The sequence below is a fragment of the Pinus tabuliformis genome, chromosome 8 (assembly GCF_031772625.1).
Source record: "Pinus tabuliformis cultivar Carrire ecotype Pingquan chromosome 8, CPIR1, whole genome shotgun sequence".
Taxonomy (NCBI): Eukaryota; Viridiplantae; Streptophyta; class Pinopsida; order Pinales; family Pinaceae; genus Pinus; species Pinus tabuliformis.
In genome coordinates, this window is record NC_142294.1 from 829541422 (window position 1) to 830118137 (window position 576716).

The window sequence follows — 576716 nt, forward strand, 5'->3', positions numbered from 1 at the left end:
TAATAATAATTATTTCTTTTCGGACCTTTTGAATAATGATAAGTTGATACCAATTTAAATTAAAAGGGACCCATTTCATATTATAGTTTTGAAAAATAAAAAATTGTATGAAATGGGGGGGGGGGGGGGTGCTGTTGTAGAGCACAACAGTAGGGAACTTGGTTCACCAGGGATTAGGGGTGAGGATTGGAGGGTTGAGGGAGGAAGGATAGGCTTATGAAAAAGTTTCTCAATCCCTATAATCCTTGGGAAATTTGGATTCCCAAATGGTCCTTGACAAATAGTCTGTATTGAGAAGTGGGACCACACAGGGCCAAGTGGACCCAACCCAGGTTCGGGGATGGAATGTAGCAACCAATGATGTTCCTATTCTGGACAAGGTGAGGGGAAAGGACCAAACAAGAATACTTTCTTCAAAAGGTTGAATTGATCCTATTGAGGTCTAGCCTTGGGGATGCCTAGGCACAATTCGATCCTAAGGCTAGGGCTTGAGATTCCTGAAGATTCCAATGTTAAAATTTCCTCAAATTTGGAGGATATGGAGGGGACCCACCAACGCATTAGCCTATAGGATATTGAATTATTTCCCGGGGTTAATTCCCGCGAAATTGTTGCCCTAGGTGACCTAATGGGGCTAGACTTGGGGAAAAAGGGAGAAATGGTTAAAAGAGGGTTGAAATGATCACCCTTTTTGAGGGATCAATGCCTAGTTCACTTGGGGATATGGAGTCAAGGATAATGATGAGTAAGAACTTGGTTTCTTGATCAAGGACACCTAGAAAGTCAACTTCATCCAATGTTGAGAGAAAGAAAAGAAAAGTGACCTTAAAGAATTTATACTTCAAAGAAAATGATGCAAGCTTCTCAAGATAAATAAATCTCTAGGACATTCATATATATAACCTTGGCCCATACTTTAAATTAGCTAAAATATGCTCAATTCCACATTCCAATAATGCAACAACTAGCCCTAATTTTAGTAGTATTCAACAACAAGAATAATAACATAAGAAAATTACTTACAACGTTGTAGAGTATATCCAGCCAGAATTTTTTTTTCTCAATAAATCTCCAAGACAAGAGAAGTAGCCCAAATCCATACATCATAATTCATCCATCTCCAAAAATATCCACCAAGGAAAAAGTGCGAAATTCTCTATGATTAGAGAGATCCCCATGTCAAGTGATGATAGAAATGAATGTATCTAACATCAATATATAGCCTCCTAAGGAGTTTTAATTAGCCTATGGGCCTACATTAGCCCCTAATTATAAAATAATGTGCAAATAAAACCCCTTTTGGTGACAAGCCCACCAAACTAGCTCATAAGTGTAAAAATAAGTCTCACAAGGGGCCAAATAATAACATGTGCATGTCGTAGGGCCCTCTAAAGGCTCAATAATATATTGAAGTTCCTTATTGAGGAATAAACTCCTCGGAATATGATGGACAAGGGGGAGGCCCCTTGTTCTCCAAGTAGTAGACATGTGGTGCTCCCATTGTGTATGAGGGCACATAGATGACCCCATGGGTCTCCATATGAATTAGAGATCCTTTGCAAGGGTCCAAGTGGTGGAATGAATGTTTCCATGACATCATACAAGTCCTAGGACACTTGTCAAGAGTGTGGGGCTCCTGTGGGGGCATGTTGGGCATAATGTACCAAGCATATCATCATCATCCCAAAAGTGGATCACTAGTAATCTCTGAGCATCCATGAAGATCTATGGAGTGTTGTCCACTGTTATGGAGGACCATGGCTCTCTATGCACACCCTACATGTGCCAATGTAGACCTCTGGGGGTTACGATCCTCTATAGGGAGACCAAAATAAAATGGAAACCACCTGTAATCCTGCATAAGATCGAATGCATCCCCTAGGCTTCCAGTACAACCATTCATTAAAATAATCAGGCAAAAAAGCTTACAAATCATGGATAACAATGTGGGCACTTCATAATGGCATGCCCTTCCATAGTGGGCTTTGGCATGTACTAGTGTCTCCAAGCTCCAAAGGGGGTTAGCCATGTACCTTATTAGGTGGTTTTAGCCCTTAAAGGGGATAGTATGTCCAAGGTACATCCCTCTAATGGGGCTTTCAAGTGACAAATAAGTGGAATGGGATAGGGAATGAGAGGGGCAATCCTGGGCCACATAGTGGGGCATAGGGGTAGCTAGAAAAGGGGAAGCCCGCACTTGGGTATGTAATGTAGGAGGGAGAAATTATGGTACATGAGGTGCCCTGGCCTTGATTTTTCCACCCTTCTTTATATGCATTTTATCTTTTATGAATTTCTTTATTTAACTGCTCAAGGCACAAAGGACAAGAGCATGATATGTAAGATATAGAAATGATTGCCCCCTTTTATGTAGGGTAGTTCATTTCCCTCCAGGGGTTGGGACAATCATGGGTTCCTGAATGATAAAGGAGGCTCATCTAGGGCCTATGGAACCAGGGTGATGGCCATGGATTGGGGTAGAGCTCATGCGTGCTGATTATTTTGTCTCGACCATCTTTTGCATTTTGTGGTACAATTTCCTGTTAAATGTCGCCAATAATGATTTTCACCATTTATTTTAATTTCTTCAACCTCTAGGACATCATTCTAGGTCTTACCCGAGGTAGGGGCAAGGGGATAGGGAGGCTAGCCCTATGTGGACCCAAGTGGGAGAAAAGATGAATGGGGGTATAGTGAGTGGAAAGGGAGTAATAAGTGCCGGTAAAGGAGCGAGACTACGCACCCAAAGTTAGGGTTTCCCAAGTAGTACCACCCTAGAACTAAATGGTCAATAAAGGAGATCCCACAAGACTAATATCAAAGGGTAAAACCAAAATAGATCAAGGGGACAAGAGAAAAAACTAAGCCCACTCTTTCTGCCAAATGCCCCCATCAATCCATACCCAAAAGTATCCATGATAAGTAAACCCAATACTCAATTACCAAATGACAAGACATACCTTTAGATTTGGGAGGCCCACCTTCAAACATACGATCAATACATGTGGGTGAGGGACTACATGGTTGGCTCAGGTGGCAGAGAAATGGCACAATGAGCTAGGGGGAGGCATCAAGGGTTTGTTGGCTATCGGCTGAGGCTCACCATGGAGAAAAAATTCTCCTGGGGATGTCACCCACAAAGTGGAGGGTAACAAGCTTCATAACCATTATTATATTTTTTCTGCATCTTCCTCATGTTGTTCACAATTCAGACTCTATAGTATTGTCATTAAGTTATTCTCTTGGAATTTGAGCATCAAACGTATCATCGTCTTCAAAAAGTGGATCCTTTCCCTCCTCTGGAACATCATGCATGTCATCAAAATTTGGAAAGAACCAAAATTTTTCCTTCAGATGTGGAGTTGCATTGTCTTCAGGTTGCTCAACAGGCAGTGAGCGAGGCTTCAAATTTAATTTTGGTCCTTTAGTGGATCTGTTCTCCTCCTCGAAGTTAGCTTCCTGTAAGGCTTTTACAGTTGTCTGATTTTTATTTCTTACACCTTCGTTGGAAACCTCAATAGGTAATGAACCAACAACAAAGTGATATTCATATGACTTGCTTGTCAACCCACCATGTGAATTCTCTTAAACATCCATATTGTAGTTTGAGTAGTAGCACCCAACTACTTAATTCGTAGAAGAATATTTAACTTGGGCCACACCATAACATTAAACTGACATGAATTGAAGCATCGATGGCACTTTGTTGTAGAATCATGGTTATTTTTAATTAATCGAGGTATGTAACCATTATGAGGGATGCATACATGAACATATTTTGTTTCTGGCAACTTCATAATCAGAATTGTGAGCAACATTGCTGCCCAATTTTAAGTCTAAATAAAATGTGATATTTCCATCCCAGACTTGAAAGAACCCCTTGAAGTTTCTGTTACCGCTCAAACTAACATGGGTACTAGGAAGGGATCCTAAAGGGAAACTACTAGGTCAAAGGACAACAATGGAGCCATAGCCCACTATCACCTCAGCTAAGGCTCCCAGCTCTTTACTTTCACCGATGGGAGGAGACCTGGTATAAAGAGGAATCACTAGATGAATAGGTCAATAAGAGGATGGAGAGTGATTCCTAAGGCCTATTGTATGGTTTTCTTGCCTAAGAAGCAAGGTGATAGGCTCTCTAGGAAGGTTTAGAAGGATTCTCAAGACTAGGGTTTGGGAATATATCTTGTGAAGATGATTCGTAGGCCTAGAAATCCTTATGGAGAATTGGTATTTATATGACCTTTGTGGAATTGGATTTGTTAGGTTACGAGACCCCACAAGACCCAGTGGACCCAAAACTAGCTCAAGGAAGTGGAATTGATCACTTAAGTAGGGACTTGACCTAATTATGGAAGAGAATAGGATCAATGGACAAATCTTCTTAGGATAGAATACAACGATCCAAATGAGGTGATCCGAACTTAAACAGGAATGCAACAAATTATAGATATAACCATAAATACAAAGATGCATAAGAAATAACACTTCATTTCATTAATATCAAATACTGAAATATGTTTACATACAGAATGGAAACAAGACTAGCTCAGGCGATGGTAGCTTATCTCTGAGAAGAGATGTGGTGGCTACATGCCTTTAAATTGTGTTACAATGAGGATCAAGGGCCTATTTATTATTGAAAAACATGAGAAAACCCTAACCCCAAGAGATGTAATGCCAAGAGTTTGTGGGCCCCGTCGGGGTTAGTTGGGTAGCCAATTTCTCGGGGTCATAATTTGGTCATATTATCTTCGTTTGGTGTGTACGATACCTTGTTGGAAATATCTCTTTCAGTACGATAGGTTCTTTTGTGAGCCCCTGTCTACGGCTACAGGCGTGCAGCGGACCTGAAAAAAAAAAGCCGTTAGGGGGTCAAAACTACTTCGAAAGTTCAAGACCTGAAAAATTGCTAAAAATAGTAAATTCTGAAATAAACAAGGAAACAAAAGAAGATGATTGGAGATATAGGTGGGATAGGTGGGTGGCCGCCAATATCCACCTGGATCATTCCTTCCCCTTAGGAAGGAATGGTCCCCATCGCGTGGAGAGCCTCCATGAGGTGAGGAAACTTCTATTGAACCTGGTCCTTGGTGAGCCACTTACCTTGGTGCAGGAGTTGGCTAGCTATGGCAACCCAATATAGTTGGATCTTTTGTTGGCTAGTGTTCTTGACCTGTGTGTCCATAATATGATTATTTGTGGATTATTCCATGCAGTCTTGGTTTAACTCTGTTGGTGTGAGTTTTTCTGCGATGTCTGATGTGTCCAGCAATGGTGGGAAGTATGGTCGAAGGTGGTCCACATTGAACACTGGGTGCAGGCCAAGGAATGGGGGAATGTTGAGCTCAAAATAATTATCTCCCACAACCTTGGTAATGGCGTAGGGACCATATCAAAGTGGTCTGAGCTTTCGATGGGCTCCGATAATGCATTCTTTCTACAAATGAAACTGTTAGGACTCCAAATTGACCATTTTTGACCTTGTATGTTTGCTATAATATTACCCTTTTCAGTCCATAAGTTGAAAGCTTTGATTATATAATGACCTAATCATTCCAAGGTATGAAGTAACTCTCCGCATTATTATATGTTTAATTATTCATTACATATTCATGTTATCTTTATAATTATCTTTGGAAAAGTTAACCAAGTTGCTAAGTAACCGTTGAACTGTCTAAAGTCTGCAGAAATTATAATTCGTAGTTGCTGCAACACCAGAAACAACAACTACGTAGTTGCTGCAACACCAGAAACAACAACTACAGAAACAGCAACTACGCAGTTGCTGCAACACCAGCAACAACAACTATCTAAAGCAGGGAAAATGTTATTTTGCAACCACTGGAATACCGGAAATGACAAACAGCAACTATCATAAGATCGGCAGAGTTCCATGCCGACACAGCACGATCAGCAACTGTCCAGAAAGGGTAAAACACGGTTACAGTTGCTAAAACACCAGGAACAACATGAGTTTACTAAATCAGCAACAATGGGGAAGCGGCAAAGGATAGTACGAGGATTCCAAGAAGACGGTTGAAGTTTGTTTACCAGCTGTGTAACAGTAAGAGACCCAAGAAAGAATACACCGTCACACTGTTGTAACGACATCCTGTAACAAGGATGGATTTCTTATTTTTGACAAAAAGGTTTAACTGAATGAACTATGACGGTCTATTGTAATAGATGTCTCCTCTATAAAGAGGAGACATCTACATTAGAAGGGGGGGGGAACAAGTGTAAGGAAAATTTTGAAAAACAAAAGCAAGTCTGAATCTTTATTGTAACTGGACATTTTGGCAGATGAATAAAAAGTTGTTCTGAGCATCTAATCCAGCATTTGTGTTCTGGGGAATCTTGTGAGAGGGACAGGGCCCACCTTCTTCACAAGATTCACCCATTTATTTTCTGTTAGTGTGTGAGTGTGTTTGGAAATTTCCTTTCTGCTGGTACTCTGTTTGGATTCTGTAGCATTACCTCTGATAATTTCCTTTTGCTGATACTCTATTTTGTTAATTGCTTGATGTTGTAAAAGAATACTTCACCGGTGAATTAGAATTGCAGTGTGTATTAGCAACCTGGTTACAGGGGCAGGTGCTGAACATCCTTACCTTGAGGATAGGGTCCTGATCCTCTTCTAACAGAGCAACCATTACTTTTCTTTTCAGATTTGTATTCTAGTTAACTGCTTTCATTTTATCTTTGCAATATACTGTAACTATTATAACATAGAGTAAGGAGTTTGACAGAAACATAATTGTGTATACTACAACTTTTAATGCTTTTAGAATTAAGTACATACAGTACGAGGTCACCTTTGAAATAAAAGGACTTTCCCAGGTTGACAAATTAATGTGGTACTTGACTGTTTAATCAATAAACAATTCAAGTAGCCAACATTTTGGCGCCATTGCCGGGGAAGGCGATTAGAGATTTTAAAAGCATTAATGATTTCTTTTTAAGAATAACAGGTGCATGAGAGGACGCAGGAAACCTAATTTCACAGGCGGCAAAGGCGGAGGAGGAAGAAAAACTTTTATTGACGAAATTATCTCAAAGGCCGAGACATCACAGAGGACAAGTTCCCGGAGACCTCAGATCCAGTATTCCTCACAAACAGATCGACAGACGAAGGAAGTACTAGGACCTAAAAGGAAGCTGGAAGTACCAGAATACACTGAGGAACCGGTAGAAGAACCTGAAGAGACAGAAGATACAGAAGATAAAGCAAGCGATTCAGGAAAAAGACCAATGGAGGATAACAGAGCAGAATGAAGGGGGGAAAACTCACTCTCTACTCTAGAGTTCCCTATTGGGGAGCTCACGAGAGGAGCTACCCCTATGAAGAACATTCCACTTTCAGCATTACCCAACTTTCATGGGTTATCCTCTGAAGACCCGGATGAATTCCTCTTTGAATTTGGTATACTATGTAGAAGTTATGATTATGTGAGCCCTAATAAAAAACTAAAACTGTTTCCAGCAACACTTAAAGGGAATGCATTAAAGTGGTTTATGAGCTTAGGAGCTCAGGCAATCACTACCTGGGATCAGATGAAAGAAAGCTTTCTGGCCAAATATCAGGATTACTGCCGAACAAGAGAAAGGGAAGGAAGAGTTGTTTAGAATGGTTCAGAAGGAGGACGAGAATCTGGAAGATTTTGTGGAAAGACTGCAGTATAATCTGCAGCGGTCTGACCACCCTAACATGAGTAAAGATATTCTGAAAACAATATTGCTGAAAGGGGTACGAGATGACTGCTTGGACATGTTGAATATGCTGGGAAAAGGGGACATTTCCAAGGAACCATTTGATGAAATTATCAACCTCTGCATGAGATGTTCAAGAGGAGCAGTAAACAGATCAAAAAGCAGGGACAACGTATATTCAAGAGTCCAGAAGTCAGCAAGTGGAGGAGCAACAAGGGCTGAAATAGGTAATTTATTGGAAGAATTTAAAACTGAGATGTTAAGCTCTTTTTCTTCACAAATTGATGCTCTGTAGGTAAAAAAGAAACAGGCAGAAGCAGAAGCTGTCCTAGCCATTTTTTGTTCTAAATGCAGAGAAAAACACCCACTCAGGGAATGCCCACTAGATAAGGTACCAATCTGCACGATCTGTGAAAAGGACCATGAAACCCAGCAATGCCCCTCTCTGCCTGGAATAAAAGCAGCATTGCAGTCAACTGAAGAAGAGGCTGAAGCAGTGTACCTGATGACACAGAGGAGGCAATGGCCACAAAGACAAGGTATGAATTCTAACACAGCATTTAGTCGTTGGAATAATCATTCTCCTTTTCAAACAAATTACCCACCCATGAACCAAATGCAGTACCCACCCTTTAACACAATGAATTTTCTACCCATGCAGCAACCAAGTCTTCCTTTTCCTGATCCTACCATATGGAATCCTTGGGCTCCCCCATGCAATGTAATGATATCCATCTTCGTTCAGGGAGAATTGTTGAACCCATCATTGATGACATTACTGACTCTGATAAAGAGGAAGTTAGAAAAGAAAAACCAGCTAACAATAATGTTGAAACAGTTGAATCAGCATCTAACAACAATGATCAAACAGCAGATCCGCCATTCCTTGAACGTCTGACTCTTACTAAAACACTTGAGCAACCTGCTTTTAACCTTTTAGGCGAATTACAGAATTTATATGTTAAAATTCCATTGTTGCAAGCGCTAAGAGATCCATTTATGCTAGGACTGTTAGAGATATTTGCATAAAAAACCTGGAAGAAAAACTAAGGACCCCCTCACAGTTCATGTGATGGGAGAGCTAACTGCTTTAACGACAGAAAAAGATCCTCCGGTGAAATATGGTGACCCTGGTCACCCTACAGTAACAGTTCAGGTTGGAAAAACCTTTGTCTCTAAAGTTCTAGTAGATTTAGGTGCTGCAATAAACATTATGACACTTGAAACAACACAATTGCTACAGTTAAAAAACTTTATTAGGGAAACTCCAACCATCCTAGAGTTGGCTGATCGCTCTACAATTAAACCTGAAGGAGTCATTGAAGATCTAATAATTTCTGTAGAATCCTGGAATTACCCAGCTGACTTTGTGGTGTTACAAACTAAAAAAAAGTTGGGGGGTCATCCGCTGATTCTAGGAAGACCTTGGCTAGCTACAGCGGATGCTTTCATCAGCTGTAGATCAGGATCAACGACCATCTCTAATGGGTAGGAAACCAAACAGCTTACCCTTTATCCTCATGCTACACCCATGATTAATAATGACAATTCTGTATGGGTAGATTATGAGGATGAAGAAACCCAACCTATCTTGACTATCGGACAAGCTTTAACTTTCAAAGACTCTACCGAAGATGAATTAATCAACAGCTTCATTTCTGAACCTTCTTCGGTCAGCCCAAAAATGTATAATCACTTCACGACAATCTTGGAATCTGAATCTCAGCAGAACCTGAAAGATAAAAATTTATCTCAGACAAAAGTAGCCAGCCCCTCCAAAAGTACAACAATAGAAATTGAGCTTGGCAAAACATTAAATATAAATCCTAACTTAACTGATAATGAAAAACAACAGTTAATAAAGTTACTCCAGGAAAATAAAGAAGCATTTGCATGGGATTATACAGACATGAAGGGGATCTCTCCCGAGCTATGCACTCACCGCATTTATATTAAAGAAGGATCCCGCCCAGTCTATCAACCCCAGCGGCGGATGAATCCCAATCTAAGGGAAATTGTGAAGGAGGAACTTCAAAAACTATTGAATGGAGGATTTATATACCATATATCTGATAGTGAGTGGGTTTCCCCACTTGTAATTGTACCCAAGAAAAATGGCAAATGGAGAGTATGTGTGGATTACAGAGCTCTGAATAAAGCCACCCAGAAAGACCATTTCCCTTTACCATTCATTGATCAGGTATTAGATAATTTGGCAGGTAAGAAATTATTTTCATTTTTGGACGGATTTAGTGGATACAATCAGATTAAGATTGCACCCCAAGACCAGGACAAGACCACGTTTACTAGCCCATGGGGGACCTTTGCTTACAGGTTTCTTCCATTTGGGCTATGTAATGCTCAAGCAACATTTCAAAGAGCAGTGATAGGGATTTTTTCTGATATGCTAAATGATTCCTTAGAAATATTTATGGATGAATTTACTCCTTATGGAGTGACTTTTGAGGATGCACTGCAGAATCTTGAAAAAGTACTTAAGCGATGTGTAGAAGCACACCTTGCCTTAAGCACTGAAAAATGCCATATGATGATGAATCAATGTATTGTATTGGGTCACTTCATCTCATTCCTAGGAATTCAAGTCGATCCAACCAAAATACAAGTAATTCAGACCCTCCCTATCCCCAAAACACAAACTGATGTAAGAAGCTTTTTAGGACATGTTGGATACTATAGAAGATTTATCAAGAATTTTTCCGAAATAGCTTCTCCTCTATTTGTGTTATTAACAAAAAATGTTGAATTTAAGTGGACTGATGATTGTGAAAAAGCATTTAATGAACTTAAACATCAGTTGTCTACAGCTCCCATTTTGAGAGGACCTGATTGGGCACTACCCTTTCATATATCCTCTGACGCCTCAGATACTGCAATTGGAGCTGTCTTGGGTCAAGAAGAAAACAGTCTTCCCTATGCCATTTATTTTATCAGTAAGAACATGACACTAGCTGAACTGAATTACACAGTCACTGAGAAGGAATTCCTAGCAGTCATTTATGCCATCAATAAGTTTCGACATTATATTACTGGCTATACTACTTTTGTGCATACTGATCACTCGACCATTAAATATCTAATGAATAAATCAGTTACAAATGCTCGAGTCACCAGATGGTTATTATTATTACAAGAATTTGATATCAAAATTGTAGATAGGCCAGGAAAAGAAAATGTAGTTGCTGATTTCCTTTCTCGATTAAAAACTGATGAAAACATTCTAGTAGATGATTCTTTTCCCGATGAATATTTATTTGCAGTATCTGCTCACTCACCTTGGTATGCAGACATTGCCAACTATTTAGTTGCAGGAAAATTACCGTCGCACCTATCACACAGGGAAAAAAGAAAGATCATCCAACAAAGTGCTAGGTACAGCTGGATAAGCAGGTGTCTTTTCCACACAGGAATCGATCAGGAAATCCGGAGATGCATTGGTGAAGATGAAATTTATGATGTATTAAAAGTTTGTCACGATGGCCCTTGTGGAGGGCATTTTGCATATAAAATAACAGCACACAAGGTACTCAGAAGTTGCATTTTTGACCTTGAAGCAACAACAAGAAACCATTAGGACTACGCAACAACTAGCCCTAATTTTTCATCCATTGGTCAATTAGGACTCCAAATTGACCATTTTTGACCTTGTATTTTTGCTATAATATTACCCTTTTCAGTCCATAAGTTGAAAGCTTTGATTATATAATGACCTAATCATTCCAAGGTATGAAGTAACTCTCTGCATTACTATATGTTTAATTATTCATTACATATTCATGTTATCTTTATAATTATCTTTGGAAAAGTTAACCAAGTTGCTAAGTAATCGTTGAACTGTCTAAAGTCTGCAGAAATTATAATTCGTAGTTGCTGCAACACCAGAAACAACAACTACGTAGTTGTTGCAACACTAGAAACAACAACTACAGAAACATCAACTAAGCAGTTGCTGCAACACCAGCAACAACAACTATCTAAAGCAGGGAAAACGTTATTTTGCAACAACTGGAATACCAGAAATGACAAACAACAACTATCAGAAGATCGGCAGAGTTCCATGCTGACACAGCACGATCAGCAACTGTCCAGAAAGGGTAAAACACGGTTACAGTTGCTAAAACACCAGGAACAACTTGAGTTTACTAAATCAGCAACAATGGGGAAGCGGCAAAGGATAGTACGAGGATTCCAAGAAGATGGTTGAAGTTTGTTTACCAGCTGTGTAACAGTAAGAGACCCAAGAAAGAATACACCGTCACACTGTTGTAACGACATCCTGTAACAAGGATGGATTTCTTATTTTTGACAAAAAGATTTAACTGAATGAACTATGACGGTCTATTGTAATAGATGTCTCCTCTATAAAGAGGAGACATCTACATTAGAAGGGGGGGAACAAGTGTAAGGAAAATTTTGAAAAACAAAAGAAAGTCTGAATCTTTATTGTAACTGGACATTCTGGCAGATGAATAAAAAGTTGTTCTGAGCATCTAATCCAGCATTTGTGTTCTGGGGAATCTTGTGAGAGGGACAGGGCCCACCTTCTTCACAAGATTCACCCATTTATTTTCTGTTAGTGTGTGAGTTTGTTTGGCAATTTCCTTTCTGCTGGTACTCTGTTTGGATTCTGTAGCATTACCTCTGATAATTTCCTTTTGCTGATACTCTGTTTTGTTAATTGCTTGATGTTGTAAAAGAATACTTCACTGGTGAATTAGAATTGCAGTGTGTATTAGCAACCTGGTTACAGGGGCAGGTGCTGAACATCCTTACCTTGAGGATAGGGTCTTGATCCTCTGCTAACAGAGCAACCATTACTTTTCTTTTCAGATTTGTATTCTAGTTAACTGCTTTCATTTTATCTTTGCAATATACTGTAACTGTTATAACATAGAGTAAGGAGTTTGACAGAAACATAATTGTGTATACTACAACTTTTAATGCTTTTAGAATTAAGTACATACAGTGCGAGGTCACCTTTGAAATAAAAGGACTTTCCCAGGTTGAAAAATTAATGTGGTACTTGACTGTTTAATCAATAAACAATTCAAGTAGCCAACAGAAACCAAACATTTTCATCCACCTGAAATTTGTGTGGCCCCCCATGTTGATCATGTCACTGCTTGTATTTGGAATTTGACTTCTCTAAGATATCATGAACCTACTGGAGGATGTGTTGGATGCATTCAATAAATTTGGTCGCTTTATCAGCCTCGGACAATACATGTGTGGATTCTGTCTGCGTAGTCGCATGAGGCATGGAAACATCAATTAGACACAATGGTTGAAATCCTAGACCCAATTGAAAGGGACTATGACTAGTCGAGCTATGGAGAGCTCTATTATAACTGTGTTGAACATATGGAAGACTCTCATCCCAGGTTCGAGGATGCTTGGAGTTGTACATGCAGAGTATGTGCATTATCATCCTATTGACGACCTTCATCTGACCATCAGTCTGGGAATGGAAGGCAGTTGATTTGGTGATCTTGGTGTCCAATAGTTTCCAGAGGCTTGACTAGAATGTGCTCAGGAACCTTCTATCTCAATCTAATATAATGGTCTGCGGGATCCCAAAATGTACCCATACTCATTCAAAGAAGAGTTTGGCAGTGTCCTCCGTTGTGATACTCTTCTTGCAAGCCGCCAATATAGCCATCTTAGAAAATCTATCCACGACCAAAAATACATAGTCATTACCATTCTTGGTAGAAGGGAGGAGAGACATATAGTTCATGGAGATGGATTCCCATGGTTGGCTGGGAGTAGGAAGAGGAGTGTACAGGCCTTGCTTCTTGATGGTTGGCTTGGAAATGGCACAAGCAGTGCAGGATTTGATATATTTCCCAATGTCCAGCCGAAGTTTGGGAAAAGAAAAGAAATTTTGTGGTACAACCACAATTTTCTCCACACCAAAGTGTCCTACTACTCAACTGTAGTGCACCTTCCAAATAAGCTTGGCATGCTCACTTGAAGGAATACAAAGGTGACCGAGGTAGCATAATAATGTGTCCTAGAGATGGAAATCATGAACTTGATTTCCAGCTACTAGCATCTGGTATGTTGAGGAAATCTCTGGATCATTTTTGTATAGTTGCTTCTATCTAGAGGTCTCATGAACACAAGAGTTGAGAACAATAGTCAGTGCTACAACTGGGGGCCGGCTGAGGCAGTCTGCAACATGATTGGTGCTACCCCTTTGTATTTAATGTTCTGGTGGAATTGTTATAGATATGTAGACCACTTCCGATGTTAATCGTTTTGCAACTTCCCCTGTGTCTATATAAACTGAAGAGGCTAGTGATCGGTGTGGATGACCATCTCCTTCCCCAGAATGTAGTGCTTCCATTGTTGGCAAGCCTCTACGATAAAATACATCTCTTTATCATAGGTGGGGTACTTACAAATTGTATTGGAAAGTGTCTCACTATGATAGGCCACTGGATGCCCGTGCTGGGTGAGGACTACACCAATAGCATAGTTTGAGGCGTTTGTCTCAATTTCAAATGGTTGTTGCAAGTCTAGTAGTGTGAGTACTGGTGCAAAGCAAAGGTGGTGCTTCAATTCATCGAACGCCTTCTATTGGGATTCGAACCAGGAAAAACTTTCTTTCGCATCGCCCTCAATAATCTGACTCAAAGACCAAGTGATATGGGAGAATCCCAACACAAACCTCTGATAGAAATTTGCAAGGTACAAAAATCTGCGAAGCTCCGTTAGAGTGGTTGGGGCTGTCCAGTCCTGAATGAATTGGATATTGGCCGGGTCCACATGCATGCCACGCTCATCTATGATGTAACCCAAGTATTAGACCTGGCTCATGCCAAAGGTGCATTTCTACAAGTTGGAACACAGTTTGTGTTACCTAAGGGTTTGAAGGACTTGCAGAATGTGTTGCAAGTGTTCTTCCCAACTCTTGTTGAAGATGAGGATGTTGTTCAGATAAATCACCATGAATGAGTTGGTGAAGGGCCACAAGATTTCATCCATTAACCTCATAAAAGTAGCAGGGGCATTTGTCAACCTGAAGGGCATAACCAACCATTAAAAAAGGCCTTTCTTGGATTTAAAGGCGGTCTTCCATACATCTGTGGGCTCTATTGGAACCTGGTGATAATGAGACTTTAGATCAATCTTGCTGAAATACTTGGCCCCCTTGAGTTGGTCCAACAGGTCATTAATCTGTGGGATTGGATACATGTTCTAGATGGTGATTTTGTTTAGTTCCCAATAATCAATGCAGAGCCTCCAAGTCCCATCATTCTTCTGTACAAGTATAATCGGGCTCCCACAAGATGAGGAACTTGGTTAAATGTGCCTTTTTTGCAACAAATCCTGGATTTTCCGCTTCATCTCTTCATTTTCCATAACGGAGCGGTGATATATTGGCCCGTTGGGTAGAGGTGCTCCGAGAGTTAGATCGGTTGAATGCTTGACCTGACAATGCAAGGGTACCACTATGGGTGAGGAGAAGATGTCCCTGTATTCTTCCACGACCATATCCACCTACTTCTACTGCTTGTATGAACCCTTCCCGAGGACCATGGCTATGGATACGACCTTACCCTTACTTTGAGATCGAATCAAAAAGAAAACAAATTTCCTAGTCTGGGAGATGACCTTACTGCATTTCTTACTAGAGATCAAAGAGACGATGGTAGGTGGGGCTACCTCGGTATCTTCTATAACTTAGTACCCAAAGAAATAATAATAGAGAGAGGTCTAGGCACATATACAACATGCCAATTCCATAAGTATCATTGTACTAATAATACATCACTTACTTCAAGAGGAGAAACATCACACAGTACCTCATCCATGAAGGACTTGATATTGTAGGGAAGGTGACACTACTCACTGATGCAGAGATCTTGTCCTTGGTGAAGCCACCAAATGGTATAAAAATGTGGATATATTATAGTAGGTAGGCCTAGCCGCTTCATGACCTCTCCTGAAATGAGGTTCTATTGGCTCCCACTATCAACCATGAACTGCAGCGGAGAACCCTTAACCCGCATTTGTGAGTGGAATAGGTGCTCCCCCTCTTCTGGATCTTTAGCTCAATATTATGGATATTGGTGGTGGCCATAGTGGCGCTGGGCTTTGCATTAATTATCTGCTTCCCTTTGTCATTCCCCTTGTCGGGTTTTGACTCAGAGTTGGAACATGCATCAAACTCAGAAGCCTTCAGCTCAGCCACTAGTGACTGCTTGGCCCAACACTCACTTGTGTTATGACTGGAACTCTTATGGAACTCACACCACTTTCTCATGTCCTTCTTTGTCTTTGTGATGTTGTTCTTTGCTTGTAGCTTCGACGAGTTATCCTGGGTCGCCTTGCTTTGGATTTTCCCTTTTCTCTTTGGTTTGGAGGCGCCTTTCCCTTGCTTCAGATTCATAGATCCAAAGTCTCACTTTTTCTGTTTAAGCTTTTGCTCGATCTTGACAGCGTATTAGTACACTGTGCCAAGCGAGGAAATGTACAGGAACTCCATCTCATCCTAGATGTACCTGTGTAGGCAATCACGGTACTTGAGTACCAAATGTTTCTCAGAATCCTTGATACCCAACTTCATGTGAGGGTATGAAAAACATTGGTAAACTTTGGCACGTCTTGGTCCCTTCCCTGTCGCACTATGGTCCACTTTATGTATTTATCCTCATAGCTCCCAACATGGTAGTACTTCTTCTTTATGGCGTCCCGGAACAAATCCCAAGTGGGTATGGCCATAAATAGTGAGGCCTTACTTTCATCCTTCTACTCACAGTAGGTTTCCCACCAGTCCTTGACGTGGGGGGAGGATTTGAGAAGAGAAAAAGTAATATTTTCTAGGATGGAAAAATCATGAACAAAAAAATATCCTTCTAGCAAATTTAACCATTTATCTATGACATCTGCATCTATCTGACCCTGAAATATGGGAATGTCAAAGTTGACTTGTACCTTAAAGGGTGTGGTGCTTCCAGAGTAGCTGTTGCAAGTAGATGTGTCGCCCTTGGGTAGCCGCTGAGGGATCTTGACAAAGTTGTCCACCATCGCGTCCTCTGTCGCTTGAGGGATTCTTCGAGCAATATTTTGAAAGGATATCCTGCACCCTTGTCTTTATTTTCTTCCCCGTGGGAGGCCGTCAATATTTGCAAGGCTGGTCTTACAAAGGTTCGACTAGTTCAAGCCCTAACTCCTTATATCTCGACCTCATTGGGGACATGCAAAGAAAAACAGAGAAAGAGCAGACCGCTTTGATACCGATAATTTGAATTTAAACAGGAATGCAATGAATTATAGATATAGCCACAAGTACAAAGATGCAACAGAAATAACGCTTCATTTCATTAATGTCAAATATTGAAATATGCTTACAAACATAATGGAAATAAGACTAGCTCGGGCGATGGTAGCTTATCTCTGAGAAGAGATGTGGCAGCTACATGCCTTTGAACTATGTTACAATGAGGCTCAAGAGCCTATTTACTATTGAAAAACATGAGAAAACCCTAAACAACCAAAACTCTAACCCCAGGATATGTAATGCCAAGAGTTTGTGGGCGCCAAGTTAGTTGGGCAACCAACTTCTCGGTGTCATAATTTGGTCATATTATCTATGTTTGGCATGTACGATACCTTTTTGGAAATGTATCTACAAGTACTACAGTTTTTTCCATAGGCCCTTGCCTATGGCTTTGGGCCTACAACGGACCTCAAAAAAACGTCGTTTCAGGGGTTAAAACTACTCCATAAATTCAGGACCAGAAAAAATGCTAAAAATAGTAAATGCTGAAATAAACAAGGAACAAAAGAAATTGACTGGAGATCTAGGTGGGATAGTTGGGTGGCCACCGATATAAACCTGGATCATGAGGCCACTAGCCAAGGGAAACCTAGGGCAAGCAATGATCCTTGGGCTAGGTCTTGCAATATCTCGAGATCCCACCGTTAGAATTTCGTGAAATGTGGAGGGCCTCTAGAAGAAACCCCAACATAGAAATGGGCAAGATATCGAAGTCCTTTGATGGCTAGAATGTGAAATAAGTGATCCCCTAGATGACATATGGAGGCTAGGCCTAGAAAGAGAAAGACGGGTGACAAAAATAAGCTTTAAAAGTGACCACCTATGGAGGATTAATGCCTTGTCATTTGGGAGAGATGGAGTCAAGGATATTTTAATGTTCAAAAAGAATATACCCAATAAAGGAGGTCTTTAAACAACTTCACATGGAAATAGGGCACGAGAGCAACTAATTCAAGAACTTTATACTTCGAATTGCAATAATTTATGACTTATCAAGATGTATTTAACACAAATTATCTCTAGAAACATTCACCCATTCATGCATGGCCCATGACATGATGCAACACTATAAAAGATCAAAATTTCCACCAATTCTTATAGAAAAGCAATAAATTTTAGACTTGTATAGTGAAAATCCCAACAACATCATGTGACAAAGTAAATAACAAGAATAAGCATGAAAATAGAATTTACATGTACAAAAGAGTATATCCAATCATTAAATTATGGCAATAATGAAACTCCAAGACAAGAGAGAGAAATCCAAACATCAAAATTCATCCATATCATCCAAACTCGTCTTACAAAAGGGATAGTGAAAATCTCACAAGAGCTAATAACCAGATCCAAGTGGTGATGATAAAAATGAATCATCTCACTTCTATTTATACAATCACCAAGGAGTTAGATTTGCCTAATTTTGCCTAATTGAGCACTAAATAATAAAATAATGTGCAATAATAACATCCCTTTATGACAAGCCCACCAAGATAGATCCATAACATATAAGCCTCTCAAGAGGGTCAAATGATCAATAAAGTGAGTCGTTGGGCCTTCAAGGAGGTTTAATGAAGTCCAAAATGTGCCATGATGTGAGAATGGACCTCAAACATAGTGGACAATGGGTTGGCTTCTTGTTTCTAAGCAAATCCCTGTGGTGCTCCCAAGTGGCTGTGAAGGGGCATACGAACATCCTCATGGGTCTCCAAGTGGATAAAAAGTGCCTGTAAACCATCTCTAAAGGCTCGGATAATGACATAAACCCTCATTTGGGCCCCAGATCCTCTGCTAAGTGTGTGGTGCATGTGTGGAACCATTTGGGCATGGTGAACCAGGTGCGTCATCCTCATCTAAAAGGTGGAACACGAGAAATCAATGAGTGGTACTAGGGATACATGAAGTACTCTCTACTATGGTGGAGGCCCATGGCTCTCAATACTCATCCCTAGAAGTGCCAATGTGGCCCTTTGGAAGGCTAGGACCCCATATAGGGAGACAAAGCCCCAAATGGAGACCCACCTATAATCCTTCATAAGATCCAATACGTCCCCTTGCCCTCCAATACAAAAAATCATTAGAATAATCAAGTAACAGAGTTTACATGTCATGGAGTCAATTGGTCACTCCATGGTTGCATGCCCTTCCATAGTGGGCTTTGGCATGTGCAAGTGTCTCCAAGATTAATAGGGGGTTAATCAAGGACCTTATTAGGTGTTTTCAAACTTTAAAAGGAGTGAAATTTCCATGGACTTGGAAATATAATTCCTACTTGTCTTAGTTGTGACTCTTTCTATGTAAAGGAGACTGTTCCTATTCCTTAGGAGTTACTAAGATCTGGATATTTCCTATATTGGTGTGTGTTTGAGATATTCTCTCAACCAAGTGATTGTGTGTCCAAGTTAGTTTACCTATCTTGAGACAACACTTCATGTATATATGTAATATGATCAATGTAATTTAAGGTGCATTATTCAATTTTAAATCGATATCAGAGCCCATTTGGGTGATCCGGGTTAAAAAAGGAACACAACAAATTAAAGTTATAAACATAAATACAAATATGCAGTAGAAATAACACTTCATTTCATTAATATCAAATACTGAAATATGCTTACAAACAGAATGGAAATAAGACTACCTCGGGCGATGGTAGCTTATCTCTGAGAAGAGATGTGGTGGCTACATACCTCTGAACTGTGTTACAATGAGGCTCAAAGGCCTATTTATTGTTATGAAACAATGGAAAACCCTAAACATCCAAAAACCTAACCCTAGGAGATGAAGCGCTAAACTATGGGCCCCGTTTGGATAAATTGGTATATCAACTTCCTGGGGTCGTAACTTTGGCATACAATCCCTGTTTGACGCACACAATACCTCGTTAGACAGCTTCGGAAGTTCAGGACCCGAAAAACTGCCAAAAATAGTAAATTGTGCTACAAATAAGGAAACCGAAAAACTAAAAGAAAGAATTGTGGGGGTCCAAGTGGAACAGGTGGGTGGCCACCAATATCCACCTGGATCCTTCCTCCCCCCTTGTGAAGCAATGGTCCCCATTGTGTTGAGCTCCTCCACGAGATGAGGAAACTTCTGCTAAACTTGGTCCCTAGTGAGCCACTTGCCTTGGTGAAGGAGTTGGCCTACTTTGACAACTCAATATAGTTGTATCCTTTGTTGTTGGGTGTTCCTTATCTATGTGTCCATGCTTTGATTAGTTGTGTCTTGTTCCATGCAATCTGGATTTAACTTTGTAGGTGTGAGTTGTTTTGCAATGTCTGATGTGTTTAGCAATGGTGGGAAGTATGGTCGAAGGCGGTCCACATTGAAAACTGGGTGCATGCCAAGGAATGGGGGAATGCTGAGCTCAAATGCATTGTCTCCCATAGCCTTGGTAATGGTGTAAGGACCAAATCAAAGTGGTTTGAGTTTCTGATAGGCTTCAGTAAGGCGTTCCTTCGGAAAATGCAACCAAACTTTGTCGGCCACCTAAAATTTATGTGGCACCCGATGTTGATCATTTCGTTGTTTGTACTTGGCATTTGATTTCTCCAGAATGTCATGGACCTGTTGTTGGATATTTTGGATGTGCTTAATGAAGCTATTTTCCTTATCGGCTTCGGACTAGACATGAGCCGAATCTGCTCGAGTAGCTACAAATGGTATGGCCACATCAATGGGACATAGTGGTTGGAATCCCAAGCCCACCTGAAAAGGGTTGTTGCCAATCGAGATGTGGAGAGCCTAGTTATAGCTATGTTGGACATAGGGGAGGCTCTCATCCCATGTGCATGGATTCTTTGAGTTGTACATGCACAGAATGTGTAGGATCATCCTGTTGACAACCTCTGTCTGGCCATCAGTTTGGGGATGGAAAGTTGTGGACGTAGTGAGCTTGGTGTCTAGCATTGACCAGAGACTAGATCAAAATGTATTGAGGAACCTTCTATCCCAATCTAAGATGATAGAATGTGGGATCCCAAAGTGTACCCACACTCGTTCAAGGAAGAGTTTAGCAGTGGCTTCTGCTATGATATTATTCTTGCAGGCCGCCATAATGGCCATCTTCGAGAATCTGTTGACGACCACAAAAACACAGTCGTTGCCATGCTTAGTAGAATGAAGGCCTGACATGTAATCCATGGAGGTGGATTCCCAAGGTTGACTAGGGGTAGGCAGTGGAGTGTAGAGGCCTTGCTTCTTGATGGTCAGTTTGGAAATGGCGCAAGCAGTGTAGGATGTGATGTACTTTCCGACATCCTGTCAAAGATTTGGCCAATAGAAATACTGTTGCAGTATTGCTACCATTTTCTCGAACCTGAAATGGCTAGCTGCCCAACTGTAGTGCGCTTCCCAAATCATCTTGGCATGCTCGCTTGAAGGAACACAAAGGTGTCTCAGGTGGCATAACAGGGCATCCTGGAGATGAAAATATGGAACTTGCTGACCCTCCAAGAGCATCTGGTATGTGTGGCCGAATTCCAGGTCTCTTTTGTAGAGAAGTGGTCAATCAAAAATCTCGTGCCATAAGAGTTGAGCACATTGGTTAATGCCATAATCGGTGGTCGACTGAGGTAGCCTGCAACATTATTGGTGATGCCCTTCATATACTTGATATTCAAATGGAACTATTGCAGGTATGTAGACCACTTCTGATGGCAATCATTCTGCAACTTCCCTTGCTTATGTATGAACTGCAGGGGTTGGTGGTCTATTTGGATGATCGTTTCCTTCCCCAAATGTAATGCTTCCATTGTTGGTAGGCCTGCACAATGGAATACATCTCTTTGTCATAAGTGGGATGCTTCCAGACTGTGTCTGAAAGTGTCTCATTGTGATATGCCATTGGATGCCCCTATTGAGTGAGGACTCCCCCAATAGCATAGTGATAGGCATCTGTCTCGATCTCAAATGGTTGTTGCAAGTCTAGTAATGTGAGAACTAGTGTAAAGAATAGGTAATGTTTCAACTCTACGAATGCCTTCTGTTGAGATTCAGACCAAAATAATTTTGCTTTCGCTAATCCCTTGGTGACTTGACTCAAGGGCTAAGTTATATGAGAGAATCCCAACATGAACCTGTGGTAGAAATTGGAAAGACACAGAAATTTGTGGAGCTCTGTCAGAGTGGTTGGGGCTGGCCAATCCCGAATGACTTGGATCTTGGCTGGATTCACATGCACCCCCCATTCATCAATGTGTATCGCAGATACTGAACCTGGGTCATGCCAAAAGTGCATTTCTCAAAATTGGCACACAACTTGTGTTGCCGCAATGTTTGGAGAACCTGTCAGATGTGGTGGAGGCGATCTTCCCAACTATGGCTAAAGATCAGGATGTCATCCAAGTATACCACTACAAATGAGTTGGTGAATGGCCGCAAGATGTCATCCATCAACCTCATGAAGGTTGCAAGAGCATTAGTCAACCCGAGAGGCATAATCAACCATTCAAAAAGGCCCTCCTTGGCTTTGAAGGTAGTCTTCCACACATCAGAGGGTTCAATTGGTACCTGGTGATATCTAGATTTCAAGTTGATCTTGCTGAAATATTTTGGCCCCTTGAGTTGGTATAGAAGGTCATCAATCCATGGGATGGGGTACCTATTCTGGATAGTGATCTTGTTCAGCACCCGATAGTCAATACAAAGTCTCCAAGTCCCATCCTTCTTCTATACCAACACGATCAGGCTCCCACAAGGTGATGAAATCGACCGGATGTGACCTTTCTACAACAGCTCCTGAATCTGCCTCTTGATTTTGTCATTCTCCATAATAGAGCGCCGATAGATTGGTCCATTGGGCAACAATGCACCTAGGCTTAGATCGATGGGGTTCTTGACCTAACAGTGCAGAGGCACCCCTGCAGGGGAGGTGAAGATATCCTCGTACTCCTCCATGACCTTTTCCATCTATTGTTGTTGTGCAGAGGGGCCATGTCTGGAGGCTATGGCCACCGTTTTCTTCTTTCCCTGAGGGTGTATCATGAAAACAAATTTCCCGGTTTTGGAAATGAGCTTACTGCATTGTTTTGTAGTAACCAAAGAGATGGTTGTTGAGATAATTTATTAAGACAAATTAACACAAGTATTCATTATCAATCTGGGTTTGTAAAACTTGGAGGCAAGTCCACAGTGTATGGATATTAGATGTAGCCAAGCTTAGAAGATAAAATTTGAAGATTTAAGGAAGTAAATATTACAAATATAAACCTATTTTAACAATTTCTAATTCAATTATGTAATATGTGAGGGATGAGGCTCCTAACTTAGGAGAACCAGGTTGTCCTTCCCTATAATACTAATTTTATGAAGATAAATCCAAATCACTAATTAACAATGGTTTATGATGCAAAAGATGTAAAATAAGAGGCTCCTAACTAAGGAGAATCAGGTTGTCCTTCTTCACAATTCTACTATATCATAATCACCATTGCTTCAAACTAGAAATGCAGAAATAACTTCAAATAAGAAAAGGAGAATGAAATTCAGTTTTAGTTCAAGATCAAATAGAAGGGGAATTTAACTTAAATCCCTATGTGTCCCTTCATATGTAGATTAGAATTAAACCAATATCCATTCAACAATCATCACACGTTAATTCAAATAAGCAAATCTGAAACAAAACAAATAAACAAATCTAAACCAACTAGTTCATGAAAATTAAGCTTGTTTAACAATGAAGTGTACTTAGCTTGGAGTGGGGACCCTCCACCCTTGCCTTGCACACTTGAGGCTGCTATCAAATGTTGAAACTTCAAGCACTCATCCACACTAATGAACAAAAAAATGAAAGTAGAACATGTTCTTCTAATTAACCTCCAATATTCAAATGTCTCAGCCTAAAGTTATATAAAAATTACATATATAAGCCTTCAAAGTGTTGGCTTAAATAGAAGATCATGAAACAAACTGATCTAAAGTATCTCTAATAAATATATCTATCCATATCCACCTATCCAAGTTGAATCCATCCAATCTATCACTAAAAATATGGAAAATCCCATGAAATCATAAAACTGCCCTATTTTCTAGGGATTTTCTGGATGACTAGTCATGTTTGACCAGTCTTAACCGGGCCTGATTTAGCTTGTTTTGACCGAATTAATTGGAATTAGTTCAGTCCTAGTTCCAAAGCTTTCCATTCATGTATCTAGCTCGAGCCCAAGTGTCCTGCAAATATGTCATCCACATAGCCATTACGAGAATTTCTGGTTTTGTCTAAAAATACTCTTAAAACCCAATTTTTGCAAAAATATCTAAAAATTGAAAAACATAATTTATTCGCTTGAATATGTATAATAAGGTCAAAATAAGGTGTATTTGGATGGTATATGGTGGAAAATGATGGAAATTAAGTGGATTTTATTAAGAAAATTTTGATCAAAAACGAGGGCCAACATCTCCCTCTTGCTTACTCTCAAGCGTGTCCTCATGCTTGCCTCTGTCTCCTTGACCTTTTGCTTCTATATGCTGACTGGCCTGCTGATATACCTATGGCTTTGACCCTTGAAGATGAAGCTTTCTCTTGAGCCATTTGTAAAAGGATATCTATGTCTTCATGTACTTTTTCTCCTTCCTTGTAGATGACATTCTTTACTTTTTCTCCTTTCCTTTCCTCTTTTTTTCTAAAGAAAAATTTCATCATTTCTCTTTGAAGTGTTTTTCTTTGTAATATTCTTCACCTATTAGTGGATTTTTTTTTTTTTGGTTTAGGCTATGTATTCTAGAGTGATGGGAAAAAAATGTCTCTGATGTGTGATGAGGTTCACCACCAACACACAAATACAACAACTTTACATTATTCTTCCTCTCATGATAAAACACTAGAAATAACACCAATAAATCATTTTGGATGAGTAGCTATAGAGAAGACAACAAATAAAACTTGAATTTTGTAGTACATTCTGACACAGGATTCATGTTCCTAGTAATATCAACAATTTCACTTAAAGGAACCAATATCCATTTGCCCTCACATCTTCACTGAAAGATGCCAACCTTGCTATGTCGCACAGTCACAAAGAAAACACAAATCGATCAAATCAAAGCTTCTTTCACTTGTGCAGGGGTTTTTTTCTTGTATAATTCCTCTACAAAATAACTTACGCCAATCCTTTTTATGACTAGGCATTCACTTTCAATTTAGCCACTATTTTACCCACGTAATCTGCAAAATAGGGGTCGAAAGAACCATAAAAAAATCCCAAATAGAAATGAATTTGAGAAAACTGTCCTCGTGGAGCCTAATTAGGCTCGTTTTGAAGAAAACCTATGTTTTCGCTTTTCAAATTTCAGTTTCATTTGCTCAGAAAAAGCAACGAAAAACAGTGGCTTCTTAACAATTTCGAATTTTTAAAACTATAGTTGAATTGTTTCATCTCTAGAAGGCAATAGTGAACCAACTTTTCCAGTATTTAAACCACCAGATTCTTCCTCTCAAGCTGTTCCACTGTTTGACCTATTCGAATGCAGAATATTACATGTGGAATTTGGGGCAGATGATCCTGAAAGACAACCTTTCTGCGAGACAAAGACCTGTACTGAAAATGAACTTGATAGATTTGTTGATATCAATATATCTATTGCATGAACAACCCCTTCTTTCATGAACAACTTGGGAAAAGTATCATGAATTTTTTATAAGAAATTCTGCTATTTGTAGATCAGGGACCAAAACATGGGTATCTTTCCATGTTAGAACACTAGCCAAAAAAACTTGATATGTTTGTCACGCGAAGAAAAGATATAAGAATTTCAACATTGCTAAAATATACCCATTTGCTAATGATGTAAATAGACTTGTGTCAAATAGGAGTGCTCACGCTTGAGCCATAAACCTGGATTAAGATAGGAAAAAGCTTTGGTTGATCATGCATCAACTTTTCACGAGTAGACATTTCTCTCATAGTTCCATTTAAATCTTCACCTGCATCGAAATTCTTGCTGTGCACATGGATGGAACAAATTTTCCCACACAACCATACATGAATGTAATGGATTATGCCCACTTTGTTGAAAATAAGAAGAATTTTGTTCTTTGTTTGTATAAAAATCGAAATAAAAAACTCTTTGTAACCATGCATGAGAAAATTACGGGATTACTTGATCTGAAAGTGATTTTTGAGTTATCTTTGAGATAACTTGAGTTCTTATGTTTAGACAACGCTATTTCAATCAGAATTCTCCCTCAATATTTCTAAGGATTCGTTCATTAAACCAATGGAAAATACGTGTTTATTGGTGGCAGATTTTAAGTGAACGGTGGCAGTGACAAGTTTTAAACAGTGACAGAGGCACTAATTTATAACTTGAATCCCGAGATTTATTTATCTAAATATCTATTGCATTTATGAGAAAAATCTAGGTTTTTCTCTTACCTTCTTGCTTCACGAGATCTCTGCACTTAGGTGGTGTGTTTTTGCTACATGACTGCCAGATCTCTTGGCTTAAATCCCAGTCAACTCCGCTTGCTCCATTTTTTAAAAATTTTCACAAAATTCTCCTCTTTGCTTTTAAAAATTCTTTGTTCTGGCAGTGACTTGAAGACGTTTCTGAGTTATTAACTCGCGTTCCTCTTCATTCTGCAGATTTTCTGGAATTTGTTGGCAAGATTGGTCAAATTGGCACGAGGAAATCTTGGCCTACGTTAACACCAATGTTCCATGGCTACCTATTTCTCCACGGACTCTACTGTTTTGCTCGCTGCTTATTTCTCCACAGCCTAGGCAATTTTCCACTCAATTTTTGCATTTTTCTCAACTCTTATTTCTTAATTTGCGTGTTGTATGCATGCATATGAATGCACAACATTTTCCCGAGCTTGATTCTAGCTTTGATGGTGGAAGAAAGGCTCAACATTGAGTTGGGTTTGCATTTTAATGGTGGAAAATAACATTACATAGTTTCTTTTTTAATGTATTTTGACTGTTTACCTAGTTTCCTTTTTAATGTATTTTGACTGTTTACCTCTCCAACTCATCTTTTGTCCTACGTGCCTGTAGCTTCTTATGTTTCACTGTGTGTACTCACTTACCACGTTCTTGTCATTCTATTTTCCATCCTTATTACGCTGCCCACATTCTTTAACATTTCATCTTTCAATCATAACCACCCTCATTACGCTGCGTGTTGATACTTTAGTTTGCTTGCATCATAATTCCATGTCCTTCATTGCATTGTATTTGCATTTCAACTTGGGTTTTGTCATTTGCATTGTGCGGCCCATTTCCATACCTTAGCTTATATAATGATTGCATTCTCAACTTTGTCTATATGAAATTATACATATGTCCTTTCATCCTCTCTGCTTTCATATATTGCATATATAGTTTTGCATTTTGATTTTTGTACATTAGTCTTTGTCATTTTTTATATGCTCACTTCTTAATTTGTTTTTGAAATGACCATAGGATAGGTCATTTTAAAATCAAATTTCTTATAATGACATTATCTCTTTGTCATTTTCTAGGCAAAAAAAACTTTCTTATGACAAAAATATTAAGTCCTCAATCTTTGATAAAAAATGCTTATGGAGTTATGGTAGGAAACTTATATGGGTTAATTTAGGATTATGGATTTTTTTTTTAATGTAGGATGTATAGTAGGGTAATGGATATAAATAGGATTATGATGATGGTAAGATGTAGTTAATGGATTATAGATAGGAAAAATATAAGATGATGAATGTAGGTAGGTTAAATATAATGGATGCATATCCAAGTTAAATTAGTTCTAACAATTCTAAATCTTTTTTTGAAAAATCAAAGGTTCTGAGAGAATTTTTTTTACACTTACTATACTTGTACTTCCATAATAGCTTGATGTCAATGCTAACTGATGATGTCCTTTGTTGGTTCATTTTTTTCCTCATGATGATGGTTCTTCAAGGATATTCTTTGATGGAATGTAGACACTAGTTTCTGCATCTGATATTCAGGTCCCTTTTATATTGTCTTTGTTCAGGTCCCTCGTTGATGAATGTGGATGCATATTCTTTATTTAGGTCCCTAACTGATAAATGTGAATGCGGGTGCTTTATTCAGGTCCCTTATCAAACCATTGCTCAAACTATTTGCATAGTTTTGTTATGAATCTTCCCCTTGCTTATTCTGAGACTTGTCCCCAAGTCTTGCTTATTCTGGAGGATGATTCCTGCAAAATCAAACTGAAGAAATGGTAAAACAAAATAGAGAATTCATATTGGCCAAACAAGTTGGTTTTCCGATATGAATTCGAGTTTGTGTTGTGCCAGTTTCCTGGATTTTCACAACCAAACTCCTTTATTATTTTTTGATCTTTTCTATTTTTTTGTATTCTTTTCTTTTCTAGATGGAGGTGGGGTGTAATGGAGTAGGGAAGTATGAAAAGCTTATGAAAATAGGTTATATTGAAGTCATGATTTAGTAGTAAATGGATAAATAATAAGTCTGGACTTCAATGTGCATGATCGCGGAGCTTAACATACAATATGGATGATGGATGAAATCATGAACAATATGGCTTATGAAAGGCTTCTTTGGCAATGGATGTGACTTTTCATGGTAAAAAAAGCCTTGATTTCTTCTTCTGATGATTTGCTTCATGTCTTTTTGCCTCGATCTCGATCATGTTGTAGGGTTTTTTGGTGTTGTTGGTCAATAACTAAAGACAAACTTCAAGAGTTTGAGTTTCATTGGATGAACTCAACATTAGGTGAATTTTCACTTTGCTTTGACTTGAACATTTGTATTCATATTCTTAAATATGAATTTAAAATTGACTTTGTAAAGTACATTTTCCATGGAGTTCACTCCTTCATTCTTCCTATGACCTGCAAAAACCTAGCACTTGCCTGCAATACAATATTAGATGATGGAGGAAGAGAGGTGTATAGTCTCTCTTCTTCCAAGAAATATGTAAATCATTACAAGCATTGCTTAGAAAACAATTCCAAATATGATATACAAACAAAATGCATTTATTTACCCCTTGAGGAATGGTGGTTAGCCTAGACCTCCTAATAGTATTTTGTTTACAAAATATTCATTTTATATCCAATTAGAGTGATTCCAAAGCCAAGTTGAAGTGAATTCATATGGCTACCTCCAATATAAACAGGTTTTCAAAATGGTTTAAAATTATATGGTAAAAATTATAAGGGGTGCCACATTTGATAGAGCTACTTGTTAATTTTTAACTAGATCAACAGTCACTATTTGAAGTGTAACATCTTCGATAAAGATCAGATCAATGTGATTTCACTTGGAGATGAAATTAGATTCATTTTTATCTTTCCAGTAGAAAAATGTTTTAAAAATTCTTAGGCTTGATATCACAAAATTGGTGATGAATAGACCTAGGAGGCAGAGTTTTACTATGCTGATTTGAAGACATGCAATCACTAAATGTGGCATAACTTTTTCATTTCACCTCTAAATGGGATGATTCAAATTGTGTCTTAATATAAACTTGAATATATATCTCCCATATAAACCTGTTTTGAAAATAAGATGATTTGATATGTTAAATATGCCAATGAACAGTCAAGACCTAGAATTGTCACTATGCAAATTTTTCAAGAAACAATTAGTATTTCAAGAATAACTTTTTCATATGATACCTGATTGAGGTGATTCAAATTGATTTGGAAACTATATTCCAAGGGATATCTTCCCTCTAAATTTTAAGTAAAAATGTTTCCATTAAACACCTCAAGTATAGGTTGTACTAACTCTATCCTCAACATTTCACTTGAGACCTAGTTTTGATTTTGATCACATTTTTGTTTATGATGTAAGACTAGAAAAGGCACGCAGATCAGCCTATTATATGATATTGGACGGATTTACAGGTAAGCCCAGATCGATAGCGAAGCAAGGAATGAACACGGGTAAGCTTAGGTACACTGATAAACCAATCAGTCAAATTGAAAATTTCAAAATGGATTCAAAAACTAGATTTTGAAGAGATATGTAGAAAAAACATGATTTAAAAATGATCCTATATTGTTACCCAAAATAGGATTGTTCTTAATTCATTTTGCCATGTAGTCATTTGAAATGAATATTGAACAATGATTTGAAGAAATATTCATGACAGTTTGAAACAAAATTATTATGGAAGTCTTATTGTGAATTCATTCTACTTGTTTATTTATTCTATTCTAATTCATTCTCTCAAGTATAAGAAAATTTCGAATGCATCAATTTTCGTAACAAGATCATAAGTAAACTCATATCCAAATTTGAAAAATATACATTAATGAATGTTTGGACATGAAAATTTATTTTATCATAAAGATTTGATGAGAAAGAATGTTGAAAAATGGAGTAGTGTTGTGACCTAATGACTAGTTGAAACCAAGTTTTAAGGTGATCTTTGTTTGCTTGGCTCTCATTAATTGTCATAGCACAAAACTCTTCTTGTGGTATTTGTTCAAAATCTTGTATGCACAAGGGATCTTGTGATATACATGCTAGAAATTCTTCAATTTCTGGCTCTAATGTTTGATCTTCATTGCATGTGATCCATGATCCATTCACCTCCTAACAAAGATAGCTAGAAGAATGTTCTAGATTCTTTTCCTATGGATTATGTTCATGGATGTTTTGTTGCTCTTCTATCCTTTGACATAAAGATTCATCCCTAGTGAGCATTCTAAATTGAGGACAAGGACTTGAGAATAGTCTTGTGATGGCATACCCTCCTTCTCTAAATGATTTCTTTAACATCAATTTTTTTAGATCTTGTCTTGCAAATGGATTTTGTAGTTATTTTTTTATTTTATTTTTTTATTGGGGGTTTTGTTTTAGGAATCTACTTTTAGGATCCCTATTTCTAGGCATAAAAAAACATAATTAAGAGAAATGTATATTAACTAAATTTTTAGTGTTTTTGTTTATCTTCTATTTGACTATGATGATAATTGCCTCTCCGACAACAACGCCAAAATGTTGAGCTAATTTATTAACACAAATTAACACAAGTATTCATTATCAATCTGGGTTTGTAAAACTTGGAGGCAAGTCCACGGTGTATGGATATCAGATGTAGCCAAGATTAGAAGATAAAAGTTGAAGATTTAAGGAAGTACATATTACAAATATAAACCTATTTTAACAATTTCTAATTCACTTATGTAATATGTGAGGGATGGGGCTCCTAACTTAGGAGAACCAGGTTGTCCTTCCCTACAATACTACTTTCATGAAGATAAATCCAAATCACTAATTAACAATGGTTTATGATGCAGAAGATGTAAAATAAGAGGCTCCTAACTAAGGAGGACCAGATTGTCCTTATTCACAATTGTACTATATCATAATCACCATTGCTTCAAACCAGAAATGCAGAAATAACCTTAAATAAGAAAAGGAGAATGAAATTCAGTTTTAGTTCAAGATCAAATAGAAGGGGAATTTAACTTAAATTCTTATGTGTCCTTTTATATGTAGATTAGAATTAAACCAATATCCATTCAACAATTATCACACATTAATTCAAATAAACAAATCAGAAACAAAACAAGTAAACAAATCTAAAGCAACTAGTTCATGAAAATTAAGCTAGTTTAACAATGAAGTGTACTTAGCTTGGAGTCGGGCCCTCCACCCTTGCCTTGCACACTTGAGGTTGCTATAAAATGCTGAAACTTCAAGCACTCATCCACACTAATGAATAGAAAAATGAAAGTAGAACAAGTTCTTCTAATTAACCTCCAATATTCAAATGTCTTAGCATAAATTTATATAAAAATTTACATATATAAGCCTTCAAAGTTTTGGCTTAAATAGAAGATCATGAAACAAACTAATCTAAAGTATCTATAACAAATATATCTATCCATATCCACATATCCAATTCAAATCCATCCAATCTATCACTAAAAATATGGAAAATCCCATGAAATCATAAAACTGCCCTATTTCCTAGGGATTTTCTAGATGACTAGTCATGTTTGACCAGCCTTGACTAGGCCTGATTTAGCTTGTTTTGACTGAACCAATTGGAATTAGTTCAGTCCTAGTTCCCAAGATTTCCATTCATGTATTTAGCTCGAGCCCAAGTGTCCTACAAATATGTCATCCACATACCCATTACGGGAATTTCTTATTCTGTTCAAAAATACTCTTAAAACCCAATTTTTGCAAAAATATCTAAAAATTGAAAAACATAATTTATTTGCTTAAATATGAATAATAAGGTCAAAATAAGGTGTATATGGATGGTATATGGTGGAAAATTATGGAAATTAGGTGGATTTTAATAAGCAAAATTTGATAAAAAACGAGGGCCAACAATGGCGGTAGGCGGTGCTACCTCAGGTATCCTGTACAACTTATTTACCAAAGTAACAATAACAGAACGAGGCCTTGACTCATACACAAATTGTCGCTTCCACAAGTATGGTTGGAATTGTAATACATCACAAACATAAAGAGGAGAAACTTCACATAATACTTCATCCGTGAAGGGCTTGATGTTGTATGGAAGGCGACATTGCTGGCTCACGTGAAGATCCCATCCTTGGTGAATGTTGACACCTAATCCTCTGCAACTGGGTGAATTTGGAATGTGAACAGTCATCAAAAGATGAACTGAGCAGTCACATTCTTTGTAGATAACAATAGCTACCTAATGAAATAAATTGAATCAGTTTTCTGCCAAAGTGGAGTTACTCCTGGCCTGACATGGTATCAGAGCCAACTCCTTGTTTTAGCTATTATGCTCCTGTAACTCCTCTGTCCTTCCAGCGCTGCTCTACCTCTGTCCTGAAATAATTTTCCACTGCCATATTCCCCTCTGTCCTGACATAACCTGTGCTTTGCTCCATATTCCATTGCTTGCCCAGATATGAGTTGGTGTCTCTATGCATAACCGTCCGAGCTCATTCCGCCATGTTCTAGCTGTTTTGGGGGTGGCAGGCCTGTCGGGAAACTGTTCTGGAGCATTTGACAGCGTTATTTTTTCACCTTTTCGTGTATCAACAGATACACAAAACCAATCCCTTGTAATAACTTCGCTCTCTGCGCTTCTATGAATGTTGCCACTGTTCCATAATTTTTTTAAAGCGTTGTCTGTCTGTATTTTTTAAAGCGCTGTCTGTTAGTGGGCATTGAACCCGTGACCCATAGAACCCAACATAGTCACCAAACTGTTGCGCTAGCAAGGGCGTGTCTCATTGTCTCGTATTTTTTAAAGCGCTGTCTCATTGTCTCTCCACACGCCGGATCTTCACGCTTTGCTTCTCACCGTGCTTTCGACTTCACTGTTTACGCAGATTCTCTGCCTCTTCGAAGCCTCCAAATCGGTCATTTCCGCCTTCAAGTTCTCCAATTCGGTGCTCAAAATATTGAGACAAGTCGTGAGCTTGCACAGTATATTGATCGAATTCTGCCTGACATGGTATCATATGGTATCGTATGGTATCTCACTGCTTTGTGCTTGATCGAATTCCGCCTGACATGGTATCATATGGTATCTCAAATCATTTCGATCAGCATCTGACTGTAAATATATCTCTGTATTAAAGTTTTTGGGTGCATATTCATGATATGCGCCACCTATGGTTTCATTCGAACAAAGCCCACTCCCCAAACATTCTGTTGTCTTACCATTGGATTGAACAGTCTAAGTTGGCGCAGCGGATATAGATTCAAATGAAGTTTTGAATGGTGCTGTTTTAAAATGCGCAGTATTAAATTATTGCTCAGTTCAGTTTCGTGTTCAGTTTGGTGCGTTTAGCTTGAATGATATTAATGCCTTTTTTTAGTATTGTGAACTGTGGAGTGAACGCTATTTGAATAGTTCAGCACCGTGCGGTTGAAACAATATTTAAATTGCGGCTTTATTAAGTAATATACACCACCTATGAACTGCATTTGAATAGGTCCAGCGAGTGGTCTATGGTATATATATTGAATGATATATATATATATATATATATATATATATATATATATATATATATATATATATATATATATATATATATATATATTGAATGGTTTTCATTTGTGCGTGGAGCTCTTGCTTAAAATAAAATAAAAGGGGAGGTGATATGGAAATATTATATGAGGATATTTTATAAATTTTGGAGACATTTGAAGAAAACATAGTGCATAAAGAATTTGAAATCTTTTTGCCCTTTTGAGTACAATTTCACTGTATATCAGCAGAAGTTTTTTTTTTTTTTTTTTTTACCAGCAGAAGTTTTTTTTACAGAATGCATTCAATCATCTCTATGGTAGGAATAGTTCTCACTAGCAAGGAGAACTATCCTGAATGGTCTTGGATGATAAAACACACCCTCATCTTCAATGAGTTGTGGAAAAGAGTGTGTGTCGGAGAAGGAGACAATGACCCAGTGCAGCCTACATCAGACAAAGAGCTCGTCATTTGGGAAAACAAGAACAGCAAAGCCTATGCATTAATCGCATCATTTGTAAATGAAGAGGTGAGTCGCCATATTTCATCATATTCAACTGCCTTTGAAGCTTTACAAAAGCTGAAAGAACTCTATGACTCACATTCTGCACTTGAAGTTGTTCAGCTCATGATTAAACTCTTCACTCTTGAACTGAAAAATAATGATCCTCTTGCTCTTGCATCTGAAATAAAGTCTATAATGCATGATATCAAATCCACTAAGGTTGAGTTGGATATCCCTCTTATTGCTTTTGTCAAGGCACTCTATCCTACCTAGTCCAATTATCTTGAGTATTTACAAGCAAATGGAAATCTTAAAGATATAACCTTTGACTCTCTTGTGAAAAAGTTTGCTGAAAGAGAGAAAGCCTTTGGAAAGAAGACAACCCCTAAATCTTCTGAAGAGACTGTGTTCCTTGCTCATAAAGAAAAGCATCCTGCTCAAGATTCTACAAGAGGAAGAGGTGGACGAAGAGGAAGAGGAAGATACTTCAGAGGCAGGGGGGCAGACATTCTCAAGGAGAAAATGCAGACTTACACTGCATTCGCTGCAAAAGAAATGGATCACATGCCTCTACATGCAGGCTACCATGGGACAAAATTGAGCAGAAAAGAAACCAACAGAAAGGTAAAACTGATGATACAGACAAAGGTAAAGCACCTGAATCTGCTCACTATATTGATGCACAATGTAACATTGGAGTAAATGAAGATTTGTTTAATGCTTCACTTGCTTCTTCGAAAAATGATTGGTTGCTTGATTCAGGAGCAACCTGTCATATGACTCATAGAAAAGATTTTTTTGAAGATTTCACTGACAATGTTGATGGAGCAGTATACTTTGCAGATCAGTCAAAAATCAAGCCATCAGGGCTTGGCACAATCAGGCTTAAACTGCCTGGTCTTCCAGACTTTCTTTTGGATCATGTTCTATATCTCCCACAGCTCAAGAGAAACTTGTTGTCCTTGGTCCACATCTGCCAGCAAGGTCACTCCATTCATATGTTTGATGGCAAGCTTGAGGTAAGAAAAGCTTCTGACCACTCACTTGTCATGAGGGGAATAGAATAAGAAAGGCTTCTCAAACTGCAAGGAACCTCTGCTCATGCACAACATTTCTCATATATTTCTCATCATAAAGAAGGTACACTTCCATCAAGTTTATTATGGCATGCTAGATTTTGACATTTAAACTATGACAGTCTCCGCTTATTGCAGAAAAATGGTGTTGCTGGTTTGCCTACAATTCCTAGGAAACATAAGCAATGTGATGCTTGCATTCTAGGAAAGCATAGCAAACAGTCTTTTCATGATTCACATTCAAGAGCACATAGGAAGCTTGAACTCATTCATTCAGATTTATGTGGTCCAATGCCTGTTCCTTCTGCAAATGGAAATAACTATATCATGACATTTATTGATGATTACACCAGAATGTGTTGGGTTTATTTATTGAAGAACAAATCTGATGCTTTTCAAACGTTCAAGAATTTTCATAAATGGATTGAAAATGATGCACAATCTCATATTGGGTCTATTCGCACTGATAATGGAAAAGAATATACATCAAATGAATTTGAAAACTATCTTCGCCAACACGAGATCAAACATCAAACAACTGTGCCTTATAATCCCCAACAAAATGGTGTAGTTGAAAGAATGAATAGAACAATCTTGAATATGGTACGATCCATGCTTTTTTTAAAAAATGTAAAGATAATGTTTTGGGCTGATGCTGTTCTATGTGTTGCATATATAAAGAATAGATGTCCATCTAATGCTATAAGAAACAAGACTCCTTATGAATTGTGGTATGGACATGTTCCTTCGGTAAAACATCTCAGGATCTTTGGTTCCACCTGTTATGCTTTGATACCAAAGGTACATAGAAACAAACTTGGTGCTAGAAGTCGTAAGTGTATCTTCCTGGGGTATTCAAACACCTCCAAAGCATACCGTCTCTATGATGAAGTAAATAAAAAGTTTGTTGTATCTAGATATGTATTTTTTCTTGAATCATCCAAATCTGAAAATGTTGTTGAGCGGCAACTTGATCGCTTGGATAGATTCGCAAAAAAGAAATCATTTCAAGAATTTGATAATCAGATTCCACATCTTGAAGGGGGGATTCCTATACTAGATCAACATGTGGAATCTTCTTCTGAAGAACAATCTCCCTTGCATGAAACTCCAACAACGGATGATGCTTTAAGTGATGTAATTGATAGAATTGGGAGACTCAATCTTGATTCAGTCCCAACTCAATCAACAGAGCAGCCTGGACCATCTCAGAAAGGTCCCCCGAAGTGGCTGACAAAGACACTTGAAAGTGTTCATCCTGATGAAATTGGAAAAATAGGAACCAGAAACTCAAACCAACAAAATGGAGGTGATGTAGATGACTCTAATTCACCTGTTGATATGGATGTTACTTATGATTGTGAATTGAACTTGTCTACAGATTTTGAGCCAACTTCCTTCAAAGAAGCTGCTTCTCATGATGAATGGAAAGAAGCGATGCAAAATGAGTATGATGCCCTCATAAAGAATGACACTTGGAAGCTGGTTGATCCTCCATTTGGAACCAAACCAATTGGCTGCAAGTGGGTCTACAAGAACAAGTACAAAGCTGATGGCTCACTTGACAAGCACAAAGCTAGTCTTGTGGCAAAAGGTTTTGCACAGAAAGAAGGGGTCGATTATGAGGAAACTTTTTCCCCCACAGAAAAATGGGCCACCATCCAGACACTCTTTGCACTAGCAGCTCAGAACGGTTGGAAAGTCCATCAAATGGATGTAAAAACTGCCTTCTTGAATGGAGATCTAAAAGAGAATGTTTTTATGTGTCAGCCTGAAGGATTTGTTGTGAAAGGACATGAACATAAAGTATGCAAACTTGTGAAGTCCTTGTATGGCCTCAAACAAGCACCGCGAGCCTGGTATGAAAAACTAACTGAGCATCTTCTGAAACTCAACTTCAATCATTTTGATCTTGATGATGCAACTTTATTTGTCAAGAAAGTTGGCAAAACAGTTGTATATCTTGTGGTATATGTAGATGATCTTTTAATTACAGGGAACAATGAAAGCTACATTGCATCCATAAAGAAGGAATTTGGGAAAAGTTTTTAAATGACTGATTTGGGCTATGTTCATTACTATCTTGGCATTGAAGTAACCCAACATCCAAAATCCATATTTCTTTCTCAAAAGAAATACATTGGAGATTTTTTAAACAGATTTGGCATGACAGAGTGCAATCCTCTTTCTACTCCAATGGAACAAAACTTAAAGATCACATCTATTGAAGGAAAGGAATTTGAGGATGCAACAAAGTATAGACAACTTGTAGGAAGTCTCATCTATCTCACTAATACCAGACCAGAAATTTCATTTGTTGTTGGAATCCTCTCCAGGTTTATGTAAAAGCCTTGTGAGGGACATTGGTATGCTGCAAAAAGAGTTCTAAAGTACTTGAAGGGAACTCAAGACCTTGGAATCAAGTATACACAGGTGGACGACTTCAGCTTGATTGGATACTCTGATTCAGACTTCGATGGAGACAAAGAAACTGGGGTATCTACTTCAGGATATGCTATGAGTCTTGGATCAGGAGTTGTCTCCTGGAGATCACGCAAACAATCAGTTCTAGCATATTCCACAACAGAAGCAGAATACGTGTCAGCAGCTGAAGCAACGAAAGAAATTGTGTGGCTCAGGAAAATTCTTGAAGATTTGCAGGTAAAACAAGTACAATCAACTCCACTCATGATTGACAACACCTCTGCAATAAAGTTGGCCAAGAACCCAAAGTTCCATGATCGTACAAAGCACATCAATAATAAATATCATCTGATCCGACATCGTGTTGAGGCCAAAACAATCCATCTCTGTCATTGTTCCACAAATGAGCAAATTGCAGACATCTTCACCAAAGCGCTTGGAAGAGAAAAGCTTGAAAGATTCATAACGATGCTTGGACTCACCAACATCCCTTCAGATTAAGGGGAGGAAATGTTGACACCTAATCCTCTGTGTTTGGGTGAATTTGGAATGTGAACAATCATCAAAAGATGAACTGAGCAGTCACATTCTTTGTATATAACAATAGCTACCTAATGAAATAAATCGAATCGGTTTTCTGCCAAAGTGGAGTTACTCCTGGCCTGATAGTGAAACCACCTGATGGTGTATGGTTGTGGGTGTGCTATGGTCAGTAACCCCAACTTCTTCACGGCCTCTACCGAAATGAGGTTTTTTTGGCTCCCGCTATCGACAATGAACTGTAGCAGGGAACCCTTTACCCACATCTAGGAGAGGAAGAGGCACTCCTCCTCATCTAGATCTTTGGGTTCCTCCTTCTGGATCTTTGTGGTGGCAATGGTGGTGTTGGGCTCCGCATCGATAATTTGATTCCCTTTATCATTCCCCTTGTTGGGTTTTGACTCAGAGTCAGAACATGCATTTGATTCTGAAGCCTTCAGCTCAGGCATTGATCCAGATCTTGGAGGGAGGCCCCCAAGATCTGAAAGATTGTAATGCTAGAAAGAAAATGACAGAACACACAGTAAATAAAATTCCCCTTTCAAAATTCCCCTTACAAAACTATTTTTCTTCCCCCCTTCTCTAATGTAGATGTCTCCTCTTTATAAAGGAGACATCTATTACAATAGACTATCATAGTTCATTCAGTTAGACCTTTCTGTCAAAAATAAGAGTTACAGGATGCTGTTACAACAATGTGACAGTGTATTCTTTCTTGGTTTTCTTGCTGTTACACAGCTGGTAACTGAACTTTGACCGTCGTCTTGGGATCCTTGCACTATCCTTTGCCGTTTCCCCATGGTTGCTGATTTAGTAAACTCGTGTTGTTCTTGATATTTTAGCAACTGTAACTGTGTTTTGCCCTTTTTGGATAGTTGTTGATCATGCTGCGTCAACGTGGAATTATGGCGATCTTCAGATAGTTGCCGTTTGTTATTTCCAGTTGTTGCAAAATAGCATTCCCCTGCTTTAGATAGTTGCCGTTGCTGGTTGTAGCAACTGCGTAGTTGCTGCTTCTGGTGTTGCAGCAACTGCGTAGTTGTTGTTTCTAGTGTTACAACAACTATGAATTATAATTCCTGCAGACTTTAGATAGTCCAGCGGTTACTTGGCAACTTAGTTAGCTTTTCCAAAGATAAATATAAAGATACTCATGAATATGCAATGAACAATTAAACATATAGATATGCGGAGAGTTACTTCGTACCTTAGGGTGATTAAATCATTATGTAATCAAAGCTTTCAAATATTGAACTGAAAAAGAATAGTATTATGGTAAAAATATAAGGTCAAAAATGGTCAATTCTGAGTCCTAACATCCCCCCCAACTGAAGGGATTGCATGTCCTCATGCAATGGTTACTCTGAGTCTGAGTCGGAGTACTGGGATGAACAGTGTAGATTACTAAGACAATAGTTATAGGAAGTGGCATCAAACTTATTTCTGAACCCACAGACAGTCTGTATTTTCCTCCATGCTGCTGCTTCTTCCTTTTTGGATAATCCAAACTGGCCCTTGTATTGTTCACCAGATAACCATAGAAGTGGAAATTTAAATCTGTATCCAATCCAATTTTCAGCACAGTGTTGCATGCATCTAACATAGTAAGGTACCCTTGAGAGTGCTGCCTGTAAATTAGGTGGATTATAAGGGTGATATTCATGCCTCTCCTTGGGGCAGTTTTCCCAGAACAAGTTATTTGCCTTGACAGCCAAGGGTGCCTTAGTTCTCACATAGTGTTGACAGTCTCTCAGGACCATTGCTTGTAGTTGCCTGACGTGGTCCTTCATTTTAGGATCACTTATCATTCTTTGATGCTGTGCAATGAAGGTGGTTGCGTTCTAAGGTTCAGCCCTAATCCAGAGAAGGCAATTCTGTTCATTATGTTGAGCTGAGGTAAAAGCGTTCTACCATGTAAGTTGGTTGGCTAAAAAGGAGATGAAAGCTCTCAGCTATATGTCGCCAACAACAGGTAGCATATTCATGTTTCTTTCTTCGGACATGGCTTCATTATGGAGATAAAGCTCACATAACAAATTTTGATCATTTTTAGGTGCCTTTGCAAAGGTTTGCATAAATTGCTCTGATGTAACCACCTGATGAGGTCTACCTTCTCTAACAGCCTTTATCTGTAAGAATGTCAGTCTTTCCCTCAAAAATCTTGCATAATTGAAAGAGGATTTCCTTGTGGCAAGTATTCTTTGGAATAACTCAAACATCTGGGACAATCTGGCTTTTAGTTCCTTAATTTCTTTGTACTGAGCTCTACACTGCTCAAGTGCTTCTCAGTTCTTATATGCATAATTGAACCAGGTCCCCTTTTGCTGTTGGAATGCTTTGCCTTGTGACAGCTCATATTCTCTCCACCATTTTCCTTTTAATTCTTGAAAACTATCTGTTTCTGTGCATGCATCACTAACAGAGGGAAGTTCTTTTTGTGTAAATGCATCATCAAGGATAATCTGCTCTGTGATAATTGGAGTAGGCCGGGATGATCCAATATCTTCCTTTTCATTTCAAGCTACTGTTTCTTCTTCATGTTCTATATTCTGTACTGATTCCTGTGTATCTGCTTCCTTTTCTTGTTCCATGGCGATTTGGGTAGGCCAGGGTGAGTATATGCCTTTCTCCTCATTTCCTCCTGTTTCCTGTGTAACTGCTTCCTCTTCTCGTTCCATGGCAATTTGAGTAGGCCTGGGTGAGTTTATGTTTTCTTCTTCATTTCCTTCTGTAACTATTTCTTCTTCTCGTTCCATGGAAATTTGAGTAGGTCGGGGTGAGTCTATGTTTTCTTTTTCATTTCCTAATTCTTGTGTAACTGCTTCCTCCTCTTGCTCCATAGCAATTTGGGTAGGTCGGGGTGACTTTATATCTTCCTCTTCTTTATTCCCTGTTACTTTCTGCATAGTTTCTGGAGAACTTGCTGGTTCTTGTGTTTCAGCAAGTTCTTCTGTTTGCTCCCGTGCAGTTTCTGGAGAACTTACTGGTTCTTGTGTGTCAGCAAGTTCTTCTGTTTGCTCTTGTGCAGTTTCTGGAGAACTTACTGGTTCTTGTGTGTCAGCAAGTTCTTCTGTCTGCTCCTGCACCTTTTCTGGAGAGCCTGTTGGTTCTTGTGTGACAACAGGTTCTTCTGTCTGCTCCTGCACCGTTTCTGGAGAGCCTGTTGGTTCTTGTGTGACAACAAGTTCTTCTGTCTGCTCCTGCACCTTTTCTGGAGAGCCTGTTGGTTCTTGTGTGACAACAGGTTCTTCTGTCTGCTCCTGCACCTTTTCTGGAGAGCCTACTGGTTCTTGTGTGTCAGCAGGTTCTTCTGTCTGAGCAGAGGGTTGTGGTGTTTCCGTCTGTGTAACAACAGGTTCTTTTGTTTCAACCACAACAGCAGGGACTTCATTCATTGGTTCTGCCACTACCTTGTATCCTGCTTGAGTATATATCTCACCACAATTGGCACACACATATTCATTGTCCTTACTCTTCTCTGCTGTAGATGCTACTCGTGCTAAAATATGCAGGCTAAATTCATTTTGATAGGCTTTCTTGACCCTTATTATTTCCTCCTGGTAGTCCTGAATTTGAGCTTTTAGAAATTCAATTTCTTCCTGCAGAGCAGATATGGTAGGCTGAGCTTGTGGAGCAGCAGGTTCCAGTGGAGGCAGAGGTTGTGCTTCAACATTGATTTGATCCCTTATACCCTCGGAAGGTGGTTCTTGTGTGTCACCTGGGGTAGTGGCTGTTTCTTGTGTTGCAGCTTCTTGGCCAATATTACCTTGGGTGTCGGCAGCTGGTTCTTGTGTGTCAGCTGCCTTAAAATATGATGTCACGAAACTGTGAACACTCTGCATCTCAGCCTCCGAGGGTGAGGGAGAGGAGTTTCGAGGGCTGGTGGGAATGCGGGTTTTTAAGGTGATGGGTGGTGAGCTGGGAGGGGTGTGGCTAGGAGATTCAGCTATTGCAGACGACCGAGTCCTTTGCTTGGGTAGAGAAGCAGGGAATTCAGACATTTTTCTTTTCAGGCTGGCTTTCTTTAAGATAGGGACAATGGCAGAAATAGCAGCTGCTTTAGCCGAAGCCCTAGTTCTTCTTCTTTTTGGTGGGGTTTCCATTTTCCTCTACATTTTCCATTTGAGCAGGGTAATAGGGATTTTATCATCAGAGTCATCGGTAGAAATACCAAGTATAGGAATGGATGGATTGGTTCTGTTGGGGGATGGAGTTGTTTCCGTGGGTATTTCTTCTGCTGATTGCTCATTTTCAGCAACTTGTGGGGGTGTTTGCTGGAGGACTTCTTTAGGCATTTGTTCTGGAATGTCATCTGCTTGCTGAGGGATTTTTTCGGGTATTTGCTCAGGAATGTTCTCTGTTTTCTGAGGGATTTCTACATCTGGCTGAGGTACGTCTTCAGCGTGGTGAAGAATTTCCTCTTCTGATGAGGAATTTCTTGTTCTGGCTGTGGAATTTCTGCCTCTTGATGGGGATTAATGGGGGGTGGAGGGTTATTTAAGGCGAGGCCTCTATTTATCAACAATTGAGCTAAACGGTGGTGTTTCAAGGAAAGAAGCGGACGCTTTGTGTTGACAGTGTAACGTGACATATTTTTGAGACATCCCAATAAATAATATGGCATATTTATCAACTGACCATTCCTCAAATGATTCAACAAGACAAAATCGTGCTGGTAAATTACCTGGTACCGGCCTTCGCACGTTAGATATTGCTTCACAAATTCAGCAACTTTCGACCACGGTTGAGGTAATGACTGAAGTGCTATGCCTCTGCCCTTGGGTTCTACCTGCTCGCCTGGTTGAAGAAAATCCTGCTGCGCATTAAGGATCAAGTGCTTCCTACTGAACCACCATATGCCATTAGCTGGTAGCCCGGTAACTTGGGCTATGACTTCCTCCGTGATTGGAATTTGAACTCCTTGAACGACAGAAAACCCCTCTGTTAAATTGCATGCAAACTCGAGGACTTGCTGCGCGTCAAAGTCTGGAAGTCTCCTGAAATAATCTAGCCATCCCGCTTGCAGAAAGATTTGATAAACCTCGGGATAGAGCTCAAGAAGTGCTGTTGTGCCAGGTTCATATGTAATGAGGTTTCCTCCCATAGCTGATGTTTCAGTGAATTTCACAGTTTAGAGCCGAGCTTCCGAATTCAGTTCAGAGTAAACTGTTGCAAATGGTAACATGCCGTGATAAGGTGACTCTTACATATTACCGGGAGAGTTAAGGGTGAAGGCAGTTGGCGTAGTATGCAATTATGAGAGCGCTTTGGTAATCCCCCCCCTACGCGTAAGTGATATGATTGGAAGTACAATTATTTGGTAGTCCTATCAGCTTCTCCGCATTAACTATTATTTAATGTCAATACATAATCATGCGTACCTTTATGTTTTACCTTTTTGGTTGCTGCGTCAAAAAGTCTTGTCTTATCTTTTGCTGGATCATAATGATTACAACGGGTCTAAGAGCATGGGAGTACCGGCGATTTTTAATAATAATGACGGGAAGTGATAGTGGAGTATTGTAATCATCACGAGAAGTGGTGTATTTTATAAAAATTTGTTTCTTGGGGGCTGAAGTGGTAAGACTGGTGTTTTTGTAAATGAGAGAATTGCTAAAAAGGTATTACGGGATCGGGAAGTGGTGTTGCAGCAACGGGATTGGTGTTGCAGCCACTGGAAGTGATGTTACATCATCGGGAAAAGATGTTGTAGTAACGTGAAAAGGTGTTGCAGCAACGGGGATCGGTGTTGCAGCAACGGGAAATGGTGTTGCAGCAACAGGAATTGGTGTTGCAGCAACGGGAATTGGTGTTGCAGCAACGGGAATTGCAGCAACGGGAATTCCAAGTCCGCAAAGTGATTCCTTTAAAGCTTTCGTTCTCAGCTATTTTCCACAGCTCAAATCTGCAAAATACTGAAATATAATATGGTAACCCTTGGCAGGGATTATTAGTAGTTAAAAAAGAATATCTAATCTAAAAAAATGCATAAATAAACAGAAATTTAGGTGCTTTGAGGGACAGCAAGTTCCCCTGGAAAAGAATACTGTTTAATTGCCATGCAAGTGGCTTTAAAATCTTCTTTAGAAACAGGCCTCTGATATAAACGGAGTCGATAGCCATTCACTAGTAGTGGTGTTCTGCTTCCATCAATTGTTAAAAGTCTAACTGTCCCATTTGGAAAAACAGCATCCACTTCATAAGGCCCTAACCACCTTGTTCTTAACTTACCTTGGAAATTCTCGAAACGGGAATCATAAAGTAGAGCCCAGTTACCTTTCTGGAACTGCTTTTGCTTGATGGTTTTGTCATGCCACCTGCTTCTTTGTTGCTGTATCATGGTTGTCTGATGGATGACATCCAGTCTTTTCTCGTCCAATTCTTGAAGTTGCTGTAACCTGGCTGTCTGTGCATCAGTCAAATCAAGGTTAACAGCTAAAGCAGTTCTTAAAGTTTTGGTCTCAAACTCTACAGGGAAAATAACGTTCTTTCCAAAAACTAATTCATAGGGTGAAAAGCCTGTGGTATTCCTCCAAGTAGTTCTATAGGCCCATAATGCCTCAGGCAACCTTTGAAACCAGTCCCTTCTATTCTCCTTTATTGTTTTTGTTAGGATGGCTTCTATGACTTTATTGGTGCTTTCTACCTGCCCATTTGCTTGGGGGTGATAAGGTGTAGTCATTTTGTGCTTAATATGATATTTCTGAAGCGTATTTTTGAAGCCATGAGAGTTGAAAGGAGGTCCTCCATCTATGACTAATTCTCTAGGCAATCCAAATCTAACAAAGATTTCTTCAAATAAAAATGTTAGTACTGCTTCTTCATTAGCGTTCAGGAGTTCCTTAGCTTCTACTCATTTAGTCATATAATCTGTGCATACTAATATGTACACTCTTTGATTGGATGGAGGATTAATGAGACCTATAAAATCTAATGCCCATTTCTCAAAAGGTTCAAGAATTACCTGGGGATTGAGTGGCATTTCATCCCTGTGATTAGGCTGGCCCATTCTTTGACAGCTATCACAGGCCTTGACATATTTTCTAGCATCTTTGAAGAGTGATGGCCAATAATAACCCATTCTGAGTACCTTGTGTGCTGTTCTTTTATCTGCAAAATGTCCTCCACAAGGGCCATCATGACAAGCTTTTAGTACATCATAAATTTCATCTTCACAATGCACCTTCGGATTTCTTGATCGATTCCTATATGAAAAAGACACCCGCTTATCCAGCTGTACCTAGCACTTTACTGGATGATCTTTCTTCTTTCCCTATGTGATAGGTGTGATGGTAATTTTCCTGCAACTAGATAATTGGCAATGTCTGCATACCAAGGTGAGTGAGCAGATACTGCAAATAAATACTCATCAAGAAAAGAATCATCTACTGGAGCATTTTCATCCGTTTTTAATCGAGAAAGGAAATTAGCAACTACATTTTCTTTCCCTGGCCTATCTACAATTGTGATGTCAAATTCTTGTAATAATAACAACCATCTGGTGACTCGAGCATTTGTAACTGATTTATTCATCAAATATTTAATGATCGAGTGATCAGTATGCACAAAAGTAGTGTAGCCAGTAATATAATGTCGAAATTTATTGATAGCATAAATTACTGCTAGGAATTCCTTCTCAGTGACTGTATAATTCAATTCAGCTGGTGTCATATTCTTACTGATAAAATAAATGGCATAGGGAAGACTATTTTCTTCCTGACCCAAGACAGCTCCAATTGCAGTGTCTGAGGCATCAGAGGATATATGAAAGGGTAGTGCCCAATCAGGTCCTCTCAAAATGGGAGCTGCAGACAACTGATGTTTAAGTTCATTAAATGCTTTTTCACAATCATCAGTCCACTTAAATTCAGCATTCTTTGTTAATAACACAAATAAAGGAGAAGCTATTTTGGAAAAATTCTTAATAAATCTTCTATAGTATCCAGCATGTCCTAAAAAGCTTCTTACATCAGTTTGTGTTTTGGGGATAGGGAGGGTCTGAATTACCTGTATTTTAGCTGGATCGACTTGAATTCCTAGGAATGAGACAAAGTGACCCAATACAATACCTTGATTCATCATCATATGACACTTTTCAGTGCTTAAGGCAAGGTGTGCTTCTATACACCTCTTAAGTGCTTTTTCAAGATTCTGCAGTGCATCCTCAAAAGTCACTCCATAAGGAGTAAAGTCATCCATAAATATTTCTAATGAATCATTTAGCATATCAGAAAAAATCCCTATCACTGCTCTTTGAAATGTTGCTGGAGCATTACATAGCCCAAATGGAAGTACCCTGTAAGCAAAGGTCCCCCATGGGCTAGTAAACGTGGTCTTGTCCTGGTCTTGGGGTGCAATCTTAATCTGATTATATCCACTAAACCCGTCCAAGAATGAAAAGAATTTCTTACCTGCCAAATTATCCAATACCTGATCAATGAATGGTAAAGGGAAATGGTCTTTCTGGGTGGCTTTATTCAGTGCTCTGTAACCCACACATACTCTCCATTTGCCATTTTTCTTGGGTACAATTACAAGTGGGGAAACCCACTCACTATCAGATATAGGGTATATAAATCCTGCATTCAAGAGTTTTTGAAGTTCCTCCTTCACAATTTCCCTTAGGTTGGGATTCATTCGCCGCTGGGGTTGACAGACTGGCCGGGATCCCTCTTTAATATAAATCCAGTGAGTGCATAGCTCAGGGGAGATCCCTTTCATGCTTGTATAGTCCCATGCAAATGCTTCTTTATGTTCTTGGAGTAACTTTATTAATTGTTGTTTTTCATTATCAGTTAAATTAGGATTTATATTTAATGTTTTGCCAGGCTCAATTTCTATTGTTGTACTTTTGGAGGGGCTGCCTACTGCTGTCTGAAATAAATTTTTATCTTCCAAGTTCTGCTGAGATTCAGATTCCAAGATTGCAGTAAAGTGACTGTACATTTCTGGATTGACCGAAGAAGGTTCAGAAATGAAGTTGCTGATTAATTCATCTTCGGTAGAGTCTTTGAAAGTTAAGGCTTGTCCGATAGTCAATATAGGTTGGGTTTCTTCATCCTCATAATCTACCCATACAGAGTTGTCATTATTAATCATGGGTGTAGCATGAGGATAAAGGGTAAGCTGTTTTGTTTCCTGTCCATTAGATATGGTCATTGATCCTGATCTACAGCTAATGAAAGCATCTGTTGTAGCCAGCCAAGGTCTTCCTAGAATCAGCGGATGACCCCCCAACTTTGTTTTAGTTTGTAACACTACAAAGTTAGCTGGGTAATTCCAGGATACAGAAATTATTAAATCTTCAATGACCCCTTCCGGTTTAATTGTAGAGCGATCAGCCAATTCTAGGATGGTTGGTGTTTCCCTAATAAAGTTTTTTAATTGAAGCAATTGTGCTGTTTCAAGTGTCATAATATTTATTGCAGCTCCTAAATCTACTAGAACTTTAGAGACAAAGGTTTTTCCAACCTGAACTGTTACTGTAGGGTGACCAGGGTCACCATATTTCACAGGAGGATCTTTTTCTGTCATTAAAGCAGTCAGTTCTCCCATCACATGAACTGTGAGGGGGTCCTTAGCTTTTCTTCCAGGTTTTTTTATGCAGATATCTCTAACATTCCTAGCATAAATAGGAACATCTCTTAGCGCTTGCAACAATGAGATTTTAACATATAAATTTTGTAGTTCACCTAAAAGGTTAAAAGCAGGTTGCTCCAGTGTTTTAGTGAGAGCCAAACGTTCAAGGAATGGCGGATCTGCTGTTTGATCATTGTTGTTAGATGTTGATTCAACTGTTTTAGCATTATTGTTAGCTGGTTTTTCTTTTCTAACTTCCTCTTTATCAGAGTCAGTGATGTCATCAATGATGGGTTCAACAATTCTCCCTGAACGAAGATGGATATCATTACATTGCATGGGGGAGACAGGCCGATTTTGAATATCAATTAGTTGCAAGGCTTTATTATTATTTGGGTTGGGGTTGGGTTGCACAGGCAGCTGCGGTCTAATTGCCTGGTTATTTGGAGGAGTATTGGATGGTAGGGAAAGAGACTGTTGATGTTGAGGAAATGGCATCTGTTGGGCTGCCCATCCTGGGTTCCATTGATTAAAATACGGTTGCTGGGAAGCCCAAGGATTCCATATGGTAGGATCAGGAAAAGGAAGATTTGGTTGCTGCATAGGTGGAAAATTCATTGTGTTAAAGGGTGGGTACTGCATTTGGTTCATGGGTGGGTAATTTGTTTGAAAAGGAGAATGATTATTCCAACGACTAAATGTTGTGTTAGAATTCATACCTTGTCTTTGTGGCCATTGCCTCCTTTGTGTCATCAGGTACACTGCTTCAGCCTCTTCTTCAGTTGACTGCAATGCTGCTTTAATTCTAGGCAGAGAGGGGCATTGCTGGGTCTCATGGTCCTTTTCGCAGATCGTGCAGATTGGTACCTTATCTAGTGGGCATTCCCTGAGTGGGTGTTTTTCTCTGCATTTAGAACAAAAAATGGCTAGGGCAGCTTCTGCTTCTGCCTGTTTCTTCTTTACCTGCAGAGCATCAATTTGTGAAGCAAAAGAGCTTAACATATCAGTTTTAAATTCTTCTAACAAATTACCTATTTCAGCCCTTGTTGCTCCTCCACTTGCTGACTTCTGAACTCTTGAATATACATTGTCCCTGCTTTTTGATCTGCTCACTGCTCCTCTTGAACATCTCATGCAGAGATTGATAATTTCATCAAATGGTTCCTTGGAAATGTCCCCTTTTCCCAGCATGTTTAACATGTCCAAGCAGTCATCTCGTACCCCTTTCAGCAATATATTTTTCAGAATATCTTTACTCATGTTAGGGTGGTCAGACTGCTGCAGATTATACTGCAATCTTTCCACAAAATCTTCCAGATTCTCGTCCTCCTTCTGAACCATTTTAAACAATTCTTCCTTCCTTTCCCTTGTCCAGCAGTAATCTTGATACTTGGCCAGAAAGCTTTCTTTCATCTGATCCCAGGTAGTGATTGCTTGAGCTCCTAAGCTCATAAACCACCTTAACGCATTCCCTTTCAGTGTTGCTGGAAACAGTTTTAGTTTCTGATTAGGGCTCACATAATCATAACTCCTACATAGTATATCGAATTCAAAGAGGAATTCATCCGGGTCTTCAGAGGATAACCCATGAAAGTTGGGTAATGCTGAGAGTGGAATGTTTTTCATGGGTGTTGCTCCTCTTGGGAGCTCCCCAATAGGGAACTCCAGGGTAGAGAGCGAATTTTCCCCTCTTCCTTCTGTTCTGTTATCCTCCATTGGTCTTTTTCCTGAATCACTTACTTTATCTTCTGTATCTTCTGTTTCTTCAGGTTCTTCTACCAGTTCCTCAGTGTATTCTGGTACTTCCAGCTTCCTTTCAGGTCCCAGTACTTCCTCCGTCTGTCGATCTGTTTGTGAGGAATACTGGATTTGAGGTCTCCGGGAACTTGTCCTCTGTGATGTTTCGACCTTTGAGATGATTTCCTCAATAAAGGTTTTTCTTCCTCCTCCGCCTTTGCCGCCTGTGAAATTAGGTTTCCTGCGTCCTCTCATGCACCTGTTATTCTCAAAAAGAAATCATTAATGCTTTTAGAAATCTCTAGTCGCCTTCCCCAGCAACGGTGCCAAAATGTTGGCTAGTTGAATTGTTTATTGATTAACAATCAAGTACCACATTAAATTGTCAACCTGGGAAAGTCTTTTATTTCAAAGGCTACCGCGTACTGTATATACTTAACTCTAAAAGAATCAAAAAGTTGTAGTATACATAATTCTCACGCTATGTCATAACAGTGTATTGCAAAAATAAAATGAAAGCAGTTAATTAAGATTACAAATCTGAAGGGAAAAGTGATGGATGCTCTGTTAGCAGAGGATTAGGACCCTATCCTCCAAGTAAGGACGTTCAGCACCTGCCCCTGTAACCAGATTGCTAATACACACTGCAATTCTAATTCACCGGTGAAGTACAGTTTCAAACGATTAACAAAACGGAGTGCCAGCAAAAAGGAAATTATCAGAGGTAATGCTACAGAATCCAAAACAGAGTATCAGCAGAAAGAAATTACCAAACACACTTACACACTTGACAGAAAAGTAAATGGGTGAATCTTGTGAGGAAGGTGGGCCCGGTCCTTCTCACAAGATTCCCCAGAACACAATTGCTAGATTAGGTGCTCAGAACAATCTTCTATTCATCTGCCAAAAGATCCAGTTACAATAAAAGTTCAAACTTTGCTGTTGTCTTTCAAAATTCCCCTTACAAAACTATTTTTCTTCCCCCCTTCTCTAATGTAGATGTCTCCTCTTTATAGAGGAGACATCTATTACAATAGACTATCATAGTTCATTCAGTTAGACCTTTCTGTCAAAAATAAGAGTTACAGGATGCTGTTACAACAGTGTGACAGTGTATTCTTTCTTGGGTTTCTTGCTATTACACAGATGGTAACCAAACTTCGACCGTCTTCTTGGGATCCTCGCACTATCCTTTGCCGTTTCCCCATGGTTGCTGATTTAGTAAACCCGTGTTGTTCCTTATATTTTAGCAACTGTAACTGTGTTTTGCCCTTTTTGGATAGTTGCTGATCATGTTGCGTCAGCGTGGAATTCTGGCGATATTCATATAGTTGCCGTTTGTTATTTCCAGTTGTTGCAAAATAGCATTCCCCTGCTTTAGATAGTTGCCGTTGCTGGTTGTAGAAACTGCGTAGTTGCTGCTTCTGGTGTTGCAGCAACTGCGTAGTTGCTGTTTCTGGTGTTACAGAAACTATGAATTATAATTCCTGCAGACTTTAGACAGTCCAGCGGTTACTTGGAAACTTAGTTAGCTTTTCCAAAGATAAATATAAAGATACTCATGAATATGCAATGAACAATTAAACATATAGATATGCGGAGAGTTACTTCGTACCTTAGGGTGATTAAATCATTATGTAATCAAAGCTTTCAAATGTTGAACTGAAAAAGAATAGTATTATGGTAAAAATATAAGGTCAAAAATGGTCAATTCTGAGTCCTAACAGGTGTGCTATGGTCAGTAACCCCAACTTCTTCACGACCTCTAGCGAAATGAGGTTTTTTTGGCTCCCACTATCGACAATGAACTGTAACAGGGAACCCTTTACCCACATCTGGGAGAGGAAGAGGCACTCCTCCTCATCTAGATCTTTGGGTTCCTCCTTCTGGATCTTTGTGGTGGCAATGGTGGTGTTGGGCTCCGCATCGATAATTTGATTCCCTTTATCATTCCCCTTGTTGGGTTTTGACTCAGAGTCAGAACATGCATCTGATTCTGAAGCCTTCAGCTCAGCCACTGATCCAGATCTTGGAGGGAGGCCCCCAAGATCTGAAAGATTGTAATGCTAGAAAGAAAATGACAGAACACACAGTAAATAAAACCAGAAAGAAACTTTTTATTTAAACGGAGAATAACTGTAAAAGCTACATTGTGGCGGATAAACTACCCTTTTACAAAATGCGACTTGCTACTTATAGTATTTTTCAGTTACAATACCACAGGTCAATTCCATGGGTGAATGAATATCATTGGTGGATGTTAAAATACCACGGGTCAATTCCATGGGTGAATTAATACCATGGGTGGATGTCACAATACCATGGGTCAATTCCATGGGTGAATGAATAACATGGGTGGATGTCACAATACCATGGGTGGATGTCACTTACAATACCATGGGTGGATGCCACTTACAGTATCATGGGTAAATTCCATTGGTGGATGAATACCATGGGTTGATGCCATTTTCCATTCAGATCATTCCTCCCTCCTTAAGAAGCAATGGTCCCCATTGCATGAAGTTCCATCCTGTGAAGCCTTGTTGAATATGAAGAGCCACTAAAGAGAAGGGTTTTATATGGTTAACGCATAACCAATGAATGGATATCCAAGGATAGAGATACCCTGTAATGCTTGTGACCAACTGTGATACTGACAGTGTGCAGCCTAGAAAATGGACTTCAATGAAGTGTGGGTTTGTAGATGACCCATAACCATGATGAACAAAGATCCGTGGATAGAGATACCCTGCAATGCTTGTGACCAACTGTGATACTAACAGTGTGCGACCTAGCAAATGGACTTCGATGAAGTGTGGGTTTGTGGATGACACATAACCATGACAAACAAAGATCTGAGGATAGAGATACCCTATAATGCTTGTGACCCACTGTGATGCTAACAGTGTGTGGCCTAGCAAATGGACTTCAATGACAAGGATTTTGTACGGTTGACCCAAAAACAATTCTTGCAAAAAAATGAAAAAAGAAAAATTATTCTTGCTTGGCCCAAAAAAGTTCTTTGTGGAGGTCGCAACGCGTGCCTAAAGTTTGTTGAATATTTCTGCAAAAATTTGAACCTGAAATATGCATGAAACCCTCATTCCCATGGAATCGTAACCTGCTCCGATACCACTCATCTAGATCTTGGAGGGAGGCCCCCAATATCTGAAAGATATCAATGCTAGAAAGAAAATTATAGAACACATAGTAAATAAAACCAAAAAGAAACATTTTATTAAAACGGAGAATAATTGTAAAAGCTACATTGTGGCGGACAAACTGCCCCTTTACAAAATGTGACTTGTTACTTATAGTATTTTTCAGTTACAATACCACGGGTCAATTCCATGGGTGAATGAATACCATGGGTGGATGTCACAATACCATGGGTCAATTCCATGGGTGAATTAATACCATGGGTGGATGTCACAATACCACGGGTCAATTCCATGGGTGAATGAATAGCATGGGTGGATGTCACAATACCATGGTAAAATACCATGGGTGAATTAGTACCATGGGTGGATGTCACTTACAATACCATGGGTGGATGCCATTTACAATACCATGGGTAAATTCCATTGGTGGATGAATACCATGTGTTGATGCTATTTTCCATTCGGATCAGCCACCAGTGACTGCTTGGCCCAACACTCACTTATGTTGTGAGTGGAGCTCTTATGGAACACACACCACTTTCCCGTGTTCTTCTTCAGCTTTGTGGTGTTGTTCTTTTCTTGCGGCTTTGGTGGGTTGTCCTAGGCCGCCCTACCTTGGTTTTGTCCTTTGTTCTGTAGTTTGGGGGCACCTTTCCCTTGCTTCAGATTCGCAGATCCAAAATCTCGCTTCCTTTGTTTAAACTTCTGCTTGATCTTGACAGCGTATTCATATGCCATGCCAAGAGAGGAGATGTCCAGAAAATCCATCTCATCCTGGATGTACCTGTGTAGGTAGCCGCGGTACTTGAGTACCAAATGTTTCTCAGAATCCTTAATACCCAACTTCGTGCGAAGGGTATGAAAAACATTGGTAAACTCTGGCACATCTTGGTCCCTACCCTGTTGCAGCATTGTCCACTTTATGTATTTATCCTCATAGCTCCCGACAGGGTAGTACTGCTCCTTGATGGCATCCTGGAACGAGTTTCAAGTGGGTTCAACTGAAAACAATGAGGTTGTACTTTCATCCTTCTACTCACAGTAGGTTTCCCACCAATCCTTGATGTAGGGGGTAGCTTTGAGAAGAGAAAAAGTAATATTTTCTCGTCTGGAAAAATCATGAACAGAAAAATATTCTTCTAGCATATTTAACCATTTATCTATGGTGCCTGCATCTATTTGGCCCTCAAATATGGGAATGCCAAAGTTTACTTGTACCTTACAAGGAGTGGAGCCCCCAGAGTGGCTATTGGATGTGGATGCACCGATGGTGGGCAACCGTTGAAGGATCTAGGCAAAGTTATCCATCATCGCATTCCTTTATTTCTTGAGGGCCTCCTCAAGCAATATTTTTATAGGATCTCCTACCCCCTTGTCTTTCTTTTCTTCCCCCATGGGTGGTTGTCGGGGTTTGGGAGGCTGATTTTGCAAAGGTTCAACTAGATCGAGCCCTAACTCCTTATATCCCGACCTCGTTGGGGACATGCAAAGAAAAATAGAGAAAGAGCAAACCGCTCTGATACCACTAATCCATATTTAAACAGGAACGCAACAAACTATAGATATAACTATAAATACAAAGAAGCAGTAGAAATAACGCTTCATTTCATTAATATCAAACAGTGAAATATGCTTACAAATAGAATGGAAATAAGACTAGCTCAGGCGATGGTAGCTTATCTCTGAGAAGAGATGTTGCAGCTACATGCCTCTAAACTGTGTTACAATGAGGCTCAATGACCTATTTATTATTACGAAACAATGGAAAACCCTAAACATCCAAAAACCTAACCCTAGGAGATGAAACGCCAAACTATGGGCCCCGTTTGGGTAAATTGGTACATCAACTTCCCAAGGTCGTAACTTTGGCATACGATCTCCATTTGACGTGCATAATACCTTGTTAGAAAGATCTATCCAAGGAATACAACGTTTGAATGACCAATGTTCACTTATTTTAGTCCTAGTTTTCCCAAAAAAACGTCGTTCAGGACCCAAAAAACTGCCAAAAATAGTAAATTGTGCTACAAATAAGGAAAATGAAAAACTAAAAGAAACAATGGTGGGGTTCCAAGTGGAATAGGTGGGTGGCCACCAATATCCTCCTAGATCATTGGCCCTAGGGCCTTGTCCCCTCTAGGCCAAGGAAAATAAAATAGTATATATGTATTATTTTTAGTTTTTATTTACCCATTCATTCAGGCAAAGCATGGTGATGTGTGGACGAGAAAGAACGTTGTGAGAAACCCATGTGTTCAAGAGAGTGGTGAGAAATCTACTAGAGTGGTGAGCGATCTACTAGGGTTGTGAGCTTAAGGGGCTAGGGAGCTAGGGAGTCGTGTTTTGTCCGCATCTTGCCCCAGCTGCAAATTTGTGACTTTGGAAATCTGAACTAGTCTAATTTGCCTCTCTCAACCTTCATTTCAGAGTCTGTTTTGTATTTGGTACATTGTTTAGAGAAATATGTTGCATCAGTGGTGCCCACCATGGGGCATGAACCGTTGAGATCTGTTGAGAGCTACAGGTCTAGAGTGGAAGAGTTGTTCCAGTCTGTGCAGGAGGAATTTCGAAGATCAACTGTGTTTGGCACATCCCTGCATGTGTGGCTGCGTGAGAACCTATATAATCCTATGGGTATGGTGTGTGGGAGAAGCTACTCAATTTACAGTGTTGGATGTTTTTTTTTTAAGTTTTGTATTGTTCTCTCTATCTCAAAGGTTGTACTCTACTCCCTGGAATCTGCGTGAAAAGCGCTTCTTGTGAGATACATTGGGTGAAATTAGCCAAGGAAAACATGTCATTGCAATCATTAGAGCTGCATGTCGTGGGTTTGGCGACTGCTACAGGAGGAGAGAACCTGCCCAGATTTTTGTTTGGAGGAGGAGAGAACCTCCACTAGCCCATTCTTATACCTAAGATTTGTGCATATAATGTTGCTTCAATGCAATAGATCCGTTGAGTATTGAATAAGTTTATTGTTGCGGTTAGATTTGTAGTCTTAGACGACCAGACACTTGGGAAGCGTGGTGTGGTGGCTTGGCTGAAGAATTGTTTACTAAATAAGATGGAATACAAAATCTAAAAGAAGAAGAAATCATAGTTAATTTTGTGATTCTGACGAATGGTTGAACGGATCTATGTGATTGTCTATAGTATGTCAAGTTTGTCGACATCTTCAAGTTTTTAGAAACAATAGAGCCTATGTTGTTCGACTTGATCGGCTCGAGGGTTGTGTGATTTGCATTATTGTGGTGAGGTTACTCCAGATCTGTAGTTGGGTGTCACATTTGGCATTATGTTTGTCCCTCGCCATAGTGGTTGTATGGTGTGGCAAGCCCAAGGCATGTTGAGAGCTTTGGAGGAGTGTGGGCCTCTCTATAGCCACGCTTTATCCAATAGGAGGAAGGGATCAATGTGCTATAGATCACCAATGTGTTGTAAAACGTTGTGAGGACATGTTGCATGGTGTTGTACTATCAAATAGGGAGTCTATTGGATCCCTTGGGTTCGTGGATGAGGCTATATATTGTGGTGGGAATTGGATAAGACTTGATACAAGATCCCATGACTCCTCAAGACTTTCCTAATGGTAATCATAGAAATATTTGGTAGAATTGTCTTGGAATTGATTAATATATTGAGTTTAGAAAACTCAATATGAGGCGTAGTGATTTGGTTAGAATTGGCTACTCTAACAAATCACTTGTGTGAATATGGAAATCCAAGATAACTATTAGATAGTGACGCTGAATATTCCAAAGAAATTGTTGTGGATGATATGAATACTTTCAAAAGAGGAGGTTAAAAAGTAGCGATAAAGGGTCAAACAAAGTAAAGGATTATGCATTAAAATAAATCACTCAATATTATGTTTTATTATGAGTCACACATCTTAAATATAAGCAAGTTTAGGATGTTTTATACTGGTTTTTGTAAAGTATGTACTTGGTGACACCATGAGTGTGTAATGTAATATTCATGAGGCATGTGTACCCCCATGATGTGTTGAAAATTGTGTAACTAGGTTTGGCCTTCATTATTTTGAAATGTATAATTGTAAATGTAAAATGAAAAAGAAATTATTATTATTATTGAAGCATGGGTTTCATGCTCAAGTTCTTTTATTTTATAGGTCAAGCACCCATTGAGTGCCTCTATTGTTTGTCCTAGGAATAAGAGTCATTGTCATATATGGAAGATCCGATGGGCACAATGTAAATTGTAAAAGCAAATTTGTTTTGTCTTGAAAGTGTCAAAATACCTCCAAGATCAAGTCGGCCTAATGAGTTGTCAAGTTGGCCTACATGAAGAGCCACGTCCACCCTTGAAGAAGCCTATATATAAGAGGAAATCATCCTCCATTTGGATCATTCATTCACTCATCTCATATGTGAAGAAGGCAGAAGAAAGAGGTTGAAGAAGGAAGTATAGAAGGACGAAGAAAGTCAAAGTGTTGGGGTCTCTCTACATTCTTCAAGAAGTGTGAAGTTAGGGTTTTTGCACTGGGCTAGTCTGAGGTTTGATTTTGAAGAAAGAGAGAAGGAAGGCAAGTGAAGGTCTCTTAGGGCACCTTACTAGCCCTAGGACTCAATTAAAGGTAAGTGAGGTCAAGGGGAAGGTATTTAGAGGGAGATCGAAGTCTCCTAGAGGAGTAGTAGCAATTGTTGGGGAGCAGAATTTTGAATCTATTGGAAGGTCGAAGATATTTCAGAAGGAGGTTGAGGAAGACTTGATCTTGGAGGGTATTTGTCTAAGTCTAGGTCATGGTATTTATCATTTTAAATATATGAAAGATAAGAAAATATTTTCAGGTTTTCCCCTCAAGAGGAAGGGTTTTGGCCTTGACTTGTAGCTTATATATTGTGTCATTGTTCTTACTGTTTTGGTAGTTGTTTGATGTATTTCATATTGGAATAGGAAAGATCAAAGCTAATAAGTAAAAAGGTAACACAAACAATTATCAAGTTAAGATAATTAACATATACATTTTCTTATTGAATTCTCAAAATGGTAACAAAGCTTTGGTCCTCTAAGGGCATCACAAATATTGCAATCCATCTCAAGAAAGGTTTCAAGGAAGTATGGAGTCTCATATTCTCTTCAAAGAAGGTATCACTCAAAGAAAGGGACGAGGGACTCTTCTCGTCTCTCTTTGGGACATTCCAAGATGAAGACATATGGGTGATTGATAGTGGTGCATCAAGGCACATGACTGGTCACTCCCATTAATTGAAGACATTGTTAAAAGGAAAATATGCATACTCTGTGGAACTTGGAGACAAAAAAAGATATCCAATGAAAGACATTGGATCATCATCTATAAGGCTCGAAGATGGAAGCAATGTCCATCTCAACAACATTATGTTTGTTCCAGGTTTGCACAAAAATCTACTTTCTATTTCAAGCTTAAAAGATAAAGGAGATAGAGTAGCCCTCATTGATGTTAAATTAGTTGTATGGGAAAAGGGCTCAAGCATAGAACAAGAAAAAGTTATTGGTACCCGAGAAGGAAGGTTCTACGGGTTAATATCTCCCATAAACCATGCCCTAGTTCACACTAAGATTAGTCCATGTGAAATTTGGCACCGAAGGTTTGGTCATCTACATTTCAAAATACTTCCAAATCTAAATTCCATAGTAGATGGAATACCAAATCTAAAGGAAGATCATGAAGGTGTCTGCAAAGGATGTGCATTGGGAAAGAATACCAAGAAACCATTTGGAAGCAGTGCTTCACAGTCAAAAGAAATCTTGAATGTCATTCACTCTGATGTGTATAGCCCTATGACTCCAAAGTCACTTTGAGGACATCTTTATTATGTCGCATTCATAGATGATCACTCAAGAAATACATAGGTTTACTTAATGAAAACCAATGACGAAGTATTTACTAAATTTCAAGAATTAAAAGCCGAAGTGGAGAACCTTACAGAAAGAAGAATCAAGACACTAAGATATGATAATGGAGGAACATATACATCCAACGAGATTATAGCATTTTTTAAGGAATCTAAGATTAAGAGGGAGCTGATAGTTCGATACAATCCCGAACAACATTGAGTTGTAGAAAGAAACAACAAATCCATTAAAGAAAGTGTAAAAGCAATGATACACGATCAGGATCTACCTAAGTTTCTATGGGGTGAGGCAAAAAAGAGAACAATCTACATACAAAATCGATGTCCTCACAGATCTCTAGACAACTAGACTTCAGAAGAAGTGTTCACTGGGAAGAAGCCATTTGACAATCATCTCCGAATATTTGGATGTCCTGTGTATATTCATATACCAAAGGACAAAAGAAAGAAGTTGGATCCTTCCTGTGTGAAAGGTATATTTGTTGGGTATAGTAACTCATCGAAATCCTATAGAATCTATGAAAGATGGACATCACATTGAAGTTAGTCGTGATGTCATATTTGATGAGAGCATAGCATTCAAGAAATCAAAATAACTTTCTATAGATTCTAATGACGAAGAACTTCCTATATTTGAGGAAGAAGTTGACAAGGAAGGATAAGGATTTCATGATAAGGAAGAAGGACCTAATGAACCTGTTCAACCTGTGGTCTTTCAAGAAACAAGGAAAAGAAATAACTTGTTGAAGTATACACTACTTGATACAAAAGTTCATAGGGTAGCTCAAGGATCATTTAGAGAAAGTAAAAAACCCAAGAGATATTTTGGGTATGTTGCATACATGACTAAATTAATAGAAGCATAACCATCCACCTTTGAAGAGGTTGTAGAACATCGAGAATGGAAAGATGCCGTGAATGAATAATATCAATCTATAATGAAGAATGGAGTCTGGGAGATCGTACCTAGGCCTGAAGACAAATCTGTAGTTACTTCCAAATGGATCTATAAGATCAAGCATGTAGCTGATGGAAGTATAGATAAGTATAAAGCAATATTTGTGGCAAGAGGGTTCTCTCAACTTGAAGGCATCGACTATGATGGCAACATCGATGGGATGGAACATCCACCAAATGGATGTCAAGACTGTGTTTCTAAATGACACTATAAATGAAGAAGTCTACATAGAACAACCCTTGGGATTCAAAATCAAAGATAGAAAACGACATGTTTCTAGATTGAAGAAAGCATTGTATGGCCTCAAGCAAGCACTAAGAGCATGGTATGCTAGAATGGATGCACACCATCAGAGATTAGGATTCATGAAAAATTTTGCTGACTCAAACCTTTATATTAAGGTTTTAAAAAATGAAACTGTAATTATTCTTTTGTATGTAGATGATCTTCTCTTGACATGTGTAGGAGGTTGAATTGAAGAATGTAAGAAGAAATTGGGAGAAGAATTTGACATGAAGGATCTTGGGCTGATGCATTACTATTTGGTACTAGAAGTCTGGCAGGAACCTAATGAAGTCTATTTAGGTCAAGGAAAGTATGTGTCTGAGATACTAAAAAAGTTCTACATGATGGACTGTAAAACTATGACCACTCTGATGATCAAAAATTTGAAAAGACTAAAAAGTTTTGAATCAAGCCTTGTGGATCCCTCCAGATATAGACAATTGATTGGCTCATTAATGTACTTGGTGAATACTCGACCAGATATATGTTTTGCAGTAAATGTACTCAGTAAATTCCAAGTGGAGTTGAAGCATGATCATTGGATAGTAGCAAAACATATTCTGAGATATCTATGAGGAACCATCAACTACTACATGAAATATGATAGAGGGAATGATGTTCAATTAATAGGTTATATAGATTCTGACTGGGGAGGTAGTGAATAGGATTGAAGAAGCACTATAGGAGGATGTTTCAGTTTTGGATAATCTATGGTCTCATGGATGAGCAGAAAACAGAACATCATTGCTTTGAGTAATGTTGAAGCTGAATATGTTGCAACATGCAAAGTTAGTCGGGAAGAAGTTTGGTTAAGGAAGCTACTATCTGACTTACTTGAAGGACTGATGAACCCTACAATGATACGTTGTGACAACACCAGTTGTATTCATTTTTTTGAGGACCCAATATTTCATAGGAAGACAAAGCATATCAAAGACAAGTATCACTATATACGAGAGCTAGTACAAAATGTTGTGGTGCGGCTACAATATTTCTCCACTGATGAGTAGGTAGCTGACATATTGACGAAATTACTTCCAAAAAAGAAGCTTGTATACTTAAGAGACAAGCTTGGTTTGGTGGATTTGTCCTCCTGAATTGAGAGGGATATATAGACAACATTCTTGTCTTCGCTCGGGAAGAAAGAATGGAGGATTGGGTAACCATATGGCATTCGATACTCTTTGAGAATGTAGTAGGGAATTCAAGATAAGAGTAGTCATAGACCGATGTTATTTGAGATTAGCCACCCGAGATAAGAATAGTCCAATTGGAGGTCATACTTTGTGAACACTCGGGTGGGGCATGTACCTTGGAGAGACAATGATGATGGTGTCCAAACATCATTGGTCTCGCCAACATTGTGCTATGATCTTGTGGAGAGATAGAGTTTTTAGTCAAGGCCTTTCTATATGACAAATGTGGTTATTATAATGCTAGACAGATGGGTTACCAATCTGACTCTTCTTATGAGATATCTTCAGATTGAGAATGACCATGTACCTTTAATGAATAAATCCCTAGTTAAGAGGGAGTGTTGAAAAATGTGTAACTAGGTTCGGTCTTCATTAGTATGAAATGTATTATTGTAAATGTAAAATGAAAAAGAAATTATTATTATTATTGAAGCATGGGTTTCATGCTCAAGTTCTTTTAGTTTATAGGTCAAGCACCCATTGAGTTCTTCTAGGTTTTTTCCTAGGTATAAGAGTCATCGTCATATATGGAAGACTCAATGGGCACATTGTAAATTGTAAAATAAAATTGATTTTGTCTCGAAAGTGTCAAAATACCTCCAAAATCAAGTCGGCCTAATGAGTTGTCAAGTCAGTGGACATGAAGAGCCACATCCACCCTTGAAGAAGCCTATATATAAGAGGAACTCATCCTCCATTTGGATCATTCATTCACTCATCTCCTATGTGAAGAAGATAGAATAAAGAGGTTGAAGAAGGAAGTAGAGAAGGATGAAGAAAGTCGAAGTGTTTGGGTCTCTCTACATTCTTCTGGAAGTGCGAAGTTAGGGTTTCTGCACTAGGTTAGTCTGAGGTTCGATTTTTAAGCAAGAGAGAAGGAAGAAAAGTGAATGTATTTTAGGGCATATTTCTAACCCTAGGACTCAAGTAAAGGCAAGTGAGGTCAATGGGAAGGCAGTTAGAGGGAGATCAAAGTCTCTTAGAGGAGTAGCCGTAGTTGTTGGGGAGCAGAATTTCGGATCTACTAGTAGGTCAAAGATATTTCAAGAGGAGGCAAAGGAAGACTTGATCTTGGAGGGTATTTGTCTGATTATAGGTCATGGTATTCATCAATTGAAAGATCTGAAAGATAAGAAGAGATTTTCGGGTTTTCCCCTCAAGAGGAGGGGTTTTGGCCCTGGCTTGCAGCCTATACATTGTGTCATTGTTCTTACTATTTTGGTAGTTGTTTGATGTATTACATATTGAAATAAGAAAGATCAAAGCTAATAAGTAAAAATGTAACACAAACAATTATCAAGTTAAGAGAATTAACATATACATTGCCCTATTTAATTCTCAACATGAAGTTTATGGTAATCTTAAAACCACTTTGTAATTGCAGGTTTGTGGTAAGTCAGAAACCACTATGTAAGTGCAGGTTTGTGGTAAGCCGGAAACGACTTTGCAGTGTAGGTTTGTGGTAAGCCAGAAACCACGTGTGAGAGTGAAGTGGACAAGGATTCCTATAGGCATGGTTTTAGGTCAGCTGACAAAACCCTAGGCATGGTTTAGGGTAAGCCAATAAAACCCAAAGCATCGTTATTAGTAACCCAAGAAAACCCATGATGACGATGATGGAGGGGGATTTATAGGTACAGGTACAGGTATGTAGTTATAATGGTTGATAGAATGATGTATTCGAAGGGAATCTTAGTAGACTGGCAGTTGCAGCAGTTGGGCACCCATGCATTCCAGTGGATGGTTGTTCCTTTATATGGACGTCGACATATTCTTTTGTCATGTTTGACCACAACTAGACTTTGCATATTGAGATTGAGACAAGTAGTCATTAAGGGGGTGACTTGGAAATATAATTCCTATTTGTCTCAGTTGTGACTCTTTCTATGTAAAGGAGTATGTTCATATTCCTTAGGAGTTGTTAAGATCTAGATCTTTCCTAGATTGGTGTGTGGTTGAGATATTCTCTCAACCAAGTGATTGCGTGTCCAAGTTAGTTTACCTATCTTGAGACAACACTTCATGTATATATGTAATATGATCAATGTAATTTGAGGTGCATTATTAAATTTAATTCATGGTACATCCCTTAAGTGATAGGTGGAAAATGATATAGTAACGGAATAGAGTATGGATCAGGGGACTCATCCAGAGCACATGTTATGGTACAAGGGTAGATTTAATAAGGGGAGCTCACACCCAGGTATACGAGTGTAGGAGGGAGAAAATCGTGGTACATGGGTTACCCCGACCTTTTTTTTTCCACCCTTCTTCATATGCCTTTTACCTTTGATTTATTTTTCTTCATAACTACTCAGGGCTCTAGGGGATGAGAGCATGTTGTGTAATATATAGCAGTGGATACCCCCTTAAGGTGGGGCAGTTCATCACCCACCATGGGTTGGGACAATCATGGGTTCCTTAATGATGGAGGGGGGCTCATTTAGGGCCCATACGAACCAGGGTGATGGCCATGGATAATGGGTAGAGATCATGTTTGGCTTTTGCACGTGCTAAATTTGTATGTCCTGACCATCTTTTGCATTTTTTGGTAAATTTCCTATTGAGAGTGGTCAAATTATGCTTTTTATTTTCTTTTTAGCTACATCAACCTTCAGGGCATCGTTTTAGGTCTGACTTAAGGTGTGGACAAGGGGAGGGGGAGGTTAACCCTACATGGACCCAGTGGAAAAATGCGGACCTAGATGGGAAAATAGATGAATGGGGCTAGAATAAGTGGAAGGGAGTGATGTATATGGTATCATGAAGTGGGATCACGCAACCGAAATCAAGATTTCTCATGTAGTGCTAACCCTAAAGCTAATGGGCAGTAAAGGAGATCCCACAGTACTAGGATACAAGCCTAACCACGAAATCGGGCATGGAGACAAGAGTATAGACCTAGCCCACTCTTTCTTTTGAATCCCCCCACCAATCCATGCCCAAAAGTTCCCATCAAAAGTAAGGAAAATTACTCAACTATACCAATGAAGAGGCATACCTTCCAGGTCAGAGGCCCACCTTCAAACATATGATCATAACAAGTGGGCGAGGGACCACATGATTGGCATAGGTGGCAGAGATAATGACTCATCGAGTTATCTGGTGACCGCAAGGGGTTGTTGGCTACTAGTTGAGGACCATCTAGGAGAAAAAATTTCTCCTATATACACTACCCATAGGTGGTGGGTAACATCTGGGTCCAACTGGGACATGAGCTCTCGGAGAAGTGCATGACGTTGCTCGAACGGGAGGTCATGAGAACACCAACAATTTCTTGGTACCGTGGACCTATTACCTGCGCATATCAGAGACCAAGCACATGTGGCAACAGGTTTTTGTGGTGTCTTATGATCACACATGCTTAGTATTAGGCCATAAAAATCAACAAGAACATAAAAATGCAAATTTTAATCTAAATGCAACTAATCTATCATGAAAATATCATATGATGTTAGTTCTAATGAGGAAATGATCATGCAATGCATCCTACTCTAACATGCATATAATACAATGTAAAGTGTCAAGGAAAGGGGTGGTACGACTTAACTTGACCAGTTGCAACCAAAGTTCATCGTTAAGTTTGGAAATGTAATAGTAATCTTCCTTGATTTTCCACTGAATCTCGACGGGTATTGGATTTTCTCTACCAAGACCACATCCCCAACCATGTATTTTTTTTTAGGCTTCTACTTTTTGTTTTCTTTGTTATTTGGTCTCCTGAGAATACAAACTTCTTGTGAAGGGAGAATAGGAGTAGGCTTCTCAATCTCATGTGTCTTGTAATAAGGGATCAATCTTGCCTTAACCACATGAGTGGGGTAGGGAGGTTATCTATAAAGAATGAAGGGGGTTCCATCATATTGCGAAATAGTGGCATATGACAAGTCCATTTGAAGATGACCTCTGATGGTGGCTCCCCACTTCCTTGATAACAACATTTCCCAAGCATCAGGAATATCTATATACACAACATCCATAAGTAATGATATATTGGGGTTCATAGCCAAATAAACCTTAAGATACTTTATGAGACCCTCTACTTCCACGGGTTTGGAGTTAAAACCACACACATTTTTATACCTTCAAATGATGCTAAGACCCAATTTCTCCATGATGTTCAATGGCATGATGTTCGCGGAAGCCCCTGAGTCCAACATGCAATTATTTAAGAGAAGTTCATTTATGGCTAAGGTAAGCATGAATGGCTCATGTCTCGAGTTTAGATCGGGGAGGTGGATATTTTTCAATGCTTCGGGTAATTCTTCCTCTTTAAATCCCAGGTATTTCTTGACTTTCCATTGTTGTCAGGGAAGCTTCAAAATATCCTTTAATGGAACTTGTATCATCATCTTCCCTATGGAAACATCCATATCGATATCAAGTCCAACCTCTTTACCTTTATCCCTTTTGATGGTTTCTTTCTTATTGGGATTGGCTTTCTTGAAGGATCCTTTTTAGGAGGATCTTTAAGGAGAGGTTCTTTGTGAGGGACCTACTTGGGAAGAGAGTCATTTTTGTTGGTTTCCTTGGAGGTTGTAGGGTCTTCATTGTTGTATTTTTGTGAATATTGGACCCCTTTGAATCATCCACTATTATTAGTGTTAAGGATTGGATCTTGTTTTGCTTCTTTAATAGAGACCTCACTAATGGGAGGGTGAGTATATGAACCCCCAAGAAAAATGTTGAAGGCTTCGGATTCTACAAGACTATCCTGCTCGTTGACTTCATCATCACTTTCATCCTCATCACTTTGTTCATCTTCAGAGGATGAATTTTTCTCCACAACATTCATTGGAACCAAAGTGTTTGGGACTTGACATGAGCTTGGTTTATCCTCCTCATTTTTCTTCCTAGGGAAAGGCTTCCCTTTTAGGATATAACTTGATTTTTGGGCCCTTTCCAAAGTAGTGAACTTGTTCATGTAGAGACCATCTCGTGAATTCATTTCTTCGCTAAGCTTTTCCATTTTCTTGAGAAGCACCAAAAGGGTTTCTTTGTGTTGCTCTTTGGATTTTCCCTTTTTTACTTCAACCTTAGCCATGAGGTGTTTATCCACATCCACCTTGGAAATTCATGGGTTTTTCCAAATTCTATGGCTATCTCTTTAGCCTCAGCCAAAGTTTTAGGTTTCTTATCCCTCAATGCATAGGTTAAGTGGCCACCCCGTAGCTTTGATAGTATGTTGGCATCAGGATGCCTCAAATGGTTGGGGATATCCCTAACTACCCTATCAAGTTTAGGATGAATTCTCTAATTTCTTCCCTTCCCCTAATAATTTGATAGAATTTATCAATGTTGAATGTTCTTGTGCATCACACAATCATCTTTTAATGAACATATACTCAAGTTGGTCAAAAATGTCAATGCATCCTATGGGAAGACATAGGTACCATTCTCTTGCTTGTCTTTCGAGAGACAAAGAAAAAAGCATCATGATCCTGTCTTCACTGAATATCATCCTAGGAGAAATGTTCTAGTATAATTCTTCGATATGATAATAGGAACTTATGGTAGCATCACCCTTGAACTTGGGCAAACAATGATTGTATTTATCGGGTAAAGGTCTAGTGTCATTTCTGAGGTTCAAGGGGGCAAAGACACTAACCAACCACCTTTTGATTTTGGTTAGTGCTAGAGTCATTTTCCATCTTTGGGGTGGGATCACTGACCTTTTCAAATTCAGGGAAAAGTGTAGTTCTAACAGGTGATGGAGTTTGTTCTCCCATTCTTGCAGTGTTCCTAGTTATAGGAGGAATGTTGTCACCTTTGAGCAAACTAGGGGTCTTGACAATGAATGGATTCGTCGGGGAAATATTTGAAATGTCGTCTATGAATCAATTCCTCAATGATTCACTAGGGAGGAAGACATGCTTCCTCCCAGGAAACAGTGCAAAAATGTTATCGCTCAAACTAGTAGGGGTCCTAGGAGGGGATCCTAAAAGGAAACTACTAGGTCAAAGGGAAACAACGGAGTGATAGCCCACTGTCACCTCAGTTAAGGCTCCCTGCTCTTTATTGATTTTCACCAATGGGAGGAGACCTAATATAAAGAGGAATCAATAGATGAATAGGTCAATAAGACGATGAGGAGTGATTCCTAAGGCCTATTCACAAGAGAGACATAATTGTATGGTTTTCTTGCTTAAGAAGCAAGGAGATAGGTTCTCTAGGAAGGGCTTATAAGGATTCTCAAGGCTGGAGTTTGGGAAATATCTTGTGAAGATGATTCCTAGGCCTAGAAATACTTATGGAGAATAGGTCTTTGTATGATCTTTGTGGAATTGGAGTTGTTAGGTTACGGGACCACACAAGACCAAGTGGAATTGATCACTTAAGGAGGGGCTTGACCCAGTTGTGGAAGAGTATAGGATAAATGGACAAATCTTCTTAAGATATAATACAATGATCCAAATGAGGTCACTAGCCAAGGGAAACCTAGGGAAAGCAACGGTCCTTGGGCTAGGACTTGCAATATCTCGAAATCCCACTGCCAGAATTTTGTGAAATTTGGAGGGCCTCTAGAGGAAACCCTGGCATAGAAATGGGAAAGGGATCAAAGTCCTTTGATGGCTAGAATGTGAGATAAGTGATGCCCCATATGACTTATGTAGGCTAGGCCTAGAAAGAAAAAGAGAGGTGAGAGAAATAAGATTTGAAAGTAACAACTGGGGAGGATTAGTGCCTTGTCCTTTGGGAGACATGGAGTCAAGGAAATTTTAATGTTCAAAAAGAATCTACCCAATCAAGGAGGTATTTAAGCAACTTCACATGGAAATAGGGCATGAGAACAACTACTTCAAGAACTTTATACTTCGACTTGCAATAATTGATGACTTTTCGAGATGTATTTAACACAAATTATATCTAGGAATATTCACCCATTCATACATGGCCCATGACATGATGCAACACTATAAAAGATCAAACTTTCCACCAATTCGTATATAAAAGCAGTAAATTTTAGACTTGTATAACGAAAATCACAACAACATTCATGTGACAAAGTAAATAACAAGAATAAGCATGAAAAGAGAAATTACATGTACAAAATAGTATATCCAATCATCAAATTATGCCAATAATGAAGCTCTAAGACAAGAGAGATAAATCCAAACATCAAAATTCATCCATACCATCCAAACTTGTCCTCCAAAAGGGATAGAGAAAATCTCACAAGAGCTAATAACTCAATCCAAGTGATGATGATCAAAATTAATCATCTCACTTCTATTTATACAATCACTAAGGAGTTCAATTGCCTAATTTGGCCTAATTGAGCCCCAAATAATAAAATAATGTGCAATAATAACATCCCTTGGTGACAAGCCCGCCAAGATAGCTCCATGACATAATAATAAGCCTCTCAAGAGGGTCGAATGATCAATAAAGTGAGTCGTTGGGCCTTTGAGGAGGCCTAATGAAATCCCAAATGTGCTATGATGTGAGAATGGACCTCAAACATAATGGACAAGGGGTTTGCCCTTTATTTCCAAGCAAATCACTATGGTGCCCCCAAGTCGTTGTGAGGGGACACAAGGACATCCTCATGGGTCTCCAAGTGGATCAAAAGTGTCTGTAAACAATTTGTGAAGGCTCAGATAATGACATAAGCCCTCATCTGGGCTCCAGATCATCTGCTAAGTGTGTGGTGCATGTGTGGAGTCAACTATGCATGGTGAACCAGGTGCATCATCCTCATCCAAAAGGTGGAACATGAGGAAATAATGAGTGGTATTGGGGATCCATGAAGTACTCTCCTCTATGGTGGAGGCCCATGGCTCTCAATTCTCACCCTACAAGTGCCAAAGTGGCCCTTTGGAGGGATAGGACCTGTATAGGGAGACCAAGCCCCAAATGTAGACCCACCTACAATCCTGCTTAAGATCTAATCCATCCCCTTGCCCTCCAATACAAAAAATCATTAGAATAATCAAGTAAAAAAGCTTACACGTCATGGAATCAATGGGGCACTTCATGGTGGCATGCCCTTCCATAGTGGGTTTTGGCATGTGAAAGTGTCTCCAAGATTAATAGGGGGTTAATCAAGGACCCTATTAGGTGTTTTCAACCTTTAAAAGGGGTGACATGTCCATGGTACATCCCGTAAGTAGTAGGTGACAAATGATATAGTATAGGAATAAAGTGGGGATCAAGGGACTCATCCAGACCACATGTTATTGTACAAGGGTAGGTATAATAAGGGAAGCCCACACTCGAGTATATGAGTGTAGAAGGGAGAAAATCATGGTACATGAGTTACCTCGGCCTTTTTTTTTCCACCCTTCTTCATATGCCTTTTGGCTTTGTTTATTTTTTCTTCATAATTGCACGGAGCTCTAGGGGATGAGAGCATGTTGTGTAATATATAGCAGTGGATACCCCCTTAAGGTGGGGTTGTTCATCACCCACCAGGGGTTGGGAAAATCACGGGTTTCTTAATGATGGAGGGGGGCTTATCTAGGTCCCATAGGAACCAGGGTGATGGCCAGGGATAACGGGTAGAGCTCATGTATGGCTTTTTCCCACATGCTAAATTTGTATGTCTCGACCATCTTGTTACACAGTAATTTGTCACCATTTGTCACCGTCCGTGTTACCCCTCTCCCACACTTTGGAGGACTCATTTCGAGATCTGTGAGAAGTGACATAACTTGAAAACACTTGCATTATGTTCCCCTAAGTATAGACTTCATATGCCCTGAAGACATCTCTTGCAGAATATCCTTAAAAAGTTCCCTTTTTCCATTAGCGTGGATCCACAGTGTATTACTCGCGCCAATGGGGGAAATCCTCCAAAGAGGTCGCACTAGTTGGCGCTCTGTCTCAGATTTATACCCGCACCAACCAAGTTTGGGAAAGCTTTTTAACAAACGCACGCGCGAAAGTTTTTTCCTTTCGACTCATGAAGCTTTTTAAGGATAATGCCAATCCCATGGATGTCTTGATTCATCGTATCTCCCTTTCCTCTATCCATAATAGCTTTTTGAGGATAATGCCAATCCCATGGATGTCTTGATTCATCGTATCTCCTTCTCCTCCATCTATAAAATCTTGTTCTATTGCATTTGACAAGCTAGTTCGAGCATAGGGAGTTATACTTTCAGAAGCCTAAGAGATTGCTGTAAGAGTCTTCTTTGCATTCATAATCAAAGAGAGAGAGGCTTGTTCCCAATCCCGACAAGCTTTGCAAGGCATATGTAGCTGATCACCCAGCCAAAGGAGGATTTGATGTCAGAACTATGGTTGTATTCTTCTTTGTTGCTTATCAATAATAGATGACTATCATTATGGTTCCACTCTTGTTGTTGATTGTAATGATGTTTGAGTTATATATTTTCTGACCGATATATAATTGCATCTATTGGATTTTATGCTTGTATTTGTGTCGTTCTTTGCATGTGTAGGTGTCCATTCACGGAGATCGTGAGAATCGTGACCGGCCGGAGCAAAGGAACGGGAGTGTCGACTCTTCTACAACACTAGCGTTGGAATCCAAGTAGGCTCTCATCATTTACCTTTAATTTGTAATTAGGAACCTGCGTGTTAGCATTGTTTGATTGTTGCTAGACCCATTCTGGGCTAGTGGGGATCGCCTCTGTCCGCAGAGGGGATTTACCTCTCCAACACATCTTTTACATTTTGTGGTACATTTCCTATTGAGAGTAGCCAAATTATGTTTTTTTTTTCATTTTAACTGCATCAACCTACGGGGCATCATTCTAGGCCTGACCCAAGGTGTGTACAAGGGGGGGGGGAGGCTAACCCTATGTGAACCCAAATGGTAAAATAGCTTAATGGGGCTAGAATAAGCGGAAGGGAGTGATGTATTTGGCATCAGGAAGAGCGACCATGCAACCAAAATCAAGATTTATCAAGTAGTTCCAACTCGAATGCTAATGGTCGATAAAGGAGATCCCATGATACTAGGATATAATACTAACCATGAATCGGGAAATGTAGACAAGAGTATGGACCTAGCCCACTCTTTCCCTCGAATCCCCCCACCAATTGATTCCCAAAAGTTTCCATGAGAAGTAAGGAAAATTACTCAGCTATACCAATGAAAAGGCATACCTTCGGGTTCAGAAACCGACCTTCAAACATACGATCATAACAAGTGGGCGAGGGACCACATGGCTAGCTCAGGTGGCAGAGACAATGGCACATCAAGCTCTCTAGTGGCTACAAGGGGATTTTGGCTACTGACTAAGGACCATCTAGGAAAAATTTTCTCCTATATACACTACCCACAAGTGGTGGGTAATAGTGTCCAGATTTTATGATTCATGAGCAGTTTTCAAATTAGAGTGGGGCCAAGCACCTTCACAACCATTTTCAACTTGAGGTGATTGTAAGTTCCTCTATTTGAGGTGATTGATAACACAGTTACTGTTTGTAAGATCCATGACAGGATAAATTTTCCTTGGGATTGTATTTTCAAGAGAGGTTATCTGATCATTATCCAGGTCTATAGGGCCTTCAATGTTAGTCTTGCTAACTTGTCCATGGTCAGAATATTCTATGTTAATTCCAAGCTTTGTATGTCCAAATTCTCTAGAATTTTCTCTACTAGTTTTTGCAAAGACAAATCTACTGTCATCTTTATTTTTAAGATAAGGTTCAGCTGCAATATTTTGTGGCAGTCCACTTGGAAAATCTTTGGCATTATCTTCCAAAGTGTCCCTGTAATTATTTCTCCCGCAATCATCAAAACTATAATAATTTTCATTGTAGGTATTCTTCTCTACATTAGCTGGGGTTTTAGCTCATCAACTAACATTATTATCCTCACTAAGCCCATAGGTGAAATTTCCAGAATCCAATACAATTTTTCTAGTTTCGTGCAATGAATATAAATGTTGGTGATAATGGTTAAATTCCTCTGAATTATCTTCGACACCTATAGGTCATCTAGACTTCCATCTTCCAAATGAAACTACTTTGTCAACTACACTCCCCTGAGCCTAATCTTCAAGCCACTATCTGTGCAAACAATGGTGGATTCGATACATTATCATTTGTAGTCAATTCATGTCTCAATGAATCTATTTCTCGACAAATACCCCAGTCATTAGGAGTTGTTGTGGCCTGGGAAAATGTAGGCCCATCAGATCCACTAAATGCAGATTGAGCTACTATAACTCATCTTGAATTTGGTAATTGCTCTAGTGGTTGCTGCAATGGGACACCAAACTAGTGACCAAATAGTTTCTGGTGATGAGAGGGTGGGTTCAAACCATAGTCCTAATTAGTAGCTAATCCAATATCATCTTGAAAAGGAGGCGAATAATGAAGCAACCAACAAAGCGATGTGGTATTACCATGTGAAATTCCAAGAACACCAGATTCAGGGTTAACCTCAAATCGACACACAATTTCTTCTCCAAATTGATCATGCCAAGATCGGTGATCCTAAAATGTAGCTCCTTCATGACCACTGAGAGTTGTATGTGGCCTCTATAGTAATGTATCTTCTCTCCTGCTACACTATACCTCACCAATCATGGTCTCTTAGTATTCTCTTGGTTCTACCTTATGAAAATTCTCTGCTCTAGTCTTCTGCACATCACATTTCTTCTTTTGAGAACTTCCTCTATTCTCTTCACTATCACCGCTTTAATAGTCTAAGGGCTCTACCACAATGCCTTTATGATTTCTCTGTTGCTACTATTTTATCAAATTGAAATTCTGATTCAAACAAAAAACTTCACTCTATGATGACCAAGACCACTTTTTTCTCTACACCTTGAGTGCTTTTAACCAATCCTTTTTGGTTAGGTCACATTCAACAATTACGAGCTTGAAAGAACAAAAAATTTCAACACCTCAGCACAATCCAATTCTTAAAGTAGTGCTCAATATAATGCCTATTGCCAACTCTAGCATTGTAGCCCACACAGACCTCTCGTCCCACACATTTACCCTTCACTCACTCTTTGATCACTGAACATGCAGAATACGTGCTTAATTCAAAGTGCAACCTCTGACAGCGAATACACACACATGGATCTCCATGCAGCGTTGTTTGCACAACAAGCTCCTATGTATAGTCCTTTAATTTTTGTCACGTAATTCGACAAGCAGTCCAATTCTTTCTTTGCTCCCTAGAATTTTTGCATGTTTTCTCTTTCCACATTACTATTCTCACCTTTACGCACAACAATTCGAACCAACACTATGTAGACATTATGTTGGCATGTCGCAGCTTCAAGCAATGCTTGTTCCCTAAAATCCACATGAAATGCATTGTTGGTCAACGATGAGATACCCATGGGTAGCCTAAATTATGTAGTATGATCATCTCTCACATGCATGTTGGTAGAACATTCGACAAAAACGCAAACACAAGGATGAACCTTTAATGGCACGTAGAATTATCCTACTTTGATACCACTTGATGGCAGGGAATTTCAATTCAAACCCCGTCAACTATCTCTTATTCCAATCAACACAGTACATGTATAAATTCCCACTGTAGATCAACAGATTATGCAATATACTAAAACACAATACAAGATCTACTTCTACAACACTTTGCGGAAGCTTAATCGAATTGAGCAAGATCAAGAGAACACATATAACTGAGAATGAGAAATCAATCACACATAACACAGAAGAAATAACCTGGGGAAAGCCTTATCCTAAAATCCCAATCTTTGTATTATCATACAGGTGGAAATCTTGTTCAAGTTACAAAAAGAATCAGCTCTCAAGCTATCCTGCTCTCTCTGCAATCAAACAATACAGCTCACACTCTTAATAGACAGAGTATATGTCCTCCTCAAGCCCTCCAAGCCTCCTATTTCCTTGCGCAATTTTTCTTGGGGTCCAGTGAAGCCACATGTGTGAATTGGCCTCATCACACTCACTAAACCTGAAGAAGTAACTGCGCAATCCTTAAGGAAAGAATTCCTTCTGCATGCAAGGAATATTCACAATGGAATATTCTAGCCACTGATAGTACACTGCCCCTCCATATGATCTCAATTGGGTCTCTGTTTGAACTGACATGCATGAGTTATTTATGAGAGAATACTCAGTTATCTGAAGTGCAGTATTTACATGCATGCAAGCATTAACTAACTGAACTTACATTAATTCAATAAACTATTTGAATTAATCTAACTATACTTGCCTCAGTTAACTGAGCCAACTAATTACAACTCATCCTTATCTCTTTAACTGATGGATAAATTCCTCAATTAATGGAGAAACTGTTGCATGTCCCCACATAGACTTCATGTTTGATTTTCCTTAACTAATTAACTCAAGATGAATTAATTAATTATTTTACAAATAGTTGCTAAGATCAAATTCAAATTTTACTTCACTATTTTAGTTTAGGGACTGACTAAAATAGGAAGGTATCCCGAAATGCTATTTATAGAATGCTATTTTTAGCACTTCCATTTTTCGATTCATTGTTGCTAAGATCAACACTGGCCGTGTTGAAAATGCAACAAGATGATGGAGCTTAGTGGAAAGGAGTCGCCTTCACTAAGTGGGCCCGCAGGCTATTTTTGGTGCAAAGTCTATTTTTAGACATATGGATCATGGTCTATGAGTTGCAGGATGCTATTTGTGGATGATTGGTCATGTTGGTAAAAATAGATGGACTTCTATTTTTGACATATGGGCGGAGTCTATTTTTAGACTGCCAGGCTAAAAATAGAACAGTCAAATATTATTAGCTCTTAATAATATTTGGACTATAAACATTATCTTATCCTCTTGGAGCACTTCAATTTGAGCTACGGATGTGGCACATGCAGCTGTCAGAAGGAAATACGCTTTTCTTATGATTCAGTTGAGCTATTGCATGGTGGACTTCAGTTAGAACTCAAGTGATTGAGTTTGGTGGAGTTGAATGAGGAGTTGATGGAGTTGTGTTCAGTTTGACTTGGTTGAACTAGTTGTATTTAGTCTAACTGTAGAATACACTAGTGATGAGTGATGTGAATTAATTATTAATTAATTCACTAATTATTAACTCATAAAGCAACTAAAGAATACATCAGTTAACTCAGTGCATGGATAGTTCAGTGGAGACAGGTGTTAGAGGTGAGTGAAAGGGCAAGACAGTTGTCAGTTGTGACTATAGTTGTGCATGAGATTTGCACAATCAATGGATTGAGTATTGCCAATGAGGATTGTGTGGTTCAACCAAGGCAAATATGAGTTTGGATCAGCCATAATCATCTATTCTCATGAAGGATTGCACAGTGGAGGCAGGCAAGCAACAGAGGAGATTTGAACCTGTGATTGATTCAGATCTGAGCTAGTTTGTGTGTAGCAGGTGGAGATAGTACTGAGTAATTGTGAGGAGTATTTTACTATGTATTGTTACATGTTTTCAATCAATATAATATACAGATATTTGGGGGTTTTCAGCTGTATGCTTTCCTCGGTTACATACTGTGTTAATGTGTGCATGTGATTGATGTTTCATTGTTTTTAATTCCACAAAATTGATGATCAACATAGAGGAGGTTATGTATTATGCATGCATTCTGCAATAGTGTATAATCGGGATAATCTCTGTGAATAAGTGTCGTATTATTCAAAATTTCTACATGGTATCAGAGCAGAGTTGATCATCAGATCTATTATTCAGAAAGTGTTTACATTTTAATTCTTCAGGCAGAGTTTGTAATCGGGCCAGGTAACCTTTAGATTCATCATTCTTTTGGAAGGTGAGATATCCGGTAAAAGCCCATACAGTCAATCTCTGTACGAGAAATAATTTGTTCTCATGAATTTTAGATTAGAAGCAGTTGAGTTTTGATATGGTGGAATTTGAATTTGTAGTAGTGTTTTCTTGGTATTAAAGTTGAAATGTCTTTCAACGGATTGCGATTGGAGTATGCTTTTGAAGGCAACTTGAATTATATTGCATGGAAAGACAGGATGGAGGCAATGTTAGATGACAATGGGTTGAAGGAGTTCATAGAGGCTGAGGTCCCAAAGCCTACTGATACTGTTCAAGTTGAGGCTTGGCAAAAGAAGACAACAAAGTGTTGAAGGATTCTGTTGGAGGGCGTGAAGGATCACATTGTGTCCAACCTGCATGGAAAGGCTTCTCCATACTTGATGTGGAAAGCGTTGACAGATCTATTCCAAAGCAAGAGCGACCAGAGGAAGTTGGTGCTCAAGGATAAACTCAGAAACATTAAGTGTGAGAAAGGAGACAGTATGCCCAAGTATCTCACGAAGTTCACTCAGTGTCGGGATGAGTTGGGAAGTGTGGGGGTGACTATTGATGATGAGGACTTGGTGAGCTTGGCTCTCCTTGGTCTTCCGAAGAGTTGGCATTCCTATCAGGACTTTGTCAATGGTCAGGAGAAATTTCCAGGATGGGAGAGACTTTGGTCAGATCTTGTGCAGGAGGAGATCAGGCGGAAGACCAGGGACGGATCTTCATCAAAGGCAACTGATGAAGAAAATTGCGCTTTGGCTGCCAAAGTAAAGAAGGGGAAGAACAAGAAAGCTTCTCATTCTGGTGCGAAAGGCAAGAAGCAGGACATGTCCAAGGTGAAGTGCTTTCATTGTCACCAGCACGAACATTATGCCACAAATTGTCCGCAGAAGAAGAAAAATAAGCAAGCTGTTGGATTTGCAGCGGGAGAGGCCTTAGCCTCGCAGTTTGAGCTTGATTTTTCGTTGATCGCATGCTTGGTATCAAATGTTATGGGATCAGTATGGTTCTTGGACAGTGGTGCGTCTTTTCACATGATAGGAGATCAAGATTTGTTTTATGATCTGGAAGAGAAAGATCTTGGAGTGCACATCGAGATGGGCGATGATGGTAGATATAGTGCGACTGGTATCGGTACCATTTCCTTTGAGAGGGAGTCTGGTAAACCCTTCGTATTGAAGGAAGTGATGCATGTTCCAGGATTGAAGAAGAATCTTATCTCTGTGGCGATGTTAGAAGACAAGGGATATGATTTTGTTTTCAGCGAGGGAAAGGCTTTCCTACGCAGTAAGACAACTGGAGAAACCCGGAAGATAGGGGTTCGAGTTAGGAACCTTTATCAGTTGCATGTAGATGGCTGTGTAGCAATGGCATGCAAGGCAGAAGGATTGGTGAGCCGGGATGATGGCGAGCTGTGGCACAGGAGATTGGGCCACCTTCACCATGGAGCCTTGAAGATACTGCAGCAGATTACTACTGGGCTTCCTAAAGGCACTCTTGCATAGACAGATCAGTGCAAGGGGTGTACTTTGGGAAAATTTGTGAAAGCCACCTTTCACGAGAAGGATAGTCACGCCACAATGATCCTTGAGAGAATTCACACAGACGTGTGTGGACCTTTCTCAGTAGCTTTGATAGCAAAGCACAGGTACTATGTGATCTTTGTTGATGATTTCTCTTGGAAGTGCTAGATCTTCTTCATGCAGAAGAAGAGCGAGACATACTCAAAGTTATGTGAGTTCAAAGCACTGGTCGAGAAGGAATCGAGGAAGAAGGTGAAGGCTCTTAGGAGCGACAATGGTGGTGAATTCATCTCTGGCGAGTTCAAGGACTTCCGCAGCGCAGAAGGGATTCGAAGAGAGCTCATAGCTCCCCATAACCCACAGCAAAACGGGGTTGCTGAGCGGAAGAACAGAACGATCGTGGGTGCTGCACGAGCGATGTTGCATGATGAGGGCCTACCCCTTCACTTGTGGGCAGAAGCATGCAATACTGCAGTATATGTGCAGAATCATTGTCCTCACACGATACTTGGCATGAGTACACCCAAGGAGGCTTATTCTGGTAAGAGGCCTGATATTTCTCATTTGAGGATTTTTGGTTCTAACGTTTACATGCATGTGACGAAGGATTCCAGGAAGAAGCTGGAGCCGACCGCAGAGGTTAAGATATTTGTGGGGTACACTCATACGCCCCATAACTATCATGTGTATTTGCCTGACAGTCGCAAGACTGTTGTGCGACGGGATATAAAATTTCAGGAGGAGAAAGCCATGAAGTGTTCGCTTGAGAGGGAGCCACACTTGCATGCAGATGAGGAGCTATTAGTTCCTAAGGATGAGCTTCAGGATGTGGATCAGCCACAGGACGAAGTTCATGGAGTGGAAGAGACCACTCATGTAGCACCAACCATCAGAGGGCGAAAGCGCATTACAGAAGCTGAGCGACTGGCTCAAGATGCAGAGAAGGTTGTAGGACCACCTACAGCTCAACGCAGACAAAGACAGTCACCTGATTGGTACACTGGATACATGGCTCTTGTGAGCAAATGTGTTGTGACTGAGCGATCCTCTTTTGAGGAAGTTGTGGAGGATCCCGCATGGGTAGATGCCATGGTGGAAGAGTATGATTCGATTGTCAGAAACAGTGCATGGGAGATTGTCCCAAGACTGGAAGGGAAATCAGTGGTGGGTTCGAGATGCATCTACAAAGTGAAGCAGGCAGCTGACGGGAGTGTGAAGAAGTACAAGGAAAGATTTGTTGCCCGAGGCTTCTCACAGATAGAGGGGATCGATTATGAGGAGACCTTTGCACCTGTCACAAGGTATTCTTCCATATGGACGATTCTTGCTCTCTCAGCGCAGATGGGGTGGCACATTCATCAGATGGATGTGAAGACTGCATTCCTCAATGGAGTCATTAAGGAGGAGGTGTACATTGAGTAGCCCGAAGGTTTCGAGATCTTCAGCAGCGAGTCGCATGTGTGCAGGCTCAAGAGAGCGTTGTATGGGTTGAAACAAGCACCACGTGCTTGGTACACACAAATATACAATTATTTCATCGGACTTGGATTCTCCAAGAGTGAGGCGGATCCTAACCTATACCAGATTATGGTGGAGGGTAAGTTGCTTATCATTGTACTTTATGTAGATGATTTGATTTTGACAGGTGATGAGATGTTGATACTTTCATGCAAGGATGATCTTGCTAAGGAGTTTGAGATGAAGGACTTGGGCCTCCTTCATTATTTCCTAGGATTGGAAATTTGACAGTGCAGTGATGGACTATTTGTTTCTCAGGGTAAGTATGCTCGGGAGATACTGGAGAATTTCAACATGCATGGCTGCAAGTCTGTTGATACTCCTCTTCTTGGAGGTTGGAGGAAGGAGGATGCTACTTCAGCGGAGGTAGTGGATGCCACTATTTATCGACAGTTGGTGGGGTCGCTTATGTATCGGGTCAATACACGACCCGATATATGCTATGTTGTTAACCAGCTTTCACAAGCTATGGTTAAGCCAACCAAGCTCTTCTGGAAGGCAGGCAAGCATGTATTGTGTTATCTCAGAGGCACATTGGGATATGGATTGTGGTACAGATAGGAGGATGAGGTGAAGCTATGTGGCTTCACGGATGCAGATTGGGCAAGGAGCCCAACGGACAGAAAGAGCACATCTGGAGGGATTTTCAGTATCGGGTCGACAGCAGTTTCTTGGTACAGCAGGAAGCAGAGATCTGTGGCACTCAGTTCAGCAGAGGCCGAGTATATGGCAGCAAGTTTGGCTGCATGTGAGGCTATATGGATGAGGAAGATCCTGGTCGGGTTGTTCGGTTCATACTTGGTGCCTACTGTGATTTATTGTGATAAACAGAGTTGCATTAAACTCTCGGCTAATCCAGTATTTCATGATAGATCTAAGCATATTGACATCAAGTACCATCATATCAGAGATTGTATGCAGTGGAGAATCATGTTACTTTCATACATTCCAATGGAGGATCAGACGCTGATATATTAACGAAGGCGCTCACCAGGAGCAAATTCGAATACCACCGAGGCAGGATAGGGGTTGCTGATAATCCATATCTTGTTGAGAGGGAGTGTTGAAAATGCAACAAGATGATGGAGCTTAGTGGAAAGGAGTCGCCTTCACTAAGTGGGCCCGTAGGCTATTTTTGGTGCAAAGTATATTTTTAGACTATGTCTATTTTTAGAAATATGGATCATGTTCTATGAGTTGCATGATGCTATTTGTGGATGATTGGTCATGTTGGTAAAAATATATGGACTTCTATTTTTAGACATATGGGCGGAGTTTATTTTTCGACTGCCGGGCTAAAAATAGAACAGTCGAATATTATTAGCTCTTAATAATATTTGGACTATAAACATTATCTTATCCTCTTGGAGCACTTCAGTTTGAGCTACGGATGTGGCACATGTAGCTGTCAGAAGGAAATACGCTTTTCTTATGAGTCAGTTGAGCTATTGCATGGTGGATTTCAGTTAGAACTCAAGTGATTGAGTTTGGTGGAGTTGATTGAGGAGTTGATGGAGTTGTGTTCAGTTTGACTTGGTTGAACTAGTTGTATTTAGTCTAACTGCAGAATACACTAGTGATGAGTGATGTGAATTAATTATTAATTAATTCACTAATTATTAACTCATAAAGCAACTAAAGAATACATCAGTTAACTCAGTGCATGGACAATTCAGTGGAGACAGGTGTTAGAGGTGAGTGAAAGGGCAAGACAGCTGTCAGTTGTGACTATAATTGTGCATGAGATTTGCGCAATCAATGGATTGAGTATTTCCAATGAGGATTGTGTGGTTAAGCCAAGGAAAATACGAGTTTGGGTCAGCCATACTCATCTATTCTCATGCAGGATTGCGAAGTGGAGGCAGGCAAGCAGCAGAGGAGATTTGAACCTGTGATTGATTCAGATCTGAGCTAGGTTGTGTGTAGCAGGTGGAGATAGTACTGAGTACTTGTGAGGAGTATTGTACTATGTATTGTTACATGTTCTCAATCAATATAATATACAAATAGTTGGGGGTTTTCAGTTGTATCCTTTCCCCGGTTACATACTATGTTAATGTGCGCATGCAATTGATGTTTCATTGTTTTTAATTCCGCAAAATTGATGATCAACGCAGAGGAGGTTATGTATTATGCATGCATTCCGCAATAGTGTATAATCGGGATAATCTCTGTGAATAAGTGTCATATTATTCAAAATTTCTACAGGCTGAACTGCTATTTATAGCAATGCTATTTTTAGCAATTCTATTTTTATCATTTCTTGTTGCTATTTTCAACACTCCCTCTCAACAAGAAAGGGATTATCAATAACCCCAATCCTGTCTCTGTGGAACTCGAATTTGCATTTTGACAATGCCTTAGTCAAAATATATGCATCATGTTCCTCGGTCGAAACATACAACAACAACATGATCCTCTTGACCACACAGTCTCGAAGATGGTGATACCGATATCAATGTGCTTGGACCTATAATGAAAAAAAGGATTCTCCGAGAGTTTGATACAACTATGGTTATCACAGTAGATCACTGTAGGATCCATCATCTAACTAAACAATCCCACTAGAATCTTCCGCATCCAAATCGCCTCACATGAAACCTGACTAGCAACCATGTATTCAGCCTCTGCTGAGCTAAGTGCAACTGATCTCTATTTCCTATTGTACCAGGAAACTACAACTGAACCAAGGTTGAAGATTCCTCCAGAAGTGCTCTTCCACTCTGATGGACTCCCTGCCTAATCTGCACCTGTGAAGCCCTGAAGCTTCACTCTCTCTGTCCGTCTGTACCACAATCAGAATTGAGATGTGCCTTTGAGGTATCTCAGCACATGCTTTGCTGCCTTCCAAAACAGATTGGTAGGCTGAACCATAGCTTGACTCAGCTGGTTCACCACAAAGCATAAGTCAGGTGTGTGTTCACTAGATACATAAGTGAACCCACCAGCTGTCGATAAATAGTAGCAGCTACTACCTCACCTGAAGTAGCATCCTCCTTCCTCCAGTTCCCAGCTAGAGGAGTCTGCATGGGCTTGTGCTTCTCCATGTGAAAGCGCCTGAGTACCTCATTGGCATACTTGCCTTGAGACACAAATACTTCCCCATCTTTCTGACACACCTCCATGCCTATAAATTAGTGCATAAGGCCTATGTCCTTCATCTCGAACTCTCTTGCAAGGTCCTCCTTGCAAGATTGTATCAGCTGATTATCACTTGTCAAAATCAGATCATCGACATAAAGAACAATGATCAATGGTTTACCTTCTACCATGATGTGGTAAAGGTTTGCATCTGCTTCACTCTTGGTGAAGCCCAAACCGGTGAAATAGTTGTTGATCCTGGTGTACCAAGCACGGGGTGCTTGCTTCAACCCATACAAAGCCCTCTTGAGTCTGCACACATGTGACTCACGATCGAAGGTCTCGAAACCCTCTGCTTGCTCAGTGTACACCTCCTCCTCAATCTTCCCATTGAGGAATGTTGTCTTCACATCCATCTGGTGGATATTACACCCCATCTAAGTTGATAGTGCCAATATCGATCTAATAGATGAGTACCTTGCTACGGAAGAAAAAGTCTCATCGTAGTCGATCCCCTCAACCTGTGAGAAAGCCCGGGCAACAAACCTTGCCTTATGTTTCTCAACACTGCTATAAGCTGCCTGCTTTACCTTGTAAAGTCATCTGTAACTCACCATTGACTTGCCCTGAGGCCTTGGGACAACATCCCACACACTATTCCGAATGATAGAGTCGTACTCCTCTACCATTGCAACAACCTAGATTGGTTGTTGCACTGCCTCCTTGAATGAAGAAGGTTCGGTATCTACACACTCCCCAACCAGGGTCATGTACCTAGTGTACTGCTCGGGTGACCTCCTCTGTCTGCGCTGAGAAGATGGTTGTCCCACATTCTCCTGCGCATCCGGCATCAACCTGTCATCTTCCCTTGAGCATTTCCACCCATCTCTGGAAGTCTCAGCATGAGTGGATGTATCCACTCTTAGATCCTCTACATGTGGCTGCTCCGCATTAATCTGAGGCTCCTCCTCCTTAAGAACTGAAGGTTCCTCATCTGCATGCAACTTGAGCCCCTCTCAAGTGATAAGCGCATGTCATTCTGCTCGTTGAACTTCAGATCCCTGCATACCACTGTCCTCTGAGTGGAAGGCAGGTACACTCGATAGTTGTGGGGTGTATCCATGTACCCCACAAGTATTCCAAACTCCGCTGTTGGGCCTAGCTTCTTCTTGGCATCTTTGGTCACATGATAGTAAACTGATGATCCAAAGATTTGGAAGTGACTTACATCAGGTCACTTCTCGGAATAGGCCTCAATAGGTGTCTTCATTCCCAGTATACAGTGTGGGCGTCTGTTCTGCAAGTATACCGCTGTATTGCATGCCTCAGCCCACAAATGTAGTGGTAGGCTTTGGTCATGTAACATCACTCAAGCTGCTCCCACAATCAATTTGTTCTTCCTTTCGGCCACTCCATTCTGCTGTGGGTTATGGGGTGTTGTCAATTCCCGTTTAATACTTTCTACAACGCAGAAGTCTTTAAACTGTTGGGAGACTTACTCTCCACCATTGTCGTTATGCAAGGCTTTTATTTTCTTTCCATATTCTTTCTTTGCCAAGGCTTTAAACTCACAAAACCTCAAGAAGGTCCAATCCTTCTTTTGCATAAAGCAGATCCAGCATCTACGAGAAAAATCATCAATAAAAATAACATAGCACCTTTGTTTAGTGGTGGAGGCTGTGGAGAAAGGTCCACAAACATATGAGTGAACTCGCTCCAGGATTGCTCCAGCTCTACTGTCTCGATCTAGAAAGGAAGATTTCACATACTGACCCAAGGTACAACCTTTGCATGTAGTCGTCTGCTCAATTTTTCCTTTGGGTAATCCAGTAGAAATCTACTACATGATCTTCAAGGCTCCATGGTGCAAGTGGCCCAGTCTTCCATGCCATAGCTTACCAATATCTTGGCTCTGTACCATCTCAGCTTTGGAACTTAAAGCAGCACATTCATCTACCTCCATCTTGTAGAGATTCTTAACTCGAATCCCTATTCGCTTTGTCTGTCCAGTACTGATATGCCTTAGGAATACCTTTCCTTGACTAAAGACTACATCATAGCCTTTATCTTCTAGCATAGCGACAGACACAAGATTCTTCTTCAGACCTGGTACATACTTTACATCAATCAGGGTGAGGGGAGCTCCATGCTCCTTCTGAAACACAATCGTACCTTCCCCTGAAACATGGTATTTTCCATCATCGCACATCTCGATCCGCATCTGGAGATCCTTCTCCTCCAAGGTACTGAAGAGATTCTTGTCACCTGACATGTGGAATGAAGCTCCACTGTCCAAGTACCACACACATCCCACCATGGATGAAACCATGCATGCGATAAGCGAGAAATCCAACTCAAACTGTGAGGCCATTTCCTCACCATCAGATCCCTTCGAGGAACCCTTCTTGGATTTCTTCTATGGACAATTCATAGCATAATGGCCCACTTCATGACAATAAAAGCATCACACTTTCAATTTGTCAATCTTCTTCCCACCATGGGAAGAACCGGATTTGGGATGGGACGCCTTCCCTTTCCATTTCCTCACCTTACTTGCTAAGGCTAGATTTTCCTCATCATCTTGCTTCGATGAGGATCCATCTCTAGTGATTCTTCTTATTTCCTCCTGCATGAGATTCGACCAAAGTCATTCCCAATCTGATAGTTTTTCTCTTCCATTAACTGAGTCTTGGTAGCAATGCCAGCTCTTAGGAAGACCGAGGAGTGGAAGACTCACCATGTCATCATTAGCGGTCATGATCCCTACACTTCCAAGCTCATCCCTACAGGTGGTGAGCTTGTTCAGATATGTAGAGATTGTGTCGCCCTTTTCACACTTGATCTTATGAAGCTTGTCTTTCAGCACCAGCTTCCTCTGATCGCTGCTATTCTGATATAGATCTTTCATTGTTTTCAACATCTGAAATGGTGTCTCCTTCCCATGGAGGCTCGAGACAATGTGGTCTCGAACTCCCTCTAGGAGGATTCTTCTTGCTCTAGCCTCACATTTCTTCCATTCCGCCAGTTGAGTAGCATCAGTCGGCTTGGGGACTTCTTGATCAATGAAGTCCTTTAGACCGTTATCCTCTAATACTACCTCCATGCGATCCTTCCAGGCTATATAATTCGAGCTGCCATCAAGGGCATACTCGAGTGTTAAACCACTGAATGCCATCGGTGAAAGTGAGATGTAATAAGAACTTGATTTCTATATTCAGTAACCACAAACTTCGAACTTCTCCTTCTTGTATATTGTTTTTCGCCTTGATCACCTTTGCTCCAATACCATGTAGAAATTCCCACTATAGATCAATAGATTATGCAATATACTAAAACACAATACAAGATCTACTTCTACAACACTTTGCGGAAGCTTAATCGAATTGAGCAAGATCAAGAGAACACATATAACTGAGAATGAGAAATCAATCACACATAACACAGAAGAAATAACCTAGGGAAAGCCTCATCCTAAAACCCCAATATCTGTATTATCATACAAGTGGAAATCTTGTTCAAGTTACAAAAAGAATCAGCTCTCAAGCTATCCTTCTCTCTTTGCAATCAAACAATACAGCTCACAGACTGAATAGACATAGTATATGTTCTCCTCAAGGCCTCCAAGCATCTTATTTTCTTGCGCAGTTTTTCTTGGGGTCTAGTGAAGCCACATGTGTGAATTGGCCTCATCACACTCACTAAACCTGAAGAAGTAACTGCGCAATCCTGAAGGAAAGAATTCTTTCTGCATGCAAGGAATATTCACAATGGAATATTCTAGCAACTGATAGTACACTGCCCCTCCATCTGATCTCAACTGGGTCTCTGTCTGAACTGACATGCATGAGTTATTTATGAGAGAATATCAGTTATTTGAAGTGCAGTAGTTACTTGCATGCAAGCATTAACTAGCTGAACTTACATTAATTCAACAAACTGTTTGAATTAATCTAATTGGACTTGACTTAGTTAACTGAGCCAACTAATTACAACTCATCCTTATCTCTTTAACTGATGGATAAATTCCTCAATTAATGGAGAAACTGTTGCATGTCCCCACATAGACTTCATGTTTGATTTTCCTTAACTAATTAACTCAAGATGAATTAATTAATTATTTTACAAACAGCTGCTAAGATCAAATTCGAATTTTACTTCACTATTTTAGTTTAGGGACTGACTAAAATAGAAAGGTATCCTGAAATGCTATTTATAGAATGCTATTTTTAGCACTTCCATTTTTCCATCCATTGTTGTTAAGATCAACACTCGCTGAACTGCTATTTATAGCAGTGCTATTTTTAACAATTCTATTTTTAGCATTTCTTGTTGCTATTTTCAACAATACACACAATATTTTATAAAACATAGTTTTCTTATATAACTAATATCTATTAACATAATTACATAGATAATCCTCACGAAAACTATATTAGGCGTTTCTTTACCCTCACACACACTGATGCAGGAGCATGAGACTTGGAGGGAAAAGGCTTCAATCTTATTCCAAAAATACAAAAAAAATCTACAAGCAAAGGAGTGGGATCCTTTCGCCATCAATTTCCATGTTTTTCTAGTTAGGCATAGAGCTAGAATATAGGATTTGATCATGATGTAATAAGTATTAGTTAGTTAGCTATAGTGGATATTCTTGAGGAGAATTCCTCACAGAACAGATAGGGTTAATAAATTTTAGCTTTGTATTAGGATCTGATCATTAGGATGAACCAGTACTTATGTAAGTTTCACACTATTCTAAAGGGATTTTGACTGTTAAGGAAAATTTGGCTTTCCAGGAGCAAATCCAGTGAATTGGTGAAAATTTGTCTCTGTGCATGTGAAAGAGAAATCTTTGTCAAATCCCGAAGGATAAACTCCTTGGAAATCTTTGTGTCATTGTAAATTTCCAAATGTAATTGGTGTTTTGTGGAATTGGTTAAACAATGTTGATTGTGTTAAGTTTCCTTGGTTTTCTTTTTAACTGAGTTTATCATAAAACCTGAGTATATCGAGCGAAAGGTTGAGATTGTAGAGGAAAAACCATAGGCGGTTTTCGGGCACAAGCGAGGCGGTAAATGGTTTTGAAGCCCTCGGCTCCGATTCCATACAGAGTGTGCCACGTAGCGAAAAGGGAGCAAGTTAAACTGCTTATCGGGTGGGTTTAGGGTGCACAGTTTAGCCGCCCGATATGTGTTTAGGATGTTAGATCTGGAGCTACAAGATCAACGGTTGATAGTGGCGGAGCTGGTTCAGAGATCGGGAAGTGTGGTGTCCGTTGGATCTTAGACAAAATTGACAGTGCAGAAGCAAAGCCGACGGCAATTATAAGCGCGGTTATATAACATTTGGAATCTGGCCTTTTGGGTTAACACAATGTTTCCCATGCGACTCTATGTAGTTCCTAAAAGGGTTGTGGCCCGAGTTATAAAGTGAAATTGGTTAAGTTGTATGGTCGGGGTTCTTAAAGGCCAAGGCACGGTTAAAACTGCTGATAGTGTTAAAAAGGGTCTTTGTTATGAAATTGCACCCGATAACAAGGGTTGGGCCAATTAAGGGAAAATGATTGGTAATAGTGGCTGAAAAGGGGAAAATTTATAAAACAATCAGTCTAAGAATAAATGAGTGATACTCCAGCTGGGATTGAAGAAGAGATTCAACTAGAATTAGAGGAAATTGTATCAGGGTTTGAACATTTGTCCATATCGCCTGCACCTAGGCCACCATTAGTGGTATCAGAGCAACTTGTTGACACTGAATTGAATCTCAGAAGCAAGAGAAGGAAATTTAATATGGCTTTCAGAGTTAGAAGAGGACGAGGACGTGGTAGAAGAGGACGGTCAGTTGCAAATGCTGAAGTGATGGAAGCTATGCAACAGATGCAAGATATATTAGAAGTATTAACAGCAGAGAGAAATATAGATGATGGAGAAGCTATTGGAGGTGTTTTAAGTCAGGAAGACAGACCTATAGCTTATTTTAGTGAAAAGCTGAATGATTCAAAGAAGAAGTATTCTTCTTATGATAAAGAGTTTAATGCAATTGTGCAGTCATTGAAGAAGTGGAGACATTATCTAATGTCAAAAGAGTTCATACTTTATTCAGATAACCATGCACTGCAGTATATTATGCAGTAGCCAAAGCTTAACAGAAAACATGCTACATAAGTTGGGCAGTTCTGTATAAGAGCTCATGGATAGGAGCCCATGAAGAATTTTGTCCTCAGGAGTCTGAAGCAGGAACATGAGACTTGGAGGGAAAAGGCTTCAAACTTATTCCAAAAATGCAAAAAAATCTACAAACAAAGGAGTGGGATCCTTTAGCCATAAATTTCCATGTTTTTCTAGTTAGGCATAGAGCTAGAATATAGGATTTGATCATGATGTAATAAGTATTAGTTAGTTAACTATAGTGGAGATTCTTGAGGAGAATGCCTCGCAAAATAGATAGGGTTAATAAATTTTAGCTTTGTATTAGGATCTGGTTGTTAGGATGAACCAGTATTTATGTAAGTTTCATGCTATTGTAAAGGGATTTTGACTATTGAGGAAAATTTGGCTTTCCAGATGCAAATCCAGTGAATTGGTGAAAATTTGTCTCTATGAATGTGAAAGAGAAATCTTTGTCAAATCCCGAACGATAAACTCCTTCGAAATCTCTGTGTTATTGTAAATTTCCAAATGTAATTGGTGTTTTGTGGAATTGGTTAAATAGTGTCGATTGTGTTTAGTTTCCTTGGTTTTCTTTTTAACTGAGTTTATCATAAAACATGAATATATTAAGCGAAAGGTTGAGATTGTAGAGGAAAAACCATAGACAGTGCCAAGATAGATCAACGGTGTTCGATGGGGAGTCAACCAACAGTCAACAAACAAAGGGGTTGAAGAAACTGCAAATTGTTTTCGGGCACAAGCGAGGCGGTAAATGGTTTTGAAGCCCTTAGCTCCGATTCCATACAGAGTGTGCCACATAGCAGAAATGGAGCGAGTTAAACCGCTTATCGGGCAGGTTTAGGGTGCACAGTTTAGCCGCCCAATATGTGTTTAGGCAGTTAGATCTAGAGCTACAAGATCAACGATTGATAGTGGTGGAGTTGGTTCGGAGATCAAGAAGTGTGGTGTCCATTGGATCTTGGACAAAATCGACGGTGCAGAAGCGGAGCCGACGACAATTATAAGCGTGGTTATATAACATTTGGAATCCGGCCTTTTGGGTTAGTGCATTGTTTCCCATGTGACTCTATGTAGTTCCTAAAAAGGTTGTGGCCCGAGTTATAAAGTGAAATCGGTTAAGTTGTATGGTTGGGGTTCTTAAAGGCTAAGGCATGGTTAAAACTGCTGATAGAGTTAAAAAGGGCCTCTGTTATGAAATTGCACCCGATAATAAGGGTTGGGTTGATTAAGGGAAAAGGTTGGTAATAGTGGCTAAAAAGGGGAAAATTTATAAAACAGTCAATCTAAGAATAGATGACTGATACTCCAGTTGAGATTGAAGAAGAGATTCAACCAGAATTAAAGGAAATTGTATCAAGGTTTGAATGCTTGTCCATATTGCCTGCACCCAGACCACCACACACACATAAAGCAAATGACTTACATCCATATTTATTATTGGAGAAAGAAGGATCTAGGCTTCTCTTAGAGAAGGAGAGATTTAGAATTCTCTAGAGGAAGGAAAGCTCTAGAATTTATGAAGAGATTCCTCTCCTTAGTTCTAGAATCTAACTAAAGCCTAAAATCTAGCCAAAAAAGCTACTTTTATGCTTTCTTATACATGAGGATCTTATCCTCTTAAAATATTTCCGCCTTTTAAAGGCTTGAATCACAAGGTGATTTGACTAAGGAGAGATGCTCCTACACGAAAACCAATCCAATGTGGATATTAACTCCAAAGAAGGATGGGGGGATGGAGAATGTGTACAGATTCCCAAGCAATTAACAAAATTACAGTCAGATACAAGTTTTTGTTATCCTGCATTGATGATCTGATAGATTGTTTAAGTGGTGCTGCATAATTTTCCAAAATAGACCTAAAAAGTGGATATCATCAATTTAGAATTAGATAAGATGATGAATTGAAAACAACATTTAAAACTAATCATGGGTTATATGAATGGTTGGTAATGTCTCTTGAGTGTACCAATGCTCCTAGTACCTTTATGAGGTTGATGAATAAGGTCTTAAAAGAATTCATTGGGAAATTTGTTATTGTTTATCTTGATGATATCCTAATTTACAATTAGACAAAAGAAGAACATTTGAGGTGTGTTAGAATGGTGTTGAGGAAATTGCAACAAGATAAGTTACTAATTAATTTGAAGAAATGTAGCTTCATGAAGACATAATTATTGTACTTGGGTTTTGTGGTGTCAAAGGATGGTTTGAAGATGGATCAAGAGAAGATCAAGGCCATAGTCAACTAGCCTACCCCAAGGAGTGTTTTCAAGGTAAGAAGCTTCCATGGTTTGGCATGTTTCTATAGAAAATTCATCAAAAATTCTAGTGATATCTATGTTGCAATTGTGGAAACTACCAAAGAAAATAAAAAACCATTTTATTGAATAGAAGTTGCTAATACGAGCCTTGATTTGTTAAAGCAAAAAATCACAAAACAACCTGTTAGAACTCTGTAATTTCTTAAGGCTATGAAAGAAATTGTAAAGGTAACCACAAAACCACTTTTACGTTTAGAAGCTAGCCCTTCTAAACTCAGAGAGGGATCTTTCTGTCAAATTTAGCTTTGTTTGCAGTGGGATTTTAGGCTAGATGTGAGAGTTCAGGGTTTGGTTTTTAAAATGGTTTGGTTGGAACAGCAAGGAAATCCATTAGGCAATGGAGTCAAAGGGGCTTAGAGTGATCAATTTTCATAAATATCAAGCTTAAGTGTAACAGGGCAAGGTAGGCATGCTACTAGATCTTTGAAATTTGTGAAATGGAGAAGGAAGAAAAGATGAAGAATCACTTCAAATATATATCATTGTTACCAGAATTCTATATTTAAACTTCATGGAAAACATTGATATTGCTTTAAGCCATCACGGAGTGTATTCAAACAAATTATGAACTTATTTTTCTTAAAAACAATAAAACACTGAATGGCATATGAAAATAGAAGAAAAAACAAGGTTACAGTAAGAAGCACTTCACCACATAGATATGACACAAGAATCCTGGAACAACTTGTCTTGTATTAATGCAAAAGGTCACTTGAACTCAATGAACAACTTTACAACAGATGGTAGTCTTTCTCAATACGAATCCCGACATCAATTACTTCAAATTATGAAGTATTTATACAAATTCTAACAAAATATCTTGATTGGAAATATCAAGATTTATTACAAATATCTCAAAATTGTGTTGCATAAATAGAACTAAAATATAAGACATCTAAATTGTTGAATCTATTGGCACTATCTTTGAGGATTTCTAGTGATAAGGAACAAGAAGTCGAGTTTGATAGAAAATCTAATTTGATGAGGCGACATCCAAGTTACTAATTGTCCATGTGCTTTTTCCTCACAAAATTTTGAAAAATAGGGTCTAGTGATCCCTTTGAATATCTCACACCATGACAACTGTGAAAAAACTGAGACGGGTTTTGTAGATGAGGATGCTACCAACAAAAACCTCTTTCAGTTTTGAAAAATCATTTCCACTTGTTGGGAAACCGTATTTGAAAATAGTGACTTAAAACAGGAAAATTCTGGAAAATATGCCTTCTAAGATTCATTCGAATATCCCAAGCCATAATATCTATTAGAAAACTGAGAGGTTTTTTAAATGGATCTATTCTGGACAAAAACCTCTTTCAGTTTTAAAAAAATCATTCTTATTTGTTTGGAAACAATGCTCCAAATTACTGTATTGTATAGGAAAAAGCATAGTTTTAACTGACCATTTTTCCAACTCAGTGTTGACTTTAATTGCCAACGTTCACTATTGATCTAGTGGGAGTGGGACGAAATGGATATATGACGTGGAGGCATGAGATGGTGTGGAGGCACATGGTTGGCAGAAATAATTGATGTATAAGCGTGGATGGAAGGAGAGAGAATGGGGCGGTAAGTGGAAGCGGGGAAGCAGGGGGGTCGGGGCGGTAAATGGTTTTAGGTGAGGAGGTGAAAAATGGCGGAGAGTATGCCACGTCGCAAAGGCAGGAGATGGGGAACCTACTTTTTGGAACCCCCTGCCACCATGATTAACTGTCGGAAGGGATGGGAGCGGCCGAACTCAATCTCCCGCAGTTGATCTAGGCGGGTTGAATCGTGGTTTTTGCTTCTTGCACACTAGTTATTACAAATGGAAAAAGTGTCGCATCCAACCATAACTTTATTACAACTTATGCTAATCATGATTAAATGATGCAATTAATTAATCTAAACATAATTAACTTTTAATGCTACATTCTGACTTGCAAGCATACTTTTGATTTTTTCAAAGGTTTCATTTTTCTTTTTCTATTTTTTTTGGAAATAATTTTGTAGAATGAAAGATTATTTACATCTCATATACAAAATTACAGCTACAATCAAGTCTTCCTATGAAATATAGGACCCTAACAATGGTTCCAATGGGGATGGCACCCTCCTTGTGAGGTGTCAAAAACGTTGTAGATCAATAGCCTTGATCCATTGGGCAAACTGTGTTTATTCTGCAAATGAATCTGATCCATCTGCAAATCTGAACAATAATACTAAAATGCCCAAAGACACTATTGGAAGTTGACACACCGCTGAAAAAGATGCTCAAACCATTGAGCTTATTTTCGTATATACCAATCTACCCTAACAGCTGAGAACCAAATGCTTAATTCAAGCAATGTAAAACCTCCAATATAACCAATCAAAAAGTTGATCCAATACCTGGGCTCCTTGATTGTTTTTAAGCAGAATCAAAACAAGAACTTGTAAGGGCATTGGAAATTGATTGTAAGCTTGATCTTCACAACAGAAACATAATTGAAACTTTGTAGTGAGCAATCCCTCCATATAAACAACTATGGGATCATGAAAGACATGACTTATTATTTGATTTTCAAAGTATTCTACAAATTTATAGTCATGCTTGGGCAGTTCATATATGCTTTCCTTACCATCATATAGTTTCAGCTGTGAGTCATCAAATATATTCTCAAAACAATCCTCAACCTCAATATCAAAATGCCACACTACCACTTCTTGTTTTGGCTGAAAAAGGTTCTCAAAGAAATGATTTTGACATTGTAAATTGTGGCCCTGAATTTGAACTTCTAAGGCTTGAAGATTCTTCTCAATTTGTTCAGCAAACTCTACTAAAAATATGGTCTTGGCTTCATAGCTACATTTGCATTTCTCTAGATAAATAGGCAAAAAATATGAGAAAGCCTCATCAATTTGATCATCATCAAAATTATCCTAGTATTCCTTGAAACCTTCAATAGAGATAGGGTCTGCCACATACCTTGTCATCTTGTTTAGCAAGCAACCTGATCAGCATGTAGTGGAGTCACCATGAATGTTCTATAATCTGGATTCTTTGATAATGGAGTCTTTGGATCAAGTTGAAACTTGATTGGAGTCGCCAGGTGAATGGTTCAACCTTGTTGTGTCTAATCATTGTCCACCATCAGTGATCCGGATTTAAACATAAACACAACAAATTACAGAGATAACCATAAACACAAAGATGTAGAGGAAATAATACTTCATTTCATTAATGTAAAATACTGAAATATTCTTACAAACAAAAATGGAAATAAACCAGCTAGGGCGATGGTAGCTTATCTCTGAGAAGAGATGTGGTGGCTACATGCCTCTGAACTGCCTTACAATGAGGCTCAAGGGCCTTTTTATTATTGAACAATTAGAGGAAACCCTAAACAACCAAAACCCTAACCCGAATAGATGTAACACCAAGAGTTTATGGGCCCCGTTGGGGTGAGTTGGACAACCAACTTCCCGGGGTCGCGAATTGGTCATATTATCTCCATTTAATGCGCATGATAACCCGGTGGAAAGATCTCTCCGAGGACTACGACAAAAAAGATGATTTTATATTGTTATTTGTTGGCGGTAGATTTCCAAAAAAACGTCGTTTAGGGCCTCAAAACGGCTCCAGAAGTTTAGGACCCAAAAAACTGCTAAAAATAGTAAACTGTGCTACAATTAAGGAAACTAAAAAACTGAAAGAAGCAATGGTGGGGGTCCAAGTGGAATTGGCGGGTGGTCACCAATATCCACCTGGATCAATCAGCGATCAAAACTGAAACTTGATACACTTTCCTAGGGATGATGAAACCTCAGTCCCCAATATGGTCGCGAGGATGTTAGCATTCTGTAATTTCTTAAGGCTGTGAAAGAAATTGCAAAGGTAACCACAAAACCACTTTTAAGTTTAGAAGCTAGCCCTTCTAAACTCAAAGAGAGATCTCTCTATCAGATTTAGCTTTGTTTGCAGTGGGATTTTAGGCTAGATGTGGAAGTTCATGGTTTGGTTTTTAAAATGGTTTGGTTGGAACAGCAAGAAAAGCCATTGGGCAATGGAGTCAAAGGGGCCTACAGTGATCAATTTGCAGAAATACCAAGCTTAAGTGTAACAAGGAAAGGTAGGCATGCTACTGGATCTTTGAAATTTGTAAAATGGAGAAGGAAGAAAAGATTAAGAATCACTTCAAATATAGAGCATTGTTACCTGAATTCTATATTTAAACTTCAGTGGAAAACATTGATATTGTTTTAAGCTAGCAGAGAGTGTATTAAAACAAATTTCGAACTTATTTTTCTTAAAAACAATAAAGAACTGAATGGCATATGAAAACAGAAGAAAAAACAAGGTTACAGTAAGAAGCACTTCACCACATGGATATGACACAAAAATCCTGGAACAACTTGGCTTGTATTAATGCAAAAGGTCACTTGAACTCAGTGAACAAATTTACAATTGGTAGTCTTTCTCAATACGAATCCCAACATCAATTACTTCAAATTATGAAGTATTTATACAAATTCTAACAAAATATCTTGATTGGAAATATCAAGATTTATTACAAATATCTCAAAACTATGTGACAGAAATAGAACTAAAATATAGGGCATCTAAACTGTTGAATCTGCTGGCACTATCTTTAAAGATTTCTAATGATAAGGAACAACAAGTCAAATTTGATAGCAAGTCTAATTTGATGAAGTGGCATCCAAGTTACTAACTATCCATGAGATTTTTCCTCACGAAATTCTGAAAAATAGGGTCCAGTGATCCCTTTGAATGTCTCAATCCATGAAGACTGCAAAAATTGAGAGAAGTTTTTGTATATGAGGATGTTACCAACAAAAACCTCTTTCAGTTTTTGAAATTTCATTTCCACTTGTTCGGAAACCGTATTTGAAAACTATGACTTAAAACATGAAAATTCTAGAAAATATGCCTTCCAAGATTCATTCGAATATCCCAAAGCATAATAGTTGTTAGAAAATTGAGAGAGGTTTTTTTAAATGGATCCGTTCTGGACAAAAACCTCTTCTGGTTTTGAAAAACGTGTTCTTATTTGTTTGGAAATAATGCTTGAAATTACTGTGTTGTATAGGAAAAAACATTGTTTTAATTGACCATTTTTCCAACTTGGTGCTGACTTTAATTGCCAACGTTCACTATTGATCTAGTGGGAGTGGGATGAAATGGATATATGACATGGAAGTGGAAGATGATGTGGAGGCACATGGTTGGTGGAAATAATTGATGTATAAGCATGGAAGGAAGGCGCGGGAGTGGAGCGGTAAGTGGAAGCAGGAAAGCGGATTTCGGGGAGGAGGGGGGGTTGGCAGTAAATGGTTTTAGGTGGGGGGGTGCAAAATGGCAGACAATATGCCACATTGTAAAAGCGGGAAATGGGGAACCTGCTTTTCAAACCCCCATCCCCCCGTGATTAACTATCGGAGGGGCTAGGAGGGGCCAACAGGGGTTAGGAGGGGCCGAAACCAATCACCCGTCATTGATCCGGGCGGGTTGAATCATGGTTGTTGCTTCTTGCACACCAGTTATTACAAACGATAAAAGTGTCACATCTAACCATAACTTTATTACAACTTATGCTAATCGTGATTAAATGATGTGATTCATTAATCTAAACATACTTAATTAACATTTACTACTGCATTCTGACTTGCAAGCATACTTTTGATTTTTTCAAAGGTTTCATTTTTCTTTTTCTATTTTTTTTAAATAATTTTGCAGAACGAAAGATTATTTACAACATCTCATATACAAAATTACAACTAGAATCAAGTCATCCTATGAAATATAGGACCCTAACACAACCTATCCTAGCACTGTCAGAGTTTAACAAACTTTTTTAGGTTGAGATTGATGTCAATGGAACTGCAATATGAGTTGTTCTATGTCAAGAAGGGAAACCAGTTGCTTACTTTCGTGAAAAACTCAATGGAGCCAAAAAAAAAAATTTCTTCATACAATAAGGAGTTATATGCCATCATACAAACATTAAAGAAATGGAGACATTACCTCATGCCAAAATACTTTATCCTTTATATTGAGAATCATGCTTTATAATATATCAACAGCTAAACAAAATTGAGTCAAAGACATGTTAAATGGATAGAGTTTCTACAAAAATTTACATTTATTATCAAACATAAAAGCAGGAAGTCAAATAAAGTGATAAATGCTTTAAGTAGAATCAATCTAGTTTCACATGAGCTCTAGGTGAATGTGTTAGGGATGGATGAATTGAAAGATATGTATAAAGATGATCCATATTTCAAATAAGGCTATGTAGCTTGTGGAAACTTTGTAAGTAGAGACAAAACTCTATTGTTAGATTACATGATACAAGAAGGATTGTCGTTTAAAGATAGTCAATTATATGTTCCAAGATGTTTAATGAGAGAAAATTGTTGAAAGAAAAACATAGTGGAGGATTAGCAGGGCATTTTGGACAAGACAAAGCCTTAGCACAATTACATGCATTTTACTTTTGACCAGGTACACAAATTGACGTAAGAAGATTTGTTGAAATATGCTAAATATGTCAATATGCAAAAAGGAGAAGTCATAATATTGGATTATTGAGCCAAAAGGCTCATTCTACAACCCAATATGAGAGAGATGTATAAGTATGTCCATGTTCAACTTGAATTTGACACGTGTCCCTTTTAAAATAAGATTTAAGTATGTCCATGTCCAACTTGAATTTGACATGTGTCCCAATATGAGAGAGATGTGTAAGTATGTCCATGTTCAACTTGAATTTGACATGTGTCCCTTTTAAAATAAAATAGAATAAATATTTAAATAAATAAACATGCATAATCTCATTAAGGAGAAGTGGTAAAAATAGTTCACTCACTCTCATCCATAAATAAAATATTTCATGTCGGGTATAATAAAAAAACAAATATGAAGTGCTAAAAATATTTCTCTCTCTCTCAGTGTCCATATTAAGGAGAAGTGGTAAAAATACTTCACTCTCACTCTCGCTCTCAGTCTCAACCATAAATAATATATTTTGGTGTCCATATGAAACAACATAATCTTATATCAACTTATAGAGAAATAAAGTAGTTAAAAGTTAAAAAAGAACTATATATTATTCATTATATAAAGCAACTGAGAAAAAAAAACTTATATATATATATATATATATATATATATATATAGTCTCACTATTTTATGCATTCAAAAATGCAACATAAGTAATGAAAAATCACAAGTGGTCTCTCTCTCTCTCTCTCTCTCTATTCAAAGGACCAAATCCGTTAAGCTACAAAGATTTTATTCAAATTTGCAATCTAAAAAAAGTTTTCACCTCAAGAGATTTGATCCCTCTCGGCTCTTGCTAGATCTGTGGTTAAGATGGATCTGTACTGGTATTAGCCCGTACCAATTCCAAACAAATTGTGGCACTCTGTAAGCATTGATTGTGTACTTGGATTGTTGAGAATTCGGAGAGGAAATGACTCCATTTATGTTGTTTTTTACAGATTTTAAAAAATGGCACACTTTATAGCCTGCAAAAAAACAAGCGATGTGACTAACATAGCAAGCTTATTCTTCAAAGAAATAGTTAGATTGCATGGATTACCAAGAAGTTTTGTCTCTAATAGAAACCCCAGGTTTGTGGGCCATTTTTGGATAACTTTATGGAAAAGGTTAGGAACTAAACCCAACTTTAGCTTAGCATACCATCCTTAGACCAATTGCCAAAAGAAGTGACGAATAGAAGCTTCGAAAATATTTTAAGAAGTTTAGTGAATTAAAATTCCAAACAATGGGATCGGGTACTTGCTCAAGGAGAGTTTGCCTATAATGACTCACCTAACAAAAGCACAAGAATAAGCCCATTCCAAATTTTTTATGAAATGCACCCAAGAGAAATCTATGAATTGAGAAATCTTGGGAAACAGGAATTCGGGAGTACTGACAGTGAAGATTTTGTGGCCAAGCAACAATTACAACAAAGCAGTAACAAGTACAAACAAAGAGCAAACTCAAAGAGAAGACAACTGGATTTTGACGTTGAAGATCAGGTCATGGCACATCTTCAAAAAGAATGATTTCGTAAAGGGGAATATAACAAATTGAAACTTAAAAAGATTAGGCCATGCAAAGTCTATTCTCCTTAAATGTTTATGAAATAGAATTACCCAAAGAGTTTGACATTTCTCAAATATTTAATATTTCAGATCTATACCCCTTTAAGGAGCTAACAAATGTTTCTATAGATAAACCTATCAGTGATGAAATTTAGATTATCGAATGGAAGAAAAAACTACCTCTAGCACCAACAAAACAGATTGAATCAATAACAGACAAAAGGGTGGCTAAGAGAACTAGGAACAAGGAGTATTTTAAATACTTGATCAAATGGAAGAATCAATAAGTTGAAAACACCACTTGGATGAAAATTTCCAAATATGGTACCAGTGTTGAAGAACTCCAACAACAAGCTACATGAATGTATTCTTCTCTTCCTAGGAGTTTGATACCGCTTGGTGGGAAATTTCACTTCAAACCTCGTAAGCTTTCTCTTATTCCAATCAACATAGTACACAATATTTTATAAAACACAATTATTTTATATAACCAATATCTATAAATAGAATTACATAAATAATCCTCGCCACAACTATCTCTGGATTTCTTTGCCCTCTCACACACACACTGAGCAAATTGTTGGGATCACTATTGCCATTACACCAAAACACACCGGTGTTAGTAAATGGATGCATCACCAGAGTTAAGGGATCCTCGAGAGGCGGTCAAGCACATGTTGCAAAACACAAGAGGAGCGCTACCAAGTCCAACACAAATGACTTACATCCATATCTATTATTGGAGAAGAAGGATCTAGACTTCTTTTGGAAAAGGAGAGATCTTGAATTCTCTTGAGGAAGGAAAGATCTAGAATTTCTCAAGAGATTCCTCTCCTTAGTTCTAGAATCTAACTAAAGCCTAAAATCTAGCTACTAAAAATCTACTTTTATGTTTTCTTATACATGAGGATCTTATCCACTTAAAAAAATTCCTGCATTTTATAGGCTCTAATCACAAGGTGACAAGGTGATTTGACTAAGGAGAGATAGCTCCTGCATCAAGCATCTAAGATATTCACATGGTTTGAAGCCTCCCTGTAATCACATATTCGTAGAAGATAAAACATGTGCAGCACTCATTATAAAGGTGCAGGCCACAACAACGCTATCTTTGATCCTAAGGGATTGAATTCCAAATGTTATCACATTTGTTCACAGCTCTCTCTAGAGAACTTGCAGCTTCCTACTGCATAAGATGAACGTGCAATATTGATGTTGCAAAAACCATCTCAAGTTCAGGATACTTTATTTTACTAGCGTGCTATTGTCCAGACTCCAAAGCACGTATTGCACCTTGAAAAACCCCTTCAGTTGTCAAAGAATTTGCAAGCTGTAAGGTGAAGTTGCAGGACCATAATTTTTCTGACTCCCCTTCTCCATCAGAGTTTGCTAACTCCAAGCCCTCTTTTAATGTTACCCATTTTTATTAAGTATCAAAGAGAGTTGTCATTGCCCTTGAATTCGGTATGAGCTTCATAATCATTATTATATTTTCCTGTATCTTCCTCATGCTGTTCACAATTCAGAGTATTCACATTAAGGTCTTCTCTTGGAATTTGAGCATCGGACATATCATCGTCTTCAAAAAGCTGTTGCTTCCCCTCCTTTGGAACATCATGCGTGTCATCAAAATTTGGAAAGAACCAAAATTTTTCCTTGTGGAGTTGGATTGTCTTCAACTTGCTCAACAGGCAATCAGCGAGGTTTCAAATTTAATTCTGTTTGCTCAGTAGATCTGTTCTCCTCCTCGAAGTTAGTTTCCCCGAAGGCTTTTACAGTTGTCTGATTGTTATTCTCTATACCTTCACTGGAAAACTCAACAGGCAATAAACCAACAACAGAGTGATATTCATATGACTTGCTCATCAACCCACTGTGTGAATTCTCTGTAACATGCATATTGCAGTCTGAGAAGTATCATCCAACAACTTAATTTGTGGAAGAAGCCTTAACTTGGGCTGCACCATAACATTAAATTGCACATGAACTGAAGCATCCGTGACACTTCGTTGCAGAAGCATGGTTATTTTTCATTAATGGTGGTCTCTGACCATTGAGAGGGATGATGGATACATGAACATCTTCTGTTGCAAACCTGTTTCTGGTAACTTCATAATCAGAACTGTGAGCAGCATTGCTCCCCCATTTGACATCTAAATAAAATGTGCTCTTTGCATCTCGGACTTGAAAGAATCCCTAGAAGTGTCCAGATTCCATGATTAATGAGCACTTTTCAAATCAGAGTGGGGCCAAGCACCTTCACAACCATTTTCAACTTGAGGCGATTGTAAGGCCCTCTCCTTGAGGTGATTGATAACATGGTTACCATCTGTAAGATCCATGGCCTTCTAGTTGAGTTTTCTCGATATCAGGTTTTCCCAAGGGACATCTTGTGTTCATTACTTGGAATGTTGTGTTCATTGCATGGGTAGTGTGTCATTGCTTCATTCTTTCATTTTAGTTCTCAATTTTTTTAGTAATTTATGTGATAAGTGAGAAATACTCAGTTTACAATCCTCAATACGGCAGGGTAAAAAGATTGTAGAACATTACAATATCTATAGCAATGAACGTTTCCAATGAATATCCATGACAATTTAAAATCAATCACCTCTCTTATTCTCACATCGCTAAGATTTTAGCAACATTTCATAGTAGCAAAGGTGGCAAAAATGTAAAGTTTAAACCAATGCTCAAATTCTCCAAAATAAGTCTGGACGATATCCCTACAAAGTAGGTTGTGTCTCTTAGAAAACTAACAAGTATGCACGATTTTCCAAAGTGCACAGAACCTTCTCATGATCATTTTCTATGGCACACAATCTCAGCAACAACCATTTTTGGTGTGGGGGGCAAAGGCAAGGGCACATGAACTTAGTAGAGAGGTGAAAACTAAGACATTGAAAGAAACTTGGCATGCAAGATGGTTTTGACTTTGGTTTAAATGGATAGTTTGTGAGGAATCCAAGGTGGCTAGAAGGATCCACATAAAATTGTTGATGGTGTAGACCTAGGCAGCTACAGAAGTGGCCAGAAGACTCCAATATGAGGCTCCAAAGGAACAAGCTAGAAGATTAGGAGGGAAAAAGGCCGATAACCCAAAAAACATCTTAGGCAACATGAGAATGCTAAATCCTTCAGGGAGAGGTAGGTTATGAGATGTAACAAAATTAATCTCTAGGCTCAATGGAGACGAATGTTGGATAGAACATCATCATTAGGTCAAAATGTGCATTGGCCATAGTTTTCTATTACAGAAAAGTTAAAAACATAGTTCATTTAGCCCAAGGCATGCTAGACAAACTCATAACTGATCAGAGAAAATTTGTGCATCAATTTTAAAAGTACTCTACGCAAACATCAAAGAAAATTCCTTTTAGTTTTGTTTCCTCAAATGGTTAAGCAACTCTTGTTTGCATTGTCTCCTTCATTGTTACAGTTTATAATCACGCAGCAATTAGAAGGCCTTTGTTTGTAAGAAGTTAAGAACTTTTGTTTGGTTGTTTTGTTTTTTGAAACACTTCATATTTTTTTCATTTCTTAATTGACAGATTCTCCTAAAGAGCATAGCACACTTTCAAGCTCTCTTCCTTACAATGCACCATTGTATCTGTTGCATTAAGACATGTTGTCACTATGTTGATCCATTTTGATCTCTGTAGGATAACAACAATATTGTCAAAATTGGCTTCAATCCAGAGACCCACCATTATTCTCCCACTCTAACACCAATGATTATGTTTTCTATCACCTCAACATTGTTGCTCTTTAATACTATGTTCCCTTTTTTTCTGCATTCAGTCTATATGCACTTTACTGCTGTTCCTTGTTGGAGCTTTAAAAATTACTGGCTGTCAATCAGTATCAGCACTTTTTGCACTTGTTTATGTACTCAACCATGCACATTTCAGTGCTGATGTCTGCATTTAAGAGTTGCTTCCACCAACAGTTCTTCACGAGATGCTGCTGATCATGACATTGTAACTTCCCAGCAGTTCAAAACATAATATCTTTACTTAAAGATTTATCACTTTTACATAGCAACAACATTGTATGGCTCTTAGATTTTATTTCATTCACGACATTTCTATCTGTTGGGTTCAATAATTGTCTTGTCAAAAATTTTAGTTATCGTCATAGGTTGATAATAGTATCTCGCTTCTCTCCAGAAAAAGGCAAAGCTGCAAGTATTGAGTGCACAACCATTAAGGTTCTATCCAATATCACCTGCTAGATCAAGAGAATGCTCTTCTCTCCAGTACAATGAACCAAGTATCTCCATCTTCTCGTCCTACAGCTTAAGTCATTCCTAGTTTTGAACCACCATAATCTAAAAACATATTCTCTTCATTACCTGATGCTGAGCAGACATTAGAACTGATGCCATCGATGGTATGCACATTAACTGTAAAACAGTGAAAATCATGTAATGTTGCCCACACGTTCCAAACACTGAAGTTGCCAAAACAGAAGCAAGGGCTAGCAAAGCAGAGGCAGCAACCAATGAAGCTCTAGCTTCTCTTCTTTTCACACATAGCATCACCAATAATCACCACAAGAACACATACCATCCTTAAAATGATGGAAGCGATTTGCATCCCTGACAACAAGTTCCCGCCCAACAATCTTGGAAATGAACTTGGTAGCAATGTGGCAATCACCACAAATGCGTAGGTTTTTGACAATTACCATAGGCATCCCAAAGGGTATACTAATAAGTCCAAAGGCAATGGCTAGCCTTTCACTATGATAGCAGACAAAATGTTCTTTCTGCTGCTCCTCCACATCATAAAGCACAAAGTTAGTATCAGGCACATACCCTGCCATCTTGATAAGCGTGGTCAACTCGTCTAGTTTTGCATAGATCTTGTCTGTTTGTGGGTGAGAAGTGTCTCTTGCCATGAATTTGTGCACCTTGCTCTGGACCTGAATCCAGCTGTATCCTGTCTCCTTCTTCAATCCCTTTTCGTTCATTAATTTTCTAACCATTTGTGCATCATCCCATCTTCTAGCCAAAGCATAGGTGTTTGACAGAAGCACGTATGTTGCAGCGTCTTGAGGTTCCAATTCAAGAATGCATTTTGCTGCATATTGCCCTAGCTCCATGTTCCCATGGTTTCTGCATGCTCCAAGCAATGTCTGCCAAACGATAGTGCTAGGTTCAAAAGGCATATTTTTTATCATGTCCATTGCATATTCCAAGCGTCCAGCCCTGCCGAGAAGGTCAACCATGCAAGCGTAATGGTCAATTGTTGGTGTAAGGTTATGGCTTTTTATCATGCTATTAAAGTAGTGGTGTCCTTCATCAACTAGGCCTACGTGGCTGCATGCAGACAAAACAGAAATGAAAGTAATACTGTTGGGCATGATTCCGGCATGTTGCATCTCTTCAAATAGTTGGAGTGCCGCCTCACCACTTCCATGCTGAGCATATCCTGCAATCATAGCATTCCATGAAACCTCATTCCGCTGAGGCATATTGTTAAAAACGTGATATGCATTTTGTATGCTTCCACACTTGGCATACATATCAACCAGTGCACTGCCTACATAGACATCTAACTCAAGCCCAGTTTTGATGGTGTGATTATGAATCTCACTACCCTTCTCTAGAGCTACGAATCCAGCACAAGCCTTGAGAAGACTGGTAAATGTGACCTCATTTGGTTTAATCCCTGCTATTTTCATTTGAAAAAAGAAGTTTAGAGCCTCCACGTTATTCCCATTCTGAACAAATCCTGCAATCATCGCATTCCATGAAATAACATTTTTATCCATTTTGTTGAACAATTTCTGTGCATCTTCTAGGCTTGCACATTTTCCATACATGTCAACAAGAGAACTGCTCACATAGACATCTGACTCATATCCCATTTTGATGACCTGGCTATGCACTTGCAACCCATGTTCTAGAGATGCGAGACCAGCACATGTTGTGGCGATAGTAGTGAAGGTGAAAGGATTCGGTTTCTCTCCTGTCTGTTGCATTTCACAAAACAGTTTTAAGGCTTCTCCGCTTTTCCCATTTTGTGTATATCCTGCAATCATAGCGGTCCAACATACACAGCTTGGTTCAGGTATTCTACTAAATACATTGCGTGCATCTTCTATGCTTCCACATTTGGCATAAGCATCAATAAGTGCACTTCCTATAAAGATATCTAACTCAAGTCCAATATCAAAAATATGATTATGGATCTCTACTACCTGTTTCAGCGATCCTAAGCTAGCACATGCACTAAGAACACTGGGATAGGTAAACTGACTTGGCTCAATGCCAGTGCTTTTCATTTGGTAATATAAATTCAGAGCCTCCTCCGACTGCCCATCCGAAGCATACCCTGCAATCATAGCATTCCATGAAAACCCATTTCGTTCATACATTTTGTCAAACACTTTTCGTGCGTTACCCATGTTCCCGGATTTTGAGTACATAACGAGAAGGGTACTAGCTACAAAGGTATCCACATCAACCCCAGTCTTGATACTATAACTATGAACTTGTTTGCCTTGCTCCAGGGCTCTTAAATTAGTACATACCTTCAGAATAGTACCATAGGTAAAGTGGTCTAGTTTTACATTGCTTCCTCGCATTTTCTGAAACAATCTCAAGGCCTCCTCACTATCGCCGTTCTCTGCAAACGCCGCAATAACGGTATTCCAGGAGACTACATCTGGTTCACTGATTTTGACAAACATTTTCAATGCATCCTCTACAAGCCCACATTTTGAATAGGCTGCAATCATGGTATTGAGAGAAACTGTGTTAGGGTTAGACATTTCGTCAAACATATGGCGTGCATCCTCAATGCAGCCGCATTTGGCATACATATTGACAAGATTATTATGCAAAAAGACGTCCAGCTGAATTCCAGATATGATAGTGTGGGCATGGACACATTTTCCCTCTGCTACAGATTTCGATTTGGCACACCCTTGCAGAAAATAGCCATACATGTCCGAATCCATCCAAGATCCTCGTTGGCTCCCTATACGCAGAGCTTCCAGTACTCGGCCCTGCTTGCAGAGTTTAATCACATCTTCCACTGTCTGCTTTGGTTGTCCTTTGGGGTGTGTGAGGAATGTGGACGTGCAAAAACCAGTAGCCTTCGCAAAAAGATGGCAATGCAGGAGGGTACTCATGCTTTTGTCAGTATGAGGGCTGAAAATGCATGTAGGTGTGAAATTATACGGTGGAAATGGTGATAAATGTGAGTGTAAACCGGAAGTAATAACCCCATAAGGCATTCAAGCCTGGAAAAAGCCATGAAAATTGGTTATTGATTGAAGTGAAAAATGAATGGTTTTACAATGTCGACAAAACATGAGATCTGAAGCATGAATTGCAAAAAAGCCATGAAATTGGTTATTGATTGAAGTGAAAAATGAATGGTTTTACAATGTCGACAAAACATGAGATCTGAAGTATGAATTGCAATAGAGGTGATGCTGTTCGGCTGTTTTGTTTTATGTTTACACGTTCATGAATCCATATGGAGCTAAACTACGGCATGGATGAACATAGACAGTCGCTTGTTGGCTCATGGAAAGTGCCTTTAGGAAAAGTTCGATCAGTGCATGGAAATTTATTAGCGTGGGTTAAATTACGTCATCTCCTGTATTCTTTTATTTTTTTAAGGATGAATGCTCCTTAAAAAGATTGGAAACAAACTTGGCCACTATTTATACCATGTTGGGAGAACTTATGTGCACGTTTATGTGCACGTTGGTGTACTTGGAGAAGGAATTTTTATAAGCTTTGCAAATCAATTAATATAGGTGAACCTATCATAAGTGTTAGACTATGAGTAGATCTCATTTAAGTATATAGTTTATTAGGCCTATAATCATTTTACTAAAAAATATTCATTTATAGTGTGACCTTTTTTAAAGCAATAATTAAGAAAGGAATCTTTTTTAATTTAGAAGTCAAAGTAGGAATTGAGATTTTAAGAAAATTTCAAATATGTACAGGAAATTTCATTGAAAGGAACCATCCCCATGAAATCTATTGTAAGAGGGGCTGCCCACATCAAACATCAACAAATTTGAAGCCCTTGGGAACCTACATGGATCAACAAACCTTGAAGACATCGAGAATGAAGTAGTAAAAGAGTATCCATTTGATCTCATCTCTCGATCAACTCAATATACTAATGCTCAACAAGAAGAGAAGGAAGTAGATGTATAAGAGAAAGATGAAGATGTAGAGAAGGAAGAAGAGGAAGCTAAGGAAACATAAGGGTAATAAAGGAAATTAATTCATGGAGAGGAATTAGAAATGTTGATTCACTTTAGGTTTACTAAATCCTTCTACTTTCCTAAATTCATATTTTAGTAGCTACAACAACCCCCTCACTTTTTCTAATTGTCACTAATTCCTAGAGAAAATTGAGGGTCCCGCCTACTTAAGATCCTCATCATACCCATACTACGCTTGATAATCTTTTTCCTCGGTTGAATTGACACTTATATTCGCCTTGACACCCCTTAAGATGAACTTTAAGTAAGACTTTGAGAAGTTGTTTAAGCCAGTGATAAATGGACTAGAAGTTTTTCAATGCAACGATATAGGACAAAGGTGTTGACCAATTATGTGATATACTGTTGGGAACTTGGTCAACCCAATGATACAATAATCCAACAACTGATCTTCCCAACAAAATGACAATTAGTGAAAAGGCTTTAATTCGATTTTGTGTCCTACAAACTTACTTTATCCAACACTATATCGCCTTGATGATTACTATCTCAGTGACACGTCACTATAAGCTTGGCTTAGCCAACAAAATAGCACTCAAAAGGGTAACTTAATTTAGCATTTTCTTCTAAAACTTTATTTTTCTAACAACATATCTCCCTAATGATGACTATCCTAGCGATACATTGCTTCAATCTTCACTTAACCAACGATACAACACTCAAAAGTGACTTAACACGTTGACTTCTCAAACATGCTTCCTCCAGCAATGTATCACTCCAAACTTGGTCAACCCAATGATAAATTTCCCTAAATTATGTTACCTTAGTGATATAACACTCCCTCAATGACACTCCTCAAACCTCCTTATTTGAGCACTATATCACTATGGTAGTGTTCATCTCAGTGTTTTATCGTTGGGATGATGGTTATCCCAATGATACATCCTATTTCTTCTACCTATGTCACACATATCGCTACTTGAACCAAATTCTCTCCATTATATAGTTGGCTTAAGTGATAGTGATATTAAATATTAAGAGGCATTTAGTACTTAGTTTTTCATGGCCAAACTCAAGAGATTTTTTTTTTATAAATGCCATATATAGCTCTCATTTCTCAGAGGGCTAGTTTTTTATTCCTCTTGTGAGATAAAATCATCTATTGGATAAAACACTTCCTCACACCTCATCAGTGCCAGGTGTCAACCAACTCAGTTCAAGTATGGATTAGTTTATTCCCACCCAACTTTTTATTTCCTTTTATTTGTTTATTTTATGAATAAAATTCCCCAACAATTTCTCTTTCTTGCTCTAAAAAATCTCCCTCACCCCTTTCTCTCCATCAACTAAGCAATTATAATACTCTTTTCCAAGAAAATGTCTACATCATCACTTTTCCCATCAAACCCTAATATTATCTAATTTTCCATGCACCTGAATCACCTCATATGGCCCATGATTGAACCTAGGAAATGCCCTCAGCATACAAGAAGAACCTCACAATATCCACCTCGTTATTCACACACAATTTCTTTTTCATTGAGCCACAGGGTTTTGCCCTAGTAGCCACGAGTTTGTTCTCGGTCCATTAGTCAATTTTTACAAGCCATTAAAACCTTGAATTCTCCCAAACCCCATGCTCTCTACCACTTTTCCCTAGTCTATCTTTTTCATTAAAGCTTATCCCTAGTCTTAATCACCAACACACTAGTCAGTTCTCTCAAGGGAACATGAACACATGAAATTGTCCCACAAAAACCCTAGCCTCATCCTCTATAATGTAGAGAAGCATCTCTATGCTACAATATGGAACCATCCTGGTCAAGATTGTGATTTCATAAGTTGTAGTTCCATTCATGATCTCTCCCATAGTCTCTCTTTATCAGTTGTCTTCCCTACTCTACAGAAACCCAAGGCTTTCTCTGGGTTTAAAAAGTAAAAGAATAATCTACTAGATGGACACAACTATCCTCAAGCCCAAACCTCATAGTTCCTTGGATTTAATGTGTGTGGGATAAGCTTTATAATGGATTTTTTTTAATGGGTTATGCAGGGAAACTATGTGTGTTTAAGTGAAAAGGGCCTGCAAAGCCCCAATGGTTGAGACTCTAGATGAGGAGCCACCCACTGATAGACCTGGTCCTGAGTTTATTGACACTCCATGCTTCATTGATAGTTATACATCATATGCATGGCCATAGGTGTGCTAGTTATTCCAAAGAGACAACCTACCTCTAGATGGCCCATACCCATAAATACATAAGGATGCTAAAAGATCTTGACTACACAAGGTGGCTAACCATCCCCCTATCTTTCCATGTGCAAAGGCAACTATATGGATTGTGAAAAATGTTGACCTTGAAGAGGCCATGATTAGGGACAATTGTAGGAATGATTTTTCCTTATTCGATGTTTCAGATTTTGAGATGTAATATAGTCTCCCTAAGAAAGAAATAATCTTGGATTAGGATTGGCTAGCAAACTTCAAGATCTTTCCTAGAGAACTATTTAAGTATGGACCAAAAAAGGAAGATTTCATTCTTGGCCAAACAAGAAGTGTCCTAGAAATCTTCTAATGAATCCCTTTTAGTTGGTGGCTAACATGTCATGCAAGTTATATGTTCAATCCAATGTAGAGACCTTCTATGAAGGATGTATTCCACTTATGTACTTTGCAACAGTTGAAGGATCATTTTCAACTAGGATGGTATCCTCTCTTTCTCCTTGAGAGAAAACATTAGGAAAGCTCAAAATCCAAGGCAAGGCTAGTAGCTGTTGGAAATAATACTGAGAGGGGGGGGGGGGGTGAATCAGTATTATCATATCAATAAAACTTTTTCAATTTCATACTCAGATTCATATACGCGACTTCAGTTCAGTATATCAGCGTATATACGCGACTGTGTTAATTGCAACTAGCGTATATTCAGTAATCTTATGATTCAGTTGGTTTATCCTCAATGAATGCATCAGAACATTATTAACCATATTAACAGTAAACATGAGCAGTATAACAGAACAGATCATCACACATGAACACCATGATATAAGGTGGAAACCCAATGTGGGTGAAAACCACCTGCTGCAATTTGTTTCTATCTTCCTTTAATACGAAACTTCTTTTACAATGTACTGGTGCAGTCCTTTACCAGCACGCAGGCTACAACCTGCAGAGGGCTACAACCCTCTTAGCTCTTGTACTAGCTGATCCATTTACTAGTACGTAGGCGCCAGACTACAGAAGGCTCCAACCTTCACTCGTTTTCCAGCTGCTCCTGGAAGGGAGCTACAACCCCCTGGCTCTTGTACTGGCTGATATGTTTACCAGTACGTAGGTGCCGACCTGCTGAACTCTACGATCTTCCCGGGACCACGTTTCATACATTTTCATACTGGATCCATAAAACAATCATCATTGCAATACAACCTGAATCATCAATTCCTGAATCACCCAATATTGAATCACTGAAACCCTGTCATCAAAACACAGAACACAAACCAGAGCCCAGAACTCTGCAACAACCACTAGATCCAACTCCACATTCAAATATCATACTTCATACTGTATACGCTACTCTGACGAACCCAACCTGCGTGTATACGCGCTTTTACCAAATACAACCCGCGTACAGATCTGCAAATTCTAACTTATAACTTTGTAGCTATTTCAGACATCAAAGCATACCCAGAACATGACATTCATAAACATGCGTCAATAGATCTAGTCTATCCATACACAAACCATATAATCATTCCAAGCCTTGAGATCCCGTTCCATCGTTCATCATCCTCCATATGAGTGCAACCTTGGTTCAGATCAAGCAAGGCATCACCAACCCATAATCAGCATCTGGATCTCACCCTTCATCAGATATTCATTACTTGCACACACTCTCCTTGGCCTAATGATCTTCTCCTTATATAGGTTTATGCTTTGCTCAATACCACGGTCAAAAACCATAATAAATCAATACCAAGAGCCCAATACTTGGGATCAACACACTTGTCGAGATACCATGGTCCAAAACCATAGGTTCAATTACCGAGGACTAACTACCACGGACCAAAGGTAAGCTTTCCGACATGTACGCGCTTTTCCATGTATAAAACTGCGTGTATACGCATACACGACTTCGGCACGTCCAACCCGCGTGTATACGCTGATTTGTTACAATGAGCCTGCGTATATATCTTTCTTGACCTGCTGCACTAGATCTGCCATCTGATTAAGTTGCCATCACCTGTGTCATGCCTCTGAGTGAGTTGCCATCAAGGAGAACACCTGTATCATAATGCCAACAATCTCCCCCTTTGGACTTGATGGCAACCACCATACCAAGTCACTCTCCCCCTTTGACATCAAGGGCAAAGGGCGGACCAAGATATTATCTTCTTGATCTCCATCTGCTGTCCATACTCCCCCTGAGTACCTGCTGGAATCTCTGATTGAGCTCCCCCTTTGTACATGCCAAGATGTACCAATCCGTCCATGCTCCCCCTGAGCATATGCAAGGTCTGCAAAAACATAACATGACTCTATACATACATCAATCTCCCAATCAAGTGGGAATACACCATTTTTGACTCATCCACCCAACAAAGTGGGGATATACCAAATGTTTATACATGACTCATTACATCATCCATCCTTTTGGTCAAGCAAGATATGTCAATAAGCATTATTACCAAGGACTTCTAACCATAATGCCAACAATGCATTATTTGAAGTATATGCTCCCCCTGAACCTGTGCCATGCCATCATCAACATAGTGACTGAACCATATCAGACTTCTGTACTGCTGCTTTTCTTCAGAACATCATATACGCGACTGTGCAGCATATAACTCGCGTATATACGCGACTTGTCTTCATGAAACCCGCGTATGAGATTTGGAACACAGATGTTCCACACTTCCAGCTTCCTCTGAATCGGTCATGTCTGTATACTCTGCTATGCCACATCTTTCTGGTTGTACTTCCTTTTTCTTCCATATTTTCAACTGTGATGATGTTTTCTTCTTTTGGTTTGGTGTCCACAATCTTCTCCTGCATTCTTTCGCTATGTGTCCCAGCTTGTTGCATACATAACATCTTACATGTTTTATATTCCTTCTGTAGCAATCAGCAGCTTTGTGACCAAACATATTGCAAGCAAAACAATATCCCTTAAAGTACCTTGAATGTGATGATCTTTCTACATGATGGTCTTGAACCCTTCTTCTTCCACATCTAGCTGCAACATGTCCAAGATTATGACATACATAACATTCAACATTATTCATAGGAGGAGTAAAAGATTTTCTTTGAGGAGTCTCTTTCTTTGATCGTTGATGGGGTTGACCTTTCATCTCCTTGTTGATCATTTTAGATTTCTCTTTAGAGTTCCTTGCCTCACCTTGTGCACTAGATTCACCTTCAAAGGATTCATGAAAACCAAGACCAGTCTTGATAGCAGGAGATCGTTGACTACTAAGAATATCATCCAAAATCTTAGTACTATCTTGAAATCGCAATAGTTTATCCTTTTCTTCTAATTTACCTTTCAAGATATTTACCTCAACTTGATGTTGTTCTTCCTTTTCCAGACATTGCTTTGTCAAAGTCTCTTCAGACTTTCTTCCTTCTTTCACTTGTTGCCTTAGTTTGAGAATCTCATTTTCTTGCTCTTCATTCAGCACCTGTAGCATTTGTCGTATTCTGGAGGCATATTCCAACTGAGCCTTTAAGCTGATAATTTCTTCTTTGAGGGCACTCTCTCGTTTGCTAGGTAGATCTTGTTGATCTATGATTTTATCTGATGCTTCATTTGCTTGTCCATCTTCAATATGAGGTGATTCAGAATCTAAATCCTTGCTTCCACTCAACAGCAGGCTGTCATTGTTCCTTTGAGCTGTCTTCTTCTTTTGACGCGCTTTCTTTCCCATTGTTCTACGGATCTCCTTCAAGCGATCAAGCTTCTACCGAAGGACCTGCTCTGATACCAATTGTTGGAAATAATACTGAGAGGGGGGGGGGGGGGGGGTGAATCAGTATTATCATATCAATAAAACTTTTTCAATTTCATACTCAGATTCATATACGCGACTTCAGTTCAGTATATCAACGTATATACGCGACTGTGTTAATTGCAACTAGCGTATATTCAGTAATCTTATGATTCAGTTGGTTTATCCTCAGTGAATGCATCAGAACATTATTAACCATATTAACAGTAAACATGAGCAGTATAACAGAACAGATCATCACACATAAGCCACACACATGAACACCATGATATAAGGTGGAAACCCAATGTGGGTGAAAACCACCTGCTGCAATTTGTTTCTATCTTCCTTTAATACGAAACTTCTTTTACAATGTACTGGTGCAGTCCTTTACTAGCACGCAGGCTGCAACCTGCAGAGGGCTACAACCCTCTTAGCTCTTGTACTAGCCGATCCATTTACTAGTACGTAGGCGCCAGCCTACAGAAGGCTCCAACCTTCACTCGTTTTCCAGCTGCTCCTGGAAGGGAGCTACAACCCCTGGCTCTTGTACTGGTTGATATGTTTACCAGTACGTAGGTGTCGACCTGCTGAACTCTACGATCTTCCCGGGACCACGTTTCATACATTTTCATACTGGATCCATAAAACAATCATCATTGCAATACAACCTGAATCATCAATTTCTGAATCACCCAATACTGAATCACTGAAACCCTGTCATCAAAACACAGAACACAAACCAGAGCCCAGAACTCTGCAACAACCACTAGATCCAACTCCACATTCAAATATCATACTTCATACTGTATACGCTACTCTGACGAACCCAACATGCGTGTATACGCGCTTTTACCAAATACAACCCGCGTACAGATCTGCAAATTCTAACTTATAACTTTGCAGCTATTTCAGACATCAAAGCATACCCAGAACATGACATTCATAAACATGCGTCAATAGATCTAGTCTATCCATACACAAACCATATAATCATTCCAAGCCTTGAGATCCCGTTCCATCATTCATCATCCTCCATATGAGTGCAACCTTGGTTCAGATCAAGCAAGTCATCACCAACCCATAATCAGCATCTGGATCTCACCCTTCATCAGATATTCATTACTTGCACACACTCTCCTTGGCCTAATGATCTTCTCCTTATATAGGTTTATGCTTTGCTCAATACTATGGTCAAAAACCATAATAAATCAATACCAAGAGCCCAATACTTGGGATCAACACACTTGTCGAGATACCATGGTCCAAAACCATAGGTTCAATTACCGAGGACTAACTACCACGGACCAAAGCTAATCTTTCCGACATGTACGCGCTTTTCCATGTATAAAACTGCGTGTATACGCATACGCAACTTCGGCACGTCCAACCCGCGTGTATACGCTGATTTGTTACAATGAGCCTGCGTATATATCTTTCTTGACCTGTTGCACTAGATCTGCCATCTCATTAAGTTGCCATCACCTATGTCATGCCTCTGAGTGAGTTGCCATCAAGGACAACACCTGTATCATAATGCCAACAGTAACCTCATTATTCATGGCCTTCTACCTCTTAGATGTCATCTATGTAAAGCATGCATTCCTATAAATGGGCTAGAAATGGACAATTCAAGAGGAATTAGTTCACATATATCATAATGTCTTGGAGTCTCACTATATCTAGCCATAGACCAAAATATGCCAATACTTCTTGATCCCACTCTATGAATTCTTGTTTAATGTACCTTCTTCATGCACGTTTGAAAGGGTCAGGTAGTTGATTTCTACAGATGGTGATTGGTTTGTTGATAACGATGACACATACATGAGAATAATCAAAGAAACCAAACCTCCTCACCTATTAGTTGAAGGGCATGAAATAAGCTATAGGAGAATTTGATTTTTTGACCCTCGTCCATTTGGGGGTTCTTACATTCCACAGATTTATGTATAAATTAGGTTGTAGATTTTCAACTGCTCATGAAGTTTTAATCAAAATCACAAGACACAAACCTACACTACTGGTCTGTGGAAATTAATTCACAATTTAGAACAAAAATATCAGACATGTACGAAGAAATAACACACTTGCAACACATATTTTTATGTGGGGAAAGCAATCTGCTAAAATCCCAATGCTTGCTTGAATTAATCAAATGAATAGATATTTATTACAATTTCTTTGCTCGATTGAACTCAACCTGCAAGTGCACAACCTATCTCTCTGCTCACTAAAGGCCTTTGACCCAGACTTAGTCAAATTTTGCCTCGGCTTGTGATCCAAACTTAAAAAGGAATGTAAAAGAATACATATATAACCACAAATACAGAGATGCGAAAAAAATAACACTTCATTTCATTAATATCAAAGCATTGAAATATGCTTACAAACAGAATGGAAATAAACTAGCTCAGGCAATGGTAGCTTATCTCTAAGAAGAGATGTGGCAGCTACATGCCTTTGAATTGTGTTACAATGAGGATCGAAGGCCTATTTATTATTTAGAAACAATGGAAAACCCTAAACATTCAGAAACCTAACCCTAGGAGATGAAGCGCCAAAACTATGGGCCCAGTTTGGGTAAATTGGTACATCAACTTCCCGAGTTCGTAAATTTGGCATACAATCTCAGTTTGATGTGCACAATACCTCGTTAGAAATATCTATATGAGTACTACAACTTTCAGCTATAAACATCAATTACACATTCATGTTTGCCCGTTTTCCAAAAAAAAAGTCATTTAGGGCCTCAAAACGACTTCGGAAGTTTAGGACCTGAAAAACTGCCAAAAATAGTAAATTGTGCTACAATTAAGATAACTGAAAAACTGAATGAAACAATGTTGTTGGTCCAAGTGGAATAGGTGGGTGGCCACCAATATCCACCTGGATTAGTCCTACCCCCTTAGGAAGCAATGACTCCCATTGTGTTGAGTGCCTCCATGAGATGGGGAAACTTCTATTGAACTTGGTCCCTGGTGAGCCACTTACCTTGGTGCAGAGTTGGGCAGCTTTGACAACCTGATACAGTTGGATCTTTTGTTAGTTAGCACTTTGTAAACCCATTTAGGCTAAGGAAAGGGATCCTAAAGGTAACCACAAACCACTTGTAGGTTAAGGTCCAGTCCCCTTAACCTTTCCTTTGTTATCTAGATGGCCCTTGCATGCCCTGATGTTCTATAATCGTATACTTTAGTGGCCCTTACTCCCAACAATTTTCATTCAACTTTATATCATCTACTTTCCAAACTTAATAACCAGTCTAAAATCCATAACCTATCAATCTTTGATTGATAGTTGATCCAACGAGAGAGCCCTATCCAAAGTTAGGGGTACTAGACCTTAACCTACAAGTGGTTTGTGGTTACCTTTGGGCTCCCTTTCCTCATCCTTAAGGGATTTACGGAGTGCTAACATAGTGGCGTCGTTGCCAGGGAGCGAAATCTCTATTTTCCCTAGGAAAGAACGACAATGAGCTAGATCTGATTGTTGACGGTGGACAACAGTGAGACATATAAAGGTTGAATCATTCATTGGGTGACTCAATTGTCAAAGAATCTAGATTGCAAAACACTCATGGTGACTCCACTACACGATGACCGGGTTGCTTGTTAAACAAGATGACATGGTATGTGGCAGACCCTATTTCTGTTGAAGGTTTCAAAGAATACTGGAATAATTTTGATGATGATCAAATCGATGAGGCATAAAGAAATGTAAATGTAGCTCTAAAGTCAAGACCACATTTTTAGCAGAGTTTGTTGAAAATTTTGAGAAAGATCTTCAGGACTTGGAAGTTCAAATTCAGGGCAACAATTTCCAATGTCAAAATCAGTCCTTTGAGAACCTGTGTCAGCCAAAACAAGAAGTGGTAGTGTTGCCTTTTGATATCGAGATTGAAGAGTGTTTTGAGAATGGGTTTGATGACTCACAACTGAAACTGTATGATGACAATGAAAGTATATATGAATTGTCCAATCATGATGATCAATTTGCAGAATACTTTGAAAATCAACCAATGAGTCATGTCTTTCATGATCCCATGGTTGTCTATATGGAGGAATTGTTCACTACAGAGTATCGATTATGTTTCTGTTGTGAAGATCAAGCCTACAATCTGTTTCTAGTGCCCTTACAAGTTATAGCTTTGATTCTACTTAAACACAATCAAGGAGCCAAGGTATTGAATTAGATTTTTGATTGGTTATATTGGAGGTTTACATTGCTTGAATCAAGCATTTGGTTCTCAGCTATTAGGGTAGATTGGTATGTACATAAAGAAGCTCAATGGTTTGAGCATCTTTTTCAGTAGTGTGCCATATTCCAGCAGTGTCTTTGGGAATTTTGGTATTATTGTTCAAATTTTCAGATGTGGGTGGCCATCATTGGAATTTGAAGCCTGAAGTGAAGGCTCTAAGATCTCGATGATCTAATTCCATAAGTAAGTTCAGTCAGTCAGCCAGTCATGCTTTCAGTTTTTAATTTTTGACTCCATCGCCCAATGGTATGAATAGGCTACTAGTCTGCTTTTTGTTCTTGGCACCTCGCTAGGAGGTTGCCATCCCCATTGGAGCTGATGTTAGGGTCCCATAATAGGAATCAATGGTTTTGGCCTCTTACTATTCATTTTGGTCAATTTAGCCTATGAATCACTGGGTGTCATAACCTAAAGGTTTACATGTCAAAGAAGTCATTCAATCCTTAAAGTCCTGTGGTCAAAACAAGTATAAATGTTTGGGATATTTTTTGCATATGAGGTTTGGTTCAAATCATGTTGCGGATATTTTCACTATAAATTGCTCGAAAGCATATTTCTAATGGTATATCCAGTTCTTCAAACTGACCTCTGGATCAAAAGTTATAGCTAAATGAAAATCCCTCCTAAAATCCAGAAAATAAAGGAAAAAGGGCTAAGTATAGGTCCAATATTTCGCATATCGGAGAATTTCAAGAGAGGAGGAGTGGAGTAAACCAAATCAGCGATCAAAAATCGTTGATGTCACATATTGATGATCAGAGGTTCAAGCACATTGCAACAGTGAGGACATATTGCCGATTAGTGACCAAAGAACAGTCATACCGGCGAATCGACAATCGGCGGGGGTCCTTTGCATATCGCAATTGGCAATCGATGTCCACATATTGCAGGAGTGACAACTTTTGAAAAGTTGTGATATCTAATATTGTTAAAGCTGCCGGTGTTAAAGTGTTGCGGAGGGCCGATTATAGGTTAACAAAGAATTTCTCGAAAAAATCAGAGAAGGACAAGGCCCTTTCTCTCTCCTTCAAAGGAACACATAACAAGTAGCGATTGGTTTTGATATGCCATGTGACATATGAAGTTAGCAATGATGTGGCGGTACAATGGACACGTGGCATGTAGATTCGACATTTTTAGGGGTCAGAAGAGGCCAAAAAAGGGTGACATGTGTCACCACTCACCAAGTGACACATGGCAAAGGATGACGTGAGATCGCAATCGGCAATCAGAGGTTAAGCGATGTCGCTGCATCAAAGAAGAACCTTCGATTGAAAAATGTCGATAGAGGAGATCTAATGAGGGGCTTAGCCCATGGTTATAAAGATCTCAAAGGAATGAGGGCTACTGGTACAATGGCGGTGGCATGGATATATGTTTTATGTGTTTAAAATCAAAGGTTTGGCCGAAAAGTTAACAAAGGTTTTTATAAAGCGGAGAAAGGTTAGTAAAGGTTTTTATGTGTTAAAGCCTTGGTGTTGGTCATTCCCTTATTTTCTCTCATGTGGAATTGGGCCATGTCACTTGTCGCATATCACAAGTCTTGGGGGTGAAACTGAGTGCAATATTATGAAATCGCCGATCTCCGAGTTCTGATATTTCAAAGGGGCCTAGGCACATATGTTGTGGTCCCATGTGTTACACATGGGGACCGTTTGTAATGCAATATTCCAAAGAATCGGCCCCCTTTTCACCAAATCCTGGAAATCTTAAAAGGAAGTATAAGGGAAGCTTACGGGATAAGTGCTTGCAAGATAAGCCAATGGTTACCGCCCACTAGTTTTATGGCTTAAAATGCACCCGATAGTCATGATTTTATAGTCATGGCTTAAAATCCTTTCCATAGTCATGATTTTATACTCCACCATGTTTTTATGGTTTTGACTGTTCAGAAGGAGGCCGATAAGTTACTTGATAAGCTTGAAGGAGGCTGATAAAGCAGAAGATGAATGAACTAGGGAATTACGAGGATTTTTGGCACCATGGAAAGCAGTTTGGGATTGTCTAGAGGACTACGGGCAGATGAGGATAAAAATGTTGTTCTTGTGTTGACTTGATTCTTGTTGTTCTATTAGGAAAACGATAAAGCACACCTTATGATCCACTTAGTTAGATGAATGCAATGTATCTAGTCCTTAGCCAAAAGGGCATTTAAAGGCTAAATATACAATGTAATAAGGATAGAATGGGGAATCGTTGAGAGTAGGAGGAGGCACTATATACTTTTTAATAAAAAAGCTCAAAGCAGACTTTGTTATTAGTTTTAGAGATTCCTGTGGTGTGTGGTTTCAAGTCTATGTTTTCTTTATGTTAATTTAATATCCATTTTTGAAATTGTTGTCTTGAATTCATCTTTATATGCTCAGGATAATTGTGGATCTTATACATGATATAATTATTTATTGCTCTGTCATGTTTCTTTTGAATATTTGGTTATAAGTTGTGTAGCAGAATTCATAACCTTATGCTCTGTTACATTTGACTGAATATTTATGTGTTTCCCTCATTCTTCACTATACTACAATCGACAATCGACTTGAAATATGTGCCTACCTTGCCTTTATTATCTAGATGGATCATGCATGCCTTGATGTTCTATAATATTATACTTTAGTGGCCCTCACTCCCAATAATTTTCATTCAAATTTATATCATCTACTTTCTGAACTTAATAACCAGTCTAAAATCCATATCCTATTAGTCTTTGATTGATAGTTGATCCAGGGAGAGAGCCTTCTCCAAGGTTAGTGGGATTGGACCTTAACCTACAAGTGGTTTCTGGTTACCTCTAGGATCCCTTTCATCAACCTTAATTTATTTACAGAGTGATAACACTGTTAGCGAGTATTCTTGATATGTGTGTCCACGATCCAATCAGTTGTGGCCTGTTCCATACAGTCTAGATTGAACTCTATTGGTGTGAGTTGTTCCGTAATGTCAGATGCGTCTAGTAATGGTGGAAAGTATGGCCGAAGGTGGTCCACATTGAACACTGGGTGCAGGCCAAGGAATGGTGGAATGTTGAGCTCAAAATAATTGTCCCATATAGCCTTGGTGGTGGTGTACAGACTATATTGGAGCATCTGAAGCTTATGGTGGGGCCCAGCGAGGCACTGATGAGCCCCAATTTTGGTACAATTTGGGCTCATTTTGGCCTATTCTACTTGCTCAAACCATTCATTTTTATTGCTTATGCATGCATTTCTTAGTTTATTCATGTTGTTTGTAGGAAGAAGGGTAGGCACTCTCTCTACGTGACTAATGCATTTTGATTCCAGGTTTTGGCATTAAAAGGGAGCAAAAGACAACGAAAAAGGAGTTAAGGAGACAACGAGGTGGCACTGCGGGTTTTGGGAGAGGATGTCCACGGTTCTAGGGACATCCCTCGTGATTCCCATCAAGAACTCCGAGCTCTAATCCATCTCCCCTCCGAGCTTAAAAAACGGCTAGCTGTTCTACAGGAACAACAGTTATAAACTGCTCTACAGGAACAGCAATTATGACCATCCTACAGGATCAGCAGTTCAACTCTAGTTGGACAGCCGAGCTCCTAAAATGTAGGACACTTGTTGGATCATCGTTTTTGTATAAGTATGAAGGCCTTAGCCTTAGATAGGTTGTTGAAACTCTCGTATTGCTATTGTAATTTTGGAGCACAGTTCAGTTTTCGTTCCTTTTTGTAAGCCAATTTGGCATGATATCAGTTATGAATAAAGAAGGCAGTTTGTGATCTAGTTCTGAGTTTTTCTTAAGGAGACTATAGCTCTCAGGTTAGGGCCCAACCTGAGAGCCATAGGTCCCCTCTGCTGTAGTGTTGTTTCCATTTCATTTCAGCACTTTGAGCTTTTCATTTACACATGCAATTCGAATTACAGGTTGTTAAGTTGGTCTTTTTCATGAGTTAGATAGGAGTTGCTTATGTTGAATTTGTTTCCACTTGCTTAGTGTAGCAGAGGATAGATATAATCGATTGGAGCTCCAACAAAAAGGTTGTTAAGGCTCACTGTCGTCTCATCTGGGATTGGAGTGAAGTCCATGACTAACCACCAAAAACACGCATTTCTTTACTTGATGATTGCTGCAATATAGTCACAGTCACGTTAGATGCTTCCTTGCCATTCACACCTGCACCACACACCTTCATCACAACTTCATGCACATTCTCCTTCGCGTTTAGATTGCTGTTCATTGAATGCACAAGCATAGTTAGTTTAGATTGATGCATTTTTGGTTGAGTGACAGTCATAAGCATTTGTTTCACTTACACTGCTCTCCCTCGTTCCATCACTTCGTCCTCCATCTTGATCACGCATGCAACCATACCTTTGACCCCTGCTCCGCTCTGTTATCTCCCAAAGTCTTTCACTCCTCACATACTCCCATTCTCTAGCCCTTTCATTGACCTAGCCCTCTATCTTCCAACCTACTCCCTACATTCACTCCCTATCCTATTCCTCCACTTCTACAGCCATCACCAGCCTCATTCCTACCTTACACATCTCCCCCTACCATTCCATCACTCCTCCATCACTCCAAACACTCACGGTAGGTCATCCTGTAGCCATTTGTAGACATCCTGTAGAAAACAAAGTATCCTGTAGGATCCTCCACAACCATCCTGTAGAAGGCCACTCTCTCGGTTGCTGAGCATCTGAATGCGAGGAACCTCTGTGGATGGATGCTAAGGATCCCTAGGGACCTCTCCTCGCCTTCCCAACCTGTCCCACGCTTTCCTTCCTTCTTCATCCCATCTGCACAACCAAACCCTAGTTAGCACAAGATCACCATCATTCCACACACTTAAAGGAAAAATACAAAAACATATCTTTCATGATGCAAGTAGTTTAGATCCATGCATTTGCACCTATTAGAGGTAACAACAGCATTGGTAGAAGTTTCATTCACATTTCTTGCATTGTAGAGGTTAGACTAGTTAAAATTAGGGTTTCCTAGGTTTACATGCTTTGATTTGCTTTCAGTTCATTTTTGTCAAGTAGAGTAGCTTTCCTTTGAGATTAGCTTTCGTCCATCAATTAGCAAGCTTCTTTTGAGAGCCTATAGAAGTTGGCTTGAGCCCTAGCGGACTTGTGCCAGCTGACCAAGTGACAGCTGCGACAAGAGCTAGTACTTGTGCATATAGCACCGTCGCTTCCAAGTTTGTACGAACTACCGAGTTGATAAAATGAGAGACAGGAAGCCCCAGGAGTTGTAGCATTATTGCTACAATACTGGAGCTCACCATCTTTTTGGCGCCGTTGCCGGGGAAGCGTCAGAGTATTAGTAATTGTTGCTTTTCTTCTACTTCCATACTCTTACTTCTGCTCAGTAGTTTACTTCATTTCCCTTTTTGCAAAAGTAGCTTAGTATTTCTTGCTTTCCTAGATTAGCATTTCCTGCTTTCCTAGATTAATATTTCTTGCTTTCCTAGATTAGCTTTCCAATTTTGCAATTTCATTTGAGCAATATAGTTAGTTGTAGATCACTTTGTTTCAGTTTTGCAGGTACCAAAGAAAAAACAAAAGCACTCACAACAAAAGAAAGAAAAGTCCTTTCCATTTCATGCCTCGTAGGAACCGTGATAGATCAGGCAAATTCCTACCAAACACCCCCATGTCACACGGAATCTGTCAAGGGTGCGGACACGACTGACCTTCCTAGAAGTCTAAGACATTCTAATGACAAACAAGACAAAATGGAGTGATCTTTCTCTAAATACACCTTTTACAACATGAAAACTACAAGTGTTTAGGCTTACCTTATTCCAAAACGCTGTTGTTGAAGTCCGTTCTTGACGATCCGGATGAGCTCCTCCTTCAAGTCAATTCCTGCAACCACAAACAATCAAACAATTACCAAGCACTTGCATTTCATATAATAAAACATATATTCAACATGCAGACCAAGGAACACATGAAATAACTCATTAACACAAGCTATTGAGAAAAATAAACCAGTTTGTATTAATAACGAAACAAAGAAACTCTTACAACCTGGCCTTGGTGTTGTGCAAGTTCCTCCCAGGGTCCATCAAGGGTTTTCCTCTACTTTGACAAAGCTCACCCTCTCCCAAGTAGAATCAAGTGAAGACAATCTCTCCTCACAAAGGCTCTAATGGAAGACCTAAATCCTGCAGCATTTACCCAAAGAAAATGTATAGCTCCAACCTCCTCTCCTTCTGGCTCAATGCCTTTATTTATAGTGCTGTAAAGAGGTTATTCAGGTCCACTATCAATGGGATCATCCCCCTCTTTGGGTGGGATAGCTCCCTTATTGATGGGATAAGTTCCCCCTTAATAGAGATACATGAACCAACTGGAGGCGCATCCATTTCATCGAACCGACCTCTAGAATGTTCTAGAAGTAACCACAAGTAACTTTTTCAAGATAAAACTCGCGCATTTTGCCTTTTACAGAGGGACGCACCTGTCCCTTAACATACAGAGCGTCCATGGACGCATATTTTGTGAACAAGGTCAGCGTCCCCGCAGGTAAGGCTAGAGAGAACCTGCGACCCCAGAGATAAACATAGTTTTTACAAGACTTTCTCTCTTCTTTGAGTTTGAGATGGATAACAGAGGCATGAGACTTGCCTAAGAGGGTAGCATGACTGTTGATTTGAGCCATACTAACTGTAAGTAGTCAAGGTGACATTTTTTAGTGTAACAGATTGCCCCCTAAAGTGCGAAGCCTGGAATAGAGTAGGGTTTTATAATTCTAGGAAGGGTGAAGCGCTTTATCATTTCAAGGATTGCCTTGTGGATGGCCTGGTTGGAACCTGCAATTTTCAACACAAAATACATGGATAAGATTATATCATCACTGAGGTAGGCATTCCCATACTCAGATTCAAAACTTTAACTAATGGACTAACTATTCTGATACAGGAATGATCTTGCAGTACATCATTTTAATAGACTTTTGTAGACACAGTATGGACGCAGCCATCTGTTTATGATTAGTCTACATAGATAATGAATACAAAACTCCTCGCAGCCTGGATGGTAGAAACTAGATCCAGGGTCTTCACTTCTACTTCCCGAATTGGTACGATTCTAGCCATGTGATTAAATGATTCGATGTCGAACATGGTAGAAACCACTTGATTACCAGTCAATGATGTAAACTGTTAACAAGCGTGAGAGAAACCACCAGTAATGTCAATGGTTCTCAAAGTACCAAGCACAACCCGTGAAATGTGAATAGATGTTTTGATGTCGAACACTTCACGGAATCCTTTGATCGAAAGTCAATGATGTAAACTGACGTCAAAGGCGAGAAACCTGCCATTGATGCATGCAGACTTCAAGGTACTGTCGATTCCTAAGTCATCTTTCTAGATAATGTGTCGATGTCGATAGAAAGCGACCCGTTGCAGGCAAGCCCACAACACGAAATCATTGTTCAAGTTGAAGAAATGTTGCTGTAAGGACTGACTCAGGGATGGTCAAATGGATGACAAGTATTTTGCAGATGAAAGTTTTTGCTTGCAGACCTCTTGAACACATAACGACACAACAGATGGCTTGGTGACGAATAACTCAAAGTTAATTCCCGGAACCCGGTTAAAGACTTTCAAAGTGATTTGGTCAACTGTGAGGTAAAAGATTTCCCAACCCAGGTGAATGAAAAGTGTCGTGTTCAAGAGTGGTAATAAAGTTTCTTCTGAGACTAAAGGTGACAAACAGGTTCATTCTTCTCTCTTTTCCCCCACCATTTCTGGCAAGTACCTCTTTATTTTTAACAAGCTTGAGGAGGATAACATATGCTTGATTATAAGCTCATCCTTCGGACGAGTCCAACCTAGTTTAAATTCGAACCCTAGGAAGGAGTGGTTCGTTCCTGTTTGTAATTGAACAGGTCCTCTACTGTAAAAGTTTAACGAGCCCAGTATAGGAGAAACTCGGCGTTTTTCAATTTTAGAGAGTCTGAAAAACTAAAGGAGACTCCACGTTGAACTTTTTCGTATATTTGTGTCCCTCAAGCCCGAAAAAGTATAAAATAATACCTGGGGGAACCGCTTGATCTTGCGACCAAGGAGTACTTTCATAATAGTGTCGTCAACCTGAAAAGTAAAAAGCGATCAAGGACACGTCGTTTTATTTCCTTATCGAGTTTGAAACGACAAAAACCCGGCAATCTTTTCCTGATTTTACGGTCAGAAAAGAGCTAAAAGGGGACCGTCTTTTAATTCCGTTTTAACGAGTGTAAAAGAAACACTCGGCGATCTTTTCATGTTTTAGGAGTCAGAAAAGGGCTTAAAAGATGACTCTGATATTTTTGTTTGTGAAAAAATTACAATTTCCCTCGAAATCCCTTTGTCCTGCACAAAAGCGACACATTACTCATACCTGTTTAAAATAGGCAAAAATACATTCAAAAACATCTTTTCATGGTAAAAAATGAACTAATTCATCCAAAAAACCTATAAAAAGACCTTTTACCATGTCATTTTTACCGTTTCACTGTTGAGGTTGAAAAAGGAGCTTTTGACAAGAAACTTCCCGTGGTCGCTGCGGAAAATCTGACCGTTGGAATCGAACGCCGTCTCATCCAGGTATTTTACACATCCTACTCTGCATTTCTATCCGTTTAGAATCAATTTTTAGGTTTTAGTTTCATTTTTTGGGGGGGTTTTGGTTTTGGAATGCGCCTCTCGGCGGACGCAGGTGCCCTTCGGGTGACCTGCGTCCCCCGACTTTTTCTCATACGGGAAAACGGTCGGAAGACGCAGCCCGCCTTCAGGCCAGCTGCGTCCGGGCGCCCTGTGCTACAAAGCCGGGGTGCGTCCTCCGAGAAACGCGCATTTCAAAACCCCAACTCTCTCAAAAAACCACCAAAAATTCCCAAATCAATTTCTAATTGCTATTTTTGATATGCAGGGCATTAATCATGTTAGACTGGAGAGAAAGAGAGCATGTAGAGGAAGATGAAGCTGCAATAAATCATCAACCTTCCCTGGATGCCCTAAGAGCATGCGGATTATACAAATATTGGACCATACCGGGCATGAGGGGCCAGGTAAGATTCTTGGAATGGCTGGTTGAGCGATGGAACGTACAAGAACAATGCTTTTACATAGGAGGGCACCAGCTCGAGATAGAGCCCTCGGATGTATACTTTCTCACTGGCTTGCCAAACAGAGGTGAGCAACTCAGTCTTGCGGGGACTAGGCCGGGTGGCCAATCCCTTGATAGTCTCCGCGAGAATTGGTGCACACCTGGGGCTCACCATTCAAAAGGCATAGAGATAAAACACATCACTCTACCGGAACTCAAAGTCATAGCGTTCACGGTTACCAGAATTTGCGGCGCGGCCGCTTTACACATTGCTTCCGGATCCCAAATGCGGATGGCAATTGACTGTTACCAAGGCACCATTTTCAACTGGTGTGAAGCTGTGTCGGCTCATATGAAGAGCCAACTGACCAAGGCAAAGAACGGACGACTAAAGACTTTTGGATATGGGCCTATAGTCGTGAGCTTTGCCTTGGAGAGAATTCCAATGCTGATCCCTCAGCAACTCACTGTTGATATCTTGGGTCCCCAGCAGCCAAAGCTGATACGATGGGTTGCGGTGATGGCCCGGCATCCTGACGAGGGCGCGACAGTAGTTCGATTCTCAGATAGTTATTTTGACTGGTTAGAGGGCCAGCTTTTTGTGATACAGGACTTTCCGTATGCCGGAATGGATTTCAGAGGTGATCCGGACATGGTTCTTCCACAGGGAGAACAATGGGACGACAGAGGTACTTTTTATTTTCACAAGTTTTCTAGTTATGTATTTTTTGTATTTTTTATATATATCGTCTCAAAACTAATAGTAAACTTTTTCAAAATGCAGATGTTGGTCCACAGCGTCCAGCCAACCTCCGGCCTTATGATAGACTACATCCAGCTGCACCGGTACCGGCCCCACAGGATGCGACAGCAGAAGTACTAGCTGAGTTGGAGCATGATCTAGAGCGTCTCACGGCAGATATACCTGAGACTACTATGGACGACATTCCTATCAGGCTTCAGCGCTTCGTAGTCGCGGTCCCTGGACCGTTTAGGAGATTTTTGCGTAAGGTAGCCCGCGCAGTGGTGTCGTACAGAGAGCACCACCAGTGATTGACTAGTCACTTTTGTAGTCACATGTGACATTTTTGACTTTTTGTACTATCATTTTGCCGATCATAAGGTGTTTTAAACCTATGATCGAAGACGATGTATATATTTTTTGACACACTTCTATCTATATATATCACTATTACCGGCTTATCTTGTTTAACATATGTGATGAAATGTTTTTAAATTTACTTGCATGATTATCGTAAATGTCTGTCCAACATTCGAGAAGCAATTGCATCTGCTAATGTATTCAAAGACCTTGGAATATGTTGATATTCAATGTAATCAAATTCACGTTCCAAGAGACGCACTCTCAAAAACAACCTTAATAACACAGGATTTCTAATGGCATAAACTCTATTAAGCTGTAATACAACAAGTTCAGAATCTAACCTCACTATCAAACGTCGAATTCCAAATGAAATAGATTCGGATAATAATTCAACCACTGCACTGTATTCTGCAATGTTATTCGTTGTTTGACCGAGGCTTACCCCATGCATAGAAACTAACTCGTCAGAGGGCGAATAGATAACCCAAGCTGCGGAAGAGATATTCCGTGTATTACGACAAGCACCATCAGCAAATCCAATGTATGTTTGGAGAGGCGTCGACATCTACAATATCAAGAGTAAAACCAAGATAAGCCAGAATAATGACGAAAAACCACACTCGCTAAGCTAAGCACACTGACTAAACTAACACACTTGCTAGCTAGAAAGGAAATCTAACCTATCTAAAAATTTCTCCATACCCATCATTTTAAGCATAATACCTCTTTAGGTAAAGTCCATTTCTGGGTTTACCCAAAGAGTCCCCATCAAAATCAACTAACTCATAAGCCCCTTTTGCTAGCTTTCGCTTTACAATGTAGGGCCCATGCCACATGGGAACGAATTTTCCGGCACCTAGCTTATCGTTAGCTTGATCATATAATAGTACTAGGTCTCCTTCCGAAAAACTTCGAGGGGTTACATTTTTATCGTACTGAGCTTTCATTCGTTTCGCGTGAGTCTCGATAGCTAAAGTAGCGTCACGTCGAGTCTCATCTAATTTAGCCAAGTATAATAACCGTTTCTCCTCTTCGGAAGTAGCTGGAAGTAATTCGACAGCCATTTGAAGTGATGGGATTTCGCATTCAATAGGTAACACAGCTTCTAAGCCATAAACTAGCTGGAAAGGGGTGAAACCTGTTGAATTTTTCACTGAAGTTCGATATGCCCATAGCGCCGAAAATAACATGTTATGCCAATTCGTTCGATGGATACCAATGATCCGTCGAATCATGATGACTAGAACTTTGTTGATTGACTCAACCAAACCGTTGGCTTGCGGATAATAAGGAGTAGAGCTATCGTGGCGCAAACCAAGCTGGCTTGTAAGCTCAGTCATCATGACGTTTCGAAAATGGCTCCCATGGTCAGTAATGATTGCTTGTGGGACACCAAACCTAGTTATGATATGATTGAATACGAAAACTGCAGCTGTCTTGCCGCTTGCGTCGAATGTAGGCATCGCCTCGGCCCATTTTGTAAAATAATCAACCGCGAGGATGATATACGCATGCCCCCCGGCCGAGTGAGGGTTACAAGTAATAAAGTCAATGCCCCATTTGGCGAATGGACCAGCGGCAATTATAGGGTGGAGAGGAGCAGGTGGAGCGCGCATCTTTCGATCAAACACTTGACAGTTGTGGCATGTTCTGACAGCAAGGATACAATCTTTAAACATAGACGGCCAGAAATAGCCAGCGCGCAACACCTTCTGAGCTGTGGCATACCCAGACATATGACCGCCACATGCTCCAGAGTGACAATCATTCAAAACTCTCTCAGCCTCTTCGTGAGTTAAACAACGTCGAAAAACTAAGTCTGCCCCCCGGCGATAAAGTGTATCTCCAATAATTCTGTATTGCTGGGATCGAAACCGAATTTTTCGACGGTCTTCCTTGGAAGCTTCAGGCCGAAAGGTTTGGGTTTGGAGATAGATATATCCCCATACCACGGATCTAAAGTGCTAATAAGAAACAAAGATTCGTCCGCAATGGACTCCTCTGCCACAGTCTCTGTGTCAGCACTCGGGAAATCACACATCAATTCCGCAAAAACTAAAGATTTCTTAGACTTGGACTTCTCGAACTCCAAGTCGAACTCTTGCAGGATAACAATCCATTTAGAGTACTTGCCCCCTAGCAGTTGTTTTGTCAAAATATAAATCATAGGGTTGCAATCCGAAATAACTGTAGTCTTGCGGAGAAGAATGTAGTGACGAAAACGCTGGACAGCTTGAACGGCTGCCAGGGCCAATTTCTCCACATGCGAATATTTTAACTCAGTGGGATTTAAGGTTCTACTAAGATAATATATCACATGCTCTGCTTTGAATTCATCTTCTTGAACTAACACCATTCCAATGGTGGAATGCGAAGCTGCGAGGTATAAGAAGTAGTCCTGGTTGTAGTTGGGAGGATGCAATAACGGTGCATGGGTCAACGCGTGTTTCAGTGCATCAAAAGATTGTTGGGCAATCTCGTCCCAAAAGAATTGTGCGTTCTGTTTCAACAACCGTGTAAAACCTTTAGTGACCTCGGCGTAGTTTGGGATGAATCGGCGTAAAAAGTTCGCTTTCCCTTGCAAACTTTGGAGTTGGCGCAAACTCGAAGGAGGAGGCAATTTGATGATAGCCTCGACTTTCGAGGGATCGACGCGAATGCCGGCTTTTGAAACAACAAATCCCAGCAATCGACCTGTTTCTATACAGAAAACACACTTGTGGGGATTCAACCGAATTCGATAATGCCTACACCTCATAAAGATTGCTCGTAGGTGGACAAGGTGATCAGCTCGTTGTAAAGAATGAGCAGGCAAATCATCGAGATAGGGTTGCACAATGTGCTTGATGTCATGAAATGCATAAGACATCGCCCGTTGAAAAGTGGCCCCGGCATTCTTAAGTCCAAAAGGTAATTTGCAATAAGCAAATGTCCCCCATGGACAAATGAATGCCGTTTTTGGTTGGTCGGCAGGTAGAATATTGATTTGATTATAGCCTGAGAAACCATCCATGAAGGAAAACATCTCACTTCCGGCACAATCATCAATAATTTGATCGATATAAGGCGTAGGATAGTTGTCTTTTGGACAAGCTCGATTGATATCCCTATAGTCGATACAGATTCTTATTGTTCCTTGTTTTTTATTGACGGGAACAATATTCGATACCCAATCCGTTAACGGGATCGGATAAATGAAACCTGCTTTCAACAGCTTTTCGACTTCTGCTTTAATCGCAGCCGCTTTTCGAGGGTGAATCTGACGCAACCGTTGCCGAATGGGTTTAGCATCCGGGTAGGTTTTGATTTCATGAACAACAATGGCAGGATCAATTCCCGGCATTTCCTCGTAAGACCAGGCAAACACGTCGCGGAATTCTTGGAATAGGGCCTTGTAAGTTTGGATTTCTTCTTCAGTACATGCGGCACCTATATGAATGTTCTCCTCGATTCCGGGCTTCACTGAAATATCAATGGGAATAGTACGAGAAATATTCCCTAAATTCAGCTCTGAATCAGAATGTTTCGTTGGATCCTGAGCGTCTTTGACATATTCAGCGGTAAAGATAGATGAAAAATCATTTTCAAATGCATCATCCTTAGGTAAAAACGAAGATCTGTGATGGAGATCTTCCCATGGTAGATCATCTACACTTAGGATTTCGCGAAGTTGTTCGTCAGATGACACTTCTTCGGGAAACGTTATCCGTTCTAAGGGTGAGGTGAAAAGTGACTCTTCACTGACCACATTCATTTGGTCGGTTTCGGTTGAATGAAAGTCGGTAAAAGACATAAGAGCTTCATAAGCAATCTCATACGGACTCAACGGCATAACATCACCGAGTGAGTCTAGCTCAGAGTCAGAGGGAACATACCAAGGATCATCATAAATAATGTTTTCTGACGTGATCATATGAATTGTTGCGAACGAAGGGTCTGCATTGAGTGGAGGGAGAGGAAAAGTTCCCAGTAAACCGGAATCCTTAACTAAACCTACACCAATGTCCCTATAAGGGATTGTCGTTTTACCAACATGCTGGATAGTTTCTGAAGAGGTTGGGTCGGATGAAAAGTATGTCAGCTGATCAATAGTCACGATCTTACCGTTATGTGGAAACTTAATGACTCTGAAGACCGATGAAACGACCGCTGTCATAGCATATGACCAACTTCGACCCAAAAGAAGGTTGTAGTCTAGAGGGGCATCAACCACTTCCACATCCAGACTAACGGTTTTACCTTCGACCCCTATAGGCAATTCTTGTAGAATACCAAACGGACGGAACCCACGGCCATCAAAGGCCTTAAGGATGGTGGGGGATTGGTTCAACGAAGGAGAACCAAGCGATCTCCAACATTGAATCGACATAATACACGTAGAAGCTCCCTCATCAATCACAGTCCGATGAATAGGCCTGTTTTTGACTATCACTGGAATTTGGAAAGCCATTTGATGGGGGAGACGCGGTGTACTACTTTCTAGATCAAAGATCATTAGGTTCGGGTCCTGAACATCGACAGCTCCAATAGCCGACAAAAGCAATTTTCGTTGCGCTGGACATGATTGCAGCACTTCGAGTGCCGACATTGCTGAAGGTGAAACAGCTAAGTCTTCAACAATGTTGTAATTCTGGGCTGCTCTCGCATGTGGATTGAAAGCAGACCTTCGAAGTACACCCTTGGCGGGCGGCTTAATCACTAAGTCTGGGTTAGGTTTTTCGATCTGTAGTGGATCGGAACCAGGAGCTGAGGTTGATGGGTTAGAGTGAGAAGATTCTGCTTCCTTACCATCAACAGGAGCCTTACTACCATAATCTTGCGATCGAGTCGCAATCCTGACATGAGACATCATCAAAATGGGTTCTTCACTGGCATTCGAAGAAGAACCTATCATCTTATTCTCCTGCTCTGGAAATGGATTTTTTAACACAGCAGGAGTGGGAGAACCTTTGACTATTTTTACTACCTCGGCCCGATGAGGGCAGTCTCTCGTAAAATGATCTTCTTCACAAATAAGACAAGGATATCGAGGTTTGCGTTTTTCGTCATTGGTTTCCGACTTTTCCGTTTTCTCCTTTGGAGCCTTGTCTGCTTTAGCCTTCTTCTTTCCTTTCTTCTTTCCACCGTTTTTTGATTTGGCCGTAGATGACTCTACAGCGTGAATGTCGGCGGTAAGTTCAGGAGGAGAAGACTCTCCTGTCGGAGAATCAGGCAAAGTGATAATTGGAGTATTGGAGGTCTTGGAAGACTTCTTCTTACTCTTCGTAGTCACGATACCAATCATACCATCAGCGGCATGAGATCCCGAAGGAGCAGCAGCGATTTGGTTTGACTTTGGAAGATCCGGAATTTTCTCGTGTAACGTACCCGACTGAGTGTAAACTAAGTCAAGGTATTGTGCCTGAGCAATGACTTGCTCCTCAGTAACTACTCCGGCCTTAGCTACATCTTCAGTAATTCTTGGTAATAATGATTTGACAAACCATTCAGCTAAGATTTGGTCCGGGATAAAAACTTTCACTAATCTTCTTCGACGTCTCCACTCATGAATGTGATCAGAAATGTACGTGGATGTCGATTGTTTTAGCGAAGTTAATAATTCTGTACCATTATCGTATCTGACTGGTAACTGAAAATGAGTTAAGAACGAGGTAGCTAACTGGCTAAAGTTGTAAAAAGAGGCCCGTGGTAACTCAATGTACCACTTGGCTGCGAGACCAATGAGTGTACGCTGGAAAAGACGTAAGCGGATGGAATCATCTGAGATGGAATTTGATGCACACCAGAGGTGGTAAGTCATCACGTGATTAGACGGATCCTCTCCAGACTTACCTTCGAACTTGGGTATATCGCTGGGCAACTTATTTGGCATTGGCGGCCAGAACTGAAGATATTGAATTGGATCGTTCGTTAGGCGCGTCAAGTCGGGTAAATCTAAAGTCGCAATAAACGGTAACTGCCGGTTAGGATCTCTAAAACTCTGAGTCACAATACCAGCCCCAGGAGGAGGATATCCAGGATAACTAGGAACAGGAGTCGCATTTGGGATATTATATCCTCCTGGAAAACCAGGATTAACCGGACCGTACTGGGGTTGCTGAGGTGGTTGATAAGTGTACCCAGGATACGGTTGATACTGGTAAACCGGTTGTTGGGCAGCTTGCCCAGGTTGATACTGTCCCTGGTACGGAGGTTGAACAAATTGAGGTTGAGTAGTAACAACCGTACTTGTACCAGGTTGGCCTGCAGGCATCTGGACTGTGGTTTGAACCGTGGGTCCAGACAACGGTACAGATGTCTGAGGAGTGGTGACAGGGACAGTAGAAACCGGAGCTGCCGATACTCCAGAAGTAAGCATGGTAGATGAAGCGGTAGTTGCTGCAGCCGTGTGAGGTGGAGTACCAGGTGCAATTGGCGGCTGAGTAACTACAGAAGTTACAGGGGTCTGAACACTTGACTGGACAGGTTGCGGTTGCTGGGGTGGACCAGGAACTGCAGGTTGTCCTGCTTGAGGTACCGACTGTATACTTGGTTGCGACATCTGTTGACCCTGTGACGGATCCCATGTTAACATTCCAGGGTATTGACTCGTAACAGGTTGAGGATACTGAGATCCATAGCCGTATTGAGGATAGGGTTGATAACTGTAAGGTGTAGTCCCATATGATTGCCCTTGAGGTGGTTGATAACCTTGACCAGGGTATTGACCCGTAGGTTGATAACCTTGAGGTAAATACGAATACTGGGGTTGACCTTGACCTTGAGGTTGGTATCCTTGAGGTTGATATTGATACTGAGGTTGACTTTGGGGTACATATTGAGGCTGGGGTTGATACCCTTGAGGTTGCCCCCCAGTCACGAATGAAGTACCTTGAGGTTGCCCCCCAGGCATTAACGAAGGTTGCCCCCCAGGCGGTAATTGGCCACCTTGAGGTTGGTTAATGGGAGTTGAACCTGACATCATATAAACGTCACCTATACTCAATGGTACATTACCACTGTTTCCAACTAATAACCCATGATCAACGGGTTGAGGAGATGCTCCCGCAAAGGTACCAGAAAGTGATTGATACCCAGTAGGAACAGAAGGACCGCCATGTAAAAATGATTCAGGACTTTGTGAAAACACAGATGACTGACCAGACATATTTACAGGAGAATGAATTCCTCTAGGTGGAACCGGAGTACGAGGTGTAGAAAAACCTACTGAGTTGTCTAAAAAATTGGTTAATGCAAGGTACCAAGATTCACTTCTAGGAGGACTGTAAAAGATGGATTCACGCTCCCTTAGATCAAGGGTAATTAGATCTTCAGAATCAGAAACGCCTATTTCTTCCTCTGGAACAAGTTCTTCTATAGCAATTAATCCAACAGGAAGATTTTCGGTGATAATTCTTTCTATTCTTGGTGAATCAGGAACACTAGGAGTTGGAGTAACAGGTTCGGAAATTTCAGGTTCTTCGCCTGTTTCACTGGCAGATGAAAAACTACCAGCAAGCTCGGAAACTGTAACAGCTTCGGGATTGTAACCTGTTTCTAAACTTTGGTAATCTGGATGGACTACCAAGGAAAACTCTCCTTCTTCAGGTGATCCTACTTTACTGCCACTAGGAGGAGTTACAAGGACCTTTAACCCTTCTAAATGACCCGGAATGTCTTCAGGAGATTCACCCCGCGATTTACGGAGTTTTCTTAACAAATCTATTCCGGTAACAATCTCAGGAGACTTGCCCCGAAGTCTACGGGACTGTCTCGGTAATTCCGCCACAATTAAAGATTTTAACTACAACACACGAAAACAAAGTAAAAATTTCAAATCAAACCACCTAAAGTCTTCTAAAGAAGCAAACAAATTTGAAGCACACGCCTAAATAATCTAGAGCGTCAAACCACACACAAACAGTAGTCTTCCGGACCAAAACGCTAGTTGGTGATTAGGCCCAACCTCGCAGGATTCAGTACAGAAATGGTGGGTGGAACAGTTACCCCGGCAACCTGCTTAATGAATAGACTGGACCAAGTTCCTCCACTTTAACCGTCTCGAAGTGAAGCGAACCCCCCAGAAAATCCAAGTGAGTATAACCGACGTCTGCTCCAGGTACAGTGGGACCTTCCCTCCACCGTCACCTTGGGTAGAATCCTAGATATTATGGCCACTAAGGTTACCAATCACAACAATTACACCTGGGGGAACAGTCTAAACTCCGACAGCACGCAAGGGCAGAGTAGCAAGCTCCAATCCCCTTACCGGCTCCTTGACAACAATCCAAGGTTTACCGATAAGTGACCCCTGGCTCCTCGACAATGGTTAATCCGAGGTTTACCGTTTGTAATACGTACTGCCTGGCGTCGTTCCCAACGAGGGAGGAATGATCCCCTCACTGGTTCGGACACGAGCTCGTGCTTCTCCTTTAAGAGGAGCTTTCCCAGAATGTAACTGAAACAATTGGATTTGTTCTACTCAAGATAGACTATCTGTTTGGTTTTGTAGTCTTGGAGAGTTAAGTACTCACCTACTCCAAGACCCTAGCCTAAGCTATGTTGGTGCTTCAGAGCCCTAGAAAAATAAAGATTACTAGATTGATTTTAATTTAAGCGTTACTTTTAAGGTTGTTTCTTAAGTCAAAAGGTGATGGAAGTGAAACCAGTGGTGTGTTGACTCGACTCGAAACCACTACAAAATGCACTTAGAATGATTTATCCACTACTTTACTTTTTCGATGAATTGCTTAACTAAAAAGTTGAGAGAATGCAATCTTTATAAAAGCAACTTCTTAATTGAAGACAATCAAAGAAACAATTCGTTTGTCTTTTCCAAGCATAAAAACATAACCTCTCTTTACATGCACGAAAAAACTCTTTTCTTCTTTCGAAAACAAAAAGCTACTTGAAACAAGACTTTTTAAGAAGATGTTTTTGTATTTTTCTTTTAATAAAACAAATAAATCTAATATAACCAAAAATCAATCTTAACAACTCTTAAAATCTATGAAAATGCACTCATAAGCAAACTAAAGGCAAATTTACTCTAAGCAATCTTAACGAGGCCAAAACTAACAATGATTATTTCTAAGGTGTTTTACTTGATCACAATCAAATCAAGGACTAGCTTATTGCAGAACCAAAAACTAGTCAAAACAAAATTCTAATCTTTTTGTTCTTTTTGTAAAATGGAAATCAATACTTTATAAACAAGCAATTCGAAATTTGACCCAAAACAACTCAAATGGCAAGTTGCTCACAAAAGGAGACTTTACGACAGGCCCGACTTCTAAGAAGGTTGACTAACCAGAGAGATCTAAGGCTGGACAACTTTCTACTATCAAAGTCACTACAAAGCCTTTCCAAAAATCAAACCCTAGGTCTAAACTTCGTTGAAAACCACTAAAACACTCAAAGCTCACAAAACTAGTTCAGGTGAAAATTCTTGACAGGGTACTAAAGGATCTGGGCAGAAAACACTAAGGAAAAACAAAATCTAAAAGCAATTTAAAGCAAAAATGGAATTTTCTTAAGTTTTACAGGAAGACGCAGGCAACCCGTTGTCACAGGTGCGGCCCCGCTCTGTGCAGACGGCAACAGCGCGTCCAAAGACGCACTGTGCAGTACTCAGTGGGTGCGTCCTTCTGGAAAAATGAAGAAAAACCAAATCTAACTAAATCTAAAGCTAAGCCACCCAAATACTAATTCTCACAGTCAAAAACCAGAAAATAAAAATGATTTTCTCAAAGCAAAGTTCATATAAAGGAAAAGACTCTCTCATTAATGGATTCCCCAGCGGAGTCGCCAATTTGTCACACGGAATCTGTCAAGGGTGCGGACACGACTGACCTTCCTAGAAGTCTAAGACATTCTAATGACAAACAAGACAAAATGGAGTGATCTTTCTCTAAATACACCTTTTACAACATGAAAACTACAAGTGTTTAGGCTTACCTTATTCCAAAACGCTGTTGTTGAAGTCCGTTCTTGACGATCCGGATGAGCTCCTCCTTCAAGTCAATTCCTGCAACCACAAACAATCAAACAATTACCAAGCACTTGCATTTCATATAATAAAACATATATTCAACATGCAGACCAAGGAACACATGAAATAACTCATTAACACAAGCTATTGAGAAAAATAAACCAGTTTGTATTAATAACGAAACAAAGAAACTCTTACAACCTGGCCTTGGTGTTGTGCAAGTTCCTCCCAGGGTCCATCAAGGGTTTTCCTCTACTTTGACAAAGCTCACCCTCTCCCAAGTAGAATCAAGTGAAGACAATCTCTCCTCACAAAGGCTCTAATGGAAGACCTAAATCCTGCAGCATTTACCCAAAGAAAATGTATAGCTCCAACCTCCTCTCCTTCTGGCTCAATGCCTTTATTTATAGTGCTGTAAAGAGGTTATTCAGGTCCACTATCAATGGGATCATCCCCCTCTTTGGGTGGGATAGCTCCCTTATTGATGGGATAAGTTCCCCCTTAATAGAGATACATGAACCAACTGGAGGCGCATCCATTTCATCGAACCGACCTCTAGAATGTTCTAGAAGTAACCACAAGTAACTTTTTCAAGATAAAACTCGCGCATTTTGCCTTTTACAGAGGGACGCACCTGTCCCTTAACATACAGAGCGTCCATGGACGCATATTTTGTGAACAAGGTCAGCGTCCCCGCAGGTAAGGCTAGAGAGAACCTGCGACCCCAGAGATAAACATAGTTTTTACAAGACTTTCTCTCTTCTTTGAGTTTGAGATGGATAACAGAGGCATGAGACTTGCCTAAGAGGGTAGCATGACTGTTGATTTGAGCCATACTAACTGTAAGTAGTCAAGGTGACATTTTTTAGTGTAACACCCCACCACATCACTGAGTCACCCTTCACTCTTCTTTGGTGACCGTGACCCAGAGGAACCTATAGGTGAACATCTGAAGATATACCAAGACCCTATAGAAGAAAAAGAGTTAGAGACCACTCCATCTGTAGCCATGGCTGATAATAGGAGAGAAGATGAGAGAATAGAAGGAGCTTTCCCCATCCGAGAGACCAATGGAGAGATGAAAATGAAAAACATTAGCCCCTCTGCTTTGCCTCACTTCCATGGACTGACCACTGAGGATCCTGATACCTTCTTGTTTGAGTTTGCTGTCCTTTGTAGAACCTATGACTATACCGAAGATGAGCAAAAGCTGAAGCTTTTCCCTTCCACCCTTAAGGATGCAGCCCTACGCTGGTTCATGGGATTACCTGGGAATAGCATAGCTACTTGGGCTCAGATGCAGCAAGCCTTCAATACCAAGTATAGGGATTATTGTAGGTCCAAGGAAACTAAGGGAGAGATCTTTCGAATGACCATGGGGAATGATGAGTCTTTAGAGGATTATGAGGAGAGGTTCCAACTTAGCTATAAACGGGCCAGGTGCACACTTGACCCTGAATCCCTCAAGTTGGTTCTACTCCGAGGAGTCCCTGAAGATCTCTTAGACACCCTTCACATGTTAGCTGGGGGGGACATTTACCAACTGCCTTATGAGGACATCAAGACTGTGTTCCGAAATCATTCTAGGGCAGCTAGGAAAAGAGGTAGAGGAAATCTCCTCTCCACTGGTGTCCCTTTCTCCAAACATGAGTTTACAAACCAATTAGAAGATCTTAAGAGTGAGGTGAGACAGACCATTGCCATGCAGCTGGACACATTCAGGATCCAGCAGAAGAAAGAAGAAGCTGAGAGAGCCTTGGCTATCTTCTGTCCTAGGTGCACCAGAAGACACCCTAAGAACGAATGTCCATTGCATTCGGTTGAAGTGTGTTTCGTTTGTGAGGAGGACCACCCAACAAATCAGTGTCCAACCTTACCTGGATTTAAAGCCATGTACCAAGGGACTGAAGCCCCCACTGAACCTCTCTACTTCATCAACCAACGGAGGCCTCAAGGATCTAGACCTTATCAGCAGGGGATGCAAGGGGCATCTCAAGCTTATTACAACCCCAACCAATCGACTCCTATGCCTTCCTGGGGTCCCCCTGCTCATCCTTCTTGGTCCATGCCTCCTCCATGGTCTTATCCACCTCAGTATCCTACTCAACCTCCCTCTCATCCATATCACTCACATACCCAGTCGCAGCCTCAATGGAGTGCTCCTCAGTCGGGGTGGAGGCCCCAATACAACACTCCTCCTGCCATTTTGCCTCCACCACCAGTTCAACCTCAGCCTTTACCTCCTGCTCCTCCTAGGCAACCTCAGATGCCTGCTCAACCGAACCCAAACCCCAACAATAGACAGGCTCAGCAGGTATATACTGGGGAGACCTCATGCGCTACCTATGCTGTGGAGATCCAGGAGATCAATCTTAGATCTGGAAAGACTCTTCCAGATCGCCAACCTCCTCCCCCAGAGGATGAGGAAAACCATCAGGAGAGTGAACCAAAGCCTATTCCACCCTTTCCCGAGAGACTAACAGCCACCACACAACCTAACCCCGAAGAAGATGAGCTTGTGGGTGAGCTCAAGCAGTTGTGTGTAAAAATCCCACTTCTCCAAGCCATCAAGGATGTGCCTATATATAACAAGCTGGTTAAGGAGAAGTATTTCAAACACCCAGGCAGACGGAAGAAAGATGCCTCAACTATCAATGTCATAGGACAACTGTCTGACCTTATGCTAGGACAAGTCATCTGCCCAAAGTACCTAGATCCTGGAAGCCCTGTAGTAGATGTTCACATCAATGGCACCATTATCCCCCACACCTTGATTGATCTGGGGGCAGCCATCAATGTGATGACCAGAGATACCATGCTTAAACTCAATCTTCAGGGTTCCTTGAGGAAGACCTCGACAGTACTGCAATTAGCAGATCGCTCCACCGTGACTCCCGAAGGGATTGTGGAGGATGTCTTGGTCTCTATTGATTCTTGGGAATACCCTGCAGACTTCCTGGTTCTGCAACCAAAGCCCAAGCTTACTGGATATCCTCTCATCTTGGGAAGGCCTTGGTTAGCTACTGCAGATGCTTACATAAGTTGTCGGACAGGAAACATGACCATCAAGAATGGTCCCATGTCCAAGCAGCTAGTCCTATACCCTCTTGCCCAACCTTCTTTAGAGCATGATTTACCACTCTGGTTGGAGGAAGGAGAGGAAGATGAGGTGTACTCTGCACCTCTGTGCACCCTAGATACCAATAGAAGAGACCCTCCTACCGAGGATGATCTGATTGAGACCCTGATCCAGAATCCACCTTCCAGTGCACTATCTTTAGAGAAGTTGGTGGAGGATGCCCAAGCTAGCACCTCAGTGGACCTTTGTACAACCGGCCCTGTCACTCCCAGAGTCAAAAGTGTGGAGTTTGGCCCTGAGAGAGCATTAAAGATCAGCTCCTCCCTATCTCCTTCCCAGGAGAAGGAGTTGTGTAGCCTATTGGCCAGCCACTTAGATGCCTTTGCTTGGAGCTATAAGGAGATGAAAGGAGTCCATCCCTCGGTCTGTACCCATCATATATACATCAAAGAGGATTGTAAACCAGTTAGGCAACCCCAGAGGAGAATGAATCCAGCCCTTAAAGACATTGTCAAGGAAGAATTGCAAAAACTGTTGGATGCCGGATTCATCTACCCCATCTCAGATAGTGAATGGGTGTCCCCTCTAGTGTTGGTTCCCAAGAAGAATGGGAAGTGGAGGATCTGTGTAGATTACCGTGAGCTGAACAAAGCTACCAAGAAAGACCATTTCCCCCTACCTTTCATAGATCAAGTGTTGGATGGACTGGCAGGAAAGAAGTTCTTCTCTTTCCTGGATGGGTTTAGCGGGTACAATCAAATCCAAATCAGCCCGGAAGACCAAGATAAGACCACCTTCACCTGTCCTTGGGGTACCTTTGCATACAGAGTCCTTCCCTTTGGGCTATGCAATGCTCCTGCTACTTTTCAGAGAGCTGTCTTGAGCATCTTCTCGGAGTTGGTCCATGATGCAGTGGAAATATACATGGATGACTTTACCCCTTATGGGGCCAACTTCCAGGAAGCATTGTCCAACTTGGGAAAGGTCCTAACCAAGTGCACTGAGATGAACTTGTCCCTTAGTCCTGAAAAATGTGAATTCCTAATGACTGAGGGGACCGTGCTAGGCCATACTATTTCTTCCCAAGGATTGCAGGTGGATCCCAACAAAATTGCTCTCATCAAGAGGGTTCCACCTCCTCAAAAAGTAAGGGATGTCCGGAGTTTTTTGGGATTAGTAGGATACTACCGGAGATTCATTAAGGACTTCAGCAAGTTAGCCTCACCATTGTTTGGTCTGTTGGCAAAAGATGTGGAGTTTAAGTGGACTGACGATTGTCAGAGGAGTTTGAATGAGATAAAGGACAAGTTGGTGTCAGCACCAATCTTGAGAGGTCCAAACTGGGCCCTACCTTTCCACATCCACACTGATGCCTCAAACAAAGCCATAGGTGCAGCCTTAGGACAAGTTGAGGAAAAACTTCCATATGCCATTTACTTCATTAGCAAAAACTTGTCCAAAGCCGAGCTGAACTACACTGTAACCGAGAAGGAATTCTTAGCTGTGGTCCACGCACTGAACAAGTTCCGACATTATATTACCGGTTACCAGACTTTTGTACATACTGACCATGCTGCTATTAGATATTTGATGAATAAACCAGATGTGAATGCTCGTATTATTAGATGGTTACTTTTATTGCAGTAGTTTGATCTAACCATTGTTGATAAACTGGGGAGAGAAAATGTTGTTGCTGACTTCTTGTCTAGATTGGATTTGTCTGCAGATGAAGATGGGACGGTGGATGACCAGATGCCTGATGAGCATCTGTTTGCTATATCAGTACTCTCTCCATGGTTTGCTGATATAGCAAACTACCTTGTTTCAGCTCAGTTCCCTCCGCACCTCTCTTCAAAAGAGAAGAGCAAAATCATCAGAAAGAGTGCCTCATTTACATGGATTGGGGGCAATCTGTTCAAGCTTGGCCCCGATCAGATCTTAAGGCGTTGTGTAAGGGAAGAGGAAGTCTTTGACATCCTCCTCACCTGTCACGATGGGCCTTGTGGAGGACATTTTGCAGCAAAGAGAACTGCCTTCAAGATTCTGCAGGCAGGCTACTATTGGCCCACACTGCATCAAGATGTCAGAAGATATGTCAGCCTGTGACCAATGCCAAAGAATGGGGAAACCGACCCAAAGGGATGAGATGCCTCTCCAACCTCAAGTGACTCTTGAGCCATTTGAGAAGTGGGGCATGGACTTTGTGGGTCCAATCAATCCCTCTTCGAGGCAAAGATCCTACATCATTGTGTGCACTGACTACCTGACGAAGTGGGCAGAGACCAAAGCCATCAAAGCAGCAACAGAAGAAAAAGTGGCCGAGTTCTTGAGAGAGAACATCTTCTATAAGTTTGGCTATCCAAGAGAGCTGGTCACCGATCAAGGGAGCCAGTTCACCTCCCACTTGGTTGAAGATCTCCTAGCTCATCACAAGATCAAGCATAGAACCTCCACTCCCTATCATCCTCAAGCAAATGGGCAGGTGGAGGTCACCAATAGAGCATTAGAGGGGATCTTGACCAAAGTGGTGAGCAGCAGCAGAAAGGACTGGGCAGATCGCCTGGTTGAGGCCACATGGGCTTACAACACCACTTGGAAGACCACCACCGGCTTCACACCTTATGAGCTGGTCTATGGGAAGAAAGCTTTGCTGTCCATTGAGTTTGAGTATAACACTTTGAGGATGGCAGCTCAGCTGGACCTAGATCTCAGCCATGCACAGCAAGAAAGGTTGTTGCAGCTGAATGGGCTGGATGAGCACCGCATGTAGGCCCTCCTTCACTCAGAAGTGGTTCAACTTCAGAGGAAGGTGTGGCATGACCAACATCTCCATGACAAGCAATTTCAGCCGGGAGATTGGGCTTTGTTGTATGACTCCAGATTCAAAGATTTCAAGGGGAAGTTGAGAACCAGATGGCTAGGACCATATGTAGTGGAGCAGTGCCATGACAATGGATCTGTCCTCATTCGAACCATTGATGAGGAAGCCATTCCCATGCTTGTCAATGGGCACTGATTGAAGATCTACAGGAAGCCTCCCTCAAGACAAGAGTTTATCAGCACTATGGAGAAATCTGTTTTGGTCATAGAGAAGGGTTCTGCCTCCACTTTGGGCATACCCTGAAGAAGAAAAAAAAAAAAAAAAAAAAAAAAAAAAAAGAAAAAAGAGAAAAATAAAGATCCTTGGGTGAAAACCTCTCTGAGGCGCCCAAGGCAGGCAGTAGGGATGAAAACCTCATTGAGGCGCTCCTATTGTCTTTCAAAAAAAAAAAAAAAGAAAGTTTAAAAAAGATCCTTGAGTGAAAACCTCTTTGAGGCGCTCAGGGCAGGTAGCAAGGGTGAAAACCTCTTTGGGGCGCCCCTGCTATCTTTTCAAAAAAAAAAAAAGAAAAAAAAAGAGAGAAAAAAAAAAGAAAAAACAATAAGCACAATAAAAGTTTTGCATGCAGATGTTCTATGGAGGAGAAGAAGCCTCTCCACTCCAAGCCAGGGGCCTTCATCATGCTATCAAAGGATGTCATCAACACCTCCTCCAAGAATAACAATGTTTTTCAAGGTATGTGCAATTTTTATCATGATTTGGATCTTCTACAGGAAGATACAGTTTTCTACAGGAACAGACAGTCTTCCTACAGGAAGACGCGGATCTTCTACAGGAAAGTGCAAAATTTCTACAGGAAGCTCTGTGTTCTACAGGAAACTTCCTGTAGAAGGTTGCGACGGCCGAAATGTGTTTCAAATGAAGATCTAGCGACTGAGGAGTGGATTGAATGCATGCATGCCACTGATGGCACCCCTGAACATTGCTATTATCTTGCTCCACCATCCTCGTCGCCATGCAACCAAGATCCCTGCAGCAGCACAACAAAGCAATGAGTTCTCGTGAAAAAACATCTGTCAAAGAAAAACCAAGCACCGAGAGCCATACCACATCCACGTTATGCATCAGAAGCGCTGGGATCGTGATCGAGAAGCCAGAACCGCCAGCATGTAGCATGCACCCAAGGAGGTGAGACTGTTGCAAGGCTCTCGCGGGAATCCTGTAGCAGTCAAACCTGCAGGAGTGGATGCCATTCATCGGCCAGCCATCTGCAAGCAAAACGCGGGCGCATGCAACCAGAACGTCCACCACAGCGCCAGCATCCCGTGACCACGAGCCTCCGGACTGTGTAAGCCACATGCAGCAGGTAGATCCGTCGTCCAAAAACCTGAAAATCATATGCAGACGCGCGCAGGTAAGTGTTCTAATCCTTCTCTCCATCAAATCGCATGGATATTACTTTGATTTGTTTTGCATGGCATAAAGGTGAATGGTTGAGCGGCCGTAAGGCCAGTTGACTGGCCACATCGGCTAGTGAAGGGATAATAGGATGATGAGGTGGCAGCCACAACAAAGGACACACGCAGCACGCACGTGAAGATCAGTCCCGTCAACCGTGAAACGAGTTTAACCGAAAAGGGCGGCGGCAGATCTGTGGGAATGAATGCGGCAGCAAGCGAATGTGCAGGCGGATGATGGGTGACGTCACCCAACGGTCCGGCGGGGACAACTCACCCCCCGCGCCACGGGCTGCGCCGATTCAAAATCTAATCGGCTCGATTAAGCGTGTATATCCATCAACCTCACTTCAAGACTCGAGTAGCTCCTCTGATTACCTCTGCATGTTGATACGCCAAGCTCTCGGCTACCTGAACGCTGGTAAGGCACCTCTCGACCGCTGTCCAACTATAGCTCCCCCCGAAGTCTGCGCACTGCTCCTACAGGAACAGTTTCTACAGGAACGCAGTCCTACAGGAAAGTAGTATCTACAGGAAGGTGAAGTCTTCACGTAAAAAAGGTGGCGGAAAAGAGGTAACCCTGAAACTCCTTCGCAATTGGTTTTCAAAGGTGGCAAGGTCATTATTCACAGTCTGGTCATAAAAGATATTGGATTGCCGTGCCTATACTATCGCTTCTACAGGATAGCAGTATAATTAGACTGTGGTCTGTGAATTCATTGCATGCTCTGTCTCTAAGACCGAATTTCCTTTGTATCTACCGCCTTTGGTCAAAACCACTGTGTTCGTCATGCCTGGTGGGTTTATCAGGCGAGAGCCCACTGATTCAAATACATTAAGGAGAAACCCGACAGTGGTTGAGCTCTTCACTAGAGCACAATGGATGCCTTTTTGTGATAAGCTACAGGGCTACGATGATGAAGTAGCCGAGGAATTCTTACAGGCCTTGAAGCCTAAATCCCTGACACTGGCCACGGTAAGCTTCAAAGGTCTCAGCCTCCAACTCACCCCAGAGCATATAAGTCGAATCACAGAACTGCCCATGGGTCTGCCGTGGGATAAAGAAGAGCGGAAGCAGAGCCAGCAAGCAAAGAAGGAATTCTTCCCGCCTGAAGAATCATTCACAGAGGACAAAAATGGGGTGAAAAGGACAAGCCTGTTGCCACCGTGGAACGAAGTCAGTTTGCAGATTATGAAATATATCACCTGTGAGGGTCGTTACAACATCATATATGCGTATCACTTCAGGCTGCTCAATGAACTAAGACACCAGATTGACCTCCCTGCAGCACAGAGGCTGAGCATTCCTTACTTTTTACTGCAGTCCTTGATGGAGTGCTCTACAAAGCTCAAGGACGGAATCCCTGATCAGATAGCCCATCATGGGTTGATAAAATTGCTTGTGGAGGATGCTCTCCACTCATATAAAGTCCCCCTCGCATGGGAATCATTTAGGAACTTAACAAGAGAAGGGGACATAAAGATGTTGCTTGAAGAAACGGGGTCCTCTAGCGGTGAAGAAGAAGAGCCCGTAGCCAAGAGTAAGAAAGGGAAAAGCAAAAAGGTCTCGACTCCAACACAAAAGAAAGAATGAAAGGAGAAGGAGGAGGGAGAGGATGACAGAGAAAAAGAGGACACCCCCATCCTGTCAGCAAGGGAACAGAGGTTGAAAAGCAGGGCAGTCAAGACTGAGGTGGTCCCTGCCAGCCCAAGGACCTCGTCAGCTCCTGCAGTCAAAGCCAAAAGCAAAATCCATGTAGCCAAGCAAGAAAAGGTGGCGAGAGTTGCATCTGCAGGAACGCAAGCACAGGCTTCTACAGGAAGCCCGAAAACACAAAAACAGGCTTCTATAGGAAGCCTGGAAACAAAGACAAAGGCTTCTACAGGAAGCCCGAAGATCAGTAAGGAGCAGGCTTCTACAGGAAGCCCAAGAGCAACAACCAAGGCTTCTACAGGAAGCCCGAAAATCATTGGAGGACAGGCTTCTACAGGAGGCCAAAAAACGGAGAAAGAGGCTTCTACAGGAAGCCCGAAAGTGCAACCACAGGCTTCTACAGGAAGCCCGAAGACAGAGACAGGGGCTTCTACAAGAAGCCCGAGATTGGAAAGAGGGGCTTCTACAAGAGGCACGAAGGTCATTGAGAAACAACCTCCTATAGAGAGTCCGAAGACAAAGAAAGAATCTTCTACAGGAAGCCCGAAATCTAAAAAGGAGAGGCCCTCTACAAGGAGCTCCGAGAGAGCAAAACGCAAGAAAGAGAAGGCTGGCATTCTTGAGAAGGAGGCAGCAGTGGCACTGGCTGCCCTCAGCACACCTCCAAAACCGAAAGAGAAAAGGGAGAGGGAGACCCCTCTACCACCTGAAGCCAGGAGAAGCAAGAGGATGACCACGGGCAAGCCACAGCCTCCACCCAACAACCAAACCACTTCAGGGGATGTCCCTACTTCACCCAGTACAAGGACCCCCTCTAAAACATCAGCCACCCCCGAAAAGGGGAGCCCAAAAATAACTTCCTGGACACGAAAGATAGGCCAGTCGCCTTCCGAAGCCCGACTCAAGGAAATAGAAAAGGGGAAGGAAACATCACCCTCATCACCACTAGGGGCAGAGAAGGCAGGGCCATCAAAAGCAGAAAAGAAAGAGCCTGTTCTGGTCCCGAGTCCTCGGCCAAGGACAAGGAGCAGGAGCAAGGTTGCTCAAGGATGAGCAAATGGTTCAGCTGGGGGGTGATGATGAGCCCCAATTTTGGTACAATTTGGGCTCATTTTGGCCTATTCTACTTGCTCAAACCATTCATTTTTATTGCTTATGCATGCATTTCTTAGTTTATTCATGTTGTTTGTAGGAAGAAGGGTAGGCACTCTCTCTACGTGACTAATGCATTTTGATTCCAGGTTTTGGCATTAAAAGGGAGCAAAAGACAACGAAAAAGGAGTTAAGGAGACAACGAGGTGGCACTGCGGGTTTTGGGAGAGGATGTCCACGGTTCTAGGGACATCCCTCGTGATTCCCATCAAGAACTCCGAGCTCTAATCCATCTCCCCTCCGAGCTTAAAAAACGGTCAGCCGTTCTACAGGAACAGCAGTTATAAACTGCTCTACAGGAACAACAATTATGACCATCCTACAGGATCAGCAGTTAAACTCTAGTTGGACAGCTGAGCTCCTAAAATGTAGGACACTTGTTGGATCATCGTTTTTGTATAAGTATGAAGGCCTTAGCCTTAGATAGGTTGTTGAAACTCTCGTATTGCTATTGTAATTTTGGAGCACAGTTCAGTTTTCGTTCCTTTTTGTAAGCCAATTTGGCATGATATCAGTTATGAATAAAGAAGGCAGTTTGTGATCTAGTTCTGAGTTTTTCTTAAGGAGACTATAGCTCTCAGGTTAGGGCCCAACCTGAGAGCCATAGGTCCCCTCTGCTGTAGTGTTGTTTCCATTTCATTTCAGCACTTTGAGCTTTTCATTTACACATGCAATTCGAATTACAGGTTGTTAAGTTGGTCTTTTTCATGAGTTAGATAGGAGTTGATTATGTTGAATTTGTTTCCACTTGCTTAGTGTAGCAGAGGATAGATATAATCGATTGGAGCTCCAACAAAAAGGTTGTTAAGGCTCACTGCCGTCTCATCTGGGATTGGAGTGAAGTCCATGACTAACCACCAAAAACACACATTTCTTTACTTGATGATTGCTGCAATATAGTCACAGTCATGTTAGATGCTTCCTTGCCATTCACACCTGCACCACACACCTTCATCACAACTTCATGCACATTCTCCTTCGCGTTTAGATTGCTGTTCATTGAATGCACAAGCATAGGTAGTTTAGATTGATGCATTTTTGGTTGAGTGACAGTCATAAGCATTTGTTTCACTTACACTGCTCTCCCTCATTCCATCACTTCGTCCTCCATCTTGATCACGCATGCAACCATACCTTTGACCCCTGCTCCGCTCTGTTATCTCCCAAAGTCTTTCACTCCTCACGTACTCCCATTCTCTAGCCCTTTCATTGACCTAGCCCTCTATCTTCCAACCTACTCCCTACATTCACTCCCTATCCTATTCCTCCACTTCTACAGCCATCACCAGCCTCATTCCTACCTTACACATCTCCCCCTACCATTCCATCACTCCTCCATCACTCCAAACACTCACGGTAGGTCATCCTGTAGCCATTTGTAGACATCCTGTAGAAAACAGAGTATCCCGTAGGATCCTCCACAACCATCCTGTAGAAGGCCACTCTCTCGGTTGCTGAGCATCTGAATGCGAGGAACCTCTGTGGATGGATGCTAAGGATCCCTAGGGACCTCTCCTCGCCTTCCCAACCTATCCCACGCTTTCCTTCCTTCTTCATCCCATCTGCACAACCAAACCCTAGTTAGCACAAGATCACCATCATTCCACACACTTAAAGGAAAAATACAAAAACATATCTTTCATGATGCAAGTAGTTTAGATCCATGCATTTGCACCTATTAGAGGTAACAGCAGCATTGGTAGAAGTTTCATTCACATTTCTTGCATTGTAGAGGTTAGACTAGTTAAAATTAGGGTTTCCTAGGTTTACATGCTTTGATTTGCTTTCAGTTCATTTTTGTCAAGTAGAGTAGCTTTCCTTTGAGATTAGCTTTCGTCCATCAATTAGCAAGCTTCTTCTGAGAGCCTATAGAAGTTGGCTTGAGCCCTAGCGGACTTGTGCCAACTGACCAAGTGACAGCTGCGACAAGAGCTAGTACTTGTGCATATAGCACCGTCGCTTCCAAGTTTGTACGAACTACCGGGTTGATAAAATGAGAGATAGGAAGCCCCAGGAGTTGTAGCATTATTGCTACAATACTAGAGCTCACCAGGCACTCCTTCTGCAAATGTAGCCAAACTTTGTCTCCCACCTTGAACTTGTGTGGCACCTAATGTTGATCATGTTTTTGCTTATAATTAGCATTGGCTTTGTCCAATATGTCATGGATCTACTCGTGGATGTGTTGGATGCACTCAATGAAGTATTTAGCCCTGTCGGCTTAAGACTAGACATGGGCTGAAGTTGCTTGAGTAGTTACGAATGGTATGACCACATCAATGGGACATATTGGCTCGAATCCCAACCCCACTTGAAAGGGGTTGTGTCCAGTTGAGCTATCGAGAGCTCTGTTGTAGCTATGTTGGACATAAGGGAGGATTTCGTCCCATGTGTGGATTCTTCGAGTTGTCCATGCACATAATGTGTACGATCATCCTCTTAACAACCTCTATTTGACCATCAGTTTGGGGGTGGAAAGTCGTGGACTTAGTAAGCTTGGTATCCAACATCGACCAAAAACTTGACCAAAATGTACTTAGGAACCTATTGTCTCGCGATGAGATAATGGACTATGTGATCCCAATGTGTACCCATCCTCGTTCAAAGAAGAGCTTAGCAGTGGCTTCTGTTGTGATATTCTTCTTGCAAGCCACTAGAATGGTCATCTTCGAGAATTTGTTGATGACCACGAAAACACAGTCATTTCCATGCTTAGTAGAAGGGAGGCCCGACATTTAATCCATGGAGATGGATTCCCAAGGTTGGCTAGGAGTAGGAAGAGTAACATATAGGCCTTTCTTCTTGATAGTTAGTTTGACAATGACGCAGGTAGTGCAGGATCTAATGTACTTCCAAACATCCTATCGAACGTTTGGCCAATAAAAATACTTTTGCAACACTACCATTGTTTTCTCTACTCTGAAGTGTCTAGTGACCCGACTGTAGTGTGCCTCCCAAATCATCTTGCAATGCTCAGTTGAAGGAACACAAAGGTGTCCTGGGCAACATAACAGTGTATCTCAGGGGTGAAAATTTGGAACTTGCTTGAATTCCAAGAGCGTCTGATATGTGTTGCCAAATTCTGGATAGCTCTTGTACAGATGTGGCCACCTTGAATTCTCATGCCCACAAGAGTCGAGCACAGTGGTCAACGCTATGACCAACGGTCATATGATGCCATATGCAACGTTATTGGTGTTTCCCTTCTTGTACTTAATGTTCAAATGGAATTGTTGTAGGTATGTGGACAATTTCTGATGGTGATCATTTTGTAACTTCTCTTGTGTATGTATGAATTGCACGGGTCGGTGGTCTATGTGGATGAATGTTTCCTTCCCCATAATTTAATTCTTCAATTGTCGGCAGACCTGCACCATGGAATACATCTCTTTTTCATAGGTGGCATACTTTCAGACTATGTCTGAAAGTGTCTCACTACGATATGACACTTGATGCCCCTGTTGAGTAAGAACTACACCAATAGCATAGTCAAAGGCATTTGTCTCAATCTCAAATGGTTGTTGCAGGTCTAGTAATGTGAGCACTAGAGCAGAGCAGAGGCAATGCTTCAACTGAGAAAATGCCTTCTGTTGGGATTTAGACCAAAATAAATTTTCTTTCGCTCCACCCTTGGTGACTTGACTCAAAGGCCATGTGATATGAGAGAACCCCAACACAAACCTGTGGTAGAAATTGGCAAGACCCAAAAAGTTGCAGAGCTCCATTAGAGTGATTGGGGCTAGCCAATCCTAAATGAATTGTATCTTGGCTAGGTCCACATGCACACCCCGCTCATTAATGATGTACCCCAGATATTGAACCTAGGTCATACCAAAAGTGCATATCTCCAAATTAGCACACAACTTGTATTGTTGTAGAGTTTGGAGGACCTGTCGAATATGGTGGAAGTGCTCTTCCAAACTTTGGTTGAAGATTAGGATGTCATGTAAATACACCACCATGAATGAGTTGGTGAAGGGTCACAAGATGGAATCCATCAACCTCATGAAGGTTGTAGGGGCATTCGTCAACCCGTAAGGCATGACCAACCATTTGAAAAGGCCCTCCTTGGATTTAAAGGCAGTGTTCCACACATCGTAGGGTTCGACTCGTACCTGATGATACACAGACTTCAAGTCAATCTTGCTGAAATATTTGGTCTGCTTGATCTGGTCTAGAAGGTCATCAATTCATGGGATTGGATACATATTCCAAACAATGATCTTGTTTAGTGCAGATAGTCAATACAGAGTCTCCAAGTCACATCCTTCTTATGTACCAACCCGATCAATCTCCCACAGGGTGATGAGCTTGATGTGCCCTTTCTAAAACAACTCCTGAATCTGCCTCTTGATTTCATCACTCTTCATAACAGAGCATTGATAGATTGGTCCATTGGGCAGCAATGCACCTGGGTTCAGATTAATGGAGTGCTTGACCTGATAGTGTAGAGGTATCGTTGTGGGTGAGGTGAAGATGTCCTTGTACTCCTCCATGAACTTGTCCACCTGTTGTTGTCGTGTGAAGGAGCCCTGTTTGGATGCCATGGCCACAATCTTCTTCTTTCCCTGAGGGCGAATCACAAGGAAAGCAAATTTCCTAGTTTGGGAAATGATCTTACTGCATTACTTCGTAGTGATCAAAGATATGGTGGTAGGCAGTGCTACCTCTGGTATCTTGTACAACTTATTTCCCAAAGTAATAATAACAATATAGGGACTAGAATTATATAGAAAATGTCTTCCAAAAGTATGGTTGTCCTAATAATACATCACAAACTTCGAGAGGAGCGACATCACACAGTACCTCATCTGCGAAGGGCTTGATGTTGTAGGGAAGGCGACATTACTGGCTGACACAGAGATCTCACCCTTGGTGAAGCCACCTGATGGTATACAACTGCGGGTGTGTTTTGGTCAGTAGGCCCAACCACTTCATGACATTTACTGAAATAAGGTTCTTTTGGATCCCACTGTCGACAATGAACTACAGTGGAAAACCCTCCACCCACATCTGGGAGTGGAAGAGGTGCTCCCCCTCCTCTGGATATCCTGGCTCATTCTTCTGGATCTTGGTGGTGGCAACAGTGGCACTGCACTTCACGTCAATAATCTGCTTCCCTTTGTCACTCCCCTTGTCTGATCTCACTCAAAGTTAGAACATGCATATGATTCGGAAGCCTTCAACATAGCCACCAAAAACTATTTGGCCCACACTCACTTGTGTTGTTGGTGGGGCTCTTATGGAACTCATACCATTTCCTCGTGTCCTTCTTTTTCTTCGTGGTGTTGTTCTTTTCTTGCGGCTTTGGCAGGTTGTCCTCAGTTGCCCGGCTTGGCTTTGTCCTTTGTTCTACGACTTGGGGGCGCCTTTCCCTTGTTTTCGATTCATAGATCCAAAGTCTCGCTTCTTCTATTTAAATTTATGCTCGATCTTGACAGTGTATTGATAGGCAATGCCGAGCGAGGAGATGTCCAGGAATTCCATCTTGTCCTGAATGTACTTGTGTAGACAACCACGAAACTTGAGTACCAAATTCCACTCAGCATCCCTGATACCCAACTTTGTGCAAAGGGTATGAAAAATATTTGTGCACTATGGCACATCTTGGTCCCTTCCCTACCACAGCGTGGTCCACTTTATGTATTTATCTTCATAGCTCCCAATAGGGTAATACTACTCCTTGATGGCGTCTCAGAAAGAATTCCAAGTGGGTACGGCTAAGAATAGTGAGGGTTCACTCTCGTCCCTCTTCTCATAGTAGGTTTCCCACCAGTCCTTGACAGGGGGGGCAACTTTGAGGAGTGCAAAAGTAATATTTTCCCAGTTGGAAAAGTCATGAACCGAGAAATATCCTTCTAGCAGATTTAACCATTTATCTACGACATCCACATCTATTTGACCTTCAAATATGGGGATGTCAAAATTAACTTGTACCTTAAAGGAAGTGGTGCTCCTAGAGTGGTTGTCGAAAGAAGATGTGTCGCATGTGGGTAGCCGCCGAAGGATCTAGGAAAATTTGTGTTTTTCGTAAAAATTAGGCTAAGTTACATCAACAACTTTCTCAACCTAGGGAAAGTGCTCTAAGGAGATGTGGGCAACATCTGCATGCCTAGACATAATGCCCATGCATAAGTACCTTCCCAAGCTACAAACTTCAACACTCCCTCTTAGCGGGGGAGGTGCTTCTGGAAGAAATTCCTCCACTTGGATTTGTCTCCAATCCCACACATTATTGTTGGGTTGTGTTATATTCTTTCCACAACTAGCCCATGTAGTTTATCGAGGGGTTAGAAGGGGAGTAGAGACCCCCCTTCATTGAGCTGATTGCATAGCGGGGGGAGTCACAGGGGAAATTTTGGTTTTGGACCCTATGTTAGGTTGGGCGGACCTACCTATGGTTTTGTGCATGATTTTTGCACATGGTTTTGGATGCGATGGTTTTCGGTCCATGGTATTGGATGCTTCAGCATGTATAAATATGTATTGTAACATTAAAAGGAACAATAATGAAAAATCAAGCTGGTAGTCTTGGTTTTGGGATCCAGGGGAAAATCTTTATGTATATGTGCTTTATGTGTTATGCTCTTGCATTGTTTATTTTCTGTGTTTTAAAATTCGTATGCAGGTAATTTCTGTACAGGGTTAAAACCTGACAGTGCTCCAAGAAACTCTCCAATACAAAGATAAGATGACAGTTATCTAGTATTAAACATGGAAGCAATCATGAATACAATGCCATAGGCACAAGCTTAGAATAGAGAAGAAATGGACAGTGAGCATGTAACAACAAAAGAAGCTTGCATTGCTGGAAATGAAGATGAGAAGCTGCAAGTTATAGAGTGTCTATAATCTCCAGAAGTTGAACCTTACATCAAATGCCAACCTTGATTAAATCTTTCTTCTGGCTATTTATAATCTATCATTACAATGGCCCCTTAGCCGTTTAGGGATGGAGGGGTCTTAATTGACCACCAACTACCATTAACTGTCTGATAGTGTCTTTGAACGTAGCTGCTTTCTCCACTACGGAAACCTGATCAGTTCTGGTACCATGTTGTCCTCCAGGTGGTCGGATTGATCACAGCAATGGAGTTCCATGATTGTTTAATTCGGTTGTTGAGTCATGTTGTGTCCTTTTCTCCTCTGGCCATGCTCTTCTTTTAATTCTGCGTCATGGTCAGACTATCACCAGACTAAAAGAGTCGACCATCTTCTTCTTCGAGTAACAGACAGGACATGGGGGTATGGAGTGAATGGGCAGATGGACGGTTGTGAGTGATCGTGAATGGTGGCTGTCGGATCAAGGGAGACGTACGGTGGAGATCCTGTTCTGGAGGATAGCGGTCATGGTGGGAGTGGGACATATATGGGCTGTTAGATCTTTAGGTGAGCAGATCGGATGGTTATCGGGCGAAAGAGATGTGCGGGTGATAACTGGCGGGGTGGTTTAGCTTAGGCGGTAATGGTTTTCATCACGTGGACATTAGGTGGTAAATGGTAAGTGTCAGAAGTCGCATGATTCCATTCAGCGGCTGGGATGTAGTAGCAGATGAGAGAGAAAAAACTGCCCATATCGCGTGGGTATTGTCCATGCTAGTTGTCCGTGCGATATGGGCAAGGACCGTTAGATCTGGCGGAGGTGATCTAACATGGAGGTCAATCGGGAAGGTTGCCTTTATCGAGCGCAATGTGGGCCATTGGTATGGCGGGAGAAGATCAACGACATGGATGCGGTGAGGTGTTTTATGAGCGCGCAAGGGCGAATGGTCGGGTTTTATGGGTACTTTGGCTTTTCCGCTTGGGGCTAAGGCCAAACAAGGGGAATTTTATCGAGTTAGAAGGTTAATTTGGAAAATGGGAAGGGTGAAATGTGATCGAGGTAAGAGGAGAAGGGGAAATTGACCCAGGTGGGGCCCCTTTGACAGCAAAAGAGCAGACCGAGCCTCTTTTTGACCCTCCAAAAGTTAGCACTGAACCTCAGGGCTAACAAAACCTACATTTGGTATCGGAGTTGTTTTGGCTTCAAGGGGACACCTTTGTTGCTGAGGGGTTTTGCTCGGGCCTGTGGTAGACCCTGTTCAGTGGGAGATCTGCGAGATCGATTTTGGTGGTGAAAGAAGATGGCGAGTAGTGGAAAGATAGAGATCGAGAAATTTAATGGTCATATTTTTGAGTTGTGGAAACTCAAGATGGAGGATCTGTTGGTGGATAAAGATTAGCGGATTGTGGTAGATTTTGGTACTCAACCAACGGGAGTGTCCTATGAAGAATGGAAGAAGTTAGATCGGAAGGCAAAGAGCACAATATGATTGTGTGTCTCAGATTCAGTATAACTGAATGTATCCGAGGAAGCTACAACTAAGGCTTTGTGGGACAAGTTAGGGACTTTGTACCAATCTAAGTCTCTAGTGAATAAACTGTCCCTGTGGGAAAAGCTGTATAACCTGAGGATGAAAGATGGAGACTCGGTGACAAAGCATCTAAACACATTTAATACTATGGTAAGTCAGTTATTATCTGTTGATATTAAAATTTCAGATGAAGATAAGTGCATCAGTTTGTTGTGTTCTCTACCAGATTCATGGGATAGTCTAGTTATTACAATAGGTAGCAATAAAATTGCCTTGCATTTTGACGAAATAGTCTCATCCTCGCTACCAGAGGAGATGAGACGAAAAAATATGGAGAGCTAGAATGGTGATGCCTTGTCTGTATGAGGATGGTCCCAGAATAGAAACAAAAATAAGTCATCTAGTGGGAGATCTAAATCTAGAGGGAGATCTAAATCTCTAGGAAAACTTGTAAAGGTAGTGTGCTGGAAATGCGGAAAGGAAGGGCAATACAAAAGGGATTGTAAATATAAAGCCCCTGATAAAGGAAAGGGATCTGATGATGCTCGTTCTGTAGAGGCGAAAACCACCTCAGATGAAGGTGGGGATGTGTACTTGGCTTCTTCAAGTACACATGTAGATCATGAGGCATGGTTGATTGACTCAGGTGCATCCTTTCACTTCACTCCCCATAGAGAGTGGTTCTGCAAGTATGAGAAATATGATGGTGGTGATGTCTTCTTGGGGGATGACAGGAAGGCTAGAATCGTTGGTCACGGAAAAGTAAAGTTGAAGTTGCAAGGTGGAAGGGTTAGAACACTTCCGGGTGTTCTGCATATTCCTGCATTAGCCAGAAATCTAATTTCTATAAGTAAGCTAGATGATGCAGGTGTAAAGACAGTGTTCGAGAAGGATACCTGCAAGATGGTTGGAGGCATTGGTATTGTTGCAGGGAGTTCGAATTGGAACTTTGTACAAGTTGCAAGGTAGCACTATTGTTGATGGGTGCAACAGTTCCGTGGTTCCTGAAAGTGGAGCAGAAAATCTAGTGGCCTCTGGAGAGAAGACCATGTTGTGGCATCAAAGGCTTGGACATATTGGAGAGAAGGGCCTTTGAATACTTCATGGTAGAGGTATGGTAGAAGATATGAGTCATAGCTCTCTAGATTTTGATTTCTGTGAAAATTGTGTATATGGGAAGCAGAATCGGGTGAGTTTCCATCTGGTGGTAAGAGGACAAAACAGATATTAGAGCTTGTGCATAGTGATGTGTTTGGACCTGTGAAGGTTCCATCACTGGGTAAGTCTGTGTACTATGTATCATTTATAGATGACTTCTCAATGAATACATGGATATATTTCCTTAAGAAGAAATCTGAAGTCTTTAACAGGTTTAAAGAATTTAAGGCTCTGGTGGAAAACCAGACATAGAAGAAGATAAATGTGCTAAGGACAGATAACGGTGGAGAGTTTTTCAGTAAGGAATTCTGTAAGAAGACTACTCCATATACACCTTAGCAAAATGAAGTTGCAGAAAGAATGAACAAGACGTTGATGGAAAGGGCAAGAATCATGCTCAGTGGTGCCAGTTTAGGACAGGAATTTTGGGCAGAGGCAGTGGAGACAACATGTTACCTGGTCAACAGATCACCTTCATTAGCTTTGGAGGATAAGACTCCATAAGAGGTATGGATTGGTAAGAAACCCTCTCTTTCACATCTGAGGGTATTTGGATGTGATGCATATGTACATGTTCCAAAGGAGAAACGAACCAAGTTGGATAGTAAATCTGAAAAGTGCATCTTTATTGGGTATAAGGATGGTTTAAAGGGTTATAAGCTTTGGAACCCAGTAACAAGGAAGGTTGTGTACAACTGAGATGTAGTGTTAAGAGAGGTGAAATATGTTATTAAACATGAAGTCCAACCAAAGGAACCTGAGAAGATAGAGTTTGAGCTAAATGAGGAAGAATCAGACTCCACAACAGAGGAGGAATTAGAAGATGAAGAGCCACAAACTGCGGGTGTGAGAAGATCAGTTCGAGAAAGAAGGCAGCCAGAAAGGTATAGTCCATATGCTTTCTGATCAAATTTTTCTTTATCTATTACTGATGATGATCCCAAAACTGTGAAGGAAGCAGTAGATTCAGAGGATGGAAAACTCTGGAAAGAGGCCATGGTTGATGAAATGGCATCTTTGCACAAAAATGAGGCATGGGATCTGGTGGACTTGCTAGCTGGAAGGAAACCCATTGGTAGCAAATGGGTGTTCAAGAAGAAGACAAATGCAGAAGGAAAGGTGGAGAAATACAAAGTTTGGTTGGTAGCAAAAGGTTATTGCCAGGTGTCGGGAATTGATTTTGGTGATATTTTTTCTCCTGTTTCCAAGATAGCTTCTATTAGATTACTTTTATATGTTGCTATTGCTTTTGATTTTGAGGTAGAACATATGGATGTGAAGACAACATTTCTTCACGAGGATCTAGAAGAGGAGATCTACATGAAGCAAGTTGAAGGCTTTGTGGTGAAGGGTAAGCAAGAACCGGTATGCAAGTTAAAGAAGTATCTGTATGGGTTAAAACAGTCACCAAGGATGTGGTATCAGAAATTTGATACATTTATATGGGGACTTGGCTTCACCATAAGTAAAGCAAATCACTATGTGTATTTTAAATTAATTGGTGATCGTGTTATTTATCTGGTCTTGTATGTGGATGATATGTTGGTGGTTGGAAGTGACAAAGAAATTATCTAGGATTTGAAGACCCATTTTTCCTCCAAATTCGACATGAAATATCTTGGTATTGCAAACTATATTTTAGGCATGGAAATTAAAAGAGATTGGACAAAGAAGAAGCTCTGGTTAAACCACAGGAAGTATTTAGAGGAAATATTGCAGGGGTTTAATATGCAGAATAGTAAATTGGTGAAGGTTCCTATTCCTGTAAGTGTAAAGTTATCTGCTAAACAGTGTCCAAGACACAAGAAGAGGAAGAGGACATGTATCGTGTTCCATATGCAAGTGCAGTCGGTAGCCTGATGTATGCGATGGTCTGTACTAGATCATACATTGCACATGCAGTGGGAGTGTTACACAGTAATTTGTCACCATTTGTCACCATCCCTGTTACCCCTTTCCCGCACTTTGGAGGACTCATTCCGGGACCTGTGAGAAGTGACATAACTTGAAAACACTTGCATTATGTTCCCCTAAGAATGGACTTCATATGCCCTAAAGACATCTCCTACAGAATATCCTTAAAAAGTCCCCTTTTTCCATTAGCGCGGATCCATAGTGTATTACCCGCGCCAATGGGGGAAATCCTCCAAAGAGGGCGCGCCAGTTGGCGCTCTGTCTCAGAACTACACCCGCACCAACCGAGTTTGGAAAAGTTTTTTAACAAACACACACGCAAAAGGTTTTTTCCTTTCGACTCATGAAGCTTTTTAAGGATAATGCCAATCCCATGGATGTCCTGATTCATCTTATCTCCCTTTCCTCTATCCATAATAGCTTTTTGAGGGATGTCCTGATTCATCGTATCTCCCTCTCCTCCATCTATAAAAGCTTGTTCTGTTGCATTTGACAAGCTAGTTCAAGCATAGGGAGAATTATACTTTCGGAAGTCTGAGAGATTGCTGTAAGAGTCTTCTTTGCATTCATAATCAAAGAGAGAGAGGCTTGTTCCCAATCCCAACAAGCTCTGCAAGACATATGTAGCTGATCACCCAGCCAAAGGAGGATTTGACGTCAGAACTATGGTTGTATTCTTCTTTGTTGATTATCATTAATAGATGACTATCATTATGGTTCCACTCTTGTTGTTCATTGTAATGATGTTTGAGTTATATCTTTTCTGACCGATATATAATTGCATCTATTGGATTTTATGCTTGTATTGGTGTCGTTCTTTGCATGTGCATGTGTCCATTCAAGGAGATCGTGAGGATCGTGACTGGCCGGAGCAAAGGAACGGGAGTGTCGACTCTTCTACAACACTAGCATTGGAATCCAAGTAGGCTCTCATCATTTACCTTTAATTTTTAATTAGGAACCTGCGTGGTAGCATTGTTCGATTGTTGCTAGACCCATTCTGGGCTAGTGGGGATTGATTCTATCCGCAGAGGGGATTTACCTCTCCAAAAATTTTGCGACTCCACTGGGGAAGCTATTTGTTGTTTGATTCGTAAACTTTGGACGGAGCCTGAAGTACGGCCAGGTAGCCTTCAAAACGCTATTGCTCTGCATTAGCGAAGTAGATCAATGCCACTTCAGTCAATCTCTGGTTTGGTTTACGAACCAAACAACTTGGAGTTTGTCTTGCTCTTTGGTTTTTCTTGTTTTGCTTGCTTAGATAAGCTTTCTGGGTTGAATTTTTAGTCGTCTCTTGCTGCCTGGTCTATCTGGATACTATTGACCGAGCCTTGGACTGCTTGTTTTTATTTTTAAGCTAGAAACTTGATTAGCGTGATTTTTTGCCTGACAGTCGTGCCAGTGGGCGCATGTTGCACAAAAACAACTCGCACCAATCCCTTAAAAGCGCGAGTTACAGCCTGACAGTCGCACCAGGCCTATGAACTTTTCCAGTTTTCTTGTTTGGAAGCCTTCTGAGCTTGGATTTCTGTCTTGTCACATCTTTTTCAACTACTGGAGTGTGTCAGAGCTTTGTTTGACTGGTTTTGACCTTCATCCTTTGGGTGTTTGCGATTTCACATTCCAGCCCTAGGGCATCTAGTGGCTTTGTGCATCGAGCCTTCCGTGGGAGTTTTTGGTTCTTTGATTGTCCAGTCGACTTCTTGGCTACTTTTTGCACTTGTCTAGTGATTGTTAAATTTTTTTATTGTGTTCTTCGAGCAATTTTACCTCTTTTTCGTTTGGATTTCGCTTGGCTTCGTTTGGGCTTAGATTACATAGCTCATTGAGGTCTTCGTGATTTTTCTTGGTTTGAAATATTGTCTTGGTGTTTCAGGGACTGATTGTGTTTTCATTGAGTGAAAATTGTTTTTTTTTTTTTACTCTTTGTTATTATCTCTCAAAATTTGTTTAGTGCATTTTGCCATCGAAAAGAAAACGAACAATCTCTTTTGCATTGCAGTAGTTAATGGAAATTAGAGCTTTTCATTGTTATTAGCGATTAGTGACTGTAAAGAAAAGTTTCATTTATTGCCATTAGCTGCATTAGAGTCATTGTTGATTGTTTTATGATCATTTTGTTTGATTGAAAGATCTGAACTCTCTCGTAGCTAGCATTCATCGAATGAAATGATATATTTTGGCATATAGCTTGCATTTAGGAAATTGTGAGAGATTACATACGGTACGACCTGGAAACTGAAACCTAATCAAAGATCAACTGTAAAATGAACTGAATGAATCTAAAAATGCATTGGAACTTAACGCATACATCTAGAGGTCTAGGCTAGAGACGTGTTCTGGCATTGTTAAACCTAGTCACTATTGTTTCACATTATGGTTGGGTGATTCCTCCTTTTGTGACTCGATAGTGTTCTAGCACAGATTTGTGCTCCCACGTACCGTCGAGTATATGGGGAGACCCCACTAGGTTATCATCCTTTATCCACAGGAAGCTGTGTCTGCCGCCTTACAAGCCCGTAACGCACTGAACACAACATTCAGGAAGATTGACTGCCGTATGGAAAGTCCTTGGTTTTCATATGATTGCCAAGGTGTATATGCAGTTTTACGGATTGTCTGGTAAACCCTTTGCCTAGTTCTCTAGAGTAGTCACTTTTGATCCTTTTCGGACTCCCTAAAAGAAAAGGCTCACCTGAGCATTTGTCACTTTGGGCTCACTAAACATTCGAAGGCGACTAGAGTCACCTTTTCGTCCTTTTCTCGACTCTTAAAACATGAAAAGGTCAAGTTTAGTTCCTTTGTCTTAAAATTTATTCGGCCACGATTCACATTTACCCGGTTAGATCTTGTTTGTGTTAGTTTGAGTAGGGTCCTTTCTCGTTAGCTTCCTAGGATTTTGTGAAGTTTTCATCTTGGCGGAATTACCAATTCCGTCCCCTATTCCAAGTGACCAAGGGTCTCCATCCTTTGCTGCTACCGAGATACCAGTTGTGAGTGATACTCTTCCTGTTATTCCAAGTATCCAACCGATTAACTCTCGTGCTCCAGGCGACGAGACTTACAAATTTCATTGGAACCCCGTTTGGGAACCTTCTGAAGACGGTATCCCTTTTTGGGAATACACTTCCCCTCGTGTTTTGGCCCCACTATTTTCTTCTGATATGGAGGAAGTATCCCCTACTTCGACTGAAGAATCCATTGCGACGAGCGGTGAAATTCCCACCGCAACGGAACCTATACCTGTTAGTAGCACCCCTACTACTGGGAGACTACCTACAGGCTATAAAGCATTAAAGGATGTTATGTCTTCTAGGACTCCCTCCACGAGTTCTATTTGGTCACAACTCACCATTCCCACCACGGAGCCTTTTACTCCACAGGGTCGCAGTACATCTTTAACTCAATCCCAACCATTCCAACGGTATGTGTAGCTTCTTCGACCCCCATTTTCAGTGGTCCTTCAACCTCTATATTTGGAGTCGTTGATCCTACGTCAAACGTCCCAACAGAGGGGCCATACGACCAGTATTTACGACATCTTGGTATGCCTTTGTCGTCTCAACCGACTGTTGAGATTTCCGTCCCGTTGTCAATTGATTGGGGCGCCACCTATTATCATGGTGGCCAAGTATCGTCTATGCAACCCCAAGGGCCACCTAATCAAGACCAACAGCCTTACGTAGGGAAACCCGGGAGCCAACAAGGACAACCCTTCCAGGGACAACCTTTGGCCTCTGGTGGTCCGTCTTTCACCTCTTATGATCAACCTTTTGGTAACCCAGGTCAATCTTCTGTTCAACAAGGCTAGCCTGGTATCCAACAAGGTTACCCTACTGGACAAATTGATCAATCATATGTTCACCCAAACCAACCTAAGGTCCATTATGGTCCAACATCTGGACAAGCAGGTCAACCATATGGTCAACCCACCGTCCAGTATAGTCAAGCACCTGGGCAAGTCGGCCAGCCTCAAATCCAATCAGGCCAACCAACTGCCCAGCCCACTCGGCCATCTGGTCCGTTAGGACAACTCCACCCCCAGCAAGTACAACCTTCTGGGCAGGTGGGCCAACCTCAATATCAACTAGGTCACCCTTCTGGCCAGATGGCCCAACCGACAGGACATCCTTCTGGCGCTGCTCAACTGGGCACTCAAATGGTTGTTGTCTCACAAGCTCAACCCGGTTTTAGGCCCCAGGCTAGACCCCAGGCCCCATCCAGTCTTCAAATGCAAGTTGGCGTTCAATCCCAACCAGTCTATCAAACTCAGCTTGTTTCTCAAGCTCAGTTTAGAGTCCAGCCGCCTTATGGTTACTAGAAACCCCAAGGGCAACCTTCATTTGCCCCATATCAAAATTATCAACAACTGCAGGCAAATCCTTATTAGAATTACCCACAACTGTATGGTGTTCCTGCAGGAAAATTTGGTAATCAATGGAATGCTGGGGGGCAGAACCAAAATCCCTAAGGATAGAATCCCTACGGACAAAACCCTATGGGGCCAAATCCGTCCGGACAAAGCCCATGGGGGCAGCCGCCAGTTGGTTGGAACCCTGGTGCTCCATCCTACCCGCAGCCCCATATGTCCTTCAATCCTCAGTTGCCCTTCTTAGCAACCTTAGAATTACCGGATGTGTCCAAACTGACCAATGATCCCTTTCTCCATAATCCGTATTGGCCTCCGGTTCCGATGAAGATTCCCGGTGATTGTCCCAAATTTGATGGTAAAGCTAATGAAGATCCTCAAGCTCACGTCATGACCTATCACTTGTGGTGTTCATCGAATTCGTAGCTTGATGATTCGATTCGGCTTCGCATTTTTCAAAGGACTCTCATTGGCTCTGCAGCTAAGTGGTATATTGAGCTCACTCGCGGATCCTTTCAGGATTTTAACTCATTGGCTATGGCATTTCTAACTCATTTTCAGTTGCCCATTCGATATGAAACAGGTACACACCTCCTGACATCCTTAAGACAGACAACGGCTACGCATATCTCTGATCATATCCATGAATGGAGACGACGTCGACGTATGATCAAGTTTAGAATTCTCGACCAACTTCTTACCGACTGGTTTACGACTTCGTTCGTTCATCCAATAGCACGGGACATTACAATGGGTCATGTGTCACTGAAGAGCAAGCTATCACGCGCGCTCAGTACCTTGACTTAGTTTATTCCCAGTCTGGTACATTGTATGATTATTTGCCTGATGCCCCGAGACCAGGAACATCTAAAGCCCCGCCAACACCATCTATTGACGGTATTATTGGTTATGTTAACTCATCCTCAAAGAAGAATTCCACGAACCCTGGGAAGCAAAAATCAAATGCTTCGAATGAACACACTTCTCAGGCTACACCCACTTCGAATATTACTTCCGAGGTCAATGCCATCCAGTCCACCACGGCAGACAAAGCCTCGAAAGGAAAGAAGAAAGGAAAAGGGAAGAATAAGCCAGATCAACCTAAACAGGACTCCCCTAAACCTCCACCCGAGGAAGGTGCCAAGCGCAAACCCAAGTATCCTTGTCTTATCTGTGATGATGATCACTATACCAAAGACTGCCCTAGACGGTCCGAAGTTACTCGTTTGTTGAAAGGTGCTCCTGGGACTCCTGTGGTGCTCAAAGAACCCTTTCCCTCGCAACAAACTCAAATGGTGGCTGACCCCTCTCAACCTCCATCTTCCTTTGTTTCTTAAGTATTTATGGCTGGAACGATACCTATCCACATCAGTAGTCGAACAAAAGAATATCCGTCATCTGCCGGGAAAGAGCCTGAGGTCCCCTCCAGTGCTCCTCCGTCTAGTTCAGGCCCGCTCCACATTGAGAGACCTAGCACTGAGACGCCTATTCGACCCCCTCCAAAAGGAGTACTCCGGAAATCTTCTTGCAACCAAAATGCTCGTGTTGCACAGCACTACAGTATTGTTGACGACTTAGCTCAGACTCCGTCGGCTATGTCCGCTTTAGAAGTCCTCCAGAGTTGCCCTTCTCAGAGGAAGTCCTTGCTATCGGCTATCGGTGGCATAGACCCGGCTGACTCATACCTGATTACTTTTGATTTGGAAAGCCATACGCTGGACTGCCTCACCAAATCGCATTCCTCATACAGGTTATTATTAATTCCAAAACGATTCATCGTACAATCATTGATGAAGGTGCTTCAACTTGCATCATGTCTGTTTCCTGTTGGAAAGCTATTGGTTCTCCGACGCTGAGCCAGTCTCCCACAACCTTGGAAGCTTTTGATGGAAGAGCATCCCATCCCTATGGTATACTCCAACGTTTGCCCATCTCTTTGGAAGGGAAGACGGTCGAGATGGAAGTTGAAGTTGTTGATGCTAATCTTACCCTCATCAAGGGAAGATTGTTACTGTAGACCAGCTTTCATTCTTCGCTTCCTCTTCCGAAGGAAACATCCCTTTTGTGGAGCATACCTCCAAATCGTATGAGAGTCTGGGAGCCGGGCTTTTTAAAGATCCCGCCCTCATGGGTGTTTTTCTGCTCCCACCTCCTAACGTTGCTTCCGTCAATATGATTATTGTTCATTCTGATCCGTGGATCCTCCCTCCCACTGATCAAGTAGAATCTTGGGGCGATGAGATGCCATTGAGTCCCACCGAGCTCAACTACGTTGAAATCATTGCTGCATCGGCTCCCTCTTTTGAACCTGCTCCTTCGAGCAAAGTTCCCGACTCATTCGCTCCATCCTCATGGCTTGGAGATGAGACTTCTTCGGACCCTTTAAAATAAATATTCCCTTCTGACGAAGCCATTATTGAGACTATGTCTCCCGAGGAACCTCCTTGGCATGATTATCACCATCGTTCCTTGTTTCTCCCTGCCCATCGGAATATGCTTACTTGTCTTGAACAGTTTGCTCCTTGTCTCCCATTTCAAACCCTTCAAACACCTATCCAAGTTTATCAAGTGTCCTCTGAAGGAAATATGGCGAACATCACGCAAACCCAGCCTATCGACATCTCTGCGAAACCAGGGATTGTCGAACATCTTCACATTGGAGTCACTTGTACTCCAGAGGAGATTCGACTCTATACCAATCTTTTTTGCGAATTTCGTGACGTCTTTGCATGGTCCTACGAAGAAATGCCCGGCATTGATCCTAGCATAGTGGTGCATGAGATACTCACGTATCCAGGTGCTAAGCCTGTTCGTCAACGTTTACGCCCCGTACACCCTCGCAAGGCTGCAACTATTAAGGCGGAAGTGGAAAAGCTTCTTAAAGCTGGTTTTATTTACCCTATCCCACTCACAGATTGGGTCTCCAACATCGTGCCTGTGAATAAAAAATAGGGTACCATCCGTGTTTGTGTCCATTATCGTGATATTAATCGGGCCTGTCCTAAAGATAATTTCCCCACACCATTCACTGATCAAATTATTGATGAGTGTGCTGGAAGCGAAATGTACTCCTTTATGGACGTTTTTTCTGGGTATAACCAGATAAATATTGCCCCCGCTGATCAACACAAGACCGCTTTTATCTGTCCATGGGGCACTTTTGCTTATAAGAAGCTCCCTTTCGGTCTCAAAAATGCCGGTGCTACCTTCCAACGTGAAATGTCTTACGCTTTTCATGACATTCGCCACATTGTACAACCATACCTGGATGATCTACCAGCTCATTCAGCCAAATGCCAGGACCACCCTACTCACCTTCGCGATATCTTTCTTCGCTGTCGACACTACCGTATCAGACTCAATCCTCACAAATGTGTCTTCTGCGTTGAATCCGGCCGACTTCTCGGGTTTATCGTCTCCCGAGAGGGCATCCGTTTGGATCCCCTTAAAGTCGAGGCTATTTTGAATCTCCCTCCCCCTGCTTCTTTACAACAATTGCAAAGCTTGCAGGGTAAAGCAAACTTTCTAAGACGATTCATTCCAAACTATGCCGAAGTGGCTAAAGGTTTTACACGGTTGCTAAAACGAGACGTTCCTTTTCATTGGGATGCTCTCGCTCAAAAGTCTTTCGAGCATCTCAAGAATCTCTTGGTTTCTGCTCCATTGTTGTGTCCTCCGAACTATCATCGCGACTATACTCTGTATTTGGCCACCGCCGACACCACTATCGGCATGGTTCTCGTTCAAAGTGACGATGATGACACTGAGCATGTTATATATTATCTCAACCGCAACCTTTTAGACACGGAAACTCGATATGCTTATGTCGAGAAGTTGGCTTTGGCTGTCGTTTGTGCCGTCCAACGCTTCCGTCACTACATTCTGCTGCGCACCACCACCATGGTTTCTGATTGCAGCCCCATGACGTACATTTTGTCACGCCAATTGCTGGGGGGCAAGTACTCAAAGTGGATTATCATCCTCCAAGAGTTCGACTTGGAATTTACCACTGCCAAGTCCAAGAAATCCCTTGTATTCGCTGAGTTACTTTGCTCTTTGCCATCTTCTTCCACGCCCTCTCACTTAGAGGATCATATTCCGGATGAGACCTTGTTTCTCATTAGCACCCTCGATCCCTGGTATGGGGATATCATCGTATATCTGTAAACGGCCTCCTTTTGCCCCGCCCTGTCCAAAGACGCTTGGCGAAGGATCCGTCATCAGTCTCAACCATACCGTATCATTGGGGTACACTATACCGCCTCGGTGCTGACTCCGCTCTCCGCCGATGTCTAACTCTCGAGGAAGCTGAGCGTGTTTTGAATGACTGCCACTCTGGAGCCTGTGGTGGTCACATGTCCGGATATGCCACTGCCAAAAAAATCCTCCGTGCTGGCTACTTTTGGCCCTCTATCTTTAAGGATTGCATTCTTGCCGTCCGCTCTTGTCATGAGTGCTAGATATACCAGTGGAAGATGTGTGCGCCTCCCGCTCCATTGCACCTTGTTGTCACCATCGGCCCTTTTGTAAAATGGGGCATTGATTATATGACCTGTAACCCTCGCTCGGCCGGGGGGCATGGGTATATTATCGTTGCCGTCGATTACTTCACTAAATGGGCCGAGGCGATGCCCACATTAACTGAAGACGGTCACACAGTGACGCAATTCTTGTTCAACCATGTTATCTCACGATTCGGCGTCTCTCAATCCATCGTCACTGATCACGGGAAGCATTTCCATAATCATATGATGACAGAACTAACAACCCAGCTGGGCTTCCGGCACGATAGTTCGACTCCATACTATCCTCAGGCCAATGGCCAAGTTGAAGCTATCAACAAGATTTTGGTTACAATGCTTCAACATACCGTTGGCATGCATAAGTCTAACTGGCACTTGATGTTGTTCCCTGCCTTGTGGGCCTACCGAACCTCCGTGAAGGATGCCACCGGTTTCAATCCATTTCAACTGGTTTATGGACTAGAGGCTACCATTCCAATCGAGTGCGAAATCCCTTCATTAAAATTGGCCGTCGAACTACTTCCCAACACTACTCCAGTAGAAGAACGCCTTCTTTACCTGGAATGGCTAGATGAGACTCGTCGCCTAGCCTCTCTGGCCATTGAAGCACAAAAGAAGAGAGTGAAAACTCACTTTGATCAGACTGTCCATCCACGTTCTTTCATTGAGGGAGATTTAGTCCTGCTATACGATCAGGAAAACGATAAGCTGGGGGCAGGAAAACTTGAGCCTATGTGGCTAGGTCCTTATATTGTCAAGAAAGTTTTGCAAAAAGGGGCCTGCGAGCTAATTGACTATTAAGGGAACCCTCTCGAGAAGCCCCGAAATGGGTTTCACTTGAAAAAGTACCATGCGTGATGCTTATACACTTTGTTTTATACATACATGTACTTTAGCAGGTGTGTTGTGTGTGTGTGTGTGTTTTGTTTTGAAGGTGTGACTGCCGCTTATTGTGTCTTTCACTTCTTGTGCAGATGTCTGATACACCTTATGTTGGTTTCGCTGATGGTGCCTGCCGCAGTACTCGCAACTTGTCCTCTGCGGCGTGGGTGATCTATGATCCTCATGGCGAGTTGATAGATCTTCAAGGTGTGTGTTTGGGCTGTACCACTAACAATTTCGCCGAATATTGTGCTATAATTGAACTACTTGCTGAAGCAATTAACCTCGGCATTCGTGCATTGATAGTGAACCTAGACTCTCAACTTGTCGTCCACCAGCTCAACGAGCAATATTCCGTCAGAGACCATCGCATTCTAAGGTTGTATTTACGTGTGAGATTGTTAGAAAGGAACTTTGATTTCATTACATATCAGCATATTCCAAGACAATTGAACACATTAACTGATGCATTGGCTAACCATGTATTAGATAGACATTTGCGTAATAGATAAAACATCATACAAGAAAGCATATAAAGCACAATAATAAAACCATAGAAATAGGCATATGTATATATATATATATATATATATATATATGTGTGTCGCAATGTTTGCACCACGTGCATCATATAGTTCAAAAAATAATACATGTTCATCTCAAATACATTCGGAGACGACATGTCTCTCAAAAAATATGCATGAAAAAGAAACCTAGGAGTCTAGTCCCGGTGGTGCTCATGATAGCACAACACCGCGCGCACCAAGCGTCTCAACAAACAATGGACACGATTAGGCACCCTGACTGTGTGCCTCTGGTATGCTAGTGGCATATCTGCCAGTCTAGCGTAATTAGGAATCCCTCGGGCGAGTTCCTCGAGATTCTGGATCAGTTCCTCCCCCTCGGCACCCTCTTCCTGAGGGTCGGCAGCGGGCTGGTTCCTCTGAGCGATGGGAGACATGCCAACTGGTCGCTCTAGGCCAACATCTGCATATATATACAATTGTTGTTAGGACAAACATGTATTAACAAAAAAAAACATATAAAACATCAAAAACAAAAAGGGATCTTACCCAGCTACTCGTCCCACTCCTCTCCCTCGGGCAGTGGGAGATCTGGGTCTCCGGTGAAGTCAGTCCCTGCATATGTCCAATCCTCCACCACAATCAGCTGACGTCAGAGCCATATAAAGAACTCTGGCCTCCAAGACATCTGTTGGCCCCCTCCTCCCTTGGGCATCAGTGCTGCCCATCGAGCCATCCTAGGCTCTCGTGGCAAAGGATCAGCCACTATAGCTCCCTGTCCCTGAAAAATTGGTAATCGTTCCAAGAAAAATGATACCACGATTGAGCCATACCCAAATTGCTTTACCCCTCCTCGCTTGCACTTTGTAAGCTGCCTCTTGATGTTGGTGGTCACTGCTGTGGCCCAGTCAAAGATGGTAGGATTTAGGCATTCTGTGGCTAACAGAAGATGGTTTTTTCTCGCCTCATGGGGCGCCTGCACCCCTGCAGCTCGAGTAATGGTGAACAGTATCACCCTGAGAATCAAGTCCAGAATGGTGGGAATATCCACCTTTGCACTGTTCCTTCCAAATTGTGCCCCTGGGCACACTCGGTCTCGAACTTCGGTCATCTTCTCCCCGGAAGGTCTACTCCCGGTCAAAATGGGCCTCACCCCTCTCCGTGACAACCCCGTGATGAAGTAGACATCGGACACATCAAGCTCCAGCACTTGGTCCCGTAAACGGAACACTTGGTCATTAACATCCCACAAATCAATTATGAATTGCAATAGCTCGGGCTGAGCGCACAAGTAAGGCGTAAGAAAGAATTTCTTAAACCCGCAGTCCCTTAGGGCATTCATACACCCTTCATCCTCAAGGGCCAAAGCATCTACAACATCATGTTCTCGTTCCTTCCATTCCTCATTCCTTCCATTCCTCATTCCTTCCATTCTACTACCATTTTGCCTGCTTTCCTGCACCCACAAGAACACATAAATCACAATTAGATCATTGGTAAGCTTGCAATCTAGTTAGATTCAAAATGTATTGGGAAATTTTAAGCAGAAAATTGAGTTGCGCGGTTGGCGCGACCCTTTTGGAAAAATCGCCCCATTAGCGCGGGTCCGTGCCAGATACCCGTGCTAATGGGCGAAGCCCTAAATTTTGTAATACCCCCTTGCAGAGGCCAATCAGGAAGCAAAAGCATAAATTTTTTTATGGAAATGGAGCCAAGGGAAGCGCCTCTTACCTGGAACCAACGAAATCCCGAATGGTTGCACGGATTGGCCGTAATCACCATCTGAAGTTCACTCCCCAAACAGACCACTGCTACTCTTCAGAGAGGTAAAAAGTAAAAGTAATTCTATTTTTACCATTTTCACCATATTTATAACTTTTTGACTTATACTCGGGTTTGAAAAGTCACTTTTTGAATATTTTAATATATCTTTGGTCGAAAATGGATTTTACGCTTGCTTTTTGTGCAGCGACAAGTCTTTTACGCAACTTCGATGGTGAAACGAGTCGTATTTTATACTTTTTTCAGACTCGGTAAATACACGAAAAAGTCACTGTGGAGTCATCTTTCAGCTCTTTTCTGACTCTCTAAACATGAAAATATCGCCAAGTTATCCCTCTTGACTCGTTAAACGTAAATAAGAGGCGGTCGTCTTTAAACTCTTTTCCGACCGTGGAAAAACGAAAAGATCATCGGACCCTTGTTGTTTCGGGTTCGTTAACGGTTACAAAGCGACGTGGTTTCAATCATTTTTTTTACTTTTTCAGGTCGAAATCACTACTCATGAAAAGTACTCCTCGATCGTAATGGTTGGGCGATTCTTTCGAGCATTGTTTCATACTTTTTCGGGCTCGAGAGACACAACTTTACGAAAAAGGACACCCTTGGAGTTTTCTTTTCTGCTGTCTTTTCAAACTCTCTAAACATGAAAAGACGTCGAGTTCTTCCTCTGTCAGAATCGTTAAAACTTGATGACATTGGAGTCCGTCGATATGACGCTTTACAAGCATATGCTATCCCCATCAAGCTTGTTAATAAAAATAACTGGGGTACTCACCAGAAATGGTGGGGGAAAATGGAACCATAATTATTGTCGTGTCGGCAGTATGTCGCTCTTGAACATGGCACTTGTCTGTTTTCGTGTCTGGGTGGGGACATCTCATCTCGTTTTTCACTTGCCTCCGTGGATTTTGGTGATCCTATTTGACCTCTCATTTTCTCATTGCCTCGTCACCATGACCTTTGATCCATTGATGTCAAATACTGCCAAGTCCACCGTCGTGCCGCCGATATGTTCAAGAGAAGTTGACCTCTACAGAATAACAACCTCCCTCTGATAGCTCACATAATTCTGATTCACCGCAACATTATTCCTCTGTCTCGTGTCGATGATGTGGGAAACACTATGGCCCACCTTCGGTCAAGGTCACTTCCTGTCGACTTCAGCTCATTATCCAGGAAGCTGATATAGAGAATCCCTTCCGGTGCCTTGGAGCCTGCATGCCTCAATGGCAGGTTCTTCGTGTTCGACGTGAGGTTTTCATCATTGGATTCCGATCGAATGATTCTACGGGTGTTCGACGCTAGCTCATTGATTCACATGCCGTAGATTGTACCTATAGTACCTTGAGGGCCATTGTCATTATTGGTGGTACCTCTCACATCTGTTAACAGTTTTCATTATTGACTGGTAATCAGACGATGTTCATGCATGTTCGACTTCAACTCATGTATTCACATGCTTGAACTTGTACTTTTGTTCGGGTCAAGATGGAGTGCAAGACCCTCGATTTTGTCTGTTGGAATCCAGGCTACGATTTTTTGGATTATTGTTACATGACTCATTCACTGGATGGCTGCGACCATGCCTGAGCCTATTCATCGATCCTCACCGGATGGCTGCGCCCATACCACATATATCATGTACTTTAGATATCAGTTGTACCTCTCTATCCAGATTCTTCGGTGGCAGCATTTTCAGTTGCATGTGTTCTTGTAAAGCATTTCACCCCTCTCTCTCTCGGGCCTCATGCTTTAGGGGGCATCTGTTACACAGTAATTTGTCACCATTTGTCACCGTCCTTGTTACCCCTTTCCCGCACTTTGGAGGACTCATTCCGGGACCTGTGAGAAGTGACATAACTTGAAAACACTTGCATTATGTTCCCCTAAGAATGGACTTCATATGCCCTGAAGACATCTCCTGCAGAATATCCTTAAAAAGTCCCCTTTTTCCATTAGCGTGGATCCACAGTGTATTACCCGCACCAATGGGGGAAATCCTCCAAAGAGGGCGCACCAGTTGGCGCTCTATCTCAGAACTACACCCGCGCCAACTGAGTTTGGAAAAGCTTTTTAACAAACACACGCGCGAAAGGTTTTTTCCTTTCGACTCATGAAGCTTTTTAAGGATAATGCCAATCCCATGGATGTCTTGATTCATCGTATCTCCCTTTCCTCTATCCATAATAGCTTTTTGAGGGATGTCCTGATTCATCGTATCTCCCTCTCTTCCATCTATAAAATCTTGTTCTGTTGCATTTGACAAGCTAGTTCAAGCATAGGGATAATTATACTTTCAGAAGTCTGAGAGATTGCTACAAGGGTCTTCTTTGCATTCATAATCAAAGAGAGAGAGACTTGTTCCCAATCCCAACAAGCTCTGCAAGACATATGTAGCTGATCACCCAGCCAAAGGAGGATTTGACATTAGAACTATGGTTGTATTCTTCTTTGTTGATTATCAATAATAGATGACTATCATTATGGTTCCACTCTTGTTGTTCATTGTAATGATGTTTGAGTTATATCTTTTCTGACCGATATATAATTGCATCTATTAGATTTTATGCTTGTATTGGTGTTGTTCTTTGCATGTGCAGGTGTCCATTCACGAAGATCGTGAGGATTGTGACCGGCCGGAGCAAAGGAATGGGAGTGTCGACTCTTCTACAACACTAGCGTTGGAATCCAAGTTGGCTATCATCATTTACCTTTAATTTGTAATTAGGAACCTGCGTGGTAGCATTGTTTGATTGTTGCTAGACCCATTTTGGGCTAGTGGAGATCGCCTCTGTCCGCAGAGGGGATTTACCTCTCCAACAGGGAGTATTGAGCAGGTTTATGTCAAAACTAGGGAAGGAGCACTCGACAACAGTGAAGCAGGTTTTCAAGTATTTGCGTGGCACTAGTGATTATGGTTTGTGCTACTAGGGAAGACCAGGATTGGACTGAGTGTTGGATATTCGTGGCTTTGTTGATGCAGACTGGGCCGGAGATCTAGATTAGAGAAGATCTACAAGTGGGTATGTGTTTAACCTATTTGGAGGTGTAGTTAGTTGGATGAGTAAGAAACAATTTGTATGGCACTATCAACTACAAAGGAAGAATACATGGCAGCCACTCATGCAAGCAAGGAAGCAGTTTGGTTGCAGAGATTGTGTTCAAATATGGGGTTAGTACAGGGAGCTATAAGGATAGACTGTGACAACTAAAGTGAAATTTTATTAGCAAAGAACCCTACATATAGTTCAAAGAAAAAGCACATTGATGTTCAATATCACTTTGTGAGGGTTATGATAGAAGACAAAAAGGTGTTGCTGGTAAAGGTGGACACTTTGAAGAATGCTGCAGATGCATTGACAAAATTTGTGAGCTATGAGAAGTTTTCTTGGTGTGGAGAAACAATGGGCGTTGTAGTGCTGGATAAATGACTAAGCTCTCTTGTGGCCCCATGTGGAAAGAAAACAACAAGTGGGAGAATGTTGGGTTGTGTTGTATTCTTTCCATGACTAGCCCGTGTGGTTAACTGGGGGTTTAGAAGGGGGGTGGAGCCCCCCTTCGTTGTGCCGATTGCGTAGCGGGGGGGGTCATAGGGGGTTTGAGGGGTGCAGGTAACCCCACTCTATGGGTTCTAGGGCAAGGCCCCAAAAAATTTTGGTTTTGGACCCTATGGTAGGTTGGGTGGACCTACCTATGGTTTTGTGCATGATTTTCGCACATTGTTTTGGATGTGATGGTTTTCAGTCCATGGTTTTGGACGCGATGGTTTTCGGTCCATGGTTTTGGACGTGATGGTTGTCAGTCCATGGTATTGGATGCTTCGGCATGTATAAATATGTATTGTAACATCGAAAGGAACAATAATGAAAAATCAAGCTGGTAGTCCCGGTTTGGGATCTAGGGGAAAATCTCTGTGTATATGTGTTTTATGTGTTATGCTCCCACATTGTTTATTTTCTAAGTTTTAGAATTCATATGCAGGTGATTTTTGTACAGGGTTAAAACCTACAATTATTTACTGTTGTAGCTACTCCCTTTGATCTAGAAGGCTTCCTTTCTTCTTGCTTTGGAATTTGATTTGAAGACCTATTTCTTCCAATCATGCTCATAGGAGGTTACTCATGAAAATCCATCAATGTTAGTTCATACCAACTAGGCCTGATAGAGTTGCAAGAGGCCCCTTACCCATCTTCCAGATTAGAAGTATAAGTCCATGGTCTCGACTCAATCTTTAGAGCCTCCTACTCAATCTTTGTCACTAACATCGATCTGGATCTTGGATCTACTTACAGGCTAGCCTTGCAAGTTGTACAACTTACCCTTCTTGACTCCAAGCATTTTCCTTGGGTAACTCCCTCTAAATACTTATCCCTTTTGGAACACAACATGATACCCTTTTTCATCTAGAGATGACACTTAGAGGAAGTTTGGCTTCAACTGTTGGACATATAACACATTTTCCACCATTAGGGATCCCGTCAATTCTAGATGGAATAACACTATTCTAACCCCCTTCACTACATGTATGGTACCCATACTAACTTTCACATGCATGCCTGAATCCATCTCTGAAACAATAAGGAACACTTCCCTCATTCCTTTCATATGGCGAGATGATTCATTATCCATGAACCATGCATTGTTGTCCACAAATCGAGCGCTTCTAACATTAGTGCCAGAAATACAAGCAACCACTAATGAGAACTCCTCAATTTTTTTTGCAAAATCTTCAATCTTGATTGATACTACAACCTGTGCTTTCCCTTCGTCTTTCTTTTTGTTTGGACACCAGATCATGGGATGTCTTGGCTTATGACATGGAAAGCACTTGACTTTGCTCATGTCCTTAATCTTTCCATACTGAGAGGATTCTCCCTCTCCTTTATTCAGTTTTCCAACCCCCTTTCCCTTTCTTTAGGTTTCGATGAAGAGCCCCCTCACTAGTCTCCTCTTGGATGAATTCATGCCATAATCTATTCTAGGTTGGGATATTCTCCTGTGCCACGACTCATTTAACGAAGGTACCCCACTTCTCTATGAACCCGTTCATAGTTGTCCTTACTAGTTATGAGTCTGACACTTTCTCTCATACTGTAACAACCTCATTTCGTATTTGAGATATAATGGTGAGATAAGAAGAAATAATTTCATTCTTGAACATCTTGGTGCCCCTATGTTTCTCTCTCATTACCATTTTCTAGATTTGGTTGTTGATTTGGTATAACTTGGTCAATGCATCCCACATTTCTCTAGTGGTTTTCTTCTTGGATTAATGAGGAGTAATGTGTTCCTTCACTCTGTCGAGGATAACCCTCCTCGATTTCATGCCTTTCTTATAATGGAGAGCCATAAGTGGTGCAGTAGTAATATGAATCTGAGTTGGCAATACAAACTCCCGTATCATGTTTTCCTCTAACATTAATGCAATCCTCTCCTTCTACATGCTGTAGTTGGACAACCCATCTAGGAAATATACAATCCTAAGATTGGTTTCCATACATGTCCAACTGATTAAATTGTTTTCTATATCTTCTCAAAGTAACTGTTGCATGAGTAATGTCCACTTTGGGAAAATTACCCTTAGGTTTGAAAAGAGCACATGACAAAATATGTATTCTAAACTAGTATCACAATATTCCTTCAGTTTTTCAAATAGAGATAATATTTAATGCACAACATTGTAAACAAGTAGTTGGTTCCACCAACAAATCATACAAATAAAGCTGATTCAACTGTAGGTTACAAATACACAATCCTTCCATAAACACATTGTAATTTAGATACAAAACCAATATTATTGCATCAACGGACCCTATTACCCTTACACTACTTATATGATCATACAAATTACTAAGGTCTTGAAACCCTTAGTCACTTGTTGCCTTGGATTTGGTCTTATTGGTTGCTCAAGATGTGTTTTTCTTATGTGCTTTAGTCCCACTCAGTAGGCTCCTCCTAATCATGGTAGCTCTCTATTTATTTTTGCTTCCAACAACCTCAAGAATAACACCTTGACCTCTTCTGCCACATGGGACCTATATAATCCTGTAGAGTTCTTCTACAACCTAGAATGCACCCTGAAAATAAGGGTTACCAACTTCACTGCTACAAGGAAGAGATCCCTCACTTCCTCACTACCTTAGATACATTGTTTTGCTACTTTCAAGATGGAAATTCTATCCCTTAGAGATACCTCGCTTCCCAAACTGGGTCTCAAAAAGGATCTACTACCATAATTGATACCTTAGAGATGATCTTCGGTCATCAACAGAGCCTCTAAGGTACCTCATTGTCTCAGAATGGCTTCATAGTTAGATCGCTGCCACAGTTAATCCCCAAAATTCATGTGTTACACAGATGATAGCTTAAAGATAGTTCATTGCCTCAAATAATGTATTAGGGATGATTCACTGCCTAGTTAATGCCTTAACATAGTTTGCTACCACATATAATGCCTCAAAAAGATGATCCTCCAATCATAGCTTTTCCCTGTAATCAGACAGGTAAAGGGATTGGCTAGGGTGGAATTTTTCACCACTGAAACCAATTAGAAAGAAAGGGGTCTTAAAACACTCTAAGAGACTCATCTCAAAAATAAAAAGGAACCACAATCCATGATGATCACAATGAATCTCCTCTCTCCTTTTTATAGATTCTCAATCCATGATTATCACAATGAATACCCTCTCCTTTTTATAGATTCCCTTTGGGGGTGTTAGCCTCCTGTTGCAACAAGGTATCATCTTTCATGATTGACATTTTTACATGCCAAATATGTCATACTTTGCAGGCTGCAGTGTTCCATATTTCCACGAGGTGCCATGAAGTATGCTTAGTCCAAATGCACTGTTGTATTCCATTTTTGATGGGTAGTTCTAGTTTTTGAAGAGTTTTCATTTAGGGGAGGTCCAAACAGTCTAATCTTGGTCTCCCTAGGTTTCAATTTCCTGTTTTAGAATATAGAGAATGATATCTGTCCAAACAGTTTAATCTTGGCAGATCTGTAGATAGGTAGAGAATCAAAGGGACCCAACTGTTTAATCTGGGCCCTGGCAGAAATAAGTGCAGATTTATATAGGAAATATTCAAAAGAAAAATTGTGAATCTGGGTCTGCAAGTCTAAGTGCACCCAAACCAAAAAGAAGAAAAAATGTTAGGAAGGTAGGCTGGGTAGGTAGCTGTGTGGTTGCAGAATGATAATTTATGATCAATTTTGTGTTACAAAGTACTTTATCTTTACAGATTACAGTACAGGCAGTTTTCATGCAAAGGAGCTCAAAGGTGGACATAACTAACTCCCCCTTCTTCTAATTCCCCAAGTCACTTACTAACTTCCCAAAGAGGTCAAGATCTGCTTGATTCCTCTTAGTTTCATCATCCTCCATATCAGTTGCCTTGGCGAAGATCTACTTCACTCAAGAATTTTATTTCTTTTCAAACTCTTTTCCCCAAAATTAGCCTAAGGTCCCTGACCTTGGGGCCTGCTTATCATCTCCATATTAACTACTAACTCTAGTATATAACTCCCTATTAGTTTTCCCCCTTCCCCTACTACAACTTTGTATATAAAATTCCCCTATGTAAATATCACCTCCTTGGCAATATAGCCATATTCTTTATAAGTCCGAGAAAAAATGGTCCATCTGGGGCTGCTTTTAGCCCATCCGTGTCCAAGCAGGGATTAATCTGACACCTGGCCAGATTAATAACCTCCCCCCTAGCCCTAAAAGCCTCAAAAATCCCCCTATTCCACCCCTAACCCTAAGTTTGTACATAAATCATTAAACCCGCACGCAAAAAACCCATGTTCCACCCCTCTTTCCTAAGTCCTAACTGTAAATATCGTAACCCGCCCGTTTTTAAACTCCATAAACCCCCCAAACCCACTAAACCTAAGTTTTAAAACCCTACCACTGCGCTGTATTAAATTTGGAATATTCCGCTCATATTCCCCGTCTGTATACCCCCGCCGACTCACCATCGCCGCCAGCCGTTGGATCATCTGCCCCGCAGATCTACGGCTGACGGGCCCTCCCATCCCCGAACCGCCCGAAGCTTAGCGTCCGGGAGATGGGTGGTATTACCGCCGTACTCCCGCCATGCGTCAAGCTCTGGGGTGTGGCGAAGCCCCTTCCCCCAATACTGCCCAGGCGCTAAGGCGGTGCGCCCAAAACCGCTTACCGCCCTGCCCTATGACGTAAGCCCCACGTCACCTGCCGCGTCACCCCCCCTGCCCAGTCACCATGACGCGTCATCCGCCTGCGTGGCCCCCTGCCACCGTACCGCCGAGTCACCAGCCACGTGGCCTCCTGCCACCGTACCTTGCCACTGTACATGCCACGTCACTGTCCGTACATGATGACATCACCCGCTGACGTCATCCTGCCACGTCATCATGCTGACGTCACCCGCCGTACAAACGTCCCGTCATGCTGACATCATCAGCACTTTTTTGGCGCGAAGGAGCAAAAATCGCACTTTGGAGCCCCGAAATCAGTTTCTGAGGTAGTTTTTGATGAGCGCGCAAATCGCTCATCGCTAGATTTTTTAGGCCAGAATGGGGAATCTTTAGGGAATATTTTCATTTTGCAGCCCCCAGGAAGCCCGAAAGGCGTCGAATGAACCATTTTTCTTCGCGAAGCACTCAGAAAGGAGCAGAAAACAATGTTGAAGGAAACAGCGGCCGAACAATGGCCATTAATTTGTGATTAGACCCACAACACATCAAAACAACATCGGTTTATTGCCAAAGAGTATCAGAGGAAGAAGAAGAGCCAAAGAATATCAACCGAAGATTTTTTTAGGGGCTCGAAGCACCTGAACATTGATGAGCCCCCCAGAAAGTCAAATCAAGAGGCGTAAGCCCATCCTTCCCCTCAAATCACAGTTAAAGCTTTAAATGCAGACAGACAGCAAAAAAGCAGAAACCCATACACATTTATTGCAGAAAACATTGCACCAAGCCGCCAAGGACTACATCATTTACTCAGTTTTGATACGGCAGCCCTGAGCGTAGCCCAAGATATTTTTTTGCATTTATTTCTGGATAGGATTAGGTTAAGTAATCATCTTTCTTTCAGACCTGTTTAGGTCAAGTTGTAATAAAAGCAGTTGTAGAGAGTTTTTCCCTATATATACCGCCCTATACATTATTTCAAGGGTTGGTTAATTGAGAATTTTGACTAGAGACTCGCATTGTATACCTGAGTTTTTCTATAATCAAAGATAATCAAAGACTGCTGAAAGCTTGGAGAGCAAACTGACTATTGTAAATGAATGTTTTTGGAGATATGAAGATGGAATTCTTGTGCTGCAGCCTGAAGCAATAAGTGCATCTTACCTCTGTTTATTGTTTACCACTATCTAAATAGCAGAAAGAAAGAATAGCCTAGAATTAGTTTAAATACTCTCTATGCTCAATTTCTGCTATTTCTTTATGTTTTCCTCTGAATGAATTGGTTATGAATATGAATTCCTCCTGGCTCATGTTTACCCTGATTCACTTGTGTTGGCCAATTATTTAGGGATTCTTCACTGCCCCTAGGTAGATCTCTGTTACCTCCATCTGTTAAGTTGATTGAGAGATTCTTAACTGCCTCTCAATACTTAGCATTTAATTCCATCACCTAAAACTGAAACATTGTTTCATGCGCAACTATCTTGCTCCATTTTCCCTCTGTTGTGACCAAGAAAAAACACAGCAGCAGTCCCCCTCCTCGACTCCACGCCCAATGGTTTGAAACTTCCAGACTATGCCTTGCCTCTCTATCTGAAACACCAATTTTCCCACCAAAAACAAAACAAAAACCCTCTGGACTCAAGACCTAGCCTAAAATCCTTTTCAACAAAGCTAAATCTAAAAGAGAGAGCCCTCTCTGATTGCAGGTTGGCTAGAACCTACAATCCAAAGTTGGTCTGTGGTTACCTCGGCCGTATCCTTTTCCGGAGCTTAAGGACAACCTGAGTAATAACAGGGGGTTTACATCCTAATTTTAATTTGAGTGGTTAACAAGTTTCCCTCCATTTACCCCAAATTTAAATTTTATTGCAAGTTTCCCTCAATTTTCCCCAAATTATCTAATGTAACCCAAATAGCATCAAATAATGGGCCCCCCTTTAAAAATGATAATAGCCTACGAGGTTGAATATGCCACTACATCCTCCATTGAGAAATTCAATTAGAAGAGGACATTATAGTCCCCCCTTCCCAATTTGAGAGCTACAAGATTGGTTCTCCTTCTCATGTGGCATCTTCTTCAGGAAAGTCCTTCCACCTAATGAGATATTATGAGATCATTCTGCCTCTGAATCTTCTTTCTCGAACAACCATGATAGATTCCATAATTAATTTTAACAACCCCTCCTCATCTAAAGGGGGTAGCTCAGCTGAAGTAGTAACATGTTGACCAAAAATCTTCTTAAGGCATGATACATGGAAGACATTGTGTATTTGGCTTCCCTCTCGCAGCTCCAACTCATATGCTACTTCACTAATCCATCCCTTTATTTTGTAAGACCCATAAAATCTTGGTTTTATTTTCTCTTCACCATTTTTCTTGAGCGAAGACTATCTATATCGATGGAATCTTCGAAAAATAAGTCTCCCACCTCAAATTTATGCCATATTTTATGCCTACCTGCATACATATTTCGCTAGTTTTGGGTGGTCTACATATTCTCCCTAAAGACCTTAAGGATGTCATGGATCTCCTATATCCAAGCTTTGGCTTTTGAAGCCCTACCATTTGCAAATTCCAAATTGATAGATGAAGGAACATCATACCCATACAATGCTCTGAGTGGGGTCATCCCAATGAAAATATGATAAGTGGTTTTGTAACAGTGCTCCTCTATATATAACTATTTTCTCCATGCCTTTGACTATTCTGCCACCTCATTAAGTAGGTACCCCTCAATCCATTTATTCACAATATTTATTTGGCCATCCACTTGAGGATGATTGTTGGTACTAGGGGTCAATTGCTTTCCCACCAATCTGAACAACTTCTGCCAACATGCACTAATAAACCTACCGCTAGGGATCAATTTCTTTCCCACCAATCTGAACAACTCTTGCCAACATGCACTAATAATCCAGCCACATCATTCATTAACTATATTTTTAGGAAACTTATCAAGTCTAAACACCTCCTTGAAGGAAATTCCACCCCTTTAATTGCCTTATAATCTACTAAGATTGTAAAGAAATGTGTGACCTTGTTCAACCTATCAACTATCACGTAGATGCAATCATTTTATTGTACCTTGGATAGACCCATGATGAAGTCCATCAATAGGCTCTCCCACTTATTCTTTGGAATTGGAAAGAGTTGTAGCAATCCTGTAGGAGGAGTATGCTTGGGATTTTTCTACCAACAAGTCATGTAGTCCCTTATGTGCTTCAACACATCATCCTTGAGGCCTTTCTAAGAAAACTTTTCTGTAATCTACCTGTACATTTTGAAGAACCCTTGGTGTCCTACTAGTGGTGTGTCATGAGAAGCCTTTAAGATCTCCTCTGTGAGTGTAGATTAAAGGACCAAATATAACATTTCTTTATAGAAAATGACCTCATCTACTACTGTGTACTTGTCATCCTGGATGAGACCATCCATTAACTCACAAGATTTTTTTTTTTTTTGGAATATTCTCCTAGGAGTTGGGCTTTCCAATCTTTGGTGATTTCCATGAGTGAACACGCAATTGGTTTCCTAGAAAGTGCATCAACCACAATGTTCTACTTGTACTCAATACCTTAAATCATAGGTTTGATACTATTGGTTGCTATTTGATGAGTTATGACTAGTAATCAAACATTTTGGTACAGAAGCTACATCTCCATGCCTATATATAGCCTCCATTTATATAGTTTGAGGACCATTGTTGGACATACCTCTCAATATACCTTATCGCCATTTGAGGCCCCAAAATCCATCTCCATCACCCATTAGTTCACTGAGAGTTTTGTTAATGAGTACAAGCACTATACTCCTAACACAACATTGGTATCTATAAGATCTACTATGTAGAAGGCATCAGTCAATGTGGAATTACCCAATGTCATGCTCAAGCATGGAATATTTTGTATGCATGTCATGTTGTACCCATCATCCATCACAATTCTAAATCCATTAAACTCTTTTGTAGGAATACCACTCTTTGCTACCAAAGTTGCATTGATGAAATTGTGAGTTGCTTTGCCATTGAACAAAGTTGTGATTTGTTTTCCTTGTATGACTCCCCTGATCCTGAATGTGTAATATCTAGGGACTCCAAAAAGTGTGGTGATAGTACCACACTTAATTATCGTACAAGGTCTCTCATCCCCTTTCGCTTCCTCATGGGATTGCTCCCTCTCTAAACTACTAGGCTCACTTCTTGGTGTTGGCATTGAATCCTCTTCATTATTGTTGTTTGACATCAACTCAATATAGTGGACCTTCCCCTTGCCCAAGAATATGTGAGTTGGTTCCCATTGTTCTTTGCAAGAGAAACAAATTTTCTTACTTCTCATCTCACGTCGAGTCTCATAATCCAACCAATCCTTCCCAACCCACTCCTTATAGGATTGTTTCTTTTCCCTGTTCTTATGAAGGATGAGTGGTTTGGATGGAAATTTAATTTTAGGTGTTACATCTTCCATGTCATGTGTCCTAGTGATGGCATCTTGTAAGGTGCTAGGTTTGAATGCCTTGACCCAGCCACATAGTGGCTCAACTAAACCCTCCATGAAGAGCATGATCAACCTTTGTTCAAATATGCTTGTCGTAGTAACAAGACCTGTTGAAATTCTTAAATGTTGGCCTTTGGTGTTCTAATATGCTTGAGCTATGCTAGCTCTCTAAAATGTATCTTCAGATCCTTCCTATCAAACAAATTTATCAATCCTTGTTTGAATTCCTCATAAGAAGTGATGTTGGAATGTCCTAAGGTAACCAATCTGTGGTACCACCATTCATGCGCTTCTCCCTCTAAATGCAGGGTGGTGAATTTGATAGCCTCTGCTTCCAATATTGGGTTAAGTTGGAAGTAGGTGTCTAAATTTTTCACCTAAGACCTTTTCGAGCACTTAGATGACCCATCGAAAGAGGGAATGAATAGTTTCCCAAGATTTTGATGTATATCATTGTTTCGGTTTGTGCCTCTAGGCCTATTTCTATACTAATATTATTGAACTTAGTAAAGGTCATGGATGATCAAACATCCTCTCCTAGTGATTCATACTCTAGGAAATACTATATAAAATATTTCTTATGTTATGTGGTTCCTCGATTTGTTACCCCCTGGCCATGTAGAAATTGGGGTACCAGAGGCCTAGGGTTCCTTCTATTGGTTTCCCATGTGTTAGCTTGTGCAGAGATATTAAAGGATCTAGGATTATCGTTGTTTCTCCCCTTTGTAAAACTTCTGTTACCTCCATTAGACCCATTAGTAGCATTGTTACCTGCATTATTTAAATTTTCCACAACTTGGGAAAATAACTGGGCCATCTATTTTTACCCTTACGTCAACAATTGAGCTATCTATTGCTACCATTGTTCCATCTATTGGGCTATTTGTTGTTGCCCCCTTGTTAGCTCCCCCAAGATGTCAAAAGGGTTAGCTTCTAGTGGTTGCTCCTTCTTGTCTACCATGAATGAGTTGTGGGTTGATTCAAACTTAAATATGAATACAACAAAATACAGATATAACCACAAATATAGGAATGTAGTAGAAATAACACTTCATTCCATTAATATCAAAGAACTGAAATATGCTTACAAACAGAATGAAAATAAGTTAGCTTGGGCGATGGTAGGTTATCTCTGAGAAGAGATGTGGTGGATACATGCCTCTAAATAATGAGGCTCAAAGGCCTATTTATTATTAGGAATCAATGGAAAACCTTAAACATCCAAAAATATAACCCTAGGAGATGAAGCGCCAAAACTATGGGCCTTGTTTGGGTAAATTGGTACATCAACTTCCTAGGGTCATAATTTTGGCATACGATCTCTGTTTGATGCACACAATACCTCATCAGAAATATTTATATGAGGACTACAACTTTTGGCGGAAAACATCAATTAAGAAGTCATGTTTGTATTTTTTCCAAAATAACGTCCCTTAGGGCCTCAAAACAGCTCCAAAAGTTCAGGACCCAAAAAACTACCAAAATAGTAAACTGTGCTACAATTAAGGAAACTGAAAAACTAAAAGAAATGGTAGTGGGGGTCCAAGTGGAATAGGCGGATGGCCAGGAATATCCACTTGGATCAGTCCTCCATCCTTAGGAAGCAATGGTCCCCATTGCATTGAGTGCCTCCATGAGATGGGGAAACTTTTGCTAAACTTGGTCCCTAGTGAGCCACTTGCTTTGGTGCACAAGTTTTCCAGCTTTGACAACCTGATACAGTTGGATCTTTGGTTGGCCAGTATTCTAGATTGGTGTGTCCATGATTTGATCATTTGTGGCCTGTTCCATGTAGTCTCAATTTAACTCTATTAGTGTGAGTCGTTTTGCAATGTCAGATGTGTCCAGTAATGGTGGAAAATATGGTTGAAGGTAGTCCATATTGAACATTGTATGCAGGCCAAGAAAAAATGGAATGGTGAGCTCGAAAGAATTATCCCCTATAGACTTGGTGATGGTGTACGACCCATATTGGAGTAGTCGAAGCTTTCGGTGGTGCCTAGCTAGGCACTCCTTTTGCAAATGTAGCCAAACTTTGTCGGCCACATGGAACTTGTGTGGCACTTGATGTTGATCATGTCACTCCTTGCACTTAGAATTGGCTTTGTCCAATATATTATGAACCTACTAGCGGATGTGCTTAATGAAGTTTTTAGACTTGTTAGCTTTGGATTGGACATGGGTCGAATCTGCTTGAGCATCTGCGAATGGTATGGCCACATCAATGGGACATAGTGGCTAAAATCCTAACCCCACCTAAAAGGGGTTGTGGCCAGTTGAGTTATGGAGAGCTCTGTTGTAGTTTTGTTGGACATAGGGGATGCTTTCGTCCCATGTGTGTGGATTCAAGTTGTACATGTGCAAATTGTGTACAATCATCTTGTTGACGACCTCTATTTGGCCATCATTTTGGGGCTAGAAATTCGTGGACTTACTAAGCTTGGTATCAAACATCGACTAGAGACTTGACCAAAATGTAATTAGGAACCTGTTTTCCCAATTTGAGATAATGGACTATGGGATTCAAAGAAGATCTTAGCAGTGGCTTCTGTTGTGATACTCTTCTTATAGGGCGCCATAATGACCATCTTAGAGAATTTGTTGACAACCACGGAAACGAAGTCGTTGCCATGCTTAGTAGAAGGGAGCCCCGACATGTAATCCATGGAGATGGATTCCCAAGGTTGACTAGGAGTAGGCAAAGGAGTATATAGGCCTTTCTTCTTGATGGTCAGTTGGGCAATGACGTAGGCAGTGGAGGATGTGATGTACTTCCCTACATCTTGTTGAAGGTTTGGCCAATAAAAATACCTTTTCAGAACTGCCACTATTTTCTCTACTCCGAAGTGTCCAACGAATCGACTGTAGTGTGCCTCCAAAATCATCTTGTCACGATCACTTGAAGGAATGTAGAGGTGTCCTAGGTGACATAACAATGTATCCTGGAGGTGAAAATTTGAAACTTGCTTGCCTTCTAAGAGCATCTAGTATGTGTTGTCGAATTCTGGATCGCTCTTGTACAAATGCGGCCACCTCGAAGTCTCATGCCCACAAGAGCCGAGCACAATGGTCACTACCATGACTAGCGGTTGATTGAGGTTGTCTGCAACATTATTGGTGTTGTCCTTCTTGTACTTAATGCTCAAATGGAACTGTTGTAGGTATGTGGACCATTTTTTATGGCGATCATTCTGCAACTTCCCTTGTGTCTGTATGAAATGCAAGGGCTGGCGATCTGTGTGAATGACCGTTTCCTTCCCCATAATGTAATGATTCCATTGTCAGTAGGCCTGCACCATAGAATACATCTCTTGGTCATAGGTGGCATGCTTTTGGACTATGTGTGAAAGTGTCTCGTTGTCATATGCCACTGGATGCCCCTACTGAGTAAGAACTGCAACAATAGCATAGTCGAAGGCATCTATCTCAATATCAAATGGTTGTTGCAGGTTTGGTAATGTGAGGACTGGTGCAGAGTAGAGGTGATGCTTCAACTTGGAAAATTCCTTCTGTTGGGATTCAAACCAAAAGAACTTTTCTTTCGCTCCCCCCTTGTTGAATTAACTCAAAGGGCATGTGATATGAGAGAACCCTAACAAGAAACTGTAGTATAAATTAGCAAAGACCCAGAAAGCTATAGAGCTCCATTAGAGTGGTTGGGGCTAGCCAATCCTGAATGACTTGTATCTTGGTTGGGTCCACATTCACACCCTACTCATTAATTATGTACCCCAAAAATTTAACCTGGGTCATACCAAAAGTGCATTTCTCCAAATCAACGCACAACTTGTGTTGTCGTAGAGTTTGGAGGACCTATCCAATATGGAAGAGGTGCTTTTCCCAACTCTGGTTGAAGATAATGATGTCATCCAAATACACCACCAAGAGTGAGTTGTTGAATAGGTCGTAAGATGTCATCCATCAACCTCATGAAAGTTGCGGAGGAATTCGTCAACCCGAAAGGCATGAACAACAATTTGAAAAGGCCCTCCTTGGATTTGAAGGTAGTCTTCCACACATCAGAGGGTTCAAATGGTACCTGGTGATACCCAGATTTAAAGTCAATCTTACTCAAATATTTGGCCCCCTTGAGTTGGTCTAGAAGTTCATCAATCTATGGGATTGGATACCTATTTTGTACAGTGATCTCGCTCAATGCCCGATAATCAATACAGAGTCTCCAGGTCCCATCTTTCTTCTGTACCAACACAATTGAGCTCCCACAGAGTGATGAACTTGGCCTAGTGTGCCATTTATGCAACAAATCCTTGTTAAGTGATAAAAGGTGTCTTTTTAACTCCTAATTATCTTCACATTAATTGTCAACCTAGGGACGATTTTTTATTTCAAGAGTAATGCATTGCAGTATAGTGCTTAAAATGCAAAAGTAAATGAATGCTTGAAACAAAATCTAATTGGAACAACAAGAAACTGAAATGTTCTGTAACTAAATCATTCACTCAAACAATTATCAGTCGAGGACTCAATAATGATAACTCTCTCCCCTGTAAATTAATGCAAATGAAAATCAATCATAGGTAAAATCTCCAATCTGAGAACTTAGACAGCGGTAGTCAGTGTCCTTTACAGTTGTTGATCTTTCAATCCACACTAAAGCAATTAACTGGAAATGGCAATTCAATTGGAAATGCTCACTAAAACACACTTGATGCAATATCAATTAAAAGGTAAAATCAAATCCTTGCAGAAAAGGAACAACAACTAAGTCTATTGAAAAACTGAACAGCAAAGCTTCATTTAACAGAAATGAATTGAATAACAAAGCTCATCTTATAGAAATGAAATATTAATGGAAAGGAACAATAATGCTAAACTATTAGAATTGAACAGTAATCTTAAATATAACTGGACAACAGGGCTAATTAAATAGAAATACATAGCAACTACAAATGTAACTGAATCAGTAGTCTCAATCTAGCAGAATGAACAACAATCACAATTATAAATGAACAATGATCGTAGTTATAAATGAACATCAATCGTAGTTAATAGAATCTGAAATGGATAGCGAAGTATTATATTAGAATTAATAGCATGACATTTTAAGTTATAAATAATAATTTTGCTATCAACGCAATCCATTCACGATTTTGATATAACAGGGTGATTCAGCGAGATGTTCAAAAATAGAAGATTACTGAATAAAACAAACTAAAGAAATGAAAAGGAAATCAAACCATCACACGGAACTGTAAAATAATGGTACAAGTATCAAGTGGATCCACCAGGGCTAGGCCCTTAGCTGCCAGTGAAGCACTGCCGAACTTACTCTAGTATCAAATAATAGAACAACAACTCTTTTATTTATTAATAATCAAACTGTGAAATCATTACAACAGCAAAAGCCTCGAGAATTACAATGGTAATGCAATAGTCCCCCTTTCCTCCTATCCTATCTCTAATAATCCCTAACTTAATCTGTCATAATCTATCCCATCATGAATCATGAATCCTCTTCATCCCCTTCTTTGATCTCTGTTCTCATTTAAATATGATTGCAATATGATTTCTATTACAAAATTAGATTGTTCTCAACAAATTGATAAGCAAGATCATATTTGAAATATGTTTCCATCAATCATTCAATAGGAATAGGTCGAATTTGGCATTCCAACTGGGATAATTTGGAAAACGGCCACAACAGCAAATCTGAGAAAAATGTCTTCAAAGAACCTTCCGTTTCTCTTAGCACGAATCAAATTTGGGAAAACTTCCCATTACAAAACTAATTGGGTCCGTTCTGAACAAAACCCATGTTTTGGATTTTCCAGATTCTTCTCCATTTTCCCAAACCGTTCAATACAAAATTTCACTTCTTATTCCAGCGAATTTCTGAGTTGGCACATTTAATGATCAAATCTTCAATCTGGAAAATATCTTGGAGGTTAAAATGGTGAAAAAATTTATTAATAAACCATCATTGGTAAAAATATGCATAATAATCAATTTATTAAAAATAAAGAAGAAGAAATAATATTTATCCATAAGAGCATAAATAATTATAAAATAGAATTATATGATAAATTATGATAAATGATGTGATAAAGAATGGTAGAAATGGGTGGAATAGGCTTTCAAAAGTGATAATAATAATGGCATATTAACGGCCCAACATACCCCCAAACTGAATATATTGCATGTCCTCATGCAACCCAAAGACTCTGTGTTAACCAAGCAATAGAAAATTGTTCATCCCAGCTCATGAAATGGATGGAACAATTGAATTCTTCCTCAAATAATGAATATTCAATTTTAGCAATGTTGATGAAGACGTAAAAATTTTTACATTGATGTTCAACTATATGTATATGAAGTTGTAGCAAAATATGATATAGGTAACAACAAACTTCACTAACCATTTTCTCAAAAGCTACAAACCAGATTTTATTGAAATTTTGCAAGTAGATTTCTAATATATGAATGCTTCTATGATCCAAAAAGGAAATCGTTTTGATGTACAGGTCATTAGATATAAACAAAATGGATGTAGGTGTTAGTGCATGATTTCCGAAATTTTATGAACTAATTTAACTTGAAATTATCTGGGTTTGTGTATTTTAATGATATGTCCGTGTTTTCCAGAAATAACAAGAATTGAGTTTATAGTTTTAAAAATATATGGAAATCAATTTCTGCACTGTATAAAAAAATGAAATTGTATGCCTTAAATGAGAAAGAAAGTAGAAAACATTCATCATGCGTAGCAATTCCTCCTCCAAACTAAAGAATTAGCATGCCCTCATGCAATGCTAGAAAACAAATTGAGGTGGTCGTTACCATCTGTTGAATTCTATGCTTCTTGTAAAACAACATGGAATAAGGGAGGTGTTGAGAATGAATAAGAGTATCAATGAATGATAAATAATATTAATGACATGGTCATAAGAAAGAAATGAATGAAAAGAACACTCCCCCAAACTGTAAGATGATATGTCTATGAAAAATGGAAATGGTAAAGATGTGGAATAAATGATGATAAATAATTCTCAATGGATTTTCATAAAATTCTCCTAAATTTGTAACAAATTAGAAAATTATGCTATTTTACCTCAAGTTTTAACTCCAAAAAGAAAAATGTGGAATGACATGTATGGACTGGCATCTGTTGAAGCTGATGTAGGCAGAGTTGAGCTGAAAGTGATGCAAAAGGTGGAATCCAGGCAAGCACATCATGTCTGAATAATTATGCGCATTCTCGAGTTGCTCGAGCCTCTTCTGTTAGTTGCAATAGTGTGGTCGTGCTTCAAATAGAATTCTGCCCATACTTGTTGTTCTCCTATAAACACATCACTATTTTGTATACAATGTTCTTGAATCTACAGTGTTAGTTTTAAATAGCAACATATAAGATGCATGCAAAAATGTCAATCAGAAAAACTTTTGTATACATGCAATACTAATATTTTGTCAAATCAACAAGTGATGGCAGAGTGCAGTAATCATATCACATGCTATCCCATAATGTATACATTCCCCCCCTAATTGGAAAAGGAATTCCATGACCATAAAGCATATGAAAGGTGTTGTGCTAACGGAAGGCAAGGGAATGAACAATACAACAATAAATGAAGCAGAGTACACATCAATAATAGGACGGTAAGAGGTATGGTTATAATGAGAGCAGAGTGTGTAAACATAGTTATGAATAAGAGATAGGATGCTTTGGATTGATGATAAATTAAAAATAAAATAAAAAGGACAACAATATGCCAAAAAAAATGCTTTGTTGATGGTATTCTAGTTGAAATTGATGCGATTGATCGGAAAACAATTTCTCATGCGTAAAGGTTCAAAACAATGAAAAATTTAAGGAAATAACTTCTCTGATAAAAAGAAAGAATAAGAAAAGGGCATTATAGTAATAATTGACAATAAGATATAACTTCAATACCATAAGCAGAGCCTCTGCTGCCAGCAAGCGTCCATAGCCTCGGCAAGGTTTCTTTTTAACCCATATGAGCCAGGATCCTCAATTTATAACTAGAGAGTTCCAGTGTTGTTCTACATAAGAGATCAGTGTGCTGGCTGGTAACTAGATAACCACACTGCCATTCACTGGGATGTAGCAAAAGTGATCAGGCTGGTTCGTGATGAGATCTCTTGTTCCAAGGATAATTTGGCTATCCAATGGATCATAACCCTGGTGTGGTGGTCATAATGGGAATGTAACTTTGTTACAGTCTTATGAACATGGTAGGCTAGCTCATAATGAGACCCCTTATCCTTCATCTGCGAACAAATTTTTATTATTATTACACATTTTTATGATAAAAAGAGGGAGGCTCAGTACTCCTTAAGAGTAAGGATGGTGGAGAAGTTGAACATGTCAATAGAAAAAAATATACCCATAATCTCATTTATTACAGACAGAGAAGATTATAACTGGGAAGGGTGGAACCAGCATGGTATTAAGATGATCAATCAATATCAGGTTCAACAGAAAAAAATGCAATAAATTAGTATACAAATAATTGTGTCCCTTTTGAAAATAATCTATCATCAAGGAGCTGTCCTGTTAAAGATCATAACGTGAATGATATTAACTCACTTCAATAGAATCCATAATTCTTGTCCTCATAAAAGTAGTGTACTTCATGCCATGAAAGGGAATCAGTAAAATGTGGTTGAGATGAACTAGGAATAATCCCACAAGAGGAAGGAAGGGTTGTTCTTGAAAATACTCCCAAAGTGTTGCTCCCTTGAAGGAACAACAAAAACACTCAAAAAAGTGTTGTTCCGTGTAGGGAACATCAAAGGAAAATACACGCAAAAGTGTTGTTTAGATATATATAAATAAAGGAGGTATGATGGATATCAGAAGTTATGAGGCAATTTCATATCATCAAACATCAGGTCTCCATCATTTGTCGAGAAGTCATTCTAAGGAACAAGCCATTCACCACACATAAGGGATAATTTTCTTCAAACTGTGTTTCTGGGAAAGAAAAGATGAATTTGAGAAAATTGAGAGAGGTTTTTGTCCATTATTTACTTACGAAGAAAAACCTCTTTTATTTTTTACACAGGTTTCATGGTTTGGGAGAAATTTCGAAAACATCATTTTCCTTAAGAGAGTTAGTGCACCTTTGGAGTGACCTTGGTAAAATCAATTTTTCTCCTATATGAGATGCTCAAATAATTTTATTGATGAGTCAATTGATAAGTAGACACAAATATCTTTCCAATGAACTATCATGAGCTCAATTTGGAGTTGAGGAAGGCCTTAAAAAGTTGACTGCAACATCACTATGCATTTCGGCAGCCTCATTCTGCTCATTTTGACTAGTCTTGGGAGATTGGACTTTTGACAGAGCAAATGAACTCCAAATTGCAAAATTCAAGATGTTCTGGAAAGTAGACTCAACAAGATTTCCAACGAGCTATTTTTCACTCAATTTGGCTAAGGGGAAAGCCTCAAAAAGTAGGTGGAAAGCGGCATTTCATTTTTGACCAGTTTGCCCAAAAAGTGTTGTTCATTTGAAAGGAACAGCAAAAATGCGAAAGTGTTGTTCTTTTAAAAAGAACAACAAAAATGCGTAAGTGTTGTTCCTTTGAAAGGAACAACAGAAATGAGAAAGTGCTATTCTTTTGAAAGAAACAAGAGAAATGTGAAAGTGTTGTTCCTTCCCCTTTAAAAGGAATAACAAAATTGTGAAAGTGTTGTTCCTTTGAAAGGAACAATAAAAATGCATAATCATAGAATGCAAGCACACAAAAAATGAATTAGTTGTTCACTACATTGACGCTGAAGATGGGTTAAAATTTGAAGGAAGCAACACCTGAACACAAAAATATAAGAGAAATCAGAAAAGAAACAACATTTTATTTAAAAATAGTATGTAAATAAATAAATTAAGTTACAACAGCTATGATGTTATTTCTTAAGGCAAGGAAAAAAATGATCTTTTTGGAAAAATGTATTGGCAGCAGTGACATGACATGAATCTTCAACTGGAAATCAATTCTTCATTTCTTGTGTTATGAATCCGTTGGGTAATGAGTTGGATGAAATTCCTTTGTTTCATTAAAATTTATTTCAAGAATCGCTCGTCCATAAATTGACCTTCTTTATTCTCCTAGGACCTGCAAAAAACGAGTGTCTACCTGCAATAAAACATTAAATCATGGAGAAAAAGAGGTGACCAAGCTCCCCTAATCCAAGAATTATGCAAAAAAACAATAAGTAGTTACTCTGTATAAAAAATCCATTGAGAAAATAACAAAGTAAAATTTATTTGTCACCTGCGGGAGAGCAGTGGTCGACCATACTAACCTGCAGTGTTTTAATCACAACTTCTTTGTTTTTCGTCCAAATTGAGTGATTCCAAAGCTATATGAGAGCTAATTCAAAGGTATATCTGCAGTAGAAACATGTTTTAAAAATTCAATGATATGATATGTCAATTTTACATAGAACAACTTGCATAACAGAGTCATTTTCGATTACCCCATTTAGAACAACAATGGATATTTTAAGCATAGATTCTTCGTTTGATGTTGGATTCGAATGATTAAAATTGGAAATGAAAGTAGATTCATTTATTTATCTCCCATATAAATATGTTTTGAGTACAAGAAGAATTGATAGGTCAAATACTCTAAGGAACAATTGGAAATATAGAGTTTTAAGAGTGCTGATTTACGATACATAGTCAATATTTTGATCATAACTTCCTCATAAGATATTGAAAATGAGTGATTCAAATTGCATTGTAAACTAGATTTATAGGAGAATCTACCATAGAAATGGGTTTTAAAAATTCAGTCATTTAGGATTTAAAAAACGGACTGTCCCAACTCTGTTCCTGAGCTGCCTGCTAGACACCCTATTAGTGTTTTGGTTCTAACTTTTTCGTTTCAAATTCAAATTGAATGATTCAAATTGGGTTGGAAGAAATCAAGGGTACTTAGGATGATTTTTTTTTTTTTTAAATATTGTCATTTAGGCCTTCAAAAATTGACTGTCCCAACTTTGTTCCTAAGCTGCCTACTAGACACCTTGTTAATGTTTTGGTTCTAACTTTTTCGTTTCAAATCCAAATTGAGTGATTCAAATTGTGTTGGAAAGTAGATAGCAAGGGCTACTTAGAATAAAAACATGTTTTAAAAATATTCTCTTTTGTCCCCTCAAAACATGATTGTCTCCACTGTGTTTTCATAAATTTGATCAAGCCCATAAGCCAAAAAAATATGATATTCAAGCATTTTTTCCAAATTGGTGATAAAAATGAATATGAGTGTTTGTAGAACTGTTATTTCCATTATAATTTATCTACATACACAAATGGATTAAAACATTTATCACCAATGTTTATTTTCATAGCGTGTTGCAACAAAAGCACTATTCTTACATTAAAAAAATGTGTTTATTTTATTTCCTTATTTATTTTATTTTCTACACTAACCTATTCTGATTTGAAAAATAACTATGATTACGTATAAGAGTACTTCCAGTGAAACCATTTTCGAAATAAGGCTTCAAATATGTACATACCCAAATTTGAAAAATGCATATTAATGAATATTAGGGTATGAGAAGCCAACTTCCCTTGAAAAGATGGTGTCAAAAATTGTTGAAGTATGGAGTGATGTTGCAAACAAATGATGGAGTGAAACCAATCTTTGATATATCCTTTACTTTGTTGATTTCCCATATCAATCATATCATGAAGTTCTTGAGCTTTTAAAATGGTTTCTTGATGCAGACTAGAAGAAACCTCATTTTCTTCCATAACTTCTACAATTTTTGAATTTGAAACATTCTGAATCTCATTGTAAGTTTTTTCAAATGGTGTATGTGAGATAGAATGGGTGTGAAGGGTGCGTAAATTTTGTAGTTCAACACTGTAAGCATGTTTTACTGGTTTATTATGGTGAGGGTGTGGAATGAGTTGAGCAGGAAATTGTGTACGGAATGAAGTATTTTGATGATGTAGATGATTGGGTTGAGTGAATGATTTTGATATGCAAGCAGGATGTTGTGGAAGAGCTGGTGAAGAATATGGAGAATGTGTTTGTGCTACAAGATGAGGGAGAGTAATCATGCAAAAATAAGGTGAACCATGCCAAACTTGTAGACAAGATTGGTGGTGGTTATATTGAGATTTACATGGCTGCCCTAATGCATTAGTATTCCATAATGGATTATGAAAGTAAGATGATGGAGAGGAAGTGTTTTGAACCATACCTGTAGGCCATGATTTCCATGATTTTGACCTTGTTGCAACTTCCTCATCTCTTTGATATGCTACTTCCATCCTAGATAAGGAAGAACAACTATCTATGGGATGCTCCTTTCGGTCATGAGGGCAAAAAACTTCATCAAATTATTGATTTTTCTGAACTTGCAAAGCATCCAATTTTGAACTTAGAGAGCTAATAAAATCAACTTTAAAATTTTTAAATAAAACATTGATTTCAGCTCTTATGTCTCCTGTCCTTGTAGTAAATTTGGAAAAGAAAGAACAAACATCTCTAGAATTCTTACCAGCCTTGGAGATTCCTCTTGAATACCTTATGCACAATTTACAAACATCATCATATGATAACCGAAAAACATCACCTTTTCCTTTCAGATTTAAGAGTTCTAAAAATTCATCTTTGATTTCTTTGAGTAGGAGTGTTATTAAGATCTCTTTTTCCAAATACTTATGCTTTGATTTTTGAAGGTTGTATTGAAATCGATCTACATAGTCCTCCAAGCTTTCATCTTCCCCTTGTATCATATCGAAAATATCTTCATTGTCCTTGCAATAGCCCTGGTACTTCTTCAAGAATATGTTCTTCATGTCCTCCCATGTTTGGATGCAGTTCCCACCTAGGCTCATGAACCATCGGAGAGTTGCTCCTTTTAGAGTAAGAGGAAACAATTTCAACCTTTGATCATTAGTACAATAATCATATCCTCTACAAAGTATTTCAAACTCAAATAAAAATGTATATGGATCTTCATTTTTCAAACTATGAAAATTTGGTAGAGAAGATGGGAGAATTATGTGCATTTGTGTCACTCCTCCTAAGTCTTTGATAGGGAATTCAAAAGTAGAAATGTGAGCCATTTCTTACCATAATAGAAGATGTTCTTCATGTGTTTCTTCGAGGCTCCTTCTTCAAATGTTCCTGTCAATCGGTTAGTGAAATGGGTGGTGCTTACATCACCACTTGAGTGAAATCATGAGATTTGTTTTTCAAAATTTCTATATATATTAATTTTTAGTCATTCACACATAAATTCAAACATTTATTTCTACCCTAAGTTCTTTAACAATTCTGCTGGAAAGCGGGTAGAGGAGAAGGGCTTTTACATGCTCTGTACGCAGGTTCTTACCTTCCGTTTTTAATACCCAATTCTCTCATAACATGCACTCATCAGATGCACACTACTCCTTAGAAATAGCTACACTCTCCCCGGCAACGGCGCCAAAATGTTGAGCGATAAAAGGTGTCTTTTTAACTCTTAATTATCTTCACATTAATTGTCAACCCAGGGACGATTTTTTATTTCAGGAGTATACTCAATTTGAGGCGGTCACTTGCTCAAGAGTAATGTTTTGCAGTATAGTGCTTAAAATGCAAAAGTAAATGAATACTTGAAACAAAATCTAATTGGAACAACAAGAAACTGAAATGTTCTGTAACTAAATCATTCAATCAAACAATCATCAGTCAAGGACTCAGTAATGAAAACTCTCTCCCCTGTAAACTGATGCAAATGAAGATCAATTATAGGCAAAATCTCCAATCTGAGAACTTAGACAACGGTAGTCAGTGTCCTTTACAGTTGTTGATCTTTCAATCCACACTAAAGCAAATAATTGGAAATGGCAATTCAATTGGAAATGCTCACTAAAACACACTTGTTGCAATATCAGTTAAAAGGTGAAATCAAATCCTTGCAGAAAAGGAACAACAACTAAGTCTATTGAAAAACTGAACAGAAAAGCTTCGTCTAACATAAATGAATTGAATAGCAAAACTCATCTTACAGAAATGAAATATTAATGGAAAGGAACAGTAATGCTAAATTATTATAATTGAACAGTAATCTTAAATATAACTGAACAACAGGGCTAATTAAATAGAAATACACAACAACTGCAAATGTAACTGAATCAACAGTCTTAATCTAGCAGAATGAACAATAATCGCAGTTATAAATGAACAACAATCGTAGTTATAAATGAACAAAAATCATAGTTAACAAAATCTGAAATGGACAACAAAGTATTATATCAGAATTAACAACATGATGTTTTAAGTTATAAATAATAATCTTACTATCAATGCAATCCAATCACGATTTTGATATAACAGGGCGATTTAGCGAGATGTTCAGAAACAGAAGATTACTGAATAAAACAAATTAAAGAAATGAAAATGAAATCAAACAATCATACAGAACTGCAAAATAATGGTACAGGTAGCAAGTGGATCCACCGGGGCTGGGCCCTTAGCCGCCAGTGAAGCACCGCCAAACTTACTCCAGTATCAAATAATGGAACAACGACTCTTTTATTTATTAATCATCAAACTGTGAAATCATTACAACAGCAAAAGCCTTGAGAATTAAAATGGTAATGCAAGAGTCCCCCTTTCCTTCTATCCTATCTCTAATAATCCCCAACTTAATCTCTCATAATCTATCCCATCATGAATCATGAATCCTCTTCATCCCCTTCTCTGACCTCTGTTCTCATTTAAATACACAGAGAGCAGAGAGAAGTTACAACAGATATGCTTGCAATATGATTTCTATTACAAAATTGGATTGTTCTCAACAAATTGATAAGCAAGATCATATATGAAATATGTTTCCATCAATCATTCAACAGGAACGGTCGAATTTGGCATTGCAACTGGGATAATTTGGAAAACGGCCACAACAGCGAATCAGAGAAAAACGTCTTCAAAGAACCTTCTGTTTCTCTTAGTATGGACCAAATTTGGGAAAACTGCTTACTAAAAAACTAATTTGGTCCGTTCTGAACAAAACCCATGTTTCGGATTTTCCATATTCTTTTCCATTTGCCCAAAATTGTCACTTCTTATTCTAGCGAATTTTTGAGTTGGCACATTTAATGATCAAATATTCAATCTGGAAAATATCTAGGAGACTAAAGTGGTGAAAAATTTATTAGTAAACCATCATTGGTAAAAACATGCATAATAATCAATTTATTAGAAATAAAGGAGAAGAAATAATATTTATCCATAAGAGCATAAATAATTATAAAATAGAATTATATGATAAATTATAATAAATGACGTGATAAAGAATGGTAGAAATGGGTGGAATAGGTGTTCAAAAGTGATAATAATAATGACATATTAATGGCCCAACACTCCTGAATCTACCTCTTGATTTCATCGTTCTCCATAACATAACGTTGATATATTGGTCCATTGGGCAGTGACGCACCTCGAGTATGATCAATGGAGTGCTTGACCTGACAGTGTAAAGGTACCCCTGTCGGTGAGGTGAATATGTCCCTGTACTTCTCCACAACCTTGTCCATATGCTACTACCATGTGGAGGAGCCCTATTTGGAGATCATGGCCACAATCTTCTTCTTGCCCTGAGGGTGAATCATAAGGAAAACAAATTTCCTAGTTTGGGAAATGATCTTAGTGAATTGCTTCGTAGTGATCAAAGAGATGGTGGTAGGTGTCACTACCTTCGGTATCCTGTACAACTTATTTCCCAAAGTAATAATAACAGTGCAAGACCTAGACTCATCACAAACTTCAAGAGGAGAAACATCACAAAGTGCCTCTTTTGCGAATGGCTTGATCCTGTAGGGAAGGCGCACTACTGCCTGACGTGAATATCTCGCCCTTGGTGAAGCCCTGATGGTGTATGAATGTGGGTGTGTTGTGTTTTGTAGCCCATCCACTTTATGAAATCTGCTTAAATGAGGTTTTTTGGCTCCTTTTGTTGACAATGAATTGTAGCAGAGAACCCTTCACCCACATTTGGAAGTGGAAGAGGCGCTCCCCCTCCTTTGGATCTTTGGGCTCATTATTTTGGATCTTGGTGGTGGAAATAATGGCACTTAGCTCTGCATCAATAATATGCTTCCCTTTGTCATTCTGCTTGTTAGGTTCTGACTCAGAGTCAGAACATGCATCTGATTTAGAAGCCTTCATCTCGACCACCAACAACTGCTTGGCCTGATACTCACTTGTGTTGTCAGTGGGGCTCTTATGGAACTCACACCATTTCCCCATGTCCTTATTTTTCTTCATGGTGTTGTTCTTTTCTTGCAGCTTCGACAGGTTTTCTAGAGTCGCCCCACCTTGTATTTTTCTTTTATTCTATGGCTTGGGGGCGCCTTTCCCTTGCTTTGGATTCACAGATCCAAAGTCTCACTTCTTTTGTTTAAATTTATGCTCGATCTTGACAGTGTATCAATAGGCAGTGCTGAGTGAGGAGATGCCCACGAATTCCATCTAATCTTAGATGTATTTGTGTAGATAGCCACAGAACTTGAGTAACAAATGCCGCTTAGAATCCTTGATACCAGACTTCATATGAAGGGTATAAAAAATATTTGTGAACTCTGGCACATCTTGGTCCCTTCCTTATTGCAACGTGGTCCACTTTATGTATTTATCTTCATAGCTCTCGATAGGGTAATACAACTCCTTGATGGTGTCTCATAAATAATTCCAAGTGGGTGTGGCTGAGAATACCGAGGGTTCACTCTTGTCCCTCTTCTCGCAGTAGGTTTCCCAAGAGTCCTTGATGTGGAGGGCGACTATGAGGAGTGAAAAAGTAATATTTTCCTGGTTGGAAATGTCATGAACCGAGAAATATCATTTTAGCATATTTAACCATTTATCTACAACATCTGCATGTATATGACCTTCAAATATGGGGATGTCAAAGTTAACTTGTACCTTAAAGGGAGTGGCATTCCCAGAGAGGCTGCTAGAAGAAGATGTGTCACCTATGGGTAGCTGCTGAAGGATCTGGGTAAGGTGTTTTTTCGTAACACTTAGGGCAAGTTACCTTAGTAGCTTTCTCAACCAAGAGAAAGTGCTCTAAGGAGATGTGGGCGAATTTTGCATGCCTAGACACAAGGTCTCTGCAGAAGTACCCTCCCAAGCTACAAACTTCAGCACTTCCTGTTAGCGAGTGAGGTACTTCTGGAAGAACTTCCTCCACTTGGAGTTGTCTCCAATCCCACCACATAATTTTCTATTGTAGCTACTCCCTCTAATCTGGAAGGATTCCTTGCTTCCTACTTTGGAATTTAATCTGAAGGCATATTTATTCAAATCATGCTCCTAAGAGGTTTCTCTTAAGCATCCATCAATTTTAGTTCATACCAACTAGGTATGACAGAGTTAGAAGAGCCCCCCTACCCATCTTTCATATTAGAAGTCCGAGTCCCTAGTCTCAACTCAATCTTTAGAGCATATTACTCAATATTTTTCACTAACATCGTTTTGGATATTGGATCTACTTACATGCTGGCGTTGAAAGTTGTACAACTTACCCTTCTTGACTCCAAGCATCTGTCTTGGGTAACTCCCTCTGAATACTTGTCCTTTTTGGAACTCAACATACCCTTTGTCCTCCAGAGCTAACACTAAGAGAAAGTTCGGATTCAACTCTAGGACATATAACACCTTTTCCACCTCGAGAGATCCCCTCGATTTTGGTTGGAATAACACTATTCTAACCCCTTTCACTGCATGTGTTGTACTCATACTAACTTTCACATGCGTGCATGAATCCATATCTTAAACACTAAGGAACACTTCCCTCATTCCTGGCATATGGAGAGATATGCACTATCCACGATTCATGCATCGTTTTCCACAAATCGGGTGCTTCTAACATTAGTGCCAGAAGGCAAGCAACCACTAATGAGAACTCCTCAAATTTTGTTGCAAAATATTCAATCTTGGTCGATATTGCAGCCTGTGCTTTCCCTTCGTCTTTATTTCTGTTTGGAAACCAAATTGCATGATGTCTAGGCTTGTGATATGAAAAGCACTTGACTTTTCTCATGTCCTTAATATTTCCATCCTAAGAGGATTCTCCCTCTCCTTTATTTAGTTTTCCAACCCCCTTTCCCTTTCTTACAAGACTTAAAATAACAATGTTCTCCTCATCTTTTTCACCATTTACTTGGTTTCCATGAAGAGCCCCCTCATTAGTATCCTCTTGGATGAAGTCATCCCATAACCTATTCCAGGTTGGGAGACTCTCATGTGCCATGACTCATTTAATGAAGGTACCCCACTTCTCTATGAAATCGTTCATAGTTGTCCTTACCAGTTATGAGTTTGAAACTTCTCTCGTACAATAGCAAGCTCAACTTGTATTTGAGATATTATGGTGAGATAAGAAGAAATAATTTCATTCTTGAACATCTTGGTGCCCCTATGTTTCTGTCTCAGTACCATTTTTTAGTTTTGGTTGTCGCTTTGATATAACTTGGTCAATGCATGCCTTCTTATTATGGAGAGCCAAAAGTGATGCATCGGTAATACAAATCTGAGTTTGCAATACAAACTCCCATATCTTGTTTTCCTCTAACATTAATGCAATCCTCTCCTTCTAGATTTTGTAGTTGGACAACCCATCTAGGAAGTCAACAGGCCTTAGACTAGTTTCCATCCATGTCCAACTGATTAAACTATTTTCTATATCTTCTCAAACTAACTGTTGCATGTGTAATGACCCCTTTGGAAAAATTACCCTTGGGTTTGAAAAGAGCACATGAAAAAATATGTATTCTAAACTAGTATCACAATATTCCTTCAAATTTTCAAATAGAAATAATATTTAATGCACAACATTGTAAACAAGTAGTTTATTCCACCAAAAAATCATACAAATAAATCTAATTCAACCATAGGTGACAAATCCACATTCCTTCCAATAACACACTGTAATTTAGATTCATAACTAATACTATTGCATAAATAGACCCTACTACCCTCACACTACTGATCTGACCTTACAAATTACTAAGGTCTTGAAACCCTTAGTCACTTGTTGCCTTGGATTTGGTCTTTTTGGTTGCCCGAGATGTATTTTTCCTATGTGCTTTAGTCCCACTTAGTCGGTTCCTCCTAATCCCTGTAGCTCTTTTTTTTTTTAATTTCTGCTGCTATTGACCTTAAGAATAACACCTTGACCTCTGTTGCTACATGGGACCTATACAATCCTGTAGATTTATTCTACAACCCTAAATGCACCCTCAAAATAGGGGTTCCCAACTTCACTTCTACAACAAAGGGATCCCTCACTTCCTCGCTACCTTAGATACATTTTTTTGATACCTCACAGATGCAAATCCAAACCATTAGAGATACCTCACTGCCAAGACTATGCCTCAAAAATGATCTTCTACCGTAATTGATACATCAGAGATGATCTACAGTCATCAACAAAGCCTCAAATTTACCTCACTATATCATAATGGCTTCATCAATAGATTGTTGGCATAGTTAATCCTTAGAATTGATGTGTTACATAGATTATACCTTAAAGATAGAGCATTGTGTCAAATAGTGTATTAGGGATGATTCACTTCCTAAATAATGCCTCGAGATAGTTTGCTACCATAGATAATGCCTCAGAAAGATGATCCTCCAATCATAACTTTTCCCTGTAATTAGATAGGAAAGGTATTGGCTAGGGTGGAATCTTTCAGCACTGAAACCAATTAGAAAGAAATGGGTATTAAAACCCTCTAAGGGCCTCATCTAAAAATAAAAAGTGTTGAAAAGTGTGCAACAAGAAATGCTTGTTGAGAATGCAACAAGATGATGGAGCTTAGTGAAAAGGAGTCGCCTTCACTAAGTGGGCCTGCAGGCTATTTTTGGCGCAAAGACTATTTTTAGACATATGGATCATGGTCTATGAGTTGCGGGATGCTGTTTATGATGATTGGTCATGTTGGGAAAAATAGATGGAATTCTATTTTTGGATCACAGTAGGAGTGATCAAAGTCTATTTTTAGACTGCTAGTCAAAAATAGAAAAGTCAAATATTATTGCCTCATAATAATATTTAGACTATAAACTTTATCTTATCCTCTTGGAGCACTTCAGTTTGAGCTACAGTTGTGGCACATGCAGCTGTCATAAGGAAATATGCTTTCTTTGTGGGTCAGTTGAGCTATTGCATGCAGGACATCAATTAGAACTCATGTGGTTGAGTTCTGTGGAGTTGGATGAGCAGTTAATGGAGTTGTGTTCAGTTTGACTTAGTTGAACTAGTTGTATTTAGTCTAACTGGCCAATAGACTAAGTGATGAATTGTGTGAATTAGTTATTAATTAATTCACTAATTATTAACTCATAATGCAACTGAAGAATACATCATTTAACTTAGTGCATGTATAGTTCAGTGGAGACAGGTGTTAGAGGTTGAGATTGCTATCAGTTGTGACTATAGTTGTGCATGAGATTTTGCACAATCAAAGGATTGAGTATGCCCATGAGAATTGCATATGCCCAGTGATATAGCTGTGCTCACATGATTTCCAGTGTGAGTGATTCTCCAAGGTAAATATAACTTGGAATGAGTTTGGATTCATTCATTCTCTTGCAGGATTGTGCAGTGGAGGCAGGCAAAGCAGCAGAGGAGATTTGAACCTGTGACTTGTTCGAATCTGAGCTAGTTTTGTGTGTAACAGGTGGAGATAGTACTGAGAACTTGCGAGGAGTATTGTACTATGTATTGTTACATGTTCTCAATCATTATAATATACAGATAGTTGGGGGTTTTCAGCTGTATGCTTTCCCCGTGATATACTGTGTTGATATGTGTGATTGATGCTTCAATGTGCACATGCGATTGATGTTTCATTGTTTTTAATGCTGCTAAATTGATGATCAACGTAGAGGAGGTTATGTATTATGCATGTATTCTGCAATAGTGTATAATCGGGATAATCTTTGTGAACAAGTGTCATATTATTCAAAATTTCTACATTGTATCAGAGCTAGATAATTGTAGAAAACGTTTCTACATGGTATCGGAGCCAAGTTGATCATTAGATCTATTATTCAAAGAGTGTTTAAATTTTATTTCTTCAGGCAGAGTCTGTAATCGGGCCAGGTAGCCTATGGATTCATCCTTCTTTTGGAAGGTGAGATATGCAGTGAATGCCCATACAGTCAATCTTTGTACGAGAAATACTTGTTCTCATGAATTTTGGATCAGAAGCGGTTGAGTTTTTGAGCTGGTGGAATTCGAATTTGCAGCAGTGTTCTCTTGGTGTCAAAGTTGAAATGTCTTTCAACGGATTGCGATTGGAGTATTCCCTTGAGGGCAGCTCGAACTATATTGCATGGAAGGACAGGATGGAGGCGGTGTTAGATGATAATGGGTTGAAGGAGTTCATAGATGCGGATGTCCCAAAACCTACTGATGCTGCTCAAGTCGGGGATTGGAAAAGGAAGACAGAAAAGTGTCGAAGGATTCTATTGGAGGGCGTGAGGGATCACATTGTGTCCAGCCTCCATGGAAAGGCTTCTCCATATTTGATGTGGAAAACGTTGACAGAATTATTCCAAAGCAAGAGTGACCAGAGGAAGTTGGTGCTCAAGGATAAACTCAGAAACATTAGGTGTGAGAATGGAGACAATATGCCCCAGTATCTCACGAAGTTAACCCAATGTCGCGATGAGCTGGGAAGTGTGGGGGTAACTGTTGAGGATGAGTATATGGTGAGTCTAGAACTCCTTGGCCTTCCTAAGAGTTGGCATAGCTACCAAGACTCAGTGAATGGAAGGGAGAAATTGCTAGGATGGGAGAGACTTTGGTCGGATCTTGTGCAAGAGGAGATTAGACGGTGCACCAGAGACAGTTCTTCATCTATGCATGACAAGGAGAACTGTGCCTTAGCGAGTAAGGCAAAGAAGGGGAAGGAGAAGGGTTCTCTTTCTGAATCCAGTTCTTCCAATGATGGGAAGAAGGTTGAAAAGTCGAAGGTGCAATGCTTTCGTTGTCATGAGTTGGGCCATTATGATACTAATTGCCCAAAGAAGAAATCCAAGAAGGGATTCGGGGAAGGATCTGAAGGTGAGGCAATTGCTTCACAGTTTGAGTTGGATTTTACACTCTTCGCATGCATGGTTTCATCCATGATGGGAAGTGGTTGGTTCCTTGACAGTGGAGCTTCTTTCCACATGACCGCTGACAAGGGTTTGTTTAGTAATTTGGAGGAGAAAGATCTCCAAATACTCATAGAGATGGGTAATGATGAGAAGTATAGTGTCTCAAGTGTAGGCACGGTTATTTTTCAGAGGGAGCATGGAGCTCTCCTTACCTTGACCGATGTCAAGTATGTAACAGGACTAAAGAGAAACTTGGTGTCGATCGCGATGCTGGAAGACAAAGGCTTTGATATAGTCTTCAGTAAGGGAAAGGTTTTCCTCAGACACATCATCACTAGACAGGTGAAGCAGATTGGTTCACGGGTCAAGAACCTGTATTCTCTTGAGGTTCAAGATGCATGCAAAGCCTTGAGCAGCAAGGCAATTGATGGAGACTTGATGGTTGAGAGGGAGGGTATATTACCTCTCAACATGCAGAGCCAGAAGAAGTCTCAGACGATTGTGGAGGAGCCACGATTTGTGCAACAACTTTAGGAGGTTGTGGAGCAGCCACAACAAGGGAAGCTGAGAGGAGATCGAGTAGAGACATCTACTCATGCAGAGACCTCCAGTAGGGGGAAACTTCGAGCTAGGTGGGCTGAGGGATTGCATGCAACCATACCTCCAGGTAGGAGGTGGGGTGATTTGGATTGATTGTCCCAAGGAGGAGGGGCAGGATCCTTGAGGTACCCAACCTCTTGGATGATACCTTGCTACGGGAGCCCCAAAGTGTAGTAGCAAGAATTGACTGATTCGGTAGAGATAGATGCAGATGGAGCGGCAGAGAGAGTGACAGTGTAGGGAATCCAAGGACAACGCATAGAATGCAGGCTGCAGCAATGTGAGAGGCACAAGTGTTTTGCACAGTGCTAGGTGGCACAGAGAGGTGTGCAATGGTGCGAGATGCATGGAGATGTTGCAGTATCGAAGATGTCAAAGAGGGAGCACTTGTCAGCAACAGGTAGAGCTTCAACATTAGAGTATGTTCCTAGCCCAACAGAGTGGTTAGTTGGGAGTGGTTTTGTTCCAAGTGTTGTTGGAGCAAAGTGGACCAGGCAGATGTGTTGCATGCAGAACATTCCAGAGTTACAAGATTGGGTTTGAGAGGAAGCCTTTCTTGTTGAGAGGGAGTGTTGAAAAGTGTGCAACAAGAAATGCTTGTGGAGAATGCAACAAGATGATGGAGCTTAGTGAAAAGGAGTCACCTTCACTAAGTGGGCCCGCAGGCTATTTTTGGTGCAAAGTCTATTTTTAGACATATGGATCATGGTCTATGAGTTGCAGGATGTTGTTTATGGATGATTGGTCATGTTGGGAAAAATAGATGGACTTCTATTTTTGGATCACAGCAGGAGTGATCAGAGTCTATTTTTAGACTGCTAGTCAAAAATAGAAAAGTTAAATATTATTGTCTCATAATAATATTTAGACTATAAAATTTATCTTATCCTCTTGGAGCACTTCAGTTTGAGCTACAGATGTGGCACATGCAGCTGTCAGAAGGAAATACGCTTTCTTTGTGGGTCAGTTGAGCTATTGCATACAGGACATCAGTTAGAACTCATGTGGTTGAGTTCTATGGAGTTAGATGAGCAGTTAATGGAGTTTGTGTTCAGTTTGACTTAGTTGAACTAGTTGTATTTAGTCTAACTAGCCAATAGACTAAGTGATGATTTGTGTGAATTAGTTATTAATTAATTCACTAATTATTAACTCATAATGCAATTTAAGAATACATCAGTTAACTCAGTGCATGTACAGTTCAGTGGAGAGAGGTGTTAGAGGTTGAGATTGCTATCAGTTGTGACTATAGTTGTGCATGAGATTTTGCAAAATCAAAGGATTGAGTATGCCCATGAGAATTGCATATGCCCAGTGATATAGCCTATGCTCATGTGATTTCCAGTGTGAGTGATTCTCCAAGGTAAATAGAACTTGGAACGAGTTTGGATTCATTCATTCTCTTGCAGGATTGTGCAGTGGAGGCAGGCAAAGCAGCAGAGGAGATTTGAACCCGTGACTTGTTCGAATCTGAGCTAGTTTTGTGTGTAACAGGTGGAGATAGTACTGAGTACTTGCGAGGAGTATTGTACTATGTATTGTTACATGTTCTCAATCATTATAATATATAGATAGCTGGTGGTTTTCAGCTGTATGCTTTCCCCGTGATATACTGTGTTGATATGTGTGATTGATGCTTCAATGTGTGCATGCGGTTGATGTTTCATTGTTTTTAATGTTGCTAAATTGATGATCAACGTAGAGGAGGTTATGTATTATGCATGTATTTACAATAGTGTATAATCGGGATAATCTTTGTGAATAAGTGTCATATTATTCAAAATTTCTACAAAAAGGAACCACAATCCATGATGATCACAATGAATATCCTCTCATTTTTATAGATTCCCTTTGAGGGTTTATATCCTAATTTTAATTTGAGTGGCTAACAAGTTTCCCTCCATTTGACCCAAATTTGAATGTTATTGCAAATTTCACTTCATCTACCCAAAATTATCTAATGTAACCCAAATAACATCAAATAATGAATTCCCCCTTTACAAATTATTATAGCCTATGAGGTTGAATAGGCTACTACATCCTCCACTGAGAAATTCAATTAGAAGAGGACATTATAGTCCCCCCTTCCCTACATTTCTTGCCCTTAATCAATTGCAAATTTGAGAGATGCAATATTTTTTCTCCTTGTCATGTGGCATCTTCTTCAGGCAAGTCCTTCCACCTAATGATATATTATGAGATCATTCTTCCCCTCAATCTTATTTCTTGAATAACCATGATAGATTCCAGAATTAATTCTAGCTTCCCCTCCTCATCTAAAAGGGGTAGCTTAGATGAAGTAGTAACATGTTGATCAACAATATTCTGAAGGCATGATACATGGAAGACATTGTGGATTTGGCTTCCCTCTGGCAGGTCCAACTCGTATGCTATTTCACTAATCCATTCGTTTATTTTGTAAGACCCATAAAATATTGGTTTTAGTTTATCTTCATCATTTTTCTTGAGTGAAGACTGTCTATATGGCTAGAATATTAGGAAAACTAAGTCTCCCACATCAAAATTATGCTATATTTTATGCTTGCCTGCATACATATTTTGTTGGTTTTGGGCAGTCTACATATTCTCCCTAAGGACCTTAAGGATGTCATGGATATCCTATATCAAAGCTTTGGCTTTTGGAGCCCTACCATCTGAAAATTCCAAATTGATATATGATGGAAAATCATACCCACACAGTGCCCTGAGTGGGGTCATCCCAATGAAAAATGATAAATGGTTTTGTAACAGTGCTCCTCTAGATGCAACTATTTTCTCCATGCCTTCCGCTATTCTACCACATCATTAAGTAGGTACCCCTCAATCAATATATTCACAATCTCTATTTGGCCATCTACTTGAGGATGATAGTTGGTACTAGGGGTCAATTTCTTTCCCACCAATCTGAACAACTCCATCCAACATGAATTGATAAACCTACCACTAGGCGTTAATTTCACGCCCACCAATTTGAACAACTCCTGCAAACATGCACTGATAATCTTGCCACATCAATCATCAACTATATTTTTAGGAAACCTATGAAGTCTAAACACCTCCTTGAAAGAAATTCCACCCCTTGCATTGCCTTATAATCTACTAATATTGGAAGGAAATGTATGATCTTGTTCAACCTATCAACTATCACATAGATGCAATCCTTCCCTTATGCCTTGGATAGACTTGTGATGAAGTCCATCAATACACTCTCCCACTTTTTCTTTGGAATTGGAAAGAGTTGTAGCAATCCTGTAGGAGTATGCGTGGGGATTTTCTACCAACAAGTCATGCACTCCCTTATGTGCTTCAACACATCATCCTTGAGGCCTTTCCAAGAAAACTTTCTCTAATCTACCTATACATTTTGAAGAACCCTTGGTGTCCTGCTAGTGGTGTGTCATGAGAAGCCTTTAAGATCTCCTCTTTGAGTGTAGATTCAGGGACCAAATATAACATTTCTCTATAGAAAATGATCTCATATACTACTTTATACTTGTCATCCTGGATGAGACCATCCATTAACTCGCAAGAAAACTTTTTTTTGGAATATTCTTGTAGGATGTAGGCTTTCCAATCTCTAGTGATTTCCATGAGTGAACATGTGTTTGGTTTCCTATAAAGTGCATCAACCACAATGTTTTTCTTTTACTCAATACCAAAATCATAGGCTTGATACAACTGGTTGCTATCTAATGACTTTTGACTCGTAATCAAACAATTTGGTACACAAGCTACATCTCCATGCCTATATATAGCCTCCATTTTCTTAGTTGATATATTTTGAGGACCACTGTTGAACATACCTATCAATATACTTTATGGCCATTTGAGGCACCAAATTCCATCTCCATCGGTTATTAGTTCATTGAGATTTTTCTTAACGAGTACAACCACTATACTCCTAACAAAACATTGGTATCTACAAGATCTACTATGTAGAAGTCATCAGTCAATGTGTAATTACCCAGTGTCACGCTCAAGCATGGAATATTTTGTATGCATGTGATGTTGTACCCATCAGCCACTGCAATGCTAAATCTCTCAAGCTCTTTTGTAGGAATACCACTCTTTTCTACAAAAGCTGCATTGATGAAATTGTGAGTTGCTTAGCCATCGACCAAAGTTGTGATTCGTTGTGTTTGTATGACTCCCCTGATCCCGAAGGTATAATATCTAGGGACTCTAGAAAGAGGTGATATTACCACCCTTAATTCTTGCACAAGGTCTCTCATACCCTTGCGCTTCCTCATGGGACTGCACCCCTTCTGAACTACTAGGCTCACTTCTTGGTGCGGGCATTGAATCCTCTTCATTGTTGTTGTTTGACATGACCTCAATATAGTGACCCTTCCCCTTTCCCAAGCATCTGTGACTTGGTTCCCACTGTTCTTTGCAAGAGAAATAAAGTTTCTTACTTCTCAGCTCGCACTGAGTCTCATCATCCAACTTTTCCTTCCCAACCCATTCCTCATAGGATGGCTTATTTTTCTTGTCCTTATGAAGGATGAGCGGTCTGTATGGAAATTTAATTTTAGATGTTGCATATTCCATGTCTTGTGTCCTTGTGATGGAATCTTGTAAGGTGGTGGGTTTGAATGCCTTGACCCACCTGTTAGACTCCGTCTTGTCAGCCCGTTGCAGTCAAATTCACCAAGGTTCATTTCCCGTCACTGGCAGTCATTAAATGCCATTTTGATCAGAAGAGTCATTTTATGTCTTGAGTCCAGGGTTTTGTCTGCAAAAGTGTGAAATAGCGCAGTAAGTTTTTTGGAATGTCATCGTCAATAATGTGAGATTGATTCTTCTTCAAAACCCTGTTTGAAGAAGAAACCATTAAATGTGTTTTTTAGAATATGTAATTTGTCAAAATGTTTCAAAATTCTCCAACTCTTCAAATGGCAGCACCTTCTACAGCTCCTATCCCTGCAAAATCACAAATAGAAAGAACATCATTAGCAATCAGAGGCAAAGAAAAATAAAGTTGAAAAGAAACATCAAAGTTTCAAATATTGCAAAGAGGGTTCCAGATCGAAGATCAAAATATATCATACATAATATATTTCCACAATTGTCAATTCATTTGCATCCAGAAAATTCAAGTGAAAGAACGAATTAGTGAGTTGGAGAAACATTTCTTGTGATGGCTTCAGCTGCTGGGAGTGAGCAACAGCAAAGCGTTTTAACTTGGTTACTTGAACCTTTAAAGGAACAGTGGATTAAAAAAGAGTTGCAAGATATCTTGGGTTTGGTGAATCTTTTAATTAGAGGCCCAAATACACCAGAGAATGAACTAATGTGGCATATTTTCCACAGAGTCACCATTTTTGAGAGAGCCCTTAAAAGGAGTGGTAGTAAAAAGGCTTCAGTCTCCACCTCTCAAAATGGTTCTGCATTCACTTTTGATGTTGGTTCTTCTCATCCTATGGTTTCTCGCTTATCATGGATGTTGCCTCCTCTCTTCAAGTTGCTTTGCTGTATACATTCACTTTGGTTGCAGCCAATAGTTCAAGAATTGCCAAAAGAGGTGCGCGCTACCCACACAAGGTGTGCGCTACGCACTCAGGTGGGCGCTACGCACTGGGCCTCACTGGCCAGTGTAAAAATACATAGGCGCTACGCACTCAGGTGTGCGCTACGCGTTGGGTTCGTGCGCTACGCACACAGTCACAGCACCAAGAAATTTTTGTTAATGCGCCCAGTTTCTTATCAAATCGGCTCCATCGACTTGCAATTTGCATACATGCCAGTGAAGGCAATATAGATGATTCACATGGTCCAGCGAGCTTGATAAACATTGCAACGCACAAATCTACTCTATGATTGGACCCTCACCTTCTCTAATCTCTGTGTTTACATTTTAATTGTTGAAAGTCTCGAACTTGGACCTATACAGAGAATATTTGCTAGAATTGTGAAAGGCTATACTTAGGATATCTCCTTTGCACGTGGCCGGATGGCACTATATTCAAAAGAAATGCGATCGATCTTCAAGGCAAGGTTTTCGATCGAAGGTGTTTTCATTTAAAAATGGTTTTGTTTCAAATGGTAAATGTAACGTGGCAGTCAAAGCCAAATTGAGGTACAGATAACTATCCCAGCAAAGCAAATCGAATTGGTTAGTCTATTTTGGGTCTTCAATCGAGGTGCTAGGGGACATGGAAGAAGTGATTGGTGTTGTAGTGGGCCAAACAAAGATCAGGCATCTCGCGCTCAGTTTGTTTCAATTTACACAGGTGCAATGCAAGAACAAGATTGGTGTCAAATTCATTTTCCAGAGGTGGAAGATTTGGCGTTATTCTTTTCTGCAAATCAATACTGTCTTCCAACATTTTTACATAGGATGCCAAAACTGAAAGTTCTTCACTTCCATGCGTGCAAATATTAGTGGGCTGCCAAGATTTTCTTCGCCTTAGTCAAATGGGTCATATATTTGGGGGAAACCGAATTATTTTAAATCATATCTATATCCTGGCCAGGACTCTTTGCAACGTGTAATCATTTATGGTAACATGGATGAAAGCGCCCTAAAGTTACAAAGGATGTTAATTATTAAAAAAAATTGGTTGTATTCAAATGGTAAAGGAAAAGTAAAAACCCAAATTAAACGCAGACTACCCACTACAGCAGAAGAATAGGATTAGGCAGTCTATTTATGACTTCAGTTAGTAATTCATAGGGTCTACGCTCCAGGTTTGGTTTTCATTGGTCATTAGAAATTCTCAGCTGGAATAATGTAACGCTTTTCTATCTTTAGAGCAGATGGATGATCCTTTTTCTATCTTCATGGCTTCAGTTGAAACAACGCCCTTGTTTTTGGGTCGATCTGTTTTCTCCTAGCTGAGTTTTATATATTGTATTGAAAAACATTTGGAGAGGGTTCTGAGAGCTGGTGGAGGAAAAAGACAGAGCTTTATTGTACAGTTTTTTGACAGGGATTTAATGGCAAAATACAGCTCTGACTCCTGAGATTCTTGTGGTGTGGATTTAGCATTTTGTCTTTTCTTATGTTTCATATGTGGCTTGTAATGTTTTACATTTCATTTCATAATCATTTTCTGTTGAATACTTTTAAATGAGAAAGGAAGAATCTAGTTTACTGCTCTGCCTTGGGAGGTATTCATTTTCTATGTTTTCTTCAGTTTGATAAGGATTCAACTATTGCCCTTGTCAACCTCGCAGCGGTCTTTCACTACATATAATTCCAATTTGATTGTTAAACTTCATGCTTATCTTGCCTCAGGAGATAATCTGCGTTTTTCATTTAATCTCTGCTCTTGCTGTCTTTGCCCCATGCAGCCCAGAAAACCCAATCATTTATCAAAAAACCCCTTTCTATCAATTTACTAGCCTAAAATCAGTTCCAGTTTGAAGTCATCTCGCATCCTATTGCTCATTTTCTCGAGATAGACCCGGAGAGAGCCCTCTTCTGTCCTCGTAGGGCTAGCTACGAGGCTGAGCTTGGTTTGATGTGGCCTTGAGTTTTGCCTTCCTCAGCCTGAGGTGGATTTCAGTGCTAACACCACCCAAACAGTGGCTCAACTAAACCCTCCGTGAAGAGCATGATCAACCTTTGTTCAAATATTCTTGTCGTGGCAACAAGACCCGCTGAAACTCTTAAATGTAGGCCTTTGGTGTTCCAATATGCTTGAGTTATGCTAGCTCTCTAAAGTGTATCTTCAGATCCTTCCTGTCAAACCAATCTATCATTATTTGTTTGAATTCCTCTTAAGAAGTGATGTTGGAATGTCCTAAGATAACCAATCTATGGTACCACCATTCATGCACTTCTCCATCCAAATTCAGGGTGGTGATTTTGATAGGCTCTGCTTCTAATGTTGGGTTAAGTTGGAAGTAGGTGTCTAAATTTTGCACCCAAGACCTTTTCGAGCACTTAGATAACCCATCAAAAGAAGGAATGGATATTTTCCTAAGATTTTGAAGTAGATCATGGTTTTGGTTTGTGCCTCTAGGCCTATTTTTGTACTTAATATCGTTGAACTCAGTAAAGGTAATGGATGCTCGAACATCCTCTCCTAGTGATTCATACTCCAGGAAATATAATATAAAACATTTGTTATTTTCTATGGTTCCTCGATTTGATACCACCTGACCATCTAGAAATTGGGGTATTGGAGGCCTAGGGTTCCTTCTTATGGTTTCCCATGTGTTAGCTTGTGTAGATATATTAAAGGATATAGGATTATAGTTGTTTCTCCCCTCCATAAAACTTGAATTACTTGCAATGTTTAAATTTTCCACAACCTGAGAAAATAACTGGGCCATTTTTTGTTGCCATTATGTCAACAATTGAGCTATCTTTTTCTACCCTTGTTCCATATGTTGGGCTATTTGTTGTTTCCCCCTTTCTTGCTCCCCCAAGATGTCAAAAGGGTTAGCTTCTAGTGGCTGCTCCTTCCTATCTACCACGACCGAGTTGTGGGTTGATCCAAACTTAAACATGAATGCAACAAAATACAAATATAACCACAAATATAGAGATGCAGTAGAAACAACACTTCATTTCATTAATATCAAAGAACTGAAATATACTTACAGAAAAAATGGAAATAAACTAGCTCTGGCAATGGTAGCTTATCTTTGAGAAGAGATGTGCTAGCTACATGCCTCTGAACTATGTTACAATGAGGCTCAAAGGCCTATTTATTATTGAGAAACAATGGAAAACCCTAAACATCCAAAAACCTAACCCTAGGAGATGAAGGCGCCAAAACCATGGGCCCCTTTTGGGTAAATTGGTACATCAACTTCCCGGGGTCGTAAATTTGGCATACGAACTCCATTTGATGTGCACAATACCTCGTTAGAAATATTTATCCGAGGACTACAAATTTCAGCTGAAAACATCATATAATAACAATGTTTTCCAATTTTCCAAAAAAACGTCGTTTAGGGCCTCAAAATGGCTCTGGAATTTTAGGACCTGAAAAACTACCAAAAATAGTAAATTATGCTATAATTAAGGAAACTGAAAAACTGAAAGAAACAATGGTGGGGGTCCAAGTGGAATATGTAGGTGGCCACAAATATCCACCTGAATCAATACTCTCCCCTTAGGAAGCAATGGTCCCCATTGCATTGAGTGCTTCCATGCGATGGGGAAACTTCTACTAAACTTGGTCCCTAGTGAGCTACTTGCCTTGGTGTAGGAGTTGGCGAGCTTTGAGAACTTGATACAGTTAGATCTTCTGTTGGTGAGTATTCTTGATCTATGTGTCCATGATCCGATCAGTTGTGGCTTGTTCCATGCAGTCTAGGTTTAACTCTATTGATGTGAGTTGTTCTACAATGTAGGATGTGTCTAGTAATTGTGGACAGTATGGTTGAAGGCGGTCCACACTGAACATTGGGTGCAAGCCAAGGAATGGAGGAATGTTTGAGCTTGAAATCATCGTCACCTACAAACTTGGTGATGGTGTATGAACCATATCGATGTGGTTAAAGCTTATGATGGGACCAAACGAGGTGCTCCTTCTGGAAATGTAGCCAAACTTTGTCGTCCACCTGGAACTTGTGTGGCACCCAATTTTGATCATGTCGCTGCTTGTACTTAGCATTGGGTTTTTCTAATATGTCATGGACCTACTGGTGGATGTGCTGGATGGGCTCAATGAAGCTGTTAGCCTTGTCAACTTCAAACTAGACATGGGTTGAGCTCCTATTTCATTGCATTGTTCCTTGAGGAATTAGCCCCTATTATTTAGGAAATTCCTCTAATTGAATTGTGCAATTCCTTAGGTTGATCATGTGACTTCATGCAAAACCTGTACACTCAAGGCTAGTCTACAATTGATTACACTACCTTGGAATCTCTCTGAAGTGTATCTTTGGATCCTTCCTGTCAAACCAATCTATCATTATTTGTTTGAATTCCTCTTAAGAAGTGATGTTGGAATGTCCTAAGGTAACCAATCTATGGTACCACCATTCATGCGCTTCTCCCTCCAAATGCAGGGTGGTGATTTTGATAGGCTCTGCTTCCAATGTTGGGTTAAGTTGGAAGTAGGTGTCTAGGTTTTGCACCCAAGACCTTTTTGAGCACTTAGATAACCCATCGAAAGAGGGAATGGATATTTTCCTAAGATTTTGAAGTAGATCATGGTTTGGTTTGTGCCTCTAGGCCTATTTCTGTACTTAATATCGTTTAACTCAGTAAAGGTAATGGATGCTCGAACATCCTCTCCTAGTGATTCATACTCCAGGAAATATAATATAAAACATTTGTTATTTTCTATGGTTCCTCGATTTGATACCTCTGACCATCTAGAAATTGGGGTATTGGAGGCCTAGGGTTCCTTCTTATGGTTTCCCATGTGTTAGCTTGTGTATATATATTAAAGGATATAGGATTATAGTTGTTTCTCCCCTCCATAAAACTCGAATTACTTGCAATGTTTAAATTTTCCACAACCTGAGAAAATAACTGGGCCATTTGCTGTTGCCCTTATGTCAACAATTGAGCTATCTTTTGCTACCCTTGTTCCATTTGTTGGGCTATTTGTTGTTTCCCCCTTGCTTGCTCCCCTAAGATGTCAAAAGCGTTAGCTTCTAGTGGGTGCTCCTTCCTATCTACCATGACTGAGTTGTGGGTTGATCCGAACTTAAACATGAATGCAACAAAATACAGATATAACCACAAATACAGAGATGTAGGAGAAACAACACTTCATTTCATTAATATCAAAGAACTGAAATATACTTGCAAACAAAATGGAAACAAACTAGCTCGGGCGATGGTAGCTTATCTTTGAGAAGAGATGTGTTGGCTACATGCCTCTGAACTATGTTACAATGAGGCTCAAAGGCCTATTTATTATCGAGAAACAATGGAAAACCCTAAACATTCAAAAACCTAACCCTAGGAGATGAAGCGCCAAAATTGTGGGCCCCTTTTGGGTGAATTGGTACAGCAAATTCCTGGTGTCGTAAATTTGGCATACGATCTCCGTTTGATGAGCACAATACCTTGTTAGAAATATTTATCTAAGAACTATCAATTCTGGCTTAAAACATTATACAATAGCTGATGTTTTCCTATTTTCCAAAAAACGTCGTTTAGGGCCTCAAAATGGCTCCCGAAGTTCAGGACCCGAAAAAATGCCAAAAATAGTAAATTGTTCTATAATTAAGGAAACTGAAAAAATGAAAGAGACAATGGTGGGGGTCCAAGTGGAATAGGTAGGTGGCCACTAATATCCACCTGGGTCAGTCCTCCCCACTTAGGTAGCAATGGTCCCCATCGCATTGAGTGCTTCCATGTGATGGGGAAACTTCTACTATACTTGGTCCCTAGTGAGCCACTTGCCTTGGTGTAGGAGTTGGCCAGATTTGAGAACCTGATACAGTTGGATCTTGTGTTGGCGAGTATTCTTGATCTATGTGTCCATGATCCAATCAGTTGTGGCTTGTTCCATGCAGTCTCGGTTTAACTCTGTTGGTGTGAGTTGTTCTGCAATGTCGGATGTGTCTAGTAATTGTGGAAAGTATGGCCGAAGGTGGTCCACATTGAACACTGGGTGAAAGCCAAGGAATGGAGGAATGTCTGAGCTTGAAAGCATTGTCCCCTACAAACTTGGTGATGGTGTATTACCCATATCAGTGTGGTCAAAGCTTACAATAGAACCCAATCAGGTTCTCCTTCTGGAAATGTAGCCAAACTTTTTCGTCCACTTGGAACTTGGGTGGCACCTAATTTTGATCATGTCACTGCTTATACTTAGCATTTGATTTTTCTAATATGTCATGGACCCACTGGCAAAAGTGCTGGATATGCTCAATGAAGTTGTTAGCCATGTCATCTTTGAACTAGACATGGGTTGAGCTCCTATTTCCTTGCATTGTTCCTTGAGGAATTAGCCCCTATTATTTAGGAAATTCCTCTAATTGAATTGTGAAATTCCTTAGGCTGGTCATGTGACTTGATGCAAAACCTGTACACTCAAGGCTAGTCTACAACTGATGTTACACTACCTTAGAATCTCCACCTCAACTGGGTAACTCGAATTCTTTGCGTGCACTAGCTCTTTTGGGTTGATTGATCAATTAACTAGATGATCATTAAGTTTGATTGAAGTCCCACTGCATAACTCACCCTCCACTAGTTCCTCCAAACGTTGGAACTAGTTTAACTGAAAACAACTTGAGATAATTGACCTTAAATGCTACAAATTAGCAATCACACAAGAATAACTAAACTCTAACTCCTCCAACTTGAATTTACTGAGTAAACTGGGTTACACATTCCATGTCACACAAGTTAACATCATCCAAGTTGTGTGCTGAGGTGGAAATTCAAATTTTGTTAATTTAATCAAGGCAAAATCAAATTGGGAATTTCTTGCTGCATTTTTCAACACTCCCTCTCAGTAAGAAAGGGATTATCAACCACCCCTATCCTGAACTTGTGGAACTCGAACTTCCCTCTTGACAAGGCCTTTGTCGAATTTTCAGCATCTTGCTCCCATGTCAGAATGTGCTGTGATGAGCCTCATAAATGGGTAATTATATGGGCTCATTTTACTTCTTAAACTAGTCAAATCAACCATTCTCTTAGCTTATTACATGATTTTCTGATTATATTTATGCTTATAGAGTGAATTGAGTTAGTTATGATGCCATGAGGTCTAATATGTGTTTAATGCAGATTATTGATGATTTTTGTGGACAAAGTCAAGAATACAGTGGACAAATGGCAGCAATAACTTGAAGTGGACAAAGGAGAGGACTTATAGGAGGGGATTCCCCTCATTTATTACTCCCCACTTTGAATTCCCCTTCATTCAGCTTGGGGTATAGGCAGCCAAGTCATGCATTAGCAGGCAGCCAAGCAAGTGGAGGATAAAGGATGCTTATCTCGATTTTTGGGAGCTAAGCCTCCCTGATTTTGAGGAAGTTGTTGGGAGCTTAATTTGTATAAGTAGAGAGGCCTAGGGCCTCACTAGGGTCAAATTTTTGTTGAATTTTTTCTGCAGTATTGCTTATGTAACTCTGCTCAACTTCGAGCTTATTATCTTGACAGTTCATGTAATCTTATTATTGCTTTGAGATTAAAGATGGAATCCTTTTTGAGTTAGCACTGAGTTACCTCAGAGGGCTGAAGCTCTTTCGTTAGGGCCCAATCCAAGCATCCAAGCTCCTCTTTTCTTGTATTTGTATGTTTCATTTCAGTTTGTAGATTAGGTCGTTGTTAGATATATTTCTTTTATGGTTAAGAATAGGTTGTTTTTGATGATTCGGTAGTTTGCTTCCATTTGTGTTTTCAATAGCAGGTTAAGCAATGATAAAGAAAAGATCCAAAAGGCTAGCAGAAGTGCCTTGGCCTCTCTTTCTCCCTTTGGGACAATGATATGAGGCAAAGACCCTCTTGCTACCCCAAAAACACAGATTTTCCTCCTTCGTAGGACTTCTAGTGTTTGTAGCTTTCTAATTGGTTCATAGTCTAGTTTGCTTTGCTTCAGAAATTCTTCATCATCCTCATTTACTTATTTGCAACAGTCTTCTTTCATGCAATTGTTATCAACATTTTCTTCCATATATCATAGTTTACTTTGATGCAAAACCTCTGTTTTTTTGATGCACTTATTTCCTTGCTTGCCTGATCTCATTGGTTGACTGTCAATTGTTATGAAGTAGATACCTTCTAGCAGTAGTCCAACCTATCAACCACTCCATCCTCCATCTAATCCATGCCCTACAGGTTTCCCAAGTCTCCCCTTAATTCTACCTTAGTTTCCTACATTTTCCATAGACTTTCCTCTCTCTCCTTGAGCAAATCCAATCATCTTTCTCTCTCCTAATGATTCTTGGTAGACCCTAGGTGCCCTAACACTTCATTCCAACCTTCAAATACCTTCTCCACCCACTCTCACACCTTCAAAACAGTGAAAACTGCTCTCGGCCTCCTCTTGTAGGCCTCATGTAGAACGTTGTTTTTCCTCCTGTAGATTTCCTGTGTCCTCCTGTAGATTTTCCCATAGGATTTCTTTTGAAGGCCGATTTTGCGAAAAGCCTCCAAAAGGCCACCTAAGACCTCCTATGACCCATCCACACCATCCTACATCCTCTCAATTCCCAAAACCACCCTCCATCGCCACCTATTCGCTGCCACATCCACAAACAAATAAATTACATGCATAACAAATTCACATAAAAATACATAAAAATCCAAAAATATGTTTTCTGCTCATTTACTTTCAGAAATATCTTAGGTATATGTTTTTTACTTCCTTGAGTAGATAATGGAATTCTTTTCATGGTTTTCATAGTGTTTTCTGCAAAAGTAGGATTAGTCGTTAACTAGCATTTCCTTGGTTTGTTTTACATTTCAGTCTTCCTTTTTGAAAGTAGAATAGCATCAGTAGAGTAATCTCTTTTTTTCCTTCCATCACATATAAAGATTCTTCTGGAATCCATAGAAGTTGGCTTGAGCTCCTAGTGATCTTGCATCGACTGACTAAGTGACAACTTGCAGTAAGAACTAGTACTTGTGCATACAACACTGTCGCTTCCAAGTTTGTTACGAACTACCAGGTTGATAAGAGTAAAGTAGGCAGCCTAGGAGTTGCAGCATTATTGCTGCAATAATGGTGCTCACTATCTTTTTGGCACCGTTGCTGGGGAAGCATCAGAGTATTATGTGATTACTGCTTTCTTCTATTTTCTTCTTGCAACATTCTGCTAATAGTTTATTTCAGCAAAAGTAGAATAGTCATTTCCTTTCTTTCAGTTCTACATTTCTTTTGCTTTCCTTTTCAATTATGCAATTTCCATTTCAACAAAAGTAGATTAGTCACTTCCTTTCTTTCAGTTCTGCATTTCGTTTCTTTCCTTTTCAATTCTACAAATTTCATTTCAACAAGTTCATTTCAGTTAGTTTCAATTTGTTTTGTTCAATAAATTTCAATGTTGCAGGTACAATCAGTGTGGGAAAAAAGAAACAAAAATCAACCAAAAATATTTCCTTTCATGCCTTGTAGGAATAGAGATAATTCTGGTAAATTTTTTCCCAACACCCCCACTGCTTCACACAGCCAACCTTCTCTCTTCTTCGATGGCTGCGATCAAGAAGAACCCTTAGGTGAAAAACCCGACATATTTGAAGAACCTATAGGGGAAGAAGAAGAAGAAAACATTCCTTTAGAGCCAATGGCTGAACACATAAATGCTAGGGGGAATTGCAAAAGAATAGAGGGTACCTTTCCCATTCGGGAGACCAATGGGGACACCAAAATGAAGAATATAAGCCCTTCCACCCTACCTCATTTCCATGGTCTAACCACAGAAGATCTTGACACCTTTTTGTTTGAGTTTGTTGTTATCTGTCAAACCTATGACTATGCAGAAGATGAGCAAAAGTTGAAACTATTCCCTTCTACTCTCAAGGATGCAGCATTGCGCTGGTTCATGGGATTACCTGGCAATAGTATCACAACTTGGGCTTAGATGCAGCAAGCCTTTAACAACAAGTATCGAGACTTGTAGGTCACAAAATAGTAAAGAAGAAATTTTCCAAATGACTATAGGAAGTGATGAGTCCCTGGAAGACTATGAGGAAAGGTTCTAGCGCAGTTACAAAAGGGCCGGTTGTACACTTGACCCTGAGTCTCTGAAGATGGTCCTGCTCAGGGGAATTCGGGAAGATATTTTAGACACCCTCGATTTACTGGCCGGGGGAGACATCTACCAACTCTCCTATGAAGACATAAATACTATTTTTAGAAACCATTCTAGAGCAGCCAGGAAGAAAGGTAGGGGGAGTCAACCCATAGCCAATACCTCTTCCTCTAACTCATCCATTAAGGGGAAAATTGGAACCATGCTGGAAGATTTCAAGAGTGAGATGTTTCAGACTCTTTCCATGCAAATGGATACCTTCCATATCAAAAGGAAACAAGAGGAAGTAGAGAGGGCTTTGGCCATATTTTTCCCTAGATGCACCAGGAGGCATCCGAGGAATGAATGCCCATTGAACTCTATAGAGGTTTGTTTAGTTTGTGAGGAGAATCATTCTACAGATAAGTGCCCTTCCTTGCACGAACTTAAAGATGTATATCAAGGCGCCGAGGGAGCCACTGAAAAACTCTATTACATAAACCAAAGAAGGCTGCATGGACCTAGACCATACCAGCAGGGGATGCAAGGGACATCCCAGGCTTAATACAACCCCAACACAGTCACTTCCATACCTTCTTGGGGTCCACCTGTTCATCCTTCCTAGTCCACGCCTTCTCCTTGGTCCTTCTCATCTCAATATCATGCCCAACCAGTCAACCATTCATCAAAATCCTATGCACAGCCACCACCTCAATGGAATGCACCTCATCAGGGGTGGAGGCCCCAATACAACTCTCTTCTCGCTCTTTTGCCTCTACCACCTGCCCAACCACAACCGTTACCTCCTACTCCACCAAAGCAACCCTAAACGCCTACCCAGACGAATCCGAACCTGAACAATAGAGAGGCTCAACAAGTTTATAGTGGGGTACCATCATGCCCAACTTATGCTGTGGAGATGCATGAAATAAACTTGTGATCTGGGAAAGTTCTCCCAAATAGTCAGCCTCCACCTAGGGAGGTTGAAGAAGATAAAGAGGAAAGTGAACTGAAAGCAATTCCACCCTTTCCTGAGAAACTATCCACAATAGTCCAACCTACCCCAGAAGAAACTGAACTTCTGGGAGAATTGAAACAGTTATGTGTGAAGATACCACTTCTCCAAGCCATAAAAGATGTGCCTATCTATAATAGGTTGATCAAAGAGAAGTGCTTTAGGCATCCAATAAGGTGCAAGAGAGATGCCCCAACCATCAATGTCATAGGACAATTGTCCGACCTGATGTTGGGGCAGGTAATCTGTCCAAAATATCTGGACCGTAGAAGCCCCGTAGTTGATGTCCACATCAATGGCACCATGATCCCACATACCTTGATTGATTTGGGAGCTGCCATTAATGTGATGAAAAATGACACAATGCTCAACCCTAACCTCTAGGGTTCCTTGAGGAAGACCACAACCGTGCTATGGTTAGCAGACCGCTCCACCATGATCCCTGAGGGGATTGTGGAAGATGTGATGGTCTCCATTGATTCTTGGGAGTACCCTGCTGATTTCCTAGTTCTCCAACCCAAGGAAAAGCTCACTAGGTATCCTCTCATTCTGGGAAGACCCTAGTTGGCTACCGTCGATGCCTACATCAGCTGTCGAGCTGGGAACATGACCATAAATAACAAGCATATATCCAAGCAATTAATCCTATATCCTCCTGTCCAACCTTCATTAGAACATGATCTACCTCTCTGGTTGGAGGAGGAAGATGAGGATGAAGTTTATTCTACACCACTTTGTGCATTAGAAACCGTCATGGGGGGAAAACTGCAAGATGAGGATGATATGATTGAAAATTTGATTTAGAATCCACCTCCCAGTGTATTACCCTTAGAGGACATAGTGAGAGAAACCCAAAACAACCCCTCAACTGATCTCTATGTGGCCGACTCGACCTCTCTCCGTGTTAAGAATATAGAGTTCGGCCCAGAAATAACCTTGAAAATCAATCCATCCCTATCCACTTCCTAGGAGAAGGAGTTGTGCAGCTTACTGAGAAAACACTTAGATGCCTTCGCCTGGAGTTATAAGGAGATGAAGGGAGTGCACCCTTCAGTTTGTACTCATCATATATACATCAAGGAAGGTTGCAAGCCAGTCAAGCAGCCTCAAAGGAGGATGAACCCAACACTTAAAGATATTGTTAAGGAAGAACTGCAGAAATTTCTTGATGCAGGGTTCATCTATCCCATCTTTGACAGCGAATGGGTCTCTCCTTTGGTGTTAGTGCCAAAGAAAAATGGTAAGTGGAGAATTTGTGTCGACTATTGGGAATTGAACAAAGCTATTTATCAGTCGGATAAATCGTTCTTGCGGACAAGACCAATCTCCCTAGTATCTACAGATATCTAGCGATAAGCAAGACAAGCAAATTCTACTTTTCTCTAAATATTGCGATTTATAAAGAAAAGCCAAGAGATGTTTTAGACCCTACCTCAAGTCCAACGCTAGTTTGTGGCAACCACGCTCCGACTGTCCAAATGAGTTTCCTTTTAAAGAACCTGCAAACACAAACAAGCACACATCAAATAACACCTGCATAGCCAATATAAAAAATCATATTTATCATGATGATCAAGGAATTCATGAAATAAGCCATAGAAGACAACTTATTGAGAAAAATGAACTTGATTGTATTAACTTTAAACAAAGAAGAACTTTACAACCTTGGTGCCTTGATATTGTACAAGCTCCTCCCAGGGTGCAGCAAGAATCTCCTCTACTTTGACAAGCTTCACACTCTTCCCAATGAGATCAAAAGGTATGTAATATCTCCTCTCAAGCTCAATTAGGAAGTCTACATTCCAACAACATTTACTCTAAAAAATATTCAGCTTTCAACCTCCTTATTAACCAGCCCAATACCTCATTTTATAGTGCAAAGGAAGGAAGTTACCAGGTCCACCTTCAAAGGGATAGAGTCCTCCTTCAAAGGGATAAGCTCCTCACATCAAGGGGTTAGCTCCTTTAGTTATGGGATGCATGAACCACCAAGGAGCGAACTAACCACCTCAAGATTCCCTCTAGAAGCTTCTAGAAAAAACCCAAAGTGAGTTTTTAAGAATGTAATTACGCCTTTTTGACTTTTACAGGGGTCTGCACCCATTACACAGAAACAGAGCGGGCAGGTTCGCAGGGAACATGACCAAGGGGTGCAGGTAATGCTAAGAGAAAGTGTGGAACTAGAGTTTTAGAGATTTTTAAGGACTTTCTCACATTTTTCAAGGCTTGACATGAAGAGCTGAGGTTTGAGACTTTCATAGGAGGAAAGTATGAGTGGTGATAGACTCACACTGACTGCAGAATGTCAAGGTGACAATATTTTGTGCAACAGATTGCCCCCTAAAGTGCGAAGTCTGTAATAGATGAGGATTTCATTTATCATCTAATAAGAGTGAATTACTTTATCATTTCGAGGATCATCCTATGGAGAGCCCGGTTGGAACCTATAAAAACATTCAATACAAAATATATATATGTGATCATATCATCGCTGAGGTAGGCATTCCCATACTCAGATCAAAGCTGACTAGAAAACTAACTAAACTGCTTTGATATAGGAATGATCTTGTAATACATCACAAGTATAGACGTATGTAGACACAGTATGGGTGCAACCATCTATTTATGAATAGTCCACTGTATAATGAATAATAACATTCCTCGTAGCCTAGATGGTGTAAACTAGATCTAAGGTCTTGATTTCTACTTCCTGAAATAGTACGATTTTATCCATGTGAATGAATGTGTCGAAGTTGAACATGGTAGAAACCACTTGATTACTAGTCAATGATGTAAACTATTAACAAGTGTGAGAGAAACCACCAGTAATGTCAATGGCTCTCAAAGTACTCAGTACAATCCATGAAATGTGAATAAATGAGTTGATGTCGAACATGTCACGAAATCCTTTGATCGAAGGTCAATGATGCAACCTGTCGTTGAAGGTGAGAAACCTGCCATTGAGGCATGCAGATTCCAAGGTACCGACAATTTCTAGATCATCTTTCTAGATAATGAGCTGAAGTCGATAGGAAACAATCCGTCGTAGGCAAGCCCACAACACGATATCATAGATCAAGTTTGAAGAAATATGTTTGCAAGGAATAACTCAGGGATGGTCAAGATGGATGACAGATATTTTGCAGATGAATGGTTTATTTGCACTGACCTCTTGAACACATAACGACACTGCAGATGGTTTGGTAGCAATTGACCCAAAGCTAATACCCAGAAACCGGCTAAAGACTTTCAATATGGTCTGATTAACTGTTAGGTAAAGGATTTCCCAACCCAGGTGAACAAAAAGTGTCATGTTCAAGAGTGGTTGAATGCTTTTCTGAGTCACAAAGTATAACAAACAGGTTCATTTTTCTCTCTTTTCCCCCACCATTTCTGGCAAGTACCTCTTTATTTTTTAACAAGCTTGAGGATGATAACATTTGCTTGGTTATAAGCTCATCCTTCGGATGAGTCCAACTTAGTTTAAAATTCGAACCCTAAGAAGGAGTGGTCCATTCCTGTTTGTAATTGGACATGTCCTTTACTGTTAAATTTTACGAGTCCAGTATAGGAGAAACTCGGCGTTTTTCAATTTTAGGGAGTCAGGAGAAAAACTTAAGAAAACTCCATGGTTGTCCTTTTTCGTAAATTTGTGTCTCCCAAGCCCGAAAAAGTATAAAATAATACTTGAGAGAACCGCTTGACCATTACGATCAAGGAGTACTTTTCATAATTAGTGTCTCTGATCTGAAAAAGTAAAAAAGCGATCAACGACACGTCATTTTATAACCAATATCAAATTTGAAACGACAAAAATCCGGCAATATTTTCTTTTTTATACGGTCAGAAAAGAGCTGTAAGTGGACCGTCTTTTTAATTCTATTTTAACGAGCTTAAAAAGAAAAACTCAGAAATATTTTCATATTTTAGGAGTCAAAAAAGAGCTTAAAGATGACTCTAATGTTTTTTGTGGAAAATGATCAATTTTGACTGAAAAATCCGATATTCTGCACAAAAACTCAAACATTACTCATACCTGTTTAAAATAAATAAAAATGCATCAAAAAGTTCTCTTTAAAGTGAAAAATAAACAAATTAAAAATTCATTTATTCAAAAAAGCTTATAAAAAGGGCTTTTGTAAATTCATTTTCACTGTTTGACTTCAGAGTGAAAAAAGAGAGCTTTTGGGTAAGAAACTTCCCGTGAATATTGCGGAAAATCCATCCATTGGAATAAAAAACCGTCACCTCTAGGTAATCCACATCACTTTAATCTTGCATTTCAATCGTTTGAATTTCGTTTTTAGGTTTCTATTTCAATTTTTGGGAAGAATTTTGTTTAAAAGACCGCTCGCGGGGGTCCGCAGGCATAGCATGCGAAACCTGCGGACCTCGACTTTTCCCTACGCAGGAAAGAGCTAGGGGCCCACACCTGCTGTTTGGGTAGAGTGCGGACCTGCGCACTGTCTCTAACTGGAGAGTGCAGTCCCCGCGACATAGGCTTTACAATTTCAAATTCTTCAATTTCCGCCCAAAAACTTTGATTTAAAATGTTCTAATCCGCCTTTTCTTTCAATGTAGGATATACACCATGCTTAGTTGGCAAGAACGGGAGCACGAAGATGTGGACCTAGCCGCAATTAATCATCAACCTTCAATAGATGCATTGAAGGCATGCAAGTTATTTAAATTCTAGGCCATACCTGGCATGAGGGCCCAAGTGGACTTTTTGCAGTGGCTGGTGGACAGGTGGAATATACAGGATTAGTGTTTCATTATTGGTGGCCACCAGCTCGAAATGGAGCCAAAGGACATTTAATAGGAGAGGTGAACATTTGACTCTATTCGGGACTAGGCAAGGTGGCCAGTCTGTTGATAGTCTCTGGCTAGAGTTTTGTAATGACCAAACCAAGGACAAAGGGATTGATATCAAAACCATCTCCCGTCCTGAACTCAAAGTGATTGCATTTACTGTCACCAGACTCTGCAGAAGCGCAGCACTGCATATTGCCACTGGATCCCAAATGCGGATGGCAGTAGACTGTTATTGAGGCACCATCTTTAACTGGTGCGAAGCTGTGTTGGCTAATGTAAAAGGCCAACTGACTAGAGCAAAGAACGGACAACTAAAAACTTTGGATATGGTTTCTTAGTTGTGAGCTTTGGTCTAGAGAGGGTCCCGATGTTGGTCCCACAACATCTTTTTGTTGGAGCTGGACTTCCTCGAGAGCCTAAAATGATGCGTTGGGTTGCAGTTATGGCTCGTCATCCTGAGGAGGGTTCAGAGGTTGTTCGATTTCCTCCTGAATATTTTCATTGGTTGGAGAACCAAGTTTTTACGATTCAGGATTTTCCTTATGCTGGGATGGATTATCATGGTGACCCAGACATGGCTCTTCCACCAGGAGAGCAATGGGATGACTCAGGTAAAATCATTTTCAACATTTTCTAATTTTTTTTTTTTTTGTTTTTAAATCATCGCAAAACTGATAGTAAAAAGTTTCAAATGCAGATGTTGGTCCACGGTGACCAACCACTCTCCGGCCCTATGAGAGGAAACACCTAGCTGCAGCAGTACCAGCCCCACAGGATGAATATACAGAGATCGTGGCTGAATTGGAAAACCATCTAGAGCGTTTGACAGCAGACATTCCAGAGACTAGCATAGATGACATTCCTCTTAGGTTACAGTGCTATGTGATTGGGGTCCCAGGACCTTTCAGGAGGTTCCTTTGTAGGGTCGAGCAATGGTTTCTTATCGTGATCATCACCAGTGATAGGATGTTCACCTTTTGTAGAATCATATGACATTTTTTCTTTTTTTACTATAATTTTTGCCGATCATAAGGTGTTTTTCAAGCTATGATCGAGGATGATGTATATTTGACACACTTCTATGCTATGCTATATCACTATTATTGGCTATCTTATAAAACATGATATGGAATGTTTTTAAATTTACTGTTTGATTATTGCAAATGTCTACTTAACATTCAAGAAGCAATTACATCTGCTAATGTATTTAAATATCTTGGAATATGCTGATATTCAATATAGTCAAATTCACGTTCCAAGAGACGAACTCTAAAAAATAATCTTAATAACACCGGATTTCTAATGGCATAAACTCTATTAAGCAGCAATACAATGAGTTCAGAATCTAACCTCACAATCAAACTCTAAATCCCAAATGAGATGGATTTAGATAATAACTCAATCACTGCACTATACTCTGCAATGTTGTTCATTATTTGATCGAGGCTTGCCCCATGCATAGATACCAACTCATCAGATGGTGAATAGATAACCCAAGCTATGGAAGAAATGTTCCATGTATTACGACAAGCACCATCAGAAAAACCAATGTATGTTGAAGAGACGTCAACATCTGCAATATCAAGAGTAAAATCAAGATAAGCAGGAATAATGACAAAAACACTCTCTAAACTAAGCACACATTTCTAATCTAAAACACACCAACTAGAAAGAAAACTAAACTAACTAAAATCTCCACACCCAGATTTAAGCATAATATCTCTTCAAATATAGACCATTTCTAGGCTTACCTAAAGACACATCATCAAAAGCTACCAATTCATAGGCCCCTTTTGCCAGCTTTCACTTAACAACATAAGGACCATGCCACATAGGTACGAATTTTCCAGCGCCTAGCTTATCATTTGCTTGATCGTATAGTAAGACTAGGTCTCCTTCCGAAAAATTACGAGGTGTAACATTTCGATCGTACTGAGCTTTAATACATTTGGCATGAGTTTCGATTGCTAGAGTAGCATCACGTCGATCCTCATCTAGTTGAGCCAAGTACAACAAAGATTTCTCCTCTTCGGAAGTGGCTGGGAGTAACTCTATGGCTATTTGCAATGACGGGATTTCGCATTCAATGGGCAACACAGCTTCCAAACCGTAAACTAGTTGGAAAGGAGTGAAACCAATTGATGTTTTTACTGAGGTTCGATACACCCAAAGCGCTGAAAATAACATGTTATGCCAATTCGACCTATGAATCCCAATGATTCATCGGATCATAATGACTAGAACTTTGTTGATGGCTTCAACCAGACCATTAGCCTGTGGGTAATATGGAGTAGAACTATCGTGACGTAGGCCAAGTTGATCTGTTAGTTCAGTCATCATGATGTTTCGAAAATGATGCCCATGATCAGTGATAATCGCTTGTGGAACACCGAATCTAGTAATTATATGATTGAAAACGAAAATCGCAGCAGTTTTTCCATCTATCGAAAATGTAGGCATCGCCTCGGCCCACTTGGTAAAATAATCTACCACAAGGATGATATACCCATGCCCCCTGGCCGAGTGAGGATTACATATAATAAAGTCGATACCCCACTTTGCAAAAGGACCACCGACAATTATAGGGTGGAGAGGAGCAGGTGGAGCACGCATCTTTCGATCAAAAATTTGACAATTGTGGCATTTTCGGACCACGTCAATACAATCTTTAAACAAGGACGGCCAGAAATGGCCAGTGCACAATGTCTTTTGGGCTGTGGCATACCCAGACATATGACTGCCACATGCTCCAGAGTGACAGTCATTTAAAACCTTTTCAGCTTCCTCATGAGTTAAACAACGTCGGAAAATAGAGTCCGCCTCACGACAATAGAGTGTATCCCCAATAATCCTGTATTGTTGGGATTGGAAACGTATTTTCCATCGCTGAGATCGTGAAATTTCAAGCCAAAAAGATTGGGTTTGGAGATAAACTATGATATCTCCATACCATAGATCAAGAGTGCTGATAAGAAACAAGGATTTGTCCACAATGGGCTCCTCCGCCACAGTTTCAGTATCAGCACACGAGAAGTGACACATCAACTCCGCAAAAACTAAAGATTTCTTTGACTTATATTTTTCAAATTCGAAGTCAAATTCATGTAGGATAACAATCCATTTGGAATACTTGCCCCCTAGCAATTGTTTGGTCAAAATATAAATCATAGGGTTACAATCAGAAATTAGGGTAGTTTTGCGTAGTAATATGTAATGACGAAATATTTGGACAGCTTGAACAGTTGCTAAGGCCAATTTCTCCACATGTGAGTATTTTAGCTCAAACGGATTCAAAGTTCGACTAAGGTAATAAATCACATGTTCACTACCGAATTCATCTTCCTGAACTAACACCATCCCGATGGTGGAATGAGAGGCGACGAGATACAAGAAGTAATTCTGGTTGTAGTTGGGAGGATACAATAACGGTGCATGGGTCAACACGTGTTTAAGTGCATCAAAAGATTTGTCAGCTATCTCATCCCAAAAGAATGGAGTATTCTGTTTCAACAACCTGGTAAAACCCTTTGTTATCTTGCTGTAGTTAGGAATGAATCAACGTAAAAAGTTTGCTTTCCCTTGCAAACTTTGGAGTTGGTGAAGAGTCGAGGGAGGAGGCAATTTGACAATAGCTTCAACCTTCGAGGGATTGACACGAATGCCGGCTTTCGAAACAACAAATCCCAGTAAATGACCTGTTTCTATACAAAAAACACATTTGTGTGGATTCAACCTAATTTGATAATGCCTACATCTCATAAAGATTGCTCGTAAATGAATGAGATGATCGGCTTTACGTAATGAATGGGTAGGTAAATCATCGAGGTAAAGTTGCACAATGTGCTTGATGTCATGAAACGCGTAAGACATAGCTCTTTGAAAAGTTGCTCCGGCATTTTTCAACCCAAAAGGTAATTTGCAATAAGCAAATGTCCCCCATGGAAAAATAAAAGCCGTTTTTGGTTGATCAACAGGTAGAATGTTGATTTGATTGTAACCCAAAAAACTATCCATAAAGGAGAATATTTCACTGCCGGTACAATCATCAATGATTTGATCGATATAGGGAGTTGGGTAATTGTCTTTGGGACAGGCTCGGTTAATATCCCTATAGTCGATACATATTCTTATCGTTCCTTGCTTTTTGTTAACAGGAACAATATTTAATACCCAATCCATTAAGGGAATTGGATAAATGAAACTTGCTTTAAGTAATTTTTCAACTTCTGCTTTAATAGCAGCAACTTTTCGCGGGTGAATCTGACACAAACATTGCCGGACGAGTTTAGCATCCGAGTAAGTTTTGATTTCATGAACAACAATTGATGGATCAATTCCTGGCATTTCTTCATATGACCAGGCAAACACGTCGCAGAATTCTTGAAATAGGGCCTTATATGTTTGAAGTTCATTTTCCGTACAGGAGGCACCTATATGAATGTTTTCAACAATTCCAGGCTTAACTGAAATGTCAATAGGAACCGTTCGAGAAATATTTCCCAAATTTAACTCAGAATTAGGATTTTGCAATGGATTATGTGGTTCCTTGACATAATTAGTAGTAAAAATAGATGAAAACTCGTTTTCAAAATGATAAATCTCAGGTAAGAATGAAGATCGATGATGAAGATCTTCCCATGGTAAGTCATCAACAGACAAAATTTCACGAATTTTCTCATCAGTATGAACAAGTTCAGAAAAATTTGTTGAATCTGAGTTTGATGTTGAAAGTGATTCTCCATCGACCACATTCATTAGATCAATTTTGGTTGAAGAAGGGTCAGAAAATGACTGTACAGCCTGATACGCAATTTCATGGGGACTCAAAGGCATAGCATCACCAAATGAATCCATCTTAGATTCGGAAGGTACGATCCAAGGATCATCATAAACAATAGTGTTTGATGAAATCATGTGAATGGTTGTAGTAGAAGGTGATACGTTAGGAGGAAGAAAGGAAAAAGTTCCTAGTAAACCAGAATCTTTAACCAATCCTACCCCAACATCCTTATAAGGGATAGCTGTTTTACCGACATGTTGGATACTTTCAGAAGAGGCTGGGTCGGATGAATAGTAAGTTAGCTGGTCTATAGTTACGATCTTTCCATTATGAGGAAACTTTATAAGCCAAAAGACCGATGAAACAACAACAGTAAGACCAACTACCTCAAGCATGGGTAGGTTGTAATCTAAAGGGGCATCAATCACTTCCAAATCTAAATTAACAGTTTTGCCTTCAACCCCTATAGGTAAATCCTGTAGAATGCCAAAAGGATGGAACCCACGACCATCAAAAGCCTTTAGAATCGTCGGGGATTGATTAAGTGTAGGAGAACCAAGTGATCTCCAGTACTGGATCAACATAATACACGTTGAAGCTCCCTCATCAATCACAGTCCTAAAGCAAGGTCTGTTTTTGACTAACACTGGAATCTGGAAAGCAATTTGATGAGGTAAGCGAGGTGTACTATTTTCTAAATCGAAGATTATAAGGTTCGAGTCATGAATATCAACAGCTCCTATAGCTGACAATAGTAATTTACGCTGTGCTGGACATGATTGCAGCACCTCCAAAGCCGACATTGCTGAAGGTGAAATAGCTAAATCTTCAACAATGTTATAGTTCTAAGCATCTCTCGCATGTGGATTGAAAGTTGACTTTCGAAGTATACCTTTAGCAGGCAGTTTGATTACTAAGTCTGGGTTAGGTTTCTCGATCTATAGCGGATCAGAACAGGATTTGAAGTTGATGGGTTTGAATTAGAAGATTCTGCTTCCTTACCACCAGCAAGACTTTTACTTCCATAATCTTTCGATCGTGTTGCAATCCTAACATGGGACATCATCATTATGGGTTCTTCTGAGGTATTTGAGGAAGAACCAATCATCTTACTGTCTTGACTAGGAAACGGATCCTTCAAGACAATAGGCATTTGAGAACCTTTGACAATTTTCGCAACCTCAGCGCGATGAGGGCAATCTCTTGTAAAATGCTCTTCGTCACAAATGAGACAAGGATAATGAGGTTTACGTTTCTCATCAGTAGATTCCATTTTATCTGATTTCTCTTTCGAATTTTGCTTATTTTTCTTCTTCCCCTTCTTTTTATCGCCGGATTTTGATTTGGCTGTAGATGATTCTACGACATGAATATCGGCAAGAATTTCAGCGGAAGAGTCTCCTGTCGGGGAATCTGGTAGAGTTATGATAGGAGAATAATTCTTTGAAGATTTCTTCTTACTTTTGGTGTTAACTAAACCAATCATGCCGTCACCGGAATGAGACCCTGAAGGAGCTGCAGTTATTGGATTTTGTTTCGAAAGGTCGGGGATTTTCTCGTGTAAAGTACCCGACTACATATAAACGAGGTCAAGGTACTGAGCTTGAGAAATTACTTTCTCTTTAGTAACAACTCCTACCTTAGCTACATCCTCAGTGATTTTAGGTAATAATGATTTAACAAACCATTTTGCTAAGATTTGATCCGGAATAAAAACTTTCACTAAACGCTGTTGACATCTCCATTCATGAATGTGATCTAAAATGTAAGTGGACATTGACTGTTTTAATGAAGTTAATAATTCTATGCCATTGTCATATCTGACAGGCAACTGAAAATGAGTTAAGAATGAAGTAGCTAGCTAACTAAAGTTATAAAAAGAGGCTCGCGGTAACTCAATGTACCACTTGGCCGCAAGACCAATCAGAGTGCGTTGAAAAAGATGTAAACGAATTGAATCATCTATAATGGAGTTAGATGCACACCAGAGGTGATAAGTCATCACATGGTTTGACAAATCCTCCCTTGATTTACCTTCAAACTTTTGGATATCATTGGGCAACTTATTCGGTATTGGCGGCCAAAACGGAAGATAATTAATCAGATCGTTCGTAAGGCGTGACAAATCAGGCAAGTCCAAAGTTGCAATGAACGGTAACTGACGATTAGGGTCTCGAAATACCTGGGTCATAAGACCAGCCCCAAGAGGAGGATATCCAGGATAACTTGGAATTGGAATTGCATTTGGGATATTATATCCTCCTGGAAAATCAGGATTAACCAGACCATACTAGGGTTGTTGAGGTTGCTGATAAGTATATCCAGGGTACGGTTGATACTGATAGACTGGGTTCTGCAGAGCAGGACCGAATTGGTACTGTCCATGGTACGGTTGATAAGTAAACTGAGGTTGGCTTGTGACAACCGTACTTAAACCAGGTTGTCCTACATGCATCTGAACCGAAGTCTAAATTGTAGGTCCAGACTGAGGTAAAGATGCTTGAGGAGTTGATGCAGGAATAGTAGAAACTAGAGCTGCCAATACTCCAGAAGTAGGTGGGGTAGATTGAACAGATGCTGCAGTAGCTGCAACAGTCATTTGAGGTGGAGTTCGAGGCGAACTAGGCCCAGGCTAAGAAACTACACCATGTGCAAAAGTTTGAATAGTAGGCTGGACATGTTGTTGGGTTGAACTAGAAACCAAAGGTTGTCCAGATTGAGATGAAAACTGCACATTCGGTTGCAAGATCTGTTGAGATTGAGATGGATCCCACACTACATTCATTCTAGGGTATGGACCCATAGAAGGTTGAGCATATTGAGGACCATAACTGGGTTGAGGGTAGGGTTGATAATTCAAAGGTACATTTCCAGCTCCTTGGACAAATGATTGACCTGAAGGTGGTTGGAAACCTTGGGTTGGGTACTAACCTTGAGGTTGATAACCTTGAGGCACGTACTGAAACTGGGGTTGATCTTGAGGCATATATTGACACTGGGGTTAACCTTGAGGTACGTATTGAGTCTGGGATTGACCTTGAGGAATGTACTGTCCCGAAAGTATGTACTGTCCTTGAGACTGCCCCCCAAGTGGTAACTGGGTACCTTGAGGTTTCCCCCCAGGTGATAATTGAGTACCTTGAGGTTTCCCCGCAGGCAGTAACTACCTTGAGGTTGCGGATTTGGAATGGTACCTGACATCATAAGAATGTCTTCTACACTCAACGGTTTAGTTCCGTTATTACTAGTTGATAACCCGTGTTCAATAGGTTGAGGAGATGCTCCTGAAAAAGTACCAGTAAGTGACTGATACCCAGAAGGAACAGAAGGACCGCCATATAAAAATGTTTCCAGAGATTAAGAAAACATGGATGACTGTCTCGACATATTCAAAGGAGGATAATAACCTCTAGGTGTTGGATGAAAAGGAATACGAGGTGGCGAAAAACTTAGACCCGGGTTTTCTAAAAAGTTGGTCAATGAAAGATACCAAGCGTCCCTCCTAGGTGGACTGTAAAAGATCGATTCGCACTCCCTAAGTTCTATAGTTGGTTGATTTTTAGGGATAGATATACCTTCTTCTGGAGTAACGAGTTCTTCAATAGCAATAAGTCCAGAAGGAAGATTTTGGGTAATGATTCTTCCTACCCTGGGTGAACTAGGACCACTGGAAGTTGGAGAAGCAAATCCCGATGATGGAGTAGCAACAGGTTCAGTTTCAGGTTCAGAAATTTCAGGTTCTTCAGTTAATTCACTAGTAGAGGAAAGACTACCAATAACTTCGGAAAATGAAATTGGTTCAGAAATAAATTCTATTGCTTGAACTTGATAATCAGGATGAACAACTAAAGAAGATTCTCCTTCTTCCGGTGACCCAATTCTACTGTCACTAGGAGTTACAAGAGCTCGTAGCCCTTCAAGCTGGCTTGGTGAATACTCGGGAGGTTGCCCCCGAAGTCTACGAGACTCTCTTGGTAATTCAGCCACGATTAAATATTTTAATTACTTCACATGCAAACAAAGAAAAATCTCAATAAAACCACCTAAAGTCTCTAAAGAACCAAACAATTTGAATCACACGCCTAAAGAATCTAGGAGTTCAAACCACACACAAATAGTAACTTTCCGTACCGAAAACACTAGTTGGTGATGAAATCCAACGTCGCAGAATTCAATACAGAAATGGCGATTGGAACAGTTACCCCGACAACCTGCTTAATGAAATAGACTGGCACAAGTTTCTTCACTAAACCGTCTCGAGTGAAGAGAACCCCCCAAAGAGTCCAAGTGAGTCTAGTCGACGTCTGCTCCAGGTACAGTGGGATCTTCCCTCCACCGTCACCTTAGGAAAGAATCCTATAGATTATGGTCACTATGGTTACCAACAGGAACAAATATACCTAGGGGAATAGTCTGTGATTTGATACACACGCAAGGGCAGAGTAGTAAAGCTCAATCCCCTTGAAGGCTCCTTGACATAATCCAAGGTTTACCAACAAGTGACCTGAGGCTCCTTGACAATGGTTAATCCGAGGTTTACCATTTTTAATATGTGTATATCTTCTATCGTTCCCAATGAGGAAGGATTGATTACCACACTGGTTCGGATATGATCTCGTGCTTGAATCCTTTAAGAGGAGCTTCCCAGAGCATAGATGTAACAATTGGAATTTATCTCCTACCGCAAGATATAGCTACTTGTCTGTTTTAACTATCTTGGAGAGTTAATTACTCCCTACTCCAAGATAATAGCCTAAGCTATGTTGGTGATAAAGAGCCCTATAAATAAAAATATTGCTAGATAAGTTTTACTTTAAGCGTTATTTTTATTGGTTTTTCTTAAGTCAAAAGGTGTGGAGATGAAACTTTATGGTGTGAAGACTCGACTCCAAAACACTAAAAAATGCACCTAAGATGATAAACAATTCTTTTTCTTCAATGAATTTCTAGCTAAAGAAAGAGTTGAGAATGCAATTGCTTGAAAAACAAATCTTTCCTTAACAAATAAATGAAAAGAAAAACTTTTTTGTCTTTTTCAAAAACGAGACTACTAATTATGCTCACAAAAAAATATCCCTTTCTTTTCAAAACTCAAAAACTACAAAAAACAAATTTTTCCAAAAGAGATTCTAAAATTTCTAGAAAACACTCAAAACTATGAAAAATCTAATCTTGAGATCTATAATTTCTAAAAACCTAATTGAAGCAAAAGCTTACAAAATTTCTTTTCGAGGACGTTTTACTTAGTTTTTTGAACTAACTAAGGACTAATTCATTCAGAATAACAAATTAATAAAAAACACCCATCTTATGTTTTCGTTTTTAAAAATGAAATTCAAAACTCAAACAAGTTCTTTCAAAGCTTTGCAAAGAAAAAACGGGATCTATTTCTCACCAAAGGCAGATTTCACAAATCAGTCAGACTCAGAAAGAAGGCCAGAAAAAACCAAGGTAATCAGAGGTTTCTTAGGATTCTAAACTCTGAGTTACTACAAAGACCAAATGAAAATCAAGCCAGGCACACAAAACTTCTAGAAAATCACCTAAAACCAAAATGCCAATGGAATTCACCTACAAAAAGTTTCTGACAAGACACATGCAGATTTGGGTAGAGGCTAAAAAACACAAACAAATCATAAGCTTGACTAGATGAATATTTTAGGTTTTTTCAAAAATTTGACAGGGTTCGCAAGCATCTGGTATAACCAGGTGCGGTACCGCTCTGTGTAGTAAAGAAACAGTGCGGGGATGTTCGCACTGTGTTACAAACAGAACGTGCGGTCCTCTTTCAAAAGCGTGAAAACAATAATAATTCAGGATCTAAAAACTACCCAAAACCACACACATCAAGCAAAAACCAGAAACAAAGAAAAGGTTTCTCAAGTCAAAGTAAAATTAAAGGCAAAAAACCAAAATTCAAGTCCCCAGCGGAGTCGCCATTTTGTCGGCCGGATAAATCGTTCTTGCGGACAAGACCGATCTCCCTAGTATCTACAGATATCTAGCGACAAGCAAGACAAGAAAATTCTACTTTTTTCTAAATATTGCGATTTATAAATAAAATCCAAGAGATGTTTTAGACCCTACCTCAAGTCCAATGCTAGTTTGTGGAAGCCACGCTCCGACCGTCCAAATGAGTTTCCTTTTAAAGAACCTGCAAACATAAACAAGCACACATCAAATAACACCTGCCTAGCCAATATAATAAATCATATTTATCATGATGATCAAGGAATTCATGAAATAAACCATAGAAGACAACTTATTTAGAAAAATGAACTTGATTGTATTAACTTTAAACAAAGAAGAACTTCATAACCTTGGTGCCTTGATGTTGTACAAGCTCCTCCCAGGGTCCAACAAGAATCTCCTCTACTTTGACAAGCTTCACACTCTTCCCAATGAGATCAAAAGGTATGTAATCTCTCCTCTCAAGCTCAATTAGGAAGTCTAAATTCCAACAACATTTACCCTAAAAAATATTCAGCTTTCAACCTCCTTAGTAACCAGCCCAATGCCTCATTTTATAGTGCAGAGGAAGGAAGTCACCAGGTCCACCTTCAAAGGGATAGAGTCCTCCTTCAAAGGGATAAGCTCCTCACATCAAGGGGTTAGCTCCTTTAGTTATGGGATGCATGAACCACCAAGGAGCGAACTAACCGCCTCAAGATTCCCTCTAGAAGCTTCCAGAAATAACCCAAAGTGAGTTTTTAAGAATGTACTTGCGCCTTTTTGACTTTTACAGGGGTCCGCACCCATTACACAGAAACAGAGCGGGCAGGTCCACAGGGAACATGACCAAGGGCTGCGGGACCGTAGGTAATGCCAAGAGAAAGTGCGGAACCAGAGTTTTAGAGATTTTTAAGGACTTTTTCTCATTTTTCAAGGCTTGACATGAAGAGCTGAGGTTTGAGACTTTCATAGGAGGAAAGTATGAGTGGTGATAAACTCACACTGACTGCAGAATGTCAAGGTGACAATATTTTGTGCAACACTATTAAAAAGGACCATTTTCCTTTACCTTTCATAAATCAAGTGTTAGAAGGTTTGGCAGGGAAAAAGTTTTTCTCTTTCCTAGATGGGTTTGGTGGGTACAATCAGATTCAAATCAGCCCGAAAGACCAAGATAAGACCACTTTCACTTGTCCTTGATGTACCTTTGCATACTGGGTCCTTCCTTTTGGTTTGTGTAATGCTCCAGCCACTTTCCAAAGATCAGTAATTAGTATATTCTCCAAATTTGTTCATGATGCAGTAGAGATATACATGGATGACTTTACTCCTTATGGCTCTGATTTTCAGGAGGCTTTATCTATCCTAGGAAAAGTTCTAGGCAAGTGTATTGAGATGAACCTGTCCCTCAGTCTAGAAAAATGTGAATTCTTGATGACCGAAGGGACCGTGCTAGGTCATGCAATATCTCAACAAGGATTGCAGGTGGACCCCAACAAAATTGCCATCATCCAAAGGGTCCCACCTCCTCAAAAGGTGAGAGATGTCAGAAGTTTCCTAGGCTTAGCTGGGTATTACCAAAGATTCATTAAAGATTTCAGCAAGCTAGCCTCTCTGTTGTTTGGTATTTTGGGAAAAGATGTTGAATTTATATGGTTGGAAAATTGTCAAGAAGCCCTAGATACCTTGAAGAGCAAGCTTGTGACTGCCCCAATTTTGAGAGGCCCAAACTGGGCCCTACCTTTCCACATTCACACTGATGCCTCAAACAAAGCAATAGGAGAAGCCTTGGGACAAATCGATGAAAAGCTGCCTTATGCCATATACTTTATAAGCAAAAAATTGTCAAAGGCGGAGCTAAACTATACAATCACCGAAAAGGAACTCCTAGCTGTAGTGCATTCCTTAAACAAATTCAGAGATTATATCACAGGATATAAAGCTTTTGTGCACACTGATCATGCTGCAATTAGATGTTTAATGAAAAAATTGGATGTGAATGTTCTCATTATTAGATGGTTACTTTTACTACAGCAGTTTGATTTGACCATTGTTGATAAGCCTAGTAAAGAAAATGTTGTTGTTGACTTTTTGTCTAGAGTAAATTTGCTTGTAGGTGAAGAAGGAATGGTGGATGATCAATGCCAGATGAACACCTGTTTGCTATCTCAGTACTCTCTCCATGGTTTGTTGATATAGCAAAATACTTGGTTTTAGCACAGTTTCCACCACACTTATCCTCAAAAGAGAAGAGCAAGATAGTAAGGAAAAGTGCCCCTTTCACCTAGATTGGGGGAAATTTCTTCAAAATTGGCCCAAATAAGATCTTGAGGAGATGTGTCAGGGAGGAAGAAGTTTTTGACATCATCCTGACTTGTCATGATGGGCCTTGTGGAGGTCATTTTGCAGCAAAAAGAACTGCCTTCAAGATACTGCAAGCAGGCTACGATTGGTCCACTCTTCATCAAGATGTGAGGAGATATGTCAGCCAGTACGATCGGTGTCAAAGGATGGGGAAACCCACTCCAAAGGATGAAATGCCCATGCAGCCTCAAGTAACCTGTGAGCCATTTCAGAAGTGGGGCATGGACTTTGTGGGGCCTATCAACCCTCCTTCAAAACAGAAGCAATACATCATTGTGTGCACCAACTACCTGACAAAGTGGGCAGAGACAAAAGTAATCAAAGAAGCGACAAAGGAAAAGTAGCCGAGTTTTTGAGGGAAAACATATTCTACAAGTTCGGGTATCCAAGAGAGTTGGTTACAGATCAAGGTAGCCAGTTCACTTCTAATTTGATTGAAGACTTGCTCACACATCATAAGATCAAGCACAGGACTTCCACCCCTTACCATGCACAAGCCAACGGGCAAGTGGATGTCACTGATAGAGCTTCGGAAGGGATCCTGACCAAGGTAGTGAGCAACAGCAGAAAATACTAGGCAGATAGATTAGTTGAGGCCACCTGGGCCTACAACACAACATGGAAGACCACTACAAGCTTCACACCCTATGAACTGGTCTATGGGAAGAAGGCTTTGCTATCAATAGAATTTGAATTCAATACAGTAAGGATGGCAGCTCAGCTGAACCTAGACCTTATCTATGCACATAAAGAAAGATTACTCCAGCTCAATGGATTGGATGAACACAGAATGTAGACCCTTCTCCATATAGAGGTAGTCCAACTTCAGAGGAAGATATGGCATGACAAAAACATCAAAGAGAAGAAATTTCAAGAGGGAGATTGGGCACTACTATATGATTCAAGATATACAGATTTCAAGGGCAAGCTGAGGACAAGATGGCTAGGACCCTACACTGTGGAGAAATGCCATGACAATGGTTCAGTTTGATCAAAACCATTGATGATGAAGCCATCCCCATGCTTGTCAATGGACACCGGTTGAAAGTATAAAAGAAACTCCTCTCCAAGTGAGAGTTCATTGAAGGATTGAATAAGTCAGTGATGGTAGTGGAGCATGTGTTAGCCTGCACTTCACCCACTCACTGAAGAAAAAGAGAAAAAACAAAAAAATAATAAGGACTTAAGTGAAAACCTCCATGAGGTGGTTGAGTCCCATCATTGGGTTGAAAACCTCTCCGGAGGCGGCCTAGTGGTGTCATAAAAAAAAGAGAAGAAAGAAAATAAGATCATTGGGTGAAAACTTCCCTTGGATGTGCCCAAGGCAGGAAACTAGGGTGAAAACCTCCCTGAGGCGCCTTGGTTGTTTTCAAAAAAAAAAAAAAAATAGAGAAGAAAAAGAAAAAGAAAAATGAATTTCCAGTTGTATTGCAGGTTTGCAAGAGGACTACAGGAAGCAGCAGTAGGTGCCAAGGGAGCTCTGAAACCAATACCAACATCTATCCTATCTTCCCTCACCTTTCTCCATCATTCTTGACATTCTTTTCACCTCAATGTGCTTCTTTTTCGAAAACTGTGTTTTCTACAAGAGGCTCCTGTAGAAATTACAGAGAGCCAGAAATTGATTTTAAAGGAAGTTTGAGGAATAGGGAAAATTCATAAAAGATTTATAAATTATCCTGTAGTCTTCAAACCTCTTTTCCATCCTTTCTAGACCTGTATCACATCCCAATCATCATTCTTCTTCTTGCCCAAGAAAAAACACAGGAAAAACAGTTTTTTTAGAAAAAGAAAAAAAACAAAAAAATAAGAAAGGGAACCGCACCATCCACCTCACCTAAAGCCTACCATTTTCCTCTCCATCTCTATCCACATTTTTGGCATCACCCTCCCAGCTCCAAGCACAGAAAAAGCTAAAATTTCAAAATGAGAAGTAGCTACAGGAGCTCCTGTAGGAATTCTTGTAGTAGCTAATCCCATTAAAATCTAGCATCAGCAGCATGAGGGTGCAAATATGAAAGGTTGAAGCAGACACTTGAAGACCAGATCCAGCCAAAAGGAACTTGCACACAGCACAACCATATCTCAACAAGAAGACAAGCATGCATCAAAAGAAATAAAGGCATGCAACAGAAGGAAAGGCCATAGCACCTCACAGCAAACACATTCGAATCTCAGGTAAGTAACTAACCCGCTCCTCTGTTTGCATTGGTATAATTAGAAAGGATGCAACAACAACGAGATGGTTGAGGTTGGTTGGGATTGAGGTGTCCAGTTAACTTGGCCACCTTATCCAGTTGACTTCACTCATTTGAAGATGTCACCGCACGTGTGCTTGGTCAAACTCAAGAGAGATGTCAAGGACAGGTAGTGGAGGTGATGGGAACTCCGATGCAATCATGAGAGATTATTATGAGGAAAGGGAAATGATGAAAAGTCAGGTGGGGACAAACAATCCAAATGGGTTCAATGTACACTTGGCCAGCTCACCCTTCATCACCAGAAATATCCATTAAAAGCAGTAAGTACTCCTCGCCAAAGCACTCTCACTACCTTTCTCCTTCATTCTCTCCTCGAAACTCCACTCTTGCTACCTTCTTGTGCCCCCAAAAGCCTTGTACCTATTGTTCTCCACTAATCTCTCCCATATCCCTACTCTTGGCGTTCTATAGGAGTACTTACAGGTTCTACAGGAGAACCTACAAGAATCCTACAGGAGGGCTGACAATGTTCTACAGGAGGGCCAGTAAGCTGTTTTGGAGAGGGAAAACACAATTTTTAGCACAATTCTCAGGCTGAAGAGGTAGGTTCTTGGCATAGCTCCATTGAATATCAAAATATGCAAGCAGTGGTTTAGTTTTGAGGAGAAAATAGAAATTTTGGGTGGAGGAAATTGATAAAAAGAATTGCTGCTTATTTCTTTAAAAGAAAAAAGAAAAAAGCATAGTCTATCTGTCTCTCTGTTTTATTCAGAAATTGTTCTCTCTATTTTCGTAGTTGATTTTCCAAGGAAGCATAGGCAAAATGATAGGAGGTTTTATGAGGAAGGCTCACCAATTCCTCTAGGCTCCATGCACACCCCCAAGTAGTGGACATATTCACAAGAGCCAATTGGATGAACTTTTTTTAGAAATTCCGAGGGTTTGATGAGGAAATTGCTCAGGAATTTTCCCACTCTTTGGTCCCTCACTCCATAACACATGCCACTGTCACCTTTAGGGGCCTTTCCATGTAGATAACCCCTGAATTTATCAGTAGGGTCACCACCCTTCCTCTTAGGTTGCCTTGGGGTAAGGATGAAAAACAAATTGGCCAGGCTGCCAAGAAAAACTTCTTCCAAAACAATGAAACCCCTGTAGAAGATAAGAATGGCATAAGAAGAGCTAGCATACCATACCCTTGGGATGAGGTTAGCTATCAAATAATCAAGTATATTTCCTGTGAGGGGAGGTATAGCATTGTCTATAGTTACCACTTTAGAATCATGCATGAATTAGGTATGACATGGACACTCCAGCCCCTCAGAAGCTTAGTATCCCTTACTTCCTCCTGCAGTCCCTCATTGACTCCAGTACTAAAGTAAAAGCAAGAAATCCAAACAGCTAGCTCACTATGGGTTAATCAAAATTTTAGTGGAAGAATCCCTCCATACATTTACAATCCCTATAGCATGGGAAATTTTCCGAAACATGATTGTTGAAGATGACATAAAGGCCCTTACCTATGATATTAGCCCTACTGGTAGTGAGGAGGAAGAGCAGCAAGGGGGAGAAGGAGAAGAAACTGGTGATTTAGAGGAACAAGAAGGGAAGAAGAAAGAAACCAAAAGAGAGAAGGAGAAAACAGAGACATGAGGAGGAAAAGGGGCAGAAAAGACAGAAGTGTCTCTTGAGACCTTAGAAAGAGAGGCAACAACTACTCTCACTGCCCTCAACACACCAATTAAGCCAAAACAAAAGAGGAAGAGGCAGACCTCAATGTATTTCAGGGCTAGGAAGAGCACAAGGATCAAAACAGGGAAACCCCAGCCTTCTTCTAAAGTGCCAATTGTTATTGAAGATTCACCCTCTACCCAAGGAAAAGAATCCCCTTCCAAGGCACCTATCACTTATGAAAGTGGGACTCCTAGATCTCCCACATGGAAAGAAAAAGTAGAACTACAGGACTCAAAAACAGTTCTACAAGAGGCACAGACCGTTCTACAGGAGACCCTGTCAAAACTACAGGAGACCGAAAAACTTGAAAAAATGGTAGAAGGACAACCACAAGGAAAGGAGTAATGAACAAAGGCACAAGAACCTGACACCCAGCCTAGTCTTCGCTCTTACTACAATATTCTTGAGGGGGGAAGAATAATTCCACAAAAATTTGCAATTCCACTATTCTTTGAATTGGAGAAAGAAAGAATAAGGACCCATAGGTGGACGCAAATAGCCAAATTCAAAGGAGTTGAGGATATGTTCCATATGAAGAACAAACTTAGAGAAATGGGCAGAGAGTTAAGTGTTGTCAGACACAGGGAAGCAATCACAAGAAGTCACCTTGAAATTGAAAATGAATTGCTAAGAAGACAACTGCAAGAGAAAGAGACCGAACTGGCATGCATGGCCAACTGGTCCATGGAGGCATTGCAATGTAGGACACCAGCAAAAGCTTATGGCATGTATCTCAAGAACCAGTGGATGCATTTTCAGATCAAGACTTTGGCACAAAGAGGCACAATGCCTTTCCAAGATTATAGGCAGTTTATGGACCTTTGTGACCAAATCACATTAGAAGATAAGGCAAATATGGCATAATTCTATCTCCATAACATGGCCCTCACATGCATGAATGTATGGGACCCCAATGCTAAGCTAGGGGACCTGCAACTAATGGCCATGGCCTCATGGATGAACCATGAAGAGTTAAGGGCAACATAAATAAGAAGGTTGATGATAAAGGAATAAAATGAGCCCTTAATGATTAGAGCTGAGCCATCAGACCCCATGGCACTCATCAAAACACATCACTTGCTTGCACATAATCCTCAAATTTCCCCCATATATATCAGTGATCAGGCTCAAGCCATTGCACATTTTGAGGATATGGAAAGGTTACTTGGGGATCACTGTGTGCATGCATGTATGAGGAGATGGAACACCTTACCACACAATCTACAGATCAGGGAGTATCATTCCCCAATGAGGATGAAAGAGGCATTAAATAGAGTGACAATGTACAAGTTCTCCATGCAGAGGCTGCAGGTCAATTGGATTGGCCTCAAATTGAGTCCCCCACTGCTGCTAGTAATGCTAGAAGGTAGAAAGGAAGAAGAAGAGAAACAACAGCGGGAAGAGGTAGACAGGAAGGCAGGATTCTATGACAAGGAAGAGGAGACCACATCAGAAGCATGGGATGCTAGGGAGGCTACTAGGTCCATAAAATATGAGGAGATGGACTAAGTTGCTCAGAGGATGAGCAACACTTTCAGTAGGGGGGTGATGATGAGCCTCATAAATGGGTAATTATATGGGCTCATTTTACCTCCTAATCTAGTCAAATAAACCATTCTCTTAGCTTATGACATGATTTTATGATTATATTTATGCTTATAGAGTGAGTTGAGTTAGTTATGATGCCATGAGTTCTAATATGTGTTTAATGCAGGTTATTGATGATTTTTGTGGACAAAGTCAAGAATACAGTGGACAAATGGCAACAATAACTCGAAGTGGACAAATGGGAGGACTTATAGGAGGGGATCCCCCTCATTTGTTACTCCCCACTTCGAATTCCCCTTCATTCAGCTCGGAGTACATGCAGCTAAGTCATGCATTAGCAGGCAGCGGAGCTAGTGGAGGATAACTGATGTTTATCTCGAGTTTTGGAAGCCAAGCCTCCCTGATTTTGAGGAAGTTGTTGGGAGCTTAATTTTTATAAGTAGAGAGGCCTAGGGCCTCACTAGGGTTGAATTTTTGTTGGATTGTTTCTGCAGTATTGCTTATGTAACTCTGCTCAACTTCGAGCTTATTATCTTGACAGTTCATGTAATCTTGTTATTGTTTTGAGAATAAAAATGGAATCCTTTTTGAGTTAGCACTGAGTTACCTCAGAGGGCTAAATCTCTTGGGTTAGGGCCCAATCCAAGCATCCAAGTGTTGGAAATAATACTGAGAGGGGGGGGTGAATCAGTATTATCAGATTAATCAAACTTTTCAAATGCCCAGAAACATATACGCTACTTCAGTTAAGTGAACCAGCGTGTACACGCTACTGTGACGAAGTAAAACAGCGTATAAGCAGAAAACTCACAATTTAGTTAGCTTATTCTTCAATTAAGTGCATCAGGACATTATTCATCATATTAACAGTAAACATGTGCAGTATAACAGAACAGATAAAAGGCCACACACATGAACACCAAGATATAAGGTGGAAACCCAATGTGGGTGAAAACCACCTACTGCAAGTTGTCTCTATCTTTCTTAATATGAAACTTCAGTTTACAATCTTTTGTACTGGTGCAGCCTTATACCAGTACGCAGGCTACAACCTGCAGAAGGCTTCAACCTTCTCTCGTTCTCCAAACTTCCTTGGAAGGGAGCTCCAACCCCCTTTGCTCTTGTACTAGCCAAGATACTAGTACGTAGGTGCTGACCTACAATCTTCCTTCTTCCAGGTATCACTTTTCATACATTTTCAGACTTGGATATTCCTGAAGCACAACATTACAATCTGAAGACCACAATTCATTCAATTTCCACAACAGATCATTGAAGCATAAAACAACCAAACTTTGAATCACTGAACCACTGAACCCTGTCAATCACCAGTTACCAGAACACAGAGCAGACTACAGAACTCTGCAATAACAGTCAGACCCCACTGTAAACCCAAATCAAGCTTCAAAAGATATACGCTACTTTAATGAGCAGAACCCGCGTATACACGCTCTTTTACCGAAGCCAACCTGCGTACAGATCTAAAAATAAACTTTCTCAATTTGCAGCTGTACCAGACATTAGTTAGACTCAGAACGTAACATTGCGACAATATGCAGATCTAGAAATACGCATAATCAACCATATCATGATAGTGCATTTCAAACCATTAGATCCCGATCTATCCTTAGATCTAGTCTTCCATTAACCGATGTGATCTCTCCTTGGCTTAGATCATGCAACTCAGAACCTGCATATCAGATCTCTTTCTTTCTTAGATATTCATGCCTTGTCAAAAGATCATTTTGCCTAATGATCTTCTTCTCCTTATATAGCCTTAGGCCTTTCTCAATACCAAGAGCCAAAACCATAGTAACACAATACCATCAACTTTAAAACTAGGGATCGACACGCCCGTCGAGACATAATGGTCCGAAATCATAGGCACAACTTCCAAGGACTAACCACCATGAACCAAAGGAACCTTTCCACATACACGCGCTTTTTCTGAATCGAACTAGCGTGTACACGCGACTTGGGCTTAACGAAACAGCGTGTATGAGCTTCCTTGGCATGCTGTACTGAGATCTGTCTTCTGATTAAGTTGCCATCACCTGTACTAACCTCTGAGCACCTGTACCATCCACTGAGTGAGTTGCCATCAAGGACAACACTTGAATCATAATGCCAACAATCTCCCCCTTTGAACTTGATGGCAACCACCACACCAAGTCACTCTCCCCCTTTGACATCAAGGGCAAAGGGCTATGCTCCCCCTGAGGACATGCTGATACCTCTGCTTGGCTGTGCTGACTCGTGCTCCCCCTGACAGTAGGCCAGATCTGCAAAAGATGTTCTTCAACAAGAACCAAGACTTATCCACCATATGGGACCTTTCTATCACCAAAGGACTCAATACATACAACCATAGCATATCAGAAACAACCAATTATATGACAGCATTCATCCCAGGCATAGTGGGGAAACCAACAAAGGCCGTTACATGACCTTGACACCATAAAAGAGACAAGAGAGATACATGACATAGAGACAACAGATCTAGACCAAGACTTAGGAAAGACATCAGCAGCATCTGATAAACATCTTGTTAGATCAGCAACTAGAATTTCTTTCTGAGCTCCTTCTCCTGAAACCAACAACCAAAAACATCTGAATGCCAACAATGCTTTATGAGACTTTTGAGCTGCTCCCCCTGAACCTGTGCCTGTTGCACTCCCTGAAACTGTGCCTGAATAATTCTGACATTCCTATTGCTGTTCAGAACTTCAGAGTTTTCCCTTGCTGTTCAGAACTTCATATACGCGTTTTATCCTGTATAAAACAGCGTATGTACGCGGATATTCTTTCTGCAACAAGCGTCCAGCATACACGCGACTTACCCAGCATGAATCCGCGTGTATACGCTCATATCCCTTCCGTAACCTGCATATACCAACTTTTCTGTAGAACAAACAAATTTCAACAACAGGATGAAGCATTAACTACTCCCAGCTTTTGTCTGAGATATTCAAAAGTTTCCCTGGGCAGTGGTTTTGTGAGAATATCAGCAACTTGCTCCTTAGAAGGAACATACTCCAACTTGACCTTCTGCTCAAGCACTTGTTCCCGAAGAAAATGGTACTTGATTGGTATATGCTTGGTCTTTGAGTGCATGACTGGATTCTTTGAAATGCTGATTGCACTTGTATTATCACATAAGATAGAGACAGGTGGAGTGCAAGTGATTTGAAAGTCCTGCAAGGTCTGCATCATCCAAAGAAGTTGTGTGCAACAAGATGCTGCAGCCACATATTCTGCTTCAGCTGTAGATAAGGCAATCGAACTTTGTTTCTTGCTGAACCAAGATACTAATCTGGAACCCATGAAGAAAGCACCTCCACTTGTGCTTTTCCTATCATCCACACTTCCAGCCCAATCTGCATCTGTGTAAGCATGAAGAGCGAGATCTGTATTTCTAGGATACCATAAGCCATAGTTTTGGGTCCCTTGAAGATATTTGAAGATTCTTTTGACTGCCTGAAGATGAGTTTCCTTTGGGTTGGCTTGAAATCTTCCAACCATTCCTACTGCATGTGTAATATCTGGTCGAGTACCTGTCAAATAAAGCAAACTCCCAATCATGGATCTATAAGTGGGTTGGTGGACTGCTACTGATTCATCATTTGCACTGAGGCTGCATCCTGTAACCATGGGTGTACATACTGGTTTTGACTCTTCCATGCCATACTTCTTCAAGATCTGCTTGAGGTATTTGGTTTGAGACAAGAAGATACCTCCTTCATTTTGTTGGATTTGCAATCCAAGAAAATATGTCAATTCTCCAAGAAGTGACATTTCGAATTCTTTCTGCATAACCAAGGCAAAGTTTTGACTCATAGTCTCTTCATTGCTGCCAAAAATAATATCATCTACATAAACAACAAGAATTAGCAATTTGTTATTTTCAACTTTTATATAGAGATTGCTATCTGCTGATCCTTTTGAAAAGCCTTGTTGGTGGAGATATTTGTCCAACCGATAGTACCAAGCCCTTGGAGCTTGTTTGAGCCCATAGAGAGCCTTTTTCAATCTGCATACAAGGTTTGGATCATTCCCAAGAATGAACCCATCTGGCTGCTCAATATATACTTCTTCTTCTAAGTCTCCATTCAGGAAGGCTGATTTCACGTCCATTTGAAATACCTTGAAGTTTTGAAAGCTTGAGAGAGCAAGGAACATTCGGATGGCCTCTAGTCTTGCCACAGGAGCAAAGGTCTCTTCAAAATCTATTCCTTCTTGCTGTGCATACCCTTTACAAACAAGTCTGGCCTTGTTTCTAATTACTTCTCCATTTTCATTTAACTTATTCTTGAAGACCCATTTTGTTCCTATTACATTCTTATCTTTTGGTCTAGGAACTAATTCCCAAGTGTTGTTCCTTTCGATTTGCTCAAGTTCTTCATCCATTGCTTTGACCCAACATTCATCTTTGCATGCTTCTTTCACATTTTGTGGTTCAATGGAGGAGAGTAGAGCCAAGTAGCTTGAAGCTTCTGCAAGTGTCCTTCTTGTTTGTACTCCTGCTTCTTTCTGCCCCATAATTTGAGTTTCTGGATGATTCTTTTGGACATATCTGGATGGAGTCTTCTCTTCTATTCTTGTCTGCTCCTCTGGTTCTTCTTGAGATTCTTCTTCCTCTTGAGGTTCTTCTTCTTCATCATTTCGCCTTTGAGAGTAACCTTCATCTTCTTCATGATGAACTTGCCTAGGAATATATCCCTTCTCATCAACCACTATATCAATACTGTCAACAATTCTGCCAAGTCTTTTATTGTAGCACTTGTATGCTTTGCTATGTGGAGAATAACCAAGAAGAATGCCCTCATCTGCTCTAGGTTCAAGTTTGCCAAGTTGCTCATCAGTATTCTTAATATAGCATTTGCTCCCAAAGATTTTGAAATGCTTCACGGAAGGAGTTTTACCACTCCAAAGCTCATGAGGTGTTTGAGTGCTGTTTACTCGGACATTTGTTTTGTTAAGAATGATAACAGCAGCATGTGCGGCTTCTCCCCAGAAGGTTGCAGGAGTACCTGATTCATCGAGCATAGCACGAGCCATTTGTTGGATAGTTCTGTTCATTCTTTCCACAACCCCATTTTGCTGAGGAGTTCTAGCTGTAGAGAATTCTCTTCTTATCCCATGTTCATCGCAGAAATCAAAAAATTCATTTGATGTGAACTCCCCACCTCTGTCAGATCTGAGGCACTTGATTTTGTGTCCTGATTCATTTTCAGCCAATGCTTTGAAGGATTTGAATTTTTCGAATGCTTCATCTTTGTGCTTCATAAGCCCTAACCAAACAAACCTTGAGAAATCATCAATGAATAATATCAGATATTCTTCTCCTCGAGGTGTCCTTTTCCTAAATGGACCACATACATCTGTATGGACTAGCTCAAGAGGCAAGCTAGCTGATCCTTCCTTCTCTGGAAAGTTAGTTCTGGTCTGCTTTCCAAACTGACAAGATTTGCATATGGTGTTGTCTGGAATTTTGATATCTGGAAGATCGCGAACTGCCTGATATTTGCATGCTTTCCTTATTTGTGAGAAGCTTAGATGTCCCAACCTTCGATGCCATAACCAGTGCTCTTCATCCTTGCTAAGATAGCATTGTTGTTGTCCTTCTTCAAATATGTACAGATTATTTGGAGTTCTTTTGCCTTTGAGAACTGTTTTACCTGTATCAAGATCACGAACAAGACATCCATTCGATCTGAAAATAACCTCTGTTTTTTGATCACACATCTGGCTGACACTTAGAAGATTATGCTTCAATCCATCAACATACAAAACATTTCCAGCCTTGACCTTTTCTTTCAAAGGAGCAATACCTTTTCCTTTTATAGTTGCAGGAGTATCATTTCCAAAAGAAACTTTCTTTCCCTTTTCTAAAGTAGAATAAGATTCAAGTTTTTCTTTATCACCTGTCATATGTTTCGAACATCCACTGTCAATGTACCATAGATTTTCCTGTCCTTCTGCATAAAATGCTATCCCACATCTTTCTGTTTGAGGTTCCTTTATTCTCCATGTTTTGGTGCTTGTGGCTTGTTCCTTTTTCTCCTGAAACCTGCTCCTGCATTCAGAGTCTTTATGACCAAAATTATTGCAAATAGAACATTCAACTTCATTTTCAAGCACCGAAAAGTTGTTATAGGTCCTTTTTGTAATCCCTGTCATACTTCTTTGTTTTTGAGCTTCCCTAGTCATGATTGTTTTATATGCAACACATTGAGCTGCTCTGTGACCAAAGTTGTGGCAAGAAAAGCATTGTCCATTGAAGAAGCTTCTGCAGTTATTGAATCTACCAGCCAACTGATTGTAATTTCTATTTTCATCTATTCTTGAGCCAAACTGAGAAGATTTTACCTGTGGTTGGTTGTAGCTTTTGTTCATCCTTAAGGAGGATTGTCCCTGATAGTTTCTGTTTGTAACTCGTCCCTGCTTTACCTGATTATCTTCATTGTTCTTCCGCTCATTTCCTCTTGCTGCATCAAGATAACTTTTTGAGGTGGATGCTTGAGAGGTTTCTCCATTATAGCCCAAACCTGTCTTGTTTAGAGGAGACCGCTGCACACTGATAATCTCATCCAAAGTTTCAGATCCTTTGACAAATTTAAGATTAATAGCTTTTGTTTTCTCAATTTCTTTTCTGAGACCAACAATTTCACCTTCTAGTTTTTCAAGATGTTTTTCCTTTTCATCAATTTGAAATTGCAAAGTATCAATGATCACATTCTTTTCTTCTATGCCTCTCTTGAGTCTAGTGATTTCATTATAGAGATTATCCACATCTATAGCATCCTCATAATCATCATCTTCAAATGCCATTAACAGCTTATATTTATTACCTTGTTCATCTTCATCACTGTTTGATAAGCCATCACTATCTTCATGGGTGTAGTAGCTTTTCCTATTTGCACTTTGTTTCTTGTTCCATCTAGCAGGTTCTTTTCCTTTATCCTTATAAGGACATTTTGCAGCATAATGACCTACTTTCCCACAAGCAAAGCATTTGAAAGGTAGCTTACCTCTGAACCTTCCAGAACCCCTTTGAAGATTTCTGACAAAATTTGATTCTTCTTCCTCTTCTTCTGGAACATGGCTTGCTTCATAGTAATCTTCTTTTCCTGATGCCTTAAAAGCAGCTTCCCTTCTGTCAGATGGACCTCCCTTTCTCATTTCATAAGCGGTTAGAATTCCATGTAGCTGAGACATAGTGAGAACACGGAGATTTTCTTTTTCTTCTATTGCAGATACTTTAGATTCAAACTTGGGGGATAAAGATCTTAGAATCTTTTGAACTACTATAGTTTCTCTTATTTCTTCACCCAAATTTTTCATACAATTAACAATCTCATCTACCCGAAGAAAATAATTAGCCACACTTTCATCATTATACATCTTGAGAGTCTCATATTGAATCCTGAGTGTTTGAAGTTTAGCTTGCTTTACCTGTTCATCTCCTTCATAGCTAGTGATCATTTTGTCCCATATTTCTTTTGCTGATTTGAAGTGCATGACCTTCATGAATTCTGTTTGAGATATACTTCCTAATAGAGTACTGACTGCTTTTGCATTTGTTTCATATGCCTTTTTCTCAGCTGGATCTGTAGGAGTAGCTGAAGGAAAAGCATAGCCTGTTTCTACAATGTCCCAAACTTCTGTACCAAGAGATTGAAGATATGCAGTAACTCTTACCTTCCAATAATTGAAATTTGTTCCATCAAAAACCGGTGGCCTGATTGATGCTTCTTTCTCGTAGTTGCTCATGATGAATGATCTTCCTTCAAGCGATCAAGCTTCTCTGAAGGACCTGCTCTGATACCAATTGTTGGAAATAATACTGAGAGGGGGGGTGAATCAGTATTATCAGATTAATCAAACTTTTCAAATGCCCAGAAACATATACGCTACTTCAGTTAAGTGAACCAGCGTGTACACGCTACTGTGACGAAGTAAAACAGCGTATAAGCAGAAAACTCACAATTTAGTTAGCTTATTCTTCAATTAAGTGCATCAGGACATTATTCATCATATTAACAGTAAACATGTGCAGTATAACAGAACAGATAAAAGGCCACACACATGAACACCAAGATATAAGGTGGAAACCCAATGTGGGTGAAAACCACCTGCTGCAAGTTGTCTCTATCTTTCTTAATATGAAACTTCAGTTTACAATCTTTTGTACTGGTGCAGCCTTATACCAGTACGCAGGCTACAACCTGCAGAAGGCTTCAACCTTCTCTCGTTCTCCAAACTTCCTTGGAAGGGAGCTCCAACCCCCTTTGCTCTTGTACTAGCCAAGATACTAGTACGTAGGTGCTGACCTACAATCTTCCTTCTTCCAGGTATCACTTTTCATACATTTTCAGACTTGGATATTCCTGAAGCACAACATTACAATCTGAAGACCACAATTCATTCAATTTCCACAACAGATCATTGAAGCATAAAACAACCAAACTTTGAATCACTGAACCACTGAACCCTGTCAATCACCAGTTACCAGAACACAGAGCAGACTACAGAACTCTGCAATAACAGTCAGACCCCACTGTAAACCCAAATCAAGCTTCAAAAGATATACGCTACTTTAATGAGCAGAACCCGCGTATACACGCTCTTTTACCGAAGCCAACCTGCGTACAGATCTAAAAATAAACTTTCTCAATTTGCAGCTGTACCAGACATTAGTTAGACTCAGAACGTAACATTGCGTCAATATGCAGATCTAGAAATACGCATAATCAACCATATCATGATAGTGCATTTCAAACCATTAGATCCCGATCTATCCTTAGATCTAGTCTTCCATTAACCGATGTGATCTCTCCTTGGCTTAGATCATGCAACTCAGAACCTGCATATCAGATCTCTTTCTTTCTTAGATATTCATGCCTTGTCAAAAGATCATTTTGCCTAATGATCTTCTTCTCCTTATATAGCCTTAGGCCTTTCTCAATACCAAGAGCCAAAACCATAGTAACACAATACCATCAACTTTAAAACTAGGGATCGACACGCCCGTCGAGACATAATGGTCCGAAATCATAGGCACAACTTCCAAGGACTAACCACCATGAACCAAAGGAACCTTTCCACATACACGCGCTTTTTCTGAATCGAACTAGCGTGTACACGCGACTTGGGCTTAACGAAACAACGTGTATGAGCTTCCTTGGCATGCTGTACTGAGATCTGTCTTCTGATTAAGTTGCCATCACCTGTACTAACCTCTGAGCACCTGTACCATCCACTGAGTGAGTTGCCATCAAGGACAACACTTGAATCATAATGCCAACACCAAGATCCTCTTTTCTTGTATTTGTATGTTTCATTTCAGTTTGTAGATTAGGTTGTTGTTAGATATATTTCTTTTATGGTTAAGAATAGGTTGTTTTTGATGATTCGGTAGTTTGCTTCCATTTGTGTTTTCAATAGCAGGTTAAGCAGTGATAAAGAAAAGATCCAAAAGGCTAGTATGAGTGCCTTGGCCTCTCTTCCTCTCTTTGGGACAATGATATGAGGCAAAGACCCTCTTGCTGCCCAAAAAACATAGATTTTTCTCCTTCATAGGACTTCTAGTGTTTGTAGCTTTCTAATTGGTTCATAGTCTAGTTTGCTTTACTTCAAAACTTCTTCATCATGCTCATTTCATTATTTGCAACAATTTTCTTTCATGCTTTTCTTTCATGTAATGGTTATCAACATTTTCTTCCATAGATCATAGTTTACTTTGATGCAAAAACTATGTTTTTTTAATACACTTATTTCCTTGCTTGCTTGATCTCATTGGTTGTCTGTTAGTTGTTTATGCAGTAGATATCTTATAGCAGCAGTCCAACCTATCAGGCACTCCATTCTCCATATATTCCATGCCCTACAGGTCACCCAAGTCTCCCCTCAATTCTGCCTTAGTTTCCTGCATTTTCCATAGACTTTCCTCTCTCTCCTTGAGCAAATCCAATCATATTTCTCTCTCCTAATGATTCTTGGTAGACCCTAGGTTCCCCAACACTTCATTCCAACCTTCATCTACCTTCTCCATTGAATCTCACACCTTGAAAACAATGAAAACCGCTCTCGGCCTCCTCCTGTAGGCCTCCTGTAGAACGTTGTTTTTCCTCCTGTAGATTTCCTGTGTCCTCCTGTAGATTTTCCTGTAGGCTTTATTTTGAAGGCTGAGTTTGGGAAAAGCCTCCAGAAGGCCACCTGATACCTCCTAGGACCCATCCACGCCATCCTACATCCTCTCAAGTCCCAAAACCTCCTTCCATTGCCACCTATTCGCTGCCACATCCACAAACAAATAAATTACAGTCATAATAAATTCACATAAAAGTACATAAAAATCCAAAAAGATGTTTTCTGCTCATTTACTTTCATAAATATCTTAGGTATATGTTGTTTACTTCCTTGAGTAGATAATGGCATTCTTTTCATGGTTTTCATAGTGTTTTTTGCAAAAGTAGGATTAGTGGTTAACTAGGATTTCTTTGGTTTCCTTACATTTCAGTCTTCCTTTCTGCAAGTAGAATAACATTAGTAGAGTTTTTTCCTTCCATCACATATAAAGCTTCTTCTAGAATCCGTAGAAGTTGGCTTGAGCTCCTAGTGATCTTGCGCTGGCTGACCAAGTGACAACCTGCAGTAAGAACTAGTACTTGTGCATACAACATCATCGCTTCCAAGTTTGTTACGAACTACCAAGTTGATAAGAGTAAAGTAGGGAGCCTAGGAGTTGCAGCATTATTGCTGCAATACTGGTGCTTACCATACTGCAACAACATTATCCACCTCTGCACACAGTACCATAAATGGTGATATTAGATATCTATATGCTTGGATCAATCATGAAAAACTTGATTTTCAAAGAGCTTGATGCAACTCCGATTATCACAATAGATCCCAGTTAGATCCATTATTTGACCAAGCAATCCAACAAGTATCTTTCTCATCCAAATTGCCTCACATGTTGCTTGATTGGTAGCCATATATTCTGTTTCTACTGAGCTAAGTGCCACAGATCTTTGCTTCCTGATGTACTAGGAAAAAACTGCAGACCCAACATTAAAAATTCCACCTGATGTGCTCTTTCAGTCTAATGGACTCCCCACACAATCTACATTTTTGAAGCCAGATGGATTCACTCCCTTTTTTTGTCTGTACCATAGTCCAAATTGGGTAGTTCCTTTGAGGTATGGTAGAAAATTCTTAGCTTCCCTCCAAAATAATTTGGTTGGCCTAACTGTAGCCTGGCTTAGCTGGTTGACTGCATAACACATATTTGGTTGTTTGTTCACAAGGTACATTAGTGAACCCACCAACTATTAGTAAACAATAGAATCCACTTCCTCACCTGAAGTGGCATCCTATTTCCTCAAGTTATTTGCTAGAGGTGTCTCCATGGGTTTTCAACTACCCATGTGGAACCTTTGAAATATCTCATTGGCATACGTGCCCTGAGAGACAAACAATTCCCCATCGCCTTGCCATACTTTCAATATGAGGAAGTAGTGCATGAGACCCATGTCCTTCATTTCAAATTCTCTTGCAAGGTCCTCCTTGCAAGATCTGATCAGTTGTTCATCACCAGTTAAAATCAAGTCATCAACATATAAGACAATAATCAATAATTTACCTTCTACCAAGATATAATAGAGGTTTGCATCCACTTCGCTTTTTGTGAAGCCAAAACCAGTGAGATAACTATCGATCCTGATGTACCAAGCATGGGGTTCTCACTTGAGACTATACAATGCTTGCTTGAGTCTACACACATGAGACTCCTGGTCAAAAGTCTCAAATCCTTCTAGTTGCTCGATGTACACCTCCTCCTCAATAAATCCATTAAGGAATGCTATTTTTACATCCATCTGGTGGATCTTCCACCCAATCTATGTAGCTAGAGCAAGTATTGATCTAATGGATGAGTACCTTGCTACAAGAGAAAAGGTCTCCTCATAGTCAATCCCTCAACTTGAGAGTACCCCTTGGCCACAAATATGGCCTTGTACTTTTATATGCTTCTGTTTGCTACATGCTGGTCTTGGGACCACTTCCCAATTACCGTTCTTCACAATGGATTTGTATTCCTCCACCATTGCATAAACCCACAAAGGTTGCTCTACTTCTTCCTTGAAAGAGGATCACTTAGTATCTACAATATCAATCATTAGAACCATGTATCTAATGCATTGATCTGGTGACCTTCTCTACCTGATTTTATTTGAAGGAGCACCCACATTCTCCCTCACATCCTGCATAAGTCTCTTAGCTTCCCTGGTCCTTTTCCCACCTTCTCTGGATGGCTCTAATTGAGTGGTTGTATCCACTCTCTGCTCTTCAACTTGTGGCTAATCCACAACTTCTTGAGTTTCCTCCTTTGGATCTAAAATCTCCTCTTCTAGTGGGATCTGAAGCTTCCTCTCAAGAGAGCACCACATTGCTTTCTCTTCATCAAATTTTATACCCCTTCACACAATTGTCATTTCGAGGGATAGCAAGTACACACGATAGTTTTGGGGAGTTTCTGTGTAACCCACAAATACTCCCTATTATATTGTCAGCTCTAACTTCTTCCTTGATTCTTTGGAGACATGGCAGTAAACAAAGGCTCTGAAAATCCTGAAGTGTGACACATTCATATTTCTCCCTGAGAAATCCTCCTTCAGTGTATTCATTCCCAAAATCCGATGAGGACTCTGGTTCTGCAAATGGACTGCTATGTTGCATGCCTTGGACCACAAATGTAGAGGCAGGCCTTGATCATGTAACATTTCCCTTACTGCTCCCATAATGCTACGGTTCTTCCTCTCAGCCACCCCATTCTGTTGTGGGTTGTGGGGTGTTTTCAACTCTCATCAAATGCATTCTTTTGCACATTTTTTTTTAAATTCATTCAACAAGTATGCACCTCCATTATTGCTCATGAGAGCCTTCACCTTCTTGTTGGTTTCTTTCTCAACCAATGCCTTCAATTCTATGTACTTGGAGAATGTCTTATCTTTCTTCGGCATGAATAAGATCCAACACTTTTGTGAGAAGTCATCAATAAAAATGACGAAATATTTGTGCCTGGTAGTGGAGGCTGTGAAGAAATTTCCACAAACATTAGAGTGGATCCTTTCAAGGACTGAATGTGCTTTTCTATCTCGATCATGGAAGGTGGCTTTTGTGTACTTCCCAAACATACATCCTTTGCATACATCGTACTACTCAAGTGCTCCTTTTGGGAGGCCTATGGTTATCTGTTGCATGATCTTCAAATAACCATGATGCAAATGGCCAAGTCTTCTATGCCAAAGTTCATCGACATTGCGACTTTGCACCTTCTCCACATTTGTTCTCAATGAAACATAATCCTCCACATCTAGCTTGTAAAAGTTCTTCACATGAACCCCAATCTACTTCACCTATCTCGTGGCTATGTGTCTCAAGAATTCCTTTCCTTTACCAAAGATCATATCATAACCATGGTCTTCCAAAACTAAAACACAAATGAGATTTTTCTTTAGGCCTGGAACAAACATGAAATCCTTGAGCCTGAGGGGGGAGCCCGACTCCCTTTGAAAGGTGAGTGTACCAATCCAAGTCGCACTATACCTTTCGTCATCCCCCATCTCGATGTGTATCAAAAAATATTTCTCCTCCAGGTCACTAAAAAAATCTATATTTCCTGTCATGTGGAATGATGCACCTAAGTCCAAGTAACACACACTCCCCATCATTGTGTTGGCCATGCATGCAATGAGGGTAAAGTCAAGCTCGGACTGTGAAGCCAAAGCTTCACTTGCTCCTCTTCTCAAGGTCTTCTTGTTTTCCTTCTTGTGTGGACACTTCGTGGCATAGTGCCAAAATTCATGACAATGGAAGCATTTAATTTTTGACAAATATTTCTTCTTTCCCCCATGACTGGATTTTGATTTTGATTGGGATTTCTTCCCTTTTCCCTTCTTTGCCTTTCTAGCCAATGCAAATTTTTCTTCATCCTCACCCTTGGATGAAGTCCCATCTATGGTATTCTTCCTTATTTACTCCTATACCAAATCATACCATAAGTGCTCCCAACACGGTAGTTTCTCCCTCCCATTCACCGAATCTTGATAGCTATGCTAGCTTTTGGGAAGGCCCATGATTGCTAGGGTTACCAAGTCTTCTTCAGGGATATTAACACTGAATGCACCAAGTTCATCATGACATTGTGTAAAATTTCTTAGATATCGCAGAATTGTGTCATGCTTCTACAACTTGATACTTCAAAGTTTATCCTTGAATGCTAGCTTCCTATGGTCACTACTATTCTTGAACAATTCTGTCAGTGCTTTCCACATCATGAACATAGTTTCTTTTTTGTGGAGATTCGAGACAATATGATCCCGTACTCCCTCTAAGATTATTATCATTGCCTTTTCTACATGTTTCATCCATTGAGCAAGGTTGTGGGCATCAGATGCTTCAGGTTTTGCAACATTTTCCTTTATATATTCTAGCAATTCATTATCATCCAATACTGCCTCCATGCCATCCTTCCATGCAACAAAATTATAGGTTCCTTCCAAGGTATACTCTAGCCTTAGTAAATTGAAGGTCATATTCTTAGCTCTGAAGAGATATTGCTACATTGATCTTCAAATTCGAACCACTAAGAAACAACTTCAAATTTCTTGCTCTAATGTGAATCTCGCCCTGGTACCATGTAGAAATTAGGTTGTAGATTTGTAGCTACTCATGAAGTTTTAATCAAAATCACAAGAAACAAACCTATACTACTGATCTAAGGACATTAATTCACAATTTAGAACAAAAATCTCAAACATGCAAGAAGAAATAACACACAAGTAATAAGTAATTTTATATGGGGAAAGCAATCTGCTAAAAACCCAAATGCCTTCTTGCATTAATCAAATGAATAGATATGTATTACAATTTCTTTTCTCAACTGAACTAACCCTGCAAGTGCACAACCTATCTCTCTTCTCATTAAAGGCCTCTGACCCAGACTTAGTGATCTGATGGATAAAAAATATGCTCAAATTTCAAAGTTGTCTGAATGGATTGAAATTTGAACGACCACATAGAGCTCATCGTTTTGAATCCGATGCAATTTGTTTCACGAAAAATGGACGTCATATGATCCCAGAAATGAGTTCTAATTGATTTGTCAAACAAGGAAATTTTGTTTAAAAAGGACAACTGACTGTACATTTTGGGCCAGTGGTAGGCTTCCACGTGGCCTTTCATAATTGGTTAAAAAATTAAAATTTTCATGCCTTGTGGTTGCTCGACAAACGACACTATCTTATTGGTGTGAAATGGTCAAATTTGATTGGGGGTTGATTGGCTGAGGTGGACCAACCATAGGCTGCCATGTGGCCCAACCAGAGGCTACCACGTGGCACCTTGGAGGCCACCAAAATTTGGTTAAGGGTCGAAATGCAACCCCGGAGGTTCGAAACCATGACCTCATCCACATTAACCGCGACCCTCACCAACAGACCAAGCAATGGTTCTTAATAAACTTATGGCGCAAAATTTATTTAATGTTTAAGGTGGCACATGTTTGGAGGGAGCCAACCTTAAGCTCTAGCCCCAAGTCGCATGGGGAACAATGTGTCCAAGCACATGGGAATGATAAGGGGTTAGCTAGAGGGGGCCAGCTTGAAGATCCAACCCACGGTCCCATGCGGACCCATAAGACCACCAGTGTGGGAGGAATAGGGCCAGCTAGAGGGGGCCAACCCCAGGTTCTATGCGGCATCCACGTGACAAAGCACACACATAGACAGGGGCTAGATAGAGCCCCCTAACTTTGAAACTTTATGCGGTCATATGTCCTCCACGTGGTCGAAATTTTTGGGACTAGGGGCTTAAAGGTGCCCTTATCCATCCTAAAATTTCACCCACTAAGCGGGAATCTTGCCAGATTTAATGGGCAGTTTCCATGTTCGGGGTGCCCGAGCCAGGTTTCAGCCAAGTTGTGTGGAGATTAGCTGCAAAATTGGGGAAAAGAGAGAAAGAGGCATAACTTTCTCAGTTTTTGGTCTTTTGGGGAGCAAAAAGAGGCTAGACATGGGTTTTTGATAGCTCTGAAGCCATTGCAACTATTATTGAAGCCATTTTAGCATTTTCACTTGATGTAATCACTATTTTCATGAGCATAATGATATAGGCCCAACTATTGGAAGATGGACCAGGAGATGTAGCCTAGGAGAGGTGAACTCCTTCATCATTTGTTGTTCTTTGTTTACTGTTATGGTGATATTTTCTGTAATATTTTGCAATTTATGAAGTTTAAATTCATGTTTATGTGTTTATGAATTTGACATAAGATCCTTAAAAACTCAAATTTAATCACTTGCAATTTTACATAAACCTCAAGTAGTTTCATATGCAAATCAAGTCTGGTATCATAGCTTAGGTTCTTTGTTATTGTGAGGGTTTAATTTGTTTGCAAGTGTTTCTGATACTTACAAGGTTGAAGCTCAAGAGAGGAGAATGAAAGCTTGTGGTTGCAACTCCTCCAGTTGGGACAAGGACAAGGAGAGCACATTTGCCACAATCTACAACACAAATTTCACCTAAAATTGTACCTGAAGCTTCAGTAAGCATGTCACATGAAGGAGGGCCTGATAATATATCAAAGGATGAGAAGGATTTTAGAAAAGCATTCTTTGACATGACTCGAATGGTGAAAGTTCTTATGAAGAGAGAAACATAAGATTGCAAGGAGAGAGCTCCAAGAATTCAAAAGGAGAGGGTTCTTCAGGAGGAAAAGGAGGAGATGAGGACAAGCCTCAAAAAGGGAATGGAGATAAACCGCCATCATCTTCACCTCCATCCTCACCTTCATCTTCATCCTCTTCCACAACAACCATTTCACAAACACCTTCACATACTCCAAAGGGACATGGTAAAACTCCCTTGTTGAAACTTGATATTAAATTCGAATTGCCTATGTATAATGGTGAGGTTAATGTTGAAAGACTAGATAATTGGGTTTGTTAACTTGAAGTATATTGTAGGATACAAAACAACAAGGATGATGAAATAAAGATTCAGTTGGCTTCATTAAGGTTGGAGAGTGCAACACTAATTTGGTGGGAAGCCAAAACACAAGAGGATATGAAAAATCATGGTAAGGTCTCAACCTCTTGTATTCATTTTATTGCTGCATTAAGAAGACAATTTTATCCATTAGCTTATATGCAGAAGGCTATTATGGATTGGAAAAAATTTATGCAATTAAAAGGATAAAGTGTTCAAAACTATACTCAAGAGGTTAGGAGAAGAGCAATAGTATTGGGTGTAGATTTTTCATCTCAAGACACTTTGTTAAAATATATTGGAGGTTTACATAGTTATCTAAGGAACACTATTCTCATGTTCAATCCCACAAATTTAGATGAGGTTTGTGTTCAAGCCACACATCTAGAAGCAAGAGGGAAAAATATTTTAGATGAGAAAAGTGAGAGTTACCTTGAGGATGGAGAAAAAGGAAAGGGTAAGCTTAAGGGAAAAGGGAAGAAGAATGCTTCCATTAAGATGGAGAAAGAAAAACTCACATGCAATTTTTTTTTTAAAGATGGCCATGATGAAGACCATTGTTGGAAACTTCATCCAGAAGTGAGACCCAACAAACCTAAAAACAAAGAGAATGAGAAAATAGCTGCAATTATAGAACATGACTTAGGTTCTGATTCGGGAGATGAAATAAATATTACAACAATGGGTTTGAAAGGGAACATAGCAAGCACCAGTTCTTCAAGTTGTTCCAATAATACTCAAAATGATGAAACAAGAATTGAACTTTTCCACATTAGAGTTGTTTCAAAGCATACCAAAATTGACACACTATTTGATAGTGGGTCACAAGAAAATCTAATTTTTGAAGACTTAGTCAAGAAGTTAAATCTATAAACCATTCCACATCCATGACCTTATCCTTTAGGCTGGATATGTAAGAATGCAAATTTGTAGGTGACAAGGAAGTGCATCTTTAGATTTTCAATCACTACAAACTTTCTTGATGAAGTTGAACTTGATGTGGTTTCGCTTGAGATTTCTAGTATTGTTTTGGGAAGCCCATATCTTTATGATAAGAGAGAAATATTTCATTGCCATGAGATAAGTATCACTTATTCAAGAATGGGGTTGAGTACATAGTTAGAGCACATCATAAGAAGATGAGTGTGTCTCTTATGCATGCTGGACAAATGAAGAAAATTGTGAATGGAAGTCAAAATTTTGCTTTGTTAATGTTCAAGCATCAAGATGTTGTGAATGAGGCCTTTCAAGGAAATGCATCAAATGAAAAATATGATTTCATTGAGGCTGCTAATGGTTGTGATAAGTTGTTTTAGGGATTTAATATGTTGTCTCCTAAAAGAGGTAAACAAGATGAGGAAAAATTATAGCAACATAGATCATTGTTGAACAGTGTTGGGAACAAGATGTCAATGCTAAAGAGTGCAAAGATCAAAGAGAAAGTGCCAAATAATTTTACCAAGATGGAATTGGTTCCACAAGTTCTTCTTGGGGGTTTCAAAATGGAGCATGTTGATGGAGAACACACTTGATCAAGAGTCAAGCCAAGCATAAGGCAATACAAGCTAAACATCATCATGTCAACAGTGTTTGAGGTGAGAATAATTTCAAGTTGTTTAAGTTTCCTTTGATTGATGACCAAGGAGGGAATATGTTTGTTCCTTCAAGGACGGTTTGTTGTTCTGTAAATTATGGGAAACTGCAGCGAGATGGCATCTACAATAGCAAGACATGGTCTTTAGAATAAAGGAAAAAGATTAGTTTTCATGAAAAGCTCAAATTGTCAAATTCAGGAAAATTCCAGTGGGTTGAGACTAGAAGGGTGAGGGAGTTGTAACCTCATCTAATTGTTTAGTAATAAAGAGATTTTGGGTCCAAAAGCTTCCAATGGGAAGGAGTGATCCGGTGGATAAAAAATATGCTCAGATTTCAAAGTTGTCTGAATGGATTGAAACCTGAATGATCGCATAGATCTATGCATTCTGAATCTGGCGCAATTTGTTTCATGAAAAATGAACGACGTATGCTACCATAAATGAGTTCTGATCGATTTGTCAAACAGGGGAATTTTGGAAAAAAGGGACAACTGACTATAGATTTTGGGTCAGTGGCAGGCTGCCACGTGGCCTCTCCTAATTGGTTGAAAAATTTGAATTTTCATGCTCCTATGTTTGCTCGACAAGTGGCGTTGTATTATTGGTGCAAAATGGTTGAATTTGATTGGGGGATGATTGGTTGAGGTGGACCATTAACCACAGGTTGCCACGTGGCCCAACCAAAGGCTAGCACGTGTCACGTTGGAGGCCACCAAAATTTGGTTAAGGGTTGAAATGCAACTTTGGGGGTTCGAAATCGTGATCTCATCCACACTAATCGCGACCCTCACCAACATACCAAGCAATGGTTGTTAATAAATTTATGGCACAAACTTTATATAATGTTTAGGATGCCACATATTTGGAGGGAGCCAACTTTAAATTCTAGCCCCAATTTTCATGGGGAACAACGTGTCCAGGTGCGCGGGAATGAGAAAGGGCTAGTCGGAGGGGGCTAGCCCAAAGATCCGATGCATGGTCCCATGTGGACCCATAATACCACCAACGCAGGAGGAATAGGGCTAGCCAGAAGGGACCATCCCACGGGGGCCAACCCTAGGTTCTATGCGGCATCCACGTGACCAAGGGCGCACACAGATAGGGGCTAGATAGAGCCCCCTAACTTCCACACTTTACGTGGTCATGTGGCCTCCATGTGGTCGAAATTTTCGGGATCGGGGATTTAAAGGCACCCTTATCTCTCCTGAAATTCCACCCACCGAGTGGGAATCGTGCCAGGTTTAATGGAAAGTTTCTGTGTTCAGGGCGCTCGAGCTAGGTTTTGGTCGAATTGTGGGAGATTACCTACAGAATTGCGGAAACGAGAGAAAGACGCATAACTTTCTCAATTTTTGGTCTTTTTGGAGAAGAAAGAGGCTAGACAGGGGTTTTTGATAGCTCTGAAGCCATTGTAGTTTTTATTGAAGATATTTGAGCATTGTAACTTGATGAAATCAATGTTTTCATGAGCATAATGATATAAGCCCAACTATTGGAAGTTGGACTAGGAGACGTAGCATAGGAGGGGTGAAATCCTTCATCACTTGTTGTTTTGTGTTTACTATTATGGTGGTATTGTCTACAATATTATGAAATTTTTGAAGTTTAAATTCATGTTTATGTGTTTATGAATTTGGCATAAAAGCCTTAAAATCTCAAATTTAATCACTTGCAATTTTACATAAGCCTCAAGTAGTTTCATATACAGATCACTTAGTCAAATTTTTCCTTACCTTGAACTCCTATTTCCTTGCATTGTTCCTTGAGGAATTAGCCCCTGTTATTTGGAAATTCCTCCAATTAAATTGATCAATTCCTTAGGTTGATCATCTGACTGCATGAAGCACCTGTACACTCAAGACTAGTCTACAACTGATGTTACACTACCTTGGAATATCGACCTCAAATGGGTAACTCAAATTCTCTACATGCACTAGCTACATGGGTTGATTGATCAAATAACTGGATGTTCACTAAGTTTGACTAAAGTCCCACTGCTTCACTGACCCTCCACTAGTTCCTCCAAAAGTTGGAACTAGTGTAACTGAAAACAACATGAGATAACTGACCATGATTGTTACAAATTAGCAATCACACATGTAGAACTAAACTCTAACTCCTCCAACTCAAATTTACTGAGTAAATTGGGTGACACAAGCCATGTGACACAAGTTAACATCATCCAAGTTGTTTTTTGATGTGGAAATTCAATTTTTCTCAATTTAATCAAGGAAAAATTAAATTGATAATTTCTTGCTGAATTTTTCAACAATTTAATCCCATCTTTGTAGTGAAAAATCATTGCAAGGCATGCAATTACATGTGAGACTACCAATCATAGACATGGGTTGAAGAAGAGAAACAAAAAAATGTTTTAAATTTCATAGAGGTCATTTTCAAAATAGATTATAATTCCTCCTAAGTGAAGAAGGAAAAATATCAAGCTAAGAGAGAGAAGCCCTTGCCCAGAAGCAAGCTTCCTAACATAAAACAACTTGAGATGCAAAAGAAAATAAGATAAAACAAGACTAGGAGGTAACCAAGATAGCTCAAGAACTTGAACTTAATGAGAAGGGAGAGTAAAGGATGAGGAGAGATAAATAATGGAAAAGGAAGTTAGAGGAAAAAAGAATAAAATAGGAAGAATAGGAGGAGAGATAGAAAGAAGAAGTATAAGACAAAACTAAATATGAAACTCTTAAGGTCCAACAAGAAGCACATGAACAAGATGCCCATTGGGACATAGTTACAATGGACATTGACCCACTTCAATTGGTAGCTCTTGTCATCATAGAAGGCTATTTACGGATTACATATATGGGAATTACACCAACTAGTAAGCAGAAAGTGGTTAACCTAGGTAGATCTAGATATGATCACGCTTTGAATAGGATAGTGGCACACAAGGATAAGACCATGTCAACTCCTCATTTGCCTCCAGTTTTAGCCACCACTAAAAGGACCATTGTGCCAAACACCAGGAAATATCCACTTACTCTGTTCTCCATAGGCATAACATTCTCTTAAGTTAATGAGAGAAGTGTGAAAGACCTTGTTGAATAGTTGAAGTTAAAAGATGGTTGTATAGTAGAACTAGAGTAGCATGTCAAGCTATTGAAAACTAAAAATAGAACTCTAAAATAGGAGGGAAATAAAATGGAGGATTATATTTTTTTGCCTCCAAAGTGCATGAATCTTACAAGGCTATGGCTAAATAGTTTTACCCATACCTCTAGCAGTTCCAAAATATCTCCACAAGGCTACTAGAAATCTACGAATTGGCTAAGAACAGAGGTACCCAACTCCAAGGGGTATAAAATGTTGGGAGTTAACTGGAGTAATGACCCAAGTATTGGGATTGTGGCTAATGTTTTGGCCTTGATTTCAACCTGGATATCAACTTGGATCGTGATCTTGTCACACAATGTCACCATGATCTTGTCACACTATGACATTGTTATTGATATAACTAGCTAGGTCATGGAAGGATGATTACTCCTAGGTCATGGATGGATGATGACTCTTAATGATTGATGATTGCAGAGGAGTTGTAGGTGTATTAATGATTGCATAGGAGTTGTAAAAAATTGCACAAGGTCTAGAACAATTGCAAGAGGATGGACACGGTTTGCAGATGCTTGAAAGTGAAGAAAACTGAGGTAGCACAGGTGACCGATTGAGGAAGGTTTACTGATATGTACGAAGGTTGTTGAGGGGTTGCGGAGAATTTTCAAGGCTTGAACACTTCCCACAAGTATTGAAGAAGACATGTCTAAAGTTGGAAGCAGTTTGACTGAGGAATGACTAGGTTTTGGGCTAGAAACTTGGGTAACACAATTCTCATGAGCACAAGGAAAATTATAATGATAGTCCCTAGAGGAAGAGGTGCATTATAACACACTTCCCAAAGGGTTGAGGCGCGTTATTTCCTATAAGTGTAGAAAAATAACCTCGTGGATAAAGCATGGAATTTCCCAAGGTATTCTTGTGTGGAAGGATGAGTAACATTTATTTGATCCCACAAAAGATTATCATCAACAAATCCCATAGATTTTCCTGTGGTATTGGAAATACAAAGTGGTTATAAAAGAGAAATCAATTGGATCAGTTATGTGTGAATTTGATGAATTGTTTTGTGATTTGTTCTGGAACAGGTGTGTACCAAAGCACAAGGAGGAGGTACATATCTATTACTTAATGATAGATATCATGTAGAGGAATTTTGTAAGTATGGATGGTTGTGTGCATAGAATGGTTGATGAGACAATATTCAAATTGTCGAATATTTTTTTTGGTATAGCTACTAATAACATGTTTTGTAGAGGTTATAAGCTTTCACTGGGGTTTACTCATAGATCCATATGTGTGCACCAGTTTTTGAGTTTGTATATAATCATTAGAGATTTTTTTAGGTAAAAAATGGGCCTCAAAATAAAAATGTACAACAAAAATCAACTTTATAAGAACTAATAGGATTCAATATGATGATGTCAACCATGGGGGATGATTCACCATTTTTCGAGTAAAAAGGTAAAAAGATAAAAAAATAAAAAAATAAAAAATATTTTTTCAACTTGTATTTTCAACTTATCTCCCTAATATTTTACTCAAATTTCGAGCGAGAGATGTTAGGATATTCCGACACATAGGAAATAATTAAGCATAACTTGGTCTAGTGTATAATTAGGTAAAGCGTGTTTCTTTAGTATGTACTTTTTGTAACTTACAATTCAATGGTCACAATATGTTCTAGACATGAAGTGATCTGACGGTTCATTCTCTCCTCAGTATTACCGACACTTGATCCATGGCTTAACACCCGATTGGTCCATGATTTGCATTTAAAAAGCATGGAGGGTCATTTTTCTAATGATTATTCATTCATGAGAGAAGCTTATGTAAATTTTCTTTCTTTTACATTAATAAATAGTCTGAAGTGGCCGCGTTGGCTCAGGCTGTGGACTGTTTCGCTCTTCGAGGGTTTTAACCACGTCAAGAATACTGGTGTACTGATTTGTGATCTGTTAGTGAGCAGTGTTCTTTGATGTTCTATCTAAGGAAATTACCCTGTAAATTCCTACATGGTACCAGATCATAGGTCACAAGTTCGATACATGCACGACTCACATTGGGGGTGAGATTGTTGGACATTGGATAAACCAACACTCCCCGTGTGTTTTGTGACATGGACTAACTGCCTCTCGTGGATCCTTATCTTTGGCGATGCGATCATTGACTAACACCTATGGGTTTTGGTCTAGTGACAATCGTGATTCCCAACAAGTGGTATCAAAGCCATTCGAGGGTCGCATCCATTGGTGATCCAAATCTGAAGCCAATACAACTGCATTCGACTATCATTTCCTAGATCTATTGTTTTTGACTGCTTTTAGGCCAAGAGGTCTGCTCTACTGTGTTAGGATCATATGTTCTAGTGAGGAACCCATTTCATTAATGTTTACGATAGCCCTAGCTACATCATTTTTAAGATCTTGAGGTATATAATCTATATTTTCAGTTATAGTTATTTATGCCTCTGTCTATTTCAGTTGATAGTGATAAATATATATATATATATATATATATACATATATATATATACATATACATATATAGATATATAGCTATATATATATATATATATATATATATATATATATATATATCTATATTATTGAATCTGTACTTTTCATTTTTGCGTATGCTCTTTGCCCCGCGACTCTGTGCGATATGGGAAAACCATAAATAGAAAGAAAGGGTTTTTCTCATGTGTATGCTCTTTTCTGCTGCGCCTTAGTGTGATCTCGGAAAATTAAAAACATTGAGGAAAATATATAGTTTCCAGCCAAATCTCACTTTAAGTCGTAAGGCTTGGAAACTTTTGCTTGTTCGTTTGATTTGTGTGGTTGTGTTCTTTTGTAGGAAAAAAAGGGTTTTTAAAGTAAGCATGCACCTCAAAGCTTCAATGAGTCAAAAAAAAAAAACCCTTCCTCCTTTCCAACAATTACTAACTTTTTGAACTAGCTCACTTCGTCTAAAGTTACTTTATGAGAATAGAGATCTTGGGTTCAAGTCTTCCTTTTTGTTGAGTTAATTTTTCAAAAAGCACATGTAACTTATGTTTAAATGTTACTTTATGTAAAAGTGTTCTCATCCATTATAAAAAGTGAGTAACTTATAATTCTAAAGTCATTTTATCTTTTATTTAAGTTATGATTTAGTAGATAGTACATAAAGTACCATTGTAAAAGTGACTTTCACTTATTTATAAAAGTGGGTCACATAAAGTATTATTTTTTTTAAAAGTGAGCTAACTAGAATAAGTTTGGAAAGGGGGAGATTTTTTGTTAAATATAACAGTATCATCAACTTCCAAACATTCACGTGGTTCATTGACATCTTCAACAACTTTTCTTCAAAAAGCCGTAACTTCTTCATCCGGAAGTCATTTTCAGAGTTGTTTTTTTTTAATCGACCTAATTTTTCGTTATATTTTCATTTGAACACTTAGTTTCAGCATATATAACTTCAGTTTCTTTTAAAATGGAAAGTACATGCCTAGTTATTATTGACAACACCAACTACTTCCAATGACTATCCTACATGGTGGATTTACTTAGAAGTAAAGGTCTTTATAAAATAGCCTCAAGCCAAGAGTCTAAACCTCAAGATGAAGATAAGCAAGCTAAATGGGAAAATAAGCAAGATCAAGCATGTCGGTTGATAGGGATGTCTATTTCTCTAGACCTTAGGTTTCTTATTGTAGAAATTGATACCCTCGATGAAGAAATGAACAATCTCAGTAATGTTTTTGGAATGAAAAATGAAATTAGAGCCCATCAACTCGAAAATGAGTTGCTTACGTTGGACCCCAATTTTTTTTCTTCCATTGAATATTTTTTATCCAAGTTCAAGACCCTTAGACTTCTCTTGTAATGTGTTAAGGTTAAGAAAGAAGATGGTAGCCTTATCTATTCCATTCTTACTAAGTTAGGATCAGCCTACTTTGTGTTTGCTTCCACCTTCTGTTATGAAACCAGTTCAATAAAAAGATAGAAAAGATAGATCAACACCTTAGAATTCAGCCTCTTCGAGGGGGAAACCTCCTTTACATTACATAAATGAAAAATTCTTGGATGATACAAATGAAAATACCTCCTTTCTATATATAGGAGTCTAAGGGGTCATAATATAATTAGAGCCAACATAACAATAATAATGTAAGGGCACAATAATAAAAATAGTGGGTTTCTATGGGGCACAATAGTACCAATATGGGCACTACATGGGTACATCAATATAGTAGGGGGTTGTACTAATAATAATAAGGGGTTACACTATTAGTATAGGGGCCTAACATGCCCCTCTCCTTCAAAAAGTGTTGTCCTCAACGCTTGAGTAGTTCTTGATGCTTATGTATAAACTGCTTGTCCTCCGATGTGGAATCTTCAGTGGGTAAGTTATTCCACTTGATGAGATACTATGAAATTGATTGATTTTGTAGTTGTTGGGTTCTTGTTTTTGTGACTACTCCAAGTTCCAATATGATTTTTCCTTCCTCTTCAATTTCTGGCAATATTGTTTGAATTGGGATCTTTTGAAACTTTTGAATAAGTGGCCATACTTCTTCATCCTTCTTCCATTCATCCCTTGCTTTGTTTATCCAATCTTGTTGGATAATAGAAATAGCACAAAACAATGCTTCCACATCCTCATCCTTTCTTGAGAGTGCATCTGCAACAAAATTCTGCTTCCATTTTCTATAGATGATGTCAAAGTCATAACCTGACATATTTGTGACACATTTTTTCTGTTCTTCTAAAGATAATAGTTGTTCTAAAAAGTATTTAAGACTATCATGATCCATTTTTACCTTGAAGTGTCTTCCCATTCGGTAAGGTCACCATTTTTTAAGTGCATGTAGTATTGCCAACATTTCCTTCTCATAAATAGCTTGCTTGAGATGTAGTAGTAAAAATACCCAATCACCTACATCAAAACATTTTTCACTGCAATGTTGATCTACCTGTTGTTTCATTCTATTTTGCACCGAAGTGGCGTTATCCTTTAAAAGTTTGAGAACTTGTTCTTGATGCTCGATGTGACCTTTCACTGCTTGAACCTTTTTCTTCTTGATATGCCCTTCTATCTTTAGAGTTTGAGGAGTGGTAATTGCTTCCAATCCTTTACAAGATATGGTTGGATTCATTTCTTGATGCTTGATGTGATAATTCACTTCTTGAACATTTTTCTTCTTGATATGTCCTTCTATCTTTATAGTTTGAGGGGTGGTAGTTCCTGCCAATGCTTTACAAGATATGGTCTGATTCATTTCTTCTATCTCTGGGGTTTGGTCCTAGCGTATTTCCTCTTCTTTTGATGTTTCTTGATCCTTTTCTTCCTCCTCTTCATACTCTATGTAAAATAATTTATTCTCAGCACACTTATGACTTTTAGTGCAGTTGCTATCATAATTGTAACAAAGTCCTTTTTCTCTTTTTTCTTCCAATTGTTGTGGTGTAACCCTTGTAGGTTGTGGAAGGCTAGGAGAAACAACAACACTTCCATCTTTATAGCTGTGAGAGGTAGACTTCCTTGTTGCCATAATTTTACTTTCCGCTATGTCGCAAAGCCCTTTTACTCTTTCCAATTGTTGTGGTGTTGCTCTAAAGAAGGTGTTGCTCTTTGCATCCTCTTAATGTGCTATCATTTCCTCTGTGAGAATTGACCACGTAACAAGTCGTTTACAAGAACAAAGCCCTTTATACCATAAAAATTGATCTGGTTCTAAATATGAAGATGCAATACATACCTTTTGTAATAGTGGTACACCATGTAGATCAAAATATTGCTCCATTTGAAGTATCCAATTTATCGGATCCTTGCCATCAAACTTCCTCATCTTGCTTTTTCTTGATTTTAGGAGCTCGATCTTGAAATGATTGTAACTCTGTACTTTCGGATCTTTAAGTTCTGAAATTGTGATCTGCAGTAGCCCTCTATGTCCTCTTTCCAATGCCACCAGGATGATCCCAATTGGATTCTCCAAAGAAGAGTTATGTGAAATCTCCTACAGTGACCTGATTATAGACTAGTTCAGTAGAGCGAACTTGTACGACGTGCGACGAGTCACTGTTTCGACCTTTGGCACTGAAAAATATATACAAGAAACTATAGTACGTCCTCTTTGTGTACCTTCTTATGAAATTTCAATCCAATGCTCAGAGAGAAAGTTATGACGATTTTCCCCAGGTCACCTGTTTGGAATGTAATTCAGGAGTCTGCAAAAAGACCAACTTCCTCAGATCATATCTCCGCAAACATAGAGCGAAAAGCTCTGAAATTTAGACTCGAGATTCAGCGCGATGTCTTCTCAAATGGGTTTTTTTTTAAGCTTCTGAAACATTGTATAAAAAAAGTTATAGCAAAAATTCCACGATGACCTATTTGGTGCAGCGAAACCCTAGAATCCAAAGCTCTGATACCAAATGTTATGAAACCAACTCAAGAAAAAGATAGAAAAGAAAGATCAACGCCTTAGAATTCAACCTCTTCGAGGGGGAAACCTCCTTTACATTACATAAATGAAAAATTCTTGGATGATACAAATGAAAATACCTCCTTTCTATATATAGGAGTCTAAGGGATCATAATATAATTAGAGCCAACATAACAATAATAATGTAAGGGCACAATAATAACAATAGTGGGCTTCTATGGGCCACAATAGTAACAATATGGGCACTACATGGGTACATCAATATAGTAGGGGGTTGTACTAATAATAATAAGGGGTTACACTAGTAGAATAGGGGCCTAACACCTTCCATTCTACTAGAGAAGCCTTCATTTCTCAAGGACAAGCCTACAAGTCCCCCTCTTTTGATGCCTTTGTGGTTCTTTAATAAGAGAACAAGAAAAAATCTTACATCTTGGTCTTCTTAATATTGGAAACTCTTCTAAGAAAGCCCTAACATCTCAGCAACAACCAATTTCAAAGAATCCTAAGAAACAACATCCTAAAAAGAATGGTCCTAAACCAAACAAGGGTCCTAAGAAATTTCAGTCTCAAAATGAAAAATCAACTCAACAAAATGATAAGTCAAATAAAAACAAAGGGAAGAAGACTGATAGACATTGCAAATTTTGTAACCATGATAGCCACTTAGAATCCAAATGCTTTAAGAAGATGTAAGCCTTGGAAGTAGCCATGAAGAAGCATAACATCCATTTGGAGCACTCTTCAACTTCAACTTCATCTTTAGGAATAACACTTTCTGCTTGTGGTTGTCAAGCATCCCGATCTGATTATGCACTAAATGTATCTTCTTCTACAAATTCTCATGAGTGGCTCATTGATTCTGGAGCTTCTGATCACATTACCAAAAACAAAGCCATGTTTTATTCTTTAAATGATTATAACACCAAAAATATATATGTTGTTTATGATAGATCTCTTAGTGTTGTAGGGACTGGAACTATTCATCTAGACAATAGTCAATTTAATGATCTATTATGTCTTCCTACCTTATCCTGCAACCTTCTATCTATATATCAGATAACTCATTCAGGTGAAGGTAAAACTATTGAATTTTCACCTCATGATGTTGTAATTAAGGACCTAAGAGATCCTAGACAGATTCTAGCTACTGACATTGTTGATGATTCTATAAGGTTGTATAAGTTTATAAAATTTGGGTTATCAACTCTTCCCCCGGTATTTGTTTCTCATAATGATGAAGTGAGCAAACTTTGGCATGAACAATTTGGTCACTTAAACTATCACTCCATTCAAAATCTATGTAAAGAAAATATGGTGACATGTCTTCCTATGGTATCTTGCAGAGATGGTGTTTGTTCCAGATGTGTACTCAGAAAACATCATCAGGATAGTTTTGAAAAATATGCCTCTTGGCACACCTCAACCCCTTTATAGCCTATGCATAGTGATTTATGTGGTCCACTTCCAGTTGTTTCATTCGCTTGCTACAAGTATTTCTTAACTTTCATTGATGATTTCTCCAAACACACTTGGGTATACTTCTTAAAACTCAAGAGTGAAGTCTTTAACATGTTCTTGGCCTTTAAGGCCTCTGTTGAGAAACAATCTAGACATCAAATTCTTAAGCTAAGATCTCATAATGGCAGAGAATATGTTAACAAAAAATTCATCAAATTTTGCGCTGAGCATGGAATTCAATTGCAACATACTGTTCCATATACTCCACAGCAAAATGGTGTATTTGAAAGAAAGAATCGCACCTCAAAGGAAATGGCTAATTGTATGCTTCAATCTAAAGGACTTAGTCTTAATTTTTGGGAAGAAGCAATTAACTATGCAAATTACATAGTAAATCATACTCCTACTAAGGTTTTAAAGAATATCACTCCTTAAGAAACATGGAGCTTAATTAACCCAGATGTAAGTCACTTTCGTGTTTTGGGAAGTGAAGCATCGGCCTATATTTCAGATGAGAAACATAAATCCATAGAACCTAAGAGTGAAAAGTGTATTTTTGTTGGATATTCTGAAGATGTCAAAGGATATAGACTTCTTCAACCTAAATCAAAATATGTTATCATTAGAAGAGAAAAAAATTTTGGTGAAAATATATCAGCTTACGAGATTAGTTTGGCCGATGTGCCACCTCTCTCTATCCCTTCTACTTTTGAAAATATTCCTTCTTCAAATGATGACACCAAGGAAGAAAATCCTACCTTGCCTTCTTGGGATCTTCCTTTAGATCCTTAGCTTCCAAAATGGTTCTGCGCTACTCGGGATGTAGCAGGTGCTCTTGCAGGCGATCCTACATATCAAAGTTGTACATGTTCTCAGTTCAATAGAGCCTCTTCTTTGCTAGCTCAAGTTTTAGCGAATTATGATCTTGATACCTTTACAGAAACTTCAATCCATCCAGATTGGGACGTAAATATGAATGAATAATATCGTTCATTATTGGAAAATGATACATGAGACCTTGTTCCTCGTCCAAAGGGATGAAAACTTGCTAGATGTAAATGGGTTTACAGAACCAAGTTTGGACCAGATGGAAAAGTTGATAAACATAAAGATCGTCTTGTTGCTAAGGGTTCTTCACAAGTTGAAGGCATTGACTATGCTGAAACCTTCTCCCTTATTACCAAAATGAACTCTATCCACCTTATTCTTTCCCTTGTTGCCTCTTTCAAATGGGAATTCCATCATATGGATGCTAAATCTACCTTCTTGCATGGGGACTTACATGAAGAAATCTATATGGAACAACCTCTTGAATTTATACAAAAAGACTCTAGCGTTGTATGTTGCCTTAAGAAATCCCTTTATGGTCTCAAGCAAGCCCCTCGGGCTTGGTATGCCAAAATGGATAGCTTTCATTTAGATATTAGCTTTTCTAGGTGTCATTCTGACAATACTGTCTACACCAAGAAAGTGGGTAAGTCTCTTACCATTCTTGTTCTTTATGTTGATGATCTTATCCTTATTGGTAGTGATCCCAACCTTATAAACCATGTGAAGTCTGGCCTTAAAAAGTAGTTTGAAGTGACAGAATTAGGACACTTGCATTATTTTCTTGGTCTTCAATTCTCATAATCCAAATAAGGTATTTCCCTTTCCTAGTCCAAGTATGCATGTGATCTTCTACAACACTTCCACATGGAAGACTATTATAATCCAACCCCTTCTCCCTTTCATTCTGGAGTCAAACTTTCAGTCACTTGTACTTCCCTTGAAGTTGATGCTACCTTATACTATCAACTTGTTGGAAAACTCTTGTATCTGACCCATACCCATCTTGACCTTTCCTTTGTTGTTGGCCTTATTGCTCGATTTATGCAAAAACCACATGAAAGTCACTGGAAAGCAGCTAAAAGAATACTTTGTTATGTTAGAAGTAAAATTCAGTTTGGGATTAATTATAGTGCAGAAGCATCTCCTCGATTGGTTGGTTTCATTGATTTTGATTGGGCTGGTGACCTTGATGATCGGAAGTCTACTGCATGTTATGTCTTCACTCTTGGTTCTATACCTATTACATGGGCTTGCAAGAAACAAAGTGCCATTTATTTTTTCATCAGAAGCAAAGTATCGTGGCACTGTTGAAGATAGTAAGGAAGCCCTATGGCTTCATCAAATCCTGTCAGAGTTTGGTTTTCAACAGCATCATCCGACTACACTTTGGGGTGATAATCAAAGTGCCATTCAACTATGCAAAGATCCAGTCCAACGTCAGTGCAACAAACACATTGTTCATGAAGTGAAAAATTGTTCAACTGATGATCAAGTTGTAGACATCTTTACAAAGGCTCACACAGAGGCAAAGTTTAATAAACTTTGACTTATGGTTGGATTTCAGGAAGTTGTCACTAAGGGGGGATAGGATCTAATGCCTCCTTCTCCTATTGTGTCATATTTTTACACCCTTCAATCCTATCCCAAGTTATTCTTAAGCGGAGATAGTAGAATATTCCTACATATAGGAAATAATTAAGTATAACTTGGTCTAGTGTATAGTTAGGTAAAGTGTGTTTCTTTAGTATGTACTTTTTGTAACTTACAATCCGACGGTCATGATATGTTCTAGACATGAAGTGATCCGACGGTTCATTCTCTCCTTGGTATTATCGACACTTGATTCATGGCTTAACACCTGATTGGTCCATGATCTCTATTTAAAGAGCATGGAGGGTCATTTTTCTGGTGACTGTTCATGAGAGAAGCTTATGTAAATTTTATTTCTTTTACATTAATAAATTTCCTGAAGTGGCCGCATTGGCTTAGGCCATGGACTATTTCCCTCTTTGAGGGTTTTAAGCATGTTAAGAATATTGGTGTACTGATCTATGATCTGTTTGTGAGCGGTGTCCTTTGGTGTGTTATAGACATTTTTGTGCCTAACAACATGAAGCATGAAATGTCCATAATCTAAGGGATCCAAAGTCCCTAAACATGTTGTTCCTACCCCTAGAGGAACAAGATCAGCAAACCACAGCACTGAATAACAGTTCTCCACCTGAAAACACTCAAAAACAAGGCAATTCTGGATCATGTCAACTGCTCCACTGAGCATCTGCGCTGAATGTCAACTGCTCCACTGTCTACCTGCACTGAATGTCAACTGCAAAGAAGGCTACCTGCGCTGGGCGAATTGGGACATGTGGCACAGTCATTCCTCAAGGTGTCAATGCCCAGGAAGCTTCCAAAATGACACTTGGACCAAGGAATTCGACTAGTGATGAGTAAGAGGGTCTAGATCTCCAAGTGGAAGCAAGAACCTCCAAGTGGACTCAAGAACTGAAGTGAGAGAGGACACTAGTCAGCTCTCAAGCTGACTCATCCTTTCTCCAAAACCCTATATATAGATCTCTCTCATGAGGTCTAGGGAGGCTGGAATCTTGTGAATGTAAGGAAGTGCTGTTGGTTTGAGTTTAGAACTATTGGGTGATTTGCTTTGAAGGAGGTGAAGAGGAGATTTCTTTCTGCTAGGAGGTGATGCTGGATTGGGCCTCTTATGGTTGAATCACTTCCTGAACTTTACTTCTTCCATTAATAAAGCATTTGAGGTTCTTCTATATGCATGTGTCTCAATGGTGTGTTGTTATGCTTGTGTATTTGATTTATTCTAATCCTTGAATCAATTATGAATGTATGCTTCTTGTAGTTTCCCTCTCTTGCCATTTTGCAGGATCTTGGTGTAGCTGGGCCAGTGAAAGAGCAAGGAGCTGGGAGCAAGCAGCAAGGAGAGAAGATTGGATCAACCATTAGCGAAAGACATCGGTTATTGGATCTCTTTCTCCCCTCTTTTACATCTCATAAAGAAGTAATCTCAAATAGCTTTACTTCGATTGTTGCTGAGGTACTATCACCCTTAGAGTGGGATAGGGTCATTCCGTATTGGATACTTTTCCCAACAACAAATTGGTGACTCCACTGGGGATTCGTATCTTGTTGGTTGTTTGTGTTTTTGCTATTCATTTCATAAACACAGGGAGTACCGAATCGAACTGCATTTGGATCTTTCAAATTCAAAGTAGAGGGCAGCTACTCTAGCTCAGTTTCTGGGCATGTTTATGATTTGAAGAGCTGATCCACAAGGAATCTGAACAGCTCTTAGTGATAGCTTTTCATCCTCCTTTTCATCCCTTAGTGTGTACTTGATTGATAGCTTCTGATTTGGCCAAAAACTGTTTATTTTTGAGCAATCTGTAACCCGGAAACTGAGAAAAACGAAAGTTTATCTCTTCATTGCAGGCACTGTGAAGGCAGTCTGCATTTCAGCGCAGATCCCGAAGGGGCTACCTGCGTTGAATGTCAAACTGACAGTGTACTACCTGCGCTGAACCAGTTTTGCCTTGTGCTACTGGGGTTCCCTCCTGTTTATTGCCCTGTTTTCATCCTTGTTTTTGCAGCCTGTTATCAGTCAATGTGCCTATCTGAAACCACCTTTCTTTGCCACTATTCCACCTCGGTTGTATAAAGAAACCGTATTTGTTCTTTGTGTATTTCTTACATCATTTGCAGTTTCCCATAACGAAAGTGAACTAGTCTTGCTGTGACCTCTTAGATCTAGACCTGTGATAAGTGTCGTTTTGATCTTAAGCGTTAGTTTGTTTGCTGTTCATAGCTGGTTGAGATTTTACTTTCGTCATATGGTTTGAATTTATGTATTTCTAGTGTTGAAACAAGTAAATCTTAAGGTGTCTTTTGATTTTGGACAAAAGCTTGTTTACTTTTACTTGAAATTGAATTCAAAGTTATACAACAACTTTCTTTTTGTAGTACATCAACATTAAGAAAGAGAAAAGAAATACCTGCATTGTGCATTTTGCATTTGATAAGTTTGCATGTTGATTTAGGAGAAAGTGCATTAGTGTGTGCTCTATGATCTGTGTGAAAAGATGATGTCTTTCTTTTCCCTCAGTAGTTAAGATTTTCATAAGTCGAAAAGATTGAAAGAGCTTGCTTATCATCTTAGACTGCATTTAGGAATTTGTATCATACATCTCGTGGTGAACCTTGAAAGGCAAACTTTAAAAAGATCAACTTAAAATATATTGAATGAACCTAACAACGCTTTGAAACATAACGCAAACACCTAGAGGTCTAAGCTAGAGACGTGTTCCGGCGTCGTTAAACGTAGTGACTGTCGATCTTGAAGAAGGTGGGTGATTCCTCCTGAGAGTCGATGGCACTAATACGGACTTGTGCTCCCACGTACCGTCGTGTATATATTGGGAGACCCCTATAGGAACAAAGCCTTTATCCATAGGAAGCCGTGTCGGCCACCCTACTGATCGCAATGCAGTGAACACAACATTCACGAAGATCGACCACTCGTACTGTAAAACGTATTCTGTGGTTTTGCGAAAGGTTTGGCACACCCTCTGCCTAGATCTCCAGAGTAGTTTCTTTTGGCCTTTTTCAAACTCTATAACTGAAAAAGTCCATCCGAGCATTTGTCACTTCGGGCTCGTTAAAACATCGAAGGAGACTAGAGTCATCTTTAGCTTTTTCTCGACTCTTAAAAAGTGAAAAAGCAAGTTGTGTCTAAAAGCGTCTAATAAAATTCATTCAATTCGGAAACAAAAATTTCCCCTTTTAATATTTTGGTTGATCGAGTAATCCGCAATCGTGGAAGAAAGTCAATTGAAACCCCGTCGTTCACGGAGGCTTACGAGTCAACCGTCTTTGTCTCCGGAATCGAAAACAATACGGACAAAGCGAACTCGTTTAACCGGTTCAAAATCTCCTATAAAAGTTAGAACAAGTGTTCCAACTGCATCTGAGGTTCCAGTTACTCCAAAAATTTCTGGAAACCCTGCCTCTATAGAAGAAGTGCAACAGCCACAGAAGGACAGTAATACTGATCCTAGTCTGGGGGCAAATACTTGTATACCTGAACCAGTTCCATCTGTAACCGGTCCAGAGAGTTTTTTTCCTCAAACAACTATCGCTGTCGAAACAACCACTTCTTCGGCACCAGAAATATTTTATGGACCTGACGGTCTTCCTCTTCCACCGGGTTTGATTGCGATAGAGGAAATTGCAGAGGATCCGCAAGCAAGTACTCCGACCCATTTTGGAGTCGGGGTCACTCTATTTCCTTCATCAGAAGTTAATTCACCACAAGTGGAAGTTCCTGTAGAATCACTAGGCAATCTATTGGATAGACTTAAAATGTCTGAACAACCGTCATCATCTAGGACTGTGTCAAATGACACAGCGACAACAGAAACCCCTGCCGTCACTCCGACAATGTTTGCCGGCATACCAGCTGTCCTGACTAGCTCACAACCGCTAGAAGGAGTCCACCAAGGGACTATGACGACAGTGTGGTCTGTTCCAGTTTGTTCATCCGGAATAATATCCGGAAACTCTTACGTTGAGACTCGACAGATTGATCCTCAAGGAGGTCAGTTTGGGCAATCCAGTCCCCAAGGACAATCAATCCCCTTGAGTTCCGGATTACTACCGTATGGGGGGCAGTATGCCCTTTCACTACCTCCTCCGGGAGGATATCCATATGGCAGTTCTCAACAGTATTCAGGTTATACTGGAATTGCATCAAGTAGTTGGGTACCTATGCTACCTCAACAACCAAGGGTTGTATATTCTATGCAACAGTGTGTACCTATGACGAACATCCCGACCACACCGGCTATTGTAACTGTGTCACAAGTTCAAGCGATACCTGTTGCATGTCAACCTCAGATTTCTCAGGTTGTAATGCAACAACCACTTGACCATGGGTCACAACCACAATCGCCAACTGGTGGGGCGACTCAGGTACAAACAGGTACAATTACCCCACACCTCGGTCTAGCGGTTAGCATAGCACAACAGAACATGGCTTCACAACCATGGCTAGTGCAATACCAACAACCACAATTCCAGCAAGTATATCAAGGTTCTGAGCAGCAGATCTTTGCGAATAGTGGACAACCGTATATCCAAAACGGTCAAAACCAACCACTTGACAGTGGCCAAGTCCACCAACCGTATCAGTCATACCAACATCAATTACATTATGCTGGTATGCAAAGGCCCACTGCTCAAGCGTTCCATCGTACCCTGGTTATGCTTCGCCTAACCTGAATCAACAGTTACCATTCGTGGCAACTTTAGAGTTACCCGATTTACACCGGTTAACAAACGATCCGATTGCTTATGCCCCTTGGTGGCCAGCGATTCCTCATAAACTTCCATCTGACATTCCTAAATTCAATGGAAATCCAGGTGAAGACCCATCGAATCACGTGATGACTTTTCATCTGTGGTGTTCGTCGAACACCCTAAACGACGATTCGATAAGGCTTCACCTTTTTCAGAGGACATTGACAGGTCCAACAGCTAAATGGTATATTGAATTACCTAGAGCCTCTTTCGACAATTTTATCTCCCTAGCCACGACTTTCTTAACCCATTTTCAATTACCGATAAGGTATGAAACGGGAACAGAAATATTAACCAACTTCAAGTAGACAACTGCCACCCATATATCTGATCATATACATGAGTGGCATCGTCGTCGTAGGATGGTGAAAACATACGTTCCCGATCAGCTGTTAGCTGAATGGTTTATAAAGTCGTTACTTCCTGCTATAACGGAAGATGTGGCCAAGGGAGGAGTCGTAACAGAGGAGCAAGTTATCGCTCGTGCACAGTATTTGGACTTAGTTTATACTCAGTCCGGCACGCTCTACGACAAAATACCTGACGCTCCTAGACCGAAATTTTCAATTCCTCCCCCTCCTAAATCCAATAGTGAATCTCATGCCGGTGATGGCGTGATTGGCACGGCAAACGCGAAATCGATAAAGGCTTCGTCTAAGAAAGCTCGTAAGAATTCAGATCAAAATGCAAAAGAAGAAATTCTTGCTTCGGAAGTAAATGCCGTATCAACAGATAAAGGCAAAGAAACCAATCAACCAGGAAGCAAGAAGAAGCAAAAAAAAGGGAAGAAGAAGAAACAGGGTGAGTCATCTCCTGGAAAAAATTCTTCAAACCCTCCTAGGAAAGGAAAACCAAAAATTCCATGTTTGATATGTGACGAGGATCATTGGACAACAAATTGTCCATTCAAAGCTGAGTTGAAGAGGTTCTTTAAAAGTTCCCAAACCTCAGCTGTGTTGACTGATCCGTTTCCCAACCCAGGTCAAAATATGGTTGATAGTGGAAATGCTTCTCTGTCGCAAGTGCTTATGTTGTCGGTTTCAAAACAACAAAATGATGCTTTGATTTCGACAAGGAACAAAGATTACGGGAACCCGCAATTGTCGAACGGCAAGGAAAAAGATCAACCAAGCAGTTCGATGACAACTTCGACAGAATTTGTGCCACCATGTATTACGGGAAGCATTCCGATGATCCATGGAAGCAATCATTCTCTCCAAAATATCAGAGTAATTTTCCTAAAAGACCCCACTTTAATGGGTAATTTTTCCCTACCGCCTCCGAGTAATCCGGCGGAAATGGCCACAGTGGAATATGAAACCTTCTATTTCTAATGGATCTAAAACTTCGAGGATAGTTCCTATCTCATGTCAACCTCATTAAAAAATGAAGAGTCGAGGATAGTTCCTATCTTGTGTCAACCTCGTTTAAAAATGAAGCAAATCCCCGAGGTAAACCTTCATTCCAATCACCGAGTTGAATGCAATGAAGCTTGGGGGGGCGTGCACCTCGATTTGCATTATTATGCTGGGGGCATGCAAACTTATCATCGAGCAGTTTTACCGCGGAATTTATGCTTGTTAAAAAATAGAAAAGCGAGATCTGAGCAGTTTTAGCACATAGTTCATGCTCGTTAAAAAATAAACATAAGATTGAGCAGTGTTTTGGCGCATTCAAGCTCTTTAAAAAATGAACCCAGTATCGGTAAATAACCATTTGAGACCGTAAATTCATCAGCCATAAAAGCCTTGGTCGTGTTTGCACCTGCCACCTCCACCGTCATTTGGCCGATCGTTCACCTCCATATGATTGTTTACCCATTTTGAGGAACAGCTGCGAAGAGTGATTTCACCTAGCCATCTTTGTGACACTGCCGTGATTGGAAAATTCCAACCTGTACCTGGAATCTGCTGCTATCCCTGTTTATCACTCGTTCCTCAAAAGATGAGTCTTCTTTGAGCTCTTTTCAACTGACTCGTAAAATATGAAAAGTTTGCCGAGTTTTGGCCTTCCAGCTCGTTAAAAGGACCGGAAGAGCTATCCCTCCTCTAGATTTTAATCTTTTTGGACCTGAGGGATTATTGCACAAAAAGGTCGAGCGCTTGTTTTATTCGGCTCGTTAAAGTTATCGAAAACTCATCCCTTCTGTATTGTTTTATACTTTTTAGGACCTAAGGGATTAGATGACGAAAAAGGAATTTTGGAGTTAACTTTCTGTACCTTTTCAGACTCTCTAAAAATGAAAAGGACCGAGTTTTCCTTGTCGTTAGACTCGTTAAAATGATTAAATAGCGACAAACTTGTCTTTAGACGAGAACGAGTTTCCCTATTGCTAGGCTCGATAAAACATAGCGATGGGCTTGCCCGAAGGGCAGGTTATAGAACAAGCATATGTTATCCTCCTCAAGCTTGACAAAAATAAAGAGGTACTGGTCAGAAATGACTGGGGAAAAATTGGGAGAACCTCAAAGCTTTAATGGTAGCAAGTCGCTCTTGAACATGACACTTTTCCTCCATACCACATCGAGTTGGGTTGTTTCATTCACCGGTCTCATCACCATGGTCTCGCCAAACCATCCACATTTGGGGTAATGCTACCGATCCATCGCATCAGTGTTGTTATATGTTCAAGAGATGTCGTTCAGAAAGAGTCAACCGTGTCCCATCCACTGCCATACATTGTCCTTCATCCATCCATGATCGCCACCCTGAATCATATGTCACAGGTTGTTTTCACCTCCATTAAAGTCATTAGCTCCATTCCGTGTCACTGATGTGGGATTCATTAAGGCCCTCCTTTGACGGATCGCTTGTCGACTTCAGCTCATTATCCAAGAAGTTGATCTAGGAACACCCCCCCCAGTACTTTGAAGCTTGCATGCCTCAATGGCAAGTTTCTCACTTCCGGCGACAGGTGTACATCAATGACCTTCGACCGAAAGATTTTGCGTGGTGTTCGACGCCAAGTCCTTTATTCACACCACGTGAATTGTACTGCAGTACCTTGAGGGTCATTATCATTATTGGTGATTCCTCTCGCGCTTGTTAACGGTTTACATCATTGACCGGTAATTAAGCGATGTCTTTCCATGTTCGACTTCAGCGCAATTCTCACATGGATCGACTTGTACTTAGAGTGAAGATCGAACGAGTTTGAAGACCCCGGATCTAGTTTCATCCATCTGGGCTGCGATATATATTCAGGAAATATAAAGACATTTGACATGTACATCATTGCAGCAGATGATCATCCTACTCAAAGGATGATAATTTCAGCAGAGAATTATCAGTCTATCATCAGACGATCGTCTGTTCTATGTACCAAAATGAATTTATAAAGCTGAGCATGGGAATGCCCGCCTCAGCTAGATCATGAAAGCATAATGAAAAATAATGTATTGTATTGTATTTTATTACAGGTCACCCCTCAGCGATTGAATGAACTTCGGATCCTCCTGATAAAGCATTTCACCCGATAAATGACCTCATACTTTAGGGGGCAACTGTTATAGACATTTTTGTGCCTAAAAACATGAAGCATGAAATGTCCATAATCTAAGGGATCCAAAGTCCCTAAACATGTTGTTCCTACCCCTAGAGGAACAAGATCAGCAAACCACAACACTGAATAACAGTTCTCCACCTGAAAACACTCAAAAACAAGGCAATTCTGGATCATGTCAACTGCTCCACTGAGCATCTGCGCTGAATGTCAACTGCTCCACTGTCTACCTGTGCTGAATGTCAACTGCAAAGAAGGCTACATGCGCTGGGCGAATTGGGACATGTGGCACAGTCATTCCTCAAGGTGTCAATGCCCAGGAAGCTTCCAAAATGACACTTGGACCAAGGAATTCGACTAGTGATGAGTAAGAGGGTCTAGATCTCCAAGTGGAAGAAAGAACCTCCAAGTGGACTCAAGAACTGAAGTGAGAGAGGACACTAGTCAGCTCTCAAGCTGACTCATCCTTTCTCCAAAACCCTATATATAGATCTCTCTCATGAGGTCTAGGGAGGCTGGAATCTTGTGAATGTAAGGAAGTGTTGTTGGTTTGAGTTTAGAACTATTGGGTGATTTGCTTTGAAGGAGGTAAAGAGGAGATTTCTTTCTGCTGGGAGGTGATGCTAGATTGGGCCTCTTATGGTTGTATCACTTCCTGAACTTTACTTCTTCCATTAATAAAGCATTTTAGGTTCTTCTATATGCATGTGTCTCAATGGTGTGTTGTTATGCTTGTGTATTTGATTTATTCTAATCCTTGAATCAATTATGAATGTATGCTTCTTGTAGTTTCCCTCTCTTGCCATTTTGCAGGATCTTGGTGTAGCTGGGCCAGTGAAAGAGCAAGGAGCTGGGAGCAAGCAGCAAGGAGAGAAGATTGGATCAACCATTAGCGAAAGACATCGGTTAGTGGATCTCTTTCTCCCCTCTTTTACATCTCATAAAGAAGTAATCTCAAATAGCTTTACTTCGATTGTTGCTGAGGTACTATCACCCTTAGAGTGGGATAGGGTCATTCCGTATTGGATACTTTTCCCAATAACATGGTGTTCCATCTAAGGAAATTACCTTGTAAAGTCCTACAGGATAACACATTAGATGCATAATTTAATTTTTCATCTAAGGAGTATTGATGTTTCATACTTTCGATGGACCCTACTACACGAAAAATGTGAAATACATGAGAAAATGTTATTGCAATAACACTTTTTCATGTATTTCACCCTTTTTGTGTAGTAGGGTCCATAGAAAGTATGCAACATGGGTACTCCTTGGATGTAAAATTAAATTCCGCATCCAAGGAGGGCTCCCACTCAAAATTTGAGTAAAATCATAGGGAAATAAGTTGAAAATATGAGTTGAAAAAATAGTTTATTATTTTTTCCCTCTAAAACTTAATGAGGCAATCTAATATTATTTTAATATTTCCACTATTATTTTATAATATTCCTTAGGAGGCCCATATTAAACCTCAAAATTTATCTAATGGAATATATTTTCATGAGTTTAAAAGGAAAATATCTATATGGTTGTACAAAGATGAATGTGTGTAGTCGCTGAACATTTTCACAGTTTCCTTGTGACTAGATTTGTGTTTAAAATCTACATAAGTGTATAATGGTTCAATAGAATGACTCTCGTTTTTTATAGATTGATAGATTTCCATTAACCTACTATTGAGGATGAAGATCAAAGTTTTGAATTTCTTGATTTATATTTGATTGGGATCTCTATGATGTGACTGTTTGTAGAGGTTAAATGCATAATTGTTGATTGAATATGATGTGTGCAGAAATCAGTGATAAATTTATTTTGACAAAATTTTATCTTGCATTTAGTTGACTCTCATATGATATTGTATGCCTAAAGGAATGGATTTATAGAGAGGCCTTTGCAGAGGCAGCTATTGATAGATCTATGCTTGGATATTTATCTGCTATCCCTGAAAGGTTGTGTGCACTGGATAAAAGCTTATTTACATTATTGTTTGGACATCGACTCACAAATTTGATGTGTATGCATGATTAATAAAGTTGAAACATTTGTTTGTCCTTTGAGATTGAACTGAGTCTGGTCATGGAAAATATTAGGAATTAAATGAGGGCATAGATCAAAGGTTCTTCTAAGACAATTCAGAGATCATTGAAACTAATTGTGATGGTCACAGGGACATATCTTATGTTATTCATATGATGTTGTTGTTTGTATTTTTCCTATCTTACAAAGATTGAGTACTGAATGCTTGAGGTATTTATTTAAGATCCAATGAATCCATAGGGGCTTTTGAAGAGATCATCATTGTGGCACTTGCCCATGAATTGATTATGTTGTTGTTTATCATTTGATGCTAGAATGCAAGACTTTTGTTTTTTTTTTATAGTGGACATAGTTTTATGATAGTATTCACACTTTATGTTTACATGTGCCTATGATGATGTTAATATTGGTATTAAACAGAGATATAGACATACTAGTTTTGAAGCATTTGATGTATTGAGTCATTAAGGTTTTGACATAAATTTTTGTTGGGTTAAATTGCGTTGGTTAAAGTGATGGTATGATGCATTCTAAGTCATGTCATTATGAGCGTGTTATTGATATTGATCATCGAGTAGAGAATAGTGCTAGACAGTTTTGCCTTGACTAGGGTTTGATGTTCTTTCTGTATAAAGGATTTTTTTAAAGTTGTTTTGCTGAGATTGGTTATTGAAGAGAGGCTTGGTTCAGTTTTATGAGACATGGTTTGATGTTTTATTGAGTATTCATTGCATTTAACAATGTTGAAGAGCTAGAATTTGATAAACAAATTTGTTGTAGAGATAATTTTGTTTGGCAGTTGTGCAGGGCTCAATTGTGTATTGAAAAAAATTGGTTTTTATCAGAGATTTTTTGAGAAATTTTGGTATCTTGGTACTCAGTTTGAGAATAATAGTATATGTGTGTCCATTTTGAAAATTGTATGAACTGTGGCCTGCACGATTTGTGGTTGAGTTAGGTGGATCCAGTGTGAAATATTTTGAAACATGATCTATAGATGGACTGAGGGTTGGAGCCTTCAATGCAGGAGTGGTAGCTTCCTTTTAGTGGTGTCCAGTAAATTTGATGAGGGAGTAGTAACTTCCTTCCAGTGGTAGTTGGAGAAACAATGAGAGGTGGTAGCCTCCAACAGGTAGGGGCCTGCACACTGGTAAGAGTCTACGCCAATGCAATATGTAAAGGTTTTTTTCTTTATAATAAGAAAAATATAGGGATAACAACAACAATGGTTTTTCCCATATGGGATTTCCACCTAAAAAATTGGTGTCCTTATGTGTTGATGATGTGTTGCATTCTTATGATTTACATGCTTAATCGTGCTCATGGTTTACTAAATATGCCTAAATCTACTACATAATGTGCTACTAATGATATGAAGGTTCAAATAAATTTTAAAATGAAAGAATAAACTAAGTGTTTGATCCGGCATGAAATAATAATTCACACCCCCCCCCCCCCCCCCCCCCCTCAATATTTCTAATAATTTGTATCAGCTCATGTTGTCTCTAGTAAATATTAAATGCTTAAAAGAAAATTGGGGAGTATGGGAAAGAAGCACAAGAAGAAGGAAGAAAAAATGAAGAAGACAATTCATGAAAACTATGACAATGATAGCGATGTATCAGATGTAGTAGCAATATCTGCAATTATCGATCAAGGACAATCAGTAGCTGAACAAGTCAAGTAAGAAACTATGGATAAAAAAGATATGCTCATACTCAATAATGTAAATTATTAGGATTGGAAAGAAAATATGAATTCTAGGATAATATTCCTTGAATATGATGTTTGAAATTTAGTTTGTAATGGTTATACTAAAACTCCCCCATCAAATCAAGAACTGCAAAAAATGGTCAAGCATTAAATGAAATATTTTTTAACTTATCTAATTTAGAACTTAAGGAAATTATGCAATATGAAACTGCAAAGGAGGCATGGGATAACATGCAAGCCATCCGTGAAGGAGAGGGAAATACAATAAAGGAAGAAGCTTGTTCATAAGGTAAACCACCAGGTAATATTTCTTTTGAAACTGAAGAAGAAAGTTGTAGCCTATTATAATATGAGTGTGACCATGAAATGACCTTCATCATATTAGATGGAATTACTGATTCAAAAGTAGAGAGTTTAGACGAAGTATTTAAACTTAGGAGAAAACTTGCCTCTTATTTGAAAAGGATTGACAATATTAAGGTTAGGTTGTAGGTATATGAAAATAGGGATCATGATGAATCACCTAACACTGCAACAATAATTGAACAACATAATGAAAAGAAACAATATTGTGAAGGATTTGAAGCTGAGATCATTTATTTGAAATATGATCTAGAAAAATCAAATAAATGAAATGAGGATCTACTTCAAGTATTTCAAGAACAAGAAAATGGGCTTAAAGAAGAAATTATCAAGTTAAGAACACAATTGGAAGAGTCAAGAAGAGAAAAAGAGGATGAAGTAAGCTCACTAAAATATAAATTAGAAAAAAAGGATAAAACAATTGAGATTTCAAGATAGTACCAAGATATTGGACAATCTTCTTAGCAGTCAAAGGTTCCCATACATTAAATCAAGCCTTGGTTTTCATGAAACTGTGAAGGGAGAATCTTACCCACAAGAATGTGCATGAAATTGAGAGAAGAGAAACAAATCTACTTTTTCTGAAGCAATGTAGGGATTTTGATCTCACACCTCTGTTATAGACATTTTTGTGCCTTACAGCTATAAGCATGAAATGTCCATAATTCAAGGGATCCAAAGTCCCTAAAGATGTTGTTACAGCTCCTAAAGGAACAAGGTCAACCAATGACAGCTTCTCCCAGAAGTTCTCCACCAAAAATCACTCAGAACTAGTCAAATCAGGATCAATTCAGAAGCTCCACTAGCTGCCTGCGTTGCAAAGCACCCAAATGCACTGGCTAGGTGCGTTGCAATGCACTTGGATACACTACCCAGGTGCGCTGAGCAGGAAATGACAAATGGCAAGCTCATTCAACGAGGTGGAAAGACCATGGAAGCTTCCAGAATCTTCTCCAGTGACACTTGCCTCAATGAATTCGACTAGTGATGAGTAAGAGGCTCTCAACCTCCGAGTGGAAGCAAGAACTGACACAGAGAAGCCACAAGTCAAAACATAAGCTGACTCATCATCTCTGCTTACATCTATATATGGATCCCTCATCCCAGAGATCCAGAGGCTGGAATTTTGTACTTTGTAGAGAATTGCTGTTGGTTTGAGATTGAGATTAGTACTTTGGGTGATTTATGCTTTGTTGGAGGAGAGGAAGGGATTCCTTTGCTGGGAGGTAGATGCTGGATCGGAACTCACTTGGTTGTATCTCCTCTTGGACTTTCTTATTCTATCAATAAACTATTTGAGTTTCTCCTACATGCTGTGTATCAATGATGTTTTGTTATACTTACATGTTTAGCTTAATCTGATCTTGAGCTTTTTATGAATGTATATCTATATCTTCGTGTAGTCTCTCTCTCTTATGATCTTGCAGGAGTTCGGTGAAGCTGGGCCGGTGAGGGAGCAGGGAGCTGGGAGCCACTGAAGAGAGGAGCGATTGGATCAACAAACTAGCGGAAGACACAGGTTAGTTACATCCTTCCTCCTCATTTACATTTCATAAAGAAGAAATACTCAAATAAGTTTCCTTGTTTGTTGCTAAGGCACTATCACACTTAGAGTGGGATAGGGGCATTTTGAATAGATACTTTTCCCAACAACAAATTGGCGACTCCGCTGGGGACCGTATCTAGTTAGTCTATTTGTGTTTCAATTGTTGTTCTTCTCATAAACTTAGGAGTGCTGAATCGAACTGCATTTGCCATTTACAAATGCAAAGTAGAGATCTGTCACTCTAGTCCACTCACTGGGCCTGTTTATGATCTGAACAAACTGATCCACAAGTGCTCTAACAACCCTTTGTGATAGATCTTAGTCCTCCTTTAAATCATCCTCCTAATTGTACCTAATTGATAGCTTTTATCCGGCCAAAAACTGTAGATTAAACTGCAAACCGTGACCCAGAACCTAGAGACAATTCTCGTTTTTGCTTCAGCGCAGACTCTGTGAAGAGGTTCTACATTTCAACGCAGGTCCCAAGAGGGCTACCTGTGCTGAATTTTAGTTTCTCTGTGCTGGGGGTGCGCTGATCAGCCTTTGCCTTGTGCAGCTGTGGTTCCCTGCTTCCTTTTGCTCAGTTTTATCTCTGTTTTTTTGCAGCCTGTTATCAGTGTGTGTACCTATCTGAAACCCCTTTTCTTTGCCTCAATTCCGCCTCAGTTGTATAAAGAAACTGTATTTGTTCTTTGTGTATTTGTTACATCATTTGCAGTTTCCCATTACAAAAGTAAACTAGTCATACTGTCGCCCTTAGATCTAGACCTGTCGTAAGTGTCGTTTTGATCTTAGGAGTAAGTTTATTGCTGTTGACAGTTGATTGCGCTTTTACTTTTGTCTTTTGGTTTGAATTTATGAATTTCTAGTGTCGAAACAAGTGTTTACTTCAAAATCATAAAGTGTCGTAATCGTCTTTTTGAGTTCAAAAAGAAACTTGTTTGTGTTTTCACTTGAAATCGAATTCAAATTTTGTACAACAGCTTTCTTTTTAGGCATCAATATTAAGAAACTGAAAACAAATACATGCATTTGTGCATTTGCATATTGATAGTTTGCATGCTTTGATTTAGGAAAAGTGCATTTACAGTGTGCTCTTTGCTCTTTGAGAAAAGATTGTGTCTTTATTTTCCCCTTGTAGCTAGGATTTTCATTGTTGAAAAGAGATAAATGCTTGCTTATCATCTTTAGACTGCATTTAGGAATTGTATTATACATCTCGTGGTGATCCAAAAAGGCAAACTTCTAAGAAAGATCACCCTAAAATAAATTGAATGAACTTAACAACACTTTATAACTTAACGCACAACATAGAGGTCTAGGCTAGAGACGTGTTCCGGCGTCGTAAAACCTGGTGACTGTCGATCTCGCTAATGGTTTGGTGATTCCTCCTGAGAGACAATAAGCGCCAGTACGGATTGTGCTCCCACGTACCGTCAAGTATATATTGGGAGACCCCTATAGGCAGAAAACCTTTATCCATAGGAAACCGTGTCGGCCGCCCTACTGATCGCAATGCACTGAACACAGCATTCGGGAAGATTGACCGCCCGTACCTTAAAAAGTATTCTGCGGTTTTGCGAAAAGTTTGGCACACCCTCTACCTAGAACTCCAGAGCAGTTCCTTTTGGCCTTTTTCAGACTCTATAACGGAAAAATTCCATCCGAGCATTTGTCACTTCGGGCTCGTTAAAACATCGAAGGCGACTAGAGTCATCTTTTGCTTTTTATCGACTCTTTAAAATTGAAAAAGCAAGTTGTGTCTAAGCGTCGTTAAAATTTATTTTAAACGGAATATTCATACCTTTTTTCCTGCGTTGATCTTTAGGTTGAGAAAATGGAGCCTACCAACCAAGGGATTCCCCTTGATGGAAATCCTAGTCCTTTCTCCTCTTGGGGAGATGTTGGTGCGCCCCATATGGCCACATTGTCGCTTCCAGGACTGACAATTGGCTTGCCAGTCTGGCTCTTCTCAACCAATGTCGTTCAGAACACCACTATTCCTGAACAGTTGAATCAGTAGTTAGACCAATCCAGAGTTACCCACCAACCTTCCACTTCCTCTAATTCTTCCTCTCTCCCTTCCTCTTCGCTTGACGGAACTGGTAAAATTAAAAACCAAGTTCCTAAGGAAAAGAAGGAAAAGAAGAAGAAAGAGAAGAAGAAGAAGGAGCCAAAAGCGGCTGGGGGAAAACGAGTGTCTTCTAACGAAAATCCACACACTGCACTGACCAGGCCTAAATCGCCATGTGTCATTTGCAAGGGAGACCACTTTCACAGAGATTGTCCCTGCATCCCTCGGATACTAAGGGACTGGTCTCCCCGTTTGCACAATCCGGTGGCATCAACCTCTGATAGCCATGTTGAAAGCACACTGTCAACTAGCGAAAGTGAAGTCCTTGGACGAAAAGAGAGAGCTAGATCTCCCTGTAAACTGTGCGAAGGCAATCATGCCATCCACTGTTGTCCCTTCTTAGATGAAGCGAAGAGAGTTTTGGATGATCGTCTGGTTTCACCGTTACGACTTCCTCCTGGATATAAAAAACTCTTGCCGAGTCCTTCGTTAGTTGAAAATCCAGCTGGCCCACTCAAGTGGTCAGCTGAAGCGCCGGTCATTGAAGATGAACCAGCTGAATCCATACCCGACGAAAGTCAAAAGGTCGAGGCGGCAGTTGACCCGGTCTTGCCTTCAGAGGTTTTATCTTCGAATGATACAGTCACTGAAGAGGATAAAGATGACACCATCCAAATTCTCTTCATCAACATAGACTCCGACGAGCATGGGGGCAATCCACCCATTCCTTTATCGCAGGAAGGAAGTTCGTCAGAGCGATACCCGGCCGTTTACTCGGTCCCACCACCAAGCAACCTAGTTGTATCCTTCGACTGGAACCAACTAGGCAGACCCCGTTTGCCAGCAAGCATACCATTCAGAATTATCGTCCAAATATATAGAATGGTCATGGCTGGCACCATCATTGATGAGGGGGCATCTGTGAGTATCCTTTCCTCTACTACTTGGAAAGCGCTTGGTTCGCCATCGCTTTTGCCTGAAATGAGAAATATGACAGGCTTTGATAAAGGAACTAGTCGACCTTTAGGGATCCTCCCCAATGTGCCCATAACATTGAAAGGGGAGACCGTTCAAATGAGCGTGATGGTCGTTCAAGGACCCTTGGATTATAACCTACTCCTTGGACGAGACTATATATATTGCATGGGAGTCATCGTCTCCTCACTCTTTAGAGTAATGTGTTTTCCGCACGAAGGAAGAGTGGTCAAGCTCGTGGACCAGCTTTCATTTCCCAGATCACGCATCGCAAATAGTCACATACCATCCCTAAATGGTCTCTTCACGCAAGAAATGTCTCAACCCACGGTCCGTCCTCCCGATGAGCGCGAGTAATTCGGAGGGATATGACTGGAACCCAGGGGGCATGTGTCCTGGTCTGCTTCGGCAGGAAAACTTCGGGTATAAGGTAGGTTTCCGCGGGAGAATATGACTAGTCTGTACCCCGTTCGTGATTGAGATAGGGGTTATTCTAGAATAAGATTCTTTTGTCAAAGTTATGTGAGTTGGCGGGCTTCGTCGCTCACCTTTGTTTATCTCGGTAGACATCGCCGAAGAAGTGTTTTGTTTGAAAGATTAACATAACAATCTTTGGGTGACCTGAAAGAGGTAGGCCTCTCTCGGTAAAACAAATGTTTTGGCGGAAGTGAAGTAGAGGTAACCTTGAAACTCTGTTTTATACATGGGGGCATGCAAACCTTTTGGAGTGCAAGCAAAGAGAGATTATTTATCTGTTTTTTGGATTAGTCGTTTCCTAACTTGCATAAAGAAAGGAAGTGGGGCAAAAATCTAAATGTTGCCGTTTTATATGAGACATTCTTATCATATGACTGGATTATCGAGCAGTTTTAGCACATAGTTCATGCTCGTTAAAAAATAAACATAAGATCGAGCAAGTGTTTCAACCCGCATTTAAGCTCGTTAAAAAATGAACTATCCTCCGGTAAATAACCACCATGAATGTAACATTATCAGCCATTAAAGCCTTGGTCGTGTTTGCACCGTCACCTCCACTTTTCCATTGGCCGATCATTCACCTCCATTTGATTGTTTACCCATTTTGAGAAACAGCTGCGAAGAGTGATTTCACTAGCCATCCTTGTGACACTGCCGTGCTTGGAAAATTCCAACCCTTACCTAGAATCAGCTGCTACCCATTTTATCACTCGTTCCTCAAAAGATGAGTCTTCTTTAAGCTCTTTTCATTTGACTCATAAAATATGAAAAGATTGCCGAGTTTTGGCCTCCCAGATCGTTAAAGCGACCGGAAGAGCTATCCCTCCTCTAAATTTTAATCTTTTTGGACCTGAGGGATTATTGCACAAAAAGATCGAGCGCTTGTTTTGTTCGGCTCATTGAAACTATCGAAAATTCATCCCTTCTGTATTGTTTTATACTTTTTCGGACTTAAGGGATTAGATGACGAAAAAGGACTTCCGAAGTTAACTTTACGTACCTTTTCAGACTCTCTAAAAATGAAAAGGACCGAGTTATCTTTGTCGTTAGACTCGTTAAAAAGATTAATAGCGACAAACTTGTCTTTAGACGAGAACGAGTTTCACTATTGCTAGGCTCGTTAAAACATAGCGATGGGTTTGCCCGAAGGGCAAATTATAGAACAAGCATATGTTATCCTCCTCAATCTTGACAAAAATAAAGAGGTACTGGTCAACAATGACTGGGGAAAAATTGGGAAGAAACTCAAAGAACCTTTATTGGTAGCAAGTCGCTCTTGAACATGACACTTCCACTCCGTGCCTGAGTCGGGTTGGGTTGTTTCATTCACCGGTCACATCACCATGGTCTCACCATACCATCCACCTTTGGGGTAAATGCTACCAATCCATCACACAAGTGTCGCCGATATGTTCAACATAAGTCATCCAGAGAAGTCAATCGTGTCCCATCCACTACCATACATTATACTTCATTCTTTCATGACCGCCACCCTGAACCATATATCATCAGATCGTTTTCACCTCCATCAAAATCATTTGCTCCGTTCTATGTCATTGATGTGGGATACATCAAGGCCCTCCTTTGACGGATCGCTTCTTATCGACATCAGCTCATTATCCAAGAAGTTGATCTAGGAACAACCCCTTCAGTACTTTGAAGCTTGCATGCCTCAATGGCAAGTTTCTCACTTCCGGCGACAGGTATACATCAATGACCTTCGACCGAAAGATTTTGCGTGGTGTTCGACGCCAAGTCCTTTATTCACACCACGTGAATTGTACTGCAGTACCTTGAGGGTCATTATCATTATCGGTGATTCCTCTCGCGCTTGTTAATAGTTTACATCATTGACTGGTAATCAAGCGATGTCTTTCCATGTTCGACTTCAAAACATTTCTCACATGGATCGACTTGTACTTAGAGTGAAGATCGGACGAGATTGAAGACCCCGGATCTAGTTTCATCCATCCGGGCTGCGATATATATTCAGGAAAAATAAAGACATTGACATGTACAGCACTGCAAAACAGATAATCATCCTACCAAAAGGATGATGATTTCATCAGAATCATCAGTCTACCATTAGACGATTGTCTGTCCTATGTACATAAAAATGAATTTATAAAGCTGAGCATGGGAATGCCCGCCTCAGCTAGATCATGTAAACAGTATGAAAAATAATGTATTGTATTGTATCTTATTACAGGTCTCCTCCCAGCATTGAATGAACTTCGGATCCTCCTAATAAAGCATTTCACCCGATAAACGGCCTCATGCTTTAGGGGGCAACTGTTATAGACATTTTTGTGCCTTACAGCTGTAAGCATGAAATGTCCATAATTCAAGGGATCCAAAGTCCCTAAAGATGTTTTTACAGCTCCTAAAGGAACAAGGTCAACCAATGACAGCTTCTCCCAGAAGTTCTCCACCAAAAATCACTCAGAATTAGTCAAATCAGGATCAATTCAGAAGCTCCACTAGCTGCCTGCGTTGCAAAGCACCCAAATGCACTGGCTAGGTGCATTGCAACGCACTTGGATACACTACCCAGGTGCGCTGAGCGGGAAATGACAAATGGCAAGCTCATTCAACGAGGTGGAAAGACCATGGAAGCTTCCAGAATCTTCTCCAGTGACACTTGCCTCAATGAATTCGACTAGTGATGAGTAAGAGTCTCTGAACCTCCAAGTGGAAGCAAGAACTGACAGAGAGAAGCCACAAGTCAAAACATAAGCTGACTCATCCTCTCTGCTTACATCTATATATGGATCCCTCATCCCAGAGATCCAGAGGCTGGAATTTTGTACTTTGCAGAGAATTGCTGTTGGTTTGAGATTGAGATTAGTACTTTGGGTGATTTATGCTTTATTGGAGGAGAGGAAGGGATTCCTTTGCTGGGAGGTAGATGCTGGATTGGAACTCACTTGGTTGTATCTCCTCTTGGACTTTCTTATTCTATCAATAAACTATTTGAGTTTCTCCTACATGCTGTGTATCAATGATGTTTTGTTATACTTACATGTTTAGCTTAATCTGATCTTGAGCTTTTTATGAATGTATATCTATATCTTCGTGTAGTCTCTCTCTCTTGTGATCTTGCAGGAATTCGGTGAAGCTGGGCCGGTGAGGGAGCAGGGAGCTGGGAGCCACTGAAGAGAGGAGCGATTGGATCAACAAACTAGCGGAAGACACAGGTTAGTTACATCCTTCCTCCTCATTTACATTTCATAAAGAAGAAATACTCAAATAAGTTTCCTTGTTTGTTGCAAAGGCACTATCACACCTTAGAGTGGGATAGGGGCATTCTGAATAGATACTTTTCCCAACAACAACCTCCCTTTGCCAACATTAAGCATAGATTATTTAATCTGATTTCATTATGTCGACAATTTTCATTACTCAGCTCTCCATTTATTATCATTTCCCATTAGCTTCTTCTCGACCTTTGTCCTGACGATGGGTCTTGGTTTAGACTCGAAACGTCGACAACAAAAATTTCTACTATGGAGCAATTTCCAAGATCACAATTTCAATATCATCACCACAGAAATCTACAAACACTAATCAATTCCATGTACGAAAGGAAAATATGGCTTGAGGTTCAACTCGAGAAAATCAAGGTAAAATTTGAGAGAAGAGCAACGATCTACTTTTTTTTGAAGCAATACAGGGATTTCAATCTCACACCTCCCTTTACCGACATTAGGCATATATTATTTAATATGATTTCATTTTGTTGGTCAATTTCATTGCCCAAATCTCTATTTATTATTCATTTCTCATTAGCTTCTTCTCGACCTTTGTCCTAACAATGAGTATTAGTTTAGACTCAAAACATCGACAATAAAAATGTCTACTATGGAGAAATTTACAACATCACAACTCAAGATAATAACCACAGAAATCTAGAAACACTAATCAGTTCCCTGTATGGAAGGGAAATCTAGCTTGAGGTTTGTACACTCGAGAAAATCAGGGTAAAAATTAAGAGAAGAGCAACGAATCTACTTTTTCTGAAGCAATGCAGGGATTTCGATCTCACACATCCCTTTGTTGACATTAAGCATAGATTATTTAATCTGATTTCATTATGTCAAAAATTTTTGTTGCTCAAATCTCTATTTATTATTCATTTCTCATTAGCTTCTTTTCGACCTTTGTCCTAACGATGAGTCTTGGTTTAGACTCGAAACGCTGACAATAAAAATGTCTACCGTGGAGCAATTTCCGACATCACAATTTCAAGGTCATCACCATAGAAATCTGGAAACACTAATCAGTTCCCTGAACGGAAGGAAAATTTGGCTTGAGGTTCATACACTCGAGAAAATTAGTATAAAAATTGAGAGAAGAGAAGCGAATCTACTTTTTCTAAAGCAGTCAAGGATTTTGATCTCACACCTCCCTTTGCCGACATTAAGCATATTTTATTTAACGTAATTTCATTCTATCAACCATTTTAATTTCTCATCTCTCTATTTATTATCCATTTCTCATTAGCTTCTTCTCGACCTTTGTCTTGACGATGGTTCTTGGTTTAGACTCGAAAAATCAACAATAAAATGTTTATTGTGGAGCAATTTCTGGCATCACAATTTTAAGATCATCACCGCAGACATATGCAAAGTCTAATTTCAATGACAACAAAGAAAATTTTAGATATCTTGGTAAAGAATTAAGAAAATCATTGGCTTCCAATGAGTATGGCAGAAATATAAACAAAAATTCATCATCTCCCTTGATCAATAATATCAAATGGTTCATCTGTCACAACTTTGGACACATTGCAACCAATTGCAAAAGAAAATTGTTAATACCTCAAGAAAATAGTCTTACCTAGGAAGATCATTAATTATCAGGTATTCAAATTTCTTTAAGGGGTATTATTTTACATGCAATTTATTTAATTATAAATATATTGATTGCATATCATATATAAATGAAAGAAATACAAAGTAGAAGTAATATGATTCTCTTGCTCCCTTCTACGATCACATAAGGTGTTATACATGCAATAAATTCAGACATGTATCAAACGAATGTAGCACCAAGTCAATGAATTCATTTAGACATTTTAAACGACAATTAGCCTATCCAAGATAGACAACTGAATAATAATACAGTTGTCAAAAGACCTGAAGAATATGCATCTATCAACAATCATCATTTCAAGAAAAAGGAAGAGAAACAAGTGAAGTGTGGCCTTGCTCTATATGCACTACAAGAAGAAGATCAATGGTACATAGATAGCAGATGCTCCCATCGCATATCTGGAAATAAGAGTAGATTTATCTCTCTTAAGAAAAACATGGGTGTTGAAGTTATTCTTAGAAATAACGCATTGAAAACAATATTAGGAAAAGGTGGATTTGATATTGATGTTAAAAATACAAAAGGAGTTAATGGATTGTTGGTTGAAGGGCTAAATCAGAACATTCTAAGCGTGGGTTAAATAATTGATAAAGGGAATGTATTTATATTTACCTCAACATGATGCAAAATTATAGAAGAATACAATGGAAATATTATAGCAAATGGGATCAAAAATGCAGACAAAGTATATGTACTAAAGAAAGATTCGGGAAAAAATAAGAGGTCAATCTCCTCTTCTTCAAATTCAGAGTAGGGGAAGATAGTCCCCACTATAGTCTATTATACCTTATGCATATTTCTAAAAGGACTATAAAAATGGATGAGAGGTGCATGATCTTGGGGGGAGAAATGCATGAAAAGAAGGTATACATCTTTGTTGGTTCAACTTTAACGATGACTCCATGTGTTGCTGTATTATTCCTTTGATGATTTATGTTACTAATGTTGCATCTGGTAAAGCTATTGTGATCACGATTGGTGATGAATGCTTGGAATAGGTTCAGGGGGATCATCTCATATGTTTATGATAGTTCATTGTTGGAATTATGATTCCTTACTAGCAAAAAATGGGAAAAGGAACTGCTTGGAGAAACTTGTTATATCTAACATTGGTTTGTTGAGGGATTTATCAGTCTATTGATGATTCCTTATGCTTCTTGGGATAGTATGAGAGCGAATTGATATACGATGATTTCATAAGCTTCTTATTATGCCTCATTCCATATTATTGTTTTTGTTGTACATAATAGTTTTCCTACATTGCTTCCTTGATGCTTTGTTTGCTGTTGGTTAGAACTTTCATTGATAAGGAGGATATACATGTTGTTGTCAATATGTCATGTTATTTGTGTTGTTTCTATAGAAAGTTCATTGTTGATATTGGTTGGTATTTGATATGTTATTGATCAGTATTATTTTATTTCTTTACTTAATGGCTTGTGAGGATTTTAGATGCTCCAAAAGGTCTTCATTGAGATTACATTTCCAGATATGTTGTTGTTGAGATTCTTGTTTATGGTTGAGCGAGCGAAACAAGACATGTGGTATCATGTATTGTACTTCTATTGTTGATGTATGTCATTTATTTTTTACAAATAGTGTATTGATCATGCATAAAGGAGATAAAATGTGTGTGCATTTGAATATCCATGTATCATCATTGTCCCATATTTTAGTGCAATAGTCATGAAGAGACCCATGTTATGTAGTATGTATTGTAAACATTGGAAAATTCAGCCATGTATGGGATATTGGATGTCAAGGTCATGTCTTGTCATGTATGTCATTGATATAGCCCTATTGCTTTGGGTGATTGATGTAAACTTGGGTTCATAGAGTCATTGGTTGGTGATAGTCATGCTTATAGGAGAGGTATATATTAGTCACATGTTCTTATGTACAACCATGCATTTTCTTCATAAAGCCTTGTACTTGTATTTCATATCACTAGAAAGTCCATTGAAGAAGCTAAATTGTTAGTAGCTTCAACATATGCTTAGGGGGGGCATGGTCAACTTGTGCAACTGAGTTCTTTGTAGTAGAAATATCTTCAGCTTAGTAATGTTAAACATTGCAGGGGGGTACTTTTTTTAGCCTGGTACAACCCTTTGCCCTTGATGTCAAAGGGGGAGAGAAGGAGTTGGTGTTTTGTAGGAGGTTGACATCAAGTCCAAAGGGGGATATTGTTGGCATTATGGCTAATGTGTTGGAATTGATGTCAACCTGGATGTCAACTTAGATTGTGATCTTGTCACACTATGACATTTCTATTAATATACCTAACTAGGTCATGGAAGGATGATGAATCCTAAGTATGACTATTAATGATTGATAATTACAGAGGAGTTGCAAGAGTCTTGAATATTGCATAGGAGTTGTAAAAAATTGCACAAGGTTTTAAATAGTTGCAAAAGAATGGGCAAGGTTTGCAGATGCTTGAAAGTGAAGAAAAGTAAGGTACCACAAGTGACTGATTTAGGAAGGTTTACTGATGTGTACAAAAGTTTATGAGGGGTCAAAGAGTCTTGTCAAGGTTTGAACAGGTCCTACAAGTATTGAAGAAGACAAGTAGAAGATGGAAGTAGTTTGATAAAGGAATGATTTCATTTTGGGTTAGAAACCGGGGTAACAAAGGTCTCCGGAGCACAAGGAGAATTATAATGTTGGTCCCCAGAGCAAGAGGTATGCTATAACGCACTTCTCGAAGGGATGAGGTGTGCCACTTCCTATATGTGTAGAAAAACAAAAATCTCGGGGCTAAACCATGGAATTTCCCAAGGTATTCTTGTGTGGAAGGTTTAGTAACATCTATTTGATCCGTAAAATATTACCATCAATAAATCCCATAGATTTTCATGTGGTATTGGCAAGACAAAGTGGTTATAAAAGAAAAATAAATTGGATCAACTGCGTGTGCATTTGATAAGTTATTTTTTGATTAGTTATGGAAGAGATGTATACCAAGGCACAAGGAGGAGGCTGAGAACTAATTACTTGATGAGAAATCTAATGTAGAGGTATTTTGTAAGTATGGATGGTTGTGTGCATAGAATGGCTGATGAGACATAGTATGAAAATTGTTGAATGTTTTTGTTGGTATAACTTCTAATAACATGTTTTCAAGAGGTTATTCTTTCACTGGGGTCTAATCGTAAATCCATATGTGCACATTGGTTTATGAGTTTGTATACATTGAATATACTTTCATGAATTTGTAGGGTAGAAACCTAGATGGTTGGACATAGGTGAATGTGTGTAGTTGTTGTATAGTGTCACCATTTCTGTGACTTGATTTTTTATTTAATATCTACAAGAGTGTGTAATGGTTTAGTAGAATGACTCTCTTTTCGATAGATTGATAGATTTCCATTAACCTGTTGTAGAGGATGAAGATTTTTTTTTAAATGATTGGTTTATATTTGATTGGGATATTTGTGATTCCACTGTTTGTAGAGGTTAAATGCAGAATTGTTGACTGAATATGGTGTGTACATAAATCAATGATAGACATCTATTGACAAAATTTTCTCTTGCAATTAATTGACTCTCATATGATCTTTGTATGACTAAAGGAATGTAGTCGAAAAAAGAAATTTGCAAAGACAATTGTTGATAGATATATGCTTGGTTACTTATCTACTGTTGTTGAAATATTCTATTCACTGGATAAAGGCTTATTTATAGTATTATTTTGACATAGACTCAAAAATCTGATGTGTATGTAGGATTGGTGAAGTTGAAATTTTTTCTTGTCCTTTCAAATTGAATTAAGTATGGTCATGGAAAATATTTTATGCAAGGATTAAATGAGGGCACATACCAGAGGTTCTTCTATGAAAATTTAGAGATTGTTGAAACTAATTGTGATGGTCGCAAGGACATATCTTATGTTGTTCATATCATGTTGTTTTTTTCTTTTTCCTATCATACATAGATTGAGTAATGAATTCTTGAGATATTTATTTAAGAGTCAGTGAATGCATACGGGCTTTTTCTCATCAACATTGTGACACTTGCCTAGGAATTGATTATTCTCTTGTTTTAATTTGATGCTAGAAAACAAGAATTTTGTTGTTTGTTTGTAGTGGACAAAGTTTTATGACAATATTCACACTTTATGTTTACGGTAGGTTTTAACCGCGTAAATAAATCACCTGCAAACGAATTCTTAAAAGAAAAAAATAAACAATGGCGAGAGCATAAAACATAAAATAGATATACACAAATATTTTCCCCTGGATCCCAAAAATGGGACTACCAGATTGATTTTTCATTATATTCCTTTCAATGTTACAATACATATATACACATGTCGAAGCATCCATAAAACCCATTCCATTAACCATGGATTAGAACATAACTATAGTTTCCTTGACTGGATCTACAAAATACCATGGACAGAAAACCATCATGCCCAAAATCATGTGTGAAATCCATGCACAAAACCATAGGTAGGTTCGCTCACCTAATATAGGGTCAAAAAAATATTTCTCGGGGTGTTTCCTCGGACCCTATGCAAGGGGGATACCACCCCCCCCTCGTGGGTGGGGTAGTCGTGGAAGGAATATAACACACACCCAACATTCTCCCACTTGTTGTTTTCTTTCCACAGGGGGACATAGGAGAGCTTAGTCATTGATCCAACACCCATTATTTCTCTATGTCAAGAGAACTTCTTAGTGCTCAAAGACTTTGTCAATGCATCTGCAGTATTCTTCAAAGTGTCCACCTTTACTAGCAACACATTATTTTCCTCAACCATACCCATCACAAAGTGATACTGAACATCAATGTGCTTTGTATTTGAATGACAAACGGGGTTCTTTACCAAGAAAATTGCACTTTCGCTATCACAGTCTATCCTTATAGCTCATTGTACTAACCCCATACTTGAACACAATCTCTACAACCAAACTGCTTCCTTTCTTGCATGAGTGGATGCCATGTATTCTGCCTCTGTAGTTGAAAGGGCCACTACACACTGTCTCTTACTCATCCAACTGACTGCACCTCCAAATAGGTTAAACACATACCCACTTGTAGATCTTCTTTGATCGATATATCCAACTAAGTCTACATCAACAAAGCCACAAATGTCCAAAAATCTATCCAATCCTGGTCTTCCTTGGTAGCACAAATCATAAACACTAGTGTCATGCAAATACCTAAAAACCCACTTCACTGTTGTCCAATGCACCTTCCCTGGTTTTGACATAAACCTGCTCAATACTCCTAATGCATGTGCAATGTCTAGTCTATTACAGACCATTGCATACATCAGGCTACCGACTACACATTCATATGGAACACGGGACATGTCCTCCTCCTCTTCTTGTGTCTTGGGATACTGTTCAAGATATAACTTTACACCTACAGGAATAGGAACCTTCACCGGTTTACTATCCTGCATATTAAACTTCTGCAGTATTGTCTTGGCATACTTCCTCTGGTTTAACCATAGCTTCCTCTTTGCCCACTCTCATTTAATTTCTATGCCCAAAATATAGTTTGCAGCACCAAGATCTTTCATGTCGAATTTGGAGGACAACTGAGTCTTCAAATCCTGGATAATTTCTTTGTCATTTCAAACCAGCAACATATCATCCACATACAAGACCACATAAATAACACGGTCGCCAATTAATTTAAAATACACAAAGTGATCTACTTTACTTCTAGTGAAGCCAAGTCCCGTATAAATGTATCAAATTTCCGATACCACATCCTTGGTGACTGTTTTAACCCATACAAAGATTTTTTTTAACTTTCATACCAGTTCTTGCTTACCCTTCACCGCAAAGCCTTCAGGTTGCTTCATGTAGATCTCTTCTTCCAGATCCCCATGAAGAAATGTTGTCTTCACATCCATCTATTCTACCTAAAAATCAAAAGCACAACAACAGATAAAAGTCATCTAATAGAAGCTACCTTGGCAACAGGAGAAAAAATATCACCAAAATCAATTCCCGACACCTGGGAATAACCTTTTTCTACCAACCGAGATTTTTATTTCTCCACCTTGCCTTCTGCATTTGTCTTCTTCTTAAACACCCATTTGATGCCAATAGGTTTCCTTCCTGCCAACAACTCCACTAGATCCCAAGCCTCGTTTTTGTGCAAAGATGCTATTTCATCAACCATGGCCTCTTTCCAAAGTTTTCCATCCTCTGAATCTACTGCTTCCCTCACAGTTTTGGGATCATCATCAGTAATAGATAAAGAAAAACTTGAACAGAAATTAGATGGGATATACCTTTCTCGCTACCTTCTTTCTCGATCTAATCTTCTCACAGCTGGAGTTTGTGGCTCTTCATCTTCTGATTCCTCTTCTACTGTAGAGTCTGATTCTTCCTCCTTTAGCTCAAACTCTATATTCTCTGGTTCCTTTGGTAGGAATTCATGTTTAATAAAATATTTCACCACTCTAAACACCATATCTCAGCTATACACAACCTACCTTATTTATGGTTTTCAAATCTTATAACCCTTGAAACCATCATTATACCTAATAAAGATGTACCTTTCAAATTTACTATCCAACTTTGTTCTTTTCTCCCTTGGAACATGTACATATGCATCACATCCAAATACCCTTAGATGTGAAAGAGAGGGTTTCTCACCAGTTCATACCTCTTGTGGAGTCTTATCCTCCAACGTATATGAAGGTGATCTATTGACCAAGTAACATACAATCTCCACTGCCTCTGCCCATAATTCCTGTCCTAACTCGACACCATTGAGCATGCTTCTTGCATTTTCCATCAACATCCTGTTCATTCTTTCTACAACTCCATTTTGCTGAGTTGTGTATGGAGTAGTATTATGCCATGCTATACCACACTTCTTACAGAACTCTTCAAATTCCTTCTTGCAGAACTCTCCATCGTTATCTTTCCTCAACACCTTTATCTTCTTCTCTGTCTAGTTTTCCACCAGAGCCTTAAATTCCTTAAACCTGTCAAAGACTTCATATTTATTCTTGAGGAAATATATCCATGTATTCCTTGAGAAGTAATATATAAATGATACACAATACACAGACATACCCAGTGATGGAATTGACATAGGTCTAAACACATTACTATGCACAAGCTCTAATATCTGTTTCGCCCTCTTAGCACAAGAGGGGAAACTCTCCCGATTCTGCTTCCCATATACACAATTTTCACAGAAATAAAAATCTAGAGATCCATTGGACATACCTTTTATCATACCATTACCATGAAGTATTCGAAGACCCTTCTCTCCAATATGTCCAAACCTTTGATGCCATAGCATGGTCTTTTCTCCAGAGACCACTAGATTTTCTTATCCACTTTTAGGAACCACATAATTGTTGCACCCATCAATAAAAATGCTACCCTGAATCTTGTATAGAGTTCCAATCCGAACTCCCTGCATCAATACCAGTGCTCCTCAAACCATCTTGCAGGTATCTTTCTCAAACATTGTTTTTACACCTGCATCATCTAGCTTTCTTACCAAAATCAGATTTTTGACCAATGAAGGAATATCTATAATGCTCGAAAGTGTTCTAAATTTTCCACCTCGCAACTTCAACTTGAATTTTTTGCGACCGACGATTCTAGCCTTCCTGTCATCCCCTAAGAAGACATCACCACCATCATATTTCTGATACTCGCAGAACCACTCCCTATGGGGAGTGAAGTGAAAGGATTCACCTGAGTCAATCAACCATGCCTCATGATCTACATGTGTACTTGAAGAAGAAGCCAAGTACACATCCCCACGTTCATTTGAGGTGGTTTTCACTTCTGGAGAAGGAGCATCATCAAATCCCTTTCCTTTCTCAAGAGCTCTAGATTTACAGTCCATTTTGGAGTGCCCTTCCTTTCCGCATTTCCAACACACCTTTATAGGTTTCCCTGGAGATTTATCTCCCTCTAGATTTAGATCTCCCACTCGAGGACTTATTTTTGTTTTTGTTCTGAGACTATCCTCATACAGACAAGGCATCACTAGTCTTTCCCTCCATATTTTTCCGTCTCATCTCCTTTTACAACAAGGATGAGACTATTTCATCAAACTGCAAGGCAGTTGCATTGCTACCTATTGCAACAACCAACTATCCCATGAATCTGGTAGAGAACACAACAAACTGATGCACTTATCTTCATCTGAAATTTTAATATCAACAGATAATGATTGGCTTACCACAGTATTAAAGGCATTCAGATGCTGTCACCAAGTCTCCATCTTTCATACTCAGGTTATACAAATTTTTCCATAGGAATAGTTTATTCACCAGAGACTTAGATTGGTACAAAGTCCCTATCTTTTCCCACAAATCCTTAGCCGAAGCTTCCCATGATACATTCAACAATACTAAACCTAAGACACACAATTGTATTGTTCTCTTTTCCTTCCGATCCAACTTTGCCCAATATTCAATTGACATTGCAATTGGTTTAGTACTAGATCTACCATGATCCACTATTCTTTATCCACTAGAAAATCCTCCATCTTGAGTTTCCACAACTCAAAACTCTGACCATTAAATTTATCGATCTCTATCTTTCCACTGCTCGCCATCTTCTTTTATCACAAGAATCGATCCCGTAGATCTCCCACTCAACAGGGTCTACCATAGGCCCGAGCAAAACCCCTCAGCAACAAAGGCATCCCCTTGAAGCCAAAATAACTATGATAACACTTGTTGGGAATCATGATTGCCGTTAGACAAAAACCCGCAGGTGTTATTCAATGATCACATCACCAGAGATAAGGATCCACTAGAGGTAGTTAGTCCACGTTGCGAAACACACTGGGAGCATTGGTTTATCTAATGTCCAACAATATCCCCCCCAACGCAAGCTGGGTGTGTATCGAACTCATGACATAGGCTCTGATACCAAATGTAGGTTTTAACCCCGTACATAAATTACCTGCAAAATAAGTCTTAAAAGAAAAAAATAAATAATGGCGAGAGCATAAAACATAAAACAAATATACACAAAGATTTTCCCCTAGATCCCAAAACTGGGACTACCAGATTGATTTTTCATTATATTCATTTCAATGTATATATATATATATATATATATATATATATATATATATATATATATATATACATGCCGAAGCATCCATAAACCCCAATCCATTAAACTTGGATTAGAACTTAACCCTAATTCCCTTGACCGAATCTAAAAAATACCATGGACAAAAAACCATCATGCCCAAAACCATGTGCGAAATCCATGCACAAAACTATAGGCAACTCTGCCCACCTAATATAGGGTCAAAAACAAATTTCCCAGGGTGTTGCCCCGAATCTCGTGCAGGGGGGCTACCACCCCCCCCATGAGCCCCCTGCGCATGGGGTAGTCATGGAAAGAATATAACACACACCCAACATTTACATGTGCCTATGATGATGCTACTATTAGTATTAAGCATATATATGATTTGAAGAGATATAGACATACCACTTTGAAGGATTTGATGTATGTTGTCATTAGGGTTTTGGTAGAAATTTTTGATGTGTTAAATTTCCTTGGTTAAAGTGAGATGTGATGTATTTTGAGTCATGTCATTAGAAGAGTGTTGTTGATATTGATCCTTGAGCATAGACTAGTGCTAGACAATTTGGACTTGACTAGGGTTTGATGTTCCTATTGTATAAAAGGTTTTTTTTTTAAGTTGATTTATTGAGATTGGTTACTGAAGAGAGGCTTGGTTAAATTTGTTCAGATATGGTTTTATGTTTTATTGAGTATTCGTCACATTTGACAATAGTGAAAGCCAGAGTTTGATAAATAGATTTTTTGCAAGGAGAGTTTTGATTGACAACTGTGCAAGGATCAATTATGTATTGAACAAAATTGTTTGTTTATCACATATTTGTTGACAAGTTTTGGTATATTGGTATTTAGTTCGAGCATAATGGTATATGTGGGTACAATTCAAAAATTGGATGTAACATGGTATGCAGGATTTGTGGTTGAGTCAGGTGGATCTAATGTGAAATATTTTGAAATGTGGTCCACAGAGGGTTTGAGGGTTGGAGCCCTCAATGAGAGAGTGGTAGCTTCCTTCCAGTGGTGCCCGGTAAATTTGATGAGGGAGTACTAGCTTCCTTCCAGTGGTATCTAGAGAAACAAGGGGAGGTGGGAGCCTCCAACAAGTAGGAGCTTCTGCACTGGTAAGAGTCTGTGCTAGTGCAAGATGTAAATATATTTTTATTTATAATAAGAAGAAGACAAAGGTAACTACATTGATGTTTTTCCATGGGTTTTCCACCTAAAAATATGGTGTCCCTATGTGTTGATGTTTTAATGATGTGTTGCATTATTATGATTTACATGCTTAATGTTGCTCATGGTTTACTGAATATGCCTAGATCTACTACATAAAGTGCTATAAATGAAATTATGGTTCATATAAATTTGAAAATGAAAGCATAAACTAAGTAAAATTATATCTAGCATAAAATATTGATTCACTCCCCACTCTTAGTATTTCTAACACCAAGGATTATCCCCTTGCCCCGAATGAAGGTACTAAAATCAATGAAGGATAATTAACATGTGAGTCAATTATTGTCAATAAGGCCATGAAGATATACTAAAAGCTAGATAAGGGCATCTCTAGGTATGTGGGAAAATACTAGCCGAATTATTCCTTAGTTGAAAGGTTAATTAAGATAAATGGGTTGCTAACTATTATGGATGAGGGAGAATCCAAGCCATATGAAGAAGTGGACAGAGAAATAGAAGAGATTCTAAATGCTATAGAGTTGTCTTGTAGTGCTTTCACCAACAAACTCACTAAGAAAAAATCAAGTAAAAAATGAGAGAACCCTCCAACCAACAAACAATTTGAATTCCTTCATGGTCTCATTAAAGAAGGATGTACAAGCTTTTTCTTAACACGGATCAAAATACCATGTCATTATGGAAGGGTTATTAACTATTCACATCAACATGATTTCATCGTATTACAAGTTGTGGATAGACTATATTCATAAAGTCTTGGGGGTCCTAATTGAGGAACTAATCATATTGTATCAACTTTAAATTTCATTTTCTAGGAGTTTGCAAATTATTTTCCTTAACCATATTTGAAAACAATGAGAATATTAAAGGTTGTAATTGGCTAAGGTAAGCTCAAAATTCCTAAGAGGTGGTTATTGATGTATCCTATAATGCTTTTAATCTCCTAATGATAAGGAATTTTTATTTTATGGAAATCTTTCCATATACGATAGGAAGTTAATGCATTTTGTATCTTTTGATAAATAATACTGAGAAGCTTGAGAAGAAAATTTCTAGAATTATGACATTCAATACTATGTGATCTTGATTCAATCTACTCCTAAGTAGTCTCATTTATGTGTGCATTATGTGATATTTATTACTATTAGATAACATACTACTATGTGAACTGGATAGTTTTTCCTGAGATTGTTACTTTTATTTATGGTAGATTTATTTAATGAGTACTAATTAAAACAAATACTAACTCTACTTTATTTTCTTTAATAATCCAAACATTTCAATACCAAGAAACCAACTAATTATTTTCTTAATTTATCAATTATTGTGTTTATCAACTCATCTCTTCCTTTCCTCATCTATATTTTAGTATTTAATTAGTTTATAATAATTAGATTTTTGCAATTAGATATCTATTAGTTTAATTCTCACACCTTCTATTATGAAAATCATTCAATATCTCATAGCATCCATAATCAACCATGTTCATTGATCTTGAATCTAAATGGATATCTTATCCAAAATGGTGTAAGGTCTAATTGGAACCTCATACCGGAGAGAACCCTTGTGACTAATGCTAGGTAATTTATCCCTACCAATAGTTAATTTGGAGCTAGAAGGAGGGACCGAATTGCATTGATGGTAAGAATCCTCCTTCAAACCATGCACACATTCCCAGTGAAGAATACGCCTCCCAGTAGTCACATACCCCTCTCACTCAAATCGATTGTCCTATCAAGGAAACCAATTATGAATATGTTCTTTCCAAATCTAATAACATTGTGTCTTTTAATGGACCATTGTATTTTGTCTCTTCCACTCTCATTCTTACATTAATTACATTAGAAGGCTCTCTATATCCCCTTTTCTCTCTAGGAAAAGAGCTCTAATTGTTCGATTAGACAACTCTAACTTCATTTGGTTCTCCTCACCCTACCTATGTGCAGTCTAACACTAACAGTGAAACTACTCATTTTGATCCTAACTATTTCTCTTTTGGTTCCATAGATGAAATAGATCACAATGATAAAGAATACATAATGGCAAATAATCCCCAACCTAAATGGATGTCTCAAGGAGCCCTCAAACTTGGAAACAACTTGCATGATATTATAAGACACTCGGAGGAACTCGTACCAAAATTTGATCATGATAAAACTCTCACTCTTGAAGACCATATAAACAAATTCTATCTAGCCTTTTATCTTATCAATGTGCAACATGAGAATGTTGTACGTAGGATTTTTCCTAACACCTTTGAGAACAAAGCATCCACAAGGTATGATAATCTCCATATTGCTTCTATAGTCAGTTGGGATGCATTTGAGAGGGATTTCCTTAATAAATTAAACGATGAAAAATTCATTGTTACTCTTATAATAGAACTCATTACAATCAAGTTAGATAAGAAGGAGAAGTCAAGTATTTCAATCAACATTTCACTACTCTACTGAATAAGTTTCCGGGAGACTCCTAGGCTACAAATCCTCTCACCATAGAATAATACACCTTATCCTTGACCCTTCTATATGAATGTTTGTTAAAATGGAAAACAAGAACACTCTAGCAAGTAACTTTGAAGAGAACATAAAGGTGGAGAAGGAAATTTTATCCTCAACAAGAAACAAACCTAAGGAAGAACCTGAGGCTAGTGGGAAGAATCCTCTAATGTTGACTAACCAATGAAGAAAGAGGTTACTGATTTAGAAAGTGTACTCAAACTTGTAAAGAAGATCTCAAATGATGTAGTATATTTGAAAAATAGCTTAGGGGAAATTTCATCAGGGCATAAACCTTTCTAACCCTTTTAGAAAAAAACTAACAATCAACACAAACCCACTAACAATTAAAGTGTGAACTTGAACTTGGATGAAGAATGTTGGGTGTGTGCTATATTCTTTCCATGCGTCATGGGGTCCAGGGCAACACCCTATAAGTCTTTTGTTTTATGCAGATGCAATAAGAGTTGGGTGGACTCGAGGATGGGGGGCAGACCCAAATATCTTGGGTGGACCTACCCATGGGTTTTTGCATGTTTTTTGCACATGGTTTTGGGCATGATGGTTTTATTCCCATGGTATGTTGTAGATCCGGTCAAGGGAACTACAATTATGTTCTAATCCAGGGTTATGGATTGGGGTTTAAGAATGCTTCCACGTGTGTGTGTGTGTGTGTTGAAAGGAATATATTGAAAAATAAATTTGATAGTCCCAGTTTTTGGATCTAGGGGAAAAACTCTATGTATGTTTGTTTTATGTTCTCACCATTGTACATTTTTCTGTTTTAAGAATTTGTTTGCAGGTAATTTTTGTACAGGGTTAAAACCTACATTTGGTAACAGATTTGTTTTGGCTTCAAGGGTGTTATCACTCAGATTTTCCCTAGAAGTTATTGAAGAAGGAATGATTCAAGGTAACCAAAAGCCTAATCTTTGAGACTCAAGTTCTAGCCAACCTAAGTCTAGAGAGGGCTCTCTCTTTATGATTTGTCTTTGTTTTGGGTAGATTTCAGGCTAGTTATTAGTGCTCAAGGTGTTTTGTTTTGATTGGGTGGTGGAATTAAGAAAACGGATGGGCAGAGCAAGTATTTCAAGCCATTGGGCTATGGAGTCAATCAAGAAGGGTTTAACTGGATCTGATCTATCACTGAGGTAAGAGTCCACTAGGGAGGCTAGCACAGCAAAAAGCAAATTTGCAGGTTCAAATGGATGAAAAAGTCCTAACCAGGTCAAAAGGAAATGAAGAAAGGAAGGATGATCAGTAGCAAAGGGAAATGAAGAATCTTTTACTATGGACCAAAGTGGGGGTAAACTATGGAAGTAAGGGAGCAATAAAGAATTCCCAGACCAAGATAGTTTAGTTAAAAACATGCAGAAAGTAAACAGTTAAAACAGAGAGCACTTAAGCTAATTCTGAGATATTATTCCTTGTTTAATTTATAGATTCTATAAGAGAAACATATGAATATTCATAACATGAAGAGAAAACAATATTTAAACACAAAGAAATAATACTTATTTGTTCCAACTGTGCACAAGAATCCAGTGAAATGTCCTTAGATTTATTTCATATCCAGCAAAACCAATCCAGTCTTGAGTGCAATAGCTCCTTGGCTCAATATAAAATGTCTACAGAAATGTATTTTAATCCACACTAATTAATTCAATTTGTGAAGTATTTATACAAATGTTGATACAAAATATCTCATAACCATATGAGAATTATTCTAGGAAACAAAAAATATCTTCAACATGAAGATAGAGACAGATGGAGAACTATTTTCTAGCTGTCCCTTTTATTGTGACTGTGCTGCCTGTTGTAACTCAGATTTGGCTCTTTCAGTTGCTCTGTAGTTATGTGCTAGAATCACTTTCTATATTTTACCTACTGATACTCTTTACCTGTTCTACTTTGACCCTGTATTACCTGTTTTACCTGGCAACCATGTTTTACCATGTAGATTTACTGTGGTAACTTTATAGTAAATATGTCAATTGTGTCCACCATTCACTATCAGGTAATTTCATCCTTATCATTTTCCTGTAAACCTCATCAACTTCTGTGTACTTAGCAAAATTTGGTTTGCTTGTGAACAAATGCTTGACTTCATGTTCTATGTAGAACAGATTCTCAAGACCATCATATAACACCTTTCCAATGGGCAAAGATTTTACCCCTGAAGTACTAGCTTGGCTTCTGGTCAGCTTTTTTAACCTTTCATTGTAATCTTCCTAGGTCATCAGCATGTCATTTATTACCATAGAACTAGGAATTCCTTTTTCTCTTAAGATGCCGTACTTTAGCATAAAGCTGTCAATGTCTGGTTGGGTGCTCTGACATCTTTTCTCCAGATTAAGAATTAGGTTCGTTTTGGTGAGAACCTTTTTGATTTCTATGATTGTTGCGGTTTGGTCTTCTATTTCCAGTTCATCAAGCTGATATCTATTTTTGCTATTCAAAAATGTGATTAACTGATTGGCTTCTTCATGTTTGTTTCCCAATTCTTCCACTGTCTTTTGGATTGCTTCTGTAGCCATTTTGACTAATTAAGTTTGTTCAAAAATAATCTGAATAGAAGGCCAAACGTCATTGATGGAATCAATGATGTTGGCCCAAAGGATTTCTTTCGTGTCTCCCAAAGGCTCTTGTAATGTTAAGTCCTTTTCAAGGGCTTTTATCCTTTCTACCATACTTTGGTTCTTTTGAGCTTCTTCTTTCTACTGTATTTGTGCAAGTTTACAATTGGTTTCTAAACTTGACACTTGTTCTCTGAGTTTCTTAAGCTCAGTGGCCTGGATGCTCATTTCTTCCATGGCCTTGATCAATTCTGCAGTCTTTTCTGTTGGTGTCTTTGTGCTTGTTGATGTAGATGTGTCTGTTGAAGTACCTGTTACTGGTAACGCTGTAGCTGGTGGAAGTGTAGGTGCCAAGGCAGCAGCCAATGTGGAGGGTACTGCAGTGGAGACTGTAGGAATTACAGTTTGAGGAGTGGTGGCCAACTCACTCTGCCTAGACTGTATCAAGTTGTCTAGCTCCTTTTTAGTTTCTTTCAACTGATCATTAAGCTTTAGAACTAAGTCCATAAGCTCTTCCTCCTTCTGTGTTTCCAACACTTCAGCTGTTTGAGGATGATGTAGTGGAGGAATTTTAAGCTGCTTCTTTAGTGCAGCTATATCATCATTTTTCTTCTTGATGAGATTCTCTGCAGCTTTTACCTCTTTGGGATCATGTCCCAGCTCTATTACCAACTCCTCTAAGGACTTTATTCTGGTGTCTTTAGCCCGTGAAGAGGCCTTTTCCAATTGGAATTGTGCTGATATATTGTTCAATGAATTTTGGAGCTCGTGGGATGTGATTGCCTTGCTAGTCAATGTCGAGTAAACCATTTCACCAGTTTGTTTGTGAAGCTCTATTTGATCAATAGGATGAATTTATTTGGCCAAGACTTCAAAATATGTTTTCAAATAATCTACCATTGATCTTGGTTGCTGTGTAGTTGGCTTTAAAAAACTCATTTGCATTTTACCTTCTTTAATGTCAAATGCTGACATTAGTCTTGTTTGATTTTTTGGAGCCATTTTCAGTAATGAGCATAACTTCGGGCTTTTAGCCTTTCATTCCTTGCTTTGATTTCCTTGTATTTTTCTTTAATATTTTGGCTATGTCCAGAAGGAACCCTGAAGGAGGATACGTCCATGCTCTGTTGCTTTTCCAACATTTGAGCATGTGAGGTGGAAGGTTCTTGTGTCCCTCCTGAAGGAGTGGTATGTCTGCTTTCTTCTCCTACTATTCATGTTGTTTCCTTAGTGTATTCTTGCTCTGAAAATGGGTTTAGCCTGCCTCTTAGCACAGGTTTGGGAAACAGGTCTACTAGAGGGGGTGGTCTCCTCTCTATCTCTTTTTAGGTTCCTCTCCTCATTCAGAGGAGTCTGCAAACTGGGAGGGTTTCTCATGATTTTCTCTGGTGGAGCAAGCTCTTTTGAAATTCGAGGTTGTTCAGATTCCTTTGGCTGTTCCATTCTCTCTAAATGCTTTGATAATTTTTGTTGCTCTGAAGGTTACTACTCTGATGGACTTGGTTGCTCTAAGGGCCCTGGTTGCTCTGTCGTGTGTTCACTGTGTATTTTTGATCGACTTGCTTCTGGCACCTATACAAACAAATCCTCATCAAGTCTTCTATCTAAATTAATCAAAACATTATTTACAGCAGTCTCCGTGCTATACAGGTCTACCAGAGTATTTTCCACCCATTCAAGCTGATTTGCATACTGCTCAATTTCAGGGATTCTATGATGGATGTAAGGAGATAATTTATTCTTTTGTATCCTATTACAAATGAAGTATAAGGGGTCATAATTCCATATAAAACTCTATTTTAGTTTCAACCTTTGCAGGATTTCATCAGCTTCCTCTCCTGCTTCCCAACTATTGCATATGAATGGGCCAAGTTGATCTTTTATCCTAAGTTGAGCCTTCTTCTTGGCTTTGAAAAATGCATCTCATCTGAATTGATCATTTGTCTATAGTACTCCAACGCAAATAATCTCATAGGGAGGTATCTAGGAAGTTTGTAGGGAGCCAGCTCACATCCATAGATTCCAATTTCAGTGTGGTTTTGGTATAAGTACCAATCCCCCACTTTATACTGCTTAGACAACTGTAGGACCCTCCTGATGTCTGCACTGATTCTTGGGGGAGGGCATAGTTGTCATAGGATACACAAAGAGATCTACGAAGTTGGTATAAGAATGCTGAGAGTCAAACTGTTGGATTAATGAAGTCGAGAATATCACTGTTCTGGGGTTGCCTTTGGTATCAAGATTTTGGAGGGCAATTGGAAATCTATCAGCTTGATAATACAAGAATAAATGATACAGAACTGAGGAATACTTAAACACTCTTTCATTTTCTAATCTCATGAATTGATCATGCATTTTTTCAGCAATAAACTTTGCATAGTCAAACAAGATGGCTGGTGGTTGGCTAGGAGAGTAGATGGACATGAAGGATATTATGATTTCATCAACAAATTCACTTATGGTGTAACCTAGCACACTGGATATCATGTCTATGATGTCTCGGCCGAGGTTGGAGAATATAGTCCATAGATAAGGGGGAGAGTCCTTTGGGGTGTACTGTTCTTCTTTGTTGAAGGTTTGGTACAATCGAGCAACTCTGATTGAAGAAAGGGTAGGGTATATGTTCAACATATCTCCAATGGAAATAGGAGTCAGACTTTGGCTTGGTTGTAATTGTAGCATTTCGTTAATAGATTCAGCAGTGATGGTAAATAGAACAGACTGGTCAGGGGTTCTCACTGCCCTTTGGATGGGATCATAGTTCATGTGGCAGTAATGTACAATCTCTGGGAAGATATGAACTCTGGGGAACTGGTACTTGGGTAAACCTGATTCCAAAAGTCCAATGTAGTCTTCATGGTTCAGGTACTGGTCTCTGTACTTGCAGAATAGTTTCAAAGGGGATTTTGAGATGGAGGTATCTTTAATATGGAAATCTTTGTCTGCAAGTGGGAGATGGTCTAAATCTCTGTGAGGAGTCATAATGGGAATGATATTCAATGAAATTGGGGCATCCATCCTTGGTTCTTATGGATTCAAGGACAGGGACAAAGGATTTATAGTGAATTCTAGGATGAACTGGTCTGTTTCAGGGTGTTTGAGAATCACTAGGCAACTTATTTAACTAAATTACTTAGTATTTAAAGCGATTTAGTTCAGGCTTGGCAAGAAAATAGGGTTTGTCGGTGAAATTGGGGTAAATACCTGGTTTTGGTTGTTTAACGGAGTAATGGTGATTGTGCACTGTTTGTAGGAAGCGCACGGGTCTGCAAGGTAGTCTGGAGTTCAACAGCTTTGGTAAGTTGGCGATTGATAGTAGGTTGACAGTTGAACGTATTGTGTGCTTTGCATGGAAGTTAGAATTTTTTTTTCACGATAAAACGAAAAGCTATAAGTTTTTTTTGGTTTTATGCATAAAGTCAATGAATTTGGTAGGTCCATTAGGGAAAAGGACAGTTGGTACCAATTGAGGGATGTGATGTTTTGGCGTGTAGCGGAGGTGGTAAGCGGAATCCATCACACCGCTTTTGGGAAAAAGTGGTTTTGGGCGGAGGACACTCGATGCCATTCATCAGGCGACATGTAGCGACGGAGTGAACAGTGAAACTGCTCACATCGCGCAGGTAAAGATCGGCCTTCGGGGGCCGCCCGATATGAGCGTCAGCTGTTGGATCTGAAGGAGTCAGATCGCATGGTGATCGGGTGATGATTTGATCAGAGGTTTAATGGAGGGGCTCGACGGGGTTTTAATGAGCGTAAAGGTTAATTAACTGCAGATTAGAGAGGCTTAATGATGTCGGGGGTGATTTGATTGGCAGGGACAGATTTAATTAATCACTGATTGACTAATTACTCTTTTTATTCGGCGGAGGGTTATGGTTCTTAATTAGTCGCTGATTGACTAATTAATCCATTTAATTATTTATTAATAAGGCTTATGTTTCAAACCTTGGGGGCGGGATATTTATGATATGGGATTTAATAAAATATATGGGGAATGGTTTATTTTCGGGAGTTAATAACTATAATTAAGATTAAAGGTTAATATGAAATGAAAGCGGAAAAGTGATTTTTGCGCTAAGTATAATGTGTTTGACATTTATTTACATATTTTCATTTGCACATTATAACTTAGGCTAAATGCTTTTTGTGGGTTTTTGTGGAACAAGGGGTTTTGTATAGGGGTAATAACTTTCCCTAGGTAAATGGTGATTTCACCTTAGGAAAAGGGATTTTTCAGATGAAATGAATGAATTATGGAGGGGTGAATATTGGTAAGGGGGCTTTAGTACTTAGATCCTATAAGTTATTGGGCCGAGGGTCCAGTCCCTCCAGAAGTCAGAGAAATGCTCTGAGCCCCTTTAACTTAAGGTTTCAAGTACTTTTGACTTTGCTTATGGAAAATTAGTAAACTTTTAGGGTAAAATGAATGGGGAAATTAATAACTTAACTTTGTAAATGTTCCATTTTCATCCATACTTTTAACAACTTGATGATGAAAGTAAATGATATGATTTTATCCAATCAATCACCATAATTCTGCAACCATCCAACTACTTACCCATCTACTCATCCTACCATTTTTTCTACTCTTTATTAGGGTGCACTTAAGTTGGAAAACCCTTATCAAAACTTTTTCTTTTCTTTTACAATAGAAATCTATACAAGTCTATCCTTATTACATCCAAGGGATTAGATTAAACATTTGAGCTCCTTTTATTTACTCTACCTATCTACTTATCTGCCAAGATTACACTGTTTGGTCATATCTTTATTCTCTATCTCTAAGCATGAAATTCAAAACATGGAATAACCAAGATTAAACTATTTGGTTACCATGGATTGTGGCATAAATAACAAGTTGCACACAATCATTATTATGCATAAAAATTAAATGGTAGTGGCATTTGGACTTGCACACTTTCATGGTATTTTTCTTTCTTGGGGTTCGTTTTTCATCTTTTTTGACCTTTTTCATTCTTTTTGTCCTTTGATTTTTTCTTTTAGGACATACTCTCTTTACATTTTTTAATTTTTTTTTTAATTTTTTGAATATGGAAAACATTTGAGAAAGCAAAGGTATGTACATATTATAGGTTTAATCTCAGCCATTCATAAATTACGACTCCTATTGGTATAGGAACCTAATGGTGGCTCCACTTTGGGATGGCATATCCTGGTGAAATGTCAAGAACTAGTAGATCAATGGCCTTCTGAATTGTTGTGATTTTCTCTGCAATTTTTCCTTTAGCTTTGCTACTTTATTTACACTTATAATAGTGAAACTTTTGAAGCTTAGGGCCTTCTCTTCGGGCTTCAACTCTAAAATTTTACCATCCAATCCACACTAAACTTTTTGTAAAGGATATAATATGTACAAGTAATTAGTGGAATTAGTGACTAGGATCTATGTAGTGCTTTAGCATTTGACCATTAATTGGTCCTCCTTCTACTTCTACACCATCCAATTCTTTGAGAAAATAAGCATTGTTACCTCTGAAAGCATAAATAATATAAGGGCCTCTCCACAAGAAGTCAAACTTCCCATGTTTACCTTTTTCTTCCCTTCTTGAGTCCCATTTCAAAACTCTTATCTCCTAGGTAGAAGTCTTTTGCCTTGGTTCTTTTTTCAAAAACCTTTTTGATTTTCTGCTACATAATTTGGGATCGGATATAGACTTCTTCCCTAGTTTGCTGCAAGTGAATTGTCTAGTTGATCCTCCTTTGAATGTCATTTGGCTCAACCTGTGCTTCTTGAAGCAGTTTCATTACTGGTGTTCCCAAAAAAGATGGGAAGACAACCTCCATTCCATAGACTAGCTGATAAGGACTGGTACCAATAGATTTCTTAGTGGTCAGCCTATCTGCCCACAAGGCATTTACTAGTTTCTTATTCCAATTCTTCTGATTATCTTCCAATAGTTTTTTGATGATGTTTACTAAGCTTTTATTGGAAGAATATGCAAATCCATTTCCTTGGGGATAGTAGGCTATGGAGTGACCAAGGGTTATGTGATATTTGTGGCAGAAATCAATCAATATTCTATCCAGATTTGATTTGAGACATAATGTTGGTCTCAAGGAAACCTATAATGACAAGATCAGTGGCTTGTCTTGAGGATATGGCTTCTATCCACTTTGTAAAATAGTTTGTAGCAGTCAAGATCCATCTATGTTGGGTAGAGGAAGGGGGGTGAATTTCACCAATGAAGTCAAGACCCCACTATTGAAATGGTGTTTCGGTAGATATAGGTTTCAAAGGTAATGGTAGTAGTTTTATTTTCCCTTCAAAGATCTGACATTTGTGGCATGAGGTTACAAATTTTTTCACATCAGAGAATAGAGTGGGCCAGTAAAAACCAGATCTTAAGATTTTATCAGTTATGGTCTTCCAGTAAAGATGCCCACCACAGTCACCTGCATGAAATTCTTGCAATATCTTGTCAGATTGTTCCTTTAGAAAACAATTAAGAAGGATGCCTTCATGATTTTTCCAAAATAATGCATCGTCGATTATGCAAAACTTTAAAGATTTCATTTTTAAGAACCTACTTTTAGTTCTGGACAACTCAGGCGGAGCTTGAAGGTTTTGTAGAACGTATATTATATCAGCATACCATGGTGAATCTATAAAGACTTGGCTAATCTATGGAGTTACCATATCCTCTTCGTTATCCAATTCTGCAATGAAATTTATGTCTAGAGCCTGACAGTTTGATTCTGCCATGAGCTTGGCTAAATGTTGGCCCTTGATCAATTTTGTAGGTTTAATTTCTAAATCACACTCTAATATGGTAGCTATCCACTTCCCTCTCTTTCCATCTGGTCCATCTTGTGTTAGAATGTCTTTGACTACAGCATTGGTAACATAAGCTACTATATGAGAGTATAGGATATAAACTCTAAAATATTTAATAGCTTTAACTAGAGAAAAAGCTTGCTTTTCCATTATATTATACTTTAAAGGTGCATCTCTCAGGGATTTACTAAAGAAAGCTATTGGTTGTTCAAAACCTTGATCATTTTTCTGCAATAGGACTACAACAATTGTATGTTCTGAGGCGAAAGAAAAAATGATAAAATCCCTATCAAACATTGGACTGATGAGGACTGGTGTTTGTGTTAAGGCTAGCTTTATATCTTCAAATGAATTTTTAGCCTCTAGAGTCCATTTAATAGTTGAATCTTTCTTTAACATGTTGTTTAGTAATCTAATTAGTTCAGCTAAGTTAGAGATAAATCTTCTCAAAAAGTTTATTTTACCTAAAAATTCTTGTAGTTCTTTGATGTTCCTAGGATGTGGTATCTACAAAATGGCTTCAATTCTGGTTGGGTCAATCTGAATGCCATCTTTGGAGATTATGTGGCCTAGTAGTTTCCCCTCTTCCAGTCCAAATAAAGATTTTTTGGGATTCAGGGAAATTCCATACTTCCTACACTTAATAAAAACCTGCCTAAGATGATCCAGGTGTTGATGATCTGATTTAGAGAATACTGTGATATCATCTAGATATATTACTAGGAAGTCGTGGATTTCTTTTACAAAGGCTATGTCCATAGCTCTTTGAAAGGTGGCCCCTACGTTTTTTTACCCCAAAGGCATTTTAACATACATGAAAGTACCCCATGGTGTAGTGAATGCAGTCTTTTCCTGATCATCTGGGTGGACTAGGATTTGGTTATAACCAGAGAACCCATCTAGCAGTGAGATTCTGGTGGAACCTACTACCCTCTGTAATATGTGGTCCATTTTAGGGAGGGGGTAGTTATCCTTCAGTGAAACTTTATTCAAATTCCTAAGGTCAACACATAGTCTAGTTTCACCTGTTTTCTTTCTTGTAGGTACCAAATTAGAAACCCAGTCTGAGAATCTAATTGGTGCAATAATCTTAGCTTCATACATTCTTTTGATCTCCTTTTCAATAGAAGGCAATAGAATGGGGTTAATCCTTCTAAGCTTCTTCCTAAAAGGCTTTTGATTTTATTTTAATGGGATGGTGTGTTGTATTATGCTGGTATCATAGGACTTAAAGTCCTCATAATTCCAGGAAAAAACATCTTGGAATTCCTTTAACAGTTCTATATATTTCACTTTTTAACTGGGAGGCAAGGATTTTGAAAGCTTTATTATTTTGGGATCCTCTTCAGAGCCTATGTTACATTCTTCAATGTCTGATTTCAAGGGTTCCATTTTAGGCTTGTTAGGAATATCGTTTGAATCAAATAAGTCCTCCAAAGGAGTTAATCCTTTGGGTAGAAAATTGTCTTTAAGATTAATGACTTCAGATTCTTCATCAATTGCTTCATCAATCGCCATTTGTTTTAGGTTTCGAATATCTAATTTTGTAAACTTTGTGGGATGCAATCTATCGATCTGATCATCTTCTACTTTGTTAATTTCTACTTCATCAGTGTAATCAAATTCTAATGCTATGTCTGTGTATATGTTTCTATTTACAAATTCCTCATCTAAAGTCAAAAGATTGTTAATTTGTTGATCATTCTCAAATACTTGCCAGATTTTTAAGTTGTCAAGAATAGTAGGTCTATGCCTAACCTCAGTAGTGTACTAATGGTTGGGCTAAAATGGTAACATCCAAGTACTAGCAAACATCGCTAAACTGTGAGCTTGCATATTATGTTTTCGTGGAATAACAACAAGCTTGGTTTCTAGAAAGGTATTTAGTATTTCTACAATTATACCTCTATAAAATCCTAATCTAGGATCTCTAGTCGTATAAACTACGTTAATTTGCTTTATTACCAACTCAAAATCTCCCATAATAGAGATTCTTATGGCTCCTAACCTTTTTACCAATTTCAAACCTAACAGGAGTGCTTCATATTCTGCCATATTGTTTGTACATTTAAAGTTTAATCTGTAGGCATGACCCTTTGAGTGATCATTTTCTAAGTTGTAAATCCATACACCTGCTCCTTCACCTAGTTTGTTGAATAACCCATCAAATTCAAGATGCCAAAAAATTTCATATTCATAATTCTTACCGTCTAGGGGTACAAAATCTTCTTTGACTAAGGTATCTAGGACATCTTTGTTATCTGAAATCTCATGAATTTGGAAATTTTGATTTTCTTTTAATACTGCAATTTCTTTTGGTTATGTTATTACGTTGTTTGAAGTGTTTCCTTGATTAGTTTTAGCCTTTTAAAGTATGAAAGAATCAATATCAGAATGTACTGAATATATAGGAAAGTTTTGAGGCCTCTCCTGGGTACTCACTGCATACTTCATCAGAGTCTCTCTATATAGTTTCTAAGGATGTCCAAAGACTGAAATGGTAGCATACGACATATCAAGTTGCAGAGATCCCTTGAGTTTGGCACCTCAAGATCTGGACAACAACATACCATACTTAGGTGGTATATCAACAACAACTATGTCCATAAGTATGGTCTTAGCAGGGTACTGAACTAGGGAAACACACAAATCTTTTATAAGCCCTAAACACTTAACTTGGCTTGAATCAAAGGAAAACAAATCATTGTAAGGCCTGGTGATATCCAAGTTGAGCTTTTCCATAACAGACTTAGGCATAAGATTATGTGAAGCTCCAGAGTCAAGCATGGAATTATGTAGGATTTTATCGTGCATGTTAAGGCTAATGTAAAAGGGTGGTATCCATCCTTCCACTGGTTTTCCATTAATATCAGGTCTGGAAATTAACTCAGGTTGGTCATCAAATACGTTAACAAAGTCTTCATTTTCAATGAAGTTTAAATATTTGCCTATTTGAGATCTACAAGTTTCACGTTTAACCAGTTTTGTTAAAGGAACTGAGATTTTAAGTTTGGCCACCTCTGCTCCCAAATTGAAAGGCAGAGGGGACTTGTCTATTTGAACATTTGAAATCTTAGCACCTAGGTTTTGAGTTGTTTGTTCTTCTTTTTCATTGTTTGGAGTCTTTTTAATTGGATTTTCTACTGCAATTTCTAGAGATTGTTCCACTATTTCCTTGAGGGGAACTGAAGTGGAAGGTTTCTCCTTAGAAGGTTTGTTGTTGGTTACATCTTCAATGATAGGACTGGGAGGATTTTGACTTGGTCTAGAAAGGATTTGCAGGGTTTTTGTCACTGGAGGATTCTGGTTTGCACCTTTTACTTTCTTAGGCTGATTAGGTACTGCTTTTTTGTTTTGGTCCGGAACATCAATGTTCTTTTTTCTCCTCAAATTGTACTGTTTATGCACTTCAAAAATAGCAGAGTCATACCTTTGTTTTTAATAGAAATATTCTCCAGTTTGGATCTGTAATTGTTGAAGCATGTATAGTTCTTGGTCATCCTAAGTTAGAAAAACAGTTTCTTCTTCATTTAACCCCATTAAGTTGATTTGGATGTCTAGCTTAGGGTCTTCTTGATGGGAGGTTTCAGCATAATTCTCTTGGAAAGGTGGCCTAATGTTCTGATCATGCCCATTTTTACCAGTGTTTTGGTTCTAGTTCTTCCTAAAATTTGGATTCCTTACTGGAGGTGCCTGTTGGCTATCCTAGTGAGGTTTTCTTTCAATTTTTTCTATTATGTCCATCAATTTTTCCATTCCTTTTGCTAGAGCATCCATTTTTTGATCAAAGGGTGTAGTTTCATCTTTTAGGGGTGTTCTTCTCTCATTTCTAGCCCTAGCTCTTTTAGATAGTAGATTAGCTTCTACGCTGACTGCAACACTTTGCATATCTTCTAGTGTAGGGGGATTCCTTTCTCTAAGTTGAAAAGCCATATCTGTGTCAAATCCGTCTGGAAACTTAATCAGGGCTAAACCAGGTGGAGGTCTAAGGTCAAGTGGTATTGCATTATACACATTGTTAAACCTAGTGCAGTAGTCCTAAACAGTTTCATTTGGTCCCCTCTTAAGGTTTTCATATTTAGAAAGAATTTGAAGAGGGTTCTTTTTCTTCTCCCACCTATGTAAAAATTGTTGGTAAAAAAGTTCTAAACTATATATACTATTAGGAGGCAAAGATCTAAACCATGTTCTCACTTCTCCAACTAGAGTTTGGGCAAAAATTCTCATTTGTACATCTCCTATGTCAATCTCATGCAGCTCGAAATAATCTGTCATTTTCTTTGTGTGCTGTTGAGGAGTGTAAGTTCCAGTGCCATCAAATAAGGTAATTTTACTCTGATAATTTGCTGGTAAGACACCCTGAGGTGCAGGCATGTTAAGAGGGGCATATCTAAGTGCCATAGCTCTAAGTTGGACAGGATTGAGAACTGGAGTTGGGGTAACCAGGGGATTTGGGACAACAAGGGGAGTTGGGATAATAGGGGTAGTGGGTATTTGAATGGTAATGATAGGTTGATGGGGGAGTGAAGGTATGAATGGTGCTGAAGGGCGATCTTCAGAAATGTGGGGAAATGATCGTGAGCTAAAATAAGTGGAAGCAGTTTCAGAAAGTTCAAGGATTCTATCAAAAGTCAAGGATGCCTGAGGGGAATTCAAAAGGTACTGATCAATTGTCAAGTTGGCTCATTGGACTTCAATTTCTCTTGTGAATTCTGGATCTAGGATTTTGTTCACAATTTCACTCTCAGACTTGGTTCTAATTAGAGAGAGGTCAAAATACTCGTCAAAAGGGATGTCGTCAATGAATAACCACTCAGCAGGGCATGAATTGGATCTAAAAACAGGTCTAGGGCTTACTGAACTTTCTTGTCTTCTGATTATTCTCGGAATAAGGTTGGGATTGTTAAATAAGGGGGGAGGATTTGGATCAGGATTGGCCTTGGTATCGTGAGTTCTCCTTGAAGCCAGATTTCGAGCTTTCTCTACTTCTTATCTTTTATGAGATTTTGAAATAACTTCTAACAAACCTTTTAATATGCTTAAATATAAATATTTGAATTTCTCAAAGGTTTATTAAGACTGGGGTTTTGAGTTCCCCAGTATGGTCGCCACTATGTTATCACTCATATTTTCCCTAGAAGTTATTGAAGAAGGATTGATCCGAGGTAACCAAAAACCTAATCTTTTAGACTCAGGTTCTAGCCAACCTAAGTCCAGAGAGGGTTCTCTCTTTATGATTTATCTTTGTTTTGGGTAGATTTCAGGCTATTTATTAGTGCTCAAGGTGTTTTGTTTTGATTGTGTGGTGGAATTAAGAAAACAGATGGGAAGAGCAGGTATTTCAAGCGATTGGGCTATGGAGTCAATCAAGAAGGGTTTAACTGGATCTGATCTATCACTGAGGTAAGAGTCCACTGGGCAGGCTAGCACAACAAAAATCAAATCTACAGGTTCAAATGGAGAAAAGGTTCTAACCAGGGCAAAGGGGAATGAAGAATCCTTAATTGGGATTAAGATGAAGAAAGGAAGGATGATTAGTAGCAAAGGGTAATGAAGAATCCTTTACTGTGGACCAAAGTGGGGGTAAACTATGGAAGTAAGGGAGCAATCAAGAATTCCCATACCAAGATAGTTTCGTAGAAAACATGTAGAAAGTAAACAGTTAAAACAGAGAGCACTTAAGCTAATTCTGTGATATTATTTCTTGTTTACTTTACATATTTTATAAGAGACACATATGAATATTCATAACATGAAGAGAAAACAATATTTAAACACGAAGAAATAATCAATATTTGTTCCAACTGTGCACAAGAATCCAGTGAAATTTCCTTAGCTTATTTCATATCCAGCAAAACCAAGCCAGTCTTGAGTACAATAGCTCCTTGGTTCAATATAAAATGTCTACAGAAATGTATTTTAATCCACACTAATTACTTCAATTTGTGAAGTATTTATACAAAAATTGATACAAAATATCTCATAACCATATGAGAATTATTCTAGGAAACAAAAAATATCTTCAACACGAAGATAGAGATAGATGGAGAACTATTTTCTAGCTATCCCTTTCATTGTGACTGTGTTGGCTGTTGTAACTCAGATTTGGATCTTTTAGTTGCTTTGTAGTTATGTGCTGGAATCACTTTCTATATTTTACCTACTAATACTCTTTACCCGTTCTGCTTTGACCCTGTATTACCGGTTTTACCTGGCAGCCATGTTTTACCATGTAGATTTACTGTGGTAACTTTATAGTAAATCTGTCAATTATGTCCACCATTCATTGTCAAGTAATTTCATCCTTATCATTTTCCTGTAAACCTCATCAGCTTCTATGTACTTAGCAAAATTTGGTTTGCTTGTGAACAAATGCTTGACTTCATGTTCTATGTACAACAGATTCTCAAGACCATCATATAACCCCTTTCCAGTGGGTAAAGATTTCATCCCTGAAGTACTAGCTTGGCTTCTAGCGAGCTTGTTTAACCTTTCATTGTAATCTTCCTGGGTCATCAGCTTGTCATTTATTACCATAGGACTGAGAAGTCCTTTTTCTCTTAAGATGCCATACTTTAGCATAAAGCTGTCAATGTCTGCTTAGATGCTCTGACATCTTTTCTCCAGATTAAGCATTAGGTTCCTTTCGGTGAGAACCTTTTTTATTTCTATGATTGTTGCTATTCGGTCTTCTATTTCCAGTTCATCAAGCTGATATCTATTTTTGCTGTTCAAAAATGTGATTAACTGATTAGCTTCTTCAGGTTCATTTCCAAATTCTTCCACTGTCTTGTGGACTGCTTCTGTAGCCATTTTGACTAATTCAGTTTGTTCAAAAATAATCTGAATAGAAGGTCAAACCTCATTGATGGAATCAATGATGTTGCCCCAAAGAATTTCTTTCATGTCTCCCAAAGTCTCTTGTAATGTTAAATTCTTTTCAAGGGCTTTTGTCTTTTCTACCATCTTTTGGTTCTTCTGAGCTACTTCTTTCTGTTGTATTTGTGCAAGTTTACAATTGGTTTCTAAACTTGACAGTTGTTCTCTGGATTTCTTAAGCTTAGTGGCCTAGATGCTTATTTCTTCCATGGCCTTGATCAATTCTGCAGTCTTTTCTGTTGGTGTCTCTGTGCTTGTTGATGTAGATGTGCCTATTGAAGTACCTGTTACTGGTAATGTTGTAGCTGGTGGAAGTGTAGGTGCCAAGGCAGCAGCCAATGTGGAGGGTGCTGCAGTGGAGACTGTAGGAATTACAGTCTGAGGAGTGGTGGCCAACTCACTCTGCTTAGACTGTATCAAGTTGTCTAGCTCCTTTTTAGTTTCTTTCAACTGATCATTAAGCTTTAGGACTAAGTCCATACACTCTTCCTCCTTCTGGTTGCCAACACTTCAGCTATCTGAGGATGATGTAGTGGAGGAATTTTAAGCTGCTTCTTCAGTGCAATTGTATCATCATTTTTCTTCTTGATGAGCTTCTTTGTAGCTTTTACATCTTTGGGATCATGTCCTAGCTCTATGACCAAGTCCTCCAAGGACTTTATTCTGGTGTCTTTAGCCTATGAAGAGGCATTTTTCAATTGGTATTGTGCTGATATGTTGTTCAATGAATTTTGGTGCTGGTGGACTGTGATTGCCTTGCTGGTCAATTTCGAGTAAACCATTTCACCATTCTGTTTAGGAAGCTCTATTTGATCAATCAGATGAATTTCTTTGGCCAAGACTTCAAAATTTGTTTTCAAATAATATGCCATTGATCTTGGTTGTTGTGTAGTTGGCTTTAAAAAACTCATCTGCATTTTACCTTCTTTAATGTCAAAGGCTGACATAGCCTTGTTTGATTTTTTGGAGCCATTTTCAGGTAATGAGCATAACTTTGGACTTTTAGCCTTTCATTCCTTGCTTTGATTTCCTTTTATTTTTCTTTAATATCTTGGCTCTGTCTAGAAGGAGCCCTGAAGGAGGATACTTCCATGTACTGTTGCCTTTCCAACATTTGAGCATGTGAGGTGGAAGGTTCTTGTGTCCCTCGTGAAAGAGTGGCATGTTTTCTTTCTTCTCCCACTGTTCCTGCTATTTCCTCAGTGTATTCTTGCTCTAAAAATGGGTTCAGCATTTGCCTCTTAACATAGGTCTACTAGAGGGGGTGGTCTCCTCTCTATCTCTTTTTAGGTTCCTCCCCTCATTCAGAGGAGTCTGTAAAATGGCAGGGTTGCTCATGATTTGTTCTAGTGGAGCAAGATCTTCTGAAATTCTAGGCTGTCCAGATTCCTCTGGTTGTTCTGTTCTCTCTGAATGCTTTGATGAATTTGGTTGCTTTGAAGGTTGCTGCTTTGATGGACTTGGTTGCTCTGAGGGGCTTGGTTGCTCTACTATGTGTTCACTGTGTATTTGTGATTGACTTGCTTCTGGCACCTGTAAAAACAAATCCTCATCAAGTCTTCTATCTAAATTAATCAAAACATTATTTTCAATAGTCTTTGTGCTATCCCGTTCTACCAGAGTATTTTCCACCCATTCAAGTTGATTTGCATACTTCTCAATTTCAAGGATTCTATGATGGATGTAAGGAGATAATTTATTCTTTTGTCTCCTATTACAAATGAAGTCTAAGGGGTCATAATTCCAAATTAAACTCTATTTTAGTTTCAACCTTTGGAGGATTTCATCAGCTTCCTTTCCTGCTTCCCTACTATTGCATATGAATAGGCCAAGTTGATCTTTTATACTAGATATAGCCTTCTTCTTGGCTTTCACAAAATGCACCTCATCTGAATTGATCATTTGTCTGTAGTACACTACAGAAAATAATCTCATAGGGAGGTACCTAGGCAGTTTGAAGGGAGCCATATCACATCCATAGATTCTGATTTCAGTGTTGTTTTGGTACAAGTACCAATCCTGCACTTTATACTACTTAGACAACTATAGGACCCTCCTGATGTCTGCATTGATTCTTGGGGGAGGGCATAGTTTTCACAGGATACACAAAGAGATCTATGAAGTCGGTATAAGAATACTGAGAGTCAAACTAATGGATTAATGAAGTCCAAAATATCACTGATCTAGGGTTGCCTTTGGTATCAAGCTTTTGGAGGGCAATTGGAAATATATCAGCTTGATAATACAATAATAAATGATATAGAACTGAGGAATACTTAAACACTCTTTCATTTTCTAATCTCGTGAATTGATCATGCATTTTGTCAGCAATAAACTTTGCATATTCAAACATGATGGATGGTGGTTGGCCAGGAGAGTAGATGGACATGAAGGATATTATGATTTCATCAACAAATTCACTTGTGGTGTAACCTAGCACACTGGATATCATGTCTATGATGTCTTAGCCGAGGTTGGAGAATATAGTCCATAGATAAGGGGGAGAGTCCTTTGGGGTGTATTGTTCTTCTCTGATGAAGGTCTGGTACAACCGAGCAAGTCTGATTAAGGAAAGGGTAGGGTATATGTTCAAAATATCTCCAACGGAAAGAGGAGTCAGACTTTGGGTTGGTTGTAATTGTAGCACTTCGTTAGTAGATTCAGCAGTGATGGTAAATAGAACAGACTGGTTAGGGGTTCTCACTGCCCTTTGGATGGGATCATAGCTCATGTGGCAGTAATGTACAATCTCTGGGAAGATATGAACTTTGGGGAACTAGTACTTGGGTAAACCTGATTCCAAAAGTCCAATGTAGTCTTTATGATTCAGGTACTGGTCTCTGTACTTGCAAAATAGTTTCAAAGGGGATTTTGAGACGGAGGTATCTTTAATCTGGAAATCTTTGTTTGCAAGTGGGAGGTGGTCTAAATCTCTGTGAGGAGTCATCATGGGAATGATATTCAATGCAATTGGGGCATCAATCCTTGGCTCTTGTGGATTCAAGGACGGGGGAAAAGGATTTATAGTGAATTCTAGGCTGAACTGGTATGTTTCAGGGTGTTTGAGAGTCACAAGGCAACTTATTTAACTAAATTAATTAGTATTTAAAGCGATTTAGTTCAGGCTTAGCAAGAAAACAAGGTTTGTTGGTGAAAATTGGGGTAAATACCTAGTTTCGTCTGTTTAACGGAGTAATGGTGATCATGCACTATTTGCAGGAAGTGCACGGGTTTGCAAGGTGGTCTGGAGTTCAACAGCTTTGGTAAGTTGGCGGTTGATAGCAGGTTGATAGTTGAACGTACTTTGTGCTTTACATGGAAGTCGGAATGTTTTTTTCACGATAAAATGAAAAAATATAAGTTTTTTTTTGGTTTTATGTGTAAAGTCAATGACCTTGGCGGGTACATTGGGGAAAAGGAAAGTTGGTGCCAATCGAGGGATGTGATGTTTTGGCGTGTAGTGGAGGTGGTAAGCGGAATCCATCGCACCACTTTTGGGAAAAAGTGGTTTTGGGCGAAGGCCGCCCGATGCCATTCATCGGGCGACATGTAGCGGCAGAGTGAATAGTGAAACCTCTCACATCGGGCATTTAAAGGTCGACCTTCAGGGGCTGCTCGATATGAGTGTCGGCCGTTGGATTTGAAGGAGTTAGATCGCACAGTGATTGGGCGATGATTTGATCGGAGGTTTAATGGAGGGGACCGACGAGGTTTTAGTGAGCGGAAAGGTTAATTAACTGCAGATTAGGGAGGCTTAATTGTTGGACACCTAATCCTCAATGGGTTAGTGTGGAAGTCGAATGGACAAAAGCAGTCCAAGAGACCTTGGGATCTGAAACCCAAGAGTCACATAATGTACTATAAATGTATATCTCATGTTAATAAAAAAATATGTATTGCATGTTTTATCTTTCATATCTCTTGTGCTGTCCATGTGTGTTTAACATGGTATCGGAGCCAAGTTCCCTGACCATGAAGTTCTCTTCTACCATGAAATTCCCTGCCAACCCTGACATTTACTAAGCTTTGTCGATTCTCTGTCTCCTTGAATAGTGATGGTCTCTGTTGCATGCAGCGCTGCCCTATCTGATTATCATAACTGAGCGTTCTATTCCTCATTGTACACCTGTCCGTAAGAATCTTAATGCTCCACTAATTGGGTGTAACTTCTTTGGCCTGAATTGCATGTGTTAGGAGGTAGAAAACTTGCAGGATCTGCCCATAATATAAAATCTGGACATTGTGGATTACTTGTTCACGGCCTGCTCGACATACCCATCATTATCTTCATTCTGGATTTTGTTTTCCAAACTTGCAACCTGCAAACACTCACCCAATAACAACTCTCTGCGGTCATTGTCTACGCTCAATCCTTCTGCAACCTTATAAATAACGCCTATTTTTTCCTACTGTTTGTCAGGCCTGTAAATAACGTCTCTGCCCACCATTGCTGGCTACCAAATGCACTTGACAGTTCATAACAATTTTTACAGTGAAACGCTTGTAGAAGACAACGTTCGTTTTTTATCATTGACCTGTCTGAGGGCGCTATTGTATTCTGCATTGAACGTTACTTCTTTTGATGTCGACTGTCCTCTAGCTTCTCTGTCATTGTGAAATTACCTATTTTATGAGCTTTGCTTTGTCCAGAAATCCTCAGGATTGTAGAGAGATTGTGGATTTGTCTGTTGTCGGACAACTTCATTTTCTGTTGTTATGATCGTTTGCTTCTGGCCGTCCAAGCTCCATTAGATCAGGTGGCTGATATCGAGCGGACGATTGACATTGCCAATGGCGTAATGTCGGATTTTATGAGTCCTTTTTCATAAACAGAGAACTCTGAGTTGCCCACGATAACAACATGTTGGCTGCCACGGAACCAACGGCCAGGTAGAAGGTGAAAAGCGTGGGCAAGCACTAAGAAAAATTAGGATCCGTTTTAATTTGGAAGCCAAAAGAGGTGATGATTTGCGTTTGTTGAATGGAGACTTTCGAGCTTTGGAATTTGAATCAACCACATTTTCAGAGGTATGGGAGAATCGAACTCATTTCCTGAGCATTGTTTCACTTCTAGTACTCGTTAAAATATCGACGATTTGAACAAACGGAATAAGCGTAGAACCTATTGAAACCGGTTGGAGCGGTGAACCCGACGTGAACCCGAATGTGTGCAGAGCTCGTCACACCTTCCTACGCCTGTGCATAACCATTGAATACGTAGTTGGATTGAATTCTTGCTCTGGTGGCCCGTTGAATCGACTCAGAAGCATGGAGGGCGCTGCTGGACCTTACCATGGCCGACGGAGATAGTGTTACTAAAATCATTTCTGTTATATCTTGGTTCTCTGGATGGCTGTGTGCGATTGTTCCTCCTTGATGTCTCTCATATAACTGAAGCAAAGAAATGGTTGTGATGTTGTGAATGGTACTGCTGTGAGAGGTATCCCAATTTGAACGTTGTTATTAATTATATGATGTTGAAGCATGTATGCTTCTACAACTGTACTCTATAATTGTACGATACAGTGAGATAATTGTTGTTGCTTTTAACAGAGGTCTTTCTTAAGGTCTTATGTGAGTTTCAGTGCAGATGCAGGAACTGTGAACATGGTGCAAGTCAAGACTTTCATTTCTAAAATATAGACAGTAATGTTGGTATAGACAGGAAGTAATGTTAATCCCTTTTATGAAGACCGAATGGCATTTTTAAGTGGTGAACCTTGAGCGCCAGATAGAATTGCATGACCACCTGCTTTGTCTTGGAGCACATGGAAAGTCAAGTTCCATTGGTGCGTGAGATTTGTCCAGATTCCAGCTGCCCATATATTTGGAATTGTGCTTCTAGAGTAATCATCAACCTTCATAGAACCTAAATTATCACTCAACACCAACTGCATCAAGGTTGAGCCTATTTGTGTTGGCCTTTGAACTACATTGAAGAAAATGACAAGGTGTTGATCGTTGAATTTGGGCGAAAGGGGCATGCCGTGAGAGATATTCTTGGAGGGAGGTTTAAAGTTGTTAAGGTATCTGGTGTATCCTTGTTAGCATTATTCAAGGAGAAAGCGGAGAAGGCGAAGAGGTTGAGTGGGAGCTGGGAGATTATTTGATTGATTTAAGCCATCTAATGCAGTGGATTCAGGGAATTTCTATTTCTGTGTTGAACCTTGGGTGTAAAATTGATAAAATACATTGTATTTCTTGAATAGATATCTGTGTAAAGCTTGCATCCTTGCTGATATATATTTCTGAGTGGAAAAGCAAGTATTTTATTTGTTGTAGCGTTTGAGTTTCATTGTTTGGGAATGCACAATATACTTTCCTTGTATACAACCAACCATCGTTGTGTGTGGATTTGGAGAATAAGTAGAGTTAAAATCTAGCTTTTGATTCATTCCTCAAGGAATAATCTCATTTGATTGTTGTAGTTTTCTGAGAGAACAAACTTTGAGAATACCTTGTAGTGACATTGGTTCATAGTTGGCTTAAAGTGTAAGTTTAACATTGGAGAAAATGGCCAGAATCAATGAAGTATTAGAGTTCCTCAGAACTCTGATGTTGTCTACTACTCATGATACATTAAAAGTCAGCAAAGTTTCTCTCACAGACATTCAGGTCTGTCTACAAAATGCACAGGAAAAGATCGATTTTTTGTAGCTTGAATCTCAGCTACAGCAAGAAGAATTAAAACAGAGGAGTCATTCTGAACATGTTTCTGTTCAGAACATTAAGACTGCAACCCATCAGAAGCAAGTTAATATTGTTGAAGTTGATCTAGAATTAGTACCCAATAAAGCAGCAGTTGTACATGCATATGCAGAAACTCAGTCTGCACTTCCCAAGCCCATCATCAGACCTTGGGAATAGCTTGTCCACAACAAGCACAGAAATGGTCTTGGATATGACAAGGACTTGTCCTTTCATGTTCCAGACTACTCAAAGCCCATTCAGTTTCAGAGTGCTGGATTCATTCATGACAGTTCACCTGCTTCTCATGACAGTTCAGCTTCAGCTGTTCCAGAATCTGCCCCTCTTCCACAACAACAACAACAGATTGTGAATTTCCAACACTATGACCGAGTTGGCCATCTGAAAGATCACTGTTTTGATCTTCATACATGTAAGCACTATCATAAAACTAGCCATTCTTCACACAGATGCTTCAGAAACAAACGTCCTGCAAGAACAAAGATTCATCTTGGATGGATCGCTTCTTGGCAATGGGCATCAACAACCAAGAAGATATTCCAAACACATGTTAGAACTTGTTCCAGAATATTGAACAGTCTTGCAGTTGAGTTTTCTCCATCATCTCACCTTGTATCTGACAGGGGGGAAAATGATGGTTGTAGAGACAAAGATGACAGGAGGGAAAATGATGGTTGTCACATCAAGCGAGCCTGAGCCACAACCTGCCACACAGTTTCAGGGTTGTAGCTAGAGACAAAGATGCCCCTCAACATGCCTTCAGTTGGCAATCTGGGACACTTCCTCTAGCAGAAGACTTCAGCTTCTTGCCAGTTTTGGAAGCATTCCAGGAACACAATTGAGAACACTTCATCTAGCAGAAGACTCCATCTTCTTGCCAGCTTTGGAAGAGTTCCAGGAATTGCATTAAGCATTCCAGAGTTGTTGGTCATCCTTAAACCATCACAGGTTGAGACTTCCCTTTTCAGGTTGAAGTTTTACCTTTTATGCGGGGTGAGACCTCCCTTTTATGGTTGAAGGTTTCCCTCTTTAAAACAATAGGATCACTTCCTCTAGCAGAAAACTTCAGTTTCTTGCCAGTTTTGGAAGAGTTCCGGGAACTGCACTAAGCGTTCCAGTGTTGGTGGTCATCCTTAAAGCACTACCCTTTATACCAACATTTCATAGAGCACATTCAGCCTAGTGCTGCCATGCATTTTTTGCACATTTTGTATTACAGCTCTCTTCTTGGACTCATACATAACCCTTCGGATTAAGGGGGGGAATGTTGGACACCTAATCCTCAATGGGTTAGTGTGGAAGTCGAATGGACAAAAGCAGTCCAAGAGACCTTGGGATCTGAAACCCAAGAGTCACATAATGTACTATAAATGTATATCTCATGTTAATAAAAAAATATGTATTGCATGTTTTATCTTTCATATCTCCTGTGCTATCCATGTGTGTTTAACATTAATGACAACGGGGATGATTTGATTGGCGGGGACAGATTTAATTAATCACTGATTGACTAATTACTCTTTTTATTCGGCAGAGGGTTATGGTTCTTAATTATTCACTGATCGACTAATTAATCCATTTAATTAATTTATTAATAAGGCTTATGTTTCAAACCTCGGGGGCAGGATATTTATGATATGGGATTTAATAAAATATACGGGGAATGGTTTATTTTTGGGAGTTAATAACTATAATTAAGATTAAAGGTTAATATGAAATGAAAGTGGAAAAGTGATTTTTGCACTAAGTATAATGTGTTTGACATTTATTTGCTTTTTGTGGGTTTTTGTGGAACAAGGGGTTTTGTATAGGGGTAATAACTTTCCCTAGGTAAATGGTGATTTCACCTTAGGAAAAGGGATTTTTCAAATGAAATGAATGAATTATGGAGGGGTGAATATTGGTAAGGGGGCTTTAGTATTTAGATCCTATAAGTTATTGGGCCAAGGGTCCGGTCCCTCCAGAAGTCAGAGAAATGCTCTGAGCCCCTTTAACTTAAGGTTTCAGGTACTTTTGACTTTTCTTATGGAAAATTAGTAAACTTTTAGGGTAAAGTGAATGGGGAAATTAATCACTTAACTTTGTAAATGTTCCATTTTCATCCATACTTTTAACAACTTGATGATGAAAGTAAATGATATGATTTTATCCAATCAATCACCATAATTCTGCAACCATCCAACTACTTACCCATCTACTCATCCTACCATTTTTTCTACTCTTTATTAGGGTGCACTTAAGTTGGAAAAACCTTATCAAAACTTTTTCTTTTCTTTTACAATAGAAATCTATCTAAGTCTATCCTTATTACATCAATTAAACAGTTGAGCTCCTTTTATTTACTCTACCTATCTACTTATCTGCCAAGATTACACTGTTTGGTTAGATCTTTATTCTCTATCTCTAAGCATGAAATTCAAAACATGGAATAACCAAGATTAAACTGTTTGGTTACCATGGATTGTGGCATAAATAACAAGTTGCACACAATCATTATTATGCATAAAAATTAAATGGTAGTGGCATTTGGATTTGCACACTTTCATGGTCTATTTCTTTCTTGGGGTTCATTTTTCATCTTTTTTACCTTTTTCATTCTTTTTGTCCTTTGATTTTTTCTTTTATAACATACCTCTTTACATTTTTTTAATTTTTTTGATTTTTTGAATATGGAAAACATTTGAGAAAGCAAAGGTATGTACATATTACAGGTTTAAACTCAGCCATTCATAAATTATGACTCCTATTGGTATAGGAACCTAACAAATGGGACACCTTTGTTGGTGAGGGGTTTTTCTTTTTCCTATGGTAGACTTTGTTACAGTGGGAGATCTATGAGATCGATTCTTGCAGTGAAAGGAGATGGTGAATAGTGGAAAGATAGAGATGGAGAAATTCAATAGATAGAGTTTTGAGATGTGAAATATCAAGATGGAGGATCTGTTGGTGGATAAAGATCAATGGATCACGATATATCCAAGTACTAAACCAATGACAATGTCAATGGAAGACTGTGTGAATTTGGATCGAAAGGAAAAGAACAATACAGTTGTGTATCTCTGATTCAATATTGTTGAATGTTTAAGGAGAAGCTACATTAAAGGATTTATGGGACAAGTTAGGGACTTTGTATCAATCTAAGTCTCTAGTGAACAAATTGTTCCTACGAAAAAAGTTGTATAACTTGAGAATGAAGGATGGAGACTCAGTGGCAGAGCATTTGAATTCCTTTAATACTGTGGTAATCTAGTTGTTATCTATTGATATTAAAATTTCAGACGAAGATAAGTGTATCATTGTATTGTGTTCTCTACCATATTTGTGGGATAATTTAGTTGTTGCTATAGTTAGCAATATAACTACCTTGAAGTTTGATGAAATAGTCTCATCCTTGTTGTCAAAGGAGACGAGACATAAAAATTTGGAGAGCCAGAATGGAGATGCCTTGTCTATGAGAGGACGGTCCTAGAAAAAAAATAGAATAAGTCCTCAAGTGGGGGATCTAAATCTAGAGGGAGATCAAAATCTCGAAGAGAACTTGTAAAGGTATGCTGGAAATGTGGAAAAGAAGGGCACTACAAAAGGGATTGTAAATATAAACTCCTCAGAAAGGAAAGAGATCTGATTATGATCCTACTACAAAGGTGAAAACCACCTCAAATGAAAGTGGGGATGTGTACTTTGCTTCTTCTTCTTCAAGTACACGTAGATCATGAGGCATGGTTGATTGAATCTGGTGCATCCTTTCACTTCACTCCCCATAGGGAGTGGTTATGTGAGTATGATAAATATGATGGTGGTGATCTCTTCCTAGGGGATGACAGGAAGGAAATAATCATGGGGTGTGGAAAATTCAAGCTAAATTTGTAAGGTGGAAGGATTGGAACACTTCCTGGTGTTCTGCATATTCCTGCATTGGCCATAAATCTGATTTGTGTAAGCAAGATGGATGATGCAGGTGTAAAAACAATGTTCGTGAAAGAGACTTGCAAGATAGTTCAGGGAGCACTAGTATTGATGCAGGGAGTTTGGATTAGAACTCTGTACAAGTTTTTGGGTAGCATTGTTATTGATGGGTACAACAGTTTTGTGGTTCCTGAAAGTGGAGCTGAAAATCTAGTGGTCTATGGAGAAAAGGCCATGCTATGGCATCAAAGGCTTGGACATATTGGATAGAAGGGCCTTCAAATACTTCATGGTAATGGTATAATATAAGGTATGTCTAATTTCTCTCTGGATTTCAATTTCTGTTAACATTGTGTATATGGAAAACAAAATTGGGTGACTTTCCCCTCTAGTGCTAAGAGGGAAAAGGGGATATTAGAGCTTGTGCACAATGATGTGCTTGGACCTGTTTTGGTTCCATCTCTAGGTAAATTTGTGTACTATGTCTCATTTATAGATGACTTCTTGAGGAATAAATGGATATATTTCCTTAGGAAGAAATATGAAGTCTTTGACAAGTTTATAGAATTTAAGGCTCTAGTGGAAAATTACACAAAGAAGAAGATTAAGGTGTTGAGGACAAATAATGGTGGAGAGTTTTGCAAGAAGAAATTTGAATATTTCTGTAAGAACTGTGGTATAACAAAATAGAAGAGATATGTAAGAAGTTATTATAAAATTAAATAAATTAAATAAAGTTTATAAAAATTTCGAAGCATTATATAATATTTGTGTTTTCTAATTATAATATTCATATTTTCTAATAAATATAAAATATTTATGTTAATAATTTTAATTTTAATATAAAATTAAATTTTTTTATTTAATAAAAATATTACAAAGTTTTTCAATTATATGAGGTGGCAAGGATAATATTTAATAAAAATATTACAATTTTTTTCACTTATATGAGGTGGCAAGGATGTTTGTCTTGAAGGTGTTTGAAGAGTGAAAGTTTGATATTCATTCTAAGTCAATCTATTGGACAAGATAATGAAGGGGTTTCATTGATGGCTTTGTATTTACATTGGAGGAAATTGGGACTAGCATTGACTACGATGATGAATGAGGCACAAAAGGAATTCTATGAGATGTTGTGAACATTACTAGTTTTTTTCACGAGCAATATTGTTGGGATGGTTTTTATAGGAAACAATATGGAAATAAGGACTTACATATTCCACCACTTGAGACACTACTACCTTTTCCACTATTCAATTAATTAGGAAAATGATGATGAGCAATGGTCTAAAATCCTCCTTGGCTACACACAAGCTTGAGCATGGTGATTTTGGTGACCTAAGGGAGGGAAATGAGCCCACCCAAACCATAATAAAGGTAAAGGGGAGACCCTCAAAGCCCAAGAAATCAAAAAACCCATCCACACACCTATATGCATCTATAAAACTCCATAGGACTTATAGAATGGTTTGTTTCTAGCTGCAAAAGTATGGATTTGCAACAACTAGGAGAACTTGAGGATAAGGTCTATCAATAGAGGTGGAACAACATTAGTTAGATTGTGGATAAATATATGGAGAAACTAGTCTCAAACACTAGAATCTAACATAGCATAATCTACCGCTATAATAGAGTAATAGAACTATATTAGAACAACAAGGAATTTACACCTTACAATATTAATAAACAAGAAGAGAAATGTGGCTTGCTCCTAGAACACATTCTAGACATCCTTCAACAATAAGATGAAAAATGTGACTCCCATTGAGATGAAATTTATGGTCCGCACAATGACATTATATTCTTAGACTATAGACATGCTCATGGAAACTCAATAACATAGGCAAAACTAGCATTCCCAATAGGAATCACTCAAAAACATCATATTCCATTCAAGGATGAGGAAGCTTAGCCAAGGTCTCATTACTCTTCCTAAGGTTTTTTGGTCTACTTCATAACTATGTTTGTCATGATAGGTCTAGGTTTAAGCTTTAAGTTTCATTATTTTAAATTGGGAAGCTTTGGGCTTTCCCATGCACACTACTTATGGAAGACTATAAGAAATATTTTATATGATACTTGTAAATAAATAGCTCTAAAAGTGTTTGTTTACATGTTTGTTTGAATATAAATTGGTGTGTAGGTTGTTTATGAATATATGCATGGATCTAAAGAATGTATTGAAAATATATGAGAGGTTAACCAGACCTTTACAACCTCTCAACATATCTATAACCCATTTTTTATAAATGAATACATATCAATTCTCTTTAAAATAAAACTTTTACAAAGTTTTCCCTTTTTAAGGGTTGTTTTAAATGATGTTTTTATATCATTGTTTTTTATCCAGATTGGATCATTATATTATTTATCATCCATCTTGATGCTTTTAGAGTGGAAGACATGAAGGAATCATGTTACAAGAACAATTTTATTAGTGGGATCCAGTTTGGAGAATTGGGCTCTAAAGCCTTATGAGGGTAGTTTGAGGCCTTAAATGATGTCTTTTGTGGGTAGAATTTTCCCTCTTAAGTGTAGGGCCCCATGATTCTATTCTACACACAAATATATTTCCAACAGTGCAATAATTACATCAATCAGAGTTAGAATGCAAAATTTATGCCTCCTGGAAGTTGACCTATCATGATTGACCACCATAATTCAAGAGGATGCCAAGTTAGCCCCCATTACTCATGGAAAATGGCTACTAACATAGGAAATATGAAGAATAGTCTAGAAGAGTCAAGTTTTAAGTCATGTTAAGGCTTGAATGGGTCCAATTTAACCCCTAGTTGGCTATTGTGTTGTGTTACAATCGGGCCACTAGGAGGAAAAGGGGGTCAATTCAATTTCTTTGCATTTCGTTCCATAGTAGAGTATGGAAAAAAAGAGAGCATGATAAAGGGTGTTTATGTTTTGTAGCATCCCATTGGAATAGGTCTCAAGCAATGCCATAGAGAGTGTATTGTACTTTGTACTTACATCATCTCCATTCCCAACGAAAGAGGGCATAGGAACCTCACCTTCCAGTAGGGTTTTCTCCTGAAATGGTTTCCTAGAGTGTATCTTCATGTTCATTATAGTTTATGAGTGTTTTTATTTACTTTCTCTTTATTTTATACATTTAGTCTATTGCATGCATAACTAGAAAAACAATGATGATAAATCTGAAATCTAAAAGGAATTAACCCTTCATAGTATATATTTCAATTTATTTTCGTAGTTCTATTGTGACAAAGTATCAAGTGAAATATCCATGGAAATTTACATATCAGTTTCAAAAAGGTGTTGCTAGTATCAATGTTTTTCAAGATTTTGTTTTTTTATTTTGTGCTATTATTGATGTAGTATTTTTTATAGGGGATTTTCTAAAATGTATTTTTCCCAACTTCTTGAAAATGGTGACCGTATCAAAGTGTTATTTTTTTGTATTGATGTAGTAATATCATTTGTTATTTTTTTTATTGATGTAGTAATATGCTTTTGTTTCTCTTTCTTTTAACATGGGTTTATCTCATTTCAAGGGATTTTCTCATTTAAATAGTTCATTTTATAGGTGATATAGTTGCTTATTTTTTCATTGACTGTTGTTGTTTTGTTTTTCCTTTTTTTTAATGATTATAAGATCACCATTTTTTATAATGGTTATATGTTTATTTTTCTTTTAAAAATGGACGAACCATCACTCAAATCCATCCTTATAACTCTACAAAAATTAATGTTAAGCTTACGTGTTATAAATTAAAATATTAAAGTTCAAAAGTTTAACAAAAATTCTTAAAATAAAAAATATGATTTCATTTAACTTAGCAAAATTTTATAGAAATTTTAAGAAATTCCATGCATTGAAGGAAGAGGGTGATATTGGTAAACCCCCTCAAGCCATTCCAAGGGGAAGCCTAGAATCACACACCCTCCACCCCGCACTCCTCACATTTACAAAATCACTAAAATTCCCCAAATTTTGGCCAATTTTCTCTAAATTGTCTAAAAGTTCAATCATGGAGATAAGCTCGCAAGAAAGGGATCTCCTCCATCCCTCGATGCTTGAAATTATAATTTTTTGGTGAAATTTGTCCAAAGGCCATGCATATAGGTACAAAAGGTGATTATAAGAATTGTCTCCTTGGCTAAGTTTCTTGTTTAAAATTTCAAGCATGGAGGGATAACAAAGGGAAAGCAAGAGAAATTTCATGAAAATCTAAAAAAAAAATTGAACAATTTCACAAATGGAGGCAAGGGGGTGTTCTTATCATTTTTTCATCTCCCTACACCCACGAAAATTCACAAAATAAGTGGCCAAATTTCTTAAAACATAAATAATAATAAAATTCTAGAATGGAGGGAGTGGGAATGTGCTGAAAAAATACTAAGGGGGTGGGCGAGGGGGGGTGAGGGTGAATTAGTATTTTTGAAAACTCACTTAAACTTTTCTTTTCTTATTCATATTTATGTACACAAATATAATGAAGTAAACCTATGTATGTATGCAACTGTTATGCAGACAACTAGCGTATATCCAATTAACTAAATTTTCAGTTAATTCATCGTTTGTTTAAGTTGAACCAGTGTATCCGTACTTCATTAAGAATTAATTAAATAGTAACCATGTTTACTAAGAACAAAATAAACCATCACACATAAGAATCACGTCAACACATGAACACCAGGATTTTTAGGTGGAAACCCAATGTGGGAGAAAACCATTGTTGTTGTCGTCTTTGTATTCATCTTTTATTATAATGAAAAACTTCGTACAATATTGTACTGGTGCAAACCCATACCAGCATGTAGGCATCCAATTGCAGAAGACTACAACATTCTCTCATTCTCCATAACTCACTAAAAGGGAGCTCCAACCCCCTGATCTCATTTACCGACACCCATCAAAAGGGATCTCCTATCCCCTGATCTGATTTACTAGCTACCACTGGAAGGAAGCTTCGACTCCCTTACTAAAGGCTCCAATCCTTAGCACATTCGTGGACCACATTTCATAATTTTCATATCGAATCCACCTAAATAAAAATATCACAACCTGTAGGCCACCTTTCATCAGATTTTCAATCTAGACCCACTACCATAATTTAAGCCCAATATCAAATAACAAACTGAACCAATCCCTATATCAAATCATTGAACCAACTTAATCACCAAATAATTGAATAAACCAATTACCGAATCTCAAACAACCAAAGCAGCTAGATCATCTCAATTCATTGTATACTCTTCATCAGAATGTCATACCACTTACTATTCATCACAAAAACCAGATCCTGTCACTACAAACCCTGGTCAATCTTATGTCATAATATATACATTACTATTATGAGACATACCCGTGTATATACACACTTTCTCTTCAGATAACCCGCATACAGATCTCAAAACACTGAACCCTGAAACTAAATCACTGCACTACTAAAATCAATCACTGAAACACATACTAACATTGTCATGGATCTCTGAACCAAATACATATCATCTCATAACATCATCATTACTATTCAACATTTCATGTAATCAGCTCAACCTCAACCAACACTGTCAAACATAGATCGTCATGAAAGACTTCATCGACAGACAGTAGCAAGAACAATAAGGCTGGTCAAACATCATATACAACAAAACCCTAACATATGTACACAACCCTGTAACAACCTTGGTTAAAAATCCATGTAAAAATATATAAGATGATGGTCATGGGACACATATTCCAAGCTGAATGATGGGAAAACATCCTAGTGGGTGTTTATTCAGTTTATAATGGCTAAGGAAATTGGCAATGGCAATGTTAAAGGATTTGGAAAGGCAGGAGGCATTTATTTGGCATTTTATTTATGAAAAAAAGAAATTAGGAAAAAAGGAAGGTGAAAGGTCATAGGTTGCATGTGAGGAGGAAATTGAAGGAAAATAATGGTAATTTAAGAAAATAGAGGCTTCATTGATAAAAAAATCTTATGTAGATCAGTTGGCAAGCTTTTGACAGGTTTTTGGTGGAGCTCTCTTTTATTTTCTCTCTCTCTCTCTTACTCTTGGAAACTTAGAGTTGTCTTGGAGCAATCTTGGAGAGTGTGGCATATTTCAATGCTTGGAGAAAGAAGCCAAAGGAGGAGTAGGAAAGCATAAGAGGACATCGGGATCAGTAGCTACAATGGGTTTTTCTTGCAGGTACCAAGTTGCATGTATTTTTTTTTTTTTTTCTCTGGTTGGTTCTCATATTCATTTGGCTATGGGTTAAGTTATTAGTTATATGAGCCTTGGTTGGACAAACGCTTTGGAAGCCCTGTAACAACTTGGGTTGAGTTACTAGTCCTAGAGCCTTGGTTGGAAAAATGCTCTGGAAGCCCTGTAACAACTTGGGTTGAGTTATTAGTCCTGGATCCTGGTACAAGTTGTGGGTTGAGTTACTAGTCCTGGAACCTTGGTTGGAAAAAAGATCTGGAGCCCAACAATAGTTATGGTTTGAGTTACTAGTCTTGGAAGACGGGTTGGAAAAAATGATCTGGAGCCCTAGACAGCTTGGGTAGAGACAAATTTGGTGATGGTTAGTGATGTCCGATCATGAGGTGGAATCACTGTTTGATGGGTTGAGGTGGTTTGGCCTCTAGAAGCCCTGGATGGTTTTGATTGATGTGTTTTATGAGATCCCACATTCATGTTTGGAATATGGCATGAGGGTGACTAGATGAAGAGAGATTTGGCTCAGCCATATCTATGGTCGGGTGGTCCATGGAACTCCCAAACCTATTGGCCTTTACATCATTAATATGAAGTTAATTCTCCTTGCTCTTTCATGAGTATTGAACTAGTTTATATGTGGATTATATGGTTGTTGTTTCATTGGTATTTCTATTGTTATTATGTTGGTTATGCACATGTATTATGACAATAGCTATGTATGGCTCTCATCACGTTTTTACTTGTAATTGAATGAACAATGTATCTATGACCTAATAGATGATAATGCAGCTAATGTGATAAGGAAACAATGCCTCATAATGAATCTCAGATAAGTATGAGACCCCTATGCTCAACTCTGTTGTTAAGAACTGTAGCTTTTATGTTTGTGACATGTTTGACGAAATGCATGTCATGGCTAGTAGGGGTCCAATCCAGTACTCATTAATGTTTTTGAAAATGTATCATTGTTCTGTTGTATAAATTCATTTCTGAGCCTATCATTGAGTTTTGGGCAGTGGCATGGGCTCTGGGCCTGAAAAATGGCACATATCTTAGAGTCGCAAGCACAGGTTTGAGGAGAAACATACCCAAACACATGCGCACCCATGTTGTGGGAGCATCTGGAGTCTCCTAGATGCATGCTTGTCCATATCAATGGAGCATATGGGGTTTAATGGTCTAAAAACTCAGTGGAACCCAAGCGCTGGTTACCTGAGTGGTTGGGATGGCTCCTGGGAGTTTTGTTACTGATGTGGAAGGTCTATATGGTGTGTTTCTATTAGTTCCATTTCCTTAACTGACACATAGGAAGTCGAAACATATCATAGTAACGTCTTGTCACATGGTTACCCCAATTGGCCAGTTACTTGGGTAGATGTGGGAGGAGGGTGTCCCAGAGTGGTAGTAGAGCATGGTTCACCCCTCAGACTTGATGGCAAGAGTGTTGATCATGCATTCATGTCAGTTGCACATGTGTTCCTTATGCTTTTAGTCCATGTGCTTGTTGCATTTGCATGGTGTTGATCATGGGTGTAGTGATGTCGTTGTGTTTCCTTGTAGGATTTGATGTTGTTGTTGTTGGGATGTGTTTGTCATGAATGCATGTTGATTGTATATGCATTTTTTATGCATGTCGGCGTCTATATGTTGTTATGAATGTATTTTCATGGTTATGGTTATGCATGTATGGTAGGTCAGAAATGCATTGTGAGTTAATTGTATGAAATTAGTTCATCATGATGTTATTGGTATGATATGATGCTAATGAGTTAGTTGAGATAAAGCAGGAGATGCAGACCATCAAAGTGAAGTTGCAGCACTAGAATTTGGGGTAAGAGTAGATCATCATATAGGTTTGTATATTTGGCATGCAGGTATGTGATTCATGGTTGTTGTAAGCATTAGGGTTACTTATATGTTTGTCATTCTATTATTATTATGGTTACATATATGATAAATGCTGGTTGATTAGTGTAGTCATATACACATGTGTCAGATAATCATGAATGATAGTATATGCATTGCTATTGTTGTTTTATGTTAGATAACTTGATGATTATGTTATATGTGGTTGATGAGCATGTTATAGGTTAACTTGTTGTTGTTGTATGATAGTTAGCTTGATGATTAGGTTATATGTTGTTGATGAGCATAATATATAACTTGTTGTTATATGCTCGTAACTTGACGATTAGGGTTATGGCATTAAGATATTGATGTTATATGTATCATACTAATTTGGATTGGTCTATGCAAATGGTTAGGGTTATGACATTCAAGTATGAGTTAATATGTTGTGATATTATGTCATACTAATCTAGATTGAGTGTGCAGATGTGATTACTATTTATGGATGATAATTGTTTATGAGTTTATGATGTGAACATGTTAGCTAGTGACCAATATGGATATTGTGACCTTATTTATGTTTGAGTTGATATGTTGTGAAATTATATCATGCTAATCTAGCTTGATTGTGCAGAAAAGATAGCCTCCACTGATATACATTAAGGTATGAGTTTTCTTATGTCATCTATTTGGTGTTTGAATGTTTAACTATGCCATTTATTTGGTGTTTGAGTGTTTGGTGTCTATTATGTCATCTATCTATTGTTTTAATGTTTGTTTACTTGAATGATATGAGTATGTGTCTATAATATTTCTTGCCGAAATTATCTTGCTTTAAGATGGTTTTACTAATACATATGTGTTGAGACAGATGATATTTACTTGAGTGTAAGTAGGTGATAGTTGTAGCATTATGTATTATGATTGATGAATGTGAGTTGATTGTTGAGTATGACATGGTTTTTAGAGTTGGTAGAGGTTGGATTCAAATTCATATACATGATGTCTTGATATTTGGAACATGAGACTAACATGTGTGAGCAGTTGCAGGGCAACATGCTTGGTATTAGCTTGACAAGGTAATAGTTGATGTGTTTATATAACTAACAGTTGGGTGATATGATAATACATAGTAAGACTCGATTGCAACAAGGTAAAAAGGTAAAAGGAGGGAATTGGATGAGAATTTCTTTGGGCTATGTTTAGAACCACCAATTCCAAACAAATGATTTTTTTGCATATAAGAAGTATTCTTAACCCTAAGTTGTCTCAAATTATGTGGATATGTGCTTTACTCATGGATATGTATTTGACAAGTACAACAACTAGTTCTAGTTATGGCTAGATTCATCAAAGCATTGGAGTCCCTTGAGAGATGGCATGGATGTGTTCAATTGCAAGAAACATGCTTGGCGCAACAAGGTAAGGTAACTTGTGTATTGTTATGTTTATTTACACACTGACAGTTATGTGTTTATGGAAATATGATGCAGGGATTGTATGGCAAAGAAATTGCCATGAAATTTTGAAGAAGGCTCAAGTTGAGGTTTCCTTTAGAAGCACTGGGAACCATGGGGATTGAGTCATGGTGTTATTAAGAGTCTTATGATTTTGATTCTTTGTGCTTTGTTTATGTCTAGTGTATGTCCATACCACTTTGTTCGCAGTGTCGTATTGTTATTGGGTTTCATGGTTTTCTTCTTGTTTGTGTTTTTTCTTGGTGTTTATGTCTTGAGGGTCTTGGGAATTGGTTGGGAAAGAGGAAAGTTAATGGAGCTTAGGGATATCTGAATGAAACCTATTAGGTAATGTAATACCCAAATGAATCTCGGTGCATGAGTAGGGAAATTTGAAGGTAAAAATATGACAATAAATTGGATTGGTTCGATCCATTGGTGTAAATGGACAATGGCAGTACAACCATGAGAAAGGTAATGTGAAAGGTGAAGTAAATGTATCTAAGGTGTCAGATTCCTTGGCTATGTTGGGAATCATTATTCTCAATGTTGTGCATCGTGTGCATATATAAAGGGAGTTCTCTTAACCTTGACCTTATGTTATCTAGTAATTATGTTATGATCATGATTATGATGATGTTTATATATGCATGTATGTGTGTATGTATGTCATTGTCTGACAGGATCATGATTTTTTTATGCTAATGTTTATGTATATGTATCTATGTATTTGTCTCTGTCTGACAAGGTTGTCAAGGATAATTCTTGTGCGGAATGATTTCTTATGTAGGTGAGTGGCATGACGAGGTTCCTAGTCTTATGGGGAATCAAGTGAAGAGAGTAGTCATGAAAAATATACGAGCTCAATATCATGTGGATATGAATTGATATTGTATGCTTGTATTATGCCTATGTTTATGTTATGATAGGCAACTCTAAGAGATACATCAGTTGAATGAAAGCATTGAGATTCGTGACATGCTAGGATAAGCATGGATGAGAGAGAGACACTAGAAGCAAGGTTGCCTAGTGGAGACAATGTGGTTTTGGATGTGCAGTACTATTGTTGTGTATATGTTGTGCATGTTGTATATTTAGTGATTGTAACTATGGTGATGTGTACATGTAATATATGTAGTATCGTGTACATATGATGTTGTGTGCCTATTGTATGTATGGTGTTGTGTGTAAATTGCATATGCAGTGCTATATAGATATGGTTCTATGTAGATGTCGGATATGCAGCGTTGTGTACATATTGTACTAAGTGCACGATGGATATGTGATGTTTTGCATATGGTGTTGTGCACATGTTGTATATGTAGTGTTGTGTACATAGGGTGCTATGTACATGTTGTATATGTAGTGCTATGTACATATGGTGTTGTGTGCATGTTGTACATGTGGTGTTATGTACATATGGTGTTGTGTGCATGATTGTACAAATGGTGTTGTAAAAATGTGGTGTCATGTGGCATTGTGTGCAGTGGTGTTGTGTACATGTGGTGTCGTGTACATGTGCATGTGGTGTTATGTACATTTGGTGTTGTGTACATGTTGTACAGGTGGTACGATGTACATGTGGCATTGTGTACACATTGTGTAGGTGGTGTCATGTACATGTGATGTTGTGCACTTGTTGTGAAGGTGGTGATTTGTATAGGTGGTACTACGTACATGTTGTGCATATGGTACTAGTGTACATGCATTATTGTGAGCATGTCATACATGTTGTGTTGCGGGCATGTGGTACTATGTATGTGCATTGTGTAGTAGTTGTATGTTAATATGTGTATTCGTTGTGTTGTACTTTGTGTACGTATATGTATTCTGTTGTACATTATGTGTAGGTGTATGTATTGTGTTGTGTTGTACACTGGGTGTAGATGTATGTGTGGTATGTTAGGTGTAGGTGCATGTATTGCATGATGTTGTATGTCATGTTTGGTTGTATGTGTGTGATGCACACTATGTGTATGTGCAGATGGTTGAGGAGAAGGAATTGGGTCGTTTTCAGGTGTGGCAACTAATCCAGTGTGTCTACGGAATAAGGACAAAGGTATAAGCTAAGGATTGATTAAAGGATAAGTATCAATATTTTATTTCAGTTTTATTATGCATATGCTTTATGATTATGGTCTATGATGATTACATGTGATCTATGATTCTAGTTTATGATGGTTACACATGATTTGTGATTTTGATCTATGATGGTTGTGTTTTGAGCTAACCTAATTTGATATGTTTATACACGATGATTTGATCAAAGATGATAGTTTGACTTGTTGTGATAGGAAGAGAGCAAAATTGCAAGTGTACCTTCTTGATAGGCCACCAATGAGGTATTATTTGAATTTATTTCAATTTATTTTATATCTAATGGAAGTTATGTATTTTGTAAAGGAAAGCATGGGAAATTCCCAGGTTGGGTGGTTGAAACCGACTGCAATAATTAACAACAGTAGTGAAATAAATTCGAACATGAAACAATATGTTGGTAAAGCACTTCAGGAGCAGGGTCATTGTGGAACATTGGTACCCAATAGTTTCCATTGATTTCCATGAGCATGCTATGTCCATTATGATGGTTTGAGGCAGGGTTATGCCTTGGTTTTTGGACCTTGCGATGCGAGAAAACCCGGCCGAGGGATGGACTACTCAGGTTGGGGGTGCCATCAGAACTTGGAAGGTGTGTAATTGCATGGAAGGGAGTGATTAGATTGCCTAAGGGATTATGTAGTAGAGAAGGGAAGGTCAGGGATATTTTTTTTTTGGTCATTAGCATTGCCAAATGGAATCAAATTCACAATGGAAGTGTGTCATGGAACAATGAATTGGTAACTGTTCATTGAGAGGACAAGTAGCATAGGATTATAACACTAGGCATTGGGTGTAGATTTGACCTTGCAGTGGATTCTGGACTTCCTTGGAAGGAGGTGAATCTTGATATTACTTTGAGGGTGGAGGTGCGAGCCTCTGGATTCACTTATTGTGGATGCATGCATCATATCCTTTTATTTGTTGGTTGAGAAAATATGCATATGTGTATATGTTTATATCATTATAAATATTGTATTGAGTTGGATTTATAAAGCTCCATATACATTATGGTTATTTGCTGGTTCAAGCAAATGTGTATGTGTGTATATGTGGTTATTATTGTAAATATTGTAATGAGTTGTGTTAAATGGTATGTTTGGCATGTTTCAGTGGTGGTCATTGAAAATACTGCAACAAGCTATGTTATAAAGCTCCATGGGAAGTATGTTTTGTATTCAATGGTCTTGCTGGTTATAGGTGTCATTGAACACTTGAACACCAAGGATGGTGTTCCCCCAAGGGGGAGGGTTCTATAATAGCTCCGGTTAAAAATCCAAGTAAAAATATATAAGACCATGGTCATGGGACACGTATTCCAAGTTGAATGGTGGGAAAAACATCCTAGTGGGTGTTCATTCAATTTATTATGGCTAAGGAAATTTGCAAAGGAAATGTCAAAGGCTTTGGAAAGGAAAGAGGCATTCATTTGGCAATTTATTTATGAAAATAAAGGAAATTAGGAGAAAAGGAAGGTGAAAGGTCACAAGTTTCATGTGAGGATGAAATTGAAGGAAAATAATGGAAATTGAAGAAAATAGAGGCCTCGTTGATAAAAAGGCTTATGGGGATCAATTGGCAAGCTCTTGACGAGTTTTTGGTGGAGCTCTCTTCTATTCTCTCTCTCTCATTCTCTTGGACACTTATAGTTTTATTGTAGCACTCTTAGAGAGTGTGGCATACTTGCATGCTTGGATAAAGAAGGGAAAGGAAGAGAAGGAAAGTGCAAGAGGACAACGGGATCAGTAGCTACAACGAGTTTTTCTTGCAAGTACCGAGTTTCATGTATGTTTTTCTCACTAGTTTTGGCATGCATGGCACATGCATGTGGTTTCTTGGTTATGAGATGTCATTAGCAAGGAGGATTTCCTGGATTGACAATGGATTTTCCTAGCCTTACCATTTCCTAGATAGCATGGTTTTGTGGGTTTTACTTTTTTTCTCTGGTTGGTTCTCATATTCCTTAGGTTGTGGGTTGAGTTATTAGTTCTTGGAGCCTTGGTTGGAAAAATGCTTTGGAAGACCTGTAACGGATTGGGTTGAGTTACTAGTCCTGGGGCCTCGGTTGGACAAATGCTCTAGAAGCCCTGTAATAGCTTGGGTTGATATATTAGTCCTAGAGCCTTGGTTCGAAAAACGCTCTTGATCCCTTGGTGGGTTCAGTTACTAGTCCTGGAGCCTTCGTTGGACAAATGATTTGAAGCTTGATAGAAGTTTTGGGTTGAGTTACTAGTCCTAGAGACTTGGTTGGAAAAACGCTCTTAAGCTCGATAACAACTGTGGGTTGAGTTACTAGTCTTGGAATCCGGGTTGGAAAAAATGCTCTGGATCCCTAGACAACTTGGGTAGAGACCAATCAGGTGATGGTTAGTGATGTCTGACCATGAGGTGGAATCACTATTGATGGGTTGAGGTGGTTTGGCCTCTTTAAGACCTAGATGGTTTTGATTGATTTATTTTATGAGATTCCACATTCATTCTTGGAATATGGCATGGGTGTGATTGGTTGAAGAGAGATTTGGCTCAACCATGTATATGGTCGAGTGGTTTGAGGAAGCCTCGAACCTGGTTGACCTTTAATCATTAATATGAGGTTAATTCTCATTTTTATTTCATGAGTATTGTACTGGTTGTGTGGATTAATGGTTATTGTTTCCTTGGTATTTCTTTTGTTATTATGCTTGTTATGCACATGTATTATGGCAGTGGCTATGTATGACTCGCATCATGCTTTTACTTGTAAGTGAATGAACAATGTATATATGGCCTAATAGATGATAATGCAACTAATGTGATAAGAAAACAATGCCTCATAATGAATATTAGATAAGTTTGAGACCCATATTCTCAGCTCTGTTGTTAATACCTATAGATTTTATGTTTGTGACATGTTTGACGAAATGCATGTCATGGCTAGTAGGAGTCCAATCTAGTCCTCATCAATGTTTTTGCAAATGTATCATTGTTACGTTGTGTAAATTCATTTGAGTCTTTCATTGAGCTCTGGGTAGTGAACTATTCTCTAGGCCTGAAAAAGTGGCACAAATCCCAGAGTAACATGCACAGGTTTGAGGAGAAAAGTCCCCATATTGTTACAGGGAAAAGTGTCTATTTAGAACTTCTCTATCCCAATAAGGTGTGACAGCTACCTTAGAAACAAACAGAGAAAAGCTACTTTTGTATCTCCTTTATGAATTATAGATAGAGAGGAATAGAAAGAACCAACCTGTGTCTTGCACTAATCCTTTGATTCGATCCCTCTCTTCTTTGATAGTCTCCAGCTACCTGCTCACTAGCACGCCCAGCTTCACAAAGTACCTGAAAGATCACAGAAGCATAGCACTATACAAAGACATGGATCTATATTTATAAACAACTTAGGATCAAATTTAAGTTAACCATACAAATGTAACAAGCATCAATGATACAAAAGCATGGAGGAGAACTCAAATAGCTTTTATTAATAAACAAGAAAAGATCTAGGAAGAGTTACAACCAGTGGTTCCGACCCAACATCAACCTCCTAGCAAAGAAGCCCCTCTTCACCTCCAAAAAAGCATAGATCACCCAACAATCTGATGTTTGTCTCTAGAAACCAACATCAATTCCTTACAATATGCAAAATTCCAGCCTCTGGATCTCTGGGATGAGGGATCCATATATAGATATCTGTAAGGAGGATGAGTCAGCTTGTGATTTGATTAGTGTCTTCTCTCTGTCAGTTCTTGCTTCCACTTAGAGACTGAGGGCCTCTTACTCATCCTTGGTCGAATTCAGTGAGGCTAGTGTCACAGGAGGAGATTCTGGAAGCTTCCATTGCCTCTCCACCTCGCGAAATGACACTGCCATTTGTCATTTTTCGCCCATCGCACCCCACAGAAGGGAGTTTTGAAATGTAACGCACCCTCACAGTGCATTTGGGTGAGATGCAACGCACCTAGCCAGTGGAGCAGCTGCAATGATCCTATTTTGACCAATTTTGAGTAGTTTTTCATGGAGAACTTCTGGGAGAAGCTCTAATCTGTTGGCCTTGTTCCTTTAGGGGTTATAACAACACTTTTAGGGACTTAGGAGCCCTTGGTTTATGGACATTTCATGCTTGGAGTTGTAGGGCACAAAAATGTCTATAATAGTTTCCCCCTAAAGTATGAGGCCGTTAACCTTTTGGTGTTGGGTGAAATGCTTTATTATGAGGATCTGAAGTTCTTTCAATGCTGGGAGGAGACCTGTAATAAGATACAATACAATAAATTATCTTCATAATATTTTTCATGATCTAGCTGAGGCGGGCATTCCCATGCTGAGCTTTATAAATTCATTTTCATGTACATAGGACAGACAACCGTCTGAGTGTAGACTGATGATTCTGATAGAGCCATCATCCTTTTGGTAGGATGATTATCTATGCTGCAATGCTGTACATTTAATGTCTTTATTTCCCTGAATATATATCGCAGCCCGGATGGATGAAACTAGATCCGGGGTCTTCAATCTCGTCCGATCTTCACTCGAAGTACAAGTCGATCCATGTGAGAAATGTTCTGAAGTCAAACATGGAAAGACATCGCTTGATTACCAGTCAATGATGTAAACTGTTAACAAGCGCGAGAGGAATCACTGATAATGATAATGACCCTCAAGGTACTGCAGTACAATTCACATGGTGTGAATAAAGGACTTGGCGTCAAACACCACGCAAAATCTTTCGGTCGAAGGCCATTGATGTAAACCTGTTGCCAGAAGTGAGAAACTTGCCATTGAGGCATGCAAGCTTCAAAGTACCGAATGGGGTGTTCCTAGATCAACTTCTTGGATAATGAGTTGATGTCGACAAGAAGTGATCCGTCACATGAGGGCCTTAATGAATCCCACATCAATGACACGAAACGGAGCAAATGATTTTGATGGAGGTGAAAATGATCTGGTGATATAAGGTTCAGGGTGGCGGTCATGAAAGAATGGAGTATAATGTATGGTAGTGGGTGAGACACAGGTGACTTCTCTGGATGACTTCTCTTGAACATATCGGTGACATTGATGTGATGGATTGGTAGCATTAACCCCAAATGTGGATGGTATGGCGTGACCATGGTGATGTGACCGGTGAATGAAACAACCCAACCCGACTCGGACACGGAGTGGAAGTGTCATGTTCAAGAGCGACTTGCTACCAACAAAGTTTCTTTGAGTATTCTTCCCAATTTTTCCCCAGTCATTGCTAACCAGTACCTCTTTATTTTTGTCAAGCTTGAGGAGGATAACATATGCTTGTTCTATAATTTTCCCTTCGGGCAAACCCATCGCTATGTTTTAACGAGCCTAGCGATAGTGAAACTCGTTCTCGTCTAAAGACAAGTTTGTCGCTATTAATCTTTTTAACGAGTTTAACGACAAAGATAACTCGGTCCTTTTCAATTTTAGAGAGTCTGAAAAGGAACGTAAAGATAACTCCAAAATTCATTTTTCGTCATCTAATCCCTTAAGTCTGAAAAAGGTATAAAACAATACAGAAGGGATGAATTTTCGATAGTTTTAACGAGCCGAACAAAACAAGCGCTCGATCGTTTTGTGTAATAATCCCTCAGGTCCAAAAAGATTAAAATCTAGAGGAGGGATAACACTTCTTGTCCCTTTAACGAGCTGGAGAGGCCAATGGCTCGACAATCTTTTCATATTTTACGAGTCATTTGAAAAGAGCTTAAAGGAGACTCATCTTTTGAGGAACGAGTGATAAAACGGGTAGCAGTTGATTCCAGTTAAGGTTTGGAATTTTCCAATCATGGCAGTGTCACAAGGATGGCTAGTGAAATCACTCTTCGCAGCTGTTCCTCAAAATGGGTAAACAATCAAATGGAGGTGAATGATCGGCCAATGAAAAGTGGAGGTGACGGTGCAAACACGACCAAGGCTTTAATGGCTGAAGTACTACATTCACGATGGTTATTTACTGGGGAATAGTTCATTTTTTAACGAGCTTAAACACGGGTGGAAACATTTGCTCATTTCTTATGTTTATTTTTTAACGAGCTTGAACTATGTGCTAAAACTGCTCGATGCGGGTTTATTTTTTAACGAGCTTGAACCTTGCGGTAACACTGCTCGATTAATCCAGTCTTGTGATAAGAAAGTCTCATATAAAAATGGAAACTTTTAGAGATTTGCCCCACATCCTTTCTTTATGCAAGTTAGGAAACGACTAATCCTACGAGTTTAAAGGGTTAGAGGTCCTAAAAATTTAAAAAATAAATAGCCGCTCTTCGCTTGCACTCCAAAAGGTTTGCATGCCCCGAGGTATAAAACAGATTTTCAAGGTTACCCCTTCTTTAGTCCGTTAAAACAGTTGTTTTACCGAGAGAGGCCTACCTCTTACAGGTTACCCAAAGATTTCTCTATTCACAGCACAAACAAAACACTTCTTCGGCGATGTCTATCGAAACAAACAAAGGTGAGCGGCGGTGCTCGCCAACTCACATAACTTTGACAAGAGAATCTTGTTCCAGTCCAACTCCCCCTTCCAATCACGGACGGGAGTACGGAGGTCATATTCTCTCGCGGAAACCTACCCTATACCCGAAGTTTTCCTACCGAAGTAGGCCACGGTGCATGCCCCCTGGGTTTTATTCATGTCCCTCCGAATCACTCGCGCTCATCGAGAGGATGGAGTGGAGATTGAGACATTTCTTGCGTGAAAAGACCATTCAGGGATGGTATATGACTATTTGCTCTGTATGATCCGGGAAATGAAAGCTGGTCCACAAGCTTGACCACTCTTCCTTCGTGCGGAAAACACATTACTCTAAAGAGTGAGGAGACAATTGCTCCCATGCAATAAATATAGTCTCATCCAAGGAGTAGATTGTAATCCAGGGGTCCTTGAACTACCATTACATTCATGTGAACTGTTTTCCCTCTCAATGTTATGGGCACATCGGGAAGGATCCCTAACGGTCGACTGGTTCCTTTATCAAAGCCTGTCAGATTTCTCATCTCAGGCAAAAGCAGTGGCGAACCAAGCGCTTTCCAAGCAGTTGAGGAAAGGATACTCACAGAAGCCCCCTCATCTATGATGGTACCAGCCATAACCATTCTATATATTTGAACAATAATTCGAAATGGTAAACTAGCTGGTAAACGGGGTCTGCCTAGTTGATTCCAGTCGAAGGAGACAACTAGGTTGCTTGGAGGTGGGACCGAATAGACGGTCAGGTACGACTCTGACGAACTTCCTTCCTGCGGTAAAGGAATGGGTAAATTGCCCCCACGTTCGTTGGAGTCTATGCTTATGAAAAGAATTTGGACGGTGTCATCCTTGTTCTCTTCAGTGATTGTATCATCTGATGATGGAACCTCTGAAGGCAAGACCGGGTCAACTGCCGCCTCGACCTTTTGAATTTTGTCTGGTATGGATTCAAATGGTTCATCTTCAATGACAGATGCCTCGGCTGACCACCTGAGCGGGTCAGCTGGATTTTCAACTAGTGACGAACTCGGCAAGAGTTTTTTTATATCCAGGAGGAAGTCGTAACAATGAAACCGGACGATCATCCAAAACTCTTTTAGCCTCATCCAAGAAGGGACAACGGTGGACGGCATGATCGCCTTCGCATAGTTTACAAGGAAATCTATATTTTCCTTTTTGTCCTGGGGCTTCACTTTCACTAGTTGACGGTGTGTTTTCAACATGATCATTAGAGGTTGACGACACTGGGTTGTGCAAATGAGGAAACCAGTCCCTTAAGATCCGAGGGATGCAAGGACAATCTCTGTGAAAGTGGTCTCCTTTGCAAATGACACATGGCGATTTAGGCCTGGTCGGTGCAGTGTGTGGATATTCGTTAGACGACACTTGTTTGCCCCCATTCACTTTTGGCTCCTTCTTCTTCTTCTCTTTCTTCTTCTTTTCCTTCTTCTCCTTAGGAACTTGAATTTTGGCTTTACCAGCCCCATCAAGCGAAGAGGAAGGAGGAGAGGAAGAATTAGAGGAATTAGAAGGTTGGTGGCTAACTCTGGACTCCTCTAATTGCTGATTTGATTGTTCAGGAATAGTGGTGTTCTGAACGACAGAGGTTGAGAAGAGCCATACAGGCAAACCAATTGTTAGTCCTGGAAGCGACAATGTGGCCATATGGGGTGCACCAACATCTCCCCAAAAGGAGAAGGGACTAGGATTTCCTCCAAGGGGAATTCCTTGGTTGGTGGACTCCATTTTCTCAACCCAAGATCAATGTAGGAAAGGGGTAATGAATATTCCGTTTAAAATAAATTTTTAGACGCTTTGACACAACTTGTTTTTTCAGTTTTTAAGAGTCGAGAAAAAACAAAAGATGACTCTAGTCTCATTCGATTTTTAATGAGCCTAAAGTGACAAGTGCTCAGATGGAACTTTTCCGTTAAGGAGTCTGAAAAGGAACGAAAGGGACTGCTCTGGAGATCTAGGTAGAGGGAGTACCAAACCAATCGCAAAACTGCAGAATACTTTTTATGGTACGGCAGTCAATCTTCCCGAATGCTGTGTTCAGTGAATTGTGATCGATAGGGCGGCAGACACGGCTTCCTATGGATAAAGGATTTAAGCCTATAGGGGTCTCCCAAAATATACTCGACGGTACGTTGGAGCACAAGTCCGTACTGGCACTTATCGTCTCAAAGTGGAGGAATCACCCAACCATCAGTGAGGACAACAGTTACCAAGCTTTACGACGCCGGAATACGTCTCTAGCCTAGACCTCTAAATGTTGTGTGTTAAGTTCCAAAGCGTTGTTAGATTCATTGAATTTATTTTAAGTTGATCTTGTTTATGAAGTTTGCCTTTCGAGTTCACCACGAGATGTGGATGTAATTCCTAAAATGCAATCTAAAGATGATAAACAAACTTTTTATCTCTTTTGTGCAATGAAAATCCTAGCTACTAGGGAAAAGAAAGACAGAATCTTTTCACAAAGAGAAAAGAGCACACTGTAAATGCACTTTCCTAAATCAAGCCAAACAGACTGTCTATATGCAAATGCACATGCATGTATTTGTTTTCGACTTTCTTAGTATTGATGCTAAAAAGAAAGTTGATGTGCAAATCTGAATTTCTTTTCAAGCGACAAATATAAACAAGCTTTTTTTTTCGAAATCAAAAATAGAGATGATTACGACACCTTACGATTTTGAAATGAACACTCGTTCTTGACACTAGAAAATTACAAATTCAGACCAAAGGCAATAGTAACAGGATAATCGACCATCAACAGCAATCAAACTTTCTCCTATGATCGAAATCAACACTTGCGACAGATTCAAATAAAAGGACGACAGTACGACTATGCTACTTTTGCAAAGGAAAACTGTAAATGACTCAACAAACACACAAAAACATCTACAGTTCTTTTGTACAAAGGAGGCGGAATAACAGCAAGGAAAAGAGGTTTCAAACAGACATATACTGATCACAGGCAGCAAAATTCAGGGATAGAACTGGAAAGAATGAAACACAGGAACCACAACTGCACAGAGCTAGTCTGATCAGCGCACCTGTAACACAAAGAATCTGAAATGTAGTGCAGGTTGTCCCTTTGGGAAGTGCGCTGAAATTCAGAATCTCTGAACAGTACCTGTGCTGGGCCAGAAACGAGACTCCGTCCGAGTTCCGGGTCACAGTTTGCAGTTCAGTCCTTGGTTTTTGGCCGAGTAAAAAGCAATCAGTAATGCAACAATCAGGGGTAGATCTAAGGAGGATCTAAAAGCTATCACAAGGGCAATCAGATAGTTTGTGAATCAGTTGTTTAAATCATAAACAGATCCAGTGAATGGATTGAAGCAGCAATTATCTACTTTTCATTTGTTATGGCAAATGCAGTTCGAATGCTACTTATAAGTTTATGAAACAAACAACAAAGAATGATACACAAACAAACTAATTAGTCACTCCCCAGCGGAGTCGCCATTTTGTTACAGGGAAAAGTGTCTATTTAGAACTGCTCTATCCCACTAAGGTGTGACAGCTACCTTAGAAACAAACAGAGAAAAGCTACTTTTGTTTCTCCTTTATGAATTATAGATAGAGAGGAATAGAAAGAACCAACCTGTGTCTTGCGCTAATCCTTTGATTTGATCCCTCTCTTCTTTGATAGTCTCCAGCTACCTACTCACTAGCACGCCCAGCTTCACAAAGTACCTGAAAGATCATAGAAGCATAGCACTATACAAAGACATGGATCTATATTCATAAACAACTTAGGATCAGATTTAAGTTAACCATACAAATGTAACAAGCATCAATGATACAAAAGCATGGAGGAGAACTCAAATAGCTTTTATTGATAAACAAGAAAAGATCCAGGAGGAGTTAAAACCAGTGGTTCCGACCCAGCATCAACCTCCCAACAAAGAAGCCCCTCTTCACCTCCAACAAAGCATAGATCACCCAACAATCTGATGTTTGTCTCTAGAAACCAACAGCAATTCCTTACAATATGCAAAATTCCAGCCTCTGGATCTCTGGGATGAGGGATACATATATAGATATCTGTAAGGAGGATGAGTGAGCTTGTGATTTGATTAGTGTCTTCTCTCTGTCAGTTCTTGCTTCCACTTGGAAACTGAGGGCCTCTTACTCATCCTTGGTCGAATTCAGTGAGGCAAGTGTCACAGGAGGAGATTCTAGAAGCTTCCATTGCCTCTCCACCTCGCGGAATGACACTGCCATTTGTCATTTCTCGCCCATCACACCCCACAGAAGGGAGTTTTGAAATGCAACGCACCCTCACAGTGCATTTGGGTGAGATGCAACGCACCTAGCCAGTGGAGCAGCTGCAATGATCCTGTTTTGACCAATTTTGAGTAGTTTTTCATGGAGAACTTCTGGGAGAAGCTGTAATCTGTTGACCTTGTTCCTTTAGGGGTTAGAACAACACTTTTAGGGACTTAGGAGCCCTTGGTTTATGGACATTTCATGCTTGGAGTTGTAGGGCACAAAAATGTCTATAACACATATGCATGCACACCCATGTTGTGGAAGCGTGTGGAGTCTCCTGGAAGCATGCTTGTTCATATCAAGGGAGCGTCCAATATTTTAATGGTCTAAAAACTCAGTAGGACTGAGGGGTTGGTTACCTGAGTGGTTGGGAAGGCTCTTGGGAGTTCTGTTGCTGACGTGGAAGGTTTGCATGGTGTGTTTTTCAGTTCCACTTCCTTAACTAACACATAGGGAGTCGAATCATATCATAGTAACTTCTCGTCACATGTTTACCCTGATTGGATGGTTACTTGGGTAGATGTGGGAGGAGGGTGTTACAAACCCTTATAAGAAACTTCCACATATGTACATGCCTTTCAAGAAGTATACGTGTATACATATTTTTCCATACTGTAGAATCAATATGCGACTACTTAGAAACAAATCCGCGTATATACCTGATCTTTCAGAAGAAAAATTGTGTACAGATCTATAACTATTGAATCATACCTTCGATGCAAAAGAAAACATCAATAAAACCCAAATATTGACATACACTGTAAAAGGAACACATTATAACATCATCATCACAAATCTATCAACCCATAAGCAAATTATTCAATGTGTAATCATTTCAGATCTATAAGATCTAATCCATTATCACACTTTTGGGTGCACGCTTATTTCAGATCAAACAATTCATCAATAACCCATATCATGCACACAAAAAACACTTTGATCTCCATCTCCTATATAGATTAGGCCTTAGCCAATTCCATGGTTCAAACCCCTAGTTATGTTGATGGTATTCTTTGATGAGATCAAATATTCATTGTCACACTCATTACTATGGGCCAATACCATGTAAATACCCATGGTATTTAGAATACCATGGTGTGGAAATTGTACACGACTTTTCTTCACCATACATGTGTATGTATGTGACTTTGCTTCACAGAACCAGTGTATACTTCCTCAAACTTCAACTTTATCATTCCTCTATCTCTAAATTGATATTCCTTTGTCCAATCTTTCTGTCACATATTTACTAGCTTGAATACTCATCTTGCTACCATCATGTTGACACATTTATTAAGTATGTTGCTATCAAGGACAATACATTTGTCATAATGCCAAAAATATCCCCCTTTGGACTTGATGGCAACCACTTTGGTGTTTGGTCACCACCACCCGTAAACACATTTGTAGATATACCAAGTTTCTCTCCCAAGAAACCAAGCATTCCCAAGTAATCAATCGTTCTCCAAACACCAAGCTTCTCTCCCCCATTGACATCAAGGGCAAATGGATGACCAATGCTGAATGAAGGATTCTCTCCCTTTTTTGACATGAGCATTGTAGATCTGATCTACTGAGTATGAACATTGAATACTGACCATGCTCCCCCTGAGCACATGCTGAATTTTCTGAAGATATACAAAGAAGTACATGAATCTATGACTCAACCAGACATGACCTTTCCTATCACCAATGACTCATGCTTACATTGATCACCCAACATAGTGGGGTTACATATTTGACTCAACATTACATCACATGCCCAAAATGATGGGATTACATGACTTGACCACAATAGTCCATACATGACTGAATTTTACAATGATTTATAACATAGGTATTTACATGACCTTTACATCAAGAGACAAATATGGAATTTATAACCAAGACCAAAGACCTTAATAAGACCATGATAGTCATCAAAAATCATCATACACCATATGGGATTTGCACCATAAGCATCTGTCAGCAACAACATGAACAACAACATGCACATTTTCATCATCAATTTGCAAGATAAGACAATGTAGCTTTAATATCATCAACCTGTGACCAAGTATGCAACATCAACAACATAAGATTTTTTCATAGAGATATGTTATCAACTCATCCTCTTGACCTCATCAAGGTCAACTTTCTCTTTCCCTTAGTAGGAAGAGTCTCAATCCATGTTCATAAAAGGCATGTGGATCTTTTGTAGCATAGCCACATACCTTTTCATGCATCAATCAACATATATGAGAACCAAGCATATCATCATAAAGTAAGATAGGGAAAAGTAACATCATTCCTCAACATCATCAATATGTGACTAAATATGCCATGTCTCCAAGTATCATTTAGCAGATGTAGCAATAGTATATTAATAACCTTGTCTTCATGAAACCTATAGTAACATCATTCCCTTATCCCATTTTCTTCATGCAAGAACAACTATGACACCAATACCACTTCATCAACATGAAACTTAAGTAATCATTCATAATATCCTTATCTATAATTCACCCATCAATGATATCCCATGACATAGAGATAGTAGTATGTATCTAGCTTGTCATCAATGAGAAAAGTCATCAATAGCAAACCACGAGCTCACCATCATTTATCAAAATTTGTTGGTAACCCATCTCCTTGATACCATCAAGAGCACCAATCCTCAAATAATATACCATGTGCATCATATCACATAGATGTGAGAACCAAGCACTATAGGCTTCATCATCCATAACTACACCATATGCAACTTACACATCTTTGAAGGCATAATGACATCAACATAAAAGTAATGAGTGACACTCATCATCATGAAATAATGAGGTTGTATAATCAAGCTCTTTTTATCTACTTGAACTTATGAAGATCAACATGTAAGAAACATAACATATGTACCATATGCATCATCAAAATAATATTCTATCATCATAAATCTGATCAGTAGCATCATAACAACTATGTGGCTCAAGCAATATATAAGTATCATCCATGATTTCATCATAGGCAACCCATGATAGCAGCATAGCATGATGCAACATATAGTCATCATTCAAAAAATTCAGCAACATGAGTATCTTCAGCAACATCATTAATATAAGAATCATTATGTAACAAGAAATTCTCAAGCAATCATAATGCCAACAATGCACTATTAGAAGCATAGAAAATGCTCCCCCTGAACTTATGCTAATTGTTCACTGTCAAGTCTAATCACATCAACTCATCCATTAGTAAGGTCATTAAAGCAACTTCATCAATTAGTAAATCCATGTCATATTGAAACAAATCATAAAACATTATAAGCCAATACCATTGCTAAGTAGCATCCACTAACTATAACCAACCAAAGTCAGAACCAGAAATCCAAATAATAACTAACTAAAGCACATCAGGACTCCCTAGGACAATGCTATTATTTCTTCACAATAGAGAAGCATACATGACTGTATGGATCTGAACTCACGTATATACACAATTGTCCTTCAGAGGATCCACGTACAGAAAGTAAAATGTTGAATTTTCATAACCACAGCTCCCCCTGAGCTTGTACTATATGTACCTATTCACTGTTACTACATTAGATGTATTATTAGTAATCATGAATATTAAAACAACCATGGGAATCATCATCAACATATGTATTTCTCCCCCTGAGATTATACATCATTGATCCTGAGGACCTGATAATCTTCTTTTGTTCTCATGATGTCATGTACCTCACATCAATTCTACAGTCATTGTGAGAAGTATTCTTTTAATAATATTGTACTGCAATAGAGATCATCTTCTTTTACTCTGAGTCCAAGTCCTCCTCATTTCTGCGAGAATTAAATTCTTTAAACATGTATAATTTGTCTAGAATTCTATATCATCTTGCTATGACCTTTCTAGTTTCTTCATCCATAACCTTGCACTTGGTTGATGTAAACACAATTATATTTCCTTTATCCGTCATTTGACCTACACTTAAAATATTTTTCTTTATCCCTTGAACTAATTAAGTATCAATTTCTCCTCTATGTTTATTAATTATGGCTCTACCTTTTCCCAGAACTTTTGCTAGAGCATTATTTCCAAGAATAACCTTACAATATTGGTTTTACTTGAGAGACTCAATCTTTCTCTTATCTCCAGTTGTGTGATGAGAGCATCCATTATCTATGTACCATTCATCTTCTTCTTCAAACAAGCAGAGAGCAAGACCACACCTTATTTGTTCTTCTTCTTTCTGCTTATTATGAGAAATGTTGACAGATCCATCTTTTTCAGGTCTTTTGACATCAATATTCTTATCTAATTGATTTCCATGTTGTCTGAGGTGATCCACAGATTTGTTCCTACATTCTTTTGCTACATGCCCAAGCTTGTTACACGTATAATATCTTATATGAGCAGAGTAATGATAATATTTCTGTTTCATATTCCTTCTATTGAAATTACTAGCTTTCTGACCAAATATATTGCAAGCAAAACAATATCCCTTAAAGAAGATTGAATACCTAGAAGATGATGATCATTCTGTGAAGCGGTTATTTTCTTGAGATTGAAACAATATACTTCTACAATTGGCTACAACATGTCCATAATCATGAAATATAAAACATTCAACATTATTGATCAAAGGAGAGAATAGATTAACATTTCTATAGTTAGGAGTAAATGATTTTCTTTGAAGATTCACGTTCCTTGGTTGTTGATCAAGTTGACTTCTTATCTATTTGTTGAGAATCTCAGCTTTTGCATTGTTATACTTTAAATTCCTTGCATCAACTTGTGAACTGGATTCTCCTTCAACAGTTTCATGAAAACCAAGACCAAATTTGATGGTGGGAGACCTTTGACTACTAAGAATATTATCCAAAATCTTAGTACTATCTTGAGATCTCCATTAGAGAACTTTTGAGGTCTAAAATGGGCCTCCTAAGAAAAATGTACAACTGAAATAAACTTTATAAGAACCAATAGGATTCAAAATGATGATGTCAACCATGGGGAATGATTCACCATTTTTGGGGTAAAAAGGTAAAAATATTAAAAAATAATAAAATAATAAAACTACTTTTCAACTTGTATTTTCAACTTATCTCCCTAAGGTTTTACTCAAATTTCAAGTGGGAGTACTCATTGGATGCAAAATTTGATTCCTCATCCAAGGAGTACCCATGTTTCATACTTTCGATGGACCCTACTATATGAAAAATGAGAAATACATGAAAAACCGTTATTGCAATCACATTTTTCATGTATTTCTCATTTTTCATGTAGCAGGGTCCATTGAAAATATGCAACATGTGTACTCCTTGGATGAGAAATCAAATTATGCATCCAATGAGTGTTCCTGCTCGAAATTTGAGTAAAACCTTAGGGAGATAAGTTGAAAATACGACTTGAAAATGTAGTTTTTTCTTTTTTCCCTCTAAAATTTGATGATGTAATCTAATCTTATTTTATTATTTCCACTATTATTTTATAATTTTCTTAGGAAGCCCATTTTAGACCTCAAAATTCCCCTAATGAAATTTTTATATTTTTCTTCTAATTTACCTTTTAGAGTGCTTACCTCAACCTCCATTCTTTGATATTGTTTTTCCTTTTCTAGATCTGCTTCTTCATAACTTCTTCAACCCTTCTTCCTTCTTCCACTTGCTCTTTTAATTTGAGAATCTCTTCTTTCAACCCATTTTCTTGTTCTTCAAATGCTTGAAGTAGTTCTTTATTCCGCTTATTTGATTTTTCAAGATATGCTCTTAGAGAGATGATCTTAGCTTCAAGAACTTCCCAATATTGTTTAGATTCGACAACAACATTTACTGATTTAATATGATCCTTGTTATCATATGCTTGCAAAATTTATTTAATATTAATAATATTTTCCAAAGAAATATAAAGTTTTGTACTAAGATAAAAAAAATTCCTCTAACTTGTCTTCATCTGAATCATCAACTCAATCTAACATAACAAAGGTTGTTTTGTTATCATATTCATTTTTTGACACATTGTTAGGTATAGGATTACCTGGTAGTTCCCTTGATGAGGAATATTCCTTTGGGATTTCTTCATGGATTGCTTGTATCTTACCCCACAATTTCTTTGTAGTTGTATAATGCATAACCTTATTTAATCTTGAATCAGGTATGCTCTAAAACATGCCACTCAATGCCTTACTGGTCTTTTTCACTTCTTCATCTGATGGGGGAATTTTGGTGTAGCCATTGCATACTAGATACCAAACATCAAGGTTCATTAGATTAGACTTCATTTTTCCTTTCCATTGTTCATAATTATCTTTTCTTGGCATAGGCACACCTGCATTGTCCATTGTTTCTGATTTGCCTTGATATTCTGCTTCTAGAGGCATCATTTTTAAATCTTTTTTCTCTTTATAGTGCTTACTTTCACTTTTACGCATGAGTGCAAGTTCAATTGTTTCAATGTAATCATCACTATCATTATTGCATAGACAAGGAAATGGACCACAGTTAGAACACAATCCCATAATAATTATTTGTTACTGTCTTCTTCATTTATGATCAATAGAAAGATAGGTGCATCCAAACCCGAATATTTGCTGACATTTGTAACTATCACTACATCTAATATGTCACTGTCACAGTTTTCTGAATCCATTCTTCTTCATCATCTTGATGAATCTCTTTCAAGTGATCAACCTTCTTCTGAAGGAACTGCTCTGATACCAATTGTTGAAAAAATACTAAGAGGGGGGGGGTGGTGAATCAGTGTTTTAAAAAACCCACTTAAACTTTTTTTTTCTTATTTAGATTTCTATATGTGACTATAATGAAGTAAACCTACCTATGTACGTGATTGTTATGCAAACAACTACTATATATCCAATTTAGTAACTTTTCAATTAATTTATCGTATGTTTAACTTGAACCAGTGTATCAATACTTCATTAGGCATTAATTAAATAGTAACCATGTGCAGTAATAATAGAATAAACCATCACACATAATAAACACATGAACACCAAGATTTTTAGGTGGACACCCAATGTGGGAGAAAACCATCATTGTTGTCATCTCTATCTTCATCTTTTATTACAATGAAAGGCTTCTTATAATCATGTACTGGCGTGCAGGAACCCACCTGTAGAAGGCTACAACCTTCTCTCATTCTATAACACTCATTAGAAAGGAGCTCCAACCCCCTAATCTTGTTTACTGGCACCCACTGAAAGGGAGTTCCTACCCCCTGATCTAATTTACTAGCTACCATTGGAAGGAAGATTTGACTCCCTTACTGAAGGGTCCAACCCTCAACACTTTCGTGGACCACGTTTCATAATTTTCATAATGGATACACCTGACTCAAAACATCACAACATGTAGGCCACCTTTCATATCATTTAAGCCTAATATCAAATAAAAAATTAAAACCAATCATTGTATCGAATCAATGAACCAATTTAATCACCAAATCATTGAATAAACCAATTACCAAATCTCAAACAACCAAAGTAGCTAGATCATCTCAATTCACTATATACTCTTCATCAGAATGTTAGACCACTTATTGTTCATCACAAAAACTAGATCTTGTCACTGTAAGCCCTATTCAATATTATCTTAGAATATATACGATATTATTATGATACATACCCACGTATATACTCGCTTTCTCTTCAGATAACCCTCGTATAGATCTCAAAACACTGTACCTTGAAATTGAATCACTACACTACTGAAATAAATCACTGAAACACATACTAACCTTGTCACATATTTTTGAACATAGATTATCATCAAAAACTTCATCAACAGACAACAACAAGCACAACAAGACTGATTAGACACCATATACAACAAAACCCTATCATATGTATGTGACCCTTATAAGACACTTCCGCGTATGTACACAACTTTCAAGAAGTATACTCGTGTACAAATCTCTCCATAAAGCAGAATCAATACTTGACTGCCCATAACTAGATCTGCGTATGTACGCAATCTTTCAAAAGAAAACCTGCATACAGATATGTAACTACTGAATCGTACCTTTGCTACACAACAAAACATTAATCAAACCCAAATCTCAGCATACACTACAAAAGACACACATTATAATATCAACATCACAAATCTATCAACCCACAAGCAGATTATTCAATGTGTAGTCATTTCAGATCTATACAATCTGATCCATCATCACACTTTCGGGTGCACACTTATTTTATATCAAACAATTCATCAATAACCCATATCATGCACACACAAAACACGTTGATCTCCATTTACTTATATATCTTAGGCCTTAGCCAATACCATCGGTCAAACCCTTAGTTATGTTGATGGTATTATTTGACGAGATCAAATGTCCATTACCGCGCTCATTATTACAGGTCAATACTATGGTAAAGACCCATAGTATTTATAATACCATGGTGTGGAAATTGTATGTGATTTTTCTTCACCATACCTGCGTATGTACTCGACTTTGCTTCACAAAACCTGCATATACTTCCTCAAACTTCATCTTTATCATTCCTCTATCTCTGAACTGATATTCCTTTGTCCAGTCTCTCTGTCACATCTGTATTGGCCTAAATACTCATCCTACTACCATCATGTTGACAACTTTATTAAGTAGGTTGCCATAAAGGACAACACATTTGTCATAATTTCAATAGATTGATAATCATCATCATGTTCATTGGCAATGTTATGTCCATGTTTAAAATTTTAACAAAAAGAGGGGGAGAGAGAGAGAAAGAGAAATTTGGCTAAATTATAAGAAATTTTCCACATGGAGGGTAGGGGCATAGGGTGAAAATCACCTATTTTCATGAGTGGGGAAGGGGGATTTTGATCTTGATTTATGCAGGAACAAAACAAAAATATAGATTTAAACAGAAACATAGAGCTATAGCGAAAACTGAACTTCACTTCATTAATAAAATACTGAAAATTGTTTACATGCAGAATGAAAATAAACTAACTCGGGCAATCATAACTTATCTCTGAGAAGATATGTGGCGATACATGCCTTTGAACTGTGTTACAACATGACTCAAAGGCAATTTTATCATTAAGAAACAATGGGAAACCCTAAACATCCAAAAACCTAACCTTAAGGCATGAAGCACCAAAAGCTTGTGGGCCCCATTGGGGTTAGCCAGAACATAACCTTCCCGGGGTCATCACCTTGACATATGATCTCCGTTTGGCTATCATAATACCTCATTTCGAAGATTTAAAAGAGGAGGCTAGAAAAATACTAATAAATTAATATTGCACATTTTCGATCTCTCAGTTGAAAAAAAAAAAAAAAAAACAAACAAACAAAAACAAAAAACAAAAACAAAACAAAAAACAAAACAAAAAAATGTCTTCTAGGCCCTAAGAAAAACTTCGGAAGTTTAGGACCCGAAAAACTACCAAAAATGTAAGTTGTGCTACAATTAAGGAAACTAAAAGAAATAATGATGGGGATCCAAGTGGAATAGATTGGTGGCCACCAATATCTACTTGGATCAGTCCTCGCCCCTTAGGAAGCAATGGTCTTAATGTGTTGAGTGCCTCCATGAGATGTGGAAACTTCTACTGAAATTTTTCCTTGGTGAGCCACTTGCCTTGGTGTGGGAGCTGACCAACTTTGAAAACCCGATATAGTTGGATATTTTGTTAGCGACTGGTCCTAATCTATGTGTCCCTGATCCAATCAGTTGTTGCTTGTTTCATGCAGTCTAGGTTGAGTTTTATGGTGTTATTTTTTTTGCAATGTCTAATGTGTCCAATAATGGTGGAAAGTATGATTGAAGGCGGTCCACATTGAAAATTGGGTGCAGACCAAGGAATGGGGTAATGTTGAGCTCGAAATAATTGTCACCCACAACCTTGGTGATTGTGTGAGGCCCATTTTAGAGTGGTCAGATCTTCCGATGGGCTCTGGCAAGACAGTGTTTCTGCAAATGCAACCAAACTTTGTCACCCACCCGAAACTTATGTGACACCCAATGTTGATCATGTCATTGCTTGTACTTGGAATTGGACGTCTCCAAGATTTCATGACCTTCTAGTGGATGTGTTGGATACATTCAATAAACCTGGTTGCTTTATCATCCTTAGACTGTACATGTGTGTATTTTGTCTATGTAGTCACATGAGGCATGGAAACATCAATCAAACACAATGGTTGAAATCCCAGACCCACTTGAAAGGGACTGCGGCCAATTGAGCTATGGAGAGATCCATTATAGTTGTGTTGCACATAGGGAAGGATCTCATCCCAGGTTCATGGATGCTTGGAGTTGTACATGCGGAGTATGTGCACTGTCATCCTATTGACGACTTTTGTTTGGCCATCAGTCTAGGGATGGAATGTAGTTAACTTGGTGAGCTTGGTGTCCAATAGATTCTAGAGGCTTAACCAAAATGTGCTCAAGAACCTGCTATCCCAACCTAATATAATGGTATACAGGATCCCAAAATGTACCCACACTTGTTCAAAGAAGAGTTTGGCAGTGTCCTCTGTTGTGATACTCTTCTTGCAAGTTTCGATTATTGTCATCTTAGAAAAAATTTCCATGACCACAAATACATAATCATTACCATCCTTGGTAGAAGGGAATCTAGAGAGACAGTCCATGGAGATGTATTCCCAGGGTTGGCTGGGAGTAGGAAGAAGATTGTACAAGCCTTTCTTCTTGATGGTTGGATTGGCGATGACACAGGCAGTGCAGGATCAGATATATTTTCCAACATCCTATCGGAGTTTGGGCCAATAAAAATACTTTTGTAGTACAACCATAGTTTTCTCCACGCAAAAGTGTACTGCGGCCCGATTGTAGTGCACCTCCCAAATGAGCTTGGAACACTCGCTTGAAGAAACACAAAGGTGGCCTAGGTAGCATAATAATGCATCATGGAGGTGGAAATATGGATCTTGCCCACCATCCACTAGCATTTGGTATGTGGTGGCAAAATTTAGATAATTTTTGTATATTTGCATCCATCCAGGGGTCTCATGGTGTTGTGGCGGAAAGTATCCAACTCGGAATGACCCTAACCCACTCTAAGGGTGACAGTTCCTTAGCAACAGCTGAAAGCAAAGCTATCTAAAGTTTCTTCTTTATGACATGCAAGAGATAGAAGGAAGAGATCCACTTACCGATGTCTTGCGCAAATGGTCGATCCAATCTCCTTCGTTTGCCGCTTGCTCCCAGATCCAAGTCTTTTCACGGGCCCAGCTACACGAGGTCCTGCAAATAAGACAAGAAAAGGAAACTACAAGAGGCATGCATTCATAATCGATTCAAGGATTAGCATAAATCAAAGATGCAAGTAAGACAATACACCATTGAAACACATGCGAATAGAAGAACCTCAAATGCTTTATTAATATATGGAAGTAAGGTTCAGGCGGTGATACAACCATGAGAGGTCCAATCCAGCATCACCTTCCCGACGGAGAGAAATCTCTTCTTCACCTCCCTCAAGCAATCACCCAATACTCACAACTGTAAACCAACAGCAATTCTTTGCACAAAATTCCGGCCTCCAGATCCCATGGGATGAGATCCTTATATAGAGTTTTGGAGTGAAGATAAGTCAGCTTGATGTGTGACTTGTTGTCTTCTTCAACTCCAGTTTTTCTTCAGTTCTTCACTTGGAGTTCCTGCCTTCCACTCGGAGTTTTAGAAGCTCTTAACTCATCATCAGGCGAATCTTATGATCAAGTGTCTTTCTGGAAGCTTCCTGGGCACTGGCACATTGAGAAAAAGATTCCTCCACATGTCAAAGTACGCCTAGCGCAAGTAGCCTTTGTTGCACTTGCAATGCAGCGCAGGTAGCCTTTGTTGCACTTGCTATGCAACGCAGGTAGCCTTTGGAGCAGCTGCTTTGATCCAAAATTGACCTGTTTTTGAGTGTTTTTCAGTGGAGAACTGATTTGCAGAGCTGTGGTTTTCTGACCTTGTTCCTCTAAGGGTAAGAACAACATGTTTAGGGACTTTGGATCCCTTAGATTATTGACATTTCATGCTCCATGCTGTAAGGCACAAAAATGTCTATAACAGTTGCCCCCTAAAGTATGAGGTCGTTTATCGGGTGAAATGCTTTATTAGGAGGATCCGAAGTTCATTCAATCGTCGGGAGGTGACCTGTAACAAAATACAATACAATACATTATCTTTCCATACTTTCTTTTCATGATCTAGCTGAGGCGGGCATTTCCCATGCTCAGCTTTATAAATACATTTGTTGTACATAAACAGACGATTGTCTGATAATAGACTGATAATTCTCTGCTTTCAATTATCATCCTTTCAGTAGGATGATCATCTGCTGCACATGTCTATGTTTTTATCTCCTGAATATATATCGCAACCCGGATGGATGAAACTAGATCCGGGGTCTTCAAACTTGTCCGATCTTCACTCTAGTACAAGTCGATCCATGTGAGAATTTCTTGAAGTCGAACATGGAAAGACGTCGCTTGATTACCAGTCAATAATGTAAACTGTTAACAAGCGCGAGAGGAATCACCGATAATGATGATGACCCTCAAGGTACTGCAGCACAATTCACGTGGTGTGAATATAGGATCTGACGTCGAACACCACGCAAAGTCTCCTGGTCGAAGGTCATTAATGTATACCTATCGCCGGGAGTGAGAAACTTGCCATTGAGGCATGCAAGCTTCAAAGTACTGAGGGGGGTGTTCCTAGATCAACTTCTTGGATAATGAGCTGATGTCGACAAGAAGTGATCCGTCAAAGGAGGGCCTTAATGAATCCCACATCAGTGACACGGAATGGAGCTAGTGATGATGGTGAAAACGATCTGTGAAATATGATTCAGGGTGGCGGTCATGGAAGGATGAAAGATGATGTACGGTAGTGGATGGGACCCGGTTGACACTTTCTGAATGACATCTCTTGAACATATAACGACACTGATGTGATGGATCGGTAGCATTACCCCATGTATGGATGGTATGGCGAGACCATGGTGAAGGGACCGGTGAATGATAATAACCCAACCCGATATTTACGGAGGCAAAAGTGTCATGTTCAAGAGCGACTTGCTACCATTAAGCTTTGAGGTTCTTCCCAATTTTTCCCCAGTCATTTCTGACCAGTACCTCTTTGTTTTTGTCAAGCTTGAGGAGGATAACATATGCTTGTTCTATAACCTGCCCTTCGAGCAAGCCCATCGCTATTTTTTAAAGAGCCTAGCGATAGGGAAACTCGTTCTCGTCTAAAGACAAGTTTGTCGCTATCTAATATTTTAAACGAGCCCAGCGACAAAGACAACTCGGTCCTTTTCATTTTTAGAGAGTCTGAAAAGGGTACATAAAGTGGACTCCAGGGGTCCTTTTTCGTCATTTAATCCCTTAAGTCTGAAAAAGTATAAAACAATAAGAACGGATGAATGTTCGATATCTTTATCAAGCCGAACTAGACAAGCGCTCGATCTTTTTGTGCAATAATCCCTCAGGTCCAAAAAGATTAAAATCTAGAGGAGGGATAGCTCTTCCAGTCCTTTTAACGAGTTGGAAGGCCAAAACTCGGCAAACTTTTCATTTTTTTTACGAGTCAGTGAAAAGAGCTCAAAGAAGACTCGTCTTTTGAGGAACGAGTGATAAACAGGGATAGCAGCAGATTCCAGGTACAGGTTGAAATTTTTCCAATCACAGCAGTATTACAAGGATGGCTAGGTGGGATCACTCTTCGCAGCTGTTCCTCAAAATGGGTAAACAATCAAGTGGATGTGAATGATCGGCCAAATGACAAGTGGAGGTGACGGTACACAAACACGACCAAGGCTTTTATGGCTGATGAATTTACGGTCTCAAATGGTTATTTACCGGTTCATTTTTTCTGAATGAGCTTGAACTCTGGGGAAAGCCTGCTCACAAGCTTATGTTTATTTTTTAACGAGCATGAATTTCCGCATTAAAACTGCTCGGATCTTGCGTTTATTTTTTAACGAGCATGAACTTTGCCAAAACTGCTCGTTTGATAAGGTCAGATTCATATTTTACCATGACTAGTTTTTCTTTTCCAGAGATAGTACTGTTTCATCAATTGCTGCAACAAACTTGTTAGAAACGGATAACATGAAGTAAAAAATACTAATATTTCACTTTGAACTACGTAAAAAGCAATTAAAAGATGTTTTTACCTCTCATTTTACCATTTCATGTGCATTTGGTTTGTTGGAGCTTTGGAGGTGCCTCTTCCTCTCGATTTTTCACCAGCTGATTTCGGGAGATTCTGTGGACGATTTTCAGCGCCGTTTCCACCAGGTAGGAGCTAAACCCTAGCTCTATCTTTTCATGGTCCTATTTCTCAGTTTTATGCTTGTTTTCCTGCCCCCATGAGCCCCTGGGGTTTCCCTAGGGCGCTCTGCCATCAGCGCAGGTGCCCTATATCGAAACCTGCGTTGGGGTGCTCATTTCCAAAGGCAGTTTGTCTCCCAACGCAGGTGAGAGTCTTCCCCACCTGCGTTGGGCGCAGAAAACTTCTTGGTTGCATATTTTTTCATGAGAATTTTGCCATTTTCTTTATTGAGTCAGGGATCTTACTCCTCCTCTTGTTTGTTTTGCAGAGTTTATTGGAGCAGAATGACTCTTACGTGGCGAGAACGAGAGCATGAAGAGGAGGACATGATTGCCCTCCATGATCCTGTTACCGTGAGCGCGTTGCGGAACTGTGGCTTGCTAAAATTCTTCCGCATATCTAGCATGAGGGCACAGATACGTTTACTGCAGTACCTGCTTAATGCTTGGGATCCTGTTAACCAAGTGTTCCAGATTAGGGGCAAGTCCATCCCTTTGACCATAGTGGACATTTACTTCTTGACTGGGTTGTCAAGGCGGGGTGCCCCCATTTCCTTGTCCGGTTCGGCCCAAGGGAGTGATTCCGTGAAAGATTATATCCGTCAGTATTGCAGGGAGGGATCCCAGCCGAGCAGAGACGGCAAGATTTCTATCTGTGATGTTACTGACAGGTCTCTCAGGTCTATTCTGTACGCGATTTGTAGGATGGCCGGTAGTGCATCCCCTCATGTTGCCAACAGGTCATATGTGCAGCATGCCCTGGAGTGTCTTCAGCCGAAAGTTTTTAACTGGTGTGATGCAGTACTGGTTCAGATGAAAAACCAGTTGACCAAAGTAAAGGACAGGAGACTGAAGAATTTTGGCTTTGGTTCAGTTTTGACTGCCTTCGCTTTGGAGAAGATACCCTTGATGCAACCTCAGTACATTGTCCTCGACTTGCCATCTCCTACTGAGCCACGCATGCAGAGGTGGGTTGACCACATGGCTAGACATGCAGGCCAATCTCGGATTACTTTTACTGATGCCTTCTTTAGGTGGTTCGAGCGGCAGGATATGGCTTTTTCCGAGTATCCATATATTGGCATGGATTTCCGAGGTGATTCGGATTTGGTGCTACCGGATGGCGAGCAGTGGGGTGATCTTGGTAAAATCTTGACCTTATCACTGTTTTACTGTTTCTATTTGTAATGTTCTTGTGCTTTATTCTATCAAGACTCTAATCAAACTCATGTGTGCATGCAGATGTTGGTCCCATCCGTCCAGCAGTCCGTCCGAGAGCTCCGGCCGCTGCCCCCGCAGGGGAGGCTCCTGGGAGAGCTATTCTCCGTGACCTTGACTTGGCCGAGACTCTTACAGTTGTGCAGGAACAGGTCGAGGGTCTTACCCTTGGGATTCCGGATGTACGGATCGACGAGTTGCCTCTACGATTGCAGCGACATACTGCTGGTGTTCCTAGACGATGGTCTCGTCTTCTGCGCATGATTGCACAGGCCGTGGCATGCTATCATGAGCATCACTAGGCTAGGGTGCCCCCCAGCCATTTTTGAGTTTTGGGGTCATATGACCGATTTTGTCTTGGTTACAGGACATTACATGTAAACCGTAAACAGTTATATATATTTTTGATTTTCGGGGTTTATTCCATTTTTATGTGATCCATGTATGAAACATTGATGATGCTTCTCTTTTTATCAATTTTGCAAATGTCTATCTAACACATAGTTTGCTAATGAGTCGGTTAATGTGTTTAAGTTTCTGGAAATGTGTTGATATTGGATAAAATCAAACTGTCTTTCCAAGATTTTAACTCTTAGGAACTTGCGATAAATAGCTGGATTTCGGACAGAGTAGGTACCATTGAGCTGTAGTACCACGAGCTGTGAGTCTAGCCTGACGACTAGCCGGCTTATGCCATGGGCGATGGCATCAGAGAGGAGTTCTATCAACGCGCTATACTCAGCGATATTATTTGTTGATTGACCAATACATACCCCCCTGAAACTCACTAACTCGCCGCTTGGGTTAAAAATGGCCCATGCTGCAGAGGATAGATTCCTCGAACTACGACTCGCTCCGTCAGCATATCCAACCCATGGTTCCAATGGATTTGACATCTGCAATAAGTGTAAAAAGCGGATTACTTAAACCGGAACAAACGCTTTAGCGAAAACAAAAATGTAACAAAAGCATACAGGTCACTATTAAGCATAGTAACGCTTAAGGTACAACCCGTTACGGGGTTGCGCCAGTGGAATTCCGTCATAATCTACCAGCTCGTAGGCACCTTTTGCTAACACACTTTTAACAATATAAGGGCCCATCCATAAGGACTTGAATTTCCCAGCTCCCAATTTATCGGATTCTTGGTCATAAAGCAAGACCAAATCACCTTCCGAGAAGACACGTGGTTTGACATTTTTGTCGAACTGCGCTTTGACTCATTTCTTGTGGGCTTCGTTGGCCAAGGCGGCATCATGACGGGTTTCATCCAACTGGATTAATTCCAAGAAACGAGCTTCTTCTTCCGAGGTTCCGGGGAGGAGATCAATTGCGAGTTTAAGGGACGAAATTTCACACTGGATTGGTAGGATCGCCTCTAGGCCATACACCAGTTGAAACGGTGTGAACCCAGTGGCATTCCTTACCGATGTTCGGTAGGCCCACAAAGCCGAGTATAGGATCAAATGCCATCTTCTTTTGTGAACCCCAACCATCCTTTGCAGCATGCGCTTCAGGACCTTGTTGATCGCTTCAACTTGTCCGTTAGCTTGCGGATAGTACGGGGTAGAGCTGTCGTGAGACAATCCTAGTTTGGCAGTTAATTCAACCATCATGTGATTGCGAAAATGTGATCCATGATCTGTTACTATGGCCTGTGGCACGCCGAATCTGGCGACTACATGATTAAAAAAGAATAGGGCTGTTGTTTCACCAGTGTTATCTAATGTAGGCATCGCCTCGGCCCATTTGGTAAAATAGTCAACTGCGACTATAATATACCCATGCCCCCCGGTCGAGGTGGGGTTACATTGCATGAAATTGATGCCCCACTTGGCGAAAGGCCCCATAGCTATTATTGGCTGTAAAGGAGCGGGGGGTCTTCTGGTTTTGCTATCAAAAATCTGACATGCATGGCAACTTCTAACTGCAGTTATGCAATCTTTGAACATGGTTGGCCAGAAGTATCCTGCTCGTAAGATTCTTTGTGTTGTAGCATATCCAGATTGATGCCCCCCACAGGTGCCTGAATGACATTCATTCAGGGCTTTTTCAGCCTCCTCATGGGTTAGACACCTTCGCAGGACCATATCGACACCACGACGGTAAAGCGTATCACCGACGATCATGTAGTCTTTTGCTTGGTATCGAATGCGTTTTTGTTCTGAGTGAGAGGTGTCTGGCCGAAAATTTTGGGTTTGGAGATAAACTATTATATCTCCATACCACTCATCACTTGCTGATATCAGAAACAAACTTTCGTCCACGATCGATTCTTTGGACGTTTCATCGTTGGATGATGATGGGAGATCGCATAATAATTCTGCGAAAACTAAAGCTTTCTTTGATTTGGATTTCACAAATTCCAAATCAAACTCCTGAAGGATAGCTATCCACTTTGAATATTTGCCCCCAAGCAACTGTCGCGACAGTATATAAGTCATGGGGTTGCAATCTGACAATATGGTGGTCTTCCTAAAGAGGACATAGTGCCGAAATCTTTGTATCGCTTGAACAGCCGCCAATGCTAGCTTTTCAACATGAGAATATTTACTTTCCGTATCATTTAAGTTTTTACTTAAATAATATATAGGGTGTTCAATTCCGTCGACTTCTTGAACTAAAACCATCGCAATGGTCGTATCTGCTGCAGCCAGATACATATTAAAATCCCTTAGATAGTCTGGGGCGTACATTAATGATGCTTTGACTAGCGCTTCTTTCAAAGCATCAAAGGAAGCTTGTGCAACCTGGTCCCAGATGAAAGGTACATCCTTTTTCAGGAGACGGGTATAACCTTTAGCAAGTTCTGCGTAATTTGGAATGAACCTCCTCAGAAAGTTTGCTTTCCCTTGGAGTTTCTGAATCTGAAGCAAGTTCGAAGGTGGAGGCAAATTAATGATTGCCTGCACCTTGCAAGGGTCGAGACGAATCCCATCCTTGGAGACTATAAAGCCAAGTAAACGACCAGAACCGACGCAAAACACACATTTGTGCGGATTGAGTCTTATCTTGTAGTGTCGGCAACGTAGAAATATCGCTCTTAAATGGTGCGGATGATCAGTCCGCTTTTGCGAATGAGCCGGAAGATCGTCGAGATAAGGTTGAACGATGTTCTTAATGTCGTGGAAAGCGTAATTCATAGCTCTCTGAAACGTCGCCCCTGCGTTCTTTAAACCAAAGGGTAATTTTCGATAAGCGAATGTGCCCCACGGACAAATAAATGCAGTCTTTGACTGGTCCTGTGGGCGGATATTAATTTTATTATACCCGGAAAATCCGTCCATAAACGAAAAGATTTCACATCCGGCGCATTCATCAATTATCTGGTCGATGAAGGGTGTAGGGTAGTTGTCCTTTGGACAGGCTTGATTTACATCCCTATAATCGACGCACACTCGTATTATTCCTTGTTTTTTCATAACAGGGACAATATTCGATACCCAATCGGTTAGAGGAACCGGGTAGATGAAACCAGCATGGAGAAGCTTCTCAACTTCCGCTTTAATGGTAGCGGCTTTCTTGGGGTGTACCTGCCGAAGCCGTTGTCTTACCGGTTTGACATCAGGATACATCTTAATTTCATGTTCAACGATACTCGAGTCAATGCCTGGCATTTCATCATATGACCAAGCAAAGACATCTCTAAATTCGCGGAAAAGAGCTTTATATATTTCTTGTTCTGAAGGGGAACAACCTTTGCCGACATAAATATTCTCTACAATGTCTGTTTTTGTCGAGATATCTATGGCTATGGTCTCTTCTATATTGGATAGGTTTCTCTCGGAGTCCACCGTATTTACAGTATTCGTTAGGAACTCAAATACTGAAGGGTGATACAGGTCGCCTTGAGTATCTTCCTTTGGAAGGGAACGATGGTGGTTATCATCCCATGGTGCCCCATCAATCCACATTGATTGCAGGATTCCTTCGTCACTTGCATGCACTCGTGACTAAGGATCCAAAGGGGTACCACATTCTCCTGACCTATCTACCCACATGCTCGACGAGCATTGGTTTGGGCTCGCCTCCCATGCCTGAAACATTGATTGCTACAATATTTCGATTGGGCTTGGGTGTAACACCATTGCCCGATCCATGACGACTTTGTCTTTTGCGACCGTCGTGGAAGATATCATGTTGCAGGTAGCCACCAATGGTACATTTCCTATGTACATATGATTTGGCAGCGAGAAAGCCCCCATCATTGTGGGGTCTTTCAACAGGCCTACTCCTATATCTTTAATTGAATGGTCGCTTTCATGGATCATGGGAATGCTTCCCGTAACTTGTGAACCATTAAGGAGGAAGTTCTGTTGGTCGACGACCATAATCCCTCCTTCAAACGGGAATGCGATCTTCCTAAAATAAGTCGACACGACAGCAGCCATGGCATAAATCCATGGTCTTCCCAGTAGGATGTTGTAATCCAGATTTCCATCTATGACCTCAACATCAATCTCTACTGTTTTTCCACCTAGTTCAACTTTTAAGTTACTTAGGATACCGTAAGGGGTATATGTCCTACCGTCGAAAGCCTTTAGTGTTGACGAAGATCTCGACAAGGTTGGTGACCCTAGCATTTTCCAGCAGCTCATTGACATAATACAGGTCGATGCCCCCTCGTCAATAATTGTTCTGTGAACAGTTTTGTTGAGGGCCTTCACTTGAATAAGGAAGGCTAGTTGAGCCGGTAACTGGGGGTCATACCCTTTGTGATCAAAGGACACAAGATTGGAATCCTTAGGATCAACCCCCCCTATTGCCGATAACAATGCCTGCCTTTGGGATGGACAATTTTGTAGTACTTCTAGAGTCGACACAGCGGATGGCGATTGAGCCAAATCTTCTACTATGTTATAATGTTGCGCCGCTCTGGCACGAGGATTAAACGTCGACTTGTGTACTACACCCTTAGGTGGTTTTATTGTTAATTCTGGCATTATGGGTGGGACAACTTCTATCGAAGTTGTTGTCGAACTACTAGGTTGATCTTTACCTTTTTCGTTTGACAGTTGCAGATTCCCATAATCTTTGTTCCTTGTCGAAATCAAAGCATCATTTTGCTGCTTAGAGATCGACAACATCAGCACTTGCGACGGGGAAGCATTTCCACCATCAACCATATTTTGACCTGGATTGGGAAATGGATCAGTCAACACAGCTGGGTTCTTTGGACTTTTAAAGAATCTCTTGAGCTCAGCTTTGTATGGACAATCTGATGTCTTGTGATCTTCATCATCACATATCTGACATGGCCATTTCGGTTTCCCTTTCCTAGGAGAGCTTGAAGAAGCTTTTTCAGGTGACGGATCATCCTGCTGCTTCTTCTTCCCTTTGTTTTGTTTCTTCTTGCTTCCTGGTTGAGTGGTTTCTTTGCCTTTATCCGCAGATATGGCATTTACTTCCGAAGCAAGAATTTCTTCATGGGCATTTCGATCTGAAGTCTTACGGGCTTTCTGAGGTGAAGCCTTTCTCGACTTTGCGCTTGCAGTGCCAATCACGCCATCTCCGGCATGAGAGTCAATATTCGATTTAGGAGGGGGAGGAATTGAAAATTCAGGTCTAGGGGCATCAGGTATTTTGTCGTAGAGCGTGCCAGACTGAGTATATACCAAGTCTAAATATTGAGCACGAGCGATTACTTGCTCCTCTGTTACGACTCCCCCTTTGGCCACATCTTCCGTTATAGCCGGAAGTAATGACTTTATAAACCATTCGGCTAATAGCTGATCAGGAACGTATGTTTTCACCATCCTTCGTCGACGACGCCACTCATGTATATGATCTGATATGTGAGTAGCTGTCGTCTGTTTGAAGTTGGTCAGTATTTCGGTTCCTGTTTCATACCTAATTGGTAATTGAAAATGGGTTAAGAAAGTCGTGGCTAAGGAGCTGAAATTGTCGAAAGAGGCTCTTGGCAATTCTATATACCATTTAGCCGCCGGACCTGTCAATGTCCTCTGGAAGAGGCGAAGTCTTATCGAATCATCGTTCAGAGTGTTCAATGAACACCACAGATGAAAGGTCATGACGTGATTCGACGGGTCTTCACCTGGATTTCCATTGAATTTAGGAATGTCCGATGGAAGTTTGTGAGGAATCATGGGCCACCAAGGGGCGTAGGCGATAGGATCGTTTTTCAACCGATGTAGATCGGGTAACTCCAGAGTTGCCACGAATGGTAGCCGCTGACTCAAGTTAGGTGAAGCGTACCCAGGATATGATGGAATCGCCTGAGCAGTTGGTCTTTGCATACCAGCATAATGTAATTGATGCTGATATGATTGATACGGTTGATGGACTACTCCACTATAGAGTGGTTGGTTTTGACCGTACTGTAAGTATGGTTGTCCATTGTTCGCAAAAATTTGCTGCTCGGTACCTTGGTACACTTGCTGGAACTGCGGTTGTTGATACTGCACCAACCATGGTTGTGACGCCATTGGCTGTTGTGCTATGCTTACCACTGGGCCAAGATGAGGGGTGAGGTTACCCGTTTGTGCTTGTGTCGCCCCTCCAGTTGGCGATTGTGGTTGAGTTGCAGGGTCAAAGGGTTGTTGCATTACAACCTGAGAAAACTGAGGTTGACATGCAACAGGTATTGTTTGAACTTGCGACACAGTCACAATAGCTGGTGTCGTCGGGATGTTCGTCACAGGCATCTGTTGTTGCATAGAATACACAACTCTTGGTTGCTGGGGTAGCATAGGTATCCAACCACTGGTAGTTATTCCAGTATAACTTGGGTATGGTTGTGAACTCCCGTATGGGTACCCTCCCGGAGGGGGTAATGAAAAAACATATTGCCCCCCATACGGTGGTGGTCCGGAACCGAGAGGATTTATTACACCTCGAGGACCGGATTGCCCAAGTTGATTCCTGAAAGGATCAATTTTTTGAGTTCCAACATAGGAGTTACCGGGTATTATCCCGGGAGAACAAACAGGAACAGACCATACTGTCGTCATGGCCCCCGAAGGGACTCTCTCCAACTGTTGAGAGCTAGGGACAGATGGTATGCCGGCGAACATTGTCGGAATGACTGCAGGGAGTTCTGCTGTCGCTGTGTCACTTGGCACAGTCCTAGATGTCGACGGTTGTTCAGACATTTTTAGTCTATCCAGTAGATTGCCTAGTGACTCTTCAGGAACTTCTCTGGGTGATAGGCTAGCTTCTGATGCAGTAGGAAGTAGAGCGATCCCTGCTCCAAAATGTGTCGGAGTAGTTGCTTGCGGGTCTTCTACAATTTCTTCTATTGCGATCAGACCGGGTGGAAGAGGAAGACCGTCAGGTCCGTAGAATATTTTCGGTGTCGAAGAAGGGGTTGTTTCGACAGCGACAGTTGTTTGAGGAGCAAGACTCTCTGAACCGATCACTGATGGAACTGATTCAGTAACACAAGTATTTGCTTTCAGACTAGGATCAGTGTTACTGTCCTTCTGGGGCTGTCGAACTTCTTCAATAGGGGCAGGGTTTCCAGAAATGTTTGGAGTAACCGGAACCTCAGATGTCGTTGGAACACTTGTTCTAACTTTGACAGGAGATTTGGAACCAGTTGAACGAGGTTGCTTTGCCCGGGTTGTTTTCGATTCCGGGGACAAAGACGTTTGTCTCGTGTTCCTCCGCGAACGACGGTTCATCGATTGACTTTCTTCCACGATTGCGGATTACTTGATCAACCAACAATGCACAGGGTAAAATGTGTTTTCGAATTGAATTAATTTTAGACGCTTTTAAGACACAACTTGCTTTTTCATGTTTTAAGAGTCGAGAAAAAGCTAAAGATGACTCTAGTCTCCTTCGATGTATTAACGAGCCCGAAGTGACAAATGCTCGGATGGACTTTTTCAGTTATAGAGTTTGAAAAAGGCCAAAAGAAACTACTCTGGAGTTCTAGGCAGAGGGTGTGCCAAACCTTTCGCGAAACCACAGAATACGTTTTACGGTACGAGTGGTCGATCTTCGTGAATGATGTGTTCACTGCATCGCGATCAGTAGGGCGGCCGACACGGCTTCCTATGGATAAAGGCTTTGTTCCTATAGGGGTCCCCCAATATACGCGACGGTACGCGGGGGCACAAATCCGTATTAGCGCTCTCGTCCCTCAGGAGGAATCACCCACCTTCGTAGAGATCGATAGTCACTATGTTTAACGACGCCGATTCACGTCTCTACCTAGACCTCTACTATGTTTCGTTATGTTTCAAAGCGTTGTTAGATAAATTCAGTTCTTTTTAGGTTGATCTTGCTTAGCAGTTTGCCTTTATGGATCACCACGTGATGTATGATACAACTCCTAAATGCAGTCTAAGAATGATAAGCAAGCTTTTTCAATTCTTTCAACTTATGAAAACCTTAACTACTGAAGGAAAAGAAAGACATCATCTTTTCAAACAGATCATAGAGCACACACTGATGCACTTTTCCTAAATCGACATGCAAACTGTCAAAATGCACATGCACAATGCAAGTATTTCTTTTCTTCTTCCTTAATGTTGATGTATTACAAAAAGAAAGCTGTCGTATAATTTCGAATTCAATTTCAAGCGAAAGCAACAAGTGTTTGTCCAATAATCAAAAGAACACCTTAAGATTCACTCGTTTCAACACAAGAAATACTGAAATTCGAACCATATAATGAAAACAAATGCTCAAGTAGCTATGAACAGCAATAAACTAGCTCTTAGAATCACAACGACACTTTCTCATAGGTCTAGATCCAAGAGGTCATAGCAAGACTAGTTCACTTTCGCTATGGGAAACTGTGAATGACAGCAAGAAATACAATAAGAACAATCACGGTTTCTTCATACAACTGAGGCGGAATGAAGGAAAAGAGAAGTGGTTTCAGCTGGGTATACAGGTTGACAACAGGCTGCAAAACAATACTGAAAACTGGGCAACAGACAGTGGGGAACCCCAGTTGCACAAGGCAAAACTGGATCAGTGCAAGTGCTGCTCTGTCAATCTGAGATGTAGCGCAGGTAGCCCCTTCGGGACCTGCGTTGCAGTGCAGGTAGCCTTTGTTGCAGCTGCACTGATGAGACAACTCTCGTCTCTCTCAGATTCCGGGTCACAGTTTGCTCAAAAATCAATGGTTTTTGGCCAAATCAGAGGCTATTAGTCAAGTATACACTAGAGGGTGATTAAAGGAAGATGAACACTATCACAAAGAGCTACAAAGAGTCCTTGTGGATCAGCTCTTCAGATCATAAACATGCCCAGCACTGGGCTAGAGTAGCTGCCCTCTACTTTGCATTCGAAGGACTCGAATGCAGTTCGATTCGGTACTCCTTTTGTTTAAGAAATGAATAGCAAGAAACACAAGCTACCAACAAGACACGATCCCCAGCGGAGTCGCCAGTCTGTTGTGGGAGAAAGTATCCAACTCGGAATGACCCTAACCCACTCTAAGGGTGACAGTTCCTTAGCAACAGCTGAAAGCAAAGCTATCTAAAGTTTCTTCTTTATGACATGCAAGAGATAGAAGGAAGAGATCCACTTACCGATGTCTTGCGCAAATGGTCGATCCAATCTCCTTCGTTTGCCGCTTGCTCCCAGATCCAAGTCTTTTCACAGGCCCAGCTACACGAGATCCTGCAAATAAGACAAGAAAAGGAAACTACAAGAGGCATGCATTCATAATCGATTCAAGGATTAGCATAAATCAAAGACGCAAGTAAGACAATACACCATTGAAACACATGCGAATAGAAGAACCTCAAATGCTTTATTAATATATGGAAGTAAGGTTCAGGCGGTGATACAACCATGAGAGGTCCAATCCAGCATCACCTTCCCGACGGAGAGAAATCTCTTCTTCACCTCCCTCAAGCAATCACCCAATACTCACAACTGTAAACCAACAGCAATTCTTTGCACAAAATTCCGGCCTCCAGATCCCATGGGATGAGATCCTTATATAGAGTTTTGGAGTGAAGATAAGTCAGCTTGATGTGTGACTTGTTGTCTTCTTCAACTCCAGTTTTTCTTCAGTTCTTCACTTGGAGTTCCTACCTTCCACTCGGAGTTTTAGAAGCTCTTAACTCATCATCAGGCGAATCTTATGATCAAGTGTCTTTCTGGAAGCTTCCTGGGCACTGGCACATTGAGAAAAAGATTCCTCCACATGTCAAAGTACGCCCAGCGCAAGTAGCCTTTGTTGCACTTGCAATGCAGCGTAGGTAGCCTTTGTTGCACTTGCTATGCAACGCAGGTAGCCTTTGGAGCAGCTGCTTTGATCCAAAATTGACCTGTTTTTGAGTGTTTTTCAGTGGAGAACTGATTTGCAGAGCTGTGGTTTTCTGACCTTGTTCCTCTAAGGGTAAGAACAACATGTTTAGGGACTTTGGATCCCTTAGATTATTGACATTTCATGCTCCATGCTGTAAGGCACAAAAATGTCTATAACACATGGCCATAAGAGTTGAGAACAGTAGTCAATATTGTAACTGGTGGCTGACAGAGGCAATCTACAACATGATTGTTGTTCCCCTTTTATATTTAATGTTCAAGTGGAATTATTTCATATATATAGACCACTTCTAATTGTGATCATTTTGCAACTTCCCTTGTGTCTGTATAAATTGAAGAGGTCGGTGATCTATGTGGATGACTATCTCCTTCCCCAGAACGTAATGTTTCCATTGCGAGCAATCCTGCACGATAGAATACATTTCCTTATCATAGGTGGGGTATTTCATGTTGGGTGTGGAGTCTAATTATCTTCTTTATTCAGAGATATCACCACATTGGACCCCAATTTGTAATGGGGCAGAAGCGCCACCCGGTTGTTCCCCGCCAGGGGAGGCAACGACGATTTTTATGAGCCCCCTTCCGGTAGGGGTTTGGGGGAAGCACACCCGAAGCTAAAAATAGATGTAAAATATCCTTGTAAAATATTGTAACTTCATAGTCAATCTGAGCCATTCATTAGGTGAATGATATGATGGTAGAAGTTATGTTTAATTCAGAGGTTCTTTTCCCTAGAAGGCAAACCCTCGCTATATATGAGGAAATTGTATTGCGGTTATGTATATGTGTATTCTGAGCGAAACAGAGAGAGGAGATTGTGTGAGAGCGAAGAGGGAATTACAACAGATTTGTTGTACGTTGTATCTCTTCATTTTGTTGGATAATATAAAAGGAAGCACTGGTTGTTTATCCATGGATGTACCCCAAATTGGGTGAACCACGTATATTTGTGTCTCTCTTATTTTATGTGTTTTCTATGTTTATGTTTCCGCAATATTTTATGTTTCCATTGATCTATAATATATAATTTTCTAACAAATGGTATCAAAGCCGAAGGTCTATTCGACTGATAAACTCGCAGGAGAGAAGGGTTCTTGGTTCGAGTGGGAGCAATGGCGAAAGATGGTAGGTTTAGGGTCAAAAAATTTAACGGCCAAAACTACCAGTTGTGGAAGATGCAGATGGAAGATTGTTTGTATCAAAAAGATCTATACCTACTATTGAGCGGAAATCCAAAGAAGATGATGAGTATCACAGACACAGAATGGGATATTTTCGATAGAAAGGCACTTAGAACAATATAGTTGTGCCTAGCAAAGTCAATAGCCTTTAATATTTCAAAGGAAATGATAATAGAGGGTTTGTTGTCAGCATTGGCCAAATTATATGAAAAATCCTCGGCCTCAAATAAGGTATTTCTTATGAAGCATTTATTTAATATGAATATGTCAAAAGCAAGGAAAATTTTAAGAACCCACCCTAAATTTACATGTATAATAAATGGGCGAATCTCCATGGTATATAGGAAAAATGGAAGGCGATTTTATCAATAATATGATATGTATATATAATTTTTTGGCAAATCTCTCACCAGGCATGGCGAATATTTTACTCAATTATAAAATTTTGTGTTTATTGAATACACAAATGAAATAATTGCATTTCTTTAAAATATCTTTTGAAATCAAAATTACCGAAATTACATATCGATAACCTAGTGGGTGTAGGATAAAATTCACCCGTGCCATTCACAGAAAGCATGAGAAAAAACCTAATACTATATATAAAACCAAGAAAAATTCAAATTCATCACTTCTAGGGACCTCGTAACCACCCTACCAATACACAAGTATGTTCCTGTTTGCAATTAGAAAAATTACCCAAATTACAATCTGTTTACTCTAGCATATGTTGGAAAGTTATAGAAGGATGACTAGTGCAATCAATCCATTCCTTTTAGCCCTAGATTTGTTTCAGTTTAAAACAGAAGTATACAAATATACTTGTCCAATGTCTATGCTTTAACCATTCACCTAAAGATGTTTTTACAATATAATTTCCTAAGTCTATTTAATAACTTTATTATCATAAAAACCAACCTATATCCATCTTAACTCCACATCTACCACTCTTAAGGGGATGAAATCTATTTATCCCTCTGAGCACTTGGTAGACCCAGAATTAAGATGGATCTAAGATGATAGAATTTCCCCTTTAAATAGTCTATGCTCACATGAATACCATGGGTCAATACCATGGGTTAAGATGGATCTAAGATGATAGAATTTCCCCTTTAAATAGTCTACGCTCACATGAATACCATGGTATTACCATGGGTCAATACCATGGGTTATCATAAACTTGGAGCTTAAAAATTACTATTAGTAATTTATAAAAATTAATAAAATTAATAGTTGATTTTTATTTTATTTTATTTTTTAACCAAGCTAAAATGTTTAACATACATTAAATTACAACATCCATTTTTACTCTTGATCGGATCAAATATTTTTTCACTCTATGCTAGTTTGCATATCACGATATTTGAACCTCTCGGGGTTAGTAGATCCAGAGTAAAATGGATCTATGCTAGTTTAATTCCCCCATTTAAATAGGCTACATTCCAGGTGAATACCATGGGTCAATACCATGTGTCATTTTGGTGAATACCATGGGTCAATACCATGTGACATTTTTATTTTTATTAATACTAATATTAGGGTTAATAATGTTTTTTTGCATGGTATTAATAACAATCTAGTCCATGGTATTTGTCCCATAGTATTTTGCCCATAGGTTTCACCTAAATATAACGCATTTTTTGAGTGTTCGTAAATATAAGGTGACTTATGGAGTAAATATAAAAAAATGTTTTATTTGTTTACCATACCTCTTGTTTATTTATATTTTTATTAATTTACCATACCTCTTTTACAAATATGGTATTTTGCCCATAGGATTCACTTAAATAAAACCTCTTTCTTGAGCCTTCATAAATAGAACGAGGGTTATGGACTAAATATAAAAAGAGGTTTTATTTATTTACCATGTGTCTAGTTTATTTATATTTTTATTTATTTACCATAACTTTTGAGTAAGTATAAAAGACGTTTTATTTATTTACCATACCTCCACTTTACTTATATTTTTATTTGTTTGCACCCTTGCATGTATATAAGGTGACTTATGGAGTAAATATAAAAAATGTTTGATTTATTTACCATACCTCTCATTTATTTATATTTTTATTAATTTACCATACCTCTTTTATAAATATGATATTTGGGCCTTTGGCCCATAGGATTCACTTAAATAAAACCTATTCTTGAAAATGGGTGAATGGATTCACTTAAATAAAACCTATTCTTGAAAATGGGCGAATGGAAGGTTGTAACTCCTAATTTCAATGGCTCAATTTACCTTTTTGACCCTCTCCCTTAAAATAAGGTGGGCTATTTGAGGTGATTCGTAAAAATGTACTATGATACAAAATATTCGCCCACTAAAAATTTAAAACCCCTTAATTCCCCCAAAGGGCGAATTTTCTATGGTCAAAAGCTGGATCTATTGCTGATCATTTAAATGAATTTAATACAGTTACCAGTCAATTAAGTTCTGTAGGGGTAATTTTTGATGATGAATTTAGGGATCTGTTATTTCTGTGCTCATTTCTAGAAAGTTGGAGTGGTTTAGTTATGGCCATTAGTAACTCTATCTCTAGATCTAGTACTTTAAAGTTTGATGATGTTGTCGGTGCAATCCTTAGTGAGGAAATGCGACAGAAAATCTCATGTGAGACATCAGGTAATGGAAAGAGCCAAGGATATCATAGTAAGTCAAGGAAAGGTAGATCCAAGTCCAGATTGGGGATAATGTGTTGGAAATGCAGGAAGAGAGGACACCTGAAGAAATATTGTAAGTCTCGGAAGGGAAAAGAACGAGACGGGCAGCAAGAAAAAAATCATGAAGAGAAATGTGATAGGTGATGTTTGCAAGATGACTTGATTATTTCTTTAAAAAATATTATTGATGCCTAAGTGGTAGATTCAGGGGCCTCATTCCATGTCACACCTAATAGGAAAAAATTTCATGATTATGTTCAAGGAGATTTTGAACATGTTCATTTGGGTGATGATAAACCTTGTAAAATCATTGGAATGGGTAAAGTTTTCACAAAACAGTAGAATGGAAACCAATGGCCATTGAATGAGGTAAGGCATGTTCCAAATTTGAAGAAAAATATAATTTCAATAGGGTAGTTGGAAGGTGAAGTCTGTGTAACTACTTTTATAGATAAAACTTGGAAGGTCACTAAAGGAGCCCCTGGTAATAGAAAAAGGAGAAAAGGTTGGTACATTGTATTTATGCAATGGTATTTCTAATTTTGTTAATGTTTTAACCTCTACAGGAGTAGATACAACATTGTGGCATCATAGGCTCGATCACATGAGTGAGAAGGGGATGAAGATTATTCACTCAAGAAATTTGTTGCCATGTTTGAAGCATGTTGATTTCGAATTTTGTGAAAATTGTGTTTATGGAAAGCAAAAGAGAGTTAGATTCTTCGGAATTAAGAAAGAAAAGAAGAGCGAAAAATTAGAGCTTGTGCATATAGATGTATGGGGACCTACTCAAGTATCATCTCTTAGTGGCTTTCATTATTATGTTACTTTTATTGATGATGCAACCAGGAAAACCTAGATTTGTTGTATTCGAAATAAATTTGATACTTTCAAGAAATGAAAATCTTTTTTTGAAAATAAGACATGAAAAAGGTTGAAGTGTCTCAGATTGGACAATGGAGGTGAATATTGGAGTAAACAGTTTGATAAGTATTGTTCATAGCATGGAATTCGCAGAGAGAAGGCAGTTCCAAGAACACCACAAAAAAATGGTGTGTCAGAAAGGATGAACAAGACAATCATGGAGCATGCAAGGTAGAAACTAGGAAGAAGTGGGAGCTAGCCATGAAAGAAGAGATGGATTCCTTGGTACAACCAGACTTGGGACTTAGTCAGGTTTCCTACAGGTAAAACAACATTGAAAAATAAATGGGTTCATAGGTTAAAGGAAGAAGATGGAGGTAGAAAAAGGTATAAAGCTAGAATTGTGGTGAAGGGGTTTGCATAGGAAAAAAAAGGTATAGACTTTGATGATATATTTTCTCCTATTGTTAAAATGACTTCAATTAGAACTATTTTAAGTCTAGTAGTAGCAGAAAGTTTGCATCTTGAGCAGTTAGATGTAAAGATGGCCTTTCTCCATGGGGATTTGGAGGAAGATATCTATATGTAGCAGCCACAAGGATATGAGGTCAAAGGGAAGGATAAACTAGTGTGCAGGTTGAAGAAGAGCTTGTATGGCTTAAAATAGGCTCCAAGGCAATGGTATCTAAAATTTGACAGGTTTATGTTTGAACAAGGTTATACTAGATGTCACTATGATCATTGTGTTTGTCTCAAAAGTTAAAATGATGGCAGTTATATTATATTATTATTATTATATGTAGATGACATGCTTGTTGTAGGGTCTAACATGCAGGAAATAAATGTGCTCAAAGGAAAATTGGAAAATTCATTTACAATGAAGGATTTGGGTGTTGCAAAACAAATCCTTGGTATGAGAATAACTAGAGATAGGAAAAATCGCAAATTAACATTGTCTCGGAGTGAGTACATACAAAAGGTGTTGGAAAGATTTAATATGCATAATACAAAACCAATTACTACACCTTTTTCTAGCCATTTCAAACTACGTAAAGAGATGTGTCCAAAGACTCAGGAAGAGATGGATTATATGTCTAAAGTTCCATATGCATCAGCAGTTAGAAGCTTAATGTATGCAATGATCTGCACAAGGCCTGATATTGCACATGCAGTGAGAGTTGTAAGCAGGTGCATGAACAATTGAAGAAAAGAACATTGGATGGTAGTGAAGTGGATTCTCAGGTATTTGAGAGGTACCACATATCAAGCATTATGATTTGGTAGTTCAAACATTGCTCTACAAGTATATGTTGATGCAGATATGGGAGGTGATAGTGATAACAAGAGGAGCACCACAGGGTATGTGTTTACTATAGGTGGAAAAACTGTCAGTTTGGTTTCAAAATTGCAAAGTGTGTTGCACTTTCAACAACGAAAGCAGAGTATGTTTCTGCTATAGAGGCTAGTAAAGAAATGATTTGGTTACAAAGGTTTCTGGATGAATTGGGTAAGAAGAAGGAGTTCGGCAGGCTATACAGTGACATCAGAGTGCCATTCATCTTGAAAATAACTCTGCATTTCATTCCAAGACTAAAAATATACAACTCAAGTACCATTTTATACGATCAGTGTTGGAAGATGGCCAATTGAAGCTGGAAAAGATACACACTAGCGAGAGTCCTACAGATATTTTAACAAAAGTTGTAACCAAGGAGAAACTGAGTTTTTTATCAGTTTTAATTGGTCTTCAAGTATGATGATGAAGATGAGAAATATCCAAGTCCAAAATGGAGTCATTGTCCAACAAATGAAGCAACGGTGGAGCTGCTATAACCTGTCTCCAAGTGGGAGATTGTTGGGTGTGGAACTTGATTATCTTCTTTATCCAAAGGTATCGCCACATTGGACCCTAGTTCGTAATTGGGAGGAAATGCCACCCCTTTTTCACCACCATGGAGATCCAAGGGGGGTGGCACCATGATTTTAATGAGACCCCCCTAACAGGGGTTCGAGGGCAGCGCCCTCAAAGCTAAAAATGTATGTAAAATTGCCTTGTGAAATATTGTAATTTCGTAGTCAGTCTGATCCATTCATTAGGCGAATGATCTAACGATAGAAGTTATGTTTAATTAAGGCTTTTTTTCCCTAGAAGGAAACCCCTTGCTAAATATGAGGGAATTGTATTGCGGCTATATATATGTGTATTCTGAACGAGACAAAGAGAGGAGATTGTGTGAGAGAAAAGAGGGAATTACAATAGATTTGTTGTAGGTTGTATCTCTTCATTTTGCTGGACAATATAAAAGGAAGGACTAGTTGTTTCTCTGTGGACGTAGCTCGAATTGGGTGAACCACGTATATTTGTGTCTCTCTTGTTTTATGTGTTTTATGTGTTTATGTTTCTATAATATTTTATGTGTTCCAGTTCTATGTAATATATAATTTTCTAATAGTTCATAATTGTATTGTAAAGTGTCTCACCATGATAGGCCACTAGATGCCCTTACTGGGTGAGGGTTGCTCCAATAGCATAGGTAGAGGCATCTATCTCAAATTCAAATGGTTGTTGAAAGTTTGGAAATGTGAGTATAGGTGAAAAGTAGAGGCGGTGCTTCAACTCAACGAACGTCTTCTGCTGGGACTCACACTAGGAAAAAATTTCTTTCACTCTGCCCTTAGTAAGATGACTTAAACACCAAGTGATATGGGAGAATCCCAACATGAACCTTCGATAAATAATTTCAAGGCCCAAAAATCTATGAAGCTTTATTAGAGTGGTCGAGGCTGGTCAATCCTAAATGATTTGGATCTTAGTTGGATCCACATGCACGCCTTTCTCATCTATGATGTAACCCAGAGACCTAGATCATTCCCAAGGTGCATTTCCCCAAGTTGGCACACAATCTGTGTTGTCGTAGGGTTTGAAGGACTTATTGAATGTGTTGCAAGTGATCCTCCCAACCCTTGCTGAAGATAAGGACATCATCTAGATAAAAAACCACAAATGATTTGGTGAAATGCCACAAGATGTCATCCATCAACCTCATAAAAGTTGCAGGGGAATTTGTTAACCCTAAAGGCATGGCCAACAATTCAAAAAGGCCTTCCTTGGATTTGAAGGTGATCTTACATACATCTGTGGACTCTATTGGAACCTAGTGATAGCTAGACTCCAAATCAATCTTGCTGAAATACTTGGCCCCCTTGAGATGGTCCAGAAGGTCATCAATCTGTGGGATTGGATACATATTCCTAATAGTGATTTTTTTTAGTGCTCGATTATCAATGCAAAGCCTCCAGGTCCCATCTTTATTTTGTACAAGTACAATCAAGCTTGCACAAGGTGAGGAACTTGGTTGGATGTGCCCTTCTTTACAAAAACTCTTGGATTTGTTACTTGATATCTTCATTGTCCATAATGGAGCAGTGGTATATCGAACCATTGGGTAGAGGTGCTTAGGGATTCATATTGATCAGATGCTTGACCTTACAGTGTAGGGGTACCCCTTTGGGTGATGAGAATATGTCCCTATATTCGTATGCAATATTATCCACATGATTTTGATGGGTGGAGGAACTCTTCCTGGGGTCCATGGATGTGGCCATGATCTTTCCCTTGTTTTGAGAGTGAATCAGAAAGAAAACAAATTTCCTAGTATGAGAGATGATATTACTACATTGCTAACCAAAGATTAAAGAGATGGTGATAGGTGGGGCTACCTCCGATATCCTATATAACTTACTACCCAAAGTAATAATGATAGTTTGAGGCCTCGAATAATACACAACATGATGCTTCCACAAGTATGTTTGGACTAATAGCACATCAAAAACTTCAAGAGGAGCAATGTTAGGCAATACCTCATCTATGAAGGGTTTGATGTTGTAGGTAAGATGACATTGTTGATTGATGCAGAGATCTCATCCTAGGTGGAACCACAAGAGGGTGTATGGATGCGGGTGTGGTGTGGTTGGTAGGCCTAACTACTTAATGAATGGTACTAATATAAGGTTCTTTTGGCTCTCATTGTTGACAATGAACTTCATCAAAGACCCCTTCACCCACATCTATGAGTGGAAGAGACCTCCTCTTCCTCTGGATCTTAGTGATGGCAATGATGATGCTGGGCTCCACATCAATAATATCCTTCTCTGTCATTCCCCTCGTCAGGTTCTAACTCAGAGTCAGAACATGCATCTTAGTATGCAGCCTTCAACCCAGCCACCAATGATTGTTTGGCTCGACACTCACTTGTGTTATGAGTGGGGCTCCTATGGAACTCACACCACTTTCGTGTGTCCTTCTTTATCTTCGTGGTGTTTTTCATTGCTTTCGGCTTCGATGGATTATCTTGGGTTACCTCGCCTTGGATTTTTCCTTTATTCTGTGGTTTGGGGGCATCTTTCTCTTGCTTCATATTCACAAATCCAAATTCTCGCTTCTTTTGTTTAAATTTTTGCTCGAACTTGACACCGTATTGGTAGACAGCACCAAGCAAGGAGATGTTCAAGAACTCCATCTCTTCCTAGATGTATTTGTGTAAACAATCACAATACTTGAGTAATAGATGTCACTCATAATCCTTGATACCCAACTTCGTGCAAAGGGTATGAAAAATATTTGTGAACTCTGGCACGTCTTGGTCCCTTCTTTGTCATAGTGTGGTCCATTTTATGTACTTATCTTCATAGATCTCGATAGGGAAATATTGTTCCTTGATGGCCTCTTGGAAATAATTTCAAGGGGGTGTAACTGAAAACAGTGAGGGCTCCCTCCCATCCCTCTACTCACAATAGGTTTCCCACCAATCCTTGACATGGGGGGCATCTTTGAGGAGTGCAAAAGTAATTTTTTCCATATTGGAAAAATCATGAACCAATAAATATCCTTCCAATAGATTTAACCATTTATCTATGACATCTGCATCTATCTAGCCTTCAAATGTGGTAATGTCAAAGTTGACTTGTACCTTAAAGGGAGTGGTGCCTTCAAGGTGGTTGTTGGATGAAGATGCATCACTTGTGGTCATCCGTCGAAGGATTTAGAAAAAGTTTTCCATCATCTCCTTCCCTTGTCGCTCGAGGACTTCTTCAAGCAATACATTGAAATGATCTCCTACTCTCTCATCTTTATTTTCTTCTGCCATCGGAGGTCGTTGGGATCAGCGAAGCTGGTCTTGCAAAGGTTCAACCAGTTCAAGCCCTAACTCCTTATACCCTAACCTTGTTGGGGACATGAAAAAAAATAGAGAAAGAGGAGACCACTCTGATACCACTGATCTAGATTTATGTAGGAATGGAATTAAAATAAATATTTAAACAAAAACATAGAGCTACAACGAAAACTAAGCTTCACTTCATTAATAAAATAATGAAAATTGTTTACATGCAGAATGGAAATAAATTAGCTCGAGCGATGGTAGCTTATCTTTGAGAAGAGATGTGGTGGCTACATGCCTCTGAATTGTGTTACAATGAGGCTTGAAGGCATTTCTATCATTAAGAAACAATGGGAAACCCTAAACATACAAACCTAACCCTAGGAGATGAAGCGCCAAAAGCTTGTGGGCCCTGTTGGGGTTAGTTGGAACATCAAATTCTCGAGGTCGTAACTTTGGCATAAGATATTCATTTGGCTATCATAATACCTCATTTCAAATATCTCTAAGAGGAGGCCAGAAAAAGATAAGTAAACTAATTTTACCCTTCTCTGGTTGGTCCATATTTCCAAAAAATGTCTTTTAGGCCCTCAAAATGGCTCCGGAAGTTTAGAACCAAAAAAATTGTTAAAAAAGTAAGTTGTGCTACAGTTAAGGAAACTAAAAGAAACAACAGTGAGGGTTTAGGTGGAATAGGAGGGTGACCACTAATATCCACCTAGATCAGTCCTCCCCCCTTAGGAAGCAATTGTTCCCATTGCATTGAGTGCCTCCATGAGATGAGGAGACATCTATTGAACTTGGTCCCTAGTAAGCCACTTGCCTTGGTGCAGGAGTTGGCCAGCTTTGACAACCCCAAATAGTTAGACTTTCCATTGGCGAGAGATTTTGATCTGTGTGTCACTGATCTAATCAATTGTGGGATGTTCCATGCAATCTGGGTTGATCTTTGTTGGTGTTAGTTGTTTTGCAATTTCTGATGTGTCCAGCAATGGTGGATAATATGGCCGAAGGTAGTCCACATTGAACATTGGGTGTAGGCAAAGGAATGGGAAAATGCTGAGCTCGAAAGCATTATCACCCACAACCTTGGTGGTGGTGTAAGGCCCCTATCGGAGTGGTCGGATCTTCCGATGGACTCTAGCAAGGTTTTTTTTCTACAAATGCAACCAAACTTTGTCACCCACCTGAAACTTATGTTGCACCTGATGTTGATCAAGTCACTGATTGTACTTGACATTGGACTTCTCCAAGATGTTGTGAACCTATTGGTAAATGTGTTGAAAGCATTCAATAAACCTGGTTTCTTTAACAACCTCGAATTGTACATGTTTGTATTATGTTTTCGTAGTCGCATGAGGCATGGAAACATCAATCAAACACAATGGTTGAAATCCCAGACCCTCTTGAAAGGGATTGTGACCAATCGAGCTATGGAGAGCTTTGTTATAGTTGTGCTTCACATGGGGAAGGATCTCATCATAAGTACGTGGATGCTTGAATTTGTACATGTGGAGCATGTGCACTATCATCTTGTTGATGACCTTTGTCTGGCCATCAATTTGGGATGGAATGCAGTCGAATTGGTGAGCTTGGTGTCCAATAGTGTTTAAAGGCTTGACCAAAATGTGCTTAGGAAACTACTATCATGATATGATATAATGGTATGCGGGATCCAAACATGTACGCACACTCGTTCAAAAAAGAGTTTGGCAGTGCCCTCCACTGTGATACTCTTCTTGCAGGCCACCGATATAGCCATCTTAGAAAATTTGTCCACGACCACAAATACACAGTCATTACCATGCTTGATAGAAATGAAGCCAGAACAAAAGTCCATGGAGATGGATTCCTAGGACTAGCTGGAAGTAGGAAGAGGAGTGTATATAAGTCTTTCTTCTTGATGGTTGGCTTGGCAATGGCATAGGCATTGTAGGATCTGATATATTTTCCAACATCTTGTCAGAGTTTGGGCCAATAAAAATACTTTTGTAGTATAGACACAACTTTCTCCATGCCAAAGTGTCCTGTGACCTGATTGTAATCAACCTCCCAAATAAGCTTGGCGTGGTCGCTTGAAGGAACAAAATGGTGGCCCAGGTCACATAATAATGCATCATAAAGGTGGAAATATGGAACTTTCTTTCCATCCACTAGCATCTGGTATGTAGTGGAAAACTCTGGATCATTTTTGTATAGTTATGGTCATCCAGAGGTATCATTGTCACAAGAGTTGAGAACAATAGTCAGTGCTGCAATTGGGGGTCAATTGAGGAAATCTGCAACATGATTGGTGCTACCCTTTTTGTATTTAATGTTCAAGTGGAGTTGTTGCAAATATGTAGACCACTTCTTATGGTGATCGTTCTACAACTTCCCTTGCGTCTGTGTAAATTGAAGAGGTCGGTGATTTATGTCAATGACCGTCTCTTTCACGGGAATGTAATGTTTCCATTTCCATCAATCTTTCACGATAGAATAAATCTTCTTATCATAGGCGGGGTACTTCCGAATTGTATCATAAAGTGTCACACTCTGATAGGCCATTGATGGCCCTTGTTGGGTGAGGACTGCAGTAATAGCATAGTCAAAGGCGTCTGTCTCAATTTCAAATGGCTATTGCAGGTCTATAAATGTGAATAAAGGTGCAAAGAAGAGGCAGTGCTTTAGCTCAACGAATGCCTTATGTTGGGACTCGGACTAGGAAAATTTTTCTTTCACTCTGCCCTTAGTAATCTGACTCAAAGGCTAAGTGATATGGGAGAATCCCAACACGAACCTATGATAAAAATTGGTAAGGCCCAAAAAGTTGTGAAGCTTTGTTGGAGTGTTTGGGGTTGGCCAATCTCAAATGACTTGGACCTTAGCCAGATCCACATGCATGCCTTGCTCATATATGATGTAACCCAAATATTGGACCTGGCTCATTCCAAAGGTGCATTTCTCCATGTTGGCACACAATTTATGTTTTCGAGGGGTTTGAAGGACATACTAAATGTGTTTCACATCATCCTCCCAACACTTACTGAAGATGAAGATGTTGTCTAGATAAACAACCATGAATGAGTTGGTGAAGGGCAATAATATGTCATTCATCAGCCTCATAAAAGTTGCTGGGGAATTTGTCAACCTGAAAGACATGACCAACCATTCAAAAATCCCTTCCTTGGATTTGAAGGCAGTCCTCCATACATCTATGGGATCTATTGGAAGCTGGTGATAGACAAACTTTAAATCAATCTTTTAGAAATACTTGGCCCCTTTGAGCTGGTCTAGACGGTCATCAATTCGTTCGACTGGAAAACGTGTTCCTGACCGTGGTTTTTTTTGTGCCTGCTAATCAATGTAGAGCCTCTAGGTCCCATCCTAATGGCATGGTTGTCATTGATGGCAAAGAAGAAAAAACATAACAAAGGAGCAACAAAGTAGTAGCAAGGCAAGGAGCAACAGGGAAATGGAGCAGCAAAGAAGTAGCATCATGGTAAAGGAGCAACAAGTCATGTTTGACACACAAGAACAAGAGAAAGGGTGATGGAAAAGGATCATCAAAATAAATTGGAAAGATTCAAGGCAAGAGAAAATCATGATCATTGTTGTGATGCATGGCAAAGGAAAAACTCCATGAACACAAAGGCAAGACTTCATGAAAACAAAGGCATGACTGCATGATAGACAAGGCAAGGATTTTAAGGTAATGACATGAAGAAGTTGTGATGCAAGAAGTTGCAGAACACGTTGTTGGAGAGTGATGTATTACTCTCATATGTTGCTTGCATATTACTTACATGGGAGAGTGAATGTTTTACATATATGTTATGATATTATAATGTATAATTTTTCATGGTTTGGTATTATGTTAGTGTACTTAATCATTACAGGTGGATGAAAATAATATTTGGAGTTCTTAATTGTGTTTTAATATTCAAAATATGAAGATATTGGAAACGAACTAGTGGAATGCAAAGAGGTAAAATTGTTCACTTCATATTCAAGTTTGGAAATCCAACGGCCATCAAAGTTTGCTTATAAAAATTGTGTGAGGTTGGAGAGAAAAGCGGTTAGAGAGTGTGTGAGAGTTGATTGTTTGTGAGTTACCTAGTGCACATGAAACTGATGTGAAATAGATTTGAAGGGGAGAAGAAGCAAAAATAAAGATGGAGTTATGTTTAATTGATGAATGGATAAACTAACATATTGTTTTCATTCTATATGATGGGATTGTGGTCTCATTTCAGGTTATTTCTTGATAAATTTCAGGTTGGAGCCTGTTGAGGTAGGAGCCTCTTCTTGATTGTAGTCTATAGAAAACATATGGGATTTGAAGGTTCCTTACATGTTGTATCTTGCAGAAAATTTGAGGTATCAACCTCTTGTAAATTGGAGCCTACAGAAAATCAGATGTAATAAGGGAGTAGGAGCTTTTCTTTGCATCAAAACAATAGCAAGTCATGGTTTTCTCTCTTTATGGGTTTCCACTTATATCTGGTGTCTATATGTGTTGATATTATGTTTTTATGTGATCTCTTGGATTACTTATTACTTTTTGTTCACAGTTTCAATATATTGGTCATTATGTGTTAAGATGCTCATTCAAACGTTCAGTTAATATGTTTTAAATAAAATAAATTAATGTCCACGAATGGACTAAACTGATTTATCCCCCCCTCCCCTCAGGTTAGTCAAGTTTTCATCAATTGGTATCAGAGGCAAGTTCCATTTGTTAAGACTAATAGCTTGAATCTAGGTCCAGTTGAGTCATGGACTATCAAAGTGTACCTGTGTTGACTGCAACAAAATTTCATGAATGGAGAGATAAGGTAAAATATGAGTTGATAACTTATGGACCTGGTGTATGGAAAATAGTATGTGGCTATTGTAAAGACTCTCTCTCTCTATGAAAGAACAATAGTGGAATGCTAAGGCAAAATGTGTTATGTATAACAACCTTCATAATAAGTATCTTGATATTGTTGGGAAAAATACTGAGAAGGAGGGGTAGGGTGAATCAATATATTAAACTCACTTTAAAATTTTTATTTTATATTTTGATTTCCATACGCTACTCCCATTCATGAAACCAGCATATGTATGCAAATTTAGTAAAGAAAAAAAACATATATCCAGATGATTAACTTTTCATATATTTCATCATTTGTTCATAAATAAGAGTAGAATAAACCATCACACATAAGCAACACAACAACACATGAGAACACCATGATTTTTAAGTGGAAACCCAATGTGGGAGAAAACCACCGTTTTCGTCGTCTCTATCTTCTTCTTTTATTATTAAGAAAACTTCTTACAATCTTGTACTGGAGTATACTCTTACTAGCACATAGGTACCCACTTGTAGAAGGCTAAAACCTTCTCTCTTTCTCCAACACCCACTAAAAGGGACCTCCAACCCCCTAATCTCATTTACCAGATCCTGCGGAAGGGAGCTCCTACCCCCTGAGAAAATTTAGGGAAGGAAACTTCGACTCCCTTACTGTAGGCTCCAACCCTCAGCACTTTTATGGACCACGTTTCCTAATATTTCATACTGGATCTACTTGACTCAAAACATCAGACCTATAGGCCACCTTTCATCATATTTTCATACTATACCCACTCCCATCATTAAGCCCAAACCAAGTAATAATTCTGAAACCAAATACTGAATCAAATCATCCAATTACTCAACCAACTCAATCGCTATAACTTCAGCAAACCAATCGCTGAATATCAACCAATTATTGCAACCAAATCAAACCAATCATAACCATATTATACCAATTCATAACCATTCATAAATATACCAAGCCATACTCTATTCATCACAGAAAATAATTATTGTCATTGCAAACCTTGATTAGACATACATTAGAATGTATACAGTACTTCTCTAAAGCACACCCATGCATATACGTGTTTCCACTGTATCACACTTGCGTACAGATCTCAAAATAATGAACATTGAATCATCAATTGCTGAACCATACAAAGATCATTCCATCATTCACCGATCACTTGAACTAATCACATATCACCATATTGTAGCATCATTACCAATCAATATGCATTCCGCAATTACCCAGTCAACACTATCAGATACAGATCATCATAATAGAGACATCATCGATAGACAACAATAAGAACAAAATTGATCAAATTTCATCAATAATCCATACTACAAAACCTTAGTATATATACGCAACTTCCAAAAAACATATCAACATATGTATGTTCTTACGATACACAACACCCACGTACATATCTCAACATACAATATAAATTTGCAAAATTTATACGCGACCTTGTAGAGACAGATCTGCATATGTATGCGACCATTCAGAGGAAAACAAGTGTATAGATCTAAAAGAATTGAATTATACTTTCGTTGCATAACACAAAATCTATCAAACCCAAATCTCGACATACACACTTTTATAGTCACACATCATTATATGTAGATTCATACCATCATCGTAGATCTATCAAAACATAAAGAGAACAAGAAATATGTATTCGTTTCCTTAATAACCCATAACTTGAACACTTAACACCTTGATCTCCATCTCCTTATATAGCATTTAGCCTTAGCCAATACCTTATGGAAATCCCTTATAAATGTCGTTGGTATTCTTTGATGAGATCAAATAACCATTTCCGCTTCCATTACTATGGGACAATACCATGGTAAGGACCCCTCGTATTCAAATTACCATGGTGCATATTCTGTACACGACTTTCCCTTATAGTACCTACATATATACGTGACCCTTCTTCATAGGACCCACATATACTTTCTCAAAATTACCTTTACTATCCATCTGTCTCTAAACTAACATTTGCCTCTAAACTGAAATTCTTTTGTCCATATCACCTATAGAATATGTATCACTCTGCATAAACATATCGTTATCACAATGTTGGCATCTTTATCAATTAGGTTTCCATCAAGGACAACACATTATCCATAATTCCAACATATACAATAATAGATTTAAATTCTGCAAAAGAAATATGGGATATATTGCATCTCATTCATGAAGGAGAGACTAGCACTAGTAATACAGAAAAGGAGAAGGAAAATAGGAGGAAGGAAAAAGAAAAATTTCAATCAAATGAGGTCTCTGCGAGTGTGAATGGACATGATTTCCATAAAGAAAATATAGTTGAAGAAAAATCTAAGCTTTACTTATCATTGTCTAGCATAAATAGATTAAAGAATGAAAACAAAGACCTAAAGAAACTTGTGCACATATGTGATGAGAGAGCATCAGTACAAGGAAGAAAGTGTTAGCCTGAGGGAAAAAATTAAAGAAGAAAAGAGATTAGGAGAGGTTATGAGCAGACAAATGAAGGGGAAAGAAGAACAATGTGAAAGGTTAGAGTCTGAGACCAATTCAATTAGAAGTGAGTTAGAAGAAAAGAACAGATTGTGTAAGCAATTATAAGAGGAGGTCGTTTCCATGAAGAACTCAGAAAAGTGTAGTGGATCAGAAGCAGCCTTAAAAATATCTACAGAAGAAGAATCCAACAACAACATGAGTTGTAAAGAAGCAGACAAAAAACAAGCAGCAACATCAAGAGCCAAAGAATGAGGTTAAGAAAGGGTTCGTATCAAAAAGGTCATTTCCTCGTGGATATGAGTTGAAAATTTTAGAAAGATATCAAAGGAGATTCTATGTTGTATTGAAAGATATCAAGTGTTTTATGTATCATTGAATTGGACATGTAGCAGTAGAATGTAAGAGAAAACAAATAAAATCTAATCAGAAAACAAGAAGGCTCCCTCGAGCAAGTAAACAGAGAAGAAAACCATCCACCAAGTACACAAATCATTTGTATTGTTATTGTTACTTATGCAATGGATTTGGACATAAAGCTACTTAATGCAAAATGTATGTAAATAAAAGTAGAAATGACTCAAGAATTTACAAACCTTTTCGACTTTTCTTGGTCATATAAAGTGTCATTTATGTAGCAACCTTGGTCACAAATCCAAAGATTGCAAGTAGCCATATACTCTAAATAACTCTAAACAGAAGATTGAAGCAACCCCAAATAGACTAAAAAATGAGCCAAAAGGAAATGTAGACACAAGAAGGTAGCTAACTAAGGTATGGAAGAGGAAGAAAAGGAAGCAACCTAAAAACTCAATAACAAATTGAAGCCATCTTGGCCTCAGGGAGAATTGGTCAATGGAATGAATGCAGTCATCCGGTCAATCAAAAGAAGTAATATATTAGGGGGAGAGCAGCCCCAAAATGTCTGGGAAGACATACCAACTATGAAAAAAATCCAAATTTCTTACCTTTCGTGATTGAGAATAATATCATTGGATATAAATTATATTCAATGGTGTGTTTACCAATGAAGCTTGCACAAGTGGATATATCACTTTACATCTCAATTAACAACACCATATGAAAGAAAAGAAGCGATTGAAGGTGCGAGTAAGTGGTAAGATAAAGAAGGTGTGATTCCTATTTTGAAAAATGAGTTGTATCCAGTGGTCCTACATTTGGCACAATTATTGCTCTCATTAGAGCGTGTGGCAATTCTATACTTTAGAACCAAGGAATGTGGTGTCCATATGAATGGATACTTGGATAGGGAAGCAAATTGATGCAAAAGAAACATTTCCAGGCATGTTGGACCATCTTTTAGAGGAGGTATGCTAGTTAGGTTCACCTGTAAAGAAAAACTCATAAAAAATGCAATTTAGATGTTGGCATTCCAAGTACCATCATTGAAATAGCTATTATATTTGGAATTTTTAGTTATGAAGACATCGAAGGACATACATGCAAGAGAGGTACTTTTCTGCTACGAATCGTATGACTTCCAAACTAAGAATATAGATGGAACACTGGAAAGTTTCATGCTAGTTCTAGTTGCTCAAGTTGCAAATGTCATTCATAGAACCAAATATATCAAGCCAAATTCTGTGATTTTGATCATTGATCTCCTTTTTCATTAACATATACATAAATCCAAACCAATTGGGTTACTTATAGCTATTGCAAGTGTGCAAAGTGGAGGATGAATATAAGATGATTAGGATGGGTAGTCAAGTGGAGAACTTGCTTGATAATGGTGAGATAACAGATTTCAAATTCAGAGAAGTAATTGAATGGAGATAAATATAAACATGAAGAAAAAAGAGATTCAGTTAAAATGGATGAGGAAGCCCATGGAAAATAGGATTAACAAAATCGATGAAAACACATACAAATGAAGAAAGAGTGTCTTGTAATGAAGTTTTTTTTAATACAAAAATATGGTTTCTTCAGGAAATGGATAGAGACTGATTGAATGGCAAGAAATGTGTTACTTAAGTCTAGAAGTATTCAATGGTTGATAGATACGTAGGGAGATCTGGAGCGGAGAGTTAAAAATATTAAAAGTTTGAGGAATGTCGATACTCCAAATATCAGTTTCAGAATAGTTTCAAATAATGAATTCCAAATCAGTGAACATGTCCAGGGACGCAGTGGAGGTGTGGATGCATAGATGCTATTTCTAGATTTATTGTTGTGCATTACATGGATTATTATGATGAAACAAATATTGTGCCAACAACGTTATAATAACAGGTCGATATGGTGGAGATGTGGACATTATGGTCAATAAAATGGCAGATTGATATGGTCGATTATCGGCAATGGAAGTTATGTTATATGCATTAACAATGTTACAACATATTATTGATTGAATTATGTTATTGGCATACACTAATATTGGCATGGGAGAAGCGTAGCATGCGTTACCTGGAGTATGCATTAATGACTCAACAAGATCCCTAAGTGATATATATGCCAATAAGATTCTCTTAGAAATGTCAGGACAGAGAAAGATAAAGGAATATAAAGTGTATACGTTCAAGTCAAAGAATTCAATTCCATGTGATGAGACAAAATAGCTATAGTAGGTTGGATGCATTGAAAATTAATAGATGAATTGAATGCAACGTATCTTTGTGAATGTAAATTTGTTTTTTTCCCTTTTTTCTCCTTTTTTTTTTCTTTTTTTTTTTTTTTTTTTTTTGGCTCAAAACGGACCTTGATATTAGCACGCGCACTATCTATATATATATATATATATATATATATGGTTATTATTATCCCATTGCAAAGGATTATTATTATTGTTGAATATATTATGAAAGATGTGTGTTATACTTTCACATTGTATACACTTGAACATGTTACCAATGACTAAGCTTGAAATGTTACATTATTTTGTCCATGTCTGTGTGTAGGCTCTATACTTTGATGAGTGCAGATACAAGGTTGATGTCTCTACCAGGCTAATGTTTGGCTTGCACAAATATACAGTGTTATGTGACAGCCATATTTGACATCTATAAGGGTTGGTTCTAACATTAGATTAAGTGTGGAATAAATTAGATCGAGTTTGGCCTAAATGGAGTATGGTCATAGCTTTATCAATGATGGATTAAAATATTGTGGTGTTCAATAGCTATGTGGCATTGCTTGGATCTATAATATATTTCATGAAGAAATATGATTTTAGGGTTTTATGCCCTAGTATAATCCATAATGTGTCGTTGACATGACGAATGTTGAAGATGATTGATATCATCCTTTCTCAATGTCGCGAAGAGTCGTGGGATCAACGCCAAAGAAACATTGGATAACTTCATTGATATTGAATTTTTGGTATGTAGAACCAAGGAATTTTATTGGGAGATGTAAATTATGATGGCTATGATCCTATCAAGTTTCCTTGGGAGATGTAAATTATGATGGCTATGATCCTGTCAAGTTTCCTTCTCAGTGTCAAGAAGATAAATGAGTATGAATGTGATGGGAACATTATGAACAGTCGATATGACGTCTTCCTAATTAAAGGTATACCTAAAGTTGTTGACCTGGTCAATCGCTTATTGGATAGTGTTGGTGATCGAAGGCCCAGGGAAAATGAAGTTTTGTAGCATCCTTTATTTTTTACTTCAGAAAAGTGCCTATCATTTCTTTAGGAATCCAATGATAGGGTACAATTAGAGAATCAAGAGAAACAACCTGACCTTCGTAGGCATTGGAAAGCATTGGATCTCAAGCTATTGATGGGACATGGGATGGTAAATTAGAGAGTGGTCTCTTGAAAACATTGGTTGTTATCATCCATATTATAAGATGAGCGATGGATTTAAAACACCAAGTGTCACCATTCTCCTCTCCGTTCTCCTTTTTTCTTGGACCAAGTGTCACCATCGGTGATGGAGGCTTTGAATTGTTTAGACATCTATTGGTGCTTGCATTAAAGTTTACTTCTATGATCAATGAAGAAAATTCAAAGAGCTTTCCAATTATTCATGTCACCAATATCTAACTCCTTTTATTGTCCCATTACAACAATGTGACAAGAACAAGAATTCATATTTGTATGTTTCGGTTATCTTTACATCAAAATTCCTGTGGATATTTCTTCAATTCTTGTATTTCTATGGATGGACAATGGGATGCAGTTGTGCCACGATATTGACATAGGAATAAGAGTTAATGGAGAGGAATACAATCTCCAGTGTAATTTTATTGTCATTTGTGGGTCTAATATGGCGACATTCATTCTGGAATTAAAACTTTGACTGTCACATGGTTGCAGTAAGTATGGTTGCTAGAGAATTATTTTTTAATATATAATCAGTAAAATCAAAACTATCGCCAATGGGTACATTCAAAGAACAAAATGCTAATGGGAATTATTTTTTAATATATAATCAGTAAAATCAAAACTATCACCAATGGGTACATTCAAAGAACAAAATGCTAATTTGTCAGGCAGAGAAGAGTGTTAACCTCCTCTTATTATCTATGAAGATTATTTTTGAAGATGTATACTTGATTAATTGATTGAAACTATATTGGATGTGCATTAATAATATGAAAAATTATAATCGGATGAAATTATTGAAGCTCAAGTTTGAAAATAGGTCTCAGAAACCTACAAGAGGGAAGAAAAATTTAACTATATACTCCCTAAAATATTCTAGACTGCTTTACTCTTACATAACTAGGCTTTTTAGGCTTAAATCTCAAAACCCCTTGTCATTGATGTCAAAGGGGGAAGTAAGTAGAGGTTATGACCAATAAGGAGAAATATTAATGATGATGCTGATTCAAAATTTGATCCACAGTAGCCATTTTTGTGTCAACATTTCAAGTCTATAATAAGACTCATTTCCAGGACAAAAGTCAAGGAAAAGAGCATGAACGAGTGTTGATAAATAAGGATAGGAGGATGATAAATGAGCATGAGCCGACTAGCCAACCATAAATTAATAATTATTAAGGATTGTTTAATCAATTATTAAAATCATATGAGGGAATTAATTTATTAAAATGGATAATTTATGAAGATGAGTGATAATGATTGATATTGTTATTTACTTTAAAGTTACAATAATTATAATAATATCAGATTAAAAATATGATAGTGCTATTAATAATTTAAATGGATGGTTAGTAAAATTTTAAAGTTTAAAAATTTATTATTACTATATTGTTTAAATTAAAATTGAAACAAGGTTGCGATGGTTACTAGAATAGATTAGGAATTATTGGGGAAGGTATGTAAATTATTATGGCATAGAGTTTTTAATAAATAATTTATTTATCATGTGATGGTTTAATGATTTTATTATTATTATATAGTATTTCGGTTTCTAGATTAGTATAAGAATTATTGGGGCAGGTGTGCAGAGAATAAGGAGAAGGGGAGGTATGTAAGGGAAAAGGTGAAGGTAAATGTAGTGATAAGATAAGTGAAGATAATAAAAATGAGGGATATGGAAAAAGGAGAAGTCCAAAAGGGGAAAAGGGAGGAAGAAGGACGAGGGTGCTTGGTTAAGCCAAGGCTTTAAGGTTATTGCCTTTGAGTAAGGGGAACCAAATTCTGCTAACATCCATACCCCCATCTTTGTTGAGATTGTGAGGGTGCTTCATAATTTATAGGGCTTCACAGACCTTTCGCCTATACAAGTGATTTTATTGAGCGACTATCTTGGTGTCCTCAAGGGAAACATGGTGACAGGTCTTGAATGAGTGTTTTACAAGTGTAGCAGACCGTGCTCTCCCATTTTTTATGGCAACACCATTTCCTTTAAGTCTAATCTTGAGTGATGTCCCTGTTTCTCCAATGTAACAAGGAAGGCACCCTAGAGATCAAACAGTGGTGTAGGTAGCGGTAACAAGAATAGTTATAATGTTGTAATTAACTCAAAATTATTAGTAAAGAACTTAGCTAGAAAACATGATATGAATAATAGCCGACGGACAGATGTTGAAGAGAATTCCACAAAGAACTGCATTGTGTACATGCAGGGGTCCTCTAGGGAGATTTTAATTGAAAATGGGTTGAGAGTTAGCTCAGGTTCAATAATAGGTAACTCTAGCAGCCTGTGGATAATGTTAGATCCATCAAAATTAGACTTAAAGAACATGTCGCTGATGTAAAAAAATGGGAGAGCACGATCTTCTACACTTGCAAAACACTCATTGAAGACCTGTCACCATGTTTTCCTTGAGGACACAAAGATAGTCGCTGATGAATAACATCAGTATAGGTGAAAGGTCTGTGAAGCCCTAGAAATTATGAAGCAACCTCACAATCTCAATAGAGATGGGGGTTATGGAGGTTAGCAGACGTTGGTTCCCCTTACTCAAAGCCAATAACCTTAGAGCCTTGGCTTAACCAAGAACCCTCATCCTTCTTCCTCCCTTATCCCCTTTTGGACTTCTCCTTTCTCCCCTATCCCTCATTTTCATTATCTTCCCTTATCTTATCATTGTATTTATCTTCACATTTTCCCTCACATACCTTCCCTTCTCCTTATTGATTGCACACCTGCCCCAGTAATTCCTATACTAATCTAATAACCAAACACTATATAATAATAATAAAATCATTAAACCATCACATGATAAATAAATTATTTATTAAAATCTTTATTCCATAATAACTTACATACCTTCCCAAATCATTCCTAATCTAATCTAATAACCATAACAACCTTATTTCAATTTTAATTTAAATAATATAATGATAGTAAATTATTAAACTTAATATATATAGATATATATATATATATTCATATATTCTAAGTGATGATATTCTATTAATGAAAAGGGTAAAAGTACAACGAGGCTCTGACCTCTGCAGTGCTGAACATAGTTATATCAGTTATGAAACCAAAAACCCAAAAACATGACTGCCCACCGAGGGGAAGCCAATCCGAGTGTACCCAAAATCAAAGCCCACGCAGGGGTCCCAATTCATAAACAAAAACAAGTAAAGCCCACACAGGGGTCCTGAGTAAGATCCAATCATAATGAAACACATGGATTGAAAAAAACATTAGGAAAGAGCCCTATGAAAAAATCAAAAAAGTCGGAACCTGACTTGCACAACTGTCAAGCGAAGCCCACTAGGCGTCTGGTGGAGGCTCCTCCACAATTCGACAACCGTAGTCATCCTAGTCCACCGGCTCTTCCTTGATTCAACAGCCATAGTCATCCCACTCTGCCACCGCTGCAAATGTGCCACCCTAGCTGCTACCGACCTCTTGCGTGCCGCTCAAGTAACCATCAACTGCATGCTTGCCGCCAGCCATTCCTCTCCATGCAGGGTGCTACCATTGGCATCTTTGTGCCTAAGTGTAGTTGTCTTTCTATCCGTGTTTTCTCCAAATCCTGTGTATCACGTCTCCTCGACCTTCTTCTGCTTGCCAGTCTTCCCTTTCTCTGGTTTAGGTCCTTGGGCCCATGTAGCTTGCTCATCCTGCTGACTCAAATCTTCGTTGAATTCCACTGTGATAGTGGCAATAATGGCGGGTTGATGCAGCGTGCTATGAAACCGAAACTAGGCAGTGTGATAAGAAGAGTGAGGGGGGTCAGGAGGACTAGTCATTTGGGTGGCAGTGCTTGCTCTTCTGGCCTCATAAGCCTATGCCCAACCTCTGTCGCTGCGGTTATTTAGGTATTTTCCAGAGAGATGACCTCTGGCCTGATCAGAAGAAGGGGAGGAGGAAGGGGTCTCCGATTCAGGGGTGGGTGGTGAGGCTGAGTGAGTGCAACGGCCACGACTACTACCGTGTCTGCTGCACATCCTATGGCGAAGTCGCGTCATTGCATGTTCGGCAAGTGGGCGATTAAATATTTGGGTTGGGATGAAAATGGTATATTCAGAATGAGTAGCTGGTGAGGTAGAGTTCACTCTGGGATTACTGATGTTGTTTAGCCTGGATGCAGAGGTGTTCTGGGTGGCATTCAAAACGCAGTGAATGGTTTGGGTGAAATGGATGTTATTTCCCAAATCCACACAGCTGAGAAGCCAACAACGTCACCCTGTGACTGTGCAGGTGTTCAGCTCCTCAACTTGAGGGGGGCAAGAGCATCTAAGCGGGGAGGGGGAGAATGAATTCTGACCAGCATTTGCCATGGCCTTAATCCTGCTACAATTGTCTTGACCTGAGCACCAGATTAATGGTGCCTGCAAGTTGACGGTGTTGTGCCATAAATTGGCATGGAGGAGGATGCGGGTGGCCACGTGGCTCAGCTGCTTGTCATTCCCCTGTCTTATCTTCATTCATTTCCAATTAATCACCCGCATCCAGGTGCACCTCATCACTTTGTACGAGTTCCTTGTATTCTTGTAAATGGGAAACATTGGTAATAATATTGCACGAACCTGTGTGTAGAGTTTGATCACTATCCACCCCCAAATTTTCCAGGAGATCTGCCACTTTATTTCCATCTCTTATGATGTGTTTGAAAGTAATTGCTCTGTTATTGGTGAGCCAATGTTCTATGAGCTCTAACCTTTCTTCCAGTCGCCAACTGCTGACCACTTTGTATGCACGGGTCCCCTGCAAAATCTGTTTTGCCATATTGATTAAAATCTGAGAGTCGCCTTTGATAACTAAGGGAAAGAATCTTTGTTGTTGGGCTTAAAGAAGTCCTTGCCACATCCCTTATAGCTCTACTAAATTGTTCGTATCCCAACCAATTGAGCCCATAAAAATTAAAAGTGTTTTGCCCTTGTGATCCCGAAATATTCCTCCATATCCTGCTCTACCTAGGTTGCCTTTGGAAGCTCCATCAAAGTTTAATTGTATCATATTATGTGGTGGAGGAGTCCATTTTCTTGGGGAAATGTGGTGAAAAGAGGATCTAGTATGTTTGGCCTTTACCTGATTCATCCGCAGGTTCCAATTCATCCATATATTCTGTTCCTGTGGAAGGGATGGAAAGTCCTCTTCATTCCAAGTTTGGAGTATTAAGGTTTCCTGAAGATTATCACAAAAGCTGCTCCATAGAACTTCTAATGGTGTACATTGATCTTTGAAGATGCAACGGTTCCTTTCTTTCCATATAGACCACATGAGAAGGCCTGGAATGATTTTCCACAAAGAGTTGAGCAGTTTGCTTTTATACGGATTGGTTGCCCATCTACGAATGGTGTTGGTATTATCTTCTTTATCTCTCCCTTCTTTTTTGCATTGAAAAATCACTTTTTCCCAAAGTTTGTTTGCCAATACACAAGTATGCATGAGGTGTTGAATGGTTTCTTCCTATTGTTTACAGTTGGGACATATGAATGGTCCATGGAACTCTTTTTCCTTAAATTATCCCATGTGAGTATTTTTTTTGGCATACCAGCCATAGAAAAGTGGATACCTTGGGCCAAATATTGGGTGACCAGATGCTATGGGGTAAAATGCACGATGTATTGTAGGATGAAAACTACCCTCAAAGGCCTTCCCAAGACCTTTGATAGACTGTAAGATTATCTGAAAAAGCTACCAAGTTACACACATGTTCATCTATCAAACATAAATTGACAAGGTATTCAAAGAGGATCACCTTTAGTTCCTTCTAGATTTGTTTGGAGATATCTATGCGGCAAGAAGAACTCCTTCAACGCCAGCTCCAAGACAATTCCTACACAAAGGACAAGGCAAACCAATCATAGCATACGCTCTTGAAAACTAATGCAAAAATTCACAATAAACATATATTAGTGTATAACTTAACGACTCATATCAACAAGCATCATAATGAACAAATAAATGAACAACATTACCGACACTATGGAGTAGGGAACACAACTGTAGTTCTATATTTATAATGGAAGAGAGATTACAACCAACCGTTGTATCAGCATTCCTTTGCCCCTTCTTCCTCTCTCTCTCTCTCCTTCAGCTCACTTCTTCAAGTATATGACAGTTCACAACAGCTCAATGGCCTATCCTTCCAAATGCTTTGACCTCTTTCACAATGGCCCTCTCAATGCTTATGTAGCAATCGAATTAGGGCTTCCAAGATCCTCCTAGAGTTCATTAGGGAAAAAGCCATGAACCCGCCCTATTTACAAGCTTTTTCCCATTTGTCTTCATTCTCAGATTGGAAGTTCTCCAAATATCTTGATTTTTGGAGTTTCCTTGCTTTTCTTGAGCAAATTTAGGGATTAATATCTAGATATTTATGAGCAGATTCGTTGGCTTGACTCATTGAACTTCTATTAGGTTCACTAACGCTCCCCCTGGTCTAACAACTTGAGTTAGCAGGGTGACCAACGCTCCTCTATGCTTGGTAACAAGCTTTATAAAGCAGGTTAGTAGTGTAAAGCCAGCGTTACTGTGGATTCAAGGCCCGCAATTGTGGTCTTTGCTTCAGTCATCTTGTCTTTCACCTTTGAGTTGATGAGGAGGTCATTTTGTCTTATAACACCAGAATTTATCCATATAGGATCCTTGATTGTTTGATTTCCAATTATGAGTTTGTATGCCTCCTGCATGGTAAAGATACCTCTTGCATTATAGCCCGCGTCGTATTTTATCCTTCTTGTCAGAGAAACAAATTTTCCTGTTATTAAGCTTTGTGTCCAAATCCTTATGTGTAGATTCAGTTCCTTGCCTAATATTATGTGTTGAGCTTATCCATTGTATATAGTCCCGAATGAGGGTGGGATTCCAATGTTGGCTGACTTTATCCATCTGATGCTCTTCCCAGTCCTGTGTTTGACAAGGTCCGATCAGGTTACTTAATTTTGGTCTTTGCTACCAAGAGTCACCCTAGAAGTGTGCATTATTGCCATCCCTTATTTCCCAGAAATTGTGTTGTTGGATTATAGCTTTGTGCTGACTGGCCGCATTCCAGATTAAAGATTCTTTTTCCACTTCTGTGATTCTAATTAACTCATCTGTCGAGTGGTTGTTTGCATATTTGGCAGTCTAGAGGATTGCCCAAGGTGTGTGCAGTGCATAAATCCATTTCCACCATAATTTTGCACCCATGACTACATTTCTATGTTGAGGGTCTCTGAGTCCAGTGCCCCCTGATAATTTTGGAAGGCACACAGTTGACCATTTGACCAGTGCCCATTTTCTATTCTGTCCCAAGGAACCCCATAAAAAATTCCGCTGCAATTTTTTGATTTTCTTAAGCACCCATTTTGGTGTTTCCAAACAGAGAAAAGATAAAGAGGCATAGATTGCAGGATGGCTTTGATTAAAACTAGGCAACTAGCCATATTGAGTGCTCTAAAGGTCCAGGAGGAAAGGTGAGTTTCAAATTTTTCTAGGAGCAGTTGCCATGAGGAATGCTTTAAAGCAGAGTCAGTCATGGGGGCACCCAGATATTTGGAAGGGAGAGAGGTGACTGTGAATCCAAAAATATGGGCTATAGAAGATTGAGTGATGGGGGGGTTATGAAAGAAAAAGATTTGGGATTTGACATTATTAATGCTGGCTCCAGATGCTTCAAAGAACTTATTCAGAAGGGATTTAAATCCAAGGGCTTCTTCAACCGAGGGATGTCCAAACAACATATTATCATCCAACTGGGTTTTTCATATTTATACCTAACAGTTCCTTCTTTTCTCCTCACATTTTGTCCTGATGATGAGTCTAGTTTCAGACTCGAAACGTCGACCAAAAAACATGAGCACTGTGGAAAATCCGATCTCCATTCAAAAAACATCCACAAATTGTTGATAGGTGAAAGCAGGGGTATTAGGGAATGAAATTCCTCTGAGTTGCTGTAATTGCAGAGCATTTTTTATACTTCTGCCTATCCCTTCTTCCATTAAGACAAAAATAAAGGGGGAAAGAGGATCCCCTTAACGGATGCCTCTGGAGGGATGAAAGGGGTTGGTAGGTATTCCATTGACGAGAATGGAGAACATAGTAGAGGTTATCAAACTCATGACCCATCTAATCCAAGGAGGAGAGAAGCCAAAATCTATCAGCATCTTTTGGATGAAAGTCCAACTTAACTTATCGAAAGCTTTTGAAAGGTCAATTTTTAGGAGCATACCTACTTTTTTGAGATGCTTTAAGGAGTGTATGATCTCATGGGTGAGAATGATGACATCTGTGATTTCCTTCCTTCCACATATCCTGATTGTTCTGGCGAGATTAGCATAGGTAATAGCGGCTTCAAGGGAGAAGCTATGAATTTAGATATGATTTTGTAAATTACATTACAGAGAGCGATATGCCTGAATTTGTCTGGTGTGAGAGATTGCTATTATTTAGGTATAAGAGTAATGAAAGTTGCATTCAGAGCGGGAAGCATCCAGCGAAGAGTGCGAGACTCTTCAACTACCTGCCATACCTCCTCTTTAATGAGATCCCAGAAGTAATGGAAGAAGTTGGAGGTGAAACCATCTGGACCAGGTGCTTTTCCTTCCTTGAGCTATCGCATTGCCGATTCAACTTCCTGTAGGGAGATCGGACTAAGGAGTAGCTGATTATGTTCTTCTGTTATAATTCTTGGGATGTTCTAAATAATCTTCTCTGTAGTTGGCTGTCGGTCGATTTGTGGTTCTTGGTGCACTTTTTTTAAATGAGTAAGCAGCTCTTGTTCAATATCCTCATGGTTTTCCAATCACTCTCCTTGTTGATTCTGAATGTGAGCGATATTGTTGTGCATCCTTCTCTATATGGTGGTGCGGTGAAAAAATTTTGTATTCTGCTTTCCCTCCCTGAGCCATATGACTCTAGATTTTTGTCTCCAAAGTATCTCCTCCTGCTTTTCTCTTTCTGCTATCTAATTCTGAAGGTGTTTTTCCTGCTCTGAGAGGGCTTCTGTTCTTCCTTTTGTAATGATTGTCTATTGGATGCTTCTCATTTCCTGAGCTAAAGCATTCTGAGCCTGAAAGATATTTCCAAAGGTTAGTTGGTTCCATTGCTTGATGTTCTTTTTGAGATATTTGAGTTTTTGTTGGAATTGAAACATTTTTTATCCTTCTGGAGGACTGAAGCTTTTCCATGCTGATTGGACCAGATTGTTGAAGTCAAGATGCCTTAGCCAAAAGGCTTCAAAGCGAAAGGGTCTTCGAGTGATGTTCCCAAGTCTTTACCATTGAAGCGAAATGGGCTAGTGATCTGATCCAGCAAGAGGTAAGATCGAGGCTGAAAGATCTCCTCCAAGATGTATGGCATTGTCTAAAAGCATAAATCTGTCAAGTCGGGAGGCGATTTGTTGGGTGTCGGTTCTTCTATTATTCCAAGTGTGAATGCCATTGTTGAATGGCATGTCAATAAGCCAGTTTCTTTGTATGAAATTCATTTGATGGGTACTATCACTATCCAATTTTTTTCTGCCTCCTCTTTTTTCTTCCAATTTGGTAATCATATTGAAGTCACCTCCTACTATCCACAGTGGAGTTGAGTAGTGTTATTGTATTCAGTATTGCTAACTTATTTGTTGCTTCCTGGGGGAAGTAAACATTGGTGAGGTGACCATGTACATTTGTCCCTAATATATGGAAAGTGGCTTGAATGAAGTGATGACTTGTGTGGATGTTTGTGAGCGTGATGACTCGTTCATCCCATGCTATTGCTAATCCTCCCGAGGCTCCTAAAGCGTCCACTGCTATTATTTGACTGTCTGGCCAGGCTTTAGAAATAGTTTGGCCAAGTGTGATAGTGTTGCATTTTGTTTCTTGCATGAAGAAAATTTGATGTTTCTCCTGTTGTATCAAATTTTTTATCATTCTATATTTCCCAGGGCTATCTAGCCCTCTTATATTCCAAGATGCGAGCTTCATAGTTCATTATAGCAAGGGGACTGTAGTACTTTGTAAGCTTGGAATATCTTCCTGATTCCACCAACATTTCCTCGACGCGGATGGTTCTTTGTAGGTCTGTCTTTCTCCCTCTTTTTTTAGTGTCTTTAGGAATATTTTTCCCATCCCAGTGACTTCCTGGTTGAATTCCTAGAGATCTTTGCTAATGTGCTCTAGAGAGAATGACTTCCAAGCTTTCCAGCTGCCTTTCTAGGATTTTGTCAAATTCCCTTTTCCTGCAAACTTGCTCTAGGCAAAAAATGTCTAGATCTCCTAGGTCTATACTTTCAGGTTCTTCCTCCATATGATAGATTTCATCATTTTCCGTTAAGAAGTCCGTTGAAGTGGTGGGTATTTATTGAAGAATGTCAATATCCATGCCATGAGGTTTCTAGATCAGAGTCTTGCTGAGAGGGGAAGTGTTGGACTCTTTGGTTTCTGAGGGATTTTGAATATACCCTGAGCCTATGGGAATGACCTTAGAGGTTAACTTGAGTGTCTCTATGGAGGGCAAGGGGGGTTCAGGGTCTATTGATGCAAGTTTGGCTATAATGTCAAAGCTATTGCTAGTGGATTGCATTGAGGTATTGACGGGAGGAATTTTGGGTTGAGATGCAGTTTTTTGTGATTCTTTTTTCAATTGTTTACCCTGGTGAAACCTTCAGAATCAGGTTTCTCTAAGGAGGTAGAGGTTGTGGGCTTCACATTTAGCGGGCAGTCGCAAAAGAGATGGCCGTGGGCATGACATTTTATACATCTAAATGAAACAAGTTCATAATCTATTGATTGAACCCACTCAAAATCATCATGATATAGACTTACCATATCCAGAAGAGCGTTGCTTAGATGCATGTAGACACAAATGCGGGCATAGGAAGTGTATCTTCTGAGTTTTGTCTCTTCCGCAGTTTTTATGAACTCCCCCAAACCATTTCTGATGTCTTTCAGTGAGTCTTCATCCCAATATTCCAACAGGAGGGAGTAGAGACGAATACATACTGGTGCCCAACTTAGATCTTATTTTTCCGGGTTGAATCTCTCAATTCATTCTCTCAAGTAAAGACCAGCAGCATTGAAAAAATAGGGTCCCCCATCGATTACCATGTTCCTCTCTTCAATGCAGTTAAAAACCGTCATGAAGAAACCTTTTGGTCCTAGCTGCAGGGTGATATGTCCTTTGGGTTTCCATTTAGTTGCAATCCAACCCTACAAGGCTTTCTCTGTGGGCCAGAAGCCAGCAAAATTCCCTATTAATGCATGATCCTTCATGTACTGGATTTTGGTGTTGATTCTTTGACTGGGTAGTTCGATCTTTGGTCTTACTGTTGCAACAGGTTTGCAGGTTGTCGAGGTTGCTTTAAGAACCTCATCAATCCTATGTTAGCCGCCTGTGTGTGCTGGTTCGTTTCCGCTTCTTCATGTGGCTTTTTTTGTTTGCCTTGATTGTTCTGATTTGCCTACTTTGTCCGGATGTTCTTCTGTTCCAAAACTATTGTCCTGTCGTTTACCTACTGATTTGAAGGTTCTCTTTGATCATTGGGGGGAGGCTCGAATTCCCCCCCGGGAGGTAATCTATTACGAGTACTCTATTCAGTACCTTATGTTGGTGCCAATGCTTGCAGTTGAGCTGTAATAAGGGCGTCGTGGTCTGAGCAGGTCTTCTGTTGCAGATTTTGACAAAACCCTAAGTCGCCAATGCTCCGAAAATGACATAAATGTGCAGATAGTTACTCTTGGACTACTTGAATGAAGATAACTTTAAAATATATTAACTATCCATTTAAATTATTAATAACACTATCATATTTTTATTCTTATATTATTCCAATTATTGTAACTTTAAAGTGAATAGTAATATCACTCATTATCTCTCATCTTCATAAATTATCCCTTTTAATAAATTAGTTCCATCATATGATTTTAATAATTGATTAAACACTCCTTAATAATTATTAATTTGTGGTTGGATGTTCGGCTCATGCTCATTTCTCATCCTCCTATCCTTATTTATCAATACTCACTCATGCTCTTTTCCTTAACTTTTGTCATAACGGTGATTCTTGTTATAGACTTGAAACATTGACATAAAAATGGCTATTGTAGGTCAAATTCTAAATCAATGGCATCTTCAAAATTCTTACCACATAAATCTTCAAATGCTCAAGGAGAATATTTTCAGGAAAATACGGGGAGGACGAATGTGTTTCCATCAATGCCAACGGGGGGGATTGATGGCATTGTGGTCATTGATGGAAAAGAAGCAACAACATTGAAAAGGAGTATAAAAGAAGCAAAAAGGCAAGGGGCAACAAAGAAGCAGCAGCAAGGCAATGGATCAACAAAGAAGCAACAACGTGGCAAAGTAGTAGCAAGGCAAAGAGAAGTTGTTAGGCCCCTATAGTACTAGTTATTCCCCCATTATTATTGTCATTGTATCATTTATTGTTATTATTGTGCCCCCATTGTCCTCATATTGTTATTAGTATGCCCCATAGAAACCCACTATTGTTATTTTTGTGCCCTTATGTTATTACTGTTATGTCAGCTTGATTATATTGTGACCCCTTAGACTCCTATATATAGAAGGGAGGTTTAGTCATTTGTATCATCAAAGAATTTTTAATTTGTGTAATGTAAAGGAGGTTTCCCCCTCCAAGAGGCTGAATTCTAATGCATTGATCTATATTTTCTATCTTTTTTTGAGCTGGTTTCCTAACATTTGGTTTCAGACCTTTGGATTCTAGGGTTTCGCTGCTCCAAACAATTCATTGTGGAGTTTTCACTATAACTTTTTTTTATGTGAAATTTCAGAAGCTACAAAAAAAACCCATTTGAGCCGAAATCACTTTGAACTTCGGGTCCAAATTTCAGAGCTTTTCTCGCTATATTTGCGGAGATATGATCTGAGGAAGTTAGGGTTTTTGTAGACTCCCGAATTACATTCCAAATAGGTGACCTGGGAAAAATCTTCATAACTTTTGTTTTGAGAATTAGATTGAAATTTCATAAGAATTTTCAGAAAGAGGACGGCCTATAGTTTTCTATGTGTCAGTTTCAGGTACTAAGGTCGAAACAATGACACGTGGTACATCGTACAAGTTCGCTCTATTGAACTAGTCTATAATCAGGTCACCGTGGGAGATTTGGCATAGCTCTTCCTTGGAGAATCAAATATTTATCAGACTTTCGAGGTTAGAAAGAGGACTCAAAGGGCTACCGTAGGAGGAGATGTCAGATATTCAAGATCTATAGTTACAGAGATACAATAGATTCAATATCGAGCTCTTACAAAGTGAAAAAAATGTGTGTAGTTTTTTTAAAATTTTGCATAAGATTAGTTTGAAAAATTAGTTTGAAGGAATTCAAAGGGAATAGTGAAGAATTATTAGCATTAATTAATGCCCCGAAGAAAGAAAATGGAAACACCTAGTAAGCAACCTGAAAGCTCTAACATGACTCGTGAAGAAGAGGAATAAATCCAACATGATATATCAAAATTACAAGACCAAGTACAACAAATTTCATTCTCACTAAAGGTAAATGAAGCCAAATATGAATTGCATGGAAGCTAATATGAATGGCATTCAAGTTAAGATGGATGGCGTGAAAGCTAAAATGAATGGCATGGATGCTAATATGAATGGCATGGACGATAAGATGGAAGAATTGAAGATAAATTTGAATAAGTTGCTACAAGAAATGGTCACTAATGGTGAAAGGGTAGTAAAGGAAACTCGTGATGAGAACAAAAGAAATTTTAATCATGATTTCATAGAATCTAATATTGGATTGAAGACCCACCATGTTCCAAAAATCGATATAAGGAAGTTTGATGGCAAGGATCTCGGAACATGGATACTACAGATGGAGCAATTTTTCGATCTCCATAATGTGCAAAACACACAAAAGGTACATATTTAAACTTTATATTTGGAACCAAATCAATTTGTATGGTATCGATGGCTTTTCTCTCATAAGAAAACTGTTACTTGGGCAATTTTTACGAAAGAAATGATAACACATTATGAGGACACAAAAAGCAACACCTTTTTTAGCCAATTGATAAATCTCAAACAAAAGGGTTCAATGATGGAGCACATTGAGGACATCTAGAAATTGAACATAAGGGTAAAATATATTCCAGAGAAGCATAGGATTGATGTGTTCATAGGGACTTTAAAGGATAATATCCAACATGAGGTTCGCTTTTCGGAACCTGATTCATTCGAGAAAGCATTCAGGTTAACAAGAAAAATGGAAAGAAAAGTTATGGCAACCAGGAAGCCTACCACTCACAACTATAAAGATGGAAGTGTTGTTGGCCTAGCATTCCACAACCTACAAGGTTGACACCACAACGATTGGAAGAAAAAAGAGAAAAATGGCTTTGTTATAGTTGTGATAGCAAATATGCTAAAGGTCATAAGTGTGCTGAGAAGAAATTATTCTACATAGATTGTAAAGAGGAGGAAGAAAATGAACAACAAATGTCAAAAGAAGAGGATATACTCCAGGAACAAACCCTAGATAAAGAAGAAATGAATTTGATCATATCTTGTAATGCATTGTCTGGAATTACCACTCCTCAAACTATCAAGATAGAAGGACATATGAAGAAGAAAAAGGTAGTACTGTTGATTGATTCGGGAAGTACCCATAATTTTATTCATTGTAAGATAGCAAAGGAATTGAATTGCTTCCTATATCCAACACCAAAGTTTCAAGTGATGGTTGCAAGTGGAAGAACCATAAATTGCTCAGGAAAGTGCCATAATATTAAGCTATACATGGGAGAATATGTATTGAATAGCCAAATTCTTTCCATTCCAATGGGTAGTGCTGATGTTGTACTAGGAGTCCAATGGCTACAATCCTTGGGTACAATGGCTTTATATTTTCAAGAACTTTTCATGAAATTTTGTGCGAAATGATAGGAAGTTGAATTAAGGGGTATTGCAGGGAAACAGGGAAAGATAATATGCTCTAACAGTATGACAAAGCTTCTAAAGAAGTAACAACGAGGTGTAATTGCACAATTATGTTCGCTAGAGGTTCCCACATTGAAATCATATATTTCTCCAGATCTCCAAAAATTCTTGGACAACATTCCAAGGTATTTGAGACTCCCAAAGGTCTCCCACCTATTCGTGATCATTATCATGCTATTCATTTGATTCTAGGAAGTGTTCCTCCAAACATCAGGCTGTACAGATATCCCTATGCCCAAAAAAGTGAAATTGAACGTATGGTTACAGAAATGCCAGAGGCTGGTATAATTCAACCTAGTCAAAGTTCTTTCTCTACTCCAGTAGTATTTGTGCACAAGAAGGATGGATCATGGCGCATGTGTCTGGATTATAGGGAGCTCAACAAGATCATTATTAAAGATAAATTTCCCATTCCTGTCATTGATGAATTATTGGATGAATTGCATGGATCAATTTACTTCACCAAGTTGGATCTTCATTCAGGATATCATCAAATCAGAATGAAGACTAAAGACATTCTGAAAACAACATTTAGAACTCATGAGGGTCATTATGAATTTTTGACCATGCCTTTTGGCCTTACCAATGCACCTTCTACATTTCAAGGTTTGATGAGTTCCATTTTCAAACCCTTCCTTAGAAAATTTGTGTTAGTATTTTTTGATGATATACTAATCTACAACAATTCTTGGAAGGATCATGTTGAACATGTTGGCAAGGTGGTCAAACTAATGGAGGAGAAACAATTATATGCAAAAAGCTCCAAATGTTTCTTTGGAGTACAAGAGGTGGAATATCTAGGTCATATTGTATCTCATGAAGGTGTTAAGGTAGACCCTATAAAAATTAAAGCCATTAAGGAATGGAAAATCCCCACATCCATAAAGCATCTGCGAGGATTTCTTGGGTTGACAAGGTATTATCGCAAGTTTGTTAAGAATTATGGGAGAATAGCAACATCTCTAACAACATTATTGAATAAAGATGCATTTTCATGGACTCTAGAAGCAACAAAGGCCTTCGAACATCTTAAAGAGGCAATGTGCCAAGCACTGGTCTTAGCTACGTCGAACTTCACAAAAACCTTTATTGTGGAATGTAATGCTTCAGGAAATGGAATTGGTGTTTTTTTAATGCAAGATGAAAGACCCATTGCTTTCAAAAGTCGTTCAATCAAGGAAAATTATTTACAAAAACCTATTTATGAGAAGGAAATGTTGGCAATACTACATGCACTTAAGAAATGACGACCCTACCTAATGGGAAGACACTTCAAGGTAAAAACGAATCATGATAGTCTTAAATACTTTTTAGAACAAAGATTATCCTCTGAAGAGCAACAAAAATGGGTCACAAAGATGTTGGGTTATGACTTTGAAATCATCTACAAAAAAGGGAAGCAAAATGTTGTGGCAGATGCACTCTCAAGAAAGGATGAGGATGTGGAAGCATTGTTGTGCACCATTTCTATTATCCAACCGGATTGGATAAACGAAGCAAGGGAGGAATGGAAGAATGACGAAGATGTGTAGGCACTCATTCGAAAGATACAACAAGATCCCAGTACATCTGATACATTTAGCTGGAAAAATGATTCGTTATGGTACAACGATCATTTATACCTATGTAAGAATTCCCAACTCAAAAAAATTATTCTTATGGAATTGCACACTTCTCCCTTAGGAGGGCACTTAGGACTTTTAAAAACTTACCACAGGGTTAAGAAGGATTTTTTTTGGGATGGCCTTAAATTGGATATTCAAAAGTTTGTGGCAGAATGTTTGGTTTGCCAACAAAATGAAGTTGAAACAATTAAGACCCTGGGTCTATTACAACCTTTATCCATTCCAAGCTAGCATTGGGAGGAGGTTTTAATGGATTTTATCACAAGTTTACCCAAGTCCGAAGGAAAGAGTGTCATCATGGTGGTAGTTGACAGACTTACCAATTATGCACACTTTTGTGCATTATCACATCCATTTAAAGCAATACAGTTTCTATTGCATTTATGGAAACAATTCAAAAGCTACATGGAAACCCAAAGATTATTGTAAGCGACAGAGCCATTTTCACTGGAAATTTTTGGACAAAATTATTTTCTTGTCTCGGTACTCAGTTAGATCATAGCTCATCTTATCATCCTCAATCTGATGGGAAAATTGAGATAGTAAACAAATGTTTGGAAGGATATCTTCGTTGCTTTGTATCTGATAAACAGGCACAATAGGTCAAATGGTTTCCTCTGGCTGAATGGTGGTATAACACTTCCTTCCATATTGCAGCAAAAATGACCCCATTTATGGCACTTTATGGATATCATCCACCATCCATCACATCATATTTAAGAGAAAATTCTAAGGTTCAAGTAGTGGAACATCATCGAGCATCAACAACAAGTTCTCCAACTCTTAAAGGATAACCTCATGTTGGTGCAGAATAGAATGAAACAATAGGAAGGATCAACATTGTAGCAAAAGAAGTTTTGATGTAGGTTACTAGGTATTTCTACGGATACAACCATATAAACAAATGTCCCTCAAGCAAGCTAAGAAGGATAATAAATTATCACCAAAGTATTATGGTTTGTACAAGGTGTTGCAAAAGGTTGGTACTATGGCATACAAATTGGAGCTTCCTGCAGCTTCCTGAGTGCACCCAATTTTCCATGTTTCATGTTTAAATAAGGTTATAGGTGACAAGCTCCTAGTTCAAACAATATTTCCAGAACTTGACAAGGAAGGAAAAATCATATTGGAACTGGAAGCAATCACAGAAACAAGAACTCGACAGCTACGAAATCAATCAATTTCGAAGTATCTCATCAAGTGGAAGAACTTATCCGTTGAAGATTCCACATGGGAGGATGAGAATTTTATACAGAAGCATCCAGAACTACTCAAGCATTGAGGACAACACTTTTCGAAAGGAGAGGGGCATGTTAGGCCCCTATAATACTAGTGATTCCCCCATTACTATTGTCATTGTATCCCTTATTGTTATTATTGTGCACCTATTGTCCCCATATTGTTATTAGTATTTCCCATAGAAACCCACTATTGTTATTTTTGTGCCCTTATGCTATTACTATTATGTCGGCTTGATTATATTGTGACCCCTTAGACTCCTATATATAGAAGGGAGGTTTAGTCATTTGTATCATCCAAGAATTGTTCATTTGTGTAATGTAAAGGAGGTTTCCCCCTTGAAGAGGCTGAATTCTAAGGTGTTGATCTATCTTTTCTATCCTTTTGTGAAATGGTTTCCTAACAAAAGAAAAGAAGCAGCAACAAGGCATGTTTATACACAAGAACAAGAGAAAGGGTGATGGAAAAGGACCATCAAAGTAAAATGGAAATATTCAAGGCAAGACAGAATCATGGTCATTGTTGTGATGCAAGGAAAAGGAAAAACTCCATGAAAACAAAGGCAAGACTCCATGATAGACAAGGAAATGTTTTTAAGGAAATGACATGAAGAAGTTGTGATGCAAGAGGTTGCAGAACAGGTTGTTGGAGAGTGATGTATTACTCTCATATGTTGCTTGCATATTACTTACATGGGAGAGTGAATGTTTTACATCTATGTTATGATGTTATAATGTATTATTTTGCATGGTTTGGTATTATGTTGGTGTACTTAATCATTACAAGTGGATGGAGATAATATTTTGAGTTCTTAATTGTGTTTTAATATTCAAAATATGAAGATATTGGAAACAAACTAGTGGAATTCAAAGAGGCAAAACTATTCACTTCATATTCAAGTTTTGAAAGCCAACAACCATCAAATCTTGCTTATAAAATTTATGTGAGGTTGGAGAGAAAAAGGGTTAGAGAGTATGTGAGAGCTGATTTTTTGTGAGTTACCTAGCACACATGAAACTGATGTGAAAAAGATTTGAAGGGGAGAAGAGGCAGAAATAAAGATGGAGGTATGCAGAATTGATGACCAAGTAAACCAAAATATTGTTTTCATTTTGTATGAGGGGATTAGGGTCTACTTTCAAGTTGTGGCATGATAAATTTCAAGTTGGAGCCTAGTGAGGTAGGTGCCTCCTATGGGTTGTAGTCTACAGGAAACATATGGGAGTTGAAGCTTCCTTGCATGTTGTAGCTTGCAGAAAAACTGAGGTAGTAGCCTCATGTAGGTTGGAGCCTACATAAAATCAGATGTAATAAGGGAGTAAGAGCTTGCCTTTGCATCACAAAAATAGAAAATTGTGGTTTTCTCCTTTTATGCATTTCCACTTATATCTGGTGTCCATATGTGTTGATATTATGTGTTTATGTGATGTCTTGGATTACTTATTACTTGTTGTTCACATATTCAATTTGTTGGTCATTATGTGTTAAGTTGCTCATTTAAAAGTTTAGTTACTATGTTTTAAATAAAATAAATTAATTTTCATGAATGGGCTAAACTAATTCACCGCCCCCCCAAATTTAGTTTAGTCAAGTTATCAACACATCCTTCTTCTATACAAATATAGTCGGGCTCCCACAAGGTGAGGAACTTGGTCGGATGTTCCCTTTTTGCAGCAACTCCTAGATTTTTCGATTGAACTCTTCATTTTCTAGAATGGAGTGGCAGTATATCATCCCATTGGGTAGAGGTGATATAGGATTCATATCAATCGAATACTTGACCTGACAGTACAGTGGTACCCATGTGGGTGACAAGAAGATTCCCCTATATCCTTCCATGACCTTATCCACTTGCTTTTGTTGCGGGGAGGAACTCTTCCCGAGGGACATGGATGCGGCCACGATATTTCCCTTGTTTTGAGAGTGAATCAGAAGGAAAAAAAATTCCCAGTCTGGGAGATGATCTTAGTGCATTGCTTAGCAGATATCAAAGAGATGGAAATAGGTGGGGCTACCTCTAATATCCTATATAACTTACTGCCCAAAGCGATAATAATAGTGCAAGGCCTTGACTCGTATACAACATGACTCTTCTACAAGTATGGTTGGCCTAATAATACATCACAAAATTCAAGAGGAACAATGTCAAGCAATACCTCATCCGTGAAGGGTTTGATGTTGTAGGCAAGACGACATTGTTGGCTAACACAAAGATCTCGTCCTTGATGGAGCCACCCAATGGTGTATGGTTGTGGGTATGGTGTGGTCGGTAGGCCCAACTGCTTAACGAATGTTTCTGAGATGAGGTTCTTTTGGCTCCTCTATTGAAAATAAACTGCAACAGAGTCCCCTTCACCCACATCTATGAGTGGAATAGATTCTCCCCTTCCTTTACATCTTCAAGCTCAATCTTCTAGATCTTGGTGGTGGCAACAATGGCATTAGGCTCTACATCAATAATTTACTTCCCTTTTTCATTCCCCTTGTCGGGTTTTGACTCAAAGTCGGAACATGCATCTAAACTTGAAGCCTTCAGCTCGTCCACTAGTGACTATTTGGCTTAACACTCATTTTTGTTGTGAGTAGGGCTATTATGGAATTTACACCACTTTCTTATGTCCTTCTTTGTCTTCATTGTGTTGTTCTTTTCTTGCCGCTTCGATGGGTTGCCTTGGGTCAACCCTCTTGGATTTTTCCTTTATTTTGCAGTTTGGGGGCACCTTTCCCTTACTTCGGATTCAGAGATCCGAAGTATCACTTTTTCTGTTTAAATTTTTGCTTGATCTTGACAGCGTGTCAATAGGCAGCACCAAGCTAAGAGATGTCTAGGAACTCCATCTTGTCCTGGATGTATTTGTGTAGATATTCGTAGTACTAGAGTACCAAATGAAACTTAGAATCTTTGATACCCAACTTTTTTCAAAGGGTATGAGAAATATTTGTGAACTCTAGAACGTCTTCTTCCCTTCCCTGCCATAGTGTTGTCCATTTTATGTACTTATCTTCATAGTTCCCAATAGGGTAATATTGTTCCAGGGTCCAAATACTTTGGACAGATTGCTTGCCCCAACATTAAGTTGGACAACTGTCTAATGACATTAATGGTAGGGCACCTCTTCTTCGCCTCCCTGAATGCTTGAAGCACTTCCCCTTAATCAACTTGTTCTAAAGGTACATCTTTAATAGCTTGGAGAAGTGGAATTTTGACACATAGGTTTTTCAATTCTCCCAAAAGTTCAGTCTCTTCTGGGGTAGGCTGGAGTGGTTGGGTTAACCTCTCAGGGAAGGGTGGTGGATTTACTTTAGGCATGCTTTCCTCACTTTCCTCCTCAACCTCCCTAGGTGGAGGTAAAGGTTGGTTGTCTAGGAGTACTCTCCCATACCTTAGGTTGATTTCATGAATTTCCAGGGCATAAGCTAGATAGGATGTCTCTCCAATGTATACTTGTTGTGCATGTTTGTTGTTTGGGTTCGAATTTGGGTAGGAAGGCATCTGGGGTTGTTTAGGTGGAGAAAAGTGTAAAATTTGTGGTTGAGAAGGTGGTGATGGTTGTTTGGTCAATTTAGTGTGTTCTAAATTGCTATTTAAAATGTCAATCCGGGGTTCGTAAACTGACGAAGTGAAGTGTACTATATGTACTAGATAACCATTTCCTTAGTCTTTTCTCGTTTTTCAGTTTTTTAGTTTGTTTTTGGATTTATCTTTCCCTAATGTGTGATGGCAAAAATGAAAGTTAAGTATGGATGGTGATGGTGATTTCTACAGTGATTTTCCAAAACTTAAAAGTGCTCAAAAAGAAAGCTTTAAAACAATTGTAATGAAATCAATTCTTAAGAGGAAATCAATGTATTAAACAGTGAACTAATGACAATGGCCCAGTATCCTTGCTGTTGAATGAAAAATAAAGTAAAAACTGAACTTAAAGAAACTCAAACTAAAAGCAAAGCAACTAATTCACACTACTTCAACTCTTCAGATCCTTTACCCTTCAGCTCAATCTACCTTGTGGGAAGCAATCATGAACAAGTCAAGCAATATGATATCTAGATGGCAAGAAATTAAATTGCAGAAAGGAAACTAATCACACTAATTCAACTCTTCTTATCCTTTACCCTTCAACTCAATCTACCTTGTGGGAAGCAATCATGAACAAGTCAAGCAATATGATATCTTAGATGGCAAGAAATTAAATTGCAAAAAAGGAAACTAATCACACTACTTCAACTCTTCTGATCCTTTACCCTTCAGCTCAATCTACCTTGTGGGAAGCAATCATGAATGAGTTTAAGCAATATGATAACTAAATCACACTACAATAAGTAATATTCTGATTTCTTACTAATAGAGTCACTTGACTATAGAAAGAAACCATAAACTGATGAGTAGTATGATGTCCAAGTAACAGAAAAATAAATAAGAAAATCACAACTTGAAAAAAAGAACATTGCTGGAATTAAACTTCAGAAAATGAAAGTTAGCAGGAAGGACAAGATGATCTCATATGTCAATAGTTATCAAAAAGATGAAAATTTGTCCGGGCTGCCTAAGAAAACCTGCAGAAAAACATTGATCAGTTGACAGCTATAAAAACGGAAGTGAGCATGTAAACAGTAGTGAATTTAAAAACATCTAAACAGCGTGTTATATACAAGCTAATGATTATGAAGACAAAAACATAATGAAAACAACTATACAGGGCTTTAGTGCGCAGGGGCCCTCTGCCACCTCAACCAGTCAACGAACAGTCACAATAACGAGCTCAGCAAAGTAGTCTTCTCATGTATTAAAGCAGCAGCAACATATATAAAACAAAGTACAGTGGGGTGCTAATAGAAACAGTTCCAAAAATTACATCGCAAAATCTTCTACACAGCGTTCATCAACGCGTTATTTATAATGAAAAAGTACTGAAACTAACTAACTGAATCCTATGCTATTAACTGTGTTGCCAAGGACGCGTAGATCTCCTCAGTCGAGATCTAGCGTAACTGTCATCATGTCTATTAAAGCTTCGGAGTGGTAGCAGGTTACGGGGATGATCTCCATGTATGTCGGTGTCTTCGTGGGCTGAGGACTGTGCCACGTAAATGTTCACGTGCTCAAAACAGAGACGTGCCACCGCTAAAATCCTTGGTTGGCCTTGCCTTTGACCCTTGTTGACCGTGACCTTCTATGGATGATTTGGCTGATTTGGAGGGACACGTTCCATGTACCCGTCACCTGTAGCTTGCCCATGTGGATCATTTCTTCATAGGACACCTGTAGCATAGCTTTTAACAAAATAGTTGCAGAATCTTGTGTTGGCTGCGGAAACCTGTGCTAGCTGCGGAAACTGACAAGTTTCCGTAGATGTCTGAACAAAAATCTAAACCAAACAATAGTCATAAGCATAGTCAGAAAACCATGTAAAAATCTCTTTTTAGACTATAATGCAATGATTTTAACGACTTGGTGGATGAAGTAAGTGGAAAAAGAAGGCTGAGAGGGTGTATAGGAAGGTGCAGGTTTGAGGCTCAACATACCCCCACTGTGAAGGTGTTGCATGTTCTCATGCAACCAAAATTTAGTTATTTCCCTCTAATCCATATGTTCTAAGGCTTCTGCAAGGACATCTAGCCCTCTTTTCTTCTTCTTTGATGCTAACATCATCCTTGGTTTCCTGACTAGACATTTGAACTTGAGATTAATCAATGCTCTGCTTAACTTTTTGCACCTTTTCTTCAGCCTCCTGTTTTTCCACAGTCCTAAATGGAGCATAGTGTTATCATGGACAATCTTGTCTACCTTACTCTGCTCTTTGAGTGCTTCATTTTCCTGTTTGATATGCCTATTTAGGACTTCTAATTCAAATACTTCATGTTTCAAAGACTGAACTTGTGCATCAAGTGGCAAAGTGGTACTCGATCCTGCAGCTGATTGTTCTAAGGATTCCAGGTAGTTATACACCTCTTGCTGATTAGGATCTACCTCAGGTGTCTTTCTCGGACTAGGCTCAAAATCTGGTGGAGGAGGAAGATTGCTCTCTCTTTCTAGCCGAAAAGGGCTTTCCTCACGTGGAGGACTTGATTCAATGCTTGGCTGAGCTAGAGATTTTTCAAGTGTCTCTTCACCTAAATCAATAAAGTGAGACTATTTTTCTTGGGTTTTATTCCCTCTCCCTTTTAGCCTAGTGCTCCTCCTTAAGTATGGACTAATAATCTTCTCTTGTGCACTCTGTTTTCCTTTTTGCTTTTTCTTGGCTATAGCAGCAGCCTGAAGGTGTACTAATCTTTCTGACAGAGGTTGATAATCCTGTTCTATGGATTGCTCAGGGGATGGATAGACTTCTTGAATGGTTCTTTTGCCTTTTCCTTTCTTTTGTTTCTTATTTTTAGCTCTATCTTCTTCTTCTTTTTGGACAGTTTCTTGAATTTCTATTGTAGGGGAGTCTTGGACTGTAATGTTCTTTTATTTCCTCCTACTTTTCCTTGGAATCTTTGATGGACTGCTTCCAAAGGCCTCAGACAATCTTGGAAGTAGTTCCTTGTCAAGAATTGCTCCCAAGTATACTTAGTTTTCTTTAACTGGTCCTCAATAAGAATTTTTATGAATCAATGATGGTAAAGATGAGGTTCAATGTTGCCTACGTGTTTTTGAACTGTAAAACTCATCTTTTTCAAACTTAATAGCAGAAAATGAGGCAAATTAAGAGTGTGACCCTCTATGAAATTCATCATCAATCTGGCATGATACATATACATAGAACCAAAACGACCTTCACACGTGATAAATTTCTGGATGACTAACAGTAAACTAGACCATTCCTCTTTTAGTGCATGAACAGGGATGCCCCTTGTAAATACGATGGTATCCATACCTTGGTTTTGTAGCATGATTCTCCATATTTGATCGTCCACACTTCTATTTTTAAACCACTTTTCACCTTCTTGAGGTAGGGCTGTGGCAGTTGCTACTGTGGCCTCAGTCACTGTAAACTTTAAGTCTCCAATCTCCATTGTTTGTCCATCAAAAGACTGCGCAAAAGCTTTTGTCACCTCCTTATTATGCCCTTTAAACTTTTGGATAAATCGTAGCCATCTGGATTTCTTCAGCAATTCCTTAGTTTGAGGATAGCCCTCCAAGTATTTCGGTCCTTCTGGCTCGGCTCTCAGTAATTTTCCCATATGCTGCTTTAAATTCCAACTGAGAGTTCTTCTGCATGTGAGGGTTCAGAAAAAAAAATGGCTCTGTTACGGGGTTTAGGATAGACTGTAGTGACTACAGTAGGGGTTTTAGGATGACTGTAGTGATTGCAGTCAGAAATGGAGAACAGGGAATGGAAGTACTCAGATTACCGGAAGAACAGAGGGTGGGTAGTAGTGAACAAGTTTAAAATGTGGATGCATGTGAGGAGTATGGTATTAGTGGAGTGGTAAACGAGTGGAATAACGGCAGGATTCTTTCGAATCGGGTGACTGTGTATGAAATTTTTACACGTCTCAACAGACGGCTACGGAAATTACGGCTAAGAAGAGCCGTAACACAATAGGTCATGTCTCAAGAGTACGGGTAATAAATAGAAGTGCAGTCAGTCTTGAGTTTAAACTCGGAATAATCATGAGACCGTTGGAAAATGAATGCAAGGTGTGTGGAGTGATATTGTGGGATAGGAGTGGTAGTGGAGCTATCGTATCAAATCATTGCACATAGTAGAACTTGTTATGGTTTAATAACTATGCATAATTACGACTTGTATTGTTATTTGATAAAGATTTTTGATCATACCTTTGGAAACTTTGTCATTTCTAGCTCAAGGCTTCTAACCAATTGCTCTTCTTTGATGTCTTTGAGATGCCCCATGTATTTAGCTCAATTACACCTATATTTCATGATTATGGCACTAACAGTTGACTGTGAATTTTGAAAACAGAGTGATGCTGGCTGCAGAAATTGTTTCTGGATGCGGAAACTGCTTCTGGCTGCGGAAACTGAGACAGCACCCCCTTAACTGCACAAAGATAGTTAGAGAAGAACTAACTGAATGAAAATAGTCCTGGAAGGGACTTTTATTGATGGAGTGAAATGGAATGAGTGGAATGAAATGAAAATGAAGTGGAATGAAGTGAAATGGAAATGAGAATGAGATGGAGGTGAAGTGAAATGGCAAATGAGATGGAGTGAAGATGGCAAGAGAAGGAGAGGAGATTTTTTTTTTTTTGGAAAATATAGAGTGTCAGGTGTCCCTGATTTTCACTCTATATTTTCTGTATAAGACTGCCAATCTATGATTGGTTTTCAGGCCCATACAATTTTTTTTATTTTTATTTTTTAGCAAAGAAACAAAGGCTAGGCTGATGGGGGAGAAGGATTCTTCTCCACCAGCCTTATTGCAGAATTCTCTTGGAACATTTTGACAAATTCCTCTTTTGAGAGTGGCTTATGATAAATTTTCAATCGGTGGCCATTCACAATGAGAGGAGTTTGAAACTCATCAATGGTCTTGATTCTTACCGCTCCATTGTTAAAGACTTTGTCAATCTCATATGGCCCAAGCCAATGAGTCTGAAATTTTCCTTTGAAGTCTTTAAACTTGGAATCAAACAGTAATGCCCAGTCTCCCTCTTGAAACTTTCTCTCTTTGATATATCTGTCATGCCACTTAGCTCTTTGATGTTGAACTAGATCAGTCCTTAAAATTGCATCTTGTCTGATCTCATCTAGCTCATTCAGCTGCTCCATTCTGTGCTTTTGGGCTTCTGATAGATTCATCCCCAACTGAACTGCCATCTTGAAAGTCTTGACTTGAAACTCAATGGGGAGCAGGACTTCTTTCCCATAAACAAGTTCATAGGGAGAATGTCATGTTGTGTTCCTCCATGTAGTTCTGTAGGCCCATAAGGCTTCAGGGAGCCTTTCTGCCCAATCTCTTCTGTGTAGGTGAATAGTTTTGGTGATGATATTCTCAAGAACTTTGTTTGTAGATTCCACTTGGCCATTTGCTTGCGGATGGTAAGGAGTAGATTTTCTGTGCTTGATTTTGTATTCTTCCATCAGCTTCTCCATCAAGTTAGATGTAAATTGACTTCCCTGATCTATCACAATTTCTCTTGGGACACCAAAATGAGTAAAAATATCCTCAAAAAGAAATTGAACAACTGAATTTTCAGTGGCAAAAGGCAATGCTTTAGCTTCTACCCATTTAGTGACATAATCAGTGCATACCAATATATACTTCTTTTGTTTAGATGGTGGATTAATGGGTCCAATGAAATCTAAAGCCCATTTTTCAAAGGGTTCGATGAGTACCTGTGGTTGTAATGGCATTTCATTCAAAAGAGTCAGTCTCCCAACTCTTTGGCAGTTGTCACACCTTCTGACATATTGTTTTGCATCTTTGAAAAGGGAAGGCCAATAATATCCTAAAGAAAGGATTTTATAGGCCGTCCTTTTGTCAGCAAAGTGTCCACCGCATGGTTCATCATGACATGCCTTGAGGATGTCAGGTATTTCGTCTTCCCGAACACATCTTCTGATCACACAATCTAGCCCTGTTTTAAACAATTCATTAGAAATCCATGAATAACTTGAGCTCTCCTGAATAATTTTTCTTTTTTCACTAGGAAATAGATGTGGAGGTAGCTTCCCTGTAACCAAGTAGTTAGCAATATCTGCATACCAAGGAGTCTTAGTAGTTACTGCAAACAAATATTCATCTGGAAACTTATCCTCTATAGGAGAATCTTCGTTAGTATTTTCGATTCTAGACAAGAAATCAGCTACTGTATTTTGTTTCCCTGGCCTATCCAACACAGTAATATTGAATTCTTGTAAAAGTAAAAGCCATCTTGTAACTCTGCCATTAGTAACAGGTTTGTTCATGAGATATCTAATTGCAGAATGATCAGTATGGACAAAAGTTTCATAGCCTGTTATATAATGTCTAAACTTGTTGATTGCATGAACAACAACTAAGAACTCTTTCTCAGTCACAGTATAGTTTAACTCAGTGGGAGTCAAATTTTTACTGGTGTAGTAAATGGCATAGGGAACTAAATCCTTTCGTCCCAACACAGCTCCTAGAGCTATATCTGAAGCATCTGTAGAAATATGGAAAGGAAGTTTCCAATTTGGACCTCTCAAAATGGGTGCTTCAGATATTCTTGTTTTCAAAGTTTCAAATGCAGATTGACAATAAGGGTCCCATTTGAATTCACAGTCTTTTGTAAGTAATTTGAAGAGTGGAGATGCTATTTTGGTGAAGTTTTCAATAAATCTTCTATAGTATCCAGTAAATCCAAGAAAACTTCTAACATCTTTTTGACAATTTGGAATAGGCAACTTGGAGATGACCTCAACTTTTGATCTATCAACTTTAATCCCATCTCCTGAAATATGATGTCCTAAAACAATCCCTTCAGTAAACATCATAAAGCATTTTTCATGACTTAATGATAGGTTTGTTTCTTTACATCTTATAAGGACTTTTTCCAAATTCCCTAATGCCTCTTCAAACGAATTACCATAAACTGTAAAATCATCCATATAAACCTCTACAAAATCATGGATTAGATCGGAAAAGATTCCTAGTACTGCCCTTTGAAATGTTGCGAGTGCATTACATAATCCAAAAGGAAGTACTCGGTAAGAAAAAGTTCCCCATGGACAGGTAAATGTGGTCTTGTCCTGATCTTCAGGTGCTACCTGAATCTGATTGTAACCACTAAAACCATCCAAAAATGAAAAATACTTTTTGCCTGCTAAAGTATCTAATACCTGATCGATAAAGGGTAAAGGAAAGTGATCCTTCAGAGTTTCTTTGTTCAATTCCCTGTAATCAATGCATACTCTCCATTTACCATTCTTTTTAGGTACTATAACCAAAGGAGAAACCCATCGGCTATCTGAAATTGGATAAATGAAGTTCACATTAAGTAACTTTTGGAGCTCTTCTTTCACGATCTCCCTAAGGTTTGGATTCATCCTTCTCTGAGGTTTTCTGATTGGTCTACTGTTTTCCTCAATGTAGATGTGATGAATGCAAGTCTTAGGGTCAATACCTTTCATATCAGTATACTCCCATGCAAATGCAGTAGAATTTTTTTGCAAGATTTTGGTTAGTTCTTCCTGTTGTGATCTTTCCAAATTTTTGTTGATATTCAATGTTTTTCCTGGAAATATCTCAATGGCGGAACTACCAAATTCTTCCATAGAGAAAAGAGACATTTGTCTAGATGATAGATACTCAATGTCAGAATCTAACTGAAATTGTGTGTGGTCATATTCTGAAGATGTTTCAAAATTTTCTAATGTGTTCAGAATTTGACTATCTTCACTAACTTTAGAAATGGTAAAGACAGGTTGTATAGTATCTTCATCATCAACCCACTCATTATCTCCTATTTCTGTAATTGATTTTGCTGGAGGATACAAATTGAATTTCTTTGTCGAATTACCATCAGAAATATACATATCCCGAGACCTACAACTGATGAAAGCATCGGCTGTGGCTAGCCAAGGTCTTCCTAAGATGAGAGGATGTCCTCCTAAATTACTCTTGGGAGTTAAAATCATGAAATCCACTAGATATTCCCAAGAGTCTAAGGAGACTGAAATGTCTGCTAATACACCATCTGGTTTAATAATTGATCGATCTGCAAGTTGCAGTAAAGTAGGTGTAAAGAGAAGATTAGGAAGTTTCAGTTGTTCCATAGTCTGTCTACTCATAATGTTGATAGCAGCCCCTAAATCAATCAAAGTATTTGGAATTTCAACCCCATTGATATGTGTTTTGACAATTGGACTACCGGGATCTACATACTTCTGCATAGTAATTTTTCCCATCATGATGTCTGCAATTTTCCCTATCAGGTGGATTCTTCTTGTGTCTCTAGGTTTTCTTCCTGGTCTTTTAAGACTCAACTCCTTTATTGTTTTTGCTAGAATAGGAATCTCTTTGATGGCTTGTAACAAGGGAATCTTGATACAGACATTCTTCAATTCATCTAGAAAATCATAGTCAGGCAACAAGATTTGTTTTTCCACCCCTTTGTCAATTTGTAATCTTTCAGGAAAAGGAGGTGTGGATGAAGATGCAGGTTGCACAACTATAGGAGTTGTGGGGGTTAGCTCTTTTTCTTTTTCTTTTTGAGTGTTTGGGTTTTGAAGAGATGCTTCAGAACCCTTATTGGCTTCAAGAGACTCTTCCTCAGAAATGCTTTGATTTTGGGCATCTATAGAAGGTTTATCTAGAACTCTACCAGATCTGAGTTGTACATCATTGAGAGGAACAATCATATAGGCAGGAAATTGTTGACCTTCTATCATGTAAGCATTTTGAGGGTTTTTATTATTGAGGTTTGGCAATGGCTGAGAAGGAAGTTGATTTGACTTCTGTTGGAATGGAAGCAAGAGTTGAGAATTTGGGTTTTGTTGAGAAGGTTGTTGTTGTTGAAATGGCAATGATAGTTGTGGGTTTTGATTTGGAAGTTGTGGAGCTTGTTGGTTTTGAAAAGATGGAGGATATTGATAAAATTGAGCAAATCTCCCATAAGGATTTTGCATACTGTGTACCCATGATTGAAAAGGATTCTGAGGTTGGGACCAAGGTTGTTGCCAAGGATTCCAATTTGGTGGGGACTGAAAGTTCATAGAGTTTTTAAACCCTTGATTTTGTTGCCCCTGCCAAGGTCTCCTTGCAACAAAACAGAGAGACTCAATTGTATTTGGATCTTCTTGAAAGACAACTTTGAGCCCAGGAATTGAAGGACAATCCTTGGTCTCATGATTCTCTGAATAGATCACACATGTTTCTACAACTTTCGCATCCAAGGGACATTCCCTGAGAGCATGTTTTTTTCTACATTTTGGGCAAAAGATGGCTAAAGCTTCAGCTTCTGCTTTCTGCTTATTGTGGATCTTAAGAGTGTCTAGTTGCTCACTAAGACTCCCTAAGATATCAGTTTTAAATTCATCAAGCATGTTGCCAATCTTAGCCCTACTTACTGATGAGAGAAGGATCTCAAGGCCCTTTTCCAGTTTTAGATTTTCCTCTTGAGAGATGGACACACAGTTCTGCTATATCATGAAGTTGAAGTTGAGATATATCTCCTTTTCCCATCATGTTCAAAATATCTATCCATTCATCTCTAATAGCTTTTAATAGAAGGGCTTTCAAGGTCTCCTCATCTAAGTTACTCATTTTTGCTCTTTTCAGGTTGTATTGAAATCTTTCAAGTAAATCCTCCAAGTTTTCGTCTTCTTTTTGTACCATTTTGAATACCTCATCCTTGTGATTGGTGGGCATACAATAGTCCAGGTATCTATCCAAAAATGTTTGTTTCATATCATTCCAAGTCCTAATGGATTGAGTGAGTAATCCCATGAACCATTTCAAAGCTGCTCCTTTCAATGTTGAAGGAAACAGTTTGAGTTTTTGAGAGTCTTCCAGATAATCATAGGTTCGACACACGACCTCAAACTCAAATAGAAATGTTTCAGGATCTTCATTTCTTAACCCATGAAAGTTTGGGAGGATAGATGGTGAAATATTTTTCATTGTTGCTCGAGAATCCTCATCGACTATAGGAAATCCGAATGAGTTATCTCCATCCCTATTTCCCCCATTGTTACCTCTACCTCCTCCATTATTTCCTCCTCCTCCTGCTCCACCTCTACCTCTACCAAATCCATTTACTCCCTCTTATGTCATGGTAGTTTTCTCAGAGATTTCAGAGTCCTCTGGTTCTTCTACTAATGGCAAACGAGGAGGAATTTCTCCCTCTTCTTCCTCAGGTGATTCTACTTCTTCAATTACAATGTGTCTCCTTGTAGAAGAAAAGAAAGGATCTATTCCTAATTCAGATTCGATGGATGGTGTGGGAGAGTCAACTACTGCCTCTTGAATTCCAGGAATCCTAGGGCTAGGAGATGATCGAGGTGTCTCTTGTCTATTCCTTGAAGTAGAAGGAGTTGTAAAAATCGAACTCTTGGCTCTAGCTAAAAACCTTCCCCTAGAGTCTCTTGCTCTATGCATGTCATTTTTTTTTATTTTTCTTCAAGTCGGGCTAATAACTCTCTTTCTGATCTTCCAGGTCACTCTAGGTGCAAGAAGAGAGCATACTCAAGAAACTATTAAACCAATAACTTTCTCTTTTCTGATCCTCCAGATCACTCTAGGTGCAAGAGGAGAGCATACTTTGAGAGGTTATCGATTTTCCTTCCTTGAAATTTTCTTGTGTGTGTGTGTGTGTGTGTTTTTTTTTTTTTTTTTTTTTTTAAGAAATTGGCTACCTAATTTCACTTCCCCGGCAACGGCACCAAAATGTTTGGTCAATTTAGTGTGTTCTAAATTGCTATTTAAAATGTCAATCCGGGGTTCGTAAACTGACGAAGTGAAGTGTACTATATGTACTAGATAACCATTTCCTTAGCCTTTTGTCGTTTTTGAGTTTTTAGTTTGTTTTTGGATTTATCTTTCCCTAATGTGTGATGGCGAAAATGAAAGTTAAGTATGGATGGTGATGGTGATTTCTACAGTGATTTTCCAAAACTTAAAAGTGCTCAAAAAGAAAGCTTTAAAACAACTGTAATGAAATAAATTCTTAAGAGGAAATCAATGTATTAAACAGTGAACTAATGACAATGGCCCAGTATCCTTGTTGCTGAATGAAAAAGAAAGTAAAAACTGAACTTAAAGCAACTCAAACTAAAAGCAAAGCAACTAATTCACACTACTTCAACTCTTCAGATCCTTTACCCTTCAGCTCAATCTACCATGTGGGAAGCAATCATGAACAAGTCAAGCAATATGATATCTAGATGGCAAGAAATTAAATTGCAGAAAGGAAACTAATCACACTACTTCAACTCTTCTGATCCTTTACCCTTCAGCTCAATCTACCTTGTGGGAAGAAATCATGAACAAGTCAAACAATATGATATCTTAGATGGCAATAAATTAAATTGCAGAAAAGGAAACTAATCACACTACTTCAACTCTTTTGATCCTTTACCCTTCAACTCAATCTACCTTGTGGGAAGCAATCATGAATGAGTTTAAGCAATATGATAACTAAATCACACTACAATAAGTAATATTCTGATTTCTTACTAATAGAGTCACTTGACTATAGAAAGAAACCATAAACTGATGAGTAGTATGATGTCCAAGTAATAGAAAAATAAATAAGCAAATCACAACTTGAAAAAAAGAACATTGCTGGAATTAAACTTCAGAAAATGAAAGTTAGTAGGAAGGACAAGATGATCTCATATGTCAATAGTTATCAAAAAGATGAAAATTTGCCCGGGCTACCTAAGAAAACCTGTAGAAAAACATTGATCAGCTGACAGCTATAAAAACGAAAGTGAGCATGTAAACAGTAGTGAATTTAAAAACATCTAAACAGCGTGTTATATACAAGCTAATGATTATGAAGACAAAAACATAATGAAAACAACTATACAGGGCTTTAGTGCGCAGGGGCCCTTTGCCACCTCATCCAGTCAACGAACAGTCACAATAACGAGCTCAGCAAAGTAGTCTTCTCATGTATTAAAGCAGCAACAACATATATAAAACAAAGTACAGTGGGGTGCTAATAGAAACAGTTCCAAAAATTACATCGCAAAAGCTTCTACACAGCGTTCATCAACGCGTTATTTATAATGAAAAAGTACTGAAACTAACTAACTGAATCCTATGCTATTAACTGTGTTGCCAAGGACGCGTAGATCTCCTCAGCCGAGATCTAGCGTAACTGTCATCATGTCTATTAAAGCTTCGGAGTGGTAGCAGGTTACGGGGATGATCTCCAGGTATGTCGGTGTCTTCGTGGGCTGAGGACTGTGCCACGTAAACGTTCACGTGCTCAAAACAGAGACGTGCCACCGCTAAAATCCTTGGTTGGCTTTGCCTTTGACCCTTGTTGACCGTGACCTTCTATGGATGATTTGGCTGATTTGAAGGGACACGTTCCATGTACCCGTCACCTGTAGCTTGCCCATGTGGCTCATTTCTTCATAGGACACCTGTAGCATAGCTTTTAACAAAATAGCTGCGGAATCCTATGCTGGCTGCGGAAACTGACAAGTTCCCGTAGTTGTCTGAACAAAAATCTAAACCAAACAACAGTCATAAGCATAGTTAGAAAACCATGTAAAAAGCTCTTTTTAGACTATAATGCAATGATTTTAACAGCTTGGTGGATGAAGTAAGTGGAAAAAGAAGGCTGAGAGGGTGTATAGGAAGGTGCAGGTTTGAGGCTCAACAATGGCAATAAAGATGGAGCATTATTGTATGGGGGCCTCCACCCCTAGGGTGGCGAATTCCACTGAGGTTGTGGCGGAGCATATGGTATAAATGACTGGCTGGCTAGTTGCAAATGATACCGAGGTGCAAAGGACCAAGGAGGGGGTGTAGACTAGGAAGGATGAGCAGGGGACCCCCAAGAAGATATGGATGTGGTCTGGTTGGGATTGTAATATGCATGGGATGACCCTTGCATGCTCTACTGGTATGGCCTAGGCCCATGAGGTCTCCTTTGGTTTATGTAATAGAGTTGTTCAGTTACCCCTTCAAATCCTTGATATACAACTTTTAATCCAGGGAGAGAACAACACTTGTCTGTGGAGTGGTTTTCTTCACAAACTAAGCAGATTTCAATAGAATTCAATGGACATTCGTTCCTAGGGTGCCTCCTAGTGCATCTAGGACAGAAAATGGCTAAGGCTCTCTCTGCTTCCTCCATGTTTTCTCTTAATGTGCATAGTGTCCATCTGTAGGGCAAGTGTTTGCCGCATCTCACTCTTGAAATCCTCCAGCATGTTTCTAATTTCACCTTTGATGGATGAAATGGAAGAGGATGGACTAACCATAGGTTGAATACCCCTACCCATTTTCCTAGCTGCCCTAGAATAGTTTCTAAAGACAACCTTTATATCCTCATAGGGTAACTGGTAGATTTCCACTCCTACTAACAAGTTTAGGGTATCCAGAAGATCTTCCCTTACTCCTCTAAGCTGGACTAGCTTTAGTGACTCAGGGTCAAGTGTACACCTGGCCCTTTTGTACCTAAGCTGGAATATTTCTTCATAATCTTCTAGGGATTCATCATTGCCTAAGATCATTCTAAAATTTCATCTTTAGTGTCTTTAGACCTACAATAGTCTCAATACTTGTTGTTGAAATCTTGCTGCATCTGAGCCCAAGTTGTGATGCTATCTCTAGGTAAACCCATGAACCAACCCAAAGCTGCATCCTTGAGAGTGGATGGAAATAGTTTCAACTTCTGCTCGTTATTGGTGTAGTGATAGGTTCAACATATGACAACAAACTCAAATAATAAATTGTTTGGATATTTTGAGGTTAGGCCATGGAAATGAGGAAGGGCAGAGGGGCTAATATTTTTCATCTTAGTAACCCCATTACTTTCCCTGATGGGGAAGGCACCCTCAACTCTTTCCCTATTTCCTCTGTCATTTCTGTTTTCAACCATTGGTTTAGTAGGAATGGCTTCTTCTTCTTCTTCTTCCCTGTAGATTCTTCAAATATGTTTGGTTGCTCACCTAAGCATTCCTCCATTTCACAGCCATCAAAGAAGAGGGAAGATTGGATATTTGAAGTAGTGGGGGTATTTGGAAAAAATTTCCCTAAGTTATCCATATTCCTGCAAGGCATGAAAAAATGTTTTTGTTTTGTTTTGTGTTTTTTCAAACTTGATAAGTACTTGCATAATTAAAATTGCAGACTGAATGAAAACTACTGAATGAATGAAAAATTAACTACTTGATTGAATGCATCGACTCTCCAACATTTGCAAGCAACAAGAACAAGTTGGTACCAAAAGGAAAATTGGTCAAGCTTAGTCAAAAGAAGTCAAATTTTGAATTTCTCCTCCTTTGCTCAAATTCTCCAACAAGGCCAAGGCCATGCCAATCCATCAGCCTCATCTATTTTCACCATCCACTCATCATTATCAAGCTTCTACCATTCAGTTTGCTTGTTGTCCTAAAAAACTACAGGATGACCTATTTTACTACAGGATACAAAAATACATAGAGCAGATATTTGTTTTTTCCATAACTTGAAAACAATGCATCCATTTGCCAAGTTGTTTCAGGGGGATATGCATATGGATGATGGTAACATGCTCAAGCAATTTCGTAAAATTCTCGTGCAGGGTTTTTGAGAAATCAGCCTCCATCACATACAACCATTTTTGCATTTTCTCAATATCCGTGCATCCATTTCAAAATTTGTTTCATGGGTAGATGCATATGGATGATGGTAACATGCCCAAGAAATTCCAGTAAATTCTAGCACACGGTTTCCAAAAAAGCAAGCTCCATAACCTTCAGCCATTTTTAGTTCTTCTCGAGATCCGTGCATCCATTGACCAAATTTTATTTATGGGGAGGTGCATAATGATTATGGCAACATTCTCAAAAATTTTCAAGTCAATCCATTCTACCATTTGAAAGATATGGACAAAACAAGTCGTTGTCTTGTAAACCTACAGAATTCCCTGAAAACCTACAAGATCCTACATGATTCCCTGAAAACCTACAGGATCCTACAGGATATAGAAAAACACCTACAGGATTGGCAATGAGTAGTTTTAAAAGGGAAAAAAAGAGGTTGACTTCATCAACTAGTGATAAGGAGGTAGGCTCTAGACTTTCCCACATTTTCCAAGTGAAAATAATATAGAAAAGCCTTCTAGTTTATTGAAAAAGATTGCAGTCTAGCAGAATTGTATACACAAAATTTTTAAATTTGGTATCAAACATATACAAACCTCCATCCATCAAAGAAAAATGACAAGGGGAACCCATCAAAACATTGAGGATTCATTAGCACCCTCCTATACTAGAGATATTCACAAGGCACAACTGGATGGGTTTCTTTGAAAATTTGAGGGGATATGATGATGAAGTAGCCAGAGATTTGCAGTCAGCTTCAGCATGGGGATCCATAGGTCAAAGAAGCTCCTCCAGAGGTTAGCAGTAGCATCAGGATTATCAACATCACCAATCAACACCTGCATATCAACATCAACTCAGCAGCAGCATGCAGGTCTCTCCAACAACCATCAGGTAGGTATAGGTATGCCATATTATTGACCTCTTCTCTTGAGCATATTATAGTTAGAAATTTGTTGTCAATGCATGAGAGGTGAGGTTTTATAAGCTAAGTATGTGTTAGCAATCTCAGCTGCCTTCAAGTAGTTAATTGCAACTCACTCCTTCACTCATGCAATGTTGAAAAGTCAAATTATGAAGGGTGATGATTTCAAGGAATGAGGACAACAGTTAAAAGAAGAAATTTTTGCAAAGGCCAAGTCACCACAACACTCCAAGCCCTCCATCCACTTCATATTCACTATCTATTCATCATTCATCCATCCCATTTCATTCTTGAAAAAAAAACAAATAGAGCATCCTCTCCATTTTCACAAACCTACACTACTCCCTTTGAGCCCTAGCATCATCATCCAATCCATCTTCATCATTTCTCATCACTCCCATACAGTTAGAAGACCCTAAAAGAGGAGGAATGAATACTACAAGAAGGAATAATTTTGCTGCAAGAAGGAAGAAATGAAAAAATTATGCTAAACCCCAAGATGGCAGAGCTTAAGAGGGACCTAATCAAAACAAAGAACTCATATTTTTGCAACTCCATTGTGTTTTCTTGCAGGAATGTAATTGTATTGATGAAATAATGAATATCGGTGTCAACGTTCAACTTCTAAATCTTGTTCTACTCCATAGGTCTCTGATTTTCCTTGGGCTTGGCCATCCCAGGAGCCTCAGAGCCTTTTTGTATCATTTTTTTCCTTCTTTTCACTACTTATTCGCATGCATCTCTTGTTTTTATTTCTTTATATTTCTGCATTTAGTATTAATGATTTCTTATTGTAGGATTGAGTTAAATGGTTGATGTAAATTCTTTTGCAGGATCACAAGAATTATTTCATCCTTGTAAAATCTTTGGAAGTTCATAGTAATCATTGAGCTGCTTGGATTAGTCTTCTTATTCCCAAATCTAGATTGTTGGACCTCCTTTTTAGCAAAGAACAGTGAATTTCTGCTATTTTTAGAGCATGCTAATGAGCTTCAATCGAGTTGATTCCACTTGCATTATATCACAAAAACATTCTAATTCATAAGAAAAACTACCCCAGTGCATTTTCACTTGATTAGGTTAGGCATTTTTTAGATTTACTAGCTCACTAGTTCTCAAATTTCTAGATTTTCGACTAGTAATGTTTTTCTATTTTTTAGCATGGGTTAACAGAGGTATTTTTGAGTGATTCCACTTGGAATGGGGACCTAAGGCATCCTAGTTAATAAAAAAAAGTTCCCATCCAATTTGGATTTGATTTGCTTAGTCATTTGATGAATTATAGTAAATTTGTACATCCTGTAGGAAATCACTGTAGCATCCTGTAGGAAATCTTGTTTTGAGCCTGAATTGAGAAAAATCATCATTGAAGTTGGGATTAGGCCTCTACTTGACCTCCGTGCCATCAAGACAATTTTAACCCTCTTTCTCCACACTTAGGTCAACATTTTTCCAGTTTTCAAGAGTAGGATTTGATTTCCATTTCTTCTATCTTCAGTCTTACATTAGATCTCATCAATGTTTCATATCATTCTACAAATTTTTCCTCATGCATGAAGTAGACAACTAACTCATGAAATTCTTCTTGTTTGCATGATTTTTGGGTAAATGTCAATGTCTTTGTAGTGCAGGTGTTTCAAGAGTAGAGAGATATTTCATAGTCAATAACCTCATCCCAACTTCATCCACCCATGGTCCTCACTTTCTTTCACTAAATCCTCACCAATTTCATCATTTCACAAGGAAACTTCTCCAATATTTTTGAGAAAATCCAGCCATCTCCCAACTTTTCTTTTGAGTTCTGAAGTGGTTCTAGGCACTCCCTTGCCTCATTCCATCCACCAACAACCTTCCCTAAGCTTTCCATCACCTTCAACATCCATCCTTTTGCTCTCGGCTATATCCTATAGGTTTTCAGGGGATCTTGTAGGTTTTCAGGACATCCTGTAGAAAATCTTGTGGCATCTTGTAGGAAACCCTATTTTGAGGCCGAATTGAGGAAAAATCCTCTAGGACGCTAGCAGAGGGTCCCTACTTGTCTCCCAAGCCTTCTGACCATTCACCATAATCTCCAATCCACCTGCCACATCACCAAAAGAGATTACCTTTCACACTCTCACATGAAAAAAAGACAAAAAGAAAAATAGATTTATTTTATTCATTTATATGCACATCAGTAGAAGGTTTGATGGTTTGAATCTGCATGTTTAAGACAGTAGGATGGCATACATGTTAACTTAGCATTCTTTTGAAGCAAAGCCTCTTAGCGGTTAGTTAGAAAATGGTGTGTTTTATTATTTGATTTCAATCTCTTTCCTTGTACTTTCTTTCTTGCAATAGGTTAAGGTTCCATTTCGAACATTTCATTTTCTACAATTAGTTTAGGATTTGGCTTCAATACATGCACTCCATTACATCATGACAGCAAAGGAAGAACACATTGTATGTTGTACATAGAGTGTCGATACCTCTTAAGTTTGTACGAACCCTAGGTTGATAATTAAAGTCGGTAACCTTGTGAGTTGCAGCATTCTTGTTGCCATCAAGACCATTTTAACCCTCTTGCAATGACACCAAAAAGTGATGAGCACCAGTATTGCAGCAAGAAAGCTGCAACTCTTGGGGCTACCAACTTTACTTTATCAACCCGGGGTTCGTACAAACTTGGAGGTGACAATGCTGTATACACAAGTAAAAGTGATGGTTCTGCCTTTTCTCACTGTTCAGCTAGTGAGAGACCACTATGGTTTTCAACCCAAACTTCTATGGATTCAGAAGAAACTTGATTATTGATGAAAGAAAGAGAAATATACTCTAGGAGAAAGCGTGTCTACTACAATAAGGAAAAGGACTGAAATCCAATTCTAAAAACACACCATTTCCTAACTAACTGCTGAGAAACTATGCTTTACAGGAATGCTAAGTTAACATGCATGAAATGCCACTGTCCTAATCAGGGAAGTTCAAAACATCAAACATCACTACTGTGCATGTAAAGGAGTGAAATAAATCTTCTTCTTTTTTTACTCTTTTTATGGAAAAAACAAGTGTGAAATCTAATCTCTTTTGGTGGTGTGGAAAGTGGCTTAGGGATGTTGGTGGATGGTTGGAAGGTTTGGGAGACCCTTAGGTGACATTGTGTCACTTCCTGGAGGTTTTCCCTCAATTCAGCCTCAAAACAGGCCACTACTGGAAAACCTACAGGATGTCCTAAAAACCTACAAGATTCCTTGTATTTCTACAAGATACAACCGAGAGCAAAACGATGGGTATTGAAGGTGATGGAAGGCCTAGGGAAGGTCTTTGGTCGGTGGAATGGAGTGATAAAATTCATAGGTCCACTCATAACTCAAAACCAAGGTTGGGAGATGGTTGGAATTGCTCAACATGCTTTGAGAAGTTTCCATGTAAAATGATGAAATAGGTGAAGGTCTTAGTGAAAGAAAGGAATGATTATGGATGGATGAAGTTGGAAGGAGTTTGCTTGCTATGAAATTTTTCTCTACTTCTGAAACACCTGCACTACATAAAACAATGATATTTGCCCAAAAATCATGTAAACAAGAAGAATTTAAATGAGCTATAAAAATAGAGTTTAATGAGCTAGTTGTCTACTTCATGCATGAGGGAAATTGCATAATAAAATGGAATCATTGATGAGATATACTATAAGACTAAAAATGGAGGAAATGGTTATTAAATCCTACACTTGTAAACTGATCAAATGTTGATTCAAGTACAGTAAACTCTAAATTCTATGAGAAAGTAGAAATCTGTCTTTTTGGGGCTGCATATGGGTCCTTTCCTCAAATCATGATCCCTGAGGGAAGAAGTGAGGCCAAGACACCTATTGACAGCCTTTTGGTATTCCTTTTATCCCTTCTAACCTACTACTGAAGCAAAGCACAAATGGAAGCAAACTAATAAACAAACTAATAAAATCTACACTACTTGCAATGAAATACTTCTAAGGTCAATTTAACCATGAATCTATGAAACTAATATAAGCATACATATACAAGAAGAGGAGCCTTTGCTGCTAGGGTTGGGCCCTAACCCAAGAGCTTCAGCCCTCTGAGTTAACTCAATATTGGATCATGAAAAATCTCATTCTCATTATCAAAACAGAAAATTACATAGCAATGTCTTCCACAAGTCTGGAGCTCAAAAATAACTAGTATTTTTACCACAAAAATTTGAATCCTAATGAGGCTCTAGGCCTCTTTATTTATACAACTGAAGTCTCCAATGACTTCCTTAAATCTAGGGAGGCTCGGCTCCCAAACTCGAGATGAACTAACTCTTTGACTATCACTTGCTCGGCTGCCTTTTGATCTTCATGACTTGGTTGCTTGTACTCCGAGCTGGTGTGATTGATGGAGGAATATTCGAATGAGGGAGGAGTAAATGAGGAGGATTTACCTCCTACAATCTCTCTTCCTTGTCCCATTCGAGTTTCAACCCTTAATCTTGCCAAAATTCCATGATTTTCTCTCACAAACCTGCATTCAATGCACATTAGTCCAATAGGGATAATATCTCACTTTAACTCATCCCTTTAAGCAAAATAAAAACATGTAATAAGTTGTGAGAAGAGTTGATTTGACTAATCTAGGAGGTGAACGAATGTCCATATAGTTACCCAATGATGAGGCTCATCATCACCCGCCTACTAAAAGTGTTTCTCATCCTCTGAGCAACTCAATCAATATCCATGTCTTTCATAGCTCTAGTGGCCTCCCTGACATCCCATGCTTCTGCTATGGTTTCCTCTTCTTTTGCATAGAATCTTGCCTTCCTTTCTACCTCCTCCCACTGCTTTCTTTCTTCCTCTTCCTTCCTTCCTACTTCTTATTCATCTATTTCAGTCTCTTCTTCATCCTTTTCACTGACAATAGGGCTAATATCATATGTGAGGACTTTGATATCCTCCTATGTCTGCATGTCTCTAAAAATTTCCCATTGGATAGGAATTATGAGGTTTTGGAGGGAATCTTCTATGATTATTCTAATTAACCCATGGTGGGCTAGCTGCTGGTTGTTTCCTTCCTGCACCTTTATGCTTGTATCTATCAGTGATTGCAGAAGGATGTAAGGTATGCTGAGCCGGTGGTGAGGAGGTGTTTCTGCTCCAAACCTCAATTCTTCAAGAAGCCTAAAGTGATATCCATATACCACACTATACCTACCTTCACATGATATGTTTTTTATAAGGTGGTAGCTTACCTCATTCCAGGGGTATGGTAGGCTTGCTCTCCTCACTCCATTTTTGTATTCAATGGGCTCCTCTCCCTCTAAAAAGAATTTCTTCTTTACAATTTGGCTATTTCCCTTGTCTTCCTTTCTCCAAGGCACTCCTAAGGGAAGTGTAGTAATTCTTCTTATGAGTTCGGGGGTGAGCTTTATGGAGAGGCCTCTCACCACAACAATGGCATGGGTCCTGGTCAGTGGAATGAGGGAGACAGCAAAATCTTTGGCTACTTCATCATCGTACCCCCTCATTTTCTCAAAGTATGCCATCCAATTATGCCTTGTGAAAATTTGTAGCACAAGAGGGTGTTGGTGAATCCTTACAGTGTTAATGGGCTCCCTTATATTAAACCCCCTATGTCATTTTGTCTGGGGAATTTGAGGAGCAGAGATGTATGATACAAAATTTTAATGAAGGAGGAAATGGGACTTGAAATTTCTGTGGATACAATTCCCTTATACATCTATCAATTTCAATCAAACTAGGAGATTTATCTGTTCTTTTTACTTGGAAAAATGGAAGGAAATGAAGAGCCTACCTCTTCATAGTTCTTGTTGTAGCCAACCCCTGTGTTTCCCCCTCTTAAATTTCTCTTTGCCAATCCTATAGACTACCTGACTATATCCCGCAGTATTCCTGTGTGATCTTGTAGGATTTCTTGTAGGAAGCCTTGTGCAGGAAAAAATGAAGTTTTCCTCTCCTGTAGGTTGCTTCAGGATAAGAGTTATTTTACTAGAGTGAGCCTCGAGAAGATGAATGCTTGAGTGCATGGGGATCAACATTTATTTCCTCTTATTGTCGAGTTGAGTGAGGTGGTGTGCTACCAACCGAGGTACGAATTTCTATTTTTGGACCGTTGGTCCCCCACTACCACATCATCATTCCCTCACCTCATAATCAACTCCCACTTTGGGCATTCGTAGTCTCAACTTCTTCTAACCTCATTCTCCTTTTCTTTGACTTGACTGTTGTCGTGTGTGTGAGGACTAATTTTTTTGTCCTCGTTGACTGAACAAAGGTGGCCAAGTTAACTAGCCACCTTCGCTTATAAACTCACTCATTCACAACATTTACATCTTTTGATTACATTATGAAAATGAGAGAGTGAAGTGAGATACTTACCTATGGTAACAATACCTTGCTGCAGTTTGTTGAAGAAATGAGGTTTTTGTTGTATGTTGGTTGGATGTGATCTCTCCTTTTCTCGTTTTTGGTCCTTTGATGAATTCCTTGATGTGCAGGTACCTGGTGTTGAAGATGATGGTGTCGCTACTGCTCTGGAGCTTCTTCTACCCTTGGATATCCATGTTGGAAACTTGCTGCAGCTTATGATTTTTATTATGTGGGATAGGTTGCTATAGGATTTCCTACAGGATGTCCTATAGCTGCTTCTCCCTCAGAATTTTTTTATCATTTCTACTACTGGGACCTGAGGATGATGAACATGGAAAAAGAGGAGGTCTAGGGGTGTGTGAATAAGGAAAAATAACCTTAAGGTGTTTTTCCCCTTTTCTCTCTGTCTCATTTTTTCTCTGTGTTTTTTCTTGAAGACTGTATTTTTTTTTTAAAACTGATTTTTTAATGATGAATGCAGGGGTGATCAAGGTGGAGAGAGGTATGGTAATGAAGTGGTGATGTAGGAATTTTAATTTTTTGACATGTGTAGGTCATTTCCTTGCCCTAGGGTTACTTCCTTTAGGATTCCCAAGCCACTATAATTCCTATAGGATCATCCTGTAGGTTTTTAGGGGATCCTGTAGGTTTACAAGGAATCCTATAGAAAACAAAGTACCCTTGCAAACTGAGGCAAATGAGTGAAAACAATGAAAGGAATGATGGAATGATGAAGGATAATGAATGGAGAAATAAAAATATGAGTGTAATAGGTCCCTTTTTTATTATCCTTTGCTCTCTGATCGTCCTCTTATTGACCTGCAAACAATTTTTCATGATTCTTTTATTTTCTCTTTTTCTTTTTTCTTTTTTTTAAACAACTAGTTTGCCTCCAAGAGGTTTTCATCCTAGTTGCTTGCCCTGGGTGCCTCAAGAGAGGTTTTCACTCAAAGATTTTTATTTTTATTTTTTTTTGACACCATTAGGCCGCCCCAAGAGGTTTTCAACTCAATAGTGGGGCTCAGGTGCCTCATGGAGGTTTTCACCTGAGTCTCCTTATTTTTTATTTTTCTCAGTGACTTGATGGGGTAGGAGGTGAAGCTTGCTCCACCACCATCACTGTTTTATTGATATCATCAATGAGCTCTTTATTTGACAATGGCCTTTTGTAAATTTTCAATTTGTGCCCATTAACAAGTAAAGCAATGGCCTCTGCATCTATGGTTCTTATCTACACTGAACCATTATCATGACATCTGTCTATAACATAAGGCCCTAACCATCTTGTCCTTAACTTTCCCTTAAAGTATTTATATCTAGAATCATATAACAAAGCCCAATTACCTTCTTGAAATTTCTTATCCTTGATGTTCTTATCATGCTAAATCTTCCTCTAAATTTGAGTTACCTCTGTGTGTAGGAGGGGCTGCATTTTGAAGTCATCTAAACCATTCAACTGGAGAAATATCTCTTTTTGTGCACTGTTGAGATCTAGATATAGTTGGGCTGCCATCCTCAATGTATTATACTCAAATTCAATGGACAACAGGGCCTTTTTCCCATAGACCAGCTCATAGGGTGTGAATCCAATGGTGGTCTTCCAAGTGGTATTATATGCCTAGGTGGCCTCAACTAGTCTATATGCCCAATCATTCCTACTGCTACTAACCACTTTGGTCAGGATGCCCTCCAGTGCTTTGTTAATCACCTCCACTAGCCCATTAGCTTGTGGGTGATAGGGAGTGGAGGTTCTATTCTTGATCTTATGCTAGCTTAACAAGTCTTAAATCATGTTGGAGGTAAACTGGCTACCTTGATCAGTGACTAGTTCTATAGGGTACCCAAACTTGTAAAATACATTCTCCCTTAAGAACTCAACCACCTTCTCCTCTGTTGCTGCATTGATTTCCTTGGTTTCAACCCACTGAGTCATATATTCAGTGAATACAATGATATACTTCTCTTGCTTGGAAATAGGGTCAATAGGTCCAATGAAGTCCATGCCCCACTTGTCAAATGGCTCGAAAGTCACTTGAGGTTGCAGAGGCATTTCATCTCTTGGAGCAGGCTTTCCCATCTTTTGGAACTGATCACACTAACTAGTGTATCTTTTCACGTCCTGATGAAGAGTGGGCCAATAATAAGCAACTTGTAACACTTTAAATGGTGTCCTCTTTGCTGCAAAGTGACCTCCACAAGGCCCATCATGATAGGTCAGAAGGATGTTAAAGAGTTCCTCCTCCTTGACACACCTTCTGAGAATTTGATCTGGGCCTAGTTTGAAGAGGTTTCCCCCAATCCAAGTGAAGGGGAGGCTCTTCCTCACAATATTGTTTTTCTCTTTGTAGGACAGATTCGGTGGTAACTGTGCAGATACCAAATAGTTTGCTATGTCAACAAACCATGGAGAGAGAACTGAAATGGTGAACAAGTGCTCATCTGGTAACTGATCATCAACCATTCCCTTCTCACCTGTGGGCAAAGTTAATATGGACAAAAAATCTGCAACAACATTTTCCTTTCTAGGCTTATCAACAATAGTTAGATCAAATTGCTCTAATAAAAGTAACCATCTAATAATCTAGGAATTCACATCAGGTTTATTCATTAAATATTTGATTGCAGCATGGTCAGTATGTACAAATGTTTGATAGCCTGTAATATAATGCCTAAATTTGTTCAATGAATGCACAACAACTAGGAGCTCCTTTTTGGTCACTGTATAGTTTAGCTCGACCTTTGACAGATTCTTACTGATAAAGTAAATGGCATAAGGCAATTTTTCATCTATTTGGCCTAGGGTTGCTCATATGGCTTTGTTTGAGGCATCAACATGTATATGAAAAAAAAGGGCCCAATTTGGGCCTCGAAGAATCAGTGCAGTGGTTAACTTGTCCTTCAAGGTGTCCAGGGCCTCTTGACAACTTTTTGACCATACAAACTCAGAGTATTTGGCCAACAACCCAAATAAAGGAGAAGCCAACTTGCTGAAGTCTTTTATAAACCTTCGGTAGTATCCAGCCAACCCTAGGAAACTTCTGAAATCTCTCTTCTTTTGTGGAGGTGGAACCCGTTGGATGATAGCTATTTTGTTTGGGTCCACCTACAGTCCTTGCTGGGATATTGAATGACCTAGCACAATCCCTGCAGTCATCAAGAATTCACATTTTTTGGGACTGAGAGATAGGTTCATTTCAATGCATTTGTGCAACACCTTACCTAAGTTGGACAGAGCCTCCTAGAAATCACATCCATAAGGTGTAAAATAATCCATATAAATCTCTATCGCATCATGGACTAATTCGGTAAAGATACTCAGGACTGCTCTCTGGAAAGTAGCAGGAGCATGGCATAGGGCAAAAGGAAGAACCCTATAGGAAAAAGTACCCCAAGGACAACTGAAGGTGGTTTTATCATGGTCTTTCTGGCTGATCTGGATTTGATTGTACTCACTGAATCCATCTAGGAAAGACAAAAGAAATTTCCCTGCCAGCCCATCTAGCACTTGGTTGATGAAAGGTAGAGGGAAATGGTCCTTCTTTGTGGCTTTGTTTAACTCCCTATAATCGACACAAATCCTCCACTTACCATTTTTCTTTGGAACCAACACCAAAGGAGAGACCCACTCACTGTTTGAGATAGGGTAAATGAATCCTGCATCTAGCAACTTTTGCAGTTCTTCTTTGACTATATCTTTAAGAGCTAGATTCATCCTCATTCGGGGTTACTGGACTAGCTTGTAACCTTCTTTGATATAAATGTGGTGAGTACACACCGAGGGGTGCACTCCCTTAATTTCTCTGTAAATCCAAGCAAAGGCATCTAGATGTTCCTTTAGCAGGTTGCACAACTTTTCTTCTTGGTGAACAGAAAGAGATGGGTTGATTTTCAAAGCTCTTTCAGGGCTGAATTCTATGGTTTTCACACAGATAGGGTTGGAATCAGTTAATCATAGATCAATTTGACAGTTGTTTTTGGTTTCCTTTACTACTTATTCTAAGGACAATGTACTGGGAGTTGGACTTTGGAGTATGTGTTCCATCAAATCATCTTCATCCTGTTGTCCCCCTCCCATGGTTGTTTCTAAGGTATAGATTTGGGCGGAATAAACTTCATATTCTTCCTCCTCTTTTAGCCACAAAGGTAATTCATGTTCTAGAGATGGCTGAGAAGGAGGGTATAGGACTAACTGCTTGGACATATGCCCATTTTTTATGGTCATATTCCAACCTTGCGGCTAATGTAGGCATCGGTAATGGCTAACCAAGGCCTCCCAAGGATGAGAGGGTAACCAGTAAGCTTAGCCTTAGGCTGGAGAACTAGGAAATCTGTAGGGTACTCCCAAGAGTCAATGCAGACCATCACATCCTCCACAATCCCCTCAGGTGTCACTGTGGAGCGGTCTGCAAGTTGTAGAACTATTGTGGTCTTTATCAATGAACCTTGGAGGTTGAGCTTGAGCATGGTGTCCTTGGTCATCACATTAATGGCAGCCCCAAGATCAATCAAAGTATGTGGGACAATGGTGCCATTAATTTTCACATCTACTACAAGGCTTCTAGGGTCCAAATACTTTAGACAGATTACCTTCCCCAACATTAAATCAGACAACTATCTAATGACATTAATGGTAGGGCATCTCTTCTTCGTCTCCCTCGATGCTTGAAGCACTTCTCCTTAATCAACTTGTTGTAAATAGGTACATCTTCTTGGAGAAGTGGAATTTTGACACATAGGTTTTTCAATTCTCCCAAAAGTTCAGTCTCTTTTGGGGTAGGCTAGAGTGGTTGGGTTAACCTCTTAGGAAAGGGTAGTGGATTTACTTTAGGCATGCTTTCCTCTCTTTCCTCCTCAACCTCCATAGGTGGAGGCAGAGGTCGGTTGTCCAGGAGTACTCTCCCATACCTCAAGTTGATTTCCTAAATTTCCACAGCATAAGCTGGATAGGATGTCTCTCCACTGTATACTTATTGTGTCTGTCTATTGTTCGGTTTTGGATTTGGCTGGGCAGGCATCTAGGGTTTTTTAGGTTTATAAGAGTGTAAAATTTGTGGTTGAGCAAGTGATGAAGGCAATAAAGCTGGAGCATTATTGTATGGCGGCCTCCACCCCTGGGGCGGTGCATTCCACTGAGGTTATGGCAAAGCATATGGTTGAAATGACTGTATAGCTGGTTGGGAATGATATCAAGGCGCAAATTACTAAGGAGGAGGTGTAGACCAGGAAGGATGAGTAGGGAGGCCCCAAGAAGGTATGGATGTGGTTTGGTTGGGGTTGTAATATGCATGGGATGACCCTTGCATGCCCTGTTGGTATGGCCTAGGCCCATGAGGTCTCCTTTGGTTTATGTAGCAGAGTTGTTCAATTACCCCTTCAACTCCTTGATATACAACTTTTAATCTAGGGAGAGAAGGGCACTTGTCTGTGGAGTGGTTTTCTTCATAGACTGAGCAGATTTCAATAGAATTCAATGGACATTCGTTCCTAGGGTGCCTCCTAGTGCATCTAGGACAGAAAATGGCTAAGGCTCTCTCTGCTTCCTCCTGTTTTCTCTTAATGTGCATAGTTTCCATCTGTAGGGCAAGTGTTTGCAGCATCTCACTCTTGAAATCCTCCAGCATGTTTCCAATTTCACCTTTGATGGATGAATTGGAAGAGGATGGACTGACCATAGGTTGACTACCCCTACCCATTTTCCTAGCTGCCCTAGAATGGTTTCTAAAGACAGTTTTTATATCCTCATAGGGTAACTGGTAGATGTCCCCTCCTGCTAACAAGTTTAGGGTATCCAAAAGATATTCCCTTACTCCTCTAAGCGGGACTAGCTTTAGTGACTCGGGGTCAAGTGTACACCTGGCCCTTTTGTAGCTAAGCTAGAATCTTTCTTCATAATCTTCTAGGGATTCATCATTGCCTAAGGTCATCCTAAAAATTTCATCTTTAGTGTCTTTAGACCTATAGTAGTCTCAATACTTGTTGAAGGCTTGCTGCATCTGAGCCCAAGTTGTGATGCTATCTCCAAGTAAACCCATGAACCAGCGCAAAGTTGCATCCTTGAGAGTGGATGGAAATAGTTTCAACTTCTGCTCATCATTGGTGTAGTCATAGGTTTGACATATGACAACAAACTCAAATAAGAAAGTGTCTGGATATTTTGAGGTCATGCCATGGAAATGAGGAAGGGCAGAGGGGCTTATATTTTTCATCTTAGTATCCCCATTGGTTTCCCTGATGGGGAAGGCACCCTCAACTCTTTCCCTATTTCCTCTGTCATTTCTATTTTCAGCCATTGGTTCAGTAGGAATGGGTTCTTCTTCTTCTTCTTCCCCTGTAGGTTCTTCAAATATGTCTGGTTTCTCACCTAAGGGTTCCTCCATTTCACAGCCACCGAAGAAGAGGGAACGTTAGATATTTGAAAAAGTGGGGGTATTTGGAAAAAAAATTCCTAATTTATCCCTATTCCTATGAGGAATGAAAAATGTTTTTGTTTTTTTTGTTGTGTGTTTTTTCAAACTTGGAAAGTACTTGCAGAATTAAAATTGCATACTAAATGAAAACTATTGACTGAATGAAAAAGTAACTGCTTGATTGAATGCATGGACTCTCCAACATCTGCAAGAAACAAGAACAAGTTGGTACCAAAAGGACAATTGGTCAAGCCTAGTCAAAAGAAGTCAAATTTTGACTTTCTCCTCCTTTGCTCAAATTCCCCAACAAGGCCAAGGCCATGCAATCCATCACCCTCATCTATTTTCACCATCCACCCATCATTATCAAGCTTCCACCATTCAATTTTCTTGTTGTCCTAAAAAACTACAGGATGATCTATTTTACTACAGGATACAAAAATACATAGAGCAGAAATTTGTTTTTGCCATAACTTGAAAACCATGCATCCATTTGCCAAGCTGCTTCAGGGGGATATGCATATGGATGATGGTAACATGCTCAAGCAATTTCATAAAATTCCAGTTCACAGTTTTCGATAAATCAAACTCCATCACATACAACCATATTTGCATTTTATCAATATCCGTGCATCCATTTAAAAATTTGTTTCATGGGGAGATGCATATGGATGATGGTAACATGCCCAAGAAATTTCAGCAAATAATAGCGCACAGTTTCTAAGAAATCAAGCTCCATCACCTTTAGCCATTTTTAGTTCTTCTCGAGATCCGTGCATCCATTGACCAAATTTTTTTTATGGGGAGGTGCATAATGATGATGGCAACATGCTCAAAGAATTTCAGGTCAATCCATTCTACCGTTTGGAAGATATGGACAAAACAAGTCTTTGTCTTGTAAACCTACATGATTCCCTGAAAACCTATAGGATCCTATAGGATACAGAACAACACCAACAGGATTGGCAGTGAGCAGTTTTATAAGGGAAAAATAGAGGTTGGCTTCATTAAGCAGTGATTAGGAGGCAGGCTCTATACTTTTCCACATTTTCCAAGTGAAAAGAATATAGAAAAGCCTTCTAGTTTATTTAAAAATATTGTAGTCTAGGGGAATTGTATACACATCATTTTTAAATTTGGTATCAAACATATACAAACCCCCATCCATCAAAGAAAAATGATATGGGGAACCCATCAAAACATTTAGGATTCATCAGCACCCCCCTATACTAGAGATATTCACAAGGCACAATTGGATGGGTTTCTTTGAAAAATTGAGGGGATATGATGATGAAGTAGCGAGAGATTTGCAGTCAACTTCAGCATGGAGATCCATAGGTCAAAGAAGCTCCTCCAAAGCTTAGTAGTAGCATTAGGATCACCAGCATCACCATCCAACACCTGCACATCAACATCAACTCAGCAGTAGCATGCAGGTCTCTCCAACAACCATCAGGTAGGTATAGGTATGCAATATTCTTAACCTCTTCTCTTGAGCATATCATAGTTAGAAATGTGTTGTCAATGCATGAGAGATGAGGTTTTATAAGCTAAGGATGGGTTAGTAGTCTCAGCTGCCTTCAATTATTTAATTGCAACTCACTCCTTCACTCATGCAATGTTGAAAAGTCAAATTATGAAGGGTGATGATTTCAAGAAATGAGGACAAAAGTTGAAAGAAGAAGTTTTTGCAAAGGCCAAGTCACCACAGCACTCCGAGCCCTCCATCTACTTCATATTCACTATCTATTCATCACTCATCCATCCCATTTCATTCTTGGAAAAAAACAAACAGAGCATCCTCTCCATTTTCACAAACCTGCACTACTCCCTTTGAGCCCTAGCATCATCATCCAATCCCTCTTCATCATTTCTCATCACTCCCATACAGTTAGAAGACCCTAAAAGAGGAGGAATGACTACTAGAGGAAGAATAATGTTGCTACAAGAATGAACAATTGAACAAATTATGTTAAACCCCAAGATGGCAGAGCTTAAGAGAGACCTAGTCAAAACAGAGAACTCATATTTCTGCAGCTCCATTGTGTTTTCTTGCAGGGATGTAATTGTATTGATGAAATAATGAAGATCGGTGTCATGTTTAGCTTCTAAATCTTGTTCTCCTCCATAGGTCTCTAAGTTTCCTTGGGCTTGGCCATCCCAGGAGCCTCAAATCCCTTTTGTATCATTTTATTTCCTTCTTTTCACAGCTTATTCACATGCATCTCTTGTTTTTATTTCTTTCTATTTCTGCATTTAGTATTATTGATTTCTTGTTGTAGGATTGAGTTAAATGGTTGATGTAAATTCTTTTGCAGGGTCACAAGCATTATTTCATCCTTGTAAAAGCTTTGGAAGTTCATAGTAATCATTTAGATGCTTGGATTAGTCTTCTTATTCCCAAATCTAGATTGTTGGACCTCCTTTTTAGCAAAGAAAAGTAAATTTATGCTATTTTTAGAGCATGCTAACAAGCTTCAATCAAGTTGATTCCACTTTCATTAGATTAAAAACACATTCTAGTTCATAACAAAAATTACCCCAATGCATTTTCACTTGATTAGGTTATGCATTTTTTAGATTTACTAACTCACTAGTTCTCGAATTTCTAGATTTTCGACTAGTAATGTTTTTATATTTTTTAGCATGGGTTAATAGAGGTATTTTTTAGTGATTCCACTTGGAATGGTGACCTAAGGCATCCTAGTTAATAAAAAAAAAAATCTCATCCAATTTGGATTTGATTTGCTTATTCATTCGATGAATTATAGTAAATTTGTACAATCTGTAAGAAATCATTGTAGCATCCTGTAGGAAATCTTGCTTTGAGCCCAAATTGAGAAAAATCATCATTGAAGTTGGGATTAGGCCTCTACTTGACCTCCATGCCATCAAGACCATTTTAACCCTCTTGCTCCACACTTAGGTCAGCATTTTTCTAGTTTTCAAGAGTAGGATTTGATTTCCATTTCTTCTATTTTCAGTCTTACATTAGATCTCATCAATGTTTTATGTCATTCTACAAAGTTTTCCTCATGCATGAAGTAGACAACTAGCTCATGAAATTCTTCTTGTTTACATGATTTTTTGGTAAATATCAATGTTTGATGCAAGTGCAGGTGTTTCAAGAGTACATAGAGATTTCATAGTCAACAACCTCATCCCAACTTCATCCACCCATGGTTCTCACTTTCTTTCACTAAACCCTCACCAATTTCATCATTTCACAAGGAAACTTCTCCAATCTGTTTTAGCAAATCCAACTATCTCCCAACTTTGGTTTTGAGTTCTGAAGTGGTCCTAGGCACTCCCTTGCCTCATTCCATCCACCAACCACCTTCCCTAAGCTTTCCATCACCTTTAACATCCATCCTTCTGCTCTTGGTTGTATCCTGCAGGTTTTCAGGGGATCATGTAGGTTTTCAGGACATCCTGTAGGAAATCCTATAGCATCCTGTAGGAAACCCTATTTTGAGGCCGAATTGAGGAGAAATCCTCTAGGACACTAGCAAAGGGTCCCTACTTGTCTCCCAAGCCTTCTGACCATTCACCATCATCTCCAATCCACCTGCCACATCGCCAAAAGAGATTAGCTTTCACACTCTCACATGAAAAAAAGACAAAAAGAAAAACATATTTATCATTTACAAGCACAGCAGTAGAAAGTTTTAATCTACATGCTTAAGATAGTAGGATTGCATACATGTTAACTTAGCATTCTTTTGAAGCAAAGCCTCTTAGCGGTTAGTTAGAAAATGGTGTGTTTTATCATTTGATTTCAGTCTCTTTTCTTGTACTTTCTTTCTTAGAATAGGTTAAGGTTCCATTTCGAACATTTCATTTTCTGCAATTAGTTTAGGATTTGACTTCAATACATGCACTCCATTACATCATGACAGCAAAGGAAGGACACATTGTATGCTGCACATAGAGTGTCGATACCTCTTAAGTTTGTATGAGCCCTGCGTTGATATATAAAGTCGGTAACCTTAGGAATTGCAGCATTCTTGTTGCCATCAAGACCATTTTAAGCCTCTTGCAATGGTGCCAAAAAGTGATGAGCATTAGTATTGCAGCAAGAATGCTGCAACTCCTAGGGCTACCAGCTTTACTTTATCAACCCGGGGTTCGTACAAACTTGGAGGTGACAGTGTTGTATACACAAGTAAAAGTGATTGTTCTGCCTTTTGTCATTTCCTAATTAACTGCTGAGAAACTATGCTTTACAAGAATGCTTAGTTAACATGCATGAAATGCTATTGTCCTAAGCATGGAAGTTCAAAACATCAAACATCACTATTGTGCATGTAAAGGACTGAAATAAATCCTTTTTTTTCTTTTTTTTCTTTTTTATGGAAAAAACAAGTGTGGAAGCTAATCTCTTTTGGTGGTGTGGAAAGTGGCTTAGGGATGTTTGTGGATGGTTGGAAGGTTTGGGAGACCCTTAGGTGACCTTGTGTGGCTTCCTGGAGGTTTTCCCTCAATTCAGCCTCAAAACAGGGCACTAAAGGAAAACCTACAAGATGTCCTAAAAACCTACAAGATTCCCTATATTTCTACAGGATACAACTGAGAGAAAAAAGATGGGTGTTGAAGGTGATGGAAAGCCTAGGGAAGGTGTTTGGTGGGTGGAATGGAATGATGAAATGCCTAGGATCACTCAGAACTCAAAACCAAGGTTGGGAGATGGTTGGATTTGCTCAACATGCTTTGAGAAGTTTCCATGTAAAATGATGAAATTGGTGAAGGTCTTAGTGAAAGAAAGGAATGATTATGGATGGATGAAGTTGCAAGGAGGTTGCTTGATATGAAATGTTTCTCTACTTTTGAAACACCTGCACTGCATCAAACAATGATATTTGGCCAAAAATCATGTAAACAAGAAGAATTTCAATGAGCTAGAAAAATAGTGTTTAATGAGCTAGTTGTCTACTTCATGCATGAGGGAAATTGCAAAATAAAATGGAATCATTGATGAGATCTACTATAAGACTAAAAATGGAGGAAATGGTAATTAAATCCTACACTTGCAAACTGATCAAATGCTGGTTCAAGTACAGTAAACTCTAAATTCTATGAGAAAGTAGAAATCTGTCTTTTTGGGGCTGCATAAGGGTCCTTTCCTCAAATCATGATCCCTGAAGGAAGAAGTGAGGCCAAGACACCTACTGATAGCTTTTTGGTGTTCCTTTTATCCCTTCTAACCTACTATTGAAGTAAAGCACAAATGGAAGCAAACTAATAAACAAACTAATCAAATCTACACTACTTGTAATGAAATACTTCTAAGGACAATTTAACCATGAATCTATGAAACTAATCTAAGCATACATATACAAGAAGAGGAGCCTTTGCTGCTAGGGTTGGGCCCTAACCCAAGAGCTTCATCCCTCTAAGTTAACTCAGTATTGGATCATGAAAAAGCTCATTCTCATTATCAAAACAAAAAATTACATAGCAATGTCTTCCACAAGTCTGGAGCTCAAAAATGACTAGTAATTTTACCACAAAAATTTGAATCCTAATGAGGTTCTAGGCCTCTCTATTTATACAACTGAAGTCTCCAATGGCTTCCTTAAATCTAGGGAGGCTCGGCTCCCAAACTCAAGATGAACTAACTCTTTGACTATCACTTGCTCGGCTGGCTTTTGATCTTCATGACTTGGTTGCTTATACTCCGAGCTGGTGTGATTGATGGAGGAATATTCGAATGAGGGAGGAGTAAATGAGGAGGATTTACCTCCTACAATCTATCTTCCTTGTCCCATTCGAGTTTCAACCCCTAATCTTGCCAAAATTCCATGATTTTCTCTCACAAACCTGCATCCAATGCACATTAGTCCACTATGCATAATATCTCACTTTAACTCATCCCATTAAGAAAAATATAATCAAAACATGTAATAAGTTGTGAGAAGATTTGATTTGACTAATCTAGGAGGTGAATGAATGTCCATATAGTTACCCAATGATGAGGCTCATCACAAGTTAGGAATTGAAAACTAACTTTCTTCTATTGGTAGTTTAAAGAACGAAATCAACATTGTTAAATTATGAATTAACTTCATAGTGAAACTAGGTTGTAAAGAATACCTAAAAGATCCTCTCCCTTTTCCGATGAACGAGGAGGACCGAAGAACCTTTTTCATAAACCAATGCAACTTCTACCCACATGTATATCCACTTCATTGTCGAGCTAACAAAGTAGAGGATGAAAATCACTTTCTTTTGGAATTCCCTTCTTATGCACACATTATGGACCAATTATACAATATCTATAATACTAATGATATTCATAATATGTTAACCCATGAAAACCAAAGACAACTAGGAATGCTTCTCTACAATCTTTTTTATCATAAAAACAAAATGTTGAAGAAAATTAATTGATCATTTGGTCTTAATGGACAATAATGATCATCATTATCATTAATAAAAAATTTCAAATGTTCACAAATTTTCACTCAAATTATTCTAGATTAAAGAGAAATATCTTCTTAATTCTTCACAATTTGTAAAATTTATGATAATTATCTCTTAATTTATAATATTTAGATAAATTTCTATTTAAATTTTGTAAAACTTAAAGTAGGATTGGAGCCATTACCCATGCTTCTTTAGAAGAAATAAATAAATAAATTATAAATAATAATTATAAAATAAATGATAATTTTACCTAAATAACAGAAAATAGAAAACATAATCATTTAAAAAAAGTTGGAAGGAGTTAAAAGGGAAAATTCAAGCAAGAAAAAGTCATATTGGAAAAAGAAGAAGAAAATTGCATTATTACAAATTCAATACTAAAATAGTTTTAAAAAATATGCTTTGTAAAAATAGTCGTGACATTAATATTAGTATTTCTGAATAAATGACAAAAAAAAGATTTAAAAAGAAAACTACAAACATCATTACATCAACATTATAAAAAAAAATTTAAACTTTTGTGAAAACAAATATAGTAATACTAATAACAGCACAATTTTTTTTATGTAGAAACATATTTAAGAATTTTTCATAAAATTATAGAGTTTTAACTTAGAATAATCATTTTAAAATAATAAATCTCATCAAATAAGTAATAATGTTAAGTAAAATCGAATAATTTAAATTATAGATTCTCCATCCTGCATTCATAAATGTCAATTCAAAAGTTTGTACAATTTGCAAGCACCCCCAAATTAACCCAAAGACTTGCTTCGTTAAATAATAAGTTATTAATGGCCATAATATCATCTCAATTACTACATTAACCTATAGAGTAAATATAATTTGCGCATTTAAATAATTTATTATAAATATAACAATTTGATTTACATCATGAGGCTCTTTGCTAGATTAAAGAGAAATATCGTCTTAATCTTTCACAATTTTTTAAAATTCATGATAATTATCTTTTAATTTTATAATATTTAGATAAATTTCTATTTAAATTTTGTCTAACTTAAAATAGGATTGGGGCCATTACCCCACACTTCTTTAGAGGAAATAAATAAATAAATTATAAATATAATCATTATAAAATAAAGTGTAATTTTATTTAAATAACAAAAAATAGAAATATTAATGATTAAAAAAAAGTTGGAATGATATTCAAAAAGAAAAATTCAAGCAAGAAAAACCCAAATGAAAAATATATATATATATATATGCATTATTACAAATTCAATATTAAAATAGTTTTAAAAATGTGCTTTGTAAAAATGGTCATGACATTAATATTAGTACTTTTGAATAAATGACAAAACAAGGATTTAAAAGAAAAACTACAAAAACATAATTACATCAACATTATAAAAAAAATTAAACTTTTTATGAAAATAAATATAGTAATACTAGTAGCACCACTTTTTTTTATTTAGAAACATATTTAAGAATTTTTCATAAAATTATAGAGTTTTAATTTAGAATCGCCATTTTAAGATAATAAATCTTATTAAATAATTAATAATGTTAAGTAAAATCGTATAATTTAAATTATAGATTCTCTATCATGCATTCATAAATGTCAATTCAAAAGCTTATACAATTTGCAAGCACCTCCAAATTAACCCAAAGACTTCATTAAATAATAGGTTATTGATGGCCATAATAGCATATCAATTACTACATTAACCTATAGAGTAAATATAATTTGTGCATTTAAATAATCTATAATAAATATAACAATTTGATTTACATCATGCGGCTCTTTCCAAACCAAACATTAGGAAGATGGTAGGTGTTCATGTGATGGATCTTACATTGACATTGTTTTGAAATCAAATCCTTTGTCATTGGCTAGCACCTTAGTATGAAGCCAAAATGTTTTTATTTAGTTCATTAATCAAGCAATTCATCATATTGATTGATCATGCCATAACTTAGAGAACACGTCCCAAAGAACATCAATTTTTACAATGAAACAAATACATGATGCACTATTATACTAGAAATGGATTGTGCAAGGTGGCATTCATGGATAATCATTATCATGTGTGTGTAATGGTTTTTCAACCATCCACAAGGTCTTGGATGAACACCAACAAGCTTTCCAAATTGTTATTACATTACTCAAACTTTGGTTGCAATCCAATCCTCACCCAATTAAATTATTCTCTTACTTGATTTTGGGACCCAAAAGGGCACAATAAAATGAAGTTTTAGATAAGATTGAATACAATCAAAACCATTATGTGTCAACCACAATAATCTAGTGGAAAAATATTTGACAAAATTCATGTTGGAAAACTAGTTGAAAAATCATGTCGGCAAATTGGGTGGTGAAAATCACAAATTACATTTGTCATTAGAAGATTGATTCAAATTCTTGTGAAGTCTCTAACAAGGAGGAAAATCATGTTCTGAAGTGAACCCTAGGGATTCAACCATTGATATAAAGATATAGATTTAAATCAAGGGCATGGAGTCCCTTGAATCAACAACATTTGTGCTTCGTTGGCACATACTTAGATGATCACTACCTATTGTGTGAATATAGCATTCAAGAGGAGTATACTTTCCACTTAGTGTTTCCCCTCTGTGGTGGCATCAATAACAAAGGGGAAGTCTCCTCTATTTGTCCCCTAAATGTTTCCTTGACCTCCTCTAAAGCTTTGAAAAATTATCCCCTTTGAGTGGAGTTAAGGAACATTGTATGGAGAAAAGAAAAATACTCATTGCATAATAATTTGTGTAACTAGTTAAGTGCCTTGGTCCATGAAGGGTATGGAACTTTTACTTAAAGGTACCCACTCCATTTTTTTATGTGGAGAGGAACATTGTTGCAAAATAATTCATGTTATTAGTTGAGGGACACAAAAAATGGAGGGTGGGGGTATTTTTCTCTACCTACGGCACTCCAACTTTAACCCACATACAAAATTTGTTCCTTGTGATTCTAATATGGGTAAGTTTACCTAGTTTCCACTTAGACTATTATGGTCCCAAAGTCAACAAGACATAGGTAATGTTATGGGTAAGTTCAACACTCTAACTCCAAATACTAGTAATTGTGTTTTCAATATCTTCAATACCACACACACACACACAAGTTCAACACTCTAACTCCAAATACTAGTAACTATGTTTTCAATATCTTCAATACCACACACACACACATATCATTCTTCCTAAGACAATTATTTTAGAGAGAAAAGATTAAATGTGAACATGATTTCTAGATTAGAAGCACATTGAATTTTACTACAAAATCTATTTTTTCCATGAACATGACAAATAGACGTGCCCAAACACAAAGTACCCATGTACTACTAAATGGATACTTCTAGAGGGAAAAATAGGACGCATTCTTGGTGCATATAGTCACAAATAAACCACCGCTTAGCAAACTTAACAAAATACATACAAAAATTAAATTGTTTCTCTAACAAATCTATTATCTTGTCTCTAATGAAGTGCAAGATACCTATACTATCACAACTCAACCTATGTTTTTCCCATTTGTCCAACTAGAAGAGGAATCTAGTGAAAATGCTAAAAGGAGGCATGAATCATACTCTTCCAAACAAGACAAGGACCCGAATCCTATTTCTCCAATGACGCAAATAAATAATTAGTGGTAGCATGCCCAAAATGCCCCAATTTAGTGGTTATATGAACTAAAATCAAGTAAAAGAACCAAGAGGCCAAAACAAAAATGTTTTATAGATAAATTGATATTAATGTAAAGGTAGATTTGAATTTAATTCTTTTTTTTGTAACCAAGAGGAATTAGCAATTGGGTTAGTCTTGTACTCGCATGACAAGAGACTGATTCTAGTTGATACCGTGATACCTCTAGGGGCCCACTACTTCTCCTCCTCTCTGTAGATTGAATCATGACTGGGGGATTGAGCCTTGGCTCTCCTAGTTTGCATGATTTCACATCACTTTGATCACCAATTAAGCTAGTCCCCTAGGTTTTTTTTTTTTAACTAGGTGCGAAGCTCAATCAAGCTTGGATGTCCCTTGGGATAGTTAAATTCCCCCAAAGGTGGCTCCCATCCTCAACCCCTCCCCATGAGATTTGATCTTCTAACCTAGTGATGACTAAACCCCACACAAACCAATTAACCTACATCTCATAGGTTATTTGAATGTATTTCTTTATAAAAATAAAAATTAATTAAAAATGAAATGTTTCCATAGTTATTATGTTTCTCTAATTTTTTTTAATTAAAATACGATATTTTATTAAGGAAAAAAATACATTTCTCTAATATTTTAATTAAAATATTATATATTATATTTTTATTCTTTTATTTAAGGATAAAAAGAATTAAATAATATAATATTACCGATGACTATAGCTATAATCACACCAACTTAATAGACTATAATCACACCAACATTCCATAAGGAAACTAATATATAAATCTCTCCATGCTTAAAATTTTCATATTAAATTGTTATTGTATACATTTTTCCTTTATGAATTCAATAATTAAAATAATTTATAATTCAATTTATTTTAATTTATTGATTTCAAAATAAATAATAATAATAATAATAATTTAGTGGTTAGCTAAACAATAATCAATTAAAAGCAATTACGATGCAAAAATAAAATTATTTTATAGATAAATTGTTACGCTATCATCTTTTTTGTGTGTGTAAAGTTCAACTTTTTATTATTGAAGAGGAGCAATACAAGTGATAGTTCTTTGTGTTATTGGCATGCCCATAGGGAAACCAGCCTAGTAGCATAGATTGAGAAGCTTAAGATTATACGTATTATGCTTGATCAGTTCAGCTGATAAAAAGAAAACATTGCCTAAGTCCACAAAGAGTTCCAAGCAATTACAAATACAAAAGCTCTAATCTATAGAGCTAAGCCAACTTAAAAAGAAACCTTCCATCCTCATATACACAAAAAGAAACCACCTAAGGACAGTTAAAATTGGAACTGTCACTACATAATAACCTGAATATTCCATGCATTAAGCCACCTAGAGTAGTAGTGTTTACAAACCATGAGCAACTTCAACAATCCACGATCAGCGTCAATGGACCACAAGCAGTAGCAATGGACCATGAGCATCAACAGACCATGAGTAGAAACAATGAACAACAATCATCAACAAAACATGATCATCTATGGGTCATGAGCTTCAACAAACCACGATCATCGGTACTCCATAGGATATGAACTGCATGATTCTTCCAACCATAGGACATTGGCCCGCACTCATTAGTCTGATTTTTTTGCCACATCCCTATGCCCATGATTAATGAAATGTCCCTCATCAGCTATGAGTAAACAAAAGTTCAAATGGGAGGAGCAAACCATTAGAAGGGCATCAGGAAGCATAACCATGGCCAAACGATACTCAGAAGCCCTACAGATAAGCCCTTGTATACTGCAAGCCACAAAATGATAATTTTGGCAATACCCATTAGCTTAGATATAGAGCCTAATACATAATAGAAATAGAGAAACCATTGATAATTCATGAGAAATAAAATGAGAATTGAAAACACAATCAGAGAAGTCTGTAAATAGAAAGAAAGTGGAGAACCCATAAGAGGGGCAAACCATTAGCATGAGTCTTGAAGGCCAAAGGGAGCCGCTGAGCCAGCATACAAATACTAGGGATTGAATAGTGCCCAATGAGACATGTATGGAGACACAAATTCTCCATCTCCAAGAAAACTATTAAAGACCCAAGGATAGGCCAACTAGAGAATGTGTCGCAATTAAAAGAAATGCAGGCATGGAAACCATGAACAAGCATTGGTGAAGACATAGATATAATTACATGGTTGCTTGCAAAGATCATAAAAGTGCTTAAAGGAGGAATCTAGTGTGTCATGACACATTTCCCTATCATGGTAAAGAAGATCTTATTTAAACAATAATTAAAGGAAATCATTAGCCAACAAGTCAAGAAGGAGATGATATACGACAACCCGAGGTGCATGAAGGCTCTCATCACATGAGAATTATTGAGCGCAATCCAACTTGGCCTAGGTTTTGGAAAAAACTCTTTGTTTTGTGAAGTAGAGCTTGCAGTGGAACACGCACCGGAGTGCAAAGTGGAACACGCAGTAGAGAAGTTTGAATATACCACGTGGTATAAGGGCTTCAGGATAGAGTGAAACCCCTTCTTTTTGTAATAATGTAAAAGATCAATGGGTTTTGGGGCTATAGTTACTTGTATTAGGGATTCCATGGTATTTGGAACATGGTATTGTAATGATGTACCCTTCGATGTAATAGTATATATAAGGTAAAATAATAAGAAGATTTTTTTTTATGATGGAGATCAGTGTTATGGTCAAATTCTTGTGGTCTGTAGTTGAAAGAAGAGGTGAGGCTCTGCAGCTGAGTGCACAGAGGCCTGAGTCTATAGCTAAATGCGCAAATGACCTACAACTTAGTGTGTAGGTCAAGAACTGATTGTTGTAAAAAAAATCATTATATTAGCAACATTTCTTGTGGACGTAGCCCACATTGGGGTGAACCATTGTAATTTGGTGCCTTCATGTGTATATTTGCTTACTATCTATTGTAGCATAGTAGTTTATCATAGTTGCACTTTATTTTCATCACTATGATGATTTATGGCTTTATATGATATGTTTAAGTGGTTAATGTAATGTGGTGAAGTGATATATGAATGTTAAGAATAAAGAAAGAAAGAGATTCAAGACTGGATAGAACTAAAAAAGCGAGAATTTGTAGATCAAGAGAACAAAAACCCTCATCTGACATCTAAAGCTTGGTTCCAAAAATATATTTTTACAGATCAATACGAGATTTTCTTCACATCATTTCTTGTTGAGTTGTACGAGTGGATATTGAGGTTGACCAAAAGAAAGAACTATTTTAAAGATGGAGAACCTATGGTGTGGACTCCTAAACTAATACAACAACTAAAGATCACTGACAATTGGATTTCCAAGGGTTGTTGATTTCTGGATTGGTAACATCTTGGGAGGTGTTGACAATGCTGGACCTGCCAACATGTCAAGGGATCTCCCCGGTAAGAAGTCCCAACTAGACCTCAGACCGTTTGGTGTAGGAGTCCCAGCAGTGGATCGTACAGTATAGCCTCGACCGCGGTTGCACGCAAAGGTAAGTAGGATGTCCTTGTTGGTAGCAAGGGTGTGACCGGTGCAGAAAGTCAAGGAAGGTACATGAATGGTTCTAACACACAGAAAGTTGGGTGAGTGCACCCCTTGGAAACCTGTGAAAGCAGGTGGCTAAGAAGGGGACACGCGAGCAAAGATGCATCACAAACTGTAAAGTAGGTTAGCCAACAATCCAAAGTGATGGTTAAACCAACAACACATCTCAATAAGATTGTACATACATATACAGAAAAAGTCCATACATACATGCATAAGCATATAGATACATATATCATTAAAGTAACCAAGATAGCTGAGATACAACAACAACATATGCATGAAACGTGCTAGATTTGTTATATTAAAAGTAAAATTTCCAATCATATAATACAACCATGACCAACCACTAGTCCTGATAACAGAACGATATAGTCACTGCCGCCTGCTCCTCCTAAGAGATGTACTAGCTCTGCACTAGGGAGAAGTCAAGGCTCATTACAATACACTCCAAGCTTTCTACAAGATACTCCTATAAGAAGCTTGGCTCCCAAAATCTTGTATAATGAGTTATGAGGTTCTATAAATAGCAAAGGTTGGGGTGACCCTTGACATTCCCCTCTGTGACTGTTCACCTACCCTCATGACTCTTCAACTACTTTATGACTTTTACATTCAAATATCGACACTTGGAATTTCACTTTACAAGATGTTACATACAATATTCACATGTACCCATGTGATACAAAATAGGCTTGAGAAAGCCATGCAAGACATCACTAAGACTCAAACATCTGTGGGAAGACCAACTCTTCGACATCCTCACGATGGTTGACGGTGGCGAACTGATGCCAAGAATGGTAGTCCGTTATGGTGTCCGTGTACTCTATGGTGACATCTTTCTGGAAACAAACTCTTGCCTCTGTTGCATCCGGGTACATTGATTTGGCTCCTCTGTCCAACTTGTTTGATAACATGCGCATCATCATCTTGAGTGCGGCCAGACTAGCGACATACTGATGCATAGTATCTGCACTGATCGCCAAGTCTGCGTCGATGGCTATGTGCATCAACTCGACAAAGTACATGTACAGCTCTAGTCAGACTTGATTCTTTGTCTTTGCCTCGGTGAGTGTCTCAATGGATGGGATTGCATGCACACACAGAACAACAACCATGCTTTTGAACACCCGTGCATGTGATGCCTACAAATTGGTGATGAGCTGCGGGAGTTTCTCATAGTTCTGGATCTAACTCTGGATGCGTGCCTTCAAATCTACTGCATTGGGCTTCATCAACTTGGGCAAGTGTAACAGGGATCCCTTGTATCTCATTTTCCATGTTTGCATGCGATCGACAACAGTGTGCAAATCTGACAAGATGCATTCCCTCCTAGCACAGCGCTGCTATCAACAGTTGAGATGGAAAACTACCTTATGCACGGTGACAAATCTGGAATACAACATTCGCATTGCTGTCTCGAGAGATGATACCTCATTTAGTATTTCTCTCTTCAACTCTTCTCTGGCATATGTTGTAACCTGTTCTCCTCCCTTCTTGGTCATCTATAAATCCTTAGCCATTCGCTCATTATCTATAATCAATATGTGAACACTCGAGCTGGTGGCTTCGACATATAATCTAGTAGCATCGGCCAATGTTGTTGGATGCTTGTGCACGTCATATATGATCACTTGTTCTTCAAACTACGCATGAGATGTGTCGACATTCGGAGTAGTCACTCTGCATGATTGCACAACTCTATGATGTGACTTGTCGAATGATATGGTGTGCATCTCTGCTTCTGAATTGTCTTCAAGGATCTCAGCATCTCCTTGATCGCTTAGGACTTGCTCTACTTCTGGATCTAGTGAAACCGGTGGGTTGACCTCTTGGTTGTAAGGCATGAGATCAATATCTTGTTCTGACTCTGGCTACTCCATATTCGTATCCACCTGCTCAAGTATCTATTCAATCTATTGAGAGAAGTCTTGCTCCTGCAACTGCTCACCTTGTCTGCTTTGTGTCAGCTGCTCGGATGAGTCTACAACCTATGTGGGCACAATTTCATCAATCTATGCATGTTGTGCCTCCTCTTGTGTTTTTCCCTGCTACAATTCCTTCTCTTGTCTGCGCAACTCTTGTTCTTCCCGGAGTTGTTGCTTCAACTCTTACAACTCCTTCATTGTTTCTTCTATCCTCTTTTTCTCTCTCTGCCCTTACTTATTCCTACTATCGCGTTGTCGCCTCTATCTCCAAAGCTGATTTTAGCACAAGTGGATCTGCTTTGAACTTGTATCTTTGTTCTGCCTCTGCTTTTTCGACAACCTTTCTCTTGCCTTTGTCACGCGTAGGTACGTTAGCCTATGTTACTACGGATGATGATTCTCTCTGAGATGCTGCTTCTCTCTACTTTGCTAACCATTCCACAGCTATGATGACCGGTTCATTGATTCTGGAGAAGTTGTGACAGTATCTCCATGGGTCTTCCTTAGGCCATTGACACACCCCATGGATCCAAGGAAACCACACTCTTGAACAGTGTTCTTTAACCAAGCAATGCGGGTCATACAGATTGAAACGCTTGGTGCCGAAAGTAAATATTTTGAACTCATCGGTCTCGGCATCAACATGCTTAAGATTTTGTATCTCGTACAACCCAATCCGCAACGAAAGAGCGAACCAGGGTGCCTTTTTCTTCCGATCCATTCTAGCTGACAGTCCTGTCAAGATGTGGTACGAAACTTCTTGCATGACGAGCTTGTCCATGGAAAAAATCAGTAAAACATGTGGAGGCTTCTTCGCACTGTACACCCGTATGAAGGTGCCAAGAGGTGAGGCATACCAATCCGCTATGTTGATCAATGCCTCCATTTCTACCTGCAACATGCAAGGTGGATCCTGCTCAAATATCATCTTGTACACCGGGGTGACAAAATGCTATGACAATTGTGTGATGACTCTGTGGAAGCTACATTCGGAAAACAATCTACAGTAAGTGTGTACAGAGGTTTCTGCAGATGTCCATGCCCAACTCAAGTCTGGGAATTGCTAATGGGCACAGGTTGCATCTAGAATGTATGCGTACATGTATATCTCTACTTGCTGACCTTTGGGCAGTTGTAGGGCTTCTCCTACCTTTTCCTTTAGCCTGAGAGCCAACATGTTGGACTAGTTGCATGGTCTACCTTCACTGGCCAGTTGATCCAACGTGATCAGCAAACTTTGTGGGAAGGTCTTTGTGCTCTCTTGGCCATATAAGCAGCATGTGAAGATGAGAAATTATTGATATGCCTTCTGCAGTATCTTCATCTTGTAAACCTGGTTGGGTGTCATCCTAAACTTGGCTGGCTCCTTCACCCATCTCTTCAAGATATCCCTAGAATTTGCACTGTTGTTGGGTCTCTTGAAGGGTGTCTCCATTATAATCACCGGCTACGTGCTATGGGTTAAAATTCATGGGGTGAAAACTACCCTCAAAGGTCTTCTTGAGACCTTCGACAGACCGTTACACACATGTTCATCTATCAAACATAAATTGACAGGGTATGGAAAGAGGATTAGCTTTAGCTCCTTCTAGATTTTCTTGGGGATCTCTATTGGGCAAGAATAACTCCTTCAAGGCCGGCTCCAAGACAATTCCTGCACAAAGGACAAGGCAAACCAATCACAGAATACACTTCTGAAAACTAATGTAAGAATGCACAACAAACATGTATTAATGTATAACTTAACTACTCATCTCGACAAGCATCAGAATGAACAAATAAATGAACAACATTACCGACACTATGGAGTAGGGAACACAACTGCAGTTCTATATTCAGAATGAAAGAGTGATTACAACCATCTGTTGTATCAGCCTTCCTTACCCCTTCTTCCTTTCTCTCTCCCCCTCTTTCAGCTAGCTTCTTCAAGAATATGACAATTCGCAACAACTCTATGGGCTATCCTTCCAAATGCTCTGATCCTTTTGCAGTGGCCCTCTCAATGCTTATATAGCATTTAATTTAGGGCTGCCAAGTTCCTCCTAAAGCTTATTAGGGCAAAAGCCATGAACCTACCCTGTTTACAAGCTTTTTCCCATTTGCCTTCATTCTCAAATTGGAATTTCTCCAAATATCTTGATTTTTGGAGTTTCCTTGCTTTTCTTGAGAAAATTTAGGGATTTAATATCTAGGTATTTATGAGCATATTCGTTGGCTTGACTCATTGAAATTCTCTTAGGTTCACTAACTCTCCCCCTGGTCTAACAACTTGAGTTAGCAGGCTGACTAACGCTCCTTTATGCTTGGTAACAAGCTTTATAAAGCAGGTTAGCAGTGTAAAGACAGCGTTAGTGTGGATTTAAGGCCTGCAATTGTGGTCTTTGCTTCAATCATTTTGTCTTTCACCTCTGAGTTGATGAGGAGGTCATTTTTTCCTATAATATATGCCCCCTAAAGTACGAGATCAAAGGCAGAGATGACGGCCGAAAAACTTTAGAAAAAACTGTAATTTGTTGTCAAAATCTTTGTAGAGAGAGAGAAGTTTCAGGCGGCAAGGAAAACCTGATACAACACAAATACATATATATAAACTGCTAAAATCATGTCCTGATTTGGGCATTCCCATGCTCAGTAACTATGTCAGATTAATTTTCTCATCTGAGATATAACAATGCTAGCCGTCAATATGGCACAGGGCAGGTCTAGTGTCATAATAGATCATCCTGAAATAGCTGTCTCCAAAGAACAATATCTGCAGCTTGGGAGAAGAAACAAGGCTGAATGATGCAAGCCTCTACCCAAGGTCTTGATTTCTGCTTCACCGAATAGCATAGATCAGTACATGTGATAAGATGTGTTGATGTCGAACATGCATGAAATCATCTGATTACCAGTCAATAATGGAGACCGTTAATAGATGCGAGGAAGGCCACTGATAATGGTGATGGTCTCCAAGATGCACAGTGCAACTAGCGAGTGTGAAAAAATTATTTTTTGTCGAACACTCATAGAATCGCTTAATCAAGAGTCAATGATGAAAACCCATGATCAAACACAAGGTAACCTGCCACTAATGTCTGCAAGTACCAAGGAACTGAATGTGTTTCTGGGTTATCTTCCTAGATAGAGTGTTGAAGTCGATTGGAAGAAACCTATCGAAAGGTAGGCATTGATGTGTCCTACATCAGTTGACATGAAACCGGACAAGAATGATTTTGTTTTTTGAGGAATCTCTTGAGCATTTGGGTCTAAACAACAAAGGGCATTATGGAAGGATATGTAGGATCGGTTGATAGAGGAAACAAATGGGGACCCTTGAACAATACAAGGCATGACAACGGTTTTAACCAGACAGCTCTAATTGAGAGGCTATCAAAAATGAAGGTTTATCTGAGGAAGTGCCATGTTCAAGGGAACGATTGCTGCCAAACCACACTTTCTAATATGGAATACAGTTGTATTATCCACTTTCCCCGTCTAGTTAATTTAATGAGTCCAGATGGGTAAACTCATCGATATTTTGAAGTTTAAAGAGTCTGAAAAGGATCGCAAAAAGAATGACTCTTTGCCCTATATGATTAGTTTAATGAATCCAGACAGGCAAACTTGTCGATTTTTTCATGTTTTAAGAGTCTGAAAAGTATAGTAAAAAGAACGACTCTATATCTTTTCTGTGTATTTAAAGAGTCCAGACTAGACAACTCGGTGGTCTTTTCATATTTAGAGAGTCTGAAAAGATCGTAAAGAGAGACTCCATGGTGGTCCCTTTGTCATAGTTGTTAACTGGGTGCGACAAAAGGTTAATAGTATACCTGGATCGGTTACTTTTCTGTATTTTAATCTATTGAACCCGGATAAAGAGAAACCTATTTTCAATAGATGTCGACCTCATTTTGTTACAAGTACGAGTCGACGGACTAAACTCATGCTTTGTCATGAATTTTTAACGATCTCAGTAACAAAGCTCGGGATTTTTCAGTTTTAATGAGCAAGAAAAAATTACCTAAAAGAATTCTCAGGTCATCTTTAGCAAGTTTTACGAGTAGTAAGACATAGCTCGAGATTTTTTCAGTTTAAAGAGCAGGAAAAAAGCACCTAAAAAGTATGCTCCTTTGGTCTTTTTCTGTTTATGAGCTGGAAAAAGATCAAAAAAGAGTCACTCAGAGCATTATTGCATATATTTAATAGTGCAATGATGAAAAACTCAGAGATTTTTATTATTTCTTAAAGAGCAATAAAATATCACAAAAAGTGCTTGATTGTTTGCGATGTATGTTTAACGAGCTCCACTACAAAAAACTGAGAGATGTTTATATTTTTTAAAGAGCAATAAAATATCTCCAAAAGTGCTCTATCTATCGTTGCATAGATTTAACAAGTGCAACGGCAAAAGCTCAGGGATGTTTATATTTTTTAAAGAGCAATAAAATATCCCTAAAAGTGCTCTAACTAGAATTGCGTGCAGCTTTTACTGCTTTTCATTCCTGAAAGTACTTTCATCAAAAGGCGGTAAAAAGTATAAAAAAGCAGCAATTCCTATTATCTGGGTTCACGCATGATAAAAAATCATGGAGAATGGACTACTCCTTCTTTAATGATTTTCAAGAAAATCATGTATCTCAAATTTATATGAGATGCTTTTAGCTTTCACATGCATCATTTTCACTATTTTGAAGTTTGTGAGAGCTTTGTTGGAGCTAAAGAGGAGCAAATTTTCCGCGGACCATCGCAGGAGATTCAGGCAACCATTCAACGTGTCGTCAGTCCCAGGTGAGAGCTAAAACCTTGCTTTATGCCTTACTAAACCTTTCTTAACAATTTTAGGGGTGGAATTTTGCAGATCTGGGGTGACCTATAGCCTTATTTACGCACTAACGCCCTCCAGATGGCTAGTAGGGAGTGTTAAATGCTATGTACAAGCCACTGGAGGGCGTTAATCCTCCCTCTACAGCACTAGGGGTAGCGTTAGGGCTGTAGGGCACAGTTAAAACCCTCATGCATGGAGTCCTTAAGTGATTTTGCCCCATTTTAACAGTTTTTAGGGTTATTTTGTGCAGGTTTCGGGCTGAAATGACTCACCTATGGAGAGAACGGGCCCATGACAATGAGGAATTACTGATGCGAAACGATTTAGCATGCATACTTGCATTGTGCCACTGCGGTTTATTGAAGTATGCAAAGCTAGCGCTGATGAACGAATAGGAGGATTTACTGAGATGGATCATATAGCACTAGGATGAACATGAGCAAGCGTTCAAGGTTGGAGATCAGGTGCTGGCAATTGACTAGGATGACATTTACTCTTTGACTACTTTGTCGTGTCGTGGGGCACAAGCAAACCTTACCGGTGGTAGGTCAGATCCAAGATCTACTTCAGAGCTGGTACAGATTTACTACATCCCTGACAGTGGACTAGTCAGCAACAGAGTCCCTATAGAGAGGATTCGATCATGGTCTATGAGGGCAGTTTTATGGTTGATTGTATGGATGGTGAGGTCAAAAAGTCCCCACGTAGCGACAAAGGCCCAACTGTTGCTTGCGATTGACTGTGTCTAGCCACATATGTTCAAATGGTGTGAAGCAGTGCTTCGCCAGTTGAAGGTAGAATTGACAGCATGCAAGACCCGTACCCCCAACACAGTTTTGGGTACGGTACTATCATAGTCTCATTTTTCCTTGAGAGGGTACCTGTCATGCGCCCACGGGTGAGCTTAGGTCCTTTGGATCTGAGGGAGCCAAGGCAGGGTCACTAGTCATCACTCGATCCTCGCATAGGAGGAGGACCGCTCCAACACTTCTTTGACAAAGACTTCTTCCAGTGGCTCCATAGCTAGATTGTGATTATTGATGATTATGCCTATGAAGGCATGGACTTTACCGGTGACTTAGATTTGATGCTACCGTCCAGGACCAACTGGGGTCCTCAAGGTGAGAATAATTTTGATAGTACTTTAAGTATTTTTGCGCTTTTGAATGTATATGTAATGTTTTTTAAAGGTGAAATAAGAACTGACATGAAACTTTTATGCTTAACACAGATGTGGTGCCAGTACGACCTGCAGGCGAACCTCGCTATGTGCGACGAGGTGGCGAACTACTTGTTGGAGGGGGTGATGCCGATAGTCTCCATGAGGTTCTGAGGAACCTAAAGGGTTTAACTATGGGTGTCCCCCCCTTCCTATGAGGGAGATTCCCGCTAATATGCAGTGACACACTGTTGGTGTACCTGACGGTTTCTGGTTCCTCTTCGAAGGGTAGCTAGAGCTGTTTTAGCTTTTCTGGAGCAATAGGCTCTTTTTAGCAGGTCTTATGGCATAGCCATATGAGTGCTTGTAGCTGGGCTTTGAGCCATTTTGTACTTAAGTCATCCAAGTTTTGGAATATTTTGATGTAAAAAACTCGATTATAATCTATATATATATATATATATACAGATATTTTTGGTGTTTTGGTGGTGTAAATGTGTTTTTAAATGTTTTTTGTAACAAATTTTTAACTTTAGTAAATTTTTTACTTCTCATGCACGCTGCTATAAAGAATGAGACAAATGCCAATCTAATGCATAGTTAGCTAATGAATCAATGGCTGTATTTAATTCTCGAGGAACATGCTCATATGTGATTATTTCAAATCGACGTTCCAAGAGTCGCGCCCTTAGATAGCTACGTAACAAGGTTGGATTACGAACATGATAATGGTTTTTCAATTGGATAACGACTAGCTAGGAGTCTAACCTGACCACTAGATTGTATATGCCCCTTGATGACGCTTCCATGAGAAGCGAAACGATGGACATGTACTCGAAAATATTGTTGATGGTGGTACCAAGAAAGACCCCCCGGAGCAAAATAGTTCTAACTCGGGTGTATAGATGACCAAAGCAGCTGATGCAATGTGTCGTGTGTGATGACTGGCACCATCTGCGTATCCTACGTATGCTAAGGGAAACGACAACATCTGCATTTCGAGAATAATGCATGAGACAAATACTCCACTAAATAACAAAACAATCCAATCACATCAAAAAGGTAAGCAAAACTTATGAATACATAAAATTACAAAGCACATGCCCAATGCAATACTAGGCATAATACTTTTTTAGATAGAGCCCATATTTGGGCTCCTTGAGTGGGATTTCGTCCCAGTCCTGTAGTTCATATGTGTTAGGCCCCTATACTACTAGTGTAACCCCTTATTGTTATTAGTAAAACCCACTTATTATATTGATGTACCCATGTAGTGCCCATATTATTACTCTTGTGCCCCATAGAAGCCCACTATTGTTATTATTGTGCCCTTACATTATTATTGTTATGTCGGCTCTAATTATGTTATAACCCCTTAGACTCCTATATATAGAAAGGAGTTATTTTCATTTGTATCATCCAAGAATTGTTCATTTAGGTAATGTAAAGGAGGTTGCCCCCTCGAAGAGGCTGAATTCTAAGGCGTGGATTTATCTTTTCTATCTTTTCTTGAGCTGGTTCCATAACATTTGGTATCAGAGCTTTGGATTCTAGGGTTTCGCTGCTCCAAACAGGTCATCGTGGAATTTTCGCTATAACTATTTTTCTGTGATGTTTCAGAAGTCGCAAAAAAAACCCATTTGAGAAGAAATCGCACTGACCCTTGGGTCCAAATTTCAGAGTTTTTTGCACAATATTTTCGGAGATATGATCTGAGGAAGTTGGCCTTTTCGCAGACTCCTGAATTACACTCAAAACATGTGACCTGGGGAAAATCGTCATAACTTTCTTTCTGAGCATCAGATTGAAATTTCATAAGAAGGTACAGAAAGAGGACGGACTGTAGTTTCTTGTGGGTGTTTTTCAGATCCAAAGGTCGAAACAGTGACTCGTGGCACGTCGTACAACTTCGCTCTTCTGGAAAGGTCTATAATCAGGTCATCTTGGGAGATTGTGCATAACTCTTTTTTGGATAATCCAATTTGGATCAGACTGGTGGCATTGGAAAGAGGACACAGAGGGCTACTATGGGTAGAAATTTTAGAACTTAAATATCCGCAAGTACAGAGTTACAGTCGTTTCAAGATCGAGGTCCTAAAATCAAGAAAAAGCAAGATGAGGAAGTTTGATGGCAAGGATCCGATAAATTGGATACTTCAGATGGAGCAATATTTTGATCTACATGGTGTACCACAGTTACAAAAGGTATGTATTGCATCATCATATTTAGAACTGGATCAATTTTTATGGTATAAAGGGCTTTGTTCTCGTAAAAAACTTGTTACATGGTCAATTCTCATGGAGGAAATGATAGCACATTATGAGGATACAAAGAGCAACACCTTCTTTAGAGCAACACCACAACAATTGGAAAGAGTAAAAGGGCTTTGTGACATATTTGAAAGTAAAAATATGGCAACAAGGAAGTCTACCCCTCACATCTTTAAAGATGGACGTGTTGTTTCTCCTAGCCTTCCAAAACCTACAAGGGTTACACCACAACAATTGGAAGAAAAAAGAGAAAAAGGGCTTTGTTACAATTGTGACAGCAAATGCACTAAAGGTCATAAGTGTGTTGAGAAGAAATTATTTTACATAGAGTATGAAGAGGAGGAAGAAAAGGATCAAGAAACATCAAAAGAAGAGGATATATGCTAGGACCTGACCCCGGAGAAAGAAGAAATGAATCAGAACATATCTTGTAACCTATTGGCAAGAATGACCTCTCCTCAAACTCTCAAGATAGAAGGACATATCAAGAAGAAAAAGGTGCAAGAAGTGAAAGATCAAATCAAGAAAGAAGAAATGAATCCAGCCATATCTTGTAATTCACTCGTTGGAATTACCACTCCTCAAACTATCAAGATAGAAGGGCATATCAAGAAGAAAAATGTTCAAGAAGTGAAAGATCACATCGAGCGTCAAGAAATGAATCCGACCATATCTTGTAAAGGATTGGAAGAAATTACCACTCCTCAAACTCTAAAGATAGAAGGACATATCAAGAAGAAAAAGGTTCAAGCAGTGAAAGATCACATCGAGCATCAACAACAAGTTCTCCAACTTTTAAAAGATAACGCCACTTCGGTGCAAAATCAAATGAAACAACAGGTAGATCAACATCATAGTGAAAAATGTTTTGATGTAGGCGACCGGGTATTTTTACTGCTACATCTAAAGCAAGATATTTATGAGAAGGAAATGTTGGCAATACTACATGCACTTAAAAAATGGTGACCTTACCGAATGGGAAGACTCTTCAAGGATGAGGATGTGGAAGCATTGTTTTGTGCTATTTCTATTAGCCAACCAGATTGGATAAATGAAGCAAGGGATCAATGGAAGAAGGACAAAGAAGTATGGCCACTTATTCAAAAGTTTCAAAAGATCCCAATTCAAACAACATTACCAGATATTGAAAAGGAAGGAAAAATCATATTAGAACCTGGAGCAGTCACAGAAACAAGAACCCGACAGCTACGAAATCGATCAATTTCAGAGAATCTCATCAAGTGGAAGAACTTACCCGCTGAAGATTCCACATGGGAGGACAAGAATTTTATACAAAAGCATCAAGAACTACTCAAGCGTTGAGGACAACGCTTTTTGAAGGAGAGGGGCATGTTAGGCCCCTATACTACTAGTGTAACCCCTTATTGTTATTAGTAAAACCCACTTATTATATTGATGTACCCATGTAGTGCCCATATTATTACTCTTGTGCCCCATAGAAGCCCACTATTGTTATTATTGTGCCCTTACATTATTATTGTTATGTCGGCTCTAATTATGTTATAACCCCTTAGACTCCTATATATAGAAAGGAGTTATTTTCATTTGTATCATCCAAGAATTGTTCATTTATGTAATGTAAAGGAGGTTGCCCCCTCGAAGAGGCTGAATTCTAAGGCGTGGATTTATCTTTTCTATCTTTTCTTGAGCTGGTTTCATAACAATATGCCCCTATGGGGAGGACTTTCGTTATGACGTAAGGACCTAGCCAAATGGGTTGAAGGGTGCATGCCTCCAAGAGGTTATCTTTTGGATGATAGAGCGATATGAAGTCGCCTTCTTGGAAAGAAAAAAACCTAATGGCTTTCACAAATTGGGTTTGTACCCGCTCCTTGTGAGCTGTGAGTGCCAAATCGGCATTTTGATGGGTTTTATCCAGTTGTTTAAGGTATAGTAAGCATTCTTCTTCGGCAGTAGGGCCGGGCATGGGTTCAACGGCTATTTCTAGGGAAGGTATTGGCCACCCATTTCATTTTTCCTCGTCGTAAAATTGGATCTCATGTGCGACAAACGACAGATTAAAGTCGGGCATTTCCTCATGAGACCAAACAAATTCATCATGGAATTCCTCATGTAGGTAGGTGGAGCTTGCAATTTCCTCAGGACTACAATCTGCTCGCATTTGGGTGTCTTCCACGATGCCTGTCGTGACCGGAATATCTATGGGAAATGACCTAGAAGTGTCGCCCGTATTTCCTTCCGCCCTAAAAGTGTGGATGCTTGTATAGGGTGGGGAAATGATTTCGTTTATGTCAGAGGATGGGACTTGAAGAGGCATCATGTCCGAATCAGATGTTGAAACACGAAGATGCCAATCCTCCCAATGTTGCTTTCCAAAACTCATGATTTATAGAATAGCTTCGTCCGTAAATGGAAGTTGATCGAGTGGATCTAAAGGAGTAGTTGTTATGGGAGGATCTGTGGTATCGTCGGCCATAACCAACATGACTGGAGATGTGGGTTGAATGGCTTGGTCGGCCGATTCAGCTGGTGATAGTAGCATTTGGTCTTCGAATGTGTCAAGGTCTGAAGGAGCCGTGAGGATCCAAGGATCGGTCAGTTCATGAGGAATTGATGAAAGCATGTTGACCGATTGTGAAACCTGGGGTGGCTAAAGAGGAAAACAACCCATTAGGGAAGAAGCCTTCAGTAGACCGGTACCTAAACTAACATAAGAGTCAGTTCCACCACCTACTACAGGTACGGAGCCACTTGGTAATGAATAATCGGGGGTTCAGAAAGACAACTGATCCACTATAATGACCTTTCCATCCAATGGAAATAGGATGATATGAAAGGAAGTGGATAGATGGTCGTCATGGCATATGTCCAACCGTGACCCAACAACAGATTATAGTCGAGTTTCTTGTCCACGACTTCTACATCCACTGTTACTATTTTTCCAGCCAAAGTGATGGGAAAACTGGCTAGGTATCCTTTTGGAATAAAGGTGTGGTCGTCGAAAGCTTTCAGGGAGTTCGATGGCGGGGTTAGGGTTGGAGAACCCAGGACGAGCCAACATGAAGCCGACATGATGCAGGTTGAAGCACCTTCGTCGATGACAGTTCTGTGTATACCTTTACCTTTCGAAGTGATATGCACTTGAAATGCAAGCTGGTGGGAAAGGGGAGGTTTACACTTATCCATGTCGAAAATAGTAAGCATGGAATTTGTAGGGTCAATACCTCCGATAGCCAAAAGCAAATATTTCCATTGGCTGGGGCATCTTTGCAATACTTCGAGTTTCGACATAGCCAATGGCGCTTGCACCAAATCCTCTACGATGTTGTAGTGTTGTGCGACACGTGCAGATGTATTGTGCATTGTGCGTCAAAGTTCCCCCTTTGGGGGTCGAATTACAAAGTCCTCAACCAGCCTTTCAATATGCAGATCATTGGGCGGCGATGGGTTTTGACCTAAGGATGGTTCTACTGCCGGAGCAACAGGAGCTCCATAAGATTTGGCTATTGTGGCGAGTTCTACCGTTTCAAATGTGTAAATGGTAGAACTTCCTTCACTAGGTGAAGGATTTTGCGAACCATTACTGTCCCGTGGCGTGGGTTGCGGTTGGTTGGCAACAAGATTTTGCTATTGTTGAGTAGGAAAAGGATTTCTAAGGACAGCAGGTGCCTTACCAATATCTTTTTTGGCAAGGTAATCTGTACATTCTTGAAGACGCAGACAACGCCAGGTTATGTTGTCTTCAAAACAAAGTTTGCACAGATATTTGGTGCCTTCGTCCTTTTCCTCATCAGTAGGCACAACGGCCTTCTGTTTCGGTTTGGGCTGCTTAGATGACTTCTCTTCAAAACGAGCGGTCTTGTTCTTATTCTTCTTGTTCTTGCCACTAGATTTCTGTGTAGACTGCACAGAGTTAATCACAGTGGCAGGAAGAGCAGTCACTTTGGTAGAGGGGTCCATTGCTAGCTTGGCAATGGAACCACTGAGTTGTTTTACAACGACCCCAAAGGTTGCGCCGACGATCCCGTTGGCGTGCACCCCGGGGTGCTGAGTGGTGGGAGGACTGGGGTTACCGGGAGCATAGGGGATTATGTCGTAGAGAGTGCCAGACTGTGAATAAATAAAATCTAAGTGTTGGGCACGACGTATGGATTGGTCTTCTGTGACTGCACCACCTAAAGCGACATCTCTAGCGATTTGTGGAAGTAACAACCTACAGAACCAGTCCGTTAAGAGGAAGTCTAGGAGGGGAGCTTTGACTAACCTCCGCCTACGTCGCCATTCATGAATATGATCAGAGATGTGGGTGGCGGTATCCTAACGAAATGAAGGAGCTCTTTCCCAGTCTCATAGCGGATAGGTAACTGAAATTGCTTCAGGAATTCCATCGCTAAATTATCAAAGTTATTTACTGACGCACGTGGTAACGCAATATACCACTTTGCTGCATTGCCAATAAGGGTGCGGGGAAAAAGACGTAAACGAACACTATCATCCACCATGGAGTTAGAAACACTCTAGAGATGATAGGTGGTGATATGGGTGCCAGCAATGCCGCCTTCCCTACAGCATCAAGCCCTTCATAGATTAGGTATTGTGTGATGTTACACATCTGGATGTTTGTGGTGTATTATTAGGCCAACCATACTTGTGGAGGCGACATGCTGTGTATGAGTCAAGGCCTCGCACTGTCATTATTTCTTTGGATAATTCATTATACAGGATACCATAGGTAGCCCCACCTACCACCACCTCTTTGATAACTGCCAAGAAAGGCAGCAAGCTCATCTCCCAGACTAGAAAATTCATTTTCTATCTGGTTCGCTCCCAAAGTAAGGGGAAGATCATTGCTACATCCACGACCCCCGCAAAGGGTTCCTCCACGCAGTAGTAGCAGCAAAAGGATACGGTCATGATAGAACACAGGAACAACTTCTCCTCACCCACAGGGGTACCACATAAGTTTCAGGTGGGTGACAAAGTTTGGTTACATCTGCAGAGAGAACACCTTACCAGAACCCATCAAAAACTCAGACCACTCTGACATGGTCCTTACACCAATACCAAGGCTACGGGCAACAATGCTTTAATGTATAGCGTTCCTCCATTCCTTTGCTTGCACCGAGTGTTCAATATGGACCATCGTCGTCCATGCTTCCCACCATTTCTAGACACATCAGAGATTGCAGAACAGCTCACCAGAGACCCAGTGCAACAGAAGCTTCCTCATCTTAAGGAGGAACTCAACTTAATGGGGACCATTGCTTCCTAAGAGGGGAGGAATGATCCAGGTGGATGTTGGTGGCCACCCACTTATCCCATTTGGACCCCCACAACTATCTCTTTCAACTTTTTCAATTTCCTAAATTGTAGCACAGTTTACTATTTTTAGCAGTTTTTCGAGTCCTAAACTTCCGGAGCCGTTTTGAGGCCCTAAACAACGTTTTCTGGGAAATATGGGGGCAACATGGGTCCATGGATCGATGTTTCCCTTCCCAAAGTGGTAGTTCTCAGATAGATCTTTCTAACAAGCTATTGTACGCGTCAAACGGAGATCGTATGCCAAAGTTACGACCCCGGGAAGTTGATGTACCAATTTACCCAAACGGGGCCCACAGTCTGGCGTTTCATCTTCTAGGGTTAGGTTTTGAAATGTTAAGGGTTTTCCATTGTTTCTCAACAATAAATAGGCCTTCAAGCCTCATTGTAACACAGTTCAAAGGCATGTAGCCACCACATCTCTTCTCAGAGATAAGCTACCATCGCCCTAGATGTTTATTTCCATTTTCGGTCTGTAAGCATATCTCAGTATTTTACATTAATGAAATGAAGTATTATTTCCACTGCATATTTGTGTTTACGATTATCTCTATAATTTGTTGTGTTCCTGTTTAAATCTGGATCAGTGTATTAGAGCGGTCTACTTTTTCTCTATTTTTCTCTGCATGTCCCCAGCGAGGTCAGGATATAAGGAGTTAGGGCTTGAACTAATCGAACCTTTGCAAGACCAGCCTCGCAAAACCTGACGGCCTCCCATGGCGGATGAAAAGAAAGACGAGGGAGTAGTAGATCCTATCAAAATCTTGCTGAAAAAAGCCCTCGAGCGACAACGGAACGCGATGATGGATAGCTTTTCCCAGATTCTTCAGTGGCTACCCAGAGGCGACGCATCGGCTTCCAACAGCTACTCTGGAAATGCCACACCGTTTAAGGTACAATTTAATTTTGAAATCCCCATATTCGAGGGTCAAATAGACGCGGATGTCGTAGATAAATGGTTAAATCTGCTAGAGGGTTATTTTTCTCTTCATGAATTTTCAAGTCGGGAAAAGATTATTTTCGCTCTTCTCAAAGCAGCCCCCCATGTCAAGGACTGGTGGGAAACCTACTGCGAGCAGAAGGATGAAAATACGGGCTCACTATTTTCAGCTGCACCCACTTGGGATTCATTCCGGGATTCCATCAAGGAGTAGTACTACCCTATCAAAAGATATGAGGACAAATACATCAGATGGACCACACTGCGGCGGGGATGGGAGAAAGATGTGCCAGAATTCACAAACATTTTTCATACCCTTCACACACAGTTGGGTATCAAGGACTCTGAGCTGCATTTGGTACTCAAATACCGCGGCTGCCTACACAAATACACCCAGGAAGAGATGGAGTTCCTGAACATCTCCTCGCTCAGCACGGCATACCGATATGCTGTCAAAATTGAGCAAAAGTTAAAACAGAAGAAGCGAGACTTTGGATCTGCAAATCCGAAGCCGAAAGGACAAAGCCAAGGTAGGGTGACCCAAGACAACCCATCGAAGCTGCAAGAAAAGAACAACACCGTGAAGCTGAAGAAGGACACAGGAAAGTGGTGTGAGTTCCACAAGAGCCCCACACACAACACAAGTGAGTGTCGGACCAAGTAGTCGCCGGTGGCCGAGTTGAAGGCTTCCAAATCAGATGCATGTTCTGACCCTAAGCCAGAACCTGACAAGGGGAATGGCAAAGGGAAGCAGATCATTGATGCGGATCCCAGTGCCATTTTTGCCACTGCCAAGATCCAGAAGAATGAACCCGAAGATCCTGAGGAGGGGGAACGTCTTTTCCACTCACAGATTTCGGTGAAGGGTTCACCGCTGCAATTCATTATCGATAATGCAGCCAAAATAACCTCATTTCAGCAGAGGTCATGAATCGGTTAGGCCTATCAACTACACCACACCTACAACCGTATAGTATCGAGTGGCTTCATGAAGGACGAGATCTCAAAGTTCGCCAGCAATGCCACCTTCTCTACAGCATCAAGCCTTTCACAGATGAGGTATTGTGTGATGTTACACCTCTGGATGTTTGTGATGTACTATTAGGCCAACCATACTTGTGGAGGCGACATGCTGTGTATGAGTCAAGGCCTCGCGCTGTCATTATTTCTTTTGATAATTCATTATACAGGATACTAGAGGTAGCCCAACCTACCGCCACCTCTTTGATCACTACCAAGAAAGGCAGCAAGCTCATCTCCTAGACTAGGAAATTCATTTTTTATCTGGTTCGCTCCCAAAGTAAGGGGAAGATCATTGCTACATCCACGACCCCCGCAAAGGGTTCCTCCACGCAGCAGTAGTAGTAAAAGGATACGGTCATGACAGAACACATGAACAACTTCTCCTCACCCACAGGGGTACCACACAAGTTTCAGGTGGGCGACAAAGTTTGGTTACATCTGCAGAGAGAACGCCTTACCAGAACCCATTAGAAATTCAGACCACTCTGACATGGTCCTTACACCAGTACCAAGGCTACGGGCAACAATGCTTTGAAGCACAACATTCATCCATTCCTTTTCTTGCACCGAGTGTTCAATATGGACCATCGTCAGCCATGCTTCCCACCATTTCTAGACACATCAGAGATTGCGGAACAACTCACCAGAGACCTAGTTCAACAGAAGCTTCCTCATCTTAGGGAGGAACTCAACGCAATGGGGACCATTTCTTCCTAAGGGTGGAGGAATGATCCAGGTGGATGTTGGTGGCCACCCACCTATGCCATTTGGACCCCCACAATTGTCTCTTTCAACTTTTTCAATTTCCTAAATTGTAGCACAGTTTACTATTTTTAGCAGTTTTTCGGGTCTTGAACTTCCGGAGCCGTTTTGAGGCCCTAAACGACGTTTTTTGGGAAATATGGGGGAAACACGGGTCCATGGACCGATGTTTCTCTTCCCCAAGTGGTAGTGCTCAGATAGATCTTTATAACAAGCTATTGTACGTGTCAAACGGAGATTGTATGCCAAAGTTATGACCCCGGGAAGTTGATGTACCAATTTACCCAAACGGGGCCCACAGTTTGGCGTTTCATATTCTAGGGTTAGGTTTTGGAATGTTAAGGGTTTTCCATTGTTTCTCAACAATAAATAGGCCTTCAAGCCTCATTGTAACACAATTCAAAGGCATGTAGCCACCACATCTCTTCTCAAAGACAAGCTACCATCGCCCTAGCTGTTTATTTCCATTTTCTGTCTGTAAGCATATCTCGGTATTTTACATTAATGAAATGAAGTATTATTTCCGCTGCATCTTTGTGTTTACGGTTATATCTATAATTTGTTGTGTTCTTGTTTAAATCCGGATGAGTGGTATCAGAGTGGTCTGCTTTTTCTCTGTTTTTCTTTGCATGTCCCCAATGAGGTCGGGATATAAGGAGTTAGGGCTTGAACTAGTCGAACCTTTGCAAGACCAGCCTCGCAAAACCCGACAGCCTCCCATGGCGATGAAAAGAAAGACGAGGGAGCAGTAGATCCTATCAAAATCTTGCTCAAAGAAGCCCTCGAGTGACAACAGAACGCAATGATGGATAGCTTTGCCCAGATTCTTCAATGGCTATCAAGAGGCAACACATTGGCTTCCAACAGCTACTCTAGAAACACCCACCGTTTAAGGTACAAGTTAATTTTGAAATCCCCATATTCGAGGGTCAAATAGACGTAGATGCCATAGATAAATGGTTAAATTTGCTAGAGGATTATTTTTCTGTCATGAATTTTCGACTCGGGAAAAGATTGTTTTCACTCTTCTCAAAGCAGCCCCCCACGTTAAGGACCGGTGCGAAAACTACTACGAGCAGAAGGATGAAAATACGGGCTCACTATTTTCAGTCACACCCACTTGGGATTCATTCCGGGATGCCATCAAGGAGTAGTACTACCCTGTCAAAAGCTATGAGGGCAAATACATCAGATGGACCACACTGCGGCAGGGATGAGACCAAGATGTGCCAGAATTCACAAACATTTTTCATACCCTTCGCACATAGTTGGGTATCAAGGACTCTAAGTTGCATTTGGTACTCAAATACCGTGGCTGCCTACACAAATACATCCAGGAAGGGATGGAGTTCCTGAACATCTCCTCGCTCAGCACGGCGTACCAATATGCTGTCAAAATTGAGAAAAAGTTTAAACAGAAGAAGTGAGACTTTGGATCTGCAAATCCGAAGCCCAAAGGACAAAGCCAAGGCAGGGTGACCCAAGACAACTCGTCGAAGCCGCAAGAAAAGAACAACACCATGAAGCTGAAGAAGGACACAGGAAAGTGGTGTGAGTTCCACAAGAGCCCCACACACAACACAAGTGAGTGTTGGACCAAGCAGTCACTGGTGGCCGAGTTGAAGGCTTCCAAATCATATGCATGTTCTGAACCTGAGCCATAACCCGACAAGGGGAATGGCAAAGGGAAGCAGATCATTGATGCAGATCCCACCGCCACTGTTGCCACCGCCAAGATCCAGAAGAATGAACCCGAAGATCTTGAGGAGGGGGAACGTCTTTTCCACTCACAGATGCGGGTGAAGGGTTCACCGCTACAATTCATTGTCGACAATGGCAGCCAAAATAACCTCATTTCAACAGAGGTCGTGAAGTGGTTAGGCCTATCAACTACACCACACCTGCAACCGTATAATATTGGGTGGCTTCATGAAGGATGAGATCTCAAAGTTCGCCAGCAATGCCGCCTTCCCTACAGCATCAAGCCCTTCACAGATGGGGTATTGTGTGACATTACACCTCTGGATGTTTGTGATGTACTATTAGGCCAACCATACTTGTGTAGGCGACATGCTGTGTATGATTCAAGGCCTCGCGCTATCATTATTTCTTTGGATAAATCATTATATAGGATACCGGAGGTAGCCCCACCTACCGCCACCTCTTTGATCACTTCCAAGAAAGGTAGCAAGCTCATCTCCCAAACTAGGAAATTCATTTTCTATCTGGTTCGCTACCAAAGTAAGGGGAAGATCGTTGCTACATCCACGACCCCCGCAAAGGGTTCCTCCACGCAGCAGCAGCAACAAAAGGATACGGTCATGATAGAACGCAGGAACAAATTCTCCTCACCCACAGGGGTGCCACACAAGTTTCAGGTGGGTGACAAAGTTTGGTTACATCTGCAGAGAGAACGCCTTACCAGAACCCATTAGAAACTCATACCACTCTGACATGGTCCTTACACCAGTACCAAGGCTATGGGAAACAATGCTTTGAAGCATAGCATTCATCCATTCCTTTTCTTGCACCAAGTGTTCAATATGGACCATCGTCGTCCATGCTTCCCACCATTTCTGGACACATCAAAGATTGCAAAACAGCTCACCAGAGACCCAGTTCAACAGAAGCTTCCTCATCTTAGGGAGGAACTCAACGCAATGGGGACCATTGCTTCCTAAGGGGGGAGGAATGATCTAGGTGGATGTTGGTGGCCACCCACCTATCCCATTTGGACCCCCACAACTGTCTCTTTCAACTTTTTCAGTTTCCTAAATTGTAGCACAGTTTACTATTTTTAGCAATTTTTCGGGTCCTGAACTTCCGAAGCCGTTTTGAAGCCCTAAATGACGCTTTTTGGGAAATATGGGGGCAACATGGGTCCATGGACCAATTTTTCCCTTCCCAAATTGGTAGTGCTCAGATATATCTTTCTAACGAGCTATTGTACACGTCAAATGGAGATTGTATGCCAAAGTTACGACCCCGGGAAGTTGATATACCAATTTACCCAAACGGGGCCCACAATTTGGCGTTTCATCTTCTAGGGTTCAATTTTGGAATGTTAAGTGTTTTCCATTGTTTCTCAACAATAAATAGGCCTTCGAGCCTCATTGTAACAGAGTTCAGAGGCATGTAGCTACCACATCTCTTCTCAGATATAAGCTACCATCGCCCTAGTTGTTTATTTCCATTTTCTGTCTGTAAGCATATCTCAGTATTTTACATTAATGAAATGAAGTATTATTTCCGCTACATATTTGTGTTTACGGTTATCTCTATAATTTGTTGCGTTCATGTTTAAATCCGGATCACATTGAGTGTTATACAGAGCACTATATGTGGCACTAGACGAAGATATTCATTGTGGCACCATAGGAGTGGGACCTGGCATCTGCTGGGTTCCACTGATAGAGGGTGTTATGTGAGTTGTCGTACTTGGGACAAACGGGACTGTGGGATTCCACATTACCAGTGTTGTGATGACCGTCGACTGGGGAAGTGGTGGAGGACCAACGGTGTCTCTAAAATTCCACAACCCATGAGGCGTCGACTGAATAGATGGGAAAGTTCCACCTATTGAAGAAGGAAGTACAGGTACCATGGGAGAAATGATAGGATCTGACAGATCTGTAAGCAGAGTGTTAAAGTGAGGAAGGAATCCTTCCATGAAGAAATCCTCCGGCAAACTTGAATCGTCAGTTGTCCACATGGATCCCGTGTGAGATTTAGGAGACTGATTCCTCAAAGATGAGGAATCTGAGTTAGTGGAACTCGGAAAATCATCCACAATGAGTGGAGGAAGTCCTAACAATCATCTGGAGTGACGACGAGGTCCGGATGTAGCCACGATGACTACATCAAATAAATTTTAATGTGATATTCTTTAAAGTCTCGAAAATGATAGCACTCAGGTACCTAAAAAGAAAAAATACACTAAATATATCAATCAACAAACAGAGGGAAAGTACCTCGTCTGATAAACACTGATCATTGGAGATGAAACCCACTATCTCAATGAATAACGGAGAAGGATGGCCAAATCTACGGTTACGGTTACTTTCGAGCTTCGCCCGAACCTCAGATTGAGGGGCCAAGTACTCTCATGAAGACGAGCACCCTCCAAAAAACTGAAGACAAAGTAGGACCATCCGTTTTAGGTACCAAGACAGCCTGTCCCAGTCACCTTGTGTAAGTACCTAGAAATTTTGGCCACTAGAGATACCTCAAATCACAAACATTACCAGCGAGGACATAGTCGTAGATAACACGCTGTGTGGGCAGGATACCTGAGTCCCCAACTCAGTTCCAAAATCCCCGAAGGGACCCCCAATATAGAGAATGGTCAAACAATTTGTAGGAGAAGGTGAGCTACCTTCAATTACAGTCCAATGTTTTCTCGTATTTCGCTCCATTTTTAGTGGAGTGGTCCTGATAATATGAGTGCAAAAGGATTTTCACTCGTTAACGACACTAGTTTTGATTTTCAACCTTGGGAAGTTCACTCACATGCTTATCCCAAGGTCCTAATCTAGCTAATCTTGGTTTGCTCAAAAGAGTAATTGATTGATTTTAATGTAAATTTTAGTGTACTTGATTATTTGTCTTCGGTAGGGGTGTTGACGTATGAATATGGTGAGACTCTCGACTCAATAAACCATGCAAAACAATTCTCTAAAAGAAAAATTCAATTTCTTATGCAAACAAGTCTTATTCTACACATTCATCTTTTCACATATTCATGGATTCGTAAATGCATCTAAAGCCATTCAACACTTGCATAACCGAAAGATTGTTTTCTCAATATTTCCTAACAACTACTGAAAACCAAAATGAAGCAGCTTACAACTATTTCGACAGAATGAGCAATACAATTTATCAGTCTTTCTTTCAAAAAAAAAGTCTTTTGAGAGAGAAAAACTAAAACATTTTCTTAAAAATAAATTTTCAAGACACCAAATTTGTTAACATAATATTGTTGCAGATCTTACTTTAGCCCCTGAGACAAGTTCCCCCCCTTTTGGTCCACGGAATCTTCTGGAAAACATGGAAATGGGAGACTAACACTCTATTTCAATGTAAACATAGAGTTAGTTTGGCCACTAACGCTCCTTGTGCACGGTCAAAGAGGTTTATAAAGCTCTGTGTAGACTAGCAACCTGTGTTAGTGAGGGAAATAGCTCAAAAAGAGGGCCTTTAGGATCAGTTTCTGAGGAGAATGCAAACTAGTAGGATGTAACAAGATAGATGGTGGATCATAAAAGGATTTGAAGAAGTAGGAAGCTCTTAGAAGAAAGAGAAGAACTAAGAGGAGTCCAAGTTGACCGTGAACTAGATGTATAGTCCCCAACGGAGTCACCAATTCTGCTATGGGGTGAAAACTACCCTCAAAGGTCTTCCCGAGACCTTCGACAGACCATAAGATTATCTACAAAAGCTACCAAGTTACACACATGTTCATATATCAAACATAAATTGACAGGGTATGGAAAGAGGATTACCTTTAGCTCCTTCTAGATTTTCTTGGGGATCTCTATGCGGCAAGAAGAACTCCTTCAAGGCCAGCTCCAAGACAATTCCTACACAAAGGACAAGGCAAACCAATCATAGCATACAATTCTAAAAACTAATGTAAGAATGCACAACAAACATGTTTTAATGTATAACTTAACTACTCATCTCGACAAGCATCAGAATGAACAAATAAATGAACAACATTACCGACACTATGGAGTAGGGAACACAACTGCAGTTCTATATTTAGAATGAAAGAGTGATTACAACCATCCGTTGTATCAGCCTTCCTTACCCCTTCTTCCTCTCTCTCTCTATCCCTCTTTCAGCTAGCTTCTTCAAGAATATGACAATTTGCAACAGCTCTATGGGCTATCCTTCCAAATGCTCTGATCCTTTTGCAATGGCCCTCTCAATGCTTATATATCATTTGATTTAGGGCTGCCAAGTTCCTCCTAGATTTTATCAGGGAAAAAGCCATGAACCTGCCCTGTTTACAAGCTTTTTCCCATTTTCCTTTGTTCTCAAATTGGAATTTCTCCAAATATCTTGATTTTTGGATTTTCCTTGCTTTTCATGAGCAAATTTAGGGATTTAATCTGTAGATATTTATGAGCAGATTCATTGGATTGACTTATTGAAATTCTCTTAGGTTCACTGACGTTCCCCCTAGTCTAACAACTTGAGTTAGCAGGGTGACTAATGCTCCTTTATGCTTGGTAACAAGCTTTATAAAGTAGGTTAGTAGTGTAAAGCCAGTGCTAGTGTGGATTCAAGGCCTGCAATTGTGGTCTTTGCTTCAATCATTTTGTCTTTCACCTCTGAGTTGATGAGGAGGTCATTTTGTCCTATAACACTACGACAAGTGGTACATTTGTTGATAGTCTTGTGCCTTGAATGTAGCAATCTTTGTCCCATTGACGCTACTTAACACCATCATCTTGGGATCAGTGTGCGAGACGATCCAATGTATCATGTCCGCGCATGGAAACGTGGGATACCTACATGCAATCCGGTACAAGCCAGACTTGTGAATATTCACATAGACCTTGTGGTCTTCCAAATATTCCCCAAATGTGCCTGAGAATGTATCGTTGATGTCCTTCCATTTCAACTTGATGTATTCTTCTATGAGTAGCTTGGTGTCTTCATAAATCGGCAAACTCATATACACTTGTTTAGCTGCATCTCCAGTTGTACTTATGATGGTGTCCTTTGATCCTGATCTCTTGGAGGCCATCGAACCTAAACTATAGAGAGATGGGTGAACACCTGCAATACCTGGAGACATGGCCAAATTCATGGCAAGAAATCTGTGTGTTGAAAACCAAAGGAAACTTGAGGACTGCCATGCAACATACCCGGGAGACTTATGGCAAGGATTACACAATTTTCACCGAGAGGCTGGGAGACTAATTGTTGGACTTGCACAAAGCATATGTCGGACTGTCGGGAAGCTAACTGGCTGCAGGAATTGCGTAGTGCGCAGTATAGGCTAACCTATTGGGGCTGAGATCGCGCAATGCGCACCTTCATCTAGCAAAGCCTGCAAGCGCAGGGACTGCATTGTGCAATTTTCTGGGCCAACAGAGCATTACCTCTCAGAAATGTGCAAAGAAAGCCTGGAGGACAGTGCCTAGCCAGATTTGCACATTTTCTGGGAAGAAGGCAGATCCTTCCCTCTCAGAAATGTGCAATGTTGTCTAGGCAAGGCGAGGTTCGGGTCAAGGTTGCCAAGACCAACCAACGGGCAACTAAAAACATGTGTAATTTCGAATGCATGGAGAAACTAAGTGTAAGTGAGAGTGAATGATCATGCATGCAAACATTGAATGCAATATTCAAAAAAAGGAAAGACATGCATGTGTGTGAAGCGAGTCATCGCAACGGTGACTGTTGGTGCAAAAATAATGTCATGCATGCGACAACAGTGAGATGCAAATGAAAACTGAAACGGTGCTTGTATAGGCTAACATGCATGCAAATGACAGCAAGCATTCATAGAAATCAAGCAGACAACACTCACATAATCCAAAAAACAAAAAGCGACAGAAAAGCTGCACAAGAATTGTAAAGCAGACTTACCCGGAAAAAGCTCAGTTGAACATGCTGATGACTCCTAGATGTGATGTGGGATGTCAAAGCTCCAAGATCAATGTGAGGAATGAGCTCTGCAGCGTCTAATAAATAATTTTGAGGCTCACGATGCGCATGCCACAAATCTAGGAAAAAGCGACACTTGGAGGGCAGTTTCTAAAATGATCTTTGCATGTAACTTCAAGCTCCTAAAAATAGATCCCTAGCATCTAGGGATGCTTTTTGCATGTTACTTTTTGCTATTTCGGGAAAAGAAACCCATCCATGAAAATTAGGCATGCTGGGTCTCGGAGGGAACCAGTCAACTTGAAGGCACATGCAATAGCCTGCAAGGCTGGTAGAGGGATTTGCGTAGTTTCTAGGTTGAGTTGGGCTGGTTGTCCCTGAGGAATTGTGCAATTTCTAGGGTCAACAGGTCACTGCCTCCCAGAATTGCGCAATTTCTGGGTTGAGGCCTAGTGTTGGGCCAGATTGTACAGTTTTCTGTGGGAGGCTTGTCTGACTATTTTACGCAATTCTGGAGGTAAGCAGGTACCCCAGCAAATTTGTGTAATTTCTGGAGGGAAGGTTGGTTCCCCTCTAGAATTGCACAAATTTCTGGGGGAGCTGCTCAACCAGTAAATAACCTAAGTCCGGGATGGTAGCCTATGAGGGGAGTGAATCAAACTGACATGCATAGGCTGGCGAGCCACTGAAAATTAGTTGAAGCCTATGTACTTGACAGTGCAAGACATGCTACTAAGGAAGGTTGGTAGGGAGGCTCAAAAACAAAGCTAAGTCAAAATTTTTGGAGGGTGTTTGTAGTAGCTACAACACTTGGCGACACACTGGTATAACTCCAGCTCTCTGAATGGACCTTGTTTGTGAAAAGCAAGTCGAACACCTTCGGAATTATTGTTCAGTTCTTTGTTCGTCTTGGTTTCCATACTTGCTTGATTGTAAGATGTAGCCTCTGCCAAGATCTTGTTTGGTAGGCACACATTCCAGGCCAATTCAGCACAATTGTTTTGATTGGGGATGAGGGGTATATTGGTGCACAAGCCTTATGGTCATCAGAGATTAAGTTTCATCTTTGGTGTCGCTCCGCTACTAGCAGGATTGGATAGTACCCTGATGGAGTCACGCAAGAACACAATCATTGATCCGGTACCAGTGAGCCTGGTCAGTACCCCGGCGGAGTTACTTGCATCACCTCTTTGCACAGGAAGCCTTTCTCTTCTTTTGCCTTACTCATTTTTCGAAATTTTTCATATTTTCATATTTTCATTTTCATTTTTAACTGTGCATAACACTTATTCATTTCAAAGGTGGAAGAGGGATCCCGACTTATTGAGAGCAAAAGAGGTTTTCCCTTTAGAGAAGTAGTTTGTATGTACCTCTGACGTGCTTGTTAAGGTTTTCCCCCTCACCTTACTCTACTTGACTGAGTTGACAAGGATTAACCCAAAAACAACTAACTAGAGTAGGTGATACTAGTTAGCACACAAGCGTTGTGTTTTCACCAAGCTTCACTACGAACAACATGTATTTTCCCTTGGTGTATCATGGATTGAATAAAACAAGTTTTACATAGAGAGACAAGACGACAGATAACCTTAAACCAACTATTGATAACTGCACAAGTCCCCCTACACTTTACCTTGCTTGTTTCCAAAGTCGCATACGATCCATGCCCAACTATCCTATGAACAAAAACAATAAAACGAACCTGAAAACAAAGTAAAAGTAGAATTAAATGTGTAAGTAGTATGAGTAACCAAAAAATAAAGAAAGTAAGCAAATGGAAAAAATAAGAAGCAAACATGCATGCAAGTAAACAAGTCAAAAGAAAACACTACTGCTACTCCTAATCTAATGGTGCATGGGTCTTCTCATGTGAAGTGATACTTCCAATGTAGCCATCGGGGCATTGGTCGACCCATGTTGGTGAAGGCATCGTTCACGAAAATCATAGCTATGCGAACCAACACACGTGAAAGATATAACAATGAACACAAACACACTCTGAGTTTAAATGCATCCACAAAACAAACATGAGTGTGAGTGCATGACATGCAATCCGTGGACTTACCATCGTGTTGTGTGAGGCTACGTGTGGATGTAATCATGCGCATTATCTTGATTGTGGCATGCAAGAAAACGAAACAAGCAAAGACAACTTGCGTCGCACACATGTGCTTGCTGTGTAATATTCCACCAATGCATGAGTGATGGGATCGTGTAGCTCGAGTGGAGGGAGCATAATATGTGTGTGATATTGATCTTCAATGCATACAGATGAGTGATGAGGAGCCTGAGGTGTTTCAATAATTACTTCATCAGAAGTGAAACCAACCTCAGGACAGCGAGGGCCTGACATAACCATCATCTCGAGTTGAAGTGCCTCGACAGCCTGCGGGGTTTCGACTTTGTTGACAGATAGATCATCATAAACAGGTGGCTTTGGAAAATCAACTACGATAGAATCACCATCATGATCGAATACAGGGGTAAATAGATCACAACAACTACAATCAGCAAAATCAATGGTTTCATCAGAATCCTCATGATCTGATGAATCAAACAGAGGGGTAGATGAGAAGCGGAAAAATTCACCCCGTGCATTTCTGGAAAAGGTAGATGAAAAATCAAGTGGATTTTCAAAGAATGATTTGTCCTCTCCATTATTGAATGATGGACTGACATCCAGTGTGTTCTACGAATGATCAACAATGGATGCATCTGTAGACGGAGATACACAATAAAAATCAGGGATGGCAGAATCACCAAAGATGTCAGGGGAAAACAGAGGAGGTGCGGACAGAAGGGAATCATCCTTCGATGCGCGTTTATGTTTAGGCTCCCGGTCATACTCTTCATGAATGACAGCACAGGTTGGTTATACGACAAAAAATCCTTCAATGGCTTGATCCTCATTCACAACAGGTGTAGAGTCTGGAATGGAAGAACACAAGACAGTGCAATCCGAAGGATCAATAGAACACGAAGACAGAGGTTGAGGTGCGACATGCATGTGACAACCCATGGGCTTCGCAACCAAATCTACATGAAAATTGAGGGAAGTGGTGTTGGTATGATGTGACAATTGAACAGACATGTGTGCATGTTCTCCAACGTCACTCTGCAGTGGTGGAGCTGTTTGATGAGGGGACGACAGATGGTCACTTGTGATAGCGACCATGTCCGTCTGCGATTGCACAGCTTCATCACCGAAGTATGATGAGTGGGTTTGAACTTCAACTTCATCTTAGGATTGACATATTTGGTAAGGAAATATTCAAATTTGTCCATGAGATACTGGAATTTCATCTGAATTTTCAGAGCTTCAAATTGCAATACTCGGAAGCGGTCCCAAAAATCCATAGGTGATTCTTGCAGAATCTTCCATTGTTTTAACAATTTTTTGTCAAGAGGTTATGGATCAAAATGATGGAAAGTAGCTTAAATGGGATCACATAACTGATCAAGTGATTGCACACTGCCGGGTGGCATACTATTGCACCATTGTTTAGGGGATTCACGAAGTGTGTATGAAAGCGTTGACCTCTTCTGTATAGAACTCCTCTGCATCCTCAAGGAATGCATAGAAGTCTTCTAATTACTCAAGACATGCTACTTTGCCTTCACCATCTTAGGTGTATTCAGACAAGAGATCAAAAATCTCCCTCGTGATATTAAGAGGTTTGGTATGCGAAAGACATTGCGGAGGGATAAGTCTAATAGTATCCATGACATATGTGTGAAGATTCAAAATAGGATGAGAGGACCCGCCTTCTAGCACTAGAAATGTTGACGGCGCTGGACCCACCAACATGTCAGGGGATCTCCCCAGTAATAAGTCCCAACTAGACCTCAGACCGTTTGGTGTAGGAGTCCCAACAGCGGGTCATACGGTATAGCCTCGACCGCGGTTGCGTGTAGAGGTAAGTAGGATGGCCTTGTTGGTAGCAAGGGTGTGACCAGTGCAACAAGTCAAGGAAGGTGCATGAAGGGTTCTAACACACAGAAAGTGGAGTGAGTGCACCCCTTGGAGACATGTGAAAGCATGCGGCTAAGAAGGGAATACACGAGAAAATATGCATCACAAACTGGAAAGTAGGTTAGCCAACAATCCAAAGTGATGGTTAAACCAACATCACATCTCAGTAAGATCATACATACATATACAGAAAAATTCCATACATACATGTGTAAGAAAAGAGATAGATATATCATGAAAGTAACCAAGATAGCTAAGATACAACAACAACATATGCATCAAATGTGCTGGCTCTATTATATTAAAAGTGAAAGTTCCAATCATACAGTACAACCATGACCAACCACCAATCCCGATAACGGAACATTACAATCACTGCCGCCTTCTCCTCTAAAGAGATGTAATAGCTCTGCATTGTGGAGAAGTCAAGGCTCGTTACAATACACTCCAAGCTTTCTGCAAGATACTCCTATAGGAAGCTTGGCTCCCAAAAGCCTGTACAATGAGTTATGAGGTTATATAAATAACAAAGGGTCAGGTGACCCTTAACATTCCCCTTTGTGATTGTTCACCTACCCTCATGACTCTTCAACTACTCTATGATTGTTACATTCAACTATCAACACTTGGACTTTCACTTTGCAAGGTGTTATATACAATCTGCACATGTACCCATGTGAGACAAAATAGGCTTGAGCAAGCCATGCAAGACATCACTAAGACTCAGAAAACAGTGGGAAGACCAAATCTTCGACATCCTCACGATGGTTGACAGTGGTGAACTGATGCCAAGCTTGGTAGTCCATGATGGTGTTTGTGTACTCTATGGTGCCAAATTTTTGGAAACGAACTCTTTCCTCTGTTGCATCCAGGTACACTAATTTGGCTCCTCTGTCCAACTCGTCTGATAACATGTGCATCATTGTCTTGAGTGCGGCCAGACCTGCGACATACTAATGCATAATGTCTACGTTGATCACCAAGTCTGTGCTAGTGGCTATGCAGATCAACTTGTCAAAGTACATGTCCAGCTCTAGTCGGACTGGATTCTTTTTCTTTGCCTCGGTGAGTTTCCCAATGGATGGCATCGCATGCACGCACACAACAGCATCCATGATTCTGAACACCCATGCATGTGAAGCTTGAAAACTGGTGATGAGTTGCGGGAATTCCTCATAGTTCTAGATTTGACTCTGGATGTGTGCCTTCAACTCTACCGCCTTGGGCTTCATCAACTTGGGCAAGTGTAATGGGGCTCCCTTGTATCTCATTGTCCATATTTGTATGCAGTCGACAACAGTGTGTAAATCTGACAAGATGCGTGCTCTCCTAGCAATGCATTACTACCAACCATTGAGATGGACAACTAACTTATGCACGGTGATAAATCTGGAATAAAACATTCGCATGACTATCTCGAGAGATGATACCTCATTTAGTATTTCTCCCTTTGACTCTGCTCTGGTAGATGTTGTAACCTGTTCTCCTCCCTACTTGTCCATCTATAACTCCTTAACCATTCTCTCATTCTCTACTATCAAGAAGCGAACACTCAAGCTGGTGGCTTCGACATATGCTCTGGTAGCATCGACCAATGTTGTTGGATGCTTGCGCACGTCAGATACGATCACTCATTCTTCAAACTGCGTAGGAGATGTGTGGACATCCAGAGTAGTCACTCTATGTAATTGCACAACTCTATGTTGCAACTTGTCAAATGATATGTTGTGCATATCTGCTTCCGGATTGTCTTCAAGGATCTCAGTATCTCCTTGATCGCTGAGAACTTTCTCTTCTTCCGGATCTGGTGAAGCCGATGGGTTGACCTCTTGGTTGTAAGGCATGAGGTCAATATCCTGTTCTGACTCTAGCTGCTCCATATTCATATCCAACTGCTCAAGTATCTGTTCAATCTCTTGAGTGAAGTCCTGCTCCTATGACTGTTCACCCTTTCTGCTTTGTGCAAGGTGCTCGGATGAGTCTACAACCTGTATGGGTGCAGTTTCATCAATCTGTGCATGTTGTGCCTCCTACTGTGTTTGTCCCTGTTGTGCTTCCTTCTCCTGTCTCCATAACTCTTTTTCTTCCCAGAGTTGCTTCTTCAACTCTTGCAACTCCTTCATTGTTTCCTCCATCCTCTATTTCTCTCTCTACCTTTATGAGTTCCTCTTGTCGTGTTATCGCCTCTTCTCCTCTATCTCCAAAGATACTTTTGACATAACTGGATCTTCTTTGAACTTGCAGCTTTGTTCTGCCTCTGCATTATCGACAACCTTTCTCTTGCCTTTGTCACGTGCAGGTACGTTACCCTCTGCTACTGTGGATGATGTTTCTCTTTGAGATGATGCTTCTCGCTACTTTGCTAACCATTCCATAGCTATTCCAACCAATTCATTGAGCCTAGAGAAGCTATGACAGCATCTCCATGGGTCTTCCTCAGGCCAATGACACGTCCCGTGGATCCATGGAAACCACACTCTCGAACAATGTTCTTTCATCAAGCAGTGTGGGTCATACAGATTGAAACTCCTGGTGCCAAAAGTAAATCTTTTGAACTCATCGGTCTTGGCATCATCATGCTTAAGATTTTGTATCTCGTACACCATGATCCGCAACAGAAAAGCATTCCAGGGTGCCTTCTTCTTTCGATGTAGTCTAGCTGACAGTCCTATCGGGATGTGGTATGACACTTCTTGCATGAGGAGCTTGTCCATGGAAAACTTCGATAAAACATGCGAAGGCTTCTTCACACTGTACACCCAAGGTGCCAAGAGGTGAGGCATACCAATCCACTATGTCGATCAATGCCTCCATTTCTTCCTATGACATGCAAGGTGGATCCTGCTCAAATATCATCTTGTACACTGGGGTGACAAAATGGTCTGACAACTGTGTGATGACTCCACAAAAGCTGCATTCAGAAAACAATCTGCAGTAAGTGTGTACAAAGGTTTCCATTGATGTCCATGCCCAACTCAAGCCTGGGAACTACTGACGGGCACAAATTGCATCCAAAATGTATGCGGACATGTATATCTCTGCTTGCTAACCTTTGGGTGGTTGTTGGGCTTCTGTTACCTGTTCCTTTAGCTTGTGAGCCAACATGTCGAACCAGTTGCATAGTCTTCCTTCACTGTCTAGTTGATCCAACCCGATCACCCAACTCTGTGGGAAGTTCTTTGTGCTCTCTTGGTCGTATAAGCAGCATGAAAAGATGACCAAGTACTGACATGCCTTCTGTAGTATCTTCATCTTGTAAACCTGGTTGGGTGTCGTCCTGAACTTGGTTGGCTCCTTCACCCAACTCTTCATGATATCCCTAGAGTTTGCATTGTTGTTGGGTCTGCTGAAGGGTGCTCCGTTATGATCACCGGCTGCGAAAAGTGGTACATATGTTGATAGTCTTATGCCCTGAACGTAGCAAGCTCTATCCCACTGACACTGCTTAAGACCATCATCTCGGGATCAATGTGTGAGACAATCTAATGTATCATGTCCACACATGGAAAAGTGGGATACTTTCATGAAATCAGATATAAGCCAGACTTGTGAATATTCACATAGACCCTGCGGTCTTCCATATCTTCCCCAAATGTGCCTAAGAATGTATCGTTGATGTATTTCCATTTCAAATTGATGCATTTTTCTATGAGTAGCTTAGTGTCTTCATAAATCGGCAAACTCATAGACACTTGTTCAGCTGCATCTCTAGTTGAACTTCCGCTGGTGTCCTTTGACCTTGCTTTCTTGGAGGCCATCGAACCTGAAATGCTGAGAGATGGGCGAACACCTGCAATACCTGGAGATATGGCCACATTCATGGCAAGAAATCTGTGTGTTGAAAGCCAAAGAAAAATTGAGGACTGACATGCAACATACCCTGGAGACTTATGGCAAGGATTACACAATTTTCACTAGGATGTCAGGAGACTGACTGTCGGACTTGCAAAAAGCATAGTCCGAACTGTCAGGAGGCTGACTGGCTACTGGAATTACGTAGTGTGCAATCCAGGCTAACCTACTGGGGCTGAGATTGTGCAATGCGCACTTTTAGCCAGCAAGGCCTGCAAGTCCAGCGACTGCATTATGCAATTTTTTGGGCCAACAGAGCACTGCCTCTTAGAAATATGCAGAGAAATCCTGGAGGATAGTGCCTGACCAGATTTGCACATTTTCTGGGAAGAAGGAAAAGCCTTCCCTCTTAGAAATGCAAAATGTTGTCCAGGCAAGGCGAGGTCCATGTCAAGGTTGCCCATACCTGCCAACGAGTGGCTGAAAAAATGTGTAGTTTTGAATGCATGGAAAAACTAAGTGTAAGTGAGAGTGAATGATCATGCATGCAAAAAATGAATGCAAGATTCAAAAAATCGGAAGAAATGCATGTGTGTGAAGCGAGTTGCCGCAACGGCGACCGTTAGTGCAAAAACAATGTCATGCATGCGACAACAGTGAGATGCAAACAAAAACTAAAACTACGCTTGTACAGGATAACATGCATGCAAATGACAGAAAGCATTCATAGAAATCAAGCAGACAACACTCACACAAACCAAAACATAAAAAGCAACAGAAAAGTTGCACAAGACTTATAAATCAGACTTACCCAGAAAAAGTTGAGTTGAATGTGCCAACGACTCCTAGATGTGATGTGGGATGTCAGACCTCCAAGATCGATGTGAGGAATGAGATCTCCAACATAGAAAAAATATGTTTGAGGCTCATGACATGCATGCCACAAATCTAGGAAAAAGCAACACTTGGAGGGCAGTTTCTAAAATGATATTTGCATGTAACCTCCAGCTACTAAAAATAGATCCCTAAAATATATGGATGTTTTTCTCATGTTTATTTTTGTTATTTTGGGAAAAGCATCGCATGCATGCAAATCAGGTTTGTTGGGTCTTGGAGGGAACCGGCCAACCTGAAGGCACATGCAACAACTTGCAAACCTGGGAGAGGGATTTGCACAGTTTCTAGGTTGAGCTAGGCTGGTTGTCCCTAAGGGATTGCACAATTTTTGGGGTCAACACGTGACTGTCTCCCAGAATTGCACAATTTCTGGGCTGAGGCCCAATGCCGAGCTAGATTGCGCAGTTTTCTGTGGGAGGCCTGTCTGACTGTTCTGTGCAATTCTAGAGGTCAGCAGGCAGCCCAGCAGATTTACGCAAAATCTGGAAGGAAGGTTGGTTCCCCTCCAAAATAGCGCAAATGTATGGGGGGCTTCTCAGCTAGCAAATAACCTAAGTCCAGGATGGTAGCCTATGAAGGGAGTGAAGAAAATTGTCATGCATAGGCTGGCGAGCCACTGAAAATCAATTGAAGCCTATGTATTTGACATTGCAAGACATGTTGCTAAGTATGGTTGGTAGGGAGGCTCCAAAACGAAGCTAAGGAAAAAAATTTGGAGGGTGTTTGTAGTCGTTACAACAGGAGGCTTCATTACTAAGTTCGTAGTAGACTTTATTGTGTCCTACAACAAAGCGAAATGGTGATTCTTCAAAGGACCGCGAGGTAGTTATTTGAAGTCTTTGAAACTTTGGATTAAGATGCTTCTGTGTGAAAAGTGAGTTTTACGAATGCAGTCAGATTTCTAGTTTACTTATGTTTGGAAGAAAAGAGAATAAATATGAGCTAGAGATCACAGTAACGTGAAGTGGAAAGAGATATAGAGTAGATACCAGAAATATAGATTGTAGACAAGACCCAAAGACCTTCGTAGAGACTGAGTATAGTCCTCTTTTGAGTGAATTTGGATGTGAAAAATAAGATATCCACCCTGATAAACTCGAGGTAACTTCGCAGTATTCACCTTCCTAGCCTAAGAGTTTACAGAAGCCAGAATCCAGTAATAGCCAGGGTGTTTTTGGCTCTTCCCCTCCCCCTCCCTCCCCCCTACCCCTCATCCCCCTCCTTACTCATCCCCATCCCCCTCCAAGAAATAATATGGCTGATGATATTAAGCTGCCTATTTTCAAAGGAAATGGATCGGAGGATCCAGAGTAGTTTTGGTTTCTATGTGAAGTTGTATGGACTGTGAAGCAGATCAACAATGAAAATATAAAGAAAGTTCAGCTCATTACAACATTCTGAGATAGAGCATTGACACAGTAAATGGAGTATTCAAATAATCAGATCGAGACATTTGCAGATATTAAAGCAGCGCTAATTAGAGAATTTAAGAAGCAAAAGTCTAAGTCGTAGTACATCACTGAGTTGAAAGAAATTAAACAAAAACCTATTGAGTCTATTTGGGAATTTGATCAAATATTTAAGGTATTGTTGGCTCAAGTGAGCTTCGACATAGCTCCGCAGCAACATCAAGAATGGTTTATAGTTGCATTGTTATTGCATATCAGATTACCATTGATGCAACAAAAGATAACAAGTCAAGCCGAAGCTATACAAATTGTGATGAAGTTGGAAGCTTTGCCTATAGGAGATACTAATGCAGTTATGAAATATATTCAATGTCAGCTAGTGAACCTAACCATGCAGTTACAATATATCAAGAAAAGAAAATAATTCAAAGAAGAAGTATGGTGTACGAAATGCAGATTAGAGGGCCATTCTAAAGAACAATGTCATATCTTTAGGGATTACATGGCTAGTCGGGCACAAAATCCCTTAAATGAAGGATCCAGCCTATGGTGCGAGATATTAAGACCAGAGGCCAACAATCGCTCAGAAGACTATTACCTGTTACAGAAATATGTGCAGACTCCAAGGAACTTATATTGCAAATTCTGTAAATCAGTAGGACATGATGAGAATAATTTTTGAGCTTATGAACAAATGATGGAGTACAGCGCTGACACATATAGAATGCAAGTAGAAGAACATGGACAAGAAGGCAGTGGATAATGCAGCGGTCAAGGAAGCTGTCAAGGAAGCTACCAAGGAAGAGATCGAGGTGTTGGAGTTGGTCGTGGATGTCGACATGGACAAATCATTTGCTATAACTATGGCTAGGTAGGTCATTTTGTGAGAGATTTTCAGAAGCTTACAACGGCATGTAAGTACTGTAAATATTTTGACCAAGTAATTGAATAATACCCTGTACTTATGGAAAAGATGAAAAAAAAGGAAATCAGCAACCAACACAAGATATTCAAATGATCATTGCTGAAAGGAGGACTGACAAACCTCGAATTAGTATTGTCATTAGAAGTGGAGCTGTGATCGGAAGTGATAAAGAATATGAGAAGAAAGAATATGAAAGTACATGGGTTAGAAAAAATGTTGAGAAAGTTCCCATTTTTTATATTCAGAAAGAAAAATAGGTATTTATGGAAGCAAAGTGAATTTTTGATGTTGGAGCTTTGACATCTAGTGCACAACCAAAGCCCAATCAAAAAAGTAATTGTGACATGTCATCAGCTTCGACACAAGACCAAAATTCAACAAATCAAGTAGGTATTTTAAGTCTTTTTTGTAGACTTGTATGTAATTATCAAGAGATCAAAAGGTTTTAGAAGGGCTTCAGGAGTTGATAGATTCTTGTGCATCCAAAGGAACACTGTGAAGTGAGATGTGCGCAGTCAATAATTTGCATCAACAAAAAAGATCGGAAGAGATATGAGGCTTAGTGCGTAGATAGGAGTATATGAGATGGATCAAGTTATCCTGGATTTAGGATCTGATGCTAATGTCTTGACAAAATAGACATGGGAATTAATGGGTAAGTCAAAGCTACAATGATCACCTACTCAGTTAAGGATGGAAAATTAGCAAAATATCTTCACTCTAAGAAGACTAACAGGTGTGACAATAGATATTGAAGGATTTCACACTATTTCTAATTTTGAAGTAATAGAGATCGTCAATGACAATAACCCTTACCCTACATTTCTTGGAATTTACTGGGCATTTGATAATATGGCTATAATTAATCTGAAGAAGAGACAAATTATATTTGAAGGAAATAATATGAGTAATTGTTCGCTTGGATCCATCAGAAGGAGAAAGAGATGCAGAACCTATCAAAGAAGAATATTGCGCAACTAATATAGACAATATCTATCAAATGACAACAAAGGAGCAAGATTTTTTTAACCCTATTGTAGAGGGAAAGTTGAGTTGGGCGCATGATATTTCTTGTACCTCAGACTCAGAACAAGAGTTGGAAAACTAGAAAAATAGGTTGCATGAAGTATCCACAAGGCGATGTGCAATAATTACTAAGTCGGTTCGTTGTATGATATACGAGGTATGTAACCTACATTCTTATGATGGTTTAGGTGATGTAAATACTTTTATTGATGAATATGAAGAACAAGTTCCATAAAATCAAAGGTTGTCAGCCTTGGATATAGCCCTAAAATATACCCCTGCTAGATGGTGGAATGCACAGAAGAAGAATATAGGAGGTTGGAGGGAATTTCAAAGATTGATGTGGATAAGGTTTGGACAGATAGATACTAAGATAGAGATAAAATATGATGGTGAAACTAATCCTAGGAATCATATCCAGCTATGCACTACAGCATGGAAGGACATTCCACATCATGAATGGGTACATGGATTCTTTCATACATTAGAGACAATCCCTGAGAACTAGTACCTAGAAACAGAGCCTTCAACATGGTATAGTAAACTGAGTAGACATGGTTGCTAGATTCGTATTAACATTCAACTTTGAGGATGATTTCCCATACATAGATTTGGCCCTTCAGACAATTAAGAAGAAGATCTTTGAAAATGTAACCCCACTGACATGGCATCAACTTGATTGGGTTGCGCACATAGAAAATGCACTGGAACACTATAACCTTATTGCAGATGAAGAAGAAGTTCCTCGCAACATCAACATAGCAAAACCAGAAGGATAACTCGAAGTAACTAGACCTGAGCCAAAAATACCAGATATAACAAAGCCACTAAAGACCAAGAAGGTGAACATAGGATCAGAGAAGGAACCTAAGTTTGCAACAATAGGAGACTATTGGGATGAAGAGATAGTCAGTAAAGTTACAGAGTTACTTCATGAATACCAAGAACTGTTTCCCACCAAGTTTTCAGAGATGAAGGGTATAATAGGAGATCTAGGAGTCATGAAGATTCCCCTTAAGCCTAATGTGAAGCCAGTCAAACAAAGACCTTACAGGCTAAACCCGAAGTATAAGGAGAAAGTAAAGATAGATCTTGATAATATGATAGCAGCAAGAATTATTGAACTAGTAGAAGAATCAGAATGGGTGAGTCCTATGGTGGTGCAAGAGAAGAAGAATCAAGGAGAAATTAGGATCTATATTAATCTGAGTAAGTTGAATGATGCATGTTTACATGATCCCTTCCCTACTCCTTTCATAGATGAAGTGATAGACAATGTAGGAGGTCAGGAAGCTTACCCATTTACGAATTGATTTTCAGGTTATCATCAGATTAGGATTGCACCTAAATATCAGCATAAGACCACATTTGCTATAGAATGGGGCTCATATAAATACACAGTAATGCTTTTTGGATTAAAGAATTCCCCTGCTATATTTTCTATAGTGGTGGTTGCAGATTTAAGGAATACATCCATAAGTTTTTAGAAGTATACTTTGATGATTGGATAGTATTTGGATTGTTGAGAAAAATATTGGAAGTTTAATACTTATGCTCAACACATGTAGACAGTATCCTATCTCCTTGAACCTAAAGAATTGCATATTTTGTGAACCCTTCGGCATATTGTTGGGACATATTGTTTGCAAGCAGGGACTAATGTGGAACTTGCTAATATTGTTATCATTGTGAATTTTCCTCCACCTAAGATAGTAAGATAGCTTCGCACTACATTGGGACATACTAGCTGTTACAAGAAATTCATCAAGGGGTATGCGCAGATTACTGTGCCTATGGAGAAATTGTTAAAGAAGGATGTAACTTTTTAGTGGAATGAAGAATGGCAGAATAGCCTCGACATATTGAAAGAAAAAATGGTAGTTGCGCCTATATTAGTGTTCTGTGGCTGGAATAAGGAATTCCATGTCCATGTCGATGCCTCTTGTATAGCTTTGGGAGTAGTATTGGCACAACCTGGTGCAGGAGAAATTGATCATCCTATACCTTTTGCAAATAGAAACTTATCTAAAGCAGGAAAGAATTACACCACTATAGAAAGGGAAGGATTGGCCATGGTGTATGCTTTGCAAAAGTTTAGACATGATTTGTTGGGATCACACTTAAAAATGTTTACAGATCATCCTACACTGAAGTTTTTGTTTAATAAGCCTGTCTTAGGAGGAAATATTTGCAGATGTTTACTATTATTCCAGGAATATGACTTTGAAATCATTGTTAAACCAGGAAGACTGAATGCATGACCTAATCATCTTTCAATATTGGAAATAGGGGAAGAACCAACCCATAAAGAGGATAATCTCCCTGATGTGCAGTTATTTGAAATCAAAGTTGCAGATGACCATTTTGCAAATATCATTAAGTTTTTTACCACATGGATGGCTCCTTCAAAATATACTACGCAACAAAAGAAAGAATTAGTGGTTAAGGCAGCTGACCTTTCATTAATAGTAGGGCAGTTGTATAAGATGGGACCATATGAAATATTGCGCAGATATGTTCATGCACATGAAAGGTAGATGATTCTAGCATAAGCTCATGGTGGCGCAGCTAGTGGACACTATGAAAGAAAAGCTACTGTGCAGAAGATTTTGAGAGCAGGATTGTGGTGGCCTACATTACGTAAAGATGTAAAGGAGTACCACAGAGCATGTGATATGTGTCAAAGAATGGGAAAACCTTCAAGAAGAGATGAGATGCCATTGGTACCACAAGTTACATTGCATGCCTTTGATAAGTGGGCTATTGATTTTGTTGGACCCATCAACCCACCTGGAAAGAGGATTGGTGCGAGGTACATAATTATAGTAACTAATTACTTGACAAGATGGGCCAAAGCACAACCAGTAAGGAAATGCAGCATAAATACTACTCTAAAGTTTATTGTTGAGTATATATTGTCTAGATTTGGATGTCCGAAGATTTTGATGAGTGACCAAGGTTCACACTTCCTAAATAAGACTATGGAATCATTGACTGAGGAAATCCAAGTTTATCATCAGAAAAGTACCCCTTATCATCCTTAGGAAAATGGAATAGTAGAAGTATTTAATAAGATTTTGGAAAATGCACTTACTAAGGTATGCAATGTGAATAGAGATGATTTGGACCTTAGAATTCCAGCAATTTTATGGGCTTAATGCAAAAATTTGACAGGTCAAACACCCTTCAAATTAGTTTATGGGAAAGAAGCTGTGATGCCCATGGATTACATCATCCCTAGCTTGAGGATTGCAACTTTTACAGATATCGCAGACCCTAACATAATGAATGAAATAATGTCGCAGTTGATTGCTTTGGAGGAAGACATATTTATAGTGGGATTTCATCAGCAAGTACAGAAAGCAAGAGAAAAGGCCTAGCATGATAGACATATTAAGCAGAATAATTTGCAAGTAGGAGACCTTCTTCTCCTCTATGACAGTAAGATTGTAAAATTTCCAAGAAAATTCAAGATGCATTGGTCGGACCCATATATTATCAAGCATATTATTGATGGAGGTGCAGTTCAATTAGCAAATTCAAATGGAGAATTGATTCAAGGAAGAGTAAATGGCAGCAGGTTGAAGCTCTATAGGGACAACCCTGTCCCTATATCCTCACTCTAAGGAAGAAAGGAGAAGAGTCTTAGTGCCACTTGTAGTTGAAAGTGGGCACTCGACTATAAACTATGTTGTAGATAGCTTTGGCGTAGGAAGTTACTTCACTACAATCTAGATTATGTCGAAGTACATAGGAGTTGCAACGTAAGAAGGGATGTTTGTTACAGTATGGGATGCGTCGAAGTTCGCTGGAAAAATATGACAGTTAAAAGGGAAAGTTAACGTTAAAACACGTAGAAAGTTGCATTTATGAGGACAGATTGACAAGATCTAAGGATAGATATGCAATTAATGAACACAATCTAAGCACAATCTGAACAAATCTGAGCTAATGATGGGGTTAGAAATTCAGAATTGTTATAAAAATCTACCTCCCACCAAGATTCGACACTTTGCTAAATTGAGAATTTGAGTGTTGTTGTTGCGAAGAGATTGCATAAATTTTCACTGTCGTATGTCGTTTGAGCGTACTTGGGAAGAAATTGTTTGTAATTTTCATGAGAGGGGCTTACCTAGAATCATGAAAGAAGTCACAAGAACTATTGGTATGCCCACAATAGCATCATAATGAACACATTGGAGATCCCCATGATATAAACTGACCAAAGAACAGAGAACAAATAAGAAACAAGACAAGAAACCCGTCGAGCCTCAACAAAAACTCAAACAAGTCAGAGACAGTGAAGAAGAAGTGAAGCAAGTGCAGTTGGAAACAGATGGCGCATCATTTCCATCACCTCTACCACCATACATTCCACCTAGAAAATGGAATGCAAAATAAGTGAAAGACACGAAGGATGCAAATTTTGGCACCTTCACACCCTTATTGCCATAATCAGTGCCATTTGTTGGAGAAATCCTTGGGAAAATTCTACAGCTGAAGTTCGCATGCTACGACTTCAATGATAGAAAGAAATACCCACAGTTTGCACGAGACCAATATTTGAAACAAGTAAACTACCAAGAGAGTGGTGTGAAAAGGTTAGAGTCACAGCAGTGGGTGAATGGATTGTTATAGTCAAGATTGATGAACATGCTAAATGTGTTGCACTTCGACAAAAGTTCAGGGAGCACGGCATGTGTGCAACATCTACTTATGTTGGTGCATGATGGATTCCTATGGATGGGGAAGAGGGTCCCTATAAACCCAATTTTGATCAAGAGAATCATGAGACTACCATATCAAGGGTGGAACCCCACAAAATAATTTGTTGGAAAAGATCAGGACCACGCCATAACTGAAATCATGAAGAAGAAGTTTGGAATCAAAAAAGGGAAGCGAGGATATGACATAAACTCAATCAGTGACCAAGGGGTTTGCTTCAAAACACACATATTGGCTGGGAATATCATGAGAAATTGTTGGGCTAATGAAGTCCCTGCAACGGTAGTTTCATTAGCTGCATATTTTGCCAATGATGTTCAGTACAACTTGGTCAAATACCTTTGCAAAGAATTTATGGACAATTGTCGCAAGAACTAGGAGAAAGGTACCACACTCCATTTTACATGGTTAATATTGATAATTGCAATGTTGGCATGAAGAGAGTCAGAGGATTTGTAGTTCCCTTGGGTAGCTTTAGATGTTTGTGAATCTATGCGGTATGTCTCGTTGTGGTATATCACTCAACCATCACTAGTAATCGAGAACAGGATGGTTTTTGTATTATATTATATGGACTTACATATGTTAGTGAACAATCATCCTTTCATTTCGCTGAGATTATACAAGTAGTATAGCATTGTTGCTAAGTTTAAGGCCGATTTCCACAAAGTATATGTATAGGCTCATAGGGACATAAAGAAGAAATGGCATCTCCTGCCATACTTAGTAACAGAAGATGATATCTTACCGTAGGTACAGCAATGGCCCGCATAATGGATGATTGCGCTAGAAACACAGGAAGAAGATAGTGTGATAGAGGAGGACACAATGCATCATGGAGAGGTGAGTGGAAAGGACAAAGACAAGGATGAGCATGACTTAGAGGAAGAAGATAAACATGAAGAGGATCCTCCTAAAGGAGATGAGAAGAATAAGGGGATGGAAAAGACAAAGATAGACCTCGTTGTTGCAGAAAAGAGGAAAGCAGGCATCGAGGCTACCTCAAGAACCAAAAAGAAGCAGAAGGAAAATAAGACAAAGGGTATAACACTAGTGGTTCTCATTGAAGGGTACTTAGACCAAATCGAGGACAAGATACAGGAAGCAACGACAAAATCATGGAGCAAGTTAGAAGATCGCTATAGCGCACTTCTAACAGGTGTCGAAGAGCGGATTGTAGAACTAAAAATATTGGCGCAGACAGTTAGACAACCAACGCAGGGCATGGAGAAAATTGGAGAAGAAAGGAAAATAGAGCCTACACATGCAGCACTGTTAGCATTGATACTTGCCGAAGCCCTAAGGTTTAAGTCCATCAAGGTTCAGCAGCAGGCTAAAGAATGGAGGAATGTCAACATGAACATCACAACAGTACCATTGCAAAGATTACATAACCTGCACTTGGAAATAATACAAGAGTTCAAATTGCGTGAACAACACACCTCGCAACTGAACATTTAAGAAGAAAGAGAATGGGCTTCGCTACAGCAGAAGCTTGACCAGATGATCCAGGAGAGGGACCAAGCAGTTCAACAATAACAAAAGATCAAAGAGATGATTGAAGCAATATGCAGAGAGATTTTGGACCCTAATGTACGAGAAGAAGAGCCAGTGGAGGACAAGGTCATGAAGCTCAGCCTTATAGTTAAAGGATATAAGGAGAAAATCACTATAGTACAATTTAAATATGAAATGCGGATCAGTGAGTTGCAAATGAAGTTGCAGCTAACCACACCACAGGAAGTAAGAGAACAGAGCGAGACCGACCTAATTAAGGCTGCAGTGGCAGGCTATGGGAAGATTCTATATGAAATATTACATATTTGAACTTCACTGTAGGAAGGCCCAAATGTGCAGAAACTATAAGAAGACATTCAGCAGAAGTAGCAGCAGCTAGAAGAGATTCGGGCAACTGCGAAGACCTTACCAATATTGTAGAAGCTCGTCAAGTCAATAAGGGAAATTCCCTCCAGAAGAAAATATAATAACTAAGGAAGGAAGAATAGGTTTTGACAGAGAGGAATCATTCATGGCAAGATGAGGCTCTCCAACTTTCCCAAGCAGTAGACGAGAAGCTTCAAGAACTTTGACAGAGGGAAATAAGAGTGAAGTAAAAGGCTATAGAACCTATGACAGAAGCACTATTGGAAGAGGTGTGGAGTGAAGAGAAGCAATTCACAGAGTCTCTGCAATAATTCAACAATACCTACAACAGTATTGCAGAAAAAATCAGAGCAAAGAAACTGAGTGACACGGGAAGAGTCACATGTGAGTGTTGGGGGCACATTCGCCGCAACCCAACTTGGCCTAGTTTTTGGCAAAAACTCTGTGTTTTGTGGAGCAGAGCATTTAGTGGAGCACATACCAGAGTGTGAAGTGGACTACGTAGTGGAGTAGTTTGAATATAACGTGTGGTATAAGGGCTTCGGGATAGGGCGAAGCCCCTTATTTTTGTAATAATGTAAAATATCAATGGGTTTTGGGACCATAGTTGCTTGTATTAGGGAGTCCATGGTATTTGGACCATGGTATTGTAATGATGTACCCTTCGATGTAATAGTATATATAAGGTCAAATAATAAGAATAAAAAGAAATCTTATGATGTAGATCAGTGTTATGGTCGAATTCTTGTTATCTGTAGTTGGAAGAAGAGGTGAACCTCTGCAGCTGAGTGCACAGAGGCTTGAGTCTGTAGTTGAGTGCACAGATGACCTACAACTTAGTTTGCAAGTTAAGAATTGTTTGTTGTACAAAGAATCATTATATTAGCAACAGTTCTTGTGGACGTAGCCCCACATTGGGGTGAACCACAGTAATTTGGTGTCTTCATGTGTATCTTTTCTTGTTATCTATTGTAGTGTAGCAGTTTATTAAAATTGCACTTTATTTTCAACACCATGATGATTTATGGCTTTATATGATATGTTTAAGTGGTTAATGTAATGTGGTGAAGTGATTTATGAATATTAAGAATAAAGAAAACATAAAAATACTACATCTTTATGTCCCTCAAGGCTGCAGAAACCTGGTTTTGCATCCTCCCATAGTCACTTCGAGTGAGACTGCGATCTACTTGTAGGTCGTTTCCGAAAGGGTCGGTGATTGAGGGTGTTGATGGTGCCAGACCCACAAACATGTCAGGGGATCTCCCCAGTAAGAAGTCCCAACTAGAGCTCAAACCACTTGGTGTAGGAATCCCAACAGTGGGTCATACGATATTGCCTTGACCACAGTTGTGCGTAGAGGAAAGAAGGATTTCCTTGTTGGTAGCAAGGGTGTGACCAACGTAGCAAGCCGAAGAAGGTGCATGAAGGGTTCTAACACTTGGAAAGTGGAATGAGTGTGCCTCTTGGAAACCTACAGAAACACGCGACTTTGAAGGGAAAACATGAGCAAAGATACAAGATGGAAGGTAGGTGAACCAACGATCCAAAGTGGTGGTTAAACCAACAACACATCTCAATAAGATTCATACATACATATATAGAAAATTCCATACATACATGTGTAAGAAAATATACATATATAATTAGAGTAACCAAGACAGTTGAAATACAATAACAACATATGCATGAAACATGTTGGCTATGTTATATTAAGAAAGTAAAAGTTCCAATCGTACATACAACCATGTCCAACTACTAGTCCCAAAAACAGAACGTTACAGTCATTGTCGCCTGCTCCTCCAAAGAGATATAATAGCTTTGCCCTGTGGAGAATCCAAGGCTCGATACAATACACTCCAAGCTTTCTCTAAGATACACCTATAGGAAGCTTGGCTCCAAAAATCCTCTACAATGAGTTATGAGGTTCTATAAATAGCAAAGGGTGGGGTGACCCCTCAAATTCCCCTTTGTGACTCTTCACCTACCCTCATGACTCTTCAACTACTACATGACCGTTACATTCTACAATCGACACTTGGTCTTTCACTTTTACAAGATGTCACATTACAATCTGCACATCTACCCATGTGAGACAAAATAGGCTTAAGCAAGCCATGCAAGACACTACTAAGACTCAGACAACTATGGGAAGACCAACTCTTTGATATCCTCGTGTTAAACGATGATGGCAAACTGATGCCAAGCTTGATAGTCCGTGATAGTGTTCACGTGCTCAATGGTGACATCCTGCTGAAAGAAAACTCTCACCTTTGTTGCATTCGGGTGCACTCATTTGGCACCTCTATCCAACTCGTCTGATAACATGTGCATCATAGTCTTGAGTGCAGCCATACCAGCAACATATTGATGCATAGTGTTTATGCTAATCTCCATGGCTGCATTGGCGGCTACGCGCATCAACTCATCAAAGTGCATGTCCAGCTCCAGTCGGACTTGGTTCTTTGACTTCACCTTGGTGAGTGTGCCAATAGACAGGAGCGCGCGCATGCGCACAATGATATCCATGCTTCTGAACACCTGTGCATGTGAATATTGCAAACTAGTGATGAGTTGCAGGAGTTCCTCATAGTTTTGAATCTGACTCCAAATGCATGCCTTCAACTCTACCGCCTTGGGATTTATCATCTTTGGCAAGTGAAATGGGGCTCCTTTGTATCTCATTGTCCATGTTTTCATGTGATCAACAGTAGTGTGAAAATTTGACAAGATGCCTGGTCTCCTAGCACAATGTTGCTACCAACCATTGAGATGGACAACTAACTTGTGCACGGTGTTGAATCTGGAATACAAAATCTGCATGACTGCTTCGAGAGATGATACTTCATCCACTATTGCTCTCCTCAACTTTGCTCAGGCATATGATGTAATATGTTCTCCTCCCTACTTGGCCACTTGTAATTCCTTAGCCATTCGCTCGTTCTCTGCTATCAAGAATCGAACACTCGATTTGGTGGCTTCGACATATGCTCCGGTAGCATCAGCCAATGTTGTTGGATGCTTGCACACATCGAATATGATCGCTCATTCTTCAAACTACGCAAGAGATATGTGGACATATGGATTAGGCACTCTACTCAACTGCAAAACTTTGTGTTGCGACTCATCAAAAGATATGTTGTGCATGTCCGCCTCCAAATTGTCTTCAAGGATCTGTGTGTCTCCTTGATCGCTTAGGAATTGCTCTGCTTTCAAACCTGGTGAAGTAGGTGGGGTGACCTCTTGGTTACGAGGCATGAGGTCAATATCCTGTTCTGACTCTGGTTGCACCCTATCCATGTCCATCTGTTCAATCTCCTAAGCTAAGTCCTGCTCCTGGGACTACTCACCCTACCTACTCTATGCCAGCTACTCGAATGAGTCTATAACCTGTATGGGTGCAATATCATCAATTTGTGCATGTTGCGCCTCCTTAAATGTCTATTCCTATTACACTTCTTTCTCTCTTCTGCAAATCTCCAGTTCTTCCTGAAGTTGTTGCTTCAACTCTTGTAACTCCTTTTATGTTTCCTCCATCCTCTCTTTCTCTCTTCACCTTTGTGCATTCCTCTTGTCGTGTTTCTGCCTCTTAGCCTTAATCTCCAAAGCTGCTTTCATCAAGAGTGGATCTGCTTTGAACTTGCGGCTTTGTTTTGCCTTTGCATTGTCAACAACCCTTTTCTTTCCTTTTTCATGCATAGGTCTGCTATCCTTTGTTGCTGCTGATGATGGTGCTCTCTGAGATGATGTTTCCCTCCTTTTCTAACCATTCCACAGCTATGCCGGCTGCTTCATTAAGCTTGGAGAAGCTGTACAATATCTCCATGGATCCTCCTTAGGCAATGACACACCCCATGGATCCAACGAAATTGCACTCTTGCATAGTGGTCCTTTACCAAGCAATGCGGGTCATATGGATTGAAACTTCTAGTGTCAAAGGTGAATCTCTTGAACTCCTCCATTTTAGCCTCATCATGCTTGAGATTATTTATATTGTACAACCCGATCCACAAAGGACGAGCGGGCCAAGGTGCCTTCTTCTTCCTGTGCAGTTTGGCTGACAACCCTATCGAGATGTGATACAACACTTCTTGCATGACAAGATTGTCCATGGAAAACTTTAGTAAAACATGCGGAGCCTTCTCCACGTTGTACATCCGTATGAAGGTACCAAGGGGTGAGGCATACCAATATTCTATGTCGATCAATGCCTCCATCACTGCCTGCAACATGCAAGGTGGATCCTGCTCAAATATCATTTTGTACACCGAGGTGGAAAAGTGGTATGACAACTGTGTGATAACTCTGCGAAAGCTACATTCGAAGAACAATTTGCAATAAGTGTGTATAGAGGTTTTTGAAGGTTTCCATGCCCAACTTAAACCTGGGAACTACTCACTAGCGCAGATTGCAATTAGTATGTATGCAGACATGTATATCTCTACTTACTGACCTTTGGGTGGATGTCGAGCTTTTGTCACCTGTTCCTTCAACCTGAGAGACAAAATGTCAGACTAGTTGCATGGCCTTTCTTCATTGGCCAGTTGGTCCAACGCAATCACCCAGCTCTGCGAGAAGGTCTCTGTGCTCTCTTGGCCGTACAAGCGGCATGCAAAGATGACCAAGTACTAATATGCCTTCCACAGTATCTTCGTTTGTGGGTGTTGTCCTGAACTTGGATGGCTCTTTCACCCAACTCTTTAAGATATCTCTGGAGTTTGTGCTACTGTTGGATTCGTTGAGGGGTTTCTCCATTGTAATCACCGGTTGTTAAAATTGAAACATTTGTTGAAATTCCTTTGCCCTAATGGTAGCCAGCTTGGTCCCACTGACACTTCTCAATGTCATCGTCTCAGGATCAGTGTACGAGACAATCTAGTGGATCATGTTCTCACATGGAAACGTGGGATACCTTCTTGCAATCTGATACAAGCCAGACTTGTGGATGTTGACATAGACCCTGCTGTCTTCCAAATCTTCCTCAAATGTGCCTAAGAACGTGTCATATATGTCCTATCATTTCATCTTGATGTCTCTATCTATGAACAACTTAGTGTCTTCGTAAATGGGCAAGCTCATAGACACTTGTTCAACTACATCTCTAGTTACACTTCCAACGGTGTCCTTTGACCTGCTCTCTTGGAGGCCATTGTACCTGTACTGTTGAGAGATGGAAAAACACCTGCTATACCTAGAGTCATAGCAACACTCATGGCAAGCAATCTGTGAGTTGGAAACCAAAACAAATTTGAGGATTGTCATGCAACATATCCGGGTGACTGACTAGGAAGATTGCGCAATTTTCACTAGGAGGTTGGGAGACTGACTGCCAAAACTGTGCAAGGCCCAGTTTGGGCTATCAGGTGGCTGAATGACTATTGGAACTGTGCAATGCACAGTCTAGCCTAGCCTGCAAAGGATGAGCAGTTTCAGTCATAAATGACATGCAAACCCAGCAAATTGCATTGTGCAGCTTCTGGGGCCAACCGGGAACTATCTCCCAGAATTGCACAATGCAAGCTTGGAGTTCAGTACTGACCAGATTTGCACAGTTTCTGGAGGGAAGGCAGAGCCTTCACTTCCAGAAATGCACATTGTTGTCCGGGCAAGGCAAGGTCCGGGCCAAGGCAGCCCAGACCTATCGACGGGCAAATGAAAACATGAAGAAGTTCTAAATGCATGGTGAATCTAAGTGTAAACAAGAGTGAATGACCATGCATGCAAACAGTGAATCCAAGATTCGGAAAATGGGAAAACAAGCATGTGTGTGAAGTGAGTCGCTGCAACGACGACCATCAGTGCAGAAACAATGGCATGCATGTGATATCAATGAGATGCAATGAAAAACTTGAAATAGTGCTTCTACAGGCTAACATGATTTAAAATGACAATAGGTGTTCAACAAAACCAAGAAAACAACATTCATACAAAGCAAAATACAAAAAGCGAAAAAAAAAAGCAGTAAATGACATGAAAAGCAAACTTACCCGGAAAAAGCTAAGTTGAATGTGCCGAAGACTCCTAGATGGAATGTGGGATGTAAGAGCTCCAAGATTGATGTGAGGAATTAGCTCTGCAATGTTGAATAAACAAGTTTGAGGCTTATGATGCGCATGCCACAAATCTAGGAAAAAACGACACGTGGAGGGAATTTTCTAAAATGATCTTTTCATGTAACCTCTAGCTACTAAAAATATATCCCTAAAATCTAGGGATGATTTTGCATGCTACCTTTTGCTACTTCAGAAAAAGCAGCCCATGCATGCAAATCAAGTTTGCTCAGTCTCGGAGGGAATCAGTCAACCTAAAGTCACATGCAGCAATATGCGATCCTGGGAAATGGACTTGCGCATTTTTGGGGCTGAGAAAGGCTGGTTGTCCCTCAGGAATTGTGCAATTTCTGGGGTCAGCACGTCACTACCTCCCAGAATTGCGCAATTTCTGGGCTGAAGCCCAATGTTGGGCTGGATTACACAATTTCCTAAGAGAGGGTTGTCTGACTGGATTACGCAATTTTGGAGCCCAGTAGGATTTCACAATTTCTGGAGGGAAGGTTGGTTCCCCTCCAGAATTACACAATTTTCAGAGGGAACATCTCAGCCATAGATTTGCCTAAGTCTGGAATGTCGGCCTGTGGGTGGGGGACAAATAGGTTGACATGCACAGGACGGAAAGCCACTGAAACTCAGCTAAAGCTAATGTACTTGTCAGTGCAAGACATGCTACTAAGAATGATTTGTAAGGAGGCTCCAAAACGAAGTTAAGTAAAAATTTTGGAGGGTGGTTGTAGCCGCTACAACACTTGGTGACACACTGGTAGAACTCTAGCTCTCTGAATGGACCTTGTTCTATGAAAAGCAAGTCTAACACCTCTGGGAGTATTGTTCAGCTCTTTGGTCATCTTGACTCCCACACTAGCTTGATTGAAATATGTAGCACCTGCCATGCTCTTGGTCGGTCGGCACACATTCCAAGCCAAGTCAACACAATTGTTTTGATTGGGATGAGGGTATATTGGTGCACAAGCAATATGATAGTCAGAGTTTGAGTTTCAGCTCTGGTGTTGCTCCGCTGCCATTAGGCATGGACAGTACCCCGGCAGAGTCATGCAGGAACAGAAGTATCATTGTGCTACCAGTAAGCTTATTCATTACCCCGACAGAGCTACATTCATCACCTCTCTGTGCAGGAAGAATTTCTCTTCTTTCACTTTATTCATCTTTCATTTTTCAAAATTTTCACATTTTCATTTTTTTTATTTTTCATTTTCATAACTGTGCACAGCGCTTATTCATTTCAGAGGTGGAAGAGGGATCCCGACTTATTGAGAGCATAATAGGTTGTTGTTGGCATTATGATACAGGTATGACACAAGTGTTGTCCTTGATGTCAACTCACTCAGATGACAGATCATAGTTCAGGCTCTCAGAATGAAGGAAAAAGAGATATACGCAGGTTCCCTTTGACCCAGCTGCGTATTACGCGGGTTCGCCGACCAAAAGCCGCGTATGCCTATACACGCACTTTCACGCAATGAAAGGCACGTACATGTTGGAGAAGTTGGTTTTGGTCCGTGGTATTTGGTCCATGGTATTCTAATCCATGGCATTGGTCCAAGGTATCTGGTCTGACATGTTGACCTTAGGTAATTGGTCCAAGGTATTGGTTCTAAGTGGTTTTGGACCATGGTATTGAGTAAGGCCTAAGACTATAAAAGGAGGAGGCGATCATTAGGCCATAGTGCAAGGGTGCAAGTGATGAATATCTAATGAAGTGTGAGATCTAGTATGCTGGTTATGGGTTTGTGATGCTTTGCTTGATTTGAACCAAGGGTGCACCTATGCAGTTGATGAAGGTTGATGGACCGAGATCATGAAGACTAAAATGAATTATCATTATATGGTATGATCATGAATAGATCTGAATACTGATGCGTGTCTTATCCTTTATATCTTATGTTCTGGGTACATCTGAAGTTGAAAATTGCAGCGAAGGTATAAGTAATTATTTTCAGATCTGTACGCAGGTTCCCTTTGGTGAAACAATGTACACACGTTGGTTCGACACAGTCGAGTAGCGTATACATTATGAGATTTGATCTTTAAGGTTGTTGTTGGTTCTAGTGGTTGTGGCAGAGTTTTGGGTTCTGCTCTGTGTTCTGGTGACTGTGTTTTGATAACAGGGTTTCAGTGATTCAGTTGTTGGGTGATTCAGAAATTGATGATGTAGATATAGTTGATGGTTGTATTGTAGTGGTGATTTTTTTGTATTGATGGATCCAGTCTGAAAATTTATGAAGCGTGGTCCATGGAAGAAAAGAGAAGGTTGTAGCCTACTGCAGGCCGGCGCCTACGTACTAGTAAACATATTGGCTAGTACAAGAGCTAGGGGGTTGTAGCTCCCTTTCGCTGGAGAACGAGAGAAGGTTGTAGCCTTCTACAGGTGGGTACCTGTGTACTAGTATGAGTCTACGCCAGTACAAAATCGTAAAAAGAAGTTTCTTATTAAAAGGAAGATAGAGATGATTGCAGCAGGTGGTTTTCACCCACATTGTGTTTCCACCTTATATCATGGTGTTAATGTGTGCTTCTTATGTGTGATGATCTGTTCTATTTTACTGCACCTGTTTACTATTTATATGGTTAATAATGTTCTGATGCACTCATTAAAGAGCAACTAACTGAATCATAAGTTTACTGGATATACGCTAGTTGCATTAAACACAATTGTGTATACATGCGGGTTGCCTTAACTGAAGTAGCATATATGAATCTGATAATGAAAATGAAAATATTACTGATTTTTTAATACTGATTCACCCCCCCCCCCCCCCCCTCTTAGTATTATTTCCAACAATTGGAATTAGAGCAGTTCCTTCATAAGAAGCTTGATCGCTTGAAGGAAGATCCAACAGGATGAGTAATCAAGAAAGAGAGGGAGCCATCAAACCACCAATCTTCGATGGGAGCAATTGTATGTGCTGGAAGATAAGAACCACAACCTATCTACAATCACTTGGGACGGATATTTGGGAAACCATGGAAGGAGGATATAACTATCCATCAGCAATTCCTACAGATGCGGCAGGTAGAAAGCAATATGAACTCAATGCCAAAGTTGTTACTGTCTTATTGGGAAGTTTGTCAAAATCAGAGTTTGTCAAGGTCATGCAACTCAAATCAGCCAAATAAATATGGGACAAAATAATTCTAAGCTACGAAGGAGATGATCAGGTAAAACGTGCTAAGCTTCAAACTCTCAGAATTCGGTATGAAACTCTTAAGATGCATAGTAATGAAAGCATAGCTAATTACTTCCTACGTATAGATGAGATTGTCAATTGTATGAAGAATCTGGGTGATGAAATTAAGGAAGTCATCTTAGTTGAGAAAGTTTTGAGATCCTTGTCTGTTAAATTTGAATCCAAAGTGTCTGCCATAGAAGAAAAGGAGGATCTCTAGAAAATCACTATGACGCAGCTTCACGAAATCTTAACTACTTTTGAGATGAGAAAAGGAGGACCATCAGATATGAGAGAAGCCGCATTTAAAGTATCAACAAATGGAAAAGAAAAACTCAGTGAATCAAGATACATTTCAGAAGAAGAATATGAGGTAAATTTTGTCAATAATCTTGAACGGGGATCTGGAAGGTTCAAAGGTAAGCTACCTTTCAAATGCTTTTCTTGTGGTATAGTTGGTCACTATGCTACTAGATGCCCCTATAACAAAGGAAAAATGTCTGAAGAAGGTAATAGAAGTTATTATACTCATGAAAAAGTAATGACTCATCCAATAGTGATGAAGACATTAGACTTATCATGGTATTATTTCCAACAATTGGAATTAGAGCAGTTCCTTCATAAGAAGCTTGATCGCTTGAAGGAAGATCCAACAGGATGAGTAATCAAGAAAGAGAGGGAGCCATCAAACCACCAATCTTCGATGGGAGCAATTGTATGTGCTGGAAGATAAGAACCACAACCTATCTACAATCACTTGGGACGGATATTTGGGAAACCATGGAAGGAGGATATAACTATCCATCAGCAATTCCTACAGATGCGGCAGGTAGAAAGAAATATGAACTCAATGCCAAAGTTGTTACTGTCTTATTAGGAAGTTTGTCAAAATCATAGTTTGTCAAGGTCATGCAACTCAAATCAGCCAAATAAATATGGGACAAAATAATTCTAAGCTAGGAAGGAGATGATCAGGTAAAACGTGCTAAGCTTCAAACTCTCATAATTCGGTATGAAACTCTTAAGATGCATAGTAATGAAAGCATAGCTAATTACTTCCTACGTATAGATGAGATTGTCAATTGTATGAAGAATCTGGGTGATGAAATTAAGGAAGTCATCTTAGTTGAGAAAGTTTTGAGATCCTTGTCTGTTAAATTTGAATCCAAAGTGTCTGCCATAGAAGAAAAGGAGGATCTCTAGAAAATCACTATGACGCAGCTTCACGAAATCTTAACTACTTTTGAGATGAGAAAAGGAGGACCATCAGATATGAGAGAAGCCGCATTTAAAGTATCAACAAATGGAAAAGAAAAACTCAGTGAATCAAGATACATTTCAGAAGAAGAATATGAGGTAAATTTTGTCAATAATCTTGAACGGGGATCTGGAAGGTTCAAAGGTAAGCTACCTTTCAAATGCTTTTCTTGTGGTATAGTTGGTCACTATGCTACTAGATGCCCCTATAACAAAGGAAAAATGTCTGAAGAAGGTAATAGAAGTTATTATACTCATGAAAAAGTAATGACTCATCCAATAGTGATGAAGACATTAGACTTATCATGGCATATGAAAATAAGGACATAGAAATAGAAGAAGTTGCCAGTTAAAAGAACAGCTAGAGACAGTAACCTGAGTAAGGGAGCAACTGCAGGATGTAGTAAAATATCAGAGCATAACAATTCAGATACTTGAATCTAAGATACTCTCTCTAAAATAAGATCTTAAAGAATCAAAGAAGCAAAATAAAGAAGCTCTTGAAGAACAAGAACATGAAGTGCTCGAATTAAGGCAACAAGTGGAAAAAGGAAGAAAAGCTAAAGAAAACATAAGGAAGCAATATCTTGAAAAGGAAGAACAACATCAGGTTGAGGTAAATATCTTAAAAGGTAAATTAGAAGAAAAGGATAAATTGTTATGATTTCAAGACAGTACTAAGATTTTGGATGATATTCTTAGTAGTCAAAGATCCCCTGCTATCAAAACTAGCCTTGGTTTTTATGAAACTGTTGAAGGTGAATCTAGCTCACAAGGTGAGGGAAGGAATTCTAATGCAAAATCTGAAATGATCAACAAGGAGATAAGTGGTCAACCCCAGCAGCAGCCAAAGGAAAGAAATTCTTCAAAGAAAATGTTTTTCTCCTAACTGTGGAAGTGATAAACGGTTATTTCCTCCGATGAGTAATGTTGAATGTTATGAATGTCATAATCTTGGACATGTTGCAGCGAGAAGTAGAAGAAAAATGGTTCAAGACCGTCACACAGAAAGATCATCACGTTCCAGGTACTTTAAGGGATATTGTTTTTCTTGCAATATGTTTGGTCACAAAGCAATTGATTGCAATAGAAGGAATATGAAACATGTAAGATGTTATGCATGTAAAAAATTTGGACATAAAGTAAGGGAATGCAGGAGAAAAATTCGAACTCCAAAGCAAGAGGATCATACATCATCACAATTCCAAGTATTGAAGAAGACAAAATTAGAGACAGAAAGATGTGGCATAACTCAGTTAGCTGACATAACAAACACAAGGGGAACTGAAAGTGTATACCTTCAGTATTCCAATGTGCATACGCAGATATTATGAAGATAAGTCGCGTATATACGAGAGTTAGAGGCTGCAGAGTTGTGTATATGGAACTCTGAAGAAAAAGCAGTAGAACGGACTCAGGAAAAGAAGTTTGATATGGTTTGGTCATGGTATATGATGGTTGGCACAGGTTCAGGGGGAGCATATGCTTCAAATAATGCATTGTTGGCATTATGGTTAGAAGTCTTTGGTGATGATGCTTATTGCTACTAATTGTTGATTGGCCAAGAGAATGGATTGCAGGTTACAAGTCTGGATGCTAGATCATATATGGTGTACGATAGTTGCTGATGACTATCATGGTCTTGTTTAGATTGCTAGTCACTGTTATAAAAGTCATGTGTATCATTTGATGTAAAGGTCATGAAAAGACCCAATTTGTAACCCCACTTTACATGGGAAGGATGATGTAATAATGTCTATTTCAGTCATGTATAAACATTTGGTATATCCCCACTTGGTTGGGTGGATGAGTTAAAATGGTGTATCCCCACTTGATTCGGAGATTGATGTATGTATGAGTCATTGGTAATGGGAAGGTCATAATCACTTAGTTGAGCTGTAGAGTCATGTTATTCTCTTGAAAAATATTTTTGTAAACTCGACATGTGCTCAGGGGGAGCATGGATGGATTGGTACATCTTGGCATGTACAAAGGGGGAGCTCAATCAGAGAATTCAGCATGTACTCAGGGGGAGTATGGACAACAGAATGTATATAAAGGAAGAGAATATCTTGGTCTGCCCTTTTCCCTTGATGTCAAAGGGGAGAGTGACTTGGTGTGGTTGTTGCCATCAAGTCCAAAGGGGAGAATGTTGGCAGTATGATACAGGTATGACACAAGTGTTGTCCTTGATGGCAATTCACTCAGATGAAAAATCACAGTTTAGGCTCTCAGAATGAAGGAAAAAGAGATATACGCAGGTTCCCTTTGACCCAGCCGCGTATTACGCGGGTTCGCCGACCAAAAGTCGCATATGCATACACACGCACTTTCACGCAAGGAAAGGCACGTACATGTTGGAGAACTTGGTTTTGGTCCGTGGTATTTGGTCCATGGTATTTTGATCCATGGTATTGGTCCAAGGTATCTGGTCCGACGTGTTGACCCCAGGTAATTGGTCCAAGGTATTGTTTCTAAGTGGTTTTGGACCATGGTATTGAGTAAGGCCTAAGACTATAAAAGGAGGAGGAGATCATTAGGCCATAGTGCAAGGGTGCAAGTGATGAATATCTGATGAAGTGTGAGATCTAGTATGCTAGTTATGGGTTTGTGATGCTTTTCTTGATCTGAACCAAGGGTGCACCTATACGGTTGATGAAGATTGAGGGACCTAGATCATGAAGACTAAAATGCATTATCATTATATGGTATGATCATGAATAGATATGAATACTGATGCATGTCTTATCCTTTATATCTTATGTTCTGGGTATATCTGAAGTTGAAAATTGCAGCGAAGGTGTAAGTAATTATTTTCAGATATGTACGCGAGTTCCCTTTGGTGAAACAGCGTACACACGCTGGTTCGACACAGACGAGTAGCGTATACATTATGAGATTTGATATTTGAGGTTGTTGTTGGTTCTAGTGGTTGTTGCAGATTTTTGGGTTCTGATCTGTGTTCTTGTGACTGTGTTTTGATAACAGGGTTCCAGTGATTCAGTTGTTGGGTGATTCAGAAATTGATGATGCAGATATAGTTGATGGTTGTATTACAGTGGTGATTGTTTTTTATTGATGGATCCAGTCTGAAAATCTATGAAACGTGGTCCCTGGAAGAAAAGAGAAGGTTGTAGCCTACTGTAGGCCGGCGCTTACATACTAGTAAACATATTGGCTAGTACAAGAGCTAGGGGGTTGTAGCTCCCTTCCAGTAGTAGCTGGAGAATGAGAGAAGGTTGTAGCCTTCTACAGGTGGGTGCCTGCGTACTAGTATGAGTCTGCGCCAGTACAAAATTGTAAAAAGAAGTTTCTTATTAAAAGGAAGATAGAGACGATTGCAGCAGGTGGTTTTCACCCACATTGGGTTTCCACCTTATATCATGGTGTTCATGTGTGCTTCTTATGTGTGATGATCTGTTCTGTTTTACTGCACCTGTTTACTATTTATATGGTTAATAATGTTCTAATGCACTCATTAAAGATCAACTAACTGAATCATAAGTTTACTGGATATATGTTATTTTCATTAAACACAGTTGCATATACACGCGGGTTGCCTTAACTAAAGTAGCGTATATGAATCTGATAATGGAAATGAAAAGATTATTGATTTGCTAATACTGATTCACCCCCCCCCCCTCTCAATATTATTTCCAACAGTTGTTCCTTCAAAGAAGTATTTTTTATATACCTCTAACATACTTGTTAAGGTTTTCCCCCTCACCTTACTCTACTTGACATAACTGACAAGGGTTAACCCAAAACAACTGACTAGAGTAGGTGATACTAGCTAGCGTGCAAGCGTTGTGTTTTCATGTAGGTTCACTTCGAACAGAATGTATTATCCATTGATGCATCATGGACTGAAGACAACAAGTTCTACATAAATAGACAGGATGATAGATAACCAAGTATTGATAACTGCACAAGTCCTCTTGCACTTTACCTTCGCTTGTTTCAAGAGTCGCACATAGCATCATGTGAAACTAACCTATGAACATAAACAAACAAACAAACAATGAAAAGAGTGATGAGTAGAACCAAAGTGTGAAATAAAAGAGAGTAAGTAAACGAGCAAGAAAGAAAACAAAGACAAAAAGTAAGAAGCAAACATGCATGCAAGCAAACAAGACAAGAAGCAAACACTACCCCTACTCCCAAACTGACGGTGCATGGGCCCGATCACGTGAAGTGATATTTTAAATGCAGTCACCAAAACATGATATCAGGACTGATCTTGTCATATGGCCCTCCTTCTAGCACCATAAATGTTGACGGTGTTGGACCCGCCAACATGTCAGGGGATCTCCCCGGTAAGAAGTCCCAACTAGACCTCAGACCATTTGGTTTAGGATTCCCAATGGTGGGTTGTACGGTATCACCTTGAATATGGTTGTGCACAGAGGCAAGCATGATGTCCTTGTTGGTAGCAAGGGTGTGACAACCGCAGCAAGCCAAGGAAGGTGCATGAAGGGTTCTAACACACGAAAAGTGGAATGAGTGTACCACTTGGAAACCTGTGGAAACACACAGCTTGGAAGCGAACACACGAGCAAAGATACATCACAAGATGGAAGGCAGGTGAAATAATGATCCAAAGTGATGGTTAAAGCAACAACACATCTCAATAAGATTAATACATACATTTAGAAAAGTCCATACATACATGCGTAAGCAAACAAATACATATATCATTAGAGTAACCAAGACAGTTGAAATACAATAACAACATATGCATGAAACATGTTGGCTCTGTTATATTAAGAAAGTGAAATTTTGAATCATACATAAATCCATGTCCAACTACTAGTCCCGACAATGGAACATTACAGTCACTGCCACCTGCTCCTCCAAAGAGATATACTAGCTTTGCACTGTAGAGAAGCCAAGGCTCGTTACAATACACTCCAAGATTTCTCTAAGATACACCTATAGGAATATTTGCTGCCAAAAGCCTCTATAATGAGTTATTAGGTTCTATAAATAGAAAAGGGTGGGTTGACCCTTGACATTCCCCTTTGTGACTCTTCACCTACCCTCATGACTCTTCAACTACTACATGAATGTTACATTCTACTATCGACACTTGGTCTTTCACTTTTACAAGATGTTACATTACAATTTTCACATGTACCCATGTGAGACAAAATAGGCTTGAGCAAGCCATGTAAGACACTACTAAGACTCGGATAGTTATGGGAAGACCAACTCTTCGACATCCTCATGATGATCGATGGTGGCGAACAGATGCCAAGCTTAGTAGTCCATGATGGTGTCCACATGCTCAATGGTGACATCCTACTGAAAGTGAACTCTCACCTCCATTGCATTTGGGTACACTAATTTGGCACATCTTTCCAACTCGTCTGATAACATGCACATCATAGTCTTGAGTGCAACTAGACCAGCAACACACTGATGCATAGTGTTGGTGTTATAGACATTTTTGTGCCTTACAGCTCTAAGCATGAAATGTCCATAAACCAAGGGATCCTAAGTCCCTAAAAGTGTTGTTCCAACCCCTAAAGGAACAAGGTCAAAAAATTACAGCTTCTCCCAGAAGTTCTCAACAAGAAACTGCTCAGAATTGGTCAAAACTAGATCAGTGCACTTGCTCCATGGCCAGGGTGCGCTGCATCGCTCCTTATACACACGGGAAGTGCGTTGCAGTGCACCTAAATACACTGTGAGGGTGCGATGGACGGGAAAAGACAAGTTGCGGAGACAGTTTGCGAGGTGGATGATCATGGAATCTTCCAGAAACTTCTCCTGGGACACTTGCCTCTCAAAATCGCCCAAGGATGAGTAAGAGATCAATGAGATCTCCAAGTGGCATCAAGAACTATCAGAGAGAAGACACTAATCAAAAACCTAGAGCTGACTCACACCTCTGCAAATATCTATATATAGATCTCTCATCCCAGAGATCCAGAGGTTGGAGGCTGGAATTTTGCACATTGTAAGGAATTGTTGTTGGTTTTGAGATACATATCAGAGAATTGGGTGATCTATGCTTTGTTGGGGTTGAAGAAGGGATTTCTTTGCTGGGAGGTTGATGCTGGGTCAGGAATCATCGGTTGTAACTCCTCCTGGATCTTCTTGTATATCAATAAAACTATTTGAGTTTCTTCTCCATGCTTGTGTTTCATTGATGCTTGTTACATTTGTATGGTTAACTTAAATCTGATCCTAAGTTATTTATGAATATAAACCCATGTCTTTGTATAGTTTCCTTCTTCTGTGATCTTACAGGTACTTGGTGAAGCTGGACAAGTAAGGGAGCAAGTAGCTGGAAGCTGTCAAAGAGGAGAGAGATTGGATCAAAGGACTAGCGCAAGACACAGGTTGGTTCATCCTATTCCTCTTTGTTTACAGTTCATAAAGAAGAATACAAAAGTAGTCTTCTCTGTTTGTTTCTAAGGTAGCTGTCACACCTTAGTGGGATAGAGTCATTCTAAATAGACACTTTTCCCGATAACAAAATGGCGACTCCGCTGGGGAGCGTGTCTAGTTAGTTTGTTTGTGTTTCTCTTGTTTTTTATTTCATAAACTTAGAAGTAGCAATCGAACTGCATTTGCCATTAACAAATGAAAAGTAGACATCTGCTGCTTCAATCCATTCACTAGATCTGTTTATGATTTGAACAGCTGATTCATAAACTAATTGATTTCCCTTGTGATAGCTTTTGGAACCCCCCTTAGATCTACCTCTGATTGTGCATTACTGATTGCTTTTATTCGGCCAAAAACCAAAGATTAAACTGCAAACCGTGACCCAGAACCCGGATAGAATTCTCGTTTCTGCCCCAGCGCAGGCTCTATGAAGAGGTTCTGCATTTCAACGCACTTCCCGAGAGGGCTACCTGCGCTGCAATGCAGTTTCTCTGTGTAACAGGTGCGCTGATCAGCCTAGCCTTGTGCAGCTGAGGTTCTTTGCTTCATTTTTTCCAGTTTTGTCTCTGTTTTTTACAGCCTGTGATCAGTATTTCATTATTTCAAACCCCTTTTCCTTACTGATATTCCACCTCAGTTGTAAAAAAGAAATTGTATATGCTTTTATGTGTTTGTTGCGTTGTTTACAGTTTTCCATTACAAAAGTAGAATAGTCGTACTGTCATCCTTTGATTTAGATCTGTCGCAAGTGTCGATTTTGATCATAGGAGAAAGTTTATTTGCTGTTGATAGTCGATTATGCTTTTACTTTTGCCTATGGTTTGAATTTGTGACTTTCTAGTGTCAAAACGAGTATTTATTTCAAAATCATAAAGTGTCGTAATCATCTATACCTTTTGATTTCGAAAAGAAGCTTGTTTGTGTTTGTCACTTGAAAGAAAATTCAGATTTGTACAACAACTTTCTTTTTAGGCATCAATATTAAGAAAGTGAAAAACAAATACATGCATGTGCATTTGCATATTGATAGTCTGTTTGGCTTGATTTAGGAAAGTGCATCTACAGTGTGCTCTTTGCTCTTTGCGAAAAGATTGTGTCTTTCTTTTCCCCTAGTAGCTAGGATTTTCATTGCTGAAAAGAGATAAAAGTTTGTTTATCATCTTTAGATCGCATTTTAGGAATTACATCTACATCTCGTGGTGATCCCAAAAGGCAAACTTCATAAGAAAGATCAACTTAAAATAAATTCAATGAACTTAACAACGCTTTGGAACTTAATGCACAACATTTAGAGGTCTAGGCTAGAGACGTATTCCGGCGTCGTAAAGCCTGGTAACTGTTGTCCTCACTGATGGTTGGGTGATTCCTCCACTTTGAGACGATAAGTGCCAGTACGGATTTGTGCTCCCACGTACCGTTGAGTATATATTGGGAGACCCCTATAGGCTTAAAACTTTTATCCATAGGAAGCCGTGTCAGCCGCCCTACTGATCACAATGCACCGAACACAGCATTCGGGAAGATTGACTGTCGTACCGTAAAAAGTATTCTGTAGTTTTGCGATTGGTTTGGTACTCCCTCTAGCTAGACCTCCAGAGCAGTCCCTTTCGTTCCTTTTCAGACTCCTTAACGGAAAAGGTCCATCTGAGCACTTGTCACTTCAGGCTCATTAAAAATCGAAGGAGACTAGAGTCATCTTTTGTTTTTTCTCGACTCTTAAAAACTGAAAAAACAAGTTGTGTCAAAGCGTGTTAAAATTTATTTTAAACGGAATATTCATACCCTTTTCCTATGTTGATCTTGGGTTGAGAAAATGGAGCCTACCAACCAAGGAATTCCCCTTGGTGGAAATCCTAGTCCCTTCTCCTCTTGGGGAGATGTTGGTGCGCCCCATATGGCCACATTTTCGCTTCCAGGACTGACAATTGGCTTGCCAGTATGGCTCTTCTCAACCAATGTCGTTCAGAACACCACCATTCCTGAACAATCGAATCAGCAATTAGACGAGTCCAGAGTTGCCCACCAGCCTTCTACTTCCTCTAATTCTTCCTCTCCTCCTTCCTCTTCGCTTGATGGAACTGGTAAAGCTAAAAGCCAAGTTCCTAAGGAGAAGAAGGAAAAGAAGAAGAAAGAGAAAAAGAAGAAGGAGCCAAAGGCGAATGAGGGAAAACGAGTGTCGTCTAACGAAAATCCACACACCGCACCGACCAGGCCTAAACCGCCATGTGTCATTTGCAAAGGAGACCACTTTCACAGAGATTGTCCTTGCATTCCCCGGATACTAAGGGACTGGTCTCCTCGTTTGCACAACCCAGTGTCGTCAACCTCTGGTGATCATGTTGAAAGCACACCGTCAACTAGTGAAAGTGAAGCCCCAGGACAAAAAGGGAAAGCTAGATTTCCTTGTAAACTATGCGAAGGCAATCATGCCGTCCACCGTTGTCCCTTCTTAGACGAGGCTAAAAGAGTTTTGGATGATCATCCGGTTTCACCATTACGACTTCCTCCTGGATATAAAAAACTCTTGCCGAGTCCGTCACTAGTTGAGAATCCGGCTGGCCCGCTCAGGTGGTCGGCTGAAGCACCTATCATTGAAGATAAACCAATTGAATCCATACCAGACGAAAGTCAAAAGGTCGAGGCGGCAGTTGACCTGGTCTTGCCTTCAGAGGTTTTATCTTCAGATGATACAGTCACTGAAGAGAACAAGGATGACATCGTCCAAATTCTCTTCATAAACACAGACTCCGACGAACATGGGGGAAATCCACCCGTTCCTTTACCACAGGAAGGAAGTTCGTCAGAGCCATACCCGGCCGTCTATTTGGTCCCACCTCCAAGCAACCTAGTTGTCTCCTTCGACTGGAATCAACTAGGCAGACCCCACCTACCAGCAAGCATACCATTCCGAATTATCGTTCAAATATATAGAATGGTCATGGCTGGTACCATCATAGATGAGGGGGATTCTGTGAGTATCCTTTTTTCTACTGCTTGGAAAGCGCTTGGTTCGCCATCGCTTTTGCCTGAGATGAGAAATCTGACAGGCTTTGATAAAGGAACCAGTCGACCTTTAGGGATCCTTCCTGATGTCCCCATAACATTGAGAAGGAAGACAGTTCGCATGAACATAATGGTAGTTCAAGGACCCTTAGATTACAATCTACTCCTTGGACGAGACTATATTTATTGCATGGGAGCCATTGTCTCCTCACTCTTTAGAGTAATGTGTTTTCCGCACGAAGGAAGAGTGGTCAAGCTCGTAGACCAGCTTTCATTTCCCGGATCACGCATAGCAAATAGTCATATACCATCCCTAAATGGTCTTTTCACGCAAGAAATGTCTCAATCCCCAGTCCGTCCTCCCGATGAGAACGAGTAATTCGGAGGGATATGACTGAAACCCAGGGGGCATGCATCCTGGTCTGCTTTGGCAGGAAAACTTCGGGTATAGGGTAGGTTTCCGCGGGAGAATATGACTAGTCTATACCCCGTCCGTGATTGGAAGAGGGGTTATTCTAGAATAAGATTCTCTTGTCAAAGTTATGTGAGTTGGCGAGCATCGCCACTCACCTTTGTTTATCTCGGTCGACATCGCCAGAGAAGTTTTTTGTTTACGCCGTAAATAGAACAATCTTTGGGTAACCTGTAAGAGGTAGTACCCTTCCTGATAAAACGAATGTTTTTTCAGCTCGAATAAAGGGTGACCCTTCCTGATAAAACAAATGTTTTGTCAACTCGAATAGAGGGTGACCTCGAAACTCTGTTTTATGCCTGGGGGCATGCAAACCTTTTGGAGTGCAAGCGATGGGCGGCTATTTATTTTTTTAAGTTTTTAGGACCTCTAACCCTTTAAACTCGTAGGATTAGTCATCACCTAACTTGCATAAAGAAAGGATGTGGGGCAAAAATCTAAAAATTGCCATTTTCATATGAGACATTATTATCATATGACTGGATTAATCGAGCAGTGTTACCGCAAGGTTCAAGCTCATTAAAAAATAAACCCGCATCGAGCAGTGTTACCGCAAGGTTCAAGCTCGTTAAAAAATAAACCCGCATCGAGCAGTGTTTACCGCGAGGTTCAAGCTCGTTAAAAAATAAACCCGGACCGAGCAAATGTTTCCACCCACGTTTAAGCTCGTTAAAAAATGAACTATTCTCCGGTAAATAACCACCGTGAATGTAGCATTTCAGCCATTAAAGCCTTGGTCGTGTTTGCACCGTCACCTCCACTTTTCCATTGGCCGATCATTCACCTCCATTTCATTGTTTACCCATTTTGAGGAATAGCTGCGAAGAGTGATTTCACTAGCCACCCTTGTGACACTGCCGTGATTGGAAAATTCCAAACCTTACCTGGAATCAGCTGCTACCCGTTTTATCACTCGTTCCTCAAAAGACGAGTCTCCTTTAAGCTCTTTTCAACTGACTCGTAATATATGAAAAGGTTGCCGAGTCCTTGGCCTTCCAGCTCGTTAAAGGGACAGGAAGTGCTATCCCTCCTCTAAATTTTAATCTTTTTGGACCTGAGGGATTATTGCACAAAAAGATCGAGCGCTTGTTTTGTTCGGCTCGTTAAAGCGATCGAAAATTCATCCCTTCTGTATTGTTTTATACTTTTTCGGACTTAAGGGATTAGGTGACGAAAAAGGAATTTTGGAGTTACCTTTACGTACCTTTTCAGACTCTCTAAAAATGAAAAGGACCGAGTTATCTTTGTCGTTAGACTCGTTAAAAAGATTAATAGCGACAAACTTGTCTTTAGACGAGAACGAGTTTCACTATCGCTAGGCTCGTTAAAACATAGCGATGGGTTTGCCCGAAGGGAAAATTATAGAACAAGCATATGTTATCCTCCTCAAGCTTGAAAAAAATAAAGAGGTACTGGTCAGCAATGACTGGGGAAAAATTGGGAATAAAACTCAAAGAATCTTTATTGGTAGCAAGTCGCTCTTGAACATGACACTTCCACTCCGTGCCCAAGTCGGGTTGGGTTGTTTCATTCACCGTTCACATCGCCATGGTCTCGCCATACCATCCACATTTGGGGTTAATGCTACCAATCCATCACATAAGTGTCGCCGACATGTTCAAGAGAAGTCATCCAGAAAGGCCACCTGTGTCTCGCCCACTACCATACATTATACTCCATTCTTTCATGACCGCCACCCTGAACCATATATCATCAGATCGTTTTCACCTCCATCAAAATCATTTGCTCCGTTCCGTGTCATTGATGTGGGATTCATTAAGGCCCTCCTATGACGGATCACTTCTTGTCGACATCAGCTCATTATCCAAGAAGTTGATCTAGGAACACCCCATTCAGTACTTTGAAGCTTGCATGCCTCAATGGCAAGTTTCTCACTTCCGGCGACAGGTTTACATCAATGACCTTCGACCGAAAGATTTTGTGTGGTGTTCGACGCCAAGCCCTTTATTCACACCACGTGAATTGTACTGCAGTACCTTGAGGGTCATTATCATTATCGGTGATTCCTCTCGCGCTTGTTAACAGTTTACATCATTGACTGGTAATCAAGCGATGTCTTTCCATGTTCGACGTCAAAAAATTTCTCACATGGATCGACTTGTACTCCGAGTGAAGATTGGACGAGATTGAAGACCCCGGATCTAGTTTCATCCATCCGGGCTGCGATATATATTCAGGAAAATAAATACATTGAAATGTATAGCATTGCAGCACAGATAATCATCCTACCAAAAGGATGATGGCTCTATCAGAATCATCAGTCTACCATCAGATGATTGTCTGTCCTATGTACATGAAAATGAATTTATAAAGCTGAGCATGGGAATGCCCGCCTCAGCTAGATCATGAAAATAGTATGAAGATAATGTATTGTATTGTATCTTATTACAGGTCTCCTCCCAGCATTGAAAGAACTTCGGATCCTCCTAATAAAGTATTTCACCCGATAAACGGCCTCATACTTTAGGGGGCAACTGTTATAGACATTTTTGTGCCTTACAGCTCTAAGCATGAAATGTCCATAAACCAATGGCTCCTAAGTCCCTAAAAGTGTTGTTCCAACCCCTAAAGGAACAAGGTCAACAAATTACAGCTTCTCCCAGAATTTCTCCACCAGAAACTGCTCAGAATTGGTCAAAACTGGATCAGTGCACTTGCTCCATGGCCAGGGTGCGTTGCATCGCACCTTGTACACACGGGAAGTGCATTGAAGTGCACCTAAATACACTGTGAGGGTGCGATGGACGGGAAAAGACAAGTGGCAGAGACAGTTTGCGAGGTGGATGATCATGGAATCTTCCAGAAACTTCTCCTGGGACACTTGCCTCTCAAAATCGCCCAAGGATGAGTAAGAGATCAATGAGATATCCAAGTGGCATCAAGAACTATCAGAGAGAAGACACTAAGCAAAAACCCAGAGCTGACTCACACCTCTGCAAATATCTATATATAGATCTCTCATCCCAGAGATCCAGAGGTTGGAGGCTTGAATTTTGCACATTGTAAGGAATTGTTGTTGGTTTTGAGATACATATCAGAGAATTGCGTGATCTATGCTTTGTTGGGGTTGAAGAAGGGATTTCTTTGCTGGGAGGTTGATGCTGGGTCAGGAATCATCGGTTGTAACTCCTCCTGGATCTTCTTGTATATCAATAAAACTATTTGAGTTTCTTCTCCATGCTTGTGTTTCATTGATGCTTGTTACATTTGTATGGTTAACTTAAATTTGATCCTAAGTTATTTATGAATATAAACCCATGTCTTTGTATAGTTTCCTTCTTCTGTGATCTTACAGGTACTTGGTGAAGCTGGACAAGTAAGGGAGCAAGTAGCTGGAAGCTGTCAAAGAGGAGAGAGATTGGATCAAAGGACTAGCGCAAGACACAGGTTGGTTCATCCTATTCCTCTTTGTTTATAGTTCATAAAGAAGAATACAAAAGTAGTTTTCTCTGTTTGTTTCTAAGGTAGCTGTCACACCTTAGTGGGATAGAGTCGTTCTAAATAGACACTTTTCCTGATAACAATTGGTGCTGATCTCCAAGTCTGCATTGGTGGCTACACGCATCAACTCATCAAAGTACATGTCTAGCTCCAGTCGGACTTGGCTCTTTGACTTCGTCTCGGTGTGTGCCAATAGATGAGATCACATGCATGTGAATAGTGACATCCATGCTTCTGAACACCTGTGCATGTGAAGCCTACAAACTAGTGATGAGTTGCAGGAGTTCCTTGTTGGCATTATGATTCAAGTGTTGTCCTTGATGGCAACTCACTCAGAGGATGGTACAGGTGCTCAGAGGTTGGTACAGGTGATGGCAACTTAATCAGAAGACAGATCTCAGTACAACATACCAAGGAAGCTCATACACGTCGTTTCGTTAAGCCCAAGTCGCGTGTACACGCAAGTTCGATTCATAAAAAGCGCGTGTATGTGGAAAGGTTCCTTTGGTCCATGGTGGTTAGTCCTTGGAAGTTGTGCCTATGATTTCGGACCATTGTGTCTCGACGGGCGTGTCGATCCCTAGTTTTGAAGTTGATGGTATTGTGTTACTATGGTTTTGGCTCTTGGTATTGAGTTAGGACTAAGACTATATAAGGAGAAGAAGATCATTAGGCAAGATCATCTTTCGACAAGGCTTGAATATCTAAGAGAGAAAGAGATCTGATATGCAGGTTCTGGGTTGCTTGATCTAAGCCAAGGAGAGATCACATCGGTTGATGGAAGACTAGATCTAAGGATAGATCGGGATCTAATGGTTTGAAATGCACTATCATGATATGGTTGATTATGCGTATTTCTAGATCTGCATATTGTCGCAATGTTACGTTTTGGATCTAACTAATGTCTGGTACAGCTGCAAATTGAGAAAGTTTATTTTTAGATCTGTACGCAGGTTGGCTTCGGTAAAAGAGCGTGTATACGCGGGTTTTGCTCATTGAAGTAGCGTATATCTTTTGAAGCTTGATTTTGGGTTTACAGTGGGGTCTGACTGTTATTGCAGAGTTCTGTAGTCTGCTCTGTGTTCTGGTAACTGGTGATTGACAGGGTTCAGTGGTTCAGTGATTCAAAGTTTGGTTGTTTTATGCTTCAATGATCTGTTGTGGAAATTGAATGATTTGTGGTCTTCAGATTGTAATGTTGTGCTTCAGGAATATCCAAGTCTGAAAATGTATGAAAAGTGATATCTGAAAGAAGGAAGATTGTAGGTCAGCACCTACGTACTAGTATCTTGGCTAGTACAAGAGCAAAGGGGGTTGGAGCTCCCTTCCAAGGAAGTTTGGAGAACGAGAGAAGGTTGAAGCCTTCTGCGGGTTGTAGCCTGCGTACTGGTATAAGGCTGCACCAGTACAAAAGATTGTAAACTGAAGTTTCATATTAAAGAAAGATAGAGACAACTTGCAGCAGGTGGTTTTCACCCACATTGGGTTTCCACCTTATATCTTGGTGTTCATGTGTGTGGCTTTTTATCTGTTCTGTTTTACTGCACATGTTTACTGTTAATGTGATGAATAATGTCCTGATGCACTTAATTGAAGAAAAAGCTAACTAAATTGTGAGTTTTCTTCCTATACGCTGTTTTACTTCGTCACAGTAGCGTGTACACGCTGGTTCACTTAACTGAAGTAGCGTATATGTTTCTGAGCATTTAAAAAGTTTGATTAATCAGATAATACTGATTCACCCCCCCTCTCAGTATTATTTCCAACAATTGGTATCAGAGCAGGTCCTTCAGAGAAGCTTGATCGCTTGAAGGAAGATCATTCATCATGAGCAACTACGAGAAAGAAGCATCAATCAGGCCACCGGTTTTTGATGGAACAAATTTCAATTATTGGAAGGTAAGAGTTACTGCATATCTTCAATCTCTTGGTACAGAAGTTTGGGACATTGTAGAAACAGGCTATGCTTTTCCTTCAGCTACTCCTACAGATCCAGCTGAGAAAAAGGCATATGAAACAAATGCAAAAGCAGTCAGTACTCTATTAGGAAGTATATCTCAAACAGAATTCATGAAGGTCATGCACTTCAAATCAGCAAAAGAGATATGGGACAAAATGATCACTAGCTATGAAGGAGATGAACAGGTAAAGCAAGCTAAACTTCAAACTCTCAGGATTCAATATGAGACCCTCAAGATGTATAATGATGAAAGTGTGGCTAATTATTTTCTTCGGGTAGATGAGATTGTTAATTGTATGAAAAATCTGGGTGAAGAAATAAAAGAGACTATAGTAGTTCAAAAGATTCTAAGATCATTATCCCCCAAGTTTGAATCTAAAGTATCTGCAATAGAAGAAAAGGAAAATCTCAAAGTTCTCACTATGTCTCAGCTACATGGAATTCTAACTGCTTATGAAATGAGAAAGGGAGGTCCATCAGACAGAAGGGAAGCTGCTTTTAAGGCATCAAGAAAAGAAGATTACTATGAAGCAGGCCATGTTCCAGAAGAAGAGGAAGAAGAATCAAACTTTGTCAGAAATCTTCAAAGGGGTGCTGGAAGGTTCAGAGGTAAGCTACCTTTCAAATGCTTTGCTTGTGGAAGAGTAGGTCATTATGCTGCAAAATGTCCTAATAAGGATAAAGGAAAAGAACCTGCTAGATGGAATAAGAAACAAAGTGCAAATAAGAAAAGCTACTACACCCATGAAGATAGTGATGGCTTATCAAACAGTGATGAAGATGAACAAGGTAATAAATATAAGCTATTAATGGCATTTGAAGATGATGATTATGAGGATGCTGTAGATGTGGATAATCTCTATAATGAAATTACTAGACTCAAGAGATGCATAGAAGAAAAGAGTGTGATCATTGATACTTTGCAATTTCAAATTGATGAAAAGGAAAAACATCTTGAAAAACTAGAAGGTGAAATTGTTGGTCTCAGAAAAGAAATTGAGAAAACAAAAACTATTAATCTTAAGTTTGTCAAAGGATCTGAAACTTTGGATGAGATTATCAATGTGCAGCGGTCTCCTCTAAACAAGACAGGTTTGGGCTATAATGGAGAAACCTCTCAAGCATCCACCTCAAAAAGTTATCTTGATGCAGCAAGAAGAAATGAGCAGAAGAACAATGAAGATAATCAGGTAAAGCAGGGACGAATTACAAACAGAAACTATCAGGGACAATCCTTCTTAAGGGTGAACAAAAGCTACAACCAACCACAGGTAAAATCTTCTCAGTTTGGCACAAGAATAGATGAAAATAGAAATTACAATCAGTTGGCTGGTAGATTCAATAACCGCAGAAGCTTCTTCAATGGACAATGCTTTTCTTGCCATAACTTTGGTCACAAAGCAGCTCAATGTGTTGCATATAAAACAATCATGACTAGGGAAGCTCAAAAACAAAGAAGTATGACAGGGATTACAAAGAGGACCTATAACAACTTTTCAGTTCTTGAAAATGAAGTTGAATGTTCTATTTGCAATAATTTTGGTCATAAAGAGTCTGAATGCAGGAGCAGGTTTCAGGAGAAAAAGGAACAAGCCACGAGCACCAAAAAATGGAGAATAAAAGAACCTCAGACAGAAAGATGTGGGATAGCGTTTTATGCAGAAGGACAGGAAAATCTATGGTACATTGACAGTGGATGTTCGAAACATATGACAGGTGATAAAGAAAAACTCGAATCTTATTCTACTTTAGAAAAGGGAAAGAAAGTTTCTTTTGGAAATGATACTCCTGCAACTATAAAAGGAAAAGGTATTGCTCCTTTGAAAGAAAAGGTTAAGGCTGGAAATGTTTTGTATGTTGATGGATTGAAGCATAATCTTCTAAGTGTCAGCCAAATGTGTGATCAAAAAACCGAGGTTATTTTCAGATCGAATGGATGTCTTGTTCGTGATCTTGATACAGGTAAAACAGTTCTCAAAGGCAAAAGAACTCCAAATAATCTGTACATATTTGAAGAAGGACAACAACAATGCTATCTTAGCAAGGATGAAGAGCACTGGTTATGGCATCGAAGGTTGGGACATCTAAGCTTCTCACAAATAAGGAAAGCATGCAAATATCAGGCAGTTCGCGATCTTCCAGATATCAAAATTCCAGACAACACCATATGCAAATCTTGTCAGTTTGGAAAGCAAACCAGAACTAACTTTCCAGAGAAGGAAGGATCAGCTAGCTTGCCTCTTGAGCTAGTCCATACAGATGTATGTGGTCCATTTAGGAAAAGGACACCTCGAGGAGAAGAATATCTGATATTATTCATTGATGATTTCTCAAGGTTTGTTTGGTTAGGGCTTATGAAGCACAAAGATGAAGCATTCGAAAAATTCAAATCCTTCAAAGCATTGGCTGAAAATGAATCAGGACACAAAATTAAGTGCCTCAGATCTGACAGAGGTGGGGAGTTCACATCAAATGAATTTTTCGATTTCTGCGATGAACATGGGATAAGAAGAGAATTCTCTACAGCTAGAACTCCTCAGCAAAATGGGGTTGTGGAAAGAATGAACAGAACTATCCAACAAATGGCTCGTGCTATGCTCGATGAATCAGGTACTCCTGCAACCTTCTGGGGTGAAGCTGCACATGCTGCTGTTATCATTCTTAACAAAACAAATGTCCGAGTAAACAGCACTCAAACACCTCATGAGCTTTGGAGTGGTAAAACTCCTTCCGTGAAGCATTTCAAAATCTTTGGGAGCAAATGTTATATTAAGAACACTGATGAGCAACTTGGCAAACTTGAACCTAGAGCAGATGAGGGCATTCTTCTTGGTTATTCTCCACATAGCAAAGCATACAAGTGCTACAATAAAAGACTTGGCAGAATTGTTGACAGTATTGATATAGTGGTTGATGAGAAGGGATATATTCCTAGGCAAGTTCATCATGAAGACATTGAAGAAGATGAAGGTTACTCTCAAAGGCGAAATGATGAAGAAGAAGAACCTCAAGAAGAAGAAGAATCTCAAGAAGAACCAGTGGAGCAGACAAGAATAGAAGAGAAGACTCCATCCAGATATGTCCAAAAGAATCATCCAGAAACTCAGATTGTGGGGCAGAAAGAAGCAGGAGTACAAACAAGAAGGACACTTGCAGAAGCTTCAAGCTACTTGGCTCTACTCTCCTCCATTGAACCACAAAATGTGAAAGAAGCATGCAAAGATGAATGTTGGGTCAAAGCAATGGATGAAGAACTTGAGCAAATCGAAAGGAACAACACTTGGGAATTAGTTCCTAGACCAAAAGATAAGAATGTAATAGGAACAAAATGGGTCTTCAAGAATAAGTTAAATGAAAATGGAGAAGTAATCAGAAACAAGGCCAGACTTGTTTGTAAAGGGTATGCACAGCAAGAAGGAATAGATTTTGAAGAGACCTTTGCTCCTGTGGCAAGACTAGAGGCCATCCGAATGTTCCTTGCTCTCTCAAGCTTTCAAAACTTCAAGGTATTTCAAATGGACGTGAAATCAGCCTTCCTGAACGGAGACTTAGAAGAAGAAGTATATATTGAGCAGCCAGATGGGTTCATTCTTGGAAATGATCCAAACCTTGTATGCAGATTGAAAAAGGCACTCTATGGGCTCAAACAAGCTCCAAGGGCTTGGTACTATCGGTTGGACAAATATCTTCACCAACAAGGCTTTTCAAAAGGATCAGCAGATAGCAATCTCTATATAAAAGTTGAAAATAACAAATTGCTAATTCTTGTTGTTTATGTAGATGATATTATTTTTGGCAGCAATGAAGAGACCATGAGTCAAAACTTTGCCTTGGTTATGCAGAAAGAATTCGAAATGTCACTTCTTGGAGAATTGACATATTTTCTTGGATTGCAAATCCAACAAAGTGAAGGAGGTATCTTCTTGTCTCAAACCAAATACCTCAAGCAGATCTTGAAGAAGTATGGCATGGAAGAGTCAAAGCCAGTATGTACACCCATGGTTACAGGATGCAGCCTCAGTGCAAATGATGAATCAGCAGCAGTCCACCAACCCACTTATAGATCCATGATTGGGAGTTTGCTTTATTTGACAGGTACTCGACCAGATATTACACATGCAGTAGGAATGGTTGGAAGATTTCAAGCCAACCCAAAGGAAACTCATCTTCAGGCAGTCAAAAGAATCTTCAAATATCTTCAAGGGACCCAAAACTATGGCTTATGGTATCCTAGAAATACTGATCTCACTCTTCATGCTTACACAGATGCAGATTGGGCTGGAAGTGTGGATGATAGGAAAAGCACAAGTGGAGGTGCTTTCTTCATGGGTTCCAGATTAGTATCTTGGTTCAGCAAGAAACAAAGTTCGATTGCCTTATCTACAGCTGAAGCAGAATATGTGGCTGCAGCATCTTGTTGCACACAACTTCTTTGGATGATGCAGACCTTGCAGGACTTTCAAATCACTTGCACTCCACCTGTCTCTATCTTATGTGATAATACAAGTGCAATCAGCATTTCAAAGAATCCTGTCATGCACTCAAAGACCAAGCACATACCAATCAAGTACCATTTTCTTCGGGAACAAGTGCTTGAGCAGAAGGTCAAGTTGGAGTATGTTCCTTCTAAAGAGCAAGTTGCTGATATTCTCACAAAACCACTGCCCAGGGAAACTTTTGAATATCTCAGACAAAAGCTGGGAGTAGTTGATGCTTCATCCTGTTGTTGAAGTTTGTTTGTTCTACAGAAAAGTTGGTATACGCAGGTTACGGAAGGGATATGAGCGTATACACGCGGATTCATGCTGGGTAAGTCGCGTGTATGCTGGACGCTTGTTGCAGAAAGAATATCCGCGTACATACGCTGTTTTGTACAGGATAAAACGCGTATATGAAGTTCTGAACAGCAAGGGAAAACTCTGAAGTTCTGAACAGCAATAGGAATGTCAGAATTCTTCAGGCACAGTTTCAGGGAGTGCAACAGGCACAGGTTCAGGGGGAGCAGCTCAAAAGTCTCATAAAGCATTGTTGGCATTCAGATGTTTTGGTTGTTGGTTTCAGGAGAAGGAGCTCAGAAAGAAATTCTGGTTGCTAATCTAACAAGATGTTTATCAGATGCTGCTGGTGTCTTTCCTAAGTCTTGGTCTAGATCTGTTGTCTCTATGTCATGTATCTCTCTTGTCATATCTCTTTTATGGTATCAAGGTCATGTAACGGCCTTTGTTGGTTTCCCCACTATGCCTGGGATGAATGCTGTAATATAATTGGTTGTTTCTGTTATGTCCCCTCTTGGTAGGGAGTATGGATGTATGTATTGAGTCTTTTGGTGATAGGAAGGTCCCTTATGGTGTATAAGTCTTGGTTCTTGTTGAAGAACATCTTTTGCAGATCTGGCCTTCGGTCAGGGGGAGCACAAGTCAGCACAGCCAAACAGAGATATCAGCATGTCCTCAGGGGGAGCACAGCCCTTTGCCCTTGATGTCAAAGGGGGAGAGTGACTTGGTGTGATGGTTGCCATCAAGTCCAAAGGGGGAGATTGTTGGCATTATGATTCAAGTGTTGTCCTTGATGGCAACTCACTCAGAGGATGGTACAGGTGCTCAGAGGTTGGTACAGGTGATGGCAACTTAATCAGAAGACAGATCTCAGTACAGCATACCAAGGAAGCTCATACACGCCGTTTCGTTAAGCCCAAGTCGCGTGTACACGCAAGTTCGATTCATAAAAAGCGCGTGTATGTGGAAAGGTTCCTTTGGTCCATGGTGGTTAGTCCTTGGAAGTTGTGCCTATGATTTCGGACCATTGTGTCTCGACGGGCGTGTCGATCCCTAGTTTTGAAGTTGATGGTATTGTGTTACTATGGTTTTGGCTCTTGGTATTGAGTTAGGACTAAGACTATATAAGGAGAAGAAGATCATTAGGCAAGATCATCTTTCGACAAGGCTTGAATATCTAAGAGAGAAAGAGATCTGATATGCAGGTTCTGGGTTGCTTGATCTAAGCCAAGGAGAGATCACATCGGTTGATGGAAGACTAGATCTAAGGATAGATCGGGATCTAATGGTTTGAAATGCACTATCATGATATGGTTGATTATGCGTATTTCTAGATCTGCATATTGTCGCAATGTTACGTTTTGGATCTAACTAATGTCTGGTACAGCTGCAAATTGAGAAAGTTTATTTTTAGATCTGTACGCAGGTTGGCTTCGGTAAAAGAGCGTGTATACGCGGGTTTTGCTCATTGAAGTAGCGTATATCTTTTGAAGCTTGATTTTGGGTTTACAGTGGGGTCTGACTGTTATTACAGAGTTCTGTAGTCTGCTCTGTGTTCTGGTAACTGGTGATTGACAGGGTTCAGTGGTTCAGTGATTCAAAGTTTGGTTGTTTTATGCTTCAATGATCTGTTGTGGAAATTGAATGATTTGTGGTCTTCAGATTGTAATGTTGTGCTTCAGGAATATCCAAGTCTGAAAATGTATGAAAAGTGATATCTGAAAGAAGGAAGATTGTAGGTCAGCACCTACGTACTAGTATCTTGGCTAGTACAAGAGCAAAGGGGGTTGGAGCTCCCTTCCAAGGAAGTTTGGAGAACGAGAGAAGGTTGAAGCCTTCTGCAGGTTGTAGCCTGCGTACTGGTATAAGGCTGCACCAGTACAAAAGATTGTAAACTGAAGTTTCATATTAAAGAAAGATAGAGACAACTTGCAGCAGGTGGTTTTCACCCACATTGGGTTTCCACCTTATATCTTGGTGTTCATGTGTGTGGCTTTTTATCTGTTCTGTTTTACTGCACATGTTTACTGTTAATGTGATGAATAATGTCCTGATGCACTTAATTGAAGAAAAAGCTAACTAAATTGTGAGTTTTCTTCCTATACGCTGTTTTACTTCGTCACAGTAGCGTGTACACGCTGGTTCACTTAACTGAAGTAGCGTATATGTTTCTGAGCATTTAAAAAGTTTGATTAATCAGATAATACTGATTCACCCCCCCTCTCAGTATTATTTCCAACATTCCTCATAGTTCCAGCTCTGACTTCAGATGCGTTCCTTCAACTCTACCACATTGGGCTTCATCATCTTCAACAAGTGTAATGGGACTCCTTTATACCTCATTGTCCATGTTTACATGCGATCAACAGCAGTGTGCAAATTTGACAAGATGTGTGCTCTCCTAGTACAACGCTGCTTCCAACCATTGAGATGGACAATTGACTTATGAACGGTACCAAAGCTGGAATAAAACATCCGCATGATTGCTTCGAGAGATGATACTTCATCCAAGATCACTCTCCTCAACTCTGCTCAGGAAGATGATGTAATCTATTCTCCTCCCTGCTTGGCTGCTTGTAATTCTTTAGCCATTCGCTCGTTCTATACTATCAAGAATCGAACACTCGAGCTGGTGGCTTCATCATATGCTCTGGTAGCACTAGCCAATGTTGTTATATGCTTGCACACATCGGATATGATCACTCTTTCTTCAAACTTTGTGGGAGATATGTGGACATCTGGAGCAGGCACTCTACGCGACTGCACAACTTTGTGTTGTGACTCGTCGAAAGATTTGTTGTGCATCTCTACCTCTAGATTGTCTTCAAGGATCTTTGTGTCTCCTTGATTGCTTGAGACTTTCTCTACTTCTAGACCTAGTGAAGCCAGTGGGGTGACCTCTTAGTTACAAGGCATGAGGTCAATATCATTTTCTGACTCTGCCTGTACCCTATCCATCTCCATCTATTCTAGCATCTGTTCAATCTCCTGAGCTAAGTCCTACTCCTGCGACTACTCACCCTATCTACTCTGTGTCAACTGCTCGGATGAGTCTATAACCTGTATGGGAATAGTTTCATTAATCTGTGCATGTTGTGCCTCCTGTTGTGTCTTTCCTTGCTACAATTCCTTCTCTCTTCTGCGCAGCTCCTGTTCTTCCCAGATGTGATGCTTCAACTCTTGCAACTCCTTTTCTGTTTCCTCCATCCTTTGTTTCTCTCTTTTCCTTTCCACGTTCCTCATGTTGCGGTGTCGCTTCTTAGCCTCAATATCCAAAGTTGGTTTCATCATGAGTGGATATTCTTTGAACTTGCAGCTTTTTTTTGCCTCTGCGATGTCAACAACCTTTCTCTTACCTCTGTCATGCGCAGGTCTACTACCCTCTGCCACTGTTGATGATGGCGCTCTCTAAGATGTTGCTTCCCTCTGCTTTGCTAACCATTCCAAAACTATGTCAACCAGTTCATTGAGCCTGGAGAAGCTGTGACAATATCTCCATGGGTCCTCCTCATGCGAATGACACGCCACGTGGATCCAAGTAAATTTCACTCTTGCACAGTGGCCCTTTACCAAACAATTCGGTTCATACATATTGAAACTTCTTGTGCCGAAGGTGAATCTCTTGAACTCCTCCATTTTGGCCTCAGCATGCTTGAGATTTTGTATCTTGTACAACCCAATTCGAAAAGGAAGAGTGGGCCAAGGTGTCTTCTTCTTCCTCTGCAGTCTCGTTGACAACCTTGTCGAGATGTGATACGACACTTCTTGCATGACGAGCTTGTCCATGGCAAACTTTGGTAAAACATTTCGAGCCTTCTTCATGCTGTACATCTGTATGAAGGTACCAAGGGGTGAGGCATACTGATCTTCTATGTCGATCAATGTCTCCATTGTTGTCTGCGACATGCAAGGTGGATCTTACTAAAATATCATTTTGGGCACCAGGGTGACAAAGTGGTCTGACAACTGTGTGATAACTCCGCGGAAGCTTCATTCAGAGAACAATTTGCAATAAGTGTGCACAGAGGTTTCTGAAGGTGTCCATGCCCAACTTAAACTTGGGAACTACTGACGGGCACATATTTCATCTAGTATGTATGTGGACATGTATATCTCCACTTGCTGACCTTTGGGCGAATGTCGGGCTTCTATCACATGTTCCTTCAACCTGAGAGCCAACATGTTGGACTAGTTGCATGGCCTTCCTTCACTGGCTAGTTGGTCCAACGCAATCACCCAGCTATGCGGGAAGGTCTCTGTGCTCTCTTGGCCATACAAGTGGCATGCAAAGATGACCAAGTACTGATATGCCTTTCACAATATCTTTGTCTTGTAAACTAGGCTAGGTGTTTTCTTGAACTTGGCTAGCTCTTTCACCCAGTTGTTCAAGATATCTCTAGAGTTTGCGTTGCTGTTGGGTTTGTTGAAGGGTTTCTCCATTGTAATCACTGGTTGTGACAAGTGATACATTTGTTGAAATTGCTTCGCCCTGAAGGTAGCAAGGTTTGTCCCACTGACACTGCTCAATTTCATCGTCTCAGGATCAATGTGCAATACAATCCAGTGGATCATATCCGCGCATGGAAATGCGGGATACCTACATGCAATCTGGTACAAGCCATACTTGTGGATGTTGACATAGACCCTGCAGTCTTCCAGATATTCCTCAAATGTGCCTGAGAATGTGTCATTGATGTCCTGCCATTTCATTTTGATGTCTATGTCTATGAACAATTTGGTGTCTTCGTAAATGGGCAAGCTCATACACACTTGTTCAATTGCATCTCCATTTGCACTTCCAACGGTGTCCTTTGACCCTTCTCTCTTGGAGGCCATTGTACCAGTACTGCTGAGCGACAAATGAACACCTAAGATACCTAGAGTTGTAGCAACACTCATGGCAAGCACTCTGTCAGTTGAAAACCAAACAAATTTGAGGACTGTCATGCAACATACCTGGGTGACTAACTGGGAAGATTGCGCAATTTTCACCAAGAGGTTGGGAGACTAACTACAAAAGATGTGCAAGGCACAATCCAGGCCGTTAGGAGGCTGACTGACTGCTAGAACTGCACAATGCATAATGCAGCCTAGCCTATGGAGGACTGAAACTACACAATGCACTGTTTCAGTTAGCAATGACATGCAAACCCAGAAAACTGTATTGCGGAGTTTCTGGGGCCAACTGGGCACTGCCTCCTAGAATTGCGCAATGCAAGCCTAGAGGTCAGTGTTGGCCAGATTTGTGTAGTTTCTGGAGGGAAGGCATAACCTTCACTTCCAGAAATGTGCATTGTTGTCCGAGCAAGGCAAGGTCTAGGCCAAGGCATCCCAGACCTACCGATGGGCGACTAAAAACATGAAGAAGTTATGAATGCATGGTGAAGCTAAGTGTAAACAAGAGTGAATGATCATGCATGCAAACATTGAGTGCACTATTCAGAAAATGGGAAAACAAGCATGTGTGTGAAGTGGGTCGCCGCAACGGATCGTCGATGCAGAAACATTGTCATGCATGCAACATCAATGAGATGCAATGAAAAACTTGAAATAGTGCTTCTACAGGATAAAATGCATTAAAACAATAACACATTCAAAAAAACCAAGCAAACAACATTCATACAGAGCGAAATACAAAAAGCGACAGAAAAGCCACAAATGACATAAAAAGCAAAATTACCTGGAAAAATCTAAGTTGAATGTGCCAAAGAATCCTATATGCGATGTGGGATGTCAAAGCTCCAAGATCGATGTGAGGAATGAGCTCTACAACATCGAATAAATGTGTTTGAGGCTTATGACGCACATGCCACAAATCTAGGAAAAAGTGACACTTAGAGGGAAGTTTCTAAAATGATCTTTGCATGTAACCTCCAGCTGCTAGAAATAGATCCCTAAAATCTAGGGATATTTTTTGCATGTTTCCTTTTGTTATTTCAGGAAAAGCAACCCATGCATGTAAGTCAGGATTGCTCAGTCCCAGAGGGAACAGGTCAACCTGAAGGCTCATGCAACAGTCTGCAAGACTGGGAAATGGATTTTCGTAGTTTCTAAGCTAAGAAAGTTTGGTTGTCCCTCAAGCCGTGTGCAATTTCTAGGGTCAGTAGGTCGCTACCTCCCATAATTTCACAATTTCTGCACTAAGGCCAGTGTCAGGCTGGATTGAGCAATTTCTTGAGGGAGGGTTACCTGGCTAGATTACGCAATTCTGGAGCCCAGCATGATTGTGCAATTTCTGGAGGGAAGGTTGGTTCCCCTCCAGAATTGTGCAATTTTTAGAAGGAACGTCTTAGCCAGAGATTTGCCTAAGTTCGGAATGTCGGCTTGTGGGTGGGGGACAAACAGGTTGACATGCACTGGCTGGAAAGCCACTGAAACTCAGTTGAAGCTCATGTACTTGTCAATGCAAGACATGTTGCTAAGGATAATTGGTAAGGAGGCTCCAAAACGAAGCTAAGGAAAAATTTTGGAGGGTGGTTGTAGCCGCTACAATAGAGGGTTTTGTTCGTTCATGGTATAGATCAAACCTATATTAGTCCAAATCAAGCCAACAAGCATTTAAACCAATGTGGTTGGGAATAGTGGGAAATGTCAGATGTCATATTCATAATTGTGACAAGCAGTAGGATCATTCACCCTCCATGGGGGAGTAATCATGTTGTGTGATGGAGAGAAAAACATTTTTGAGCTAAACTAGAACTGCTTGAGACCATATTTCATCCAATGAGGAACCTTCTGAATCCAACGAATAATCATCTAGAAAACATAATAGTTTTTTTCCTGAGAAACAAACATAAGAGAGCACAGGGGCTTGAATGCGTTTAAGTAAAGAAGAAAATTTGAAGATGTGAGATTCAGTATGCCAACTGCCTGAGATTTTGGAGAGAGGTGATCCACATTAAAGATTCTTTAGGATGGATACAATAAGAAATGATTCTGCTTCAATAGTAGTTGATGATAATTGTGGCTTAAAGAAATGATCAGTCCATGTTTAAGTCCCTAGAGCTCTACTTTATTGTTGGTAGTAAATCCAAGTTTTCCTGTAAAAATGTTAAGAATTTGTCCTAAACTATCTTTGAAGACTCTGCCATAACTAGTTGTGACTAGATTGCCTTGTGATGCCCCAACAACATTGAGCTTTATTGTAACACCCTCCTCCCACATTTACAAAAGTTAACTAGTCCGCTGGGGTATTAATGTGACAAGAGGATACTATGATCTTATTCAACTCCCCGTGTATAGTTAAGGAAGTGGAACCAGCAAAAAAAAACCAACCTGGCCTTCCACACATGCTACAGAACCTCCAGAAGCCAACCAACCTTCCCAGGTATCCAACCTCTTAGACAACTAAACATTTCACTGCCCTAGAGCCTCAGTCGCTCCCACGACATGGGAGTGCATGTGACTGGGACCGTCTAGTCACTCTCATGACAAGGGCCTACAAGCGATTTGGGTCTTTTTCAGCTAGTTCTGAGTTTGTATCCCTGAATTTTGTGCCACTTTTTTAGGGCTAGGACTCAGGCCACTGCCCAAAACTCCATGAAACTTCCACAAATTAAAAATAACATTGTAACAATGATACTAATGCAAATACATGAACAACAACTTGAACTGACCCCTACTAGCCATGACAAGCATTTCGTCAAACATGTCACAAATATGCATTCTACAAGTCATAACAACAGATATGAGCATAGGGGTCTCGTACTTATCTTTCAATCACTAAGAATCATTTATTCCTTATCGCATTAGTTGCATTATCAGCTATTAGGTCATATATTCATTTTTCATTCATTTACAAATCAAAACATGATGAAAGCCATACATCATCATTGTCATCAAACATACTCATAACCAGCATATAAACAACAAAAATAACAAGGATACCACAACCATGAAATCCACATATAGACCAGTACACTTACACATTAAATACCAAGGAGAAGGAACTCTTATTAATGAATGCATAATCCAACCAGGTATGGGACTTCCACAAACCACCCAACCATTTATTGGCTGAACCAAATCTTTCCTTCAGCCAATCACCCACGTGCCATATTCCAAGCATGAATGTGGGAATCATAACAAAAACTTAACTAGGGATTCCCGAGGCTACACCACTTCACCCTCATCAATAGGACCAGGTTATATCGCAATCCCTACCAGATCATTAGGCCCTAAACAAGCATGGATCCCATCATATTTCTCCACCAACACCGTGAGGAATTTTCATGTCTCCTAATCTCTATGCTTTACTACAATCCACACCAGATCACTAGGCCCTAATTGAGACTCCACCCTCTAGCCTTTACCACATATGCTACCATTTACCGGCCAAGGATTCCTAGTTCTAATTGAGGGAAACCACCTATATGCTTTACCATATATCCCGCCATTCATCGATTTAGGATTCCTATGCCCACTGAGGTATTAAAAATTCTGGCTTTACCGCAATGCACAATCTGGTTCAAGTGTTACTAGGCCAAGGATTTACCGCAATCCACGATCTGATTCAGAGATCACTAGACCATGTGTTCTTTTTCAGAGACCACCTCACTCAGTTTTGAATCCATCCAGCAATCCAGCTCAACCAAAACATGAGAACCCCATCACACCATGGCTATATGTAAATGCAAACGCAAGACTGAAGAACATTGTCACACCTGGAAAAACCCATGCTAATGACAACAAGAGAACGAAGAACACACATGCCTAACCATGCATGCCAAATCTAGCAAGGAAATCACACATGCAAATCAATACTTGAAAATAATATTGTTGTAATTGCTTGATCCTGCTCTTCCTTTCTTGATCCTTACATTCCTTTTCCATTTTTTCTTTTCTTGATCCAATGCTAGAGTGCTCCAAAAAAACTCTAACTTTCCAAGAGTGTGAGAGAGGGAGAATTTAGAGAGAGCTCCAAAATTGAACCAACAAAAAATACCAACAGATCCGCAAAATCCTTTTTGTTAATTAGGCCTCTATTTTCTTCAATTTTCTATTATTTTCCTTCATTTTCCTCCTCACATGCAACTTGTGAACTTTCACCTTTATTTTCTCCTAATTTCAATTTATTTCATAAATAAATGCCAATTAATGCCTCGTGCCTTTCCAAAGCCTTTTCCACTGCCTTTTCCAATTTCCTTAGCCATAATAAACCAAATGAACACCCACACTAGGATGTTTTCCCCAACTCAGCTTGGAATACATGTCCCATAACCGTGGTTATCACTTTTCCTTTATTAACTTCTATTACATGGAATTTTCACCAAGGGTTGTTACATTTATGAATTTTGGGGGAGGGGGACCAGGTTAAGGGGCTAACAGGTCAAGCAAAGAAAGATGGACCAAGGGAGAGAGAATTGTGAGGATTGATACCAAGACGGCAAAAAAAAATTGCTCATTAAGAGAGAACTCAAGTCCTGAGAATCCCATTTCATAGATGCGATGGCATATTTAAGTTGGGGGAGAATAAGATGCCAAACCTCTTCCAATGGAGATGAGTTTTTATTGAAAATTCAATAGTTCCTCTCTTTCCAAATGTTCCAGGTTATGAATCCCGCAATCAAGAGTCAAGCTCGACTGAGAATGGGACTGTGAAATGTGGATTCATTCCAATTTTCTAGGGAGGAAATGGTGGAATGAGGCACAAAGTTGGATCTGCTGAAGAAGGAGGCAAAGCACTCCCAAGGAGAAGAGGAGAAGGAGCAGGTGAGAAACAGATAGTTGTGATCATTCACTTGAGCAAGGCACATTTTTCAAATAGAGGGACCTAGGAATCCATGCTTTTGAAGCTTATCCAAAGTGATAGTTTTGTTTTTTAAGAGTATCCAGAGGAATAGAGTAATTTTAGGCTAGTGATTTAACTTCCAAAAGTGTTTCTAGGCTTGATTTAGTTCAATCGGCTATTGTTGTATCAAAATTCTACAAGCTCCCTTGATATTGAAATCCCATGATGGACCATAACCCCATTGTAAAACATCATTATCAGTTTTCATTGCTATATTGTGAGTGGCCACGATGGACGTTAAGAGTTGTTGATCCTCCACATGAATATTGGCATAATTTGGTAATTGGATTTTCCATGGGCACAAAGGTGAATTAGAAAAATGGGAGTCCCAGTAGTGGGAAACCAACAAAATCCCTCCTTGATGAAGATTGTCTTTGATTTGACGAAGGTTGGCCATATAAGAAATTTTAGGCCATTAATTTTAGGATTCCTTCTCGAGTCATTAAAGGAAATTCGATTTTAAAAGGTTAACATTGAATTTCCATGTCATAATATGTAATCCAATCAAAATCCTTTAAATTTATAAAGAGATATAGGTGTGATTAGGCACTGGCAATTCTCTTATTGATATAATTTACCTTCCTTAAGCGTGAGTGTTCCCAAGTGACCCAAAACTACATTAAATATTAAAAATAAGATTATTATCTTATTCTATAAAAGTTATAGTATTAATAATATTTTTAATGACGTGTAACTAATTTCAATTTTGCCCACGGGGCTTTGGATTGATGGTGAATGGGTGCGCTGTTAAGGCACTCCTTGCGATAGGTCACCGGTTCAAATCCCCCGTGGGTACTTAGATTAGTCTTAACTAGAAAAAAAACTAATTTCAATTTTAAATTTACCTTTTTAATTTAAATTTCCTTAAATCTTGTGTAAGCAAATTAAATTAAATATAAAATATATATACTATTATTTTGAAAAAAGTGCATTTATTTGGTTAATTTAAATTTTAAATTCACTTTTTTTAATTTAAATTTTATTAAATCTTGTGTTAATAAATTAATTTAAATATAATATATATGGTTATCTAATTTTAATGACGTGTAACTAATTTAAATTTTAAATTTATTTTTTTAATTTAAATTTAGGTACTTTAAATTTAAATTTAATTTTATTAAATTTAAAATCTGTTTTTTTTTTTTTTTAATTTTATTAAATCTTGTGCTAATAAATTAATTTAAAGATAAATTATATATATTGTTACTTTGATCACCATCACATTTATTTGGGTAATTTTCATAAAAGTAAAATAATAAAAATGATATATTAAAAAATTGTCTACATGGCATTATTTTATTAATTTCTTAATTTTTTTCTTAGGTGGCTATTTTTGAGTTGAAATTTCTTCTAATGAGGGTTGTCATACCATTGTGTACTTCCCAGGAGCAATGATCCTGAATTGTAGAAATATGGTGATAGAATTGCAGTTGCTCAAAAAATTTAATCTAAATCAAGAGACATAATTCTACTCTATTGCTCCGCGGAAATAAATTCACATTTTAGAACAACATTTGTAAGCATGCATCAATCAGATACACAAGTACACAGATTTACCTAGGGGAAACCAGTGGGTAAAAACCCTTTAAGCCTACTTGCATTAATCAGATGAATAACATGCAAGTGAATAACCGATCTCTCTACTCAATGAGAAGAACTTACCCAAATTAGACAATTTATGTCTTTGCTTGAGCCCCTATTTCCTTGCGCAAATCATAAGGAATTAGGCCCCTATTTTTTAGGAATTTTCCTCCAATTGATTGCGTAATTCCCAAGGTTGATCCCCTGACTGCGTGCAACACCTATACACTCAAGACTAGCCTACAATTGATGTTACACTGCCTTGGAACCTCCACCACAGTTGGGGAATTCGAATTATTTGTATGCATTATCTATTTTTGGTTGATTTATCAGTTAACTATATTATTACTGAGTTAGATTGTTGTCGCACTGCACAGCTGACCTCCAACTAGTTCTATCAACAGTTATAACTAGTTTAACTGAATACAACTTGAAATAAATGAACTAAATTGCTACAATTTATCAATCACACAGGCATAACTGAACTCCAAGCCCTCTAATTTGAAGTTATACAATTGATGTTAAACTGCCTTGGAATCTCCACCACAGTTGGGGAACTCGAATTATCTACATGCATTAACTATTTTTAGTTGATTTGTCAAGTAACTATATTATTACTAAGTTAGATTGTTGTCCCTCTGCACAACTGACCTCCAACTAGTTCTATCAACAATTATAACTAGTTTAATTGAATACAACTGGAAATAAATGAACTAAATTGCACAATTTAGCAATCACACAGGCATAACTGAACTCCAAGCCCTCTAATTTGAATTTACAAGAGCCATGTCACCTTAGTTAACTACCTCCAAGTTGTCTGCTAATGTGGAAATTCAAAGTTTCTCAATTTGGCCAAGGCAAAGTCAAATTGAGATTTTCTTGCTACACTTCTCGACACTCCCTCTTAGCAAGAAAGGGATTTTCAACCACCCCTATCCTGCACCTATGGAATTCGAACTTCCATATTGACAAAGCCTTTGTCAAGATTTCAGCATCTTGTTCCTCTGTCAGAATGTACTGTAGCAACATTATCCTCCTCTACACATAGTCCCGTAAATGATGACACCGGATATATATATGATTGGATAGATCATGAAATACCGGATTCGCATGGAGCTTAATGAAACTTTGATTATCAAAATAGATCACAGTTGGATCCACCTCCTAACCAAACAATCCCACAAGTATCCTTCTCATCCAGATCGCCTCACATGCTATTCAAATTGCATCCATGTATTCAACTTCTGCTGATTTGAGTGCCACAAATCTCTACTTCCTGCTATACCAGGAAACAGTTGTGGACCCAACACTGAAAATTCCACCTGATGTACTCTTTCGTTCGAATGGACTCCCTGCCCAATATGCATCTGTTAATCCACACAACTTCACTCCCTCTATTTGTCTGTACCATAATCCATATTGGGTAGTGCCTATGAGATACAGTAAAACATAATTTGTTTCCTTCCAATACAATTAACAATGTAAACTTTGAAACGAGAACTGATACTGTTACCCGTTTTGTAGAGATACAAAAAAAGTGACCCGATTTTGAAAAGGAGCGATGTAGAACACATATATATTTTTTTAGAGCATAGTTTTTGGCATTTTAAATTTTTTTATGTACATTATGTTTTAGAATGTTAGTGATTTGCATGCTAATTTTAAAAAGTGGTGATTCTACATCAGACCCTTTTTTTAAAAGACCTATTTTTGGACTTCAAATTTTCTAATGTATGAAATGTAAATAAGTATTTTCTAAATTTAACTATTTTTGACACTTTAAATTTTTTAATATATTAAGTGTGGATATTTTTGTTAAATGTTACAATTTTTTACACTTTAAAATTTTTTATGTCAATTTTTTTTGACATTTAAAAAAAAAACACACAAATATAAAAATATATAAAAAACAAAAACAAAAACAAAAAATAAAAAACGTAAAAAAAAAAAATTAAAAATAAAAAAAATATCTCTTAAACCATAAAAAATTAGCAAAAAAATAAATAAATAAATCTAAAAAACTATTAAAATCAATATTAAAAAAAAAACAAAAACATACTCAAATTAATATATATATATATATATATATATATACTAAAAAAATAAATATATATATATATATATATATATATATATATATATATATATATATATTTATTGGATTTTAAAAAAAAACCATTTAAAAATTTAGAAAAAAAAAAAAAACAAAAAAAACAAAACATATATTTTCAATTTTAAAAAAGTAAAAAACATTTAAAACTTTAAAAAAACATATATGTACGCAGCTCCGCCACCCAGGGCCATGCCCCCCCGGGTGACTAGGCGGTGGCTATCCGATTCTCAAAATCAGATAGCCACCCCTAAGGGCAGTTAGGCAGTGGCTATCCGATTCTTGGAATTGGATAACCACCTCCTGACCGCCTATGGGGGTGGTTATCTAATTCTCAAAATCCGATAGCTACCACTCGGCCTCCCGTGGGGGCGGTGGCTCATAAAATTATTTTTTTTAAATAAAAAATAAATTTTGTTAAATATGTTAATTGCATTTTAAAAATATATATTTAAATTTTAAATGTTTATATATATATATATATATATATATATATATAATATTTTAAATGTAATTTTAAAAAGATATCAAAAATATATTTAGCTTTATTTAATTTTAATATTTATTTTTTTTTAATCCAAATTTTAAATTTTAAATTTTTTAATATAAAATTTGAAATGTTTTTTTTTTCAATTCAAAAATAGATTTTTTTTAATTTTTTATTTTAAATGTTTTTTTATTTTATTTTTTTTTTAATTTGAAAATATGTATATTTTTTAAAATTTTAATTGTTTTTTGGTTTTTTTTTTTATTTGAACATATTTTTGTTTTTTTAGGATTTTTTAAAAATATTTTTAATCTTAATTTTAATAGTTTTTTATTTTTTTGTTTGTTTTTTTGTCAATTTTCTATTTTTTTAAATCTTTTTTTTTTTTATGTTTTTTAAAATTTTCATATTTTTACTTGCTTAATTTTATAGTGTTTTTATTTATTTATTTTTCCAAATTTTTTATGGTTTACTAGATTAAAAAAAAATGTTATTTTTTTTTAAATATGTTTTTCATATTTTTTTATAGGGGTTTTTTTTTTTTTAATATGTTTTTCTTATCTTTTATAGGTGTGTGTGTGTGTTTTTTTTTTCATTGATTTTTTTTTCTTAATTTTATGTTTTGTTTTTAATACATATTTTTATTTATGTTTTACTATTTTTTTTTCATTGTTTTTATTTTTGTTTTTATTTCTAGTTTTATGTTTTCATTATTTTTTTGAGATTTTAATGTTTTTCGGAGTTATGATAGAATCTTTTACACCATTATTTCGAAATGTCGAAAATTTACCCTAGAAAGAAAAAGTGTTATTCCAGCATCAACACTTTCATTTTGACGGTGTTTTTTTCACAATTTTTGCACATTAAAAATTCGGTTTTACTGGCATTTTTAAAAAAGTTGAAAATTGACCCTAAAAAAAAAAGTCATCTTTCCAGTATCAACGCTTTTCATTTTCAGGCTCTTTTTTGCACAATTTTTGCATTAAAAAAAATAATTTCACTGCCATTTTTAAAACATGTTCAAAATTGACCCTAAAAAAAAAAACATCATTCCAGTATACACATTTTTCGTTTTTAGCACTGTTTTTCATGTTTTTCAGGGATTTTTGACCAAAGTTCCCATTTTGAGTTTATAGTTTCTGTTTCAAAGTTTACATTGTTAATTTGGTTGGCCTAACCACAACTCATCTAAGTTGGTTGACTACAAAGCACATATATGATTATTTGTTCACAAGCTACACCATTGAACCCATTAGCTGCCAATAAATGGTAGCATCAACCTCTTCATCTGAAGTGTCCTTTTCCTTCCTCTAGTTGGTCACTAAATGTGTCTCCGTGGGCTTACAACTCTCCATGTGAAATATCTACAGTATCTCGTTGGCATACTTTCCTTGAGACACAAACAGTTCCCCATCACCTTGCCATACTTCTAGCCTGAGGAAATAGTGCATGAGACCCATGTCCTTCATCTCAAGTTTCCTTGCAATTTCATCCTTGCAAAAGTTGATCAGGTGCTCATCACCTGTTAATATTAAATCATCAACATATAAAACCATGATAAGAAATTTTTCTACTAAAATATGATAAAGGTTTGCATCCACTTCACTTTATGTGAAGCCCAATCTAGTGAGATAACTATCAATTTGAGTGTACCAAGCTCGGGTGCCTGTTTGAGACCATACAATGCTCGCCTAAGTCTACACACATGAGACTCTTGATCAAATGTATCAAAACCTTATGGTTTCTCTATGTACACTTCCTCCTCAATAACTCCATTGAGAAATGTTTTTTTACATCCATTTGGTGGATCTTTCACCCCATCTGCGTAGTTAGTGCAAGAAATGATTTAATGGATGAATACATTGCTATGGGAGAAAACGTTTCTTCATAGTCAATTCCCTCAACTTTAGATAATCCTTTGGCCACAAATCTGGCCTTGTACTTCTCTATGCTTTCGTTTACTGCATGCTTAACCTTGAAGATCCATCATGAACCCACAAATGATTTATCTGTCGGTCTTGGGACCACTTCCCAAACATTTTTCTTCATGATGGATTTGTATCCTTTCACCATTGCATCAACCCTGTAGAAATTTCTTGTAGATTCAAATTGCATATTGTAATATCTTGAAACAATTGACTTGAATCTACTCTACTCATCAGTGGAAACAATAAACGATTGATGAAATCACGAAGCATAGAAGAGAAAGAATTCAATCACACATAACGCAATGATTTCCTGGGGAAAGGCACAGCTAAAAAAACCCTTCTATCTGTATATTGAATTGGTCAGAAAATATGAGAAGATTACAATTCTTTGCTCAAGCCCAGACAACCTCTGCATTATCTCTATCTATCTCACTGCTTCCTAGGAAAGCCTTGGATGAATACAATATGCTTTTCTCAACTTGCACAATTATTTTCTATCCTCTTCCCAACTCACTGCCTTTGGATAATACTTAGCCAAATTCCTAGCCTTCCAAGATCCTACTTCCTTGCATTGTTCCTTTGGGAATTAGCCCCTATTTAATGGGGAAATTCCTCAATTATGAATTGCGCAATCTTCATAGGCCTTCCTCTGACTGCATGCACCATTGGTTTAATTTATATGATTTTACAACTGATAGTACATTGTCCCTGAACTCTAATCTCAATTAGGTATTTCTCTGATCTAACATGCATGAGTTAATTATGAGTGAATCTTCAGTTTACTAGTTGATCACTGCAGGCAGCACCCCATTGTTTGACATGTTACACCCCACTATTTTAGGTTACACCCCACTACAGTAGGTTACACCCCATTATTGTAGGTTACACCCCACTACAATAGGTTACACCCCACTATTGGACCTCCCACTAATTCCTCCATCAATTGGAACTAGTTTAACTAACTTTAACTTAGTTGGACTGAATTAAATAATTACAACTCAAAATAAACTCAACTAGTGCTCCTAATTGTAGGAGACACTCTACATGACTCTAGTTGGGCCCTCAACTCAAAAGCTAACTAAGTCAAATTAATTTAGTTAACTATTACAAGTTGTCATGAGATGTGGAATTACAATTTTATTCCCAATTTAATTCAAGGACAAATTAAATTAGTATTTTTCTTGATGTTATTTTTAACATTTCTTGTTGCTATTTTCAACAAATCCAAACTAGTTTCTCAACTACTTCCTCAAAAAAGGATGGCTTGGCCTCTATAAGCTCAGTCACTAGAGCCATGTACCCAGTATACCTCTTAGGTGACCTCCTTTGCCTACACAAATTTGAAGGAGCTCCCACATTCTCTCTCACATCATCTACCAATCTATCAGCTTCCTTGGTTCTTTTTCTAACTTATCTAGATGGTTCTACTTTATTGGATGTCTCCCCTCTGCCTCCTCTATGGTCCTCCATTTTTGGATAATCCATAACTTCCTGATTCTTCTCCTGAGGCTCTTCCTTTGGAACTAAAAGATCCTCCTCTAGTGGGATCTGAAGCTCCCTCTCAAGAGAGAAATGTATCACTTTTTCCTCATCAAAATTTACATCCCTTCACAAAATTGTCATTATGAGGGAAGGTAAGTACACCTGGTAATTATGAGGAATTTTAGTGTAAGCCACAAAAACTCCCAATTATGTTGTCGGCTCAAGTTTCTTCCTCGAACCTTTGGAGTCACGGCAGTAAATAGAGGATCCAAAAATTCTCAAATGAGACACATCTAGCTTTCTCCCCATGAAAGCCTCCTCTGGTATAATCATACCAAGAATCCGATGAGGACTCTAGTTCTACAAGTAGACTATTGTGTTACATGCCTCTGCCCACAAATGCAATGGTAGGCCTTGGTCATGTAGCATAGCTCTAGCAACTCCAACAATGCTCCAGTTCTTTCTCTCAGCTACCCCATTTTGCTGTGGGTTGTGGGGGTTTTCAGTTCTCTTTTAATTCCTTCTTTGGCACAAAATTCCTTGAATTCATTCAAAACATACTCACCTCCATTGTCACTCCTGAGCCTTCACCTTCTTGCCAATTTCTTTCTCAACTAGTGCCTTGAATTCTACAAACTTTGAGAATGTATCATCCTTCTTTTGCATGAAGAAGATCTAGCACTTTCTTGAGAAATAATTAATAAAAATAACATAGTATTTATGTCTGGAAGTGGAGGTTGTCGAGAAGGGTCCACAAACATCAGAGTGGACTCTTTCCAAGACTGCATGTGCTTTTCTATCTCGATCATGGAATGTGGATTTTACATACTTCCCCAAGGTACAACCTTTGTAGACATATTGTTGCTTAAGTGATTCTTTAGAGAGGCCAATGGTTATTTGTTGCATAATATTTAAGCCACCATGATTCAAATGGCCCAATCTATTGTGCCAAAGTTCACCGACATCGTGACTCTGCACTTTCTAAACCTTCTTAATGTAGCACAATATTCAACATCAAGTTTATATAGGTTCTTCACACAAACTCTGATCTGCGTCACCTGTCCAGTGGTTATGTGCCTCAGAAAGGATTTACCTTTACTAAAGATAACATCATAACCAAGGTCTTCCAAAACTACTACAGATATGAGTTTCTTCTTCAGGCCTGGCATAAACATGACATATTTGAGGTGAAGAGGTTACTATACCAATCCCGGTAGAATTGTACCTTTTGTAGTCCCCAAGCTCAATATGCCTCTGGAGATATTTCTCCTCCATATCACTGAAAAAGTCTCTACACCCTATCATATGGAATGAGGCACCTGAGTCCAAGTACCACATACTCCCCATCACAATGTTGGCCATGCATGCAATAAGGGTGAATTCAAGCTCAAACTATGAAGCCAAAGCTTCACTTGCTACTCCTCCTGAGTTCTTCTTGCTAGAACTTTTGTGTGGACACTTTGTAACATAATGCCTGAATTCATGAAAATTGAAGCATTTTATTTTAGACAAGTCTTTCTTCTTTCCCCCTTGGTTGGATTCTGGTTTGGTTTGATACTTCTTCCCTTTTCCCTTCTTTCCCTTTCCAACCAATGCAAAATTTTCTTCATCCTCTCCCTTGGATGAAATTCTATCTTTGGTATTCTACATGTCATCTCTTTTTTGTACCAAATCAGACCATAAGCATTCCCAATTCGGTAATTTATCCCTCCCATTCATCAAGTCCTGGTAGCTATGCCAACTTTTGGGAAGGCCTAGAAGAGCTAGGCTCACTAAGTCATCTTCTGCAACATTCACACCAACCCCTCCAAGCTCATCCCAAACTTGTGTAAATCTGGTGAGATACTGCGGAATAGTATCATTCTTCTGCATCTTGATGTTTCAAAGTTTGTCTTTAAGGGACAATTTTCTATGGTCATTGTTATTCTCAAATAGCTTTTTCAGTGCCTTCTAAATTTTGAAAGGAGTTTCTTTCGCATGGATATTTGAGACAGTGTGGTCTCTCACTCCCTCCAATATTATTCTTCTCACCTTGGCTACATCCTTCTTCCATTGGGCTAGGTTCTAGGCATCAGCTGATCTTGGTTTTGGAATGTTTTTGTTGACATATTCTAGCAATCCATTTTCATCAAGAACCGCCTCTATATGATCCTTCTATGCAATGAAATTTGAGTTGCCTTCCAAGGAATACTCTAATCTCATCTCGTTGAAGGTCATTCTCCCAACTCTAAAGAGATCCTACTACACTAAAGCTACAGATTTGAACCTCCTAAGAAACAAATTCTAAATTATTTTTCTAATGTGAATCTTGCTTCGATGCCATGTAGAAATATGGTGATATAATTGCAACTTCTCAAGAAATTTAATCTAAATCAAGAAACATAATTATACTCTACATCTCTGCTGAAATTAATTCACAATTTAGAATAACATTCACAAACATTCATAAATCACATACACTAGTACACATTTATATACTAGAAACCAACTGGTAAGAACCCCTTAAGCATGCTTTCATTAATAAGATGAATAGAGAATGTATTATAATTGCTTGCTCACTCTGAGCACAACCTGCAAGTGAATAACCTATATCTTTGCTCAGTGAGAAGCTCTGACCCAAGGGCCAAACTTAGTCAATTTCTACCTCTTCTTGATCCCCTATTTCCTTGCACAAATCCCGAGGAATTAGGCCCCTATCTTTTAGGAAATTTCCTTCAATTGATTGCGCAATTCCCAAGTTTGATCCTCCGACTGCATGCAACACATGTACACTCAAGACTAGTCTACAACCGATGATATACTGCCTTGGAATATCCTCCACAATTGGGTAACTCAAATTCTTTGCATGCACTAGTTATTTTTGGTTGATTGGTCAATTAAATAGATGATCACGAGTTTGACTGTTGTCCCACTGCACAATTGACCTCCAATTAGTTCTATCAATAGTTAGAACTAGTTTAACTGAATATAACTGGAAATAATTGAATTGGATTGCTACAAATTAGTAATCACACATGCATAACTGAACTCCAAGCCCTCTAACTAGAATTTATTGAGCTAAATAAGTGACAAGATCCATTTCACCTCAATTAACTACCTCCATGTTATCTGTTGATGTGGAAATTTTAAATTTCTCAATTTGACCAAGGCAACGTCAAATTGAGACTTTCTAGGAAGATTGTTTATGACTTGATGAAGGTTGGTCATAGAAGAAATTTTATGCCACTAATTCTAGGATTCCTTCCATAGCATGGTCTTCATACTAATGTGTACTTCCTAGAAGCAATGATCATGAATTAGAGATTTATTCTGCCATGTTGCATTCCATATGTGCGATCCAGAAGTGCTTTCGTACATTCTAACCAGCTAAGGAGATGGATGCTTCATGCATATTTGTTAGTCCACATTTGACACAATAGATATGAGGGGTTTTTAACCATCTCTACCAGGTTTTAGCACTCAAAGCTTGGCTTAGAACCCTGGGGTCTCTTAAGCCCAGACTTCCTGCAGACTTGGGAAGACATAGTTTCTCTCAGGAAACCAATACCCATTTCTGATCAATTTTGGCCACCGCCCCATAGAAAGGAGCATTGAATGTTTCGAATCTTGTTAAGAATGGATTTTGGAGAAGCAAGGGCAGAAGGAATATAAGTGGGCATGGATTGCAGCACAAATTTTAAGAGGTTGAACCGACCAACAAGGCTCAAAGCGCTAAAGGTCCAGCTTGAGAGTTTTTCTTCTATTTTAAGCAATAGGCCTTGCCAAACTGATTATCATAAGGGATTGGATGTCAAGGGGGACCTAAATATTTGGATGGAAGGGAGCTCTTCTTAAAACCAAAGAGACGGGAAATATGGATTTGGATTGCTTGAGGGGTATTAAAGAAGAAAATTTGCGACTTACTTTTGTTAATATTTGTGCCTGAGGTTGCTATGAAGACATCAAGAAATTTTTTCAATTCCAGAGCCTCTTGAATAGAAGGATAACCCAAAAGTAGGGTGTCATATACAAATTGTTGACATGCGGATCATTGTTGATTAGAGCCAACGGGAAGACCTCTAATATGTTGATGTGAGAGTGCATACCTGATGGAGTGACCTAGCCCTCCAACTACCAATTAGAAGATATAGAGAGAGATAGCATCTCCTTGCCTTATACCCTTTCAGGGAGTAAAGGTTGAGGAGGGAGAATCAATGACTAAAATGGAAAGAAATGTGTTACAAATGAGGGCCATCACCAAAGAAATCCATTTTTCATGAAAACCATAGGCCATGAGGGTATGATAGATGAATTTCCAACTAACCTTATCAAATGCTTTTGACATGTCAAGTTTCAAAATCATCCTAGGTTGCTTAGAGGTGTGAAGGGAATGGATATTCTCCTAAGAAAGGATGATAATATCAAGGATTTGCATGCCCTCCACATAACCTGCCCGCTCAAGGAATATGAGAGATGGAAGGAGAAGATTGATCCCATTGGTAATGGTTTTTGAGATAATTTTATAGATGAAATTACACAAGGTAATGGGTCAAAAATCTATAGGAGAAGAGGCCTTTAAGGACTTGGGCATAAGGGATATGAAGGCCGCATCAAAGGCGGAGAGCAACAAAGTAGAACAACATGAATCTTCTACCACTTTCCAAACATCCCTTCCCAAAATAGCCCAACAAGCTTGAAAAAACTCAATTCTAAAGCCATCTGAGCTAGGGGCTTTGTATCTAGGAATGCCCATAACCACTGCTTCCACCTCATGGAATGAGATTTCTTTGAGAAGTAAATAATTTTGTTCTGCTGAGACCAACTTAGGGATGTGTTGAGTTACCTTTTGTATGTCAATTCTCCTATCAGGGATTGGCTCTGTTAGAAGAGAACCAAAATGCTGAGAAAGAACTCGAACAATATCCTCATGATATTCCACATGTTGATTGTGCTCATTGTGTATATGATTTATGTGGTTTTACTACATGTAGTTGATCATTGATTTGTGAAATAACTTAGAATTATGTTCTCCCCTCTTTCACGGCACATCACCCTAGATTTTTGCTTGTAGTAAATTTCTTCCCATGCTAACCGTTCCTCTAATTGTTGCCTTAGAGCTTCTTCGAATGCTATCAATTATTTTGTCCTTCCCTCCTTTATAATAGATTGCTAAACCTCCCTCATATTCTCCTCTAGTTTATGCTTCTCTTTGAAGATGTTTCCAAAGTCCTCAATATTCCATTCCTTTAATTTATGCTTAATATATTTTAACCTTTGTTGAAAGTGGAAATTACATGGCCTAGAATGGATGCTTACTCTTTCCACCAAGTTTCTATGTTGGAAACGAAGTTTGGATGGCGAATCCAGAAAGCCTTGAATCAGAAAGGCTTGTTGCTAGGAGAAGAAGATGAACCCACGTGAAGAGTGATCAACCAGTGATTTAAATGTGGCTTGGAATAATTGATGTGTCGAGGGTAATCTCCACTAAGAAGAGTGATTCTGAAACTAGAAAGTGATCCAACCTTGATGCAACCTAATGTGATCCTCCCCTCTTATTATTCCATGTATGGATACCACTAGGGGTTTGATTATTTACCATTTTGGATTCATCAATAAACAAGATGAAAAGAAGATCTCTTCCTCTAATCTTCTCACTCCTCCCTTCTTATCTTACAAATATCGAATGAGATTGAAGTCCCCTCCTAGGATCTAGTGACTGGGGCTGACAAGGAGACAAATAGCTGAGGGATTGGAGATAAAAAATATTTTCTCAAGTGGGGATGTGGGCCCATATACATTGAAGATGAAACCGGTTTGGAAGGATCTAATGGATTGAAAGCAAGATGTCAAGATTCAAGGAAGACAAAATGAATCTTTGAGGATTATAGTTGATAGATTACTAAGTATTTCTAGACCTCCTAATGCACCCATGTTGCATTGGGTTATAAGATCGCAATTTCTCCATAATGAGTTGACAATTTAACTTCGACTATGATGATTACACTTAGTCTCTTAAAGCAACAAGATGATTACACTTCGACTATGATGATTACACTTAGTCTCTTAAAGCAACAAGATGTCAGGATTTTCTTTGGAAATTTTCTTTAGAATGTGGTGTTTAGATTTTCCATTAAGCCCCTAGAATTCCATGATATGACTTTCATCATTAAGATTTGGAGAGGGGAGGGAAGATTTGTTTCATGGGAGTGACTCTACCTGAATTAACCAGGAATTCACCTAGGTCTTGAAGAAGTTGGCTATTAGATTTACGACCTTTTTTCTTGGGTTCTTTGGCTAAGATGGAATGATCTTGGGGAGAATTATGTTTGATCCCTTGCAAATAAAATGGAGGGTGAGAGGAAGGAGTGGTACCTAGTGTGTGAACCCAGTGGAGGAGTAGATCCTGATGACGAAGAACACTTTGGAAATCAATTGAATTTTTCTTCTAGGATAGTAGTGGTGTCTTTTCTTTCCCATTCCTCCGCAATTTTTTGAAGATCCATGTCCTGCAAATCTGGATCTTCCAAAATTTCCTCCTCCAGTAGGGTCAGAATCTCCTGATTATTGAAATTGCTCTATGGCCTTGGCTCTTGAGGCAAGGAAACTTGAGCGTCTTTGACATTAGAAGGGTCTCCCTCAGAACCTGGTTCCAGAGGATGATTTGATGATGGTACTTCCTTGTTAATCACATTCTCCTCTGCCAATTTATGAAGAATTGTATACCAATTTTTCCCTTGGTCACCCTATGTAGTAAATCCCTCTCCTCGTCTTCTAGCAACTCTTCTTCTACCTAAAACAGTGGTAAATTCATTTTCAGGGGGAACCGAATGAGTGGGTGTGGTACCTTATTCAGGTTGTTAGGGCAGATTTGTAGGGAAATATTTTAACAGATGGTCATTTACATGACAATGGTAGCATCTACATGTAATTGATCAACTTCTCCCATATGATGTCTTCACGGCAATGGTTTGGAGAGATCCAGGTATGTGCATAGTCGAGCATAGGAGGCAGATCACCCTTTCTTTGTGATATCTGACATCATAATAAATTTCCCTATTTTATTACCAATGTGAGCTAAGATATTTGGAACCCAAAATTCATGAGGAAGGGAGTATAAACTTATCCAAACTGGAAGGAAGGATAAATCCTCCTTCTCCTAATTGAATCTGGGAACATAAGGTTTCATGAAGAGACTAGCCCAATTCATGAAGTATGGACCTCCTTGAAATATGAAATCCCTATCTTCAACATTGTTGAAGATTACAGGAAAAATATCCCCTAGATCACAACTGAAGATCTATGTTACCCTTAATTGTCCAATTTTTGTGCATCCAGTTAATAAGAAGTCGCTTTGAGGGCCAAGGTGTCATGAATTTACAAGTAATTGCATGCTCTTTCATATGCACTACTATTGCACCCACTTTTTCAGGTGGGATTTCCATATAGGAGCTTCTTGGGTCTATGGGAGGCATGATCCGACCGACTGCGTTGTTTTACCGACAACATCTTGATATGAATCTGATGGTTGCTGCGTGTTGGGGCCTGTGGCTTCGAATGCATTAATTGGATGCTTTTCAGCTATGGAGCTAGATCTACGCACCGACTGCTGAGAAGAGTGATTGGTGACCATGTTCTGAATGAGGGACCACTTCCTGCCCCCCATGGGAGTGCCATGGAGGCTAAATCACAGCCACAAATTAAAACATGCTTCAAACCCTCCAAGGAGAAAGCTCTCTCTGCTCCTCAAACTCCCCTCTCAATATTCCTTGATTCCTAACATTTTATCCATCTGGTACGTTAACATCTTAATAAAATGCATATTTGAATATAATTCTTTATGAGGTAAATAATTTTTTTATTAAAAATAAAATATTTTAATAATTATTATTTTTTCTTTAGATTTTCAATTAAAATAATATATTTTTATTCTATTATTTAGGAAAAAAATAATTAAATAAATATAATATATGATTTTAATCAAATCAATTTAAATTCATTAAGTTCATTATAGATCTATTTTATAGTTAGATCTATCAAGTCTAAATAGGGATCAAAATGCAAATATTTTAGTGTAAAACTTGAAGAAACGTTTGCACCTTTAGATATTTGATTCCTCTTGAAACTTATCGAGAATTAAGATGTATATAGACTGATTTTTAATAACATTATTTATATTAATTACATATATATGCTACATTTTTCTTCAAAATATTTTGTGAAAATTTTTAATTTAATTTTTTAATGCGATATACATAGCATTAATGATATGTATAGATAGATAGATAAATATATAACATAGCGGAAAATAGATTAAAAAAAATATATATAAAATAAAATAAAGAAAAAAAAATGTATATTATAAATATTGAATTTTTATATACTTACCAGTATAGATCTAATTAAACCATGGATCTAGCAAACATTGAAAGGGATCAAAACTTGAGGAAAAGTTTTCACATTGAGACATTTGATCCCTTTGGGAGCTTGATAGATCCATGGATAAGATGGATCCATGATGGTTCTACACACACAACATATGTAATTTTTTGATGTTTAAATTGCATTTTTCAATGCATAAATGGATTCAATGATTTGAAAATCCCCTTTGGGGACTTGGATTGTGTAGATTACATAGCTTAAAGGTGTAATTCCAACAAATCTTTGGTAGGTACAAAATTATCTGAAAAATATATCTAGAAAAACACCAAAATGTAGAATATTGAGACTATTTTTTTCAATTGCTTTATAGAATATATACATAATTTTTTTAACCATATTTAATGTATACATATTTGACATTAAAATATTTTCCTTAATATGGGTATTGAAATATTTTATTATAGACCACATTCTCTATATTCAAATACTTTTTTTTTTTTTTGTTATCAATATATTTTAATATACTGTTAATATTGCTAAATCCTCCATATTTATTTATTTATTTTTTATTCTCAACATTACAATAAAAAAATGTATTTCTCTTTATCTATATATAAAAAATGTTGATATTCAAATAAATCAGTTAATATGGATATTTAAATAGTTTATTTAAATCTTGTATTGAAATATTATTAAAAATATATATATAAATTATCAATTTTCGTAAGTCGTTTTTTTTTTGTTTTTATCTAGCTCTAGAGCTGATATAAAATTATGTTATTTCACATGACTTTGAAATATTTTACTTGTGGCTGAGAGTAAGAGAGAAATATTTTTATAACATCTAGTGGATTGTAATATCAACAATGAACACACTGAGAATGGGATTATTAATGGCTTAAAATGTTTTTAATTAAAACTAATCAAATATGTATATTCATTTTTATTTTTATAATAGCTTAAATTATTTTTTTTATTTTGTGCACTAAAATTACAGATATCCCTCATACTATGTGGTAAAATACAATGAGCAGGTATTATTGATGTTTTATAGTGCTTTCAATTCAAGCTAATGAAACATGTATATTCCTTTTTAGTTTTTATTGTGGGCCATGTAGTGAGCAAGTAGTATTAAAGTTTTATAGTGATTTTAATTAAATCTAACCAAAGTATATTCCTTTTTATTTTTTATTATAGTCCATATTTGTTTGCTCAGTTGTGTGAGTCCTAAGATGACTACATGCTTAACTTTCTTTTATTTTTTATTATAGGCCATGTAGTGAGCAAGTATTATTAAAGTTTTATAGTGATTTTAATTAAATCTAACCAAACAAGTATATTCCTTTTTATTTTTTTATTATAGTCCATATTTGTTTGCTAAGTTGTGTGAGTCCTAAGATGACTACATGCTTAACTTTTTTCTTGAAAAAAATGGGAACTAAGGGCATCTAGGCCGTTAAAATCATCGAGGATCACACCTAGCCGGGTGTGGCCCTTAACATGGTTGGATTTTTGCCCAGGGAGTTTTGAACTGGTGACCTTCACATCACGAAGTGCCTTAATAGTACACGTCATCACCTTTTATTCTACACCCCATGGGATTTATTATAATCCATATTATTTTTTTATTTAAAGAGTGAGTGACCTTCACATCATGGTGTCCCTTAACAGTACACCCCATTATGGTCTATTCTAAGCCTGTGAGCTTTATTATAGTCCATATTATTGTTTATTTAAAGAATAATTTATTGTTATTTTAAAAGGGACATGTGTCAAATTAAGATTGAGCACAGAAGGAATTACACAAATTTCTCATATCTAGCTATAGAATGTGGCTTTTGGCACAATTATGTTATTTCACATGACTTCAAAATATTTTATTTATGGATGAGAGAGAAATATTTTTGGCACGTCTTTTTCATAGTGGATTATAATATCAACAAGGCACTGATTTTAGGGAGCACATAAAGAGTGGGATTATTGAATGTTTTATAATGCATTTAATTAAAACTACCCAAAGGTATGTATTCATTTTTATTTTTTATCCTAGCCTACATTACTTTTTATTTAGAGAATATTTTATTATTATTTTAAAAGGGACATTTCAAATTGAGTTTGAGCACAGAAATAATTACACATCTCTCTCATATTGGACTAAATTTAAATATATAATTTTGAAAATATATATATATATATATATATATAATATATATTGAATTTACTATGTTTTTATATTATATCATGTTACTTATATAAATCATATAAATATATTTTGCAAATTATGATTTATTTATTTTTTGAAAAAAAATTGCAGCAAAATAGTGTTTTTTTTTTGAATTAAGGCTTTGTATTACTTAGAAAATAGATATATATGTGTGTTGGGGTTCTGATGTTTGGAGAGGAGAATGGCTCTGAATTTTGGCAGAATGTCAACCTTGTGGTCACGGTTAGGGTTTGGGTAATTCATCATCGTTCTGTTGAAACTGCAGGCATGCAGTCATGAGAACTGTAACAGGGATTTTGGTTTTACAGAGAGAAGGGACGGGGTGAGCTCTGAAGTCAAGATTAGGAATATTTGTTAGTCTTTCAGGTTTTGTGGATTTGCATGGGTTCATCTGATGAGATGGATGAAGAGTTGGTCAACTACTCTTTCGATCCTTTCGATTCGGAGGCCATCTGGGTAGATTCGCCACATCAACCACCCAGAATGGAGTTACCGGGAACAGTTGGCGTACCAGAGCAGCAGGTGAACTCCTCTATGTCAGCTCTGAAGGAGGGTTTTGGTAACTCATCAGCACTCAGGGTTGATTCTCTATTCTCAGCGTCTAGTTAGCCGCATGTAGGGTTTTTCAGTGAAGGAATTCTAGGGCATCTGGCATGGGATTTGGGGCAGCATCAGCAGGAATTACCGGTTTTTTCACCGTCCTCTCTGCAGTTTTTGACTTCCTGCCTAAACCCTAGCGTAGATGAAGAATGGGTTGATGAATTAGCGTACATTAAATGTGTCATGAATGCCTCGACATCTTGTGGCGGCCTGGTAAAAATTTTAAGGGTGATCGACGCAGATACACATAATATAATTGGGGTTTCTTCTCCATTACAATCATCTGGATGCTTTGTTGGTCTGTCAATCTGTGTCCCTAATCTTGGATAAAGAGAGGATAAGGAAAAGGGAGAAGAAGTTCATTTGTCAAAATATGGGAGATGGTGAATCTCGGCCAAAGAGGGGGGAAATCCAAAGCTACCAAAGTGAAGGAAAGAGGAAGGCAGTTGGTTCTGGGAGAAGGCATAAAAATGAGTGATG

The 576716-nt window shown here is 39.3% G+C and overlaps 1 protein-coding gene and 1 pseudogene across 1 annotated transcript; one reads left to right on the forward strand and one right to left on the reverse strand.

The window, feature by feature from the left end:
• Positions 1-100079: 100079 nt before the first annotated feature.
• On the reverse strand, positions 100080-105789 carry LOC149238160 (pentatricopeptide repeat-containing protein At4g14850-like). The gene is made up of 5 exons (XM_089369487.1): positions 103215-105789; positions 103001-103098; positions 100720-100842; positions 100521-100604; positions 100080-100250 (listed from the first exon to the last, which is right to left on the reverse strand). The coding sequence occupies exons 1-5, from the start codon at positions 105787-105789 to the stop codon at positions 100080-100082; spliced, it is 3051 nt and encodes a 1016-aa protein (XP_089225613.1).
• A 300794-nt stretch (positions 105790-406583) lies between these two features.
• LOC149238161 (nudix hydrolase 20, chloroplastic pseudogene) lies at positions 406584-407378 on the forward strand (annotated as a pseudogene).
• The last annotated feature ends 169338 nt before the right edge of the window (positions 407379-576716 follow it).

Bases quoted from the DNA above. Each gene is read 5' to 3' on its own strand.
- LOC149238160 (XM_089369487.1), bottom strand. From the start codon at position 105,789: ATGAGTACCCTCCTGCATTGCCATCTTTTTGCGAAGGCTACTGGTTTT. The intron at 103,099-103,214 runs GTATGTGTTCTT...TGGCAACTTCAG, and splicing joins CTTCCATCATTTTAAGGATG to TGTTTGGAACGTGTGGGCAA. The intron at 100,843-103,000 runs GTAATGAAGAGA...GGACACTTCTAG, and splicing joins TAATGTCTGCTCAGCATCAG to GGATTCTTTCAAGTCCGAGA.